This window comes from Armigeres subalbatus, chromosome 3 (genome assembly GCF_024139115.2).
Source record: "Armigeres subalbatus isolate Guangzhou_Male chromosome 3, GZ_Asu_2, whole genome shotgun sequence".
Taxonomy (NCBI): domain Eukaryota; kingdom Metazoa; phylum Arthropoda; class Insecta; order Diptera; family Culicidae; genus Armigeres; species Armigeres subalbatus.
The window spans coordinates 198241206-198817921 of NC_085141.1; the positions used below are offsets into that span (position 1 = coordinate 198241206).

General features: G+C 40.2%; 9 protein-coding genes, 3 long non-coding RNA genes and 1 pseudogene across 25 annotated transcripts; 5 read left to right on the forward strand and 8 right to left on the reverse strand.

Moving 5' to 3' along the window:
- Window positions 1-20840: 20840 nt before the first annotated feature.
- LOC134225223 (mesencephalic astrocyte-derived neurotrophic factor homolog) lies at window positions 20841-52872 on the reverse strand. The gene is made up of 4 exons (XM_062705104.1): window positions 52633-52872; window positions 52449-52573; window positions 34678-34819; window positions 20841-21317 (listed from the first exon to the last, which is right to left on the reverse strand). Exons 1-4 carry the CDS (start codon window positions 52733-52735, stop codon window positions 21151-21153), a joined length of 537 nt encoding a protein of 178 aa, XP_062561088.1. The 5' UTR covers window positions 52736-52872; the 3' UTR covers window positions 20841-21150.
- On the forward strand, window positions 30678-31857 carry LOC134220714 (uncharacterized). Its single transcript, XR_009982018.1, has 2 exons — window positions 30678-30771; window positions 30962-31857. It is a non-coding gene; the product is annotated as an uncharacterized LOC134220714 (long non-coding RNA).
- A 6880-nt stretch (window positions 52873-59752) lies between the features above and the next one.
- LOC134222221 (uncharacterized) lies at window positions 59753-61754 on the reverse strand. Its single transcript, XM_062701362.1, has 7 exons — window positions 61573-61754; window positions 61100-61457; window positions 60947-61040; window positions 60319-60627; window positions 60151-60262; window positions 59841-60071; window positions 59753-59769 (listed from the first exon to the last, which is right to left on the reverse strand). Exons 1-7 carry the CDS (start codon window positions 61622-61624, stop codon window positions 59753-59755), a joined length of 1173 nt encoding a protein of 390 aa, XP_062557346.1. The 5' UTR covers window positions 61625-61754.
- A 4906-nt stretch (window positions 61755-66660) lies between these two features.
- Window positions 66661-119908, forward strand: LOC134225253 (cullin-2). Of its 4 annotated transcripts, none has more exons than XM_062705164.1 (12): window positions 66661-66817; window positions 66864-67020; window positions 89132-89362; window positions 89428-89800; window positions 90009-90094; window positions 90149-90380; window positions 90437-90756; window positions 118496-118674; window positions 118940-119316; window positions 119371-119472; window positions 119543-119656; window positions 119712-119908. In XM_062705164.1, exons 2-12 carry the CDS (start codon window positions 66902-66904, stop codon window positions 119841-119843), a joined length of 2265 nt encoding a protein of 754 aa, XP_062561148.1. In that variant the 5' UTR covers window positions 66661-66817; window positions 66864-66901; the 3' UTR covers window positions 119844-119908. The 4 variants fall into 4 exon arrangements, with proteins under 4 accessions (XP_062561148.1, XP_062561149.1, XP_062561152.1 ...); XM_062705165.1 differs by having other exon boundaries at window positions 66873-67020; XM_062705168.1 differs by having other exon boundaries at window positions 66694-66821; window positions 66873-67020.
- Window positions 119909-132043: 12135 nt separating this feature from the next.
- Window positions 132044-292285, reverse strand: LOC134225408 (regulating synaptic membrane exocytosis protein 1). Of its 10 annotated transcripts, none has more exons than XM_062705464.1 (15): window positions 290819-291179; window positions 290151-290305; window positions 275391-275496; window positions 275082-275332; window positions 274525-275006; window positions 274226-274447; window positions 273953-274167; window positions 240980-241104; window positions 240709-240916; window positions 232393-232457; window positions 189301-189482; window positions 169936-170639; window positions 137903-138138; window positions 132422-132583; window positions 132044-132361 (listed from the first exon to the last, which is right to left on the reverse strand). In XM_062705464.1, the coding sequence occupies exons 2-15, from the start codon at window positions 290184-290186 to the stop codon at window positions 132173-132175; spliced, it is 3183 nt and encodes a 1060-aa protein (XP_062561448.1). In that variant the 5' UTR covers window positions 290187-290305; window positions 290819-291179; the 3' UTR covers window positions 132044-132172. The 10 variants fall into 10 exon arrangements, with proteins under 10 accessions (XP_062561448.1, XP_062561447.1, XP_062561446.1 ...); XM_062705463.1 differs by having other exon boundaries at window positions 290151-290345; XM_062705462.1 differs by having other exon boundaries at window positions 290151-290392.
- LOC134223731 (uncharacterized) lies at window positions 197385-205221 on the forward strand. Its single transcript, XM_062702919.1, has 3 exons — window positions 197385-197578; window positions 197828-197973; window positions 204559-205221. Exons 1-3 carry the CDS (start codon window positions 197536-197538, stop codon window positions 204847-204849), a joined length of 480 nt encoding a protein of 159 aa, XP_062558903.1. The 5' UTR covers window positions 197385-197535; the 3' UTR covers window positions 204850-205221.
- LOC134225410 (coiled-coil domain-containing protein 42 homolog) lies at window positions 289252-463814 on the forward strand. 2 transcript variants are annotated; one of them, XM_062705468.1, is made up of 7 exons: window positions 289252-289492; window positions 345661-345826; window positions 345887-346133; window positions 346195-346323; window positions 362900-362978; window positions 387532-387671; window positions 463346-463814. In XM_062705468.1, exons 2-7 carry the CDS (start codon window positions 345714-345716, stop codon window positions 463697-463699), a joined length of 1062 nt encoding a protein of 353 aa, XP_062561452.1. In that variant the 5' UTR covers window positions 289252-289492; window positions 345661-345713; the 3' UTR covers window positions 463700-463814. The 2 variants fall into 2 exon arrangements, with proteins under 2 accessions (XP_062561452.1, XP_062561454.1); XM_062705470.1 differs by lacking the exon at window positions 289252-289492 and adding an exon at window positions 345473-345567.
- Window positions 301098-301928, reverse strand: LOC134222222 (uncharacterized protein K02A2.6-like). Its single transcript, XM_062701364.1, has one exon. The coding sequence runs from the start codon at window positions 301926-301928 to the stop codon at window positions 301098-301100; it is 831 nt and encodes a 276-aa protein (XP_062557348.1).
- On the reverse strand, window positions 306555-307866 carry LOC134220816 (uncharacterized). Its single transcript, XR_009982067.1, has 4 exons — window positions 307584-307866; window positions 307440-307521; window positions 307241-307382; window positions 306555-307180 (listed from the first exon to the last, which is right to left on the reverse strand). It is a non-coding gene; the product is annotated as an uncharacterized LOC134220816 (long non-coding RNA).
- A 43075-nt stretch (window positions 463815-506889) lies between the features above and the next one.
- On the reverse strand, window positions 506890-507606 carry LOC134225965 (uncharacterized). The gene is made up of 3 exons (XR_009983362.1): window positions 507477-507606; window positions 507202-507409; window positions 506890-507129 (listed from the first exon to the last, which is right to left on the reverse strand). It is a non-coding gene; the product is annotated as an uncharacterized LOC134225965 (long non-coding RNA).
- Window positions 507607-507634: 28 nt separating this feature from the next.
- LOC134222224 (general transcription factor 3C polypeptide 3-like) lies at window positions 507635-510108 on the forward strand (annotated as a pseudogene).
- A 10888-nt stretch (window positions 510109-520996) lies between these two features.
- Window positions 520997-528135, reverse strand: LOC134225395 (protein gustavus-like). The gene is made up of 3 exons (XM_062705432.1): window positions 528116-528135; window positions 523003-523291; window positions 520997-521841 (listed from the first exon to the last, which is right to left on the reverse strand). The coding sequence occupies exons 1-3, from the start codon at window positions 528131-528133 to the stop codon at window positions 521813-521815; spliced, it is 336 nt and encodes a 111-aa protein (XP_062561416.1). The 5' UTR covers window positions 528134-528135; the 3' UTR covers window positions 520997-521812.
- A 2201-nt stretch (window positions 528136-530336) lies between these two features.
- LOC134225394 (protein gustavus-like) lies at window positions 530337-531666 on the reverse strand. Its single transcript, XM_062705431.1, has 2 exons — window positions 531616-531666; window positions 530337-531329 (listed from the first exon to the last, which is right to left on the reverse strand). The coding sequence occupies exon 2, from the start codon at window positions 531126-531128 to the stop codon at window positions 530532-530534; it is 597 nt and encodes a 198-aa protein (XP_062561415.1). The 5' UTR covers window positions 531129-531329; window positions 531616-531666; the 3' UTR covers window positions 530337-530531.
- Window positions 531667-576716: the final 45050 nt, after the last annotated feature.

Genomic DNA, 576716 nt, shown 5'->3' on the forward strand with positions numbered 1-576716 from the left:
AAAACTTATTTCGAATTTCAGATTATTGAAGCCATAATCAAAAATGTATGGTTTTGAGTAATTTTCTATTTTCCAGTATGCCTCTGAAGCCCCATACAGACAAATACAGACATTTTACTGAGATTAACACAGACATTTAAAAATTGTATCTGGCATCCCTGTACACAATTGAAGTCGCCATCGAGGGTGCTGTTAGCGGTGTGATGACGGAGGTAGTATGGTAGCATGCCATTTTGTGCCCGCTCGCTGTGCAGTGTCGGAGGGAGCGTAAATGTAGCATATCGTCGTACTCTCAGTGCGATCTAATATGCACAATACCTAAGTCATAACATACTCAGTTATTAAATTGAATTTCAATACCAAAAGCATAACCAATTATTATTCGTTTGGTATTGAAATACCTAAGCATGTTATGGCTCAAGTATTCGGCATATAAGTTTTTGGTATTATTTGTTGGTATTTTACCTCTTATGCGGGTAGTTCATACCAATTTCTGTTATCGAGGTCTTCGCTCCTGCTCGGGGACTATCTTTTCTTCGGGTACGCTCGTGCACCTTCACTTTGACACTTCCATTTCCATAGTTATACGGAGCTTGAGCTTCTTCCTAGCAACATCCATTTCATGTTTTGCCTTTCTCGTACAACAAGTTGTACCGAAAGGCTATAGGACTACTCCACAAAACAATTATTGATAGAAGGCCCGTAGACCCATGGTGTTATATACCGATCGACTCAGTTGTAAGCAATGGAGGGGGAATCTGCTCAACAGACATCCTGGGTTGTCCAGGAAGTGCGGGGTAAGGGGCCACCTCCAACAGCAAACGAGGGGGCATGACTGCATCCCCGACCCGCTAAACCATTTCCATTGCCGCCAAGCCCATCGTCCCTTCGGTACAACCAGAAAGTAATGCTTGCAGCATCGAACATCGTGACTCGCTTTTTCAGAAGAACACCATGGTATCGTGCCAGCACATTGCCGGCTTTCCAGGTGGCTTTACCACGCCCTATGTCCTCGGAAGGTGGGAAGGGTCGACTTCGCGCCTGCTTCCCTCTGCACGACTGGTATCAAGAATGATGATGCCGCGTGCACCACGAATTGACCTCTCTGCGATAGGGCCTATTCGCCAGCACACACAGGGACATGCCGACGTGGTGCCTACGCCTGCCCCAGCCTTGACGAGGACCCCTTTCCGTCCTCGGGCTCGGAACCCGCCCGGTTGACCGACGCCGCGAAAGCGACGATACCATGTTGTTCTTCACGCGGCCACTTGTTCGATAAAAGGATCGAGTTCGACCACAGGGCACCGGTATGACCCATGAAGCCGACTCCGAACCCTTGAACCACCTCTTATTTGCGCCTGAACTAGCCATTCCTCGAGTCCACGCGCCGGTATGATGCCTATTGACTCGGGCGAGGCCGAGTGTCCGAACCGGTGTAAGTACTGTCTGAAGCAACCATGGCCTGTAAGAACCTGGGTCAGGTGGAAAGTGATTTCCCCATGGCGCCTCTTGACCCACGTACCTATCTCCGGTATCAACCTATGTGTCCATCTACCCTTAGTGGAACTGTCCTACGCACGCTGCTATTTGACCATTGAGGCCAACCTGACAGTCCTACGGATGCCTCTCGTGCCGCGCATTTCGAAGCACTCTATGTCTTCACCGATAACGATGTCAATAGGCATCATACCGGTGATGGCGCAAAGTGCATCGTGCGACACGGTACGGTACGCGCTCGCAACTCTTAGGCACATGAGCCTATACGTACTTTCTAACTTCGTTCTGTAGCAGTTAATACGCAGGGCCGTGCCCCAAGCTGGCCCCCCAAACGGCCCCCCAGAGCAACGCTAGCCAGAAGCTTGCGCTTGCTGGCATAAACCGCAGAGCTATTGGACATCATCCGGGACAATGCCACTATAGCTGTGGAGGCACGCTTGCAGGCGTAATTGACGTGGCTACCAAAGGTGAGCTTATCGTCGATCATTACCCCCAAGAGTTTGATGGAGCGTTCAGATGTGACCGTGCAGTTGCCTCCCCTTATCACCGCTTGTTACTCCGACTTTCGTTTGTTAACAACAACCACCTCAGTCTTGTGTTGAGCCAGTTCCAACTTCCTGGAACTCATCCACTCCTCCACAATTGCGATCGAGTGGGCTGCAGTCAACTCCACTTCTTCGATCGATTCGCCGTAGACCTCCAGCGTAATATCGTCAGCGAAGCCGACGATTACCACGCCTACCGGGAACTTCAACCTCAAGACACCGTCGTACATGACGTTCCATTATACCGGACCCAGTATGGAACCTTGCGGAACCCCTGAGGTTATGTCAACGCACTTCCGACCCGCCTCCGTGTCGTATACCAGTACTCGATTCTGGAAGTAGCTTCCGAGAATCTTGCACAGGTACTCGGGAATTCCAAGACGCAGGAGCGCATCTGCAATAGCTGCCCAACTGGCACTATTGAAAGCATTCCTCACGTCGAGAGTCACTACTGCACAATAGCGAACTCCCCTCCTCTTACGCTGGATAGGGGCCATCCAGAAACCACGTGGTCATATTTTCAACCCCCCCCCCCATGTGGCTTATCGTGGTCATTTGGCAGACCCACCCCCCCTCCCCCCCTATGACCACGTGTTTTTTTTAAGTACAAAAATTAAAAACAAAACCCTTATGTAACTAAAACATATGGTTAATCCGATCAATTTTGAAGATGGACAATTTCAATTGATTCAAAATTAAACTAAACCCAGCATGGAAATTATAAATTTTCATGAAGCCGAAAATTTTGATTATGTTATCATGCTGTAATGTGTATCAGGTATTAGGATATCTAGAACTCGCACACCTTCAATGCATCAGGAGGATACAAAAAATGTGGACTCGCGAATATCTTATAAAGATTTCGAAAAAAATTTATAATGGTTTAGAAATTTTCCAAAATATCCCTATATTTTTAATTTTTTTATTAGTGTTTTTTTTAAATAACTATAAAGCTCATCACTGAATATCCCTATATATTCCATAGAGTATTTGGGACCTTCCATAGCTCTGGAGCTACTGGAAATTCTTAAAATATTAACCTCAGCGAAGCATCTGAACTGAACACCTACAACGAAAGGTTTATCAGAGAATCACAAAGTTAATATGCAATCTTAGAGATGCAAGTAAAACCTCCTACTGTTGTTTCTTTTGAGTAGCATTCCTGTAGAAATTTCAGTATTGTTTTCAGAGTCATCAATATTAGAAATAAATTATTATATTTTTTTTTGATTGTTCATTGCTAATATTGATTTATTCTTGAAAATTTTGCATCTTTTCGTTGAACACTTTGATTTCTTTATGGAAAATTATTATTTCATAATTGCAATTTTTGATTTTACAAGTGCTAATTTATTATTGTTGTGTGTATTATTGTTCTTTATTGGCAATTTCCTATTTTATTATGGAAAATTTCATTTTTTTTCTCTACTAAAGAGATTTTCAATCCAGAGCTGGCTCATCTCTCAAAATTTCTAATTCTTCATTGAATTTTTATTTTGATATCAACTCGTGGAAGCCAATGATGCCATACTAAAAATATTTTCTCGGTCACTCAGATGGTTCTTTCGAATAATTTTCCAAGGAACTTCTATTCCACATCTCGAATATGTTTCAGTCAATGGTTCTTTCATAAGCGACTCATAGAGGAATGGATGTATTAGGTATAGACCAATTATTATTTTGGAGTTCGGATCATTCGATTTATCCAATTAACCAACTTATGAATGATGTATGATGTAATATCCCAGTAGGTCCATTGGGTTGATATGACTTCAATTATTATTTATACAAGCTACTACAGACTCTTTAGGTTATACAAAACGTTCTGGAAGTCGTAATGTTTGAATTACTTGATCATTCAAGTCCGTGAACCCAGTGCTTCTAATGCCCTACAAAAACAGTTTGCGAACAAACCTCATAGTCATTGTGCAACTTGCTGTTGACTCAAGATAATTTTGGGTATCTTGTCTCTTGGATCTCATGTTAATGGAAATTAGGGTCATATGCTTATTTCATCGAATTAGGTATATACCGATGATGAGAACATTGCAAATGTCTTGATTGATCTGGTAGATTCGTGGGTTGAACTTGAGAGCATTTTGAAGTACCTTGAGCATTTCGTATTCCTTGGCTTAACGTTCAGGATGACCCATCTTATCTGACCACCCATCTGTTTAGAATGATTCAAACATTTAAACTTTATTTACACGCTCTTAGAATCGAAATCTTCCCAAGGTTTCGGATATCTGAGTTTTCATGGTCAGTCAAATTTGAGCTCCCATTTTTTTTCTGTAAAGCCAATATCTAGATGAACAATTTTACTGAAGAAAATGGTGGCCTAGCTCTCTTTTGTGATTTTATAGACAATCTAAAACGCTGGGCATATATGACCCATCATTCCTGAAAGGGTTGAGATTTGTTTTGGAATTCAATTTCAATCGTTATTATAACACTATTTTTTAACCTAGATTGTTTTAGGAATTGGAGAGTTTTTTTCTGGAACACTGCCACTTTTTTCATATCGCCGGAATCTCCTTAGTTCTAAGACCCTTTCATGCATTTAAAAGCATTTTATTTAGAATTTCATGTTGATTTTTTAAATGCAAACTTCTCTATGTCATAACCTTTTTCATGCACACTACTAGAATTTTGTGGATTTAGAACATTTAGGTGCATTATTAATTTTTTCGATCAATTATGATAATTATTCAATATCATAAAAACTAGGCTTCTTAAGCCTAAATTATTGCCTACATTTATTGCTTGGATTTATTTTAAATTCCAAGATCTTCTTAATTTTCAAGAATAATTATTCTGGAGTTGCAAGGAAACCCTTCGGAATATTGATAAGAAATTTTTCGGAGTCTCCCCGGAAAATCTTTACAATTTCAACGACATTTTTTTCCGAAAGAGTTCCGAAAAATGTTCGGTAGAAATTTTGAAGAACTAGAAGAATCCGTAGAAAGATCCGGAATGCATATTTACGATGAAAATTCCAATAAACATCAAATTCCGAAGAATTTCAAGTATAAAATAGCAAAAAAATCCAGCTTACTTTTTAACAGAATCTCTTATGATTTTTTTCAAAATCCTGGGCAACTTTAATTAATCTTCAAAGGAAATTCTTCTAAATTTCCAATGGAACTTTTTTTCGTTTTCCAAAAGAAATTCTTAGAAATTTTCAGCAGTTTTTTTTTAATTTCCAAAAGAAATTGTTCGGAATATGCCAAAATATTTCCGATGGAAATTCCTAAGATTTTCCAGTTGAAAATCGAAAAAAGTTCATCTGAATCACAAATAATGAATTTCCCGAGGAAATTCCGATGTTATTACAAGTGGAAATAACGAAAAAATTGTACTTTTGTAGTACTTGTAAAGGTGGTACTTTTAAAGCATTTCCAGTAGGAATTCCTTAAAAATTAAATAAAAAATTTGAAGATTTTCTGATGTGAAAATTCCTTAAACTTTCTAAATCATTTCCTTTGCATTTTTGCATGGTAAGGATTTAAAGCAATATTTAGCTGAACCTACAAAGAAATCAAAATGACAACCCGAAGAAGAATGAATTCCCGATGAAATTTTGAAATGATTTCGGGTTCAAATTCAAAAAACACGAACCTTGAGACTTCTAAGGATTTATTCTTTGAAAATCCAAAAAAATTTTTGAAGATAATTCTTGATATGATATGAATCGCAACCTGTTTTTTCGTTTATTTATGTATGGATATAAGATCTTAGGCTAAGATGGTCAAATAATGCAGATATGCATCGGCGTTGCGACCGACGCTGCGTTATCGATTTTTCTCGATGCACACCTACGTCTTTTTAATGCTGAGTTGAAAAGACGCTACGTGGGCATCGGCCCTTAGATGCGCTTTGCGTTTAATGATTAAATAATTGAATTTTTATGATTTGTATTTTTTACACCGCTATTGTTATTCACCAAAAGTTTTTCGTGTAAAAAAAAACCACGTGGTTCGAGAGCAACACCCCCCTCCCCCCATGTGGCTTATCGTGGTCATTTTCCAAACCCCCCCTCCCCCCTTATATGACCACGTGGTTTCTGGACGGCCCCATAGCTATCTCCGCGGATTTGGTAACCGACAAGATAGCGTCTACGGTCGACTTACCCTTTCGGAAGCCAAACTGGTTACTCGATAGACCATCCGCACCCTCCGTGCGTATCAACAACCTGTTGAGGATGATCTTCTCGAGGACCTTCCCCGCCGTATCAAGCAGGCATATTGGTCTATATGCCGACGGATCCCCCGGTGGTTTTCCCGCCTTTGGCAATAGGACCAAGCTCTGCCTTTTCCGTGCTTCAGGGAAGACTCCCTCGTCCAGGCATCTCTGCATGACAGATTTGAACATCTCGGGAGCCTCAGCAATGACCGGTTTGATGGCCAGGTTCGGAATACCATCCGGCCCTGGCGCCTTACCTACACTAAGGGACTGTGCAATCCCCGCAAGTTCCGCCACAGTTACTCTTTCCTCTTCGCCCACGCGGTGGGAAGAGCCCCACGTGTCTTGGCCATTACGACCCCATAGGCGTCACCCCATGGATTCGCGTTGCCACTTTGACACAGGCCCTCGAAGCAGGCTTTTTTGCTTGATCTAATCTCAGTCTTCAGACCGGCTCTAGCAGCCACGAACGCCACCCGTCGTTCAACACGCTCCTCTTCTGTGCGGGCTCGCTGCATCCGCCTCCTTGCCCATAGGCAGGTGCGGCGCAGGGTCGCAATTGCTTGAGTCCACCAGTAAGCCGGTGGCCTCCCATTCCTAGGGTGGACTTTCCTAGGCTTGGTGGCATCGCATGCACGCGAGAGTACTGTTACCAGCTGCTCGCCGCTCAGACCGAGAGTATTGTGCTCGCGGCGGAGCGCTTCCTTAAACACCTCGTCGTCGAAGTATGATGTGTATGTGCGTATGTATGTGTGTGTGTGTTTTTTTTTCTTCCTAAGCAATGGAGGGGGAATCTGCTCAACAGACATCCTGGGTTGTCCAGGATGTGCGGGGTTAGGGACCACCTCCAACAGCAAACGAGGGAGGCAGGACTACATCCCCGACCCGCTAAACCGTTTCCATTGTGGTGTCTACGCCTGCCCCAGCCTTGACGAGGACCCCTTTCCGTCTTCGGGCTTGGAACCCGCCCGGTTGACCGACGCCGCGAAAGCGACGATACCATGTTGTTCTTCGCGCGGCCACTTGTTCGATAAAAGGATCGAGTTCGACCACAGAGCATGACCACCGGTATGACCCATGAAGCCGACTCCGATCCCTTGGACCTTTTATTTGCGCCTGAACTAGCCATCCTTGAGTCCAGGCGCCACCTTCTGTGTAGCTCCAAGACGATTTGGGCGATAGCCGATAAAACGGCGTTCCAGCCAACTTCATCTTTACACATCTTCCTAGGTTGTCCGGGGTAGTGTCCATACCACATGTGGCAAGCATGTGGTCACGCATTGCGCGAAAACGTGAGCTCACGAACAACACGTGTTCCGCCGTTTCCTCTAAACCTGCGCACACCAAACACTCGGGCGAGGCCGAGCAAGCCAGTTGCGTTAGCTGCACTGTGATTTTGCGGCACGCTTAAACGCCGAGCACATCGATTCGCGGACTCGGGCAAGGTCGAGTCGACCGAAGGCGTGCCAGCTAAGACGGTGGTGCCAAAGTCTACCCAGACTGAGGCTCAAGTATTTGCGGGTACGTCGGGGGTGACTACTCCAACGGAGCAGACACAAAAACGGGGGAGACAGTCTCCAGGGGATGAGCTCCCTGGGGGCCGCTCCAAAACGCGGAGGGTTACTACCCCGAACAAGGGTAGTGGGGCTGGGAAGCTGAACCCCGGTCAGGTACCTCCAAAACCTGGGGAGGAAGGACCTGGAAAGGTCCGTCCACTCAGGCAAGACGGTGGTAAGGGGTTACGGCAGGCTGAAAGTTCTCAGCCGCACCAGACCAGGGAAATAGAGGGGGATGACGCCTCCTGGACCCTGGTCAAGAACAAGAGGAAACCGAAGACGTCAAGGGCCGAAAAGAAGGCCCAGGCGAATGAGGGTAGCAAGAAGTCTAGGGTAGGCGCCAATCGCTCCAGGGGCGATGCCCTAGTCATCACGGCGGACGAGGCTAAGTACTCGGATGTTTTGAAGGCGATGAGAAGTGACGTCAAGCTCGGTGAACTCGGCGCCGACGTACGTCGAATAAGACGTACCCGGATGGGCGAGATGATACTCGAGCTGAAGCGGGGAGTCTCGCAAAAGGGCGCCGCCTACAAGAAGTTGGCGGAGGAGGTCCTAGGCGAGACGGTCAAGGTGAGGGCACTCACGACGGAGGTGAATCTATAGGTTAAAGACCTGGACGAGATCACTAAAGTCGAAGAGCTCGTCACGGCACTGCGGCGACAGTGTGAAGTGGAGACGCCCACCGCAGCCGTTCGGCTACGGAAAGGTCCGGCAGGGACGCAGGTAGCATTGGTTCGGCTATCTGCAGCGGACGCCTCCAAGGTAGTCAAGTTAGGGAGCGTCAAGGTGGGATGGTCGGTATGCCCTGTGCGCATATACGAGCAACCCGAAGTTTGCTTCAAGTGCCTGGAACCGGGGCACAAGCAATGGGACTGCAAAGGCCCTGACAGAAGCAATCTCTGCCGACGCTGCGGATTGGAGGGACATAAGGCACAATGCTGCACGAACCCTCCCAATTGTTTGATTTGTTCCAGCAAAGCTGTGAACAGCAAGCACCCCATGGGGGCTCGATGTGCCCGGCGTTTAAGCGTGCTGCAAAATCAAAGTGCAGGTAAAGCAGCTGGCTTGCTCGGCTTCGCCCGAGTGTTTGGTGTGCGCAGGTTTAGAGGAAACGGCGGAACACGTGTTGTTCGTGTGCTCACGTTTTCGCGCAATGCGTGACCACATGCTTGCCACATGTGGTCTGGACACTACCCCGGACAACCTAGTTCGGAGGATGTGTAAAGACGAAGTTGGCTGGAACGCCGTTTTATCGGCTATCGCCCAAATCGTCTCGGAGCTACACAGAAGGTGGCGCGTGGACTCAAGGATGGCTAGTTCAGGCGCAAATAAGAGGTGGTCCAAGGGATCGGAGTCGGCTTCATGGGTCATACCGGTGGTCATGCTCTGTGGTCGAACTCGATCCTTTATCGAACAAGTGGCCGCGCGAAGAACAACATGGTATCGTCGCTTTCGCGGCGTCGGTCAACCGGGCGGGTTCCGAGCCCGAGGACGGAAAGGGGTCCTCGTCAAGGCTGGGGCAGGCGTAGGCACCGCGTCGGCAAGTCCCTCTGTGTGCTGGCGAATAGGCCCTATCGCAGAAAGGTCAATTTGGGGTGCACGCGGCATCATCATTCTTGATACCAGTCGTGCAGAGGGAAGCTGGCGCGAAGTCGACCCTGCCCACCTTCCGAGGACATAGGGCGTGGTAAGGCCACCTGGAAAGCCGGCAATGCGCTGGCATGACACCTTGGTGTTCTTCTAAAAAAGCGAGTCACGATGTTCGATGCTGCAAGGACACGCAGCTAACCTCGAGGGTGCGTTATGCACTGGCCCCCCTTTGAAGCATTACTTTCTGGTTGTACCGAAGGGACGATGGGCTTGGCGGCAATGGAAACGGTTTAGCTGGTCGGGGATGCAGCCCTGCCTCCCTCATTGGAGGTGGCCCCTAACCCAGCACTTCCTGGTCAACCCAGGATTTCTGTTGAGCAGATTCCCCCTCCATTGTTTAGGAAGAAAAAAAAAAAAAAAAAACGCACACACACACACACACACACACACACACACACACACACACACACACACACACACACACACACACACAGGGGCAGCAGGGACTTTGTGCAAGGGCGACCCCTCCCCATGGCCACTGCGAGTTAGACCGGGACCATCATCCCTAACCCCTAATCCCAAGGCGTCAAGCGACCCGTGCCGAGGGGATGCCATGCAGGCCAGGGGGGTGAAATAATAAGCTAGGCTTTTAACGGAGCCTGTGGGGTACCTGGGCACCCTCCACAGTAATTGTCCCTTACCGCGTCATGCTGGGCTCTGGCGTGGTGGACCTCTTTTCCCGAGCAACTCGTGGGACCAAAATGGAAAACCAAGTCAATTCTTCAATTAGTGGTAGTAGTGTAGGCGACAACCCCTTCGCAAGAGGTGGGTTGTTCAGGTCTCCGCCTAGGAGGCCAGAGGCAATAGTCGGCAGCTCAGTGCGCAGCGCCAGCGTGGGTCACTCAACCTTCCTCTCGGCTAAAAAAACGCCGGTAGGGGTTATTGACGGCCCATGGCTTGTGGAGACGATGAACCGCAAACGCGATGGGCTTTGGGCCTTCGAGGTGGCGACGGAACAGCTCGACGCCATCATCGACTTTGCGTCATCGAAGCATAATATCAGCAAGGACCTCAAGAGGAGCTTGCAGAAACTTCGAAAGTCGATGCTGGACGCCAAGCTGGAGAGGGCGGTCGGGACGGCCAAATGTAAACCCGTGAAATCGGTGGAGTCGAGGTCTACCCAGACTGAGGTCCAAGAATTCGCGGACTCGGGCAAGGTCGAATCGACCGAGGGCGTACCAGCGAAGACGGTGGTGCCAAAGTCTACCCAGACTGAGGCTCAAGTATTTGCGGGCATGTCCAAAACCGGGGGAGGAAGAAGCTGGAAAGGTCCGCCCACCCAGGAAAGACGGTGGTAAGGGGTTACGGCAGGCTGAGAGCTCTCAGCCGCCCCAGACCAGGGAAATAGAGGGGGATGACGCCTCCTGGACCCTGGTCAAAAACAAGAGGAAACCGAAGACGTCAAGGGCCGAAAAGAAGGCCCAGGCGAATGAGGGTAGCAAGAAGTCTAGGGTAGGCGCCAATCGCTCCAGGGGCGATGCCCTAGTCATCACGGCGGACGAGGCTAAGTACTCGGACGTCTTGAAGGCGATGAGGAGTGACGTCAAGCTCGGTGAACTCGGTGCCGACGTACGTCGAATAAGACGTACCCGGATGGGCGAGATGATCCTCGAGCTAAAGCGGGGCGTCTCGCAAAAGGGCTCCGCCTACAAGAAGTTGGCGGAGGAAGTCCTAGGCGAGACGGTCAAGGTGAGGGCACTCACGACAGAGGTGAATCAAAGGGTTAAAGACCTGGACGAGATCACCGAAGTCGAAGAGCTCGTCACGGCACTGCGGCGACAGTGTGAAGTGGAGGCGTCCACCGCAGCCGTTCGGCTACGGAAAGGTCCGGCAGGGACACAGGTAGCATTGGTTCGGCTATCTGCAGCGGACGCCTCCAAGGTAGTCAAGTTAGGGAGCGTCAAGGTGCGGTGGCCGGTATGCCCTGTGGGCATATATGAGCAACCCGAGTGCTTCAAGTGCCTGGAACCGGGGTACAAGCAATGGGACTGCAAAGGCCCTGACAGAAGCAAGCTCTGTCGACGCTGCGGATTGGAGGGACATAAGGCACAATGCTGCACGAACCCTCCCAGTTGTTTGATCTGTTCCAGCAAAGCTGCGAACAGCAAGCACCCCATGGGGGGTTCGAAGTGCCCGGCGTTTAAGCGTGCTGCAAAATCGCAGTGCAGGTAACGCAGCTAAACCTGAACCACTGTGATGCAGCCCAGCAACTGCTGTGTCAGACAGTTGCTGAATGGGGGACGGATATCGCCATCATAGCAGATCCTTACCGGGTACCCGCCAGGAACGGTAATTGGGTCACCGATGGGTCTATAATGGCGGCGATATGGACAACGGGGAAATACCCAGTCCAAGAGTTGGTGTCTTCGACACACGAGGGCTTCGTCATTGCCAAAATCAACGGGGTCTTCTTCTGCAGCTGCTATGCGCCTCCTCGATGGTCGATCGAGCAGTTCGGTCGAATGCTAGATTGTTTGCTAGATTGTGGTTTCGGCCTTTTGTGCTTTCGACCTTTTGTAATTCGGCCATTCGTGATTCGGCCTTTTGTGATTCGGCCCTTCGTAGTAGACCCATCTTATGGAACGTGGTCGCGACCCCCCCAACTTTGGCATGATGTTTTAATCATCGTTAGCATTTCATGGTATCTAAAGTTGTTACTAACTTATCACAATTCACTACTTTGTTAGTTATAGGGGTGATCGGGGCAATATGGGCCGCCTAAGGAAATCGTTCCGAAAAACGCTGAAAAGCTCAAAAAATCAACATTCAAATGTAGTTGACTTACACTAGGGAGTGTTACCTTTCATATTACGTCGCTGAATGATGAAAAATGCGTTTGGAAATTGTTGGAATGCCCTTTTCAGAATGTATTGTTTTTTATGTGTGTTCCCGACTATACGGGGCAAAATGGGGCAGTATGGGCCACCCATCCAAATCGTTTTTTGAGAAAGAAAAATGTCGTATTATGGATGAATATGATATTCCTATTCCAGTTTGGAGTATTCCATAAAAAATTAGATGAAAAAACCGCACAACACCGGATCAAACCGATTTGACACATTTCAATTGGTTTATGGTCATTTTTTCTGTTCCGATCGCAGTGATACGGTATTGTAATTTATCCGTAATGAATCTAACGTAGATGATAATGTTCTTGTATTTGGCAACTGAAATTTGAACTTGTTCGCATATTATGGCCTAATATGTTACTCTGTGCAGGTATGTCCACATTGTCTCAGAGAGAGTGGTTTTGGAAGAAAAAAAAAGGGTCGAGTCGAGTCGAGTCAAGTACGAGACACTGAAGACGACCACACAGTTGTGGTCGAAATACGTATCTGAAAAGATATCGAAAATTAAATAGTGGAATTAAATGGAGAGTACTTAATTCGTTTTAGACGGTTAAAAAAAAGAGTTTTATGATAAAATCAGAATTGTATCAGTACAAACATGTGTGCACAGTATTCAATTATAATAGATCTTTTAATTGTGGTGCATTATTGAACTGTATCCTCTGACTATTATCTCGTTGCTTCCGATTCCAGCTACGACGCGTACGCTCTCACCGAAACATGGTTGAATGATGAGACGATTTCGAGTCAAGTCTTCGATACCTCTTTCAACGTTTTTCGTCTAGATCCCAATCCAAAAAATAGTAGGAAAAAATCTGGCGGTGGAGTGTTACTAGCTCTGCGTGCAAATTATCAAGCTATTTTCTTCCCAGTACTTAATTAGTTGAGCAGATCTGGGTAGCAATAAGATTTCACTCACACACTCTGTATATATGCGTGTTTTATATTCCTCCTGATCGTACTAACGATTCAAATGTAATAGACCAGCACATTAGCTCACTTCACCAGATCTTCTCCAAAATGAACATCAAGGATAATCTATTGATTCTCGGCGACTTCAACCTACCTAAACATCAAATGGAGACAAAGCCCAATCTGCTTTGCGAGAATATTCTAAGTATAAAACTCATCGGTGTAAACTGTTGTACACTGCCGTGAATCCATATCTGTCCCATCGTTGCTGGGTTTCCTATTCATATGGGACAAATATGCGATTCACGGCAGTACATCTCCATGAATTATGCAAGAATCACTTGGTGTCAGCCAGACCGCATCGTGCTTTCGTGCTGTGCGGTTCTTTCTCTCTTTGCGGAAGGAAGTTTTTAATACTACCCGAAGCTATTTTAATTTCAACGGTGCTTCTTAGCGCTATTTGTACCCACTGATCCCGTTACGATCTTTGCAAGGACCCGTGCCTTCGTTTTACGTTGGACCGACAAGCGGTGGTAATCCTGCAGGGACACCGTTCTGGGAAAAAACCTCTTAGAAGGTCATGTCTCCACGCTCAGCCATGAGCATTAATAAAAACAAGAGGAAGGGGGAGTCTCTGAATTCTCCACTTCCTTCAAAGAAACAAGGTTTCAAGACCGTCCTGCCAAAGCGCGGAAAAATAGAAGGGAGCAGGAGAATTCAGATATTCCTTCTAACTCTAATATCGGAAATATTTCTTCTCCAATCGAACTGAGCAATCAGTTCGATTTGATTAATGATGAAATTGAGCAAATCGAATATACCTCTAGCCCAGGTGATTCGATTCATGCGAAAAAGCAAAGGATTCCGCCAATTGTGGTATCTGTTGCCGAGTTTTCTGGCTTCCGGAATGAGATTTTGAGTAACCTTCAGGGGATCAAGGTTTCATTTCAGATTGCTAGGAAGGGTGACTGCCGCGTTTTGCCGGGATCCTTTGACGATCGCAAACGTCTTCTTCAGTATTTAACTGAGAAGCGCCATAAATTCTTCACATACGACGACAAAACTGAGCGATTGTTCAAAGTCGTCTTGAAAGGTCTCCCCAGTGATGATAAATCACTGGATGAGATTAAAATTGAAATTTCTCAATTACTTGGATTTTCACCAGTCCAAGTAATTAAGATGAAAAAGAAATCCCACTCTGGTACTTCCCAGAGGGGCATTTCTCAAGAATTTTATTTAGTTCATTTTAACAAAAGTGAACTAATTAATATGAAAAGTTTGGAAAAGGCCTGTATTATGTCCCATGTCCTTGTTACATGGGAACATTTCCGCAGGCCTGGGGATAATTTCCAAAACCCCACCCAGTGCCGTAAGTGCCAAAAGTGGGGTCATGGAACCAAACATTGTCACATGGATGCTAAATGCATGATTTGTGGTGGAACCTCTCACGCCAAGGACGCCTGTCCTGTGAGAGAAGATTCCAATAAATTTAAGTGTGCAAATTGTGGGGGCAATCATAAATCCAATTTCTGGGAATGCCCTTCACGCAAAAAAGTTTTGAATTCCCGTGCAAAATTGATGACGGGAAATTCCAATCGGATCCCAGATTCGACGGGTAGAAATTTTTCAAACGCTCAAACTTCGAAACCAGTTACCGGTCGAGCAATTCATACCCACCACAATTCACAAACAAATTTTGCCGCTCGTCAACGGGTAGCAAGCACTTCAGTAAATTCCAATTTTTCCAATGTACCTACGTATGCAAACATCGCTGCTGGTAGACAAAATTTCTCTTCTCAAAATGAGGTTTATACCCATGTCCCAACGGAAAATAACGGTCATGTTGCCGATTTAGGTAGCATGACTGCTTCCGATTTTGATTTTTTAACTGAACAATTGCATCACATGATTGATGCAATGTTCAAAGCAAATACCATTCCTGAAGCTGTCCAGGTTGGTATAAAGTACACACAAAAAATTGTTATCGGACTCCGTTGCAATGGATCCAAATAATTGTGTGAAAGTTCTCAATTGGAATGCCCGCTCTCTAAAGGGTAAGGAAGATGAATTGTTCAACTTCCTAACAGTTCATAATGTGCATATTGCCATTATAACAGAAACTTATTTAAAACCAGGACTCTCCATTAAAAGAGATCCAAATTATTTTATCTACAGAAATGATCGAAAAGAAATGACAGCGCCTGTGGTGGGGTCGCCATTGTCATTAATAGACGTATCAAACATAAATTATTTTCTTCGTTCGAAATTAAAGTTTTTGAAACCTTGGGAGTTTCTGTTGAAACAAATTTTGGACAATTTTCCTTCATTGCAGCCTACTTGCCTTTTCAATGCAATGGGCAGCAAAAGAATTTGTTGAAAGCTGATCTTCAAATTCTGACTCGCAACAAATCAAAATTCTTCGTAATTGGTGACTTCAATGCCAAACACCGTTCATGGAATAATGCTCAAAGCAATTCCAATGGTAAAATTTTATTTGAAGATTGTTCTGCGGGATATTATACTATTCAATATCCCAATGGACCAACTTGTTTTCCTTCCGGTCGAAATCCTTCTACAATTGATTTAGTTTTAACGGATTCAAGTCAACTGTGTGCCCAATTGGTAAATCATGCTGACTTTGACTCTGATCACCTTCCTGTTACGTTTGAAATCTCACAAGAAGCCATTTATAATCCAATCAGCTCTACTTTCAATTATCATAGAGCTGATTGGGATTTATATAAAACGTATATCGATAGGAATTTTGATGTTGATATTCCTCTCGATACCAAAAGTGATATTGATAATGCTCTCGTATCTTTGACAAATTTAATTGCAATTCCGAAATGTGAAGTTAAAATCAACTCCATTATTATTGACGACGATCTTCAGCTACTGATCCGTCTTAAAAATGTGAGAAGAAGGCAATACCAAAGAACTCGCGATCCCGCGTTGAAAGTTATTTGGCGAGATTTGCAAAATGAATTTAAAAAACGTTTCGCTATTCTGAGAAATACCAACTTTGAGAATAATGTCTCGAAGTTGGATCCCAGTTCGAAACCCTTTTGGAAATTAACAAAAATTCTCAAAAAAAACCTCAAAAGCCAATTCCAGCGCTTAAAGAGGGAAATAAAATCTTATTAACAAATGGCGAAAAGGCTCAAAAACTTGCTCAGCAGTTCGAGAGTGCCCATAATTTTAGTCTAGGTCTCACTAGTCCAATTGAGGATCAAGTTACACGGAGCTTCGAAGACATTCTCAATCAAGAGAATGTTTTTGACTCTTCGTTGGGAACTAATTTGGATGAAGTGAGATCTATTACTAGAAAATTTAAAAATATGGAAGCCCCGGGTGATGATGGTATTTTCTACATACTTAGCAAAAAACTTCCGGAGAGCTGTTTATCCTTTTTGGTTAATTTATTTAACAAATGTTTTCAATTGGCATACTTCCCAGATAAATGGAAAAACGCCAAAGTTGTTCCTATTTTGAAGCCAGACAAAAATCCAGCTGAGGCTTCTAGTTATCGCCCAATCAGTTTGCTTTCTTCAATAAGCAAACTGTTTGAAAAGATTATTTTAAATAGAATGATAGTTCATATTAATGACAATTCTATTTTTGCTGATGAGCAATTTGGTTTTCGCCATGGGCATTCAACCACTCATCAGTTATTAAGAGTAACGAATTTAATTCGGCTCAACAAATCTGAAGGATATTCAACTGGAGTTGCTCTTCTTGATATAGAGAAAGCATTTGACAGTGTTTGGCATGAAGGTTTGATTGTAAAATTGATGAATTTTAATTTTCCTCTGTACATCATTAAACTGATCCAAAATTATTTATCAGATCGCTCACTGCAGGTAAACTATCAGAATTCTAAATCTGATAGATTACCTGTAAGGCTGGTGCCCCCAAGGCAGCATACTGGGGTCCATATTGTATAACATTTTACTTCTGACTTACCTGATTTACCACCAGGGTGTCAAAAATCTTTGTTTGCAGATGACACAGGTCTCTCAGCCAAAGGGCGAAGCCTTCGTGTCATTTGTAGTAGATTGCAAAAAGTTTGGATATTTTCTACACTTACTTGCAAAATGGAAAATTTCTCCGAATGCTTCCAAAACTCAGCTTATAATTTTCCCACATAAGCCGAGAGCTTCTTATTTGAAACCTTCTAGCAGACATATTGTCACTATGAATGGGGTTCCAATTAATTGGTCTAGCGAAGCTAAATATTTAGGACTTCTGCTAGATCAAAAATTAACTTTTAAAAATCACATTGAAGGCCTTCAAGCCAAATGTAACAAATATATTAAGTGTCTATATCCACTTATGTGTGTGTGTGTGTGTGTTTCATCATCTACCCCTCACCCAGCTGGGGGTGTTGATTAAGTAGTACTACGAATAATTTGATCATATCTCATGATCCGTAATGGTGTCCTTTTTGTTACGAAGACTAGTACTATAAAAAGGAATCACTCCTGAAGCAAGAAAGGTTTCTTCAGGAAGTGTGGGGAATGGGATGTACTAGGTGCTCATAACAGGTACAGCAATACTTCACAAGGACGCCCTTATTCGTGTTAACTACTCAGGGAATAGAAGGTCGAGAAGAGCCACCGTTGCTAACTAAAGCGTGAACCGGATATCTGGGACTCCCACAATATCCGCGGCAATAGCAGCAAACGATGCCCTGTACGTATTTAGTGTTTTTTTTTCGCAAATGAAAGATAGGAAGGCAAGAGTTAGAACTTGCTCGCCAGTTGAGTTTATCCACAATCAAAAAACTCCAATTTTGATCATAATTGTTAATTTGATTTATCGTGTGCATCAATAGTAAGAAAATACTAGTCGAATTAGCTAATTGAAAAAACAATAAATAAAACTAATACAAAATTTTATAAAAAACGATTTAAACAAAAATGTTATTGAATATTATGGTTTGACGACTTGAATATGAAAGCAAATTACAATACTACAAATATCAGTTGAAAAAATACTGAATTATCCCGAACGTGTACTCTAATAATGGAAATTGCAATATCAGTCTATGATGAGTGTGAAAAAAAATCCTTGGGGAAGTACAATAATGGACAATGTACACAAGAACGTAAGGCGGAAACGCAAAGTCTGTGGCGGAGTCGGCTGGAGTGCAAGTTACAGTAGCAATTTAGTAAAAAAAGATCGTGGATGAAGGATCAATTCTGTGGAGATTCCGAAAACAGAAAATATGATCTGTCACAAATATGATCAGGCACAGTTAAGAAAGATACCTAGAGAGAATTTAAATTAATATTGGGTTGATCTCACCAATGCAAACTGGGGTTTATACGTCCTTCAAAAAACGGATGATCTTTTAGCGGGACCGAAACCAACCGGGTTCATAGTAGACGGGTTTATAGTGAAGGTAGCTTCCTACATGTCCAACTGTTGCAATAGGAATCCGCCAGGGGACATACGGTGGACACGAACACGTTGGCTGATTGGATGCGGTGAGCTTGAGGACCACTTCTTCTCGATGTACCAAATGGTGACGTGATATACAGCAGTGGTGCTTTCGAATTTCACTTTTCTTATCGAAATAAAGTAAATATACTTTTCTCAAACACGAGAAACAATTGAATTTAAATATATTTTTTCCGCGTCTTTTCCGCATAACAACCTACTTCGATCTCAGTGTCTATATCCACTTATAAACAGAAAATCAAAACTTTGTCTTAAGAACAAACTTTTGATTTACAAACAAATTTTTAGACCTGCCATGTTGTATGCTGTGCCAATATGGACTAGTTGCTGCAATACCAGAAAGAAGGCCCTTCAGAGGATTCAAAATAAAATTCTGAAAATGATTCTGAAGTTGCCTCCGTGGTATAGTACCAATGAACTTCATAGAATTTCTAATATTGAGACATTGCAACAAATGTCCAACAAAATAATTTCCAATTTTAGACAAAAATCGTTGCAATCTTCTATTGCAACGATTAACTCCTTGTACCCTTAGTTAATATTAGTTTAAGTTGAAAACATTGTAATTCCTACATGGTTTAATTCAACCAGAGGAAAAATTCTAAAATAGGTTAATATTAGTTTAAGTTGAAAACATTTTAATTCCTACATGGTTTAATTCAACCAGAGGAAAAATTCTAACTGCCAGAGGCAATTGAAATGTATTAAAAATAACTAAAAATATAACATAGTAAATAAGGATGATAGTGTTAAGAAAACACGGAACACCGAGTCTAAGAGATGAATGCATGTATTAGATAATTAGCAAATAAAATTAAGAAAAAAAAAAAACTTGGTGTCAGCCACGTCTCCAAAGCCGCCAACTTCATTCCCCCGCGTCCTCCAGTAGGTGACCATCCATTCATTGATGCGCACACAATAGCTAATACGTGTTGTTCCATGAAAGGTACAACTAATTCTGGACCAGATGGCATCCCAGCATTCGTATTGAGACAATGTTCGAGTAGTCTTTCCGTACCATTATCATGTCTGTTCAACAAATCGCTACAAGTTGAAATATTTCCTAATCATTGGGAAAAATCATCAATCCCGTCGTTTCTTTTTGCTAACATGCGTGCTCACTGCTGAAAAAAAATCACAAAAATAAGAAACAAACCATTGCTTGGTTTTTTATGAGAATAATATAGGAGCTATGGGATGAAGTGCCGAACCGTTCCCCTATATGAACCATATCACGTGTCATAAGTTTTTTCTTCATACTGTATGCAGTGAATCAGTGCATTGTTGCGCGCGCTTTTAACAGTAGGACACATGTAGCAGTATGTTGGCGGAATAACCCGTCGCAAGCAAACGATCCGCTCCGGGCAAAACACAGCTCCCAGTTCGGGTTGTTTGAAACACACGGTTCGCTAGAACACTCAGTTCTGGATCGGTCGCGACTGATCCGAATCGAGATCCATGTCGCACGGTTCTGAACTGGTAGCGCAGCTCTCGCTTCTCACAACAATTTCGAGCCGGACGACGACATGAGCTGAGCTGAGAGTTGTTCGGTTCGGATCTTCGGATCTTTTGCTTGGTACGGTTGGTTCGCTACTGCACTACTATATTGCCGTTATACGCATATTTGTCCCATGTTTGCTGGGATTCATTATGTACATGGGAAAATTATGCGTAGAACGGCAGTATAGATATAGCCGTAGCGCCGAGTATTTGGGTATGGGTATAGAAGTAGATGGCAGGCTAGTTCGTTTATTTTTGCTTATGTGTTTCTTATTCCTTTCTGTAGCAGAAATGCTTTCTGTTGTTTGGCTAGATGGTGCTGCCGCTTGGCTTGATGGTGCTTTAGGACTCAGCACGTGCGTGGAACTGGACGGGAATGCTCATACAAGATCGCTTGTGTTGTGAACCGCGAGCGTGGTATTTTCGTTTGTGTTGTACAAAATACAACAGCGCGCGTACTCGAGTGCGTACGCTGGAGGGAGTTTCTCTAGGCGCGTGTTTTAATTTATGACAATGATGGCATCAATTTTAGGGGAGCTACTGGGCTGGGGTTCTTCAAAAAAGATCCACGGTTCATCAGCTCAATGTGAGGGATCGAATCTTCTGAACAGCTCCTGAGCGGAGCGCGCATCTCTAGTTTAGACAGTAGAGACTTGGATGATTTTTTCGGATAATTAGTAACAAAGTTTGATTGTACATATCTCTCGTTTCTTTTATTCAACTAATGCTCGCGTACAACAATTATCAATTTAAGCCATCATTTTTTTTTCAATAACCAACAAAGCCTCTTGATATCGAAAACTCTAGTATTCCTAGCAAATGAACTGTGTATCACAATTTGTGGCTACAATCTAATCCTTTGTTTCTTGTTGCAAAAAAATAAAAATAAATGAGAAACCGATTGCTAACATGAGAAATTGTTCTGCGCTTTCAAGAATCTTGAAAAAGAAAGTTCAGAATGATGTACCTACCTTGCGATATTCATGAATTACAGTTCTACAGTTCTGTTTTTACATATTTGTGTTTCAGCTCATTGATTCTTTTGATGTAATCTGTTTTCTCCAAGCAACCATCACAATCCTCATCCCAATCAGAAAGAATTTTTTTCAGGTCCTTTACTTTTAGCTTTTTCAAATCCACAGAATTTACATCGATCTGTTTGTCTGAAAATTAGATACAAAAAAAACATAGATTAATGCTCTTAAACAAAATTTTTCATATAAATTTTGTAGCGGTGGGGATAGAGATAATAGGGAAGGTCATGGAAGAAGAGTCCTTGCAAACCGCATGTCTATGCAAAGTAAGCCTAACGATCCTGCCGAGCGCTCCTCTTCGGCAGGTTTAGTCATCAACGTCAACAAAACCAAATCGTTGGATGTAAACACGGTGACCCCTTCCAGCTTACAGCAGCCGGGCAGTCAGTGGGGTATGTTGAAAGCTTCCAATATCTTGGTAGCCAAATAGCGTCAGACGGCGGATCAAGAAAGCAATAAAGGCTGCCTTTGCAAGTTTAAGAAATATCTTTAAAAACAGGCAGATAAATGAACGCACCAAAATACGAATTTTCAACTCTAACGTGAAATCTGTGCAGTAATACGCTAACGAAACATGGTGTGTATCAGTGGAGAACACTCATCGGCTGCAGGTGTCCATCAACAGATGCCTGCGGTATATAATTTGGATCTAGTGGCCTCACAACTGGATCTCAAACAACGAGCTCCATCGTCGTTATCACTAGGGCTGGGTCGGCCACACTCTACGTAGGGACGGAAACGAAATCTGTTACCGTGCATTTCTACCCGGTTCTATACTATTCCCCAGAAAACCGTTCCCCAGAAAACCATACCCCAGAATTCCATTCCCCAGAATGTACCATTCCCCAGAAAACCAATCTCCAGAATGTACCATTCCCCAGAAAACCAATCCCTAGAATGTACCATTCCCCAGAAAAACAATCCCCAGAATGTACCGTTCCCCAGAAAACAGGATGTATAGATGAACATGATTTCTTTTTTTTGTTCTCTTATTAAACCTCATTGCAAGACTATACAATATTATACACAAATGAAGCATACAATTGTACATAAAATCATTTGTCTTAATGAGTTGGATGTGCAAGGGCCATCATGGTAATTGTTAGAAGCTATAGTTTCAAATACTTGATTGAGGGAACAAATAGGGACCCACGTCACGTATTTGCCCGGAATAAGGCAAACTAATCGATGATTCCTTCTTTTAAAAATCGCATTTTCCCGGAATATGACAAATAAGTCAATTTTTTGTGTGCTACGCACGCGTCATTTTCTTTTCACGGCATTTCCACGGAATAAGGCAACAAAGTTTTTTTTTTCAACAAAGGCAACAAAGAAAAATGAGTAAATAATTCCTTTTGGAAAGCACGAATTTTCCCGAAATAAGGTTAACGAATGGTGATGCCTTCTTTCAAAATACGCATTTTCTCGGAAAAAAAGCAAATGAGTGGCACATTCTTTTGACTCACGTATTTTTATGAAATACACCTTCTTTCAAATCACACGTTTGTCCGGAGTATTGCAAATAAGTGAATGATGCCTTCTTTTGAAGCATAAATTTATCCACACTAATAAAAATCCACATTTTTATTGGCAAAAATTTAAATAAATTTTCAAATACTGTCGTTATATGCATAACTGTCCCATGTACATAGGGATCCCAGCAAGCATGGGACAAATATGCGTATGATGGTAGCATAGGAGAGTCCATATAAAGTTACTTTAAGCTAAAAATGCATTCTGAAGAGAACTTGAGCCAAGAGTGTGTCTCGGTATTCTTATAGTTTTGAACTCTGAACACTGTTCAGTGTGCACTAGGTTGACACGCAAAACAAAACGATCATGGTAACTAAGGTTTCCTAGATTTATTAAAATACAAAAATGTATAGCATGCCGTCGCTTGAATTTGTTTTCCTAGGATACGAGTTGCTTAGTTTGGTTGCCTGGCATTCGAAAACGGCGTGAATATAATAAGGTCCATTTTTCCAATGATTGATTTGGTCTTTTAGAAACAAAAGTTTTTTTTTCATTGCAGCAATCTTTTCAAAGGTATGAAAAAAAAAATCTGGGATATGGTGCATTCTGGGGAATGGTTTTCGGGGGAATGGTTCATTCTGGGAAATGGTTTTCTGGGGAGTGGTTTTCTGGGGAACGGTTTTCTGGGGAATGGTTTTCTGGGGTAAGGTTTTCTGGGGAATGTTATAGAATCTTTCTACCCTATGCGCAGTCCTATCCTCACGCAACCTATTGCCAAGCTGTCGTCACCGCACGCTTCCAACCTTAACTTCCTGTTTCGTGCACTGCAACGAGAAGATTCTATTCAAGAAGAAACCTTCAGAGTAAGCAGTTATAAACGTGTCTTTACGCAAACAAATCTATATACATAAAAACGAATTTCTGTCTGTCTGAACCTTATAGACTCCGAAACTACTGAACCGATCGGCGCGAAAATTTGTATGCAGAGGTTTTTGGGGCCGGGGAAGGTTCTTAAGATGGTTCGAGACCCCTCCCTCCTTTGGAAAGGGGGGCTCCCATACAAATGGAACAGAAAATTCTGTATAACTCGAGAACTAAGCAGAGAATAAATGAATTTTAGGCGAAATGAAGTTCGTCGGGTCAGCTAGTGAAATAATAAAATAATAAAATACGCTTAGTTATTAAAAATAGTTCGCCGCGTTTTATTTCGTTCCGCCTTCTCCCTCGCGAACATTTGGAACTTCGTCGCCGGATAATTCGCGAAACAGTAATGGAAACGAGTCGTAAACGTCGCGATGTGCTTTTCGAGCGCATGAAATGGGAGAAGAGTCACGCGAGTGCCGTAGAGAAAAAAATGCCTTCTGCCGGCGAACTTCAGGAGCGCTTGTGTAAACTTTCCGAATTATGCGAACAATTCGACAAAGTGCAAAGTGAACTGGAGGAGCAATATGATGCCCTTGAAGAAATCAGTTCTATTTTCAATCATCGAGTTGAATTCGAGGAAATGTACTATGATGTAAAAGGGTGGTACATAACCTTGCTTGGTGTACCCAAACCACACGGAAGTAGTGAAGGAACAATCGTCGACCCAACGGGCGATCTCAAAGAGGCAATGAAATTGCTTCTGGATTCGCAACGAATGTTGATGACGTCGCAGGCTGCAGCCCAAAACACTGTCTCGCACTTGGCTGGTCAAGTTGGTTCCGTAAATCTTTCACGTCCATTCGCTGATGCTCAAACGTCTGGAGGGCAATTTCCATTCGAGGTGCGCCTGCCAACTATTTCTCTGCCGGTCTTCAAAAGCGATCGGAAGCAATGGGCTTCCTGCAAAGACTCAGGCAAATGAACATACGAAATACATAAGGCAAAAATTATGGATCTACAAGATTGTTGAAAATTGTTGAAACATAAGTCCCTTATGCTTTTCATCTGGAGCTCTTTGAATTTCATTATTGGGACGTATGTTGTTTATTCGTTGCATGTAGTGAATTTAATAAGACACCTTTTAGTATTTTGTTCAAAACTGATTTGAAGGAAATCATAAGGCATTCTATGAAAGACATGATGCTCATTTCAGTTACCCTAATCGGAAGGAAGGAGCTTAGGTCAAGAGAATCATGTTCTCACAAATTGCAAAGTTTGCAAGTCGTGCGGTTGTATCCAACATCTAGGGGGTTTTGAAAAAAAGTGTTCTCAAGTGTCAACGGTGAATAATATAAGTGTTCAACGGTAAAATAATAATTGCATCATGTGCAAAGGAACCGTTTCTTATTTATGATGCCACTTATTCATTCATACCCCCTCGATGTCTTCGATACAACCGAAAAGCGAATTCGAAATTACTTGTATATGCATAACCATGAATGAACCAAATTTTTTAATATCTGACATTTAACACGTGCTCATTATTCAAGACAATTTTCAATGAACTCGATTTAGATATTCATAAAGCAGCATTATGAATTGATTAAGATGTTTCCTTAAAATTACGAAATTCATAAGGCGTGGTTATGGCCTCCAAATGCTACTTCCGTAATTCTTAAGGCAGGGTTATGGATTTATTAGTGTCTAGCATAAGGGTTCATAATGCTTTATTGTGATTTCATAAATGTGCCTTAAGAAAATGTTATGTTTTGTATTGACCATGAAAATTTATTTCATAATGAGTCCTTTTGAATTTTAAATCTAAAACTTGTGGCAAATTTTCAAAAGGCAGAATTATGATATTCGATAGCCAATTTGCCTGAGTGACGAAAGCTGCATTCATTCAAGAAATATAAAGGATTCCGTAAAACTTCAGTACCTGCTTTCCCACCTCGACGGTGAGGCGAAAAAGATGGTTAGTGCATTGACTGTTACCGACGTTACCTATGTGGAAGTATGAGACCGACTCAACGAGTTTTATGATAAGAAAAAGTACACTGTCGCAGCTCTCATCAATGAATTTTTTGATCAGCCGCCGACTACTACACCATCTCTCGTCGGACTTCGTAAACTTGTGTCAACGTTGGATGAAGTTGTGCGGCAGCTCAAAGCTCTCGGAGAAGAATATGAATCCCGAGATCCCTGGCTGATTCATTTGCTTCTAGAGAAACTCGATCGTGAAACGCGTTCATTGTGGGCTCAAAAGTTGGTAGAGGTGGATTTTCCCAGCTTCAATGATTTTGTCACGTTCCTTGAACGAAGGTGTGATGCGATGGAAACCTGCGCATCATTTTCCAGAAAAGGAGGAGAAACCACAATAAAAAAAGGTACTGGACCGTAAAGCAGACCAAAATATGAGACCGAACAAGGTGATTCAAAGTTTTCATACAATTACGCAGTTATCTTGTCCGCAATGTGCTGAAGCTCACACCATATATCAGTGTGCCAGTTTCAAAGGGATGTCGATGCATGACCGGCGTGAATTGATTCAGCGAGCTAAGCTCTGTTTCAATTGTATGAAAGCGACTCACATTGTGAAGAACTGCACGTCTGTAGGAGTGTGCAAACAGTGTAAACAGAAATACCATTCACTGCTCTGCACAATCGGTGCATATGATTCTGGCCAGCTCCGCGAAAAAACGACAGCTGGATAGAATCAACAAACCACCAAATCAGAAGAACCGAAGCAAGCGGATTCGGTGGCATCGTATGACACGGATCTTAAACCCAACTGCTCGCTGAACTTTCTCAGTTTGCTTCCAACGGCTTCCATTAAAGTATTGGGGGAAGAACGGTGTCTTTCATGAAGCACGGGCAATGGTGGACTCAGCCTGCATGAATTCACTAATCAGCAAACAAGCATTCGAACGTCTTGGCCTAGAGAGGCGCAATGCCAGCATTCTAGTGAGCGGAATCACAGATGAAAAATCCAGCAAGACGTCGGGAGCAGTCACATTGCAAATCTCATCGCGATTCGACGATCGTATCATCATCGTGGTAGAAGCTTTGATCCTGAATCATCTGGTTTCGGATCAACCGAGTCAACAATTTGACATCGACACTAGTGCCTTGGCCGGAGCGCCTCTTGCAGATCCAGACAACAAAAAACGCGGTATAAGATCGACCTTTTATTGGTAATAGAAGCATTTTCCATTTTAGAACCGGGAAAGCTGTACGACGATCAAGGCATTCCGATTGCACAAAATTCTATTCTCGGCTATTTGGTCGGTGGCCAATTCAAAACATTACCCGCCACCAGCGGTCGCCCGATGCTCGGCCTAACGACTACAATTGATCTGGATAAAACGCTCCGGAAATTTTGGGAGGTGGAAGAAGTGCCTAAAGCTAAGCAGTTCACCCCGGACGAGTTACGTGCTGATGATCACTTTCACTCTACCTTGTCCCGCAACGAAAAGGGGCGATACGTAGTTCGCCTTCCCTTAGATAGTTCCAAGCCGGAACTTTTCGGCTGTTCGGCCACATTGAGAATTGACGTAAAGTCAATGTCAACTTATCCCCACGAACAGCCTAGATAGCCGTGTGGTGTCGGCAGCTGGTTATCTGGCTAAGCATAACAATACGGATTGCCTGTTCCAGTGGTAAAAGTCCACCATACAGGTGACCCCTAATTTTCGGTGTGATGCGGCTTTATGCTTACCGTGCCTACGAATGAATGGTTAGGGGGGTCTAATAAGAACCTAACCGCAAACGGAGCCTGTGAAGCACCAGGGCCCCCTTCACAGTATTTTAGCCCTCGCTGCGCTAACCGCTTGACGTTTTGCTTCGGCTACTCTTGTTCAATCTCAACGTGAGGTTAAATAAGAGTGGTGTTATGAATATGTGTTTTACTTAGTTTTCAACAAATTGTCACCTATATGGATTCGCATTATGCGTTTTTTTTTACAATGTACTTTGTGTATGTGATCTTTATGGATTCGCATTATGCGTTTTTCACAGTTCACTCTGTGTTTTGTCTTTGACTTTCGTCCATTGTTACGTCCTCTGTGTTTTTGTGACACCACTCTGTAGTCCGTAGCTGAATGCGTGTGAGTCTACATAATTGGCTTTCCTATAAATGGTTCCATTCTCCTTTCCAACTTCACTTCCTCTTCCTTTTCCCTTTTCACTTCCTTTTCCGTCAGGTAAATGATGAGAAAGGCCAGTGAAGGCGATGGCACAAATCTCCCAAATTGAGGGGAACGTGCCTCCTGAGCCAACGTTCTGATACCTGATACCTGAAGCAGTTCACCCCGGACGAGTTACGTGCTGATGATCACTTTCACTCTACCTTGTCCCGCAACGAAAAGGGGCGATACGTAGTTCGCCTTCCCTTAGATAGTTCCAAGCCGGAACTAGGCGAATCTTCTACCGCTGCCATTAGGCGGTTCCAGGCAATGGAGAGAAAATTTAGTGTCGACTCGGAATTACGAATACACTATCGACAGTTTATGTCTGCATATGCTGCTCTCGGTCATATGGAAAAAATACCTCCATCGGAAGTGGTGGTAGCACCAGAAAAATCGTTTTATCTTCCGCACCATGTCGTATGGAAGGCAGACAGCCCCACGACTAAGCTTCGCGTCGTATTCGACGCTTCAAGTAAGAGTGCATCTGGAGTGTCACTCAATGATCGCTTGTTGGTTGGACCGAATGTGAACGACCAGCTTTTCAATGTGTTTACACGCTGGCGGACCTACAAGATTGCCTTTTGCGCCGACATCGAAAAAATGTACAGGCAAGTTCTAGTTGTCAAAGAGGATACCGATTTCCAACGAGTAGTGTGGCGTGAAAGTCCAGAACAACCGCTGGAACATTATCGTTTGCTCACTGTTACCTATGGTACGGCAAGCGCTGCATATCAAGCAATGGCTGCTTTACGACAGGTTGCTGAACAAGGAAGCACATCCACTCGCAGCAGAACGGATTCAGAAGAATTTCTATGTCGATGATTTACTCTCGGGGGCGGATTCCATCGATGAAGCAGAGTTCCTGCGCAACGATATCATCGAGGTTCTACAAAGCGGTGGTTTTGTCTTGCGTAAGTGGAGCTCCAACACACCGCAGCTTCTCAAGTGTGCAATGCCAGATGAACTCATTTCTTTGAAGCTTCCGCAACAAGACGATGTCGTTTAAGCTTTGGGGATCAGATGGTCACCTGAGGAGGACACTTTCAGCTTTAAACTAACGTTCGATATCGACGGCACAAACACCAAGCGTCAACTATTGTCCGATTCGTCGAAGTTTTTCGATCCATTCGGCTGGATCGCGCCGATCACTATCCGAATGAAGATATTGTTTCAGCATCTTTGGCTTTACAATCTCGGATGGGACGATCCACTTCCCGCCTTTATTCTAGAGGAGTGGATTACGTTGAAGGAAACGTTACACTATATAGAAAAGATTCGAATCAAGCGATGGCTTCCACACTCTGGAGGTAAGTTTCAACTGCATGGATTAGCGGATGCATCCGAAGCTGCATACGCCGCTGTCGTGTATGCACGCACCATCGGCCAAGATGGTAGGATCGACACAAATCTGGTAGTAGCGAAAACCAGAGTAGCTCCAATTCAACAAATTTCATTACCACGCTTGGAGCTAATGGCAGCCGAGTTACTTGTCGATTTAATGAGCAAGGTGATAGAATCATTTACCCATGGATTGGAAATGTGGAAATGTTAGCGTGGGATGATTTGAGATCGTGTTGCACTGGCTCACATCGCTACCAAGGAAGTGGAAAACATTTGTAGCCAATCGCACTTCCAAAATCCTACAGCATCACCCGAGAAATCATTGGGGCCATGTACCGTCAAGAGATAACCCGGCCGACTGCGCCTCAAGAGGCATCACGCCATTGGAATTGGTTACACACCCATTATGGTGGAGGGGCCCCGGTTTTCTGTCGGAGACAGAAGATAACTGGCCTGCTCATTCAATTCGTTCAATTGACGAAGATCAGCTCGAGAAGCGAACCACGATGACATGTCTAATGCAACGTACACACCAGTCAAGCAGTTTGACGAACATTGACACCGCCCCCAAGAAAACGCTTCGGTTGCTGCTTTGTTTGAATGTGTGTGAAGTTGTTCGAACAACCATTTGACAGTTGGCGGCTCGGTTGGAAAATATTAAAACGGTTTGATTTTGGTTTGAGTTCTCGGGGGTGAAGTCAAGGTTTGTCGAACATGTTTGAGCATTTGTAGTGAAGCTGCACAAACCCCCATATATTTTTTGATGGTTGATGCTCAAGTTGGCGCTTCGGTCTTTCGTGTGTGATATTGTTGGTCGAATAAATTGATTGTTCGTGCCGCTGTTGGTAAAACTTGATAGATGTTTGAATAAACGCGAGGTGGAGTCAATGTTGGTCAAACTGCTTGACCGTGTGTACGTTCCATAATGCTACGTACACACCAGTCAAGCAGTTTGACGAACATTGACTCCGCCCCCAGGAAAACGCTTCGGTTGCTGCTTTGTTTGAACGTGTGTGAAGTTGTTCGAACAACCATTTGACAGTTGGCGGCTCGGTTGGAAAAAATTAAAACGGTTTGATTTTGGTTTGAGTTGTCGGGGGTGGAGTCACCCGGATAAAAATTTACAATACCTTGTATGATTTAAATCATTAAAATATTATAGATTGTATTGTATACAATACAACCTATTATACGTTTAATGTAGATTTTTGATAGTTGAAAAAACCCTTATTGTACTCACCTCAAACTCACAGCAAATCCAAATGTTACCAATACATTTTATTATATTTTTTGTTATTCGCTTGTGTTTATAATATAATAACAAAATCTTGAAGTTATTCAACGTTCTTTATCATAAAATCAGCTTTGAATTTAAAAATGATATATGTTATTACAATGATCATTATTTTTCAATAAAAATAGGAAACAATAAAATAACAATAGTTTCCATTGTGCAACAAAACAATATTTCATTTTTAAATATAATTTAAATATTTATTGATGAGTTGACTATATTGGAATGTTTGTGTTATTAACAAATTATAATAAAAAAATCAAGAAAAAAAAACTTATCACCTGAACTCGAAAATTACCTAGTTTATTTGAGCGTGTATTTTTTGTTTATTATTAGTGCAGGAAGTGTCGGAAGTGTCCTCATTGGATACGGATAATCGGTGAATCATTGGCCGCTGTATCCGAGGCTGTGCCATGTAAAGATGGTGAGTAGCTATTTAGTGTTGATATCATGAAGATATAGTTTTACACCTCGTGAATCAGATTCCCGGAGTGTTACGCTACCGACATGGGATAATGTGATGCGCTGCGGGAAAATATTTCATGAACTTTCCCAAACATAGTTCAACGCTTAAGCCCGTAATTGTCTTTGATAATTCCTTCCATTTTATACAGATATCGGAACCTGTTCAGCAATGAGAAAGCCACAACCCACTCCACTATGATGTCGCATCAACTATCATCTGGTGACCGAATCAGCCGATCAGGTCAAAGAAGAATTCTCTGATATGGATCAAGGATCCGTTCACCCAGCACCCTCTCTCGAAAGAGCAAATGCGGTACTGATACCGACTGCTGCAAGACGTTCTGAAAGACAGTAAGCTGGGCCTCGAAGGTGATGATCGAACTACTGCGAATATACACGGAAGAGATTGCATCATATGAGCGCAAAGATGCCATGAAGTGTCCTTCCCAAGCTATTCTGGTCGCTGCAGATTGTGTGCGGTTCATGACATGAAATTCGCCATATCACCGGGTGAGTCATGTTAAAATTTGTATTAAATCTTGATATCGTTGAAATCATACTTTTGTTCATATTAGCATGGACTGATTCACGGACATAACATCAAAAGGATGCTCCTAAATATCTATCATGTAGTTGGCGGAGATTAATCTGAAGATGACGCAGGACCAGAAGACTCGCAGTGTGGATGCACCAGAAGAAGTTCGGTCGCCCTCAGTGAATAGTTGTGCTTATTGCTGTTCTCGGGGAAAAGCATCCTGAGACTAGTTTAGGAAAATATCAACGGTTTTGTGTGATACTGGCAAAACACTTTTTTTAAATTTTTGATATTTTCATGGTAGAGTACAGAAAATGGTATTTAGTTTTAGCTGTTAATAATAATTGCATCTCACAAGAAATGTGGTATTTTTCTGTGGTAATAAAATTAATTGTAGAACATTAAATTGTATTGTATTGCAACTGTAATACTGAGGTGAAATTAATTGTAAAGCCTATTGTACTTCTATGGGAAAACAATAAAAAAGTAGGGAATAACATTTAAAACACATTTATTTCTATTGTTTCATTCATAGAAATCATCCCATTGACGAACCGCAAAATCAATTGTTTTGCTCTGAATTTTGTATGGAAAATTTTCGATTTTTTTATTGTAAAGATACATAACAACCCCTATTTTTTATTGTAAAAGTCCCATTTACCATTCATTTTATCGTGCAAAACCATAAATTCTTATGCAATTTTATTGTAAAATTTCCAATACGTTCAATGGTAATTATTATGTACTAAATGGTGTTGTAACAATAAAATCTATAGTTTTTGAATGATATTTTTTATCCGGGCAAGGTTCGCCGAACATGTATGAGCATTTGTAGTGAAGTTGCACAAACCCCCATATATTTTTTGATGGTTGGTGGTCAAGTTGGCGCTTCGGTCTTTCGTGTGTGATATTTTTGGTCGAATAAATTGATTGTTCGTGCCGCTGTTGTTAAACTTGATGGATGTTTGAATAAACGAGAGGTGGAGTCATTGTTGGTCAAACTGCTTGACCGTGTGTACGTTCCATAACATCAAATGTTACTCCACCTGCCAACGGTTGCCATGAAATACTGACGTTTCTGCTCAATCGATATTCGGATTTTGCTCGTATTCGACGCATTTTGTGTTGGATAAACCGCCTGCGGCATAATGGTCTGGCTCGTCGAAATGGTACAACCTATAGATAGTGGAATATATAAGTGCTGTCCAATGAGAGCTTGAAGTAGCTCGAAGTTTCTCCCTGTCCTGCTCATGCCCATTTGTTGACAAAAAAGAACGAGCAGGACGGGAACAACTTCGAGCTACTCATCGGACAGCACTATACTGCCGTGAATCGCATATTTGTCCCATATGAATAGGAAACCCAGCAAAGATGGGACAGATATGCGATTCACGGCAGTATAGATGAGCGAAGATAAATCCTCTGTCTCCAAACGAACTATCAAACGTGTCTCCAAACGAGCATGACGTCACGATTTCAATGGAAATGTTAAGGGCTGTGACGTCATATGCGCGGGTGCACGGTCAAAAAAAGCGACTCAGCCATGCTTTCGCTCATCTATAGATTCAACTATCTATAGTACAGCCCGCCTAGTGAGCGGTCCTCACACCAAAGGAGATCAAAGAAGCTTGCTTGCAACTGGCGCGAGTGGCTCAACGCGAATGTTTCAAGAAAGAACTCGATTGTTTGGACAGGAACCTTCCTCTTCCTGGAATCAGCAAGCTCAAGACATTGTTTCCCTTTATTGATGCTGATGGTACTCTTCGAGTTGGTGGTCGTCTTCATAATTCCAAACGTCCGTACGACACCCGCCATCCAGTGATTATACTGAAGGAACACCGGTATACAAACTTGCTTCTGTCAAAAATTCACCTCCGCAATTTGCACGCAGGGCCAACTTTGATGATTGCGACGCTCAACCAGCGATATTGGCTCGTTGGCTGCCAAACTGTGGTGCGTAGCTCTGTGGCGAGTTGCATGCGATGTTGTCGAATGAAAGGTAAAACTGCAACACAGCTAATGGGAAGTCTACCTTCGGTACGAACTACAACGGCCCGCGCTTTCGTGCACTGTGGGGTAGATTATGCGGGCCCAATTCTTCTACGTTCCACCAATCTTCGGACAGCTAAAACGGTAAAAGGTTACGTGGCTGTTTTTGTTTGTCTTGCATCAAAGGCAGTCCACCTTGAAGCAGTTTCTGACCTATCCACAAATGCTTTTATGGCCGCACTCAAACGCTTCTGCGGTCGTCGTGGGCTTTGCAGCGAAATCTGGTCTGACCATGGAACGAATTTTGTGGGTGCAGACCGTGAGATCCGAAAGCATTTACAGTCACCCGAGTCCAACGAGGCTGTAGGTCAATATCTATCGAACCTGAGAGTAAAATGGACTTTTATCACTCCAGCTGCTCCCCACATGGAAGGAATTTGGGAGGCGGCTGTGAAGAGCATGAAAAAACATCTTCGAACAACGCTCGGAAATGTGATGCTGACATACGAGGATCTTTCTACCGTCTTGACGCAAATTGAGAAGATGCTAGTAAGAGGTTACGGCAGGCTGAGAGCTCTCAGCCGCACCAGACCATGGAAAAAGAGGGGGATTACGCCTCCTAGACCTTGGTCAAGAACAAGAGGAAACCGAAGACGTCAAGGACCGAAAAGAAGGCCCAGGCGAATGAGGGTAGCAAGAAGTCTAGGGTAGGCGCCAATCGCTCCAGGGGCGATGCCCTAGTCATCAAGACGGACGAGGCTAAGTACCCGGACATCTTGAAGGCGGTAAGGAGTGACGTCAAGCTCGGTGAACTAGGCGCCGACGTACGTCGAATAAGACGTACCAAGACGGGCGAGATGATCCTCGAACTGAAGCGGGGCGTCTCGCAAAAGGGCGCCGCCTACAAGAAGTTGGCGGAGGAAGTCCTAGGCGAGATGGTCAAGGTGAGTGCACTCACGACGAAGGTGAATCTAAGGCGTTTGCAAATGCTTTATATACGTGAAAAATCAACAATTTTCTTCATTTTTTTAAAATAATTGACCGGTCGTTATCAAATTTAATAGTAATCCACTAGAACTAGACTCTGTCCCCTGCATTACTATATAAAAAGTTGGCTAATGTTCATTATCTCATTATGTCGTGTGCACACATACACATACACACGGACTGATAGACATTAGCTCAGTTCGTCGAGCTGAGTCGATATGTATATATAACACTAAAAAAAGTTTTTTTTGAGTGCAATGATATCCTTTCGGTACAAGTTGATTGTACGAGGAAGGAAAAACTCATAACCAGATAAACTAAATAAAAGTTTCAACCGCTAATAAAAACACTTACCAAACCGTAAATCGCAGACTTGCGCGTCTTTTTTCTTCAGCTTTTCGCAAATCTTCAAAGCCGGCATGGACCAACTCAGAGGTTTCGATAGCTCTCCCAGGATTCCAGTGGCTGATTCTTCAACACCGCCCAAATAGTAACACTATAGAAAGAATACAGGGAAATAAAAAGATTTGAAGTATTAGTACATCTCTGTTTAACTCATTTTTATGTTGTATCGTTTAGCAAAATAATAAGAATACAAAGTCAATCCAAACCATAGACTGTAAACCCTCGGTAAGGAACCATCCACAAAGTACGCCACGCTCCTAAGGGGGAAAGGAGGGGGTTCCGAGCAGCGTGACGACTCATACAAAAATTTTAGAGGTTTAATACAAAAAGTTGCACCAAATTTAGCGTGACGTACTTTATGGATCTTCCCTAATTTGGACGGCACTTCCTTTATATTACCGAGGTTCATTTGAATTAAATAATCTCGCAATCCTTCTTCTTCTTCTTCTTCTTATTGGCATTACATCCCCACACCGGGACAGAGCCGCCTCGCAGCTTAGCGTTCATTAAGCACTTCCACAGTTATTAACTGCGAGGTTTCTAACCCAAGTTACCATTTCTGCATTTGTATATCATGAGGCTAACACGATGATACTTTTATGCCCAGAGAAGTCGAGACAATTTCCAATCCGAAAATTGCCTAGATCGGCACCGGGAATCGAAACCAGCCACCCTCAGCATAGTCTTGCTTTGTAGCCGCGCGTCTTACCGCACGGCTAAGGAGGGCCCCTATGAGTTTTAATACCCCAGATTAATCCACCTAGCGGTGAGGATGCCTTTCTCGATTCAATAGTTTGATTTCGCCCTAATGTGATACACATAATAAATAATAAATAATTAATTAATAAATGTTACAGGGTTTGAAAAAAATTATCTTCCTTTTACTTCCTTTTTGTCGGCTGTTCGGCCACATTGAGAGTTGACGTAAAGTCAATGTCAACTTCTCTCCACGAACAGCCTAGATAGCCGTGTGGTGTCGGCAGCTGGTTATCTGGCTAAGAATAACATTACGAATTGCCTGTTTCAGTGGTAAAAGTCCACCATACAGGTGACCCCTAATTTTCGGTGTGATGCGGCTTTATGCTTACCGTGCCTACGAATGAATGGTTAGGGGGGTCTAATAAGAACCTAACCGCAAACGGAGCCTGTTAAGCACCAGGGCCCCCTTCACAGTAATTTAGCCCTCGCTGCGCTAATCGGAGCTATGGCGTAGTTGACTTTTTACTTCTCCGAGATAATCGGCTACTCTTATTCAACCTCATCGTGAGGTTTCCACCTTCACTTCCTCTTCCTTTCCCCTTTTCACTTCCTTTTCCGTCAGGTAAATGATGAGAAAGGCCAGTGAAGGCGATGGCACAAATCTCCCAAATTGAGGGGAACGTGCCTCCTGAGCCGACGTTCTGATACCTGATACCTGATGAGTTTTAATACCCCAGATTAATCCACCTAGCGGTGAGGATGCCTTTCTCGATTCAATAGTTTGATTTCGCCTTAATGTGATACACATAATAAATAATAAATAATTAAATTTGAGCGTCTTAGGGGAAAATGTTACAGGGTTTGAAAAAAATTATCTTCCTTATAGTATATAATATTGTTATAAATAATTGCCTACAATAATTGCTCTTGCCATACTTGCGCATCAACCATTGGTTTATATGGTTCAACACAACATTTTCTTCATAACTTTTGAACACAATGACCGATCATTATTATATTAAATAGTGATCAATTAGAGTTTGTCCCCCGTCGAATGCAACTTGTTGCGAGAAAATCGGTTCAGAATTACTATATGAAAAAGTGGCTAATGTTTTTCGGTTTTCGTGTTCACATGCTTATTGCATATACACATTTTCATTGCTTATTTATTCATTTCGAGGTTATCTTCGGACATAATGGTGTTAATTTGTTTATCAAAATGCTTAATTATTGTCTTTGAGAAAGCAATACACGGCTGGCTTGTTTTCATAAGAAATTGAAGACATTGTTGCCTTTCTTATACAACAAAATTTCACTCTAAAATCGAAAATCGAAAGTCTCGAGACCCATGATGTTATATATTACTCGATTCAGCTCGTCCAACTGAATAAATATCTGAAAGTCCGTGTGTATGTGTGTGTGTGTGCACACGAGAACCGAAAAACATTAGCCACTTTTTCATATAGTAATTCTTAGCCGATTTTCGCGCAACAAGTTTCATTCGACTTGGGACAAACCCTAGTTGATTACTATTGAATATAATCACGATCGGTCAATGCATTCAAGAGCAGTTTGCAAGAGCAGTAATGTAGGTAATTATTTATGATGTGTATCATACTAAGGCGAAACCAAACGATTGCATCGAGAAAGGCATCGTCGCCGCTAGGTGGATTAATCTGGGTTTTTACATGTAAGGTCATTTTTTCATCCAAGCCGAGCGTTACGAACCATATAAAAAATTAAACCTCCCCTACAAAAAGCGTTACGAGTGGGAGGGTGGGGGTCCAAAATCACCAAATTTAGCGTTACGTAATTTTAGAAAGAACCTATGATCGTCATGTGAAAGCAAAAACACGGGTATTTTCATTTTTAAGAGACCAAATGAGAGTGTAGTGTAGTTAACTGGCACATTACAAGTATAGATAGTGGAATATTTATAAGGAAAAATACACCAATTTTTAAAAATTTTCAGTAATTTTCGTTTATTTTTTCGAATCTATTCAACCTAGAATCAAATTTTACTGAACCGTTGATATTTATTGACAAATGCTAGTAATGGAGTAGTGGTTGGCCATTTTTATGGTATGAGATGGTGGAGAAAAATCTTTATCTTTCAACCTAACTACTGTATGGTATATTATTTGGCCAAAGGCTTCTATTCAATATTGATCAGGATTGACAAGTGATAGACAAAATTTGTTTAATACAGGAAATAAACTTGAAAATTACAAAATTACGATTAAAAGGAACCCTAGACTATCCTTGCCCAATAGTAGAGGAAACGCCGTGTGCATTTTTAAACCCTTTTGCATTTGTTGCAGTATCTGAATTTGTATTCAATTTGTTTTGAACTTGCATGAATTGAGAAATATAGCCATGAAAAAGGTCAACCACTGCTCCAATACTAGCATTTGTCAATAAATATCAATGACTCCGTAAAATTTGATTCTAGGTTAAATAGAATAGCAATTGATTGAACTGAACTGAGTTGCGTGCTCTTGCCTACGCAATGCGGTCGTGTCTGAGCTTGACGACCGACTGGCAAATAGCTTACACTCACTTGATCAGTACAGTTGCTGATGAAGAATGTGTACAGCCGCCAGACATTCTAAATACTCACGCTCCTCTAACGTGAACGTGTACAATACACATGTGGAAGTGTTGGCTTGAGAAATGGATTGCGAGTGATTTGACTATGCGTCCAATTTGGGAATCTCGAGCTCGTTCAGTAGCCGCTAGGTTGCGGAGGCCGACGGAGGTCCTTCGTTGCTTAGTTGGTTAAAGCACCAGTCTAGCGTACTGTAGGGTCATGGGTTCGAGTCCCATCGAAGGGAAAGTTGTTACCTCCAAAACATTTTCCAAATCAATATCTTCCACATAACGTACATATTCATATATAAGTTTTCACAACACTGTAAAACTGCAAATATAATCAATTTTGAGTACAAATAGTGAAACTATTGAAAACAATCAATTAACTATTGATTTACAATCAAAAACTTTTTTATTCGTTTTCCACTAATTTTGGTTATGCCAAATAACTTTTGTTCTAACATTTTTTTTTAAAGATGATTCCTTCCTATTGAAATCTTTGAAAAAGTCGTGGGCGGAGAAGGGTTAACGTACTTTCATAAAATCGGGTCGATTAAAACAAAAAAAAAATATTTCGACCATTTTTGAAAAACCGACTAATTCTGACTATTTTTTTTCTGCTACAACATATAAAAAAAATATTGAAAAATTCGTTTTTGCGACAAACAATAAAGGAGTGTAAGACGATCATCGGAGAAGCTCGAGTGAAGACACATAAACCAAAACATAGCCAAATGGTTGGTAAAGGAGTTCCACAGTATGCCGAAACCATTCCCCAGCAGGTCAGTCATCAACACCCAGGAGTTCGCCCAGAAGCTGTTGGAATCAGAACACATCGAAAAAAAGGACATAATGGTATCATTCAACGTAGTGGCATTGTTCCCTAGCCTAGCGTTCCAGTGAAAGATGCCCTGAATCTCCTAAAGGATTGGCTGCTAACACAAAGGACGGAAACAACATGGCGAGGAAAGGTGAAGATGTACCTAAATCTGGCACGGTTATGCATGACGGAGAACTACTTCACATTTCGTGGCAACTACTACAAACAGACGAAAGGAGCACCGATGGGAAATCCGCTATCACCGTTTTCTGGAGAACTTCCTACAAGAACAAGGAATACTACCCGAGAAGTGGTGGAGATACGTTGACGACATTTTCATTAATAATTAACAGAAAGGATCTATCCAGGATTTTAGAAGCGATAAACAACGTGCATAAGGACATCAAATTTACCTTCGAGGAGGAAAAAGAAGGTAAACTCAGGCATTGCAATATCATCTGAGCACAGGATATTATCTTTGCTTGTGCAAAGATATTATCCCTAATCGAAGAGCACTCTGGAAAGATATTATCTTTTGAGCGTTCGATGATGATCCGGATAGCCATCGCGGTTCGAGGTTTGTTCGCGTTGCGAAGGTGTTGCTACAACAAAAGCTGTGAAAAAATGTTTCTCTATGACGAACATTGCACTTTGTTTACTGAGCGGATAGATAACTAAGATCAATACCCCATTATTTCATCAGTATCTTTGCTCAAAAGATCGAATGATGGGATGGTTTGCAATGCCTGGGTAAACTACCTTTCCTGGATCTACTGGTCATCAGGGAAGCAAATACAACATTGAGCCTCGAAATCTACAGGAAGCCCACGAACACCATGAGAGTCATCCCATATACATCGAACCATTCGTACCAACATAAAATAGCAGCATTTCATCACATGATCCAAAGGATGCAGACGATACCCCCGAGCGAAGAAGGAAAATCGAAGGAATCACAATACATCTTGCAAACAGCGAAGATCAACGGATACCAGGAGAGGACTATACGAGCGATCATCAACAAGAAGGAAAGGACCCTACGACGAAATGGACACCGATCGATAAGCCGCTAAAAAGAGTTTCGATCTAATATGATGAACACATTACCAACCAGCTATGCCCTCGACTAAGGAAAATCGGCATCGATGTAGTATTCTCCAGTAGAAGCAACCAACTCAAGTCTCTATTGGGTTCAACGAAGGATAAAGTAGAAATGTTAAATAAGGCAGGCGTTTATAAAATAAGTTGTTCCCAATGTGAACAAATCTATGTAGGCCAAACAAAAAGATCATTAGATATAAGGTTCAAGGAACATATGGCGGAAGTGAGTAAGGCGAAAAGAGAAAACGATAAGGGATTACATTACGAATTTAGATCTAAGGTAGCAGAGCATGTGTATAAGGAAAATCACCCAATTACGGCATCAAATATTAAAATCTTAAGAAATGTCTCTTCCCCATGAAAACTCGATGTAGCTGAGAGTTTGGAAATCTACCGACAGGTACAAACATCAGGGAAACGGCAGCTCTTGACTCTTTAAGTAATTAACTGTATAATAAGGTAATTAACTGTATAGGTGAATAAAGTAGGCAAATAAGATTAGATTAGGTACCTAGCGTAGTATAAATAGTGTAAGTTGCTATTGTTTTCTTCAAGTCGAGTCAAGTACGAGACACTGAAGACGACCACACAGTTGTGGTCGAAATACATATCTGCATAGATATCGAAATAATTGGTGGAATTAAATGGAGGTTTCTTAACTCGTCTTAGACAGTTGAAAATTGATTTTTAAGTCTTATTTTCAATGTTCGAACAATTTTTTGTATATTTTTTTTTCTCATAAGTCCATTCATTACCTAAAGCTTTGCTGAAGACATAAAAAAAGGATCGGTCAAGCCGTTTTCAAGTGAATTTTTTTGGAAGTGACTCGACTAGTGTCAAAATGGCAAACCAATGATGTAAATTATGTTTTTTGATCACAAAGAATATATATGCAAAATTTCAAAGAAAACAAAAATACAAAAATAAATCGACCTTCGATTTCACAGAGAATTGCTCATAAGATTATGAGTTATTCATATAGGCTAGATGTACCAGTTGTGGCTATAGCACCAGTTGTCGCACTAGTGCTTTATATGCCAAATGACCAATCAAATCACCGCAAACCAAGTTCATATCGATAAAGCATATTCATATGATACGATAAAACCTTTGATCTCCTCCAAAACAAGCAGAGCATAATTGTAAAAATTGATTTTGCTTAATTTTTGACGTCCTTAGCACCAGTTGTCTCACTAGTGGTCCCTATTTGGCCAGTCCCATAAGAAAACAATGGGATTTGCCAAATAAGGAACCAAAATTAAGAATAGTGCCACAACTGGTGCATGCGTTCCTATTATGGATTAATCAATTTTGATGATTATAACAATTTTATTGTGGTTTTCACAGCTGTTCTAAGGAGCAGGAAGTAAAACCTTTCGCTTGATATATAAAGTCCACCCACATGCCTTTTACTTATTTTTTAAAAAAATAGTTGTTCTTATGTATGGCGACAATTGGTACACCCACCCTAGATCCATGTTGAAAAGTTGAGACATTGAGGGTTCGCCTTATGGCCGATGCCCACGTAGCGTTTTTTTTCAAGCTGCGTGCACGCCGCGTTCATGCAAGGTATCCAGCATCAAATGTAGTATACGTGTGCACGTGCGTAGCTAAAAAAACCACCCCACTGGCGTCCTATACTATCACAAGGGGTTTGACAATATCCACCATGTCCACGGACGGTAGCTCATACGCGAGGAGAAGTGGATGAACGCTGTCATCAGAGGAAAAGTAGAATCACTGAAATTTAACACGGCAAGGTATAGCCAATGGAATTGAAAATAATTTTAAAAATTACAAACAGAGATTTTTTTGAAAATGATTTATTAGGCGGGATTAGAAATTCAATTAAGATTAAAAGTAGTACTATCTCCGGAATCATTTCAAGAAAAAACTTCATTGTCATTAGCAATCAAATTAATATATGTATAATGTAGATAATAAAAATTCTAACCTCATGCTATAAATTATTTAAATAAATTTTATTTTGAAATTTTGAAAATTATTTTGAAAGTTGCATTCCATACCTCGCTGTGAAATTCTTTTCATGATTCTACTTTTTCTTTTGATGACAGAATTCATTCTTCTCTTAGCGTATTACCGTCCGTTGTTATTGTACGAAAATAAACATTATTTGTTTTGTTTACTATTTGTTTTGGTTAAATCTGAAAATTGTTTTCAAAATAATTTGCAAGATTTACATCTTTGACCATGGGAATTATGTTATTTGATGATAGAATATAATAAACTTACGAATTGGAGGGAATCTACTGGTGAAATCAAACGCTACTCGAAATCATATTTCGTAACTTGTTCTCCCGCTCCGAATCAAACAAAAGATATTATTATTGTTTATACTGTGATCAGCATCACAGTTGAAATGGTCCGGGGATGCAAATCGAATAACATTCATTAGTGAAAATGAAATGAAATAAATGGTGTGCTGAAAGATGTTTTAGGATTATATTTACATGCCCATAATAACTGGTATTATTTTTGACACAATTGAAAAAGTGTAGCCAACAATATTTTGGATAAAATCCAGTTGCTTGTAAAGGGACGATTCGGGAGAAGTACTTTTCAAAATGTATGCTGGACATATTCATGAAGATGTTCGCTACGCTGAGAAGCATCTCTTGCCACGGGGCTGAAAAAAACGCATCGAAGAAATTTTATAACGTTCTATTATAGGCATTTTAATTCTCATTTTCTATATCATCCATGTCAAATTTCCATGATTCTACTTTTTCTCGAAACTTTTCCAGGTGGCAGCACTAATGAAGGAACCGCCCCATTGCGTATGTCAACTCGTTCTTCGCGCGCTTTGAACCAACGTGCCAACTTTCTCTGTTTTTGCTCACAATCCTCTTTAGCATGCGACGCAGACACAATTAGGTGCTAGTTCTAAACAGTTCAGCAGGGGAGCCCAACCCGTTCGATGCGCTGAGGGAATAATCGGAACAATCAAAGACGCGACGCACCTTCGACTCGGTCGGGGTGTCGGGATGTGGTTTTCCGAAAGGCGCACGTTTCCGTTCGTACTCCAGTTTGTTTTATGTTTGCTCCGGATGATTATGAATAAAAAACAATTCATCATCAACAATATATTATTATTTAAGTTTTGAAAAGAGACATCATTTTTTTTCGAATAACCAAGATCAATATACATCAGTATAGTTTTCACTTAATTTGAATTATATAGGTAGCTGAGTAATATTTCAGTTTCTAAATGGGACTCATTGATCGTGACAATCTGGGGTCATTTCAAATGGTTAATGAAATTTGGTTAATGGTTAATGCAATTTCTTTTATGACAACAAAATATATGAGAGTTTTTTAAATGTATGGGCCTTGTGCAACCCGAATGTTGTCAAGGCCTGATCTGAAAAATCTCCTTCCTGGACAATGTCCAACTCTCACCTTAACCTATTGACAAGTTAAATTTGGTCGACTTGCGGGAGTTTGAATACTGAATTTTCACGGGACTGCTTCTGGATGAAAATTTTTTGGAATTGGAAATTGGAATTTCTCACGCTTAGGGTCATAGGGGTGTAACTGCATTGATCGATTCCTCTTCTTAGATGTTTTCTATTTATCAATGAGCGAATTTCAGATTAACACTGGGATTTATTCGCTAAAAAAACTTACGCGGATACATTCGTTCAAAAAATACTAAATTTTGAAATGACTATATCTCAGTGGCTTTCAACCGATTTTCTCAGTTTTTTTCACCAACCTCTTAGCCATCTCTTCTAGTTTCTGGACATTGCAAAATATTGTATCTAGGGGTGTCCAAATTTTCAATAGAGCTGTGGGAGTAAAGCAACGGATTAAGAAAAATGCGGTTTTGGAGATATACTTATATTTCATTACCAAAAATGATATCTATTCATATAATGATGATGAAAATGATAGAATAACACATAAAAGACATCACCTGGAACATAAGAACGCATTTTGAGCATCCCTACTATGCATACGACGATAATTCGGTGCCTTTAGGAACCTCTTTATACTACAGGATGTATGAAGCTTGTGAAAATGTTTTCAAGCATATTGTCTACTGTGAACTTGTTAAAATAAATGTAAACTATATACACTGGCCGGCATAATAAAGTGCCCACTTGCCGTTTTTCATACAAAATGGTCAACTTTGGAGCTCTAGATCTCGGGTTCCCGTGAACCGATTTGGCTGAAAATTTTACCAGAGCTCAGATATAACTTGAATTTTAACATATCTAAGTTTCGACCATATTGATTCACAGGTTAAAAAATTATTGCGGTATTACCAAAGTGAATTTTTTGGCAAAAATTTATTTTTTAAATATCTTGAATTCTATAGGTTGTAGACTGATGACATATTCAGCAAAAACGCGTATTTTGCCAATACGAAAAAGTTTGCTATATATACCTGTACACTTAGAGATGTAGTTTTCGAGGTATTTGAAAAACAATTTTTTGCCAAAAAATTCACGTTGGTATTACCGCAATAATTTTTAACCCTGTGAGTCAATATGCTCGAAACATAGATATGTTAAAATTCAAGTTATATCTGAGCTCTGGTAAAATTTTCAGCCAAATCGGTTCACGGGAACCCAAGATCTAGAGCTCCAAAGTTGACCATTTTGTATGAAAAACGGCAAGTGGGCACTTTATTATGCCGGCCAGTGTACGTAACATGTGTGATAATAAATTATGATGTTCTAGGATCTCCGAACTGTACTGGAATTCGAATCAAATGGTCTACCGAATCAACCAAGGCTTCCAATTATGTCCTCCGAGTATTTATCTTTCACTTGCGTCCTCAAATCCAGGCATTTGAAATGTTGTAAGATCTCCAAATTGGGGTTTGAGTGAGTGAGGTGGTCTTTCGAATCAACCAAGGCTTCCATGATGTCCCCTGCCGCGGTATCAACCCAATTATGTCCCTCCCTTATTTATTTTTCACTTGCGTCTCAAATCCAGGCATTTGAGATGTTCTAAGATCTCCGAATTGTCCTGGATTTTGAGTAAAATGGTCTATCGAATCAACCAAGGCTTCCATGATGTCCTCAGTCGCAGTATAAACCCTATCATGTCCTCCGAATAATTTTCTTCCACCTGCGTCTCAAATCCAGGCATAGGAGATGTTGTAAGATCTTCTAATGGTCCTGGAGTATGAGCTGGGGGCATTATGGAAGCCTTGGTTGATTCAGTAGACCGTTTGTTTCAAATTCCAGTATATTTCGGAGATCCTAGAACATCATAATTCATTATCACCCATGTTTCGTATATACTTTACTTTTATTTTAACAAGTTCACAGTAGACAACATGCTTGAAAACATTTTCTGAAGCTTCATACATCCTGTAGTATAAAGAGGTTCCTAAAGGCATCGAATTATCATCGTATGCATAGTAGGGATGCTCAAAATGTTTTCTGATGTTCCAGGTGGTCTTTTATGTGTTATTCTATCATTTCCATCATCACATTATGAATAGATGGGCTGCGAAATGGTGAGTTGACATCCGGGAAGGGGCGCCTAACATAGCTCTGGTCCTCACAAGTTCCAATACTCACTCTTCCACGGGTCTTCCGATGACAATTGACCGCCAGCTAAGGGTTGCGTACTTAGCTGGTAGTGCAGCCTGGGCACTGTTGTCCTTCTGACATCAGCTAGAGTGAGAGGGTGCGTACTGTGGGGTCTGCCTAGGATGTGGTGGGGTTCGACAGTGGGCTCTGTTGAACTTCTATGAAAAGCTGCATGTGTCCCCAAGCAGGCCCTATCAAAGCGATCGTGTGCCGCTCAAAGCGCACTAGCCTAGTCCTGGTGTTGGGTGGGACTTTAAACAAATTTGACCCGACTGATCGAGCGTCTGTCCACCAAGGAGGTGCGGCTCCAACAGCGTCTGTTCTGGCATCCAGCGGCTGAGTATGAAATGCTATTCCCAAGCTATACCTAAGATGGCAGCCCCATCCCGGTGGATAGGGAACCTTGGGCCAACAACCTACTGTTCCCGAAACATCAATTTGTTCGAGAATCCGATAATGAAAGAATACGGACTGATTTTACGGCGACGACTCTTAGCGCGAAACAACGGACACGAATAGGAACATGGAACGTTTTAACCCTAGCCCAGCAGGGTAAATTGGCACAACTTGCCAATGAGGCACGCCGCATGAAGCTTGAGATCCTGGGACTGAGTGAAGTCCGTTGGCCAAACTTTGGAGAACACAGAACGCCGTCGGGACAAGTTCTGCTATACTCTGGTTTACGAGGTGAACACGCTCCCCGGCATCGCGGAGTTGGCTTCCTACTAAGCGCTCAGGCACACTCTGCGCTTATGAAGTGGGAACCTATAAGTGAAAGGATAATCATTACCAGATTAAGAACACGGGTCCGAAACCTTACTATAATCCAATTTTATGCGCCAACCGATGCTACCGATCTGCAAGACAAAGAGAACTTCTACAGTAAACTCAATGCCGTCGTAGATAGAATTCCGAAGGGTGATATCAAGATCTGTTTGGGCGACTTCAATGCGAAGATCGGATCCGACAACTCGAACCATGAGCGCATTATGGGACGCCATGGTCTCGGAGAAATGAGCAAAAACGGAGAGCTGTTCGCAGAATTTTGTGGTAATAACGACATGGTGATCGGGGGATCGCTCTTCCCTCATCGACCGGTTCACAAGGTCACGTGGGTCTCCCGTGACGGCTTTACAGAAAATCAAATTGACCACATCTTCATCAGCCGAAAATGGAAACGGAGCCTTCTTGATGTACGGAATAAACGTAGTGCCGATATCGCGTCTGATCATCACCTCCTCATCGGCGAAATACGCCTGCGCATTGCGCGGATTCGTCGGCAGGAGGAAAGAGTTGGACGACGATTCAACACACGCCGACTGGAAGATGCCACGGTGAAACGGTCCTTCGTTGAAGGACTGGAGACGCGTGCTGCAGATATTCCGGAAGGTGGCAGCGTGGAAGACCAATGGACCGCCATCAAGAATGCCTTCATCGCCACCAGCGAGAACAATCTGGGCGAACTACGCACCCAGAGAAAACAATGGATCACCGATGAGACCTGAAGGAAGATAGAGGAGCGAAGAGGAGCCAAAGCCGCGATAGAGCGATCGAAAACCAGAGGAGCCAAAGTCTGACACGGCTCTTGAGAAGGAAGTAAAACGCTCATGTCGACGGGACAAGCGAGCGTGGGCAGACTCTCTGGCCGACGAAGGAGAGAGAGCCGCCGCAACCGGGGACATTCGCCTCCTCTACGATATCTCACGACGCTTAAGCGGGGCGAAGATGATTGCAACGATGCCTGTGAAAGACGCGAATGATCAGTTATTGACCGACCTAACTGACCAGCTGAAACGCTGGTTCCAGCACTTCGAACAACTTTTTCAAGTGCCAACCAGGCCATCACCACCTCGGCATGATCTGCCTAGGATCCGACGTATAACACGTGTCAATACCGAAGCTTCATCACTGCTAGAGATTCAAACAGCCATCCAAAGCATGAAATCGAATAAAGCCCCAGGGGTCGACCGCATATCAGCCGAGATGCTCAAAGCTGACCCCATGACATCCGCTCAACTACTGCATCGTTTATTTCGTAATATCTGGGACACCGCAACTTTCCCGGTCGACTGGATGCAAGGTATCTTAGTGAAGGTGCCCAAAAAGGGTGACCTGACTGTATGCGATAACTGGCGAGGCATTATGTTGCTGTGTACCGTTCTCAAAGTTCTGTGCAAAATTATCCTAGCCCGGATTCAGGAGAAGATCGATGCGACTCTCCGACGGCAGCAAGCCGGATTCCGTGCCGGAAGATCCTGTGTGGACCATATTGTCACGCTCCGCATCATTTTGGAGCAGGTCAACGAATTCCAAGAGTCCCTTTACTTGGTATTCATTGACTACGAAAAAGCTTTCGACCGTCTCAATCACGAGAATATGTGGGGCGCCCTGAGACGCAAGGGGGTTCCTGAGAAAATCATCGGCCTCATCGAAGCACAGTACGAGGCCTTTTCGTGTAGAGTGCTGCACAATGGGGTCCTGTCCGACCCTATCCGGGTCGTAGCTGGTGTGAGGCAAGGATGTATTCTATCACCGTTACTGTTCCTCATCGTAATCGGTGAGATTCTGGTAGAAGCGATTGACCGTGAACCAAACCGCGGGCTGTTATGGCAGCCTATAACCATGGAGCACCTAAACGACTTCGAATTGGCGGATGACGTTGAACTACTCGCGCAACGGCGCTCTGATATGCAGAGTAAGCTCAACGACCTTGACAATCGCTCCTCCTCGGCAGGTTTAGTCATCAACGTCAACAAAACCAAATCGTTGGATGTAAACACGGTGACTCCTTCCAGTGTCACAGTAGCCGAGCAACCAGTGGAGAATGTTGAAAGCTTCCAATATCTTGGTAGCCAAATGGCGTCAGACGGCGGTACCAAGATCGACATAGGCGCACGGATCAAGAAAGCAAGGGCTGCCTTTGCGGGTTTAAGAAATATCTGGAAAAACAGGCAGATAAGTGAACGCATCAAAATACGAATTTTCAACTCTAACGTGAAATCTGTGCTGTTATACGCTAGCGAAACATGGTGTGTATCAGTGGAGAACACTCAACGGCTGCAGGTGTTTCATTAACAGATGCCTGCGGTATATAATTCGGGCCTGGTGGCCTCACAACTGGATCTCAAACAACGAGCTCCATCGTCGTTGTCACCAGAGGCCGATAACAACAGAAATTCGGGATCGGAAGTGGGGCTGGGTCGGCCACTCTCTACGTAGGGCGGAAACGAAATCTGTAAGCAAGCATTAGACTGGAACCCAGCGGGACATCGCAGCAGAGGCAGACCCAGAGGCTCATGGCGGCGAAGCCTCAATAAAGAAATAAAAGAAGTCGACCAAAATCTAACCTGGCAACAGGTTAAAGCGATAGCCGGGCATCGCTCAGGATGGAGATCTTTCAAGTTGGCCCTTTGCACCACCGGAGGTGTACAGGATCCATAAGTAAGTAAGTAATTATGAATAGATATCATTTTTGGTAATGAAATATAAGTATATCTCCAAAATCGCATTTTTCTAAATCCGTTGGTTTACTCCCACAGCTCTAGTGAAAAATAGATACAATATTTTGCAATGTCCAGAAACTAGAAGAGATGGCTAAGAGGTTGGTAAAAAAATTGAGAGAATCGGTTGAAAAACCACTGAGAAATAGCCATTTGAAGCCTGTTGAATTATTAACGAAAGAAGAAATTGATCAATACAGTTACGCCTCTATGATTCTAAGCGCGAGATTTGGATTTTTTTTCACACTGCTGTGTAAAGCAAGTTGAAATGCATCATCAGAATCGGTGCCCCCCGCAATTGGGGCTTATTAAAAGAAATTTATCATGAATTGTACTGCCTATGATCGCATATTTGTAACAATCGACAAAAGTAGGCATGGGAGAAATGGAAGGATAAAGTTTGTGATATGCATAAGTATGGAAATCTAAGAAATTTTCTAAAAAAATACAGAAATTACTTAAAAAAATTTAATACTTAAATTCTTCGCTAGCAACATCAACATTACATGTTCTTTGAGTACAAATTAATTGCGTAAAATTTCGTTCGAGACACAAGGCATACCGGCGACAACATTTTTAAGTGTTACTGTTATGCGGTCACTTTGCTCAATGTTACAAAACAACTTGGTTTTTTCAAGTTTTCCAGAACATACCTTCTGATTTCATCTGGCCAACTCAAAGAACCAACAATTTGAAGACGATTCATTGGCTTAGCTCAAAATCGAAAAAAATGCAAATGTTACAAATATGCGATCATGGGCAGTGTAGCCCCCTGAATCAGTTCATTATCGTAACAGCTACCGAAAAAAGTCTCTCACGGTATGTACCTATCGAGAGTGTATACAGACATGAGAGTGAGAGATTTTCCCCCTGCTACCGGGGGAAAAGGGAATGGGTAGAAAATGCAGTGCTTGCTACCAGTGTTGGGAAATGTACAGTAAAACACTGTGATTATGCGAATGTTTACATTTTATCCGATCAAATTTCACGCACCGCACAAACCGAAACAGTTTTCCAAAAAAATGTACGCCTCATTGCGACATTGTTTTTACCGATGAGGCAAACTGTTTGTATGTTCCTGCTTGCTGCTGCGTGAGAGTCGAGCCGTCGGTGCATTCAGCAGATTTCTTGTTTCGGTTCGTGCGCAGTGCAAACAGAACAGATTCGAGTTTAATTGCCTGTGGCGCAAAGCCCAGAAAGAATGCTAGCCGTTGGTACTAATTCATTAGTTCTAGTCCCTAAAATGAGCAAGGAGTAGAGAAATAATCATTTACCACCAAAAACGGTTATACGTCGTGAAATGAGTGTACAGAAACATTAATTGTGGGGAGAGAAAATAAAAAAAATCATATGCTGACTGTCGTCTGCTTGGTCGTGGCTGCTGCTACGGCTGCCGTGTTTTTGTTTTTCTTTTACTTCGGGCGGATTTAATGATAAAAAGAAATGTCAACCGTTCCCGTCCCTGCTTGCTACTCGTTACGGGGTACACTCAGAAATAGAAAAAACCTATAATAGTATAAAAATTAATCTTTTTTTATGTTTGCAAAGTTTATTCTAGGCTTAGTTTAAAAAGTAATCTATTCAAAAATATAATATAATCTACCACCGACTAAGGCAACACTATTTTACTAATGCATTGATCGCCTTGTGATATTTATTGAAAGAGATTGAAAGCACATTTTTTCCATCTACTGCAAACAATTGTTCATGTTCCTTCATCATAAGTGGCGTTGGCTGGACCCGTATCTGTTCCCACATTATCAACTGCCACCGAATCAACGATAGCCCACCATCTTTTGATATGTTTGATATACGATGTTTTAGAAGACGCAAAATAAAGGTAAGCTCAAAAATGGTTTTCGACGAAATTATCGCTTATAGTGCTTATTTTTAGAAAACGACGCTTCCGGCACGTTGTTCGTTCCAATACGTGTCCGGCGACTCCATAAGAACTAACTATGAAAAAGTTACGCTGAGTCACCAACGGAAAGCCAGGGAACATCTTACGCCAACCAGAAATGATCGTGGAGCCATCGGGTGCGATGCCAGCAGTCAGGAAATGGATCTGCGGCACTTTGACCAGAAAAATATAAATTGATCTTTTGTTGCGTTGCCCACTCGGTTGCTCATATTGCCTCGAAACGTTTTTTGTTTGAATACTTTAAGTATATAGTACATATTTTTTTATACCCCTGAATAATAAAATGTTTGCTGAAATGTTTCAAAGCTGTTTGTTATTTTTGTAAACAGTAAAAAGTTCAAAACAAAAATAAAATTAGGCCGGCAAATACTATTTTTAATATACTCGCTTTATACTATTGTCTTATAAATGAAAGTTATACTAACCAAGTATAGCCTGCACTTAAACGAAGACGGGGTCAACCAGGTGAATAGCGATTTAGAATGACTTTGAATCTATTTAGTATAGATTTTTCTCAGAGTGTAGGAGCAAAAAATTGTTCGTTGATGATAGTGGGTAGAATTAGCTTGACTAGTAAATAATTGTGAATTTCTAGCGTTTGAAAAATTTTAATTCGGCGAATAAGGGATTCGATTAACGTTATCCGTCATCAATTTTGCATGGGAATTTAAAACTTTTTCGCGTTAAGCATATTCATAAATCAAGCTCTATCTGGAATAAGGGCGAATGTCGCAAGAGAGGATTCTCTTCGCCGACTTCCCCTCTTTTAAATTAAAGTGACAAGCAGATGACTTCGGTGCAGTTTTTCCCCTCAGAATGAAAGAAAACAATGAAAACTTGCATTCTGAGGTGATAAACCGCGAAGAAATCCACTGCTTGTCACTTTTATTTAAAAGAGGGGAAGTCGACGAAGAGAATCCTCTCTTGCGACATTCGCCCTTTTACTAGATAGAGCTTGAAATATTCAGAAATTGGACTTTCAGAAATTGGACTTTGATTGCCCTCACATTTGGCAAATTTGAACTTATTTAAATCTTCTCTCACAGGACATGCGTCCTTGGTGTGAGAAGGGCTTTCAAAAAATCCGTGGCAATATTTGGTTCATGAGTGGGATTTTAGAAATTTATCATTGAATTTCATAAAGTGCTATTAACGTATAGACAATAAAATCAACCTCTCATTAAGAAAGAAGAAATAGGGGGTTTCTTAGTACTTAGTTTTCAGAAAAGATATTTCTAATAGGTACATGCCAACCACCGAAGGTTTCTATATTGCCGCCAAATGCATGTGTTCAATGTTTGCTGGGATTTCTATGTACATGGGACAATTATGCGCATAATTGTCCTATGATTGAGTTACGCTAGAAGCTAGTGATGAACTTATTTCAATTATAAAAAAAATCACTTTCAACACTAATTGAAAAAAGCCGGAGAAGCAAATACGGTTTGCTGTCCAAAACATATATTAAATTTTTTCCTACATGTGGATCCATCAGTAACAAGAGTGTTCAGACTTACAAATCGTTGTTCTTTGTTTTTGGCTGTCTTGCAGAATAACCGGAACTCATCTTCTATTTTCTTTGTATCCTTTTTAACTGAATCATCTAGGCTAGCAGCAAATTTTTCGACAGTCTTGACGCAAACTGAAAATAGGAAGTCTCGAATTGGCGAGTGCTTTGGAGTTTAGAAACGGTCGACTTACCTTCACAGTCCGCTTCCTTCAAACCATGTGAAATCGGGAGGAAATTGAGGATAGATATAAATAAAAGTATTACCTCGATCCGCAGCATTTTTACATAAATCATTAGGTAGTACTATTTTATTTAAAACGAGGCACCCGAACTTTACAATCCTGATCAAAAATGAAACAATCCACTCTTCTTCACTTTTGCATGACGTGTTGAAAAGCCGCTGATGAACAACGATGGTGTGTGTTGACCTCGATCTGTGAGTGACGTGTAAATCAAGCATAATTTTTCATAAAGTCGTATGTAACAAAAGTAAACAAAACGAGGTTTTTAATACTACAGGACAATCACACGCGACTTTATAGGTATAATACGCATCGATTTTACTGATTTTAGATCTTAAAATTCTTTAATTCAATCTTTTTACGAATCGACGTAAGTTAAATCTATGGATTTTTGCCAATAAATATGTGTGGATTTTTAGTAGTGTAGCATTTGCTATACGGAAACGAGTGACGAAACTAAAATAAAAGCGCTGCGTGGGTGATTAAAATGCTCGCGACCGATAATGATGCTCTTATAAATACTATAAGGACACTGGGACACACCTGTGTACCATATAGTACAAGAGGACAAAAAAATTATTCCAAGACTATCTTTGATAAAGACAATAATTGGTATGGTACTCATTTCAAGATTCTTGTACCATGGTACTTACGAGGGTACTTATACTATAGAGGCCTGAATAAGAGAAATGCGGATAGAAAATATGACTCTGCCAGCACTGCATTCATTCTTCTTGTATGTATGTATGTATGTAGTTAGCCACCATCCTGGCTGGAGTCTTGCTCTGCATGCGGTTCCACTTGACCTGGGTACTGCGGATAGAGCCGCTTTTCTGCGCTCAAGCGAGCAGAGGGATATTTTGAAATCACTCCCATAAACAAAATTATTTTGCAGTTACTTGGCTGTCAAACATTTCCCGCTCTTCGAATTTCTCTTTCCACGCTGCATGAGAGCGCACAAATGCGCTAGACTCTACATGACTTTACGATTGTTTACATACATTCATGCTCCGATCAGCTGCTGAATCTCGTGAAATTTCGTAACGAATGCTTTTTAGTTGCATTCCCACTAATTTTCCACTCGAAATATAATGTGAGAATATTTGTTACAAAGACCCAACTAACAATTTTGGTGCTAAAAGCTTCAACTTCTAGCCTTTGGCTGTATAATATTTGAATAAAAGCAACCAATGCTGAATAAAAGAAAAGCCTCCGCGAATAATCCCTTAAACTTCAACTCGACTATTACCCAAATATCTATCAGCTAGTCAGTTTGTGCCAAATATATTTCATCTTTTATCGTTTATGCAGCTTTCATATAGTCATAAAACAGCTCTGTCTGAATTAGCAACAAAACTTATCGGTTAAGAGCTCATGTATGTAATTGAGTTGCTTGTTAGTAACTTCCCATATTACGGTGAGTAGCATTCACAATGAAAACGTTTTCGCTGTTGTTATAGCACTAACAATATAGCGTAATGGCGCTATAAATGAACTAACGAAGCTTTTAGGCAACTTCTGTACCTTTGAAGATTACACAACGTTTAAGTAAACCTTATACTGCTTCTTTTAATAGCTTATCACACAATGTTTACATTTGATTTTTGTTGCCGGAGCTGTATATGAGCTATCGATTTCTGTAATGCAGCTATAAAGGTTTTCACCTGCTCTTATAGCAACTGACAAAGCGCTGTCATTAATACTAGCAGATAGTGTAAGAAAACAAGCCATTTAGAAGCGATATTGCTGTTGACGGCTACTGTTAAACGATTAGCAGCAGAGTAGCATCTATACAGATCGAGAAAATGTTGCCTAAAAACAATTTCAGCGATTGAAGTTAGCCCACAGAACATGCTGACAGATGTTTGAATAATGGTTGAAATAATGCTGAAATCATAATTTTTAAGCTTATGTGCTGAAAGCAGCATGTAGGCCTCTTTCTAACGTTTATACAGCATGAATCTGAAAATAGCGTTAGTAAAACAACCTATAGGGTATGCGAAGAAGCACGTCCATAATTTTCTTTGCTATTTACATATGTCAAAGTGACGGTGATGACAGAGCAGCGGCCATTGAATCAGGAGATCTGGAGTTCGAATCTAGGTAGCAACAAAATTGATATTTGAGTTTTAACAAAAAAGAAACAATAAATAAACTCCGAAATTTACTCTCCTCTCAAATAATATTTAATCAAATTGAATTCAGTGGCTGTATAAAACTTATTTAACAGATTCAAAAAATCTGAATAAGCGCCATTGAAGCGAATTATATTACTAAATGGTTTAGTAAAGATTGAGAAAAAATTGTGTAACATGCTGTAAAGTAGTTGTGCAGGCATGTCAAAAACAGCTGAATAGATTCGCCAGATTTGCTGGTAAAAGCATTGAATAGAAGTTCTTGATCATATGTATAACACACATATTCAACTTGAAGCCGTATAGACGAGTTGAAATAACATTTACATTGACATTAAATGTTAGTTGGGGAATACAAAACTCAAACAAAGTTTATTTTTATTTTTTCCCAAAATAATAACAATACTTCTCAATATTAGATCAGAAACGAACATAACCACAATCTTCAATGTTTGGCTCCGGCACAATAGAAAATTTTGGCTTCAGTTTGACAACCAAATCGATTCTATCCGCACCACCCAGCACTTGACAGTAAGGTCAAATTTCAATATCATTCTGAATTCAACATACTGCTGTATGAAGGGCCAAAAATGGGGGTGGTGGACCTGTAAGCAGAGACACTTACACGAAACCCACGGGAAAATGAGAATCTCCTTCCAGCAGAATGATCCAACAAATATAATAATGAAATTTGCAATACTCATCAAGCTTTCCACGGGATGGTTTGTTTGAAGAAGGGCGCGTCAACTGGTCAACTGTTGGAGATAAAAGTAATAGACGCGAACGACTAATACTTTCCTTCCTTGACTCCGATTGGCTACCACTTCATTGTCCAGTTGTAATTTCATTGATGCCCTGATGCACCCTCCCAACCCCATTGCATATATTTAATCAAATCAGTAATATTGTAAGGGAAATTCATGCATGTGTAAAGAATAAATGAAATAGAGACCTAGCATTCAATCCTGTAAAGCTGCTGTTCGCCAATACTAATTTAAGAAATATATCAAATATAAACAATATTATAGAATTAGAAAAAAAAAACAATGCTTACCATGAATATAATAAGTCAAGCTCTATCTGGTAAAAGGGCGAATGTCGCAAGAGAGGATTCTCTTCGTCGACTTCCCCTCTTTTAAATAAAAGTGACAAGCAGTGGATTTCATCGCGGTTTATCACCTCAGAATGCAAGTTTTCATTGTTTTCTTTCGTTCTGAGGGGAAAAACCGCAACGAAATCATCTGCTTGTCACTTTAATTTAAAAGAGGGGAAGTCGGCGAAGAGAATTCTCTCTTGCGACATTCGCCCTTATTCCAGATAGAGCTTGAAGTATTATGTCGTGCCTTGTTTGCAAGGCCTGAGCACTGCATTCATTCTTCTTCATCAAAAAACAACACATGAAAAGGAAGAAATGGTTTATGTAGATAAAGTCTCACAATCCGCTATTTAATGTGTCCACATCACTACAGTGAACGTTCGCGTTGGGTTTTTTCTAGTTGGGGCGCTTTTTAGTTGGGGCGAAACCCAATTAAAAAGCAGCTAAACGTCAGAATGTGATGTCAAAAACGCGTTGACGTTTTGTTTCCGTGTTTGGCGGGATCGATATTTTCTGGCGCGTAAAATTTTCCTTTGTTCAAAGCAAAAAGTAAACAACATTGACGCTTGTCAAAACGCCCCAATTAACGAACGGCATTCGCTACACTCAGATAATAATGTAGACTTGAATGACTATTTTTCATGCAAAATCACGGTTCAGCTGGGTTTATGCATAACATTACTAAAATGTAGATAGCTCTGTAAAACTAAATTCAATATAGAAACCCAATGCATAATTTTTAGTTATTTCAAAACTAAACCTGTGCAATTGACAGTGTCACAAAATAACTAGATTTTAGGCATATTGTGAGTCAATTTTAGTAACTTTTTTGCTAATTTCTAATCATTGTTTCAAGCTCGTTTTCAAGGAAAAAACTACTTTTTTATGATGTATGGTTTTTTTTTATTGAAACCATTCTTGTAGTATAAAATGGAACGTAAAACATAAATCGAACCTGTCAAACATTCTTATTCTTATGAGGATGCCGGCCTTATTGATTTCCGTATTTTTTCGCATAAATTATTAACAGAAGCAGCGCGGCTAAATTTACATACATCGTAAACAAGTATATCAAAGAAACTGAGAACTTTCTTTGCTTTGGATGGAACTGGATAGTTGAAGATCTTATACGACTTAGAGTAAAATCAGCAGTGATCCAAATCGTTCGGGGCTGTCAGTTTGAATATGAATCTGAAACATTGAATTTCCCAGCAGCTGTTCTAGATTCAGTTTTTATACCAGTCAACTGTCAAAAAAATAAAACTGGTATAACGCTCCGTTCTATTTTCTGCAGATTTGAACCACGATTGAATCACGAGATTCAAATATTTTTCAATTGTTTTGGTGTATGGATGCGTCATTTTATCTACGGATCAATCCACTTTGCAATTCCGGCGCCTTTCTTGGCAGTAACATAATGATTTCAATTAATTGAAAATTTGAAAAACATGAATAGAACACTGCTGGGGAAACAAGTGCGTTCGTTCTATTTTGCTCCAGATGCAAACTAGAATAGTGGTCGAAAATTTAGAATCAAACTGAATCACTCCTGATTTCACCCTTACACACTTATTTACAGTTTGGTTGTTCGGTAATATTTTTTACCGAATTGTATTGTAAATCTCAATCAAGTACTGAAAACTCGGTAGTTTTGTCAAATTTTACTGATGAGCAGTAATCATTTTGAAAAATTATTGAAGTACTGTTCTAGTTTGTTCTGAGTTATCGGTAAAAGTGAATCTTCACTGACTTAAGCCAAAAGTCAGTAAATGCGATTACCGAGTTCTCTGTATTTTTTTATTGTTGTACCGAACGACTCTGCAAAATCAAATGTCAGAAATTTGTCCCGCGTATTTTGCATTATCATCTCAACCACTTCGTTCTATATTTTGAAAAGAACATCTGCAGCATCAGCGTTTTATTAGGCAAAAACATTTGGACGCTTCCGGGAAGCGCAAATCAAGACGAGGATGAAAAAATCTGCTAGTGAGCTGAGGCCAAGACTGAGGACGTGCTTTTGACTAACGTGCTATTGAAATAAGAGACCAAGAACTGGTGTTCCCGCAAAATTCAGGCAAATGTAGCGATCTGTTAACCTTCCAGCTTCCAGACAGAAAAATTGGGATAAACATGTTTCATGCAAAAATTTCCCGGCCATCAAAGCTTAATCAACACCCGCCAAATCTCTTGAGCAGCGTCAAAATCACGATGGGTGCAAATCGAAAACATTTCAGATTCATCCGAAGCCAAGCCCGAAGCGTTTTTGCAAGCATGCTAATTTGAAACTCAAATGCGTCCACCAGGGCGTCCACTGACACTTTTATTAAAGATAATGATCAAAATTAGTTAGGAATGGAACATTAAAATTATTTAGATTTTTAGAAACATTAAAAAATAAATTTACTGAATATTTCGGTAAACCACAGTAAACAAATAAATTACCGAAAAAGACGGCAAAAAAATTTGCTGACTATATCAGTAATTCTTGACATTTCAAGCATTTTCAACTTTACTGACTTATTAGTAAAAATGTTTTACCGAGTAAAGTCAGCTGTTCAAAAACTCAGTAAAATTTTACCGACTTCGGTAATTGAAACTAACTGTGTAAGTACGACATCCAAAGCCGGGAGAAAACTATGCCCGATATGCAAGCTGCAGTTGGTTTCAATTGACTAAACAATTTTTTTTGAAATTGACATTTTGTTGTTTCAGTAAGATTCACTTTTACCGATAACTCAGAACAAACTAGAACAGTACACACTTATTTACAGTTTGGTTGTTCGGTAATATTTTTTACCGAATTGTATTGTAAATCTCAATCAAGTACTGAAAACTCGGTAGTTTTGTCAAATTTTACTGATGAGCAGTAATCATTTTGAAAAATTATTGAAGTACTGTTCTAGTTTGTTCTGAGTTATCGGTAAAAGTGAATCTTCACTGACTTAAGCCAAAAGTCAGTAAATGCGATTACCGAGTTCTCTGTATTTTTTTATTGTTGTACCGAACGACTCTGCAAAATCAAATGTCAGAAATTTGTCCCGCGTATTTTGCATTATCATCTCAACCACTTCGTTCTATATTTTGAAAAGAACATCTGCAGCATCAGCGTTTTATTAGGCAAAAACATTTGGACGCTTCCGGGAAGCGCAAATCAAGACGAGGATGAAAAAATCTGCTAGTGAGCTGAGGCCAAGACTGAGGACGTGCTTTTGACTAACGTGCTATTGAAATAAGAGACCAAGAACTGGTGTTCCCGCAAAATTCAGGCAAATGTAGCGATTTGTTAACCTTCCAGCTTCCAGACAGAAAAATTGGGATAAACATGTTTCATGCAAAAATTTCCCGGCCATCAAAGCTTAATCAACACCCGCCAAATCTCTTGAGCAGCGTCAAAATCACGATGGGTGCAAATCGAAAACATTTCAGATTCATCCGAAGCCAAGTCCGAAGCGTTTTTGCAAGCATGCTAATTTGAAACTCAAATGCGTCCACTGACACTTTTATTAAAGATAATGATCAAAATTAGTTAGGAATGGAACATTAAAATTATTTAGATTTTTAGAAACATTAAAAAATAAATTTACTGAATATTTCGGTAAACCACAGTAAACAAATAAATTACCGAAAAAGACGGCAAAAAAATTTGCTGACTATATCAGTAATTCTTGACATTTCAAGCATTTTCAACTTTACTGACTTATTAGTAAAAATGTTTTACCGAGTAAAGTCAGCTGTTCAAAAACTCAGTAAAATTTTACCGACTTCGGTAATTGAAACTAACTGTGTACTTCAATAATTTTTCAAAATGATTACTGCTCATCAGTAAAATTTGACAAAACTACCGAGTTTTCAGTACTTGATTGAGATTTACAATACAATTCGGTAAAAAATATTACCGAACAACCAAACTGTAAATAAGTGTGTACCGTTGATTATCGCATAGTATACACCCTCTGCGAAAGAGAAAGTGTCACAGAAGACATAAGGCGCTGTGTCAACCAAATTAGTTAAGAAGTAGTCCAAATTTTTGTCCTCCTGACGCCATCGGACAAAAACTGATAAGAAGTCCTCAATCGGTGGTAGATCTTCTGGGTCTGATTTACGTGCGCCTTGTTGTGTAAGCTCAGAGGAAATTTTAGCTAAAGCTCGAATTCCATCTGAAAACATATAAAATAAAAATAAATTTCAGGACATAATCTGCGGTTTACCTTACGCATTATATGTACTATAACTTACCATTCGCAATTTCATCGAATTCATGCTTGAGCATTAAACACAACGGAATAATGGACTCGAAGCTTGTTGCGTTTTGCTGGTTTGGAAACATGAGCTCAAATTCCTGATGGATCTAAAAATCAACAAACAAACATTATTTGCAATATTAAGACGAATTATATGTCTTACCGCGTCTTCATCCAATAAACATGGAAATTCGGACAAAATTTCAGAACTTGATTTGTCAGAGGCTCTTATCGATTGCCTGTACCGGAAAGTTGTTGTCAGTAGCTGCATTACACGTGGATATAATTCTGGGGTGAACTCTGTAGCGCATAGTTCCTCGCAAGCTTTAACTTCTTCATCAGATAACTTTAATTTCTGCTGACGAATCCGCTTAGCTGGGTTTGATTTTGATTTGTAGTTTCGGATCCAATTTTGAATAAATCCAGTGTGAGATCCTTTATCTTCGCCGTTACATTTCCAAAAGAATTCGGCCTGAAACGATTGAATAATAATGGTAGATGTAAATAAATGGAATAGCATTAATTCTTCTTATGACAAGTGAAGACTAAAAGGCTCTGGATAATTTTCTTATATAAAAATAAACAAAAACTTTTATTCTTAATTTACAACAAATCCCATTGGAAACCTAACTCAGGGACCATCCATAAATAACGCCACGCTTAAATTTAATAAGTAAAGCAGGGGCTACTCCGTTCGTGGCATTTTTTGTATGAAATCTTGGCTAATCCTACAAGTTGGGGTAATTTATGAACGTTCACTTATCTAGCATCACCATTAAAATAATACTCACTTCAACTGGTTTCCCCGGAGTATCGCATTTCAGACAATCGAAAGCTTCAACGATGGCTTTCGCCAACTTTTGTTTCTCGTTGAGAGTGATCTTTCTAGGAATGAGAGGACCAATAGTGTTGTTTGAAGATTCTTAAGCAGAGCAAAAACTTACCTTCCAGTTTTCATCGCACTGTTGAATACTTTGGGACAAATTGTACGGCAGATTAGATTTTTCTCGTTTTTCTGAAGCGCTCGCCCTTCTGCAAGCTTCCCGTACAACAATTTCTGGCAGCTTAGCTCCGATTCAAGGATACCCTTGATTTCTGAAGGACTTATTTGAATGTCCTCATCCATTGTGTGTCGTTTCTTATTGGTTGAATCCTGCAGAGGAGTCGTCGAGCAACCTTCACTTCGCAATGCCTGCTGAGCTCTGTCTATCCGTAACCATGAGCCAAGTTTTAATCCGAGATCACGCATAACCATGTCCTGAGTCAGTAGAAGGAACGTTTCTACAGTGTTTATCTGTTCATCTATAAAACATAGAAAATAAATAAAGATAAATTTAATTGTACTTGTCTGCACAAAGTGCTCTATTCCGGGTCGGAAATAAAAAGAACATTTTGAGGAGAAAAAGATCTCACTTACCATTCAATTTCATGATTAGCTCGTCACCCAGGTCTTGGCGAACTGCATCCATTTCACCAAACAGTTTGGCATAACATTAAACGTAAAAATTAAATATCATTTGATTATGTTGCTAACATAAGTAAAACGGAAAACGGCAACAACAACAACAGTGGCATGCGCTTTGGAAAAGTCAAAAAAGATATCGCTAACGCTAAAACCAAGTTACTCATAGTCATGCTTAAAATTACTCATCGGAAGAATAGATTTTAGTATATTCAATGCATAAATTCAATTTAGATAATAAAATACTAAGAAAAAGTGTTTCCGTGAATTCATCGATTTCTGAGTGTAGTTGGGGTGAGGTCGTGCCCCAATTAGCGAACGATCACTGTACACGTATTGCGAGAACAGAGAAAACTTCTATTTTTGCGGAGCAAAGAAGAAGTAGAAGACTGAGTGTCGGAAACTTCAAATGACATGCACTGTGCGAAAAGTGTTGATATTCCTTGGTATCAAGAATATTCGAGAAGTCTAAAATAATTCAAAATCGCATAAAAACGTTCCGAAATGACTTGAAAGTATCATAAAACTAATTTAAAATATATAGCGGCCCGTAACACTCGTTTAAAGTTACATATTTTCTTTGATTTCAATAATCAACATTCACACCGAAAAAAATCAACCAACATTGTTTTCCGTGCATCAAGTGATTTGACGTTTGCGGAACAACATTCCGACGGTCGACCGTCGGACCCTCGTTCGAATTTTTCTATCTTCTCGCAATAAAAAAATAACCTTATATTGTCAGATTTTCTGGATATGATACACACGGAGAAACACGTTTACTCATTAAGGTCAGTATCGACTTAAAAAGTAGAGGGGTTACGGAATTTTGTTCATTATTACCAAGCGGAATTTTGACAACTGATCTGCATGGAGCAAAATGTCACTTGTACTTACGGAATAATCGAGCAGAATATTTTTCCGAAAGTAAAGTGACAGCTCCCATTACTTTGCGTGGGAACCTTACAAATTCCAATTTTGATTTTTGTTCTTGTCAGGTGAATACTACTGAAAGAATTTTGTTTCAATTCTTTACTTTTCCGATTCAGTAAACGGAATTTAACATGTGATTGAGATAGAAAAAGAAATTTCTTTTGAACACGATACCAACCTTTAATGGGTACTTTTTCTTTGCTATCTCTGTCTCTCTGCTGAAAAATTTACCCATTTTGGGAGAATAAGTGGATCTACTCATTTAAATAAGTAAATCCACTTATTCTTCCAAAATGGGTGAATTTTTCAGCAGAGAGAAAGAGATAGCAGAGAAAAAGTACCCATTAATGAGTAAACGATTTTTACCGGGCACTGCGCGGCGTTTGTAATGTTCCCAAATGGGTACTTGCACAAAACTTCACGCGTCGAATGACTGTCGAAAGGTACGGCCGCGCCAAACGATACACCACAATGCTAAATATTCACCCAATAATCAAGTAAACGGGGTGCAGAAAGCGCGGCGGTACCTTTCATGAAGGGTTCGCCGCGTGCAATTTTGAGAAAATCAGGCAATAATAGAACGTCTCGTGAAAAAGCCTATTCTTTTATTTTTGAGTCAGACTCTGAGATATTTATTTGAGTAAACGCAGATCAGAGATGCCAGATTTGAAGACATGTCTTCAATTTGAAGACATTTGAATCTCTGTGAAGACATTTATTTCGTGAAGACATTTTGAAGACTTTTCAAAATATTTGAAGACTTATCCCTACTTATTTGAAGACACTTGAAGACAATCAATAAGCCAGCGAATAGAAAATATAATTTCATTACTTACTTCTTCTTCTTCTTCTTGGCATTACATCCCCGCACTGGGACAGAGCAGCCTCGCAGCTTAGTGTTCATTAAGCACTTCCACAGTTTTTAACTGCGAGGTTTCTTAGCCAGGTTACCATTTTTGCATTCGTATATCATGAGGCTAGCACGATGATACTTTTATGCCCAGGGAAGTCGAGACAATTTCCAATCCGAAAATTGCCTAGACCGGCACCGAGGATCGAACCCAGCCACCCTCAACATGGTCTTGCTTTGTAGCCGCGCGTCTTACCGCACGGCTAAAGAAGGCCCCATTACTTACTTATAAGCTTATAAATTCTGCGACCTCTATGTAAACTAGGTATATAAATACACAGGATTTTGTTTTTACACGATTTTTTTTCGCTCGTATTTTTGATCGTGTGACTTCAATTTGCCACCAAACTCTTCGCAACATGTTTCAAAAAATCCAGAATAAATCAAAGAAAAATCACATGATAATTAATATACGTTAAACATTTAGGATGAGTGGAAAATTGAGAAAATGTAAATCGCGTAAAAACAAAATCCAGCGTATTACAAAAGTTATAATAGTCTTTGTCTCGAACTTAGAATCTCAAACATAAAATACATTCACTCTAGCCGGTTGATAACTGCAACGCATTTTAGACCTCATACACACTTAAATTTGAGCTGTGCGCTTGTGAAAAATTCCCGATGGTAACATTCGTTTGAATTTTTTTTGGCGGCGTCTTTGAAAAGGTATTTTGATCATTTCGGAACGCAATGACCTATCTAATTTGCGGCAAACATAGACTAAATTCTTCTATGACTAGATTTAATCTATTCAACCGTTGAGCTAGAACAAGTTTTTTTTTCTAAATTTATTCTAAATGGCATATGCATACCATCATTCCACATTCCTCTAAATATCCGCCGGGAAGCTCTTTGAATTTCCCGTGGATTTTTAAAAGAGTTCTTAGTTAAAATTTCAAAGAATGTTTCGTGAATTTTATAAGGAGAATTTCCGATGAGGAATTTCTTTTCTAAATTTAAGAGAATTGAAATTGAAAATTCAGGTAAAATTATAGTGGAAATTTATAATAATTTCCGTTAAGAAGAAATAATGGAAATACTCCAAATATTCAACGAGAAATTCTTCTTAACTTCCACAAGTTTTACTGAGCTCCCACAAAAAAAATCCTTTTGATTTCCACAAGAAATTTGCCTCAAATAATTCCCATAGAAAATTCTTACGAATGTCGACAAGAAATTGAAATTGTTTTGGTGTTAAACGGATATTTCTCAGATCTTCCATGGTAAATTACTACAGGAAAATGTTCTTAAAAGAAATCCGGAGGAATCTTATTACACACCTTCGCTATATTCTTCCTTGAATTTCTTTGGAAATTCTTCAAGAAATATCTTTGGACATTCTTCCAGTATTTTATCTGAGAATTCCTTTATGAATTTCTCCAAAAAATCGTTCTAGTATTGTTTCTGAAATTCCTCCCAAATTTCCTACACGAATTTGTCCGGAAGTTTCAGGAATCTCTCCGATAAATCCTCTAGGATAGAGGTTCCCAAACTGTGGGTCGCGAAAAACAAATCTTAATTCACAGTTTTGTTATTATTTTGTCTCACAAATCTATTCCATATTTTGAATTAGGATCTAAGTAATGATTTGATGATTAAAGAACAACAAACCTGACGAGGGTAACGTACTTTTTTTGTTATACGATATTTGGGCAAGTAGAAAGAAGTCCTATACAATCTAAATCTAAACCCCGAACCCAATCCAAAACCAATCCTAATCCAATTCGAATCCAATCTGAATCAAATCCAAATCTTTTTAAAATCCAATCCAAATCTAATTCAAATCCAATCCAAACCTAATTCAATTCCAATACTAATCAAATCGAAATCCAATCCAAATCCAATGAAAATTCAATTCAAATCTCATCCAAATCCAAACCACATCCAATCCAAAAAATTGACGAAATTTGTGACAAATACACCGATGAAATATAAAGCAATTTATTATGATTTGTGCAATCTAACGCGAACTCATTTTTATCTAATTTCCCAAAGTGAATGCATTTGGTACCTGGTGGGTCGCAAGCAATATGGGATTCTGCTAGGTGGGTCGCATGTCTAAAAGTTTGGGAACCTCTGCTCTAGGAATACCTTTGGAATTTCTTCTAGGAGCTACTCCGTAAGGTCGTCCGAGAATTTCAGCGAAAGAACATCCAAGAATTCCTTCGGAAGATCCTCCTTTACTACTCCGGTAGTTCCTCCACGAATTCCTCCAGCAGTTCTTTCAGGAATTCCTCCGGAAGTTCTTCCAGAAATTCTTCCGAAAGTACCCCAGAATTTTCAAAAATTCCCGCTTAAGCTCCTCCAGTGATCCCTCCGGAAGTTTCCCCAGAAATTCCTTTGGAAGTTTCTCCAGGAATTCGTCTGGAAGATTCTCCAAGAGTGTTGCCGAAAGATTCTCCGAGAATGCCTCCAGAAGAATACTACGGAATTTCTCTGGTATTTCCTCCAGGGTTTCTTTCGGAAGTTTCTGCCGCAATATCTCAAGAAACTCCTCCAAGAATTCATCCAGAACTACTTCCAAGAATTCCTCCGGAAGTTTCTCTAGAAATTCCTTCAGGAATTCCACCGGATATTCCTTAAGTAATTCCTCAGGAATATCGTTCACAAATTTCTCCAGAAAATCCTTCGAATTCATCCCGAAGTTCCTATAGGAATTCCTTCTTAAGCCTCTCCAAGAATTCCTTCTGAAAATCCTCCAGCAATTCCTCCGGAAGTTCCTTCAGAAATTTCTCCAGAAGTTTCTTCAGTAAATCCTCTGGGTGTTCCAACAGGAATTCTTCGGGAAATTTCGTCTGAATGTTTCTCAAGTATTTTACGGTAAATTTTGAAACCTTACAGGGTATTCCTTAAAAATAAATTTGAAAGAATTCCACATGAAAATTCAGTTAAAAAATCCGGTGGAATTTAAACCAGACTCAGTATAAAACCCAGGGGAAACTCTTTATACACTATCTCGTGAAAATTTTATAGAATATTCTCTTGAATTCTATCAATTTGAATGTTTAAAAAAATAAACAATATTCCACATCTATAAAACGAGAACATGATTGAATCTACAAACCTATTGGATTTTGAAATTTCTTGCTAATAATCAAAATTTTTATATTGAAGACATTTGAAGACATATTTAAACGACTGTGAAGACATTTGAAAATATTCTCTGGCATCCCTGGATAAGAGTGCTAATCGTCTGAAACATCCGAAACATCGGTGACATTTGAATAGAGTCGACGATCGTAAAAATAAGGAGTTGACGTTTCAAAAATTGCATATCAGTGCATCGCAGAAAAAATACTTTTTGGTACATCCAGATTGGCTAATGAACACAAACTGTGCTGCTTCAATTCCTTTTTGGTTGGTAATTAGGTAATAATATAGTTTCGCAGCTAATCCCTTGTAGGTATTGTAGGGTTCGAATCATTGAGACCACGGAACAACATGTCTTTGAAGCCAAAACGGATAGACTTCGAGAAGGACTGGAATGAGTTGAAAGGAACCATCAAAGAGGTAGTGACCCTCGGTAGGGTAAATCGCAAAGAATGGGGCGATCGTTTCGGGTAAGTTTATTTTGCCATTCATCCACCTTTAACCTATATATGAAAATTGTTTGAAATTGTTATTTTATTGCGTGCGATCATCTATTAGTTTACACTATGTATCTGGTTAAGAAAAAAGTATTGGAGATTTACAGGTGGAAACAACAAACAAACAAAATCTAGATTACTCGATTTATATCAGTCTCTTTGGCGTTCTTGAACGTGTATGCCCGCTTCACTTCCATTGAAAGCCCATTCCAACATGATGGTCCATAAATTAGCAAACTTTTTCCCCTAGATGTACTGTGTCGAGGGTTAAATTATCTTGTGCGCTCCAGCGGCGATCGGTGTAGTTGTGTTAGGTATCCGGGTAGCGTTTTATCGAAGGCTTTTTCCATAGAGCAACACATTCGGAACCGGTAGTTGGGTGGTAGATCGTGCCCAAGAATTTCTTTCCGTAATGCTGCTGTCGTGTATCAATGACGAAGATAGTAAAGAAAAGGGATTGCTGACTCTTGTGCAGCAGACAGATCCGGGTGGTACACTACATCGCAATAAGTGAAGAATAGTACTATTACGGCTTGTACTAGCTTCCGTCGTGTTTGTATCGAGAACACCTTCTTCGCCACGTCATTTACCTACCTGTTGTACCCATTTTAGTTTGTAGTCGAGTTGCAAGCCCTATTATTTGTATTTGTATTTATCGAATAATATGTTAGTCTGTAGCACATAACATTTAGTCAGGAGGTACAAAAACAAGGTTTTAATTTTGGACAATATTTTTACTTTATTTAGTGGAGTCCTGGAACCACTGAAGAAGATGTTCTTTTTTGAATCAACTGTACCTGATTTGCTAAAAACAATCGATTGGGTTTACAGGGTGTCGACTACCTGGAAAAACCTGGAAAGTCAGGGAATTTCATTTTTACAATTCCAACAATATAATAAACTAAGGACACTTATGACAATGAACCAAATTTAATCCATTGAAAAGGGACCTATAAAGTTACTGAAACGTCGAATCAGAATTAATATAGCGTTTTAGCTGGTCATCAGGCTGCATAGCCGATAAACAATACTCCGAGGCAGTTACAGTCGACAACCACCTCCACTATCAAGCTATAAAGCTTTTTTTTTGTCTTTGGTCGTTGTCAGTCTCTAGAGTAAAAGTCTACTCCGGGCCCTTTTCATGTTCCCCATGGTAATCGAGCTTGTTTCTATTAATCTCTAAGCAACAACAGAGATTCCAATTGGTCCATACTCACGTCCTTAGGAGGTCAAATTAATGGTCATGTAGAGCGAATGATAGTGGATAAAAGCATCATATGGTCTACCACATGTAAGTAGGTGGCGATTGTCTCAATTAAACCGTGATTAAACGTTACTCGATACTTCATAATCATGCTCGGACGCAAGAGAAGGATAATGAACGTTGTTGTCAATGGTAATGTTTCAGTTTTACCATTCGCTGCTTTTGATGTTTATACATCAATTTTATCAGGAAATATTCTGGTTGATCTTTGAAAATTTTGTCCAGAAATTACCCCTTATTTTATTTTTATTTATTTATTTATTAACAATTACCAACATAAATAATCACATATTGATTTTCAATGCTTATGCTACTATGCAACGTCTAATACCAATAACTTCATACTGAATAAGATATTTAGATTCCGCTTAAATAAAGAAAAACTTCTTTCGCACCTATAGCTCGTAGGCGGAAGGAGTCTCTTAAACTGTTTGTGAAACATCTAGGAACGATAAGTAACGAACCTCGCGAAGAGCGAGTATATCTGAAAAAATCTCGAAGATAAATTGGAGAGTTGTTAATAATTTTGAATGTTTGGATACAGGTTAGGGTGGCTCAGACTAGTATGGAAAAAACTTTTTTCAATTTTTTCGAAGAGCCGCCCTCTTATTCGGTTCTATTTGATGCCCTGATGCTCTGGACCAAATTTCAGCTAAATCGGTCAACGTTTGGGCGGAGCTAAACTCGTTGGAAGTTTATATGGAAAAATGTATGCAGAAACATCCAAAAACAGTGATTTGCAGTTGGACAGCACAATTTACGATCAAGAACCATGATACTCATTCAGTTCTTGTAGAATTAAATACAGAATGTTATGCTGAAAACCGCGAGAAGATTAGTGTGTGCCCAGCGAAGTTATAAGCATTTCTCTGAAGTGGGGTTTGAGCAAATTTCGTTTCTTCTAGGTACCTTTGAAAAGAAATAAATTCACCCCTACAACACTCCAGTAAAATGCTAATATATTTGCCTAATAAACTCTAATCTTCTCGCGGTTTTCAGCATAGCATTCTGTATTTAATTTTCCAAGAACTAAATGTGTATCATAGTTTTTGATCGTAAATTGTGCCGTTCAACTGCAAATCACTGTTTTTCGATGTTTCTGCATACATTTTTTCATATGAACTTCCAACGAGTTTAGCACTGCCCAAACGTTGACCGATTTGGCTGAAATTTTGTCCAGAACATCAGGGCATCAAATAAAACCGTATAAGAGGACGGCCCATCAAAAAATTTGAAGTGAAGTGTTTTTTGAGCCACCTTAATACAGGTTCTGAACTTTAAATGATTTGTAAAATCAGTTCCAAGAATAGCCTTTCTATAATTGGATAAATAAACAAACTTTTTCAGATTAAAAGCATATCGTGTAGCAGCGTTGAATACTTGGTTTAGTTTTTCGTGTTTTTCTTAGTTACAAACTTAGGCCAAACAAAATATCACCATAATCAAGCAGTAGAACTAAAAGAGACCTGACCAGTTGAATCCGGATATGTTGGGGAGTACAACGTCTCAATAATACAAGCGAGTGTAAGGCATTATAAATTTTACTGCACACGGCATCAACCTGAGATGACCAGTTCAAGTTAGTATCCATCATTAAACCAAGATTTTTGACAACATTAGAATATTCAATTATATCGTTTCCCACTCTAACTGATGGTACATTCGACAAAACGGCACGTTTTGTGTAAAAAATAATCGTTTGGGGTTTTCCTCCGTTAAGAATCAGGCCATTTTGTTCGCACCATAGCAATATATTCTGAATGTCAGAGTTCATTCGATTTACCATTTCAGATATTGTGCCAGGGACCCCAGATATGTATAATTGACAGTCGTCTGTATACAGGTGGAATCGACAATGTGACAGATTCAATGGAAGATCATTAATGTACATTGAGAAAAGTAGCGGTCCGAGAATCGAACCTTGAGGCACTTCGCTTAGAACAGGAATTGATTCAGATTGTTGGTTGTTGAAGTCAACGTATTGCAATCGGTCGGACAAATATGACTGAATTAATTTTATGGAGAATTGATCTAAATAGAAGTTATATTTTAACTTGTTACACAATTGTCTATGATCAATAGAATCGAATGCTTTATTAAAATCAAGAAGAACCAGTAAAGTGACCATCTTCTTGTCTAACCCTTCTCTAATGTCGTTTTCTATTTTAATAAACGCGTTTACGGTGCTGCATGATTTCCTATATCCAGACTGGAATGGACTTAACAGATCATTGTGTGTCAAGTAGTCATTCAGTTGCTGAGAGAGTAGTGATTCGAATATTTTTGAAAGGGCACAAAAAATACTAATCGGACGATAGTCTCTTTCAGTAACAGGGTGGTCAATCTTACCTATTGGAATTACTTTTGCGATTTTCCAATCAAGTGGAAAATCTGAGGAAGTGATACAACAATTAACGATATCCCGAATGTATGAGACACTTAAAGACTTAAAGACAGGGCTGGTACGAAGACGAAAAAGTGACCAAATAGTGACTTTCAATTGCAGAAAAAGTGACCTAATAGTGACTTTTGTATGAACTTGGGTATAGAGCTACAAGTTGCAAACTAGTGTTTTATTTTTGAAATCCTTATCTAGAATGGTATCAGAAATCAAGAAAATACTAAAATAGGCAAGAGGCTAGTGACACTCTCATAAGTACCACGGAGTTGGATATTGAGGATGGTATTCGTTGGATCAGCCAGAAGCTAGGAATGTGATCATGGTACCTCATATTAGGTAATACACCACGGGTAGGTTTCTACCCGGCGTCACGGAAACGGGAAGTGAGTTACAAGTGGTGTTACAAAATTATGTTGATAACTACTATTATTGTTGTTTGATATGAGCTCAAAGTGTTCTGTGTAAAAGCCGAAGAATGATATAAAATCATCTAATTGCTTCCTAGACGGTGAACTGTATGGACTCTCAAAGCTTATACATTTTTGGTAGGACGATTTATTTGAAAAATATAAAGTAATTAAAATAATGAAGAAATTTCAAAAATACGATTTGACCTGTAATTAAACTATGGTTTAATAACAAAGTTAAATGAAGTTTTTGAGATTTTGAGCTCGACGTGGCATTATGAGGAAAATTTAGAAAATCCAATAAAACCATGGTCTCTTTATTAGAAATCCATAAATTTTAATAAACTATAATTTCAAAATAGCAGACTACAGTATGCTTATTTTTTTAGTTTATATGCTCTTTGCATTAAACTAGCAGTAAAGTATTACTCCTGGCGGGGCCAGTTATTCTTATTTGATAGAACACCACTTGGCGCAAGTACGGTGCCTTTGTGAACTACAACGTACTTGCGACGAGTGGTGCCCCCCAAGTTTAAGAGTCAAATCTGCTGTGTGTATGATCTTTCTTATGTTAATCTTCATTCTTTGATTATTAGTTACTTTATTATGTACTTTATTTATTTACTTTGACTATATAAATTTGGCATCGGATAATATTAAAGTCCCCAGATTTGTAATATCAAATGGAGCGGATTCAATATATACAATGCCATTGATTTATTTCTTGATACCATCGTCGGTGGTGACAATGGGTCTGGGGTGAGAAAGGGTCAGCGCCCTTACCGACAGAGTGGACGTCAGATAACAAAATCGTCTGAAAAAGGTCTCTTATAATTCAGTTTTATTGTCCTCAGATACATTAAATCTCTTCTACAAGCATTCTATGTAGTTGGAACAGTGGCCCATTCTCATCTTCATTTAACTAATTGTCATCCCCGGCGGAGGTAGCTTTTTAAATCCAAAAAAAATCGTATGCTTCTTATAGATCGGTGTTTATCTAAGTTTCACTATTCCTTGGAAACCAAACATAATTTATGTGAGCTTTGTCGCTCAAAACCATGACTATTTAATTTTATTGTCTAATTATATTTTACGATTGCGTGAAATATGTTTTGTGGAGCTTATTAAGGAAATTTATTTTTAATCTTTTTCAAGGAAACACCAATTTTTCCAACACTGACAATTTTGTTGCTTGGACGGGTTTGGAACTCAATCAAATGTTTTATTTTGTGAAACACATTATAGTAAAAATGGTAGAAAAAGCTAGCGATTATTATCATGATTAAAGATCAGCTAAAAACGGTTTCATACTTATAAACGTTTTACATACCCTCATTATTGATACCTATATTGATATTAATCATGGAAATTATTATAATCCAAGAAAAACACGATTATACGTGAACATTGTTTATGCACATTTTTGATAAAACTAACATCTACATTATGGTGAAGTTATGACAGCCAGCTTATAAGTAAACAATATTGTTTCAAAAGTCCTATGGCAAATTAATATTACTATTTAAGGATACGAAAACGAAACATAATTGGATTTTGGCGTTGAGAAACATCAAACCTCATTGTCATGTGATGAAACTGAGGATGTCCAATATCTTTGTCACCGGAGGGTATTAAAGCTCACGAACAGACGTGATTCTGGTTCCAATACTTCTCAATTCTGTACTCTATAAATACTATTTATTATTTATTCAGACTAAGGCCGAAGTGGCCTGTGCGGTATGTAAGAGTCTTCTCCATTCGGCTCGGTCCATGGCAACACGTCGCCAGCCACGCAGTCTACGGAGGGTCCGCAAGTCATCTTCCACCTGATCGATCCACCTTGCCCGCTGCGCACCTCGCCTTCTTGTGCCCGTCGGATCGTTGTCGAGAACCATTTTTACCGGGTTATTGTCCGACATTCTGGCTACGTGCCCGGCCCACCGCAGTCGTCCGATTTTCGCGGTGTGAACGATGGATGGTTCTCCCAACAGCTGATGCAACTCGTGGTTCATTCGCCTCCTCCATGTACCGTCCGCCATCTGCACCCCACCATAGATGGTACGCAGCACTTTCCTTTCGAAAACTCCGAGTGCGCGTTGGTCCTCCACGAGCATCGTCCAGGTCTCGTGTCCGTAGAGGACTACCGGTCTAATGAGCGTTTTGTAAATGGTCAGTTTGGTACGGCGGCGAACTCTATTCGATCGAAGCGTCTTGCGGAGTCCAAAGTATGCACGATTTCCAGCCACTATACGCCTCCGAATTTCTCTGCTGGTATCATTTTCGGCCGTCACCAGTGAGCCCAAGTACACAAATTCTTCTACCACCTCGATTTCATCACCACCGATGCCAACTCGCGGTGGGTGGCTCACATTGTCTTCTCTTGAACCTCTTCCTATCATGTACTTCGTCTTCGACGTGTTGATGACTAGTCCGATCCGCTTGGCTTCCCTCTTCAGTCTGATGTAGGCTTCCTCCATCTTCTCAAAGTTACGTGCCATAATATCTATGTCGTCGGCGAAGCCAAATAACTGGACGGACTTATTGAAAATTGTGCCACTCGTGTTAATCCCTGCTCTTCGTATTACCCCTTCCAAAGCGATGTTGAATAGCAGACACGAAAGACCATCACCTTGCCGTAACCCTCTGCGGGTTTCGAAGGGACTCGAGAATGCCCCTGAAACTCGAACTACGCACATCACCCGATCCATCGTCGCTTTGATCAACCGTGTCAGTTTATCCGGAAATCCGTTTTCGTGCATTAGCTGCCATAGCTGGTCCCGATCGATTGTATCATATGCGGCTTTGAAGTCGATGAATAGATGATGTGTGGGCACGTTGTATTCGCGACATTTCTGCAGTACTTGGCGAATGGCGAACACCTGGTCCGTGGTGGAGCGTTCGCCCATAAAACCCGCCTGGTACTGCCCCACGAACTCCCTTGCAATTGGTGCTAGTCGACGGCATAAAATTTGGGAGAGTACCTTGTAGGCGGCGTTCAGCAATGTGATTGCGCGGTAGTTGCTACAATCCAGCTTATCGCCCTTTTTGTAGATGGGACACACGACACCTTCCATCCACTCCTGCGGCAAAACTTCCTCCTCCCAAATCTTGGTAATGACCCAGTGCAGCGATCTAGCCAGTGCCTCGCCACTCTATAAATACTCGAATCGGAAATAACCTCACGATTTTAACAACATACTTGGAACTTCTTTGGTGCATATTTCCCAAATTTAATGTATTGCTACCAGATTTGGCTGATAATAATAATAGGTACAAATGATTTTTATTTTAAACTTTTCTACAATAGACAATGCAAAAATAGTGACTTTAGTGACCATTTTCCGAAAAATAGTGACTTTAGTGACTTTTGGATACAAATAGTGACATTTTAGTGAATAGGCTCAAAATAGTGACCAAGTCACTAAAAAGTGACTCGCTACCAGGCCTGTAAAGACATTGGAATTGAATCATTGCCAACAGCATCACAAGAAGATTTAACAAACTCACTAAGTATTTCGTCATTTGTAATACACCTAAATGAGAAATTCGGGTGTCTTTCAACGTCGTCATTTTGATTGAATGAAAGTGGAGTGTAATGAGCAACAAAGAATGAGTTTAGAGTTTTCAGCGTTTTCAGATTTTCGCCAAATTGACCAACCCGCAGATCCATCGAGTCAACACGCTCATCGTTTTCAAGATAACAGCTTCTCGGTCCATAACGCTCGGATGGAAATTTACTCGGCAGGTTTCACAAAACCATAGTAAAGCAACATTAGCTGCCCATGCTTTGAAATTTGTAACATTCAACCCAACGCACCCAGGATGAAAAACCTTTCCGCACGACCCACTGCACAAAACACTTCTATCAGACCGCGCAAAATTCCTAACGCACGCCTTACATGCCTCCATGCTTACCAATTTTCTTCTACCCCACAGATAAATTAGCCCAAAAAGTATTTCCCTACGACAACAAAATTAAAGTGATGTCGTGAGGGCAGTTTAGAACAGCAAACACCTCGTGCCCAAGCTCATACAACGTGTTCCTAAAAATCCTCCTTTATCGTTTCGCTTTGCCTTCACTTAAGCCGTTGTTGAACCAGAGCATGCATTGAATACTTCGGCATTTGATACCACCGATCGTACCAAGACACACTACTCTATCCAACTTTCAGCACCACCGCGAGTGAAGCGTGTTTTTTTTTTCTTCCTAAACAATGGAGGGGGAATCTGCTCAACAGACATCCTGGGTTGACCAGGAAGTGCTGGGTTAGGGGCCACCTCCAATGAGGGAGGCAGGACTGCATCCCCGACCAGCTAAACCGTTTCCATTGCCGCCAAGCCCATCGTCCCTTCGGTACAACCAGAAAGTAATGCTTCAAAGGGGGCCAGTGCATAACGCACCCTCGAGGTTAGCTGCGTGTCCTTGCAGCATCGAACATCGTGACTCGCTTTTTTAGAAGAACACCATGGTATCGTGCCAGCGCATTGCCGGCTTTCCAGGTGGCCTTACCACGCCCTATGTCCTCGGAAGGTGGGCAGGGTCGACTTCGCGCCTGCTTCCCTCTGCACGACTGGTATCAAGAATGATGATGCCGCGTGCACCCCAAATTGACCTTTCTGCGATAGGGCCTATTCGCCAGCACACAGAGGGACTTGCCGACACGGTGCCTACGCCTGCCCCAGCCTTGACGTGGACCCCTTTCCGTCCTCGGGCTCGGAACCCGCCCGGTTGACCGACGTCGCGAAAGCGACGATACCATGTTGTTTTTCACGCGGCCACTTGTTCGATAAAAAGATCGAGTTCGACCACAGGGCACCGGTATGACCCATGAAGCCGACTCCGAACCCTTGGACCACCTCTTATTTGCGCCTGAACTAGCCATCCCTCGAGTCCACGCGCCACCTTCTGTGTAGCTCCGAGACGATTTGGACGATAGCCGATAAAACGGCGTTCCAGCCAACTTCATCTTTACACATCCTCCGAACTAGGTTGTCCGGGGTAGTGTCCAGACCACATGTGGCAAGCATGTGGTCACGCATTGTGCGAAAACGCGGGCACACGAACAACACGTGTTCCGCCGTTTCCTCTAAACCAACGCACACCGGACACTCAGGCGAGGCCGAGTGTCCGAACCGGTGTAGGTACTGTCTGAAGCAACCATGGCCTGTAAAGACCTGGGTCAGGTGAAAGGGATTTCCCCATGGCGCCTCTTGACCCACGTACCTATCTCCGGTATCAACCTATGTGTCCATCTGCCCTTAGTGGAACTGTCCCACGCACGCTGCCATTCGACCATTGAGGCCAACCAGACAGTCCTACGGATGCCTCTCGTGCCGCGCATTTCGAAGCACTCTATGTCTTCACCGATAACGATGTCAATAGGCATCATACCGGTGATGACGCAAAGTGGATCGTGCGACATGGTACGGTACGCGCTCGCAACTCTTAGGCACATGAGCCTATACGTACTTTCTAACTTCGTTCTGTAGCAGTTAATACGCAGGGCCGTGCCCAGTATGGACAGAGCAACGCTAGCCAGAAGCTTGCGCCTGCTGGCATAAACCGCAGAGCTATTGGACATCATCCGGGACAATGCCACTATAGCTGTGGAGGCACGCTTGCAGGCGTAATTGACGTGGCTACCAAAGGTGAGCTTATCGTCGATTATTACCCCCAAGAGTTTGATTGGGCGTTCAGAGGTGATCGTGCAGTTGCCTGCCCTTATCACCGCTTGCTGCTCCGACTTTCGGTTGTTAACAACAACCGCGAGTGAAGCGTGTGGATGCGCACTGAATGGACCTTCACCAAAGCGGTTTTCAAAACAGAGTCATGCGCGTCGACTGAAATGTTTCGGCTTTTGAGACTGCCGAACGCACCAGGACGTGCTGCTCTAATCGAAAACAACAGCACCGCTTCGGGCGGGTGAATGCACAGAGCAAAACAAAACGGGGGTACTAATCCAGAGGTACTAATCGACTGAGTGGCTGGATCACGTTTGTGAGTGCGGAGATATAACGCCTGCACGATATCACTACTGTTGTTTTCGGTACTTACTTTGTATCTGGATAGATCCCGCTGAGATGAAGACAATTTTGGAATCACAATTGCACTCCAGTTTGTATACAAACAGCTTAGCCTTCAGTTGTGTTCCGTTTAAGGCAGTGTTTCAGGGTTTACCCGGCACAGTCTAACCGAATGAACGGGGAATACTTGGGAAAAAATAACCGAGAAGAGGATCACCAAAAAAACGTTGCGAATAGCTAGTAGGCGTTACGAAAAACGAACTTCTCACTGAAACATAAAAAAACCAAAGAATTTAAAAAGGTTGTCTCGTTAGTTTTTATCCTGGAGCTGCTCAATGGATGTTCTGTGGAATTTTTCCAAGGCTCCGCTCCAGATTGTATGCTGGAGCTCCAAGACTATTTTTGAAAAACATCTAAAAATCGAAACAGATTTTACGACCGTAATTGTGGTGAATGATTTGTTTTTCGGCTTTATCGGTCATTTCTACTCAAAGTATGAGGAAGTAAATAATTGAAAGATAATTGAAAATCATCAGATTGAAAGCCGTTCGCTAGGGCGCGAACAAGTATGAAGCGATAGAGGGTGAAAGGGAGAAAGGAAGACCATCTATTGAACAGCACACAATTAGCCTGTGCACGCGGGGATGTCGACCATCTGGGTCGACATGAGATGACATTTCTATCATTTACCTGGGTCTTTGTTTGTTAACATTGGCATTATTCTTATATGATGTTGAAATAAGATTCTAACAGGTGTTCGGATTCAATAAGAATGCATATTGCAATCATTGGAAGAGCGCGAAAATAAATTCTGTTGGAATTGTTGAACATTGTAAAGTCGTTTTACTGCATTTAAGTAACAATGTAGAGACATGGAATGCAAAAACGTTGCAAATAGTAGTTTTGGAAACTGGTAGTTAGTCTTCGATAATTATTTTTGAGTCAATACTTTTATATTAAAAAGGGTAAACATATTTATTGCTCGGAGTTATTAAATTCATGCAATGGTTAATGTCTGTGTCATTTATGAGGTCGATTATAACTTGGGGTCAACTTCTTTAACTCTGCTTACAGTGCAAACTAGGTTTAAGCTTATGGGTAAGCACTGCATAAGAGTTATGCGGATATGAAGAAATTGGCTGTTAATCATACACACTTAATTTTTTATACCGGGATCTCAGCGAGATGTTGAACTTCTACCGAGATTCGTACAGCCGTGCTTTAGCAAACATGTTTTTGCCGAGATTGATGTCAAAATTGCAAAATCAGCAAATATTTTGCTGAAAATCAGCTAACAAACGTCATTTTTGCTGAAATATCAGTTTTTTATTTTGCTGACGCACGGCTGTGCGGATTTTTGCCGAGCTGCAGAAATAAAAACTAAGTGTGTATGTTGTCATTCCAAAAAGGAATTTTGTATCAATGACAAGATTGCAAATTGAACGTAGAACGGTAGAACTACTTATCGTTCGATAGTGGATGTGAAATTCAATTATTTTGTGCATGTTCATTTGCTGGTGGATAGAGCCAAAATGAAGCCAATTTACTGTAAAAGTGAAATTTGAACACTATACCTGTCGAAATTGAATTTTCAATAGTTAAATGCATTGAAAGAATTCTTTACAATAGTTGAATAAAATCTTAGAGAGTTAACTGATCGATTCATACCAAAAGGCTGAGTGATTGACTCTTACTTCCTGACTTATTTTGGTGACGGTCCCAATTTTGAAACTTAAAAGACCCCCCCCCTTCTTACCGAAAGACGTAAATCTACGTCAAATATCATATGAAAAGCTTCTGATTTGGTCCATAAAGTTATCCAAAATTATAACATTTTAGCCGTTAATAAAACCGTACCATTGCTTACCTAGATTAATCTGAATTATCTAGAAACTTCACTTCTTCAAATCAATGTCCTATCCTACGTAACAATGAATACAAATAATGACAGTTTCAACGTATACGATATAAAAGTTTAATCATTAACGTTGTAAATAATTATGTAAAAGCTGCGGCTCCATTCCGTTTTCTTGAATAAGTAACATTTTTATTTTTACGTAAATGTTAATAAAAACGACACATATACATGCTAAATCAAAGTGTATTCAAATTCAGATATGATTAATAGATTTATAATATGTTTATGTATAATGGATGCTATCTTTTGAACAACTCACTGAGAATTAGGCTCGGAATTAGGTTGAGTGCAGTTCTTTGCAAAAAGCATCCCATGTTATTACATCCTGATTACGAGCTTTATTTCTTAGTAAAAAGGATCTTGAACATCATATGTGCTATTCCCAGTAAAATTCGAATGTGTGAACTTTGACATCAAGCTATGCTATAATATAGCTCGTAGTCTTATACGAGTTAGTATTACTCCCTATAGAGTTGGGCCATCTTCGGAGTCTTGTTCTTGACTCCACTTGAAGAAATTCGTATTTGTAAGGATTAAAAAGTGGTATCATTTAAAAGCCCAAAATTGAAAGAAATTTAGATCAATATTAATTTGCAAATTCAGTTATACAGACAAGTTCAATCAAAACATTGTAGATAAGTTATTGTTTTAAAACTATGAGCGAACTATGAGTTCGACTTTGGTCATCCGTTACGAGGATGCGCAAGATCAGAATTCATGTGAAAACTTACATAGACCTTCATGATTATTAGATTTTTCAAACGTAATGGATGCAGTTTTTGAACACTTCAATGAGAATAAGTTTGCCCGCTTCGATATAGGATATGTGTTCCATTATTAATAACATGCTCGTATATCAATAACATTCGCAAAACAGGCAATTTAGGCTCGATTTTTGCGTGTTTTGTTGTTATCCGGCTCACTGCTGAAAAAAAATCACAAGAATGAGAAATGAAACAATTTGCTCACCAATTGGGTCCTAAAATGAAGAAACGATATTCGATTTTATTTCAGGGAACGATGAAGTTAATCATCCTGAATGCGTCAGTTTTTCTTTTGACCCAAAATTGAAAGGAACATTGTTTAATTTGAAATTTGAAAATAGATGAAAAATGCTTCCTCGACATTTTCGGTCTTGTTTGACGTAAGGATTCAAACGCACTAGCAAAACACCGCAGGGCACTTGACTCAACCTTTGACAGTTAATATATGGGCCTGACGTTTTGGGCTGATGGTTGATTCGTTCTGCAATGTTGCACAGGCCAATATTTGCCTCAAAATGTATTAAACATAAAAATATTATTTTTACTGATTTAGAATTTTACCAGATTTTTTATAACATCGGTTCAAGTATTCTTGACCGATGCACTACCGTTTGCAACCATAAACGAGGTAGGGCTTTAGGACCCAATTCAAGGAGCAGTTTCCCTAATAAGTATGTCCATTGCAAGAAACAGAAGCAGTCTTATACATCTAGAAACATTCAAAATATTAATAAAATATCAAAGACCTATTAAATGTATAGTTAAATTACACTGAATGTTCAACAAGTCCAATAGAATTTAGTTTCGCGCTTATCCAATGATTCCAATATGCATTTTTATTGAAGCCGAATGCGTGTTAGAATCTTATTTCAACATCATATAAGAAAAATGCCAATGTTTACAAACAAAGACCCAGGTAAATTATAGAAATGTCATCTCATGTCGACCCAGGTGGTCGACATCCCCGCGTGCACAGGCTAATCGAAGCGTGAATCTTCTTGCAAAAGATATTTTAGTTACTAGATAAAGATTGTCGCTGTCGTCGCTGTCCGGAACATCTTTTGCTGGCGAGGATAGGGGAGCTAAATGTCAAAGAAGGAAAATCCATACGATTTGACAGGTATGTACCACACATGTTTCGGACAGCAGAACAAAGGGAACCGAAGCGACAATCTTTATCTAGTAACTAAAATATCTTTTCTTCTTGCCTAACGTCCTGGTTGTGGACGGCTTGGTTAGTGGTATGGAAACCACCGTGCCAAGACTCCCTCATACTTTGAGTAGAAATGACCGATAAAGCCGAAAAACAAATCATTCACCACAATTACGGTCGTAAAATCTGTTTCAATTATGAAAATAAAATTTGGCTAATAACAAAAAAAATGAGGTTCTATCCAATAAGATCGAAATCGGGTGATTGGAAGAACACGTCACGATATGGACACACCTCCATGAGTGGTAGTGCTAATTCCGCATAAACCTGCCGATCGATAGAACTAGATGTAAAACAGAACAGCACATGGGGAGATCGTTGCCTGGATCTTTCTGCCTGTCTCTTTTGTCGCTTGTTTCGCAAGCGCATTCCAAAAAAAATTGATTCCCTGCAGATTACTAAATGACTTGATTAAAAATATGTACATACATGCAATTTTGCTACAGAAAAAGTAAGACAAATTGCGATTTCCCTATTCTAGCTTAACACTTGGAAATTCTCCTATTCTAGTTGCACTTGGAAATCGCTTTAACAGTCCAGTGGGGTGAATCAAAGTGTTTTTCACATTCCATTGAAGAATAACAAACTCGATATCAAAGGGTGACTTGAAACAGTATTTCGAAGCGTCGAATACGTTGAATTTGAAGTGTAGAAATATTGATATATATAACAGAAACACATTTCAATTCAAAAAAACATGAGCACTTTAGATCAAAGGGTGAGGACATTTTGATCGATAGTGTCGATTATTTTCAGTGCGGGAACGCGTCTGACCAACACAGTTACCTGACGGCGACTGACAAACTCTTACTTAACTTTTCAAAAGGAACTAAGTAACATTTTTTTCATGACTTAATTTGAATACTGCAATCAATAGCTTTCATGTTGTTCTGTTGATGGCGCTATTCAAATTAATTCATGAAAAATGTTACTTAGGTCCTTTTGAAAAGTTGAGCGAGAACTGACCGTCTTCTCGGAGGCATACCTCCAAAGAACTTCGATACATGGCAAACGGGACAAAGCATCAACATGGACTCACGATATGGATAATGTGACCAGACGTTTCGCGGGGCGCTGCATTTTTCAGCTTCGTTTTACAAATTCATTACAATTCAATTTAAAAAAAAATCTTCTAAAAATTTTGTCTCTGGGGGGGTTTTATGTCCAAAACCACCTCCGTGGCTACGCCACTGGCTGTCATAGCTGGTCCCGATCGATTGTATCATATGCGGCTTTGAAGTCGATAAATAGATGATGTGCGGGCACGTTGTATTAACAGCATTTCTGCAATACCTGGCGTACGGCGAACACCTGATCTGTGATAGAGCGTTCACCCAAAAATCCCGCCTGGTACTGCCCCACGAACTCTCTTGCAATTGGTGTTAGTCGGCGGCATAAAATTTGGGAGAGTATCTTGTAGGGGGCGTTCAACAATGTGATTGTGCGGTAGTTGCTACAATCCTTATCACCCCACGACACCTTCCATCCACTCCTGCGGCAGAACCTCATCCTCCCAAATCTTGGTAATTACCCAGTGAATCGCTCTAGTCAGTGCCTCACCACCGTGTTTAAACAGCTCTCCAGGTAGTTGGTCAACTCCAGGGGCTTTGTTGTTTTTCATCCGGCCGATCTCCTCCTAGATTTCCTAGAGATTCGGAGCCGGAAATCGTATGTCCTGCGCGCGTGCTCCTAGGTTCATTACCATACCGGCAATGTTGTCTGCCACATCTCCATTCAGGTGCTCTTCGTAGTGCTGCCACCAACTTTGGATCACCTCACGCTCGTTTGTAAGAAGGTTCCCTTACGTGAATGGTTTAACTTCTCATAGAACTTTCCTGCGTGATTAGCGCGGTACAGTTGCTCCGTCTTTTTACGGTGTCGAACTTCCTGCTGGTGTTTTTTCCTACGAAAAATCTAGTTTTGTCTGTTCCGCGCCCGTTTGTATCGTGCCTCGTTCGCCCTCGTGCGGTGTTGCAGCAATCTCGCCCATGCTGTATTCTTCTCCTCAACTAACTGCTCACATTCGCCGTCTTACCAGTCGTTTATCTGATCCGGAGGCACCGTGCCAAGTGCAGCGGTTGCGGTGCTACCAATGGCGGATCGAATATCCCTTCAGCTGCTCTCATCTTCCGTTGGGAGTGCCACTTCCAGCTGCTGCGCGTATCCTTGGGCTAGTCTACCATCTTGTAGCCGTCCAATGTTAAGCCGCGGCGTTCGACTTTGACGCGTGTTGTACACCGTAGAGTTTTGAGCGAAGGCATACTGCAACGAGATAGTGGTCGGATTCAATATTCGCACTGCGGTAAGTTTGTACGTTCGTGATGTCGGGGAAGCATTCAGTACACTGTTTGTCTAACGACAAATATTTGTCATAGCCCTCCTTAGCCGTGCGGTAAGACGCGCGGCTACAAAGCAAGACCTTGCTGAGGGTGGCTGGGTTCGATTCCCGGTATATATAAATCTAAATACAACATTAACATATTAACATTAAGGCAAATGCATAATCAGTACAATACAAAATCAATCACGACAACAATTAAGCTACATTGAGAATACGAAAAAAAACCTATTTAATCAACAAACACTCATCCACTTATAATTCAAGCGAATATTGAAGTACAATGCAACAAAATTACTCTAGCTTCCACGTATCGTTATTTGTACGAACAAACTCCCTAAATCTAATATTTCTCGGCAGGATCCAGTACACGCGATTTATATTGGGTATCAAGATCAACTTTGAATGAAATATAGTCTAATTTTCTGCTTTTTCATCTAGACACTAATTTTGTGACATCAATGCGTTCAGGATGTTAAAGTCCAACAGCACGTGAAACCATTCGTTGTATATCACTTTCTGAAACGCTAACATCTATATTTGAAAGCAGCAGCGAGAATTCGTTTCCTTTTATTGTACACTGTTTTGCCCGTTGCCTGTCATCATCCGTCGATAGCATTTCGCATTGATTGTGATCGCTGGAAGGCGCGCATGATGAGAACAAACAACGACGACTCTACTGGATTCTACACCTATCTCATCCAAGGATGTTATCGATCATTTAGTAATCTGGCTTCGATCATTTAGTAGTTTTTCAATAACTCCTTCCAGAGGCTAAATTTTAAAATGTGTTGTATGATGGACTTCTAGTGCAAAGTTTTATCTACAACTCTGCCTAACAGTTCGTTGTTTAAATTTAACTAATAACGGAGCTATAGCGCTAGTAGCAGTAACTAGCACCGTAACTCCTTTAGCAGTGGAATTCGAACATCGACATGTTAAGGAGAGTTGTAGAGAACCTTCGCACTAAAAGTCCACCATACAATACATTTTGAGATTTAGCCTCTAGAATGAGTTATTGACAAACGCAGATTACTAAATGATCGATAACATCCTTGGATGAGATAGGAGTAGAATCCAGTAGAGTCGTCGTTGTTGGTATCGTTGTTGGCTTTGCAGTGATAGCAGCGATCGTATTCATAATTCCAGCTACAGAAGAGCACTTCAACTCTTCTACTTCAGCTTCGATCGAATTGGAATGGGATACTTCTAACATCTTATTTTTCCTAGCATGTTGGTATGCTTCAAAACAGCCATCACACATCCATTGGACGTTTTGCGAGAGCATGGTGACTACATTCAGATGAATATCTCTCATTCCTACACAATTTCCATGGAATGAAGCGGCATAATCACCTTTGCAGACGATGTAGAAGCTGTCTTCTTTTTCGATGATATCTCTACACGTTGGACATGTCTTCATTGTAGATGACGGAAGAAATAACGGTTACCGAATCCACAAGAATATTCCGAATTATACAACACTTTTGTACACAAACGGGCCGGCTATCACGTTCAATTGAATAGTGAAACCTTGAACTTATCGCTTTCAACTAATTTGTTAATTAATTCTACACACAAACCGGTATTTCATTAACGGAAAACAGAAAAGCGACGCGTATCGTTCGGGTGCGTTCTTCGCTCGGCGGTATATAATGTGCCAGTATACGATGAGCAAATATTTGAATATAACCTATGTGTCAAATATTATGTTTAAAAATTTTGTTTGATTATTTGTCAAATGTTGTTCAAAACACAGTACATTGTTTGTCGTCAAACTAGCATTATTTAGACACTGTTGTTTTGCTGTACTATGCCAAATTTTCAAACCAATTTTAAACTATTCTGAATATGGAATTTATTTATTTATTTATATATTTATTTATTTATTTATTTGGGTTCATGACTGGGTCGAGAAACAGATAGGTGCTATGCCGAATTGTTGCAAGAGCTACGCAGAAAAGATATTTTAGTTACTAGATAAAGATTGTCGCTGTCGTCGCTGTCCGGAACATCTTTTGCTGGCGAGGATAGGGGAGCTAAATGTCAAAGAAGAAAAATCCATACGATTTGACAGGTATGTACCACACATGTTTCGGACAGCAGAACAAAGGGAACCGAAGCGACAATCTTTATCTAGTAACTAAAATATCTTTTCTACGCAGCAATCACCCTAAATTGTAAAAGAACTTCGTCAGAGTGTCCGAAGCTGATTTTGACTACCTTTTACGCAGAGGCGTCGCGTCCGCATGTGCAACCTGTGCACTGCACATGTTGCAATTTTATCCCCTACATTTAAACTCTAAATAGATTTCTTGTCTTTTCTAATCCAAGCATTAATTTGAATTATGTGCATTTGAAAGATGTTTCATGCAAATTCGACTATTACATACATAAACGGAAAATATGCATGTTTTTTTATAGGCGGCATATGATGTGAGGCAACCAAATGCTGCGATGGGGACGCGTTATATTTTTCTCTACGATACCGAACCGACCCACCGACACCACATGTTGTATCAACACGGAACCTTCAGCCGAGAACGTTTTGTCATGCATCATACACGCATTATTTTGTATGTGTGGATCATCTGCTCTAACCGCAATCGGCGATGTATAGGTAGTCAAAGCGTTCCTCGCAGGCAATGCACGGTTTGGTGCGCATGCGCGATTCGGTGAAGAGAGTAAACAAAACGGGGTTTTTAATACAACGTGACAATCACACGCGGCTTTATATAATACGCATCGATTTTACTGATTTCAGATCTTAAAATTCTTTAATTCAATCTTTTTGCGAATCGACGTGTGTAAAAATTTCTATTTTCGAAGTCTCACTGTTACATACGTCGCTTTAACATATGGGAACTAAGAGCGACCTATGTAACAAAAAAAGCAAAACAAAACAAAACTGCAGTTGCGTCAATCGTGCACTATGGAAAACCGACCAATGTACACCGACGTACGTGTAGCATACCGGTGTATGTAGAAATTTTATCGTTTTTCACAGTCAATTTGAATGACTGAGCTTTGCTGTGAAGCACGCTTATTACGTGTCATGTAATGATACATGCCAGCGGAAAAAAGTATTGAAAAAAGATTTAGTTTCAAAACAGTTTTAGAAAAAGTTTTGCCAACTTTCTGCAAAGGATTTCTCGAATCCTCATAACTGTTACATACGTCGTTATGAAAAATTATGCTTGATTTTGATGTTAAATGGGATGGTCCGTTTACACATCCACTAATTCTGACGACAATGTACTGTCCGATAATACTAACGCAACATTATAAGCGCAATAAAGCCTGTTTACAAATACGCCTGTTATATTAGACAAAGAAGTATCCTACACGGAAGAAATAAACTACCCAATAGTGAGTTTAATTCACCCAACCTCGAACATCCGTACGGGAAGCCAAAATTGAGTAAGTAGGGTCGAAGTAGTTTGCCTTTACTCCCATGTTAAAAAAGTACCCAACGGAAAATTTATTGACCCAAATTTAAGTTTAATTCACTCAATTTCAACCTTAGGTAATAAAACTCAAAATTGGCTTCCCGTATTGAACTGGCGTCGTTGGATTGTTTGGCTCTTTTGTTTTTGACAACAAAAGAAAGAGTGGATGAAAGCGAAGAGAAAAAATAACTCAAAAGTAAGTTTAAAAGTACTCAATTTTGGGTACTTTTTTTCTTCTGTGTACAATATTAACATATTGTAAACAGACATTTCATCTTCTGATGAAAATCTATATTGTCGCAGAATTAGCGAATATAAAACGAATCAATATTTTTTAAGAAATTTTTTTTAGGTTTTTTTTTTCGAGGTATCCAATATATTTAGTTAGGGAGGGGGTAAGTCAAATGTCAATGGTCGATATGGTCCAAACAAATTTATGAAATTTCTTATGAGCAAGTTTCCATGCTGATGGACGGAAAACTTCTCGACATGTGTCCAGTCCAGAATATTGATCAAAGATATAAATTGTAAATAGTACAATTATTAATTGAGAAGAGTAAAGGGCTATGTACTTCATTGTTCTCTTTATTGTACAGACTTTATTTTTCTGATATGACATGCTAATTACAAATTATGATTAGAGCCTTTGTATGATTGATGTATTCCAATTTCCTTTTCTGTATTTAAAACTTCGTCTCATTTTACGAATAACTCAAATTAGAATTGAAAGTTCCAGCTCAATAATTTCCGAATAGATATATTGCTTATTTGTCACATTGGAAACGATTCTGATGATAGTAATTTTTAATTTTTCTAAAATCACTTTGAAGCTTAGTTAAGTTTGAGTTAATTCAGAAAATAAGAAGTAGCTAAGAACCAGTTAGATGCAACAAAATAAGCAAACATATTGAGATACGCGCTGGAAAATCATTTGTTTATCATTTCAGGTCCCTTTTATGTGTTTTTCTCAAAATATTAAAATAGTGCACAGGTTGAAGAATTGATCACGCAACGCCTCTGTTTAAGTTTGGTCGGTACTCGTATCCAGAAGCAGGACACGAGTAAGAGAGAATCAGACGACAATCTCCAGAATTGTTCTAGAGGTTTGCCCGCCATATATGAGCCTAGGCCCTTGAGAAACTTCTATCATCTATCATTGGAGAATTAATGGGATTAATCCCTCTGTTAAAAATTAGTGCTCTAGAATTTTACTGTTTTGTTTTTACACATTTATAAAACTCGCCACCGTATCAAGGAGGATCATCGTATCGAGAGGACTTTTTTTTTATCATGAGCAGTTCGTTCTAATTTTATTTTCTGTTTTATTGCCCCATGTTTGCTGCACACATAATATTCGAAATTTTACGATTGCCAAGAATCCAACAGCTGGGATCTCGGCAATAATTTCGACGAATCTAGGTAAAATTTGTACCGAAATATCGGTAAACTTTACCGGGTCATCAGTAATTGTTACCGAGATCTCGGTAAAAAGTCAACTTTGCCGAATTTCGGTAAAATTATGACGAAATTTCCGTAAAAGAATTACATACCGAATTTCGGTGGTCCATGTTCCTCTATGGTCTATGTGTTTCTCTATTTTCCGCGAACATTTGGGTCCCCAGGTCCGATTACACTACATGACTGGAATAATCTGTTTTTAATTCAAATTTCCAAGGAACCGTCTACGAAATATCAGTGGAACCGGATCTCTCAACGATTTGAAGAATCGTGGAACTCCCCCAAGTGCACTAAGGATCCGCACATATTTATCGCCTAGAATCTATAAATTTTTATTTTAAAATTTATATGTACGCACTTTTGAAACAAATAGGACAATGTTATTTTTGTATGTATTTTTGTATTTGTATTATAGATTTTTTTTGATAGATTCGTTCGAGTTTAAAATTATTTGCAACTCAACAACGGTAAAGAGTTGCAAACATCATCAAATATTTGTAGATTTGTCAGTACACGATTTGTCATTTCTGTAAATATTTGTTTTGCGCAGTGTGGCAAATATTTGATAAACCAATTTGACAAGTCAGTACACACAAAGCAAATATATTTGTTGAAATTTGGCAACTATTTATCAATAAAGCAAACAGTGTACTGAATGCTGGAGAAGAATTTACCGTCGATTAGAATGTGAACGATTTGGTTTTCCGTTACTTGATTAGGTGATTTCTACATGGCCTTGTGAATATGGACTGACTGGTGACTTATTTGTCTATTCTAGTGTAATAAATGCAAACAATACGAATTTCGGTAAGCTTTTTCACACCACTAGTTTCTTTTTATTGTTGCAGAGTAATTTACTCAATATGTGTTGCTCATCCAGAACCACTGGCGGACAAATTATATTCGGAAACGAAAGCATTTCTGGAAGAACACGTACGTACTCTATTGAAAGAAAAGGTGACGCCTCCTTCCTCGAGTCCAAATAAATCCGAACAATCAATGTTCGCTTTACTTCAACGTTATTATGCTGCTTGGGCACAATACAATAAAGGTGTTGAATTTCTGAACCATCTTTATCTGTAAGTGTCAATGTATAAATTTATATTTAAATATATAATTGATTATAAACTTTTGATTTGCTTAGGTACTTGAATCAACAGCACATAAAAAAGCAAAAGTTATCAGAAGTTGAAGTAGTTTATGGTTGCATTAATCACGATTCCCAGGAACAGCTCGAAATCGGCGAGCTTGGTTTAGATATCTGGCGGCAGCAAATGATCATAAATGTAGGGGATGCATTGGTTACGCAGCTGTTGGAGGGCATCCGTAATGATCGCTTAAACACCAACCAGCGATCCGACTTGGAACACATCATTAAAGGAACTATCCAGAGCTTCGTTTGCGTCCAAGAGTACAAGAAGAAAGGTTCATTGCAGTTATATCAGCAGACTTTTGAAGTCCCATTACTACAAGATAGCGGAGAGTTCTACAAAGTAGAAGCAAATAGATTGTTGCAGGTGAGTTATAGCCTATTCATATTAAAAACTTTAATGATTAATGAAGACTGTGTTGTTGTCAAAGTTCAGAAATCTTATTTTCAATAAATATGATATTAAGTTATGAAGGCCGTAATCTGAAATGGCTATTAGGCTAATAATGGACTTCATTAAAAATGTATATGCTTTATGGAATTTTTGTACTACTAATGTTTGTTTTAACTTTCAGATTTGCACTGTTAGTACCTATATGGAAGAAGTAATAAAAAAGTTAGATGAAGAAAATAGGCGAGCTTTGAAATATCTCCATAACAGGTATTTACTTGTTATGATTGTAATGTATAATGTTTGATTATTGTCCATTTGTAGTTCTATCCCGAAGCTGCGAAAAGAATGTGAACAAAGAATGATAACGGATCACCTAGAATTCTTGTATTCTGAATGTAGTGAAATGGTATCATCCGAGAAAAAGAAGGACCTTAAGAATCTCTACACGATACTAAAGCCAATACCAGATGCACTGAAAGTATTGGTCCAAACTTTTATGGAACACATTAGGAACGAGGGAAGTCAAATGATAGCTACCTTGAAGGGGGAAACGGTAGGTTTTTTTCCCGTTTCTGAGCTTTTCAATTAATTTAAAAAATTGTTTTGCAGATACACGTTCAGTTCGTAGAAGGAATGCTTCAGGTCCACGAGAAGTATGAGGCGCTCATTGCCGATACTTTTAATTCGGATCCTGTATTCCTGAGTGCCCTAGACAAAGCGTGTTCAAATGTCATTAACTCGAAACTTTGCGAAAAACAACCTAGCAAGAGTGCTGAACTGGTAGCAAAATACTGTGATAGCTTGTTAAAGAAGTCTAAGACGACGGAAATTGAAATCGAATCGAAATTGACCAAAAGCATCACTATCTTCAAGTACATCGAAGATAAGGATGTGTATCAGAAGTTTTACAGCAGAATGTTAGCAAAACGGTAAGATTTATTCTGCCCTTCTACGCATAAATGTTCCATGTACATAGGAAATCCCAGCAAACATGGGACAAGTATACGTATGACGGCAGTATTTCATGGATATATTTCAGTCTCATTTGGGATACACTGTAAAAGTTTACAGACAAAAAACTTTAGAGTATTTATTTTGACTAGGGTATAATGTCCAATAGTGCACCCCTAACCAATAGTAGACAATGTTAACAACAATGTTAATTTGTTGATTTCAACTAATAACGTCGTGTACTTGAGTGTTTTATGTATGTATCGTGGAGGTGAGATGCAAAACTTAATATTAGACATCACGCGAATTTAATATGTTGCAAATTTCCACTCCGAAATTCCGCTACTGGGGGTCCACTTTGGTCATTTTACCCTATAAAGTATTCAATTACGTCTTAAAAGTACGCTCTTTCGTGGGAGTATAGGGTTACCCACAAAAAAAGGTTAAAATATTATGCAGAATTATAACAATCTTTTATTCACAATTTTATAACTTTTATGTATAATAACTTTGAAAATGTGTAAAACTCAGAGGCGCCTCGTCCATACGTTCTACCTGTTCATGGAACAGGTATGATGGTTTCACGTAATACTTCCAATGATGGTTTAATATCTAACCAAATAAAATATTGCGTAGACAGATCAACTCAACGCCACATGCTTGGCGTACAGTAACCGTCGCATTGCACCTAAATAGGGTTAATCACTACTTGGGCCTATGGAACATGTGTCCGGCTCACTGCACAGAAAACTAATGATTTATACTGTTTGGAAGTCGTAGGTTTATGGTTGATAATTTTTAAAAAGTCTCCCATTTATTTTTCACAATACCGTGACATGCCCTATTACCGTGGGGTTAAGGACGGGCCCACAATAAATTCGCTATATAAAATTCAATTTGTAACAATCACCCTTGAAAACTTTGACGCTTTAATCAATATTAAATACATTTGAAGGGAAAAATATGTTTTGTACTTCAACTCATAAAAAATGAAGAAAATAGTGTTCGACATTTGACTTATGAATATGCCTAATACCGCGTACATTTCAAAGAAGATTCCAAATACCGCGCATAAAATTGCCTAATACCGTGCCCTATCAAACAAGCTCAAATGATGAACTTAAGACCACATTTACAATAAAATATGTAAGTAATCGAATCATATACAAATTTCAATTAAATTATTAGGTCTTACCTGGGTGCTGCGGATAGAGCCGCTTTTCTGCACTCAAGCGAGCAGAGGGATATGTTGAAATCACTCCCATAAACAAAATTATTTTGCAGTTACTTGGCTGTTAAACATTTCCCGCTCTTCGAATTTCTCTTTCCACGCTGCATGAGGGCGCACAAATGCGCTAGACTCTACATGACTTGACGATTGTTTACATACATTCATGCTCCAATCATCTGCTGAATCTCGTGAAATTTCGTAACGAATGCTTTTTAGTTGCATTCCCACTAATTTTCCACTCGAAATATAATGTGAGAATATTTGTTACAAAGAATATAAAACTCAAACAAAGTTTATTTTTATATTTTTCTCAATATTAGATCAGAAACGAACTTAACCACAATATTCAATGTTTGGCTCCGGCACAATAGAAAATTTTGGCTTCAGTTTGACAACCAAATCGATTCTATCCGCACCACCCAGGGTCTTACTAAAAAACTTCATAAAAAAATTACTATTTTACACAGATACCTACTGGAAAAATAATCATTTCCTTGGGAAGTTAGCAACTTCTCAATATTGATGGTTTAAAAGCGTTTATTAATTTTTCAAATAATTTACTTCACATTAATTTAGATTTTAGATAGGTGATATCCAATCGAGTGTCTAAGTAGATTTGAAGACAATGGGAGGATTAGTATTCAGATGAAAAATACTCTACCTACATTTCTAATGGAAACTGTACAGGAAAAATATTTACGTCTATAGTCTGTGGTAAATATCGCATAAATGATATCGTATTCGCATGTGCTGAATGACACAATAAAGACGATTTGTATGTTCATTAGATGTATATCATCCTCAAGTCTTCCAACAGAAGTTTCTCTTTGGGGAAATACTGGAATAATACATATCGCAATGTGTAATTCATCTGAATTATGCTCCGCTAGTAATCCTACGCATAAAATGTCGTGGATATCTAACATGAATGTTTCAATACCTATATTATACTGTCTACTGGTCTATGTATCCAATGTGAGGGTTTTGTTTTATTTTTATGAGTATCAACTTCACGGTATAGCCTAGTCACGGTATTAGGCACTACTGGCGAAGAAGATGGCCTAATACCGCGACAATGGTTTTGATCAATAAAAATGCAAAAACAAGAATATTAAATACCATTTCAGTATCCAGTTCATATATTATAGCTGTAAAAATGGGCTCAATGAGATATTGGAAGTAAATGTCATTAAAAAATTAGGTTACAAGACTTAGAAATATAACCATATTTTAAGCGTTTTGCTAAGCGGATGAAAATTTTGACTGGTCGAGCCATACATTTTCCCATTTATTTTTTAGCGCCTAATTTACGTCACAAATACCCACAATAATAATTTGCTAACATTTTCTGATCCTATTTGTGCATTTCACCAAATAATGTGATGTGTATGACAGACAGTACCTCTATATTCATCAATTTGGATAAAATCCACGGTATTAGGCAATGCGCGGAGTTAGGGCAGGTCACGGTACTCAATATTTTTCAATCACTTGTTTTACTCCTAATTGATCCAATTGTAGAAAATAAAAATGTAGATTTCAAAATTTCGCTCTCCGATGACACACCACTGAGCCGGAGTGATTCTTTCCACTTTTACAAAACGGTATCATCGAATAAACACCACCTACCGTCACAGTGCTCGATACAACCATTGCTTGAAGCTGTTAATCACCACACCATAATTCTAAACACACGCACTTCAATTATTCTTATTTGTTCGTTTCACTAGAACTTATTTCAACATATTAGAATACATTTTAAAATGTATTTTCAAACCGAACAAAAATTCACCTCGGTCCAAGAACTTCTAGCCGCACCTTGCTGCCAAAAGGCCAGGATTATGAAAATGATCCTTCATCGTTAATAGGAAAATTGTCTAATACGTTGACGCTATCATGTTATTTATAATTCTCTCGATTTCAAAAGGCGAAAAAAATATTGTTTTTAAGTATTTGGAAGTAATTTGGATGAGTAAATATATCTTCTCAACCAAATAAAAATGATTATGAATAATACCATCTGGCATCTTGTTGTCGTGGAAAGTGCATTGTTTTTAGTTTACGTCGCATTTTCTACCGTCCCAAGAGAGAATAAGAGTAAAATGTTGAGAGATGAGTGAAATTTTGCTTAGGCCGGGAACTGGTTTTTTGTATGCCGGAATGGGAATCGTTAATTTAAATCAAATAAAAGCTTTTTGAACGATATTTAGCACGAATAGTTATTTTTTAAGTAGAAGTGAACCCCATTGCAGTATTATACAGCCCACAAAATTCAGGAAAAGTTACTTCTGTCATAAATATTAATTAAATCATGCATTCGTACGCATGTTAGGCCGGGAATGGGGTAAAAACTCTATGTGTGCGTCTACACCACTTCACACAGAAAGCTTTTGCCAGTCGTATGATTCATGATAAAGAACCAACAGCAGCGCTGCCAGAAGTCAAATTTAAAGTCTTGCGCCATGACAATAGTATTGAAATAATTTCCTTCTTGGTATGCTCACTCGTTCACCGCGCGCGGAGAACCAGCGTGAGCGTTACCAGGGGTGACATTGCGCATCTCGAATCGAATCACTCGATTCGTACGTTTTTGCATTCGTTTCGAAAAAATTGCGGCATTATGTATTTCGTTCGACTTCATTCAGTCGCAGTACAAAATTTCGAATGGTGCTGTACTAGCTCAATCGAGTATGTTCTATCAAACGAAATGTAAACAGAGAGAATAAGAGATAGCTGTCTCCGTGTTTATCATGCCGCGCGCTGGAGAGACTACCTTCGGCGCATTGCGAATGTGAGTAAACAAAGAGAATAAGAGTAATTTCATCTGCGTGTAGCATGTTGCCTGTTGGAAAGGCATCCTTCATGGCATGAATTGGCAGTTAATTTATAAACAAGCAAATCGTGCTCAATGACTATAAAAGCAATATTATTTATTGAGTAGTTGAAACCGATTAAAACATTATGCCGATAAGACATGTTTTATAAATTGAGATATAGTTACGACACAAATTATAAGTTTTATTATTCGGCAACTCGGCCGTACGAAAACCATTTTGTTTTGTTAAATGTCTTGGCTGTGCATGGCTTTGCTAAAGCATTTGTTTAGTTTGATTTCTCTAATTGTAATTAACTGTCGGTCTTCCACCGACATTATTCGTCTGAGTACCGCGGTCGACCGCATGCGTAGAGCAATCAAACTCATCAAATGCTTTAGCATTTATTATATTTATTCGAGTTTATGCCACAGATCCAATTTTGAGCTAAATAATTTAAAGTTAAGAAGCATTCGATCATAAATTACTTTGATGTTTCCATGAGTTTTAGTTAGATGCACTTGGGTCACCTCTTGCGCGTTTTTTATTTCACACAACTATTTTACGTAGATTTTGGAATATATACGTCTTACGCAGATTTTCCCCATAGATTTTCACTGCAAAAAAAAACTATTTAAGTTGAAGTCGTTTTTACGAGGATTTCGGCATATTGTCTGGAAACTATAAAAGTAGGTATACTAATGACATTCTTTCCTTCAAGATACAATAATGAAACATTTATACTCTTCCCGTAGAGAAATAATAACAAATATAATGAAAAACTTTCAGCAAGAAACTACTCTCGAACAACATTCGAAGGCTATAAAGGTGACGAGTGACTTTCATTCGACTTGAGTCGTTTTTCAGTGTGCTATCGAGTCTCCATAATGCCAAAACATCTCGTTATTCTTGTACCTCCTCGAGCATACTCGAACGATGAGTCGTTTTCGAGATCGAATCGAAAGCCGTAATGCCAAACATGTTCGACTCGATAGAATTACGTTCGAATCGAGATGCACAATGCCACCCCAGCTTTCTTACCTCACATCATCCTCTTTCGAATGCGAAACAGGCACGTTTGGATCCAAGTTCTGCTATGTTGCGCAGGAGTCCAACCCGTTCGACGCGCTGCGAGAACAATCAACGACGCGACGTACCTTCGGTTAGACTCGGTCGGAGTGTCGGGGTGTATTGTCTATCCGGAATAAATTTATACCGCTTTTTATACCGAAGTTGGATTTTTCTCCAGATACAGGCAACTTTCCCAACTTCGGAAGTAGTGCGCTGGATTCGCCTAAAGATGCGCTTAACAACGCATCAATTAGTTTGACAAATAAAACTTCGGAAGAAAGTTCGGTTCGGAAGTCCCGACTTCCGAATTCTAACTTGGTGCTACGCCGACAATACTTTGCCGAAAGGCTCACCACGCACGCTTTCGTTCATACTGCGATGATTGGAAACGGTTTGTTTTTCTTTTTTCTCCTGATGATTATGCATCATAAACAACTCAGCATCAAGAACAATATTAAATTAATAGGGGGAATGACGGCTTTGGCAGGTTTTGTTCTATTATTGGCAGGGGTTTTTTTTATGACTGACCAGGCTCATATTTGCCCTAAACATTCTTTGCATTTCAAAAATTATTGTGGCCAAATTTCATGAAATTCGGCCGACAAAAACCCCCCTGCCAATAATAGAACAAAACCTGCCAAAGCCGTCTTTCCCCCTATTTGAGTTTTCGAAAGAGACATCAAAATTTGATTATTATAAAATATTATAAAATTGAATTATTTCATGTTTTTCCCCAAATAATCAAAATCAATCAACTTAGAGAAAAAGGCATGGTTTTCACAAAATTTGAAAAACTAAATAGGGGAAAAGACGGCTTTGGCAGGTTTTGTTCTATTATTGGCAGGGGCTTTTTTTAACTTACCTTTATTTCAAGGCTCAAGCGCCAGCAGGCATTACGGAGCCGTTATTTTATTGATTTTACAATCATGATTGTCGTCTTAATGTATAATATTAGTCTTGGAGAGCCGAAAGACTCGCGGCTTGGTCGAGGTTAAGGAGTACAAGAATAATAAATGGATGGGATGGGGCCTAGGTATTGATGTTGTGGCACGTTCATTGCTGATTGACGAGGTGTAGACAGGGATAAACTGTAATGATACAAACAAACGATTTTTCGAGCGAAGCGGGTGGGAACAAGGTGGACATGGCCTTATAAGAGACAGGGGGTTCAGACAAAGATATTGATTCGTTTTAAGAAATTATACACAAGGACCATGTAGTCTAGATCAAGCTTACCCAACACATCTCTGAGGTCTTCCTTTTCTGGTTTCCCTCGGGCCCGGAGGAATGCACATAAATCGGACCTGGCAACATCGTATTTAGGACAGCTCCAGACAACGTGGTTGATGTCTTGGTAACCTGCACCGCAGTCGCATTGCTGTCGGCGAGCCCTATTCGATAGGAGTGTGCATTTAAAGAGTATTGATTGGACATTATGCGACACATTACCTTGATAAAGTCACGACTCCCTTGAACCAAGGTTTCTTCGATACATGTGGGAGAATAGAATGTAACCATCTACCCAAATCTCCTTCATCCCATTTGCGTTGTCAACTGACCAAAGCGTGATGACGAGCAATTGTGAAAAATTCGTTAAAGGGTATTTTGCGCTCATAAATATCGCCTTCCATAGCGCCCACCTTGCCAAGTGAGTTCGCTTTTTCGTTACCCGGAATCGAGCAATGTGAAGGGACCCATGCTAAGGTGATAGTGTAAAAGCGATTCGAGAGAGCACTCAATATGGTTCGTATTTCACTCAGGAAATACGGTGAGTGCAGCACCGGCCTCATTGAACGAATAGCCTCTAAATAACTGAGACTACCCGTAAAAATGAAATATTTATCAGAGGGAAGAGAGGCGATTCGCTCTAATGCATAGTGTATAGCCGCTAATTCTGTGATACATACGGAACAAGGGTGTTGAAGTTTATGAGCGGCGCTATGAAGATTGTTAAAGACACCGAAACCAGTGGATTCATTTGTTTTTGACCCGTCGGTGAAAAACCTTTATTACAACTAACAAGACCCTACTTGCTTGCAAAAATTGGTGGTATGCACTCCGATCGGTGTGGATCTGGTATTCCATGGATCCCTTGTTTCATGGTCAGATCAAAAACTACAGTAGAACTGAAGGAGTCCAGGAAGCAACCTCGATTGAGAACATTCAGGGAAGGACCAATATCCAGGCTCATGTAGCAGTAGTACACTGTCATAAATTTTGATTGGAAGTTTCGTTCGATTAGCTTCTCAAAATTCTCAATAGGGGAAAGTGGGGTAAGATGGCCATATGGGGCAAGACAGCCAACGTTAATTATGCCTTAAGTGAGCATTATATTCACATTATTATTACAAGGGATGGTTCACATTCAGGTAAAAGGGTTATATAACTGAAAAATGCACTTTGACAACTTCACTTGTTCTTGTAATATTGATTTGAAGATGGTTTAGTTGAAATTCGAATTTTCTTATAATTTTCTAGTTACATAATTTAATAATTGAAGCCTAAATTATTCATTTTTCAGGACAAATTGATATTTACCGAAGCTTTTATGTAACTATAGCATATATACAATAATAATTTGAGGAGATTCACAGTAATTAGGTTCGATAGGATATAAATCTTTGGATATACGTCGGCCTGGGGCGGTATTGCCAACTGTATAGGAACAAGGTCATCTCCAGGATTAAGAGTAGCCCAACCCTTGAATGCATTTAAAAAATGATCAAAATAGTTTCTACGTGAATCAGAGATGATTTAAAACAAAGGATATGGTTTTAACAGTAGAAATTAGTTTTAGGCAAATTCTGATATTGTCGTAGTGCCAGTTGTCAAGAAATCAACATGAAATACGACATTTTTAAACGAAGCATCATTTGCACATATAATCCAATAATCCAAAGAAGTGCAAGAAATGTGTCCCTTATTCTAAATAAATTTAGCACACTTTTGATTTAGTTTTTTTGTTTATGCTCGTCTTGCCCCGAGGGGGTGGTCATATTGCCCCATATGATAAATATAGGCATCATAAAAACACCTTTTTTAAAACCAGTTTATAAGATACTAAAACTTTATTAATCAGTGTTTATTGATACTTATGTCAAAGACGGGTCATCATAAAGGTGTTTTATGGACAAATCAGCAGAATTTGAAGGAGTGTCACTATTTTACAAGGGTTACCGCTTAGGATGGCCATCTTGCCCCACTTTCCCCTAACCAATGGGTTTGAAACCTCACACCGGATGAGGAATCTGAATGACAATTCCACGGAACGATCTGATAAAGGAAGTACTCCCGCAAGTACCTCTAGACTCGTTATATGAGTCGAGTTCATACAACCCAACGCGATACGGAGACAACGATACTGGATACGTTGGAGTTTTAACAGGTGCGTTTGCGTGACGGATTGGAAACAAAAACTACCATATTCGATAACCGACAGAATCGTTGTACGATAAAGCTTTATCAGATCTTCCGGGTGGGCTCCCCATCATGTTCCGGTTACAGTCCGCATGAAGTTGATTCGTTGTTGGCATTTCTGATACAGATGTCTAATGTGCTTTCCCCAGGTGCCTTTCGAGTCGAACCAGACCCCTAAATATTTATGTGAAATGCCTTGAGTGATTTTCTTACCCTCAAGGTGAAGCTCTAATTTTGTTGGCTTATGCTTCCTAGAAAAGACAATCAGCTCAGATTTCTCCGGAGAGAATTCGATACCTAGCCGATTAGCCCAAGTAGACAAATTGTCTAAAGTATCTTGCAATGGTCCTTGCAGATCGTCCGCCGCTGTTCCTGTAAAGGAGACGACGGCGCACAGTGGGACCAATTCTAAAAAAGACGGTCAAAAATGTTAGAAGTGAATAAAATGGTCTAGCAGGCCACATATTATGAGATTTCATTGAATGGATGGTTCATCTTCTCGACATCACCGTCCCGTAAGCTAGAGATCCACTACCGGAACGAGAGGTGGGGCACCAGTCGTCGCAAGCACGCTAACATTCTCAAAGACAACGTGCCTGCACCAAGTGGTGCCTCATCAAATATCAATGGCTAGCGCCGCCAGTGTAGAGTTCTATTTCTATGAGCACTTTCACAGGTATTCCTTTAATTACCAATTTCTGTCGTCACCTCACTGCAGTGCTAACGGAAAAATGTATTCCATAATTAGAAATTGTAAACATATAGAATGGATTTTATTTTGTCCCTACACAAAGTAAAGCTGTAGAGGCGCAAATCGCTTCTTGATATTACGGTTCATGTGAAAAAGTCATGATCTTTTTACAGAGTAAGTATGGAAAATTAGATGTAGGGGTCAAATAAAATACTCTCCCTGCATTGCGACTAAACATGACATGACTTGATAGTTTGTCCTACTTCCTTTAACAATATTTTCAAATCTCAGCGTGCAAGTGCCTGTAAAAACTCGTGATCACGTGGAATTTATAATTAAAGTATGCGTGAGACAAGAACAAATGGTACTAGGGGGCCGTACACATATTACGTATGCCCTGATGGGGGAGGGGGATCTGTCGTTTTACCTATAAATAAAAAATCATTTGTATGTAAGAAATCTTACATGAAGGGAGGGATGTTGAAAAAACCAGAAATAACGCTTACGTAATAAGTGTACGACCCCTAGACAATTTTTAGCTGATGTTGCACCACTGTATTGGGGCAAATGAGAAGTAGAAGGAGAAGAGAAAACATATTGTGCGTTGCTTTGTATCAAAATTGATTGGCAAGACCGAAACGACCACTGTCAGTAAAACCGAAATAACTGAGCGGGCGGAGGGTGGCGGAACCTAATTTCTGCAGGATTGGATTCCTGACAAAAAAATGAAACTACAGTGTGAATTTCATTGATGGGTACCGATGGGTACCTTTTTGAATTTCACAATGAATACAGCAAGAAGATAATACAATAATAATTTTATACATAATAAAGACCGAGTACTTTCTGCGCGATCAAAAATAATTTACGAACGTATATGCGTGGCTTTATTAGTTTTTGGACTACACTTTGTGATGGTGCCAAATATAATAGGTTTGGGTGATGCATACGTCGTGGCCAACATAATGAAGCAGTAACATAAATGTTACAAGATTTAACAGAATTAAAAATTGACAACATGCTCAACTTGTATTGACTGTAAGGTAAGATCCACCCGCATAAAATGACTCAAAACTATGTAAACATCATCGTCAAGTATTCTACTAACACCCCATGACTCAAGTTATCAATTTGAATCATTTTGAAAAAATGGTTTTTGACCGTCTTTTTAAAGATTGGTCCTTCTGTGCGGCGTCATCCGCAAGCTGTCTAAGCGTGCAATTTTCCATGAGACATCCATCGATATCTCTGATGTAAAGGTTGTATCTAGCGTAATAGTTTTCGTACAGCGCATAAAATCAAATTACGATTGTTGAGCATTACTAAGCAAACGATCTACCATTATTTCAGCCCCATACGCGTTATGGTTCTTTCATCTCGTGCTCTTGAAAAAAATATTGGAAAAGCACGTGGTTTACAAAATGGCCGATTAATTGTCGAGCCGACTAAGAATCATCTTCTCAAACAGCTTCCGTATACACGACAACATCGCGATTGGCCGGTACGAATTGTTATCCGACACAGGTTTCGCCGGTTTCTTTATGGCGATCACTCTTACCAGTCTCCATTCATCTGGAACGATGTTGCTTTCCAGGAATAGATTGTATAAGTTTAACAATCGCCTCTTCGCGACGTCTGGGAGGTTTTTAAGCAGGTTGAACTTAATACCATCCATTCCAGGGGCAGAATTGTTACAAGAAATGAGAGTAAGCGAGAACTCGACCATCAAAAACGGACTATCTATTTCGCTTCAACCGCGTGTTACGTCACGCACAAATCCTTGTATAGGAACGGAATCCGGGCACACCTTTTTGGCGAATGCAATTATCCACCTGGAGGAGCTTTCTCTATCTTCGTTAACCGCCGACGCGTTTCGCATTCTTCTACCGACGGCCAAGAGAGTTGTCATCGACGTTTCTCGCGATAGGCCGTCAACGAAATGACGCCAGTACCCTCGTTTCTTGGCATTTACGAGGCTTTTGAATTTTTGTTCAAGAGAGATATACCGATCATAATCATCCCACGAACCCCGCTTCCGATAATCCTTGAACTCGTCGGATTTTTCACGATATACTCTAGTACACTCGGCATCCCACCAGAGAGGAGATGGAGGACGTCGACGCGCTTGCGATCCCGGTATAGGTCTACACTGCGCATGTAGCGCACTGTTATGAATCAAGGAAGTACCTCGACTAATTGTTCACCATCGATGATCGCTTCAGCATATTTTCCCCAGTCAATGTGCTTTGTGAGGTCGTATGCATTGCAAATCTGATGAGTCTGACGCGATCCATTGGTAATTGAGATTTCGATAGGCAAGTGATCACTACCATGGGGATCCTGAATCACTTTCCACGTAGAATCCAATGCTAGTGAAATCGAACAGATTGAGAGGTCAATTCTACTTTCGAGTCCTGAAGATGCTACACGTGTTGCTTCCCCATTATTCAAATATGTTAAATTGAAGTAGTCACACATGTCATAAATCAAGGATGACGCATTGGCGTAACTACCTCCGATGCCTAGGGGGGGCTATAGCCCCTTTATATTTTTTTTCGAAATTGACCATCTTTTTGAAAATTCTCGAACATTTTAACATCTCATCAAGTTATCAGCGGTAATGTGACAAATGCATGTCTATGTTTAATTGCGCTCGACTAGCGTCAGGCAGTGGATATAATTGCATACTTCATAAATATTCTATCTATCTCAAATGAAAAAAATAGTGCAACTTTCCATGGATTCCGCCGAGAATCTTCCAAGAATTCTGATGAGAATCTTTAGTGATCCTGACTGGAATGTTCCAGGGACTCCGACGGGAATCTCTAGATATTTCGACATAAATCCTTCAAGAATACCGATGGGATGTATTCCGAAACAAAACGTCGAATGATTCTGGGATTCTTCGCGGGATTCCGAAGCTAATCGTCAGCCGGATTCCTTATCGTATAGAGATCCCAACGCAGATCATTTGCAAAACGTCGAGAGACTCCGAATTAAATCTTCAAAGGATTACGAAGCAAATCGCCGAAGGATTCTGATTTGTCAAGGAATTCCTAAACCAATCTTAAAACGAATCTGGAGATATTACGGAGCAAATCAACGGAGATTCTAAAGCAAATCCTCCATGGATTTTAAAGGGTATTTTTCACAGATTCCCAAGGGCATTGCTGAACACTACTGGAAAGAATCCAGTTGGAATTCTTCTGGATTACGATTGGAATACTTCGATGAATCCGAAAATAATTCTTTAGAGATTGAAGTGAGAATTCTTCTCGGATTCTGATGAGAATCCCTCTCGGATACTGATGGGAATCTTTATCAGAATTCAGAAACAAGCTAATTTTTTCCACTCATTTCATTAAGTATGATAGAGTGATTATGAGAGATAACTCTTTAGTCTTCAAACTTTTTCGGTAATTCATTATGCTATATGTTGAAAACTGATATCACTGCTAACTAACTTATCAAATTCTAGGGGGGGCTAATTTTTTTCTAGGGAGTGCTAAGCCCCCCCTAGCCTCCCCTTATTTACGCCAATGGATGAACGGTTGTCATAGGTAAGTTCCCCCCAGGCTGTACCGTGTGAGTTAAAATCTCCTAGGATCAACCGTTGCTCAGGCATTGCTGAGCAAATAGCCGTAAGGTCTCTGTGTCGAACAGAAGCATTCGGCGGTATGTACACAGAGGCTATGCTTAAGCTTTTACCTCGTATGGTGACATGGCATGCGACTACTTCAGTGCCTATCATCGGGGGAAGATCAATTCTATAAAAGGAGTGGAGCTTATTGCTCCCCAAGAGCACCCCTCCATATCCATCGCCTCGATCTCGGCGAATAATATTGAATTCGGGGAAAGTAAGGTTTTTATCAGAAGTAAGCCATGTTTCACTAAGAGCAAATGCATCACAACACGAAGTGTGAACTAAATATTCAAACGCAGGTAAATTTTTAGTGATGCTCCTACAGTTCCACTGCAGGACTACGATCTTATCCCCGACCTCGTTGGTTAAATTAGCCATCATGGGATAAGATAGAATCAAGAACAGGCCATTTTGACATTAGTTGCTTCAATAAAGGTTTCACCAGTGATTGATGATGTTTCTCACTGCGGGAGAGATTTCTTGAGTATTGAAGGTGAAGTCCACAATCCCAGAGATAGTCATTTTATCTGAGACCTCAGCTTGCTTGTGCTGAGATACTCGCTGACTTTTTTGTTGCTGTAAACTTTCTGGGCGAAAATTGGAACAGCTGGGGTTTTAGATGTTCCTGGAAGTGATGTAAATTCGCCAGCCACAAACTTGAACCCCAATGATGAAATTTTCGGGGGTTTTCCACCACTTACTGGTTTTCCAGGGGAAGTTAGGATTCCCTCAGTTCAATCAAAGTTAATTGCCTATTCCCGGGGATTAAACCACCCGACTTGGACGTTAATTTACAATGTTATGGAAACTCATATGTGAATATGTACGTTATGTGGAAGATATCGATTTGAAAAATGTATTGGAGGTAACCACTTTCCCTTCGATGGGACTCGAACCCATGACCCTACAGTATGCTAGACTGGTGCTTTAACCAACTAAGCTACGAAGGACCTCCGTCGGCCTTCGCAACCTAGCGGCTACTGAACGAGCTCGAGATTCCCAAATTGGACGCATAGTCAAATCACTCGCAATCCATTTCTCAAGCCAATACTTCCACATGTGTATTGTACACGTCCACATTAGAGGAGCGTGAGTATTTAGAATGTCTGGCGGCTATACACATTCTTCATCAGCAACGGTACTGATCAAGTGAGGTTGTGTAAGCATTTGCCAGTCGGTCGTCAAGCTCAGACCCGACCGCATTGCGTAGGCAAGAGCAAGCAACTCAGGTTCAGTTCAATCATTCCCCGGATTCCCTGTTAATTGACTGGGACTTTTAGAGTAGCTTTATGTGTTTGAGGTTTTGTTCTCATTCTCTTCCTCTTTGTACCTGTTTCAATCAGAGTGTAATCCTCACCGTCCCCAGAGTCAGAACCTTGATCATCGAGGGGCAGGGAAGAGTAGAGATTGTCGTTAACAATAGGTTGGGTTGATGGTACAGCTGGCGCGGCGATTTTTTCAGCATTACTGCATAAAATCGCCGAGATCGCTGTTGAATGGATCGCAGCTGATGTTTTCCCCGCTCTATGAACCGAGGGCAGGTGGACAGATCATGTGGAGCTTCACCGCAGCAGGTACATTTCTGTTCCGTGCTGCAGGGACCCTCTTGATGTTGTTCACCGCACTTACTGCAGCGCGGTTTGTTGCAGCAGTAAGTTTCGGTGTGTCCAATCTGCTGGCATTTGGTGCAGTGCATTACATTCGGTACATAGAGTCGCACAGGTAATCGAAGTTTCCTGATCACGAGATAGTCCGGCAAAGCCGATCCGGAGAAGGTTACCCGATACGAATCTGAGGCTTTTTTAGTGCCATCAGATGACACGCGGTTAATTTGTCTTACATCAATCACTTGGACAGCTGGGACGGCCCTATTCTTGAACCCACCAGCGCCAAGAGACTTGATGTCAGCACAGGACAGATATGGCTCGGTAACCACTCCGGCTACTTCGACTTCTCGACTCGGAATGTATACGTGGTATTCCCTTAAAAAGTGCTCGCAGGCAGCAATCTTATTTGCCTGTTCCCGATCACTAACTGTGATCCACAACTTATTACGGCTCGGTGCATTCACCTCTTCTATGCCCCGAAACGACTTTGCCAGGTCTTTTGCGATTTGCAATTTGTTCAGCGGTTTGCCTTTGGGTCGGAAGAAAACCAGAAAGGGACCTTTCGATCCGCATTGGTATGCTTTCAGGCGGGGGGTAGCAGAAGTAGAGATAGAAGGGGTGTTTTCATTTCGTGTCATAGTGGAACTGGTATCCATGAGTTCAGGGAAAACAGTTGTAGGGGTGCCAGTTGAGAGTTTTGGGACAATCGTAGGTTGGATACCGTTTCGCTGCACCACTGAGGATAGCGGAGATGCTGTTTGTTGATCTAGATTGGTCTCCGATGATGTGAAAAGATGTTCAATCAAATTCTCATAGGATGGAGAATCACGGAGTCGCAGATCACAAATTGGGTATCTCCCCCGCCTGTGTCATTTTCTTCCATCCGGTCGTGTTATGAGTAAGAACAATATTTCACGGAGGGAAGAAAAGTAGTTGAGAAGCAGTGAAAATGCTAGGTTGAGCAATTTCCACTCATAAGAATGAATTTTCTAATAAATGTAATGTGAAAGAAGAAAATGATTTAAAATTAATAATAACAAAAAAAGAAAAAAACAAAAAGGATATAAAAGCAAAAGAGTAACAGCGAAAAAGGTCGAAAAGCGAAAAATATGTCGAAAAAACAAATAACAAAAAAAAAATTTGATAAGAAAATTATTTTGAGCTTTTTAGTGGAATGTCTTCACTTGTCATAAGACGAGTTTATACAATCCCATTGAATTCCACCACTTAATTGTATCTTGACAGATACGTATTTCGACCTCAACAGTAAGGCCGTCTTCAGTGTCTCGTACTTGACTCGACTAAGTCTTACTGTTGAGGTCGAAATACGTATCTGTCAAGATACAATTAAGTGGTGGAATTCAATGGGATTGTATAAACTCGTCTTATGACAAGTGCAGGGGCGTCTCGTGGACTTTTGCTACACCTGTTCTACCATGCTAATAAAAAAATATTCATCAAGCTGAGTGGTTTCGAATAAAAGTTGTGCATTTAATCTAATATTACAACCTTTTCTTGTACAACTATATGTACAATATTAGAAAAAAAAACAATTTAAATAGATAGGATTTACAAAACAATAAATAGCTTATTAATCTCTTTTGTTGCAAAAATGTTTTAAATTTAGATGCTCAGATTCTAAACTCTCGCAAATCGTCTGAAATCTAACTTGATAACAGTTGGCAATAACTGGATATTGCTCAGAATAGAGATCTTTCACATCGGCTCATTCCACCATTCGGGGTACACGGGTCCCATCGCCGCTAATATTTAAACTCTCACATATTTTGTTGCTATGAAAGAAATGTTATTAACCATTATTAGTATAATAATAATAGTATATAATTATACAATTATTCAGTTCAATCAAAGTTAATTGCCTATTTCCGGGGATTAAACCACCCGACTTGGACATTAATTTACAATGTTGTGAAAAATCATATCTGAATAGTCTAGCGTACTGAACGTACATATTCACATATGAGTTTTCACAACATTGTAAATTATACAATTATTGTTTGATACGACCCCAGATTGTGACGTCCAATGAGTGACATTAAGAAGCTGCAATGTTTTGCAGTTATTTAATTCTTCAAATTTAGTGAAAACTATACTTTTTCTCTATATTGATCGATTTTGAGTATTCGTAAAAAAGCATTATTTAATGTCTCTTTTGAAAACGCAAACATTAGTTTAATATTGTTCTTGATGCATTGCATATTCATCAGGAGAAAAAAGAAAAACAAACTGTTTCCAATGACCGCATCGTGCTTTCGTGCTGTGCGGTTCTTTCTCTCTTTGCGGAAGGAAGTTTTTAATACTACCCGAAGCTATTTTAATTTCAACGGTGCTTCTTAGCGCTATTTGTACCCACTGATCCCGTTACGATCTTTGCAAGGACCCGTGCCTTCGTTTTACGTTGGACCCGTTTGCGGAAGTAAAATTCCGACAAGCGGTGGTAATCCTGCAGGGACACCGTTCTGGGAAAAACCTCTTAGAAGGTCACGTCTCCACGCTCAGCAATGAGTATTAACAAAAACAAGAGGAAGGGGAGTCTCTGAATTCTCCACTTCCTTCAAAGAAACAAGGTTTCAAGACCGTCCTGCCCAAGCGCGGAAAAATAGAAGGAAGCTGGAGAATTCAGCTATTCCTTCTCACTCTAATATCGGAAATAATTCTTCTCCACTCGCACTGCGCACTCCGTTCGATTTGATTAATGATGACATTGAGCAAATCGAATCTACCTCTAGCCCAGGTGATTCGATTCATGCGAAAAGCAAAGGATTCCGCCAATTGTGGTATCTGTTGCCGAGTTTTCTGGCTTCCGGAATGAGATTTTGAGTAACCTTCAGGGGATCAAGGTTTCATTTCAGATTGCTAGGAAGGGTGACTGCCGCGTTTTGCCGGGATCCTTTGACGATCGCAAACGTCTTCTTCACTATTTAACTGAGAAGCGCCATAAATTCTTCACATACGACGACAAAACTGAGCGATTGTTCAAAGTCGTCTTGAAAGGTCTCCCCAGTGATGACAAATCACTGGATGAGATTAAAATTGAAATTTCTCAATTACTTGGATTTTCACCAGTCCAAGTAATTAAGATGAAAAAGAAATCCCATTCTGGTACTTCCCAGAGGGCATTTCTCAAGAATTTTATTTAGTTCATTTTAACAAAAGTGAACTAAATAATATGAAAAGTTTGGAAAAGGCCTGTATTATGTCTCATGTCCGTGTTACATGGGAACATTTCCGCAGGCCTGGGGAAACTTCCAAACCCTACCCAGTGCCGTAAGTGCCAAAAGTGGGGTCATGGAACCAAACATTGTCACATGGATGCTAAATGCATGATTTGTGGTGGAACCTCTCACGCCAAGGACGCCTGTCCTGTGAGAGAAGATTCCAATAAATTTAAGTGCGCAAACTGTGGAGGCAATCATAAATCCAATTTCTGGGAATGCCCTTCGCGCAAAAAGTTTTGAATTCCGTGCAAAATTGATGACGGGAAATTCCAATCGGATCCCAGATTCGACGGGTAGAAATTTTTCAAACGCTCAAATTTCGAAACCGGTTACCGGTCGAGCAATTCATACCCACCACAATTCACAAACAAATTTTGCCGCTCGTCAACGGGTAGCAAGCACTTCAGTAAATTCCAATTTTTCGAATGTACCTACGTATGCAAACATCGCTGCTGGTAGACAAAATTTCTCTTCTCAAAATGAGGTTTATACCCATGTCCCAACGGAAAATAATGGTCATGTTGCCGATTCAGGTAGCATGACTGCTTCCAATTTTGATTTTTTAACTGAACAATTGCATCACATGATTGATGCAATGTTCAAAGCAAATACCATTCCTGAAGCTGTTCAGGTTGGTATAAAGTACACACAAAAAATTGTTATCGGACTCCGTTTCAATGGATCCAAATAATTGTGTGAAAGTTCTAAATTGGAATGCCCGCTCTCTAAAGGGTAAGGAAGATGAATTATTCAACTTCCTTTCAGTTCATAATGTGCATATTGCCATTATAACTGAAACGTATTTAAAACCAGGACTCTCCATTAAAAGAGATCCAAACTATTTTATCTACAGAAATGATCGTCTTGACAGCGCCTGTGGTGGGGTCGCCATTGTCATTAATAGACGTATCAAACATAAATTATTTTCTTCGTTTGAAACCAAAGTTTTTGAAACCTTGGGAGTTTCTGTTGAAACAAATTTTGGACAATTTTCCTTCATTGCAGCCTACTTGCCTTTTCAATGCAATGGGCAGCAAAAGAATTTGTTGAAAGCTGATCTTCAAATTCTGACTCGCAACAAATCAAAATTCTTCGTAATTGGTGACTTCAATGCCAAACACCGTTCATGGAATAATGCTCAAAGCAATTCCAATGGTAAAATTTTATTTGAAGATTGTTCTGCGGGATATTATACTATTCAATATCCCAATGGACCAACTTGTTTTTCTTCCAGTCGAAATCCTTCTACAATTGATTTAGTTTTAACGGATTCAAGTCAGCTGTGTGGCCAATTGGTAACTCATGCTGACTTTGACTTGATCACCTTCCTGTGACATTTGAAATCTCACAAGAAGCCATTTATAATCCAATCAGCTCTACTTTTAATTATCATAGAGCTGATTGGGATTTATATAAAACGTATATCGATAGGAATTTTAATGTTGATATTCCTCTCGATACCAAAAGTGATATTGATAATGCTCTCGTATCTTTGACAAATTTAATTGTCGAAGCCAGAGGCATTGCAATTCCGAAATGTGAAGTTAAATTCAACTCCATTATTATTGACGACGATCTTCAGCTACTGATCCGTCTTAAAAATGTGAGAAGAAGGCAATACCAAAGAACTCGCGATCCCGCGTTGAAAGTTATTTGGCGAGATTTGCAAAATGAAATTAAAAAACGTTTCGCTATTCTGAGAAATACCAACTTTGAGAATAATGTCTCGAAGTTGGATCCCAGTTCGAAACCCTTTTGGAAATTAACAAAATTCTTAAAAACCTCAAAAGCCAATTCCAGCGCTTAAAGAGGGAAATAAAATTTTATTAACAAATGGCGAAAAGGCTCAAAAACTTGCTCAGCAGTTCGAGAGTGCCCATAATTTTAGTCTAGGTCTCACTAGTCCAATTGAGGATCAGGTTACACGGAGCTTCGAAGACATTCTCAATCAAGAGAATGTTTTTGACCCTTCGTTGGGAACCAATTTGGATGAAGTGAGATCTATTACTAGAAAATTTAAAAATATGAAAGCCCCGGGTGATGATGGTATTTTCTACATACTTATCAAAAAACTTCCTGAGAGCTCTTTATCCGTTTTGGTTAATATATTTAACAAATGTTTCCAATTGGCATACTTCCCAGATAAATGGAAAAACGCCAAAGTTGTTCCTATTTTGAAGCCGGACAAAAATCCAGCTGAGGCTTCTAGTTATCGCCCAATCAGTTTGCTTTCTTCAATAAGCAAACTGTTTGAAAAGATTATTTTAAATAGAATGATGGTTCATATTAATGACAATTCTATTTTTGCTGATGAGCAATTTGGTTTTCGCCATGGGCATTCAACCACTCATCAGTTATTAAGAGTTACGAACTTAATTCGGCTCAACAAATCTGAAGGATATTCGACTGGAGTTGCTCTTCTTGATATAGAGAAAGCATTTGACAGTGTTTGGCATGAAGGTTTGATTGTAAAATTGATGAATTTTAATTTTCCTCTGTACATCATTAAACTGATCCAAAATTATTTATCAGATCGCTCGCTGCAGGTAAACTATCAGAATACTAAATCTGATAGATTACCTATAAGGGCTGGTGTTCTCCAAGGCAGCATACTGGGGCCCATATTGTATAACATTTTTACTTCTGACTTACCTGATTTACCACCAGGGTGTCAAAAATCTTTGTTTGCAGATGACACGGGCCTTTCAGCCAAAGGGCGAAGCCTTCGTGTCATTTGTAGTAGATTGCAAAAGTTTGGATATTTTCTCCACTTACTTGCAAAAATGGAAAATTTCCCCAGAATGCTTCCAAAACTCAGCTTATAATTTTCCCACATAAGCCGAGAGCTTCTTATTTGAAACCTTCTAGCAGACATATTGTCACTATGAATGGGGTTCCAATTAATTGGTCTAGCGAAGCTAAATATTTAGGACTTCTGCTAGATCAAAAATTAACTTTTAAAAATCACATTGAAGGCCTTCAAGCCAAATGTAACAAATATATTAAGTGCCTATATCCACTTATAAACAGAAAATCAAAACTTTGTCTTAAGAACAAACTTTTGATTTACAAACAAATTTTTAGACCTGCCATGTTGTATGCTGTGCCAATATGGGCTAGTTGCTGCAATACCAGAAAGAAGGCACTCCAGAGGATCCAAAATAAAATTTTGAAAATGATTCTGAAGTTGCCTCCGTGGTATAGTACCAATGAACTTCATAGAATTTCTAATATTGAGACATTACAACAAATGTCCAACAAAATAATTTCCAATTTTAGATAAAATCGTTGCAATCTTCTATTGCAACGATTAACTCCTTGTACCCTTAGTATAAAATAGGTTAAGTTTAGTTTAAGTTGAAAACATTGTAATTCCTACATGGTTCAATTCAACCAGAGGAAAAAATTCTAACTGCCAGAGGCAATTGAAATGTATTAATAATAACTAAAAGCGTAACATAGCAAATAAGGATGATAGTGTTAAGAAAACACGGAACACCTAGTCTAAGAGATGAATGCATGTATTAGATAATTAGCAAATAAAATTAGCTAAAAAAAAAAAAAAAAAAAAAAACTGTTTCCAATCATCGAAGTATGAACGAAAGCGTGCGCGGTGCGCCTTTCGGCAAAGCACAGCCCGACACTACGATCGAGTCTAACCGAAGGTGCATCGGGTCGTTGATTGTTCTCGCAGCGCGTCGAACGGGTTTGACTCCTGCTGCGCGCATAGCAGAACTTGCATCTAAACGTGCTTGCTTCACATGCGAAAGAGGATGATATGAGGAAACGGGGAATGCTGGCAACGCTCACGCTGGTTCTCTGCGCGCGGAGAACGAGTGAGCATATCAAGCAGGAAATTATTTCAAATCATTTGTCATGGCGCAAAACTTTAAATTTGACTTCTGGCAGCGCTGCTGTTTTTCTATAATATTTTTTATTCGGGATCCGTTCCCGTTCGAGTAGGTAGATGCTGCGCTGGTGCTGTTCGGCCTCTCTGTTAACTTGATGGAGACCGAATAATATCACTTGTAAATGCACGCGTACCCGAATAAAAAATATTATAGAAAAACAATACAATTTATTGTAACATCACTATAAAACACAATAAATTTGCAATAGATTTTATTGTAGATGAAATAATAGAAATACGTTAGAATGTATTGTTATGAACCATTCATTAAATTGTAAATGAAGTTTTCGCATTAGAACGTACGGGTTGTTAAGTATCGTAACTATACAAAATCTGAGATTTTTTCATACACTTTTTTTTGTCAAACAATAGAGTGTGTCGTAAATATATTGTTGAAATATCCGAAGAAAACCGTTCAAATAACATTAGATTGAATTGTATTTCTATAGTAAAACAATACGATATTGGATTTCTTAATTATGACGGCTTTACCGTTCAACAATGAAATTTTATGAAAAATAATGCATATTTGCGGCAATGGGACAAATATTGCTATATTGCTTATATGCAATTTGAACAAAATTTTCAAAAGTTATCAATGATAATTATTTATGCACTAAATGTTCTAAAAACAATTGGAAGTATTGTTACATTAGAGAACTATGTTGACGTATTATATCCACGGTGTTGATACAATATGGACAACCATCAAGAAACAATATATCCTATTGTATACCGTAGAGCGTATGGTAATTCAATTGTTTACACTGTTGAGCCAATGGTACACTTTTATCCGGGTAGCCCTTTAGCTACACGTGCACCTTCTTCGACGATCACGAATCGCCTTAGACAGCCACTTAATCCACAGTGGGAATGACGCGGGAGGATATAAAAAACTCACTTTTTGTGAGAAAGAACTCCACTGTTTAGACAAAATAACTGCCTGCGATGGAAACACGGACATTCACATCCGGCTACTTCAAGCGATCGGCAAAGAATGCCCGCGTTTCTCTTATCAAGGCCTCTAGTTTTACCTATTCCTTTGCTACGGCAGGCGGCTATCAACTGCACTGTAGGTACGGCTTCTACTCGGCTTCACCGTTGTAGCGTCAATGAGGTTCGCCTTTGCTCTCTGCTGACCCAATGGGACCGTCGAACAAAGCGTGGCCAACAGCAAAGGTTGTTGTTGATGGTTTGTATTGATGCCGAAAACCAACCACGATGCCAAATCTTGTCCTGGATTTGGAGCAGGTTCTGAATACAGCCGTGTCGAGGACTCGGCCAGGACACGGTGATTCCCGGTCGGAAGGTATACGCGCGTGAAAAAAACCGATGCAAAACCGTATAACAGCGGAAAAAAGCACTTGGAAAAATCACTATGCAGAGCAAAACGATCCGGCTGGCTCGAGCGTATGACTGGGAATGAAGGGGGGTTTTTGTCGACTGAATTTTATTAAATTTGGCCACAATATTCTTTGATATGCAAATAATGTTGTCGCGACCAGACCAACCAAAGCTCCTCATCGGAGCTAATGCTGCTGCCGAACGACAATTTAAGTAGAGAACAGTTCTACCCACTCTCTGACTTAATCGTCATCGTGAACTGCTACCTCCGGCGACATTTCGACCAGCAGGGGCGGTGCCACCCGCTTACCCGCTGCCTACCAATGCCACCGGGAACTCGGACCTACTCCTGTAGAGTACCCGCTAAGCTGCGGTGGACGACGGAGGTCCTTCGTAGCTTAGTAGGAAAAGCACCTGTCATGCGAACTGGGGTCGTGGGATCAAACTCCACCGAAGGGGCGGTTACCCTCCAATACCTTTTCCGAACTAAATCTATCACATGTTGTACATATGCATAATCAAGTTTCAGACATAGTAATTAATTTCCACTCCGGGTGGCTTAATACCCGGCATATAGGCAATTAACTTTGAATGCACTCTGTTATTTGTTTGATACTGTCTTCCGTCTTCTTACCTCATCTTTTCAGAATTCAAGAATCTCATTTCAATTGAAACAAAACCTTAATCATGATTTTATCAAAGATGATTTTGCTTATCAAGTTAACCGTACGCGTGGACGAGTAATCAGCGGCTGACTCAAGTACGAAAACTGTTCGCTGCATGGAACGCATACCGCTAGTTTTAATCCGTGTTGCAGTTCGGGTGACATCAAACCATATTTTCATTTTTTCCAATATATATTTATATCTATTACACATACATATTCATTATTTATGTCCGCCATTTTATTACCTCCTACGTCTGTGAAAGTTCCGTTCGGTTCGGTTCGGTTCGGTTCGGTTCCAAACGCATTCTTAAGCAGAGATAGGACTATTAAAAAATAAACACTTGTAAGGACGTGGCCTGGTGTGTTGAGAAAATCGAGCCCGCTTAATTATAGGTTTTAGCGGAATCTACAATGACCGTGGATATGTTTATCTCTGCAATTCCATCTAGGATTTTTGCAAGGGTTCGTGCTATGCAATAGTAACACTGAAAATGCCAATAATGATAAAAATGTACAACTCGCAAAAACATTCTATGTTTGAAAAAAGGAAAAAATCTAGAATTATTTATTATCAGGTGAAACACAAACTTACACATCAATAAGCAAAACTCGAAAGAATAGTCCATAATCAAAAGAATGAAAATCTAGAATGAAAACCCCAACTTAAAAGAATTGGAACGTTTGTCCCAATTATTTTTTTGTAACTTTTATCTATTAACCTACAAGGTTTAGGATGAGTATCCAAAGTAAAAGTTTTTATTTGGCCAATGCGTTTTGATGCAGGTAGATCTTTGTCTGCATAATGCCGATTGGCATGAGAGCATAATTCTGAAAATGCCAATAATGATAAAAATGTACAACTCGCAAAAACATTCTATGTTTGAAAAAAGGAAAAAATCTAGAATTATTTATTATCAGGTGAAACACAAACTTACACATCAATAAGCAAAACTCGAAAGAATAGTCCATAATCAAAAGAATGAAAATCTAGAATGAAAACCCCAACTTAAAAGAATTGGAACGTTTGTCCCAATTATTTTTTTGTAACTTTTATCTATTAACCTACAAGGTTTAGGATGAGTATCCAAAGTAAAAGTTTTTATTTGGCCAATGCGTTTTGATGCAGGTAGATCTTTGTCTGCATAATGCCGATTGGCATGAGAGCATAATTCTGCCTTTTTTCTGGCTTAGGCTGTTCTTTAGTGATTTAGTGACTCTATTATTGCGTACAGATAATCAACTATCATCAATAAATTATGTGAAACACCAATAAATTTTATTGCTTATATTTCTTGTTTTATTGTTTCCACGACGGCGACAACAAAAATCAAGTTTTTCATCAATAGGAATAGTATAGAATCATAATTTGTTTAGTATTACTATGATAACATTCTAGTGTTTTATTTTCATTATCAATAAGCTGATTAGAAGTCTGCACTATTTTTGCAGAACCAATTACCGAGCTGACTACCGAAAGCTCAGCTGTTGGCGAGGCGTTTTTTCTCAACAAAAAAAAAAGGATTTAAAAAATTTATTACAGTGAAGTAAAAGAGTACAGTGACTATAATAACAGTGTAGTCAAGTGTCAGAATTGGAACATAATCGTCTGTCATTTCCATACAAATACGCGTTCCAAACGAGCAGAAGACCTGTCAATCGTGACACATGACGTTACCCTTCTTATAGGACTCTACAAAAGAGGAACACTTATTATTGGATACAGCGTTCAAGTGGGTGAAGCGACCATGAGTCGCTGAATAAAAGTTCACAAGTATTTTGGCATGCCTTTTTCTTGTTTCTGGGATATGCTCATCGATTTACACTACCGTGACCTGCCCTAATTCCGCGCATTGCCTAATACCGTGATTTTTTGTTTCCAAATTGATGAATATAGAGTGACTGTCTGGCATACACATCACATTATTTGGTGAAATGCACAAATATATATCAGAAAATGTTAACAAATAATTATTGTGGGTTTTTTATGTATATTAGGCTTTAAAAAATAAATGTGATGATGTATGCCTTGACCAGTCGAAACTATCCACCCGCTCAGCAAAACATTTAAAATTAGGGTTATATTTCCAAGTCTAGTAACCTAATTTTTCAATGATGTTTGCTTCTATTATTTCATTGGGCTCATTTTTAAAGCTATAATTGTATTGCTGGGTATCAAAATGGCATTTAAAGTAGTTGTTTATGCACTTTTCAAGACAAAATTTTCAAAACGACTTATTTGCTTTCGTGAACAAAGATTTGAACGTCGATTTGACGAATCTGATAGCACTCCCAAGCGGCGGTACCCCGTTTGGCATAACGCCGTTTGGCATAACGCCGACTTGAGTCGAGTCAAGTACGAGACACTGAAGACGGCCTTACTGTTGAGGTCAAAATACGTATCTGTCAAGATACAATTAAGTGGTGGAATTCAATGGGATTGTATTAACTTGAATTTTGTCTTGTTTTATTTATCAAAACAATTGTCGCGGTATTAGGCCATTTTCTTTGCCAGTATACTCAGTGCCTAATACCGTGACTAGGCTATACCGTGAAGTTGATACTCAGGAAAATAAAACGTTACATAGACCACTAGACAAAATCCATATAGGTATTGAAACATTCATGTTAGATACCTACAACATTGGATGCTAGGATAACTAGGGAAGCATCATCCATATGTATTACATAAGTATTATTCCAGTACTTCGTCAAAGAGAAACTTCAGTTGAAAGACTTGAAGATAATAAACATCCAATGAACACACAAAACGTCTTTATTATGTTTTTTTTTATTCGTATATTTATGGTAGGCACTCTGTGTTCTTAACCGCTACTGTGCCGTGATCTACTGTGGTACTCTGCTGTACAGAGTCCACACAGAATCTATTTTTAGATGTCCATAATTCGTTATTGTTGGCATTGCCAGTCCATACCATCGTGAGTCCATTGTGTTCATTTGTCCATGTGATGAATCGAGTGATCGTTGCTTTGTTCGGTTGCCATTAATCGAAGAACGTTGGAGGAATGCCTCCGAGAAGAACAGTTTTGTCAGTCGTCATCAGGCAGCCCGTTTCGGTGAGGCGCGTTCCCCAAAACGCCACCGTACGGACTGCGCTTCTGGCAACTGACAAGGGTTTGGTGGAGGGGCTGGGAATCGAACCCATGACCATTCGCTAATGAGGCGAACGTGTAGCCAACTACGCTACGGGACCCCCTAAATCTTTATTATGTTGTTCAGCTTTTTATGTGTACGATATCATTTCTGCGATATTTACCATATACGTAAATATTTTTGAAAATTCCTGTTCCTGTTTCTTATAGAAAAGTAGAGTATTCTTCATCTGAATACAAACCTTCTATTGTCCTAAACCTAATAATTCAATTGAAATTTGTAATCATATTTTATTGTAAATTTGCTCTTAAGTTCTGGGGCTTTTGGGCCCGCCTTAGCCGTGCGGTGAGATGCACAGCTACAAAGCAAGACCTTGCTGAGAGTGGCTGGGTTCTATCCCCGGTGCCGGTCTAGACAATTTTCGGATTGGAAATTGTCTCGACTTCCCTGGGCATAAAAGTCTTATCGTGTTAGCCTCATGATATACGAATACAGAAATGGTAACTTGGCTTAGAAACCTCGCAGTTAATAACTGTGGAAGTGCGTAATGAACACTAAGCTGCGAGGCGGCAATGTTCCAGTGGGGGATGTAATGCCAATGAAGAAGAAGAAGAAGCTCTTAAGTTCATCATTTGAGCTTGTTTGATAGGGCACGGTATTTAGGCAATTTTCTGCGCGGTATTTGAAATCATCTTCTGAATATACGCGGTATTAGGTATATTCACAAGTCAAATGTCGAACACTATATTCTTAATTTTTTTATGAAACATATTTTTCCCTTCAAATGTATTTAATATTGATTAAAGTGACATAGTTTTCAAGGGTGATTGTTGCAAATTTAATTTTATGTAGCGAATTTATTGTGGATAAGTTCTTAACCCCACGGTAATAGGGCATGTCACGGCAATACTTTTCCATTACTATATTATCAAAGATTTTTATAATTTTAATAATCTTTTCTCTTATATTTTAGACTTATTCACGACCAGTCGCAAAGTATGGATGCCGAAGAAATGATGATCAATAAACTTAAACAGGCATGTGGTTACGAATTTACGAATAAATTACACCGAATGTTTACGGATATTTCTGTATCAGCAGACCTGAACATGAAATTTGGCCATTACTTAAAGCAACAAAATAAAGAACTAGGTATTGCACTGTTTTATAATCTTTGGCTTACTAATCTCAATTGAAGAGTTCACATACGGTAAAGAACTTGCTTGTAATGAAAACCAGTAATTTTTAAGCAACAAACATTATCACGATGTGTCACCAACATATGATTTAGTTTCATCCACTATTTGAACTTGATTGAGATTTTGAGCATTTGAATTTTTCAACGGTTTTGAGCATTTGAGTTTTTCAACGTACTATCACAATCAATATTCTCGTTTTTTTTTCTTCGAAACTACAGGAATAAATCTGTCTATTAAAATCCTGCAAGCTGGTGCTTGGCCGTTAGGCCCCACGCAACAAACAACAGGCTTCGCGGTACCTCAAGAGTTCGAGAAGCCTATCAGATTGTTCGAAAGTTTTTACCATGTGAATTTCAGTGGGCGAAAACTGACTTGGTTGAACCACTTATGCCACGGAGAATTGAAAATCTCCTTTGCAGATCGGAACTACATGGTTACTATGCAAACTTATCAGATGGCCATTCTTTTGCTGTTTGAAACTGTGGATAGTTTGCACTACAAGGAAATTCAGGATTCGCTGCAACTGAACAAGGATATGCTTCAAAAGCATATTCTGAGCCTTGTTGAATCGAAACTATTGCTATCCGATACGGAGGTATTTCTGCTGCTTATTATTTCTTTAGGTCATCTAATAAATTTCTTTTTTCAGAGTGTCGACGAAAACTCAAAACTATCTCTGAACAAGAGTTACATTAATAAACGAACAAAATTCAAAATCACTGCTGCTTTACAGAAGGAAACTCCTCAGGAAGTAATTTTGTTATCTTGTACAATACAATTCTCTAAATTTTAATGCACATTTTGATCTTTTTTCCCTTCAGATTGAAAGTACTATTAATTCTGTCGACGAAGATAGAAAGATGTATCTGCAAGCAAGCATTGTACGTATAATGAAATCCAGAAAAGTTTTAAGACATAATGCTCTAATTCAGGAGGTAAGTATACCAATATCAACTGTTGACTCAATCTATTAATATTTTTTTTTTTTAGATTTTGTCTCAGTCAAAAGTGTCTTTTGCTCCTAGCATTGGTATGATTAAAAAATGTATTGAATCGTTGATTGACAAGCAATACATGGAACGGACACCTAACTCAGGAGATGAATATAGCTATGTCGCATAAACCTGTCTTCTGCTTTAAAAGTTATTTTTGCAATTCATCAATAAACAGTTTCAAATGCAAATTTATTTCAAATCTTGTTTTCAATAACTTTAACCGACATTTTGAGCCACATATGGTGAACGGAGCCTTTTCAGATTACGAGCTTAATTACGTGTTAAAGTGGAGAATGACAATTTAATGTATGAGTATAGGCATCAAATTACTCTTTACCGTATAATAAATGGCGTAATCCTATTAAGGCTATTAAAGCTTGTTTAGATTATAATTTTTCATATTCAATGAAAATAAGATGACTGAACTTTGCCATCAAGATACTCTTTATCATGTTTTAAAGCTCGTTATATGAGCAGACTATTAATCCTTTCCTTTTTGCCTTTCTCGTACAACAAAGATGTACCGCAAGGGTATCATTTCACTCCACAGTGTTTTATTTCGTCATTTTCACGATCGAAATACAAGAGCATGAAAAGTGTTGATTTTGGATATAGGGTTTGTTCACAGAAGTTTCAAGATATTTAGGAGCGCATCTTTCAATAAAAAACAGTTTGATGATTAATCCCCCTAGAAGTGAGTTGAGAAAATTATGTTTCCACCAGAATGAGCTAATGATTTTTCCCATTTTCCGTCTGCTCTACAAAGTTGTAAACAAGCAAAATTACACGTTTTTGTTGAACATTGTTGTTCGCAATAGCGAATAACGTTTGGACATCACTGTTTGGCCCAGCACTCATTTTCTGGCATGAATGCAATCAAATACGCGGACCGCGTGCATTTGTGTGAAGAGATTCGACGCCAGATGAGAAACAAAAATTGGCGCCATCCGTCTTGCCAGGCAGAAGAGGGGAAAACGACCAATCAGCGATAAGCTTCCAACAACCAATCAGATTACAGATTGTATCCTAGATGTAGCTTTAAGTTTTTTTTTGTTATTATATAAACGATGTCAACATTCATGTTTGTGATCAGTTTTTTACCAGACACCGAAGAATAAAGAAGTTTATCTGGAAAGGCAGCGTTTTCTTCCGATCTCAAGGTATTGGAAATTTCGACTCTCGTTGGCACTGTCAGGAACCTACAGCGGATCATCGAGGCTTGGTGCTCGGCATTCGAGGATGTGTGATGGCCTTTCACTTCATCACCGTGTGGCTGGTTTACTTTTGAAAGAGTTAATTATAATAGTTCTTTTCAGAGCTAAATGCGAGACCAGCAAAGCTCACCGGGGTGAATTGGAAGCCATCTAGCAGTCAGCACCAAGCGAGGCGTCTCTGAATCATCGTTGCTGGAACCAATCCAGCCCAGCAGCGACACCGATAGTCATCTGGTTGTGTGGTTGGCAGTGAGTCAACCAACACACAAAATCCGGATCTCGTTTTCGGTGTGTGAGTGTGGTGGAAGCGTCCATCGCAAGATCGTCGTCACAAGCGTGGCGTTTATAAAGGTGTTGGCAGTGAGCCGGCACTCATCGTCGTCATCATCAAGCATCGTCATCCGATCAATGCCGTGCAGCTACGCCTGTTGGCAGTGGGCCAGCATGTATGCAGCACCGTTGAGCTACCGACAGTGGGCTGATAGCGTCGACGGTTTCGTTTGTGTGCTTTGTGATTGTGAGTGTAACTTCCATGCGGCAGTGGGCCGACAGTGACCGTAAATTAATGAAAGGTGCATATGTTTGCAATGTGCCATCAATTGTAACATTTCATCTCACATAAAACAAAAATTATCTTTAAATTATACATATTTTTAGATGTATTTCCACTTGTATTTACTCCCTTAATTGCAAAAAGTCGTAAATTTCTGCACAATATACCGAATATCGCATATTTATTTTTTCTACTGACATTGAAAGCTTTTGTCGACAAAGAGTCTTCTTGAATGTTGTGTTAAAAAAATTGTAAACCTATAAAAAATCATAATATTTGAATAGCTTTGGTTTTATAAGAGATAGAAAGTTACAATGTTCAGCAAAAACATATAATTTAGCTGGTTTAACAACTTTGTAGAAGAGACGAAAAATGCGAAAAAATATTAGATTTTTTCACATTTTCCGTCTCTTCTACAAAGTTGTTAAACCAGCAAAAATACATGTTTTTGCTGAACATTGTAACTTTCTGTCTCTTTTAAAACCAAAGTTCTTCAAATATTATGATTTTTCATGATTATACAAGTGTTTAACACAGCATTCGAGAAGACTCTTGTCGACAAAAGTTTTCAATGTCAGTAGAAAGATGAAGTGGGCGGCTTTAGCATATCGTGAAGAAATTTGAGACTTTTTGCAATTAAGGAAGTAATTACAAGTGGAAATATGTCTAAAATATGTATAATTTAAAGATAACTTTTGTTGTATGTTGTAACAACTTTGTAGAAGAGACAGAAAATGGAAAAAATCACTGCAAAGAGTTAGAATGAAAAATAAGATTTTAAAGGGGTTTTTACATAAAACGTCTTAAGTTTAATCAAAGGTAATTGCCTATTTCCGGGGATTAAACCACCCGACTTGGACGTTAATTTACAATGTTATGGAAACTCATATGTGGATATGTACGTTATGTGGAAGATATTGATTTGAAAAATGTATTGGAGGTAACCACTTTCCCTTCGATGGGACTCGAACCCATGACCCTACAGTACGCTAGACTGGTGCTTTAACCAACTAAGCTACGAAGGACCTCCGTCGGCCTTCGCAACCTAGCGGCTACTGAACGAGCTCGAGATTCCCAAATTGGACGCATAGTCAAATCACTCGCAATCCATTTATCAAGCCAATACTTCCACATGTGTATTGTACACGTCCACATTAGAGGAGCGTGAGTATTTAGAATGTCTGGCGGCTATACACATTCTTCATCAGCAACGGTACTGATCAAGTGAGGTTGTGTAAGCTATTTGCCAGTCGGTCGTCAAGCTCAGACCCGACCGCATTGCGTAGGCAAGAGCACGCAACTCAAGTTCAGTTCAATCAAAGGTAATTGCCTATTTCCGGGATTAAACCACCCGACTTGGACGTTAATTTACAATGTTATGGAAACTCATATGTGGATATGTACGTTATGTGGAAGATATTGATTTGAAAAATGTATTGGAGGTAACCACTTTCCCTTCGATGGGACTCGAACCCATGACCCTACAGTACGCTAGACTGGTGCTTTAACCAACTAAGCTACGAAGGACCTCCGTCGGCCTTCGCAACCTAGCGGCTACTGAACGAGCTCGAGATTCCCAAATTGGACGCATAGTCAAATCACTCGCAATCCATTTATCAAGCCAATACTTCCACATGTGTATTGTACACGTCCACGTAGGGTCATGGGTTCGAGTCCCATCGAAGGGAAAGTGGTTACCTCCAATACATTTTTCAAATCAATATCTTCCACATAACGTACATATCCACATATGAGTTTCCATAACATTGTAAATTAACGTCCAAGTCGGGTGGTTTAATCCCCGGAAATAGGCAATTACCTTTGATTGAACTGAACTTGAGTTGCGTGCTCTTGCCTACGCAATGCGGTCGGGTCTGAGCTTGACGACCGACTGGCAAATAGCTTACACAACCTCACTTGATCAGTACCGTTGCTGATGAAGAATGTGTATAGCCGCCAGACATTCTAAATACTCACGCTCCTCTAATGTGGACGTGTACAATACACATGTGGAAGTATTGGCTTGATAAATGGATTGCGAGTGATTTGACTATGCGTCCAATTTGGGAATCTCGAGCTCGTTCAGTAGCCGCTAGGTTGCGAAGGCCGACGGAGGTCCTTCGTAGCTTAGTTGGTTAAAGCACCAGTCTAGCGTACTGTAGGGTCATGGGTTCGAGTCCCATCGAAGGGAAAGTGGTTACCTCCAATACATTTTTCAAATCAATATCTTCCACATAACGTACATATCCACATATGAGTTTCCATAACATTGTAAATTAACGTCCAAGTCGGGTGGTTTAATCCCCGGAAATAGGCAATTACCTTTGATTGAACTGAACTTGAGTTGCGTGCTCTTGCCTACGCAATGCGGTCGGGTCTGAGCTTGACGACCGACTGGCAAATAGCTTACACAACCTCACTTGATCAGTACCGTTGCTGATGAAGAATGTGTATAGCCGCCAGACATTCTAAATACTCACGCTCCTCTAATGTGGACGTGTACAATACACATGTGGAAGTATTGGCTTGATAAATGGATTGCGAGTGATTTGACTATGCGTCCAATTTGGGAATCTCGAGCTCGTTCAGTAGCCGCTAGGTTGCGAAGGCCGACGGAGGTCCTTCGTAGCTTAGTTGGTTAAAGCACCAGTCTAGCGTACTGTAGGGTCATGGGTTCGAGTCCCATCGAAGGGAAAGTGGTTACCTCCAATACATTTTTCAAATCAATATCTTCCACATAACGTACATATCCACATATGAGTTTCCATAACATTGTAAATGTCTTAAGTTTGTTATATATAAGAGATAGAGACTCGGCATGTTCAGCAAAGTTGCTCGTAATAACATTTGCTACAACTTTGCGGAAGATATCACGTGTGTATCTCATTCAAGTGGAAAAATATTTTTTCAACTCACTTTTAGGGGGATTAATCATCAAACTGTTTTTATCAAAAGATGCGCTTCTAAATATCTTGAAACTTCTGTGGACAAACCCTATATCCAAAATCAACACTTTTAGAGTTTTTGTATTTCGATCGTAAAATTGACGAAATAAAACACTGCCACTGAAAATAATCTACACGCTTGAATGATGTTCTTTCAAACGTGAGTCTAACGTGTTATAACACTGTGCATTTTCACTAGTGATACACGTTATTGTATTAAGAAATAAATTTAAATCCACACCACTAGTTATCACTACATAATTCAACGTGTTAAGAACATCGATCTAGTTGACGATCGATTTGAGAAATTAGCAGCATGGCGCCTGCCTGAAATAACCTGGTTTCGAATATAATTAATGTTGAATTATAACAAAGAAAAAAGCAAAGCAAAGGACGCTCTATTCGATTATAATAGTATAAGGTAAGTTTAAACTTCCGTTCGTGATTTTAGAATATATCTTGAATAATCTATTTCACAGGTCAGCATCTACTCGAGCATATATCAGATGTATTCGAATCCCTTGTGACCATCGCCATCGAGTCAACGCTGAATTATCTGGCAAACTTTGATCGTAATGCAGCGAGACGGCCACGGAAAAAGTATGTATGGTCAGCTTGCTCAAACAAACTCCTGTCGCTCCCGCTATTTCGCTGCATTACATTACATCATGGAAGCTACTATATTTAAAACTGTCGGTATATATAAAAATAAAAAAAATTACTGTTTAATGAGCTGATCAATAAATTGTTATTTACAATACACATTTATTGCATGCATGTGTTTTATTAATGTTTATCTATGCTTTTTTTAAAATTAGGAAACAAATCCTGAAACGCTTTCTTTTATTTTAACAACAAGAGAAATCCATAGAAAATTACCGTGTTTCTCATTTCAATTTATGTTGGTTTCCAATAATATCACGCGTTACATGTTTTGACATATGCGACTGGAAATACACGTTATTTCCACATTCTTTTCAATAAGTGCAGATTCATGTGTGAAACCAGTAGTATGAACGTTTATTGTCTATCCGGAATAAAGTTAGAACGCTTTTTATACCGAAGTTGGATTTTTCTCCAGATACAGGCAACTTTCCCAACTTCGGAAGTAGTGCGCTGGATTCGCCTGAAGATGCGCTAAACAACGCATCAATTAGTTTGACAGATAAAACTTCGGAAGAAAGTTCGGTTCGGAAGTCCCGACTTCCGAATTCTAAGTTGGTGCTACGCCGACAATATATTATTTTCAGTGGGGATTTATCATCAAACTATTTTTATCAAAAGATGCGCTTCTAAATATCTTGAAACTTCTGTGGACAAACCCTATATCCAAAATCAACACTTTAAGAGTTTGTTTTTGTATTTCGATCGTAAAATTGACGAAATAAAACACTGCAGTGTTTGTGCAATCCGAAAACGTAGTTTTTATATAAGTCTCGAAAACCCATAACGTTATATACCAATCGACTCATCTCGACGAGCTGAGCACATGTCTCTCTGTCCATGTGTGTGTATGTGTGTCCACAAAAGCTAAGGAAAACATTGAACAACTTTTTATATATGGGATTATTCTACGAGTGGAGTGACGTGAGGTGAGTCGATTTTAGCGATTCTCACGTGAGGTGACCATGTTATTCAAATGGGGCTATACGACTCTTCTCACGTCATTCGGGCAATCTCACGTCACTCCACTCGTAGAATAAGCCTAATAGTAATCTTAAACCGATTTTCTCGCAAAAAGGAGAAAACTCCACTGGGATTCTAAAAGCTTATAAGCATAGAATTCACTCTCTTAAACATTTACACTGACCTCACAATCATGGGTCACACACTAATATGAGTCATTTCCATTTAATCCACGTGCAAGTTGAAGTGAATAATTATTGTTACAAAGTGACCCATATATGTGGGGTCAGTGTAATTGTTATTTTATTGTTTTTGGACTCAGCTCAAGTAAAATTAAGTTGCATTCACATTATGCTAGTTGATCACTATTGATTTTGATAACGATCGACCTTTGCGTTTAGGAGTTATTAAGAAAATTCGAGAAAGAATAGCTGCCCGGTGAATTGAGTTTGAAAGATTGAATAGAAAGGAGTAAACTTTGTGAAAATGCTGAATCAAAAGTTATTTGGCACTAGCTTTATGTACCCGGCCTTGCTCGGAATTGCCAGTTTGATTCGCAGTTTTTTTTTCACAATCGGAAAATGAATAAACCAATTGGTCAACAGGATAATTGCGTTTTCTTATCGATACTTCATCATTTGATCAGAAGAAGGCAGATTTCATTTGAAAACATTGACTGGTTTTGAAGAAGGGAGCAAACCCATAATCGCCATATTCCGGGCAAACGTTTATTTCTAAAGAAGGAAAAACATCCACCGATGCCTTATTCCGGGCAAACGTCTATTTTTAAAGAAGGGATCACATTCACCATCCAGAAGGAAACACATTAATCATTGCTTGTCACTGGGCAACCATAATTTCGATAAATGGTTAAATTGATCGATAACTAAACAATACAATAATGGGTTCAGAAGTTAGGCTGGAGCATACACACAAACATACAAACATTGAGTTTTATACTTATTCAAAAGGACGTATGTGATTTTGTAAACAAAGATGCATACGTCGATTTGTCAAATATGATGGCACTCCTACGCAAACCAACACAACGAACATGTAGCCGAAACCTCCCCTACCTGTATGTGGCGATGGTTTGCGTGGGAGTGCTATCAGATTGCAGAAATCAACGTTTAAATTTTTGTTTACAAAATCACATACGTCACATACGTTGAATAAGTATCCGAGATATATAGATAGCTAATAGCTATATGTATTCGGCTTTGCTAGGGACTGAAAAGTAAATTATTCAATTAAAATGTCCAATGCTGTAGCACAAAACCCACAGAGGTAGATCTACCGCTCATAGAATTGTTCCTTTGTATCAATCTATTTTTATATATTTGTTTGGCCCTTCTACCTTTTCAATAAACATCTTCCAAAATAGAGAATAAGTGTACCAAATCTGGTTGTAATTTATCCTGGGAGTTACACTGAATTGCTCATTTTTTAAAGACAACCCTTCCCCCATAACTTCCCTTTTTCCCCAATGACCCTCCCACCTCCTTTGTTATCTTCTCCTTGGGATAGAAAAATGTGTACACCAATTTTGGTTGAAATCGGTCCTGGGAGTTAGGTGTTACACTGAATTGCTCTTTTTCTAAATACAACCTTCCCCTTACCCTCCCTTTTTCCCAATGATCATACCACCCTTTGTTATTTTCTCCTTAGGATAGAGAATGTGTGTACCAAATTTGGATGAAATCGGTCCAGGGGTTCAAAAGATACACTGAATTGCTTGTTTTCTGAACAATACCCTCCCCAGCCCCCTCCTCTTTCCCAAATTACACTTCCATATGATCGACTACTCTTAGTGAATATGTGTACAAAATTTGGTTGATATGGGTACTGGGGTTGGGAGTTACACTGAATTGCTCGTTTTATAAAGACAACCCCTCCCCATACCCTCCCTTTTTTACAATGACCGCCCCACCCGCTTTGTTATCTTTTGTTTAGGGTAGAGAATGTTTGTATCAAATTTGGTTGAAATCGGTGCAGGGGTTCAGAATTTACTCTGAATTACCCTGTTTTCTGAACCATACCCTCCCTCCAGACCCTCCCCTTTCAAAGATTACACTCTCATATGGTTGTCTCCTTATATTGAATATGTGTACAAAATTTGATTGAAATCGGTCCTAGGAGATGCAAGTTACACATAATTGTTCGTTTTCTAAACAAAACCCCTCCCCCTTTTCTAAATGACCCTCCCACCCCCTTTGTCAACTTCCCCTTAGGATAGAGAACGTGTGTACCAAATTTGGTTGAATTCGGCCAAGTGGTTCAGAAGTAGTTAGCGAACATACATACATAGATTGGTTTTTATATATATAGAAGAAGAAGATAACTAAAATTAGTGGAAAACGAAGAAAAAAATTGGATTATAAATCAATAGCTAGGCCGCAACATATATTAATTCCTTTTTTTGTCCTGTCTGTCTTCAGATACTCTTTGTCAAGGGAAATAAAAATAAATGAATAATCCAGACCGCATCGTGCTTTCGTGCTGTGCGGTTCTTTTCTCTCTTTGCGGAAGGAAGTTTTTAATACTACCCGAAGCTATTTTAATTTCAACAGTGCTTCTCAGCGCTATTTGTACCCACTGATCCCGTTACGATCCGTACCGTAAGTAAAGTAAAATTCCGACAAGCGGTGGTAATCCTGCAGGGACACCGTTCTGGGAAAAAACCTCTTAGAAGGTCACGTCTCCACGCTCAGCAATGAGCATTAATAAAAACAAGAGGAATTCTCCACTTCCTTCAAAGAAACAAGGTTTCAAGACCGTCCTGCCCAAGCGCGGAAAAAATAGAAGGAAGCTGGAGACTTCAGATATTCCTTCTAAATCTAACGTTGACATTATTTCTTCTCCTAACGAACTGAGCAATCAGTACGATTTGATTAAGGTGATTATAGAATAAAGCCAGAAATCGGCCATTTTGTAAACCACGTGCTTTTCCAATATTTTTTTCAAGCGCACGAGATGAAAGAACCATAACGCGTATGGGGCTGAAATAATGGTAGATCGTTTGCTTAGTTATGCTGAACAATCATAAATTGAGTTTCGGCACTGTACGAAACCTATTACGCCAGATTTGGGCTTTTGGAAATGTATGTAGATGTGTGGTGAGTTTGAAATTCACCACGGGCTTCATTCTATAATAAGGTGATGACGAATTTGAGAAAATCGAATCTACCTCTAGCCCAGGTGATTCGATTCATGCGAAGAAATAACGGATTCCGACAATTGTGGTATCTTGTGCCGAGGTTTCTGGCTTTCGGAATGAAATCTTGAGTAACCTTCAGGGGATCAAGGTTTCATTTCAGATTGCACAGAAGGGTGACTGACGCGTTTTGCCGGGATCCTTTGACGATCGCAAATGTCTTCTTCAGTATTTAACTGAGAAGCGCAATAAATTCTTCACATACGACGACAAAACTTAGTGATTGTTCAAAGTCGTCTTGAAAGGTCTCCCCAGTGATGATAAATCACTGGATAAGATTAAAATTGAAATTTCTCAATTACATTGGATTATCACCAGTCCAAGTAATTAAGATGAAAAAGAAATCCCACTCTGGTACTTCCCAGAGGGGCATTTCTCAAGAATTTTATTTAGTTCATTTTAACAAAAGTGAACTAAATAATATGAAAAGTTTGGAAAAGGCCTGTATTATGTCCCATGTCCGTGTTACATGGGAACATTTCCGCAGGCCTGGGTGCCAAAAGTGGGGTCATGGAACCAAACATTGTCACATGGATGCTAAATGCATGATTTGTGGTGGAACCTCTCACACCAAGGACGCATGTCCTGTGAGAGAAGATTCCAATAAATTTAAGTGCGCTGGTGTGTATTTTTTTATATAAAGGGCGTAGTGGTTAGTATTTGAGGGAAAAGGGATGTCGGACTTCACTGCTAAAAAAATTTACGCACGAAAGACTTTAAAGTATGCTTATTTGAATATAAAGTATTCAATTATGACTTCAAAGTACGCTCTTTCGAGGGAGAATGGGACTACACAAAAAGGAATAAATATTATGCACAATTATGACTTTCTTTTACTCACAAATGATTAACTTTTATGTATAAAAACAGGAAAAATGTATTAAACTTATGCTTTTTATGCATCAAATTTTACTCCTTTTGAGGGTAGTCCCATTCTCCCGCAAAATAGCATACCGTGGAGAATCAAATTTCGGACACACTCAAACTTCGGACGCTTCAATTCGTAAGGGAAATTTTCTGAAATATTTCATCGAAATGTTTCGTCAAGGTGGGTAGGAAGGGCTAATAGTTTTAGCTTGTTTTAGCATAGTTACATTCTAATAAGATATGTTAAAATTATGCAACGAAATAATTAAAAGACAGCCTGTGCTGTGCAGTGAGAATTGTTTTTAATTATTCTTCCCGGCACTGTGTAATCAGGTGTCCGAAGTTTGAATCTTTGTGTCCGAAATATGAATTTAACCCCGCCGGTGTCCGAGGTTTGAATCAAACAGAAGCCGGACATTTTCATAATTTGCAAATATTCTTCGCCATATCTTGCACATATTAAATACGTAATTCAAAGATGAATACTTTACTTTGTGATTTCAATGGTGGTTTAAACAGTGTGATTAGTAATGTGAGTAAACAAGATGATTATATATCAGAAAGTGCTTAAGCGTCCGAAGTATGAGTTTGCACGGTACTTCTCTCCAAAAGAGCATACTATATATAATAGCCCTGTTTGTCTGTCCGGTGACTAGCCAACCAGACGCAGCACGCGGGGAAATCCTAACAAAAAAAAATTGACGCTTCAATTCTTTTTTACCGAGCCTTTGACAAGCGCGGTGTCATCATCAATAGACATCATTGAAAAGTAGTATGAAAAAAAAATTGTGTCCGGGACATCCTGGCTACGATTTGGCGATGGGCTAAACAATAGCATGACAGTAGCCTGTTTTTTACTATCAGATGCAGAAAACAAAACCAGTGACAATCTTAGACAACCAGACACGGCATTTTATGAAAAAAATCACAGCCAACAGATGTTGAAAATTTTGATTTTTTTCAATGCATTTTTTGTTTATATTAAAAAACACTTGCCACGGGCGCTACTGCGTCCACAAATAAACTAGTACTTTCAGATTTGCGTCTTGTGGCAGGGCCAACCTCAGTGATTAAATAATAGCTTTTCTATGGCCGTCATTCAGTGGCATAGCCACACCCCCGTGGACATACAACGTTTTGAACATAAAACCCCCCCCAGAGAAAAAATGTTTAGCACAAGTTTTTTTTCGAAAAAAAAATCAGAAACCCCCCCCTCCCCCAGACCAATTTTCTGACTACGCTACTGTCGCCATTGCATGAGTATGTATCTTTTGTGTGGCGAGCACAATGGATACACTATGCCCAGGGTGTCGAGAAAGTTTCCAACCCGAAAACATCCTAGACCGGAGCGATAATCGAAATCCCCATCTCCGGATTGGCAATCCTACACACTTACCTCATTTCACCGTATTCGGTAAATTTTACCGAAATCTCAACAGCAGAACTGTTCGGTAATTTATTTTACAGATTTTTTGTAATTTTTTCCATTGCTCAACTGTCAAAATCACCGAAAATCAGTTAAATTATTTACCGAACAGTTCTGCTGTTGAGATTTCGGTAAAATTTTACCGAATTCGGTGATTTATTTTAAGTGTGATGCCTTTGCTCGCAAAGCTACTGGAGGCCCCCGAAATTTCCATACGTATCTTAATTTTTGGTTTTTCATGATCTGCTCAACTTTACTCGAGGCTTTCGCATGAGGAAAAATCAAATAAACCCGTCGGAAACTATAACGAATGTATCTGCTAAAGGAATGAGAAAAATCTATTCAACCGTATCGAGTTAAGCTGATATGAATACAGACCATTTCATTTTTATATAACATAACATAACAATATAATATCAATCAGACAATCGTAATAATATAACAGATACGTATTTCAACAACAGTATAATAGTAAGACAGTCTTCAGTGTCTCGACCCACAAATTGGAGGGAACGTTCGGTTTAATTGATTAATATTTATGAACATGTTTTTCATTAATATTTATAATATTTCGTACTAAATTCTAGAACATGTCATTCAACTTCAAACATCTAAGGAGAATCATTTTGATTTGGTATAACATGTTGAGAAGGAAACAATGGATACCAACTTTCGATAGGACTTTTCATTTTATATGTATTGAAAAATAACTCTGTGCCGCCTATACTTTGATTATGTTCGAAACCTAACGATTTTTGCCAAACCGTTACTAATATTGTTCGTCCAAAAAGCTCTGATGCCTGAAAGCAAAATAACATTACATTAATAAAAAAATCAGCTTTTAATTTCCTCTTTCATACCGAATATTTAAGAACTTGATTATACTGGGGTTCAGGAGAATATTTTACAACTTTGGTTTTCTTCTTATGTCTCAGTCGATCTCCATCCTTCAAGTAACACTTCACATATGTATCTGGTGTTGCATTTGAGTCCTCAGGCATTAGATTTCTTGCGGAAATAACCTATGGGTGAATTTAAACATATATAATATTAGGGTAAATGATAAAATCTGTCGATTTCGACTAGCGGTTATTAAGACTGAACGCCTAGTATAAACAATTATTAGGAGCTTAAACGAGAATAGTGTTGCTATTCTCCGAAACCTATATCCTCATAATGATGGGAATCGAGCTACACACCAGTTTTCCGCCAGCGCGCTGGCGCTGCAGCGGTAATGGCTGCCAGCTTGCCTGTGAGCTAGTATTTGATGTGCACCCACCGTTCCGACCATGGTTCAATGCACCGAATGAACACAGTCAATAGACTAACGCAAAATGAACTCTCCCAAGAAATTATGACGTTTGAGCGGGTCGCATAATGAACGCAAAATGAACTTTAGTTCGAGAAGACGACCCGCTCAAAAGTCAAAATCCATCGGGTGAGTGAATTTGATGAACTCCTGCACAGGTCTATGTTGAACTCACCATAGACTAACGCAAAATGAACTCCCGCAAGAAATTATGACGTTTGAGCGGGTCGCATAATGAACGCAAAATGAACTTTTGTTCGAGAAGACGACCCGCTCAAATGTCAAAATCCATCGGGTGAGTGAATTTCATGAACTCCTGCACAGGTCTATTGGTCCATAGACCCAAGATGAATACACCACTAGGTGTTCCAATCTGCCAAATTCACGATTCAGCCATCTTGGATTTTAGCATGGGAGAGCCAGCCGGTTTGTTTCTGTTTTGCACCGAAAATTAATTTTTCACCCCCGCCTTCTTCTTGTCCATAAATTGGGCGGGAATTTGGATAAATGTGCCAAGACAACTGAAGCCGTTGACCTCACGACCATAAAATTTCAAAGCATCCCGTTTATAATAAATAATTTCCTGACTTAATTATTGCAGGTGGCTACATCGCGCCACTGCCTGAAGTAAACTTGTATTGTCGCCGTCGCCCCCCCCCCTAAATGGTAAAAAGATTTAACGGGTACTGAAATGAATTCGCTTAAACATGTGCACTTTGCGATCCAATCATATTCAGAAATAGGTTTTTGAAATTCAAAAGATTCCCAAAAAAACTTATAAGGGTATCCAGGATCCATACTATATGAAATTTCAAAACAACTCGAAACATTTCGGGCTCAAGAATTGTCCTAGAAATCCTCTAGGAACTCCCCTGGGAACTTGTAAATTCCTCTGGAAAGTTATCCACAAATTCCTTAAGTTTTACTTCTAGACATTTCTTCGGCTATTCTTCCAGAAAATCTGCGACATTTCCTTCAGGAATGCATTCTAGAGTTCCTTCAAGAATACATACAGAATTTCCTCCCAAAATTCCACTAGAAGTTTCTTCAGTAATTTATGACGGAAATCCTCCGATTTCGCTCCATAATTTCATCTGCTAATCTATAAGAAACTGCTCCGGACATTTCTCCAGGAACTCTTCCTTAAATTCCTCCGGGATAGCTTCCAGAACTTTTTACGGGAATACCTCTATAAATTCAATAGCGATATCCTCTAGAATTACATTTTGGAATTCTTTCTGCAATTATTTCAGAATATCCTTCAGGAATTCCTCTAGAAATTTCTTTAGGAGTTTCTCCAAGAATTCGTCCAAGTATTTCCCCGGAAATTCTTCTCTTACTTCAGGAATTTCTCTTGTCTTTCTTTTGTCCTAGAATTCTTTCCGGACTTCACTCGGAATTTACTCCAGAATTTCATTCGGAAATTAATGTTAGAGTTTCTCCAGGATATCTTCCAAGAGTTATTCCAGGAATTTCTTCAGAACAAACAAAAAACAGCAATTCATCTGGGAATACTTTCTGGATTTCATCTGGTTATTTCTGCATTAATTCCTCCTCTGATATTTCTCCAGAAATTCCTTCATGAACTTCTCCAATAATTATTTCAGTACTACCTTGTGAGAATTCCTCTGGAAGTGCTTGTGGGAGTTCCTCCGGGAGCTCCCCCAGGAGTTTTTTTTCCAAAAGTTCCTCTAGTAATCTCTCCAGGAACTTCACAGGGGATTCTTTGACGATATTTGGCAGGAATTTCAAGGAAAATGGGATTTCGGAAGTTCCTCTAGAAATTCAACTCCGGGTATTCCATCGGCTGTTCCTCTGAAAATTTCTCCGGGAGTTCCACTAATAGTTCCTCCGGAAATTCATTCAGACTTTCTTTCAGGAGTTCATTAAGGCTTTCTTTGGGAATATATCTACAAATTCCTTCAGAAGTTCCTCGGAAAATTTCTCCGAAAGCTCCTCCGGGAGGTCCTTTAAGAATTATTTCAGGAGTTTGTCCTGGAATTCATCCAGAAGTTCTTACGAGAGTTCCTCCAGGATTTCCTCCGGAAATTATTCCTGTAGTTCTTCAATAAATTCATCTAGAAGTTCCTCTGGCAGTTCTTCCGAAAATGTTACTTTCTCCGGGAATTCCTACAGAATTTCCTCTGGGAGTTCCTCCGGAAATTACTCAGGGAGTTCCTTCTCAAAGGAAATGCCGGTGAAACTCCCGGAGAAATGCTCATAAAAACTGCTGGTGGAGCTTCCGGAGGAATTCACGTAGGAACTGCCGGAGGAGCTCCCGTAAGAACTCCCGGAAGAATTTCAGGAAAAACTCCTAGAAGAATTCCTAGAGGACCTCCCGGAGGTACTCCCAGAAAAACTATCGGTAGAACTTCAGGAGGAATTTCCAGCTAAATTTCTGAAGAAAGCCTTAATGATTTCCTGAAAAAGCCTGAAAAAGAACCTCCTGGAAGAGCTACTGGTGGAACACCCGGAGGAATTTCTAAAGAAAATCCCGGGAGAATTTTAAGTGAACCTCCGGAGGAACTGCCAGTGAATCTACCAGAAGACTTCTCGGAAAAAAACTTGGAGAATTTGTCTTATAGACAAATCTCATCTAGCTGAAACCTTTGTATGGGTATGTAGCAGGACCATTATCATCATCAGAGGACCTCCCGGAGAATTCCTTGAAGAGCTCCCAGAGAAATTCTCGGAGGAGCTTCTGGAGGAATTTCTATATAATTCCCGGAGGAAATTCTGAAGAAATTCCCGGAAGAAATTTCAGAGAGCTGCCGATAGAACTACCGGAATAATTTTCGGAGGAATACCTTGAGGAGTTCTTGGAGAATCTGCCGGTTGAACTCCTGGAAGAACTCCTGGAAGAAATTTTCGAAGAAACTCCTGCAGGATGTCCAGTGGAAACTTGAAGTATCCACCGAAATTCTTTCTGGATTTCTTTGGGAATTAATCTAGGAACTCCTCCAAAAATTCCATAGTTGATTTTATTTTCGGTATAATTTCTGTATAAATTTTCGGTGGAATTCCTGGAGAAATTCTTTGAAATTTTGACAAGAAATTTTTCGCAACTTTCACGGAAAAAAATATGGAATTTACACAGGAAGTTCGAGGATTTTTCGCGAAATTCTCAGAAATGTTTATTGGCAATTCTGCGGAATTTCCACGCAATTTTCTTAGGAGTTCCACGGTGCAATTTTTCAGATTTTTTTTATGAGAAACAGCACGAAAGAATTATCTGAAGAATTCCCTGCAGAACTTATGAAAGAATTCGTGGAGGATTTCTTGGAGTAAATAATGGTGGAATTTTCGGTCAATTCCCGGCGAAATTGATGGTGGAATTCCTGAAGACATTGCCGAAGAAATTGCTGGAGGCATTCCTGAAAAATCCGGGCGTGAATGCGTCACGTTTATTGGCATTACGTTTTAGTAGAAAACGCTGACGCGCAATGCGCTGTTGAGATTCAGCCTTTACTGTTGGTTGTGGATTTGGTTCCAAAGTGTTTGCAGCTTTAAAGGAAAAAGTAGCAAGCACTAATATTCATGTGTACTACTATAAAACTACGATTCAGAAGACCTAAAAAATTTGCCCCCCCCCCCCCCTAATCGAAATCCTGGTAACGCCCATGAGCAAGGCTATCGTTGTAATAAAAGACCCGGGCGAAACAGCTTACTATTTCAGTGTGCGAGTCTGATCCATTCAGTTCTTCGAAAAAACTCAACTCCTTGGAACAACTCTCCAGCTCTTTAATTATTTTTTCAAATACTTTTCAAAGTGGTTTTCAAGAAAACATCAATTAATCCTTAATTATCATATTGACAAAAAATTGCCACGGGCTGCTTTTTAATCTATAGGATGGGTCATTAGTCCGAACGGTCATTAGGCCGAACGGTTATTAGGCCGAATGATAGGTGGAGAGTGAGAAGTGAGTAGTGCGAAGTGATGAAGAAGTAGAATGGAAGAAGAAAGAATGAAGAAGGGAGTAGGAAGAAGAAAGAGAAGGTAAAACGAAGAAAGAATAGAGAAGAAGGAAGAAGAAATTAGGAATAAGGAAGAAGGAAGGAGAAGGAAGAAGAAAGGGAAGTAGAGAGGAAGCAGAAGGAGAAGAAAAAAGTAAGAAGAAAGAAGAAGATAGTAGGAAGAGCGCAAAAGAAGAAGAAGGAAGGAAGAAGAGGGAAGAAGGATGAAGAAGGAAGAAGGATGAATAAGGGAGAAGGAAGGAAGGAAACTAGAAGGAAAAAGTATGAATGAAGGAAGAAGGAAGAAGAAAGGGGAAAGAACAAGGAAAGTAGAAGGATGGAAAAAGGAAGAAGAGAGAAGGAGAAAGAAGGGAGAATTGAGAAGGTAGAAGAAAGATGGAAGAAGTAAGAAGAAAGAGAAAAGAAGAACGAAGGATAAAGGAAAGAAAGGATAAAGACGACAGGAGAAAGAAGAAGGAGAAAGAAGAATAAGGAAAAAAGGAGAAAGAAGAAGGAAGGGAAACGTAAGAAGAAGGAGGAGGAAGTAGAAACAAGGAAGAAAGAAGAAAAATGAAGGAAGTAGGGAGAAAGAAGAAGATAGAAAAAAGAAGGAAGATAGAAGAAAGAGCAAGCAAGCAGGGAGAAAGAAGAAGGTGTAAAGTGAAGAAAGAACTTCTCATTTTTCACTTTTTGTTTCTTTCTGCTCATCCGGCCTAATGAGTAGCTCATTTTCTGTTACGATTTCATTCACGAAAGGATTATCCGAATTATTATTTTTTCCCTAGTAGATCAGCTGTGTTAAAATATGAAAATATGGAAGATTTCTCAGCAACGTTCTGGTGCGTGCTGAATATTTGCGGAATTCGCACTATACTCATGAAGGTATAGCCACATCGTGACGTGTTACACAGTGGAATTCTCTGTTGTGTAAAATAGCAATATATATATATATATATATATATATATATATATATATATATATATATATATATATATATATATATATATCGAAGATATCTTCTGTACCAAGTAGAAATTATACATTGACAAGGAAAATAAAATTCAACACAATGTTTACCTTGAGTTCCAGTATTGACTTATCCAAAGTAACTGCTAATTGTAACTCTCCAACACTTTTCAGGCTGTGCTGCATACCTTTGGGAAGTATTTGACCAGGGCCCAGACTATTGATGGAGAAGTTAATGCTGGTGTCTGATGGTATGTCAAGGGTGCTATCCGTTTTTACTTTGAGGGAGGACATTCTACGTTCAATTTTATCTGTAGTTCTCTCGGACAAACTTTGATTCAGTGATTCTGGACGAAAAAAAAAAATTGTCAGTAAATTGTACTTGGATTCATTGTCATTTTTTATAGGTATAATTTATATAAAAGCAGTACAGAACGAAAATGATGGATACCCTAAGCAATTATCTTATCAAAGCGATTGAATTAAATTATTTCTTGGAATTTGACCAAAATATTCAAAATAATGATTTTCAGTATCAATAGACGTGGATCCGCTATAAAAACCATAGTTAATTGGTAGTTTTCATTTTTATTAGCAGTTTTAGTTAGCAGTTTATGCATAGTTTAATAAGTTATGTTAAACCTGTGCCAGCGAAAGTGGTACATATCACATTGAGTAAATTTTACTGGACACGTATTTTCCCGAAAACTTTGAATAATAAATTCAAATTTGCCATTTTCTGTAACACAACTGTACCAACATGCAACCTACCAACATATATTTAACATGTATAATATAAGGTTTGTTGACATATTTCAAGTTTATTGGAACAAAATGCACATGCACCTCTATCGACAGAAACTGAAAATCGTTGGTAGGATAAGTGTACATGTACATTCATAAAATTATTCTAAACGATTGTGAACCATGTTAAAATTCAAAATAGGGTGAAAATCTGTTGCAAAAACATCCTTTCTGCCGAAATTTTTTTAAATGGGCCGATTTTAGTGGGAAGAGCCATACATGTACCACTTTTTTGTCAATGAAATGGCCATTGTGATATATATGCCAGAAATTAAAAAGTATACATATCTCCAGATTCAGTAGTCAAAAATCACTTTTTCGTTTTTCTCTTAGTAGATCTTTTTGCGTATAGAAACCGTTCATGTAAAAAACTTAAAAATTGACAAAAATGTTTTATGTAGGCTAGATGTACCAGTCGTTGCTATAGCACCAGTTGTCGCACTAGTGCTTTATATAAAAAATGACCAATCAAGCTCCGCAAACCAAGTTCACATCTATAAAGCATATTCATATGATACGATAAAACCTTTGGAGGAAACAAGCAATGCATAATCGTAAAAATTGATTTTGCTTAATTTTTGACGTCCTTTGCACCAGTTGTCGCACTAGTGGTCCCTATTTGGCCAATTCCATGAGAAAACAATGGGATTTGCCAGATAAGGAACCAAAATTATGAATATTGCCACAACTGGTGCATGCGTTCCTATTATGGATTAATCAATTTTGATGATTATAATAAATTTTATTGTGGTTTTCACAGCTGTTCTAAGGAGCAGGAAGTAAAACCTTTCGCTTGAGCATTATTGACCGCCCACGGTTGCTACTCCGTTATTGCCAGGCCAGCTGTAATTACACAGAGAACCAATAGATGAATTTTGGGACTAACATAATCTTCAATGTGTAAGAACGGCCGTGTCCAAATGCAGGTCAATTAAGGAATAGGTAGGAAATTGATGACGTGATACTCGTTTTTATATAGGCCGATGAGTCATCTGCACTTCCATAAGAAATCACTGGGATGTTGGATATAACGGTCTACCGTGTATAGCGTGTAGTTCGATTTAAAACAAAAACATCTAAAACGCTAATTTTTTTAATTATCGACCGCACTACACGGATGCGAACAAAATTTTCACTTTCTGATTAACTTACTCACCCGCACAAAGCAGAACAGAACACAATTTCGGGGACCGGCCGATCGTTTTGCTTTACAAAGCAAATCTAAATTTCGACGGCCGGCCGATCGCTCTGCTTACTGGGGAATCTGAAACACGAGAAAACACGCACTGAACTGATTAACTTTATTACCAGCCGCGCAATGTAGAACACAATATTTCGGCAGATCGCACGATCGTTCTGCTCTCCGAAATAAGAAAAATCACGCACTGAGCTCTGTTCTAATGGAAAGTACACACGGTCAAGCAGTTTGACCAACATTGACTCCACCTCTCGTTTATTCAAACATCTATCAAGTTTCACCAACAGCGGCACGAACAATCAATTTATTCGACCAACAATATCACACACGAACGACCGAAGCGCCAACTTGAACACCAACCATCAAAAATATATGGGATCTGGGCGACTTCACTACAAATGCTCAAACATGTTCGGCGAACTTTGACTCCACCCCCGGCAACTCAAACCAAAATCAAACCGTTTAAATTATTTCCAACCGAGCCGCCAACTGTCAAATGGTTGTTCGAACAACTTCACACACGTTCAAACAAAGCAGCAACCGAAGTGTTTTCTTGGGGGCGGAGTCAATGTTCGTCAAACTGCTTGACTGGTGTGTACGTTGCATAAGGAGCAGGAAGTAAAACCTTTCGCTTGATATATAAAGTCCACCCACAAGCCTTTTACTTGTTGTAAACCTTTTAAATGTTGTTCTTATGTATGGCGACAATTGGTATACCCACCCTATAACGTTTTCTGGTAACGGTCCAGTTATCGTCATGAAACTGTCTATTTCACTATGTTATCGTTGTTTGGTAATTTTATATGCTTTTGTGTAGTAAGTACCTACACTATTGATACTGATAATCTGAATAAACTATACATATAACACTGCACAAAAAGTTATTAACTTTGTTCGACTAGATCGATTGTAAACGCATCACAAAATTATGTTTCTACTTTCAGTTTTTTCATGCGAAATTATAACATTTATGGTTCAATCCAACTACAGCTAGTCCTACAAAGTTCTATAGCTGCTGAAGACGCGTGCTTGTTCGGGCATGTCAGGGCTGATCAATTGTTTATCAAGGGCAATGCCCTTGCTAATATTGCGATCAAGCCTTTGTAAATGCTCAAACATGTTCAGCGTCAGAATAGTTGAGTAAGAGAGGTAAGACTTTGATAAACTGTAAACATATTTAAACACGCACTCACACAAACGCACACACATTCACATATACATATACATAAATACACAGAAAAAACATCCATGGTAAAAATACTATTTTGTAGACTACGCTCTGTTTTTAAAACAACCATAATATTTCAGTAAATTTGATCGTGATTTTAGAGAAATTCACTACTGTTTCAGTTCATATGACAACATTCCGCATGGGTCACAGTTGATTTTTACTGCGCGCATGGTAAAATCAAACGGGATTGTTATCTGCTGAAAATCGTCGGTGCATATTCTAATAACCCTCGGAATGGTAGTAGGTAGTCGGAATGGTAACCCTGCAATATTTTTTTGCGTGTACACATATACATACATACACTGATGTACTACGTATGATATCGAGGAGGTCATCCGAAGTGCTCAACTCCGTGGTTGCGATACGAATGAATTTTATTCAAGTTTAAGAAATCTATTGAGCCTTAATTCTAAACTACATAATTGGTTACACAGAGACAAATCGAGAGAATGAGAGAATCGGTAAATAGGAGGCGCATGGTAACATCGATATGCGTTAAAATTATATTGCAGTTGACAACCCGTCGGTAGGTGAAATTCGAGAATCATTTAGCCTGGGAATATTGAGCTTGGGAAAAGAGCATCGTTGGCGGTTGCAACATGGGCTATTGCACTTGGGTGTTCTTGCCCACGTTGCAAGACCTTGACGATGGGAATTATTGTTGCTGTGCCACATCTGTTGGCAATATGCAACTCAACTAATTTATGCACTACATCTCCCCCTTTTAAGGAAAATGAAGATCGTAGAGAAATCATTTGAATTTTGAAGTTAATGTTACCAAACACCTTCTATGTTTTAAAAATTACTATACAATTTTGTGTAACGTAGTTTGTTTGTTAAAGTTTTACAATTCTATTTTTATGCACTGTTTTTTGTTCGTTTGTTTCTGCAATTTTTGATTTTTACATTCGGGTGGCTTATTGCTATCACTTCAAAAGGTCCATTATAAACTTTGTCTAGTTTTCTATTGTTTTCAGTTTTTAAAAGTATTTTTTCTCCTAATTTAATATTTATGGGGTTTGCTATTTCTGCTTGTTTAGCTATTCTCCTATGTTTAGATTTGACTAAAAGTTCTTTTGCCTTATTTGCTACATATTGCAATTTAAATTTTAGTTCTGTATAATAATTGTCATAGTTATAAACTGGATCGATTTTTGAGGGGTTCACTAAACTTCGAGGATAATTTACCAAATTACCAAAACTAATTCGTATGGCGTGAATGTATGTTCAGTGTTGGGAGTAGTGTTGTAACAGAATGTATAGTATTGAAGCCAAGAATCCCCATCATCGAGTTGCTCGTTAATGAATTGTCGAAGATATTCATTAAGGCATCGATGATTGCGTTCAAGGGCGCCAACTGTTTGGGGGTGGTAAGCTGTAGAAAAATTGTGGTTAATTGACAGTAGTTGACATATATTATTGAACAGTTCATTTTTATATTCTGTTCCTAAATCGGTCTTAATTAAAATTGGGCATCCGTATATAAGTATAAAGTGCTCAACAAATGCTTTTGCTAATGTTTGAGCTTGCTTATCAGGTATAGGTATAGCAATAACATACTTTGGGAGATCACATGGGAGTGCTAATGCATATCTAGTTCCGTTTGGGGTTTTGGACAAGGGGCCTATTGTATCAATGGACACAACATTAAATGCTTTCGTGGGAGTAGTGGTTTCAATGAATTTTTCTTTCGTATGTACCGTGTGTTTGTTTCTTTTACAATCAATGCAGTTCTTAACGAACTGGTTGATAGATTTTCGCATATTTTTCCAGTAGTATGTTTTACGTATTTTATTCAATAATCTTGTAGTACCAATATGTCCTCCAAGTGGGGATGTATGGTTCTCGAGAATTATTTGATTGATGTCATTTTGGTTTGAAACAATTATCGCTGGTGTATAGATAATTACGTCGACTTCGTTGTGAGATTGGTTGTATAATGATTTAAACTCTTCAGTATTTATCTTCGAAAAATAATACTGTTCCTTGCAATTGCTAGCTTTTTAATATTCAAGTACTTGGCCATTTCGTTAATTGTGTCAATAATTTCTTTAAAGTCTTTAGTGGATGTGCACATCATTACAGAAAATTGCGCTTGAGCAAGATTCTTTTCAATTTTATCATATATTTTATTGACACCGTTGTCTGTATCTCATCAATTTCGGTTATTAGTTTGGGAAGATCAAACGCATCAATGTTATTCACTGAATCGTATGCTCTAAGGTGATCAGTCTTTGGGCTATCGATTTGAGTGACATTGCTTGGTTTTCTTCTTGTCATAGACCTTGTCTGTATCGGTAAAACAGAGATAGTTTTTAGTTCATCTGAATCAACAATTACACGTGAAAGTGCATCGGCGCCGACATTAAGCTTTCCTTCTACGTGTTCAATATTGAAATCAAATTCTTCCAAATCAACTCTTATTCTAGTCAATCTTGACGAAGGGTTTTTCATTGTGAATAGATATACGAGAGGTCGATGGTCAGTTTTGACTGTAAACCTCCTTCCGTATAGATAAGGTCGAAAATGGGTGATTGCCCAGTGGATTGCAATTAGTTCTTGTTCTATGGTGGACTTATTTCGTTCACCTTTAGTAAAGGACTTACTTGCATATGCCACTGGTAAATAAGTGTCTCCATGTGATTGTGTTAACATAGCACCACATGCCATTTTAGATGCATCGGTACATAAGATAAAAGGCTTTTTGAAATCAGGAAATTTCAAAATTTGAGGATAATAATTTGTTTTTAAAATTTCAAACGAATTTTTACAATCTTCGGACCATTCAAACTTAACATTTTTTCGTAATAGATTGGGGATGGGCTAAATCTGCAAAATATGGTATAAAACGTCTGTAATAATTACAAAATGCAACGAATCGTCGAACATCGTCTGCATTTTTAGGTGTGGGAAAATTACTAATTGCTGAAAATTTTGATTTATCGGGCTTGATTCCTTCATTTGAAATATAATGACCAAGATAAGTCACGTCAGAACAAAAGAAATGACATTTAGCAGGGTTAAGCTTCAAATTACGTTGACGAAGCTTTTCAAAAACAAGTTCTAAATTTTGTAAATGATGTTTAATTGAACAGCCGATGACAATAATGTCATCGATGTATAAAATGCACAATCCGCGGGAAGACCACTCAAAGCTATGGTCATCATCCGCTGGAAACTGTTAGGTGATATATTGAGACCAAAAGGAAGTCTCTTAAATTCGTAATGACCTGTTTCGGTGGAGAAGGCTGTAAATTGTTTCGAAGCATCATCAATTTCCATTTGATGGAATCCGGACATCAGATCTAGAGTAGAGAAATATTTTGCTCTACCTAACTGATCTAAAATATCATCAATTCTAGGAGCGGAATTTATCTCCTAGAATTTTCTTATTCAGTTGCCTAAAATCTATAACGAGACGCCATTTTTTATCGTCTGTTGTAGATTTCTTAGGACAACAAGTATTGGTGAGTTGTAAGGAGATACAGAGGGTTGTATAATATCTCCTTTCAACATTTTGTCAACTTGGGATTTGATTTCTTCCCGATGAACTTCAGGAAGTCTGTAATTTTTTATGTAAACCGGTGAATTGTCGGTGAGGTTTATGGTCTGTTTATAAAAATTGTTACATGTAAGATTATCAGTTTCCAAAGCAAATATGTCCTGATATTTCTTACACAAATTAATTACATTTGATTTTACATCTTGTGGGGTGTGTTCCAAATTAAGCTCAGACAATAAATGCTGATGCCTAGAATTGTCGCTTGGTAATTTATTGAAAGAATAAATTTCATAGTTTTCAATATCGAGTAAGTAACTAGAAAAATTTCGTTTAACTTTGACTGTTTCATTTGTAGTGTTCAAAAATTTCAAAAAGGGGTTGTTGGAATCGATTATTGAATTAGAGATAAACACTCCAGGGACTATTTCATTGGATTTTACTAAGAAGGTTTTATGAGTATCTCCGATATTTATGCGTCTAAACACTTCGCATCGAGGTGGAAGAAAAATATTACCATCCATGTCATCATGAATGGGGATTTCAAAAAAATCTGTTTTGCATCTACCTGTTAGCATCCAGGTGTCATAATTAATTGAACAGAAATAATTGCATAAAAAATCTCTACCGAGTATTCCGTCGGTGGGAATCGGTAATTGACCATCAACTAAATGAATTTTATGTTGCAGTTTTCCTTGATTTGGTAGTAAAATATTTGTTGTAGCAGTACCTAATGTAGACACTGAATGGTCGTTGATTCCAGAAATATAGCATTGGTCATTAGTATTAACAAAAGTTGTGGGGAGTATTTTGCTGGCCTTGAAAATAGATATTTCTGCTCCAGAATCCACCAGTAAGGTGCATTCTGTTTCAAGAAAATCTAATCTCAGGACTACAAAATTACTACATGAAGGATTAATGGAGAAAAAACGCTTCACTGGCGATGTAGTATTTGTGCTAACTGCTGGGGAGGGATTTGTTGCTGCGTTTGCTGGTTGTTTGCTGTTCCCCAATTTGTGGTTGAAGTTGGGGGACCTGGGAGTTTCCCTGGCTGTTGTAAAGAATGTGACGGCCAGGTGGTCCTTGGTAGCGTGGTTGGTGCTGATAGCTGTTTCCACCACGCCAATTGCCATTAGAACTGGTTCTGAATTTGTTGGAAAAATTACTATTGCCGTTGTAGCGGCCATTATGAAAAGAATTTCTACCCCGAGGTCGGTTCCCTCGGCCACTGAAACCGCGGCCACGGCTTCTATAACCAATGTGGTGTCCTCTTACATGAAAAATTTGTGGTCGAGACGTTGACGGCTCCTGACTTTCGTTTTCTTGCAGTTTTTGAACTGCATCGCTAATTTTTCCGAAAGTTCCTGCTTTCAAAATTAATTTTGATTCAGGATTTTTCCGGTGGCTAGCGCTTCAACACCGTGCTTAGTAGCCATTTTTCGGCAGTATCTGCCGGAATATTTTCGTTAATGTATGCCGATCGTAAATCATCAGCTAGTTTTTCCACTGTCTCGCAAAAATTTTCAGTGGAAGAAGTTTGCCTAGCAGCTTTAAGCTTGGCTAAAACTCCGTCCGCTGAAATTTTTGCTCCACAGCGAAGTTTAATTGCAGCGATGATCTGTTGTAAGTCATTCAACTCGCCAATTGCTTGGCGTGCTGATCCTATTAACCTTGTTTTTACAAAACGTACTACTGTGGCTTTCGCGGCAGCCTTCTGATCAGCTGTTGCCGCTTGAAATTCCGCATCGACGGTGTCGGAATACAACGCGACAGCATCGACGAAAGCATTTAATTGAGCGGGGGAACCGTCGTAGGTATTAACCAACGAGGTTCCCAATTTGATGTCAACGGTAGGCATTGACACAATTTTTCTGCAAGCTTTCTTTAATTTGATACAATAAACTATCACCAACACTGAAGTTACAATAGATATATAGTTTTTAGTTTCCAGTTTTGATTTAATCAATTCTTTTATTTCATCGTACTCTAACCTAGACCCTTTTATGTAAAAGTTAAGCAAATTTTCAGGAATATATTTTTCGCTACTTACTAGTATCAACTCTAAATCTTTATAAAGCGTTGTAGCATTGGAAAGTTTTTGTAAAAGTGTAGCCCTTTTATAATTTCTAAATGGAGCTTTCTTTAAATTATTTAGTATATTCGATAATTCTTTAATTATTTTCTGAATTTTATAATCGATTGATTCAAGATCCATTTACAAATTATGAAGGGTATTTTTTTTTTATAGCTTCTTGTTACCTTATCTTTAAGATGTCCAGATGGTTGTTTGGGGACCACTTGCTCCGGTCTTCCAGTGCTGCTCGTACCGTTGCACACGTCATCTGACTCCGCATTGCCTGCTTCACACCTGCATCTCCGGTTTCGGCCTGGTACAGTGCACCACGTAGCACTGTGTCGTTGACCGTTGTCGCGTTGTTTCGAAGGTCGCTGGATCTTGTATCAAATCTGTTTTTTTTGTTTTAAACCGATCACTTTTGTCTCCAACGGAAACTTAAATTGTTTAAATTTCGTGCTCACTTGAGTGTCTATTGCATGGTCACTTGGTTTAGGTTGGCGAGTGATTTCGCCGCGATTCTTGTGGCACGCTTCTTCTCACGTTTAACTAGCATTTTGTATAGGGCTAGCGCTAATTGAAGGATCAGGAGTCCAATGATAATGTTTAACTTTAGCTCATGGTTAAGAAAGAAGTCTGTATGCACTTCTTGTGTATTGATGATCGTTAGATCATGATCTCCTTCTTGGGAAACTTTTGGAGAGGATTTCTGATTCCCCATGTTTCAATACACTTTCACTTGCTTCATAATAGAACTCGGGCGATATTTACGGTTCTTCCTTCGTCTCGAAATCACTCAAACACTTTTTCCAACTTTAACTGAAGTTTCCAACGTTCGCGGACTGAGCCTGTACGGTCAGCCATGTACTACGTATGATATCGAGGAGGTCATCCGAAGTGCTCAACTCCGTGGTTGCGATACGAATGAATTTTATTCAAGTTTAAGAAATCTATTGAGCCTTAATTCTAAACTACATAATTGGTTTCACAGAGACAAATCGAGAGAATGAGAGAATCGGTAAATAGGAGGCGCATGGTAACATCGATATGCGTTAAAATTATATTGCAGTTAACAACCCGTCGGTAGGTGAAATTCGAGAATCATTTAGCCTGGGAATATTGAGCTTGGGAAAAGAGCATCGTTGGCGGTTGCAACATGGGCTATTGCACTTGGGTGTTCTTGCCCACGTTGCAAGACCTTGACGATGGGAATTATTGTTGCTGTGCCACACTGAAAACCAAAACTACCCAAAAGTGGGTTGTTTGCACTCAAAACCGTGGTTTGGGCCAATAACCCAAATTTGAGTTAAATGGCTTTTCTGGCACTAGGTAGTTTGCCTTTAATCCCATGTAAACAATTTACCCAAAGCTGAGTTTAATTTATCCAAAGCGGACCTTGATCAACCCAAAATAGAGAATATTGAATTTACTCAAATTTGGGTTATTGGGCTGAGCAACCTCGGTGAGGTGTTTGCATCTTGCTCTAGTTTTGATAGCAATCATGAGAAAGAAAGGGAAAACTACCCAAATTTGGGTAAATTTTTCCTGCGATATTCTCAATAGTGCGTATATTGAACTCAAAGTTTGGGTTGATTTATCTGTCCGTGCACATCTGTTGGCAATATGCAACTCAACTAATTTATGCACTACACTGATGGCCATGAGTATTCATCATATTTTCATTGTAATCTATATGAAAACATGGCAAATACTTTTGTCTATCAGCGCACACTTATAAACACACATACACACATACATTAGAGTGGGGCGTCATGGTCATTTTTTTAAATCAATGGTTTTTCGAAGCCATTCTGGGTCCTGAACAACTGTGCAGAATTTGGGACCGATTGGTTGCTTCCTCGCTTTCCGCATCGCGTTTGAAGTTTGTATGTAAATTAGTATGGGAGAACGTATATTTTTGCATTTCTACTACTAGAGGATTCAGTTCATCCTAAACCAAGTGACACATTGCGTTAAAGTATAACCCAAAGGATGCCGAAAAACTTTGCTGAAGAAGGCACGTTGCTGGAACGGCCACGAAAAAAGTTATAACGCTTCGAAGATTGAGTGTTCAAACCATATGCAAAAAATCGTTTATTCTGCCAGCACTGCCGTACTACGTAGACCAATAATTTAACTGAGTGTTATTTCAAAATAATTGATTTTATAGGGCTTTAAAGCTACTGGGAGCTATACGGAAATATTTCACAAAGAAAAAAATCCGATAAGAACGACCATGGGTTTTGCCCTTCGATAACCATAGGTTGTCCGGTAGTGCTGGCAGAAACATTGATTTCTAGCATATGGTTTAACCCTCTCCCGCCCATGGTGTCTGTGGTGCACCATCAAATTTTGCACCTTCTAACCTTAATCGAATTGTTTCAACAACAGAAAGGAATATTGGACACATCTTTATGGTTCCATTAGACTGGAAATATAATCAATTTTGAGTACAAATAGTGAAACTATTGAAAACAATCAATCAACTATTGATTTACAATCAAAAACTTTTTTTTTCGTTTTCCACTAATTTTGGCTATGCCAAATAAATTTTGTTCTAGTATTTTTCTCAAAGATGATTCCTTTCTATTGAAATCTTTGAAAAAAGTCGTGGGCGGGAAAGGGTTAAACAATTAATTTTCAAAACGTAATAACATTTTTTGTAGACCTTCCAGCTACGTACATTTTTCGGCAAAGTCTTTCGGCATCTTCCAGACTATATGCTAATGTATTGAGTCACGTGATTGATGATAAATTGAAGCCGCTAAGAGCAAAAATGTAAAAAAGTACGTTTTCCCATACTAATCTCCATGTAAATATGAAACGCGATGCGGCATGCGAGGTTGCAACCAATCGAGCCCATATTTTGCACAGTTGATTGGGGTCCCAAAACTATTCAGAAAAACCTTGATCTCTTTTGATCGGACGAAGTTTGCGTTTTTCCATACAACTGCGCCCCACTCTAACATACATACATACATACTCAGGCTGAGAGCTCTCAGCCGCCCCAGACCAGGGAGATAGAGGGGGATGACGCCTCCTGGACCCTGGTCAAGAACAAGAGGAAACCGAAGACGTCAAGGGCTGAAAAGAAGGCCCAGTCGAATGAGGGTAGCAAGAAGTCTAGGGTAGGCGCCAATCGATCCAGGGGCGATGCCCTAATCATCAAGACGGACGAGGCTAAGTACTCAGACGTCTTGAAGGCGATGAGGAATGACATCAAGCTCGGTGAACGTACGACGTACGTCGAATAAGACGTAACCGGATGGGCGAGATGATCCTCGAGCTAAAGCGGGGCGTCTCGCAAAAGGGCGCCGCCTACAAGAAGTTGGCGGAGGAAGTCCTAGGCGAGACGGTCAAGGTGTAGGGACGTTCCGATACTTCAAAATATCGATATTTGATTCGATACGATAATCGAATCAAAGTATCGATATCACCGATATATTGAAATGAAAATATCGATATATCGGAAAATCATATGATATTTCAAAAATGAACATATTTAGAATATATTTGTTGTATTTATCCAATTACTATAGTATTACCGTATTCTTCTTCTTGTTCTTCAATGGCTCTACATTCCAACTGGAACTTGGCCTGCTTTTCAAATTAGTATTCTATTAGCATTTCCTCAGTTATTAATTGAAAGCTTTTCTATGCCCGCCATTGCATGAGTTGAGTATGCATCTTGTGTGGCAAGTACAAGGATACACTATGCCCAGGGTGTCGAGAAAGTTACCAACCCGAAAAAATCCTAGACCGGACCGAGAATCGAACTCGCCATCTCCGGATTGGCAATCCTACGCCTTTGCTCGAAAGGCTACTGTAGACCCATTACCGTATTACCCCATCTCAATAATTATTAGATTTTTTTCTATTTCTTAATCCAATTTGCTTTTATAATGTGCCAGTCCAACAATCATCGGCAGCGGCTTTCGTCGTAGTTTTAACCGGTAGTAACGGCGTTTTCAGCATGATACTAACCTCACTATTTTCCATTCGCTCAACTGAAGTTTCGAGAAATTTGCTAAAATTCCAATGATTTTTTTTTCTGTATTTCTCCTCGGATTATTCTGATTCTTGACAAAAGAAAGTTCTCTCTTCAGAAATTCCAAGGAAGTTTTTTAAAGTTTAAAATCAATTATCAAATAAAAGTCAGAACTTTCAGAAAATCCATTCCATAGAAATATGTTTAACTAAAAACTGCACGATAAATTATCTTTTTGCTTCAAATAAAATTTTCTCGAACTGACAAGAAATTCATTTCGATTTTATCGGGCATTCCTAAAAATTTACGCAAAAAGTGCCATCCGGAAAAAATCAAAATTTTCATCAGAAAACCAGAAAAATGTTTTCCAAATCTTCATTTCCAAAAATCTCTTCCTAGTTTCCAAAGTTTATTTATCATATAGGCACGTCAACTATGTAATTAAATTCGCATATGGATTCAAGGACCAGCGACATGACAGATGTTGCACAAAGGCGCGTTAATACAAAGTGTCGAATTGCCAAAACTATTTGTGATAGCAGCACACACTTCACACCATCCACGCTACCGAAAAAATCATCTAAAACATTAAAAATACAGCATTTCAGATCCATTTTGAAATATTTTCTTTAAAAAAATACAATGTAATTATTATTCTTGTGTTACTTAGATCTGATTCAATATATCGATATCGAAAGCAATAATATCGATATGACCGATATATTGAAAGCAAAATATCGATACAAAAATATCGGATATCGAAACAAAAATATCGATATTCCGATATATCGGAAGTATCGGAACGTCCCTAAGGTGAGGGCACTCACGACGGAGGTGAATTTAAGGGTTAAAGACCTGGACGAGATCACCGAAGTCGAAGAGCTCGTCACGGCACAGTGCGAAGTAGAGGCGCCCACCGCAGCCGTTCGGCTACGGAAAGGTCCGGCAGGGACACAGGTAGCATTGGTTCGGCTATCTGCAGCGGATGCCTCCTCGCAGTTAATAACTGTGGAAGTGCTTAATGAACACTAAGCTGCGAGGCGGCTCTGTCCCAGTGTGGGGATGTAATGCCAATAAGAAGAAGAAGAAGAAGCCTCCAAGGTAGTCAAGTTATGGAGCGTTAAGGTGGGGTGGTCGGTATACCCTGTGGGCATATATGAGCAACCCGAAGTTTGCTTCAAGTGCCTGGAACCGGGGCACAAGCAATGGGACTGCAAAGCCCCTGACAGAAACAAGCTCTGTCCACGCTGCGGATTGGAGGGACATAAGGCACAATGATGCACGAACCCTCCCAACTGTTTGATCTGTTCCAGAAAGCTGCGAACAGCAAGCACCCCATGGGGGATTCGAAGTGCCCGGCGTTTAAGCGTGCTGCAAAATCACAGTGCAGGTAATGCAGCTAAACTTGAACCACTGTGATGCAACCCAGCAACTGCTGCGTCAGACAGTTGCTGAATGGGGGACGGATATTGCTATCATAGCAGATCCTTACCGGGTACCCGCCAGGAACGGTAATTGGGTCAAGGATGGGTCTAAAATGACGACGATATGAACAACGGGGAAATACCCAGTACGAGAGTTGGTGTCTTCGACACACGAGGGGTTCGTCATTGCCAAAATCAACGGGGTCTTCTTATGCAGCTGCTATGCGCCTCCTCGATGGTCGATCGAGCAGTTCGGTTGAATGCTAGATTGTTTGACGGCTAACTTGATGGGGCGTAGGCCGGTGGTGATAGCGTTGGACTTCAATGCTTGGGCCGTGGAATGGGGAAGCCGATCAACGAATCAACGGGGGCAGATCCTGCTGGAATCACTGGCCATGTTGGATGTGGACTTGGCTAATGTCGGTACCAAAAGTACCTACAGCTGGAACGGGGCCGAATCGATTATCGACGTTACGTTCTGGAGCCCTGCCCAAACGAGTAGTTCGAACTGGAGGGTAGATGATGGCTACACTCACAGCGACCACCTGGCGGTTCGCTACAGTATCGACTATACGACCAGCATTCAGCGGACGGAAGAAGGGGCGAGGCCTAGCCCTCGTATGTGGAAGACATCATACTTCGACGACAAGGTGTTTAAGGAAGCGCTCCGCCGCGAGCACAATACTATCGGTCTGAGCGGCGAGCAGCTGATAACAGTACTCTCCCGTGCATGCGATGCCACCATGCCTAGGAAAGTCCACCCTAGGAATGGGAGGCCACCGGCTTACTGGTAGACTCAAGCAATTGCGAACCTGCGCCGTGCCTGCCTACGGGCAAGGAGGCGGATGCAGCGAGCACGCACAGAAGAGGAGCGTGTTGAACGACGGATGGCGCTCGTGACTGCTAGAGCCACTCTGAAGACTGAGATTAGATCAAGCAAAAAAGCCTGCTTCGAGGGCCTGTGTCAAAGTGCCAACGCGAATCCATGGGGTGAAGCATATAGGGTCGTAATTGCGGGGCTCTTCCCACGGGGTGGCCGACGAGGGAAGAGTAACTGTGGCGGAACATGCGGGGATTGCACAGTCCCTTAGTGTAGGTAAGGCGCCAGGACCGGGTGGTATTCCGAACCTAGCCATCAAAGCGGCCATTGCTGAGGCTCCCGAGATGTTCAGATCTGTCATGCAGAGATGCCTGGACGAGGGAGTCTTCGCTAAAGCATGGAAAAGGCAGAGCTTGGTCCTATTGCCAAAGGCGGGAGAACCACCGGGGGATCCGTCGGCATATAGACCAGTATGCCTGCTTGATACGGCGGGGAAGGTGCTTGAGAAGATCATCCTTAACAGGTTGTTGATACGCATGGAGGGTGCGGATGGTCTATCGAGTAACCAGTTTGGCTTCTGAAAGGGTAAGTCGACCGTAGACGCTATCTTGTCGGTTACCAAATCCGCGGAGATAGCTATCCAGCGTAAGAGGAGGGGAGTTCGCTATTGTGCAGTAGTGACTCTCGACGTGAGGAATGCTTTCAATAGTGCCAGTTGGGCAGCTATTGCAGATGCGCTCCTGCGTCTTGGAATTCCCGAGTACCTGTACAAGATTCTCGGAAGCAACTTCCAGAATCGAGTACTGGTATACGACATGGAGGCGGGTCGGAAGTGCGTTGACATAACCTCAGGGGTTCCGCAAGGTTCCATATTGAGTCCGGTGTTATGGAACGTCATGTACGACGGTGTCTTGAGGTTGAAGTTCCCGGTGGGCGTGGTAATCATCGGCTTCGCTGACGATATTACGCTGGAGGTCTACGGCGAATCGATCGAAGAGGTGGAGTTGATGCAGCCCACTCGATCGCAATTGTGGAGGAGTGGATGAGTTCCAGGAAGTTAGAACTGGCTCACCACAATACTGAGGTGGTTGTTGTTAACAACCGAAAGTCGGAGCAACAAGCGGTGATAAGGGCAGGCAACTGCGTGGTCACCTCTGAACGCTCCATTAAACTCTTGGGGGTAATGATCGACGATAAGCTCACCTTTGGCAGCCACGTCAATTACGCCTGCAAGCGTGCCTCCACAGCTATAGTGGCATTGTCCCGGATGATGTCCAATAGCACTGCGGTTTATGCCAGCAAACGCAAGCTTCTGACCAGCGTCGCTCTGTCCATACTGAGATATGGGGGCCAGCTTGGGGCACGGCCCTGCGTATTAACTGCTATAGAACGAAATTAGAAAGTGCGTATAGGCTCATGTGCCTAAGAGTTGCGAGCGCGTACCGTACCGTGTCGCACGATGCACTTTGTGTCATCACCGGTAGGATGCCTATTGCCATCGTTATCGGTGAGGACATAGAGTGCTTCGAAATGCGCGGCACGAGAGGCATCCGTAGGACTGTCAGGTTGGCCTCAATGGTCAAATGGCAGCGTGCGTGGGACAGTTTCACTAAGGGTAGATGGACACATAGGTTGATACCGGAGATAGGTACGTGGGTCAAGAGGCGCCATGGGGAAATCACTTTCCACCTGACCCAGGTCCTTACAGGCCATGGTTGCTTCAGACAGTACCTACACCGGTTCGGACACTCAGCCTCGCCCGAGCGTCCGGTGTGCGCAGGTTTAGAGGAGGCGGAACACGTGTTGTTCGTGTGCCCGCGTTTTCGCACAATGCGTGACCATATGCTTGCCACATGTGGTCTGGACATTACCCCGGACAACCTAGTCCGGAGGATGTGTTAAAGATGGAGTTGGCTGGAACGCCGTTTTATCGGCTATCGTCCAAATCGTCTCGGAGCTACACAGAAGGTGGCGCGTGGACTCGAGGAATGGCTAGTTCAGGCGCAAATAAGAGGTGGTCCAAGGGTTCGGAGTCGGCTTCATGGGTCATACCGGTGCCCTGTGGTCGAACTCGATCGTTTTATCGAACAAGTGGCCGCGCGAAGAACAACATGGTATCGTCGCTTTCGCGGCGTCGGTCAACCGGGCGGGTTCGGAGCCCGAGGACGGAAAGGGGTCCACGTCAAGGCTGGGGCAGGCGTAGGCACCGCGTCGGCAAGTCCCTCTGTGTGTTGGCGAATAGTCCCTATCGCAGAGAGGTCAATTTTGGGTACACGCGGCATCATCATTCTTGATACCAGTCGTCCAGAGGGAAGCAGGCGCGAAGTCGACCCTTCCCACCTTCCGAGCACATAGGGCGTGGTAAGGCCACCTGGAAAGCCGGCAATGCGCTGGCACGATACCATGGTGTTCTTTTAAAAACGAGTCACGATGTTCGATGCTGCAAGGACACGCAGCTAACCTCGAGGATGCGTTATGCACTGGCCCCCTTTGAAGCATTACTTTCTGGTTGTACCGAATGGACGATGGGCTTGGCGGCAATGGTTTAGCGGTCAAACGGTTTAGCGGGTCGGGGATGCAGTCCTGCCTCCCTCGTTTGCTGTTGGAGGTGGTCCCTAACCCCGCACTTCCTGGACAACCCAGGATGTCTGTTGAACAGATTCCCCCTCCATTGTTTAGGAAGGAAAAAAATACAGTGCACATCCCGGAATTTCTTGGCAAAGCGAAAAACGAAACATAGTTGTTAAGATGCCTTTGAAACGATGTATGCTACATAATCAGGGTTTGCAAAAATCGCTCTCAATAGTTAACGAACAACGATAAAAGAGAGACAAAAACGTCTTCAAATCACAATAAGCCATGAAAACAAAACTATCGCACTTGTATACAAGTAAAAAATAAAAACTGATTCGGATAACCGGCCCCCACCGATGAGGTTTGATAAAACGCTTTGTTCTCGCTCATTCTCGTGTTGAAGTTGATTATCTCCCAAAGCGTAGTCGAATACTAAGAGCGAATGTTTGCGACCGGAAGATATGACAGAACATTTTGCGACATTTGATGTCATTAGGTTTATGCGGCACCATTCAGCAAACACTTCGAATTGCTGTTGCAGGAACATTCTGTCTTGAGGATGCTTCATAGAGTTTTATAGTTTCATGTCGTCGGCATACGATAGGCATTTGAGCACAAAATTAACGTCTTTCATATACAACACGAATAAAAACGGCCCAAATGGCTGCCCTGTGGAACGCCGGGCAGCACCCGAAAGGGCAGTGAAATAGTAGAATCCGAGCGATACTTGCTAAGTTGTCTGAAAGCCTTCACTTTTTCAAGGTTTTTAGGATGAGCATTAGACCAGGCTGGCTTTACCGATTTGGATATAGATTTCAGCGGAACGAACTGATCAATAGTGTACAGTAATATACTTGACGATGCAGCGAGATTGGCGTCGAAGTCTTGGAGAATAGCGTCCCAGTAAACGTGTGCAAGAAAATCATTTATGCCGTTGAAATTGGCCGTTTTAAAGTCGTTTGAAACATTTTCAGACGGCTCGTAGAAGTGACAGTACGGATGTATCTTAAGATGTGTTAGTATGGGAAGATGATGTCAACCGATTTTAACGAACGGAGATGGAGCCTGTATAATCGAATAGCTCTCACGCAGTTCGTCGCTAACGAAGCAAAGGTCAAATATTCGATCTTTTTTATTTTCGACTGCATTCATTTGTTTCAGTCCTGCTGTGCTATACGCGACGAGTATAGCCCACGAGACGTCTGGCCAATCAAGGATCTTGAAGGGACCGGGAAAAGAAACCCCAACGTGTGGTGCTGCCAAGTGATCGAGCTGACTGAGTGCGTTAAGGTTTCGTTCGTGGGTTTAGGATCGGAGAAAGAACTCGCCCTGAAAGAATTCCTGGCCGGGTACGGGACTTTCTAAGAGATTTAAGACGCTCCTTCGTGGCAGTTTACTCATTGCCTGGCGCTTAAGTAAAGGCTGTTCAGTTGGTTCGAACCTTCTCTCCCTAATTCCCATGTCCCGTTTGAAAGCCCTGAGCTTCCCCTCATACAATTCACCCCGGCAGGGCGGCCTAGAGCAGGGTACTCCCACTTCCCTTCGGATTTCGGATGGACAAAATGAGAAAAAGGAAAAAATATTTCAAATTTAAAAAACCTTATATTCTATTCTGACCTCTTGCTCCCCCTCGCTACGGCACCGGTCGACTCACTGCTCTCGTTGGGGGCCCCTTCGTCGACAGCAATACAGCAGCAGCAGGCAAACTGGTCTCTCGCTTTCTTCTTCCGTCCTTTCTTCTTCGGTTCTTCTTCTTCTTCTTCGCTCTTTCTTCTTCTTCTTCTTCTTCACTTTCTCACTCGGGCTTTACAGACTGCCACGGCAGCCGTCCTTTACTTTTTAGCTAGGGGAAGAGCAAGCTCCTTTGTCGGATCCCCCTAGCGACGCTGGTGTAAAATCACCGAACCTGCTCTACTCGCCGTAGACGGTCCAAGTAGTGACCGCAGTTCACTACTACAGGTGGTACGCCCCTTTGTACGCACCTGTCTTCGCTCTTTGGCTGTTAACTGTGAGGGCGAGGAACCTCTATTGACTGGAGCCCCCACAGTGAGAACGGCGGGTGTTTTGGGGATCTTTGAATTTACCGCTGGGAAGCGAAACACTCCTTTACGATGAGCTTCCCACTAAGGCGGCGATCCTACACCCTAATGCACTGCACTAACACAGCACTTTTCTTCGTTCCCGAACCGGCACTTCTCGGGGAACCACTTTTCCACTCCCGACTATGCTGGGACTTAGTTATCCAGCTAAACGCGCACCACGGATGGATATCCGGCACCAGAACTCCGAGTCAAAACTAGCGGAATGTCAAAACGCGTGCGATCGTCTTCGCGGTTCGTAACTCTCTCCCGTCATCGACCAGACCATAAACAAATAATCGCCATCGCTCCTGCCACCGTGCTCGACTGTTATGTTGCTTGTGTTGATGTCGCTTTTTAGCCTACGGGAGGAGCTCTGGCGCTAACTTTATTTTAAAATCTAACTTAACGGACATTATAATTTAAAAGCAACAATTTAAAACGCTAAACAACAAAATCTAAACAAACTTTAATTGAAAAAACAAACGAATTAAAATATTAACAAATCCACAGTGGTGGTGCATGTTGCCATTAAAACAAAAACAAAAGCATAATGGGTAGCCAGTTAAAGCGACGCACAAACTACCCAAAATACACTCGGCGACAAGACTAAAAAAAACGGGTTAATTGTAACTCGCAGGTTACAATCTCGCCCACACCGAGGAGAAAAAAATGGCAACATTTTTTTACTAACTCTAACACCTAACACCGATAACATTGATGATAAATAACGAATTAAAAAAGAATAAATAAAAATATGGGGAAAATAAACAAGAAAATAAGAAATCGGCCTAACCTACCGAAAAAGACAGCTTCCACAATTTTGAACAAAATATATTACAATTTCACAATCAGGTATACGACCGAACAAAGACATCTTAAATCGGTACATCGTCTCTTCCGATATAGTCTGCTGACCAGGACTGGGACTCGCCCTTGGGCGACATCAGTCTACCATTGACACTTTCGAGTAGCAATAAAAGAGCTAAGATCTTCCCCGATTAGTTTTCTCGACACGTGATCCATCCTGGATTCCTAAAACTCTGCTAGCCTCCGGTCAAGGATTGTTCAACATAGGAGCGGAACGGTTGTCGCGGCATTATAAATTTTCCATCATTTCACTTTTTTTTGCGACTGTCCAGTATTCCTGTCCTCACGGTATTCATACTTCCTTAAACAGCTGGGGTTCTGATTCCATCCACATTCATTCAAAGTGTATCACTCTCTCATCTCACTCACGGGCCGTACACTTGCACACGATCCACTAGACATTTGAGCGAACCCCGCCATTTCACAACACACTCATACTTTACATTCACACATTCTCTTTCAGTTACACTCATTCATTCACGCATATCATTCGTAACCACACAAAATACCAAAATAAACGGACAATAGGGACGCAAGACTTATGGCCTTTTCGCATCAACTGTTCCCAATTATGAGAACAATTGAGTTAGTTAGTCAATTGCGTATCGATTCCAAAAGGAATCAACAGAATTTCCCTATTACTAACGGACAAGTAACGACGAAGTAAAAATAAAATAAATAAATAAATTAGAAAACATTAAACATGTTGCCATCATTGCGCTGGAATATAACTGGAAGGTTTTTCTTAGTGTTTTTGCGCAACATAAATGACCAACCCGAATGGATCGAAACGATCATTGAACGCACTTCGCACACTCACAGAAGTGAGAAAACAACAGATAATTGTTTTGATGACATCGTCGAATGCGAATGATGCTGAAGCGATTGGTAAATGTAAACATAAACAATCCAGCCGACCCATCGCGATCGTTGCGACTGTGATTGTAATAATCATTCGTTTATCGCGGATTCTGGTGGTTTCTGCGGATAGAGACCATCATCGGGCAAGTGTTTAAGACCTTCCACGGTGGAAGGAAGTGTTTTTAAAAGTGTTAACCCCTCAAGAGGGGTTTTCAAGGTGATTTTACCCCGACGAAGTGGGGTTTCATGTGTGTTCATCCCGTCAAAAGATTGTGTATGTGTTTTCTTGCCTTGCCTTGCTAACAGCTAGAAAGTGACTACTGCGGCGTATGTAGTAAGGGGCAGATTTTAACCCCGACGGAAAATGTTTAACTGCTTTAAAAAGCAGCAGTGTTTTTGTGTCTCCCACCGCGGAATATTTGAGGTTTTGGGGTACAAGTGCCCGAAAAAAATATATGTTGTGGTGTTTCCCATCGAAATGGGATTTATGTTCCTCCCACTGGGAGTGTTGTTGTGCGGCAAGTGGCAAAATGTTTTGCCTTGCCTTAAACATTGTCAAGGCTTTCGAAGCCGATTGCTGTTGGACTCGACTCCAAACGGAAGAAGAGGATTGCCAACGTGAAGATGAATGCGATTTGTGTCCTCGAACCCATCGTACTTTGGAAGCTCCCAAATGAACGACCCCATGAAGTCGATGTATTGGATCCGAGGCACAAATAATGCTTTAGTTCCACGTTGGCTGGGTGAGTATTGCAGACCCAGGAAAATCTTGGGGTCTTATTTACAGGTCATTTGTGGTCGAAAAATGTTCAAGCCATCAAATGCCTAATCAAAACTGAAAATTGCCTAACGGCTGAAAAAAAAGCAGTTCCGTTGTACCAATGGGCAATTTTTATTGAGAAAATGAGGATGTATTACGAAGAATTGGTACAGTTCGGGATTTGGGAAAATTATTATTGAAGAGGGATTGACCATTCAACACTTTTAGTTGGACCTAATCTCATTTTGCAAGCAATAAGGGCAATTGGTGGCGTCAAATCCTTTGAATCCACATACGATGCAAAATACTTGCTTGGGCTTCGAGCACTTCTCGTGATCGTGGCCCTTTGTCCCACAGTTGTAACAAACTCCCAGTTGTGGCCGGTGTTTGTCCACGAGGGCACTCAGGCACATTGCACCGTCTTGCGACGTAGGGATTCTAGGACTTGTTCCTGTTTTCTCACGAAGAGCTCTTCGACTTGATTCACCATTGTCGTTAAAACGACATGGTGGCGATTTGTTTCGTGGGAGAGGCCGGAGGGCTATCTCTTTTATAGAACACCCTGGGTTTGTACCCCTTTCCGTTAGCACTCTGTTGCTGCTGCCGCTGGCTCTGTGGAGAACCATTGAAAACAGGCTGACTTGAAATAGCAGATACTTCTTTAGAGCTCCCAAATACTTTTTGGTAAATGGGAGTCTTTGAAGCATCTATTGTTTTACCGATGAGCATCAACTCGGACAATGTGTTCACTGGTTTGAACAAGAGGACTTGTTTATAGTCCGTCCGCATGTTCCGCTTAAGAAGGTCAAGCTTGTCAGTAAGACCCAGTGGTGTGGACATAGCACGGAAGATCTTCTCCATCGCAAGATAGAAATCTTGGAAGGTCTCATTCCGATACTGGCGACGCTGAGATGCTCTTCATCTTTAGCGCGGCGTCAAGTTCCGGTGAACAAAGTTCGCCCTCAGCTCACACACCAAATGGTTCCAGTTATAGAATTGCTTCTGGGATCGCATAGCTTGAAACCAAGCTAGCGCGTTCCCAGTGAACAAATGCATTGCCGAGTTGAACAATTCTGCTTCGGCAATCTGTTCTGATTCTGCGTAATGGTGGACTGTTTCCAAGAATTCGTTCAGCCCTGTGCCTTCATCATTCCCAGCATATTTTTTTATGTTCCAATCGGCCACCCGTTGGGGCCGACGATAGTAACCGGTAATTTCTACCGATCTGGTACTCTCCGCCTGACGCGGAACTGCAAAGCCTGGGATGGAAGGCTGGAAAATATTTTGCGGCTGATACGCCGGCTGGGGCTTTTCAAAAATCTTGGAATAATCCGCCATACCAGGAGCAGACAGCTTTGGTTGTTTCGGCATTCGTAAGTCCTGTGCGGGAATCGAAAGACGTCTCCGCAAGTCTTCTGAAATACCCAACCCTTCTAACGTTGGCTGTTGAATCTCAGGCAAATCCGGCAGATCAGGACTCTCTCTAAAGTGAATATCCTCTATATCAACCGGCAAACTATTAAAGTTTACGTTAGAATGTTTTTTTAACCATGCCCTGTATTCAGAAACCGTATCGCGAAGTGCTTGAACTTCACGATACGTTTTTGGAGTTCAGAAGCAATCGTGCTGATAGACGCTAGACCGGTACCGAGTTTTTCCATCGTAGCTTCCAGAGAATCTATTCTCGCTGAGTTGCGGGACTCGTTGACCTTAATCTGCTGTTGCGTCTTTGAATTTCCGCCCTTATTTCAAATAAGACACCGAGAATTTCTTCCCCAGCCACCTGATTTTACGACAACATCGGTTGAGGGTTTGCTATACAGGACCGGAATGTTGTCGTTCCTTTCCGCAGATTGGGTTTGCAAATCCTCATCATCCTCAGTGTCTTCTTCAACGACCGTGAGAGGAGGCGGAGCACTATTTGCGAAGTGGTAGCTGTGGAGAGCTACCACATCGTCCAACAAATCAATAAATGCCTCATTGCCTTCTCCCACGGCGTAGTTTTTTACGATTTGGAGCCGAGCACCCAAGTGAAGCAACCTGCTTCGAAAAACCTCTTTATTCGGACACCTGTACCCCAAATCCTCCTTGATGGACTCGAACTTGCCACGACATATACCCAAATCAACTTCAACATCACCTTTGAAGGAGCGAACCACAGGATCAGAGGCCTGCAGCTCGCTGGCCAACAGCCCACGCAAACGACGACGCCTTTTGGTGTATGATTGATCCGATTCGGGAGGGATGACAACACTGCGGGAGTTCCACTCAAAGTCGATCTCGTCTTGTTCGAGATGATCGGCTCGCAAGTGGAAGTACGCGACGTTGAATTCTCCCAACGTCAACACGTTGAGCACCATTTTGACGAATAAGGACACAAATCTTTAAAATATGGACAGTTTCAAAACTTAACCAACTGTTCGATGAAGTATGAATACGGTTAGGTACTTATTTTCACCCACTAACGATTCCAATTATTTAAGGTCACCAAAATGCTTCACGTGCCACCCTAAACCGCTCGAAAGAATTGGCGATCCTGCCCTTGAACTTTGCAAAATCTACTCGTGCCAAATCGTTCAACAGACGGGACGAATAACCGATTTAGGAACACAAATATAATACAAACAATATAAAATTTTATAAACGGTCACGCGATTGTGGAAAAAGTCCCCACCATCAGTGTTTATTCCACCCAAAATCCGAATTTTGGTGGAAGTACCTCGTTTCAGGAAGAAAATATCGTAGATATTTTCTGTAAAATTTACGTTGGGCGCCAATTGAAAGCCCTGAGCTTCCCCTGATACAATTCACCCCGGCAGGGCGGCCTAGAGCAGAGTACTCCCACTTCCCTTCGGATTTCGGATGGACAAAATGAGAAAAAGGAAAAAATATTTCAAAATTAAAAAAAACCTTATATTCTATTCTGACCTCTTGCTCCCCCTCGCTACGGCACTGGTCGACTCACTGCTCTCGTTGGGGGCCCCTTCGTCGACAGCAATACAGCAGCAGCAGGCAAACTGGTCTCTCGCTTTCTTCTTCCGTCCTTTCTTCTTCGGTTCTTCTTCTTCTTCTTCGCTCTTTCTTCTTCTTCTTCTCCTTCTTCACTTTCTCACTCTCGGGCTTTACAGACTGCCACGGCAGCCGTCCTTTACTTTTAGCTAGGGGGAAGAGCAAGCTCCTTTGTCGGATCCCCCCTAGCGACGCTGGTGTAAAATCACCGAACCTGCCTACTCGCCGTAGACGGTCCAAGTAGTGACCGCAGTTCACTACTACAGGTGGTACGCCCCTTTGTACGCACCTGTCTTCGCTCTCTTTGGCTGTTAACTGTGGAGGCGAGGAACTCTATTGACTGAGCCCCCACAGTGAGAACGGCGGGTGTTTTGGGGATCTTTGACTTTACCGCTGGGAAGCGAAACACTCCTTTACGATGAGCTTCCCAGTATGGCGGCGATCCTACACCCTAATGCACTGCACTAACACAGCACTTTTCTTCGTTCCCGAACCGGCACTTCTCGGGGGAACCACTTTTCCACTCCCGACTATGCTGGGACTTAGTTAGCCAGCTAAACGCGCACCACGGATGGATATCCGGCACCAAAACTCCGAGTCAAAACTAGCGGGTTGTCAAAACGCGTGCGATCCTCTTCGCGGTTCGTAACTCTCTCCCGTCATCGACCAGACCAAAAACAAATAATCGCCATCGCTCCTGCCACCGTGCTCGACTGTTATGTTGCTTGTGTTGATGTCGCTTTTAGCCTACGGGAGGAGCTCTGGCGCTAACTTTATTTTAAAATCTAACTTAACGGACATTATAATTTAAAAGCAACAATTTAAAACGCTAAACAACAAAATCTAAACAAACTTTAATCGAAAAAACAAACGAATTAAAATATTAACAAATCCACAGTGGTGGTGCATGTTGCCATTAAAACAAAAACAAAAGCATAATGGGTAGCCAGTTAAAGCGACGCACAAACTACCCAAAATACACTCGGCGACAAGACTAAAAAAAACGGGTTAATTGTAACTCGCAGGTTACACGTTACAATTATTATTTGGTATTTTATCTTGTATGCAAGGATAGTGTATACCAACTTCTATTATAGAGGTCGTTGCTCCTGTTGCTCCTCCTGCATCGGGTATACCAATGATGAAAACATTGATTGATCTGGTAGACTATGAACTAAACTCAAGAACGTTTTGCAGAAACTTGAAGATCTTGTTTTCAAGAGAATTAAGTTTGCATTATACGTATACTAGCTGACCCGGCGGCAAAACGCGCGGCTACAAAGCAAGACCATGCTGAGGGTGGCTGGGTTCGATTCCCGGTGCCGGTCTAGGCAATTTTCGGGTGGGAAATTGTCACGACTTCCCTGGGCATAAAAGTATCATCGTGTTATCCTCATGATATACGAATGCGAATGGTAACTTGGCTTAGAAACCTCGCAGTTAATAACTGTGGAAGTGCTTAATAAACACTAAGCTGCGAGGCGGCTCTGTTCCAGTGTGGGGATGTAATGCCAATTGTAGGAATAATAACAAGCGGTTCAATTTACCGCTAGATTCAAATATTCCACGAAGGAAATGAAACATTTCGCATAGTTAAAATCGAATATGATTTCACTGTCTCCCCAATACTATATGAGCACGGTAAATTGTTTATACATAAACGTACGTCTGATTACTGCTACTTACATCCAACAGTTTCGAGTGCACGCTTACGTATGTCTGACTATTGCGACAACGTTTGCATATCGCTACCAGACAATGTTCCTAATGGGCATAAATAGCTGTGCATGGACCGAAAACGAATCCAGTTTATAAACGGATGCAGACGGATAAGAACGCCAGAGGAAGAAGGACCATTCAGCAGCAGCAGCCGGGCGAGGATGATGGCCAAGTGGGAATCTAGCGAGCAGCAGGCGGACGAGGACCGAAGAGGAATTCAGCTACCACAGCAGCTGGTTGAGGTGTGGAAAAGACCTTTTCAATGACACATCCTGGTCGTTGGCATCCGCAGAGAGGTTTTTCGGAGTTCCCCTCGCTGCTGTCAAAAGGATAATGCTATTCCTTTGCAGCTGCTGGAATCGGATCGACTGTTCTCCTGCCTGTTCTCATGACAGCAGCAAGCAGTCAAATTGGGTCGGTCGCGACACCAATAAGAAGAAGAAGAAGCTGACCCGGCGAACTTTGTCTCGTCATGAATTATGTAAGTCAATCATACTTCAGGGGGTCCCGTAGCGTAGTTGGCTACACGTTCGCCTTACAAGTGAATGGTCATGGGCTCGATTCCCAGCCCCTCCACCAAACCCTCGTCAGTCGCCGGATCCGCAGCTCATACGGTGGCGTTTGGGGTACGCGCCCCACGGCTGCCTGATGACGACTGACAACTTGTACTTCTCGGAGGCATTGCTCCAACGTTTCCCGGATTAATGGCAACCGAACAATGCAACGATCATTGAATACACGACATCTAAAGGGATCTAAAGGATCTAAATCTTTAATATCTCAGCCCCGTTATAATATTTTTTCGATCTGTTGTTGTGATTAAAATATTGCGAATATAGTCAATATATGACAATAAGTGCTACAGCTTTTTTCAAAAATCGCTCTGTCAGAACTTCTAGTGTATTTTTTAGAATTTTCCAAATGCGATTTTGTTTCATGTAAGGCTTGAGCACCATGACTTTTCAAACATAGTATTTTTTGGGACACCCTACTACCCGAACAGGAGCGACGACCTCGGTAACAAAAATTGGTATTAATAAGCCTTACATAAAAGGTAAAATACCAAACCATAATACCAAAAATTATGCAAATACTGTATGCATAACATGCTTAGGTATGTCAATAACAAATGTATAATAAATTGTGATGCTTTTGGTATTGTAATAACAGAGTATGTTATGCCTGAAGTATTGTGCATATTTATTTTTGGTACCTATTACTCCTCTTTGGTATTTTACCTTCTGCAAGGTTGATTGTGTGCGTGTGACTCTGTGAGCATATGCGTCCCTACGTCTCAACAACATTTTCCTACCGTGAGCAGTTTCAGGCTGGGCTGCAAAATGGTGGGTTGACATCAAAGAAGGAGCGCCCAACAGAGCTCTGGTCCCCACAAGTCCCTATCTCACGCTTTCACGGGTCGTTCGATGACAAAAGACCGCCAGCTTAGGGTTGTCTACTTAGCATGTAGTGCAGCCTGGGCACTGCTGTCCTTTTGACATCAGCTAGAGTGAGAAGGTACGCCGTCTGAAGGTACGAGCGTCTGTTCACCAGAAGGTGCGGCTCAAACAGCGTCTACCTGGTACCCAGCGGCTGATTAACGAAATGCTGTATCGCGTCAGCTATACCTAAGGTGGCAGCCCCATCATCGCGATGTAGGTAACGCGACCCCGGTAAGGTAGCTTACTGAAGCCTCTCAAATACCACGAATAATGGAGATATACCGCCGGAAATAAGTATAAAGACAAGCATGATTTTCATACATTTTCATCATGATTGAGGATCGATATCTCGATTCGTAGCGATTTGATTTGGCTGAAATTTTACTAGGCACCTGTTTTTAACTTGAACTTTCGATCTTTGAGTAAATTTTATACATCTCTGTTGATTTTGACCTCAAAATCTGGAAATAATTATAAAGACACCACTTTTTTATATGGAGCTCCATACAACGGAACTGTCTTTATAATTATTTCCAACAGAAACGCGTATAACCAGAATATATGCATAAACGTAACTATCATTGAATAAAAATTCAAGTCATTTTAGGCTTGTTGGCAAAAAATCAGCCCAATCGAATCGCTAAGAATCGAGATATTGACTTTCCAAATTGGCCATTTTGTATGTAAACCGAGCTTGTCTTTATACTTATTTCCACCAGTGTAGAAGAAAAAGAGAACGTTATTTTTGGCAACCGACCCGGCAACGAAATAAGGACTATGATTGGAAACTCGGTACCTGGAATGTCAGGACCCTAAATGAACCTGGACGAGTGAGCCTTCTGGCTCGCGAACTGCAGAAGATTGGAGTGAACTGGTCGCTATTCAAGAAGTCCGATGGCCCAGATCCGGAGAACGTGAATTCCGAGCCGTGGACCCCACGACCAACACTGCATTCAAGTATAACATGTATCACAGCGGCGGCGGAAAAGCAGAGCATGGAGTTGGTTTCGTAGTGATGGGCAAGCAGATGAAGCGAGTGATGCGGTGGAAACCCATTAGCGAACGAATCTGTGTGTTGAGGATACGGGGCAAATTCTTCAATTACAGCCTAATCAACGTTTACGCACCGACAAACGATAAATCCGACGACGTGAAGGACACGTTTTATGGATGTCTTGATAAAGCCTATGGAGAGTGCCCAAAGCATTACGTGAAAATTGTTATCGGAGACGCTAACGCTCAGGTCGGTAGAGAGGACTTTTTCCGTCCCATAATCGGTAAGGAGAACCTTCACTCCGCTACCAATGACAACGGCCTACGACTAGTAAATTTTGCTGCTGCCACCAAAAGAACACCCGAGAGCACACTTGGAGACACCCAAATGGTGAAACTTGCAACCAGATAGACCATGTTCTGGTGGATGGGCGCCATTTCTCGGATGTTATCGATGTGCAGACATTCAGAGGTCCGAACATTGACTCTGATCACTACCTCGTTGTCAGTAAAATTCGATCACGGTTGTCAACTGTATCGAACGAAAGATCACAGCGAACGATGCGTTACAATATCCAGCGATTGTCGGCGGAAGGAGTATCGGCTGAGTACCGCCAGAAGCCCGACGAACGGATAAGTGCAATCGACGTTAGCGACAACATCAACGATCTATGGGAGTCGATCCATGGAGCGGTGAGCACAACAGCACGAGAAGTGGTAGGCACTGCTCAGAGGCGACCCAGGACGGGTTGGTTCGATGTGGAGTGTCAGAGAGTGACAGACGAGAAGAACGTTGCCAGAAGCCGGATGTTGGTGTCTGGTACCCGAACGAATAGAGATCGGTACAAAGAAGCAAGAGCAGTCGAAAAACGAACCCACCGCAGGAAGAAAAAAGAGTACGAAGAACAGGTTATTAGTGAGGCGCAGGAAAAAATGGAGCAGAACGATATGCGGAGGTTTTATGAGTCTGTCAATGGCGTGCGGAGAAAGACAGCGCCATCTCGCATCATGTGCAACGACCAACAAGGGAATTTGCTGACAGATAAAACTGAAGTGGCTGCCAGGTGGAAGCAACACTTCGAGACTTTGTTGAATGGAGGAAGTGACGGTGCATCGGTGAACAGAATAAATATTAGCAACGATGGACAAGCTGTGGAGTCACCTACACTAGATGAGGTTATAAAGCTGTTAAAGAGCTGAAAAACAATAAGGCTGCGGGAAGGACCAGCTCCCGGCTGAACTTCTCAAACACGGCAGTGAGCAGCTTTATGAAGTTCTGCACCATATTGTGTCGAAAATATGGGAAGACGAGGAAATGCCTGCTAGCTGGTTGGACGGCCTCATTTGCCCTCTCTTTAAGAAAGGGCACAGACTGGAGTGCGCCAATTACCGAGAAATAACCTACTTAATTCGGCGTACAAAACTATGTCCCGTATTCTGTTCAACAGATTGAGACCGCTTGAAGAGTCCTTCGTCGGCGAATACCAAGCAGGTTTTCGTGAGGGCCGATCAACGACGGATCAAATGTTTACCCTGAGACAAATCCTTGATAAATTCCGGAAGTACAACTTGCATTTTGAACTTTTTGCACTTGAAAAATTTGAAGTGGTAGAAGAATTTGTGTTTCTTGGAACATTAGTGACGTGCGATAATAATGTTACCCACGATGTGAAAAGGTGTATTGCAGCTGCTAATATGGCTTATTACGGACTTCGTAACCAGCTTAAGTCCCGTAGTCTGCAAACGAAAACAAAACTGGCGCTGTATACTACTCTGATTCTTCCGGTGGCTTTATACGGCCATGATACATGGACGTTAAAGGAGGCTGATCGGAGAGCTCTCGGAGTGTTTGAGCTCGGCGGTAAACGGCGGTAAACAGGAGAACGGTATCTGGCGGCGTCGCATGAATCACGAATTGTACCAGGTGTATAAATGGCTGGATATTATTAAGCTTATACAACACGGCAGAATACGGTGGGCTGGCTACGTTGTTCGTATGCCGGAAGAACGTCGAGCGAAGATAATATTTAGTAGAGAACCCGGAAGAGGTCGCAGGCTTCGTATAAGGCCGCGTACACGATGGATTTTTGCAGTTGAAGAGGACCTGAGGGCGCTCAATGTTCAGGGCGACTGGAAGCCAGGATTGGGCCAGGATCGAGTCCAGTGGAGAAGGATACTCCATTCGACGTAGGTTCATCGAAGAGCTGTAGCCCATCAAGTATCAAGTAAGAGCAGTTCCAGGCAGGGGACTGACACTTGTATACCTCCACCACAGTTCGTTTCGTAGCCAGCATTGAAAATTCCGCACTGACAGCCATAAGGAGAATCATGGGAAAGAAAGAGATAGGTGCGTTCCACACTAACAGTTTCATAAACGATAAGCAGAAGAAACGAGACTGCATCTACACTACGGAAACATAACCAAAACATCAGACCCCCGGTTCCATGCTACAAACTATATTTATTAAGACCACCAAATGCTAGATGAATTTTTCTTGAATATTTCAATAGCAAATCCACAAAACGGCAGTAATAGTTTTAAAATATGGATGCAATGGTTCATATTATACCAAAATGATAGTATGAGTATATTGAGAACTAAACTTATAATCTAGCAAGAATAATAGCACATGCAAGAATTGTGTCAGCACATCTTACCACAAGTGAGTGATGGAAATATTAAGCTAGAGGTATAGTTAGATATGTAGTAGCGGTGGTCCATATAGAATTAGCGTAGGGAAACGTCAAAAAAGTATCCGAAAGTAGATGTAGAGATCAAAAATTTATATCATGGTAAACTTACTCTTCGAGTTCTTTCGTTCCAATTCACGCGACAGACTCATTGTACGCGTGAATTCTGCTCTACTCTGGTTGAAAGCTCTTCTAAGTTCTTCAGGATTACGTTTCGCTACGGAAGACCTTCTTCGTTCACGGTTATAGGTGAGGATTGGTGTTATTTCCCCACTTTTACTCTTATCTTGATCTTGAAATGAAGATCGTCTTGAGCCTGGCAATGATTTGGAAAAATCTTTTCCCAGTTGATACGTTTCAATTTCTAAGGTTTCTGATTGTGAAGAGCCTCTTCTGTTGAAAGCCCATGCGTGGTCGGGATGGAGCAGCGAACTACCGTCTCCTATGCTATCCACATCATCTGAAACTGACCTTTGGAATCGATAGTCAGAGCCTCGTATCAGTTTCGTTACATCTCCAGAGATGGAGTTCCGTGGAGAAGACCAATGCATTTTAGTAGGAGGTGCACCACGTAGTTGTTTTGGGTCCTCCAATCTATACCAAACGGCCACGTCATCTAGAAAAGCTTTTTGTAACAGCACTTTACATTGTCCTAAGAAAACTGGTTCCGATTGCGGCAACAGGTCATATAATGCCACATCAATGTATCGATCGAACAGTGTGTCGCTTGGTACGCTTCTGAACGTTATTGTTGCATTCCAAATCGGATTGACAGACGGTGAAGATACTTCAGTCTGTACAGCATGTGTTTCATGTCTACAATGGAGAAAGCAAAATATGAGCATTATGGAAAGATAATACTACAATACTGTATAAGATTTAGATGAAGGTTGATGCATACAGTTGTTAACGAAAATAATAAATAAAGATTGTTAATGGTAGACATTCTGATATTAATGCATCTACATCTGCGGTTACCACACTTTCATTGCTTTGATTTGCATGCTAAAAAAACGACGGTCACAGAGCAATAGTCTACGGCAGCAGAATAAGTCTGTTTTAAAAATGTATGTATTTTTAAAAGTATTCTATGAACTTGTTGTATGGAGCGCCATGAAATGGAAAATTGTAAAGACAGAATTTCTATCGTTTTGGGATTATATACTAAGAATATTGTTCTTAACTTACTTGGGTTGATACTTATTAGAGTAAACTTTGACGTCTCTCAAATATCTAGAAAGACACCATCATTGATAGGGGAATTACTATGTTTTACCCCTCTTTACACGCTAGGAAAGGAATTAAGATCACTAGAAAAAGTCGATTTTTTATTTGAGCCTTGGGGAGCCTCTAAACACAAATTGTGCACATATATATGTGGGTATGTACACACTTTTTCCTTCAAATGAACGCTTTGGCTTTGCACTTGAACCCATTGATTTTCTTGCAATCGGATATTTGGTCTCTTTTAGGCTATCATGCACTTCTTCTAAAATTCCGGCCCCTAGCTTATGCTAGTTCGCCGACTGGCTGGCTAATCCACTGCTACTCGATCCCTCGGCGGTCGTGCCACAAACTTCCTAACTCGAATCCTCCTGACTCCCCCCGGCGTCGAGGGTCCGGTGAAGGAAACTTCCGCACTGATGGTGCCCTGACTACCGGCGGCTATCGCAGGGGACCCTTTCGTGCATTGCGCCTACTTCGGGTTGCAGAGGTAGTCCGACAGTTCCGGTGGTGGATGACGTCCGCACTGGCGGTGCCCTACATACCCGAAGCGATTTCTTCGTCTTTCTTCAGCAGGTTGGCTGTTCGAGTGCCAAGGTTGGTCCGACGATTCCGGTTGGCAGAAGATTTCCGGTTTGCCGGCGCCTCGGCCAAACACTGCTCACTGGACTCACACTGGATTTTCCCCCGAGACTACGCTTATTCGCTGGTCACTTCTCCATCTACGCTGCAGCTCTGACAGTATTTGCGTCACGACTCTGCGTGCCTTCTTCGTGACACATTCGCTCTGCGATGTTGTCCGCCCTTAGGGCAGAAATTCCTCTACGTACTTCCGCAAACCTTGGGCAATCGACTACCACGTGTTCTGGAGTCTCTTCGACATTCCCACACTCTGGACATAACGGTGAATTAGTATGTCCAAACCGATGTAAGTACTTCCGGAAGCATCCGTGACCCAACCGAAACTGCGTCAGGTGGAAGTTCACTTCACCATGCTTTCTGTTCATCCACACCGACAGGTTTGGGATGAGCATGTGGGTCCACCTCCTTTTCTCCGTACTGTCCCACTCTTGTTGCCATCTCGCCATCGTTCGGCTTCTCACCACCTTCCTTACGTTTCTGGTGTCCTTCGCCGATAACACTCGATGTCTTCCTCCAGGGTGATGCAGATGGGTAGCATCCCAGCAATAACGCATACTGCCTCTGACGATATCGTTCTATATGCGCTCGCGACTCGAATGGCCATCAGCTGGAACACACTTTTCAGCTTTTCCCGGTCGCTTGGTTTGCAGTGCATTGCCCCAAGCAGGAACTCCATACCGCAGTATCGATGACGAGACACTAGCTAGCAGACGCCTCGTGCTGCTTCTTGGTCCACCTACGTTTGGCATGATCCTCGCTATTGCGTTCATTGCCTTCGCCGACTTTCCACAGGCGTAGTCAACGTGTCTGTTGAATTTTAGCCGATCGTCGATCATCACTCCCAAGTGCTTCAGTGATCGCTTCGAGACAATCGCATGGCCTCCGACGACGATCTCCATCTGCTGGATCGCTTTGCAGTTGCTGACTAATAGCACCTCCGTTTTGTGGTGAGCTATCTGCAGCTTAACACCACTCATCCAGCGCTCGATCATGTCTATCGTCTCCATCACCAACATCTCCACTTCTTCAAGAGACTCGCCCATTACCGCTAGTGACACGTCGTCCGCAAAACCCACGATTTTCACTTTCCTGGGTAGCTGCGAAGTCAACACTACGTCGTACATCCCGTTCCAAAGAGTTGGACCAAGTATGGAACACCCGCTGTAACGCGCATCGATTTATGTCCTTCGTATCGTACATCAGAACTCTACCATGAAAATAACTCTACCCTGAAAATAACTTTTCAAGATATTGCAAAGATAGTTGGGGACCCGCATTCTGTGCAGCGCCGCCGCGATGGCTTCAAAGCTGGCGCTGTTGAACTCGTTCTTCACGTCTATCGTGACCACTGCGCAGTACCGATCTCCTCGTCTCTTCTGCTTGGACGCCTTCTCAGCACTGTTCGAATTGCATCCACCGTCGATACTGAATATTCGACAATCCGCGTTCTCCCTCTGTACATTTCGTCAGCCTATTGAGGATGATTCTTTCAAGGAGCTTCCCGAGCGTGTCTAACAGGCATATAGGCCTGTACGCGGGTGGATTGCCGGGTGACTTTCCTGGCTTAGGCAGCAACACCAGCTTCTGGATCTTCCACATTTCTGGAAAATTGCCTTCGTCCAGGCACTTTTGCAGCGCCTTCCTGGACATGTCCGGGTATGCCAGGATCGCAGCTTTTAACGCAACGTTCGGTATTCCTATCCATTCTCGATCTGCAGGGTTTGCTTCTCCTTCTTCGTCGTGCGGTGTTGGTGGCCACATGGTCGGATTATGTTTCGGGGAAAGACCCTCCACAATTGCCTTCCTTGCCTTCTTGCGTTCCTCTCTCTCCGGTTCCGTCCGTTAACCCTTTCAGGACGACGTAAAAAGGATTCAACGTACACATTTTGGGTTTTCCACTCGATCTTGCCAAAACTATAGTTTAGAAAGAATTGAAAAGTCGTTTTTTTTCGGGTGTCATAGGCCAAACTGCTCTGAAGTACATATTATCGAAAGTATCAAAAATCATGTTAAGAAACAAAGTGTCTCAAGCTGAGAATTTATCCACAAATATCTATGTAATCATAAGACATGATATTACGGAGTTTTGAAACTACCCGTTCATTCAAGCAGGTCCATTGAGCCGATGCGATTTCATTTATTACTTTCACAAGCTACAATAGACCTTCCATGAGTCGATGTTCTAAGATACGATATCGACTGATATAAAAACTCAGCCTAAAAAATTTAAAAAAATTCCATAGCAATTAGGAAATTTCCAATAAAGAAATCATGGTATGAGCAAAAAAAATATTAAATTTTCTACAAATAATGAAAAATTTCCATAAACAATTAAGAATTTTTCAAATAAATTAACACTTTTAAAACAAAAAAATGCAAATAGGGGGAATGACGGCTTTGGCAGGTTTTGTTCTATTATTGGCAGGGGTTTTTTTATGACTGACTAGGCTCAAATTTGGGGGCCCTCCTTAGCCGTGCGGTAAGACGCGCAGCTACAAAGCAAGACCATGCTGAGGGTGGCTGGGTTCGATTCCCGGTGCCGGTCTAGGCAATTTTCGGATTGGAAATTGTCTCGACTTGCCTGGGCATAAAAGTATCATCGTGCTAGCCTCATGATATACGAATGCAAAAATGGTAACCTGGCTTAGAAACCTCGCAGTTAATAACTGTGGAAGTGCTTAATGAACACTAAGCCGCGAGGCGGCTCTGTCCCAGTGTGGGGATGTAATGCCAATAAGAAGAAGAAGAAGGCTCAAATTTAGCCTAAATCTCGGGTACTTATTCAAAAGGACGTATGTGATTTTGTAAACAAAGATTCTAACGTCGATTTATCCGATCTGATGGCACTCCCACGCAAACCAACGCCACCAACAGATAGCCGAAGCCTCCCCCTATCTGTCTATGGTGATGGTTTGCGTGGGAGCCCCATCAGATCGGACAAATCGACGTTAGAATCTTTGTTTACAAAATCACATACGTCCTTTTGAATAAGTACCCGAGAAATATTCTTTGCATATCAAAGAATATTGTGGCCAAATTTCATAAAATTTGGTCCACAAAAACCCCCCTGCCAATAATAGAACAAAACCTGCCAAAGCCGTATCTCCCCCCTCTAAAAGAAAAAAAATTCTTAGAGAAATCAAAATTTTCCACGGAAAAAATAAAAAAAATTCATAAATAAATCAATATTAGAAATAAATAATTACAAAATTTTCCACAAAATAATATTTTTTTACCAAAAATTAAAACCTTTCCACCTGGGTGCTGCGGATAGAGTCGCATTTTTGCTCTCAAGCGAGTGGCGGGATATTTTGAAATCAATCCCATACGCAAAATTATTTTGCAGTTATTTATTTGTCAAACATTTCCCGCTCTTCCAATTTCTCTTCCCATGCTGCACGAGACCACACAAATGCACGAGACTCTACATGACTTTACGATGGTTTACATACATTCCCTCTCCAATCAGCTGCTGAATCTCGTGAAATATCTTAACGAATGCTTTTTAGTTGCATTCCTACTAATTTTCCATTCGAAATATAATGTGAATATGTTTGTTACGAAGAATGCAAAACGAAAACAAAATTTATTTTTATTTTTTCCCCAGATAATAATAACAATACTTCTCAATATAAGATCTAAAACGAACATAACCACAATCTTCAATGTTTGGCTCCGGCACAATAGAGAATTTTGGCTTCACTTTGACAACCAAATCGATTCTATCCGCACCACCCAGCTTTCCACGAAAGGGCATAAAGAGCATTGAAAAAAAAGGAAATTTTCCATTTAAATTTAAAACGAATATAAAAAAGCAATAAAATTGAGCATTTTTCCATAGGTTACTCCTTCTTTAAAAGCGTTTGAAGTTCATGGCAAATTTTACCAATTTGATTGCTTTGAAACCCAGCATTTCCCAGGTGATGCAAATGTCACAATGAATTATTTGCAGCATCGCACTTTAGATCAATTTCCGTGCGTTTGTTTTGTTTTTCTCAACAGCTGAACCAAAATTGTATTTTAAAGACTTTTTACATTCCCCGTTAAATTCACCTACTTTTTTTATATGCAAACCTTGCGGATCCCAAAACGAATCGATTAGGGAAAAATCTTGCAAATCGGTCAACCCGTTCGCGAGTTAAATCGTCAGAAAAGAAATCTCAACTATTTTTTTTTAAATAGAGATTTTGTGGAAAACATTTTTTTTGTGGAGAAAAATATTTATTTTGTGAAAATTTTTGTAATTGTTTATTGCTAATACTGATTTATTCATGAAAATTTTGTATTTTTTTTTCGTGGAACATTTTGATTTCTTTATGGAAAATTCTTCTTTCATAATTGCAATTTTTGCTTTGTTTTTCAACTGTTTATGAAAATTTTACATTATTTGTAGTAATTCTATATTTATGTAATACTCATACCCTGATTTCTTTATTGGCAATTTCCTATTCTATTATGGAAAATTTCTATTTTTCTCTATTAAAGAGATTTTCAATCCAGAGCTGGCTCATCTCTCAAAATTTCCAATTCTTCATTGAAATTTTATTTTGATATCGACTCGTGGAAGCTAATGATGCCATACTTAAAATATTTTCTCGGTCACTCTGATGGTTCTTTCGGATAATTTTCTAAGGAACTTCTATTCCACATCTCGAATATGCTTCAGTCAATGGTCCTTTCATAAGCGACTCATAGAGGAATGAATGTATTATAGACTAATTATTATTTTGCAGTTCGGATCATTCGATTTATCCAATTAACCAACTTATGAATGATGAATGATACAATATCCCAGTAGGTCCATTGGGTTGATATGACTTCAATTATTATTTATACAAGCTACTACGGACTTTTTAGGTTATACAAAACGTCCAGGAAGTCGTAATGTTTGAACTACTTAATCATTCAAGTCCGTGAACCCAGTGCTTCTAAGGCCTCATAAAAAAAGTTTGCGAACAAACCTCATTGTCATTGTGCAATTTGATGTTGACTCAACATAATTTTGGGTACCTTGTCTCTTGGTTCTCATGTAAATGGAATTTAGGATCATATGCTTATTTCATCGGATTGGGTATATACCGATGATGAGGACATTGCAAATGTCTTGATTGATCTGGTAGATATCGTGGGCTGAACTTGAGAGTATTTTGGAGTACCTTGAACACGTTCAGCAACTTATCTGAGTAATGTTTCAAACATTTCAACTTCATTTGCATGCTCTTAGAAACGAAATCTTCCCAAGGTTCCCTGAGTTTTCAGGGTCAGTCAAATTTGAGCTCCCATATTTTTTCTGCAAAGCCAATATCTAGATGAACAATTTTACTGAAGAAAATAGTGGCGAATGGTGAAACTGGGCAAATATGACCCATCCGTCCTGAGATTTGTGTTGGATGTCAATTTCAATCGTTATTATAACACTATTTTTTAACCTAGATTATTTTAGGAATTGGAGTGCTTTTTTTCTGGAACAGTGCCACTTTTTTTCATGTCGCAGGAATGTTCTTAGTTCTAAGACCCTTTTATGAATTTAAAAAGCATTTTATTTAGAATTTCATGTTGATTTTTTAAATGCAAGCTTCTCTATGTCATAACCTTTTTCATACGCACTACTAGATTTTTTTGCATTTAGAACATTTAGGTGTATTATTAAATTTTTCGAACAGTTATCCTTCCTGTTATTTAATATCATAAAAACTAGGCTTCTTAAGCCTTAATTATTGCCTACCTTTATTGCTTGGAATAATTTTAAATTCCAAGATCTTCTTAATTTTCAAGAATAATTATTCTGGAGTTGCAAGGTTCGGAATATTGACAAGAAATTCTTTGCAGTCTCCACGGAAAAATCTTTAGAATTTCAACGACATTTTTTTCCCGAAATACTGTGGAAGAGTTCCTAAAAATGTTCGGTAGATATTTTGAAGAACTAGAAGAATCCATAGAAGGATCCGAAATGCATATTTACGATAAAAATTCCAATAAACATCAAATTCCGAAAAAATCCAGTATAAATTAGAAAAAAATCCAGCTTAATTTTTTTACAGAATCTCCAAAGATTTTTTTTTCAAAATCCTGGACAACTTTAATGAATCTTCAAAGGATATTCTTCTAAATTTCCAATGGAAATTTTTTTTCGTTTTCCAAAAGAAATTCTTAGAAATTTTCAGCAGTTTTTTTTATTTCCAAAAGAAATTGTTCGGAGTATGCCAAAACATTTCCGATGGAAATTCCTAAGATTTCCCAGTAGAAAATCGAAAAAAGTTTTTCTGAAACACCAATAATTAATTTCCCAAGAAAATTCCGATATTTTTACAAGTGGAAATAACAAAAAAATTGTACTTTTGTAGTACTTGTAAAGGTTGTACTTTTGAGGCATATTCAGTAGGAATTCCTTAAAAATTAAATCAAAATTTTAAAGATTTTCTGATGTGAAAATTCTTTAAAATTTCTAAATCATTTCCTGTGCATCTTTGCATGGTAAAGGTTTAAAGCAATGTTTAGCTGAACCTACAAAGAAATCAAAATGACTTCCCGAAGAAGAGTGAATTCCTGATGAAATTTTGGAAGAATTTATGGTGCAAATTCAAAAACATGAACCTTGAGAAATCTAAAGATTTATTCTTTGAAAACCCAAAGAATTTTTTTGATAGACTCTTCCGTAGAAATTCTAAATAATGTTTCGAATAAAAAAATATATGAAAAACTTAAAAAAAATGTGATAGAATTCACAAAGCGCGTAAAAAAGTATTCCGAAAAATTTTCATTTCAAAATTCCAAAGTTGAGAAAAAATACAAAAACAAAACATCAACGGAAATATCAAAGTGTTTCATGTGGCATTGGCTGTTTAATATCTCTTGGAAATTCAGACGATTTTTTCTTGAAAAATTTAGAAGTCTTCTTCTTCTTCTATGGCTCCATATTCCAACTGGAAGTTGGTCTGCTTTTCAACTTAGTATATTCTATTAGCATTTCCTCAGTTATAAATTGAAAGCTTTTAAATGCCAGCCATTGCACGATTATATAAGATATTGATCCATCGTAACGATGGATACACTATGCCCAGGGTGTCGAGAATGTTTCCCGACCGAAAACATCCTAGACAGGAACGAGAATCGAACTCGTCATTTCCGGATTGGCAATCCTACGCCTTTGCTAGCAAGGCTAACTGGAGACTGAAGATTTTGAAGTGCACTCCTTAAAATGTTCGAAAAACTTCTTTTGGAAATGAAGAAGAATTTCTGGTGAAGATTCGGAAGAACTTGTCGAAGAAATTCATTAGAATGTAAAAAAAATATGAAAATATGAATTTTTTTTCCACCGAAAATTATATGTATTTCTCACGGGATTGTTTAGAATCTTTAGACAGAATTCACATGGAATTTTTTTCGGAGTTTTAAGGAAAATTTCTCGGAATTTACACTGGAGATGTTTTGTTTTTTTCATTAACAATTTGTGGCAAAATTTCCAAGCAAATTTTTTCAGAGAGAATTGTTCAAAAATCATTCTGAATGCCAGCACTTTATCAGGATTGTATGAAGTAATGTCAAAGTTTTTACAGGAAATTTCTTTATTGGATTTTCCCTGAATATCCACAAGAAATTCTTTAGAAGTTTTTTTACTTACGATTTTTTCTTGGATTATTGTTAAAACATGAACATTTTTCAAAATTGTGGCAGCAGTCCGCTGATGCAAAAGTGTCGGCGGCGTGATGCCAAAAACCATCCGCGGCGGAATTTTTTTTAAATATTTTTTCCATTTTCCTTTCCAATTTTTGTTTGTGGAAATTGAGACTGAATCGTAACCTGTTTCTTCGTTTATTTTTTTATGGAAATAGGATCTAAGGCTAAGATGGTCAAATAACGCAGATATGCATCGGCGTTGCGACCGACGGTGCGTTACCGGTTTTTCTCGATGCACACGCTACGGCCCAGGGGGATAGACACTTGAATCATTTGATTCGTTTTCATTTTCGAGTTTTTCAGAATCTTTTCGAATCATTTGAAATCTTTTGAATTTTTTTTTAAATCTTTTGTTATATCTCGCTTGATCGCAGTAAAATCCCGCCCATGCTTTCGTTTCAGTGTATACGCAATACATCTGTCAAAATTTTCCCAATTTTGTTGTTGTGTTGTGAAGTGCAAGGTAAGTTTTTGTTATTTTTATATATATTATAGATTCATTTTCATTTATTTAGCTTACATCTAAACAGATAACACTGAATCAACAATTTGACGCCACAATACACGGTCCGCGGCCACATCTCCATCCACGTTTGCGCCACACGCCCGCTCATTCTACACCTGGTCCGCCCACCTCGCTCGCTGCGTTCCACGCCTTCGTGTGCCTGCCGGATCGGAAGCGAACACCATCTTTGCAGGGTTGCTGTCCGGCATTCTTGCAACATGCCCTGTCCAACGTACTTTTCCGGCTTTGGTTACCTTCTGGATACTGGGTTCGCCGTAGAACTGGACGAGCCGACACACACCGTCCTCTTGCACACCGCCAAAAGTTGTCCTAAGCACTCCGAGTGCTTGCAATTCCTCTTCGAGCATGGTCCAAGTTTCGTGCCCGTAGAGGACTACCGGTCTTATCAGCGTTCGGTACATGACGCATTTGGCGCGGGAGTGAATCTATTTTGACCGTAGTTTCTTTTGAAGCCCGTAGTAGGCCCGACTTCCACAGATGATGCGCCTTCGAATTTCACGACTAACATTAGAGTAGAGTGGGGCAAGAGTACGTTTTTTGTAATAGTAATTTTTTGAAGTAATAAAAAAGATAAACTAGCAGTACTGCATCAGTTTGACAGGTATTCTGGCCAACTATTATCATGTGTAATTGTAAACGATTTGGATAAACAACAAGGGAGATATGGAGTTAGATAACTTTTTGGTCATTTTGCTAAAAATAATTGGGTTTCCGCAACTAGTATTTCATTACCATATATACGTTCAATCAGGTGAACATTATACCATTTCGATTAGCTATTGTATAGAGTACTTTATGGTACAGAACACCAATCCGGTTGGTTTTCCCAAAAGTCAAAACCATTACTTGAATAATTTTTGGCACTGTGGGGTAAAAGTACGCAGGAACCGGTGGGGCAAGAGTACGCATATGAATGTTCAAATTATGATGTCAAACCCGTATCTCCGGCCGAAATAAGACTTCTTCCAAAGCGTAAAGATCCACGACTAAGAAAAAAGGGACAGAATTCGAAATTATCACAAGTTTTTAGGATAAGTTGAAGTAATTCGGTGTTAGAAAGGACTTCAAAGGCGATCAAAGCACTGAAGCGAAATAATGAAATTGCATTAGGACTTGTTGTACACCTAAACATAGTACGAAAACACAATTTCATCTAAATGATGATAATTTCATTTCATCAAAAGAAACATTCATAAATTACGCAACGTTTAGCTGGGAGGGGTTGCGAGATGTGTGACGATCCATATATTTTTTAGAGGATTCATACAAATAGTGTAAGATAGGGGAGAGGGGTGATCAAATAGCCAAATTTTACGTTACGTGATTGGTGGACTTTCTTTAAGGAAAATGCCTTTGTATACGCCACGCGAAACCTGATATATATTTTTACCTCTGTAGTTTTTTTGTATATATAAAAAAACAATGGTTTTTCGTATGAAAGTGCACATTTTTAGAACCCCCTACCCCTTTAAGAGTTACGTAATCTTTAAACATTCTGTAATATATCTTCTATATAATAAAAATGAAATGGTCTGTGTTCGTATCCGCATAACTCGAAAACGGCTGGATGGATTTTATTCATTCCTTCAGCAGTTACATTCGTTATAGTTTCCGACGGGTTTATATGATATTTCCTCTGTAGAAAATCATTAGTTAAGTTGAGTAAATCATGAAATACTAAAATGAAGATTTGTATGGAAATTTAGCAAAGGCACTTCTCAACGCGCATTTTCGCCTACTATGCAGGACAACGTCTGCCGGCTCGACTAGTGCTCATTAAACATCAATTAAATGTTATTAACTCTTATTTGTGTTAATATATACTTAAAGCACATGATTGGATAAAAGCGTATACTCTTACCCCACCGGTGGGGTAAGAGTGCGTTTTTCACTTGTCTTGCAATAAGGGATCTACTAGAACGAATCTCAATAATTTCAATATTTTATCCACTGGGTAACATAAAGGAAGAGTATATGAATCATCGACACTGATTTGATATGCAGAAGCTTGCTTCATAAGGGCCACATGATCGATTGAAAACTAAGTGCGTACTCCTGCCCCACTCTACTCTATTATCAGCCTTTAGCAAGGATCCAAGGTAGACGAATTCGTCAACCACCTCGAAGGTATATTTTAAGTAGATATTTTCGATTTTTTTTTCACCAAATTTTATTTGCTAATTATCTAGGGTAATTCGCCAAATGTTGAACGGCTAATTTTTTCGCCTAATGTTGAACTCCCATAAGAAATGAAAGTGCGTTCAACAATAGGCGAAGAAATTAGCTGTTCAACATTTGGCGAATTACCTAATACATGCATTCATCTCTTAGACTAGGTGTTCCGTGTTTTATTAACACTATCATCCTTATTTGCTAATGGCGGTGGTTGATTTCTAGAAGTTATGCCTACCTCCGTTCTGCTCATGATCTTTAGCATCATGGGTCGTCAGCACTTATACATAAATAATGTGGGGGTATACGTGGATGGAAATAACCTTTGAAAGAAATAAGTGCCCAGAACAGGTATCCGCCGGGTGACGCCAAACGAATCAACGTAAATTTTTGATTCAATTGCATTATTTTATTCCACAAACCTGACTTTTGAAACCTTGTTTAACATGTCTGCCATCAAAGGTGATTCAGGTTAATAATAAATTATTTAATGTTAAACTGAATTAATATCAAAATTAACTTGAATAAAAAATTACTTAAGGATAAATTCAAATTAGCTGACTCGTAAACTTCTAAACATAAATAGAAGAATATGTAATAATCCGATTACTCGGTAGGTTTGAATTTTAATTTTCAAAGCATTCCAGTCATATACCCGATGCCCACGAAGCATTAAAATACGGGTGTGCGTCGGCGCGGTGACGCTGCTTTACCGCTTTTTCCCAATGAACACCTGAGTCTTTGGGACGCCGTGTGCACGCAGCGTTCAAAAGACACAATGTGTCTTGTACCTACATATGGTCGGGGTTCAGCGAAATCGCACCAAGCGCCGTTTTGACTGACTTGTGATATTTTGTTCGTAGAATAAAAATGGACATGATTTCATATCAATTCGTTCGTATACATATCCTCAGTTATATGGTGAAAGGATATCCGATACGGTATGTGATCAATTGGGTCTGCTACACGTAAACTTGTGCAAGAAAATGGGTGATTTTTCATTGGCGCTTGGTGCGATTTGGCAGAACCCCGACCATATGGTATTCGTATTCCTACATCCACAAGAAGGACGATTTTATAGCCGCCAACAGCCAGGCGGGCACATCCGATCCAGACGGTAGACAAAAATCGTCCCTCGAAACAGAGAAAGTTGGGAGCAGTCGGACGTGGCATGAAGATCCGCACTGTTGCAACTGCCGGATCAACGGGGTGTACGCCAAGAAGGGCAACTTAGGCGGTTAAACAAACAGCGCGAGCAACGGAAGTTGGCGGCACAGCATCGAGCTATTTAAGTAACAGCGGCAGTTAAGCAACAGCTCTGAGTAAAATGATTTCCAGTCTGGGTCGATCTGCTAGTTGGGGAATTTCGATATGTATAGGAATCCAACAATCATGGCGTTCGGGGAGCAGTCCAACGAGGAAAAAGACGTGCTCTTGAACAAATTCAACACCAAAACAGAAGATAGAGTTACAGCGTACGGTTTTAGGGATGAAACTAAAAACAAAAGAAATGACCAGTTTATAATACATATTCCGATTATATACGTCTAAATATATTATAAATCATTAATAGTTGTTCACTAGTCTGCAAGAGAGTTATAGAGATAAATATGCGATACTAAACTAATTTAATAAATACCACATTAAATAATATTGTCGCGTAAATCATTGATATATTTACGGAGATAAATTTGCATGACTGGGTGACTCGCATTGCTGCCTACACTGCCGTAATAATTACAAATACATAATTTTAAGATCACTTCAAAACGAACTTTTGATAGAAGGCCCGAAAATCCATATTGTTATCATTAATCGACTCAGCTCGACAAATTAATTGATTGGTTTATTGTTTAATTGATTGCTAAGATCTTTGATTGGTTGATTGCTTGATTAGTTGGTTGGTTGATTGGTTGCTTGATTGATTGGTTGGTTGTTTGGATGCTTGATTGGTTGGTTGGTTGGTTACTTGATTGGTTGATTAGTTAATTGGTTGCTTGAATGCTGATTGCTTGCTTAATTGGTTGGTTGATTAGTTGTTTTAGTGGTTGCTTGATTGGTTGGTTGGTTGATTGCTAGTATCCTTGAATGGTTGGTTGCTTGATTGGTTGGTTGGTTGGTTGATTGATTGGTTGGTTGATGGATTGCTTGGTTGCTTGATTGATTGGTTGGTTGCTTGATTTTTTTATTAGTAGATTGCTTGCATGGTTAATTGATTGGTTACTTGATTGCTTGATTGGTGTGTTGGTTTGTTGATTGGTAGCTTGCTTGAATGGTTGCTGGTTGGTTGCCTAATTGGTTGGTTATTTGTTTGATTGGTTGCTTGACTGTTTGATTGATTGGTTGCTTGATTGGTTGATTGGTAGCTTGCTTGATTGGTTAACTGGTTGGTTGCTTGATTTGTTAGTTGGTTGATTGGTAGGTTGCTTAATTGATTGATTAGTTGGTTGATTGCTTGATTCTTTGATTAGTAGGTTGCTTGAATGGTTGATCAGTTCGTTGGTTGGTTATTTGGTTCATTGATTGCTTGATTGGTTATTTGGTTGCTTGTTTCATTGGTTGGTTGCTTTATTGATTGGTTGGTTGCTTGATTCTTTGATTGGTAGGTGGCTTGAATGGTTGGATAGTTGATTGGTAAATTGTCTGCTTGATTGATTAGTTGGTTGATTGCTTGAATGATTGATTGGTTGTTTAATTGGTTGGTTGTTCGCTTGATTGGTTGGATGCTTGATTGGTTGATTAGGTGGTTGGTTGCTTGATTGTTGGTTGGTTGCTTGATTCTTTGATTAGTAGGTTGCTTGAATGGTTGCTTGGTTGATTGTTAGCATGCTTGATTAGTTGACTGGTTGGCTGCTTGATTTTTAGTTGGTTGAATGGTTGATTGGTTGGTTGCTTGATTGGTTGATTAGGTGGTTGGTTGCTTGATTCTTTGATTAGTAGGTTGCTTGAATAGTTGATTGGTAGGTTGCTTGATTGGTTGATTAGTTGGATGGTTGCTTGATTGATTGGTTGGCTGGTTGACGGATTAGTTGTTTTGTGGTTGCTTGAATGATATAGATTGATTGGTTGCTTGATTTGTCGGTTATTTGGTTGATTGATTGCTTGTTTGATTTGTTGGTTGGTTGGTTGCTTGATTGGTTGGTTGGTTGATTGGTTAGTTGCTTGATTGGTTGATTGGATTATTGGCTGCTTGATTGATTAGTTGATTGGTTGCTTGAATGATTGATTGGTTGCTTAATTGGTTGATTGGTTGAGTGGTAGCTTGCTTGAATGGTTATGGTTGCTTGATTTGTTAGTTGGTTGGATGGTTGATTGGTTGGTTGCTTGATTGGTTGAATAGTTGGTTGGTTGCTTAATTGGATGATTAGTTATCTGGTCGATTGGTTGCTTGACTGGTTGATTGGTTCTTTGGTTGGTTGATTGATTAGTTGGTTGGTTGCTTGAATGATTGATTGGTTGCTTAATTGGTTGATTGGTAGCCTGCTTGAATGGTTGGTTGCTCGATTGGTAAATCGGTTGCTTGATTGATTGCTTGGTTGGTTGATGGATTAGTTGTTTTGTGGTTGCTTGAATGATTGATTGATTGGTTTGTTATTTTTTTGATTGATTGCTTGGTTGCTTGTTTCATTGGTTGGTTGCTTGATTGATTAGTTGATTGCTTGGTTTTTTTATTAGTAGGTTGCTTGAATGGTTGATTAGTTCGTTGGTTGGTTATTTGGTTGATTGATTGCTTGGTTGCTTGATTGGTTGGATAATTGCTTGATTGGTTGGCTGGTTGACGGATTAGTTGTTTTGTGGTTGCTTGAATGATATAGATTGATTGGTTGCTTGATTGGTTAATTGGCTGCTTGATTGATTTAAGTTGGTTGGTTGCTTGAATGATTGATTGGTTGCTTGATTTGTTAGTTGGTTGAATGTTTGATTGGTTGGTTGCTTGATTGGTTGATTAGTTGGCTGGTTGCTTGATAGATTGGTTGATTGGTAGCTTGACTGGTAGATTGATTGGTTCTTTGGTTGATTAGTTGTTTTGTTGGTTGCTTGATTGCTTGGTTATTTGGTTGATTGATTGCTTGACTGCTTGTTTCATTGGTTGGTTCCTTGATTGATTGCTTGATTCTTTGATTAGTAGGTTGCTTGATTGGTTGAATGCCGGACAGCAACCCTGAAAAAAATGGTGTCGTTTCCGACCCGGCAGGTACACAAATGCGAGCGAGCTAGGTGGGCGGACCAAGTGCAATCCGATTTGGGGAGCGTGGAAAAAACCAAAGGATGGAGAGATACGGCCACGAATCGTCGTTCATCCTGAAAAATAAAGGTCGTTTTTGGTGCAAACTGTTATTTTTAGATTTTCTTACCGCGCTTCCTCGTGCAGATAGGCATCCGACGGGACATTCCTGGGTCACCATCACCGGAGAATTGGTTCCGGATTTACAATACGACAGCCGCTTTCACCTTTTTTCGAGAGTAACTCTGTTGTTTATATTTGTTTTTTTTTTCTTTTTCTTCAAACAATCTCGCCACACTGAAAAAAACATCTTCGAGGCGAGAAAGATTTTAAAAAAAGATATAACCCGCCGAATCATTTTAAATCTCTTGGATTTTTTTTAAATCTCTTGAATGATTTAAGAAATGATTCAAGTGTCTTCCCCCCTGCTACGGCCCTAAGATGCACTTTGCGTTTAATGATAAGATCATTAAATTTTAATGATTTGTATTTTTAGATCGCTATTGTTATTCACCAAAAGTTTTTCGTGTCAAAAAAAACACGTGGTTCGAGAGCAACTCCCTCTCCCCCCATGTGGCTTATCGTGGTCATTTTCCAACCCCCCCCCCCTCTACCCCAATATATGACCACGTGGTTTCTGGAAGGCCCCTGATCAATAATCAAGAAATCTAACTTTTGGAAAAAAAAATGTTAATGATTAAACACGATGATTGTTATGATCAAGATCGATGATTAATGAATAAACGCAATATAGTGGTGAATATGATTAACGGTTAATGATCAGAAGTGAAATTCTATTATTAATGATTGATGAATAATGCATAAATCAAGTTTCTGAGTGATTATGATTAATGAATAATGATTGAAATATCACATTACTCATTAATCATGATTAAATCTATGATTAATCACTAATGCTCTGGCTGTACAGAATACATTAGGCTTTAATATGTGAACAAGTTCAAATTTCAGTTGCCGAATACAAGAATATTATCATCTAACTATGTTAAGCAGAAGAAAGGGAACCGAAGCGACAATCTTTATCTTGTAACTAAAATATCTTTTGTTGTTTCATATGACAAGTAAACAACGGGTTTAATTCTTGATTACAAGACAAAATATACAAAACTGTGAGCATCGTGACTCCTGGCCACACTCGTATTTAACCCTTTATAAGGCAGTGGCAACTATATTGCCACCAACAAATAATATGTTTTTCTATTTATTAACAAGACCTCTACTTATTATTTCACATGTAGTGACTTTATTTGCTTCCTAGTAACACCCCAGATGAATTTGAGCCATAAAAAAATTAAAATGTCAATTTGAGAACAGTTTTTTTACGAACAGATCGTAAGTTTCGAGTGGAAGAAGGATTTTCAGTTATAATTCGTTAAAAAACGACAAAGATATATTTTTTCCCGTTGGTATCAATTATTTTGAATCTCCTGTGTTAGATTACTACGTGATTAGCGTGAAAAAAGCTTTGCCTTTCTGTATATTTGGGTTTTGTATTTTTGACGAAAGGGAAGATCCATTAATTACGTAACGCAAAAATTGGGTATTTTCAACCCCCCCTCCCCCCTATGTCACACTTTTTGTATGAAGCGTCTGAAATTTTTGTATGGATCGTCACACTTCACCGAACCCCCCCTCCCCCCTCTAAGCGTTACGTAATTTGTGGACGTTCCCAAATTGTATTTTTTTTCCCAAGGGTCCCCCTTGGTAGAAAAAACGCGAAAAAATTTTTTCACTTATAATGCGTTTTCTGACTAGGACTCTTCACCAAAAAAATGTAACGTACCTACCTTGATTTGACTGGTTCTACGTAAAACCAAATTTTTAAAAATCTTTTTATATTTTTGTTGTTGCCTGTTTTTTCGCTTGCCGGGCAGTGGCAACCTTGGTGGCAACTATATTGCCACCAATAGACCAGTGCATGATGACGTAGGTTGACAGTTCACAGAGCTTTTTCACCGGGCTTTAGCCTCTGGTGAAGCTTCCGATAAAATTGTTTCGTCATTTTATTCGCATGTAGATGTCCTTTGCGATTGATTTCATGCTGAATGCAAAGAATATCATTGAAGATTGAAATATTCGGATCGCAGCAATTTTAAACTAAAAATATGAATTTTACTTTTCTCCTCATCGATTTTTCTTCTAACACCTTGTAAACAAGCTCTGTGAACTGTCAAATAAGTGAGGTTAGATCAAGATCTTGCATTGGTCTATGTTGTCCCGCTTCGCGGGCAGTGGCAACTATATTGCCACCAATGTTTTACCGCTTGGCGGGCAGTGCCAACTATATTGCCACCAATTTTTCAATGTTTCTGAACTGTTTAATGTATAACAAACATACATTTGAGTTTAATACCATGTCAACATTGTGTCCTATTGTTGTTTTTGTTAATTTATTGTTTAGATTCGTCTGCCTTATAAAGGGTTAAAAACTATGTCGAATAAACGCACAAATCGGGACTGATTTGCGATTTGGGCGTAACTTATTTCGTAAACAAACATTGGAATGCAAATACCTGATAAAGCAAGCATTTCATGAGAAAACTATAGTATGTATTAGACAGATTAAGCTTTCCTCTACCAGATAAGGGAATTAGTTCTGAATAAAAACGCTTGCATTCTACGGAATTCATGAAACAATGTTTGTTTACAAAATAAGTTACGCCCAAATCGCAAATCGGTCCCGAAATTTGACGTATACATAAACATTCTAAATAATGTCGCGTTGCAATCGGTGGTGTTCTATTCTTTCTGAAGTCAGTTGTAGCTGTTCCGCGATAAACTTATTAATATTATTAAAAAATCAGCTTAACAAAACATTGTAAAAAACATTAAAAAGTTGTAATTGTTGAAAATATTCAACTAAATAAAATAACTCGTATAATATTAGTTATACCATATACATAAAAAAAGGCGCAAAATGATACGCACACAGTTCTACATCAACCTTTCATACGATCACTAGGGCTGTTTTTTGTAGGTTTTGTTCATACGTTTTGGGCATGAGTTTGATCGAAGCGTAAGCTTCAGGTACTCCTCCATATCCCAGCGATTCATCACGTGGTGGGAGATCATCGCCGGCCATCAACGATACGACCAATTCGCTTCGATCTCCATGGTACCAAATCTGGATTTGAACTCGCCCTGAAACCTGTTTTTCTCGTGCTAGTTGTTCCTAGAATTATTTGATAGAATTACTTTTAATAATGATGGTTATTTTTATTGAACTTAAATGTATTCAGTGTAAAACACAAATGCATAACTAAAACTCAAGCAAGATTTGAAAGAATACTCTATCACATAATATAGCGTGCATGGTTTTTGTAGGCAATGCTATGACTATTATTTTATATTTACATCTACAACGTTAACACTTTGTAGTTTTTTAAATGTACAATAGTTATAGTTATATCAAACATATATCGCTATATGCATTGGTCGACCTTTACTAGTTCCACAACAGCACTGTTCGTAAATATAGACACAAGATTAGGGCCGATGTCCACATAGCGTTTTTTTTGCTGCGTGCACGCCGCGTTCACGCAAGGTACCCGGCATCATGGCCCATCCAGAATGGTGAGCGCAGCGGCAAGTTTTTGACAGAAAATACATGGGTTACTTGTCAAAACGCGCCGCTGCGCTCATCATTGTGGGGGGCCCTTCAAATGGAGTAATGCACATGTATAGGTGTGCACGACTACATTTGATGCTGTGTACCCTGCGTGGACGCGGCGTGCACGCAGCTTAAAAATACGCTACGTGGGCTTCGGCCCTTATACTTCTACTTCAGGAAATACATGTATTTGTAAAAATATCTATTTGTGAACAATTTATTGACAATGTAAAATCAATCGCTTATAGAAAACAGAAATCAAGTACTACAAAACAATTGCAGAGAATGTTTATAGCATCGAGTAGGATGTTTTTGCGGTCGTTAGTGGCAATACAAATAAGTCACTAACGTTTTTCTTATCAACCTATTGTGAGGACTTGGCCTGTACCATTATGGTTCAAAGGTACAAGAGAAAATTGAATGTGCACTTCGAATGTGTGGGGAATTCTGAGCTTTTATCAGAATTCTAATGCAACATGAGAATCAGAATTATAATGAGGCTAACACGATGATACTTTTATGCCCAGGAAAGTCGAGACAATTTCCAATCCGAAAATTGCCTAGACCGGCACCGGAAATCGAACCCAGCCACCCTCAGCATGGTCTTGCTTTGTAGCCGCGCGTCTTACCGCACGGCTAAGGAGGGCCCTCTTTTTCAGGAGCACGAGTTGAAAAAACCATAACACGTACATGGGATGAAACAATGGTAGATCATTTGCTAACTTTTATTGAACAATCAACTAAAATTTCAACAGTGTACGAAAATTATTGCGTCACATTTGGACTTTTGGAAATGGCAATAGAAAACCTGTGATGAATTTGCAATTCATAACGGGATCAAATGTTAATCACCTTACCTTTACCTTTATTAAAATTCTTGATTTTGGCACCCACCTATGGGCTGGCGCTCTTTGCTGGGGCAAACCTGGCCAACTACACGCTAAGGCGCTGTCTATATATACCTTGCCCACCTACCTTGCTGAACGATGAAAGTACAATGATATTTTTTCTCAACTTCTAAGAGTAACAATGCGAGCTTGCTAAGCATTCCCAACATTATATTTCACCTGTCATAAGACGAGTTTAAACAATCCCATTGAATTCCACCACTTAATTGTATCTGACAGATATACATATTTCGACCTCAACAGTAAGGCCGTCTTCAGTGTCTTGTACTTGACTCGACTCAAGTCGAGTCAAGTACAAGACACTGAAGACGGCCTTACTGTTGAGGTCGAAATACGTATCTGTCAGGATACAATTAAGTGGTGGAATTCAATGGGATTGTTTAAACTCGTCTTATGACAGGTGAAAACATTCCACTAAAAAGCTCAAAATAATTTTCTTATTATATTTCAGTAAATCATTTCAATGCTCTAAAAGCAAGTTTAGCTAGATTTATTCATAATCCTTGTAATGAATAAAATCGAAGAAAACTTTAGAACACATAAATAGTAAGCTAAATAGCTTTTTTCTATTTATCCGTGTATGCTTCATTTACTGTTATTATGAAAAAAATACATATACCATTCAATCGAAAGCCGCCATTCGATTCCTACTATAATTCTACGCTTCTGGACAAATTTTCAAAAAAAAATGTTGGCGAGATTTTCGATATATGCCGTTTTTAAGTTTTTCGGTAAAAAACGCCTTGTTAACCCGTTTCGTCTTGGGCTAAGATTTCAAATTATAAAATTCTTTGTTTCCTTGTTTTACAACCGATTTGCATGAAATTTTGAGGAAAGATGCTTTAAACCCTATATTGTTGTATAGATGTATTGATCTGGTGAATAGGTCCATGAGGACGGTTTTATTGAGGGGGTCCCTGGGTCAAATGCTCTCAAAATAGGTCAACTTCCTTTTTAAGTTTTTCGGTAAAAAACGCCTTGTTAACCCGTTTCGGCCTGGGCTACGATTTCAAATTATAAAATTCTTTGTTTCCTTGTTTTTCAACCGATTTGCATGAAATTTTGAGGAAAGATGCTTTATACCCTATATTTTTGTATAGATGTGTTGATCTGATGACTAGGTCCATGGGGACGGTTTTATTGAGGGGGTCCCCTAGGTCAAATGCTCTCAAAATAGGTCAACTTCCTTTTAATCGTAGATAACTGGTAGTAAATGCTACCAGTAATGATACAATCGTTTTTAATTATCATTTTAAAATACTGGAAATGAAAACTGAACGTTTAGACATTCAAATTTTGTTAAATATCTTGGCTGTGCATATGCACAGCATATGTTTCGAAATGGACAAATTGATATGAAATTTGCGAAAAAGAATCCACGTGTCTTGGAGGGACTCGAACCCTCAACCTCCTACTCTCTAGATAGGCGTGATAACCCCCACACAACAAGACCACTTAAAGGTCACGTTTGTGGGAAAGTCTCAGAATCCGAGTACCAACCTCCACTGCGCAGTTAGTTTTTGCAATTGATGCTCTTTGCCATCGCGCTTGCACCACGGTTAGATTGATTATAACTGGCTGATTGCCGCTTCCATCTTTTTTTTGAGGCGAAATTTGCGAAAAAGAATCCACGTTGTAGGGGTTATCACGCCTATCTAGAGAGTAGGAGGTTGAGGGTTCGAGTCCCTCCAAGACACGTGGATTCTTTTTCGCAAATTTCATATCAATTTGTCCATTTCGAAACATATGCTGTGCATATGCACAGCCAAGATATTTAACAAAAAAAAATGGTTTTCGTACGGCCGAGTTGCCGAATAATATGCAATTAATTGTAATCAAGTGTCGGTCTTTCACCGTCATTAGTCGTCTGAGTACACGCGACCGCTTACGTTAAGGCAATCAAACTCATCAAATGCTGCAGCCAAGCAAGCCTTTGGCACAGCAGAGTGCGATTGAATTCGCATTCTATATCGTCCCGCCCAGACAGTTACTGGGGGGCATGGAGTGCGATCCTCTCGTTTAATAAACAATGTGCACTCGCTTGGCTGTGGGTATACAATAGTAAAGCACATGTGGAGATTGGACAAATCAAGCATCCGAAAAATATTCAATTCGCAAAAAAAAAAAAAAAAAAAAAAAAAAAAGAGAGCTAACCGCGGTGGAGGTTGGTACTCGGATTCTGATGGCTTTTCTGTTGTGTAGGGGTTATCACGCCTATCTAGAGAGTAGGAGGTTGAGGGTTCGAGTCCCTCCAAGACACGTGGATTCTTTTTCGCAAATTTCATATCAATTTGTCCATTTCGAAACATATGCTGTGCATATGCACAGCCAAGATATTTAACAAAAAAATGGTTTTCGTACGGCCGAGTTGCCGAATAATATGCAATTAATTCAAATTTTGGTTATATGAGTTTCAGGAACTTGGTTCCCCCAGGGAAGTGGTCACTTTTGGCATGGTTATGCAACCCAGCTTGCGACACATCTAACTTCATGACTTTGCAACAGAAATAATATAGACGACATACATTGGCCACTTCTGGAGGTACCCTGGGAACCTGGTGCACCCCCCCTGTGAACCCCCACCCCAAGGGAAGGGGCACTTTTTCATAAACAAAATCCATAGCACATCGTAATAACTTGAAAATGAGTTTTTGATGCAAAATCGATTAAATCTCTATACTTATAAAAATGGGCATTTTATTTTGAACCAAGAAGGGGGGGGGGTAACCGTACCATTGGTGGAGGTAGCACCAATAATGGAGGTACTATGATTTTTTTGTTATTATACACTCTACAATAGTTTCAGTTGATGAATTATGGTATAAATATGATGTTAAATACAACTTATCCTAAAATGATGTGTTGGTCCCGAGGTGAAAATGGATTGTATGCGATTTGTGGTTGTAGACGAATCAATATATCTTGGAACACTCGTTACATGTGATAATGACGTTAGCCGTGAGGTGGTGAGTTAATAAAGTGAGGGTAAAGTTAATTTTATTATAATTCAGAAACTGCAATTGGTAGAGAGGACTAAATACGATAAATCCTTGAAATAACACAACTTATTGCCCTAGCTTGATTAAGCTTGTGATTACCCTTGTGAACAAGGGTACAAAACAGTAGTTTTTCATGATTATTTTACTTATATTCAAAAATCTTACCTATTTTGAACTGCACCTTTTTTTAAAAAAGGTTATGCAAGAAGGCCTGTGCTTTGGCATGAGGCGTTGAAAAGTTTAGAAGTTGGCCGCCAGGTGGTGGTATATTTGAATTCATTATTTTAGACTACTCAAGATATTCCGATATATAGAATTCTCCTCAGAGTAAATATTCTTATCGCACAGATTTAAAATTTGTTAAAATTGCGTCTTGATCAAAGGTCGTCTAGTGGGAATGGACTGTCTTATGACGGAATAATTGGGAGTTTTACAAATAGGCGGCAAATTGACTGATCTTTGGTTACGCATGTAGACCCAAAGGCCTTAATTCCAGGGTTTTCTTGGATGACCTAAAACATATTCTGTAAACGCATTCTATTATTTGCAGCATCGCTGGAGCAGGTAGAATACAAAGAAAACTTTTGATGAACTCTACCACAACATTCATGTTTGCCAAAAATGCTACAAACCAAAATACATCAGATCTCACATGGAACAATATACTCAAATATAACAGCTCACTAGTGCCGCATCTTGCAAGAAGTGCTCATTATATTGAGCACCGCTTTGTAGTCCTGGTTATCTTGAACAATGTTGCCAAATACAACTTGGGTGTAGGTATGAAAGATCTCAAGCTAAAGCAATATTTCAAATATGCAAGAATATTGCAAGTACACTGGCGCTGCCTATTTGTAAATTTCCCGATTATTTATTCCTTCACATGACAGTCCATTCCTACCAGACAAACTTTGTTAAAGACGTCATCTTTACAAATTTCAAATTTATGCAATAAGAATATTTACAATGAGGAAAATTCCATATATCGGAATTACTTGCGTAGTCTACAATAATGAATTCAAATATACCGCCACCTTGCGACCAAGCCCTAAACTAATCAATGCCTAACGTCAAAGCACACGCCTTCCTGCATAACCTTTTTGAAAAGGTGCAGTTCAAAATGAGTAGGATTTTCAGATATAAGTAAAATAAGCATGAAAAATCACTGTTTTGGAACCCTTTTTTACAAAAACCCCTCCCCGCGATTTACCCGTCCACCTATGATGGATGATGAATCAATTATCTTTCAATACAGCCCCAAAAATCCAAAATTGGTCAAACATTAAAAAAGTTATAGCAATTTTAATTTGGGGTCAATTTGACCCCAGAGCACAGACAACATAAGTTTTTTGAAAAAAGTACACTGTAGCACATATTTTCAAGATTTTTCAAGCGCACCTAGCACCTTCAAGATTTTTTTTTGCACCTAGGAGACAGATCTCGGCGAGTTTTACCAAACTACCAAAAATTAGGAAAATCGGTTGAAAACTAAAAAAATGGCAGCCAGTCAAAGTGGCCTGGGGTCATATTGCCCCAGAGCACAGACAAAAGGTTAATAAACTCACCAACTGCTAGGATTTTTGAATTTAATACCGACTGTACCAATCTTTAATGAGATCGTTCGAGCAGATTCGTTCGAGATAACTAAGACGCAAACCCGTTAGATTTTAAGTTTCTTTTGTACAGCTTCAATTAAGGTAAGTTCTAGTGAGACTGAGAAATACCAAACCTGCCCTGAGGAGAAGTCTCTGGCCGGACTAACCTGATCCTGGGGCCTCTTTCCGAAGGGTGGCGCCACATAACATATAGACATCTTTGCCGTGGAACGTGGTCCATCCATGATTTTGAAACGCTAGCGAACCTTTACTGAACAACACGCATAAGACAGAACAGCAGCCTGCCCCAAGTAACAATTGTCAGTTGATTAAACATCAGTATGATCAGATTTATTCAGCCAGCGTTGATTAAAAATTATACTATCATACATGACAACATTTGTTCCAGCATTGTTCGCCCAAAAATGGAGTATTTATTCAACAACAACTAGCAATCTCTCTTTAACTTTACTTAAATAGTAGATAAAAATATTTATTCATCAAATTTTTTCAAAAACCAAACATAATGTTAATTCAACTAGTCAGCAACTCACTGATTAGGCTTTTTTTTAATTATGCTTTTCTAAATACATTTATTTCATTACATTGTTACACTTATTAAGGCATTGTTCAACATACTGGAAATAAGATGAAAAATAAATTATGAACAGGATACCGGTATCGATCCAACGACCTTTGAATCCCCAGCCCTCTTGTTTACCATCAGCTATATTTGTCACCTTGGAAAGTACCAAGCTGAATTAGAAATATAAACCATACGTTGTTGAACAATTTTGGTTGAACAGCTGTAACGGGGTTGTTGGTCATTACTCAACAAAATTGCCAACAATCGAACAAAAGCTTAATAGGAGGAATGACGTTATAGTTAGTGTAATGTCATTCCGAAAGTGAATTATCAGTCTTGATTTTATTGTTTGATTTAGTAAGTTGTGAAGCTGCTGCCTTCTATCTGCCATCATAGAGGTAGATTTTTCCTGCAGATTTCTTCTATCATTCCTGAAGTAAGTATAAAAATAATAATTTATTCTCTAGTGAATGGCAAAGTGCAAAATGTTTTCAAAAGAATAAGTCCGCTAAGATAAATTTATTTGTACAGTGGAATAAACGTTCGTACAACGTTTAAGTAAAGCCATTGTTGTTATTGCAATAAGCGAATTATCAAACATTTATTCAACGTTTCAAAATTATATAAATAAACAAAATTGAAATCGAATATAGAAGCAATGATGTTTTCTGATAACGTCAATTATTAGACTTCTTAATAAACTCATGCTCGTGCGTAGATTGTAATAGAGTTTTCAAACGTTTGATCGATGCTTCAAAAACAAATTATTTAAACATATGCATCTCGATGAACAGCATAAACTTTGCAAGTTTAAGTTATTTGTATTTAGCTAGTTGTTCAATATACATTTCGATTTAAAAAGATATAAGTCAATAGCGTTTATAAAAGTATTATTCAGATACATAGCTGAAAGCAGAACAGAAGCTGGTTACAAATGTCAACAATGTTTGCCCAATTTGTTATTCCATACTACATATTGTTCAGCTACGAATACTTTAATTAAACGCTAGTTCGACAATGATGTCTATTTGTGGTAACTGATTGTTACTTGGGGCATGCTTTGCTGACTCTTTCTTCCACCTTCGATTTACGGGAGGGCCGTTTGTCGATTATTGCTACACAAAGAGCCTACTTTGACTCAAAATTTGAGTAGTTCCACTTTTTACGAAAATTGAGTAACTTTTCCGTGGGAAAAAAAGAGACGGCAATACAATTTCACTCAGTCTCTGAGTGATTTGAAACGGGCGTGTGTACGCCTGCCGTGATTTACAGTTTTATAACGAAATGTATCGTGTGTTCGGAATTTGAGTCTGGTCGGGATTTGAGTCAAAGCGGTACGATATTAATTGGTAGGAGAAAGAAAGCCTGCAGTGCATTTTATGTATTTTTTGTTTTTTTTTAAACATTATAATCAAATCCAGATTGGTTTTAAGTTAAATAGAATGACGCGGCTGCGATAGCGAAGCCACTGTCCTGATAGACATAATCTATCCAGCTTTCCACGCCAACGTAGCGTGTCCGTCGTTTATGCAAGCGCAGTTAGTTTGGTGGATAAACCAGTGGTCAAAAGGTATTGCAGTTAACGGTGTTTTAATTAGTTGTGTGCATATTAACAAGCGCTACTAATACGTTACTAAAATTGTCAAATTTATTTATAAGACACCATTTTGAATTACGGGCTATTCTTTATATTGATCTAGAGAGACACGAGATCAAACATCGAAGGGACTACGGTGGCTAAAGAAAAAGTTGTCCTAGCCATTGAAAGAAACAATTGCTTTTACAAACAATTAATTTCTTTTCTTTCTAATCCCTCTAGGCGAAAGCGCCAACGGTGACAATACGAATTGGGTATATTGTCTTGTTCCTTGTTCTGCCCAGCTACCCATTCTATTAAGCTACATTTGCCAAAGGGTAGAAGGTCCGGCTGTGTGCTACAAAGGTCGACAGCATTCTTCGGTATCGGTAAGCAAAACTTTTTTCATATTTTTTGGGGAATTTATCACAACCAGTCAACGAGTCAAATTTACTTTTTGCCTTTTTGGCGCAAACTAACATTTCTCTTACAATGGAGCCATTCCGTAAAGGAAACTCTTTTACCGATTGGATTGAACGCCTTGGCTATTTTTTTTGGTGAACAATGTGGCTGATGAAATGAAAAAAGCCCATCTTATTACAATGAGCGGCCCAGCTGTATTCATTGAACTTAAACTATTGTTTCCCAATGGCGGGTTAACGAATGCTACTTACGAAGACATGGCAACGAAATTAAAATCCATATTTGACAAAACTGAAACCGATTTGATACAGCGATACAAATTCAACAATCGTGTCCAACAGCCAGACGAGTCAATTGAAGATTTCATTTTATCGGTTAAACTACAAGCTGAATTTTGTGGTTTTGCTGATTTTAAATAGATTGTAGCGGAAGTGCTAGATAAAATGGCTCAGCAATGCTTATTTAATGAAGAAAATTTGACGCTAGTATCGGCTGAAAAGATTTGTACAACGTGGGAGATGGCCGGGAATAACGCTCGAAGGTTAAAAGATGTAGGTAATGCGTTACAGCTTCAATGCACTCTCCTAATGGTAAGGCATTGGGGAAGCTGGCGGCAGTATATCGTTTCAATAACTCAAGACAATCCCGTAATAACAGAGGTTTAGTAAAAAGTACACTGGGGTTCAATACGCCTTTAGGAAGGGGTTCATTTGGCAGAAGAGAGCAAGGAACAGGCGAGCACGGTAATAATTTTAGATCGATGGAATGGAGAAGGAATACAAACCGTGATTTTTGTGGCATCAAGGGACATATTAAGCGTAAATGCTTCAGACTGAAGAATCTAAGGCGTGACGCAGTTCATTTCACGGAGGTGGCAAACGATGAGGAGTTTGGACGGCCAAGTCAGGACCTTTGTGAGCGTATGCAGTAGTTAAGGACTGGGAGCTGCGGATAGAGTTAAAACGATTGTCAAAAAATCTCCATCGCAAGCTGTCAAAAAGTATCTATCGCATCGAGAGAGTTTGTGAGCATTCTGAGCGTAGCTGAGAGAGTACACGTGTAAATCAACTCATACTATTTATAGTTGATTTTTAACAAAACTCAGTTATTTGGTGTCATTTCAAACATATCGAGGAATTTCGATAAGTGAACAGCATGATTTAAGGCTCCCCAGACCTAAGCGATTTCATCGCCGCGACGGCGACAACTAGTCGCCGCGATTCTATCGTTGTGTCGCTGCAGGCAATGTTCTATTTACGCTTCCATACCAACGGCGACAGAATCGCTGTCGCCAAGCGATAGAATCGCGTCGCGACTGTCGCGTCGCGTGTGTTTGGGGGAGCCTTTAATTTTACGATCGGTACAATAATTTATGCATTGCAGCAAATCGATGAAATCTTTGAAATTAATTTTTAAAAGATAAACATAATGATGATTCAATGTGAGAAAATCTTAACGTGTACATTGAACTTTGAGAGTAAATTTGCGGGTTTCAAGCGAAATATGTATCTTGAAAGTTAGAATCGATCGAGACCGCAGCAGCAGCTCCGAGGTTAAAGGCTGCCTTACACCTCGGGAAAATTTTCCGCCGGAATTTGGTCCCCGTGTATTTTAAAGGGGGCCGGGATTTTTATTCTCCGTGCCCAAATTCCGAAAACATCGCATATGCAAAAATACATGGGGAAAAAATCCGCGGACCAAATTCCCGAGGTGTAAGGTGGCCTTAAGGACGGACGACGAAGACAAGGACGATTCAGGTTATTTGCAGTGTATGATGTTACTTTGTATTAACAGAATTAGTGATTTTGTGCAGGCTGAAATTGAATGAAAATTAATTGAAATGAAAATTGATTGTGGGTCGGCCGTAACGGTGATGGATAAAAATCAGTACTTTTTACATTTTAAACGGCCATTGATGAGAATTTGATTGTCGTGAATGGTTCGTAGCTAATACAGTAATATCCTGATTTTGTCACCCCCCTGGTGAATTTTGGGGTGATAAAACAGGGTATGTGACAAAATTGGAAAAAAATATTTCCAATTTTTGAATTCTTTCTACAAAAATGAATCATTTTATGCCTTGGAAAGGCAAAATGCGTGAACGGTACCCGTTGTTTCTTGTCGAAATTGCTTACAGAATATTTCCCAGGTACTCAGAAATCGTTCGTAATAAACTACGGGCGGTGAAAGTTATTTCATGAAAATCAATGTTGTTTGTGGTATTATTGCAAATTTTGCGCCGTGTTCGACTCCCATGCAGAAAATATTGTCCCACCAAAATATGTTCCCACCAGTTTCTCCATATATGGATGACGTCTCAACTGCAAGAAAGAGCTTTTGGGGTGTGAAAAAAGGTGCAATAATGATGTTTTGGGATTGTGCTTTCGCTAATTTCTATACAATTCGACGTGTGAGCATTTGTTTTGGTACTTCGACAAATTTGCACGGTAGTCTTCGGTGAGAAAAGCAATATTTACAAAAAAAAAGAATTGCAACATTTTTTGGGGTGACAAAATCGGGTCGAAAACGTGATAAAATCGGGACGCATTTTTTTAAATTGTCTTTATTAATGAGGTTTTCGGAAATCTGGACGTGATAAAATCGGGGGTAGACAAAATCGGGGAGTGACAAAATCGGGTCGACACTGTAGTTGAAGGCGAAATAGATGAGGATGTAAAACTTAAAGGAAAAGAGGAAAAAGTGCAGCTATTGGTGCTGAATTGTAGCTATGAGTTTGTTCCATTGTTGGGGAGAACTTGGTTGAACGTATGGCTGGAAAGGGCTGGTAATTTTTTTTATTGACTCAATTAATATCAACAGTTTGGTTGATTCGCAAAGTGATGCGTTTGTAAAAGAAGTAGAGGATAATTTTCAAATGTATTTACTAAAGATTTTTCAACACTGATTAATGTGTTTGAGGCCGAATTGGTCATTAAGGAAGGGCCTCCAATTTTTAGGAAGGCATATGACGTACCTTACAGGTTAAGGGAGAAAGTTTTATTAGTAAAGGATTATTTGACTAGAAAGGGAAAAGGCAATCACTCCTATTAAAACTAGCGAATGGGCGTCTCCTGTAGTTAGGCCGATACAAAAATTTAAAAACTATTTTGTCTCCCTCCCCTCGATTTTTTTTTGCAAAAAAAAATATTTTGAGGGGGCAACAAAATAAAATTGGGATAATTTTGAGGATTTCCAAAACATTCTTTAACAAATCCGAGGAGTTTTTTGATTTTTTTTTCATTTTAATGTATATTTTTTATTACCCCCCCCCCCCTCACCTTTCGGAGACCAGTACATGGACTGATAAATCAACCATAAATTTAAGTTCAATTTACGCACTGATGAGAACACCGCAGAAAAAAATTACCCAAATTTGGGTAATTTTCCCTTTCTTTCCCATGATTGTTCTCAAAACTAGAGCAAGATGCAAGCACCTCACCGGGATTGCTCAGCCCAATAACCCAAATTTGAGTAAATTCAATATTCTCAATTTTGAGTTGATTAAGGTCCACTTTGGATAAATTAAACTCAGCTTTGGATAAATTGTTTACAGTCGGGATTCGCTGGTTGGGATCTTAATACTTAGGTCACTTTTTAGTTGGGCCTCCGCTGGTTGTAAACACGGAAAACGGGATTGGGCGTCACTTAACATCATTTGTGATGTTCAAGTCGAAATACACGTGTTCAAATGGCTGTCAGTTGACCCAACTAAAAACCGAATTCGTTAGTTGGGCCGAGGTCGTGGCCCAACCAGCGAATCGCGACTGTACATGTGATTAAAGGCAAACTACCTAGTGCGGTTTTGAGCGAAACACTTTTGGGTGGTTTTGGTTTTCAGTGTAGGGCAAAATGTTAATTAAATATCTGTAACGGCCTTATCGTGATTAAAAAAATAATGACATTCATCTTGTAATTGATTGCAAGGTGTCAATAAATAAAATGATTATACCAAATACATATCCATTACCCGTCCCTCAATTTTTTTTTGCAAAATTGGCTGTATGTCGTGTATTTTGCGCGTTGGACTTAGAAGGGGCATATACACAATTGGCATTAACGAAAAGATCTAGACAATTTATGGTTATAAATACTATCAAATGATTATACATTTATAACAGATTGCCGCAGGGGGCGTCCTAGAGCGCCTCGATATCTCAACAAGTAATGGAACAGGTGTTAGAAGGTATTGAATTTGTATCATGCTATTTAGACGATGTTCTCATCACAGGTAAAAATTTTGAGGAATGTAAGAAAACACTTTATGTGGTATTGAAGAAACAGGAAGAATTTAATATTAAGGTAGACCTCGATAAATGTATTGTTTTTGTATCAAGCTTACCTTACCTGGGCCACACATTGACTGAAAGAGAACTAATGCCTTGTCTAGATAAAATTGCTACGACACAAAAAGCAAAAGTGCCAGAGAATGTGACAGAGCTAAAATCATTTCTTGGGTTAATCAATTTTTACCAAATTTGTCTGGGACAACACATATGATGAGGACTAATGTCTCATGGATAAGCAAAACTTGTTTATTGAAGGCTCCTTTGCTAGAAGTTTATGATCCTAAAAAGCCCATTGTGGTAGTTTCAGATGCTTCTGGCTGGATATGGGCTTGGGAAGTGTTAGCTCACGTTGTTGATGGTGTAGAAATGCCAATATTTGTTACTTCGTTTACATTGAATGATGCGCAAAAATAATACCCAATCCTCCACTTAGAATCATTGGCATTGGTGTGCGTGATAAAAAAAATTCATAAATACTTGTTCGGCCAAAAATTTATGGTATTCACGGATCACAAACCACTTGTAGGAATTTTCGGTAGAAATGGCCAGCATTTCATCTACGTCACCAGGCTTCAACGCTACATATTAAAGTTAGCAATATGTATATGAGTTTGAAATACGTTACCGACCTTCGGCGCAAATGGGTAATGCGGACTTCTGTTCGCGTTTTCCCTTAAAATAAAATATTCCTAGAAATTTGATGAATGGCAGTATAAACTTTTCAAAGGATTTCCCCATTGATTTGATAGCGGTGGCTAGGGCAACAAAAAAAGACAAATTCTTGCAAAACATAATCTCATTTTTGGGGGGGGTCCCGTAGCGTAGTTGGCTACACGTTCGCCTTTCAAGCGAATGGTCATGGGTTCGATTCCCAGCCCCTCCACCAAAACCCTCGTCAGTCGCCGGATGTGCAGCCTATGCGGTGGCGTATTGGGGTGCACGCTTCACCGTCACGGCTGCCTGATGACGACTGACAACTTGTTCTTCTCGGAGGCATTCCTCCAACGTTACCCGGATAAATGGCAACCGGACAATACAACGATCATTGGATACACGATATGGACAAAACGAACACAATGGACTCACGACGAGATGGACCGGCAACGACAACAACAATGAATAATGGAAAATCTAAAAATAGATTCTGTGTGGATTCTGGCTGCAGAATACCACAGTAGATCTCGGCACAGTAGCGGTTAAGTAACACAGAGTGCCTATCAAATAAATAAAGGAATAAAAAAAATAAAAAATCTCATTTACGCGTAATGGTTGCCCAAAGAAAATGGATAAATGCTTTATGGATGTTTTTGTAAACCAGCACGAATTGGAATTTATTGAGGAATTTGTGTTGTACAGAGACAGAGTTATAGTACCCACAGTAATGCAGAGACCGGTGCTGAAGCTGTTGCACCCAAACTATGCCGGAATAGTTAAAATGAAACGTTTAGCACGATATTCTGTTTATTTGTTTGGTATTAATGTGGATATTAAGAAGTTTGTGGGGCACTGTCATGGTATGCAACAGCATGATAATAGTGCAGAAACCGAAAATTGAATCCTAATGGATACCCACGATTAAATCTTTTAGTAGAATACACAAGTTTTTTTTTTCTTTTTTCAACGGCAAACATTCTTGCTGTCGACAGTTATTCAAAACGGGTTGATATTGAATGGATGCGGAATGGCACGGACAGCGAAAAAAATATAGCATTTTTTGCACGATTTGGTTTACCATACGTGTTAGTATCAGATGGAGGCCCACCATTCAATTCATTTTCGTTCGTAAATTTTCTAGAAAAGCAAGGGATTTAGGTATTAAAGAGCCCTCCTTATAATCCGTCCAGCAATGGCCAGGCGGAAAGGTCCGTGAGAACGGTTAAAGAAGTATTGATTTTTTTTTTTATTGGAGCCTGAAATAGGGGAATTGAATTTAGAAGACCATATCAATCTATTTTAATCAATTACAGAAATTACAATATGACTAGAGAGGGGAAATTTCCTTCAGCCAATATACGTACAAACCAAAAACTTTGGATAGATTTGTTAAATCCATAAGGCTATAAAAGTCAATTCTCTTTAACAACTGCCCATGACAAGACTAGTTCAAATCCTATTGCTTCGGTAAATACTAAAGTATTGGGAGATCCCTTTGACAAATTGATGGCTGGTGAGGAGCTATGGTATAAAACCCATAACCCCCCCTCCCCTTACCCTAGATGATTAAGGGTCACTTCTATAAATAGGTTCTCTCTGAATACCTTTCAGCTACAGCTTGGAAACGTGGTAACTATGGCGCCTCGGGGTCAACTGAGAATAGCGAAGGACACCGAAAGCGATAATAGACCCAACGTCACGGTTTCCACACGACACCAACAACAGTCGACAAATCGGCAAAGGACGAGGATCGAAGAGTCTTCAATTAGTTCAGGAGATCGTAATGATCAAGTGTCTGAGGCTTTGGAAGGTTTCACGGTTTTCGCCCTTGCCGACAAGACGAAGCAGAAAGCGGAAACAAGAATCAAAAGACGACATCGACGTGGAACTGAGAAGGTCTAAGCGCACGCTCATAATGATGAATTCTGGTATCCTGGGAGGGTTAAACCGTTGATACGCAGAAGTGAAGTGACCATAAGTGATTAATTTTATGAAATATTCAAGAAGATAGTGAAAATATCACTTTCGAATTTCTTAAATATCCAATAATTTTGTATTTGTGCTTTCAAAAGCAGCTTGAATTGTTCTAATTAAAATCAAGCATTCTTATGAAAATATCTACTTGTAAATTAAATATTAAGAGAATTTGAGGCTTTCCAAAGATCTGTTGCATAGCATCCTTCTAAGTAAACTGTGGTATCGAATGATATCTGAAAGTTAAAATAATATACTAGCCGAGCGTTCGTGGTCAGTTACGTTTCGGACTTCCAACTAGTCAGACAGTGTTTTATTGTACATCATATATCACTATACCCCGGCGATTTGGTACTCTTTCGTTATAAAAAGTTTGACATTACTTGCTTCCAGACACTGAACTGAAATTTTCGTCTATCAAGCATTGAAATATTTCATTGCCAATGACAGTCCAAAATTTGGAACATACCTCCGCTGAAATGAAAGAATCGCCCAAATAAAGATACTGTTATTTTTGATTAAATGTTTCAGCATACCCTGCCACCCAGTTGGGAAAAAATAAAAAAATCTTTAACAAATTGTTCAAATGCCGGGAAATGTTTATATACTCAGCAGGATTTTGGATGGGATATATGTTTTCTGTTCCAGTTTATATACATTATTTCCTCGTATCCTGAATTGGATTTTTAGTTTAACCTTCAACCAACAAAATCTGACCCTTCACCTGATCTAATAACTGACAAGAACATTATAATCAGTCCAGGTTCAACATCGAGTTCAACATACTTCATGACAAGAAGAAGTTAAGGTGATTATACAATCAAGCCATGTGGTGAATTTCGAATTCACCACACGGTTTTCTACTCCTATTATCAAAAGTTCAAATCTAGCATAATAATTTTTGTATAATGCTGAAATTAAAGTCGATTGTTTAGCATTAGATAGCAAACGATCTACGGATGTTTCATCGCCATGGGCGTTGTGGTTCTTTCAATTCGTGCTCTTGAAAAATCACTAGAAAAAGCACGTGGTTTCCAAGATGGCCGATTTGTGGCTTTGTTGTATAACCACCTTAATTAGTATGCTATTCATGGCATCCCACTATATAACAGGTCTCATGGGGCAGTACGCCTCTCGCTTGTGTCAGGAGAACAGGAACAGTCGATAGAAGCGTATCTATTGATGTATCATCTTTTGGGAATATCTTCCTTTAACCGACGGACCGGTGTAACGTACTAATTCATGACTGTTCAACAACTATATCCTCTGTAAGATTGAAAACAAAATTCCTAGCAAAAGGTATTTTGTATTCATGAAAAAGCTGCTAATTGGGTGAAAGTTTTGATATAGTTTCGCCCACACCGATTCATCTGCAATGTCTGAAACAAATAATGCACCAAGCTGTTGAGGCACAGGAGGAATCCACTCAATAGTCATTTTTACTTCAAAAGCAGTTCGTGGAATCTTGTACATCTGTAAAAAAATATAGTCATTGACAACGAAGGACATCTGTGCTTGCTTAGACAGAAATTAAAATTCAGTGTCTGGAGTTAGCAGTTAATGTCAGATTTTTTATAGCAGCCGCCATTATGGCGATTGTGAAAAGCTGGATTTACATAGGTCTGATGGCGACTTCAACCATAAACCATTTCACTCCATATTTGTTTTTATCTTGATCTAGATAAACTCTGGCCCAGCTTTGTCCAAACTAACGAAAAACCCACTCCAGAGTTAGAATCTTGTAAATCCCATAGTTATTCGGACGATTTTAATAGTGCATTAGTCTTTAGAAAACAAAATGCCGTATTTTGGATTGAATCTTCCATATGTTCGGTAGAGTTTAATTAAAGTCTAATTAGAGTTTAATTAAAAGAAACGTTAGTAAAATTAAGAAAATTAGTTAATGATTTTCAGTAGAAAGTATAGAATTGTTTAATCTACCATTGCAAAAAATGTCACCTTGGCAAGACGTATGACAGGGAGAACATTCTCCTTTTAATGCGAAAGGTGAATTTTACATTAGAATCAACTAGTGATACAGTCAAATTTCACTCGTTGGGCTATCTTTAGATGGGCTACGATTTAGTTGGGCGTCCGTTAGTTGGGCTGTAGCCCACTTAAAGGTTCCCCCAAACACACGCGACGCGACAGTCGCGACGCGATTCTATCGCTTGGCGACAGCGATTCTGTCGCCATTGGTATGGAAGCGTAGATAGAAAATTGCCTGCAGCGACCCAACGAAAGAATCGCGGCGACTAGTTGTCGCCGTCGCGGCGATGAAATCGCTTAGGTCTGGGGCAGCCTTAAAACGAAGGTGGACGTCAAATTGTGACATCAACGACAGTTTTTTTTTCTTTTTCGCAGTTGGCAGCTCTGAATTTCTATTGTATTCGCTGATTTGACAGATGAAATCTCAGCCCAACTAACGAAAGTCTTTCACTAGATGGGCTACGAGTTTAGCCCAACGAGCGAAAGTTGACTGTACTTTTAAAACAACAAGTTGTATTCACTCTCAATTTCACAGGCGTATTTTAAATTTTAAATTGCCAAATTAAAAACAAAAACATTTATATAGAATTTGTAATTTTGTTTTTATTTTGTTATCATTTTAATCATTATTAGGCCTACTTTCTATACAGTTATACATTTTCATAAAATCTGAGTTGCATTTCTGGATGGCGGCGGTCAACTTTTAGTTGGTGCAGTTCGATTTTCAGCGTTCCGACGGGATTTCGTCGTGAAAATTTTATCTTCTGTCGCTGTTGTTTTCTGAGGCCAGTGACGATCCATAATAAAAGAAAATCCCATGAAGTTTTTATTGCAAAGTAGAGCGTCTTGAAATATTTACCTGTTATTCCATTCAGTTCATCGAAGGAAGGTCTGAATCTTGAAGAGCACTTGATTTTTTTTATTGAAACGCCGGGAGTTGCCAAACCAAGAGAATGAAGACAATTCATTTAAGAAGTTTCTACCTCTTAGTTAAAAAATTTCAGCTTTCAATAGTACTATGTTTCATTGACAGAAAGAACTTTGAAATTTGTTCTCAGAGTAAATGTTTCGTTACTCAAAGTTACAAGAAATGAACAACTTTCAAAACGAAAGTGCGATATTCTCAAAAGCACACTCTCTGTGTAGTATACAGGGACTTACAGAGCTCATAAAAAAATCATTTCGAACATAGGTTACATACTTACAAGAAACCTTAAAGAAAATATTAATTTAGTTGGTGTTGTTGAACCTTTCTTTCTTCGTTACAATATTTTCATTAAAACATTTGAAAACTTTATATGTTTTGTCATGCTTCTTCGTGATGTACTTTAAAGTACGTCAGTTCCTTCAATTGAGAGCAAGAATGAGTGTGAGTTGATAATATTCATTAAAAAAGCATTTACAGCAATTTTAATGATCCTTCAGCCCGTTTTGGATTTTTTATAGACTATTTTTATATTTTGCAAATACTAAATTAATGATTTCGTGTGTGTTACTTCTACGTGAAGTTAAACGACTTACAATGATATGGAAATGCTAATATCATCTTCCAAACTTGGACGTACATGTTCATGATAGCATTAGAGGCGAAAGTATAGAATTGATAGTTCCGTTAGGATACGGCAGGCATGAAGAATGTTTTTATAGAAGTCCATTTGAAAGCGAGCGGAGGGCAATATTTGTGATGGCACATATCGCACGACCTTCCTTCTGCCAAGCTCCCGTATGAAGGGGGAGGGAAGAATATCAGTGTGGAAGCTGATATATCTCCACTGGCAAAAGGAAGGTGGTTTGACTTGCTCATATGCCATCGCGTGCGGAAGGATTTGCTATCGACGAGTACTGTCCCCAAATTTCTAATATGACATCAGCATTTAGTCGAATAGGATTTTTATTGCACAGTTCTGTTTTCTCATTGCGTCCGTCCGTCCGTCTCATTTTCCTCATAAATTCTTAAAGGCTGTAATCTGCATATCACCTTTAACGACAATCCTCACGGAATCCAAAGCTGAAAGCGTTTTCAAGGGCACCCCATTCAAAACGGAAGACACGCACAACTGTCATTTTTATCATTCCACGCATGATGCGAAGCATCAAAGCTGAAATTATAAAAATTACAGTTGTACGTTGCTTACGGATTGAGTATTGTGCCCTTGAAAACACGAAACATTTAGTTTTGGATTCCATGAGGATTGTCCTTAATCCACTGAAACTTTTTTTCTCACTTACTTTAGGTAAGATTCAAAGTTCTCCAAATGTAAAATATTGCTTGTTTCATTTTCCTTAGTAAAAAAGGGGCGCCTAATACAGATTTCGCTGAGGTCGCGTAAGTCTACGGTACGGGTCTGCCTGAGTGGTTTAATCATTACATTATAAATATAATACATGAATAACGGCACATGACCGATAGTCTTATAGTATCATTATCTTATAGTATTGTAGTATAGTAGTCTTATAGTATTTACTAATGGACAGATTTAACGGATTCCTATAAAAGCCCTTGAATGTCAATGAATATTTGGAAGTTTCAATAAGCCTACGATGATCCGTAAAGGTTTTTTTTAAGTCCTGTAAATGTCTAATTCTTAAAATTTTAATTTTGAGAATTTGTTACTATTTCTTAACTGATACTGATCGTCATTGCCAATCATTGATCTACTTAAACTTTTAAATAACTATTTAGTTTTTCGAAGCCGGGATTTAAATTATGGTCCTGCGGGAAGCACGATCAATCATCAAACCATATTCATTTATTTCGCGAAGCGAAACTTTTTATTTACACCAGGTATGACTTTGAAAAAGAACATTGGGCCGCTTTTTACGCGTTTAGCTTGATCTATTGCAATAAAAAACTTTAATTAAAAGAAATTTGCATGTTTAAAATTGCGAGGTGGTAAGTATGAATGAGACGAAAGATATAGGAAAAATAACACGGTGCGTAGTGCCTCCTTGAGTCACTTTAATGCTACGTTTAGCTCGGGAAAGTGAATTGAACTGTAGATAGAAAAGCAAAAGCATGGTTAAGTTCGTTTTCTGACCGGGTACCAGGCGCATATGACATCATACCCCTAAATATTTTCATTGAAATAGTGACGTCATGTTTATTTAAAGACACGTTTGACAGTTCGTTTGGAGACAGAGGAATTATCTTCGCTTATTTACATATTCCTCTTATCTATAAATTGAACTACTCAGTTGAATTCAATTGACTTGCCAAAAGTTGAAGTTTAACTTGTTTAACTTCCTTTTACAGTGACTATAATAACAGTGTCGTCAAGTGTCAGAATTGGAACAGAATCGCCTGTCAGTTTCATACAAATGCGCATTCCAAACGAGCAGGAGACCTGTCAAACGTAACACTTGACGTTACTCTTCTTATAGGGCTCTTCTTCCTTTTTGTTCATATTAGTTGAATGACGGTGTTTAGACGTTCTCATTGGCCTTTTTAAACTTAGCATGGCTACATGGTTTTATTACGGATGCAGTATCGAAAAACTGACTGCGGATAAGATATACACTAAATAGAATCGAATTATGGTAATATATGCTAGCACATGATTTTTCGGCGCAACTTATACGGCTGATTCGGTGGTAGGTGAGTTGCCAGGGAAATGGGTTTTGTGCCTTTTAAGAAAGACAGAGTGGATTGATACACGGAAAACAAAGCACATGATCGCTGGCAATCAACATGGGTTCATTAGGGGAGGTGGATTGGGAATAATTTAGGGTTGTAGGAGAATTTGTATACTTTGGAACTCCAATGATGTAATCCGCGAAGTAAAAAGGCGTATTGCAGTGGCAAATATGGCTTGTTTTGGAATTCGTAATCAGCTAAATTTCCGTAGTCTGCGAACGAAAAAAAATAATTCGCTCTGTGTACTACCCTGATTCTTACGGTGTCTTTATAAATACCAGGGGGGTAATATGCGGCGCATCGCGCCGCCTCTGCATGTAGTATGAAGCAAATGTAAATAAACAATCCCACAATTTTTTTGTTAGTCAGCAGTAGTGTGAGTTAACCAATATCCTACAAGATTCCAGTTCGTAAAATGTTACACTTGCCAAGCGGGGTGGCCCAGGGTGGCCCGCCTTTTCCAAGCGGCGAGGCCCGGATAATACATCTTAGGTAGGCTTGATTTGTTCGTGGATGACAGGCTTACTCCCCCCTGATAAATACATCCATGAAATATGGATGTTAGGGGGCTGCGGACAATGCTCACCGGTAAACAGGAGAATAGCACCTGGCATTGTCGCATGTATCACGAGTTATACCAGGTGTATGAAGCGAAAGAAATTGTTAAGCTTATACAACGCGGTAGACTACGGTACGCTAGACACGTTGTTTGTATCCCGGAAAAGTGTCAAGCAAAGATAGTATTCAGTAGAGAACCCGGGAGATGCTGTAGGACTCGTGGTAGGCCACGTACAAAATGGCTTTTTTGCAGTTGAAGAGGACCTGAGGATGCCAAAGGGACTAAAGCATTCAGGGCAACTGGAAGCTATTAACCCAGGATCGAGTCCAATGGAAAACGGTACTCTATTTGGCTTAGGCTCATCGAGCCGTAGCCCATCAAGTATCAAGTAAGTATTTTCTGTGTTAGTAAATTACTCATGTAACATAATAAACACACTGGGTTTTGCATGAGGACTTCATCGTCGTTATTAGGAATAGATAAATTGATGGGAAATTAGAATTCAAAATCCAACATAATAGTAACACTATTGCCAAGTCAAAAACGTAATCGACAAACGCATATAGGAGCCCGAAAAAGAAATATTTATTGTGACAAACAAATATTCTTTCAAATACATGCTTTGTGAGATGAAGGTGTCTAAATCGTTTCCAATTCCTGTTGTGTTGAATTTGCTTTCTATTTTCATTATCATTTTCTCACTTCAGATACTTGTTCTCAATCATTCACACGCATGCTTCATTAAAGTAAACGGTAAAAAGGAAACGATTTGAATTATTTACAATAAGAAAATAAAAAAAATGTTAGGAATTTATGTTACATTTCTATTATGAGTTATGGGTCAGTTTAGTAGTAATAATAAGACTGGAAAATTGTTCGGCTCGGGCAACATATGCTACATGCTCTTAATTTAGAAGTCCATTGATAAAATGTATGGAACAATATGAGATTATCATGCTATAACTTATCGTACATGAATCTGAGTTGTATTGTACAGCCTGTAGGTAAAAGCAATTATTGTTGGTGAGTTTTAAATGCTACATGCACATGTTCTTTTGGAAAGTATTTCTATAATTTTCCTATGAATATTATATTATTACAGTAATATTTTAGGATTGGATTTGAGGAAATTTGTACTGTTTCATATTGCAATACATTGCACATTTTAGAACTAATACGATAACTTATAAAAAGAATGTGAAAATTATTTAAATTTCATGCATTGTTATTCCAAAAAATGGATTAGACATCACTGGGTTTTCAATACTAAAAATAACGTTATTTATAGTTTTACTAGGGTCATACAATTATTATTTACCTTTTAATGCGTCTAATTGCGTAGCTGTTTCGAGTTTCCAAAATACAATCGTAATATAAATACTCAATTTACACATTTTATTCGGTCGCAACTTTTTTTATTAGATATAAGATTTATAATAGTTTTGATGGGTACACAATATTCCTATTGTTTTTTTTTTCTTATTTTATTGACAAATAATGTTCTATTGGCTATTCAATTAGTATTAAAGAAAATTAACACAGTTGATCAGTTATTCTAAAAATCAGCAAGTTTATTGAAAAATAACATTATTTTTGAACAATAAGAAAATGGAAGATATTGGAACCAATTTTGACGGTTCGATTAGAAGCAAGATGGCGTTCCCGCCTACTTTCTATTCTAGTATTTCAAGTCTACACTAGTGTTTGCTTGTTCTTTGATGACTGTATGCTTCTTAACTCTTGTAGTAATTTTTAAATTTGATTCTGACGGGATTCATTTTAGCCTTTCATTCCCAAGAGTTTTTTTTCCAAAGATTTCAATAGAAAAGAACCACGACTCTTGGTGTGAGTTTTAGTCGAGGCTTCATCTGCGTGATACACGGTATTCTGAGATTACCCAATGACTGGGTAGATTTTTCCCATTTTGGCGACCTCTGAGGATTTGTTAAAATCTGGGTAAACTTTAAAATGAGTCTGAGCCAATTATTTCCAAATCTTGGTAAATTGGACTTTACCATTTTCGGTCAGACAACATGGCGGAAAAGGTATGCTCCCCGATGAAAATCCGTTCTTTTTCATCGAATGCATGAGAAGGTAAGTTAAGAATAGTGAAACACTTGATAAGAGCCATTTCTACTGAATTCGACGCATGAAATTGTATGTTTCTTTTCAATGTCCTCAAAATTAACCGAATCCTAATCTAGGTAAACTTTACGCAGTCCATTCAATAGACTTGCTGACCCATTTTTAGGTAAAAGCATGTTTAGTAAAAAATGGGTTGCTGTCCTTCTTACAAAACTGATTGACTTTTACCCTAAACTGGGTAGAATCGGAATAGCGTGTACTACATTAAAAGCATAAACTGTCTTTGGATCGATGCCGCTGAGGAATCTTATTATTGAAATGGCAGCTAAATAAAATTTCCATGAAGAATTAGAATCTGTAAACAAGCATTAGACTGGAACCCAGCGGGACATCGCAGCAGAGGCAGACCCAGAGGCTCATGGCGGCGAAGCCTCAATAAAGAAATAAAAGAAGTCGACCGAAATCTAACCTGGCAACAGGTTAAAGCGATAGCCGGGCAACGCTCAGGATGGAGATCTTTCAAGTCGGCCCTTTGCACCACCGGAGGTGTACAGGATCCATAAGAAGAAGAAGAATTAGAATATTTCTATCCAGATTTCCGCGAGCGGTAATGGCCGCCAGCTTGCCGGCGAGTTAGTCTCTGATTTGACGTTTGTGGAGGTCAACTACACCCACCGTTTCAAGAATTCTGATCAATGTGGCATATAAGAAGGGTACAATTCACTACATCAGCACCTTCTTATATACACCATTGGTCACAATTGAGTTCTCCAAGCGCAGTTTTTCGTACACTAACCTCACTGTATAGAATATATAAAGTAAAAGTGGGTGGTAATCTAGTTGCGGCAAAAATATCACGAATACTTTTGGAGGAAGACAGCACACATTGACAGGAATACAGCGAAGTCACGCACACCTCCATTCATTTGGAGAAGTCAATGCTCGGAGCGGTGGGTGCAGTTGACCTCCAAAAACGTCAAATCAGATCAGAGACTAAGCCGCAGGCAAGCTGGCGGTCATTACCGCTCGCGGAAAACTGAATAAAAAATGGGAAATTGCCAAGAAAGAAATCAGAAACGTGAAACAATCCCATTAAGACCATCAAATGGTTTGGCTGATATACAAAACATTTTCAAAAAAAATACTATTTTTTATTTTTGGGATTTTTTTCTGAAACTCTGTTTAATGAAAAAATAGCATTTAACATACCCACAAGTATATTTAAACAAGTTTAAAACAATTTAAGTTGAAATGTAACCATCAACTGTGCTAACATCCTTTGTTCTACAATATTCAACTACTAATAATAAATTCTTTCACGATAGATATCAAACATCTACTTTACTATTGTGCTATTCAAACTCCAGGGTATGCAGGGAACAAAACTGAAACCCAACATCCACTATGGAAGTAAGAGAATCAACTAGTTTTTGACATTATATGCAGCGCACCATTTTATTGTAAAATTTCATTTGACTATCGGACAACAGCACCTCGAGCTTCTAATCTATAAGTTCTCTAATGTACGAATTGCATAATACAGGCATACAACGCTAGTTTAGGCGACTGTTATATAATTAGGGATCTTGCTTAGGGATGCTTAGAAATGAACGAAAATCCGTTTTAGCCACATTGCAATACGTTGGAGATTGCACAAGTCTTTCCTATTGACAGTATGCGATAATGTTGTCTCCCCCCAGAAATCAACTTTCCACCAACTTTTCAGAACTTACTAAAGTTATAAAACGAATGAACAAAATGTAAAACATATACTAATTTATCTCTATTTGGATTAAGCGAACACCTCGGATTAGGGGGGAAGACGGCTTTGGCAGGTTTTGTTCTATTATTGGCAGGGGGTTTTTGTCGACCAAATTTTATGAAATTTGGCCACAATATTCTTTGATATGCAAAGAATGTTTAGGCCAAATTTGAGTCTAGTCAGTCATAAAAAACCCCCTGCCAATAATAGAACAAAACCTGCCAAAGCCGTCTTTCCCCCTATATGATTACATTTAAAAATTTCAAAGAAAAATAAGTTGCTTTCTAAATTACTTTTAATTTTTTGTCGCTTCATGAAACTCTATTGTATAAACGTGATTATAGGATATCTCAAAAAGTATACGCACGATTTCAAAATAACACTGTGACTTTGTTTTTTTTTTTTGGAATAATTGATTATTGTTTCGCTTTTAAGTTCTTCACTATGCTTTACTGCAGTTCAGTATCACTTTTCCGAGATCTTTTTGATCGTACGCCAAGGAGTGGGATTTTGATCAGATGGTACCCATTAGCTTCTAAACGGACCGTTTGTCAATGAATTAGGCTACATTTTCAATCTTGTTTTCAAAGTTATGATGGAGTCCGGTTCCTTAATATGCCTTCACAAATGTGCCTTTGTCAAAGCACAAAAAGTTATAATAGGAATTTCCTGGGAATGATTTAGAAAATCCATCTCCTTGAGTACGGATTCATTTCTTTTTTCTTTGTACCAGATTACCGTGTACATCGCGTAAGACATTGTTATCAAAACCGGCCAAAATACCCAACAAACATTGTAAACGAATAAAACGCTTATACAGACAAAAATAGGATTCTTCAGTTAACAAACTAGCTTATTCAGCTTAAATTGTTTGTTGGGAAGTATTTTGGTTATGATGCTTGCGGATAATGGACAGTAGCCGCCGCTACAAGAATTCCACACATCAACTGTTATTGTATCAATCGCTGCAAATAAATTAGAGAGAATTCCACACTTACAAATTCTTTACAAAATCATTGCTTTTATACAGAATGTTCCTAAGTAAACTAGCTTATCAACATCGTCAATACTTTACCAGCACGGATAATGTTGAACTGGTCCCGTAAAAGCATCTTGTAACCGAACTTCACCTTGCATAATGATCTTCCACCCAAAAGTTTATCGTATAACGTGCTTATGCTTTCTGGGACACCCTATATTAATACAACTCAAGGTAAATCACGAGAGTTTTTCGACAAAAAAAAGTTTTACAAATACAAAAGGCTTGATAAACATTGACTAATCGTAAGTTTTTGTAGGAAAAGTTAATTATCAATAATTAGCACTATTTACGTACGAGCAAATCATCCAAAATGAGGCTGAGTACCAAAGCCAGAAGTACCAAAAACGATGTTGGGTAGAGTGTCATTGTACCGCGGTAGGCAGACGTTTCACCCTACTGGTCCTAGCCCTTACATCTCGTCTTTGGCTGCAGAAATGTCAATTACCTATGTATTAGGAAATCAAAAGATCTGAAAATGATTTTTTCGAACATATGTACAATGCTACAATGCGAAGCTACAATTAACCAAATATGTAAAAGTGGTTTTCACTGTTTCTTATCGCTTGTTTTGACGATTTGTTGCTACTTTATTCAAGTGATTTTGAAAATAATTTCAAATACATACATCTCTGTTTTGAAGATTTTTACCTCCTTGATGTAGGTTTCAGGTTGGACTTTGGTGTTGAACCTGGGAGGGAAAAACAGATTCAAAAACTGAGATGGTTGTCTTTTAAAAAAACCAACTTAATTCACCGAGTAGTGATACTGCCTTTCTCGCATTTAGCCAAGACACCAACCTTATATGGTGCTAATATGGTTCGGTGTACCATTTTCTTTATAACTTTTAAACGCAACGGTAAATCGTTATCAAATGCAATAGTGATCAACTAGGCTTTGCCCCCTGTCGAATGAAACTTGTTGCGAGGAAATCGGTTGTAATCCTCATCGGTTGTAATCCTATAAGAAAAGTTGTCTAAAGTTTTTCTTAGCTTTTGTGCACACACATACACACACACACACACACACACATACACACAGGAGCGTGTTGAACGACGGGTGGCATTCGTGGCTGCTAGAGCCGCTCTAAAGTCTGAGATTAGATCAAGCAAAAAAGCCTGCTTCGAGGGCCTGTGTCAAAGTGCCAACGCGAATCCATGGGGTGACGCCTATAGGGTAGTAATGGCCAAGACACGTGGGGCGATGGCCCCTACAGAGCGGTCTCCAGATATGCTGGAGAGGATCATCGCGGGGCTCCTCCCACGTCACGTCCCAAGTTCCTGGCCTCCCTTTGTGGAGCTGCCAGGGGCCAGGGTGGCCGACAAGGGAAGAGTAACTGTGGCGGAACTTGCGGGGATTGCACAGTCCCTTAGTGTAGGTAAGGCGCCAGGACCGGATGGTATTCCGATCCTGGCCATCAAAGCGGCCATTGCCGAGGCTCCCGAGATGTTCAGATCTGTCATGCAGAGATGCCTGGACGAGGGAGTCTTCCCTGAAGCATGGAACAGGCAGAGCTTGGTCCTATTGCCAAAAGCGGGAAAACCACCGGGGGATCCATCGGCATATAGACCAATATGCCTGCTTGATACGGCGGGGAAGGTGCTCGAGAAGATCATCCTCAACAGGTTGTTGATACGCACGAAGGGTGCGGATGGTCTATCGAGTAACCAGTTTGGCTTCCGAATCAGAGTAAGTCGACCGTAGACGCTATCTTGTCGGTTACCAAATCCGCGGAGATAGCGTTAGAGGAGGGGAGTTCGCTATTGTGCAGTAGTGACTCTCGACGTGAGGAATGCTTTCAATAGTGCCAGTTGGGCAGCTATTGCAGATGCGCTCCTGCGTCTTGGAATTCCCGAGTACCTGTACAAGATTCTCGGAAGCAACTTCCAGAATCGAGTACTGGTATACGACACTGAGGCTGGTCGGAAGTGCGTTGACATAACCTCAGGGGTTCCGCAAGGTTCCATACTGGGTCCGGTGTTATGGAACGTCATCTACGACGGTGTCTTGAGGTTGAAGTTACCGGTGGGCGTGGTAATCGTCGGCTTCGCTGACGATATTACGCTGGAGGTCTACGGCGAATCGATCGAAGAGGTGGAGTTGACTGCAGCCCACTCGATCGCAATTATGGAGGAGTGGATGAGTTCCAGAAAGTTAGAATTGGCTCACAACAAGACTGAGGTGGTTATTCTTAACAACCGAAAGTCGGAGCAACAAGCAGTGATAAGGGCAGGCAACTGCACGGTCACCTCTGAACGCTCCATTAAACTCTTGGGGGTAATGATCGACGATAAGCTCACCTTTGGTAGCCACGTCAATTACGCCTGCAAGCGTGCCTCCACAGCTATAGTGGCATTGTCCCGGATGATGTCCAATAGCTCTGCGGTTTATGCCAGCAACCAGCTAGCGTTGCTCTGTCCATACTGAGGAATGGGGGGCCAGCTTGGGGCACGGCCCTGCGTAGTAACTGCTACAGAACGAAGTTAGAAAGTACGTATAGGCTCATGTGCCTAAGAGTTGCGAGCGCGTACCGTACCGTGTCGCACGATGCACTTTGCGTCATCACCGGTAGGATGCCTATTGACATCGTTATCGGTGAAGACATAGAGTGCTTCGAAATGCGCGGCACGAGAGGCATCCGTAGGACTGTCAGGTTGGCCTCAATGGTCAAATGGCAGCGTGCGTGGGACAGTTCCACTAAGGGTAGATGGACACATAGGTTGATACCGGAGATAGGTACGTGGGTCAAGAGGCGCCATGGGGAAATCACTTTCCACCCCAGGTCCCTACAGGCTATGGTTGCTTCAGACAGTACCTACACCGGTTCGGACACTCGGCCTCGCCCGAGCGTCCGGTGTGCGCAGATTTAGAGGAAACGGCGGAACACGTGTTGTTCGTGTGCCCGCGTTTTCGCACAATGCGTGACCACATGCTTGCCACATGTGGTCTGGACACAACCCCGGACAACCTAGTCTGGAGGATGTGTAAAGATGAAGTTGGCTGGAACGCCGTTTTATCGGCTATCGTCCAAATCGTCTCGGAGCTACACAGAAGGTGGCGCATGGACTCGAGGAATGGCTAGTTCAGGCGCAAATAAGAGGTGGTCCAAGGGTTCGGAGTCGGCTTCATGGGTCATACCGGTGCCCTGTGGTCGATCTCGATCCTTTTATCGAACAAGTGGCCGCGTGAAGAGCAACATGGTATCGTCGCTTTCGCGGCGTCGGTCAACCGGGCGGGTTCCGAGCCCGAGGACGGAAAGGGGTCCTTGTCGAGGCTGGGGCAGGCGTAGGCACCGCGTCAATAAGTCCCTCTTTGTGCTGGCGAATAGGCCCTATCGCAGAGAGGTCAATTTGGGGTGCACGCGGCATCATCATTCTTGATACCAGTCGTGCAGAGGGAAGCAGGCGCGAAGTCGACCCTGCCCACATTCCGAGGACATAGGGCATGGTAAGGCCACCTGGAAAGCCGGCAATGCGCTGGCACGATACCATGGTGTTCTTCTAAAAAAGCGAGTTACGATGTTCAGTGCTGCAAGGACACGCAGCTAACCTCGAGGGTGCGTTATGTACTGGCCCTCTTTTGAAGCATTACTTTCTGGTTGTACCGAAGGGACGATGGGCTTGGCGGCAATGGAAACGGTTTAGCGGGTCGGGGATGTAGTCCTGCCTCCCTCGTTTGCTGTTGGAGGTGGCCCATAACCCCGCACTTCCTGAACAACCCAGGATGTCTGTTGAGCAGATTCCCCCTCCATTGTTTAGGAAGAAAAAAAAACACATATACACACATACATACACAAGGACAGACAGACATGTGCTCAGTTTGTCGAGCTGAGTCGATTGGTATATAACACTATGGGTTTCCGAGCCTTCTATAAAAAGTTCGTTTTCATAGGGAAATGATAGCCTTTCGGTACAACTTTGTTGTTCGAGAAAGGCAAAAATATGTTTGTCAAGCTGAACCGAAATCTTGCTGTCATGACATGTCAATGCGAGCCGAGAACAAAACTCTCGTCAAGAAAACTTTCTAAGGCAATATAACAACAATAACACACAAAACAAAATTTGGTCTTTTCAGGTATCGCCTACGTTGATTGTTTATTCTTGTTGAAAATTTGCTTGTTATCTGACGACAGTATTTATTTATTTGATGTGTAGTATCGAGAGCTCCCTCCCAGGTTTTTAAGACTAAGGACCTAGGTAACATTTTTAAGAATTAATTTGTGTACTGCAATAAAAAGCTTCCATATTGGTCTGTTGATTGCAATATTCAAATTTATTCATGAAAAATGTGACTTCGGTCCTTTGGAAAAGTTCTGCAATATATATATATATATATATATATATATATATATATATATATATATATATATATATATATATATATATATATATACCGTGGACCCCCGGTAATATGACCGCTTCTAATCTGAACACTTTTTAATTTGAACCCCGTTCATTTGAACATCGTTCAAATTAAAAATGGTTCAAACGTCATTTAACACGTGGAATCGAGAAAAGAAAAATGGAACATCGTGAAACGTAATATGACCGCTTCTAATCTGAACACTTTTTAATTTGAACCCCGTTCATTTGAACATCGTTCAAATTAAAAATGGTTCAAACGTCATTTAACACGTGGAATCGAGAAAAGAAAAATGGAACATCGTGAAACGGAAGGCAGAATCAAAACAAACCAGCCAATATATATATATATATATATATATATATATATATATATATATATATATATATATATATATATATATATTTATATATATATATATTTATCTCTCAGCCGCCCCTGACCAGGGAAATAGAGGGGGATGACGCCTCCTGGACCCTGGTCAAGAATAAGAGGAAACCGAAGACGTCAAGGGCCGAAATGAAGGCCCAGGCGAATGAGGGTAGCAGAAAGTCTAGGGTAGGCGCCAATCGCTCCAGGGGCGATGCCCTAGTCATCAAAACGGACGAGGCTAAGTACTCGGACGTCTTGAAGGCGATGAGGAGTGACGTCAAGCTCGGTGAACTCGGCGCCGACGTACGTCGAATAAGACGTACCCGGACGGGCGAGATGATCCTCGAGCTAAAGCGGGGCGTCTCGCAAAAGGGCGTCGCCTACAAGAAGTTGGCGGAGGAAGTCCTAGGCGAGACGGTCAAGGTGAGGGCACTCACGACGGAGGTGAATCTAAGGGTTAAAGACCTGAACGAGATCACCGAAGTCGAAGAGCTCGTCACGGCACTGCGGCGACAGTGTGAAGTGGAGGCGTCCACCGCAGCCGTTCGGCTACGGAAAGGTCCAGCAGGGACACAGGTAGCATTGGTTCGGCTACCTGCAGCTGACGCCTCCAAGGTAGTCAAGTTAGGGAGCGTCAAGGTGGGGTGGTCGGTATGCCCTGTGGGCATATACGAGCAACCCGAAGTTTGCTTCAAGTGCCTGGAACCGGGGCACAAGCAATGGGACTGCAAAGGCCCTGACAGAAGCAAGCCCTGTCGACGCTGCGGATTGGAGGGACATAAGGCACAATGCTGCACGAACCCTCCCAACTGTTTGATCTGTTCCAGCAAAGCTGCGAACAGCAAGCACCCCATGGGGGGTTCGAAGTGCCCGGCGTTTAAGCGTGTTGCAAAATCACAGTGCAGGTAACGCAGCTAAACCTGAACCACTGTGATGCAGCCCAGCAACTGCTGTGTCAGACAGTTGCTGAATGGGGGACGGATATCGCCATCATAGCAGATCCTTACCGGGTACCCGCCAGGAACGGTAATTGGGTCACCGATGGGTCTCAAATGGCAGCGATATGGACAACGGGGAAATACCCAGTTCAAGAGTTGGTGTCTTCGACACACGAGGGCTTCGTCATTGCCAAAATCAACGAGGTCTTCTTCTGCAGCTGCTATGCGCCTCCTCGATGGTCGATCGAGCAGTTCGGTCGAATGCTAGATTGTTTGACGGCTAACTTGATGGGGCGTAGGCCGGTGGTGATAGCGGGGGACTTCAACGCTTGGGCCGTGGAATGGGGAAGCCGATCCACGAATCAACGGGGGCAGATCCTGCTGGAATCACTGGCCATGTTGGATGTGGACTTGGCTAATGTCGGTACCAAAAGTACCTACAGCTGGAACGGCGCCGAGTCGATTATCGACGTTACGTTCTTGAGCCCTGGCCAAACGAGTAGTTCGAACTGGAGGGTAGATGATGGCTACACTCACAGCGACCACCTGGCGGTTCGCTACAGTATCGACTATACGACCAGCATTCAGCGGACGGAAGAAGGGGCGAAGCCTAGTCCTCGTATGTGGAAGACATCATACTTCGACGACGAGGTGTTTAAGGAAGCGCTCCGCCGCGAGCACAATACTCTCGGTCTGAGTGGCGAGCAGCTGGTAACAGTACTCTCGCGTGCATGCGATGCCACCATGCCTAGGAAAGTTCACCCTAGGAATGGGAGACCACCGGCTTACTGGTGGACTCAAGCAATTGCGAACCTGCGCCGCGCCTGCCTACGGGCAAGGAGGCGGATGCAGCGAGCACGCACAGAAGAGGAGCGTGTTGAACGACGGGTGGCGTTCGTGGCTGCTAGAGCCGCTCTGAAGACTGAGATTAGATCAAGCAAAAAAGCCTGCTTCGAGGGCCTGTGTCAAAGTGCCAACGCGAATCCATGGGGTGACGCCTATAGGGTCGTAATGGCCAAGACACGTGGGGCGATGGCCCTTACAGAGCGGTCTCCAGAGATGCTGGAGAGGATCATCGCGGGGCTCTTCCCACGTCACGACCCAAGCCCCTGGCCTCCCTTCGTGGAGCTGCCAGGAGCCAGGGTGGCCGACGAGGGAAGAGTAACTGTGGCGGAACTTGCGGGGATTGCACAGTCCCTTAGTGTAGGTAAGGCGCCAGGACCGGATGGTATTCCGAACCTGGCCATTAAAGCGGCCATTGCCGAGGCTCCCGAGATGTTCAGATCTGTCATGCAGAGATGCCTGGACGAGGGAGTCTTCCCTGAAGCATGGAAAATGCAGAGCTTGGGCCTATTGCCAAAGGCGGGAAAACCACCGGGGGATCCGTCGGCATATAGACCAATATGCCTGCTTGATATGGCGGGGAAGGTGCTCGAGAAGATCATCCTCAACAGGTTGTTGATACGCACGGAGGGTGCGGATGGTCTATCGAGTAACCAGTTTGGCTTCCGAAAGGGTAAGTCGACCGTAGACGCTATCTTGTCGGTTACCAAATCCGCGGAGATAGTTATCCAGCGTAAGAGGAGGGGAGTTCGCTATTGCGCAGTAGTGACTCTTGACGTGAGGAATGCTTTCAATAGTGCCAGTTGGGCAGCTATTGCAGATGCGCTCCTGCGTCTTGGAATTCCCGAGTACCTGTACAAGATTCTCGGAAGCTACTTCCAGAATCGAGTACTGGTATACGACACGGAGGCGGGTCGGAAGTGTGTTGACATAACCTCAGGGGTTCCGCAAGGTTCCATACTGGGTCCGGTGTTATGGAACGTCATGTACGACGGTGTCTTGAGGTTGAAGTTCCCGGTGGGCGTGGTAATCGTTGGCTTCGCTGACGATATTACGCTGGAGGTCTACGGCGAATCGATCGAAGAGGTGGAGTTGACTGCAGCCCACTCGATCGCAATTGTGGAGGAGTGGATGAGTTCCAGGAAGTTAGAACTGGCTCACCACAAGACTGAGGTGGTTGTTGTTAACAACCGAAAGTCGGAGCAGCAAGCGGTGATAAGGGCAGGCAACTGCACGATCACCTCTGAACGCTCAATCAAACTCTTGGGGTAATAATTGACGATAAGCTCACCTTTGGTAGCCACGTCAATTACGCCTGCAAGCGTGCCTCCACAGCTATAGTGGCATTGTCCCGGATGATGTCCAATAGCTCTGCGGTTTATGCCAGCAAGCGCAAGCTTCTGGCTAGCGTTGCTCTGTCCATACTGAGGTATGGGGGGCCAGCTTGGGGCACGGCCCTGCGTATTAACTGCTACAGAACGAAGTTAGAAAGTACGTATAGGCTCATGTGCCTAAGAGTTGCGAGCGCGTACCGTACCGTGTCGCACGATGCACTCTGCGTCATCACCGGTATGATGCTTATTGACATCGTTATCGGTGAAGACATAGAGTGCTTTGAAATGCGCGGCACGAGAGGCATCCGCAGGACTGTCAGGTTGGCCTCAATGGTCAAATGGCAGCGTGCGTGGGACAGTTCCACTAAGGGTAGATGGACACATAGGTTGATACCGGAGATAGGTACGTGGGTCAAGAGGCGCCATGGGGAAATCACTTTCCACCTGACCCAGGTCCTTACAGGCCATGGTTGCTTCAGACAGTACCTACACCGGTTCGGACACTCGGCCTCGCCCGAGTGTCCGGTGTGCGTTGGTTTAGAGGAAACGGCGGAACACGTGTTGTTCGTGTGCCCGCGTTTTCGCACAATGCGTGACCACATGCTTGCCACATGTGGTCTGGACACTACCCCGGACAACCTAGTTCGGAGGATGTGTAAAGATGAAGTTGGCTGGAACGCCGTTTTATCGGCTATCGTCCAAATCGTCTCGGAGCTACACAGAAGGTGGCGCATGGACTCGAGGGATGGCTAGTTCAGGCGCAAATAAGAGGTGGTCCAAGGGTTCGGAGTCGGCTTCATGGGTCATACCGGTGCCCTGTGGTCGAACTCGATCCTTTTATCGAACAAGTGGCCGCGTGAAAAACAACATGGTACCGTCGCTTTCGCGGCGTCGGTCAACCGGGCGGGTTCCGAGCCCGAGGACGGAAAGGGGTCCTCGTCAAGGCTGGGGCAGGCGTAGGCACCGCGTCGGCAAGTCCCTCTGTGTGCTGGCGAATAGGCCCTATCGCAGAAAGGTCAATTTGGGGTGCACGCGGCATCATCATTCTTGATACCAGTCGTGCAGAGGGAAGCTGGCGCGAAGTCGACCCTGCCCACCTTCCGAGGACATAGGGCGTGGTAAGGCCACCTGGAAAGCCGGCAATGCGCTGGCACGATACCATGGTGTTCTTCTAAAAAAGCGAGTCACGATGTTCGATGCTGCAAGGACACGCAGCTAACCTCGAGGGTGCGTTATGCACTGGCCCCCCTTTGAAGCATTACTTTCTGGTTGTACCGAAGGGACGATGGGCTTGGCGGCAATGGAAACGGTTTAGCTGGTCAGGGATGCAGTCCTGCCTCCCTCATTGGAGGTGGCCCCTAACCCAGCACTTCCTGGACAACCCAGGATGTCTGTTGAGCAGATTCCCCCTCCATTGTGAAGAAAAAAAAATATATATATATATATATATATATATATATATATATATATATATATATATATATATATATATATATATATATATATATAACTAATTTTCCTCGACTTATCCTAATTGACTGTGAGGACGTGCCCGGCATCGTTATTGGTCTTGAATTAAAGAAACTCCGAAGCATGTATAGAGGGAATAGCTTTCTAGTCCCGAGAAAACTTTTTAATTGGTGAGCTGTAGATTATTCGTTGTTTCTTGGTCAATCCCGACTAGCAACTACGATGGGTACAGTCAATCAAGCTAAACTAAGCAAAGCTTCAAGAGAAATTGTGGATATAAGTTGAAGGCTGGCAGTGTACTATTTGATTAGATTGTTCTATAATGATACATAGGTAATAATATAGGATCGCTAATGTAAAACTTTTTAATGCAATGGTTTCACTTGTCATAGGCGAGTTGGTAGTATCCCATTTTATTTCTACACTTGATTGAACAACAGAAAGGAGTCGGATTGCCAATCCGGGGATGGTGAGTTCAATTTTCGGTCCATCTTGTAGCCTATTCAGATTGCGCCATTTACTATAATAAATATCATAATAAAGAGACGGCGGACGACATCGACCTTATTTCGATTCCAGTAATGGAGGCTTTTGTCCCACTGAAGAGGGAGACGGCGAGGGTAGGCTTAATCATTAACTCTACCAAGTCAAAGTACACGGTGGCTGGTAGAGATAGAAGAAGACCTAGTGGTGTTGGTGCAGAGGTAGTACTTGATGGAGATGTGTTCGAAGTTGTTGAAGAATTTGTTTACCTTGGATCGGTGACAATGACGTTTCTCGTGAAGTGAAAGTGGCCCTTTATGGACAGGAAGCAAGGACGTTAAAAGAGGCGGACCGGAGAGCTTTCGGGGTTTTCGACCGAAAAGTGCTGCGTACAATACTCGGAGGGAAATTAGAAAATGGTGTGTGGCGCGGACGCATGAATCATGTATACAAAAAGAAGAAAATATTGTGGGCGTAGTTGCACATCATACATGATACATATTCATGCAAATTAAGGGCATAGAAACGCTTTCAATAAGTAACTGCTTTTCTGTGCCTATTAAACACTAAATAGAAAAGCAGGCCAAGCTCCAGTTGCGTTGTAGAGGCATTGAAGAAGTAAGGCCGCCTTCAGTGTATCGTGCTTGACTCGAGTCAAGTACAAGACCCTGAAAACGGCCTACTGTTGAGGTCGAAATACGTATCTGTGAAAATACAATCAAGTGCTGAAATTGAATGAGACAGTACTCAATGCCTTTTTGCAAGTGCATACATTTGTTAACTACATAATTTTAACCATGATTGCAGCGCGTAAACCTCAAAATCATTTTTTATTCTGAAAAGCTAGAGTTTTCATTTACCAGACTTATCCTGGTGTACCTTGCTGTTACTCTAAAACGATTACGTTGTATGCCTGTTTCTAGCATAAGACAAAATAATGTATTTCAAAAAAAAAGTACACTCTCTCACAATTACGAAGCACTTAGCTACAATAAAAAATAATTTGACTACAATTAAAAATATTTTGACTGATATTGTCAATTTAAGCAATTTGGAAACTCATAACTCACGATAAACTTAACGTCTACATAAATATCTAGAAAAAATATGTTTTTTTAAAGCGCAATATTCTTCTATACAGTTACCTCTATGTAAGAATTAAAGTTCTAGATCTCCAAAATTTCTCCGATATCCTTATATGAAATTATTTCAACCTTTTACTTTTTAGTATTATGAAGAAAATGTTCATTTCAACTTAAACCCTTAAGTAGTTGGCACAAATGTCTTATTTTAGTATTCTGTTTACATGTGAGTATGATGGTTTTTGAAATAATAGCATATTACTAACATGATGTACCATTAGGGGATACTGGGAAGACTTGATTCCCTTTTCTGATTTCCTATGTATCACTGCCAAAAATAAATAAACTTACGCGGTTTTCGCACAGACTCTCTAAGAAGTGTAAAATTGAAATTCACTGATATGTGGCAGTCTGTTAATTGTTGTTGTTATTGATACACAAGCGATTTTTCTGGAGTGCTGTCCAAAATTGATCCTTCTCTAAGACCTTGCTTTGATACAGGTAAAAAGGTGCTATATACATTTTTTTTAATCTTTTCTCTCTGAAATACGCAGATTTTCCGACTTGCTATGCGTATTCATGGACGGTTTTTAATATGGAATTCAACAGCGTATGCAATCTTAAACTTTGGGGAGACTAGATCCCTTTTCTATGATATCTATTCAATAAATATTACTATGTCTGAAACTCGATTATGCATATGTACAACATGTGGGCTTTGATCCCACGACCCCAATACGCTAGACAGTTGCTTTCCCTATACTAAGCTACGAAGGACCTCCGTCGTCCTCTGCAGCTTAGCGGGTACTGATGAAACCAAATACCCAGCACCAGGTACCAGCCGAACTCTCGCAATACATTTTCAGAACTAACTCCCTCATATGTATTTTTGTACACAATTTAGACTGGCCCAGGATACAAAAAGTCGTCTGATTCTACGGGGCACCCTCCAGGATTATGCCTTTAGGTAAGAAAATCATTCTCTGAAAATTTCAGCCTGATCGGTTTTTGCATAAGCTGGCGCAATTGATTGTTAATATGGGAGTTTCAGCCGAAATGTATGGGAAAATACACCTCTGTTACTATTTCGTACAGGAAATTGGATGGAAAAGCCCTGGATGGTTGAGCACTTTGAAATCTCGCTTAACTTTTCAAAAGGACCTAAGTAACATTTATTTCATGAATTAATTTGAATAGCGCAATCAACAGAACAACATGAAAGCTTTTGATTACAGTACTCAAATTAAATCATGAAAAAAATGTTACTTAGGTCCTTTTGAAAAGTTAAGCGAGAAATTCATTAATTGCCTTGAAAACAATCGAAGGTAGCTGCGATATGTGTTGTGGCGCGCGTGCAGTTACTTAGGTGCCTGCCAGAGTAGACGCGTCTACGCGGCGCGAAAATTCCACACAAAGGAATAACAATCAATAATAAGGAGCTGTCAAATCGTATGGACGCTTCGCTTCGCTTCGCACTTCGCGTCTACTCTGGCCGCACCCTTATGTTTCAGTGCGCGCGAAATCACGCATCGCAGGCACCTTTGATTGCAAGCGTATGTTTTCATGACAATTAATGAATTTCAAAAAGCTCAATAAAACAACATGCTTCATCAGCAACGGCGCTCAATGAAGTAGGGCTGTCAGATCCCGACCTGAGAGAGTTAGTTCTGAAAATTGTAGGAGTATGGTATTGCGAGAGTTCGGCTGCTACCTGCGAGAGTTCGGCTGGTTGGGAATTTGGTTTCATCAGTACCCGCTAAGCTGCGGAGGACGACGGAGGTCCTTCGTAGCTTAGTAGGGAAAGCACCTGTCTAGCGTACTGGGGTCGACCGAAGGAGCGGTTACCCTCCAATACTTTTTCCGGACTAAAATCTATCACATGTTGTACATATGCATAATCGAGTTTCAGACATAGTAATTAATTTCCACTCCGGGTGGCTTAATACCCGGCATATAGGCAATTAACTTTGAATGTACCAATAAATCTCGGATACTTATTCAAAAGGACGTATGTGATTTTGTAAACAAAGATTCAAACGTCGATGTGTCCAATCTGATGGCACTCCCGCACGCAAACCATCACCACAGACAGGTAGGGGAAGCTTTCGGCTACCTGTTGGTGGTGTTGGTTTGCAAGGGAGTGCCATCAGTTTGGACAAATCGATGTTTGAATCTTTGTTTACAAAATCAGATACGTCCTTTTGAATAAGTACCCGAGAAATATTGTTTAGAGCCAACCGTTTAACTAATCTGTCGAACCTACACACGAATAGCAGCCATTTTTTTGTATAGGTGACAAATGAAGAATCAAGTGTCCTTATATTCACGCATCAACGTAAATTCCAAATATCAAAAAAATGTTATGAAATGTTTACTTTTTGACCAGTACAGATCATTTAGCATATTTATAGCTTTGTCGTGTGGAAAATTATAGCATTTGGTCATTGTTGAGATAAGTTGGTTAAATTTTGCGTGGACACAAACAAAATCTTAAGGAGTGTCAAAATAAACATACCGTTCTGCAGAATCAATACAGTTGTCAATCCAAAATATAACTCATCACATAATGATCATTTGTCTAGATGATCTATAAAAAAAATACGCTAGAACAAAATTACTTTAGTTCTCGGGAAAATAGAGGGGCATCAAGTCTTCCAAGGGATCAAAACTCCTAACCTTCCCCTACCTGTATTCAACATGGGTTATAAACTTAAAGTTTATGTCTAGAAACCGGGGTTCTGATGTTTTGGTTGTGGGTTCGTAGTAAGGTACACTGGGGGAAGCGGAAAAAGGGGGTAAGTGTAAAAATCGACATGAAAAATTGGAATTGTACATACTTTACAGTTTTACCACACCATAACATTGTGCAAGAATATTCTTTGATGTCCACACTAATACTATATTAAAATTTTGTATAATACATACACTAACACGGTTAACGCTTAAACTGTCATTTTAGGTTTCGCGAAAAAAAAATTTTGCATTTATAAAATCAATTCTTATTTGCACACATTGTCCTTTTTGCATTTAATTCATAGGTAACCATTACAATACAAATAAACTAATCACATTCAATTTGTAGTGGTTTGTACCATGAAAGCAAATAATTTATAGATTTTACACTTACCCCTGGTATGAAACAGTGCGGGGGAAGTGGAAAATGTCCTGATCACGCAAATTCCCTCCAGGGTTTATTTTGATAACTGTGAATCTTAATATGTTCCTTCTTTGTTATCATTGTGATTTCAGTGGTGATCGGACTAATTTACATAAGAAAAAGCCTGATTAATCCACCTATCGGTATTAATACCTTTCACATTTTTCACATATGAAAAAAAATGTATGAAAAAGAAAAAAAAATAGCACCTGTAGGTGAATATATTCCATAATTCGCATTCATTTATATTTATAGAAAGTTTTGCCGTTAAATGCATTTTTTTTGTGTGAACAAATTGGTTAAGGACAAGTGCTTAAAAATAGGAGATAATTTTGTACGTGTTTTGCGCACACACATACATACAAACATGGACACACGGACATCACCTAAATTCGTTAAACTAAGTTGATTAGTTTATAACCCTGTAAGCCCCATTTTTTCCTATAAAAAGTTCATCTTTAGGCGAACCTATATATTTTACGTACACCGCCGTCGGAGGTGACAATGGGTCTGGGGGGTGAGAATGGGTCAGCGCCCTCACCGGCAGTGTGGAGGTCGAATAACAAAATCGTTCAAAAAGGTCTCTTATAATTTAGTATTCTTGCCCTCAGATACGTTAAATCTATTCTACAAGCATTCTATATAGTTAAAACAGTGACCCATTCTCACTCCCATTTGACCCATTGTCACCCCCGATGACGGCACTTAATGTTCGAGAAGGCAAAACCAGCCCGCCTCTAGCTATTACGAGAATTCCTTAGGGACCTATTCCGTTAAGCCATTGAAATTATTCCACATAAGATACTCAGAGCAATTACCGCTTTGATTTTAGTTATATGTAACTACTCATCACAATTGAAGGTCAAGGTAACATGGGTTTTCCACTTACCCCATCCCACTGGATTAGGTGGAAAAACACCCCTAATTTTTAAATCTTTTTCCATAAATTTCAAGCAACCAAAATGGTATGAATTACCGCACAGTTGGTGCAAAATTCACTGTTTTTGATACCCCTTTTTAATTGAATGCATTTAGATCATTTAAACTGATTTTACACAAGTTCAAACATGCACTATCGATTTTTCCTTTTCCACTTCCCCTAGTGTACCTTATAGATGCAATCCCCTTTCTTCTGCTTTTCGTTTGTGGAACAGTCAGTGTGGACTGCACCTATATTTTTCCTTCCCGCGATTACCCTTATGGCTGACAGTGCGGAATTTCCAATGTTGCCTACACTGACAAAAATCCAATCATATCCATTATGTGCGGCACAGATAAATCTTGACTATAGCATTTCCCACATAACGGCTATGTGAATTCGCATAGCATATATGTGGAAATACACATAACTCTTATTAACTAATAACTTTTATGTGGATTCACCTATAGTGGGTGGTTATTAACGCACACATAAAATTTATTTGTAAATTTCTTTAGATTTTTGCCAATAAAAATGTGAGGATTTTTATTAATGTACGAAACAAAAGACAAACAAAGAAGAAGAAGAAGAAGAAGAACGAAACAAAATGTGGTGGATGAATACAAGTGTCAGTCCCGTGCTAAAAACAGGGTGTCCGTCTTGTACCATATGCCCATTTTGCTCCACATTACCATATCTTAATGTGTTGAGTTAAAAGGCATTATGGATAAAAGGTTCAAATCTACGAGGTGAACCGGCCCAGGGCCGAAAACCTCTTTAATAAAGATAATAATAATAATAATAATAATAATAATAAGGTTCAAATCTTAACTAAAAATCGATTCGTGTCGAAGTGATTGATTCTTGATTTTATGAAAAGTAATGCTACGTTTTGTTTGAGCAAGTGAGTTTTCCAAGTAATTTCAATTCAATTGACTTGCCAAAAGCTGAGCATGCTCAGCTTTTTATTCAAGTGTGTTCAACGAGTGTTTTTAGACGTTCCATTCGCGTACAAGTCGAGTGAATTGCTTAATTCACTTACCTAATATAAACATAGCATGATGATAACTGTGAGCATTATCAAGTGTTGCATAACTGTGGAGAGTGTGTAAAAATAATTAATTTACTTTTAATAGTACGTTAAATATTTGTTAATTATTGATAACCTTCACTGATATATGTAGCTCACTCTAAAGGGCTTAAAGACAATTTATAATTAGGAGTTTCGATAAAGCAGTACTCAAAATGTACAAATAGCTTTCATTGTAAACCAACATCCTTCGAAACTGATGATTGGTATCCTTTCAGACTGTCCAAATCAATCCAATTATATTTTCCAATCCTATTTTGTGATAAGTGTTTACATTATGTGAATTAAGATGAACGGTTTATGTATTTTGAATACGTCTAAAATAAGGTGATGATAATTTAGTAGATTTATACCGGTGTTTTGGGAAGTTTTCGCCTAGTTGGTGATGAAGGAGATTTATCAGCAACAGGTTCGTTTTCTGAAAATAGAAATAGAAAAGTCTCAATTACTGTTTATGATATATTAGAAGGAAAGCTAATATAATATATCATGGTTTGCAGAAATCATTCTCAATAGACAAAGAACAACGATAAAAGAGAGGCAAAATCTGTTTCGAATCATTATAAGCCATAAAACAAGTCAGTTAGAAAAAACACAGAATCGGATAGGCCCCCCAACAAAAAGTGATAAAACACTTTGTTCTCGCTCACTTTGTGTTGGGGGCCATATTATTTCCTGTGTAAAACAAGTGTAAAACTGTGTAAACTGTGTAAAACAAGTTGAAATGCATCACCAGTGCCCCGCGTTTGGCACCATGAACTCGCTCAGCTCTACGGTAGCTAAAGCCGGAAGAGTACGATGGGCAGGGCATGTTGCAAGAATGCCGGACAACAACCTTGCAAAGATGGTGTTCGCTTCCGATCCAACAGGTACGAGACGGCGTGGAGCGCAGCGAGCGAGGTGGGCTGACTAGGTACAAAACGACTTGGCGAGCGTGTGGCGCATTCGAGGATTGAGAGATGCGGCCTCGAACAGTGTATTGTAGCGTCATATTGTTGATTCAGTGTTATCTGTTTAGATGTAAACTAAATAAATGAAACGAGCTAATCGATTACTCTCGATATTTGTCGATTATTTAATCGATTAATTGTTGGTTAGTAATCGATTAAAAATTAATCGGTTATCACAACGATGAATCGATTAGTCAAAGAAATTGACTAAATTGCGACATCTCTAATCATGATAGCTTGCTAAAAAAGTATCTCACGCAGTTTTCCGCGAGTGGTAATAGCCGCCAGATTGCCGGCGGGTTAGTCTCTGATTTGATATTTCTGGAGATCAACTGCACCCATCGCTCCGAGAAGGTGCTGGCTAAGTGAATTCAAGCCTTTTTATATAGGGTAACCGTAAACTTAGTGGAGGTAGCACCAATAGTGGAGGTAGTGGGGTTCTAATGAGATTTATCATATTTATACACTTTACGATGGATTCAGTTGATGCGCCGTGCTTTAAATATCCTGTTAAATGCAACTTATCTTAAGATTTCGCTTGAAAAACTATTGAAAACAATAGTTTTCCTTAACAAAATTGACTCCTTTGCACCTATAGTGGTGCAACTGTACCAATAGTGGCGAGTCTCATAAGAAACCAATGGATAGCACTACTATGGGAACCGAAATTAATTTTTACCGCCACTAAAGGAACAGTGTACCCATAGTGGTGCAAGTAATATTTGTTGAATGTTGATTTTAAATGACATCTATCTCATTTTTGTTAGCAAATTTATTAGTTTATCTATTGACTAAGATATTAAAGCTGTAAATTTCCCATAAATCAATTTTTTAAAAATATTTTCTTTTGTCGATCTACTAATACCTCCACTATTGGTACCGTTACCCTACCACATTGATCAAAATACTCGAACGAACCACTTGGATTTCATTGCAGATTCTACTAGAATATCCTTTGATTTTTTTTACAATAACTACTAATAATTACTAATAACTTTACTACAAGTTATTCTTTAGAATTTGAAATGTCCATGGGAAATTATTTGTATATTTCAGGCAATTTCTTCGGAAGTACTAATGCGAATTCTTTGGAATAATCGATGGAAAATCTACGGAGTTTCTAAAGAAACTATTGAAAATTTACACGAGGAATTATTTGAATGTCTCACTAAAAACTCTTTGAGTTTCCGCAAAAAAATATTTGCAATTCTCGTAAGAAAGCCCTTTGTATTTTCATGAAAAATTATTCGAAATTACAAGAAAATTACTAAAGTTACAACTGAAAATTCTCTATAATTTCCACCGCAAAATATTTGGAAAAGTCTTTGGAATGTCTACACACTTAGAAAAAGTTACCGACTTCGGTAATTCGATTACCGAATTCCCAACAGCTGAACGTTCGGTAATGACTTCGGTAAAAATGAAGATTACCGACAGGTTTGTAAACTGCGATAGAGCCATATGCTGTCAAATTTACTGAGAGTTCGTTAACGTTTACCGAAAAACTGACCCAGGTCTGTAAATTGCAAATAGTAAATTTTGTCGAAAGCAATATTGAGTTTGTAAATAAAACTATTTTTTATTATTTTTTTCTTTAAATAATAAGGCATCATTTTATTAATCATTTTTTTTATACAGATATATTAAAATTCGATCTAATTTAATTAGTGTTACACTTCGATGAATTTGGCTTCGGTTATTGTTAGCAAATAGGAATTGGGTCCCTTAAAAAGGAATATTTTTTTCCTATTCACGCAGGGTTCAGAACTTGAAACATTGGCACAAGATTGTGAATGCCGCCGTAGAGTGATTTCCGGTTAAAATTACTATAGATGCAAATGTTCGCAGATAGTCCATTAGCTACTATACGGTCCGGCACTTCCAAGTGCTTGTCGGATTTTTTCCTACTGCAGAATGTAAAATCATGCCTTCAGAATGGCAACATAGAGTATAATAAAATCCCTAATTTACCTGCAATGTTCACCGCGCCTGGTTAATAGATTTCCAACGCCAGCTTCTCATTCCTCTATTCCTCAGATGCTCTATTTATACTTATTTATAGATCTTATTTATACTTCAATTTTGATTCCGGCACGACCGACCGTAAATAACGTGATTTATAACTGGCGAGATATCTGCACAAAATCGAAATGGCGATATTGACATTACATGCTTTGATGCGATGTTCAACAGCTCCAATCACTGGAACTTCAGTGATATATGTTACTGACTTCGATGCTCAAGCTGTTTCACATGAATATCGGTAAAAATATTTACCGTACTCGTTAAATCGAAACCAATTCACAGTTATTCGGTAATTTTGATTACAGATATGCATAACTGAAACACAAATTACCGAAAATATAGTGAATTGCCAAATTACCGTCTGAATCGGTGAAAAAATTACCGAACTCAGAATATCTACCTGAGTGTGTATAGTTATCAAATCTACAAGAACGTAGGAATCCATTCTAAAACTCCACGGGAAATATTTCGGAATATCCATTTAAACTTAAAATTACATTTTATTACAATTAAATTTTCACGGAAATCTACTCGGAATATTACCTGGAATAGTTTTGTAATTTAGAAGGAAATTCTTGTTATTTACATACGGATGATTATTCAATGGGATATTGCATGGAATTTTCAAGAAAAGCATCGGAAATTTCACGGAGAGTTCTTCGAAATATAACCGGGAAGCTTTAAAGATTATTAATCTAAAATTTCCACGAAAAACTTATTGGAATGTAGACTTGACATTCTCGGAATTTCAACTCGAAATTTTTTCGAAATTCTGAAAATTCTTCGGTTTTTTACAAATTTGATCCGGCGTGGAGAACTATAGGTCAGATGCGTGACAGATTTTAAGCAGTGGCACGCCGATGCAAAGTGTCTGCAGCTGTGGTGCACATCTCTAGGAGGAGTCGAATTCAACAAAAATTAAATTAATTGACTTTGAGATTTGGTTTCAGGACAGAGAATTAAATTTGATTTCGATTTTGATTGTCCAATCACATACGACGGTGGTTTACTAATTTACGCTGACGATTTGAAAATCTTCCTCATCGTACGAAGTGACGCAGATTGTAGGGAACTTCAAAAGCTTTTGGATATCTTCGCACGTTGGTGTCTCATGAACTACCTTCAAGTTTGCGTTTCCAAATGTTGCGTTATCTCATATCGTCGACGGAAGTCTCCGATATTATATGATTACAGCATAAATGGTCAACAAATTGAACGTGTGGATAAACTGAAGGATCTTGGAGTGTTGTTGGACTACCAACTAACATTTAAGCTGCATTACGCTTATGTAGTAGAAAAGCCAATCGTCAACTAGGATTCATCCTCAAGATTGCTAAAGAGTTTAACGACCCAATATGCCTGCGCGCCCTATACTGTTCTTTGGTCAGATCCATTTTGGAATTTGCGTCGGTGGTGTGGTCTCCTTATGAAACATTATGGATCACGAGAATAGAAGCGGTACAAAGAAAATTTGTTCGACATGCATTGAGGAATCTGCCGTGGCGTGACCCGTTAAATTTGCCTCCTTATGAACACCGTTGTGCCTTACTAGGAATTGAACCACTACATGTACGTCGTAAAACTAACCGGGATTTTATGGCGCCAAATTAATCAGAGGGAAGTCGACTGCCCTGCTCTGCTGGATCGGGTTCTTTTTATGCCCCTGAACGTGTCCTTCGATCGAGGCAACTGATACAACTATCAGCTAGAAACACTATTTATGGAGCAAATGACCCAATCAGCTCTATTTGCAGAGCATTTTGAGAAGCATATTCTTTATTCGACTTTAATTTATCTACGGAAGCATTTCGACAACGTTTGCGTACATCACGTATATTCAATTAATTGTTTAGTATAATTTAATTAAGTATAATACATTAAGACCATGATGTCAGATGGATACAACAATAAATAAATAAATAAATAAATACGATATTTTGTAAAATTTGGAAAGGTCTACGGAGACTTTAAGGGGGTGGGGGGTTCGGAAAAGTCTACAAAAGTCTACTAGGGGGAGGGGGGTAAAAATGTGAAATTTCGGTCTACATGGTTTGTGGACAGCCCCTAAGCAAATGTTACGAATGTTTAAATAAATAAATAAATAAAAAATAAATAAGCCCAACGCATACCGAAAAGGCTTCGTGCCACAAGCCGAAGTGTGTAGCAGAGATGTCAGATTGCTTCAACAGCAATACCGTAGATTTGCTCAAAAATTTTGGCTGGCCCTATTTCGGCGCTCTTCCACAATCCTATAGTATACAGAACTTAACACAAAAGTTGTGTTAAGTTCCTGTGGGTCAGTTACTATTCTCTTACTTCTCACAATGCCTAGAAACAGAGATACACTCTGAACCAGAGATACATTCTGATGCCAGATACAATTTTTATAAATCTGTATTAATCTCAGAAAAATGTCTGTAGTGTGGAGTTTGTGAGGTACATTATCCAAAACTATGCTCTCTTGATAACGTATGTAGAATATCGAGATTTCGATAATCAAAAAGTTTGTGTAAAACTAAGTCGAGTCCAAGGATGTTATCCATCATTTAGTAATTACCATTTAGTAGTTGGTCAATAACTCGTTCCAGAAGCTGAATTTCAAAATGTGTTGTATGGTGGACTTCCAGTGCGAAGGATTTTCTACAACTCTGCTTAATGGTTTGTTGTTTGAATTCCACTAGCAACGGAGTTACAGCTATAGTTTCAGTAACTTAAACTTAATGATAACACAATTCCAATCATTTAGTTGAAGCTACTGCAACTAGCGCTTTAACTCCGTTATTAGTTTAATTCTAACAACAAACCATTAGGCAGAGTTGTAGTTATTATTCATAATTTTGACAATGCAAATGATAAATGAATAATAAACTTTGTTATTATCGCATAATCTGTTCTTCATTTGTTGTTCTGCTCTCCTTACAATAACATATAAATAACAAATTTTACTATTATAACGAAATGTGTTGTTAGGATGTTATTTTATGTTATTCAAAAATAACATAGGAATAACAAAACCTGATATCACAGCAAAATTGGTTATTATTGTGTTATTTGTTTGTTATTCACCTCTACCCGGGTAATAATCTTTTATGGATTCTCCTATAGCGGTGGTTATTAATGCACATAAAAGAAAAATTGAAAATTTCTTTAAATTTTTGCCAATAAAAATGTGTGGATTTTTATTAGTGTAGGATATAGATGGTGGAATATATAGATGAGCGAAGATAAATCCTCTGTCTCCAAACGAACTGTCAAACGTGTCTCCAAACGAGCATGACGTCACGATTTCAATGGAAATGTTAAGGGCTGTGACGTCATATGCGCGTGTGCACGGTCAAAAAAAGTGACTCAGCCATGCTTTCGATCATCTATAGATTCTACTATAGATAGTGGAATATATAGATGAGCGAAGATAAATCCACTGTCTCCAAACGAACTGTCAAACGTGTCTCCAAACGAGCATGACGTCATGATTTCAATGGAAACGTTAAGGGCTGTGACGTCATATGCGCGTGTGCACGGGCAAAAAAATCGACTCAGCCATGCTTTCGCTCATCTATAGATTCTACTATCTATAGATTCTACTATCTATAGTGTAGGATACGGATTTTCGAAAAGTAATCCTAAGAGGCCCTCCTTAGCCGTGCGTTAAGACGCGCGGCTACAAAGCAGGACCATGCTGAGGGTGGATGGGTTTGATTCCCGGTGCCCGTCCAGGCAATTTTCGAATTGGAAATTGTCTCGACTTCTCTGGGCATAAAAGTATCATCGTGCTAGCCTCATGATATACACTGAGGAAAATGGACGTATGATTTTCAATCAAACGCCTTATGAAAATTTGCCACAAGGAATCGGTATGAATTTCAATAAGTTGCCTTATGAATGATGATTTTCATTTGAAAAAAAAGTGAAGTGCGGCAGACTGGGTTCGAACCATGGACGTCGGGGTCGGGAGGCCGGTATGTAGACCACACGCCCATCGACGCTTGATTACTCTGGAAGGTAACTGCGTATAAGAATCACTGTTGGTGGAATAATCAGTCGAAGATTCATAAGGCGCCAGTTATGAATTTCGATAGTCCAGTTCGCTGAGTGTACGAATGCAAAAATGGTAACCTGGCTCAGAAACCTCGCGGTTAATAACTGTGGAAGTGCTTGATGAACACTAAGCTGCGAGGCGGCTCTGTCCCAGTGTGGGGATATAATGCCGAAGAGAAGAAGAAGAAGAAGAAGAAAATCCCGCGGGCCGCACTTTGGGGATCACTGCACTAAAAGGATGAAAAGGCTATAATTTGTGCTCAAGTATATTCATGATTCTTCAATTTTTCATGTCCCTTTTAGTTATTCAATTCAGGTTGTGTATAAGAATATAATTTGCATTTTCGACAGTAAATAATCATTTGGAACACTATCTCTCTTTAACAGTACACAGGATTTTGTTTTTACACGATTTTTTTTCGCTCGTATTTTTGATCGTGTGACTTCAATTTGCCACCAAACTCTTCGCAACATGTTTCAAAAAATCCAGAATAAATCAAAGAAAAATCACATGATAATTAATATACGTTAAACATTTAGGATGAGTGGAAAATTGAGAAAATGTAAATCGTGTAAAAACAAAATCCAGTGTAGTTAACAATTTTAACTAATCGCAATCTGAAAATACTATTATAAGCATTTATTTATTAAACAATATGAGAAGTGGCATTAGTAGCAGAAACTTTACTTGGCAATTGAATCAAGTTGTTTGAAGGTACGAAAATGCGTTTTGCAGGATTTGTTTTTTCACCTTGTTGGTTCCATAGTGCATGAAAAATAAACATCAACAGTTATCACGTGCTGGAAGAGGTGGCAAGTTTGATATCATTTTGGCGCGCTATGTTTGTTTGATGAAATATGACAGCTAGTACGCATCAGAGTCTATTATATATATATAGAGTTACGCAAAGAGTGAAGCCAAATCTACCTATTGAACTGTCAAACCGTCTACCTATCGAGCAAAGTAAACAAATGCTTGTTGGTAAGGCGGAAGTATTGTTATCGCCTGATGATTATTATGGCGAATTAAAACTCATGAATTGAAATGTATTAGATTTGTTCTAGAAACAGCTTCAAAAAACTTCAATACACCCTCCAATAAAGTTGCAACAAGAAACTCACGTGTTTGCACTCTGTAGGTGACTTTGGTTATCGAATTAAAAAGCTTTAGAAGTGATCACTCCCGTGAAGTCACTTGAAGGGTTGAACAAAAATGAAAGTTTTCAACATAATAACAAGAGCATCATTCAGAATAAGAGTAAGAAGATCCTCTTTGCGCAACTCTATATAATAGACTCTGGTACGCATGACGCCATGAATGACACCTAGCGCCACCAAACGACGTATTGCCACAGTCAGTATTCTAAGGTACTTTGATTTACACAGCTTTTTTAGTAAAATTTGTTCTAGCCTGGATGTCTGTTATCTGTGCTTTAACCGTGGATTTTTTTTCTGTGAATAAAACGAGAATACCACAGTAGATCCCGGCACAGGAGCGCAGCGGTCGTTGAGCACAGAGTGCCTACCAAATAAATAAAAAAAAACAGAAAAAAATCGCTGCCTTCTGAATTATGTAAAAACTGATGCAACTGTAAGACCTGTTTCAGATGTATGTTGTAAAAGGAAATAATGAAATGATTATACGTTAAGTCATACCTGATGTAAATCCCAAATTCGACATGTCCGTGTTCGACTTCATGTGATTATTAGGATTTCCTGATGTCCCATCATCCAACAAATCACACATTCTGAAATCTGTAGCATGCTCTACTAGCAATTCTATAACATCACCAGTCCTATCCATAATAGCGCAAACTTCTTCGAAGCTTCGGTCTACCAATGATGTTCCACACCATTCTAAAATCTGCAAGAAAGGTAACCATTAATACGGTATTCAACATGTACTAGCTCATAAGATCAAGGTCACCTTATCACCTTGCTGCAATCCACCCTTCTCTGCAGGTCCTCCAGGGACAGTCCACACTATATACGCAAAAAGTCGTCCGTCTGTACCTGTTTTACCACCAACCACTCGCATTCCAAAACCGCGTGCTGCAAAGAAAAGTAATTTATATATTCATTCAAACATGATTTTATCATGATTAGTAAACTTTCAATTTCCTCATATATAAAATCGTTTTTTTGCCTTCCTCCTTTCCTCGTAAAACAAAGTTGTACCGAACGTTGTGTGTGTGTGTTTTTTTTTCTTCCTAAGCAATGGAGGGAGAATCTGACCAACAGACATCCTGGGCTGTCCAGGAAGTGCGGGGTTAGGGACCACCTCCAACAGCAAACGAGGGAGGCAGGACTGCATCTCCGACCCGCTAAACCGTTTCCATTGCCGCCAAGCCCATCGTTTCTTCGGTATAACCAGAAAGTAATGCTTCAAGGGGGGGCCAGTGCACAATGCACCCTCGAGGTTAGCTGTGTGTCCTTGCAGCATAGAACATCGTGACTCGCTTTCTTAAAAGAACACCATGGTATCGTGCCAGCGCATTGCCGGTTTTCCAGGTGGCCTTACCACGCACTATGTCCTCGGAAGGTGGGAAGGGTCGACTTCGCGCCTGCTTCCCTCTGCACGACTGGTATCAAGAACGATGATGCCGCGTGCACCCCAAATTTACCTCTCTGCGATAGGGCCTATTCGCCAACACACAGAGGGACTTGCCGACGCGGTGCCTACGCCTCCCCAGCCTTGACGAGGACCCCTTTCCGTCCTCGGGCTCGGAACCCGCCCGGTTGACCGAAGCCGCGAAAGCGACGATACCATGTTGTTCTTCGCGCAATCACTTGTTCGATAAAAGGATTGAGTTCGACCACAGGGCATGACCACCGGTATGACCCATGAATCCGACTCCGAACCCTTGGACCACCTTTTATTTGCGCCTGAACTAGCCATCCTTGAGTCCATGCGCTACCTTCTGTGTAGCTCCGAGACGATTTGGGCGATAGCCGATAAAACGGTTTTCCAGCCAACTTCATCTTTACACATCCTCCGAACTAGGTTGTCCGGGGTAGTGTCCAGACCACATGTGGTCACGCATTACGTTTCCTCTAAACCTGCGCACACCAAACACTCGGGCGAAGCCGAGCAAGCCAGCTGCGTTACCTGCACTGTGATTTTGCAGCACGCCTTAACGCCGGGCACTTCAAACCCCCCATGAGGTGCTTGCTGTTCACAGCTTTGCTGGAACAAATCAAACAATTGGGAGGGTTCGTGCAGTATTGTGCCTTATGTACCTCCAATCCGCAGCGTCGGCAGAGATTGCTTCTGCCAGGGCCTTCGCAGTCCCATTGCTTGTGCCCCGGTTCCAGGCACTTGAAGCAAATTCGGGTTGCTCGTATATGCCCACAGGGCACACCGACCACCCCACCTTGACGCTCCCTAACTTTACTACCTTGGAGGCGTCCGCTGCAGATAGCCGAACCAATGCTACGGCTGCGGTGGGCGTCTCCACTTCACACTGTCGCCGCAGTGCCGTGACGAGCCCTTCGACTTTGGTGATCTCGTCCAGGTCTTTAACCTTTTTTTCCTGTTCGGGTGTGCCACTGCGACCAATTATTAGATCTATTGTAGCATTACCCGTATCCTTAGTGTTTAAGTGCATGTCGAATTACTCCAGTGCTATTGAGAAGCAATGCAGTATCGGTTTCGATACAGTTGTTGTTTTGTTTTCTCAAGACAACCATGACAAGGTCCCGCTATTTAGACCCTTCATAGAGAGCAATCCCATTGAAGGCGCGCCCCTTATCAATCAATCGTTTATCGAGAAAACAGAAAAGTAATATTGTTTTTTTCCATGCATCGGAGCCCTAGCCACATCCTTGTCTTGCTTCTAGAATATCACCAGTAAAGCTCCTAAAACCCGGGATTTAGCTCTGTCTACAAGACCATTTCAAGCAAGAGAATTTGTCCAGTAATAAGAATTTCCGTGTGTTCCTCTCACTACCATTGTTCACCAGTTCAAGGAGAGTTAGTACGTATTTAAACCCCTAACTCGATTTTTCCAACAGTCAGTTCAGCCTAGGACCGGGTACCGAGGTTTTGCCTTTCTCGTACAACAAAGTTGTACCAGAAAGGCTTTCATTTCACTCCCAAAACGTACTTTTTATAGAGCGCTTGTAGACCCATAGTATTATATACCATTCGATTCAGCTCGACAAACTGAGCAAATGTCTGTCTGTCCGTGTGTGTGTGTGCGTATGTGTGTGCACATTGAAACATTAGCCAATTTTTCTAGTACTAAACCTGAATCGATTTTGCTGCAACAAGTTGCATTCGATGGGGAATGTTTTCTTCTTGTTCACTATTGAGTTTCATAATGATGACACTTCTCAAAAAATAGTAAATATTCAAAGAGTTATGAGACATCATTATTTCGTAACAAATAAGCTATCGATTTTCTAGGTTATGTTCTCCCAAGACACAATTTATTCGAAACCGGCACACTGACAGCATAGAATACACAGCTTACACGGAAGAAAAAACTTCACAAAGAAACATAGAAACCCATTAATGAGTTAAAAAGTACCTATTTTAAGATTTCATGTATACACTGAAAATTCTCGTTTATTTTTCAAAATGACCTAAGAAACATATTTTCATGAATGAATTTTAATATTGCGATCAACAGACCAATATGATAGCTTTTGATTGCAGTACACAAATTAATTCATGAAAAAAAGGTGACATATGTTCTTTTTAAAAGTTAAGCGTCATTTCTGCCATTTCTTTCCCCTATGGGCCGATGTGAGCAGTGAGAAGTGAAAAGTGAGACGTGGGAAGTGCGAAGTGAGGAGTGAAAAGTAAGAAGTAAGAAATGAAAAATGAGAAATGAAAAATCACCAGATGATCCGAAATGAAAACAAAAATGTTTTTCCAAATTTAATCTAGACTATCCTTTGAGAAGAGCTGAATTTTTTTTGCTAATATTTTCAAATGGATATAATAGAAAAACGACGCATCCTACAAAAAAAGTGTTGTATGGGTGACCATTGCAAAATCAGTCAAACTTTCTAGTGAAAATATCGGAAACAATCCAAATTGAGCCCTACACTGAAAAAAATCAGTTTAAAAATTTTAAAATCGATTTGCGAAAAAACGCCCTTTTTTATTTAAATGAAATTTTGTCTCAAGATAGGTGATTATGTTCCCTACCAACCGTCCATACATCGCAAGCTGGGCACTCTTAAGGAAAAAAAGTTTTTCTAACAAAAACTTTTTCTTGTCGGAATTATTTTCAGTGTATTCTCATCTGAAATTAAACCAATGAAAGCCATCGTTATAGAACCCCAAGCAAATCTATTTTTATGATACATTGTCTAATTTAGTCACTAAATATAGTTTGTTTTTGAATTAAGAGTAATATTAAGAAGGGGTTTATATCTTCAAAAAAAATATTATATTCCATTATTAGCTTCTTTAGTTGCGACTAGCCACCCTATAACCAGAGACCGGCGGAGTGAAAAACTGTCGAAATGGTAACGTATGAAAATGCATGAAATCATGACAATGATACTGGCAGCACTTGAACTTTTTGCTTGCTTCTTATGGAAGCAAAAAGTAAACAAGTCGAAATGGAACCACTTTTGATGGTTCGATTGGAACCAAGATGGCGTCTTCGCCGATCTCTTATTCTAGTATTTCTAGTTGCGACCAGTTACGACCAAAACATTGTACTCTGCCTGACTGTACATGAATACTTAATATGAGTATATTATGTATACATATGTTAAATCCACCCTTAAAGACACTGAAAAAATCAATTCCGTCAAGAAAAAGTTTTGTGTGAAATTTTTTTCCCTTCAAAGTGCCCAGCTTGCGATGTATGGACGGTTGGTAGGAACATAATCACCTATCTTGAGACAAAATTTCGTCCAAATCGAAAAGGGCGTTTTTGCAAATCGACTTTTAATTTTTTAAATCGTTTTTTTAGTGTAGCGTTCAATTTTGAGTTTTCAAAAGTTTTATTAGAAAGTTTGACTGATTTTCGATAGTCACCCATACAACACTTTTTGTAGGAAGGGTCGTTTTTCGATTATATCCATTTGAAAAATCAGTAAAAACAAGTTTGACCCTTTTCAAAAGATAGTCTGAATCAAATTTGAAAAAACTAAGTATGCACTTTTCTTTTAACTGCACTTCTTAAATATTGACCAATAAATTTACAAAAAGTCAACTTAAACAATCGGAACACTTGCAAGTTCCCAAAAGTTCTATTTTGGCTTTACGCATTTTATTACATTTCCGCATAACTTTTCAAAAGGACCTAAGTATTTTTTTTATGAATTCTCGTTAACTTTTCAAAGGACGTAAGTAACATTTTTTCGTGAATTTATTTGAATACTGCAATCAATAGCTTTCATGTTGTTCTGTTGATTGCAGTACTCAAATTAATTCATGAAAAAATGTTACTTAGGTCACTTTTGATAAATTATGCGAGATCTATAGTACAGCAGAAAGTCCATTGCTGATAAACGTTCATTGCGAACAATACACCGCAGATTGCTGGTTAATTTTTTGACATATACTCTGTCTCGCTCAAACCAACAGCGAATAATCTAGCGACTACTTTAACGAACTATTTAAGGAACAGCTACTTTAACCGACCGTGTCCATTTAGCAAGTACGGTGTTGAACATAATCTGGAGATTAAAATAACACTTTAATAAAGTTTAAAAAAAAACTTAGCAAGTAACCGCACAATATTGAGTAAAACAAATTAAGGGTGTAGCATTTCTGCATGCGGTGAATGAATTTCGCACCGTGTATATAACTGACAGCATGAATGTTTGTGTTGCTTCTTTCGTGCTTTATTGATGATGCTAAGGGTCTGTCTCATTTGGAGAATTAAACTTAAAAGTGACAGTTCGGAAATTAAAAAATCACCCCGTTATAAGAATGGCTGGTGCTACCCAGCAATTCCAATAGGACATCGATGGAAAATGATTCGATATCTGTCAAAAGTAATCTTGCTCTGCGAGCAGGGTTATTCGATAATTATTGAAATGTCACTTTTAAGTTTAATTTCAGTTTAATTATCCAATTGAGACAGACCCTAAACTCTCAAGCAAAGTTTTCCAAAGCTTCAAATGTGGAACACGAAAACTAATGGACGAACACACACGCGCTAGAGACCCGAAGCCGATGACTTCATCCGCTCGCATCAGCACAGCTGTAAAAGTTTCATCGTTGGAAATAAAAATCGCATTCGCGAAGTCGAAGCAAATTCTGCTCTTCCCTCCTATGGGAAATCCCATTGCTATCTGTCAGAGTTTGAGTGAAACATGGCCGCCACCCCCTTCTCTCTGTTGCTCTACTGTAAAAACCCATAAAGAACTGTCATTGTTTGTGTGAAGAATTTTGCTTCGACTTCGCGAATACCTACGTACATGCTTTCTCGTGCGCTCGTTACGTTTGCTGCCATTTTGTTTCATGCTTTGGAAGGAAAGAAGAGGCGTGCAGTTAGCCACTGCTTTTTGGTTTGGGTGGTTTGGTTGGTTTGGGTGGAATGATGATGTAGTTTGGGCATATGGGTGATTTCATACACCTCCTTATTTCCATATTATGCGGCTTTTTCATTTATATTTATGTGAATTGTTGGTTTCATTTTCACAAATGTACTTGTACAATCATTACACAAAGGGATGCAAAATCAATGTATGACATACAACTAGTATTATTGAACTTTAATATTACATTGGTGAAAAAACACTACGTGGGAATCAGGAAAGTTGGAAACATATCGAATTTCAATCCATATGTATTTTTCAAAACGCGCCGTTGCGCTAATCATTGTATTTACTATCGCTAATCATTGTACTATCGCACGATCGCATATTTGTAACATATGCATTTTTTCCTTTCTCGTACAACAAAGTTGTACCGAAAGGCTATGTGATTGCTAAAAAAAACTTGATAGAAGGCCCGGAGACCCATAGTGTTATATACCGATAAAAGATATTTTAGTTACTAGATAAAGATTGTCGCTGTCGTCGCTGTCCGAAACGTCTTTTGCTGGCGAGGATAGGGGAGCTAAATGTCAAAGAAGGAAAATCCATACGATTTGACAGGTATGTACCACACATGTTTCGGACAGCAGAACAAAGGGAACAGAAGCGACAATCTTTATCTAGTAACTAAAATATCTTTTATACCGATCGACTCAGCTCGACAAACTGAGGTGACGCCTGTTTTTTTGTGTATGTGTACAAATTTTGTAGGCACACTTTTTAGAACTTAGAATTATCCGATTTACTCGCAACAAGTTGCATTCGACGGGGAATTGTTTGCGCTATTGGAAATGGGCCCGATCATTGCTTTTCGGAATTATTGAAAAATCATTGTTTTTCCTCAAAGGTACCCCTTGAAAATTCAAAGAACAATTTTTTTTGAATGGTGGCAAGGCAAAAATATTAAAAATGATCGAAAAAATGTGATCTATTCCCCCAAAGAGCTTTTTTGACCTTTCTAATGTGATTTTTTCAATATATTTTATAATGCACGAGAAAGGCATCATCACTGCTAGGTGGATTAATCTGGGTTTTTTTTTAACTAATTGCTTGAAAAGTTGTTTTCGCTGCATACAGTTTAGCCTCAAACAAGAGGAATTCGAGTCTTTTAACTGTCTGCAAGATAAAATTAATTATGTTTTGTTTTTGCGACTGCTGTTGGTAGCGGGGACTTAATACGATGAATCCTTAATTACCACAACTTATTGCCCTAGCTAGAAAAATGGATTAAGCTAGGGCTCTGTTTGGCAGATCTTACACCGCAACACACTACGTCAAAGTGATCTACCGTGTTACGGGACTCTTTAACCCTTAGATTCAGCTCCGTCGTGAGTGCCCTCACCTTGACCGTCTCGCCTAGGACTTCCTCAGCCAACTTCTTGTAGGCGGCACCCTTTTGCGAGACGCCCCGCTTCAGCTCGAGGATCATCTTGCCTATCCGGGAGCGTTTTATTCGACGTACGTCGGCGCTGAGTTCACCGAGCTTGACGTCACTCCTCATCGCCTTCAAGACGTCCGAGTACTTAGCCTCGTCCGTTTTGATGACTAGGGCATCGCCCCTGGAGCGATTGGCGCCTACCCTAGACTTCTTGCTACCCTCATTCGCCCGGGCCTCCGTTTCGGCCCTTGACGTCTTCGGTTTCCTCTTGTTCTTGACCAGGGTTCAGGAGGCGTCATCCCCCTCTATTTCCCTGGTCTGGTGCGGCTGATAGCTCTCAGCCTGCCGTAACCCCTTTCCACCGTCTTTCCTGGGTTGACGGACCTTTCCAAGTCCTTCCTCCTCCAGTTTTGGAGGTACCTGGCCGGAGTTCAGCTTCCCAGCCCCACTACTCTTGTTCGGGGTAATAACCCTCCGCGTTTTGGAGCGGCCCCCAGGGAGCTCATCCCCTGGAGACTGTCTCCCCCGTTTTTGTGACTGCTGCGTTGGAGCAGTCACCCCCGAAATGCCCGCGAATACTTGAGCCTCAGTCTGAGTAGACTTTGGCACCACCGTCTTCGCTGGCACGCCCTCGGTCAATTCGACCATGCCCGAGTCCGCGAATCCTTGGGCCTCAGTCTGGGTAGACCTCGACTCCACGGATTTCACGGGATTAGACTTGGCCGTCCCGACCGCCCTCTCCAGTTTGGCGTCCAACATCGACTTTCGACTTTCAGCAAGCTCCTCTTGATGTTCTTACTGATATTATGCTTCGATGACACAAAATCGATGATGACGTCCAGCTGTTCCATCGCCACCTCGAAGGCCGAAAGCCCATTGCGTTTGCGGTTCATAGCCCCCACAAGCCATGGACCATCCATAACCTCTACCGGCGTAGCCGAGGAGAAGGTTAAGTGACACACGCTGGCGCTGCGCACCAAGCTGCCAACTATTGCCTTTGACCTCCTAGGTGGAGATCTGAACAACCCACCTCTTGCGAAGGGGTTGTCGCCTATTGACTTGGTTTTCCATTTTGGTCCTACGAGTTGCTCGGGAAAAGAGGTACACCACGCCAGAGTCGAGCATGACGCGGTAAGGGATAATTACTGTGGAGGGTGCCCAGTGCACAGCCTTATGTGCCGACACCTTCCTAAAACAATTTTAAATACTGATGGCAGTGAGATATTGTAAAAACAAGGCCGAATATATTCAATTACTCAACGCAAAGTAATTTAAGCAATCAACATAAATTTAAAATGTTGCATGTAGGAATTGTTGGGTTAATTTACTTTCATCAATTTAAAAGTTATGTGAAATATCGCATACCCTTATCACGGTTTGGCGAAACCATCGAAAACAGCTTAGTCAGATTTACTTAACTGGAGCGCGGTGGATTGACATGTTCAAACGTGCTCACATATTGGACAGTGTACGATATAGCGGTACATAGCCGCGATCGTCATTGATGATGATGCATTGGCGCATATGTATAGGACACTAAGGAAAGAATTTGTTTGGGTGAGGAGCGCGGAAGAATAACTTATAACGCCAAAATGATAGAGACAATAAGAGTCTTCATTGAATCTACATACACGTATACAGGTGTATTGATATAATGGGTTTGGTGCCTAGTATGAAAAACAGAGAGAACATGATTTTGTGTTTTACCAATATAAACTTGAAAGGAAATATTGATATTGGGGTCTGAGTGGTTCGGAAAAGGAAAAGGCGACCCGAAGGGGGTAATGATTCTTTTGGGAAAGGGGAATTTAATTCAAAGCCCAGTTGAAAGAAAGAGAAAAATATTGATTGATTGATTTTTAAGAGTATACTTAAAATCAAAGAGTAATACAAGCGGTAGCTGTTAATAGCTCAGCGGTATGGTGCGCTGTTTTACAAAGAACCCATGCTGGGTTCGAATACTGATTTTTAAGTGAAGGTTTTCACAACTCCGTTGGTTTAGTAGTGTCATGCATTATGAAACATTTGGGACTTGTTGAACATTACTCTGTGAGACAGCAATGTTCAAGTTTAGGTGTAAAGAAAGGGGCAGGACTTAGAGATACTCATTTTATACAAAAAGATATATGAATTAATACATTAGTAAATTGAAGTAGCCACTTGAATGTGTGCTCGAAATAAGAGAGTTTTAGAGAGTGGAAAGAGAACAGAATTTTTCCAAGAGAATTTCAAAGGGGACATCCAAAAAAGGGGGCAAAGTTTCGTAAAGTATGGAAGTCCAATATTAAGGCTGAATTAGCTAACTTATGACAAGAAATTAAATAACTATTGTAAAATTTGGAATAAAAGGGAGTTGTTTCGGAATTTATGGATTTTCAAATAAGCTGATGAAGCGTTTCGTGCAAAAGAGCTTTAGGGAGCATCCATAAAGAATGCAAAGTTGAGTAATGAATGGAACCTCAAAATCGAGGATATTTACGAAGTTAAAATTAAAACCACATAGTCTGAATAGATAAATGTGGGATGAGGAAAATGGTTACGTTACTTAAGGATTCTTGGACCTTTCGTGGGGTCCAAAGTCCAGTCTGATGCAATTCATGAAATCATTATGAAATTCAGAACTCGGATTGACTATAAATACCGTGCGCTTTTCCAAGCTCGGGGTCAGTCCCAAATATTCAGCAGCACCTTTATTGGAATTCGGCGCTTTCTAGGTTTCCCTAGCCGGCCTACCGAATAACCAATTGAGTCAGGGTCAGTCCCAAATATTCAGCAGCACCTTTATTGGAATTCGGCGCTTTCTAGGTTTCCCTAGCCGGCCTACCGAATACTCCAATTGAGTCAGGTCAGTCCCAAATATTCAGCAGCACCTTTATTGGAATTCGGCGCTTTCTAGGTTTCCCTAGCCGGCCTACCGAATACTCCAATTGAGTCAGGTTCAGTCCCAAATATTCAGCAGCACCTTTATTGGAATTCGGCGCTTTCTAGGTTTCCCTAGCCGGCCTACCGAATACTCCAATTGAGTCAGGGTCAGTCCCAAATATTCAGCAGCACCTTTATTGGAATTCGGCGCTTTCTAGGTTTCCCTAGCCGGCCTACCGAACACTCCAATTGAATCAGGGTTGTCCCTTAGACACCTCGACACTCGTGACTAGTGCACGAATCGAGATCTAAGTTTAAATTAATTAACTTCTGGAAAAAGATAAAAGTGAACAGTTAAATAGCCCGTCGCGGTAAAATCGAAAATCGGTGTTAGAGTCTCAGAATAAGTATCGAAAAAAAGTGTTAGAAACTTGTGAAAACTTCATACTGAAAATAGTGCGAAATCCGTTGAAATGGATAATATTTGAGTTTAATTCCTAGGGAAAAAGTGTAATTATAAGAAACAAGTGTTACGTAGTAGAAGAAAAGTATAATTGTAAGAACTAAATAGTGTTACATAAATAAAAAGGTCTTATTCCAATCGTAATTGAGTGTTTGAACTAAAACCCCGAAAAACCAGTGCCGCGCCGTCGGCATAGAACGCTTCATACTTCATTTGTACGTCGAACGAAACTAAGCTTCGTTACATATGGTGACAGCGGAAAAAGACTGTTTTCGCAACAGAGGAACGCTATTTTTGATTAAGTGAGAACCAGTGCCGGCTAGATCATTGATGAACGGAAGAAAAATGATAAGAGCATGGCATTCAAGGGAATCAAAACAGTATTATAAAATGGAAGAAGTGAAAAAGACAAGAGAAACCACAACCAATGTACCAATCAATAAACGGCAATATAGGTTCCCCGAATCCACAAAGAAACATATAAATGAAGAAATTGACGAGATGTATAAACAAGGAATCATTGTACCAAGCAAAAGTCCGTGGAATGCACCCGTCTTGTGCATACCAAAGAAAGATTTAGATGAGGACGGTAATAAGAAATATCGAATTGTAGTTGATTTTCAAGCTTTGAATTTAATAACAAAGCCATTCGTATACCCGATTCCTTTAATAAACGAAATTTTAGATAATTTGGGAGACAGTAAATATTTTTCAACTATTGATTTGAAATCGGGATTTTATCAAGTTCCAATTAACCCAAAAGATGCCGCCAAAACCGCATTTTCAACTCCAAGAGGTCATTTTGAATTTACAAGAATGCCTATGGGACTAAGAAATAGCCCATCGACTTTTCAAAGGCTAATGAATACTGTATTATATGAAATTAGGGATGTCAAAGCTATTGTTTATCTAGATGACATAATAGTTTTTGGTGCAACAGTTCAAGAGCATAATGAAAATCTAATAAAGGTTTTAAATACTATCAGAAAACATAATTTGAAAATAGAACCAACAAAATGCCAAATTTTGAAAAGAGAACTTAAATTTCTAGGACACACTGTAGACAAAAATGGTATACGGCCATTGGAAGATAATATTAAAACTATAAAAGAGATGCCAGTACCAAAAACAGTTAAAGGAGTACGATCATTTTTAGGAACAGTAAATTTCTATGGCAAGTTTATCCCAGGAATAGCCGATAAACGAAAACCATTGAATGAATTATTAAAGAAAAATGTAAAATTCAATTGGACTGATGACTGTCAAAAAGCATTCGAAGAACTCATGAATTTCCTAACATCGGATTCACTTTTAGCGAAACCAAACTATAAAGATACATTCGTACTCTCAACCGACGCGAGTGAATATGCTATCGGAGCAGTCCTTTCGAATGAAAAATCAATAGACAGACCCATTGCATACGCTAGCAGAAATCTTATTGGAGCAGAAAGAAAGTATAACACGATTGAAAAAGAGTTATTGGCAATCGTTTGGGCAGTACATCATTTCAGACATTATATTTATAATCAAAGATTCATTGTATACACAGATCATAGGCCACTGATTTCTTTATGGCATTTAAAAGAAACTTCACCAACTTTAACAAGATTGAGATTAAAATAGCAAGGATTGGAATGCGAGGTTCGATACAAACAAGGTAAAGAAAACATTGTAGCTGATTTCCTGTCGAGACTTAATCATGATGATGAATCAAAAGAAAGTCCAAACATAATAACTGTTGTCACCAGACAACAACAAAGGGTGAAAGAAAAAACAAATCAATCAACCGCGGAGCACAGAGCTAATATCTACATGACAAAGCAAGAGATAATTTAATCCTATGTAAACAAAAACGAAAAGAAATTTATGACAAAACAGCTAATGAGTGGCAACCAATATGGGGGGACATGGTTTTAGTTAAAGCAAACCCAACAGGCACAGGTCAAAAATTGCAAGCCTTATGGAGAGGACCATACGAAGTAGTTAGTCTACCTAGCGAACAAACAACCATTATCAAAAACGGAAAGAAATTGGAAAAGGTTCATAATAACAGACTACGAAGGTATAATGATTAGCAATCTATATTGTACATAATTTTATTATGACTTAGGTTTAATGAGAGTTTCCATTTGAATTAAATTTTGTATTGAATTAATATAGTTACAAATACTCACTTATATATAGAATAATATCATATAGAGATATTTATGGAGAAAAATATTCAAATAATAATTTAACGATGGGGGAATGATATATAAAATATGAATGAACATAAAATATAGACAAAAAGGTACAGCAAAATTGAAAATTTATCTAAATATAAGGATTAAAACAAATAATATAAAACCGGAAATTGAAAGCGCGTAGTTGAAACTGGGAAATGGGCTAGAAAAATCAAGCACAAAAAAAACGAAATGATATTTAAATTTAATGATACTATGAATGTGGATAGATGTGTGATTGGACAAGAGGAGACGTCCTCAGAATGTATGGATATAGTACTCATTGTGTGAATGAACTACATTAAAAAAAAACTATAATAAATAAATAAATAAATAAAACTTTCAAAATAATTGAAACCAAGTAAAGGAAACGGGAATCATGGAAATTGCTAGAAGGGGACTGGGTGTGAAATGGAAATAAGAAGAGAAGTGAAGTAAAACTCAGGGAAATCAATATCAAATTGAATTGAAAAGAGGAGTTTAAAGTTGACGAAATAAAAACAAATAAATGGGAAGGTAATGATTTTTTACGATAGTAAGACCGGTAAAGAGAATGGGAAACCGGCAACGAATTAAAATATGAAGAGAATTAAGCTAGGGTCGGAATATGGGACGATGAAAAAAATAAAACAAAGGAAATTCAATGCATAAACTAACAAAAAATAGTTTATATAAAGCTTTAAGCTAGACAGCCTGATATAAATAATTCTTTTAACACATTATCTATTGAACAATATAAGAAGTAAATTAAACCCGAGATCTAAGTTTCATTTCAGAAGCACGCCGAAAAACCATGATCGATGAGGGGGGAGAGGTTGTAGCAATTTCTCAACCAAAACCGCCCTAAATACTAAAGAAGTAAGTATAACACGATAGACGTAGCAACAAGTATTTTGCAGGAAGAAATTTTTATTGAATTTATACGTCCCCAAAAACCTGCAGAAGACATTCATTGCTACAACACAAAGATAAATTTCATGGGAATAATACTGGGAAAACAAAATAATCGAAAAAAATGATAATAATAGTAAGTAAGGTTCATAATAAAATAACTTAAGCATGTGAAAAGGTAGCAAGGAATTAATACCGAATCGAATAACTAAAGTTAGTGAAAAGTAACAAAGACTGTAGGAGCAGGTCCTTATATTTGCAAAGTCTAATAAAAAATTATAGGATAGTGAACTATTCACAATAATTTGAGAAAATTTAAATATGCACAACTTACTCGAGAGACGGTCGAGATAGCATCTATTGAAGACGAACAGACGACATCGGCAGAGAAGGAAGACATCAACGGCTCACGATATACATACCATAGTTAATTGGTATCACCGGAACGACGGGTCATACGGTGGGTTGAAGATCGAGAGTGTGGGGGATCAGGAGACGGAAGACGAAATATTCGGAGGTTATCAATGAAGGCGAACTCAACCAGGAAGTGAAAGTGTTAAATACATCATACGAAATCAACAATACGAATTAAAGTGACAAATGACAGGCGAAGACGGATGTGCATCATACGAAAACAAAAACAAGGCGATTGGAGATAAGTGAATGACAAGACATTATACAAAGCTGAAAGCAAGGACATATTCAGGAGCATCATCATACACAACCGAAAGTGCAAGAAGAGATTTTAATTCAACCCCTGGAGATGATTTTGGAAGAGATAAAGTAACACAATAATGACGGAACGAGCAGATACAAGTCGATAAAAACAACGTTAAGACGAAATTTTAGAACAATCAACAATTCAACAGTGTTCATCAATTTAACCAGACGGCCCCAAAAAGTCAATTCATAGCAGAGGTCCTAAAACTACAGCGGAGGCGGGTCTAACACAAAGGCAACTTATCAAGTAATCAAAATTTCCACAAGCTGAAGCCAATACACAGCGAAATTTAAAAAGCAACAACAAAGACTTCGAATCAAACACAAACAATGCGAACATCATGATAACGGTACAACATCTAAGAGTCCATACATTTAAGCAGTGTGACACACGTCAATTCATCACGACTTGCTAACTAGCAACTTATCTGAACGGAAGCAGCTTAAAACTATTGAAAAGGGCACTGTAATAACGTCAAACTATTACAATGTTACATGCAGAAAATCATTGAAATACAACTAGAGCAGAGCTACTTCTACAACAGCAATTTTTGCACACAACAAACAATAGACATCATTTACCAAAACATCATCATTGCTTGGCCAAAACAATTTCATCGAAGATTACAAATTTAGACGGCAGTACAAAGGAACCCATACGAGAGGAGCAGCTTAAGAGGCGAAACAAGTAAGGCATCAGAAAGCACAAGACGATACGGAAGAATCAAACAGCAGACTAGGAACACACCCTGCACTCGAGATTTACAACCAACCAAGTGATCAACAACACTAATGATTACGAGGACGCAAGAGCAACACCAAGTAAAGGCGAGGCGATTCGAGAAGGCATCATCAGGTAAGAAACTCTCGAGAAAGTTTATGTGCAGATATGAGAATACTTAAAAGATTAGAGGAAATAAAATGGTCACACGACGAAAAAAAAAAAGGGATGTAACAGGGTGATTTGATAGATTAGAAGAACACGTAATAGATGCAGTATGGTCAGAAAACAAACAAAAAAAAAGTTTTTTTAATAATAAAATAAGTTGATATAACACTAAGATACGGGTGAAAAATAATTTTGAAATAATACAAAGAGTACGAATTAGGGCAAAATATTTGAAAAATTGCCAAACGCATACAATTATATAGCATTAAAAGATTTCAAGAAAAAAAGAGGTTATGATAAATTAGAAGAATAATAGGGAACATGAAAAATACTGTGGAATAATTATATATATTAACTCAGAAACGTATCAATGTATTTAAATCTTGGTCAAGAGAAGCGTTGAAGAATAACAAAAAAATGTTAGCTGAACCATATCAAGATCCAAAAGTAAACTTTGTAAGAAATTATTATTAAAAGAATTTATAAAAAAACATATACAGAACGAATAACATCAAGAGATTCTAACACTAAACTCGACCGAAAGTAAAATTCAAATATGACAGATAATAGTTAATGATTGATAAACAACGGACCATTGAATGATTATATAATTGAAAAATATATATGTTTTTGGCCTACCCTAACAAGCGAAGGATCATTTTTAATGAACCTTCACCTCGTTTGTAATGTGGGAGGAGATGAACGGCCTTGAGATCCTTCATCACTCCTCATATCAGATCACGGGATATATCGTAGGAATCTTTAAACCAAACATAGAAGAAAGCGTAAAACTTTGAGACAGACTCAGCTGACCCATTTACTTGCGATCAGCTGATCCAAAACAAATTAAAATAAACGATCGTGCTTACGAAATAATATACATACAAGAGGGCAAAAACATTGCAACTGGTGAGGGACCAACGCCCGGCGATTCACAAACGGAGCATCATATTTCAATTTTATTAGTGACAATTATTGTACGCAGGGAAAACGTTCATTACCTTTCCCAACGTAATGGAACGACAAGTACGTTATTAAGGGTCAATGTGGCATAAAATCACTATTGACAGTATAATTCATGTTACTTTTGACCGTTTGACCGATATATTTACTCGGATTTTCCGGCGCAAACAATTGAGCATAATCTACTATATATGCTCAACTCGATGGGATGGAAGGATATGCACAGCCTTATGTGCCGACACCTTCCTAAAACAATTTTAAATACTGATGGCAGTGAGATATTGTAAAAACAAGGCCGAATATATTCAATTACTCAACGCAAAGTAATTTAAGCAATCAACATAAATTTAAAATGTTGCATGTAGGAATTGTTGGGTTAATTTACTTTCATCAATTTAAAAGTTATGTGAAATATCGCATACCCTTATCACGGTTTGGCGAAACCATCGAAAACAGCTTAGTCAGATTTACTTAACTGGAGCGCGGTGGATTGACATGTTCAAACGTGCTCACATATTGGACAGTGTACGATATAGCGGTACATAGCCGCGATCGTCATTGATGATGATGCATTGGCGCATATGTATAGGACACTAAGGAAAGAATTTGTTTGGGTGAGGAGCGCGGAAGAATAACTTATAACGCCAAAATGATAGAGACAATAAGAGTCTTCATTGAATCTACATACACGTATACAGGTGTATTGATATAATGGGTTTGGTGCCTAGTATGAAAAACAGAGAGAACATGATTTTGTGTTTTACCAATATAAACTTGAAAGGAAATATTGATATTGGGGTCTGAGTGGTTCGGAAAAGGAAAAGGCGACCCGAAGGGGGTAATGATTCTTTTGGGAAAGGGGAATTTAATTCAAAGCCCAGTTGAAAGAAAGAGAAAAATATTGATTGATTGATTTTTAAGAGTATACTTAAAATCAAAGAGTAATACAAGCAGTAGCTGTTAATAGCTCAGCGGTATGGTGCGCTGAAGCTTTACAAAAGAACCCATGCTGGGTTCGAATACTGATTTTAAGTGAAGGTTTTCACAACTCCGTTGGTTTAGTAGTGTCATGCATTATGAAACATTTGGGACTTGTTGAACATTACTCTGTGAGACAGTAATGTTCAAGTTTAGGTGTAAAGAAAGGGCAGGACTTAGAGATACTCATTTTATACAAAAGATATATGAATTAATACATTAGTAAATTGAAGTAGCCACTTGAATGTGTGCTCGAAATAAGAGAGTTTTAGAGAGTGGAAAGAGAACAGAATTTTTCCAAGAGAATTTCAAAGGGGACATCCAAAAAAGGGGGCAAAGTTTCGTAAAGTATGGAAGTCCAATATTAAGGCTGAATTAGCTAACTTATGACAAGAAATTAAATAACTATTGTAAACATTTGGAATCAAAAGGAAGTTGTTTCGGAATTTATGGATTTTTCAAATAAGCTGATGAAGCGTTTCGTGCAAAAGAGCTTTAGGGAGCATCCATAAAGAATGCAAAGTTGAGTAATGAATGGAACCTCAAAATCGAGGATATTTACGAAGTTAAAATTAAAACCACATAGTCTGAATAGATAAATGTGGGATGAGGAAAATGGTTACGTTACTTAAGGATTCTTGGACCTTTCGTGGGGTCCAAAGTCCAGTCTGATGCAATTCATGAAATCATTATGAAATTCAGAACTCGGATTGACTATAAATACCGTGCGCTTTTCCAAGCTCGGGGTCAGTCCCAAATATTCAGCAGCACCTTTATTGAATTCGGCGCTTTCTAGGTTTCCCTAGCCGGCCTACCGAATACTCCAATTGAGTCAGGTCAGTCCCAAATATTCAGCAGCACCTTTATTGGAATTCAGCGCTTTCTAGGTTTCCCTAGCCGGCCTACCGAATACTCCAATTGAGTCAGGGTCAGTCCCAAATATTCAGCAGCACCTTTATTGGAATTCGGCGCTTTCTAGGTTTCCCTAGCCGGCCTACCGAATACTCCAATTGAGTCAGGGTCAGTCCCAAATATTCAGCAGCACCTTTATTGGAATTCGGCGCTTTCTAGGTTTCCCTAGCCGGCCTACCGAATACTCCAATTGAGTCAGGGTCAGTCCCAAATATTCAGCAGCACCTTTATTGGAATTCGGCGCTTTCTAGGTTTCCCTAGCCGGCCTACCGAACACTCCAATTGAATCAGGGTTGTCCCTTAGACACCTCGACACTCGTGACTAGTGCACGAATCGAGATCTAAGTTTAAATTAATTAACTTCTGGAAAAAGATAAAAGTGAACAGTTAAATAGCCCGTCGCGGTAAAATCGAAAATCGGTGTTAGAGTCTCAGAATAAGTATCGAAAAAAAGTGTTAGAAACTTGTGAAAACTTCATACGGAAAATAGTGCGAAATCCGTTGAAATGGATAATATTTGAGTTTAATTCCTAGGGAAAAAGTGTAATTATAAGAAACAAGTGTTACATAGTAGAAGAAAAGTATAATTGTAAGAACTAAATAGTGTTACATAAATAAAAAGGTCTTATTCCAATCGTAATTGAGTGTTTGAACTAAAACCCCGAAAAACCAGTGCCGCGCCGTCGGCATAGAACGCTTCATACTTCATTTGTACGTCGAACGGAACTAAGCTTCGTTACACCAGGTACCCCACAGGCTCCGTTAAAGGCCTAGCTCATTATTTCACCCCCTGGCCATGCATCCCCTCGGCACGGGTCGCTTAACGCCTTGGGATTAGGGGCTAGGGACGATGGTCCCCTTGGTCACATCCACTCACTCTAGCTGATGTCAGACAACAACAGGACAACAGTGCCTAGGCTGCACTACCAGTTAAGTACAAAACCCTTAGCTGGCGGTCGATTGTTATCGGAAGACCCGTGGAAGCGTGAGATTGGAACTTGTGAGGACCGGAGCTGTGTAGGTCGCTCCTTCGTGTGTGTGTTTTTTTATTATTGGGTGATGACACATTCGTCTGCACTTCCTCGCATCTACGCGACGGACACCTCGAAGGCGAACAGGGCTGAGCTCTTGCTCGACCTGCTAAAAATATGCCTCCCGGATAAATCCTTATTCTCCTTGCCTCGATCGCCCCGGGACCACGAGATGCTGCGACTACTTCGGAGTGGCTGTGCTCATACACTTCTTCTAAAATTAGTTCGCCGACTGGCTGGCTGATCCACTGCTACTCGATCCTTCGGCGGTCGTGTCACAAACATCCTAACTCGAATCCTCCTGACTCCCCCGGCTTCGAGGGAGGTCGACCAGTTCAGGTGAAGGAAACTTCGGCACTGATGGTGCCCCGACTACCGGTGGTTATCGCAGGGGACGCTTTCGCGCATTGCGCTTTGCAGAGGTGGTTCGACAGTTCCTCTGGTGGTGCCCTACAAACCGGAAGCGCTTTCTTCTTTTTTCTCTAGCAAGTTGACTGTTCGAGTGCCAAGGTCGGTCGGTCCAACGATTCCGGTTGGCAGATGACTTCCGGTTTGCCAGTGCCTCGACGACCCGAGGCCAAACACTGTCCACTGCTCTGGATTTTCCCCCGAGGCTAGGCTTATTCGCTGGTCACTTTTCCATCTACGCTGCAGCTCTGACAGTATTTGCGTCATGACTCTGCTGACCACATTCCAAGTGCCTTCTTCGTGCCACATTCACTCTGCAGGCAGGCAGGCAATCCTCTACGTACTTCCGCAAACATTGGGTAATCGAATACCAAGTGTTCTGGAGTCTCTTCAACATTGTCACACTCTGGACATACAGGTGAATTAGTATGTCCAAACCGATGTAAGTACTTCCGGAAGCATCCGTGACCCGACAGAAAATGCATCATGTGAAAGTTTAATTCACCATGATTTCTGTTCATCCACACCGCTTACAGGCTGTGCTACGTATCAAGATGAGAATTTTTTTTGAATGCGGCTGCATTGATGAAGCAGCTGATATGTTAGCAGAATCCTTAGAGTCAACCGTGAATGATATGATAGAAGAGAAAGAAGTTTTTGTAACGGAGTCTGCTCCATGGTATACGAGCACATTACAGTCGATAAAATTAGACAGAGATAATGCTCATTTTGTATTCAGGTCAACTCGTAATCAAGCTGATTGGAAGTACTACCAGAGTAGAAGGAATTATTACTGTAAAGCGATTCGAAGTGCTAAGAGGGATGCGGTTCAACAGGAGCTGAAAGCATGTAGTGGAGATTCTAAAAAACTATGGAAAAATTACTTATAAAACCAACCAAATCCGAGTCGGAAATTCAGTTTGATAACTGTTCCGATGACCTAGATGATGAAGCTAAAGCAAACAAATTAAATGAATATTTTGTAGAGAGTGTTGTAGAGATTTATGACAGTATTAGTGAATCCCGTTTCGAAATAAACGAGGTTGAAAGCAATAATGATGGAATAAGAAAGTGGTCTTTTTTCCAACAGATTGATATGTCCCGATTAAGGAATACTGTTTTAAATTTAAAGAAATGTGGAGGCATTAAGAACGTCAATACTGCGGTTATGATCGATGCATTTGAAGCTATAAAACACGAGTTGCTAGAATTAATAAATATGTCTTTGAGCAGAGGAGAATTCCCAACTGGCTGGAAAAAGTCCTTAGTTATTCCGCTACAGAAAGTACCGAACTCACGGAAACCTGAAGATAGACGACCGATAAATATGTTACCGTTATATGAAAAAGTTCTTGAAATGATCGTGAAGGACGAGTTAATGGATTTTATTGACAAAAATGATATTTTATTGGATGAACAATCAGGGTTCCGGAAACGACATTCTTGCGAAACGGCGCTTAATTTACTGCTATTCAAGTGGAAGCAAGCCTTGGAGGATAAAAAAGTGATAATTGCGGTATTTTTAGACCTGAAAAGAGCTTTTGAAACTATAGACAGAGCGAAAATGATTACAACACTGAGGAAATTGGGAATTAATGGAAAAGTACTTAAGTGGTTTCAGAGCTATTTGTCGTTCAGAACACAAGCATCTTTATACCGAGGTAAGGAATCACAGAGCAAAAGATTTGGGAGTTCCACAAGGCAGTGTGTTGGGTCCACTCCTGTTTATTTTGTATATCAATGATATTAACATGGCTGTTGAGGGAGGTGACATAAACTTATTCGCTGATGATACAGTATTATTCATTGTAGCAGAAGATTTTGAAGTGGCTTATGCAAGGATGAAGCAGAAACTAAAAGAGTTGACTGAATGGTTGAAAATTGAAACTGAACGTTAAAAAGACAAAATACATGATTATTACCAATAAACACGTTGATGGTTTTACGAATAGCCTCTCGATCGACGATGAAGCCATTGAGCAAGTACAGGTAGTCAAATATCTCGGAGTGGTGGTTGACGAAAAACTAAATTTTAACGAGCACATAGATTATGTTATACGAAAAGCCGCATCAAAATACGGATTATTATGTAAAATAAACAAGTATCTACTGTTTGAAAACAAAGTTATGTTATATAAAACATTGATTGCTCCGCACTTTGAATATTGCCCCTCGATACTATTTTTAGCCTCTAAACGACAAAAAAAGAGAATGCAGACTGTGCAAAATAGAACGATGCGTCTGATTTTAGGGTGCAACAGGACAACTCCAAGTAGGCTCATGAGAAACATTTTGCAATGGATATCAGTAGAAGAAAGAATCACTCTACGAACACTGATCTTTGTCTTCAAGATTAAAAATAGGTTGACTCCTAAATATCTTACAGACCACGTGCGATATGGAACGGATATACATGGATATGATACGAGAAGAGTAAATGACTTTCGCTTACCGAAATTGACAATGACAGGAACTCAAAATTCGCTATTTTTTAAAGGATTTAGACTATTTAACATGCTACCAGACGAAATGAAAATGGAAACAAATGAGATGAGATTCAGACAAAAATGCACAGACTATATGAAAAGCTATACTTTGATATAAAGATAACAGTTGATGGACATACGCGGGAGCTAAGCAGATATAGAAGATATGACGAATAAAGTGATAGTAAATATAACCAGAACAAAAAAAAAATCAAATATGATAAACTGTCTTGTAATCCCACATCGCCAAATGAAGCGTATGGGGTGGTGGTGGAGTTCAGAAACTCCTACGGGACCATCAGGAAAAAAAAGAGGCTTTGGAAAAACATCAAAGCACGAAAAAGTTGCATCAATATGTCAAACACGATCTAATTGATAAGAAAATTATTTTGAGCTTTTTAGTGGAATGTTTTCACCTGTCATAAGACGAGTTTATACAATCCCATTGAATTCCACCACTTAATTGTATCTTGACAGATACGTATTTCGACCTCAAAAGTAAGGCCGTCTTCAGTGTCTCGTACTTGACTCGAGTCAAGTCACGTCGAGTCAAGTACGAGACACTGAAGACGGCCTTACTTTTGAGGTCGAAATACGTATCTGTCAAGATACAATTAAGTGGTGGAATTCAATGGGATTGTATAAACTCGTCTTATGACAGGTGACGATCTAATTGTGATAAATGTTTCATTAAAATTACAATGGAGTACATGTTTGACATTTGGAAACAAACAAATAAAGAATACTGCACTTCATGTTGCAAACACGAAACAAAATCATTAAGTTGCATTTTTTTTTACCATGTAATTTCAATGCGTCTTTCAAAATTTAATTGTTTGTTTAAATTAAGTTGCAGATAAGTTGAATGTGTCTTCATGTTAAATTTAGCATCGTTCAACGTTTTGACAACTCACATTTTTTTTATGTGATGGTGCAATCAAGTAACAGGAAACCCGAGTACAAAACTTCATAATCGTATAGTTTTCATTGTGAGTCAACATGCAGGCCCTTCGAGGTGTTGAATGGTGCTGTGGTAGAGTCTATCAATCACAAGATCCATAAATCGAATCCAGTTTTATATTTTAATTTTATTTTTTCTCCGCGCAAGGTACTTCCGGGGGAATTTATGTACGAAACTTGCGGAGCAATTCCTGAAGGATACTTCGAGTAAGTTCCTGTATTCTAGAAGGATTTCCTGAAGAAATTATATTGTAGGAATTTCCAAATTAATTCCTGGAACAACTTCCAGAGACAATCCTGGAACAGTATTCAAAGATATTCCTAGGAGAATTTTCAAAGGAATTCATCTCGAAAGGATCCCTTGGAAAAAAATATGGAGGAATGCCTGAAAGATATCGCCAAAAATTTAAGAAAGAGTTACTGAAAGAATTTCTGAAGTAATTTCTGGCAGAATTCCCAAAGAAAATTCTGAAACGCACGAAAGAGTTTTTGGAAGAATTTCAAAAGAAATTCTGCATAAGAAATAATTCTATTCGGTATTCCTCAAATATATTTTTCTGACAATTCTTAGCGGATTTTGTGAACGGGTTTCAAGGGAAATTCCCAAACTACATAATTCCATCCACTGACCTAATTTAGGACACCACCTGTGAGGAAAACCTGAATGAATTTATGAATACATAACTTCCCTAACAATTATTTTTAAAACTGAATCTAGATAACAGTACCGGATTAATTTCATTCTAAACTACAATAACAAATATCACAAAATTCCCGGAAAAAAGATTTCCAACGCGCATTTTATTTTAATAAACAGACAATTTAGTTTCTCCCTTCTGCTTGTTTATTCCGCCCAGTCCCACCCACACACGTGGTTTTGACAGTTGTAGTACAGTTGTATTGGTGAACCCGGTGCGAAACCGTGAAACAACACAGTGCGAACTCGACAGCTTTGGGGTTGGAACTAGTGCGAACCTAGTTCCAACCTGAGCGAATAAAAAAACACTTTGGTTGGAACTGGTTCCAACCTAGGTTGGAACTTTTTTTAAACGAATTCGACATAAGTCCCCGGAAATTAGGCAATTAACTTTGATTGAACTGATAGTTTGTCAACTGATAGATGGTGAGACTGGGCTCTATGGTGAAGTGGCAGCAGGAGTGGGACAATGCGGATAATCGGCCCATCGGCTCATCCCCAATGTGTCGACGTGGGTGAACAGGGAGCATAGAGAGGTGAACTTTTACCTTACACAGTTCCTGTCAGGACACGGTTGTTTCCGCCAATATTTGCACTGGTGTGGCCATGCGTCATCGCTATTCTGCCCGGCGTGTATCAACGTAGAGGTGACTCCAGACCACGTGGTATTCGACTGTCCGAGGTTTGCGGAGAAGAATGCCTGCCAAGAAGAAGGAAGTGCTTCGGGTATGTATGTCACCGCCGGTGTGGACGTCATCCACCACCGGAACTGTCGAACCACATCTGCAATCCGAATACGAAGTCGGCGCAATGCGCGAAGGCATCCCCTGCGCCGGTAGTCGGGGCATCATCAGTGTGGAAGTTTCCTTCGCCGGACTGGTGGACCACCCTCGACGCCGGGGGAAGTCAGGAGAATTCGAGTGAGGAAGTTTGTGGCACGACCACCGAGGGATCGAGCCAACGTTGTTTTTTTGGAGCAATGCTATAGCTTTTCGGTACAATTTAGTTGTACGAGAAAGGCAAAAATGTAAGTTTTTTGTTTCTAGTTTGCCTTATCTCAGTTTATGCCGAGAAAATAGATACGATTCGTACAGCCATGGCTCCGAATAACATCGCTGAAGTTAAGGCATTTTTGGGGTTGATCAATTATTACGGTCGGTTTATTCCCATCTTATCCTATCGCCTCAATACACTTTACCTGCTATTTAAAAAGGTGTTTGATTTGTTTGGAGTAGTGTAATAAAGTATTTAAAAAAATTATTAACTTGTGGTTGAACTCCAATCTTTTGGAATATTATGACCCTGAAAAGCCCATTGTGTTGGTTTCTGATGCTTGCAATTACGGTTTAGGAGGTGTAATAGCACATGTTGCTGGCAAAGAAGAGCGTCCAATAACTTTTACTTCTTTTTCATTGACCGATGCACATAAATCATATCCTATTATGCATTTAGAAGCCTTAGTGGTGGTTAGTAGTTTCACAAGTATTTATATGGGAAAAAGTTTACTGTTCATAGAGCAATTCTCGGTAAAATCGAAGGTCGATTTATTTATGTATTTTTTGATTTCTCGGAAATTTTGCATATAGGGGAACTGTTCCATTTTCCATCTCACTGACCATATATCCATCTTATCTCAAAACAGAGAAATACGGCACCAATCTTGTCCCTTCTTTTTGCTAACATTCTGAAAAATGCTCACTGCTGAAAAAAACCACAAAAATAAAAAAACAAATCAAATTATTTTTCATCGCTTTGTTTATGACGGGATGGAAATGGGAGCTATGAGATGAAGTGCCGAACCGTTCCTCTACATTTTTTGTGATTAAAAAACATAATTTGCATCATTGAATTGCCATTTTGACTCTAGCCTAACTTTTGGCAAGGGCCTAAGCAAAAACACATTGAACATTTTATGAAAGTACGTAAAATTTCGAATGGAAAAGGTGCACAGTAATTATTTTCTAAGTGCTACTAGATACAGCGGTTATAAAATAACAAATCTCACAATGGAACAGACCGATCAGAAGCTGCAGAAAATGAAGTGGTCAGCCATCGAGAAAATTCAAGATCTAGAAGATCCTGTCGAACTAAACGTTCAATGTTCAGTTTAGCAGAGATTCGAAGACATTTTCAATCGAGAGAATGTTTTTGATCCTTCGTTGGGAACTAATTTGGACTATTACTAGTAAATTTAAAAATATGAAAGCCGGGTGATGATGATATTTTCTACATACTTATTAAAAAACTTCCTGAGAGCTCTTTATCGTTAATTTGTTGACAAATGTTTTCTAAAAAAACGTCAAAATTGTTCCAATTTCGAAGTCGGACAAAAATCCAGCAGATGTTTCAAGTAATCGCTCAATCAGTTTGCTTTCTTCAATAAGCAAACAGTTTGAAAAGATTATTTTAAATAGAATGATGGTTCATATTAATGACAATTCTATTTTTGCTGATGAGCAAATTGGTTTTCGCCATGGGCATCCAACCAATCATCAGTTATTAAGAGCAACGTATTTAATTCGACTCAACGAATCTGAAGGATATTCGGCTGGAGTTGCTCTTCTTGACATAGTACAAGTATTTGACAGTGTTTGTCATGAAGGTTTGATTGTAAAATTGATGAATTTTAATTTTCCTCTGTACATTATTAAACTGATCCAAAATTATTTCAGTGCATTCAAAATTAATTGCCTATAGAGTAGAGTGGGGCAAGAGTGCGCGTGGGGTAAGAGTACGTTTTCGATTTTTTGAAGTAATAAAAAAAGATAAACTAGCAGCACTGCATCAGTTTGACAGGTATTCTGGCCAACTATCATCATGTGTAATTGTAAACGATTTGAATAAACAACAAGGGAGATATGGAGTTAGATAACTTTTTGGTCATTTTGCTAAAAATAATTGGGTTTCCGCAACTAGTATTTCATTACCATATATATGTTCAATCAGGTGACATTTTACAATTTCGATAACCTACACTCCAAATAATCTAAACGTTGTTTCCACCTGAATTTTCAGGTACATTTTACGTGCACACGTAGCCGCAAATGCTTCAGAAAAATTCAGGTGAAACTTACGTGTCCGGTGAATTCTATCCAAAACTCAGGTAGAACTTACCTGATTTTCACGTAGAATGAAAATTCTATCGAAAAATCAGGTAAAAGTTACGTGAATTTCAGGTGGAAAAAATCTACGTACTTTTTCAGGTGGAAACAACGTGCAGATTTTTTTGGGTGTATTGTATAGAGTACTTCATGGTACAGAATACCAATCCGGTTGGTTTTCCAAAAAGTCAAAACCATTACTTGAATATTTTTTGGCAATGTGGGGTAAAAGTACGCAGGAACCGGTGGGGCAAGAGTACGCATATGAATTTTCAAGTTATGATGTCAAACTAGTATCTTCGGCCGAAATAAGACTTCTTCCAAAGCGTAAAGCTCCTCAACTAATAAAAAAGGGACAGAATTCGAAAATATCACAAGTTTTTAGGATAAGTTGAAGTAATTCGGTGTTAGAAAGGACTTAGCGATCAAAGCACTGAAGCGAAATAATGAAATTGCATTAGGACTTGTTGTACACCTAAACATAGTACGAAAACACAATTTCATCTAACTGATAATTTCATTTCACCAAAAGAAACATTCATAAATTACGCAACGTTTAGCTGGGAGGGGTTGCGAGATGTGTGACATTCCTTATAATTTTTAGAGGATTCATATAAATAATGTAAGATAGGGGGGAGGGGTGATGAAATAGCCAAATTTTACGTTACGTGATTGGTAGACTTTCTTTAAGGAAAATGCCTTTGTATACGCCACGCGAAACCTGATATATATTTTTACCTCTGTAGTTTTATGTATATATAAAAACAATGGTTTTCGTATGAAAGTGCACATTTTAGGACCCCTCCCTTTAAAAGTTACGTTATCTTTAAACATTCCCTAATATATGCTCATTAAACATCAATTAAATGTTATTAACTCTTATTTGTGTTAATATATACTTAAAGCACATGATTCGATAAATTCGTACTCTTACCCCATTCGATGCGCACTTTTACCCCACCGGTGGGGTGAGAGTGCGTTTTTCACTTGTCTTGCAATAAGGGTTCTACTAAAACGAATCTCAATAATTTTAATATTTTTTCCACTGGGTAACATAAAGGAAGAGTATATGAATCATCGACACTGATTTGTTATGCATAAGCTTGCTTCATAAGGGCCACATGATCGATTGAAAACTAAGTGCGTACTCTTGCCCCACTCTACTCTATGCCGGGTATTAAGCCACCCGGAGTGGAAATTAATTACTATGTCTGAAACTTGATTATGCACATGTACAACATGTGATAGATTTAGTTCGGAAAAGGTATTGGAGGGTAACCGCCCCTTCGGTGAGCTTTGATCCCACGACCCCAGTTCGCATGACAGGTGCTTTCCCTACTAAGCTACGAAGGACCTCCGTCGTCCACCGCAGCTTAGCGGGTACTGATGAAACCAAATTCCCAACATCAGGTACCAGCCGATCTCTCGCAATACATTTTCAGAGCTAACTCTCTCATATGTAGGGGAGAATGGTCCAAAATGCACCCCTGGGGCAAAATGGCCTCACTCATAAAATCACTCATATAATCTCTTGTAGTACATTTATGAACGAATATCACCATTACAATACATAATTAGTTATCCATCATTGAGCTCCATTGGAAAAATTAAGCAAAATACCTACATATTCACTCAAATTTAACGATTTGCTATTCTTCCACCACATCCGTAAGATTTTAGTTCAATGCATTAAGAAAAAGCAAACCATGCGTTCACCATCATTTTACATGCAATTGAGTCATTTTAGACCACCATTTGGGCGTTTTGCCCCAGGCCAATTTTTAAAACATTTTTTAAATGCGTTAGAAAGTGATGAAAACCTTATTGTTTTGAATAGGAGATCATTGTGAAATGTAGCTGGGTTTGTAAATTTTGCACCTATACGTTGAAATCGTTGGGTATTTTTGTTTATATGGGCGAAAACATCGAAAAAGCTTAAGGGGTGCATTTTGGACCGTTCTCCCCTATTTTTGTACACATGCCAACCAAGTAGGATGAGTATTTAGTATAGACTTGTGCAGGGGTTCATCAAATTCACTCACCCGATGGATTTTGACATTTGAGCGGGTCGTCAACTCGAACAAAAGTTCATTTTGCGTTCATTATGCGACCCGTCATAAACGTCATAATTTCTTGGGGGAGTTCATTTTGCGTTAGTCCACAGAGAACAGACATGGATCCTCGAACAAAATTTCGGTAAAAACGTGTGTAAAGATTTAAATCGCACCTCAGCGCCGCCAACGCAGGCTGCCCGTCATAAAAACTCATTTTCACTAAGTGATGGCGTTGGCATACACTACATAAACAATGTAGTGCTGCCACCTAGGAGCGAGCCTAGGAGCGATTTGGAATGAACACTAGCGCTAAAAAGTAAAACACGGCAAATTTTAACCATATTCATCAGCACACTAGGGGGACATAACGACATACTTCAAAATGACCAGTACAAACTTTTACACGAAAATCTCTTTAATAAAGATTTAAAAAAAAAAAAAACTTTTACACAAGCACGCGAATGAAGATGAACGTCTGTTCTCTGTGGTTAGTCTATGGTCCAATGCACCGAATGAACACAATGACGTTTGAGACGGGTGCTGTTTACTTAAAATGAACACTTGCATGAACTCGATGAATGAAAAAGTATTCATTCTTAGTAAACAGCGCACCGCTCAAACGTCAATGATGAACTCGGTGCATTGGACCATTAGGTTCTGCAGCATGACGTCACGAATGAATTCGGTCCTCGTCAAATGAACTTTTTTGACAGTTCAGTAGTACTATCCACTGACTCCGACGAGGACTCCGACAAGATTCGACTTCGTGATTGGTTGGCTGCCCCCGAGTCCAACGCGAAGTACTACTAATCTGTCATCAGTTGGAGGTTACGTACAGACGCTGCAGAACCTAATTGTCCGGCTCCTACACACTTGCTTCATCAGCAACGGCGCTTACCAATACCAATACCTTACCAATACCTTCTCCGAACTAAATCTATCACATGTTGTACATATGCATAATCAAGTTTCAGACAAAATTATTTATCAGATCGCTCACTGCAGGTAAAATATAAAAATTCGAAATCTGGTGTTCCCCAAGGCAGCATATTGTATCGCCAGCACTAAATTGTATTCCGACCTCCGACGTTTTACTTCCGAGCTTACTTCCGCCATCATGAACGTCAAAACAAAACTTGAGTTCGACTCCCAACACATTGTCGGAAGAACGTTCGAATGTGTGAAAATCGACTTCCAAGCTTCAATTTGGTGCCAGCGACGTTGTTTGCGACAAAACAAGCTCGATTTTGTGACAGATAACACCGTGTAGTGCTGCATTTTTATTTAATTTTTCCGTGTGAATCTAGTCTGAAGTGGCTTTGCTTCCAGTTCATCAGCGTCATACAAACAGTTTTGGTCTAAATGCATAATACTGTGCCCATATTATACTCAATTAATTTGAAAACTGGAATAGGGGACTAGCAAAGTTGGATTTTTCTCGTAATCCATACGTAATCCATTGAACTCACGCATGCTGCGACGCAGCAAAGCTGAAAAATAAAAATGACAGTTGTGCGTTGCTTCCGTATCGAATGGTGTGCCCTTGAAAACGCGAGTACTTTGAAAATTGGATTCCGTCAGGAGTGACCTTAAACCTAACTTCGCTAGTGGCACGCTAGTCTAATTAAGGAAGATCCATTAATAACGCAAAAATTGGCCTTTTTCAACCCCCCTCCCGCCTATGTCACACTTTTTGAATGCATAATTTAAAATTTGTGCATGGATTGTCACACTTCAGGCAACCCCCCTCCCTTCTCTAAGCGTTACGTAATTTATGGATGCTCCCTTAGGGCCTAATTAGACTAGCGCACTACTAGCGAAGTTAGGTTTAACGTACGGATTGCGAGAAAAATCCAACTTCGATAGTCCCCCATTTCGGTTTTCAACTTGACTAGCGATATACTGCCCCTATTTGCATAAGCGTCCCATGTCAGTTTTCTTCAACTTGAGAAATATGCCGTTGAATTTTTCAAACTCGTTTTACATGGAGAAATTGAAAAAAATCTAATAAATCGATAAAACCACCAATCTTTCTGAAAATTTGGCATAATATTCTTCATCTGGATACATTGATATGGGACTATTAAATGGAGCATTATTACGTTGATGTTTTGTGAGAGTGTATCAAATTCTGGAATGTGACTGTTATGCGAATAAATAGCAAGATGGGACAACACAAGTGGGTTTTAATTTTCAAATTTCTAGAACAAAGCCTATTATTTTAACCGTTTTTCTTAAAGATGAGGTAATGTTATGCTAATTTCTGATAGAAAATCAAAATCGTCAAAAATCGACATGGGACTCTTATGCGAATCGCGGCAGTATATAACATTTTTACTTCTGACTTATCTGATTTGCCACCAGGGTGTTCATTCAGCATTTCCACAGTTATTAACAGCGATTAACCACGACGATACTTTTATGCCCAGCGAATTCGAGACAATTTCCAAATCGAAAATTGTCTAAACCAGCACCGGGTAATCGAACCCAGCCATCCTCAGCATGGTCTTGCTTTATAGCCGCGCATGTTACCGCTAGGCTAAAAAGGCCCCTCTAATTTGTAGTGGATTACAAAAAGGTTTGAATATTTCTTCCACTTACTTGCAAAAATGGAAAATTTTTCCGAAAGTTTTCGAAACTCAGCTTATAATTTTCCCACATTAGCCGAGAGCTTCTTATTTTGTCACTATGAATGGGGTTCCAAATAGTTGGTCTAGCGAAGTTAAATACTTAGTACTTTTGCTCAAAAATTAACTTCAAAAAATCACATGGACTGCATTCAAGCCAAATGTAACAAATATATTAAATGCATATGCACTTATAAACAGAAAATCAAGACTTTGACTTAAACACATTTTTTAAATTTACAAACATATTTTGAGACCAGCCATGTTGTATGCTGTGCCAACAGCCAGTTCTTTATTACTCGTTTCTTGTATTCTTGATGTTGATTGTCGCTTTTTTCATTGTTTTGTATGGAACACCTAGTCTAAGAGATGAATGCATGTATTAAATAATTAGCAAATAAAATTAGTTAAAATCAAAATCTATCATGCGTTATTGTACGAACATATTTTTTGGGACGGAGGAAAACATTCAAGAGCACTGTCTGACTCGTCGGCGATGCTACGCCTGCTTCGTCGAATAAATGGCATAAAAATATCTACTATTTCCGTCCCTGTTCCGGCACGCACCTGTATTTTGTATTTTTATCCGTTCTATTATTTTCTCTTGGAAATATGTTTTGACTTTCTCGTATACTAAGTATATATCACAGACAAACAGACGTAACAGTTTGAACATTTTTCAAAAAAAAATCCATCGTCCAACTCCTCTACCCCCATCTTGCGAGCATGTTGCACGAAACAATGTTTCGTATGACATTGTCACCAGAAGGCGTTGGAGTGAAATGTCAAACTCGAAGGATTACGACGCTAGCGCCTCTAGTTGTGAAACGCGCAATCGATCAAATTCAAATTGATCGTTGAAGCCATGGTCGATGCAAATTTCTCTAGTGTTACGTCTGTTTGTCTGTGGCTATATGATCCAGAACCAAACTTTTGATAGAAGGCTCAGAGACTCATAGTGTTATCACAGACAAACAGACGTAACACTGAGAAAATTCCCATCGACCATGAGCTCAACGGTCGTTTTAAATTCAACTGCTTGCGAGTTTTAAATCCAGGGGCGCGCGCATCGTATACCTTTGTATTTGACATCTCACACTAGCGCATTCTGTTGACATTGTCGTACTAAACTTTGTTTCGTACAACATGCACGTTAGGTGGTGGACAAATAACTGGGCGATGGATTTTGAAACAAATTGTTCTAGCTGTTACGTCTGTTTGTCTGTGGTGTTATATACCAAACAACTCAGCTCGACAAATTGAGGTGATGTCTGTTTGTGTGTATGTTTTTTTTCTTCCTAAGCAATGGAAGGAGAATCTGCTCAACAGACATCCTGGGTTGTCCAGGAAGTGCGGGGTTAGGGATCACCTCCAACAGCAAACGGGGGAGGCAGGACTACATCCCCGACCATTATTGTTTCCATTGTTTGTGTGTATGTATGTATATGTGTGTGTATGTGTGCATGTGTACAACATTTTGTAGACACACGTTTTGGAACTTAGCATTGGCCGAACAAGTTCCATTCGACCGAGAATCCTGTCCCATTGGTATTGAAAATTGGCTAAATTGGAGTATGGGATCAGAAGTTATGGCCCAAATACTGTTTTCTATGCGCAAAACACGCTAAAAAGCATTCGCTCATATTTTTTAGTATTCTTTTTGCACGAGAAAGGCACCAGCACTGCTAGGTGGATTATTCAGGTTTTTTTTCTAGTATTGATAATGCTTACATAGATAATACTTACTTCTGTGTGCTTTGTCCGCTGGATCCTTTTGTAAAACAACACGTCTTTTAGAAGCACAAAGCGGACCAGAATCAACATCATGGATCACTATTTTGATGGCTTCACCATCAAGCGATGTTTGTCGTCTAGGAGCCTCTAGATCTTCAAGTGCAGGTATTTGATAAACCGGCAGGTTTCCGGTATTCTGGGCATTCCGCAAAGCAGAAATGTCGGGTCTACCGAGGGTTGGCATCAATATATAAATTTAGATATACAAATCTGGTATCAACTTACAGTTGGGACCCACGACGCTTATTTCTTCGCTCCTCGTCCACTGTTAGAGCCGTTTGTATGATGTGATCTGGACTCGGAATATCTTCGTGCTCTAAGCTATTATCATTGACAGGCATTTTGAACGAAGGCCTTCTGGATCCTGGTGCTTCAGGTTCCTTCAGCGATGCAGCTTGCAAAGCACTTGCTAAAACTCCAGGGGCATATACATCATATGCAGATTTTCTGATGAAGACAAAAGTAAAAGAATTATTCTTATCATTATAAATTGTTATTTAGCTGTTAATTGTCTTCAGAAAAACCTTCGAGGCATGGGGGCTGGTAGTCCTAGACTAGGTTCCATTATTTTTGATTCATTGTTAGATTTCATTTCGTCATCGTAACTACGCTGTCTAGTCATTCGCATTGACGGTCGCCTTGAAGCTATTCGGGATGTAGCGGTCTCTAATTCCATACGACGTGGAGGACTATTTGATCTGCTTGGTGCTGCACTGTGGCCTTTCCTCCAGTCAGTGTCAGCTGCATTTGTACCCTTCAATTTTTCTAATTCTTTGAGTGACGCTGGTGAGACGTCTGAATGTCGCCTCAGCTCTGGGCTTCTAGGCGGTACCAAAGCTGCACCATTGTCCACTCCTAAGCATTGCGTAGATCCGAGTTTAACGTCGGAATGACGCCGTTGCAGAGTCTCCAATACAGGAATTTCTAAAACGGAATCTGTAGACTCTTGTGGAATGAATACTCTTGAAGCCATTTTTCTACGACATACACTACAGCGCCATGTTTCCTAGATGTATTGTTGCGATATTAAAGCACAAAAAATTGAAGAACCTTGATATAATAATAAAATGTAATGAATTACCATAAATTCACACTCGTCTAATTTGCTATAACTGGCACAATCCTCGCATACTTTCTGATCGCATTCTACGCAAGTTTTACTGAACTCATTTGGTTTAAAAGCTTTCAAACAAATTCGGCATGATCCAGATCGTCCCACTGGCTTTGGAGCTTCCGAAGTTCTACTTGACTGTAGTAGTCCTACCGTCGGCTCAGATTGTCCACTGCTTTCAGTATCAGGAATCAAAGAAGGTCTGGGTGACATTTTATTTACTGTAGATGAAATTGGTTTAAAAGTCATATATTTTGTAAATAATATCGAAGGATCAACCTCTATCTTGAGCTGTAAGAAGTGATGATGATAATGTTTGCTTCAGTTTTCCAAAGGTTCCAGTATTTTCCATGTTGTGTTGCGGTACTTCCTCCGGCGCAACCATCTGTTGTAACAAATTATAACAAAAACAGCTAAAGTTATTCATCAAGCAGTTATAACGATTTTCGAGTGCATTAAAAAAGCAAAATAAACAATCATAATTTTATAAATTTTGTTCTAAATTGGTGCAGCCGAAACAACGAATATGCAGAAACCACCGGGCGAGCATTGTGCAGGTTTTTTTTTTCATCGCGGAGCTCTCCCGGAAAAGCCAACGATTGGTTTAATAAATACTTACGTAGGTACCTGACCCCCAAATTTTAGGGAAACTAAATTTTTAAAATAATGGTTCTCAACAGTCTTGTATCCGAATTTGGTTCTGTTTTCTGCAATCGATCACAAAATTCCAAGTTTTAGGGACATGGGTCTCCGTTTCGCAAATTGACATTTTTCTGGAGATATTGATGGGAGTACAGAGATCACATCCCGGCCCGATAAAAAGGCCACTGCCTGATCGAGCCGGAAGGACGTCTTTCGCCCGAGAAGCACAGTTAGATGCCGTAGCTTATAATATGGGACCAGATTCAGTCACATTTAAGTTGCTGCACCCATATGTGTTCGAAATGTGCTACTAGGACGACGTGTTGAACTTCATGATTTTGCAAAACAAGTTCATATTAATGTGTTTTGAGGGTATATGATCCATCTGGTCACATTCCGGAACACCCTGGAATGCTGGTTCCCTGAGGAAAATGGCCACTTTTTGATCAATTCTGGAACCTGCTTTGTCACAAATCATACTTTATGAATTAGCAAAACAAGTTGGGTAGACACCATTACGTGGTGTGTTACGGGGTAAGATCTACCACGGTTACATTGCCAGCTACAGGCAAATCCTGACCCAACGAATACCTTCCTCATTATCCAACTCCGTGATATTTATGAGGGTGTCGCTAAGTAGGTGGCCTCTCGTTAAGAAAGTACCACATCAACACTTCCTTCCTCTCCCTAGTTACGGTGAAGATGGGCGTGGCCAGGAGTAGTAATCTTCATGCTTTTGTTATCTTTGTTTAAGACTGGAATCAAGGACCACTCCATTTCTTGATTTCTGATAGCATTCTAGACAAGGATCTCAAAAGTAAAACATGATTATCACTAGTGTCCAATCTACGAATTACACCGTAACAATGCTAATGCTAATGCTAATGCTAGCAAAACAAGCTCAACGTAATCTTGTATTAGAATTCTGGTTCCCTGGAGGAAGTAGACACTTTTTAAACAATTTTGAGACCTGACTTGCGACGTATCAAAATTCATGATTTTGCAAATCAAGTACATAGGAATGTGTTTTGAGGCCAAATAGGTCCAGCTAGACAAATTCCGGAACACCCTGGAACGCTGATTCCCTTGGGGAAGTGGCCACTTTTGATCAATTCTGAAACCTGGCTTGCGGCGAACTGGATCAGTAGGCATCGATCAGTCAAGACGTATTTTTTATTTGTGCAGTCCATGTTTTTCTGCTTTTTTTTCCAGGATTGAATTTTTTTCTGATCTGGCCTCTGAAATCAACCGCAAATTGCTCAGTTTTAGAAACCTTCCAATTGGCTTTTCAAGAGTTGATGCTCAAGATTCAGGATTCAATGTTGTTTCAACATTCAGAAGTATTGTTTTTGACTCTTCTTTGGGAAATATCTATAATTTCGCTTTGTTTGCGCTACGCAGGCGTGTTACGTATTGTGGTATTTGAAACAAATTTACTTCAATATTGAAAATATAATTATAACAAATGAATGATATGGAAATATGCTTTTATTTCTCTTTTTATTGAAAAGACGGTGTGTGTGTGTTTTGTTTTTCTCGTATACTAAGTGAAAGGAAAAGGCTATATAATAGTGCTGTCCAATTAGAGCTTGAAGTAGCTCGAAGTTTCTCCCTGTCCTGTTCATGCCCATTTGTTGACAAAAAAGAACGAGCAGGACGGGAACAACTTCGAGCTGCTCATTGGACAGCACTAATCACTCCAAAATCAAACTGTCGATGGTTGAAATAAGTTTTTCCGGATTTCGATGTCCATGTAGATTCCTCGGACTCCAGTAAACATGTCCAGCTGGGAATCGTACACGAACGGTTCGTTTGACCTTACTAAACTTTGACCATCTTTGACAGTACCGATGATATTTCGGAATCTGAAATCTCCGGCGGAAGATCGTAGACTCGCACATAACGAGAAAATTTCCCCGCTACGGAAATGCTAACCATCACTTGTTTACCGTTGGCATTAAGGGTATGCGATAATACACTTTTTCTTAGCGAAACGAAACGAAACGAAAGAAATTTAAAATGTCTATGGGAAGATCCATTAATTACGTAACGCAAAAAATGAGCATTTTCAACCCCCCCTCCACCCTATGTCACACTTTTTGTATGAAACATCTGAAAATTTTGTATGGACCGTCACACTTCACTCAAACCAACCCAACCCACCCCTCTCTAAGCGTTACGTAATTTGTGGACGCTCCCTATGTTGATTCGAAACGAAGCGAAACGAAATATAAATTTGTTTTCAATACCACGAAACGATACGAAATCAAAGTATTTAATTCGAAATTTTTCGAAACGAAACGAAAGTTTAATTTTTTTCCGCGGAATTTTTGTTAAATTGCTTACGTACGCTATTTAAGTGAAATTTTTGGAAGCCAAATAAGGTCGTTAAAAATATTTAATTTGAAATATGTCCTACTGGTCTCCGAAAGGTGGGTTAAAGGAGCGGGGAATAACAAAAAAATGAAAAAAAAAACTCCTCGGATTTGTTAAAGAATGTTTTTAAAATCCTCAAAATAACCCGATTTTTTTTGTTGCCCCCTCGAAATATTATTTTTGGGCAAAAAAATCCAAGAGGGGGAGAGACATAGGGTAGCGAACCATTTGGGCAGTACCCCCTATTCCTGTCCACAACGTTCATTACTCGATCGCATTACAACCGAGCTACTTTTTTTCTAGTACATGGTTAGATTCTGTCGAAATCTAGTGATATACAAAAAATCAAGCCCTTTGGTTGGAACGCGGTCGAGTTATTAACGTTGCGGACGGGAATAGGGGGTGCTGCCCAAATGGTCCGCTCCCTAATTGTTTTTAAATTTTTGTATTGTCCTTACTGTCATGCAACAAATAGAGTTTTAGTAACAGAAGCAGGTTATGGAAGCGGTTTGAAAAGAAATTTATCGTGAAGCGTATGTTTGCAATTCTTCTGTTAAAACCACACAACGCACATAACGAATATAATTCTGTTAAAACCCTTATTTTACCTTAAAACTAATTGATTATGCTAAAGTTTAGCAGAGCGTTAATGAATAAAGCTTCCAGTAAATGATTAAATTTTTTATGACTAAATCATTCAACTCTATGATTAAAGATTATGAATTATGATTTATTCGTTTTTGATAATGATTAATGATTATGATTAACGATTAAATTAATTTTTGACAATGATTAACGATTATGATTAATGAATAAAACGTTTGGAGTGTGATTAACGAATCCTAATCATGATTAAATGTTGACACAATATGTGTATGATTAATGATTAACGATCGATATGATTAATGATTAATGTTTATGAATAATCAAATTGAATGATTTGCATAGTGATCAAAAAGCAAGTAACCTTTATTCCAAATTGGGTTATTAAAAGGTATAAAAATTATATGATTATGATTAAATAATAATGAATATAAGCGATGTATGCAATGATTAAAATTGATGATTGATGAATAAACTAAAAATAATTATGAATATTATTAGTGAATAATGATTGAATGTAAAATTCTATGATTAACGATTAGTGATTAATGATTGAATCGTATTTTTTGTATGATTATGATTAATTAATAATGATTAAAACACCCATTATTCATTAATCATGATTAAATCTATGATTATCACTAATGCTCTGTGCTAAAGTATACTAAAGATGAGCAAAATGAATCCGCAATACAATCAGCACGAGCTATTCAAAGCTCGATAGCGAATCCGATAATCTACCGATCCACTTCAGAGGTGGCTAACTATCCTAAATTTATATATCTCGCGCTTATGATCGGGCGTAACTGCATCAATCGATTCCTCTTTGTCGATGACCTATTTTTAACATTGCAGCGAATTTAGACAGTTTGCTACGGATTTTATAGTTTGAGGTGGTAAAGGATGGTTGCATCTTCTTCAGAAGCAACAATCATGGTTGTAGCTTTGAATCTTTTGCGTTTTTAACGAAAGAAAAAATCTATGAAGAGAAATCGATCAATGCAGTTACGCTCTTATGAAACTATGCGCGAGATATGATTTGTCACGATAGGTCACGATTTGTCATGTTTTTAAAGCCCTCTTCTTCGTGAATGATGATGTGATAGATGTCCAAAGCGCTACGTAAAAGTTTAAATTTAAACAGTTTCAATTTACCAGATTGTGAGCATAAGGAGGAAAATCAGGTAACCGCCCAACCCCATCTCCAGGCTACTTGTGGAATGCCTGTATTGTGATCGTGTTTGTGATACGTGATTTCCGTTTTAATCAAATTAGGACCCCGTTGTTCCACCGTGGTGTCGCTATTTCGACCGCTGTATCTGCGATATGGTCCAGTTCCCAGGGAGTCATTGTGCCGTTCTAGAACCCCTTCGCCGGGTAGATTCCGGCACCGTTATTCGCCGAAGACCGATCCGAACATCCGTGTACCGATCGGTACACTAGGACGCGCAGCTAGATCGTCAACTATCCGCGGACGAACCCTTGTGCCACCCACGATGCGGAACGTGACCAGACGTGGTCTAAGCCATCCGTAGAGACAGAGAGAGAGCAGAAACGCGGAGAAGGAGAGGAAGTGGTTGTGGAGTGAAGAAAGTGTAAGTGTAAGGTTAGCTAGTGGATAAGGAAGTGGGAGGAAAGTTAGAAGGAGTGTAGCTAATAAAGTTGTGAAAATCTTTGAAAAGTGCTGGTAGGTTTTCCTTAATTCAAGTGCGAAGATTCACTGTTCCGCGGTAAATTTACGAGAGTGTGCCGACCCTGAGGCAGTTGATTCGGGGAGTCTCGTAAGTGCTCCCGGTTGGCTAGACCGGCAATTACAGAACCTGAAGGCAATAATGAGTCTTTACTTTCAGCAATTCTACTAATTTTTCAATCCGTTCTGGACTTCATTTTCAATACATTTGTTTTTTTTAAGGCCTTCTTCATGCTTGCTTAACTCTTGAACGGTGCTTGCTCATACGCTTAAACCTGGTTAGGCCTAAGAGGAGGTGAAGGCCTTTAGTTCGAAAGAGGCGCCCAGAAAAAGACTTCGTCAAGGACGCTAGGAATTCACGACTTTGCCTGCTAGACAAAGTTATCAGAATAACTAATTCCTCTTACTAACATTTACACACTAAGCCTGACATACTAAAAGTTAAATCCGACGCATTTTCGTTTAAAATAGGATAAACTAAAAAAATAAGTAAAAGATGCTTTCTGTTTTCTGTTGCATACTGTTCTGAATATGTTTTGTATCCATTGTGAAATATGTGAATGTACGATGTTTTTGGTTATCCAAGAAAACTCTGAAGTGAAGGCCTTTAGATCTACATGCGTATCCAATGATCTATAGGCCTGTTTTGAATATGTAATATGCCCATTGTGGTACATATGATCGAATATGCGTATGGAAGATGTTCGCGGTTATCCAAGAAACCCCTGAAGTTAAGGCCTCCAGATCTACACGCGTAACCAATGATCTACAGGCCGGTTTTTAATATGTAATATGCTCATTGTGGTACATTTGATAGAATGTAAGTAGGGAAGATGTTCGCGGGTATCCAAGAAACCCCTGAAGTGAAGGCCTGCAGATTTACTCACGTAACAAATAATCTACAGGCCCGTTTTTAATATGTTTTATGCTCATTGTGGGACATATGATAGAATATGCGTAGGGAAAATGTTCGCGGTTATCCAAGAAACCTCTAAAGTGAAGGCCTGCAGATCTACTCGCGTAACGAATAATCTACAGGCCTGTTTTGAATATGTAATATGCCCATTGTGGTTCATATGATCGAATATGCGTATTGAAGAAGTTCGTGGTTATCCAAGAAACCCCTGAAGTTATGGCCTCCAGATATACACGCGTAACCAATGATATACAGGCCTGTTTTGAATATGTAATATGCCCATTGTGGTACATATGATCGAATATGCGTATGGAAGATATTCGCGGTTATCCAAGAAACCCCTGAAGTTAAGGCATCCAGATATACACCCGTAACCAATGATCTACAGGCCTGTTTTGAATAAGTAATATGTTAATTGTGGTACATATGATCGAATATGCGTATGGAAGATGTTCACGGTTATCCAAGAAGCCCCTGAAGTGAAGGCCTGCAGATCTACTCGCGTAACAAATAATCTACAGGCCTGTTTTGAATATGTAATATGTTAATTGTGGTACATATGATCGAATATGCGTATGGAAGATGTTCACGGTTATCCAAGAAACCCCTGAAGTGAAGACCTGCAGATCTACACGCGTAACAAATAATCTACAGGCCTGTTTTGAATATGTTATATGCTCAATATGGTACATATGATAGAATATGCGTAGGGGAGATGTTCGCGGTTATCCAAGAAACCCCTGAAGTTAAAGTCTCCAGATCTACATGCGTAACCAATGATCTACAGCCCTGGTTTGAATATGTAATATGCCGATTGTGGTACATATGATCGAATATGCGTAAGGAAGATGTTCACGGTTATCCAAGAAACCCCTGAAGTCAAGGCCTCCAAATTTACACGCGTAAACAATGTTCTACAGGCCTGTTTTGAATATGTAATATGCTCATTGTGGTACATTTGATAGAATATGCGTAGGGAAGATGTTCGCGGTTATCCAAGAAAACCCTGAAGTGAAGGCCTGCAGATCTACTCGCGTAACAAATAATCTACAAGCCTGTTTGAATATGTAATATGCGCATTGTAGCTTAGTTGTAAAGCAAAATGATCTTTAGTTGCGCGTGTAGATCGGAGGCCTTACTCCAGGAATTTCTTGGATAACCAAGTGCATATGTTGTGAACGCATTCCATTATTTGTACCACAGAGAGCGTGCACCATTTTTCAATTGAGTAAATTGATCTTTGGTTACGCGTGTAGATCGGAAGGCATTACTCCAGGAATTTCTTGGATAACCAAGAGCATATGTTGTTAACGCATTCCATTCTTTGTACCACAGAGAGCATGCACCATTTTTCAGTTGAGTAAATTGATCTTTGGTTACGCGTGTAGATCAGAAGGCCTTACTCCAGGAATTTCTTGGGTAACCAAGAGCATATGTTGTGAATGCATTCCATTCTTTATACTACAGAGAGCATGTACCATTTTTCAATTGAGTAAATTGATCTTTGGTTACGCGTGTAGACCGGAAGGCTATACTCCAGGAATTTCTTGGATAACCAAGAGCATATGTTGTGAACGTATTGCATTCTTTGTACCACAGAGAGCATGTACCATTTTTCAATTGAGTAAATTAATCTTTGGTTACGCGTGTAGATCAGAAGGCCTTATTCCAGGAATTTCTTGTATAGCCAAGAGCATATGTTGTAAACGCATTCGGGGCCGTCCAGAAACCACGTGGTCATATATGGGGGGAGGGGGGTTTGGAAAATAAACACGATAAGCCACGTGGGGGGAGGGGGGTGTTGCTCTCGAACCACGTGGCTTTTTTACACGAAAAACTTTTAGTAAATAACAATAGCGGTGTAAAAATACAAATCATTAAAACTTAATGATTTAATCATAAAAATTTAATGATTTAATCATTAAACGAAAAGGGCATCTAAGGGCCGATGCCCACGTAGCGTCTTTTCAACTCAGCGTTAAAAAGACGTAGATGTGCATCGAGAAAAATCGATAACGCAGCGTCGGTCGCAACGCCGATGCATATCTGCATTATTTGACCATCTTAGCCTAAGATCCTATATCCATACAAAAATAAACGAAAAAACAGGTTGCGATTCAGTCTCAATTTCCAATTTTTGGCATCACGCCGCCGACACTTTTGCATCAGCGGACTGCAGCTACAATTTTGAAAAATGTTCATGTTTTTACAATAGTCCACGAAAAAATCTTAAGAAGAAAAATTCAAAAGAATTTCTTGTGGATATTCAGGAAAAATCAAGTAAAGAAATTTCCTTTAAAAACTTTGACATTACATCACACAATCCTGATAAAGTGTTAGCATTCAGAATGATTTTTGAACAATTCTCTCTGAAAAATTTTGCTTTGAAATTTTGCTACAAATTGATAATGAAAAAAAAAACAATACGTCTCCAGTGTAATTTCCGAAAAAATTTCCTTAAAACTCCGAAAAAAATTCCATGTGAATTCTGTCTGAAAATTCAAAACAGTCCCGTGCGAAATACATATAATTTTCGGTGGAAAAACATTCTAATGAGTTTCTTCAACAAGTTCTTCCGAATCTTCACCAGAAATTCTTCTTCATTTCCAAAAGAAGTTTTTCGAACATTTTGAGGAGTGCACTTCAAAATGTTCAGTCTCCAGTTAGCCTTGCGAGCAAAGGTGTAGGATTGCCAATCCGGAGATGACGAGTTCAATTCTCGTTCCTGTCTAGGATGTTTTCGGGTGGGAAACATTCTCGCCACCCTAGGTATAGTGTATCCATCGTATTTGCTACACAAGATATATAATCGTGCAATGGCTGGCATATAAAAGCTTTCAATTTATAACTGAGGAAATGCTAATAGAATATACTAAGTTGAAAAGCAGGCCAACTTCCAGTTGGAATATGGAGCCAATGCCACATGAAACACTTTGATATTTCCGTTGATTTTTTTTTAATTTGGAATTTTGAAATGAAAATTTTTCGGAATACTTTTTTACGCTCTTTGTGAATTCTATCACATTTTTTAAAATTTTCCAAGTATTTTTTTTATTCCAGGCATTATTTAGAATTTCCACGGAAGAGTCTATGGATTATCTTCAAAAAATTCTTTGGATTTTCAAAGAATAAATCTTTAGAATTCTCAAGGTTCATGTTTTTTGAATTTGAACCAGAAATCATTTCAAAATTTCATCGGGAATTCATTCTTCTTCGGGATGTCATTTTGATTTCTTTGTAGGTTCAACTAAACATTGCTTTAAATCTTTACTATGCAAAAATGCACAGGAAATGATTTAGAAAGTTTAAGGAATTTTCACATCAGAAAGTCTTTTAAATTTTGATTTATTTTTTTAAGGAATTCCTACTGGAAATGTTTCAAAAGTACAACCTTTACTACTACGTTATTTACACTTGTAAAAACATCGGAATTTCCTCGGGAAATACATTATTGGTGTTTCAGATGAACTTTTTTCGATTTTCTACTGGAAAATCTTAGGAATTTCCATCGGAAATATTTTGGCATATTCCGAATAAATAATTTCTTTTGGAAATTAAAAAAAAAACTGCTGAAAATTTCTAAGAATTTTTTTGGAAAACGAAAAAAAACTCCATTGAAAATTTAGAAGAATTTCCTTTGAAGATTCATTAAAGTTGCCCAGGATTTTGAAAAAAAATCTTCAAAGATTCTGTAAAAAAGTAAGCCGGATTTTTTTTTTCTAATTTATACTGGAAATTCTTCTGAATTTGATGTTTATTGGAATTTGGAATTGGAATTTTCATCGTAAAGTTTGCATTTCGGGTCCTTCTACGGATTCTTCTAGTTCCTCAAAATTTCTACCGAACATTTTTCGGAGCTCTTCCACAGAATTTCGGAAACAAATGTCGTTGAAATTCTAAAGATTTTCCGGGGAGACTACGAAGAATTGCTTATCAATATTCCGAAGGGTTTCCCTTGCAACTCTAGAATAATTATTCTTGAAAATTACGAAGATCTTGGAATTTAAAATTGATCCAAGCAATAAATGTAGGCAATAATTTAAGCCTAGTTTTTATGATTAATTAGGATAATTGATCGAAATAAGCGGGCTTGGTAGTCATATGGCTACTGCTTCTGCCTCATACGCAGGAGGTCGTGGGTTTAATCCCAGGTTCGTTCCATTCTCCTACTTTGTATCTTTCTCTTTATTTCTCATGTTCTAGCAATCGCTAGAACTGGAAATGGACTTCCATACCGTTTCCAATACTATTCCTATACCTTCAACTTGAGTATTCTAACAGTAATCTGCTAGAATTGGAAATGAACTATAGAGCTCGTTTCCTTCATCCAATTAGAAATTCCATCAGTTACCTTCTCCTATCTATCACATTGGCAGCTCGTTAACCAAGACGGACCTCTGCCTCTCCAACCTAACCCAAAAATTCCAACAAATTCCGCATGAACTCGTGGCAAGTGCAGAGGTATATTCGGCTTGCAGTGGGCGAGTGATTGCATCATCATTTCCTCCCCCTTCCCTACATTGACTTGCATTCTGACGTGGCAGGCGCCAGTATGACCTAACAAATGAGATATACACCAGTACTTGTACATTGAATATGTGTGCTAGTCCCAAGCAAACATCTGTTGGTTCCCTGTGCAAGAACAGCTGATCTGGTCATAATGGAGTAGCAACTACGAGCAGTCAATCAAGCTCAAGCTCAAGCTGAATTAGGATAATTGATCGAAAAAATTAATAATGCACCTAATGCATCTAAAGATTTTCCGGGGAGACTACGAAGAATTTCTTATCAATATTCCGAAGGGTTTCCCTTGCAACTCCAGAATAATTATTCTTGAAAATTACGAAGATCTTGGAATTTAAAATTGATCCAAGCAATAAATGTAGGCAATAATTTAAGCCTAGTTTTTATGATTAATTAGGATAATTGATCGAAAAAATTAATAATGCACCTAAATGTTCTAACAAAATGCACAAAATTCTAGTAGTGCGCATGAAAAAGGTTATGACATAGAGAAACTTGCATTTGAAAAATCAACATGAAATTCTAAATAAAATGCTTTTTAAATTCATAAAAGGGTCTTAGAACTAAGGAGATTCCTGCGATATGAAAAAAAGTGGCAGTGTTCCAGAAAAAACACTCCAGTTCCTAAAATAATCTAGGTTAAAAAATAGTGTTCTAATAACGATTGAAATTGAATTCCAAAACAAATCTCAACCCTTTCAGGAATGATGGGTCATATATGCCCAGCGTTTTAGATTGTCTATAAAATCACAAAAGAGAGCTAGGCCACCATTTTCTTCAGTAAAATTGTTCTAGAAATTGGCTTTACAGAAAAAATATGGGAGCTCAAATTTGACTGACCATGAAAACTCAGATATCCGAAACCTTGGGAAGATTTCGATTCTAAGAGCATGTAAGTAAATAAATGTTTGAATCATTCTGAACAGATGGGTAGTCAGATAAGATGGCTCATCCTGAACGTTAAGCTAGAACCATTGACTGAAGCATATTCGAGATGTGGAATAGAAGTTCCTTGGAAAATTATTCCAAGGAACCATCAGAGTGACCGAGAAAATATTTTTAGTATGGCATCATTGGCTTCCACGAGTCGATATCAAAATAAAATTTCAATGAAGAATTAGAAATTTTGAGAGATGAGCCAGCTCTGGATTGAAAATCTCTTTAGTAGAGAAAAAAATAGAAATTTTCCATAATAAAATAGGAAATTGCCAAGAAATAATAATAATACACACAACACTTGTAAAAGCAAAAACTGCAATTATGAAATAAAAATTTTCCATAAAGAAATCAAAATGTTCAACGAAAAAATACAAAATTTTCATGAACAAATCAATACAGTCGCCTCTCCACATCTCGATATTGAAGGGACCATCGAGATAGAGAGAGATCGAGGAATTAGGGTCTAGCCGACATTTCTCACCAACACGAACGCAGGTTCGTGGTTGCAAACAATCCCATTTGATTTTGCCGTGACAGCTGCTCGTGGTTGCAAACAAACCGAGTAAAAGTGTGAGTGAAACGTGCGTGTACGTACACGATCGCTGAAAGCCTAATGGAAGTAAAATTGGAATGGGTACTAGATCCAAAAATGCTAGTTGCTATGAAAAACGACAACAAAACAAATGTCGTTTCCTGTTGTTGATGTGTTTGTTATTATCCAAAGATGGTCTAGTAGCCTAAAAATTTGAACATATCGACATAAGGAGAGTGAATCCTGAACAAAATATGATCAGAACCCATCGAGATAGAGAGATATAGAGATAGGGAGGTTATCGAGATGTAGAAAGCCCAAATGTATGTAGATTGAAGGGACTGAGGAAACCATAGACATAGGGAGAGATATCGAGATATAGAACATCGAGATGTAGAGAGTCGACTGTATTAGCAATGAACAATTAAAAAAAATAATAATTTATGATTGTTTATTTGATTTCTAATATTGATGGTTCTGAAAACAATACTGAAATCTCTACAGGAATGCTACTCAAAAGAAACAACAGTAGGAGGTTTTATTTGCATCTCTAAGATTACACATTAACTTTGTGATTTTTTTGTAGGAGTTCAGTTCAGATGCTTCGCTGAGGTTAATATCTCAAGAATTTCCAGTACCTCCAGAGCTATGGAAGGTCCCAAATACTCTAAGGAATCTATAGGGATATTTCGTGATGAACTTTATAGTTATTTAAAAAAACTAATAAAAAAATTTAAAATATAAGGATATTTTGGAAAATTTCTAAACCATTATAAATTTTTCTCGAAATTTTTATAACATATTCGCGAATCCACATTTTTTGTATCCTCCTGATGCATTGAAGGTGTGCGAGTTCTAGATATCCTAATACCTGATACACATTACAACATGATAACATCATCAAAATTTTCGAATTCCTGAAAATTTCTAATTTCCATGCTGGGCTTAGTTTGATTTTGAATCAGTTGAAATTGTTCATCTACAAAATTGATCGGGTTAACCATATGTTTTAGTTACAAAAGGTTTTTTTTTTTTAATTTTGTACTTGAAGAAAACCACGTGGTCATAGGGGGGTGGAGGGGGAGTCTGCCAAATGACCACGATAAGCCACATGGGGGGAGAGGAGTTGAAAATCTTCAAAAATATGACCACGTGGTTTCTGGATGGCCCCTTCCATTCTTTGTACTACAGAGAGCATGTACCATTTTTCAATTGAGTAAATTGATCTTTGGTTACGCGTGTAGACCGGAAGGCCTTACTCCAGAAATTTCTTGGATAATCAAGAGCATATGTTGTGGACGCATTCCATTCTTTGTACTACAGAGAGCATGTACCAGATTGAAATAGGGCAAATTGATTTTTGGTTACACGTGTAGATCGGAAGGCCTAACTCTAGGAATTTTTTGGGTAACCAAGAGCATATGTTGTGAACGCATTCCATTCAAAAAAGACTAGAACTTATATTGTCTACAATATATTTTCTCTGTACCACAAGAAGCGGGTACCATATTTAAATCAGCACTACAGATCTTTGTTCACGAGTGTAGTCCCATTTAATTCGCATAAAAAATCCCATTTAATTCGCATAAAAAAGGTTGGGTTGTACTTCTATTCAGTAAAATGCATCAGTCTGTCAAACAACTAACACAAGAGCGGAGCATGTACGTGTATCAAATTTCTACTATGAAATTATTTCTCAGTTTTCAATACTTTGGAATAGTAGCAAATTTTGGTGTACATGACGAGTTTGGATGAAAAAAATGTATTTGGAAGACTTTACTTTTATTACGCTAGCGGAAATAAGCGAACAAACGAAATTTATTGACTGCATTATGTTTTATGAGATATGTAATATAAGATTATTCCAGTTCAAATTGTCAGTTTGGCAACGCTTTCTCAGCCTGTAAACAAGGCGACGAAAGAAAAAAAAATAATATCTCCAAAGTTTGTAAAAATAGTTTCTTTTAACGCCTTTCGGGAGTGTGTTTTCGAATAATTCCACTATTCAGTAAAAGATATTACTTTAATTTAGTGCATAACGGAAAAAAAAAGTGAAAAAGTGTAGTGGAAGTTTTTGAAAAACATAGATTTTGATGACGATGTTACGCGGCTTTGCTTGGAGTGGAAGCGGTTGGATTTTCCATCGTCGCACGGAAAAGGTAGGTAATGTTGCAAATATATTGAATCGGGAAGTTTGTTTGAAGAGTTTTTCAATGAAAGTAACACCGGAATGTGGCAGGAATGAGTTTAGATGATAGTGTACACTTTTTTCTATTTCTCCAGGTGATAATTTCATTGATTTAAATGATCAATCGCGAGTATTTAGTGAATTAGAATGTTTTTGATATTACGGGAATTAGCGCCATGGACGAATTAGCGCATGACCCTATTCTAAGTTTGGAAGATTATATTAACATTCCCATATCATTGTAATTTTTTTGTTTAATTTGTTTATATTTTTTCATAATCTGCTTTATTTCGATTTTTATCTAATTTATATGCTAAATGCCGTTAAAATTATGTTATGAGTATCAAGGCCTCTAGTTATGAGCTTCGTATTAAAAAATCGTTAGCAATATAAACAGCTGATAGTGTTTCTGTAAAACTTTTCATATTTGAAATGCATAAATTCTTACTATGACAATTACTAACTGCAACGCAAAACAAACATTGGTATTTTTTCCGGAAGCGACCGCATCATATGATGTTGTTCACATATACTTTTGGCAATATAATCAAAAATAAATTAACTTTATGAAAGCTGCTATATTCGAAATTGACGAAAACTATGAACATATGTAGTAAAACCAAACTCACCTTTTTCATAAACGACATAACATTCGTGGGCAACATTGTAGAATCGTTGGTAGTGCTGCTTGTTCTATCTAATGAATGAACCTCGCAAAAGGTTTCTGCACTTCAACAAGATTTTTTTTTATATTATCCACTTTCAAAAGATTAAACACTTCGCACTATAGACGGCAATGAAAACATGTTTTTTTTTCTCAGCAGCTTTTCACCAGAAGAGACTTAGTCTCATCTTATTTCTTACTCCCACACTCAATGATTGAAGAGTATTGCATTTATTTCGATGTGATGAAAATATCGATTATTCGCAAATAATTCAAATCCTAAGAATAAATTATGTTATCACAATGAAATGCATGATGTTGTTCTAAAAAGTATAATTTTCAATCAGCTGTTTAGTGTTGAAATAAATTTTTGAATTTTGCGGCAATTGATATTGATTTAGCATTAATTTTTTTTATCTGCTACCTGTTGTGTACTCGCACAGACCGTAATAAGTATAAGCCGTTGATATTTCTTTGCCAATATTGGATGAACATCTGGTATTTATATGATTTTTCGCATTGTTTCCACAGTTTAAAACACACACACTCTTCAATATAGGTTACAAATTTTCACAAGAGCTGCATATAATTGATTTTCTTCATTTTTGAACATCTTAAGCATATTAAACTCACATTAAAGTTTTGAATTACGAAGTTCAATATATTAACACACTTTTAGTAAATTAGTGAACGGTGTAAAAGTGTATTCGACTTTTGTATATATCTTTTTTTTTATATTCAACCAAATCTTTCAATGAAAAAATATGGAATCCATGTATGTTAGGCTTTCACTTCCGACGTTTTGTCTGTATACCTGTAGAGCTCATCTCAGACTGGAATACGAATTCCAGATTATTTATTCCGTCAACCCTGGGCCCAATCTCTCCAGGATACTGTCGAAGAGAGGTCTTCTGGAGTAGTCATGCGCATTTGATGCCTGAGCGCCATCAAAACAGAATCAACAAGCGGTGGTGTTGCAACGTATTTGATCATAAGCATTATTGTGCAATGTAGGTATGCTGCAATCCAGGATAAAAATAAAATATCCATAATTATTACCTATGTTCGTAGAATCTATCAACTAGGTATTGATGCCAAAAAATACTAAATTTCGAAAAAATTGAACATTTTGCATGAAGTTTGGTATAGGAAATTTTCGGGTTGGAAATTTTCTCGACCTCGCGTGGCATAAGTATCCTCGTGATTTACGTTTTCAATAATGGTAACTTGGTTTAGCAGCACCTCGCAGTTAATAACTGAGTGAGCTGCGAAGGGGCAATTTCCAAGTGAGGGATGTAATGCCATTAAGAAGAAGAAGAAAGAAGAAGAAGAGGAAGTTTAATGTGTGTCACCTTTTGATTATCGCATAAAACTAAAATTAATACTTTCATATAATGTGGCTTGAATGCTTCACATCAAATCATCTTGGTATCATTATCAAGAACTGATCCATAAACTACGTAGGGGAATTGTGGGTAAAACCGACACTGTGGGTAAAACCGACACCACTTCAAATCTCTGATTTCAAGTGGTTATCGGACATAACTTCGACACACTTTGAATAAACGTTTAATTTAATGTATTTCTAGTCATTTTGTAACTGGCGGAGACGTGTAAAAGTCATAATAAACAGACAATTAGCATTGATCACAATTGAGGAGGAGAGTTATGTAAAATTTTGGCATCGGTGTGTAAACTTTTTCGACAATAATTTGTTGATTATCAGTATTTAATCAATCTCTGATCCATAATTGAACATCATTTTGTGTATGTTGTGGAAAAAAAGTTAACTTTTCTAATTATAAACATCCACATGTATCTCATCATTATTATGTTATCAGTTGGGGTAAATTCGACACCCGCCATCAAATCACGAAATACCTCTGTTTTATTAGACTCATCATTCGCTTAATATAAGTCAAGTATTGGAAAACGAGGCGCCGGGGAATATCACTTTATCATAGACTAGTTACATACCTCATCATCATTGCGCGTGACAATAGGTCTAGCGGGTACTATTGAGTCATCAAGGAAAACCTGCAAGTCGGATAACAATAGCGCTCGAAGAAGAACCGTATTTTAAGTTTCTTTTGCTCTCAGATATATTCAATCCGTTCTCTAGTGTTGTTCTTTCCTGATCCATTTTTACTCCTGTAAACATGTAGCTTGTCATCTACGGAACTAGTCATTTTCATTTCTTGTCATAACTGCACCATACGCATTTATTTTAAATCATCATTATACACAACTTTTTAAAATAAGTGAAATTTTAATGTAGGTTAATATTTACAGTAGTTAGTAAATATGTTACTATCACTCTTATACTCTATATATTTTTCACACGACCCACTAAAGAAACTAAATAAAATATGATATGTGGTGATGATTTTGAATATATAAAAAAATTCAGACATCGTTTATGAGTGATCCCTAAACATGAATTTCATACACAAATATTAAAATGAATGTTGTTAAACATTTTCAACTATGTTGCAACATCATTTAGAATTGTTCTGATGATCGATTCCATAAAAGTTTGATGTGTCGGTTTTACCCTCATGTGGTGTTGATCTTACCCGCACCCCAGCTGGTTGGGCTGGAAGATAGACTGTTCGCGTTTTCATCATAAATCAAATTCTATCAAAAAATATTGTCCTGAGACCTCATGGACTGATGCATGAAGAGCCAAAGTATGCTTGTATGAAATTTCTAGACCGGAAAATTGCTTCATAGATTGGGGAACTGTAAAGTTGCTTAGGGTGTCGGTTTTACCCACTTTTCCCCTAAGGTATATCCGGAGTGATCAAAAGATGTTATTTGTAACATATAGAGAAAGATTGTCACTTCGGATCCCTTCGTTCTTTGTCCGAAACTGTCAAATCGTATGAATTTTTTTATCCCAGCCAGCAAAAGATGTTCCGGGCAGCGACGACAGCAGCAATCTTTCTCTGTAGTTTATAGCCTTCAACCCGTGTGTTCTTCTTGTTCTATGGCTCTACATTCCAAATGGAACTTGGCTTGCTATGCAATTTAGTATTCTATTAGCATTTTCTTAGTTATTCATTGAAAGCTTTTCTATGCCCACCATTGCATAAGTATGTATTTCGTGTGTCTTTTCCAGACCGAGAATCGAACTCACCATCTGCGGAATGGCAATCCTTCTCCTTCGCTGCAAACTTTAATTCACATAAAAACTAGGAACTAATCAAGGAACTAATAAACTAGGAACATTAGAAATAACAATTAATTGCATATTATTCGGCAGCTCGGCCGCACGAAGACCATTTTTGCCTTTCGCGTATACTAAGTATACGTAAAGGCTATACACCCAACCAGCGGATTGCAAATTTTAATACAGTTCTGCATAAGAACCTTACAGAAACTGTATAATAATTTGGCATATACAATTTTGGAAGATTTTAATACAATTGTTGTATTGAAATCTTACAGATTTGTGTTATTTCAATACAAAATCTGTATAAAAAACTTACATAATTGTATATGCCAAGATTGTATTCAATAATTGTCAGATTTGTTTTTGGGGTGTAGGATCACTCCAAAACCGAACTTTTGATAGAAGACTCGGAGACTTATAGTGCTATATATCAATCGACTCAGCTCGACGAATTGTAGTGATGTCTCTATGTATGTATGGTATGTGTGTGTGTGTACAAAAAAAATGAACCGTTTGTTTGAGAAACTGCATATGTAACATTTTTGGCCAAAATGAGATTTTTATATATTCTGAATCATCGTCCAAAAATACATATTCTGGCAAAAAATACGAAAAAAAAATTTTGTTCAGGAGTGTATGAAAAAAATTTCGTTTGTTTGAGAAACTACATATGTCCAGGTACTTTGAAGAGCAATTGTGGAGTACTGCTTACATTTTTTGCACTGAAAGTGCCCCAGGGTGTTGAGTTTTGCCAAAAACTATTGATCTGTATCGAAGAAATCGAAAGATTCTGTGCAAATTTGTAAAAAAACAGTTTTTTGTTGTTTTCTCGAAATAGTGTAAAATGGACTTATGCAGTTTCTCAAACAAATGATTCAAATGTGAGATACACTTTTTTGTGCTTAGCCTTGTCCGATTTGCTTGCAACAGGTTGTACGCGGAATCCTTCCTAATTTTTCGCTATTGAAAATTGGCTCAATCGGTCATTGCGTTCCGGAGTTATTAAAAAAAAAACATTGTTTTTCCCCATTCTTATGTGCTCTTTTGTTACTCTTATGTGTTTTCTTGTTTTAAAATACACGAAAAAGGCACCATCACCGCTAGGTGGATTATTCTGGGTTTTTTGTTAAATATCTTGGCTGAGCACTAGGGTGGCTCAAAAAACACTTTTTCAATTTTTTCGATGGGCCGCCCTTTTATTTGGTTCTATTTGATGCCCTGATGCTCTGGACAAAATGTTAGCCAAATCGGTCAACGTTTGGGCGGTGCTAAACTCCCTGAAAGTTTATATAGAAAAATGTATGCAGAAACATCCAAAAACATAAATTTGCAGTTGGACGACACAATTTACGATCAAGAACCATGATACTCATTCAGTTCTTGTAGAATTAAATACAGAATGTTACGCTGAAAACTGCGGAAAAATTTTCGCCACTGGTTGAAGAAAATTTTACTATTTAGTTGGATCGCCAATTGTAACTGTCTGTGACGTCCACACGTCTTGGCAGTGGACGTCCTCACGCCCCAAACTAGCTCACCTCTAATTCTCAGGGTTGACGCTTCATGTTCATGTTAATTTTAGTTTGTTTGTGTTCTTAAATGCTAGGGTTAGTTTTGGTTAATTGTATAGTTGCGGCCGATCGATAGGTTGGAGCTCATAGTGGCATGCAGAACTTACGCCACGGGACGGAGGTACGGGAAGGTGTCCGTACATACCTGGAATAACCTCGACCGGTTGCCGGGGTCAAGGTCTATTCGCGCTGGGGCCACCAACAGGGTCGGCCGGGGTACTGGTCGGTTTCTTGACACGGCGAATCTCGGCGAATCGACCTGAGGTGGTATGACCCAAGGGAGCGGGCCGCAGTGACCAGACTGGTTCTATAAAGGTTGGGCTTGGCTGCGAAGTTCTCGAGGGTAATCAGGAGCGCTGTCGAATTTCAGGCGGGGTATGCCACTCCACGCGATATTTTCCAGAATTGGGACTCCGTCGGTTGGACGCGTTGACGGACGAGAACGATGGACCGTGGATAGGACACATGGTGCAGCTCACTAGCGGAAATCCGGGGAAGCGGGTCTGCCACCCCACACTGTATTCTTCAGAATTAGGTCTCCGTCGGTTGGACGCGTTGGCGAACGGGCCCGAGGGAGCCTGGAAAAGATACGGTGCAGCTCACTGGCTGGCGTAGCCTATCGGGAATCCGAAGAAGCGGGTCTGCCACCCCACGCGATATTGGCTCGGATTTGGTCAGAATAGGTTGGACTCGGCGACGGACGAGCACGAGGGACCGCGGAAAAGACACACGGTGGGGCTCGCTTTGCTTGGATGTGCAGCACTGGAACAAAATTCCGCGTGGTGGGGAGTATACGGACCTCGTGGAGCGGCGGATACGGCAGAGCTGGAGCCGGATCCGACTGGTTCTGTCGGCCGCAGTTGCACGTCCTTAACGGAGGTTTTTCGAGCTAGCGGTTCGGCGAGGTTGGGTACACCAAAACCCTGGCACTATCCAGAACGACCGATCGAGCCGGAGTTATTCACCGAATCCCAATTAAACAGTTGTTCCAAAAAAGGAGGAGGTTCGCGGAAACACGACCGTTTTGCTTCACGTTCCAACTTGCAATCTCCCACCGTCCCAAAGTCGTGCTTCTTCCTTCTTTCTTTTCGTTTTCTCCTCGTTCTTCGCCCCGGATCTAGCCATCACCTGTCGAAAATTTCGCCCTCGCTAGAGCCCGGAGCCAATGTTGTTCTTTTAGTACGTTAGTTTTTTCTACATTTCTGAAGGGTTCTACATGCTAAGATTCACATATAATTCACAATATATTAGTCCGTAGAAGTGGATGGCTGTTAAATTGGTCTATTGTTATCGTGGACGGTAACAACTTCCTCCGATTCTTACGACTGTAACGATTCTCTGGAGTACACGTTTGTTTCTGATCCGATTCTTTATGTCCGTCAGTCAAATTTTCCTCTTCAACACAACATGTGGTTGTTAATGAAATTTACGTTTGATGAAATGTTTAGCAAATACATAAAATCTGACATCAATTTTAGAATTCTTGGCGTTCTGCGTATGATCCACATACTTCTTTCTTTTATGTTTTCTTGAAAAATCCGATTCTCTTACTGAATTGTTAAGTGCTGGGTTAGCTATATTTGAAAGTTTTTCTTTTTAATTCATCTGAAGAAAAAAACTTGTAATAGTTTTATGTTGTTCAACAACGTTCTAATGGTTTATTTTGAAAAGGTGGGTAAGGTACTTAATGTTTGGTGGGAATTATCAGTTAGAAGAGTTAGTAGCAGAAGAATCCTCAATTGCGGAAGAGTGTTCATTGTATTACAGTAAATCTTCGGGATATTTAAATATTTAACGTAATCAATGTCGTTCTTTCTTCTCAATAAACAACGCTATAGCTGTTGACTCAATTCCAATTTCATATTAAACAAATATTTCTCTCGCAGTATTTGTTATAACTTTTGTGCAAAGCGTTCTTTCCAGCATATACGCAATTATTTTACAATTTAGATTTAGATTTTCCTATTGGATGATACTGCATTCAAGGCCACTGGAGTTGCAGCAGTTGCACAAATGATTTTAAGCTTGGAACATATTGCGAGCTTCCGGTAGCGGGTAGAGCAGAACTACCAAAACGGACAAAAGAAACTAAGACTGGAGGGCTAAAGCACCAACAAAACAGCAAAAACCACAAATCTTCAATTTAATACATATATTTAGGGTAATGCACCCATTTTCCTTTGTTACTTCCTACCTCCTAGTCATCTTATCTTCTTTCCCTTTCACTCCTCTTTCTCTATTTTCCTACTTTACAAAACACCTCAGTTTTCTTACTCACGGTTTCTTCTCCGTACTCACGGTACCGTCGGGGCGTCCCCCTACAGCGACGATACTTTCTGCGGTCTGTTACCTTTCGCCGCTCCACGCACGCCTCTCGTCGACATCCTTGCCTACAATAGACACTCGTTCGCTCCACACGCCAATCCCTCTGCTGGGGACCCCTCTGGCCGTCCAGTGCGACCGGGTTACTGGATGGGGACCCTCCGAGGGAGTTTTGGCCGCGCTCGTCTTCGATGATGCTTTCTTCACCCGCTGCAACGAGTGACGAATCTTTGCCGATCCTCGATCGCGTTCAGTCGGTGGTGCCTCCCGGGCCGCCTCTGCCTGGCTCTTGTGGGACGATAGCGCTCGCTGTCAGCCCTGGGCTGTTGTTCACTCGCCGGCTTTCCGCCTCTTATGTCTGGCGATGGGTTTCCGCGTTGTTCGGAGTGTTCCGGATGGCAATAAAGGCCCTGTTGAGGCAACAGTAATGAAGGTCTGTCTTCCCACAGATTTTAATAAAAAAAACTCACCCTTCGGGGCCTTTTACTGGTGATTTGCGAGACGCCAATGAGCTGGCCACCTTTTTCGTAATCCAATGGCTTACTTTTCGTAGATCGTTGTTTCCGTGATGCTGTTGATTCTGGGCTGATGTTTCCAAGCCCGCGATTGCACCTGAGAAGACGGTGTGCCTTAGTTTTGAGGTTAGGTAGAAACGTGTGAACTACTTACGGCTAGTTTCGAAACTTGCTGGTTGCTATCGTCCAGATTCCAGTTCTTTTCGAGTGCAATGTTGGTCGAGCACGATTACGGTCTGAAATTTAACCATTCGCTAAGCATAACTAATTGCTGGAAGATCATCCATTTAGAACTTACTTCACTCTTTTTCGGTGGTTTCCAACAGTCTTGATTTCCGCCTCTGTCACCGGATTTGTCGACTTACCGAAAACTTGCACTCGATCACTGCACTTGGCACAATAAAAGCTGCTACGATAATCCGGGCAACGGTATTTGTCGTTCACTTTTATTCGCCTGCCTGCGAACAGACGACTGCCTTTTCCAGCAGTTTTTGTGTTTTTTCTTTCTCCCCCAGCGGAAGCACAAACGTCAAAACGAAACGGTGTCGGCCTCCTATTTTGAATAGTGTTTCTCTCATTCGCTGCAGGGATGGGCTGCTCGGAGTGCGCTTAAAACGACGGTTGCTTCTGACGACTTACACTGAACGGGATAATGCTTCGAATATTTGACGCATTTGGTATGATGATGTAATGCGGATTTCTTTGGCGTGCGTGGTTCAATTTGTTTTTGTCGCTCCTACTAGTTTGCTAATTTGTTTGTTACTAGCTAATTTTCTAAGACGTAGTGGTTTATAATGGCTAAACAAAACCTAAACGTAACACAACTCTACCGTAGCGGAAGAATTTTTCATAAATCGATGATCAAACGATTTATGAAAAATTCAAAAAATACTTCAATCATCCTCCTACACACTTAATCACGAATTTCTTGTTCGGTAATTATTTTTACTGATCTAAACTGTAAATCATAAAAAATACCGAAAAAGTCGTCATTTTTTCAAAATGTTACGGTTCATTCATTAAGAAGCCTACTGAATTACTGAAACTGTAATAGTCAACACCGAGTTTTCAGTAATAAGTTACTTTTACTGGATATAACATTGAAAGTCAGTAAAAATGTATACTGGTCATTCGGTAATTAATAAATGTACAGTTCTGATGCATTTGAACTGTCAAAATTTTTCATTTTACCCGCCACTTTTTCCGCGCTGAAACATTGGGAGTAAAAATAAGTGACCAGTTTTATTTTTTCCACTGGCAAGCTGTTCCGATGAACTTATCACTTCCAGAAAATTAATTCGACGAAGGATCAGAAACCGAAAAAGTGGAGCAGCTGGATATTGGGAAGACTTAATTTGCCAACTTGATGGTCCGTGCAATGAATTGAGCTGGCAGAATGCGGTTTTACACAATCATGTCGATTGTTATCTCTCTTGCACAGAAACTCATCGGATAACCATGTGATATAGCGACTCATTTCACATATTTAACATTCGGATCAATTACTATACTTAACAACAAACTATCGCAATAGAAGTTCATGTTTAGAAAACTGTTCCGGGAGTGCCAAATTAATCGGAGCGGTCATACACCAGTAGAAAGTTTTTTTTAGGTATTTTCCTCGACTTTTGATGCCAAGTATGAAATGAGACAGGATAGATTACAATGATACTGACATTGCATGAATAGAAATAATATTTCTTATAATAATAATATCAATTTGTTTTGGATATTTATTTATATTATAAAATAATATTTAACTGAGAGTTTCAGTAAATCGATGTAAACAAAAAAAAAATACTGAGAAAGACAGTAATAAAATTTACCGACTAACTCGGTTGCTTTTGACATTTGAAAGATTTTCAACTATACCGGTTTTCGGTAACTTGAAAAATTACCGAGTTAAGTCAGCTGTTCAAAAACTCAGTAAAATTTTACCGACTTCGGTAATTGAAACTAACTGTGTAGGATGATGGTCAGAGACAAATCGGTCAACTAAACTCTTGAGCAGACCTCAAGTTACAATCGGTTCCTTAACCTAACTCAACGCTATACGCAAGCCTAGGCTGCTTGCCAAATCTTCTTCTCAGCGTCGAATAACAGCTTTACTGTACCACTAATCTCATAATCACGCCAGCTGCTTCTGGCAGAATCTTCGACCTCTCAAATCGTCTCTGACCAAAGTCCTTGCTAGCTTCCACAAATCCGAGCCAAACTACGGCAAAACATTCAAATTGGATTTAAGCCTATTGTATTGACTAAAATAGGCAAAATCGCACACAAATCATTAAGAGGCTATATTTACAGACTATTTACAAGGAAAAAATTGGTTTGTTTTGGTTTTGTATGGAATACTGAGAAAAGACGCATTTACTCGACTAAATTGTCACGAGGCCGGGAAATAGAGTTTTACCGCGCCCTGGGTCGCGTTACCATTCATGACAACCCCCAGTGCTTTAACTCTTGGCCACGCATACGATTTGGATAAATATATTTTTGCCACTTTTAGCTCTGTGCGGTGTGTCAACGAATATTCGGTGGAACGGCTCAATTTCTCTCGATCGGCTAACGGCATAACCACCGGCTGTGCTCATGATGGCGGTCTTCGGTGCTTCTTCTCTAGTGCTCGCTGTTATTTCTCCCGGTTGGAACATGTCCTGTTCCCGGACGACATCTTCTTCTTCTCTCTCCTCCGCATAACCGTTGTTCCCCTGCGCCGGATAGTGGCCGTAAGCGTCAACCCCCGCCGAACAGATTTTGGTCTTCGACTCGAGGCTTCAACTCCTCCTACCCAGGAACTGATCTGCTCTTCTGTGGAGTCCCTGCAACCCGTTGCCAGTTTACAGGGTACGATTTCTCTCGCTTCGTGAACGGCGCACGGTTCATTGTGGCTCATTCCCTGGCGCGACGGGAATGTTGATGAACCACATTGTTCGGCGACTGCTTTGGTCTTCCTCTGCGTCTGGACGTTGGTCTTCCTCCGCTAGTTGCTTTGCCGATTGGTTATCGAGGTGGAGAGGTAGTTTATTAAAGTTGTTGCTCATCACACCTGACTGTGCCATTTATCACGCTTGGCGACGGATTTTCCTGAGCGTAGTGCTCGTTGTCCACAGACTCTGTCTGCTTACATAGCTTAATAAAGGGTTTGGGACCTCGCTCGGTTGAGCGGAATCCGCTAGTTCCTCGATTGGTCTGGCGAAAGTGAAAAGAAATGTGTTGCTGCTTCTTCACTTCCTTCGTCGTCGTTGTTCCCAGTGATTGGTGTTTTTCAGCAACCTTTGCTTCTGGTTGGCAGGCATTACCTGCGTACATAGCTTGAACATTGCCGCTTAATCGGCTTTGATGTCTTTTGCATGGAATCGACCTTTCTTCCCACTCAAAACGTCCTCTAACAGGTACACATTTGTTCCAAGGGCTTCCTTCACGATTGCCGGAACAAACTTCGGCTCTAGCTTGCTGTTGATTTGGTCCGCCTTCGATGAAAGGATGAATGTCCGGCGCCAAACCAGATCTCCGACCTTGAATGACACCGCTCTCGTGCGTAGATTGTATCGCTGCTTCGCTCGCTCGTGGCTGTTTTTGATCCGCTCGATGATGAGCTTCTGAATACGGCGAATCGTCGACAATCTCATCTCCTGGGCGACCTTTGGATCCTCCGCCGTGTTCAACGATTGCTGTGTGTAGAGATCCGTGTGTAGCAGCAGGTTACGTCCGAAATTGGCTTCGTGTGGACTTACACCCGTTGCTTCGTGTTTCGCCGCGTTGATCGCCGCTGTGATAGCCGGCAACTTGTCGTCCCATTCACGATGATCGCCGTCAAGGAGCGTCCGAATGCAAGTGACCACGACGCGATTGACGCGTTCGGCGTTGTTCGCTTGTGGCGAATAGTAGGCGGTTTTCATGTGGCCGATCTTGTGCTTTGCTAGCCAAGATTTGAAGACCATGGACTCGAACTGCTTCCCATTGTCCGACAGTATCAGCCGAGGACGTGAGAACTTCAAACATACTTCTTCCTCTAGAAACTCCACCATCTTTTGCGAATCGGCTGTGCGCATTGGCTTGACGATCACATACTTGCTTACCCAATCCACTATCACTAGCAACACTGTGTTCCCTCGCTTAGAGCGCGTGAGTGGACCCACGAAATCGATCGATATCATCTCCCAAGGAATCTTCGCCGGCTTGGGCTTCCCATTTGTGGCATCATCGTCACGCCGGGCGCCTTACAGGCTTTGCAAGTTGCGCAGTTCCGCACGTAGTCTCTGATCTCCTGCTGCATCTGCGGCCAGTAGTAGTGGGCTTGTAGTTTGTGCCAAGTTTTGTAGAATCCGAGGTGCGCAGCCGCTGGCTCGTCGTGGAATCTCCGGATCAGAAGCATTCTTTCTTCTTTGGGAACAACTTGTTTCCATTTGTAGTATACTGCTCCGACTTCATCCTTGCAACGACAGTTCTTGAACAGGGTGTCATTTGCGATACGAAAATCCGGAAACTTGTCTCCTTCACTATTTACTCTATCCACCAGCTTCTTGTACCACGGATCCACCACTTGATCCACTGTGAAAACGGCTTCGGATACTATTCTCGAGAGCGCATCCGGTACTACGTTGATTGAGCCTTTCCGGTAACGAATCTCGAAGTCAAACGCGTTTAGCCGCAGTAACCATCTGCTCATCAAAGCTGTAGGATTTTTCATTGACTTGAGGTAGCTGAGTGCTGCATGGTCGCAGTACACGATGAACTTGATCCCTTCCACGTATGCTCGAAACTTTTCGATTGCTCGGATCACCGCCAAACACTCTCGCTCCGTGACGGAATATCTCCGCTCCGACGCTGACAGCTTTGCGAGAAGTAACTAATCGGATGTTCTTCACCGTTGATATCTTGCGTCAGGACCGCCCCGATGGCAGTGTCACTGGCATCGCACGCTATCGCGAACGGTTTGGAGTAGTTTGGCATGGCCAGCACCGGCGCTGAGACCAGAGCTGCTTTCAGTTTGAGAAACGCTTCTTCTGCTACGGGAGTCCACCGGAACTTTACCTTGGCTGATGTCAGGTTCGTGAGTGGTGCCGCTAGCTCCGAAAAGGAGGAGATGAAGCGTCGGTACCAGTTACATACTCCCAAGAACCGCTGCACTTCCTTCCTTGACTTCGGGGTTGGAAACTGAACTATAGCTTGGATCTTCTCGTCATCTACTCGCCAGCCTTGCTCGTCGATCACGTAACCGAGGTACTTCATGCTTTTCCTGCAGAACATGGATTTTTCCGGCGATATTGTCAGGTTCGCTTGACGTAGCCGGCGGGCTACTTCCTCCAGCAGCGCGATATGTTCCTCAAAGGTTTCAGAGCAGATGATGATGTCGTCTAGATAATGGAACACCAGAGGTTCCAGATCGGCGAATAGGTGCGTCATCAGCCGCGCTAAGGCTTGACTAGCTGTACACAGTCCAAACGGGACGACCTTGAACTGGAAGTGTCCGCGGGATGGAACCGTGAACGCCGTCAATTGTCTCGAGCCAGGGTGTAGCGGTAACTGCCAGAACGCATCCTTCAGGTCCACTGACGAGATGTATTTGCTGCTTCTGAGGTTGTTGGTGATTGCTGCGATCTGCGGAATAGGGTAACCTTCGTTTACCATGATGGAGTTGAGATGCCGGGCATCCAGGCAGACACGATACTGTCCCGTCTTCTTCTTTACCGCAACCAACGGGTTGTTCCATGGGGAAAACTGTGCCTCTTCAATAACATCGAGCGCTATCATTCGGTCGATCTCCTTATTCACCTCCTGCAGAACGTACGGCGACATAGGATAATGCCTTTGCTTCCGCGGTGGTGCATTTCCGACGTCGATGCGGTGCTCGTACAGTCTCGTACGTCCCAACCTGCCTGCTTCCGCTTTGGGGAATTTTCGGATCGCATGCTCCAGTCGCATTCTCTGTTGTGATGATAGCTGCCTCATCTCATTTTGCACTCCAACGCTTGGTTCCTCTTTATCCGCTTCTACCTTGCAGCATACCGCTTTAACGCCATACATGTCCCAGAAGTCCATTCCAAGGATGATACAGTCCGGGATAGAGGGTACTAACAGTACTGGTAAAACTTCGTTGCGGTTATTGTACACAATCGGAAGGTATACGAAATAGGAGATAGCGTGCCTCGTACCATCCGCTGTTTTTATTCCGCCTATAACTGTTCCTTTCTGCAGACCGTATTTCTCCGCCAGGTCGACCATCTTTCCTCCAAGCAAGGAGCAGTTTGCTCCGCTGTCTAGCAGCGCTGTTAGTTCGTCGCCCAGCACCGTTACGATTGCATGTGGACGGTTGTCATTTCCGGGATTGACGATGATTGAGTCTAGGTTCTGGAATTTTGGAATTTCGGAGGGGTGTCCGAAGGGTTGCGGAGAACTGTTCCCCTCTATTGTCGGTTCCCCGCTTGACCGTTTCCCGCATCTGCTCGACACGTGAAGCAGCTACGGAGGGAGTAGCCTTTTCGTCCGCATCGGTAACAGAACAGAATTGCTTGTGGTTTTGGGCAGTCCATGAACCTGTGACCGTCTTCGTCGCAGTTCCAGCAAACCATGATTGGTCGTTGGTTGCGCGGAGATTCCTGCTGCTCCTCGTGGTGATTATCCTCCCATCTGGCTGGCTCTGGCTGCCGTCGATGGCTTTGCTGATGAGCATCAGCTAATGCTTCGTCGGAGTTTCGAATTTCTCGGCGTGACTGCCAGCTCTGCGTTCTTTGCATGCTATCTAGCAGTTGCTGCGGCTGACGTTGCTGAAACTGCATGTACTGCTGCCGTTGTGACTGGAATCTGGGTTGTTGTTCACTTCCGAACTGCTGACGTACTTCTTCGGATCGACGAACTCTGTCTACAAATCTGGGTGGCTGATCGTTCCGCGTTGTGTTGCTCGGACGCCAGGTTTTGCTCTCCAGGTTCAGCTTCAGCGCGTTGACTTGCTCTATGAGATCATCGATGCTATGCTGCCAAGTATCACGTGATTCTTCTTCCTCTGCTTCGTATTGTGGAATGTTTTCCTCTACTTCTACCGCGTGAACTCTGTTTTAGCGGTGTGGTTGTTGTTGCTGAGGAAGCGTTGTCACCCTGTTGACGGTTACCGGCGTCGCGAAGTTCGGCTCCAGAAGCGCACTGTGCGGAATTGGAATTCGGCGCTGTCTGTTCAAGAGCATTCGTGTTTCGTCGTACCCGGTGCAAACTTCTACCATTTCCTCCAGTGAACGCGGTCTTGCTGCCGTAACGATAGCTGCATAGTTCTCGTTCATGTTCTTCTTCACTAGGAAAAACTTTTCTTCCTCTGGAATCGGCGGTTCCACAAAGCGAAAAAGCGCCGAAATGTCGCGAAAATATTTCGCGAACGACTCTTCCCTTCCTTGGAATCTGAAGCTGGCTTCCAGGCGAAGAATCTGCGAATATCCACTGGGCAAGAATTCTCTTCGGATTTCCCGCTTGAAGTCGTTCCATGAATGAAGCAAGCGTTGTGAAGTTGCCCGTGCATACCAGTCGATTGCGTCCTCCTGCAGCAGATGCTTGATGGAACTCAGCAGCGTCGCATCACTCATGCCCTCCGACCTTGCAAACGTCTCGACTCGATCCAGGAAAACGTTGAGCGATGTCGTGTCTTTGTCTCCACGGAACTTGAACGGCCAGTTGTGCACAGCCTTTTGTATCCTTCTTTCTTCTTCTCGCACCGGTCGTGGTTGTTCTCGACGAATGAGCCGATCCAGTTCATCCCGCATTCTGCAGTACTGCTCTCGAATACGGTTCTCCCTGTCCTGCATCTCTCTTATTCTGCCTTCTAGTCCTTGTGCTTCACTTTCCGGGTAGTTCCAGGCTGCACGATCTCTCGAACGGTAGGGAGGTGGTGGTGTGCTGCTTCGCCGGCCTGTATTCACTTGTGTTCCGTTCTCATGGCCGTGTGCTTGGAACGAACTTGAAAATAGTTGTCCGCGTTCATTTCCGCACGAAAACGAATTCATTTCTGGGGGTTGGTCCGACATCGGTGGCGGAACTTCCAGAATAAAATTGTCAGCAACTGGGATGGTTGCATACGCTGCTCCTCCAAAGGCTCCGTCTTCTTCTGCGTTGCTCCTGCGCACAGCGCCAGTCGACTGTGTTTGGTTCACTGCACTGTCACTTCTTGTTACACCATTCACTGCACTTGTTCCGTTCACTTTGCTCAATAACAAATTGACTTGCATGATGAGCATAGAGTGCGTTTCATGCAATTCGACCGGAGGACGGATCAAACTTAAACGGTCGCGATAGTGTGTAAGGCGCGTTCGAATTTGATTTAATGCTGTACTATCGGCTGAGCGAATGGCCGATTCTGTACTAATGTGCAATTGGTGAATTTGAGCTTCACAATGCTCGATGTTTGATTGTGAGCTCATTATGTGGTCTGAGCTAGTGGGCTTACTATCTCTCAAGGTCTCCTCTTGAACAAGTGCCTTGAGACGGAGGATTTTACCTCGATGGGTGGTTGGACCTAGGTTGACTACGTGGCGTAAAGCTAACTCGTAGGTCACCTCTTCGTCGGTCAAATGCGTGTAATCCATATCGATAATAATGCGTAAGAGTTAAAGTAAAATTTGACTATCGTAGGCCGGATAATCAAAACACAAAACCAAAATATAACTAAACAAACCAGAAATTTTCGCTAAACGGTAGAAATTATTGTGGATTTTCAGTTGGGCGCCAGTATTGCGAGCTTCCGGTAGCGGGTAGAGCAGAACTACCAAAACGGACAAAAGCAACTAAGACTGGAGGGCTAAAGCACCAACAAAACAGCAAAAACCACAAATCTTCAATTTAATACATATATTTAGGGTAATGCACCCATTTTCCTTTGTTACTTCCTACCTCCTAGTCATCTTATCTTCTTTCCCTTTCACTCCTCTTTCTCTATTTTCCTACTTTACAAAACACCTCAGTTTTCTTACTCACGGTTTCTTCTCCGTACTCACGGTACCGTCGGGGCGTCCCCCTACAGCGACGATACTTTCTGCGGTCTGTTACCTTTCGCCGCTCCACGCACGCCTCTCGTCGACATCCTTGCCTACAATAGACACTCGTTCGCTCCACACGCCAATCCCTCTGCTGGGGACCCCTCTGGCCGTCCAGTGCGACCGGGTTACTGGATGGGGACCCTCCGAGGGAGTTTTGGCCGCGCTCGTCTTCGATGATGCTTTCTTCACCCGCTGCAACGAGTGACGAATCTTTGCCGATCCTCGATCGCGTTCAGTCGGTGGTGCCTCCCGGGCCGCCTCTGCCTGGCTCTTGTGGGACGATAGCGCTCGCTGTCAGCCCTGGGCTGTTGTTCACTCGCCGGCTTTCCGCCTCTTATGTCTGGCGATGGGTTTCCGCGTTGTTCGGAGTGTTCCGGATGGCAATAAAGGCCCTGTTGAGGCAACAGTAATGAAGGTCTGTCTTCCCACAGATTTTAATAAAAAAAACTCACCCTTCGGGGCCTTTTACTGGTGATTTGCGAGACGCCAATGAGCTGGCCACCTTTTTCGTAATCCAATGGCTTACTTTTCGTAGATCGTTGTTTCCGTGATGCTGTTGATTCTGGGCTGATGTTTCCAAGCCCGCGATTGCACCTGAGAAGACGGTGTGCCTTAGTTTTGAGGTTAGGTAGAAACGTGTGAACTACTTACGGCTAGTTTCGAAACTTGCTGGTTGCTATCGTCCAGATTCCAGTTCTTTTCGAGTGCAATGTTGGTCGAGCACGATTACGGTCTGAAATTTAACCATTCGCTAAGCATAACTAATTGCTGGAAGATCATCCATTTAGAACTTACTTCACTCTTTTTCGGTGGTTGAGTCTTGATTTCCGTCTCTGTCACCGGGTTTGTCGACTAGCCGAAAACTTGCACTCGATCACTGCACTTGGCACAATAAAAGCTGCAACGATAATCCGGATAACGGTATTTGTCAGCGGTTCACTTTTTATTCGCCTGCCTGCGAACAGACGGCTGCCTTTTCCAGCAGTTTTTGTGTTTTTTTCTTTTCTCTCCCCCAGCGGAAGCACAAACGTCAAAACGAAACGGTGTCGGCCTCTTATTTCGAATAGTGTTCCTCTCATTCGCTGCAGGGATGGGCTGCTCGGAGTGTGTTTAAAACGACGGTTGCTTCTGACGACTTACACTGAACGGGATAATGCTTCGAATATTTGACGCATTTGGTATGATGATGTAATGCGGATTTCTTTGGCGTGCATGGTTCAATTTGTTTTTGTCGCTCCTACTAGTTTGCTAATTTGTTTGTTACTAGCTAATTTTCTAAGACGTAGTGGTTTATAATGGCTAAACAAAACCTAAACGTAACAAACATAGAACGACATGATTTCAATGTTGGCTAAGGAAATTAAGCTTTCTAATCAATGTTTTCAAATTTGAAATTTGCAAAACAAGTTCGGTATGTGTTATCACGTGTTATCAACAACGAATATGATTAGACCTAAAACAATTTTATACCGCCATCGGGGGTGACAATGGATCTGGGGGTGAGAATGGGTCATCGATCTCACCGGTAGTGTGGAGCTCGTAGAGCAAAATCGTTCAAAAAGGTGTCTTATATTTTAGTCTTCTTGCCCTCAGATACATTCAATTTATTCTACAAGCATTCTAAGTAGTTGAAGTGACCCATTCTCACCCCCATTTGACCCATTGTCACCCCCGACGACGGTACTTCTTTAATTGAACAATTTAGTTTCATTCAAAACTTCAATGCATTTCATCAAGTAATTTATGACTAGTTGGGTTCTTAACTAGTTTCTACTTTTTGCCTTTCTCGTACATCTAAGTTGTACCGAAAGGCTATCATTTCACTCCGCAAACGAACTTTTTATAGAAGGCTCTGATACCCATAGTATTATATACCAATCGACTCAGCTCTACGAGCTGAGCACATGTCTGTCTGTCCGTGTGTATGTATGTGTGTATGTGTGTGTATGTGTGTGCACAAAAGTTATAAAAAACATTAGACAACTTTTCGCATAGTAATCCTTAACCGATTTTCTCGCAACAAGTTTCATTCGACAGGGGACAAAGCTTTGTTGATCACTATTGAATTTTATAACGATCGGTCATTGCGTTTAAAAGTAATGAAGAAAATGGTACATCGGACCATTTAAACCCCATATAAGGTTGGTGTCTTAACTAAATGCGAGAAAGGCACCACCAACGCTAGGTGGATTAATCTGGGTTTTTTTTATAAGCGGTAGTAGTATTGATAGAAGTATTATATAATAAGCACATTGTGGTGTGTGCGGCTCTTAATAAAGATTAGATTAGCCCTCGAACCTCGAACAACTGAGACGTACTAAATATTGTAAATCTCGGGTACTTATTCAAAAGGACGTATGTGATTTTGTAAACAAACATTCAAACGTCGATTTGTCCAATCTGATGGCACTCCCACGCAAACCAACACCACCAACAGGTAGCCGAAGGCTTCCCCTATCTGTCTATGGTGATGTTTTGCGTGGGAGTGCTATCAGATTGGACAAATCGATGTTTGAATCTTTGTTCACAAAATCACATACGTCCTTTTGAATAAGTACCCGAGAAATAATCATTTCAAAAGAATGAATGAATAGACAGGGTCAGAGTCTATTATATATAGAGTTGCGCAAAGAGTGAAGCCAAATCTACCTATTGAACTGTCAAACCATCTACCTATCGAGCAAAGTAAACAAATGCTTGTTGGTGAGGCGGAAGTATTGTTATCGCCTAATGATTATTATGGCGAACTAAAACGCATGAATTGAAATGTATTAGATTTGATCTAGAAACAGCTTCAAAAAACATCAATAGATTCCCCAATAAAGTTGCAACAAGAAACTCACGTGTTTGCACTATGTGGGTGACTATAGGTTATCGAATTAAAAAGCTTCAGAAGTGAACGTTCCCGTGAAGTCACTTGAAGGGTTGAACAAAAGTGAAAATTTTCAACAGAATAATAAGAGCATCATTCAGAATAAGTGTAAGAAGATCCTCTTTGCGTAACTCTATATAATAGACTCTGGACAGGGTGAGGATGAGATCACTCTCTTTATCGTGTCAAATATAATCATTTCAAAAGAATGAATAAATATACATGGTGAGGATGAGATCACTCTCTTTATCGTGTCAACTGCAGCACAAATTACATCGTATCTCATTCCCTATTCCAGATTTGAAAGAACCCGTAAAATAACATAATCAATCCTTCTTTCCAATAAGTAACGGCAGATTTTAAACAAATTAGAAAACTCTGTTCTGTTGTCAATGTCCTTCAATTGGTGTATTTTCAACAATTGCAGTGTTAAGTTTTCCAAAAGACGAATTTCGCGCCAACCCTTCTATGGGGCTGGCAGCACCATCTCAGAATCGAATGAAACTTGGTGTGCATAAAGATATGGTATTTCTAAGCCACTCTGCATACTTAGTTTTTCAAAAAGTGTCAAGAGTAACATTTGATAAGAGCCTAATTTTTTTTCATGGATTTTTTATAAATCGATGTAACTCTAAAATGACAAGACCTACAAAAAAGTGTTGTATGGCGGACTGTCGTGAAATTCCCAGAAGTTTTTTGGAAAAATATCCAAAAAATAAAATACCGATTTCTACACTGAAAACAATTAGTTCTAAAAATTAAAATCGATATTACAAAAAAACCTCATCTCAGAAATCGATGAAATTTTTTCTGCAGATAGGTATTTTAATTATCTAACTTTTCTGGGAATAATGTTCCTGTGACATATTGAAGGAAAAAAAGTTTTTCTAGCAAAAACTTTTTCATGTCCATATTGAGTGAAAATTTATCAGCGTGTTTTATGCCTACAGCGCCGATTATAGGTTCAGCAGCCTATCATCAACCAACGACACATATTGGACGTATAAAAATTTGTTTGGGAAGCAATTTAGCATAATCTAACATAATTGTGGACCAACATTTAAAAAGGGTTTATGTTTTATTTGACTTTTTGTATCGAAGTAACTTAAAAACAATTACAAAAAAATAATTACTTTGAAAACGGGCAATGTTGCCGAAACGAAACTGAAGTGATATTTAATTGTAATAGTGGAAAAGATGATGTTGTTTTTCAGCAAAGGCTAACCACTGAACGGTGTAATTTAGAAACCGTTATAAAGCCTGTAGATGATTTTGTATCGTATTTTATTGAAAAAAATAATAAACTTATAACCCATGACATTATTTGCAAACAACAATACTTGTACAGTTAGATTTTTCTGAAAATTATCCATTCATTATCCAAAATGCTGCTCAAGATTGGAATAATTCCCAGGCCACAATACATCCATTCGAAGTTTACTTTAAAAGAAACTGTTAATTAGAAAACGTTAGCTTTATTAATCAGAAGTAAGGACCCATGACACAAAAGCTGTTCACTTATTCATTTAAAATTAATTGACTTTTTGAAACAGTCGATCGATTTTACAAAAATTACTTTTGTGTCTGGGTGAGCTGCAGCACATTATAAAAATAAAAGAAACTTAAACCGTCTAAGACGAATTAAGTACTGTCCATTTAATTCCACCAGTTAATTTTCGTTATCTTTGCAGATACGTATTTCGACCACAACTGTGTGGTCGAAATACGTATCTGCAAAGATAACGAAAATTAACTGGTGGAATTAAATGGACAGTACTTAATTCGTCTTAGACGGTTTAATACATTCCACTAAACGAGCTTAATATATTTTTCTGAAAAGAAACTTTGCAAGTCTGTGTAATTTTAATTCAAAACATGGCTTAGAAGCAGAATGGCACTTTTTTACAACATCGCACGGAAAAGGCCCTTGCGAAGCTATTGGTGGCACTTTCAAACGAATGTCAAAACGAGCAACTCTTGCCAAAGATTATGGAAATACTATCAAGACTCCTCGGGAGTTGTACGAATGGGCGAATGGACACGTTTTCAATCAAACAAAAATATCACTATATTACATTTCTGTTATATCACGAATGAGCAATACCGCCATCGGGGGTGGCAATGGGTCTGGGGGTGCGAATGGGTCATCGCTCTCACCGCGAGCATGGAGGGCGTAGAGCAAAATCGTTCAAAAAGGTCTCTTATATTTTTGTCTTCTTGTGCTCAGATACATCCATTCCACAAGCATTCAAAGTAGTTGAGACACTGACCCATTCTCACCCCCATTTGACCCATTGTCACCCCCGACGACAGTACTCAACAAGAGTTTGATGAACTTTTCAAGAAAGCAAAAACTATAATTGGCACACAAAAGCTTCATTCTTTTATACCAATCGCTCATAATAAAATCCTGGCTAAAAATATTCCAACTCAGATGAAGACCCAAAAGTCTTTGAATTGTTCGACTAAGTTTACAAATTAAATTAAACAAATAAAATTGAAGAAAAAATTAAAAAAAATGCGGAAAATTTATTATTCTTTAAATGTGCGTTTACCGGAAATCCCTCTAATGAAATTACCTACCGAGATTCATCGTTTGGAATCAACATGTTTATCTGATGAAAAAAAAATCGACCTCCAATTTTTATTTTTGCTAAACCAATTTTAATCTTTACATTCATTAATTTATTTTCTCGGTGAACGAAACGCTCTTTTATGTTTCAGACTTCATAGTTCAGACAAATTTACATTAGTCCATCAAACATCGCAATTTTGTAAATCTGGTCATTTGTGTGTAACATTGATATAAGCAATCTAGGAAAATGTACGCCCTTTTCAAATGTTGGTCCACATTAATGTTAGATTATGCTAAATTGCTTCCTAAACAATTTTTTATACTTCCAAAATGTGTCGCTGGTTGATGATAGGCTGCAGAACCTATAATTGGCGCTGTAGGCATAAAACACGCTGATAAATTTTCACTCAATATGGACATGAAAAAAGTTTTTGTTAGAAAAACTTTTTTTCCTTAAATATGTCACAGGAACATTATTCCCAGAAAAGTTAGATAATTAAAATACCAATCTGGGAATTTCACGACAGTCCGCCATACAACACTTTTCTGTAGGTCTTGTCATTTTAGAGTAACATTGATTTATAAAAAATCCATGAAAAAAAAATAGGCCCTCATCAAATGTTACTCTTGACAATTTTTGAAAAACTTAGTATGCAGAGTGGCTTAGAAATACCATGTCTTTATGCCCACCAAGTTTCATTCGATTCTGAGATGGTGCTGCCAACCGCTGGTCGAGTTGGCGCGAAATTCGTCAAAATGAATGTGTGACTGATGGTAGTGATGTATCTATTTTTTTGGGTATTTTAGATATGCATAATACATTTTCCATTAAATACGAATTAGTTTTAGATAAAATTTACCTTCGAATTCAGGATCAAGATATGGCGTACGGAGGAACTTCACAACATCTGTTTTCCTATTGTTTTCGATGAGGAAGAATGCGATTATGCTCTCCCCTTTATACTTCGTCATGTTCCGTAAAGATAATGTAGAACTACCTATAATTCTGATAAACTTTTTTTTTCTTCAAAATAAGTTAGTAATTTTCTATAGAGTGCTAACTCTGAAACCTACGAGCTTCCACTAGTTCGTGCATCAATACTCAATATGAACTCAAATGCTTCGGTGTCGTTGATGAAGTCAACACGGTTAGAAAAAAGTACCTAATTTTAGGTACTTTTTTTCTCTTGCATCTCCTTCCCTCTTCCCTTTGTTGTCATAAAATGAAGAGCAAAACCACTCAACAAGGGCATTAAAGTGTGGGAACTCAACGTTAAGTAATCTCATGTTTACAAAAGTTGAGTGAAATTTACCTAACTTTTGGATAGTTTCTATTTAAAATCAAGTATATTTTACTTAATATTAAGTGAATTTTACTTAATTTCAAGGAAAAATTACTTAATTTTGGGTTCCCACACTGAACCCCCGATTTGAGTGAAAAGTACCTAATATTAGGTACTTTTTTCTAACCGTGAAGGCAGTGCCGACGTCTGCCAGTACCATACGTCTGCTTCCCGTTCGTAACAGCTATAACGTTGCCTCTGCAACAATGTCTGTCCGATTTTGCCGATTATTTTACACAAGACTCCTAAGAAGTATACCACATTCGTTCCTTGGTTTCTTGTAATGGATTTTTGATATTTGTCATGTTTGATTTTTTCGCTAAACTGTAGGATGTTAATAACATTAAAGATTACATTTAGCATGTCATTTCTAAGGAATATTTCGTATACAGGTTCGACGATTTGTCTATACTTTACACAATTTTATTGTGTTCATTGATTCATAGTCAATGGCCCAACTTGTTTTTCATCCACTCGAAATCCTTCGACAATTGATTTGGTTTTAACGGATTCATGTCAGCTGTGTGGCCAATTGGTAACTCATGCTGACTTTGACTCTGATCACCTTCCTGTGACATTTGAAATCTCACAAGAAGCCATTTATAATCCAATCAGCTCTACTTTCAATTACCATAGAGCTGATTGGGATTTATATAAAACGAATATCGATAGGAATTTTGATGTTGATATTCCTCTCGATATCAAAGTGATATTGATAATGCTCTCGTAACTTTGACAAATTTAATTGTGGAAGCCAGAGGCATTGCAATTCCTAAATGTGAAATTAAATTCAACTCCATTATTATTGACGACGATCTTCAGCTACTGATCCGTCTTAAAAATGTGAGAAGAAAGAAATACCAAAGAACTCGCGATCCCGCGTTGAAAGTTATTTGGCGAGATTTGCAAAATGAAATTTAAAAACGTTTCGCTATTCTGAAAAATACCAACTTTGAGAATAATGTCTCGAAGTTGGATCCCAGTTCGAAACCCTTTTGGAAATCAACGAAATTTTTTAAAAAACCTCAAAAGCTAATTTCAGCGCTTAAAGAGGGAGAAAAAAATTTATTAACAAATGGCGAAAAGTCTCAAAAACTTGCTCAGCAGTTCGAGAGTGCCCATAATTTTAGTCTAGGTCTCATTAGTCCAATTGAGGATCAGGTTACACGGAGCTTCGAAGACATTCTCAATCAAGAGAATGTTTTCGACCCTTCATTGGGAACTAATTTGGATGAAGTGAGATCTATTACTAGAAAATTGAAAAATATGAAAGCCCCGGGTGATGATGGTATTTTCTACATACTTATCAAAAAACTTCCTGAGAGCTCTTTATCCTTTTTGGTTAATTTATTTAACAAATGTTTTCAATTGGCATACTTTCCAAATAAATGGAAAAACGCCAAAGTTGTTCCAATTTTGAAGCCGGACAAAAATCCAGCTGAGGCTTCTAGTTATCGCCCAATCAGTTTGCTTTCTTCAATAAGCAAACTGTTTGAAAAGATTATTTTAAATAGAATGATGGTTCATATTAATGGCAATTCTATTTTTGCTGATGAGCAATTTGGTTTTCGCCATGGGCATTCAACCACCCATCAGTTATTAAGAGTAACGAATTTAATTCGGCTCAACAAAACTGAAGGATATTCGACTGGAGTTGCTCTTCTTGATATAGAGAAAGCATTTGGCAGTGTTTGGCATGAAGGTTTGAATGCAAAATTGATGAATTTTATTTTTCCTCTGTACATTATTAAACTGATCCAAAATTATTTATCAGATCGCTCACTCCAGGTAAACTATCAGAATTCCAAATCAGATAGATTACCTGTAAGGACTGGTGTCCCCCAAGGCAGCATACTGGGGCCCATATTGTATAACATTTTGACTTCTGACTTACCTGATTTACCACCAGGGTGTCAAAAATCTTTGTTGCAGATGACACGGGCCTTTCAGCCAAAGGGCGAAGCCTTCGTGTCATTTGTAGTAGATTGCAAAAAAGTTTTAATATTTTCTCCACTTATTTGCGAAAATGGAAAATTTCCCCGAATGCTTCCAAAACTCAGCTTATAATTTTCCCACATAACATAATATATTATGTGTCTATATCCACTTATAAACAGAAAATCAAAACTTTGTCTTAAGAACAAACTTTTAGCAACGCCCGGTGAGAACTCAATAAGTCGCTATACCTAAAATAAAACCGCCGGTGGGAACATGAGGCGCTATCCTAAAATAGCACTCGGGAAGGAGCGCTATTATAAGAATAGTGATAAGGACTCCCGTGGAGGTGCTCTTATAAGGGCAAAACATATATGGATTCGTCCCACCGGCAGCCGAATCTTTTTTCGCAATATCTCATAAAAACACCTTAATACTATCGACATACATATGATTTCCGCACAATGATTTTCGTATCACGCTGTATGCGTACAGTGACAAGATGACATACATCTTTTCTTTCCACCGTTTCACAGCTTGTTTTGAAACTGATTCTACCGCTTTCCAAAACTATATTTTTTATCAAAATGTATAGAAATCATAAACGGTTACTATAGTTTTTATGAGTATTACACAATATTCATCCATGTCTTTTGAATGAATTGTGAATTCGCGTCAGCAGTTCATTCATCGATATGAAAACGTCATAGTTTTCCAAGTCTTCGTATAGGTATTTTAGCAGAAATATGCGAGTTCTTGCAAATATTCCGCAGGGCAATTATCTGTGGTTTAGGGTGATTTCAGTGCAAATGGTACTGATCGTTTAATTCATTTGGACATTTTGAAGGATAAAGCCAGCACCGTTCAATTGGGTCATAGATCCATTTTTGAATTTGTCCAAAACATTCTTCCCGTCTAAAAAAGTAGATGCTGACTAATGCCAAATCAAAGATTTCGCATCCTTTTCAATCCCCAGACCTCATTCCAAATAAAACCCATGGGATTCTTGCACAAAATGTTTGAAATCACATACAGAACTCAAACCATTGAATATCATGCAAAAGTGACAGTAGATCTTCCTGGAAACAACCCAAGAACTGGCAAAATCAATAGGAAGACATCTTCAAAGCAAAATTGTAACAAATAATGGGCTTACGAATAATTATTTTGCCATTGTTGTGAAAAATATCATCCGGAATTGCAGAAAAACGGTTTTTACGGTCAGAAAAACGGTCAGATTGCAAATGTTTCCCGCTCGGAAAGATCTTTTAGACTTCTACCGTGATATCTCTGAGACAAAAAAATTAGTCTCCTAGATATTTTCCTTCGATGTCTAGCACCTATCAGACCTCAAATCCGCCTCAAATGCAACAACCGTTTACACCGGTATCTACCTCAGATTTTAGACGAGTAGACCGTTTCAACCGGTTAAACCGAGAGGGATTTGACACATCGGTTCTCTTAGATAACGCAGAGATATCTCCTAGACTTGGGTACCACAGTTCTGCTAGACTTTTGCTAGATATGATGGAGATATGGGTACTAGATGATTCTTCTTCTTTTTTGTTCTTTTCTTTGCTTTGTTTACATTGAAAATTTTAGAATTATTTAAAAATGTTTATTTAAATTCTATTTACATATATCGTTATACAGTAGCAAGTTATGTTCTCGCAGGACTTCTAAAAGAATTGTGAAAGGATTACCGAATGATTCGCGAAGGAATGTAGAAAGGATTCATGAAGGCTCCCGAAAGGGCTCGTGAAGCTGGATGCTTTACGAAGCAATTCCGCGAGGATTCACGAACAGATTCCCAGAGTGATTTCGAGAGGATGCATGCAGGAATCACAAAAGAATTCCCGAAAAGATTCGTGAAGATATCGCGTAGGAATCCGCAAAGGAATTTTGAAAGGATTCGCGAAGGAGTTTTGAAAACACGAAACGCAAAATAATCCTGAAAGGATTCTCGAAAAATTCGCGAAGGAATCTCGGAAATGCATTGCAAATGCATTCGAAAAGTATTCGCAAATGAATTCTGAAAGGATTCTTGAACGAGTCCCGAAAAAATTCCCGAAGGAATCCCGAGAAGTATTCACAACCGATAACGGAAAATATTTGCAAAAGAATTCCTGAAGCATTTCAAATAGAATTGTTAGAGATACTTTTTGCTGGGGACTTTCATCTGCCCTTGTCGTGACCTCAGGGTCGTTTTTCTAATTGCTCTTAGGAGAAATTGGAGGGGTATTGGCGGGCGGACTTCCCTTATTATACTTTCAAAGCGGAACACCGAAAAACAAGATTTTAATACGGATTATTCTCGAAATGAAGGTTAACCAATAGTGTAGTTTAGATTAACATTATATATTCATAGTATTTTCGGCATTGTTATAGCCATTCAAGTAATAGAGGAGGGGGGGGATAAAGGAAGCACCATTAACATACCGCATTTCTTCTTTGGATGCACTGATGGTTGGAGACCGCCGGTGCGACTCTGGCTCGTCTTTGATCGTGTCTAGGGCGAAGTTCCATGTTCGCGATGCTGCTCGGCGGATAGTGCCTTGGGATGTGCCTGGGTGAGGCCTGCCAACGGTGGTGGATGCTTTGGGCTTCAGCTGGGCCTGGGCGAGGCACGCCAGCGATGAGGGAGGTTTCCGACTTCGGCTGGGCCTGGGCGAGGCACGCCAGCGATGGTGTAGGTTTTCGGCTTCGGCTGGGCCTGGACGAGGCACGCCAGCGATGGTGGATGGTTTTCAGCTTCGGCTGGGCCTGGGCGAGGCACGCCAGCGATGGTGTAGGTTTTCGGCTTCGGCTGGGCCTGGGCGAGGCACGCCAGCGATGGTAGATGCTTTGCGCTTCTGCTGGGCCTTGACGAGGCACGCCAGCGATGGTGGATGTGTTGGCTTCGGCTGGGCCTGGGTGAGGCACGCCAGCGATGGTGGATGTTTTGCTTCGACGGGGCTTCGGCGAGGCACGCCAACGATGGCGGATGCTTTTGCTTCGGCTGGGCCTTGACAAGGCACGCCAGCGATAGTGGACGCTTTTTCCACGAGAACCTTCGCACGGCGCCACTGTCGTAATTACAAAATGGTGGCTAGCTCGTCGTGGCGGACAGCCAAAATCACTCCCCTATTCCGGATACAACAAATTCTCGGCTTCTACACGGCACTACACTGCACACGCGACCAAAGTCACCCTTTTGGGTTTATGAGGCAGAAAATTTACAACCTACTGAGCCCCGATGCCTGGCGGCAAAAGGTTTTTATTCCTATTCCTTTTTTCCCTCGGCAACGACCGCGTGTCGACGAACAGACGCAAAACGTCAGATGTCATCGTGACGGAATAACGACGAGTGTGCGTTCACGGATTGTAGAGGTGCTCAAAGGATAGAGGAGGGTTTATTCTTATTTCGGTCTTAGGTATTGGGTTTGTATTGGAAGTTCAATAATTCTTTTATGTGTGATTTTCCATTATATTCATAATTTCTTAGGCGGTAAGTTGAGCTACCATAATTCAATAGTAATATAAAGTTGGAATAACCTGTAGAGGTTTAATGTGACCGTTTTGGCCGGTAACATTCATCCCCCACTCCGTTTAAAAAAACTTGTTTTTTTTTTCTGTATTGAGAAGTCAAAGTCAAGGAATCTGTCCTAGTAGCTCTCTTTTCAATTAGAGTTAGATTGATTTGGCGAATTGATTTTTCCGTTCCAATGAGAGGAGCTCTATTTCGCAAAATCGCTTAACTCTCATTGATAGAGTCTGGCTATTAGAATGGAATGGACCACGGTAGCTCTCTTTTCACTAAATGGTGAATAGATTTGGCGGAATGATTTGTCCGTTCTTATGAGAGGAACTCTTTTCCGCAAAATCACAAACCATTCAGCAATAGAGTCTGGCTACCTGAATGGAATACGTCGGGAGGTGGTAACTTTCTTTTACCGAAGGGTGAACAGATTTGGCGGAATGATTTGTCCGTTCTTATGAGAGGAACTCTTTTCCGCGAAATCACATGCCATTCCGTAATAGAGTCTGGTTACCTAACTGGAAAAGGATATTGGGCTCTACATAAAGTAGCTCTCTTTTAATTCAGCGGTGAACTGATTTAGTGGAATGATTTGTCCGTTCTGACGAGAGGAACTCTTTTCCACCAGATCACAAACCGTTCAATTATAGAGTCTAGCAAGAAGGGAATAGGTCTTGGTCAGGAGTTCTCGCTGTTGCAGCTCTCTTTTGGTTACGAGTTGACTAGATCTGCTGGAATGATTTGTCCGTTCTTATGAGAGGAACTCTTTTCCACCAGATCACTTAACACTCAACCATAGAGTCTGGCTGCTCAGCTAGTGAACGAAGTGAATCAAAATAATATGCATCACCGGGGATCATGGCCTTCCGGCATAAGGGTTCGTCAGAAAAAAGCAGGTCCAGCCTCTCGAAATCAAATCTTTAGAAATATTAAGCTTTTATTTACCTAATTGATACTTTTATTGTAAATTTAACTTAAGCTAGGAAGAGAAAAATAAGTATTCTAGAAACCTCTTCATTTTATTTAATTATCACCGAAGTGAAATTCGGGATTAAAAAAAAACTCATTCACACATTCATTCATTCCCCCCACCTTTCATACAATTTTCATTCACACCTTCCATTCACACGGTTGTCTGGCTAAAACTATCCTACCAAGAACAACACACTCACACGCACACACACCAGTTATCGACTATTTGGTTAATTCTAGGGCCCTTATTATAAATTTGAGAAGGTCTAGCGTTCTTGCTAGACCCACTCGATCGTAGGTATCATTCGATCAACGAAATTTACCACCTGGGAGGCGTTACTATTTTAGTAAACAATCGCCTTAAATGTGACACTGGCAACGCCAGCGATTGTCACTAAAGAAGAAAACGAGATGGATGAGAGGAAGAGACAACATATGATGAGTATCAGGAGGAAACAACCATTGAAACTCTGACGACGACGAGAACCGAGAAGCATGAATGACGTAAGTTTTTTTTTTTTTTTTTTTTTTTAATTTGTTCTATTTGTTTTTCTCCGGTGAGAGGCAATTTACCGAATTTTCAATAGTCCTTCTATGGGAATTGGGTTGGGATGAGAAAGCGAAACAGATGTTCAAATCGGCACTACCCTGGCTTCAGGTGAACGGCTGGCCAGATTCCTAGGTTTTTTCCACTTAGGTCCTCCAGCTCATAGGAGGACGAGCCGATTTTAGCCTTCACCCGGCAGGGTAGATATTGCCGGCCTAGTTTGGCATTATAATTTTCGACGGCCGAAGACTGCTTCATGTTCTTCCGGTAGACTAACTGTCCTACCGCAAAGGACTTGGCGAACGTACGGTTACGCAGATTGTAACGGCTTCGGGAAACGTCATGAGATTTTTCGAGATTTTTACGAACGATCTCGTGAATGTTCGTGAACATCTGTTTGCGTCTTTCCACTTTCTCTTCCGCGGATAATTTGTCTCCGTGACGAGATAGACGGTGGTCGGACCCCTGCTCCGATAGCTCTTGTCCGTGGGTAATGAAATACGGAGTGAACCCGGTCGAGGCGTGGATACTGGTGTTGAGCATTAGCTCAATTTCGGGCACTTTCATATCCCATACACGCTGGTCTTCCTGGACATAAGTGCGTATGGCCGCGTTTATTGTCCGGTTGACGCGCTCGACCGGATTCGATTGCGAATGGTAGCGGGAGTTCAGCCAGTGTGTGATTTTGAAGTGATCTAATAATTCTTTGAAGTCTTTTGAAGTGAAAGTACTGCCATTGTCGGTGATAATGGTTTCAGGGACAGAATTCCGGTAGAACCACTGATTCTTCAAAATCACACACATGGCTGAACTATCCAGCTTTTTCATCGGGTGAATCATTACCCACTTCGAGAAATAGTCACAAATCACTAGAATGTGCTGATTTCCCTTCCGGCTCCGTGGCAACGGACCAACAAAATCCATTGAAATGATTTGCCACGGCCGGGACGCACAGCGCATTTTCCCCATTTCCGGGGTTGTTTGGACGTAAGACGGTTTGACCTCCTTGCAGGTGGAACAAGCGTGAATATATGCCCTGACGTCCTTGGCCATCTTGGGCCAATAATAGCGCTGTTGGACACGAGCTATCGTTTTGTCAAACCCAGGATGGAAGTGCTCATCGTGAGCTTGCCTCAAAATCTCCGCAACATCATCGGCTGGAACTACTTGCTTCCATTCGAATCGCGAGTCGAAAGGTACATTCCGGGCAGTGACGAACTTATACAGCCTGCCATCTTCAACCTTGAAGTCGACGAAGTCGTCTGGGCGGCTGCTGACCTTATCCATCAAGGAGGCGTACCACGGAGAAGTCGGTGAATCCTGGACTAACGCTATGCTTCTCGACAATGCATCCGGGACGACATTTTCTTTGCCTTTCCGGTGCACTACGGTCATGTCGAACTGCTGAAAGTCCAAGCTCCACCGACTACACCGGGACCCAACCTTCCACTTCGTCTTTAGGATGTGGGTCAACGCCGACGAATCCGTCACTAAGGTGAAGTGGTAACCTTCAATGTACCCCCGAAACGCTTCGATGGAGAGCAAGGCGGCTAGAGCTTCCTTCTCGGCAGCGTGATAGTTCTTTTGAGGAGTGGTGAGCTTCCTAGAAAAATAGGAAATTACCCGCTCACCCTCCTCCTGCTGCTGAGTGAGCACTCCCGCAACAGCGACATCGCTGGCATCCGTCTGGATGGCGAACTCCCGAGAGAAATCGGGACTTCCCAGAATCGGAGCGGCGATCAGCTGCTCTTTTATCTGGCAGAAAGCTCTCTCCGCGGCTGGATTCCAGCCGATGACCTTGGATTTGGACTTGAGGAGGTCCGACAGGGGCCCGCAAGTCTCACTGAAGTTCCGGATGAACCGGCGGTAGTAATTTGCCATTCCTAGGAATCTCCTGAGCTTGGTGATCGTGGTCGGTCTCTCGTACTCGACGATTGGACGGATCTTGTCCGGATTTCCACGCAGACCTTCCGAGCTCAAGAGATATCCTAGGAAGGAAATCTCCGGCACCCCGAACTGAGACTTCTCAAGTTAATCATAAGGTTGGCTCTGTTCAGTCGACGCGCAATTTCACGAAGCAACTGAACGTGATCCTCAAATGTCTCCGTTATCACGACGATATAGTCGAGGTAGACGTTGACATAGGGTTCCAGTACACCGTGGCCCAAAACTCGGTTCATCAGTCTTGCCAGCGTAGCACACTGAAAGCCGTATACTTCCTCGAAGACTTCTCCAGCGGAACTTGTAGGGAGGCCTCCGACAAGTCTATGGTGGATAGGTATTTCGCCCTCGGTAGTTGGCCAAGATTTCGGCACGGGTACGGCAAGGGGTAAGCATCACGAACAGTGCGTTCGTTACTTTTACGCACGTCTAAACAGAACCGAACCTTATGAGGCTTGACGACTGGTACGCAGTTCAGCGACCAATCAGAGTTGCTGGGTTCAATTATGCCAGCGTCCAACAATCTTTGTAGTTCTACAGCCACCAGACCTTGTGTCTTGGGGGACATGACGTATGGGAACTGTCGAACGGGCGGTTTTCTCCGCCACTCTTCACTGAGTTCGATTTTGTGTTCCGCCAACGGAGTGGTTGACAATCGTCCGGGGCGGGCTGCTATAAACAGCGTTTTGATCTGCTCTATGGTCTGCTGCTCGGTAGCAGTCAGAACAGTCGGAGACGGTGGTGACTCGCGGCTCATTTCTTCCTCTGAGTTCTCCAGCATGGCGCAATCAGTGATTGTAGGCTGGATACTGAAGGTCTTCCAGAAATCCATGCCACAGATGCAGCTGATGGCCAGGTTAGGAACTACCAGAGTCGGAACAACCTTGACCGTACCGTTCCATGAAAAAGGTAAATAAATTCGTCCGCGGACATTGAGCGCTTCTCCGCTCGCTGTGCGTAGGCGGACGGGATCCCGAAGTGGAAATAACCGCTTCGGTTTGAGTGAATTGAAGACGCTGTCATTGATCAGGGTAAGATTACTACCGCTGTCAAGAAGAGCGCGAAAGTTTACCCCGTAAACTTGTACAGAAGTGTAAGGACGATTATCGTTGGGGAATGGATATGAAATGGTGAACGAAGCCGGAGATACCTGGTATAGGTCATCCGAAGCCGGCTCGAAACAAGCGGGAGGTTTTACGCCTAGAAGTTTTGGTTCAGCGGCCGGCGGTTTTGGCTCGCTGCGATGGCGTTTTTACGCAATACGGACAATTGTTGGACGGATAGCCTCGGAACCCACAGTTCTCGCACAGTACTCCTTTCGGAAGTCGGCATTGATCCATCCGATGCCCAAACTTGCCGCAATTGAAGCAGTGGCGACTGGAGAGAGGCTGATGAGACTCGATCATGTCTTCGAGTGTCGCGTGTGACCGAATTGACCCGCGGGGACCAGAGGCTCCGCCTTGGGAACCCTTTTGTTGCTGGTTCGATAGCGAGAAGGAGTGGCCGGATTGGGACGCCGGCTGGGACGAGCGTTGCTTGCTCGCTTGCTTCTCCTTTTTCGGTTTAGGAGTCTCGGAATATTCTACCGCATTCACCGACTTCTCCGGTCCAAAGACCTTATTGTACACGGAGAAGTTGACAGCGTCTATCTTCTGACCGGCAGACACCAATGTCTGGAGGTCGGCGATAGGAAGGAAATTCAGCTGTTTTTTATAGTCGATCCGGACATTCTGCATCAGAATTTGGACCTTTTCATGTTCCGGAATGGGAACACTCATAGTTCCGAACAGTTCCTCCATACTGTGGTAGTACTGGAGAAACGTCTCGTTCCGCAACTGGTGACGCTGATAAACCTTCATTTTTATCATGGTATCTAGATCGGGGTGCATGAATGTCCTCCTGAGCTCTAGAACCAGGTGCTGCCAATTCAACAGGCGACCGGCAGCCCGCATGGTCATATACCACTGCAAGGCGGGTCCCTTGAAAAGGTGAATCGCTGAATCGAATAGCTCGACTTCTGAGACATGCTCAGATACGGCCATGGCATGGACCATTCCAAGGAACTGGTTCAACTTCAACCCTTGATCCTCACCATCGTATTTGGAAATTGTCCACTTGGACACAGGTAAGCTGTGACGCCCCTGATTACCCGACAGCGTTGCGCTGTAGGGAGTGAGAGATGGATTGGCGTAAGGAAATGAAGTTGAGGAAGCAGTTGCCGTCCATGGATTGGTCGATTGAGTATTTCTCAAAGTCGGATTCTGAGACCACGAAGGGTTCGTACAGGCACTGCTCAGTGCCGGATTTCCGAGCCAGGGATTGAAACCCGGCGTGCTATTCACAGCCGAATGGACTGACCACGGCATTGAAACCGACGCCGCACATATGGCTGGATTTCCGAGCCACGAACTAGTAGCGGAGGAGCTACTGAAAGGCTGAATACTCGAAGCCTTCTGAAGGTGGTCCTGCCACGAGGTAGAACACTGAGGCAGTGCTGACGAATAGCTCTGAGGAAGCGAGAATGTGACATTAGTACCCGGTCTTGAGTGAGAAGCCACCGTATGGGCTTGTGAATTCGTAGAATAGGCGGAACTGTAAGCATAATGCTCGGTAGATGGCACCGATTTACCGGAGCGCAAAACGCCGGTATTGTGCAAGTCCTCAGAGACTTGAAGATGAGCTGAATAGGGAGTGAACGGAGGTTTAATCATCGGAATACTAGGTACTCCGGGCTGTACATTCGATATATTCGGCTGGGTTCCACTCGGAACGCCGGATATATACAATACAGAACTCTCATCCCGTTGCTTATCTCTCCTATCCAGCTCTGCTTCAAGCTCTTTAATCCTCGCCATCAACGAGTTCACACATACGGCACGTTCAAGTTGGGAACTCGCAGAATTACTTTCTGCCGGCACGGTTCCCTTAGGAATAGCCCCGGTACCAGTCACTGGAGTGGGCAAAACAGGAGGTGCAGCATAGCCCTCTGCACTGAACAGATCCACCAAAGAATGGTCCTCCGGATCCTCCCTGTTTTCCCCTCTTTGTTCCTCAGAACCCCCATAAAAGTTATTTAATAGAAGTTTCACCACGTCTATCAACATCGCCTTTAAAAAGTTTTCCGCTTCTCCCAATTCCCTAGCATTGTTAACTAGAAGGACAATTCGGTGGCCAAAATGCAGCAACCTTGCTTGCCCTCTGACCTTGAGAATCTTATCATTCTCCTTCAGACCTTCTACGATCTCGTCAAAATTCCGTCGGCAAAACTGAATTGTTTCCTCCCAATCCACATCAAGTGCTACCTCGATGGTTTTCTGGGTTTCCTTCTCGTTTTTTAAATGATCTCGAAGGCTTCTCCGCCTTCGAGAATAGGTGGGATCGTCGCGGATCACTATCGATCGGATATTGAGCTCAAATTCGAGCTCATAGGGCATTAAATGGTCCACCCTTAAGGAGTGGTACCATTCTAGAATTTTGTCGACTGCCTGGGAATAATCCATCAGTGCTTCGGCCATTTTCGAAACCGAAAATGCTTTAAAAATATATTAAATGCGTAAAATATATACAATAAATTCTACCAAATAATCTAAACCTACAAAATTTACCCCTAATTAGCGATTATTCTCAAAAAATGTGAGAAAAGAAGCTAAAATAAAAAGAAGGCTAAATTCAAGCCTATGCTGTCGCATAAATTATGCGACCAAGGAGAAATTAGCATAAACCTATGCTATTTCCCTAAGCTAAACCCTAAGCGAAATTATAGAAATAGAAATTTACCAATTTTGAAGCACTGTGTAATGAAAATTAGTAGCTAAGAATCACTTATTATAAGCAATTATTTACAATGTATCAATGTATAATAGATTAAATTTCTAAAGTCGATTGAAAGGCGACAATTATAAAGATTTCTCATCATCCGAACCCATACCAGAAAATGAATTAGTGAATGCAATGATTATAATGAATACAAACCTTTTCACTTTATAAGAACAATTGGAATAAAGGATTCCAATTCCTCCTGAGCTTACTTGAAAAGGGTTCCACTTTAGGGTTAAAGTGGAAACCTTTTCTTTAATTTTCTTTGCGTTGAGCGCCAATTGTTAGAGATACTTAGCTGGGGACTTTCATCTGCCCTTGTCGTGACCTCAGGGTCGTTTTTCTAATTGCTCTTAGGAGAAATTGGAGGGGTATTGGCGGGCGGACTTCCCTTATTATACTTTCAAAGCGGAACACCGAAAAACAAGATTTTAATACGGATTATTCTCGAAATGAAGGTTAACCAATAGTGTAGTTTAGATTAACATTATATATTCATAGTATTTTCGGCATTGTTATAGCCATTCAAGTAATAGAGGAGGGGGGGGATAAAGGAAGCACCATTAACATACCGCATTTCTTCTTTGGATGCACTGATGGTTGGAGACCGCCGGTGCGACTCTGGCTCGTCTTTGATCGTGTCTAGGGCGAAGTTCCATGTTCGCGATGCTGCTCGGCGGATAGTGCCTTGGGATGTGCCTGGGTGAGGCCTGCCAACGGTGGTGGATGCTTTGGGCTTCAGCTGGGCCTGGGCGAGGCACGCCAGCGATGAGGGAGGTTTCCGACTTCGGCTGGGCCTGGGCGAGGCACGCCAGCGATGGTGTAGGTTTTCGGCTTCGGCTGGGCCTGGACGAGGCACGCCAGCGATGGTGGATGGTTTTCAGCTTCGGCTGGGCCTGGGCGAGGCACGCCAGCGATGGTGTAGGTTTTCGGCTTCGGCTGGGCCTGGGCGAGGCACGCCAGCGATGGTGGATGGTTTTGCCTCTGGCGGATGCTTTGGGCTGCTGGGCCTTGACAAGGCACGCCAGCGATAGTGGAGGTTTTCGGCTTCGGCTGGGCCTGGGCGAGGCACGCCAGCGATGGTGTAGGTTTTGCTTCGACTGGGCTTCGGAGAGGCACTCCAACGATGGTGGATGCTTTTGCTTCGGCTGGGCCTTGACAAGGCACGCCAGCGATAGTGGACGCTTTTTCCACGAGAACCTTCGCACGGCGCCACTGTCGTAATTACAAAATGGTGGCTAGCTCGTCGTGGCGGACAGCCAAAATCACTCCCCTATTCCGGATACAACAAATTCTCGGCTTCTACACGGCACTACACTGCACACGCGACCAAAGTCACCCTTTTGGGTTTATGAGGCAGAAAATTTACACGAGCCCCCGATGCCTGGCGGCAAAAGGTTTTATTCCTATTCCTTTTTCTCCTCGGCAACGACCGCGTGTCGACGAACAGACGCAAAACGTCAGATGTCATCGTGACGGAATAACGACGAGTGTGCGTTCACGGATTGTAGAGGTGCTCAAAGGATAGAGGAGGGTTTATTCTTATTTCGGTCTTAGGTATTGGGTTTGTATTGGAAGTTCAATAATTCTTTTATGTGTGATTTTCCATTATATTCATAATTTCTTAGGCGGTAAGTTGAGCTACCATAATTCAATAGTAATATAAAGTTGGAATAACCTGTAGAGGTTTAATGTGACCGTTTTGGCCGGTAACAGAATCTCTAAATTATTGCAGATGGAAAGGTTTAAAAGTAAAATGAAAAGATTTTTCAAAAGATTTAAGATTTTTGACTTCAGGAATCATGGCGAGATTCCAGAACATTGCCAACAGCCCTGCTAAGATTCAAGTAAAGTCATTGAACATATTATTATAAAATCTTGAAAGAATGGTAATTTGGAAATGGAATACTAGCTTTCGATTTGGGTTCGATCCCGACGGTCAGGGTAAACTTTACCGACTAGGACTTCTACTTGATATAATATTACTTCTTCATCTTGAAAGAGTCCTTGGCAGCTGTTAGATATGTCCAGGGGCTTCTATTGCATCGGTCACGCCCAAAGTAGATTCGTCCAGTAGAATGTTCGTGTTGTACCGCTCCAGATGGAGTCCGAGGATTGACCGAAACGGGATGTTTATATTGAGAACCGGGCATATTTGTTCATCCTTGCGAGAAAATAAAAATAGATTATTATGCGTCGAATGAGATGCAATAATAAAAGAAAATTTTATAGAACTAATAATTCAACATTTTTGGTTTTTGAAATTGTACTTTGAAAAATTTAACCGTAGCAATCCTTATGACCGTTTTGTCAAAACCTAGCTTTACAATAGTGAGTGCAGTGGCACATTCGATCAGTTAGCTTATGTAATAGGTGTTAAAACAAATCGATGTGCTTACCATTGTAGCTAGTCCCCTAAAATAATACATACTAGGAGAGGAAGCAGCTGGAATTGACTTTTTATTTAACGATAATACCGGTCACTTCGGCATATGACTTCGATGAATATCTGCGGGTCACTTTGGGGTAGACTATTCTCCTCAGAAGAATTTGGCAATGGCAATACCGAAGCATCGTGCGTCGTCGTTGGCTGCTCCACTACTATTTTCAAGTGATTTTGCCGTTTCCTTTTGGGATAGTGTTTAATGTTCATTATTTAAACAAAAAACCGTAGCAAACGATTCGCTACGAACGACAAAAATATTAATTGTTAAACTTCCTGGTGGAAAAATTGCGAATGCGAGCGCTAGCGGCACTAGCTGAAGAAAAAAATGACAGTTCAACCGTTTGGGTGAGAACGCGGAAAATAACTGGCAAAATATTTTTCTCGGCGAAATTACTTTATAGGCGAGGGGATGGGTGAAAGAGTAAGCGGGTTAAACAGTGGTTATCGGTTCGGAAACAAAATGGTGGTTCTGTTTAAATAGGCTGTTCGAGAGAGGATACCCAAGACACATTCCTACGGTTGGCGTCCTGATGAGGTAGATTTCTCTTCGCTATTAGACATCCTCCAATGCGGGTTGTTTTTATTTCATATTTCAAACGGCGTTTTTGGCATTTCAAAAAACAAATTAGGGAAGATCCATAAAGTACGTCACGCAAAAATTGCCGATTTTGAACCCCCCCTCCCCCCTTCGTCACACTTTTTGTATGAAATCTCTAAAATTTTTGTATGAGTCGTCACGCTGCTCGAAACCCCCCCTCCCCCCTAGGAGCGTGACGTACTTTGTAGATGGTCCCTTATGTTCTGTTTCGTACAATACAACGGTCGAAGGGCAGGGTACGGAAATCATCGTGCTATTGTAGGGTGCTGTCAATACGATTGACCATTGCACGAGTCAAAATCTCCATATAAAAAAAATTGTAAACATTGCCCTCATGAGAAGTCACTCCCATTTAAACATGGGTAAAAAAATGTAAACATTGCCCTCATATGGTGTCCGATGACGTCATGGTGCAATCGTTAATATACCGCGCGGCTGTTGTAATGTTTCCAAAAGCGCATTTGCACAAGATTCCACGCGGCGTTCCCCATTCGAAAGGAACAACCGCACCCAACACTCCAAATAATCTAAACGTTGTTTCCACCTGAATTTTCAGGTACATTTTACGTGCACACGAAATTGCAAATGCTTCAGAAAATTCAGGTGAAACTTACGTGTCCGGTGAATTCTAACCAAAACTCAGGTAGAACGTAGAATGAAAATTCTATCGAAAAATCAGGTAAAAGTTACGTGAATTTCAGGTGGAAAAAATCTACGTACTTTTTCAGGTGGAAACAACGTGCAGATTTTTTTGGGTGTAGGAAACGCCGCAATGTTATCTCCCCATAAGAATCGAGTATACACACCAATTTTTTTTCGCTGGAAACCAGCAAAATTTTGCTGTATTTTTCCGAGCTGTAAAACCAGCAATACATCCAGCAAAATTTATTTTGCTGTGCTTCCAGCAAACATGACAATCATAAAAATGACAGGTTCATAAGGTGACACGGGAAGCACAAACAATCATTAAATCGTCATCATTTCATCATTGAATGCTTAACTTTTTTTCTACAACAAATATGATTTTGAAAAAGTATCACCGGCGCGTGCTTACTCGCAATCTACACGCTGATACATTTACAGTTACATCAAACAACTGAAAACCGAAATACGCCGCTCCAAAGTTGCGAGGTGATAATGCTAGAAAGAGACGAAAGATAGGAAAAATAACACGGTGTTAAGTGCCTCCCCGAATCACCATAATTGTCTTTCCTGCAATGTCGATGATGGCTTGCTGGACGATCAGCAAAAGAAAAATCAAAATGATTTACTGTATTTCCAGCATTTTTTCTCATACCAGAAAGCGCAATAAAGTTAATAATGAAATAATAATGAAAATGAAATAACTTCTCTTAACACCCATCAGTTAATGATGGTACATGTCACAGGAAATATATTTTCATAAAACGATATGCATCAATTTTTGTTTTCAATTATGTAGATACAAATAAAAGCAGAAAACATCAGTAAAACAACCTCACGATAACATTGTTCACGGAAATGGATGGCCTAATAAAATTAGAAGCACCCGTAGTTGTCTGGTCCAGCAACTGGATGATGGACTGCAGTTCCGGATCAATTTCAAATGTTTTTATTGAAAAAGCAGCTCTAACTCAAACACCCGGTAATGAAGCAAAAATGGTGGCCGTGTACTTTTGCGCATTTTTATCTCTGACGCATGACTTCAATTTGACAAATAAACACGGTTGCTGGATTTCCAGCAATAATTTGACCGCATTTCATTTTTGCTGATTTTCAGTAAATCATTTGAACGACAGCTGGATTTCAGCAAATAAATTCATTGCTGGTTTACAACCAGCAAACTGTTTTGCTGGAACGAGAAATGAAAATTTGGTGTGTATACGGGCAGCAAAAAGCGCGGTGCGTCGTTTCCTTTGGGGATCCCGGATAAAAAATACAATAGAGTTGCAATAAAATATCATAAAATCACAATGCATTTTATTTATGAACATTAAATTCTATTGTTTTTATATCATACCAATTAAAGTGCCATATTGTTGTTTCAATAGACGTACAATAGATTCAATGGCCAGTAAAAAGTTGACAATAGAACCACAATAAATTCAATTGTAATGGCAAAAATTTGTTCGAGAAAAAATCGATTTTTTTTATTGTAAAGATACATAACAACCCCTATTTTCTATTGTAAAACTGCCATTTACAATAGCCGTTAAGGTGGAAAACAATATTCTTCAATTTTATTGTATTGTGAGCCACAATAGAGTTTACCGTAATTACTATTAATTTCAGCGTAATGTTACAACAATTTCTATTGTAATTGTTTTGGAATTTTTTATTAGGGGAGCGCCGCGTGTACTTTTGGGCAAATGCGTTAATATAGTGATACCGGCGTGATTCTGGGTGACTGACATATGATTTTATGCTGTACAGTGGTATTAGTATCATATATGTGTCACAAGTATAAAATGGCAAATTTAACTGTATCAAAATTAAACATCTTTTCCAAAAAAAACTGTTAGATAGTAGGGTAAATGATGTATCTTGGACAAGCACATGACATTCATTAGAAAATATATCGAGATTGAATAGTATAAAACAATTGAAAATCACTAGGTTCATCCAAATACATAACCTATGATTAGTCTTGTGTCTCCATTGCCCAATTTTTGAGTAAATTACGTTTACTAGGTGTAAACTGTAATATACTGCGACATCAATATACTTGGACATCAAATATATAATTTCGACATGGAAAATGCATATATTTTGGACAGAGTCATTTTCTCCTAATTTAAAAATGGCCACCTACAGATCTCAATGGTATGACTTACCTACACGTATCCACATTCATTTAAATGCATTTATTTACTTAACTGACATAGATTAAACCAGAAATTAACATTGTTTCGCAATCTTATCGATATTGCTTTTTTCATTGAAACTTTTCCTTTCGTCACTGAAATCGTTGACACTTGTCTTCAGCGACTGCTTCCGCGATAGAGCATTTGCACATTTTATTCACTCACACATCTATATTACTGTCAGAATGTGCATTTGACAATTAAATTTTCAGCTAAAAGCTCTATTTTTTGACACCGGTGCACTCACACAACCAATCGACATCAGTTGTCAAAAAATCAGGAGTACCAACTTGATGACTATCTCCTTGTCGCCGAGTCTGGCGCTGAGTGCTCGGCGCGGAAACCCAAAGGTGGGAATAAAATTTTGGGGCTTATGCGCAATATCATTGAAAACAGCCTGAGAGTTGGCAATTAATGGTTCATCCATGTACTATACATGGGGTGACCAATAAATGTCTGATGCATAAAAACATAACTTCATTTTGGTCACTCCTTTTTCATCCGTCTCAAGTTCATGTTAAGCGATTTGAATATGTTAGTATCTCAATTACAATTAAGCTTTGGCCGCAGGACCTCAAGATTGCCGTTTGAACCAATTTAAACGTGTTTCAGGTGCATGTTTTTTTTTTCAAGTTCGTTTATTTGGTAGGCTCAGGCGTGTAAAACACTTTACGGAGCCACGTTTCTTTGTGATATGTACAATCGACATAATCTTATTATTAAATTAGTAAGAGAGGGAAATAAGCCAACGTACTCGTGGTGACTCGAGGTTAGGCTTACAATGTTTAAGGATGGATGGATTAGGATTCGGGAATCAGGGAATCATCATAATCAAGGAATTTCAGCAGCTCATCCGGTCATTTGGCGTCGGGGACGATGTGGTGTGTCGTCGTGCTCGAAAAATGGTTCGCATGGGAGCATCTTCCGGACGGCCAGAGCTACGGCGCTCTACGGGACAGAAAGACAGAGACAAAACAAAAATAAAACTTCGAAGAAAAGAAAAAAAAACAAAAGTATTAGACTTTTATGTCAGAGGAACAAAGAAAACTATAAATGGCTTGCATATAGACCACATCACGATCCCCCAAAACACCTCTTATCTCCTGGAAGGGTTGTTTACCTCGGGCCACTAGGGTATCCAATAATTGCTCTCTGGAGACGTCGTTTTCCGAGCAGAACCAAACTACGTGATCGATGTCATCATAACCGGCTCCGCACCTACATAAGTTCCTATCGACAAGGTTTATTCTGTACAGATGTGCGTTTAGTGAATAGTGATTGGACATAAGTCTCGACATCACGCGAATGAAGCCTCGACTTAAGTCCTCACCTCTGAACCACGCTCGCCCAGAAACTTGAGGAATTATAGAGAATAGCAACGGTCCAAGTTCGTTGTGTGTCCAATTTCTTTGCCAACTTTGAAGAGTACTCTGACGGACTAATGGGAAAAACTCGTTGCTCGAGAATTGTCTATCATAAACCTCACCTTCCTATGCGCCCACCTTTGCCAGCGAGTCTGCCTTCTCATTGCCGTGGATTGAGCAGTGAGAAGGGACCCAAACAAAGGTAATCTTGAATGATCTTTCGACCAAACCACGCATCTGCTCTCTTATGTTTGTAAGAAAGTAAGATGCGTGCTTAACAGGTTTCATCGATCGGAGTGCCTCGATAGAACTAAGACTATCCGAGAAGATGAAATAATGGTCTACGGGCTGATCGGAAATTATCCCCAAAGCGAAGTTAATTGCTGCCAGCTCAGCAATATAAACCGAGCACGGTTCCTGAAGTTTTCGGAAGGTGGTTGAAGTTACATTGTAAACACCGAAGCCAGTGGATCCGTTGATGCGAGAACCATCAGTGAAATATCTGTTGTTGCAATTGACATGTTCATATTTTTCAGAAAAAATGGAGGGAATTGAAAGATTTCGAAGATGATCTGGTATTCCTTGAATGGCATGTTTCATGGACAGATCGTATTCAATTGAGAAACTGTCATTGGTGAAGTCAACTCGTGGGGGAGTATAACATGGAAGACAAAGATCTGACGATATGTAGTTGAGATAAACTCTTAGGAATCTTGACCGATGAATCAGTTCAAGCATATTATCGAAGTTATGTAAGACAAGTTTGTTACTTGTTCCACATTTGATTAGTATTCTTAATGAGAGCTCCCAGTAACGGTGCTTTAAAGGAGTGACTCCAGCAAGCACCTCCAGGCTCATGTTATGCGTTGAATGCATACAGCCAAGGGCAATACGCAAACAACGATATTGAATTCGTTCCAATTTAATTAGGTGACAATCAGCTGCTGAGAGGAAGCAGAAAGAGCCGTACTCTAAAACAGAGAGAATAGTCGTTCTATATAGCTTGATGAGGTCTTCCGGGTGAGCACCCCACCATGTTCTGGAGATAGAACGTAGGAAATGGATCCTTTTCCGGCATTTCTCTATCAAATACTCAATATGAAGTCTCCAGGTGCATTTAGAATCAAACACGACCCCAAGGTATTTAGAAGATAAAAATTGGTTGATGTCATCTTTCAACAGCTTTAGTTTCAGTTGAGCAGGGTACCGCTGCTTAGTAAACACAACCAACTGAGTTTTTTGCGGTGAAAACTCGATCCCCAAATGTCTAGCCCAAACAGTCAGATTATCTAGGGTACTTTGCAATGGTCCTTGCAAGACAGCTGCACTTGGACCTCTTAGAGAGACCACGGCATCATCTGCAAGTTGTCTGAGCGTGCATTGTCCTTCCAAACAATTGTCAATATCTTTAACATAGAAATTATAAAGCAAGGGACTTAAACATGATCCTTGGGGAAGGCCCATGTAGCTAGTTATGGAAGTTGTCAGAGTGCCGAGTGTGAAGTTCATTTGTTTTTCTGACAACAAATTGTTCAAGAAATTGATCAAAATAACGGGTAATCCACTACTGTGCAGATTGTCTGACAGTACTGTCGTGACCGGACGAGGTTTCTAAGCTCGACCGTTCGCCGCAACAATACTCAGCAAACTGACTTTCGTCGTCGATTCGTTTCGACACGAACACGAGAAAACCGAAAACATTTTTGCGTTACCATGGGGCTCAAATTAGCTCAATACACGTTGATTCAAGTTACTCAATAAATGAGTGCATATCATTAGAACATATGCCAAATGCAGACTACAAGGAGTTAATGATAATAGCATTTTGATATAATAATTTTATCATAACATCTAATGCCAATCTTATCCACTACATTCTCCCCCGCCTCTACTCTTGAGGTGTTTTATTGCACATTTCATTGAGGTGCCCACATTGCAAATATCTTTGATCCTAGAAGAAAGATCATTAACCAATTATTATGGCTTAACCATAGGTTGACAGTATGACAATCCAATCCAACTAACTTTCAAATCCAATCCGAATCAAATCCAAATCAAATCCAATGTAAATCCAATTCAAATTAAATTCAAATTTAATACAAATCCAATCCAAATCAAATTAAAATTCAATCAAAGTCCAATACAAATTCAAACAAAATCCAATCCAAATCAAATCCAATCCAAATCTAATACAAATCCAGTACAAATCAAATCCAAATCCAATTCAACTTCAACCAAATCCAAATCCGATCCGTTCCAAATCCAATCCAAATCCAATCGAATTCAATCAAAATGCAAATCTTATCCAAAACCAATCCAATCCAAATTTAATCCAAATCCAATACAAATTAAAATTCATTTCAAATCCAATAAAATTCCAATTCAAATCAAATCCTAATTCAAATCAATCTAAATCAAATCCGATTCCAATCAAAATCCAATCCAATTCCAATCAAAATCCAATCCAATTCAAATCCAATGCAAATCATATATGAATTCAATCCAACCAACTCAAAATCAATTCTAATCCAATCCAAATTTGGTCCAAAACCAATCCCAATTCTCGATTTCCAACTTCCATTCTTCCATAAACTCATGGTAAAATTTCACATAGTAGTAGGTTTAACAAAACTGATAGAAACGTCGATATCGCCACCCAGTGATGAGTACATGGAAGGTTGTTGCCTACTCTTTTTACTGCCGCTGCCAGTTGGAAGCAAATTTTATCGAAGTAAACATTCGGTACCTGATTATTCCGTGTTGCTTTAAACCCTATTTTCAAATATAATCGTTGTATCCAATATTCATATCAATTCCAAATCTAAATTTAATCCATTGTTAGGTCTTTTATTCATTATTACATTTCTATAACTCTTCCCATATTTTGTTTTATATTTATTTGCTCACCGATCACGTATTTTACCCTTTAACTAATGTTAGTTTTTTCAATTGTATTTTACTTTTTTTTTCACCTTTTGTTTTCATCCGGACCTCTCTCCTTTGCACCTTCTGTTTTCATCCGGACCTCCTTATCAAATCTACTGGAAACACTAACAAATATTTATTCAATTATTTTCATTGTTTTTTTGCATTGTGACTTTTTTGGCATTTTTTTCAACCGGCCTACTCCTCTGCCCTTTTGTCAGGAAGCCGGGGACGCTAGAATTCTCCATTGTTTTTTTTTTGTTTTTCATTTTGCCAACTTTTTTGCTTTTATTTTTTTGTTTTTCTCAATGTGACATTTTTTTTTTGCACCTTCCTTGTCACCCGACCTACTCCTCTGCCCTTCCGTCAGGGAGCCTATCGGAGACGCTAGCATTCTTCATTGTTTTTTTTTTTGTTTTTAATTTTGCCAACTTTTTTGCTTTTCTCAATGTGCCATCTTTTTTTTTGCACCTTTCCTGCCGCCCGGCCTACTCCTCTGCCCTTCCGTCAGGGAGCCTACCGGGGACGCTAGCATTCTTCATTGTTTTTCATTTTGCCAAATTTTTTGCTTTCAACTTTTGTTTTTCTCAATGTGCCATCTTTTTTGCAATTTTCTTATCACCCGGCCTACTCCTCTGCCCTTCTGTCAGGGAGCCTACCGGGGACGCTAGCATTCTAACATATTTTTTTCATCTTTTCTTCCATTTCTTCATTTCCTCAATACGTATTTTTTCTTACCTGACCACGATGGCACCGATATACCGATCTTTCAGATATAAACAGGGATCTCAACCGACTAAAAAAATCACTATTTAAACTCTACCGGCTGCGTCATTGTCGTGACCGGACGAGGTTTCTAAGCTCGACCGTTCGCCGCAACAATACTCAGCAAACTGACTTTCGTCGTCGATTCGTTTCGACACGAACACGAGAAAAACGAAAACATTTTTGCGTTACCATGGGGCTCAAATTAGCTCAATACACGTTGATTCAAATTACTCAATAAATGAGTGCATATCATTAGAACATATGCCAAATGCAGACTACAAGGAGTTAATGATAATAGCATTTTGATATAATAATTTTACCATAACATCTAATGCCAATCTTATCCACTACAAGTACTTCTATGGAAACTGAATCAAAAGCGCCCTTAAGATCCAAGAATACTGAAGCCAATTGCTCCTTGTGCGCATAGGCCAGCTGTATATCTGAAGAGAGCAACGCTAGACAATCATTTGTTCCTTTACCTTTTCGAAAACCGAACTGAGTATTTGACAGTAATGCATTTTGCTCGACCCAATGGTCGATTCTTGAAAGGATCATTTTTCCAATAATTTTCTCATGCATGAAAGCATGGCAATCGGTCAGTAGGAATTGTAATTAGACGCTGGTTTCCCAGGCTTTTGAATAGCTATTACTTTCACCTGTCGCCATTCAGGTGGCACAATGTTGTACTCCATGAAACAGTTGTACAGGTCAAGTAATCGTCTTTTGCGATATCTGGGAGGTTTTAAGAAGATTGAATTTGATGTTATCGCATCCCGGAGCAGAGTTATTCGATGAAAGAAGAGACATAGATAGTTCCAGCATTGAGAATGGTCCACCCAAAGAACCGGGATCAGTGACTGATTCTCGAAATAGCGGTTCTGCTGGTACGGAATCTGGACAGACCTTTTTTGCGAAGTTGAATATCCATCGATTGGAGTATTCTTCACTCTCGTTGGTGGAAATGCGGTTCCGCATGTTGCGGGCCGTTTTCCAAAGTGTTGTCATTGAGGTTTCTCGTGATAGTCCCTCGACAAAACGTCGCCAGTAGCTACATTTTTTTGCCTTGAGAAGATTTTTGAGCTTTCTTTCAAGACTCAAATACTCTTCAAAAAGCTCGGACCTTCCGTGTTTACGGAAGGCCTTGAAGGCATCAGATTTCTCAGAATACAACTTAGTACATTCATCATCCCATCCAGGAGTGGCTGGTCTTCTTATGACAGATGTACTTGGAACGCGTCGTTTCTGAGCTTCCAGTGCGCTTTTATGAATCAATTCGGTAAGGAATCGATACTCATCCAGTGGCGGAAGAATATCAGTTGATTCAATACCAATTTTCACCGCCGATGCAAATTTTGCCAGTCAATGTTCTTCGTGAGATCGAAAGGAACATTAACTGGCTCAGATTGATGATAGCCACTCTTAATTGTGGTGACTATCGGCATATGGTCACTACCATGGGGATCTTGAATTACCTTCCACGTGCAATCTAATGATAGTGAATTTGAACATAAAGACAGATCAATACGGCTTTGTTGACCATTTGGTCCTATTCGAGTTACTTCACCTGTGTTCAAAATATTCAAATTGAAATCGTCACACAAATCATAGAAAATAGGCGCTCTATAATCGTCATACGTTTCGCCCCATCCAATACCATGTGCGTTCATATCACCCAATATCAATACTGGAGATGATAGAAGGGAGACTGCGCTCCAAAGCTGTCGACGATTAAGAGATGCGTTTGGTGGAATATAAACTGAAGCTATGCAAAGGTCTTTATTCTTTACATTTACTTGGCAAGCGACGATTTCTAACCCATTAATAACCGGAATGGGAATTCTGCAGAAGGAGTAGCATTTTTTGATCCCCAAAAGAACGCCACCTTAGTGGTCATCCCGATCTTGGCGAATAATGTTAAAATCGTGGAAGTTGATTTCATCTTCAGAAGAAAGCCATGTTTCACAGAGAGCAAATACATCACAATCGGAATTGCGAATCAAAAACTTGAACACGTCCAATTTATTTTTTAGACTATGACAGTTCCACTGCAGCACAGTGATTGTATCTTGTATGGCCGTATTATCCATCGAAAGATACAATTTCTGCAAGAAGGGGCCATGAAACAGTCAATTGCTTCAGATAACTTTCTACTGTTGGAATAAAGAGGTCAATGATTGGCCTCAATAAATCCGGAATATTGAAAAGATTCAAAAAGCGGTCCACGAGGTCCTTAAAGGATATCAATCCTCGCTTGGACGAGATTCTCTTTTCGGAAGTGCGAGTAGCATTTTCCTTTTCATTGATAATCCTAGCCGGATGTTTCTTAGGAACATCGGTTTTAGGCAATGGCGGAATGTCTTAGAGCAGCAGGGATCTGCAGTGAAGACTGGTTGCTTCGGGATTTTAAATAATCCCCCATTACCTTCAGATTTTGCCAAGCCTTTATGGATGACTTTTGTTTTCTTACGGCGCGATCCCGGGGAAGACGGTTGCTTCCTCTTTTCGGGCGCGTGTACCTCCGAAGAATCATCCATATCGGCTGCGTCAGAGTCCGATTCATCAATGGAGATGGAATCATAATAGTCACTTACTTGAACGGTAGCTGAAAAAGCAGTCTTTGCGGTGGCAGTGGCGGATGTGTCTTGCGCTTTAACCATTTCCACATAAGACTGCTTGGAGCGCTGTACCAACAAGCGCTTCACTTTTTGGGTGCGCTTTCTGTACACTGGGCAATCTTGCAAACCATGGGCAGGATCCAAACCACAATAAGCACATTTTGTGGCTTGTTGCTGACAGGTATCCTCCCGATGTCTTTGGAAACATTTACCACAAAGTGGTTTGTTGTCACAAAACTCGGCAGTGTGACCTAATTGTTTGCAGTTGGTACAATTAAATACCCTTGGTACAAACAAACGCACCGGAAACAACATATTCTCGATATCTACATATTTTGGGAGCATCGAACCGGCGAACGTCACCCGAAGCGAGCCTGACTTAGAATATACCTTTTTGCCGTCTACCATGGCTGCTGAATGCAATTCCTTGCAATCCAGAATATCCACGGTAGACTCCATTGCGTTCTTCAAGCGGCCTTTTCCCGCAAGTACATCCTTGCAAGTCAGGCTCGCTGCGTTGATCACACCTTCTATTTCGACCTCCCGCGAGGGACATAAACTAAATATTCAATATTGTACGCCCTGTCGCCAGCAATTTCATTCGCCACCTGGTATGTAGGTGCGGTGATGCGTAGTTTGTTTCTGTTGATTTGATTGAAATCAAGCTTCGTAAAACGACGCGTCAAGTCTCGTTTGATGCCGAGAAAATCTAGGCTTTTCGCTTTCTGCCGAAAGTAAACAACCCAAGGGCTAGGCGAAGATGCCTGGTAAAATCGTGTGCGAACCTCTTTTGGTGGCACATCACCTCCCACAGTCTCTGCTTCCATTCTCACCCCGAAAGGTGGAAGGACAATTCTGGCTTATACTAACTTAAAACTATTACCAAATCAGAAAAAAAAATGAAAAAAAAAAACTAGTTCAGTTGATTTAAATCAGTCCCGCTCCAAAAGGGAGAACAATAAAACAAAATCTGCCACTTATCTGCGCTGCTGCTGTAGGTAGCAGCAGAAACAATAGCCTGCTTCACTGGCGTCGCCAGAAGCAGCTACTTCGCTCGCCGACAGTGATCGCGTTGGATTCGTAGGTAGGCACCATACAATAGACTCGCACTACCGAACAACACCAGCGATGAGACACAGCACACACGTCTGGCTCGTTCGAACTATCGGCACGGAATGTCAGGTGCATGTTACGAAGGGTCCTATAATGCATGTTCTCCTGCATACTGGCGTCCAGCAGGCACTTTGGTAGAAAGCTTTACATTTTAGATAATTTTAAAGATAAATAATAGTTGATTTGTGAATTCTCATCAGGAGCCGCTAGAGTTGAGGTAAAAGTATGCAATGATCATACTTTCGATAAAAATTTTCCTACACATTATCTAAAATTGATCGAAGAAGCTCCCCGGATAAAAAATATCATTAAAATATCATAAATTTTATTGTTACAACACCATTTAAAACATAGTTTTTACCATTGAATATAATGGAATTTTGACAATAAAATCACATGAGAAATAATGGTTTTCCACGATAAAATGAATGGTAAATGGGACTTTTACAATAAAAAAGGGGGGTTGTTATGTATCTTTACAATAAAAAAATCGAAAATTTTCCATACAAAATTTTGAGCAAAACAATTGATTTTATGGTTCTTCAATGGGATGATTTCGAGCGAGAAAATAATAGAAAACATTGTGTTTTAAATGTTTTAATTACTGTTTCTATTGTTTTACAATAGAAATACAACAGGATTTAGAATACATTATACTCCAATATTACAATAAAATACAATACAATTATTTGTACAAATTATTTTATTTTCAATTTAATTTTAAATCAGTTTAAACTTCATTTCACTCATTTTACGTCTCTTTGCTGACGGGACTTCCGAACCGAACTTTCTATCTGTGAAACTAATTGATGCGTTGTTTAGCGCATCTTTAGGCGAATCCAGCGCACTACTTTCGAAGTTGGGTAAGTTGCCTATATCTGGAGAAAATCCAACTTCGGTATAAAGGCGTACTAACTTTGTTCCGGATACAATACATGTTATAAGCTTCATTTCTGTAAAGGAACAAGGATACATGTTACCAGGTATGTCATCAGGTATTATAACGATAAATTTTTATTTTTTTTGTTCGGGATGAACCACTGCGTCCATTATGTACATTGAACTTTGTAGTATAAGATGACGATTATTGGTGGTGAGTATAAGCCGTTTGCCAGCCCAGTATCATTACTTGACACTTTACCGGTCGCTACTAAACGCGCATATGTGACCAAATTTGGCAGCGCGATAACACCGCTGCTATTTGATGAACTATCAAATGTCAAACGTCACCGGTACGGAATGCAGCCACCAAAATGATAACAGAAAATAGTACCCGATGCGAAAAAGTTTGACTAATCTAAAATGACAGCACGGCGAGTGTGATCAAAATACTCGCGCTCAGGCCCAGTAATGATGCTCTAACGCGCTCCAACACTTTAGATACTTACCACGGTACAGAAGCCATAGTAATCTACCGTTGCCCAGCACCATGGTTTCTGCAGAAACTGTTATGAAAACCACTTTCTGCACCATACAGTTTCATTATTTTCATCTCTTCACTAATTATAAACAAAACTGTACACGGTCAAATGAATCCAGCCATTCTTCGAGTAAAACGATAAGCAAAATTTTTTGTTCCCTTCAATTTTTTTGAATTCCAATTTTTATTGCATAACATTTCTAGACCTGCAATATGAAAATATATTACTTGAGAATCGGTATACATTTTTATTCATTTAATGAGCAAAGCTATTGTAATTTTATTGTTTTCAATTGTTATTTCAGCAATATAATAATTCCATGAAATATTCCAAAATTATATTAATTCAATTACATAAGACGAATTTCCAGATCATCCAAACCGAATACTTTTATAATTTGTTTAGTTTTTGGATGTACAATACCAAACATAAGCGAACAATAAAAATATAATAGAATGTATTGATAACATTTAAATATATTGTTATGTTAATGTAAGTACAATAAAGATCTTTTACAACCGTGAACATTTTACAATAAGCGTACAATAGTTTGTATTGTTTACCACACAATCTATTGTATTTCAATGGGTTATGTCATTCAAGTTGCTGTAAATTTTTATCCGGGTCAGGCTTGTCCAAAATATGTACATGTCCAAAATATATCATTTACCCTACAACCGTACAACTTGCCCACAGACGCTTCGACTTCACTCCGACCGATCCAAGTTTCATGGGGCGGAGTTAAAGTTGTACAACACATCGGAGCGTGTGTGGGGCCCTTAACACTGTAAGCCCCATTCCTTCTATGCAAGGATGTTAACGATCATCCAGTAATTTGCGTTCGATCATTTAGTAGTTTGTCAATAACACATTCCAGAAGCTGAATTTCAAAATATGTTGTATGGTGGACTTCTAGTACGAAGGTTTTTCTACAACTTTGCCTAATGGTTCGTTATATCCCGTAACACGGTAGATCACTTTGACGTAGTGTGTTGCGGTGTAAGATCTACCAAACAGAGCCCTAGCTTAATCCATTTTCTAGCTAGGGCAATGAGTTGTGGTATTTAAGGATTCATCGTATTTAGTCCCCGCTACCAACAGCAGTCTCAGAAATAAAACATAATTAATGTTACCTTGCAGACAGTGGAAAGACTCGAATTCCTCTCGTTTGAGGCTAAACTGTATGCAGCGGAAACAACTTTTCAAGCAATTAGTTAAAAAACCTTGGTACCCGTCCCTAGGCTGAACTGACTGCTGGAAAAATCGAGTTAGGGGTTTAAATACGTACTAACTCTTCTTGAACTGGTGAACAATGGTAGTGAGAGGAACACACGGAAGTTCTTATTACTGAACAAATTCTCTTGCTTGAAATGGTCTTGTAGACAGAGCTAAATCCCGGGTTTGTAGCTTTACTGGTGATATTCTAGAAGCAAGACAAGGATGTGGCTAGGGCTCCGATGCATGGCCAAAAACAGTATTACTGTTCTGTTTTCTCAAGACAGGATTGATTTCCTATTGATAAGGGGCGCGCCTTCAATGGGATTGCTCTCTGTGAAGGGTTTAAATAGCGGGACCTTGTCATGGTGCACTTGAGAAAACAAAACAACAACTGTATCGAAACCGATACTGCATTGCTTATCAATAGTAATGGAGTAATTCAACATGCACTTAAACACTAAGGATACGGGTAACGCTACAATAGATCTAATAACTGGTCGCAGTGGAACACCCGAACAGGAAAAAAAAATGGTTCGTTATTAGAATTCAACTAATTATGGAGTTAGAGCGCCAGTTCCAGTAACTTTAACTAAATGATTGGAATTTTGTTATCATTTAGTCTAAGTTACTTAAACTATAGCTATAACTCCGTTACTAGTGAAATTCAAACAACGAACCATTAGGCAGAGTGGTAGAGTTCTATAGAAGTTCTATGAACAGTTCATATTTGGGGCAAACATAGACACTGTACGTAAACTTAATATTCGAAAAGGAAACACTAACCCGCTTCTAACTATTCCTAGAATTTCTTTAGAAACTATTCCATTAATCCAATGAAATTATTCAACAAAGATACTCAGAGCCACGGCATACAAAAAACAAGGCAGGCTCAGCACGCATGTAAACATTCAGTTTGAATGTAAACATGTGACGTAAGTACTATCTTCGCACAAGCTGAACCGAGACGATGCTCTACGGTCTCAGCATGCTTACTTTTGCACTCCAACATGTGGCGATACAATATGCGTCACTCTTGAAGTGTCATTTTCCTTACGAGCCTACCTTGTTGTCTGTATACCGTGCTCAGAGCAATAGGGCACTGTACGGACTACTTTGTCTCTTTCTCGCTGCAAATAGATTAGAAAACAACAAGGCCATCAAACGTCAAAATTTATGAGGAACGAAAGAGAAAGAGATGTTTCCGTGCAGTGCCCTATTACCGTTTTGATTTTAATGATATGTCATTACTCATCACAATTTATGGTCATGGTAATTAACCCCAGTGGACTGGGGAAAAAACAATGGAATGGTATGAATTAATGTAAGTTGATCATAAATAGAGATGTCGTGAAATCCCGATTAATCGATTATTAACTAATCGATTATTCTCGATTCTTGTCGATTGTTGAATCGATTAATCGTTGGATAGTAATCGATTCAAAATCAATCGATTATCATAACGATGAATCGATTAATCGAAGTAATCAATTAATTAGCGACATCCTTATGATGTCGTAAAATCCTGATTAATCGATTAGTAACTAATCGATTACCCTCGATTCCTCTCGATTATTATATCGATTAATCGTTGGGTCAGTGACGTAGCCAGAAAATTGGTCTGGGGGGGGGGGGGGGGTTTCCGAATATTTTTTTTTTCGAAAAAAAAAAAATTCTTCTAGAAATGTTGTCTTCGGGGGGGGGGGGGTTATGTCCAAAACCACCCCCGTGGCTACGCCACTGCGTTGGGTAATAATCGATTCAAAATTAATCGATTATCACAACGATAGTAATCGATTAATTTGCGACATCTCTAATCATAAATTGATGGTTTTTGATACCTTATAATGATTGATTGCATTTAGATCATTTTAACTAGTTTTACACTAATTTAAACATGAGCTATCGTTTTTTTCCTTTTCCGCTTCCCCTAGTGGAACTGATACTCTTGTATGTGCGAACAACCCACGGAACATGTGCAGTGCATGTTTTTGCTTTGGTATCTATGGATACATTAATGATATTGATTGTTTTTCATTGCAGTTACTAATAGAGCACATGTGCCTAGTGTCAACATTTCTCCATCGCTTATCGAAATGCCTCGAACTAGACCAACAACTAAATTAGGTGTTTACGGAAAATACGATTTCAATCCTGAGAAAGCCGTTACATTATACAATGAGTCAAAAATTCAAAATCAATTCTACATGTAAGTACAATCCAGATAGTTTGAACACAGGTTTGCTTGAATTCAATTTTAAACCCATAGCAAAACACCTAACTGGGATGTGGCCCGATTGAGTTTCGAGCTTAAGGGGATACAAAGCAACCGGGAGTATGAAGAAGTGACTAAGGAACAAGGTCGGATGCGTACCCATTCCCACGAGCAATTTCAATTGAATGAAAAACGATTAAAAGAAGCAGATAGACAATTGCAAACACTTTGGGAGGATTTTGTTGATGTCAATGATTTTCTTAAAGACTGCGAATTAAAAGAAAATGAGTCTAACGCAACTGTAAGGTTTCGCTGTATAAAACTACTTAGTTCATGTTAATCAATATCTTTTTATTTTTTAGAAGGAGAATGAGAAAATAAAACAAACCGAATATCATGAAAAAATTACCAAATTAGATGCCGATCTTTCACTTTTATGTGGTTTCGTAGAAAAATATGAATACACTATCCATAAATACACTCCATTCGAGGTAAGCATTAGCCAACAGACGCGGCAACATAAAAATTTAGCGATGCACACGAATTTGTAGGTAATACAATTTGTGTGTGGGTATCGTAGCGACATTCATTGCGTTACTCAACGTTAAATCAATTCGTATTTGCCCAAATAGTCCCTTTTCCTGGGTAGATTTGATCCACAGTTGACTATTACAAGAGTACAATCAAGCTTATCATCTTCATGGTATAGTTGGTAGGGTTTGGGTGACCGCAAACTTCTATATCTTCAAAAAATATCAATAAACTGAAGATATATTCATACTATAGTGTTTTATACAGAAATTTGACTATAGTGTTTTATACAGAAATTTTGTTGTTCGCTCAACAGTTCATTTTTGGACACTTTTTAATACAGCAAGTCAAAGCAATCCATAGAACTAAATTTGATAGTCATCCATCATATGTTTTTTTATTGGCCCGCCACTCTCCCCCACACCAAGAAGCACTAATTTGAACTTCCTGGTAATGGACGCAACTATCTCGGCTTCTTAAATGGCAACAAAAAAGCAAAAAATATTCGAATAATTTAAATTTAAAGGTGAGAAGGTAAACAACTATGAATCTAAATACGAGAGTGAAAATTACTAATCAAAGTTTCATAACAGATTCCCAGTGGAGATATTCTCCTTTTAAGGGATCCAGATGAATGACAATAGCAAACGAAAAACTAAATCGTAACTCAAAATAAATACATTTACATAGAAACTAACCTGTTCGTAATGGCTTTAACGTTTACGTTTCATTGATTTTTTCTTTAAAATACTCCTTTGCTTTAATTTTAAACAGGTGTGGATTGGAGACAGTTCCAATTCATTAGGTAAAGCATTATATTTAAGAGGTGCTATATATGAAAAACGACGTCTTGGGTGGATGAAGCGCTTGCAAATGCCAAATTACCAGCTTGTCGCGTAGCATGAAGTTGGGCGACATTGCTGAGGATTATACTACAATGAGTAGTGTTGTGCAATATACCATGAACCATAATTATTGTTTGTCACTCGCATAAGCCAAGAAGTGGTAACATGTTATGAGAAGTGTTGGTATAACGGGCAGGAGTTGAGTATGGCAATTTAAAAATAATTTTAAGGCATCTATTTTGTAACACTGATCAGTTTAGATTTGCATGCACTACCCCATACTGTTATAATGTATTGCAGCTGGGAGTGAATATGAGCATAATAAAATTTCAGTAGGACATGTTGGGGAACGAAGCTTTGAACTTTACTCAGTATACCACATAAACTTGCAACCTTTTTCTCAATATATTTTATATGAACTTCCCATGATAAAATAGAATCTGAATGAATTCCAAGATATTTGAAAGAGTCTACTTTGTCAATTGAGACACAATCTAAAACAGGATCTAAATGCTCTGGCAATCGTTTTTTAGATGACTTAAAACCCATGTACTTTGTTTTCATTAAGTTGAGGGACAGAAGGTTACTCGAAAAATACACTTTTAATAAGTTTAAATCATGATTTATAGACTCAATCATCATATGAGGGTCACTATTTGAGTAAAATAGAGCAGTGTCGTCTGCAAACAACCTTGGTAAATCGTTCAGTGGCAAACCACTCAGATCATTGATGTACACTAAAAACAGCATTGGCCCGACTATGGGAGGGACTATGCAGGGACTATGTCCAAGGGCTTGACGATCTCTCCCCAGGCCATCTGCGAGTTTTTGAGGGCCTGCCTAGGATGTGGTGGGGTTTGACAGTGGGCCCTGTTAAACCTTCATAAAAAGCTGCTTGAATCCGCAAGTAGGCTCCGCCAAAGCGACCGTGTGCCGCTCAAAGCGCACAAGCCCAAGTCCTGGTGTTAGGTGAGACGCTAAACAGCCCTGACACGACGGCCCTCCAACGAGACAGGAGGTTTGCGCAGGCCCAATAAGCCGCCTTTAAAAACAACTATTACGAACGACATAGAAGATAATACGACTCGATACAATCGGCATCGACCTAGGCGACGAATAAAGGATCACGATCAGGCCTTGGAAAATTCTTTATCTTCTTTATCTTCTTTATTGGGAGTAGGGAAAAGCCCGTTCGAGTAGTGCTCGTATAGGCACTTTCTCGAATGGGCGCAAAACCTTCTCATCTTTTCGTATCAATAGAATTTACATTGACTCCAAATGATACATTATGGTCTTAAATATACAATTATACACTACTTATAACTAACATATGTACAGAAACAATTTCAAGAAAACACTATACAATAAAACAAACAAAAAATTTGCTAACGTGTAGAGTTGGTAGTGATAGTGATAAGAAGAATTTCTTTTTGAGGGTCAATCGTGAAAGGTGAAAATCGAATTCCGATGAACAACGGTTGAACGTCCTACACATACAAGTGAGAGGCTCATTATGTCCGTAATTTGTGCGAGCACCGTGAAGAAACAGAAAATTGTTTGACCGAAGCTGTCTATAGGGAATATTTAAATTCAGACTAGATAAAAGACCAGAGCAATCAACTTTGGAGTTCAGAAGATCAGAAACATAAAGCGCCTTGGAGACGTCGCGGCGCACACTTAAAGGTTCTAATTCTATAAGCTTACAACGATCATCGTAACTGGGAAGATTGAAGGGATCGTTCCATGGTAGGTGGCGCAGAGCAAAATGTAAGAATTTGCGTTGAATGGTTTCAATACGTTGAATACTGTTGAGATAGTATGGTGCCCAAACAATGCACGAGTATTCTAAAATCGATCTCAAATTCGTTCAAAACCAACGAATGCTTCGTTTTTAGCCCACAGCGAGGTTTTTATTTCGGGGCACCGATTGAAGTTCGCTCGATGACGTGCTGTTTTTGGCACGAACAAGGGAAGAGGCAAATACAAAGCATTCGTTTTCTACATTGAAAGTGGAGAATTTTGATCGTGGCATCTTCACAAGCCGACTAGTGCCGAGGATGCATCGTTCGTAGGGCAGCGTGAATTGAGGATGCTTCTTTCGTTCATCGGCAGTGTTTCAGATGCGAATGAGTGTTGTGTAAATACAAAACCGTATTAGCGAGAAAGAGAGAGCCTGCATTATATACCTCTCTTTCACACATTCATTCCAACAGATATGCGCAACTCAGTATAAATGAGGCAAGAGAGTTAAATATTCTCTGCACTTGCGGGCGCTTGATTTCACTCTCCAACTGTTTCATACAACAGTGTCATATGGAGCGAGGAAGCATTCTTCACTAGGCACTTTGAAACTGTTCTCTTATGAAGCTACCTTCCTCGGGAGTATATCTGGTGCTGGAGCATCGGTCATCATCTTCATTGCTTCATTCATCCAAGCCCTGATCACGATTGGAAGCTTGGAACATGGAACTGCAAGTAGCTAGGCTTCGCAGGTTCCGACAGGATAATCTACGATGAATTACATCCCCGCAACTTCGATGTCGTAGCGCTGCAGGAAATCTGCTAGACAGGACAGAAAGTGTGGAAAAGCGGGCATCGAGCGGCTACCTTTTACCAAAGCTGTGGCACCACCAACGAGCTGGGAACCGGCTTCATAGTGCTGGGAAAGATGCGCCAACGCGTGATTGGGTGGCAGCCAATCAACGCAAGGATGTGCAAGCTGAGGATAAAAGGCCGTTTCTTCAACTATAGCATCATCAACGTGCACTGCCCACACGAAGGGAGATCCGACGACGAGAAAGAAGCGTTCTATGCGCAGCTGGAGCAGACATACGATGGATGCCCACTGCGAGACGTCAAAATCGACATCGGTGACATGAACGCTCAGGTAGGAAAGGAGGAAAAGTATCGGATAGTCAGCATACCGTATCGAACGACAACGGCCAACGATGCATAAACTTTGCAGCCTCCCACGGAATGTTAGTCCGAAGCACTTTCTTCCCCCGCAAGAATATCCACAAGGCCACATGAAAATCACCTAATCAAATAACGGAAAACCAAATCGACCACGTTCCAATCGACGGTAAATTCTTCTCCGACATCACGAACGTACGCACTTACCGCGGTGCGAATATTGAATCCGACCACTACCTCGTTGCAGTATGTCTGCGCTCAAAACTCTCGACGGTGAACAACATGCGTCGGAGTCGTCCGCCACGGCTGAACATTGGGCGGCTTCAAGACGGTAGACTAGCCCAAGACTACGCGCAACAGCTGGAAGTGGCACTCCCAACGGAAGAGCAGCTAGGTGCAGCATCTCTTGAAGATGGCTGGAGAGGTATTCGATCCGCCATTGGAAGCACCGCAACCGCTGCACTAGGCACGGTGGCTCCGGATCAGAGGTACGACTGGTATGATGGCGATTGTGAGCAGTTAGTTGAGGAGAAGAATGCAGCATGGGCGAGATAGTTGAAACACCGCACGAGGGCGAACGAGGCACGATACAAACGGGCGCGGAACAGACAAAACTCGATTTTCCAGAGGAAAAAGCGCCAGCAGGAAGATCAAGACCGTGAAGAGACGGAAGAACTGTACTGCGCTAAAAACGCACGAAAGTTCTATGAGAAGTTGAACCGTTCACGTATAGGCCACGTGCCACAGCCCGATATGTGTAAGGACAACCTTCTTACAAACGAGCGTGAGGTGATCCAAAGGTGGCGGCAGTACTACAAAGAGCACCTGAATGGTGATATGGCGATAGACAACGGTGGCGGTATGGTAATGAACCTAGGAGCACGCGCGCAGGACATGCGACTTCCGGCTCCGAGTCTCCAGGAAATCCAGGAGGATATCGGCCGGCTGAAAAACAACAAAGCTCCTGGAGTTGACCAACTACCAGGAGAGCTGATTAAACACGGTGGTGAAGCACTGGCTAAAGCGCTGCACTGGGTCATTACACACTTAATCACGAATTTCTTGTTCGGTAATTATTTTTACTGATCTAAACTGTAAATCATAAAAAATACCGAAAAAGTCGTCATTTTTTCAAAATGTTACGGTTCATTCAGTAAGAAGCCTACTGAATTACTGAAACTGTAATAGTCAACACCGAGTTTTCAGTAATAAGTTACTTTTACTGGATATAACATTGAAAGTCAGTAAAAATGTATACTGGTCATTCGGTAATTAATAAATGTACAGTTCTGATGCATTTGAACTGTCAAAATTTTTCATTTTACCCGCCACTTTCTCCGCGCTGAAACATTGGGAGTAAAAATAAGTGACAAGTTTTATTTTTTCCACTGGCAAGCTGTTCCGATGAACTTATCACTTCCAGAAAATTAATTCGACGAAGGATCAGAAACCGAAAAAGTGGAGCAGCTGGATATTGGGAAGACTTAATTTGCCAACTTGATGGTCCGTGCAATGAATTGAGCTGGCAGAATGCGGTTTTACACAATCATGTCGATTGTTATCTCTCTTGCACAGAAACTCATCGGATAACCATGTGATATAGCGACTCATTTCACATATTTAACATTCGGATCAATTACTATACTTAACAACAAACTATCGCAATAGAAGTTCATGTTTAGAAAACTGTTCCGGGAGTGCCAAATTAATCGGAGCGGTCATACACCAGTAGAAAGTTTTTTTTAGGTATTTTCCTCGACTTTTGATGCCAAGTATGAAATGAGACAGGATAGATTACAATGATACTGACATTGCATGAATAGAAATAATATTTCTTATAATAATAATATCAATTTGTTTTGGATATTTATTTATATTATAAAATAATATTTAACTGAGAGTTTCAGTAAATCGATGTAAACAAAAAAAAATACTGAGAAAGACAGTAATAAAATTTACCGACTAACTCGGTTGCTTTTGACATTTGAAAGATTTTCAACTATACCGGTTTTCGGTAACTTGAAAAATTACCGAGTTAAGTCAGCTGTTCAAAAACTCAGTAAAATTTTACCGACTTCGGTAATTGAAACTAACTGTGTACCAAGGTTTGGGAGGATGAGGTTCTGCCGCAGGAGTGGATGGAAGGTGTCGTGTGTTCCATTTACAAAAAGGGCGATAAGCTGGATTGTAACAACTACCGCGCAATCACATTGCTGAACGCCACCTACAAGGTACTCTCCCAAATTTTATGCCGCTGACTAACACCAATTGCAAGAGAGTTCGTGGGACAGTACCAGGCGGGATTTATGGGTGAACGCTCTACCACAGACCAGGTGTTCGCCATACGTCAGGTATTGCAGAAATGCCGCGAATACAACATGCCCACACATCATCTATTGTAACTGTTGGTTACAAATCCTACTTGTAGCTCCACCACAAGTTCCATTTTCCCGAATTCATTATCCCAATTTCGACCCAATACACCCTTTTGGAAAGTTATTCAACTATGAGCATCGTTTCATCAATGACATGGGTGGTGTGATAGAGCGTATAAAAGTCAATACTGCCAGTTGTGAGTGGCCACGCATAATCGAGCAGTTTGAGCAACGGAGCAAAACATTACCCCGCTCATTTTTAATGACATGCAGATGGAGCGCGGGTGAAATCATGCAACAGGGTGCGGAATCATAGATTTGAACATAAAAATTGAACATTTTAATTGTTCAATGTTTATACCTAGAAAACTATAAAAGAAGGGATGTCGAATGTAAATGTTCTCTTTTTGCTGTGGATTCTTGTACGTAATAGTAGTGCGCGCGTGTGTAATCGTTATTTAATTTGAGGTTAGTTTGTTAATACCTCGTTTTAGTGGAAGTGTTATTAATTGTTAATTGTTTTCTTTGTTAGAACAGATTTAGTACGGCCAAGTTAGTACGTATTAAAATAAAACTATCACCAAAGTGTAGTACGGTGAATATTAGTACGGTTAGTTATTGTAAAAGTTAATTGTTGCTAAAACCTAATGTTAGTAAATTATTATAGCTAAACGAATTAAAATCCAACGAAAAATAAGTGAACAAACGAAACAAACAGAAATACCAACAAGAAAAAGGTAAATCATGTGTAAAAATTGTAACAAAGTTAGAGGCTAAGTGAGAGGACGTCACAAGGGGTCTAATGTGTTGTGGTTAGGTCCAGTGGGCCTTTTTCTTTTTGTTTGTGGCCTTTCTTTGGCAGAATACTATTCCCGGAACTTCCGGTCGCGCAGTGAACCAGACTCAGCAAGAAGAAGCCTGAAGAACGACCAATCCAGGCCCTCGTTCGGTGTCAGCGACGACGCCATCTTTCTCCGACCATCTGCCGGCCAGAGCCGGTTCAATCCCGTCGATCGTTGTGCGACGACGCCATCTTTAATCTCATCATTCTCCGGCCAAAGCCAGTGTGCCAAGACGCCATGACGAACTACAACGCGTTCCGATGGGCGGCCTGATCAACCGCTCGTCGACCTCCGTGGCTACCATCCGGCCAACCAGACCACCAAACAGCAGCTAAACCGCAAGTTTCGAAAGGGTTCGAAAGGAACCGTCAAGCCTCGACGTCCTTGTGATTCGCAAGTGAATTAGACTTTGCATTTAGACCCCCCCCCCCTTTCTAGGTTTCATCGTTGTTTCATAGCCCTATTCATAATCAACCAGTGTTCCAATCAAAGTCAAATGTAAGTACTGTTCCTCGGGGCCCTCCTTAGCCGTGCGGTAAGACGCGCGGCTACAAAGCAAGACCATGCTGAGGGTGGCTGGGTTCGATTCCCGGTGCCGGTCTAGGCAATTTTCGGATTTGAAATTGTCTCGACTTTCCTGGGCATAGAAGTATCATCGTGCTAGCCTCATGATATACGAATGCAAAAATGGTAACCTGGCTTAGAAACCTCGCAGTTAATTAATAACCGTGGAAGTGCTTAATGAACACTAAGCTGTGAGGCGGCTCTGTCCCAGTGTGGGGATGTAATGCCAATAAGAAGAAGAAGAAGAAGAAGTACTGTTCCTGCCTAGTATGTGTACCCCCTGCCGACAAGTGGCGATGTTTATGCTCAAAATCATAGCAATAACGACCCTGTAAATTCCAAACCCAAAGTCCCTGAGCTGGCAAGTTTCACTATTTATCGACTTCAAAGGCGCATATGATACAATCGATCGGACCAGCTATGGCAGCTAATGCACTAAAACGGATTTCCGGATAAACTGATACGGTTGATCAAGGCGACGATGGATCGGGTGATGTGCGTAGTTCAGGGGCATTCTTGAGTCCCTTCGAAACGCGTAGAGGGTTACGGCAAGGTGGTGGTCTTTCGTGTCTGCTATTCAACATCGCTGTGGAGGGAGTAATACGAAGGGCAGGGATTGACACGAGTGGTACGATTTTCACGAAGTCCGTTCAGTTATTTGGTTTCGCCGACGACATTGATATCATGGAACCTAACTTTGAGAGGATGGAGGAAGCCTACATCAGACTGAAAAGCGAAGCTAAACGGATTGGACTAGTCATCAACACGTCGAAGACGAAGTACATGATAGGAAGAGGCTCAAGAGAGGTCAATGTAAGCCACCCACCACGAGTTTCTATCGGTGGTGACGAAATCGAGGTGGTTGAAGAATTCGTGTACTTGGGCTCACTGGTGACCGCCGATAACGATACCAGCAGAGAAATTCGGAGGCGCATAGTGTCTGGAAATCGTACGTACTTTGGACTCCGTAAGATGCTCCGATCGAATAGAGTTCGCCGCCGTACCAAACTGACTATCTACAAAACGCTTATAAGACCGGTAGTTCTCTACGGACACGCGACCTGGACAATGCTCGTGGAGGACCAACGCGCACTGGGAGTTTTCGAAAGGAAAGTGCTGCGTACCATCTATGGTGGGGTGCAGATGGCGGATGGTACGTGGAGGAGGCGAATGAACCACGAGTTGCATCAGCTGTTGGGAGAACCATCCATCGTTCACACCGCGAAAATCGGAAGGCTGCGGTGGGCCGAGCACGTAGCCAGAATATCGGACAGTAATCCGGTGAAAATGGTTCTCGACAACGATCCGACGGGAACAAGAAGGCGAGGTGCACAGTGGGCAAGGTGGATCGATCAGGTGGAGGACGATTTGCGGACCCTCCGCAGACTGCGTGGTTGGTCATGGACCGAGCTGAATGGAGAAGACTTTTATGTGCAGCACAGGCCACTTCGGCCTTAGTCTGATAATAAATAAAAGACCCACCGACCGGTAGGGCAGCTCTTCCGCTGGCGACTGTACGCAAACACAGCGAACGAACGAAAAAAACAATTCAAGAGCAAAAAGCACGTCAGTACGCGCTGCTGTCACAAAGTAAAATGATTCACAGCAGGCTTCTTTTATACACAAAGAAAATATTGCGGTGGACCTGAAGGCCCGCGGGATACTGCATTCTGACGTCCGTGTTAGGAATGGGCCTTTTCACGAGACGTTTAAAAACAGCTGATTTCATCGTCAATTGACAGTTCTTCTATGAAAGTGACAGCTTCGGACTTGCAGGCCTGTTCAGCGGTTGTAAACAAGTGCAGTCCCGGCAGTGTCACATGAAAAGGCCTATTCACGGGATTGGTTATACATGAAATTTTTATTGGCTTTGACAGGAATTGAAAATTGCAATAGCTAATCGTTAATAATCTAAAGTTTCAATGAAATTGACAAATTGCTGGAGAGTGTCCGAGTCGATTGATATATAAATCTTCAAAATCTACCGAAAGATGAAGGCACTAGTAACACACTTAAAATAAATCGTCGAATTCGGTAAAATTTTACCGAAACCTCAACAGCAGAACTGTTCGGTAAATAATTTAACTGATTTTCGGTGATTTTGACAGTTGAGCCACCGACGAACCGACGTGTCACCCCATAGAGCATAATTCAAATTTGCTGCCCACGACGCCATGATGAAAAATCATCGAACATTACCGCCACCCCTATAATGGCTCGCGAAGTTTTCGTAGCTCAGCCACCAACCTACGTGTATTAACATTGCAGCGGAGTTGTGTCTTAGCTCATTTGACAGGAGCGATCGCCCGCTAAAGCGAATGACCGTTAAAAAATGTGAGACAATCAGAGAGCGCCAGTGACACGTCGGTTCGTCGGTGGTTGAGCAATGGAAAAAATTACAAAAAATCTGTGAAATAAATTACCGAACTGTTCTGCTGTTGAGATTTCGGTAAAATTTACCGAATACGGTGAAATGAGGTAAGTGTGAACGTTCGAAATCTTCCCTTCCAGCGTAACGCTCTCGATTTCCAAAAATCTGGATGACACCCAGTATAGTAAAGAAAGACGTAAGTCCTACGTCAAAACACATAATAAAAAAATTAAAAAAAACAGCAAGCGTAACTTTAAATCTATTGGTTTTTTAGATATGGTACATAATCACATTGGGGCCCTCCTTAGCCGTGCAGTAAGACGCGCGGCTACAAAGCAAGGCCATGCTGAGGGTGGCTGGGTTCGATTCGCGGCACCGGTCTAGGCAATTTTTGGAAATTGTCTCGACTTCTTTCGACTTCTAAAAGTATCATCGTGTTAGCCTCGTGATATACGAATGCAAAAATGGTAACATGGCTTAGAAACCTCGCAGTTAATAACTGTGGAAGTGCTTAATGAACACTAATCTGCGAGGCAGCTCTATCCCAGTGTGGGGATGTAATGCCAATAAGAAGAAGAAGATATAATCACAGCGATCCATATATTTATATTATTAGCATTTCATGAACCAAATTAAGCATGTTTTCTTCTATTTCAAAATGATTCACGATCTGAGTGATCCATTGAGCCCAATTAGATATGCTTATCATTGGTTCCATTTCAGGCCATCCAAGATTTTTTGGAGCATATCGTTAGTCAAAATAAAAAAAAACAAAAATAGTTGGTTAAACTAAAATGTTTCATTGGTTCGTATAGAGCCACGGATTATTAAAATAAAATTTCAACAACTTTCGAGTCATAGCCTGGCTACCATATCTATTTTTATTATCTATTGTGTTTATTTGACAGGCTCAGGCTGTATAACACTTAACGGAGCCGAGACTCTTTATGATATTTACAATCTATATCATTATTATTAACGGTTAGTAAGGGGAAGCGAACATAGACCAAGATACTCGTGGTGACTCAAGTTTAGATTGCGTAATTTCAGGACGAATGAGCTTGAGATTAAGGTTTGAGGTATTACAGCTGCTTATCCGGGTATTTAACGTCATTAACGGTATGGCGTAGCGTCGTCAGGGAGCATCTTCCGGATGGCTATAGCTTCGCGTTACATGTAACAGAAGGAATTCCTGGAGGAACTTCCTGGAGGAACTCCCGGAGAAATTCCTGGAGGAACTTCCGGAGGAATTCCCGGAGGAACTTCCGGAGGAACTTCCGGAGGAACTTCCGGAGGAATTCCCGAAGGAACTTCCGGAGGTATTCCCGGAGGAACTTCCGGAGGAATTCCCGAAGGAACTTCCGGAGGAATTCCCGGAGGAACTTCCGGAGGAATTCCCGGAGGAACTTCCGGAGGAATTCCCGGAGGAACTTCCGGAGGAATTCCCGGAGGAACTTCCGGAGGAATTCTCGGAGGAACTTCCGGAGGAATTCGGAGGAACTTCCGGAGAGATTCCGGGGGGGAACTTCCGGAGGAATTCCGGGGGGAACTTCCGGAGGAATTCCCGGGGGAACTTCCGGAGGAATTCCCGGCGGAACTTCCGGAGGAATTCCCGGAGGAACTTCCGGAGGAATTCCCGGAGGAACTTCCGGAGGAATTCCCGGAGGAACTTCCGGATGAATTCCCGGGGGAACTTCCGGAGGAATTCCCGGGGGAACTTCCGGAGGAATTCCCGGGGGAACTTCCGGAGGAATTCCCGGGGGAACTCCTGGAGAAACATCCGAAGGAATTCCTGGAGTAACTTCCGAAGGAATTTCTGGAGAAACTTCCGAAGGAATTCCTGGAGGAACTTACTTTATTTGTCTTCTTAGTCTTATCTATCTTATTTGTCTCATTTGTCTTATTTGTCTAAATTATCTAAATTATTATTTGACTTATTTACACCAGAACCGCTCACACTTAACTCATTTCACCGTATTCGGTAAATTTTACCGAAATCTCAACAGCAGAACTGTTCGGTAATTTATTTTACAGATTTTTTGTAATTTTTTCCATTGCTCAACTGTCAAAATCACCGAAAATCAGTTAAATTATTTACCGAACAGTTCGGCTGTTGAGATTTCGGTAAAATTTTACCGAATTCGGCGATTTATTTTAAGTGTGCTGGTATTATCGAAATCCTTCTCAAAGCTGGAGTGGAAACCTTGTACAGAAATTCTCTCTCGATATTTTATAATGTTCTAGAAACGGCTCATGTTATCATTTTCCAAAATCAGCTGGAGTTTGTTTATTTTGATCACCTTATTGCGTGATTGGTCGGCGTTGCTGCCGCTCGCCGAACCATTGCATGAGAGATAAATTTCTTCCCCATTGTTGCTAATTACTTTTGTTCTCCGTTTACGGCAAATTCTAAAGCAATTGCAAACTGCATAATGATGAAATAATATTGGCGACACTGACAGCGTCATTCTGACTGGTTGATTTGGGCAATTTTCTCTCTCAGAGAATGCTTCCACGTGCTTTTTAAACGGAAAACTCTTCCCTCAGACCATAGTACCTTGCTTAAAGAACAACAAGCCGCAGTGCTTGGCTGCCGATTGCTACGTTTTGTACGTAAAGAAACGACATTTATGTTTAGACTCATCTACTCTTTTATCATGGTTAAAAGCGGACCCTCGTGAATATAAACAGTACGTGGCCTGTAGAGTTGGTGAAATCCTAACAGTAACGGAAGGAAATAAGTGGTGGTGGGTGCCATCGAAGACAAACCCAGCAAATCTGGCAGCAACGGATATGGGAAATAGTCCATCTCTTGACGTAGGAGGAATCTGGTTCACTGGGCCATCGTTTCTACAGCAACCCGAAAAGTATTGGCCGAGACCCTGGCTAGGGGGCTCCCGTAGCGTATTTGGCTACACGTTCGCCTTACAAGCAGATGGTCATGGGTTCGATTCCCAGCCCCTCCCCAAAACCCTCGTCAGTCGTTGGATGCACAGCCTATGCAGTGCGTATTGGGGAGCGCCCTTGCCATTACGACTGCCTGATGACGACTAACAACTTGTTCTTATCGGAGGCATTCCTGCAACGTGTCGTATTCGCGCCGATTAACGGGAATAATATGATCAAATTCGCGAGTCTGATTGCAATAGATAAACACAACAACTCGAATCAAACACCGTCAATAAGGCAATCCAGAAGACAGCTGCGATCAGCTGACGATTTTTGTTTACCTTGATTTTTTGACAGATTCTGACCGGACTGACAGAACAATCCAAAGGAAATTGTTAAGCGCGATTTACACCAGAAGTGAGTTGCCTTCAACTGCATACACACTTTGTTTTGAACCCCCTCATGCTCATTTTCCTTTCACTCAACGGGCTCGGACGACAGCTCGTTCATATTATCCTCTCTGGCACACTTCTTCCTATTGAATCAATCATTCATCCGCATGTCGCATCCTTCATTTTTCAACCACGCATCATGTGATGATCGTGTAGTTCAGTCATACATTTTATGGAAATAAATGCTCGCAAACATCAGAGGGAGAAGAAATGAATAAAGCTTTGTTTACATACTTACACGGGAAGAATTGTACAGGGTATATTTATTTTATTATTCTAATGGTCAATCGTATTCACTATACAACGTTACCCGGATGAATAACATCCGAACAATGCAACGATCATTGGATTCACGACACGGACAATTGAACACAATGGACTCACGGTGAAATGAATCAAGCAACGATAACAACAATGAATAATGAAAAAATCTGAAAATAGATTCTATGTGTATTCTTGCTGCAGAATACCACAGTAGATCTTGGCACAGTAGCGGTCAAGTAACACAGAGTGCCTACCAAATAAAAAAAGGAAGAGACCCAGGCTGCCTGAACAAACTACGTATGAGGAGATACGCGCGTGTAACATTCATTGTGAAGATAATTTGTTATCATCGGTGATTGATTGAATCGATTCTCGAAGTGGGAACGGTTACATAGGGATAGGACCATGGCACTTGTTCTTCTTCTTCTTCTTATTGGCATCCCCGAGCAGGAGTGACGACCTCGATAACAGATTTAGCCTTGCATAAGAGGTAAAATACCAAAAAATAATACCAAAAACTTATATGCAGAATACTTGAGGCATACCATGCTTAGGTATTTCATTACCAAACGAATAATAATTGGTTATGCATTTGGTATTGAAATTCAATTTAATAACTGAGTTTGTTATGGCAACATATTAGTTTTTGGTATTATTCCTTTGGTATTTTACCTCTTATGCAGGACTAGACCATAACAGAGTATGGTATCAATAACAAAATTAAGTATTATTGAGCCAATTTCTCCTGCTCGGGTTACCTCCCCACACTGGGACAGAGCCGCCACGCAGCTTAGTGTTCATTAAGCGCTTCCACAGTTATTAACCGCGATGTTTCTAAGCCAAATTACCATTTTTGCATTCGTATGGCTAACACGATGATACTTTTATACCCAGGGAATTCGCGACAATTTCCATTCCGAAAATTGCCTAGAGCGGCACCGGGAATCAAACCCAGCCACCCTCAGCATGGTTTTGCTTTGTAGCCGCGAATCTTACCGCACGGGTAAGGCGGGCCCTGGCATTTGTACTTAGGTTCTTGAATAATTTGAAGCGATTGCCACACAAGGGTGATAAGACGGAAGGACACCTGACACAAGCAGAGCTTATCCGGGCGGAGAAAATGCTGATCTCAACGAGAGACATATCAAGCTGAGACAACAATCCTTTAGAGTTTAGACAACCGCAAACGATCAATAGCAGAGCAGAAAGCCTTAAGCAAACGAAGCGCACCAGAGGAAATACTTACACGCTTCCCACTTCTTCTCATTTCCCATGTCTTATTTCTCATTCGGCCTAATGACCGTTCGGCCTAATGACCATTCGGCCTAATGACCTTCGGCCCAATAACCCAGCATCAATCCGAACACAAAGTATGTATTAAAACATTATTAAACATGTATTGATTTTGGTATGCTAATATTGCCATTTCCAGCTCTCGATGGAATTTTGGGAAAATCATAGATCGCACTTTGAGCAGTGATGTCAAATATTTTACAATATCTATTATTATTCCAAGCTTCATCTAAATGCATGAAACTTGGAAATAATCGTCTGTTGAACCACTATTGCAATTATTGTAATATGCTTCCGCAAAGAATTCAAATTATAACTAACTTGAAAGTAGCGAAAAGATTAACTTTCACTACAAAATATTATTATTTTTCTAGAGTTTGATCAAACAAATGAACTGGCAACCCTGCCGAGCCCACATGTTCATTTGAAAACATAAACAACTTTCGTTGGCGCCAACCCGTTTCACCCGATTCATCAGCCCGCCAACCGGGAGAACAAAGGATTTTGACATCTCGCACTTATGACTATCTCGCACTTCTGAAGTGCGGAGTCCAACGAGGTGGGAAGTGCGCAATATAATCTTCCAAACTTAGGCGTACATGTTGATGATAAAAATTAAAGGCGAAAGTAAATATAGATTTAATAGATCCGTTAGGTTACGGCAGGGATGAAGAATGCTTTATAGAAGTCGATTTGAAAGTGAGCGGAGGGTAATATTTGTGATGGTATAAACACAGACAAACAGACGTAACACTGAGGAAATTCCCATCGACCATGGAGCTCAACGGTCGTTTTAAATTCAACTGCTTGAGAGTTTCACATCCAGCGGCGTGCGCATCGTATACCTTTGTATTTTTTCAAATAAGAATCTCACGGTGATGAATCCTCCCAAACAGAGAATCCAATTGGCAAAAAGAAATAAAAAACTGCGGTTCGATCTCGATCGCTTGGGCGAAGTAAGAGCTTGCGGGGTGGTACGTGAAAAATTCTAATAAGTAACGTCGTCTCGTATTGCATCTCTGAAAATATGCCACTGATCACTAGAACCGTTCTCAAACGCCGAACAATATGTGCAGGTTGAAATCGCTGTTATTTTGCCTGTCTTGGTATGATAGTCCCCACGCTATCAGCCAAGCCGTTCCTGGGTGGACGTTAGGCAAAATAACAGCGATTTCAATCAATATTGTTCACTGCACACTTGCACACTTTAACCTTCTATAAAGAAACAATTTCATACCTGTCGCTCACTTGCGATATCTTTCATTTCTGTTCTTCATTACTTTCGATTGCTCCCTTCTACTTTGAGCTTAGTGCGTATGTACTCACCGAAAAAAGCCAACGAAAAATTCAAATAAGAACCTCACGGTGATGAATCCTCCCAAACAGACCTTTGTATTTGACATCTCACACTAGCGCCTTCTGTTGACATTGACGTACTAAACTTTGTTTCGTGCAACATTCACGTTAGGTGGTGGTAGAATAATTGGGCGATGGATTTTGAAACAAATTGTTCTAGCTGTTACGTCTGTTTGTCTGTGGTATAAATCTCACGACCTTCCTTCTGCCAAACTCCCGTAAAAAGAGGAGGGAAGAATATCAGTGTGGAAGCTATATCTCCACTATCCAGAGTGTACCTACTTGACGAAAGTGTCGAATTCGAATTTTGTAAACTTTTCCTTCCCTGTGATTGCAACAGATAGTATTAAATAACCTTATGTATATTTACAGACAGTGCTCACTGAAACAATAAACAATTCTGACATTTATAGTACGATTGAAGATTTGATGAAACGGTGCGATTCATTGCGTAAGTATGAAGGCTTTAATAATTGTTTCTTTTTGATTGACTGGTAAACATATTTTCTCCACAACTTCACCCTCTCACTTCTGCTTGTTTTAATATTTTGTTTGAAATTCAAATTATTTTAGCAACATCCTGAATCAACTTAGCCTTTGTCAGTGAAACTGTTGAACCCAATATATTTTTTCTATCTTTTGGCCATCGTTTGATTCTCTGTCCGGTCTAGGATGTTTTCGGATTGGAAACTTTCTCGACACCCTGGGCATAGTGTATCCATTTTACTTGCCACACAAGATACATACTCATGCAATGCTTTCAATAAATAGCTGAGGAAATGCTAATAGAATCTTCTTCTTCTTTGGCATTACATCCCCCACTGGGACATTGCCGCCTCGCAGCTTATTGCTTATTAGGCACATCCACAGTTATTAAATACTAGGTTTCTAAGCCATGATACCATTTCTGCATTCGTATATCATAAGGCTAACAAGATGATACTTAATAGCCGAAAATTGTCTGGACCGGTACCGGGAATCGAACCCAGCCACTCTCAGCATGGTTTTGCTTTATAGACGCGCATCTTACAGCACGGCTAAGGAGGGCTAATAGAATACTCAGTTGAAAAAGCCGGCCAACCTCCACTTGGAATGTAAAGTCATGGAAGAAGAAGCAGATGATATGATGATTTCAATACACAGATAAAAAAGGTTGTGATTTTAAATGTGTTTTCATGCACATATTTGGAGCATGCAAATAAACGTAACATTCAATCGATCTCACTATTCTTTTAAATCGAAATAAATTTAAACTGTGGTTGCTTGTAAAATTCTGTTTAATTTTGTGCTAACGGGGTATTCGGATTCCGTAGATAAATTAAGGACACTACAGTTATTTATAAAACGTACCGCACCGCGAAGGCACACCTTTACTCGTCCCTGGCTGTAGGTCAACTCCCCTCGCTATTCGCTTTGTGGATTCTCTCCACTCTATTTCTACACATTTCTCTAGGGTAGTAACATCAATAATTGTCCGATACGACAAATTTCATGGAATATCGAATGTTAATTCGTTTGATGGGATAAGCTGCAATTTTACACGTCGTTGAATTAAAAAAAAAATGATTTGCTGTGTAGAGTAAAGTATGAAAGGGAGAGCAAGAATAATTAATTTGAAAACACAGCTAGGGTCATATGCTCAAGTATCTTTCTCAAACATTCCTTCGAACGGCTCGCATAGGTTTATAAGCCGCAATTTGTGACTCATGGGGCTAACATAATGTTGCGCCATTTCAGACTTCAACATCATCGCATATGTCCGATCCGATGTGTTCGACCCTTCACTCACTCACTCATGTATCCTCAGCACCCCTAGGGATACTTGTTCGCGCATGAAGCGAACGAAAATCAAAACATTCCCTCTATTTCGTCATCATCATCTTCTTTGATGGAGTGTTGTTGCATTCCACAAAATTTCATTCTTCCAATCAATAAAACATGCACTGCTACCTACTGAAAGTTACGTAGTGCAAGTACGACAATCCAAAATGTAATCAAGTTTAGTTCTTGATGATCTAAGTATTCAACATGAAGACAAGCGATGTCTTCTTCTTCTTCTTTTGCATTACATCCCCCACTGGGACATTGCTGCCTCGCAGCTTGCCCGAGCAAAGTCGGTTAATAAAATGAGAGCAAATGGATATTAAGCTCTGCTGTTGAGATTAAAAGCAAAAGTTAATATCAATTGTTAGTTAATACAATTTGATATCGGAACATGTTTTCAATATGCACTCCTCAGTTATTTTTTTTGTAAAATTTTTATTGACTGGTGTAATTGATTAAAATTTAGTTACAAAATATTAACAATTAACAGTTAAATGGAATTCTAATGAGTGTACATCAACTACAATGTTAGCATCATTAACAAAGGAGATGTAATGAACGAAAAGCTTTAATATTTGTATTTTGCTATTTTTCCCTATTCTCTCCTGTGATGGTCGAAGTAAATCGTCGAAAGTAATTCGTCTCCATCCACCTAGGATAGCTGTGATCTTTCGTTGAGAGAAATTCCATGCCGCTCTGGCTCGTTGGCATTCACTGTATTTTTGCTGCAGCGTTTCAACAAGTTCGTTGCAATGTGTACAATTCTCGTCGTTCACACGATTCTTTGTGTATAATAGTTTTCGGTAGGTACCTTTCTCGTTAACTATGAGAAATAGGTTGGTTCGTTCTGCTGATGGGAAGACGCGCCAGTGGAGACTTGGCCAAACAAGTTTCAGGGTGCCTCTGTTGTACTCTTGGTATTTCGGTTTGCTCAATGTAGTAGCGATGTATCTGGTCTACTGAAGTATTTTGCAGGACGTTTGGTGGTAGGTGGTAGTTGTTGGCGTTGTTGGCATAATAGTTCCAAATCGGGTAGATCGGCAGGGATGATCATCGCTGGGTTATTGTTTTCAAGATAGGATTTGTAGAAGGGCATATACGGGCGTGGATTCGCATAAGTGTCTTTGCTTATGGAACCACCCCACCCATTTTGGCCCTTCATACAGGAGTTTGATGAAATACATACAATAGTATAATCATGATCAAATCGTTTTCCAGATATGGCCAGTGCTATCGGCAGGTGCCTTGCTACAATAGATGGTAGTATCATCATCATCATCATTGGAATAATCGATACGGAATGTGTTTTCCCGCCGACTCATCGCGAGATTTGCGCGGCCTCTAAACGCGAGATGAGGCCCGAAAAGAAATGTAACGATATAGCTTGCGATCGACTTCCGTAACTTTAAACAACGACTTGATAGCGCGGAGGTTGAGCGATAACTCTCATAATGATAGCCTCAGCTTCACATCAAATTATGCTGTCGATTATCTAAAGTGTGTTTTACGAAAATAAAAAGTAATCTGCCATCAAAATATGCTGTTCTTGTTATAAATGCTCATAAAATAACCTAATTGAATACTCATTTTGATATCAAATCAAAAATAAAAAATGATATCAAATTTGCTAAAAAATTGTTTAATTTTTTTCTCTAAAGTTAATTTATTTGAAAATAATCTCAAAATACGCCTATTAGATGTGACAAAATTGAGCGTACAGCTAATGTTTTTCTATAAAATTTCTTATTATAAACACGATTAATATATTTTAATATTGTTTTTTCATGATTATATTTATAATAATAAACATCCGCTACTTAAACATTCAATGTTTTGAAATTAAACCATGTTTTGGTCAAAGAATCCAATCAATCTTTTTAACAATTCAATGCCTGTGTGCAAAATAAATGCTTAAATTTGCATGTTTCACCGGCATCGCATCTTACATATATATGATAAATAATCGAAATCGAGCGAGACATACGATTAATTTGTCAAAATTCAGTCGGTAAATGATGAACAGATGTAAACATACAGAGAAAACGACAAATGTTAGGAATGACATAATTCAAATTTAGTATGTCTTTAACATAAATTTGTTTTAAAGCTCGATTATTGTCTCAGGTCTATCATTAAGAGTAATATTATTGAATCCAATCATTCACAGTCAAATTCTAAAAGTACAAGGTGCATGTAAAGGTACCGAACATAAAAACAGCTTTTCAATCCCGTAGAGCACTTCTGATTAAATTTGGATTGAACTCCACGGTCTGTTACCATAAGGGATACAATTGGATGATTTCCATGTGGCGAGTAAAAATAAACTTTTTTAAGAGTTCGGCAGCTTATTTAATGATATCTTGGTGAATTTCAATGATTCAACCAAATTTGTTCCTACGGTGACTGAGTTTTCGAATATAAAATGACATCTTATAATGTATCCGTGTGCTGCTCTTTTATTAATATTATTATTAATGAATGTCCTGAGCTTATAAGCTACCTATACATCGACTTTTAAATAAAGTTATACTTAATTTGAAATATGCCGTTCCCAACATTTGTCGTTTTCTTTGTATGTTTACATCTGTTTTCATCATTTACCGACTGAATTTTCCCAAATTTATCGTATGTCTCGCTCGATTTTGATTATCTATCATATATAAGACACGATGCCGGTGAAATCCATATCTTAAAGCATCTATTTTGCCCAGTAGCATTGAATTGTTAAATAGCATTGGTTATACATCTGACTTGTTCGCCATTTTGATTAAAACATGGTTTAATTTCAAAACATTGAATGTTTAAGTAGCGGATGTTTATTATTTTACATATAATCATTGTTGCGATACTGCTAATGAAACACTGCGATTTTGCTAGCTGCTTGTCAGCTTCAAAGCTAAAATATATTTGTTCGTTGAATTTATAATTTCTAATGTAATTATTTGTGTACTCACATTTCAGTGTAATTATAACTTTTATAATAGTCAATTTAGCAGTATGCTGTATTATATCCTGGTATCAACTGTAAATTTATCAATCAGGAAGATCAAATTAATTACCAATTAAACTAATTTAATATGGTTTAAACTCACTGAATTTCATATTAAGGAAGCATAAATTCATTTCACCGATATACTATTGCCAATTATAATTCAAAATCAATTTTCACTTTAACCACTAGATGTTCTTTATCAAATCTATTTTTATCAAATCTGCTTATCATTGACATTGACGTTTTCATGTCAGATATACATTCTCCAGAGTAAAGGTAGTGCCTGGTTACACACTTCTTCCTTGCCGACTCGCTGGTACAGTGGTGGTCGCAACATCCCCCGACCCGTGTGATCTAGGACTACCTTCTATATCTAACACTGCTATCTTTACTGCTGGCCTAATCAGCACTCCCTTTGCTGTTTTAACTTTCACCTTCCGCACTTGTCCGTCTGGAGCAGCAAACACCTCTACAATTCTTCCTTTTGGCCACTCGTGTCTATTCGCACTGCTATCAACAACGATCACCGTGTCACCAACTTGAATAGGTTTTACTGGTTCGAACCATTTAGCTCGCCTAGTTAAAACCGACAGATATTCTCGAGTCCACCTGCGCCAGAACTTGTCGATCGTCCATTGCGCTAAGGCCCAACTATTTCTAAGAGTGCAGCGATACTCCAAAGGTTGCACTGCTGGTTGGATAACTCCTTGTGTTCCGTATAACATAAAATGACTCGGTGTAAGAGCCTCTTGATCGGACGATTCGAGTGAGATGTAAGTTAGTGGTCGTGAGTTGACTAAAGACTCGGCCTCCAGAACAATTGTTGCAAAAGTCTCCTCGTTTGGGTGCCGTTGTTTTTCCCCAATGGCCTGCATGGCCGTTTTAACCGAACGTACCATACGCTCCCACAGGCCACCCATGTGCGGGGCTGCGGGAGGATTGAAGATCCATTTAGTTCGATCATTAGTGAAGGTACTGGCGCATTCTTCGTTAATCTTCTTTATCTCTGTCTTCAACTGCTTATTAGCGACCACGAAGCACGTGCCATTATCACTATACACCTCGAAAGGTGCGCCACGCCGGGCAATGAACCGTCTAAATGCCATGATGCACGAATTCGTCGACAAATTATGTACGATCTCCATATGGACTGCTCTAATGCTCAAACAGGTAAATAACGCTACCCAACGCTTAGATTGGCTTTGTCCCACCGATACTAATATAGGCCCGAAGTAATGGACTCCGACGTACGTAAACGGTTTGACGAAAGCAGTTAACCGAGCTCTAGGAAGCGGTGCCATTTGAGGGGTTCGTGGTATGGTCCTCAAGTTCTTACAAAATTGACATCGATCCGCCACTTTCCTGATAATTCGTCGTAGAGCAGGGATGTAGAATCGTTGTCTCATGTCGTTGACCACAGTCTCATTATTAGCATGTAGTAAACGTCGGTGATAGCTGTCAGTAAGAAGGAAGGTCAGCATGTGATTTTTCGGCAAGATAATGGGATACTTAGCTTCATAGGGGACAAAAGGGGCAGCCCCTATACGGCTTCCCATTCGAATTACTCCATACTGGTCCAGAAACGGCAACAATTCGTGTAACGAACTTGATTTGCTCACTAGTGGTTGGACTGCTCCGTCTCCACCGGCCATCATAAACTGGTATTCTACAGGAAATACTTCTTTCTGCACTTGCTTCCACAGCATCGTCTCTGCTTCAACAAATTCTTCAGATCCCAGCCACGCCTGACGAGGACCACCAATTTTCTTCCATATATTAACTGCTCTGCAAACATAGGCGGCTGCCCGAAGCAGTCGATTCCAATTCGAAAAGCGTCCCACGTCGATCACGGTATCTCGTATTGTTTCGTGATGAGTAAACACCTGACGTACATGTTCTTCTGCTGTCACTTGCGGCTTTGGTTGAATTGGCCACGATGGCTCTGAATGGCGTAGAAACTTTGGTCCATTAAACCACGTACCATCGATATTGAAATCTGGCTCACCTTTCCATTTTGTCGCGTCGTCAATCACATTCAGTTTTGATGGTACATATCTCCATTCATTGACTTTGGTTAATGAAAGTATCTAAGAAACTCTGAATGCTACATATTGATGGTAGCGAAAACTGTCTGATTGGAGCCAAGAAAGCACTGTTGAAGAGTCAGACCAAAATACTCTTCGTGTAATCGGTAATGTAAGAGCCTTGTATACGTGATCCATAAGTCGTGCTCCAATCAAAGCTGCCTGCAATTCCAATCTAGGAATCGAAACGGGTTTCAATGAGGCCACTTTGCTTTTAGAGATGATGAGGGAACATTGCACCCCTGACTCTCCTACGGTTCGTAAATAAATGGCGCACGCGTAAGCTTGCTGACTGGCATCAACGAAGGCGTGTAGCTCCGATGATCTGCACTTATCTGTACGTGTGCATCCCATAATGCACCGAGGGATCTGGATCTCGTGCAGGCGAAGAAGACAGGATTTCCACAAGTTCCGCTTCTCTTGTAGTTGCTCCGGAATTTGTTCGTCCCAGTTTGTCCCAGCTCTCCAGATATGTTGCATTAATATTTTGCCATGTATGGTGACGTGGGCAATCAGGCCTAGGGGATTAAAAACGCTCATAACAATCCGAAGTACTTGTCGTTTCGTTGGAGTGTGAAGCTCGTCTCTCACGCTTGACACGTGTGAATTGGATGGACATTTGAACGTGAAGGTATCGAACTTAGGTAACCAGAACATTCCAAGAGCGCGTTCAGAATCGGAATCCAAATTCAAATTTAGGTTTTCAGTTCCCTGCTGCACTCCAAGACACCGCAGTACTGTCGGTGAATTTGAGACGAACTGCCGTATTTCAAAACCGCCATTCGCGTGTATGTACTTCACTTGATGCATTAGGTCGACCGCTTCTTCCACCGTATCCACACTATCGAGATAATCGTCGACATAGTGGTTATCTACTATGGCTTTGGATGCCCGTGGAAACTCTGCTCGAAACTCTTCCGCATTTATGTTCTTTACGAACTGGGCTATACATGGCGAGCAGGATGCACCGAATATTGCTACATCCATAATATAAACTTGCGGCTGTTCGTCGGGCTGATTTCTCCACAAGAAGCGTAAGTATTGTTTATCGGCTGCTCTTATGGCAATTTGATGGAACATTTCTCGCAAGTCTCCATCGATTGCAATATTCCTCTCACGAAATCTTATCAGCACAGCCACGAGTGACACCATCATATCGGGACCTTTCAGCAGAAGGTCGTTGAAACTCAATCCCTGAACTGTTGCAGCCGCATCCCAAATGAGTCGGATTTTGTTTGGCTTTTTGGGATTTTGAACAACCCCCAAAGGCAAGTACCATGTATGTCGCTTGTCTACGGATTCCAACTCAAACTTGCTGGCACGATGAGCATAACCCTTCTGTACATATTCTTGAACCAAATCGCGCACTTTTTCATATACATCCGCCTCGCGGAGCAGACGTTTTTCAAGACATTTTAAACGACGAAGTGCCATGTGAAAGGAGTCTGAGAGAGTTTGCTCGTCCAACCGCCACAAAAGACCTACTTCAAATCCTGTAGAAACTCGACAGGTAGTGTTGTGCAGAATTTGTAAAGCCCTTTTGTTCTCCTCTGTTTCAGGCTTGATTGTGACACATGATTCATCTATTTTGAAAAATTGCTTAAACAGGTCATGTAACGCAACGTTGTCTAGTTCTTCTCTTTCATGTCCTACATGGACATACAACCGTTCCACTCCTGCCGAATTTAAGTGTTGCCCATAGATGCTCCACCCAAGCCTGGTTTTAACTGCAGCAAGACTTCCATGGAATCCATCTCTGGTTTTCAGCGAACTAATCAACTTTACATTATCGACGCCAATGATGATGCGTGGTACGGCAGCCCAATAGTTTTTTATAGGAAGACCCTGAAGATAGGGATGTACTTCACACAGTTCCGTATAATTTAGCGTCTGCCTTGGTAGCTTGAGTTGACTAATGGTTTTCACGTCCTTCAATTGGTACTTCTGCTTCATTCCAGTCCCAGAAACCATCAGTTGTATTCTCTGAGATTTCAGCTCGGTCCTGCCAATATCTCCAGTCCAATGGATATGCAGTGGTTCTTCGAGTCCCTTCACTCCCAGATAATCAGCAATCTCCGCTTCCATGATTGTAGATGATGAGCCGTCATCCAACAGTGCAAAAACTTGAATTGCTCGCCCGTTTCCATATAGAGTGATTGGAACATACCACAACAATGTACAAGATTTCATGAAATGGTGGTTCTGATGCACCGCATTGTTGGTAGTTTGGGTACCAGAAGAGTTGTTGAAGTGCAGCATTGTGTTGTGACGAAGTCGGCAATTCTCATATTCGCATTCTCGTTTAGAACGACATGGCCAAGATTTGTCTGGTACAAGGGAAATACGACATAAACCTTTATTCCGAACGACTTTCCAACCACCATCTATGCCCAAGCTTTTGAACGAAATACAGTCTGCTATTCGATGACCCGTCTGCCTGCAGCAGGTACACGCTTTCATTGGTACAGACACAACTCCGGATAATCTTGTCCAAAGGATGTGTCAAGCGGTGGAGAAGTGGAACGCAGTCTCGACTGCAACCACTCAGATTGCCTGCAGCTTGCAGAGAATCTGGCGCGCCGAGCAACAATCGACAAGCATGACTAACTTATGATTGGTAAGTTAGAGCGAAAGTGCCGAACGCGAAGAAGTGTGTGAATGGTCTGCCCATGCAGAGGTAATGGCGCAGCGGGTGGCAACCGAGATCGTCACCTCGAAGCATGGCAGAAGGGTGAATGAATAGGTGTATGTATGGACTGCACACGCCGTGCTGGGAGTAGCGCAGGAATGTTGGTTCCTACGACTACTGATACCCCGTGGCGTGGCAGAGGAGTGTGGGGGAGCATCCAAGTCAGTCTCACATGGTACGAAAGGAATGAGTTGAGTCGTGTTGAGCTAGTCTCATATGGCATGAATGAGGTGAGTCAGACTCACATGGTATGTCAGAAGTGGGAACCTAAGCGAAGAGTCCCACAAGGGATGCCAGAGGGAGTGTTAGGTCGAATGACTCGAGTAGTATGTGTCAGCGCGAACTGAATGAAAGAGGTGAGCAGTCTCACATGGTACGATAAAGGTGGGCATAGAATTAGTCCCGCACGGCATGAGAAGAAGGTGGGCACAAAGTTAGTCCCGCACGGCATGAGAAGGGTGGGCACACAAGTCAGACCCATAGGAGCGTTAATGTGTGTGCAAGCATGGAGCGTATGAGCATGAATCAAGGGTTTGGGTGGGCATACAAGTTAGACCCACATGGCATGAGAAGGGTGGGCACACAAGTTAGACCCGCACGGCATGACAGAGGTGCAACAGAGTATGTAGGGTGTGTTTGAGGGTGCGATAGAGCGAGCACCCAAGTCAGTCTCGCGTGGGACGAGTGCCTGTGTGAGCGATAATGAGCGAGTACGCCTAGTACTGCCGTCCCCCCAGAAGTAGTACTGCGAGGTAGTTCCTGGGGGAAACGATGGTGGAGCCCAAGGGAGTTTAGTCGGTATTACCGGTATGGTCGAGTCCGACACTCCAGTACACTTCCGTGTGGTAGTTTGGCAACTACAATGCACGTGTACTGGGTTAGTGTGTAAATGCATTCTCCCTTGTAAAAAAAAAAAAAAAAAAAAAAAAAAAAGACTCAGCGGGAATAATATTCGGTAATTGAAGTTTGTTTTTCTGCGTAGATGTGGAGTCAGTATGGTGAACAAATAATTTCTCTTTGTTAATTTTCTCATGCTTGTTTCTTTCGTCCTTTACTTTAGTTCCGTAAGTGGGATCCACATGCAACGTAACGTCGCTAGCCATCGTCACCAAATCAGTCATGAATTCAGAAAATGTAGCTAAGCTCGCTTCCAGTCTATTTCTTTTGTAACTTGCCCATTCAAGTTTGAAGTTTGGTGGCAATCTATCCACTAATTCGTAGAGCAACATAGGATTTGAGAGATGTTGTTGCTGTCGAGCTATGACCATGTGTCCAACCAAATTTTGTACCGCCATACCAAACCTTATTAGTGTTTTAAGATCGTCTGGTCTAGGAGACGGAACACTCCGCAACTGCTTGAGCAAGGCGTTGATGATAACTTCTGGCCTTCCATACATTCGCTCCAGTGTGCTTATTACATATGGTACTGAATCGGGCATCAGTAGCTGGCTGCGAACGGCTTCTAGCGCATGACCCCGTAAACAACGTTGCAATCGCGCCAAATTTTCTGCGTCGCTGTAGCCGCAAACATTGGTTCAATTTTGAAACGAGGAATAAAAAAGCGGCCAATCTTGGGGGTTCCCAGAAAAAGGAGGTAACTCTCGAGGAATAACTTGTCGGGCAGCAATTTGTACCGCATTGGGCCCCGAGGAAGCTAATCCGTTGTGTCGCCCCGACCCGTCTTGTGATAACTGGGTCTGACCCATTTGCAGGCGATTCAGCATTGAATTCATCTGAAACAGCTCCTGGCTTTGTGGCTGATTGACTGAATACGAAGCCGATGATGAACAATTTGGAACATGGGATGTTGGTTGTGTCATACTTAAAGGCAATGTTGTCGGGTTAACATCGTGATTCTGACTACTATATATGGCTCCTACCACCGGTTGTATTTGTGGAGTAGGATTCTGTAATCCATACAGATTTGCATTCACTCTCGGTGTTGTTGATGAATATGTGGTGGACACAATGTTACGTCCATACGATGATAATTGAGCAGAATGAGTTCCACCATACGACGACCACTCTGGTGGTCTTGCCAGAGATCCAAACTGCGGTTGCGAGTAAGAAGTTCTCCACATCGTCTCTCCACTGCTGGAGCGAATAGCCGACATCGATGTTTGCGCATGAGAGAACGTACTCGGTGCGTGTGACGAACAAGTTACTATGATGTTAGTGGTATCAACTCTTGACGAAGCACCTATCGTCGCCGTGGCTAATGACCAAGACGTACGATGTGACTGCGTCCACTGAACTCGTGTTTGGTTTTATTTTTGGTATTGCTCCCGACGCATGCTTATTTACTACGAAGTTACTGGAAACTGGTGGTATAGACTCGGTTGGTATCAAACCCGATGCACTGTTCTCATTGGTGTTGATCGCTATACTCGGAACAGCAACAGATTCGTTTTTCGGAGTGCTTGTCACTGAAGCATCGGTTTGTAACGGTGGGGATACTTCTGTTCCTTTCCAAGACGTGGCTGCCGATGGCTCTAGTATGACTGAGTGATTGTTCTGTGTCGAATACTGTTGTGGTTGTTCAATGGACGACGTGGCAACATTACTTTCTGCTCCTCCTGTCTGACCTAGCTTTTCCACCCATGAAGCAGTATCCTGCTGAACTCCGCTTACTTCGCTTTCCTCACTCAACTGGTCCTCATCACTAAAGCCCGCTTGCAACAGCTCGTATTTCTTCTTCATCTTATCCTCTTCAGCCTCCTATCTCATCCTCCGGAATCGTTCTTCTTCGTCTATTCTTTTCAGCCGCAGTTTATTTTCTTCTTCCAACTTTTTCAAGTTTAAAAGACTATTATTCTTCCATTTACTTCCACTATTAACTTTTTTATGTATCAACAAGCAGATACGTATTTCGTTTCCTACTTGGAAACTTCTTCAGTGTTTGTTATCGACTGTTGATAACAAACACTGAAGAAGTTTCCAAGTAGGAAACGAAATACGTATCTGCTTGTTGATACATAAAAAAGTTAATAGTGGAAGTAAATGGAAGAATAATAGTCTTTTAACCTTGTAGCATTTCCCCTAAGACGCTCTAAAATAATTAATCATAATCAACTTTTTCAAGCTCAGCTGAAGTAGCGCAGATCGACGACTGCTTCCTGAGCCCTGTGAGCCCTTGCTTGATTTGTTCGATTTCCTCGATGCCAGAGAGATTATTTCGTCTATATCAGTGCATTTTTTACAAACGAAACTGCGATCCTGCCCATCCAAAAATTCCAACTTCGGTATAAAAAGCGTTATAAATTTATTCCGGATAGACAATATCTTCTGGTGCATTCCGAGAATTTTCTTTCGGACTGTTCATCGTAATCCTACTGTACGATGAAATCTTTGAAGATTGTTGCGATACTGCTAATGAAACACTGCGATTTTGCTAGCTGCTTGTCAGCTTCAAAGCTAAAATATATTTGTTCGTTGAGGCAATGAATTTATAATTTATGTAATTATTTGTGTACTCACATTTCAGTGTAATTATAAATTTTTTAATAGTCAATTTAGCACTATGCTATATTATATCCTGGTATCAACTGTAAATTTATCAATCAGGAAGATCAAATTAATTACCAATTAAACTAATTTAATAAGGTTCAAACTCACTGAATTTCATATTAAGGAAGCATAAATTCATTTCACCGATATACTATTGCCAATTATAATTCAAAATCAATTTTCACTTTAACCACGAGATGTTCTTTATCAAATCTATTTTTATCAAATCTGCTTATCATTGACATTGACGTTTTCATGTCAGATATACATTCTCCAGAGTAAAGGTAGTGCCTGGTTACACACTTCTTCCTTGCCGACTCGCTGGTACAGTGGTGGTCGCAACAATCATGAAAAAACAATATTAAAATACAATTATCGTGTTTATAATAAGAAATTTTATAGAAAAACATTAGCTGTACGCTCAATTTTGTCACATCTAATAGGCGTATTTTGAGATTATTTTCAAATAAATGAACTTTAGAGAAAAAATTTCAACCATTTTATGTAGGCATACATTGAAGGAAGGGATAAATATTGAAATGCATTAAAAACAACCGAGCCAACGATTAAATTACCTTTGAAATTTTCGAATATATTCATCTAATCCATGCTGTACGCTTAATTTTGAGAGTGACTGTACATATTTACGCAACGTGTAAAACCAGTCTCAAATGTCAAAAAATAAATCGTTCAATAGATTTGAATCCCATTATGATCTCACGTGTGAAACACGTTAAAATGCCGTAGACAGTTTAAGAATATGTATGATAGTTTCACGTGTTTATCACATGGATTCATTGTGTGTTATGGGAAAATACTCGTTTTAAATAATGATTAATTTATTCTTCGAATCTATATAGGGGACTACTAATAAAACAAATTGGTAGTTCTCAACATGAACATTTATTGATATATGTATGTTATTTCCTTTTGAATGCTCACTGAAACAGAACATGATTGTTCTGAGAACATTTGATTCCAGGAAACAAACCCAGATTAACCCACCTAGCGGTGATGGTGCCTTTCTCGTTTATTTCGAGTTAGTAATTTCTACGCACTCTTGGTATGAAAAAAAGTATTTTGTCCATAACTTTTGAGCCCATAGTCCGATCCGGCAAATTTCCAATAGGAAACAATGGGACAGAATTCTTCGTCGAACGCAACTTGTTGTGAGTAAATCGGTTAAGGATAAGTGCTCAAAAAATGAGCTATACTTTTTAATGTACTTTTATATGAAACAAAGTATTTTGGCCATAACTTCTCAGCCCATAGTCCGATCGGGTCAATTTTCAATAGGAAACAATGGGACAGGATTCTGCGTCGAATGCAACTTGTTGCCAGCAAATCCGTTAAGGGTAATGGGCCAAACACAATTGATACGTTTGCGTGCGTTTTGACAGTTTTCCCATGGAAAAACTGTCAAAACGCACGCAAACGTACCAATTGTGTTTGGCCTATAAGTGCCTGAAAAATGGGCTAGACTTTTCCACTCGTTGTTGTCTAAAAAAAAGTATTTTGGCCATAACTTCTGAGCCCATAGTCCGATCCGGCCAATTTTCAATAGGAAACAATGGGACAAGATTCTGCGTCGAATGCAATTTGTTGCAAGCAAATCCATTATGGCCCGTTTATATATGAGCTAGTTCTAGTGGACAATGCACTATCCGACAATACTAGCATGAAATCAGCATAATGTAAACGCTTATTAGCGAGGACAATTCTTGTTTACATTGTGCTAGTATCGCACTAGTATTGTCGGATAGTGCATTGTCCGCTAGAACTAGCTCATATGTAAACGGGTCATTAAGGGTAAGTGAAAAGTGGGCTAGACTTTTTGCGAACTTTTGCGCACATACACACACATACACACACACATACACACACACACACGTGGGGCAGCAGGGACTTTGTCCAAGGGCTTGACGACCCCTCTCCATGGCCACTGCGGGTTAGACCGGGACCATCGCCCCTAATCCCTAATCCCAAGGCGTCAAGCGACCCGTGCCGAGGGGATGCATGGCCAGGGGGGTGAAATAATGAGCTAGGCCTTTAACGGAGCCTGTGAGGTGCCTTGGCACTCTTCACAGTAATTGTCCCTTACCGCGTCATGCTGGGCTCTGGCGTGGTGGATCTCTTTTCCCGAGCAACTCGTGGGACCAAAATGGAAAACCAAGTCAATTCTTTAATTAGTGGTAGTAGTGTAGGCGACAACCCCTTCGCAAGAGGTGGGTTGTTCAGGTCTCCGCCTAGGAGGCCAGAGGAAATAGTCGGCAGCTCAGTGCGCAGTGCCAGCGTGGATCACTCAACCTTCCTCTCGGCTAGAAAAACGCCGGTAGGGGTTATTGACGGCCCATGGCTTGTGGAGGCGATGAACCGCAAACGCGATGGGCTTTCGGCCTTCGAGGTGGCGACGGAACAGCTGGACGCCATCATCGACTTTGCGTCATCGAAGCATAATATCAGCAAGGACCTCAAGAGGAGCTTGCAGAAACTTCGAAAGTCGATGCTGGACGCCAAGCTGGAGAGGGCGGTCGGGACGGCCAAGTGTAAACTTGTGAAATCGGTGGAGTAGAGGTCTACCCAGACTGAGGCCCAAGGATTCGCGGACTCGGGCAAGGTCGAATCGACCGAAGGCGTGCCAGCGAAGACGGTGGTGCCAAAGTCTACCCAGACTGAGGCTCAAGTATTTGCGGGTACGTCGGGGGTGACTGTTCCAACGGAGCAGACACAAAAACGGGGGAGACAGTCTCCAGGGGATGAGCTCCCTGGGGGCCGCTCCAAAACGCGGAGGGTTACTACCCCGAACAAAGGTAGTGGGGTTGGGAAGCTGAACCCCGGCCAGGTACCTCCAAAACCGGGGGAGGAAGGACCTGGAAAGGTCCGTCCACCCAGGAAAGACGGTGGTAAGGGGTTACGGCAGGCTGAGAGCTCTCAGCCGCACCAGACCAGGGAAATAGAGGGGGATGACGCCTCCTGGACCCTGGTCAAGAACAAGAGGAAACCGAAGACGTCAAGGGCCGAAAAGAAGGCCCAGGCGAATGAGGGTAGCAAGAAGTCTAGGGTAGGCGCCAATCACTCCAGGGGCGATGCCCTAGTCATCACGGCGGACGAGGCTAAGTACTCGGACGTCTTGAAGGCGATGAGGAGTGACGTCAAGCTCGGTGAACTCGCCGCCGACGTACGTCGAATAAGACGTACCCGGATGGGCGAGATGATCCTCGAGCTGAAGCGGGGCGTCTCGCAAAAGGGCGCCGCCTACAAGAAGTTGGCGGAGGAAGGCGAGACGGTCAAGGTGAGGGCACTCACGACGGAGGTGAATCTAAGGGTTAAAGACCTGGACGAGATCACCGAAGTCGAAGAGCTCGTCACGGCACTGCGGCGACAGTGTGAAGTGGAGACGCCCACCGCAGCCGTTCGGCTACGGAAAGGTCCGGCAGGGACGCAGGTAGCATTGGTTCGGCTATGTGCAGCGGACGCCTCCAAGGTAGTCAAGTTAGGGAGCGTCAAAGTGGGATGGTCGGTATGCCCTGTGTGCATATACGAGCAACCTGAAGTTTGCTTCAAGTGCCTGGAACCGGGGCACAAGCAATGGGACTGCAAAGGCCCTGACAGAAGCAATCTCTGCCGACGCTGCGGATTAAAAGGACATAAGGCACAATGCTGCACGAACCCTCCAAATTGTTTGATTTGTTCCAGCAAAGCTGTGAACAGCAAGCACCCCATGGGGGGTTCGATGTGTCCGGCGTTTAAGCGTGCTGCAAAATCAAAATGCAGGTAACGCAGCTGGCTTGCTCGGCCTCGCCCGAGTGTTTGGTGTGCGCAGGTTTAGAGGAAACGGCGGAACACGTGTTATTCGTGTTCTCACGTTTTCGCGCAATGCGTGACCACATGCTTGCCACATGTGGTCTGGACACTACCCCGGACAACCTAGTTCGGAGGATGTGTGAAGATGAAGTTGGCTGGAACGCCGTTTTATCGGCTATCGCCCAAATCGTCTCGGAGCTACATAGAAGGTGGCGCGTGGACTCAAGGATGGTGGATCGGAGTCGGCTTCATGGGTCATACCGGTGGTCATGCTCTGTGGTCGAACTCGATCCTTTTACCGAACAAGTGGCCGCGCGAAGAACAACATGGTATCGTCGCTTTCGCGGCGTTGGTCAACCGGGCGGGTTCCGAGCCCGAGGACGGAAAGGGGTCCTCGTGAAGGCTGGGGCAGGCGTAGGCACCGCGTCGGCAAGTCCCTCTGTGTGCTGGCGAATAGGCCCTATCGCAGAAAGGTCAATTTGGGGTGCACGCGGCATCATCATTCTTGATACCAGTCGTGCAGAGGGAAGCAGGCGCGAAGTCGACCCTGCCCACCTTCCGAGGACATAGGGCGTGGTAAGCCCACCTGGAAAGCCGGCAACGCGCTGGCACGATACCATGGTGTTCTTCTAAAAACGCGAGTTACGATGTTCGGTGCTGCAAGGACACGCAGCTAACCTCGAGGGTGCGTCATGGTTGTACCGAAGGGACTATGGGCTTGGCGGCAATGGAAGCGGTTTTTTTTTTTTTTTTTACAAGGGAGAATGCATTTACACACTAACCCAGTACACGTGCATTGTAGTTGCCAAACTACCACACGGAAGTGTACTGGAGTGTCGAACTCGACCATACCGGTAATACCGACTGAACTCCCTTGGGCTCCACCATCGTTTCCCCCAGGAACTACCTCGCAGTACTACTTCTGGGGGGATGGCAGTACTAAGCGTACTCGCTCATTATCGCTCACACAGGCACTCGTCCCACGCGAGACTGACTTGGGTGCTCGCACACCATTCACTCCATTTGAGTCTTACTTGGATGCTCTCCCGGGCGCTCCGCTGCCATGCCTCGAGGTGTCAATAGCGGTAACTGCCTGGGCCTACAGATATTACGCTACGACACTCCTGCCTCAGCACGAGCAGATCAATCACACCACTGCCAAAGCAGACCACACGCTACTCTGCCGAAGCAGGGACACTCCCCATGCACCACATGTGCACAACTGTAGGTGTGTGGGTACAACCCACTGCTACCCTGCCGCCGAAGCAGCTTCTCCAAAGACCATTCGCTCCATGTGACCCTTTTTCGGGTGCTCACTCTAACACTCCACTGCAATGCCTCGAGGTGTCGATGGGTACCTCGACTTCTACCTCAGCATGTGCAGTCCATACTCAGACTTCTGCTGCGCTTCGAGGTGACAATAGCGGTGACACGCTATGACACTCCTGCCTCAGTTCAACCAGATCACTCACTCCCTGCCGAAGCAGCTCACGCGCTACCCTACCGAAGTAGGGACACTCCCCAACTCGCTCTAACACTCCACTGCCATGCCTCGAGGTGTCGATAGCGGTATGTAGGGACGAATCAACGATACTACGCTACGACACTCCTACCTTAGCATGTGCAGTCCATACTCAGACTTCTGCTGCGCTTCGAGGTGACAATAGCGGTGACGCGCTATGACACTCCTGCCTCAGCACAAACAGATCACTCACTCCCTGCCGAAGCAGCTCACGCGCTACCCTACCGAAGTAGGGACACTCCCCATGCCAATTGGCACTCCCTGGGCTTGTGCTTTTGAAGCGGCACACAGTCGCTTTGATAGAGTCTGATTACGGGCACTTGTGGTTTTTTTGGGAGGGATTTTAGCAGAGCCCACTGCTAAATCCCACCACGCCCTAGGCAGTTCTCCCTGACTCGCAGACAGCTGGGGAGGGGTCGTCAAGCCCTTGGACGTGGTCCATGCTGTCCCTACTGTCCCTGCTGCCCCCATGGAAGCGGTTTAGCGGGTCGGGAATGTAGTCCTGCCTCCCTCGGTGATCCCTAACCCCGCACTTCCTGGTCAACCCAGGATGTCTGTTGAGCAGATTTCCCCTCCATTGTCTAGGAAGGAAAAAAAAACCCATACATACACAGACATCACCTCGATTCGTCGAGCTGAGTCGATCGGTATATAACACTATGGGTCTCCGAGCCTCCTATAAAAGGTTTGTTTTTGAAGCGAACATATAACCTTTACGTATACTTTGTACACGAGAAAGGCAAAAACATATAGATAACAAAAAACCAGGCTTCCACTTGTAGCATTATTGTAATAACACTTGGTACTCCTCATCTGTGCAATTGTACTTAGAACTTTCGAGATATGGTGGGATCTGTAATACAAATTGAACTTTAGAAAAACATCCAGAAAAAAATTGATTATAAACATGCCTATCTGGTTTTTGCTGTAGGTCCGGAGAATAAAACAAATTTACCTAGATCTTGTTTATTTCGCACATTGTAGGAACTTTGGTAATCATGATTACTTTTGTTAATGATAGTCTTCTACCGCGTGTCAGAACACTGTTCAAAATAAGTTCAGTAATCAACTACCGTGGACCCCCGGTAATATGACCGCTTTTAATCTGAACACTTTTTAATTTGAACCCCGTTCGTTTGAACATCGTTCAAATTAAAAATGGTTCAAACGTCATTTAACACGTGGAATCGAGAAAAGAAAAATGAAACATCGTGAAACGGAATGCAGAATCAAAACAAACCAGCCAAGAGAGCAGCCAGAAACCCGTTTTTCTGATGCAAATAGAGTAACCAAAAGTTCAAATTAAAAATGAACCCCGTCAATTTGTATGTGGTACCGTTCAAATTATCGGGGGTCCACGGTATGTGCAAAACACGTTATATTAAGTAGAAATATCCAGTGGTATCGATTCAATACAATTTCTCAACATTTTAACGTGGAATGTTATTGAATTTTTGAATTCGTTCGATTAACGTGTAAAGGAATATTAGAACCGTGTAGAATATTTTCAGTGTATTGTTGAAACAATAATACTTCGCTGGGTGGTGCGGATTATAGATAGTGGAATATATAGATGAGCGAAGATAAATCCTTTGTCTCCAAACGAACTGTCAAACGTGTCTCCAAACGAGCATGACGTCACGATTTCAATGGAAACGTTAAGGGCTGTGACGTCATATGCGCGTGTGCACGGGCAAAAAAATCGACTCAGCCATGCTTTCGCTCATCTATATATTCCACTATCTATAGTGCGGATAGAATCGATTTGGTTGTCAAAGTGAAGCCAAAATTTTCTATTGTGCCGGAGCCAAACATTGAAGATTGTGGTTATGTTCGTTTTAAATCTTATATTGAGAAGTATTGTTATTATTTGGGGAAAAAATAAAAATAAACTTTGTTTAAGTTTTGCATTCGTTTAAACAAATATATTCACATTATATTTCGAGTGGAAAATTAGTAGGAATACAACTAAAATGCACTCGTTACGAGATTTCACAAGATTCAGCAGCTTATTTGAGCCGGAATGTATGTAAGCCATCGTAAAGTCATGTAGAGTCTCGCACATTTGTGCGCCTTCATGCAGCATGGAAAGAGAAATACGAAGAGCGGGAAATATATGACAGCCAAGTAACTGCAAAATAATTCTGCTTATGGGATTTATTTCAAAATATTCCGCTACTCGCTTGAGAGCACAAAAGCGGCTCTATTCGCAGCACCCAGATACTTCGTTATTGATATCACAGAGAAAAAGACGTCTCACTCTACCCATCTTCCATCGTTCATCTTTTTAACGGTGGATTCAATTTTTTGTAGGTGGTCGATCGGCCACCGATGGCGCTTCTATCGGTTTTGCTTGAGCTTGACGTTTGCTCACTACCGCCACCTGATTGCCGCTTGTCCACCTACAGTGCATTTCGCATTGGGCGATAATGTTTTCGTGACGATGATTTTGGTTGCATTTTGTTCTAAGTGAGACGTCTGTTTCTCTGTGTTGATATTGTCGATGCAGATAAAATCAAGAACATGTATGAACTTGTCTCAACTACGTCGCTCGATTGAAACGTCGCTGGCGACCCTTTCCAGTATGTGCTCCAGCGACGCAGGCAAATTCAATGCGTCGCTACAGCACTAAACTGGAAAGCGCTCGCTGGTTGAGCGACGCGGCGGTCCAGCGATGACCCACATAGATAATATTATGTTACAAAATCTAGTTAAAACAATAAAATTTGCCGTAATTTCAATTAAATGTAAACATATAAAAACAATAATCCGTTTTTCCGAGAGAAATTCCTGAAGGAACTTACGGAGGAATTCGTAAAGGAACTTCCGGAGGAATTCGTGAATTGAATTCCGGAGGAATTCCTGTAAGAACTTCCGAAAGAATTTCTGAAGGAACTTCCGGAGGAATTCCTGAAGAAACTTACGGAGGAATTCTTGAAGGAACTTTCGGAGGAATTGCTGAAGGAATTTCCGGGAAAATTGCTGAAAGAACTTCCGGAGGAATCCTTAAGAAATTTCAGGAGCAATTCTTAAAGGAACTACCGGAGGAATACCTGAAGAAACTTCCGGAAGAATTCCTAAAGGAACTTCAGGAGGAATTCTTGAAGCAACTTCCAGAGGAATGCCTAAAAGAACTTACGGATGAATTTCTGAAGGAACTTCCGGAGGAATGCACGTGTTTGTACCTTCCCATTTAATTCCACCACTTGATTGTACCTTGACAGATACGTATTTCAACCTCAATAGTAAGGTCATCAGTGTCTCGTACTTGACTCGACTTAAGTCGACTTAAGACTATCCAAACCGAATTTTATCCAATTGCCAAATCCAATCAAAACTTAATCCAAATTCAATTTAAATCCAATTCAAATCCAATCCAAATCTAATCCTAATGCAAATCCAATTGGAATCCAAATCCAATATAAATCCAATCCAAATTTAATCCAATTCCAATCTAAAACCAATATAAATCCACCTAGTTTAAACCAAAACTAACCCAATCCAAATCCAAATGCAATTCAAAAATAATTCAATCCAAATTCAATCCATATCCAATCCAAATGCATTCCAAATCCAATCTCAATCCAATTAAATTCGTATCAAATTCTAGTCTAAATCTAATTCAAATATAATCCGTTTCCAAATCAGATCTAATCTAATTGCAATCAAAATATAATCCAAAACAAATCCAAATCGAAAGCAAATCCAATCCAAATTTAAGCAGAATCTAATCCAAATTCAAGCCAAATTAAATCCAAATTCATTCTAAATACAATACAAATCCAATAAAAAATCAATAAAAATCCAATCCAAATTCATCCCAAATGCCTGAATCCAATCCAAATATAGTCAAATTCGATTTCAAATACAATCCAAATTCAATCAAAATTTAACCCAAAACAAACCCAGATTCAAATGCAGTTCAAATTCAATCCAAATATAATCCAATTCCAATCCAAATCCAATTTAAATCGAATCCAAAACAAACTTAAATCCTATGCAAATACATATCGAAATCGAATCTAATCCAAATGCAAATCGAATATAATCAAATTCACACCCAATCAAAATCCAATCTGATTTCAAGCCAAGTCCAATACAAATCAAATCCAATTTAAATTCACTCCCAATCAAAATGCAAATCCAAATCCAAATCAAATCCAATCCAATTTGTTCAGCCATCTGCTTATTTAAAATAAGCCCGTTACAAATGTTTAATTACCATTTTGTCCTACTGGTCTCCGAAACGTTAAGGGAGGGGATAATAAAAAATAAATATTAAAATGAAAAAAAATCAAAATACTCCTCGGATTTGTTAAAGAATGTTTTAAAATATAATCCTCAAAATTATCCGAATTTTATTTTGTTGTCCCCTCAAAATATTATTTTTTGGCAAAAAAAAAATCCGAGGGGGAGACAAAATAGATTTTAAATATTTGTATCGGCCTAAATTAAAACTACATATTTTTTCAATGTAAGCATGTTAAAGTGAAAACATCGCAAAAGTCGACCCAGGTATTTTGTTGGAAATATAGTTTTAATAGTTTTTATAGTTTTAATTTATTTTAAATTACCGCCATCGGGGGTGACAATGGGACTAGGGGTAAGAATGGGTCATCGCTTTCACCGGCAGTCTGGAGGTCGTAGAGCAAAATCGTTCAAAAAGCTCTCTTTTATTTCAGTCTTATTGCCCTCAGATCTATTCAATCCAATCTACAAGTATTCTAATTGGTTAAAACAGTGACCCATTCTCACCCCCATTTGACCCATTATCACCCCTGACGACGGTATCAGATGGCTAAACGAATAGAGATATATGGCCCGTTTACATATGCGCTAGTTCTAGCGGACAATGCACTATCCGACAATACTAGCGCGATATTAGCACAATGTAAACAGGAATTGTCCTCCCCAATAAGCGTTTACATTATGCTAATTTCGTGCTAGTATTGTCGGATAGTGCATTGTCCTCTAGAACTAGCTCATATGTAAACGGGCCAATATGGCCCGTTTACATATGCGCTAGCTCTAGCGGACAATGCACTATCCGACAATACTAGCGCGATATTAGCACAATGTAAACGCTTATTAGCGAGGACAATTCCTGTTTACATTGTGCTAATATCGCGCTAGTTTTGTCGGATAGTGCATTGTCCGCTAGAACTAGCTCATATGTAAACGGGCCAATAATCAGGGAATCAATATTCGAGCAACGCCTAACAATATACTCTTTGTCATCAACCCGTTTACATATTCGCTAGTTCTAGCGGACAATGCACTATCCGACAATACTAGCGCGATATTAGCATAATGTAAACAGGAATTATCATCTGCTAATAGTGTTTACATTATGCTAATATCGCGCTAGTATTGTCGGATAGTGCATTGTCCACTGGAATTATCAAATATGTAAACGGGCAATAAGGATTTTGCACTTCTGGACAATGTGTAACACTGCCTACAATTCAAGTTTTACAGTCCATATAGGATAACCGTACCCTTAGTAGAGATAACACCAATATCCAACTGACAATTTAAGCTGAATAAGCTAATTTTTTAGCTGAAGAAGCCCATTTTCAACGGAATAAGGCATTATTCAGCTTCCAATGTTTGTTGGATAGTGAAGGTAGTGGGGTTTTAATGAGATTTATCATAAGTATACACTTTACGATGGTTTCAGTTGATGCGTCGTGCTTTAGACAACCTGTTAAATGCAACTTATCCTAATATTTTGCTTGAAAAACTATTGAAAACAATGATTTTTCTTAATAAAATTAACTCCCTTGCACCTATAGTGGTGCAACTATACCAAAAGTGGCGAGTCTCATGAGAAATCAATGGATAGCACCACTATACGAACCAAAATTAATTTTAACCACCACTAAAGGAACAATGTACCCATTAGTGGTGCAAGCATTATTTAGTACTTGATGATTTTTTTAGCCAATTTATTAGTTTATTTATTAGCAGAGATATTGAAGCTGTAAATTTCCCATAATAATCAATTTTTTAAAAATATTTTCTTTTGTGGATCTAATAATACCTCCACCGTTACCCTATATCATACTGATGTAATATTTTTGCCTATGTTGAATTAATTCGAAATATTACTACATAAACAATAAAATATCGTACACGAATAATTTCATAAGTAGTGACACCACGGGATATATTCCAAGTGAGACTAACACGATGATACTTTTATGCCCAGGGAAATTGAGACAATTTCCAATCCGAAAATTGCCTAGACCGGCACCAGGAATCGAACCCAGCCACCCTCAGCATGGTCTTGCTTTGTAGCCGCGCGTCTCACCGCTAGGCCAAGGAGGCGCTTTGAAGTTTAGCATTCCGATAACTGCAAAACTGTTGCAACCATCGAATTGCAGTGAAAAAGCATTGCAGCTAAATGACTTGCAGTTATCGAACGTCTACTGTACAACGTCTGTTGAAGATGGCATTTTTAAAGTTTCTATTTAATTTCCTTACTCTTATACAATTTATAGCTCTACTAAAGATGCCCTTAGTAGTTACCAATCGCATAATTTAATGCAATTTTTAATTTTAATTAATATTATTTTACAGTTTTAGCACAGGTTGAAATATCAGAAATAGAGCAACAAAAAATTCAAGAAATAGAGAGCATAAGAGACAATTTGATGGAATCTACGAAAACAGCTTTACATATTATTACGGGCTTGAACAATGATCTCTCAGAACTACAAGTAAGTACTAATTGTGTAATAATTGTAAAGGCCCGATCAATTTTGAGGTTATGAACAGAAGGAAAACAAACTTATATTTACACATTACGAGTTGAACATTAGTGTGTGTGTGCCAAACGTCACTCACCTCTATGGGACGAACACAATGCTGCGTCATCGCAGACTTCAACTTCATCGCACATATGCAGTATTGTGTTTGATCCTTTACGCGAATAAATAACAATAAATAAACTCTCGCGCTTAGTTTCATAGGAGCGTAACTGTATTGATCGATTTCTCTTAATCGATTTTATATTTTGTTAATAAATCAATTGTTTCAAAATCTACAACCGTGATTATTGATTCTGGTGCAAGATACAATTATCCTTTATCACACCAAACCATTAAATCATCGACAAACTAGCGCAATTCGATACAATAATAAAAAGAAAACATCGACGAAGAGAAATCGATCTATACAGTTACGCTCCTATGAAACTAAGCGCGAGAACTGTAAAATTGCGCTGCCAAGTCGCGTCCCTTCACGTGGTCACATATACACTGGCGTCATGTGCCTGGATTTATTGGGTTCTGCAGCGTCTGCATATATCCTCAATCTAGTGTTAGATTAGTAGTCCTTCTAGTTGGACAGAGGCAGCCAACCAATCAGGAACTCGGACCTTGTCGGAGTCCTCGTCGAAGTCTTCTTCTTCTTATTGGCCTCGCTGCTTAGTGTTAATTCAGCACTTCCACAATTATTAAACGCGAGGTTTCTAAGCCAAGCTACCATTTATGCATTCGTATATCATGAAGCTAACATGATAATACTTTTATGCCCAGGAAAGTCAAGACAATTTACAAATCACGAGCTCGGTGGTCTAGTGGCTACCGCTTCTGCCTTATAAGCAGGAGGTCGTGGGTTCAATTCCAGACTCGTCCCTTTCCTACTTTGTATTTCTATCTTAGTTTTTTCTGTGTTTCACGTTCTACCGAAACGATTCCTACTGTTATAACCTTCCACACAATCCCAAAACCTCCCGTGGCACCTATGAAAGGTCGTAGAGTTCTCTGCATCTTTCTTAAGTAGGTATCCAACTAACCATCCTTCCCCTTCCTCAGCATTCGCAAGGACGTGGCCAGGACAGATCTTGACTATTGGAAAGTGCAATGCTTCCATCTAAGAGATAATGATTAGTCCTAAATCAATATCTGAGGTAACAGATGATAGTAATGCTACTCTCATACAAAAGTCTTGGCTTGTACCACCTACGAATTTGTGCGAATTGCTCAATGCTAATGCTAGTGCTAGGAAAGCCAAGACAATTTACAAATCGGAAATTGTCTATAGATTATTTAAAAATAACGTCCATAATTTTCATTTTCAACCCCTTTTTTATATAGAGAGATGAAGGCAAATCTGCAAACAGACAACTGAAATTATTACTCAGGGAGTGGGGTTGACGGAACGCCGGACCCACTAAACCCACCTAAGCAACGGCAGGTTACTTGAGTTACCCTCTCTACTAATACCCTGGTTCCCCCAGGAACTGCCTCCCAGCATTACTTCTGGGTATAGGCAGTACTTAATGTACTCACTCATTCACGCTCACACAGGCACTCATCCCGTATGAGAGGCTTACTTAGGTGCTCTCCCTAACATACTCTCTGACACACCCTGACACTCTTTCTGACGCACCATATGAGTTTGGGGGGCAGCAGGGACTTTGTCCAAGGGCTTGAAGACCCCTCCCCATGGCCACTGCGACTTAGACCGGGACCATCGTCCCTAACCCCTAATCCCAAGGCATCAAGCGACCCGTGCCGAGGGGATGCATGGCCAGGGGGAAATAATAAGCTAGGCCTTTAACGGAGCCTGCGGGGTACCTGGGCACCCTCCACAGTAATTGTCCCTTACCGCGTCATGCTGGGCTCTGGCGTGGTGGACCTCTTTTCCCGAGCAACTCGTGGGACCAAAATGGAAAACCAAGTCAATTCTTCAATTAGTGGTAGTAGTGTAGGCGAGGCCAACCCACCTCTTGCCGAAAATTATATAAAAGTTCATTTAATCATCATGCAATGTTCTGTGAAATTGTTCTGTAGCATACCAACTGCCGTTTTTGCAATTCTGAGGTCAATCAAGCAATCAGAACCAATTTCCAGATCGAATGAATGACGGAGGTGTATTTTCCTATACATTTTGGCTGAAATCCCCATACAAACATCAAATCAAATGCGCCAGCTTATGCAACAAGCGTTTGAGCTGAAATTTTCAGAGATTGATTTTCTCACCCAAAAACACAATTCGTGACACCCAACTACATTCATGATTTTCTGCACATTCAGGATCATACACGCATTCTACTACATGATGATCTCACATCTGTGTGGTAAATGCATATGGTCAACACATACACAATTACATCCTGCAAGTCCCCGCATAATGAAAGCACGGAATTGTGATTTCATGAAGAGTTTTATAGGGTGGTTCCAAAAATACATTATTCAACAAATGATTCAATTTATTAAACTAATTTATTTTAATAATAATTCTCTTTAACTAAATAATACATTAATATATACAATAATATATAAAATGTCTACTATAATCACCACAGTTAAGACCTGAAATGTTGAGACAAAGCAATCATTGGTGACTTGGTAGATTGTCATTCAATTTTAACATCATGCTGCAACGGCAAGCGTATCTGGTGCAGTTGGTAGGGCGTTCGGCTGATAATCAAAGTGTCATTAAATTGACCATGGGTGTCTTCAGCGAAGTTTCAACATACATCAATGTCGACATTTTGGTCAATATTCATCATTTTTAGCGATAATCGCATAAAAGTCCCTGTCGCGACCGAACCGTTGAAGCTCCGATAGCGATGTAGCACGCTACTTGCTACCGAAGCTTTTTACTGCTACCTCCGATGGCGATTCAATGGTGAAGCAAAGTGCGGTGATATCCGCTCGTTCACCACCAAAGCCATTGGGAACCTCTGCTTCCTCCGGTGACATTTTTGACCAGCAGAGGGCGGTGCCACCCGCTTGCTCACTGGCCTTATCATGTCACCGGGAACCGCTGCTACCGTCGATCGAACCTACTCCTGTAGGTTCTGGTGTCAGGGGTGATGCCGCTACGATGCGTGTCAACACATTCGCCAAATATACTCAAAACTGCATGGTCAATTTACTCATACCTATAGATATCTAGCACATGTCCCGGCAGTGATGGATGGAAACGCGTATGTACGGCGTTTATACATTGTTGCCATTTTTTATGGTCATATTTTATAATCATAGGATCATAAGCGTTACGTGTAATCAATTGCCTATTTTAAGGCGTATAGTCATATTAATCCAGCTTTTCAGGGATTTACACATTTAAAGAGTGTCACTCTTTTCGAACCAACTTGTTCTTTACCCAATCATTCATACGCAATGAATGTATACTATATGGTATCAATTAATTTTACACATTTCCTGGCTAACACTACAGTCCCATACGCCAAATTGCCCAAACAGCGTTTTTAAAGTGTGATTTCTTCAGAGAAGTTGCTTGTCAGTTAATTTTGATGAACCTTGCTAAAAATTTCAAATTCCCAGAGCCTACTGTGATGATTTATTGTGTTATTTTGAAAACAAAGGCCAAAAAATGAAATTTGATCGGTAATTGTACTTTTTCGAAACTTTTACTACTGGATATTATTCAAAATCATAGATATTGGAAAAATACATGATTCGTGGCGGTTATCCAGTTAGAAAAAAATGATTTTTGGCGATTAATCGTGGAAAAAAGGCTAATTTATGATATTTTTCACATATGCCGATTATGCGATGGGGCAGAGATGGGCAGCTGCTTTAATCAGCAATGAACAGAAAAATTCATACAGAAAAATTCATGCCAGTACTGATGCTATAAAAACTACCTCCTAATGATTTTCGATTAGTTAGGAGGGTAAATAATTGAACAACATGGTACGATGAAATAAATTAAAATTCGCATCGCTTTTGTTTAACACGTACGTCCCCAACCCCCATTTTACGACAAAACTCAAAATTCAAAACCACACAGCTCAGCCAATTTCTAACGGATTTTCAAGCAATCTTCTGGAATCGATCACAAAATTCCTATAGTTTTAGGAACCGAGGTCAATTTTTGTGCAATGGTCATGGTTCCAGATATATTCCGGGGAGTACTGGGGTTACCTCCCTCCTGGAAAAAAATGGTCACTGGCAGATCGGCTTCGAAATCCATCGTGCGACATGTCAAACTTCATGATTTTGCAAAACAAGTACACTGGAGCATTTCGGCGACTTTCGATCGAATTGGCCACTCTCCGGGTACTTCCAGGGCCTGGTTCCCTTGGGGAAGTGGCCAATATCCATCTAATCTTGGAACTCATCTTGCGACATGTCAAGCTTCATGACTTTGAAAAACAAATACACTGGAGTACATTTCGGCGATTTTCGATCGAATTTACCACCCTCCGGGATGTACCCGAAGGAAGCAGGGCCTGGTTCCTTTGGGGAAGTGGCCAATTTTCGTTCAATCTTGGAATCCACCTTGCGGCATGTCAAACTTCATGATTTTGCAGAACAAGTACACTGGAGCACATTTCGCCGATTTTCGACCGAATTGGCCACCCTCCAGGTGCATCCAGGGCCTGGTTCCCTTGGGGAAGTGGCAAATTTTCATTCAATCTTAGAACCCATCTTGCGACATGTCAAACTTCATGATTTTGCAAAACAAGTACACTGAAGCACATTTCGGCGATTTTCGATCGAATTGACCACCCTCCGGGAAGTACCCGAAGGAAGAAGGGCCTGGTTCCCTTAGGGAAGTGGCAAATTTTCGTTTACTCTTGGAATCTACCATGCGGCAGTTCAAACTTCATAATTTTGCAAAACAAGTGAGGTGATTTCCGATCGAATTGGCCACCTTCCGGGAACTTCCAGGTAGACCTGTGCGCTGGTTAAAATTTTACCGGCGGTGGCGGTAAAATTCCTCCGGAAGTACCTCCAGAAATTCCTCCGGAAGTTCCTCCAGGAATTCCTCCGGAAGTTCCTCCAGGAATTCCTCCGAAAGTTCCTCCAGGAATTCCTCCGGAAGTTCCTCCACGAATTTCTAAGGAAGATCCTCCAGGAATTTTTCTGGAAGTTCCACCAGGAATTCCTCTGAAAGTTCCCCCAGGAATTCCTCTGACAGTTCCTACAGGAATTCCTCCGGAAGTTCCTCCAGAAATTCCTTTGGAAGTTCCTCCAGGAATTCCTCCGGAAGTTCCTCCAGGAATTCCTCCGGAAGTTCCTCCAGGAATTCCTCCGGAAGTTCCTCCAGGAATTCCTCCGGAAGTTCCTCCAGGAATTCCTCCGGAAGTTCCTCCAGGAATTCCTCCGGAAGTTCCTCCAGGAATTCCTCCGGAAGTTCCTCCAGGAATTCCTCCGGAAGTTCCTCCAGGAATTCCTCCGGAAGCTCCTCCAGGAATTCCTCCGGAAGTTCCTCCAGGAATTCCTCCGGAAGTTCCTCCGGAAGTTCCTCCAGGAATTCCTCCGGAAGTTCCTCCAGGAATTCCTCCGGATGTTCCTCCTGGAATTCCTCCGGAAGTTCCTCCAGGAATTCCTCCGGAAGTTCCTCCAGGAATTCCTCCGGAAGTGCGACACTCTTACCTCGACATGCGCAAACCTCTCAATCACTTCCCCGCGCTCAGTCTGTTTTCGCTCTAACTAACCAATCACAAGTTAGTCATGCTTGCCGACTGCTGCTCGGCGCGCCAGATTCTCTGCAAGCTGTAGGCAATCTAAGTGGTTGCAGTCGAAACTGCGTTCCACTTCTCCTCTAGATAAGGGTATCCGGGGTTGTGTCCCGACCGTAAACGTCTAACATAGCTCTTCTTTCGACGTTGAAACGAGGACATACGAACAGTATGTGCTCTGCAGTTTCATCAACACCTGAGCATCACCAACCGTGTGCCCGAACCTGTGAAGGTACTGCCGGAAGCAGCCATGACCTGACAGGAATTCTGTCAGATGAAAGTGAACTTCCCCATGGGGTCTCCCCACACAGCACGATCACGATATGTTAGGTATCAGCCGGTGGGTCCACCTACCTTTAGAAGAGTTCAATCCATGACTCGACCCTGTTCCATCTGAACGTGCTAGCTGAACCATTATTGACTACAGTTGGCATTCGCTTGTCGTGCGCGATAGTCGTGTTTTCGGATAGCTCGCTACGTTCTTACGGTAAATCGCATTTTTTGTGGATCCTGTCGTGAAACAAGTTTGCATTTATCGCAAAATGTCTTCAAGCAGGCGAAACACACTAGTCGTTGATTTCGGTGTTCTTCCAAAACGACCCACGCTAGAACAAGTAAAGGAAGTTATCGAGGTTGATCTGAAACTCAAAACTGGTAGATGTTAGAAACATTCAACTGCACAATTTGTGAAACTGTGTGGTCATCGAGTTGAACGATGCAGGCTTGACATTACGGCTGCAGAAAGAGCATCATCTCCGACACACATTCCGATATCAGGGTGTAAAGTATTCTATCCCTATGTATGTCGATGGCCCTACTACCACAGTAAGGCTGCATGACCTACCACAATGTATGTCTGACACAACCATCATCTAACACATGGAACAATATGGAAAATTGATCTCAATACAGAATGAAGTGTGGAAGATCTTCTTTCCTGGGGTACCAAACGGTGTCAGAGTGATACGGATGATGATAGAGGTTCAAATACCCTCGCGTATAGTGATAGATAACGAATCTACACTTGTAACTTTCCGAGGCCCAAACAAACAAGAGACATCGAGCGAAGAACGGGGGTCTGATGTTTTGGTTGTGTTTTCGTAGTGTAGATGCATTCTCCTTTCTTCTGCTTGTCGTTTATGGAGCTGTCAGTGTGGAACGCACCTATCTCTTTCTTTCCCATGATTCTTCTTATGGCTGTCAGTGCGGAATTTTCTATGTTGGCTACGAAATGAACTGTGGTAGAGGTATACAAGTGTCAGTCCCGTGGCGAAGAAACTCTGCAAGAAAAACGAACAGTTTCATACAACGCCGAACAACAGAGTAAAGAGATGGACCAAAATCGCAACGATACAGATACAGCTGAGGCTACCCCGCATGCGGCTGATCTAAACTCAAGCGACAACGACACCGACAATGAGAACGACGACGACGCACACATCGACCCACAATGCGGGACCAGAGGCCTGTAGCATAATCGAAATTTTACTAATAATATTAGTAGAGTAGCTTGTAACTTGTATTTTTCTGTTCCATAATGAATCTATAAGTAGCAATTTACAAGTCTAATATTACAAGTAAAGCGCACTAATAATATTAGCAGAATTTACAAGTAACTGTTGCATAAAGAAAATACAAGTATTATTAGCGTTGGCTTTTAGTTTCTTTTACAAGTATGAATGGTGGTGTAATTTAATTTACAAGCAGCTTTTATTTTATTATTTGAGCTGTGCAAAGTAAATATACATCGTTTTATATATTTAAATTATCATACAGTGAAATACTATGCACTACGAATAAATTTCTCATTCCAATACAAAACTGAGAATTATGAAATTTTTCAAATAACTCTGGAGAAAGCAGAAATACTTTAAGTGCTGACGTCAATTTTGTGTAAAATTACTCTTCTAACACCACGTCTTCTTCTTCTTCTTCTTCTTATTGGCATAACATCCCCACACTTGGACAGAGCCGCCTCACAGCTTAGTATTCATTGAGCACTTCCACAGTTATTAACTGCGAGGTTTCTAAGCCAAGTTACCATTCTTGCATTCGTATACATATCATGAGGCTAACACGATGATACTTTTATGCCCAGGGAAGTCGAGACAATTTCCAATCCGAAAATTGCCAAGACCGGCACCGGGAATCGAACCCAACCACCCTCAGCATGGTCTTGCTTTGTAGCCGCGCATCTTACCGCACGGCTAAGGAGGGCCCCTAACACCACGTAGTTTACCTTAATCTACGTAAAAACATATTACCCAAAGCAAAGTTTAGTAACTTTAGTTCACCTATAAATGACTTTATTCAACTCGAATGTGAGTTGTTGTACTGAACAATCTCGAGTGGGGCCATGCAGCTTGCCCTATTTTTGACAACAATCATGAAAAAGAAAGGAAAAATTACTTAAATTTTTAAATTAAATTTGATGCGATATTATCATCAGTAAGTATTTTTAAATGATTTATCTTTCAAGAAATCGCCTAAATTTCATAATATCAACAATTTCAATTATTGAACTAAAAACAAAATCCAAGCCCGCATAAGCTCCGCAAAACACGTAAATTGAAACCCGCAAGTACAAATCGCAATAATAACCCATGTCAATCCCAAAAACCACATATAAAAACCACGTAAAAAATCACTCCAATACAATGCCAATACCACGAAACCGGATTGAACCGCGGAATCAATAATTTAAAGAGGGAAGGATAATAAATTCACAGACAAACAGACATAACACATTGAACATTCACTCATGAAATTCATCGTCGTAAACACCCTAACGACATCTGTTGTTTTCACTAAGTTGGGCAAACCACGAACCAGATGGCGGTAGTGAGCAAACGTCAAACTCGGGTAAATACGATGCGCGCGCCACGAGTGATCGATTGGCCAACTAATGATGATTTAAATTGATCAGTAAATCGATGAACGATGAGGATTTCACAAGTGTTATGTCTGTTTGTCTGTGATAAATTCGTTTTTCGTGTATACCTATCGCAGTATTTTATGCACAAACTTGCAGAAAACCATAAACAAATCATTTATCGCCGCATTGACAGTGAACTGTCGGATGAATTTTGACAGGTAAATGAACCTGACAGACTTGTCATTTTAACATTACTAAGGCTCTGTCTCATTTGGAGAATTAAACTTAAAAGTGACAGTTCGAAAATTAAGAAATCACCCCGTTATAGGAATGGCTGGTGCTACCCAGCAATTCCAACAGGACATCGATGGAAAATGATTCGATATCTGTCAAAAATAATCTTGCTCTGCGAGCAGGGTTATTTGATAATTATTGAAATGTCACTTTTAAGTTTAATTTCAGTTTAATTATCCAATTGAGACAGACCCTAATAATACAAGTACTAATATTATTAGTTGGCGAATCACTTTTATGCAACACAAATTACAAGTACTTGTAATTTTTTGACTTGTAACTTGTAGCTTGTAGCTAATATTATTAGTCTGATTATGCTACAGGGCTCAGGGCAAAGAGACAGTTGTCAACTGGAACAAGTGAATCAAACGAGGCTAGATGCGAACAAGATCGGAAGAGATCGTGTAGTGATGAGGGCTGCGTGGAAGAACTACACTATAGCGGAGAAAATCTTCCTGAATCAGAATGGAAAGTATATATAACACTAGATCGAAGAAAAAATGAAATGTATTGTAGGGTAGGAGGGATATTTTTTGATTCGGCATGAATGCATTCCAGCGGTGTGAAATGCCGTTAATAACAGATGGGCGACAACGGATTTTTTTCATATGGAGTTTGGCAAGTATGACAGTACCCTCTTTTTTGGCGCATAAATTTATACTCCAATGTCAAAATGCTCATATACTATTATAAATTGTGGTGGTATTTGTAAAAAATTGTATTGTTTACCGTTTTTACAAGAGAGAGTGGTGTCGAAAGCACATATTAAATTAAAGATCGCAACGAACAAAAATACATCAAATCCGTAAATATGTAGTGTTTTCACTTTATTCCTTACGCGAAATATGCAGATGAATAATTATTTTAGTAGAAGAAACTCTGTGCTGAGCAGAAACAATTGTTTCTTGCATTATCCCTAGGATAGGATGCGACAAGTAGTCATTAAAAATCGTACCGATTTTCTGTCACAATCGTACCGGTTGGTGATTGGTTGGAAATGACAATCGATTACTTCGATTGGCGGCGGCGCGTTTTTCGTAGGGCAGCATAGGGCAGCACATTGTTAGTTTGGCCGTGTTGCTTGTTTGGAAAGTTGGTATTAAGCAATATACGTGAATGTTTAAGTTCGAGTTTTCTGGTACAAAATTAATTTTTATTGACTTGTAAACGCCTTATAAATTATTCTCAAGGATTGTAATAAATTAAAACAGTTGATTTTAAGCATAAGCATTCACTTTTCTGTCATTTTTGATCTAAAACTCTTTTCAATTAGTAAAGAACTTCTATCTGCTAGTCTTTCGCTTCTCTTACGAGAATGATGGATGGAACGGAAAGAAAAACATCAAGATTTGATACATGATATTTGGAAGATTTTGCACCAAATTAATTTGGCTGCACTGGCGACCACCTCGTCAGAGCAACCGACTAAAAAACAACAAGGCAGTCTCAATTGAATTGTCACATCCTATCCTAGCATTATCCAAACTTTGTGCGTTTCAGAACATTCTCACTCACTGCAGATTTTATTTTTCATAGACTACGGCTTGGTGTTAGTGCCGTCGACAAAATTTTGACAACAAAAATTTGACAGCTTAACACTCGCCTGGTTAATGAAACCAAACAAAAAAAATCATTGACTAGCACTGCGTCGAGCTTCGCTAGCGCCTCTAGTAACGCTTGACCCCTTCAATTAGTGCAGCGGCTGTCCCATTCTACTGCCCAAGCGTTAAAATCTCCTGCTGTGACGATCGGCTTACGACACACTAGGTCAGAGGATAGCCTATTGATCATCTGGTTGAACTGTTCTAATGGCCACCTTGGTGTGGCATAGCGACACCCTCAGTAGATGAGTGTACTACCACTTTGATCGGGTATCGTCCCGTCGTGCAAATAACCGCCATCCTAGACCCGTCCGCCACCCAATTGCCGTTATCGACAGAGACGTTGTACGGGTCGGACAGGAGGGCGACATCGGTCCTCGACTCCGAGACCGACTGCCACAGCAGCTGCGGGGCGGTTGCACAGTGGTTAAGATTTATTTATTTATTTGCCGTCAATCAAATGTAGACCAATTATACTTTGTACAATAAATACTTATTATCTAGTCTATGTGTACTTCAGTCATTACCTAACTTGTCTAGAGAAGAACACTTTTTTTAGATTAGTTTTACTCATCGTTACATCAATTGTTTCACAATGTGCATTATAACATGTCATCATTCTATTTATTGGGCCATTTCTGCCATAGTTTGTTCTTTGATTATTGATATAAAATAGACTTCTATTTCTAAGTGGACGGATAGGATATTTGCCAAAATTTCACTACTATCCACTCTTTGTGCGATAATATCGCTTATGAAAGCTACCATTGAGAATTCCTTGCGTTTTTGAGTTCTTCTAGGTTAATTAATAAACACCGTGATTCATAAGGAGGCAATGGTAGAGACGTCCACCCTAGTTTTCGGAGCGCAAAAAGTTAAAATTGTTTCTGAACTGATTCTATGCGGTTTACATGTGTTTCATGATACGGAGCCCAAACTACACTGCAGTATTCTAAATGAGGCCTAACATGTGCAACGTACAAAGTTTTGATTGTGTAAGGATCATTGAAATTATAACTGAATCTTTTGATAAAACTAAGCATGTTGCTTGCTTTATAGATAATATTATTATAGTGATCTATAAACGATAATTTGGAGTCCAGAATGATACCTAAATCTCTAATTGGTTTGCATCTTTCAACTGTTTTCTGACCTATGTATATTTGTTCTTGTGCCGTATTGATGTTTCTTGTAAACGAGATTGAATGGCACTTTTTTATATTCAGTTGTAACAGATTTTTCTTACACCATTTATAAAAATCGTTGATTTCATTTTGAAACACTAGTAGATCAGATTGCTTATGTATTTCAAAAAAGAGTTTCATGTCATCTGCGTAAATTGAAACATTCAGGTAATTCAAAACATGATTCACATCGTTGACGAATAAGATGAATAACAATGGACCAAGGTGGGATCCTTGTGGTACTCCAGATGTAACCTTAACTTGTTTTGACAAACATCCATCAAATCTTACTCTCTGGGTTCTGCCAGTCAAATATGATTCAATACATTTTATTAACCTGGGATTGAGGCCTAGCTTGGATAATTTGAAAAGTAAGAGAGAAATATCAACTCTGTCAAACGCCTTACTGAAATCAGTGTATAGAGCTTCAACATAATTTCCTCTATCTAAAGCGTTTATCGAAAATGATACAAATTGCAGCAAGTTAGTCGTTGTTGACCTTCCTTTAACAAAACCGTGCTGGTTACGGGTAATTAAACCTTGAACTTGTGTGAAGATTTTATTGTTAATAATGGATTCAAATAACTTAGAAATGCAAGACAATATAGCGATGCCACGGTAATTTTTAATGTCAAAAATTTTTCCACCTTTTAAAAATTGAAACCAAAAACGATTGTTTCCAAATAGCAGGAAGCGTATTGTGTTTCAGGGATAAATTAAATAACCAAAATAAAGGTTTAACAAACTCATTCGGTAGCGATTTAAACAGTTTAGGTCAGCACCCTTCGAAGAGTCTAAAGATTTGAGGGCATGTAGGATTTCGTTTGGAGATATGTTATCGACTGCGACATCATTTTCTAACTCAGGAAGGTAAGAGAAATAAGAGTAATCACGATCACAGTTATCATGTATTGTGTAAACGTCTTCAAAAAAATCAACAAATAAGTTACTGACTTCAAATGAATTATTCCCAATCTTATTGTCAAGTTGCATTTTTGTTGGAAAACTACCAGATTTTTGTTTATCTCGGACAAAGCTGAAAAAGGATTTTGGTTCTGATTTATTATTGCGTTCAATCTTATTAGTGTAATCATCATGTGCCTTTTTATTTCTAAATTCAACTCATCACATAATGACAAATAATATGCTAAATTTGAATCGTTCCTATTATTCTTATACGCTTTATGCGCTTTTTGTTTTCTATTTTTTATATTAACTATATTCCTATTGTACCATGCTGAAATCTTATATTTACATTTTTTATTTTGCTATAGGTATTGCCATCACTGTTACATCGCATAATGTTTGATAGAATACATTTACGGCTTGGTCAGGATTTAGGTTGCCGATAAGGGTTTGCCAATCGATACAGTTCAAGTTATTTTTTATAAGCTCGTAGTTTGCATTTCTAAAATCGAGATAGGGTTCGGATAAATTGTCATCGAATGTTCTAGATGTCTCGTGGATGAAAATGGAGTATTCAATTGCAATATGAAACACTTCGTTTTTCCATAGAGGGGAAGATGACTCAATCACGCAGAAATCATCAGTCATATTAGTAAAAAGTAAGTCTAGGTAACAATTGTTATGATTTCTAACATGATTCACTTGATGCAATCCTATGTTTGAACTTTTGTCAAAGAGAGTTTGAAGTGTTTCATTATCTCCTACAATTGGTATCAAAAAATGGTCATTTTCGTCGTCAACAATAAAAATAGCTGCTCGCTGATTAAAGTCACCATATATGTGAACGTTTGTTTCGACATTAAATTTTGATACGATTTCTTCAGCAATAGTGAAAAATTTTTCATATGACTCCTTTTTTGCATGTTCAGGAGGAAAGATTCAGCTGTGTTACTTGCACGGCTTATTCCGACGACGTCGTCCGCGTTCGTGACCTCGTCCAGTTGCTTGCACTAAAGGGTCACTAGCCTGCGCTCCGCGTTTCAGAACCAAGATCATTTCACCGGTCTTGGTGCGTCTGACGCTTCGCACGTCCTGACCCAGCGTCGAAAGCTTTTCGGCCGCCCGCATCCGTTTAAGGACTTCAGCGTACTTTGCGGGTCGAGATACGTTCGACTTCCGCTTTGCTTTACTGACACCCCGATCTGCTCCGTCCAGACGACGTTTGGCCTTTATGGTAAATAAATAAATAAATGGTCACACTTCGTTTGGCTTTGCTCTGAGCGCTTTCGCCGGATTACTGCCTGAGCCGTTTCGGGTTAGGAGCAGTCTTTTCTCCATTGGCCGTCAAAGCGAAATCAATTTGAGTTTTCTGACGTAGGCTTACGTCTTACGGGAAGATAGGGGGGGGCGGTCATTCTGCGATTCAAATTTGTGACCGTCACGAAAAGTGGTCAGGAAGTATGGGCTAATAACTTAGCCGTCTTCCAACCGATTTAGGAGATTTTGGTAGCAATCTCTTTAAGATTTTGCCCAACTATTAAAAAGAATGCATTTTTTTTTATTGGAGCAGGGAAAAGCCCCTGGGAGTGTTGTTCCAAGTGAACCACTTCTCCCAAAGGCATAAAACCTACCCTTCTTTTCAAATTATTGGTACAATTCAGATGCACTTCCAGTGAGAAGGTAATCTCTTTAAAGGAAGTGCGATTACTAACATAACTCATTAATTAAAAAAAGAAAGAAATTTTATAATATGAGTGCTGAGATGGCGATGATTTTGACACGGTGGTATCATTAGATGTCATCGGTGGTGGTGCAATCACGTTGATCAGAAATTATGTAGCATCTTGGTTCCTGGGTAGTTGGGTGCCGTTGACCGAGGAGTCGAGTGCGTCGAGGCGATGGTAGAGCAGTGAGTCTATGCAAAGCTTGGTTGGTCTGACAGGGAAGCTGAGCCTACCACTGGCCGAGTGTGATGAGAACGAACGTATTGTAGTTGAGCGTGACGAAGAAGAGTTATAATGCAGTCCAGTTCTTGGGAAGTTTGGGTGACGCTGACCCAGATATTAGGTGCGTCTAAGCGATGGTGGAGCAGTGATGATGCAAAGTTCGGTTGGTCTACAAACGGTTATAACTTTGTTATGAGCGTAGTATCGCTGGCTTCGGCCAGGCATATACCAGTATTTGTTACCTGACAGGGAAGCTGAGCCTACCACTGGCCGAGTGTGATGAGAACGAACGTATTGTAGTTGAGCGTGACGAAGAAGAGTTATAATGCAGTCCAGATTCTTGGGAAGTTTGGGTGACGCTGACCCAGATATTAGGTGCGTCTGACAGGGAAGCTGAGCCTACCACTGGCCGAGTGTGATGAGAACGAACGTATTGTAGTTGAGCGTGACGAAGAACAGTTATAATGCAGTCCAGATTCATGGGAAGTTTGGGTGACGCTGACCCAGATATTAGGTGCGTCTGAGCGATGGTGGAGCAGTGAGATGATGCAAAGTTCGGTTGGTCTACAAACGGTTATAACTTTGTTATGGGCGTAGTATCACTGGCTTCGGCCAGACATATACCAGTATTTGTTACCTGACAGGGAAGCTGGGCCTACCACTGGCCGAGTGTGATGAGAACGAACGTATTGTAGTTTAGCGTGACGAAGAACAGTTATGATGCAGTCCAGTTCCTAGGACGTTTGAGTGACGCTGACCCGAGCGATGGTGGAGCAGTGAGATGATGCAAAGTTCGGTTGGTCTACAAACGGTTATAACTTTGTTATGGGCGTAGTATCACTGGCTTCGGCCAGACATATACCAGTATTTGTTACCTGACAGGGAAGCTGGGCCTACCACTGGCCGAGTGTGATGAGAACGAACGTATTGTAGTTTAGCGTGACGAAGAACGGTTATGATGCAGTCCAGTTCCTAGGACGTTTGAGTGACGCTGACCCGAGCGATGGTGGAGCGGTGAGATGATGCAAAGTTCGGTTGGTCTACAAACGGTTATAACTGACAGGGAAGCTGGGCCTACCACTGGCCGAGTGTGATGAGAACGAACGTATTGTAGTTTAGCGTGACGAAGAACGGTTATGATGCAGTTCAGTTCATAGGACGTTTGAGTGACGCTGACCCGAGCGATGGTGGAGCAGTGAGATGATGTAGCTCGGTTGGACTACAAACGGTTATAACTTTGTTATGAGCGTAGTATCGCTGGCTTCGGCCAGATATATATTAACGAGTCGTGGCTCGATTTAATTCAAAAAAATATATTTATTTAAACACTTTTATACATCTTAACACTACGCGTACACGAACTGAACTGAACTTAATTAATAATTGTATAGACCTCGAAACCTCACAGCCTATTCTAAATCTGCTGACTCCAAAGGGTCCGAAGTTCGATGGTCGATGGTCATTCGATCCACTTGCTGACGCGGCATCCGTCCACTGGTTGCGTGGTGTAGGTTGTTGTCAAGCTTAAGTTCTGGGTCAGCACATTGGTAATTGGTGCCAACTTAACTCCTCCGGGGTTAGAAAAAACGTATCCTCACGCGGCCTGGTTCTGCGTGTTGTTTGTTGGTGATGGCATCTTGGCTTTCTTTTTCCTTGATAGTTTAGATAAGACTTTGAAAAGAGATTTCCTATAATTTAGAAAAGCAAAAATTGATATTGTAATGGTCAGTATCATTGATATGGAGATTCCTCCGAGAAGACTCCAATCCCATAATTTGTTACTGAATTGCATGAGATAGACGTGATCAATTTTCTTCCTGTTAGCTATCGTTAAATTGTTCATTGTTTCCAAGGCATCCTCTTCCGGATGTTGACTTAAGATCAGGTTATGCATAGCTCCTTGTATGATAGTTGTTTCCATCTCTCTGACATTCGACGAAAATGTTTGGTTTCTCCAGTGGATAGTGCAGTTGAAAAATGTTATTACAATATTTCCAGTTAGGTTACGATCATCTGGACCACAGTCGGAATGTAACAAGTCATTTTTAGCGTTGTTGATGAGTAGCATATTATCCCTTACAAGTTGTATTTTTGGTAAAATAGATGGCTTTGTTGTACACTTGCTTGTTCTTCCTTCTATTAGAGGCTCTACGCAGTCATCTGAGAATGATGTAAGGTACGTGCTTCTTTGGATATATTCATGTGGTTGTGTTGTTGAAAACAGTTTTTTCTCTGATTTTATCAGAAAGTTTGGATATTCCGAAATAATTTGTCCTTTCTTAGATATTGGGATTAGCCGAAGAATTGAGGCTTCCGTTTGTTGCACTTGTGGTACTTTTATGATGTATAGAAGGCTTTTTCCATTCACTGCTATACTTGGTTTCACTAAGTTGATCATTTCGTCAGGGAGATCCGTGATTATTCCCTGGTCTTCGAGAATTACTCAATAATGACATTTTTGATAGTGTGATAGCTTCTGCAATATGTTCTAGAAGTTTGTTGATAATGTCTATCTTCATGATGGTTACTATAGTATCCATTTCGTCGAGTAAAATTTTGTTTTTGCTTTTATTTTCTATAATCTCGTTGATGGTTTTCGTGATTGCCTGTAATCGGTTGCCAATTTGCTCATTCACTTTGTATTGTTGGTTATTGTTGATGATTAGCTCGTTCATCGTTTGGTTGATTATTCTGAGGTCGGTGGCGTCCGGGCTACCACCTATCCACTTCCATGCAGTGCCAATCGACTCGATACTTCTTCGTCCACGGTGATCCCTAGGCCTAATTTCTACTAGGTTGGAATAAAGTTCCTTAATTTTGTGTTTTGCAATCTGAGTTAGGTAATTATTAGTTAGGTAAACTACATTAGTCAAAAGATTTACAGTAAGTTCAATATCGGTTATATTGATAGGATGAATTATGGTAATTGTACCTGTTTGTATCCTACATTTTCCTGCTAAAATGGTTAATAATGGTTGATCGTTTAAGTTTGATATTTCCAATTTTTGGCAATGTATATAATTCAATAGGAAGGTTGTTAAGATAATTTTCAAATACATTTTTCTTCTAAAGTTTTGACTTTCAGTTCGTGTTTTTACGAATTATGTTAATAGAATATGAGAATGTGATATGTAGTTCTCCTAATTGGTTTAGCTGCGGATGAAAAGAGCAGAGGGTTTTTGTATTAGAGGATTTAAAAAAAAAATAAGTGTTGTTTTTATTATTATTAGTTGATAGGTATCCAAGAGTTTTCCGTGAAAGGGTTTTCCTGAAAAAAGAAAGGTAATAGATTAGTTTGTGTTTCTTATACGTTTCATTTTATTTTTATTTCTTTTAACATTCCTTGGGTTTATAAAAGTTCGTTCCATATTTTTCATACATTTTGTTTCTGAGAATCTCGGATCTAGCTTTTTTCTTGTATTTCGTTTTATGTAAACTTTACTATTTTCGTTCACTTGTGGAGGTTCCTCTTTAGATTGGTTATATTTTTGCATTTTGTTAGCGGCTTTTTGAAGGTTTTTCGACACTTTTTCAAAGATTCGATTTGTAACTACTGCAATTTCATCTGGATTAATAGAGTTTCTCTGATTGAAGATAACTTCGTTAGGAGTGAAGGTTGTTGCAGAATGTATCGTGTCATTGTAAAGAGAAGTCATTATTTGGACTATTTCTGGGGAGGAAATTTCGTTGAATCTGTGTTTATTTGTATTGTACAATTCAATTATTGTGCTATGCGCTTTCTCTATCTGACCATTTGACTCTGAAGAGGATGCAAATTCGATGTTTGTACCAAAGTTGGCCAAAAAATCTCGAAGTTGGATACTAGTAAACGAAGCTTCATGATCGCAAATAATTTTCTTGGGTGATCTGAACGTTCTGAAATATTGTGAGAGTGCATTTTTAACGTCAGTTAGGTTCCTAGAATCAATTTGTATAAGCTGTAGGTGTTTCGAAAAGGCGCATATAAGGGACAAAAAGTAAAACTTGTTCATACTAAAGATATCCATGTGTACTCTATGGAATGGTCCATTCTCAATCGGATGAGGTGAAATCTTAATGTTGTAGGGTTTGCGTTCATACTTATGTTGAGCGCAAATTGGACAAGAATTTATAAATTTTCGAATTTTCATTGCCATTCTGGGGAAAAAATACGAACGTTTAATTTGATTTTCTACTTCAGAAATTCCACGATGAGCCCGTTCGTTTTCTTTTTTAATGATCATATCTTGTCTCATTTCTAGGCCAACATCCTCTACCAAGTTTTGGGTAATTACGAAGTGACTTGCATCCGATTTTTTTTCTCTATAGACGTCCTGAATTAGTTGTAGCATATTCTCTGGAGCGAGAATTGCTGTCTGTTTTTCATTTGTGTATGTTTTTAGGTTATTGGTTATGGATTCGAATGAATGTTGTGGGGAACAAATAGTTATTCTTCGGAAATTTTCGAAAGGGTGTTCGGTAAGAATACTATTAAAATTTGTTGTTCTAAATATAATTTGATTTCTATAATTATTTATCGATCTCTCTGTGAAGTGTATGAAAAAATCATCTGATGATACTGCTGAATGGACAGTATCGTCATCGGATTGATTGTTATCATGGGATGTATTGGCATGTACCTCCAGGTTGTTATCGTTATCTTCGGTTTTTCGACTTAAAGCATCAGCGACAACATTCGCTTTTCCAGGCTTATACGAAATATCGAAGTCGTATGTACCCAGTTCGAGGCGCCAGCGAAGTACTTTTGAATTTTTGGTAGCTGTTTGTATAAATGTTAACGGTTTGTGGTCCGTTACCAATTGAAATTTGTTTCCATGTAGATAGGGTTTAAATTTATCCACTGCCCACATGATTGCAAGTGCTTCCTTTTCGGTTGTTGAATAATTTATTTCGGTTTTATTTAACGTCCGACTAGCAAAGGCTATTGGTTTCTCCACTTTGTCCTGTATTTGTGATAATACAGCACCGAGTGCATAGTTGCTTGCGTCCGTGGTGAGGATGAATGGTAATTCGAAATCGGGGTATGTTAAAATTTGATCTGACGCGATAATTTCTTTTAATTTTTTGAATGCGTTTTGATACTCTACATTTTCTATGTCAACCGTGCTTTCTAATTTAAGACACTTAGAAAGGGGTTTTGTTATTTTGGAGTAGTCTTTGATAAATCTCCTATAGTACCCGGTCAGTCCAAGGAACTGTTTGATTTCCTTTTGGTTTCTGGGGATAGGCCATTCCTGGATTTTTTTCACTTTCTCTGGGTTGGGTTTAACTCCCTCAGGTGTGATAATATGCCCAAGGAATTCCGTTTCTCGCTTGAGGAATTCGCACTTATCTAACTGAATCTTCAGATTAAATTCAGAAAGACGAGCTAATATTTTGGATAAATTTTCAAGATGATTTTGAAGATTGTATCCTATGACAATGATATCGTCCAGGTATACGTAGCAAATGACCTCCGATATAACCAGATAGTACATTGTTCATCACCCGCTGGAAGGTTGCGGGAGCATTCTTAAGGCCAAACGGCATACGGGTAAATTCGAAGTGACCCTGTGCTGTTGAGAATGCTGTTTTTCCATATGGTCAGGATCCATCTCAATCTGGTGGAAACCTGATTTCAAATCAAGTGTTGTGAAATATGCAGATTTGCCAAGACTGTCCAATATTTCTTCGATTTGGGGAATCGGATACTTGTCGTCTATCGTTTTCTCATTGAGTTTACGATAGTCGATTACCACTCTTACTTTACGTTTTCCTGATGCGTCCATTTTCTTTGGGACAACCCAAACGGGGAGGAGTATGGACTGAGGGAATTTTTAATTATGCCATGATCTAGCATTTCTGCGATCTGTTCTTCTACATCTTTTTTTGTGCATGAGGATATCTGTATGACTTTGAATAGACTGGCTGATTGTTATGAGTAAGGATTTTGTGTTTGATTGCTGTTGTAGAAGTAAGTTTTTCATCAGATTTCAACAAGGTCTGTTTGTGTTGTAAGATCAATTGAGTTAATTGGTCTCTTTCAAACTTGGATAAATGATTGGTTCTAATGAGGTTATTAATGGTATCAACAGAGAGCGCTTCGTGTTTATTTGTAGGGATTGAGCTTAATGTTTCGAAATTGTTCACATGAAGTTTCAAATTCTTGATTCCAAGGTTAGGAGTTTCGTTACTGTTCGTTGTTACTCGTACAGTAGTTTTATTATCAGAAGCTTTATAGAGACCTGGGCATATTGTGATACTGTTGGACAATTTTGAAAAATTTGGTACGAACCAATCTCCGTTATTTTGAGTGGGTAAGGTTATGACGTGGTAGAAATTTTGTATTTTGTTTGGGTAGTACTTTTTGAATAATGTTTCTATGCCTGAAATAGTTATAGTTCCTTTTTGATAATTTATTTCCGACTTTGTTTTATGAGAAATTCAGATCCCAATAATCCATCAAAAAGTCATGGAAATTAAGTTCGTAATAAGTTTGAGCTGGGATACCTAATCCAAGAAGATTGTATTTTCCTTTCTTATTGACTATATGACATCCTGTAACGTTCTTGATTCTTGTTTTGAAGTTTCTTTGCGGTTTCTAAGAAGTCCTGGTTTGATTAGATTTTTATTAGCTCCCGTGTCAATGAGTAGCCGGATTTTTTCCTTATTTTCTTTGTTAAAACATTCTAAGTAGGGCAGAAAGTTCAGGTTGCTTGTGGTTTTGATGTTACAAGTTGAAAATTTGGGTCTATTTCAGATTCTGACTCGGACTCTGATTCCTGTTGATCGTCTTCTGTATCTGGGTTCTTGTAAGTTTCATTGTTGTGGATTATACGTCTATTCAGAGTTAGTCTTGAGTTTGTTGATTTCGTGTCCATCGGTTCAACAGTATTTTCCGATTTCGGTTGATAGTTCTGATTGCTTTGTTTGTTCGAATAATGGGGTTTTTGTTGGAAGTGTTCATTTTCATGTCCTGTTTTTCGAGAAAATTTGGTTCTGTTTTGAATTTTGGTTGTGTAGAAGGGTTTTGAGTCAAGCTCCTGTTGGACTCATTTGAGGAGAATTGCATAAGAAAGCGTAAGCGCTTTATGTGCTTAGGCTCCGCAGCTTGAACATATCCAAAATACGGTTTCTGTAGGCCGCTGACATAGGCCGCCAAGCAATACTCATCAATAAATTCATTGATGGCATCCCAATGATCATTATATTTAACTTTTGTTTGGCCAAGGCTTTTATGCTTTGGACTAATTGCTTTGTGCGTTGGTAGTGTTTAGATATACTACCATCCATTTTGTTGTGCCAAAGCTGGCAATTATAAGTGGACAAGTCCTGTTTGTCCCCTAAGGCTGCTATCAATATCTCCTTGATATCTTTAAATGTGCTGGGATTGCCGTTGGTGCATAAAAACATCCTTGGCATGTCCTTCAATTTTATTACTAACCGCAGTTAGATAGATTTGAAAATTTCTGGTGAGACCAGAGGTTGGAAATTGTCAAGTGTTTTTCGGCGGTTTCCAACCACCAATTTAATTGCTTTTTATTACCGTTGAAAGAAGGTAGCATTTTATGGGGTCAGGGATTCTAAACGGATCGCCTGACGCTGTTCTCGTATTACTAACGTTGGTGCTACGGCTGGTCGATGCACCGTCATTTAAATGTGATTCGTACATGGTTTGTTTTGCGGTGAGGTCCGTTATCGCCTGCATCATCGTTTGCATTTGCTGGGCGAGAATTTCTAAGTGGTTCACCTGTGTTTGATGGTGCTCATTCATGTTGAGGCTTTCGACGTTTAGTGAAAGATTATTAACTGGTACGTGAGAGTACTCGTTGGATAATTCACTATCGTCTGAATCGGAGCTGGATTCGTTCTCCAAACGTCCGAGTAACTTTTGTGTCTTTCTTAAAGCTTTGAATTTTGGCATGAATTTAACCAAATTCGCTTTGACACGACAGAGTATGTGGGATATGAAGATAAACGAACTCTATCTTGTAGTGGTCCGAATAAATTTCTCCGAGAACCGTCTATCTTGTAGTGCGGTGGTCGGTTGCAATGTGACACCTCTTGAGTAATCGCAAAGCGTTTGCTCGTGAATAAAACGGGAGGATGTTTTATCACAAACACTACTCGGAAGGTCTATCTAATAGTGCCTCTCGAGGACGTGGGTAAGAAAAAGATATAAAACATAAATTAATTACTCACGGTTTTGTTAGGTTCCTTTCGTCTAGAGTTTTCCAGTGAAGCGGCGGTACCCACAAGTCGATCGGGCGTTGACTGCTTGTCCGATGATGATGTCTTCTAGGAAGCTTTTTTCCTTATGAATAATCGGAGTACACTTTTATGGGAATTTTCACTTCTTCCCTAAGCACTGTTTGTTCACTTTAAACTTTTACACTAAACTCCGGACGGCTGCGCCATTAACGAGTCGTGGCTCGATTTAATTCAAAAAAATATATTTATTTAAACACTTTTATACATCTTAACACTACGCGTACACGAACTGAACTGAACTTAATTAATAATTGTATAGACCTCGAAACCTCACAGCCTATTCTAAATCTGCTGACTCCAAAGGGTCCGAAGTTCGATGGTCGATGGTCATTCGATCCACTTGCTGACGCGGCATCCGTCCACTGGTTGCGTGGTGTAGGTTGTTGTCAAGCTTAAGTTCTGGGTCAGCACATTGGTAATTGGTGCCAACGTAACTATATACCAGTATTTGTTACCTGACAGGGAAGCTGGGCCTACCACTGGCCGAGTGTGGTGAGGACGAAAGCAGTGTAGTTTAGCGTGTGAAAAGGAGTTATGGTGCAGTCATGGAAGCCGGGTTACCACTGACCGAGACACCGCAGATAATAAACTTGCCGCAGTTAGAAGGCTGGAGATCACATCAAATACTGGCTAAGGTTGTGTCTTATGAGCTGCTTCACAGCAATCTTGAATTTCCTTAAATTGTGTTCGGATTTCAGAGCCGTGGGTAAAGCGTTGTATCGACGATTTCTATAATAAGTAAACGATTTTTTCCCCGTTTCTGTGTTTCTACGTGCCATGTACAAGTTGGTCCGATTCCTGGTTTCATATGAGTGATCGTGTCTCCGAAGAATGTAGTTGTGGTGGAACATGGGATTGTATAGAAGATTCTGCATGGTTACCAGAGTCTGTAGCTCGCGCAATGCTAAGATTGGACTGATGGATGGAGCTGCATTTGAATACAGGTCAAAGGTAGCAAATAGTTGTGGTTTACCATAAACTATTTTCAGGCAGCGGTTTTGTGTAGATTGCAGTGGTTTTAACACAGTTTTAGTGGCTGCTCCCCAGATAGACACTAAGTATTGCAGTTTAGATTGAACGAATGCTTGGTACATAGTGATAAGTTGCTTCGTTGGAAGGAATTTAGAGACTCTCCAGAATATTCCGCAATATGAACTTATATCGCTTCTAAAATCAACCCTAGGTACTTGTAAGTCTCTACCTTTTTGATTGTTGTTGTGCCAACTGTAAGCTCTTCGTGGGTAGCTGTTCTTGTACGAGGATAAAACATCATGTAGTTCGTTTTCTCGAGGTTCAATGATAGTAAATTTTCAGCGAAAAACATCTGCAGTTTGCATAAGTCTTCCCTCATCTGCATTATCGTTAAAATCGTTAAACTATTGAAAGTTGAGTTTTTCCAGGTAGTGTTAAAATTTTCTTATTTATAGTAAATTGTCTACATTTCGGTTATTAACAATCCGGCGTGATCATGCACAACATGTTGATCGAATTCCGCATTCACTATAGCACTACACGTAAGTTTACGTTGAGTTTGCGGTCGTGTCTGTGATACAACATTGAATTTTTTTCTTTCTCATTCCTTCTTCCGTTTTCTTTCTTCCCTTTTTTTCTGCCTTCTCCCTTCTTCCTTCTTCCTTCTGTTATCTATCTATCTTCCACCTTCTTTCTTTTTCTTCTTCTTCTTTCTTTCTTCTTGTTTCCTTCTTCTCTATTCTTTCTTCTTGTTTCCTTCTTCTCTATTCTCTCTTCCTTCTTCCTTTTACTTTTACTTTAGAAGTTCCGTCTTCCATTTTTTTCCTTCTTCCGTCTTCCAACTACCTTCATCATTCATTCCATCACTCTGTTTCTTCTTCAAACTTTCTTCTTCTTTCTTCCAACTTTCTTTTTCCTTATTCCTTCTTCCTTTTTTCTTCCTTCTTCCTTTTTTCTTCCTTCTTCCTTTTTTCTTCCTTCTTCCGTGTTCCTTCTCCTTTCTTACTTATTATTTTGTCCATTTTTCTTTCTCCTTTTATTTCCTTCTTTCTTTTTTCTTCATTCTTCCTTCTGTCTTCTTCCGTCTTCTTTCCTCCGTTTTTCTTCCTTATTCTCCCCTAGTTCCTTCTTTCTTCCTTCTTAATATTTCCTCCTTTTTCCTTCCCTCATCCGTCTTTCTTCTTCATTGTATTTCCTTTTTCCTTCTTCGTCTTTATTATTTATTTTATTCTTAATTTATATTGCTTATTCTTTTCTGCTCTTCTTTTGTTTTCAATTCCTTATTCTATATTTTCAATCCATTATTCGTTACCACTCAATTTGTACTCGATCATACGGTTGGTATTCATTGCATCCCATAAATTTCAGCTTTTCGATAAATTAACCTGTGGGAGGGTCTCCAGTAGCATTGCGAACAAAGGCGAACAAAGGCTCCCATGACAGGGGTATCCAGCACACTTTGTGAAACAAAGCACTTAATTAAAAGATAATAAAGAAAACAGTATCAAAGGTTCCATAATACCGGGCCCAGTATTGAACCTTGTAGAACTCCTGCGGTAATAGGAACGCTTCTCTGACCGGCATCGGTTTAAAAAAAAAACACACATTAATAAAGTTAAAAAACGGCATCGATCTCGTAAATAGTACACGCACAGACAAACAGAAATAACACATTGAACATTCACTCATCAAATTCATCGTCGTACAAACACCAACGACATCTGTTGTTTTCACTTAGTTAGGCAAATCACGAACCAGATGACGTTAGTGAGATCCGATATGCGCGCCACTTGTGACCGATTGGCTAACTAATAATTATTTAAATTAACCAGTAAATCAGTGAACGATGAGAATTTCATGAGTGTTATGCCTGTTTGTCTGTTGTACACGGTTCTGGAAATAGCTTTCCAATATCCGGTACAGGCCCACCGGCAGGCTAAGCCGGTGTAACGATAGCGCGATGGCATCCCAGCTTGCACTGTTGAATGCGTTCTGTACATCAAATGTCACTAACTCACAGTTTCGAATACCTCGCCTTTTCTGTTGCATCGCTATCTCGGTGGTCTTTACCACCGAGTAAATAGCGTCCAACGTGGACTTACCCTTGCGAAAACCGAACTGGTTGCTTGACATGCCGTTCGTATCCTCTGAGTACGGGGTCAGCCTGTTGAGCATGATCCTCTCTAGCAACTTGCCCGTCGTATCTATAAGACAGATGGGTCTATGCGCCGATGGGTCGCCCGGTGGCTTTCCGGCCTTCGGAAACAACACCAATTTCTGCGTTTTCCATCTTCCGGGGAATCTACACTCATCTAGGCATCAATGCATAGCTAGCCTAAACATGTTTGGGTTTGCTATGATTGCTGCCTAGAGAGCGCTGTTCAGAACTCCATCAGGCCCTGGAGCTTTGTTCGTTACCAGGTATTTGGCCACCGCGAGTAACTCTTCGTTAGTCACCGAAGCCACCATTTCGGCCGCATACATATTGCCTTGCGGTGCAGGAGGCCACGGACTTGGCTCGGGACGGGAAGATAACCTCGATAATCCTCGCCAACCTATCCGGGGATCGTTCGGGGGGTGAAGAGCTCCCTTTGGTCTTGACCATCACTATCCTGTAGGCGTCACCCCACGAATTCGCGTTGGCTCCTTTTTATAGGTTGCCGGAACACACTCTCTTTCTGCTCTTGATGGCCTTGTTGAAAGGCCAGTTTCGCAGCTCGAATCACTTCACGGCGGTTCGCTCTTTCATCCGACGATTCCTAACCGGTTGATTTCCCACGATCGGCTGCTACTCATCACCTTCGCTCACTGTCCAGTGCCCTCTGGCAAGGATGTTATCGATCATTTAGTAATTTACGTTGGATCATTTAGTAGTTTTTCATTAACTCATTCCAAAAGCTGAATTTCAAAATGTGTTGTATGGTGGACTTCTAGTGGGAAGGTTTTTCTACAACTCTGCCTAATGGTTCGTTGTTTGAATTCCACTAGTAACGGAGTTTTCGCTATAGTTTCAGTAACTAAATGATAACAAAATTCCAATCATTTAGTTTAAGTTAGTGCTGCTAGCGCCATAACTCCGTTATTATTTGACTTCTAACAACGCACCATTAGGCAGAGTTGTAGAAAAACCTTCGCATTAGAAGTCCACCATACAACATTTTTAAATTCAGCTTCTGGAATGAGTTATTGAAAAACTACTAAATGATCAAACGCAAATTACTAATTGATCGATAACATCCTTGCCCTCTGGTCTTCACGCTATTTTCGCTGCAACGACAGCATGATCTGCGTTACTGCTCTGTTCACCACGTTCCACGTATTCTCATCTTCACACATTTCCTGAACGATGTTGTTGGGATTTATGCTACGAGTGCTGACCGTTGAGATCCAACTCCGTTCTGCAGTGGGCAGTCGAATATCACGTGCTCCGGTGTTTCTTCACAGTTCGGACAGGCCAGACAAAGTGGAGACTCTACGTGTACGAATTTATGCAAATACTTCCTGAAGGAAGCCTGGCCTGACAGGAACTGCGTCAGGAAGAAGTTGACTTCTCCGTGTTTTCTGTTGTCTCACGACTGCAGGTTCGGAATGAGCCGATAGGTCCACCTTCCTTTCGAACTACTGTCCCAATCCAGCTGACCCATTTCCATCGAATCGACTCTCGCAATTTTGCGTGCTCCCGTTCCCAAGTAACACGGGTTGTTGTATGAGTGTAAAAAATACATCTTTCGAACTTATAGTATGTTACGTTTGGTATGAAAAACTGCTTTAATTACTTTCACAGGACCCAAACAGGGCAAAAATGATCCATATTTTAAACATTATTCAGTTGCAACCTTGTTTTTGATTGCACATTCACAAGACTAAACTTAAGTACTAAGGATGTTTTCAGTAACCGACTTTCAACATGGTTCTGTCAAATTGAATACCAAAACAAAAATACTGACCAACACGTTCAAAGAAATAAATTTTATAAAAAAACGAATGAAAACAAATATGCATGAAATGATGAACATCATTTTATTAATATTAATAAACCTATTCAAACTGAATAAATAAATCAAATTTCTTTCGAAGTGTCGGTCGAAACATTATATGCGGCTCATGTTTCATTGGCTAACTTTTCATTTTACTTCTCCTAAATTCATGCGCCATTGATTGAAGAAAAATAGAACTATGCCAAAGCATAATTTTGAAATTGATATGTAAACAAATTCTCGAATCTGCAAAAGAAAAACAATATGGCGAACGTTAATAACATTGATCTTAAAAGATGTTGAAATTACGTTAAACTTCTATCATTGCGGTATATATTCTGAAGAAACAAAATTCAAAAAATGAACATGTTATGACATTGTTCGTAAAATCTTCCTGTAGACATGTTTTATGTAGCATATGTATAAAACGAAACATCACAAAAAAACAAACAAATATCAAAAATTGACATGTTATCAGCAAGTTGTGAGAATGTAGTATGAAACTTCTTCTTTGATCAAATTGCTGTATGTTTTGCAAAAACCTTACCATGGCTTTCCTTGAACATAACATGTTTTGTATTTCGTTTTCCCTTTATTCAACATCATTATTAAATCTTAGTTAATAAAGATGTTTTCGGTGTTACTTGGGTTGTTCCACGTAGTCCATAGCTGGCACAATCCTAGGATAGGATGTGACAATTCAATTGAGACTGCCTTGTTGTTTTTTAGTCGGTTGCTCTGACGAGGTGGTCGCCAGTGCAGCCAAATTAATTTGGTGCAAAATCTTCCAAATATCATGTATCAAAACTTGATGTTTTTCTTTCCGTTCCATCCATCATTCTTGTAAGAGAAGCGAAAGACTAACAGATAGAAGTTCTTTGCTAATTGAAAAAGAGTTTTAGATCTAAAATGACAGAAAAGTGAATCATAATGCCAAAAATCAACAGTTTTGAATCTATACAACCCTTGAGAATAATTTATAGGGCGTTCTCAGTTTAATATAAATTATTTTTGTACCAAAAAACTCGAACTCAAACATTCACGTATATTGCTTAATACCAACTTTACAAACCAGCAACACGGCCAAACTAACAATATGCTGCCCTACGAAAAACGCGCCGCCGCCAATCGAAGTAATCGATTGTCATTTCCAACCAATCAGCAACCGGTACGATTGTGACAGAAAATCGGTACGATTTTTAATAACTACTTGTCGCATCCTATCCTAGGCACAATCTTCCTCCAATAAAATGTTTATGGGAGTCATGCCTACTATGACGCAGGCCGCATCCATCGATATGGTCCGGTACGCACTTGCCACCCACTTAGCCATTAACCTGTATGTGCCGTATCAGGTTCCTCTTCGTGATTGCTCGTACCGCCCAGACGGGGACACCGTATCTGAGTACAGAAGTATAAATGCTGGCTAGAAGTCTTCTCTTACTGCTACTAATCGCAGAGCTAGTCGTTACTACTCTGGTCAATGCTGTAGTGGCTTTTGCTGTCTTATCGCAGGCGACGAATTTCACGCCAACCCTTCTATGGGGCTGGCAGCACCATCTCAGAATCGAACTAAACTTGGTGGGCATAAAGATATGGTATTTCTAAGCCACTCTGCATATTTAGTTTTTCAAAAATTGTCAAGAGTAACATTTGACAAGGGCCTAATTTTTTCATTGATTTTTAAAAAATCGATGTAACTCTAAAATGACAAGACCTACAAAAATGTGTTGTCTGGCGGACTGTCGTGAAATTCACTGAAGTTTTTTGGAAAAATATTAAAAACAAAAACGATTTCTACACTGGAAAAAATTAGTTTTAAAAATTAAAATCGATCTTACAAAAAAAACTTATCTCAGAAATCGGTGAAATTTTTTCTGCAGATAGGTATTTCAATTAACTAACTTTTCTAGGAATAATGTTCCTGTGGCATATTTTTAAGGAAAAACAGTTTTTCTAACAAAAACTTTTTCCATATCCATATTGAGTGAAAATTTATCAGCGTGTTTTATGCCTACAGCGCCAAATATAGGTTCAGCAGCCTATCATAAACCAACGACACATTTTGGACGTATAAAAATTTGTTTAGGAAGAAATTTAGCATAATCTAACATATTTGTGGACCAACATTTGAAAAGGGTTTATTTATTTTTTGACTTTTTGAATCGAAGTAACTTGAAAACAATTGAGTTTACAAAAAAAAACAAATAATTGCTTTGAAAACGGGCAAATATTGCCGAAACGAATATGAAGTGATATGTAATACAGGTCGGACTCGATTATCTGCAGTATCGATTTTATTTTCACTCCGGATAATCGAATCCTCAGGATAATCGAATCACCCCAAAAAAAATCAAATTTGCAATTAAATAACAAAAAACTTGTGTTTTATTTTATTTGTAGTGGTGTAGTCAAAATTTATTTGAGAAAAACATTGATTAATCCACCTAGCGGTATCGGTGACTTTCTGGTGTAATATGGAAAAATAGTATTTTTGCCAAAACTTTTGAGTCTATAGTCCGATTCAGTCTTGATGCATTGCAACTTGATGGTTGAGAATAGGTGCTAATAAAATAGCTAGGCTATTTAAGTTTTTTGTGCAAAAATAGTATGTTTGCCTTTATTTCTTTTTTTTTTTATCTATTGTGTTTATTTGACAGGCTCAGGCGTGTATAACACTTAACGGAGCCGAGACTTTATGATATTTACAATCGATATCATCTTATTATCAACAGTTAGTAAGGGGAAAGGGTATAGACCAAGATACTCGTGGCGACTCAAGGTTAGATTACGTAATTTCAGGACGGACTAGGTTGGGATTTAGGTTTGAGGTATTTCAGCTGCTCATCCGGGTATTTGACGTCAATAACGGTATGGCGTAGCGTCGGGCTCGAGTTGTGGTTCGTCAGGGAGCATCTTCCGGATGGCCATAGCTTCGTATTACACAGAACAATAAGACAAAACAAAAACGAGAAAGAAAAAGATAGGGAATTAGACTTTTATGTCAGACGAGCAAAGAAAGGCATAGATGGCCTGCATATAAACCACATCGCGATCCCCCAAAACACCTCTTACTTCCCTGTAGGGTTGTTTACCTCGGGCCACAAGGGTATCCAATAGTTGCTCTCTGGAGGCGTCGTTTTCCGAGCAATACCAAACTACGTGATCGATGTCATCGTAACCGGCTCCACACCTACATAGGTTGCTATCAACCAGGTTTATTCTATAGAGGTGTGCGTTTAGTGAATAGTGATTGGACATAAGTCTCGACATCGTGCGAATGAAGCCTCGGCTTAAGTCCTCACCTCTGAACCACGCTCGCGCAGAAACTTTAGGAACTATGGAAAAGAGCCACCGTCCAAGTTCATTGTGTGACCAAATCATTTGCCAATTTTGAAGAGTACTCTGACGGACTAATGGGAAAAACTCGTTGTTCGAGATTTGTCTATCATAAACTTCACCTTCCTGTGCGCCCACCTTTGCTAGCGAGTCCGCCTTCTCATTGCCATAGATTAGGCAATGGGATGGGACCCATACAAAGGTAATCTTGAATGATCTTTCGACCAAATCACGCATCTGCTCTCTTACAGAAAGTAAGATGCGTGCTTAACAGGTTTCATCGACCGGAGTGCCTCGATAGAACTAAGACTATCCGAGAAGATGAAATAATGGTCTACGGGCTGATTGGAAATTATCCCCAAAGCGAAATTAATTGCTGCCAGCTCAGCAACATAAACCGAACACGGTTCTTGAAGTTTTCGGAAGGTGGTTGAATTTACGTTGAAAACACCGAAGCCAGTGGATCCGTTAATGCGAGAACCATCAGTGAAATATCTGTTATTGCAATTGACATGTTCATATTTTTCAGAAAAATGGAAGGGATAGATATTTGTCGAAGATGATCTGGTATTCCTTGAATAGCGTGTTTCATGGACAGATCGTATTCAATTGAGGAACTGTCGTTGACGAAGTGAACTCGAGGTGGATTATAACATGGAAGACAGAGATCTGACGATATGTAGTTGAGATAGACTCGCAGGTATCTTGAACGATGAGCCAGTTCAAGCATATTATCGAAGTTTTCTAATACAAGTGTGTTACTTGTTCCACATTTGATCAGTATTCTAAGTGAGAGCTCCCAGTAACGGTGCTTTATAGGAGTGACTCCAGCAAGCACCTCCAGGCTCATGTTATGCGTTGAATGCATACAGCCAAGGGCAATACGCAAACAACGATATTGAATTCGTTCCAATTTGATTAGGTGGCACTCAGCTGCTGAGAGGAAGCAGAAAGAGCCATACTCTAAAACAGAGAGAATAGTCGTTTTATATAGTTTGATGAGGTCTTCCGGGTGAGCGCCCCACCATGTTCCGGAGATAGAGCGGAGAAAATGGATCCTTTTCAGCATTTCTACAACAAATACACAATATGGGTCTTCCAGGTACACTTAGAATCAAACCAGCCCCCAAGGTATTTAGAAGATAAAGATTGGTTTATGTCATCTTTCAACAGCTTTAGTTTCAGTTGAGCAGGGTACCGCTTCTTCGTAAACACAACCAATTGAGTTTTTTGCGGAGAGAACTCGATCCCTAAATGTCTGGCCCAAACAGTCAGGTTATTTAGGAATTTTGCAATGGTCTTTGCAGGACTTCTGCACATGAACCTCTTAGAGAGATCACGGCATCATCTGCAAGTTGTCTAAGCGTGCATTGTCCTTCCAAACAATCGTCAATATCTTTAACATAGAAATTGTAAAGCAAGGGACTTAAACATGAAGCTTGGGAAGGCCCATGTAGCTATTTCTGGAAGTTGTCAGAGTGCCGAGAGTAAAGTTCATGTGTTTTACTGACAACAAATTGTACAAGAAATTATTCAAAATAACGGGTAATCCACTACTGTGCAGATTTTCCGACAGTACTTCTATGGAAACAGAATCAAAAGCGCCCTTAATATCCAAGAAAACTGAAGCCAGTTGCTCCTTGTGCGCATAGGCCAGCTGTATATCTGAAGAGAGCAACGCTAGACAGTCATTTGTTCCTTTACCTTTTCGAAACCCGAATTGAGTATTTGACAGTAATGCATTTTGTTCGACCCAATGGTCAATTCTTGAAAGGATCATTTTCTCCAATAATTTTCTCATGCATGATAGCATGGCATTCGGTCGGTATGAATTGTGATTAGACGCTGGTTTCCCAGGCTTTTGAATAGCTATTACTTTGACCTGGCGCCATTCTGGTGGTACGATGTTGTACTCCATGAAACAGTTGTACAGGTCAAGTAATCGTCTTTTAGCGATATCTGGGAGGTTTTTAGAAGATTGAATTTGATATTATCGCATCCCGGAGAAGAATTGTTTGATGAAAGAAGAGACATAGATAGTTCCAGCATTGAGAATGGTCCACCCAAAGAACCGGGATCAAGCGTAGATTCTCGAAATAGCGGTTCAGCTGGTACGGAATCTGGACAGACCTTTTTGCGAAGTTGAATATCCATCGATTGGAGTATTCTTCACTCTCGTTGGTGGAAATGCGGTTCCGCATGTTGCGGGCCGTTTTCCAAAATGCTGTCATTGGGGTTTCTCGCGAACGGATTCCTCGACGAAACGTCGCCAATAGCTACCTTTTTAACCTTGAGAAGATTTTTGTGCTTTCTTTCAAGTATCTCAAATTCTCTACGAAAAGCTCAGACCTTCCGTGTTTACGGAAAGCCTTGAAGGCATCAGATTTCTCGGAATACAACTTAGTACATTCATCATCCCATCCAGGAGTTGCTGGTCTTCTTATGACAGATGTACTTGGAACGCGTCGTTTCTGAGCTTCTAGTGCGCTTTTATGAATCAATTCGGTAAGGAATCGATACTCATCCAGTGGAGGAAGAATATCAGTTGATTCAATACCAATGTTTACCGCCGATGAAATTTTGCCAGTCAATGTTTTTCGTGAGGTCGAAAGGAACATTAACTGGCACTGATCGTTGATAGCCGCTTTTGATTGTGGTGACTATCGGCATGTGGTCACTACCATGGGGATCTTGGATTACCTTCCACGTGGAATCTAATGATAGTGAATTAGAGCATAAAGACAGATCTATTCGACTTTCCTGACCTTGAGGTCCTATTCGAGTTACTTCGCCTGTGTTCAAAATATTCAAGTTGAAATCGTCGCACAAATCATAGAAAATAGGCGCTCTGTTATCGTCTCTAGTTTCGCCCCATGCAATACCATGTGCATTCATATCACCCAGTATTAAAACTGGGGATGATAAAAGAGAGACTGCGCTCCAAAGATGCCGACGATTACGTGAGGCATTTGGAGGAATATACACTGAAGCTATGCAAAGGTCTTTATTCTTTACATTTACTTGGCAAGCGACGATTTCTAAACCATTAACAGTCGGAATGGGAATTCTGCAGAAGGAGTAGCACTTTTTGATCCCCAAAAGAACGCCACCATAATGATCATCCCGATCTTGGCGAATAATATTAAAATCGTGGAAGTTGATTTCATCTTCAGAAGAAAGCCATGTTTCACAGAGTGCAAATATATCGCAATCGGAGCTGCGAATTAAAAACTTAAACACGTCCAATTTATGTTTCAGACTATGACAGTTCCACTGCAGCACAGTGATTGTATCTTGTATGGCCGTATTATCCATCGAAAGATACAAGTCCTGCAAGAAGGGGCCATGAAACAGTCAATTGCTTCAGATAACTTTCAACTGTTGGAATAAAGAGGTCAATGATTGGCCTCAATGAATTCGGAATATTGAACAAGTTCAAAATACGATCCACAAGATCCTTAAAGGATATCAATCCTCGCTTGGACGAGATTCTTTCTTAGAAGTGCGAGTAGCAGTTTTCTGCTCAGAGATATTCCTTGCCTGATGTTTCTTTGTAACATCAGTTTTAGGCAATGGCGGGAATGTCTTACTGCAACATGGGTCAAAAGGAGCAGTATAGACAGGCTGCTTCGGAATTTTAAATAATCCCCATTACCATCAGATTTCGGTAAGCTTCTAGGGATGATTTTTGTTTTCTTACGGCGCAATCCTGGGAAGACAGTTTCTTCCTCTTTTCGGGTACGTGTACCTCCGCAGTATCATCCATATCGGCGACGTCAGAGTCCGATTCGTCTATGGAAATGACATCATAAAAATCACTTACTTGAACGGCAGCTGAAATAGCAGCCGTTGCGTTGGCAGTTGCGGATGTGTCTTGCGACTTCACCATTTCTGCATACGACTGCTTAGAGCGCTGTAGTAATGAACGCTTAAGTTTTTGGGTGCGCTTTTTGTACACCGGACATTCTTGCAAACCATGGGGAGGGTCCATGCCACAATAAGCGCACTTTGTAACTTGTTGTTGGCAGGACTCCTTCCTATGCCTTTCAAAACATTTGCCACAACGGGGCTTGTTGTCGCAAAACTCGGCAGTGTGCCCCAACTGTTTGCAGTTGGTACAATTGAAAACTCTGGGTACAAAAAGACGCACCGGAAACAAAATATTTTCGATATCTACATATTTTGGGAGTATCGAACCGGCAAACGTTACCCGTAGCGAACCTGACTTCGAATATACTTTTTACCATCTACCATGGCTGCTGAATGCAATTCCTTGCAGTCCAGAATATCCACGGTAGATTGCAGGGCATTCTTTAAACGGCCTTTTCCTGCAAGCACATCCTTGCAAGTCAGGCTCGCTGCGTTAATTACTCCTTCAATCTCGACCTCCCGCGAGGGCACATAAACCAAATATTCCACATTATAGTTCTGGTCTTTTGCGATAGCATTTGCATCCTGGTAAGTAGATGCGGTTACACGTAGTTTGTTCCGATTGATTTGATGAAAATCAGTTTTCGGAAAACGACGCGTCAAATCACGTTTGATTCCTAGGAAATCAATACTTTTCACTTTCTGCCGAAAGTAAACAACCCAAGGCCCAGGCGAAGAAGCCTGGTAGAATCGCGTGCGAACGACATTGTCTTTGGGAGGCGTTTTGCCTCCGTTTTCTTCGTCCATGAAATGTAATACAAAATCCCCCCCAAAAAAAAATAGAAGAGAAAAAAAATAATACTAATAGGTTTTAATTATAATAATAACAAAACAAACACACACACAAAAAAAAAAGAAGAAAAAAAAATTCAAAGTTTTTAATAATAATTCAGGCAACCTTTTTTGCGTTTCGTCCCACTCTAATGCAACGGTGCCACCCTTCACTCAAAATAATTTTCACTTAGAATCTACTTGAAAACATATGCAGATATTTTCCATGTAGTTTCGGTTGTAAAAGTTAAATGATTCATTAGTGATGGCACTCATTATTCTTAATTCACTAGAAAATAAAATAAAATTTAAGTGAATTTTCGTTTGGCCATGTACTTAAATTTTAAGTGAAACTTCGATAATTTTTTTCTAGTTTCCCTGTAGATGGTATTCCGTCCACTAGAAGCGGACGAGGGCAAAAAAGGAGTAGAACGTTAATTCACACCCAAACAGAATTCTTTGCAAGTCGTTCTCATAATGCTTCTGCAAAATGTTTCATTAGCGATTGTTAATAAACATACTTTTCACTTTGAGAACCCCACTCATATATTTTTCATACATTCATTTTGAGTAGAATTCACTAGAAGAGTATATAAATATTATTTTCTATGTTTTCTAATGAATTCCACTACATTTCTTATTAAGATGCACTTGTGATTTGAGTAAGTTTTATTTGATTCCAGTAAAGCCGATGAAAGTTTCGAATTTTAAAGTCTACATGACTTTTTATAGTGGAATTAAAGTGACAATTATTTTGAGTGTTGCCTAACGACAGGCAGAGCACACAAAAGTTTCACCACTGGTGCGTGGATGAAAGTTAAACGAATGCAAAGAGACAATGGGATACAATCTTTTTACTTAGCCTGTTTGCTGCCTACCCGAGTAGGTAGCTTTGTCGATGACGACCTGATGCTGATTGATACTGATCGTCGTCGCAGCACTTGATGAAAAAAAAAAACAAACTAACGAGACTGCAATAGCATCGCTAGAACAGCTCGCTTCCTTAACTAGTCGGCTGGATAAATCACCTTGTAACTAGCTTTACACTCGCGTAGGCAACTTAACGATATAAAAACAACCCGCCGAATACTAAACGGGGGAAAAAAACTCTAGCGGTATAAAGCGCGTCACGTGATGAGACACGGGAGTAAAATACGTCCGGCTCGTCCAGAAACACGACAAGGAATGGCCTTTATTTCTTTTGAGTCCATTGTCCGATAAATGAAATGATCAATACAAAACAATATGCTTCAATAGGAAACAGGATTTCCCAATAAATGCAACCAGTTGGAAGCAAATAAGGATAAGGAACAGTACTGCAAAATGGGTTAGATTTTGTGCACTCCAAATCACAGAGATCACCTCTATTCGTCGATCATAGATGGTCGGTATGTAATACTATGGATCTCCGAGCCATCAAAAATAATGTTAAAAATATTAAGAATTTAAAATTATCTGAATGTTAAAAATTTAAAGATAATTTGGGAGATTTCCTCTGAAAGCTAGAAGGGGTCGCCGTGGTCACTACTAACAATTTGGTTTTGCTGAAGTTGTTAACTAAATCTAAACTCTGCTTAAGGCTACTTTACACCTCGGGAAAATTTTCCACCGGATTTTGGTCCCCGTGCATTTTAAATGGGGCCGGGATTTTGATTTTCCGTGCCCAAATCCCGAAAACATCGCATATGCAAAAATGCATGGGGAAAAATTCCGCGGACCAAATTCCCGAGGTCTGAGGCTACCTTTACGTAAATGAACATCCATGAATTACATAAGTGTGACAATCCATACACAATTTTAAAATGATTGATAAAAAACTGTTTAAAGAAGGGTTGGAGGAGATGGTTGAAAATGGTCGATTTTTGCCTTACGAAATTAATGTGTTATTGTTATGTTAGATAATTGAAATACCTATCTGCTGAAAAAATTTCATCGATTTCTGAGATAGGTTTATTTGTAATATCGATTTTAAATTTTAAAACTATTTTTTTTTCAGTATAGAAATTGGTTTTTTATTTTTTAAATATTTTTTCCAAAAAACTTCACGGAATTTCACGACAGTCCTCCATACAACACTTTTTTGTAGGTCTTGTCATTTTAGAGTTACATCGATTTTTTAAAAATCAATGAAAAAATTAGCCCCTCATCAAATGTTACTCTTGACAATTTTTGAAAAACTAAGTATGCAGAGTGGCTTAGAAATACCATATCTTTATGCCCACCAAGTTTCATTCGATTCTGAGATGGTGCTGCCAACCGCTGGTCGAGTTGGCGCGAAATTCGTCAGGCGTAATCGACGTGGCTGTTGAAGTTGAGCGAGTAATCGATCATCACCCCAGATGCTTTCCAAGTAACACCGAAAACATCATTATTAACTAAGATCTAATAATGATGTTGAATAAAAGTCGGGAAAATGAAATATAAAACATGTTATGTTCAAGGAAAGCTATGATAAGGTTTTTGCAAAACATACATACAGGAAAATATCGATAATTTTTGCGCTGTTTGGGTCGTGTGAAAGTAATCAAAGCAGTTTTTCATACCAAAACGTAACATACTAAATGTTCGAAAGATGTATTTTTTACACTCATACAACAAACCGTGTTACTTGGGTTTACTTCTCATTTCGACTCGATGGTGACCTATCCGACCGTGATTGTAGTCTGTTGAATTGCTTTCCGGTTGCTGATTATCATCACTTCGGTTTTATGGTGGGCTATGCCAGCTTTTTTCCACACATCAAGTTCTCCCCTATGGCCTCCATAGCACGTACTTCCACCTCATCTACTGTTTCTCCAATTATCAATAGTACCACGTCGTCCACAAACCCAACTATCTTCACGCCTCTTGGTAGTCTAAGCTGCAATAACCCGCCGTACATCGCATTCCATAACGTCGGTCCCAGGATGGAACCTTGTGAAACACCAGCTGTTATTCTTACTCTCTTTAGTCCCTCATGTGTTTCGTAAACTAGTGTCCGATTATCGAAATAGCTCTTTAGAATTCTGCAAAGGTATCCCGGAACCCTCATCCTGTGTAGTGTTGCTTCCCAACTCGCACTGTTAAACGCAATCCCAAACGCATCGCAGATTACCTCTCCTCTTTTGCTTCTTGGCTGCTCAAGCTGCTTCTACGACTTCCCGGATAGCGTCAACTGTGGGTCTGCTCTTCCGGAACCCATACTGCCTGCTCGATAATCCGTTATCGCCTTCTGTGTAGATAGCTAATCTGCTGAGGATGACCTTATCCAGGAGTTTTCCGACGGTGTCTAGCAGACAAATAGGTCTGTAGGACGATGGGTTCCCGGGTGGCTTACCCGGCGTCGGCAGCAATACAAGTTTTTGCCGCTTCCAGCAATCGGGAAAGTTTCCTTCCTCGGTGAACTTCTGCAACGTGCATCTAGTCCAGAAGCTTTGTTTGCTTTTAGGCTTTTCGCAACAGTGATGTCATTTTGACGTCTCTCAGATTAAATTGCTCCTTCCTTGTGGTAATTACATCCTCTGCCGTAGCTTCTCTTTTCTGCTCTTGTTGGGCTCTTCCGGAATCAGTCCAGGTGTGTCATTTTGCAGCGCCGTTAATGCAAGAGCGTTTTTTTCTCTCTCTCTCAGCTTTTTCTGCTCTCTGCGTTAGGTTGTGTGTGGTACTCTTCTGTCCAATTCTTTGCTGCTTTGCTGCTCTTCAGCTGTTGATGATGCACGTTTCAGCCATTGTCCGTGGGCAGCTGCTGCTCATTATTATTGCATTGATTGCTTACTTGCGTTAGCCTTCGCGGTATTACCGCCTGGCGCTAGATCAGGAATGTTACATCTAAACCTACTGCCCACCAGGATTGGTGGCGGGTTTTGAGCGTTTCCGGAGGCCTGCCAGGTTGTTTATCGGGACGGAGGCAGTCGCAACTTTAGCCTGCTCGCCGTTTCAAGGAGGTGTCCCCTTTCCTTTCTCAGAGAATAAAATAACACGACCGTCAGCTCATTGTCGTTTTAACCAAACCAAAAACCGTTACTCAACCAATGTCCAATGGATCCAGTAAACTGATTCCAGGGCCCGGTCCTCTCTTGAAGGGAACGTCAAATGGTGGTTTTCCATTGGCGTCCAGGAACAAGTCCCGAGCTGTGTGTATGCGTGTGCGTGTATGTTTGCGTGCGATTGAATTTACTTTAGGTGGATTAAGTTGGGTTGTATGAATGATTCCATCCACTAGCGACTAGCCGGATAAAAATGTCCTATAGGTTTAACTGTACAAACAATTGATTTACTTCAGGTCGGAGTAGAATCTTCTTTCGGCGTTTGTAGTGAAAAACATCTTTGTCTCATTAATCTGTAGATTAAAAAAACACTTTAATAAAGTTTAAAAAAAAAAAAAAAATCTTTGTCTCATCCCTCTTTTTTCTAGAGCGAACCTAGAAGATAAGCGAAATCGTGCCTACTTGATGTATTTCTTTTCTCGTTTCATCACTGTTGGGGAACTGTTTGTAAATATTCTAGCGTAACAATTCGCTATTTACGCTCCAAATTGGTATGACTGCTCTGGACGCGTCGCTGGCGCCCACTCGCTGCTGGCTGATGCCGGGTCGGGCGATGCCGGCCGGCGACATGGCTTTCCTCAGCTTGTTCGAGATCGACTTGCGACAGTCAGTGATACCAACAGAATAAAGATGACTTTGTGTTGTATCAACAAGGGTAAGGAAACTGAGGTAATGGGACTGGTATGCACCTCACATTCTCCTTCTCCTCTATAAAAAAATATCCGCGGTTCAATTTGTTGACATAATATTAATATCAAACGCCTAAAAAAAATCCCGCGACGTGCAAACATTGATTAATTAAATATTAGGATGAGTAAATGCTTATTTAGGACCTTTTTGCGTTTCTAAGGACAACCCATTAGTTATCTTTCAATCAACGAATCCGATATTTTATTTTCGTAGTTTTTCATTGCTGTTCTTATTTAAAGACATTCGCCTGCCCATGCGATGTGTTGAACTTGAAGGTTTCAGAGCATTCTTTGTCCGAGCATCATCCCTTTACAAGACAGTCAGGCATCTAATGCCAATGTTTCGCCAATTTCTAGATGTCTGGCCTAACATCACAAGTACGGACACGTTTCATTAATTGATTGGCAACCTCATTCCAACTAATGTATAAAACTCTTTGGCAATTATCTGCTAGCAACCCTATAACCAGAGAACAGCAAAGTGAAAGCTGTCGAACGAGCCGGTGACAAGCTCGGTGTCTTCATCATCAATAGACATAGACCGCTGTCATCATTGAAATGCAGTATGAAAAAAAATATAGCCCAGGACATCCTGGCTACGATCTGGTGATGGGCTAAACAATAGGATGTCAGTAGCCTGCTGTCGAACTTTAAGTTTACTCACGCTAAACCAAAATAACTCAGTCGCTGGGTCATTTGTACCCGGATTTTTATGATATTAGCAGTTTTCAAAATCTGGGTATGTCAACAAAATGGATCTGATTCCGACGGACCCGAAATCTGAGTAACTGAGGACTTAAATATTTTCGGATATAGCAACATGCCAACGTTGCAGCCGGAGAAAATGTTGTAACTTTTTTCGTTAAATGCAGCAAATATAAGGTAGGAATGGTTAAATTTATCATGGCGGAGCATTGTCAGCACAGCCGGAAAATGACATACATTGCGGGAAACTGTATTTTTTTAAACATTTTTTATGCAATAACAATATTCTGAAGCGAAAAGAGCTGGGTACCGGTTACCCAGATTTTTGCCTTTCTCGTATACAAAGTATACGTAAAGGCTATATGTTCGCTCCAAAAATGAACTTTTTATAGGAGGCCCGGAGACCCATAGTGTTATATACCAATCGCCTCAGTTCGACGAATTGAGGTGATGTCTGTGTGTGTGTGTGTATGTGTGTGTGTATGTGTGTGTGTCTGTGCGCACCCACCTAAAAAAAATGTCACTCATTTTTCAGGTACTTATCCTTAACCGATTCACTCGCAACAAGTTGCATTCGACGCAGGATACTCTCACATTGTTTCCTATTGAAAATTGGTCAGATCGGACTATGGGCTCGGAAGTTATGGCCAAAATACCACTTTTATTATAGAAAAAAAGAGTAAAAAAATGTCACTCATTTTTCAGGCACTTATCCTTAACCGATTCACTCGCAACAAGTTGCATTCGACGCAGGATACTCTCCCATTGTTTCCTATTGAAAATTGGTCAGATCGGACTATGGGCTCGGAAGTTATGGCCAAAATACCACTTTTATTATAGAAAAAAGAGTAAAAAAATGTCACTCATTTTTCAGGCACTTATCCTTAACCGATTTACTCGCAACAAGTTGCATTCGACGCAGAATACTCTCTCATTATTTCCTATTGAAAATTGGCCAGATTGGACTATGGGCTCAAGAGTAATGGCCAAAATACTATTTTCATAATGCACGAGAAAGGCACCATCACCGCAAGGTGGATTAATCAGGGTTTTTCGCTGGTACTGTTACCCAGATTTGAGTTAAGATACCCGAACCCAAACTAGAGTAACCACGGTTTTGCTGAATCTGGGCCACTTTGATGTAATTCAGGGTAGGTTCAGGTTAGCGTGCTTCTTGTTCTTAAGTTACAAATGTCAACAAGCCGGATTGCAACCGCTTTTGACGTTTCGATTGGAAACAAGATGTCGTCTCTACCTACTTCTTAATCTAGTATTTCTACTATCAGCCATTTAAATGCAAGCTTTCGTGTTATGTTATCGTGTTATATCTGAAGCTTCAACGCACCACGGACTTAACAATTTGGAGCTGAATGAGCTATGTAAATGGTTTCCACAGGAGGGTGAAACGCCTGTCATCCGCGGTACAATGTCATTCCACTCAACATCATTTTTGGTACCCGCTTTCTGTATGGTATACCCCACCTAGGTATACCCTAATTCATCTGCTTATTTTGGGCGACTGGCTTGTATGTAGTAAGTGCTAATTATCTAAGTTTTATCGAGCCTTTTTGTGTTTCTTTTCAGTCCCTTGGGTTTCCATAACCAACAAAATAGTTGGTTACCATACAATACCATACTTTGAGAGATTATTTTCGCTTGGTGTTGGCACTGCCGTAGTAAAAAAAAATTGGCGGAGAACAAAAAAATAAGCACTTATTGCCCGTCATTTTGTTTTTGCATGTATATAAAAATTATTCATTGATTTTTATAACCGATCGAGAGGATTTCCTTTGAATGGTTCTCACTAAAAACACTTTTTTTTTTAATTTTTACCGGTTGTATCATCCTACTGGCATTGCAAATCCCTCCAATGGGAACGAGTGTAGGCCAACATCTCTGGGGTGTTCCGGGTCTAATTTTCTGGGATGCTATGTGCTACGTATTTCATGGCAAAAAATATGTTTGATTCCCAATCCTCAAACCATTTATCAATACCACATTGTTGGTACAGTGTGAAATAAACTGAATTTTTGGTAATAGTAGTGTCAGAAATTTACGCCTACAGCAAAATAACATCGTGTATTTTATGCTGGGACCAGAAACATAGCAGTGTGCCATCCATATAGTTTGTCTTTACCGTTCAAAAGGTTTTCTATATTTCCCAAATGGTTTTTATTACCATACAAGATGTTTTTTTTCTTCCGGTTTTCATTACCGATCAGGATTTCTTCATTTCCAGATTAGTTTTAATTGCCATATAAATGTTTTTTCCGTGTACTTAAGATTCTATAACTGATTCAGTAGTTAATGCCGCATGTATGGTTTTCACGACAGTTCTAAATGTTTCCTTTTTTAATAGGTTTTCATTCAACCGTCTAAAACGAGTTTAATACTTTCCATTTAATTCCACAAAGATTAGTTATCTTTACAGATACGTGTTTCGACCTCAACTGTGAGGCCGTCTTCAATGTCTCGTACTTGACTCGATTTGGTTTTCAATACCGATGAGAAGGTTTTTATTACCTCCTGAAAGGTTTTCCTTACCTTCCGAATGGTTTTCACTACCATCCGAACTGTTTTTACCCATCGGTTTTCATTACCGATTAGAAGGTCTTCCTTACCTCCAGAATGGGTTTCCTTACCATTCAAAATGATTTTTTTTTCATCGGTTTTCATTACCGATGAAGAGATTTTCATTACCTCCCAAATGGTTTTCATTACCATTTGAAATGTTTCTTTTCCATCGGTTTTCATTACCGATGAGGAGATTTTCTTTACCTCCCGAATGGTTTTCCTTACCATTCAAAATGATTTTTTTTCATCGGTTTTCATTACCGATGAAGAGGTTTTCATTACCTCCCAAATGGTTTTCATTACCATTTGAAATGTTTCTTTTCCATCGGTTTTCATTACCGATGAGGAGATTTTCTTTACCTCCCGAATGGTTTTCATTACCATTCAAAAAGATGTTTTTCAAATTCGGGTTTTCACTCTTTTCCTATTCCACAAGCATCTTACCTCTCAGATCTTACCCAATTCCGCTTTTGACTCGCATCGAATAGAACCAGTTTTTTTTTTGCTCACACTCAAATTACACTTACAAATATTTTCATTCCTACATTTTCTACCTCAACTTACTCAAAAAATAAACTGGCAGGATCGCCAATGTAAATATTCTAGCATAACAATTCGCTATTTACGCTCCAAATTGGTATGACTGCTCTGGACGCGTTGCTGGCGCCCACTCGCTGCTGGCTGATGCCGGGTCGGGCGATGCCGGCCGGCGACATGGCTTTCCTCAGCTTGTTCGAGATCGACTTGCGACAGTCAGTGATACCAACAGAATAAAGATGACTTTGTGTTGTATCAACAAGGGTAAGGAAACTGAGGTAATGGGACTGGTATGCACCTCACACTGTTCACCTTCTTTCCGCCTTCGATTATTATTATCCAGCCCTCCAAGACTCGACGTGAAAGCCGACCCAAAAACACAGGCTAATTTTCACCGGCACTATTTTTTAAAGGTCTGGGATCGTTTTCCTTTTGCCACTTAATGAACACACTCGATTACATAAACATCGTTTTTAAAACAAAACTACATTTATTGAACTAATAAATACTATACGACACTACATTTATTTATCTTAAATTAACAGTTTTGCTTAGAACTAACACACGAAAACGAAGTAAAAATCAAACGCGCGCGGCCTCTACGCTCGTCCGTAGCCTTTTTGGTTCTGGTGCACCTAACACCTACCGGTCATCATCTGATCGGGATCGCACGGTGCGATGATTTAGATCGGGTCCGACGTCTCTCATGCCACTCTCACGTTATCAGCTAGCTAAAATCACCACGGCAATTCCTTATGGACGACATCATATTGCCTCTCTCCATCATCTTCGTTCGATCTATATCGTCGTCTTCCACTGCAACAGCTGCGCCGTGTTTATATCTTGCGCCGGTAGCGTACAAATACCGTATCGATAGACGATGAAAGCTGGTTGGAATCAACCTTATACATTGCAATTATCTCTTGCAGAAACAGGGTTGTAGTAACTGGGGTGATGCTATATCCAGACATCCTCACCCACCCAGAAATTGGTGTGATTTCTGAAAGAAAATAAAAACATATCCTCTTCGAAAGGAAATAGGAGGGGAAGGGATTTCACTGTCTTCACTTGGTCAAAACTACTCTTCATTCGGTGATTCCTGTACTGGCAAGAAACATAACTTCTCAACGGCACGTTTTATGTATCCATTTACGGTTTTTAAAGTAACCACGCGGACGAGTCCGTCTGATCCCGGATGAAGTTCGCTAATCCTTCCCATTCTCCATTTCATTGGTGGCAGATTTTCGTCGCGAATAACGACCAACTTTCCTTTCTCGATTTGAACTGGGCGTTGCCAACGTTTGGTTCTCCCTTGCAGTTGGCACAAATACTCTCTACGCCATCGTCTCCAGAAGTCCTGTAGCTTCTTCTGCATTAGCTGCAAACGATCCAGTCGGTTCATCGGAACTGCTTCTAGATTTTGTTCCGGTAGCGCATGCAGAGAAGTGCCAATGAGAAAGTGAGCTGGTGTCAAGGGTTCCAAATCATTTGGGTCATCCGACATTGGAGTAAGAGGCCGTGAGTTCAAGCATCCTTCTACTTGAACCAGCAGTGTGCTTAAATCCTCTGTCGATGGAGATGTTTCATCCATTACCTTAAGCAAATGCGCCTTTGCTGAACGAACAGCCGCTTCCCAAAGTCCTCCGAAGTGGGGCGAGGACGGCGGGTTGAAATGCTATTCGATCCCTTCTTCATTACACTCCTTAGCCACCTTCTCACGATGATCGGGGCACTTCAGCAACCGCAGCAAATCCACCATCTTGCTCCTAGCGCCAACGAAGTTTGTCCCGTTATCGGAATAAATATCCTGACATTTCCCTTTTCTGGCAATAAATCGACGAAGAGCTTGTAGAAAGCGTTCAGTCGTTAGATCCGTAACCAGCTCGAGATGCACTGCCTTTGTGCAAAGACAAACAAAAATTGCCGCATACACTTTAACTACTGGTTTACGAGGTGCTGATGTAAAGTGGACCAAAAAAGTCCACCCCGGTTTGCGAAAATGGTCGTGATACTGTGACTCGTGGTGCTGGCAGCTCTCCCATGACCTGCTGAATTAGTGGAGGTTTACATCGGAAACACTTCATGCATTGATGCATAATGTAACGTGCCATATTTCGACCTCCCAAAGGCCAAAACCGGAGCCTAACCGCATCAAGGAACAGCTGAGGACCAGCATGCAGAAGCTTCAAATGGAAATGCTGAAGAACCATCCGTGTGAATTGATGACGTGGTGGTAGGACCAGCGGATGTTATGCATCATGGGTCTCCACTGAATGCCCAAGGCGGCCGCCGACACGAATCACGTTGTCATCCGAGATGTATGGGTTGTACCAACGAAGTGGAGATCGCCTAGACACTTCTTCTCCCCTAGCAAGAGCTTTCCACTCTTCTCCAAAGCTCTCCTTCTGCACTCGTCGAACTAGGGTCAGCTCTGCCGCGACGAGCTCTCTGGTAGATAAAGGACTTCTCGCTGCAACATGATTTTGCACGTCTGTTCTAAGTAGCTCCATTAACCGCAACCAATACGCAGTTCGACGTATGAGGTCCGAATAGGATGAAAATTTACTCAAATACCATTCGTTAAACTCTGATTCCACCGATACCGAACAGGATACCATTTCTCGCCGCCACTCTTGATCAACTTCTTCCGAAGTCAACTCCGCTGATGAACATGGCCAGCCCTCGCGCTGTCGTTTCAGCCATTCCGGTCCCTCCCACCAAAATGTATTTTCCACAATATCCTTTGGAATTATTCCTTTGGAAATCAAGTCTGCCGGATTATCTTTGCCAGAAACATGCTGCCACTGTGACGGATTTGTGCAAGCCTGGATTTTCGCAACACGGTTCGCTACGAACGTATTCCACACATTCGGTGATGCTTGGATCCAACGCAATACACAGGTGGAATCGGACCAGAAAAACGCTTGAACTGGTATTTTGATTGATTCCCGAACCTTCTCGTACAGTTGTGCTGTTAACAATGCTCCACAAAGCTCCAGCCTTGGGATGGACTGTGTCTTCAAAGGTGCCACCTTTGATTTCGAAGACAACAACCGGACTTTCACTTCTCCTTCATGGTCTTCACTCCTGATGTACACGCAGCCGCCAAATGCTTTGGTCGAAGCATCGCAGAAGCTATGGATTTCGACTACTACCGCTCTGGAAACCACCACACAGCGATCGATACGGAGTTCGTTCAATATGGGAAGTTGGTCATAATAGGATCATTATTGCATTATTGCCTTGGCCGTGGTAATAACTGCACCTATGAGTCCCAGTGGGTCGAATAGCGACGCAATCACCGACAGCACTTGCCGTTTTGACAGTTGTGAGGTGATGGGACATGCTGGAACGTCGAACTGGAATCGCAGTTGATCGGTATTCGGCATCCATGTCAGTCCGAGTCTTTTGACAGTCGGATCAGGGTCCAGGTTAATTCCTTCTGACAGACGAATTGCCAAATTGTCCTCGGCAACTCCCTCCAGTACCTCCAGTTTGTTGGAAGCCCATTTCCTCAGCCGAAATCCTCCCTTAGAGGTCATTTCCTCCAACTGCTTCCGAACTTCGCTTGCTGCTTGAATCGTATCCGCTCCTGTGATAACGTCATCCATGTACGTATCTTCTGTAACTGCTCTAGCAGCCAGCGGGTACTGTAGCTTCTCATCAGTTGCCAGCTGATTGAAAGTGCGTGTCACTAGAAAAGGCGCAGGTTTTGTCCCGTAGGTGACAGTATTCAGCTGATACACATCAATAGCCGCACCGGTGTCGAAACGCCAAAGTATACATTGAAGATGTCGATCCTCCGGATAAATGAAGATTTGCCGAAACATCTTTTCCACGTCAGCCACCAGCATTATTTGCTTCATGCGACTTCGAAGCATGATCGATCGAAGGTCTTCTTGGGCGATTGGACCCACCAGCAAAGCATCGTTCAGCGATACACCTGACGACGTTTTGCACGACGCATCAAAGACCACACGAACCTTCGTGGTGGTGCTAGCCTCTTTATGACGGATGGTGTGGTAGAAACAACTTTTTCGGACTCTGTTGTATCCTTCAACTTGGTCATGTGCGCCAGCTGTATGTACTCTGCCATAAACTGATGATACTGCTCCCGTAAATTAGCATCCCTAGCTAATCTGCGCTCCGTGCCTAGAAAACGCCGGTAGGCGATGTCCCGTGACTCACCAATCCTCGAAACGACGTCCTCATCCTTCGGCAACGAAACAGTATACCGACCGTCGGATTCCCTGTGAACCGACTGCTGGAACAATTCTTCACACCGTTGCTCCTCGGTGGAAAGAATCTTCGAAGTACCAACTTCTTCGCTAGCCCAAAACCGTGCAATCAACTTTTCCAAAGTTGCTGTAGTTGCCGTGCTACAGTTAACACGTAGGCTCTCCGTGGGTTTTGTTTGACCTCCGCACACCACCCATCCAAAGACCGATTCATTGAATGTCGGCATTTGGTTTCCGATGGAAATTATTCGACCAGATTCGAAGAAGTCAAAAAAGAACTCCATGCCCAACACCATGTCCACCGCACTGGGGTTGAAAAAGGCTGGATCCGCTATACTAATCCCTTCAGGCATCTTCCATCCGTTCATGTTGACCTTCGCCGTTGGTAAATCCGCAGTTACCTTCGGCAGAACCAGGAAATTCACGTTCCGAGAGAAATCCGTGATTCTTGAGCACACCATTGCTTGAATCCTGTGCTTCACCTATGAAGCTGCTTGACCTATACCAAGGACCGAGATGTTCACCTTTTCTCGACGCGTCCTCAGTCGTTGGCTCAACCGTTCTGCGATAAAATTGCTTTCAGAGCCGGAGTCCAGCAACGCTCGAGCCGAAAATCGGCTACCCTCGTCATCTTCCACGATAACGACCGCCGTGGCCAGAAGGACATGGGAGGAGAACTGCTGAGCTGCACCAGATATTGTAGAATCGGTGGCGACCACGTTCACCACCTGGGCGGATGTCGAACCCGAATGCTCGCCAGCATCCGGAGGAGGAGAATTGTTGCGTTCCGTAGCAGCAGCGACCTTTGCTGATCCATCTTTCCCAGATTTGAAACACACCAATGTGTTGTGACGACCTTTACAGCTGCGGCAGAAATATTTAGACGGGCAATTCTTCGCTATGTGACCCGGCCGGAAGCAATTCCTACACAGGGAGTTTGACCTCAACACCGCCTCCCTCTCTCGCACCGACAACCGTTGAAAAGAAAAACACTGATAAAGCGGATGGTTCTCCTTACAAACCGTACATCGTTCCCCAGACGATTGTACGGAGCCGTAGCTGGCCTTCACAGCTAACGACTTCTGCTTCATTGGCTGCTGCGATTGATGGGATCCCTTGCTGTCCGAAGTCTTCGTTGGGAGTGATTCCAGGATTCGTATCCGACGACGCATGAAATCAGTTAGATCTGCCAACGTGTCCTGTTACTTGATAGATGAATGTTCTTCCCATCCTCTTCGAGTTACAGGATCCAACCGAGTTGTCAGCAAGTTAACAAGTAGAAGATCCTTGTACTCCTCGGGTTTAACCACTTGATCCAAGTTCTGGACCACTCTCTCGAACCCGTCCATCGGGGTATGCAAGTCCACTACCGACTCCTTAGATAGTGTTAGCAAGTTGAACAAGGCTTGCACTTGACGCTTCTTCAACAGTTTGCTGTTATCGTACCTCTTAATCAGCAAATCCCAAGCCACCTGGTAGTTTGCTTTAGTTATCTTCAGGGGATCGATGAGGTTCTTTGGTTCACCTTGAAGACAGCCTTTCAAGTAGTGAAATTTCTCCACTTCCGGCAAGTCCGTCTTTCTATGGATGAGGGAGGTATACAAGTCACGAAAGCTGATCCACTCGTCGATGTCACCGTTGAAAGTCTGGAGCTTGATTTGAGGCAAACGAACATGATCAAGTGTACCATGCCCGTGCGGTAACGTCTCGTTTCCTCGCATCGACGAATCCACATCATCAGCTCCCGCCAGTTCCTTGACCTTATCCATAAGAAAAGCCTTACACTCATAGAACTTATCGCTATACCCTAACCTAGCCTCATCAAACTCTCCTTCCTCATCCTCAAAGTCATCGTGAGCCTGGATGTCATTCAAAGTCTCCTCGTACCGTCCCCACAACTCATCAATCCGCTGCAGATGAATGTTGATCGCGCTAACAGTACAGGTCGGCTGGTAGTTCTGTACGAATCTGAACTGCCGTTGGACGCATAAATGTCACATGTTACATTTTAACATTTTTGAGGTTTTGATGTCTAACGTCATAATTTGATACGTGTTTTTGAAATATTTTGTCAAAACATAGGTTTTATTCTAGAAAACTCCAAAAAAATCTGAAGTCAATTTGTCACATTCGAACAAATGGACGCATACTTGTCACACCGGGATAAATGGACGCATATTTGTCACTAAAAAAAAAGAGATATAACAATCACATAAAAAGACACATAGCACTGCGTGATGTTTCCTGAGGTCCGTCCATAACATATACCATGCTTTTAGGGTCATCTACAATCCACGTAAATAATTTAGAAGGGTGGCTGGTAAGTATGCAAGGTCTTTCCCTACATTCAGAATTTATATGGACGGTTGTCCATGAAAGAAGAGGGGAGGTATTATATTGTCCAAAACCTCTCCAAATTTAACGTGAATAAGAGAATGAAACTGTGACAAAGTTAAAATATTCAAGGACCATAAAAATGTGATAAAGGGGAACCCTTTAGCAAACCCGTTTTTACCCTTCTTACACCCTAAGAAGGGTATAAAGATCGCTTGAAAAACCGACTTTTTATCCGAGGCTCGGAGACCCAAGTCGTATATACCAATCAACTCAGCTCGACGAATTGAGCACATGTATGTATGTGTGTGTGTGTGTGCGTGTGTGCGTGTGTGCGTGTGTGCGTATGTGTGTGCGTTACAAAAATCTCACATCAAGATCTCAGCCGTCCGTGGACCGATTTGCACGATTTTAACACTAAACGAAAGCTATGACTTTGTCATTGTACGAGTTCAATTTTTTTGCAATCGGACATTTCGTTCCAGAGATATGTGAGAAATACGAACATGAAGTGCATTTTCAGAAAACTAACATAATAATGTCACATGAATATCTCAGCCGTCTGCAAACCAATTTGCATGATTTTATCTTTAAACGAAAGCTTGTTACCGTTTAGGTTCTTTGCCCTATGGAAGAGGTTCTAGCTGGTAGAGAATTGAGCACAGCAGGCGAGTGCTCCACACAGTGAAACAGCAGAGTTGCACTATACTGCTGTTCGGGTCAAATCGATTCTGATAATCAGTAATGTTTGTTTCTAATAAGAATCAATGTGAAATTAAACATTTGTAAACTAAATAGTATAATAGTATAACATACTAAACGGAAATTCAGAATGCCAAATGTAAATGACGCCTAAAATTAAGGAAAAGCGGTAATAAAATTATATATCTAGAGTTTAGAATAAACGGTCAAATCAAACACATAATTATTGTATAGACACCCACCCGACATACATTAAGCTACACTATAATCGGGGTCAAATAAGGGAAGAAAACGGGAAATTTTGGATGGATAAGGAGATTGGAAGGGAAAGATGGGATACGAGGAATAAGAGAGGTTTGCCACTAGTTCGGAACCATTTTGGAGGTCTTTTCCAAACGAACCGCCAATCGATTAAGATCAGTGCAAGTTTAAACCAAAGTTAAAAAGGCCGAAGTTTGAGTATCTTTTACAATAGGCCATTGTGTTTGGAAAATAACATACCTACGAGGTATCCAACAGCAGAATCAGGACCCATTGGGATCTTTTTCTAGATTCCCTGCATTTTCGACCATTCCACGAGAACTTGCCGTCAACCAAATCGAGCATACGCTGTTCCCCTCGATCCAGGTCAAGTCAAGGGGAGATTCGGGCCACTGTAAAGCCCCTCGCTGGGAGAATCCTGAGTGCCCCTCCAGGTCCGCTACCTGAGAGAGTCGGATTGCTCGGATCATCCCGCGCACGAACACCCGTTGCCATCGAGTCCGATATGATTGCTACCTAAAGCAATAGATGTGGTAGAAGCACCATCACCCACCACAACATCCAAGCTAGCCACCGTTTCGACCCTGACGCCGCTGTCCATCGCCTGCTAACCGCTGCTGATTTCCCCTTGACCCCCACACGCCGGCCGGCATACACTCACCACAAACACACTCTTTGTAAGTAAGCCCTACGATCAAATAGACCAGTGTAGTGAAATAGATAAACGTGTGTTTTGCTCTTCCTGATCAGCCCATGTCCATGCCGACCCTGAGAGGGATTAGTTGTAGACTCGAGCCCAGATAGAGAGAGTTCAAGGCTAACAAATGGCGCCCAACGTGGGGCCCAGTCACCAGTCACAAATGGCGCCCAACTAACTATACGACGGCACTGATCAGGAGTGCAACACCGTAAAATCGTGAGAGAAATAGGCTAGGGAATTCTGTACCAGTGAAATCTGAATTCAGAAGGCAACGTGCTGAAGACGAGTGACTACCTATCCACCCAACCTTTATTGGATTTACATCATAGCTACATTTATTTTCGAATCGTTTGCACTTACTAGTGCGCGTACACTCACAGTAGTGGATAATAGAATAACTAATTTACCAAAATCCGGGATTTTGATCGGTCAGATGATGCGTAGATCTTGATTATTTAATGGGTCTTGATTCTAAACAGAAATAATACTCGGTGATAGTTCTAGAATAGTTCAATTTTTTTTGCAATCCGTTTTCAACTGGTTCTGATAATTAGTATTATTTATCGATTGGCAAAGCTAGATTTTGCAGTGATGGATTTGCAGTTCATGTATAAGAGCATGGACGTTTCCCACTTGTCCATTGGACGAAGTGGAACATGAGTTATTAGTTCGTAATATATTGTTTGGGCTTGACGAACATGAGAGTATTAAGAGACGGAAGCTTAAGGATCAGATGAAGAAAGAGAAGGATATAAATAGCGTTGAGGTAGTGCAATCCACAACATGGAGGAGTGTGAAAGAGGAAATTGCTATAATTAGGGCGAAGCTAGCGGTTATAGGAGGTTTATTGGAAAATCCAAGAACGGATAATCGTCAACGTGAAAAGCTTAAGACACGCTTAGTACATTACCGGGTTAGAAGCTATCTATTGTCCCGAGCATCTCGAGCACATAAATGTATGAAAGAAATACAAGAATTGAGCATGTGTACAATACACTTGTTACAGGAATATTTTCCTGAGATAAACAATCAGGAAAATAAAATTGAATCAAAGGAACTAGAACAGAATGTGAATGAAGCTCTGCAAGAAATTAGAAGCGAGATAGAAATTCTTAATGAGTCGGCGTCTGCTTTGAATCTTGACTCTGACCAGGGCCAAGACGGAGCATACGGAGGACTTGAACCAAGTGTGAAAGCAAAGGAAATAGAGCTGAACAAATCAATGATAAAGTCAGAAGCGATTCTAAAGAAACTTTCGGAATATGAAAAAGGCGATACTGTTAATACAGAGTTAATACAGCATTTCAAGAATTTCGTGGTACAGACCACCGAGCAAGAAAAGCTCGAAAAGAAAAGGAAATAGAGCAGGAAAAACTAAGAATTAAAGAAGCTGAGGAGAATTTGGAAAGAAAGCGTCGACTCGAAAAGCTTCTGCTTTCATTGAATAAAAAATCAAAACAGAGCCTGAATGCACAAAGTTGGATTTCCCTAAGCTGGAGCCAATAGATAACAAAACAGAACCTGAAAAGAAGAAATTATGAAATTACCAAAAGTGAAATTCAATAAGCAAGAAATAGATCCAAAAGCTCAGAGTTGGAAAGTAGCTCCTCTGAAAACGAGACAGACATGATGAACAATAGAAAGAAACACTATACAGTAACCAAACCGACAGGTAGCCGACATCAGAAGCAATCAACGAGTTCGTTTAGAAAGAAGGGCAAGATAATGAGTTTCGCTTCTGAGTCCACCGACGACTCGTATTCTAAGAGTTCATTATCATCTGAAATAGAAAGCTCCGATTCATACGAAAAGCGTGAGAAGAGAAGGAAACACAGAAATAGTAGGAAATACTCTAGGAAGCCGTTGAGAAGAGTCCCAATATCTGATTGGAAACTAAAATATGATTGCAAAGACAACGGTCGTAGATTAGGCGAGTTCTTGAAAGAGGTTAAGATGAGAAGTAAAGCTGAAGAAGTATCGGATCGTGAGCTGTTCAGAGGAGCAATACATTTATTTACAGGGAGAGCTAAAGACTGGCTAATGGAAGGATTAGAAAACCGAGATTTTCGAACTTGGTCGCAATTGAAATCAGATCTGAGGAGAGAGTTTCTCCCTCGATCTTGATTTCCAATTGAAATACAGGCCACGAACCGAAGGCACGCTAGAGGTGAACGATTTGTCGATTTTTTTCACGACATGCTTAAATTTTTCCATTCAATGACACGCCCTATGTCAGAGAAAAGGAGATTCGAAATTGTTTGGCGAAACTTACGTTTCGATTATAAGAACGCAATGACCGGGGCAAGAGTTAAGTCTTTGTCAGATTAGAAGCGATTTGGCATAATTATTGATGACAATAATTGGGCGAATTTTCAGAATCCTGTAGAATTAACTTCGCGTACAAGAATCGCTCAAGTGAATGAAATCATAGGTTCACAAAAGCTTGAAAGCTCCAAATGCTTTTCCAAAGCGGATAAAGCTAGTAAAGAGCGGGACACAAATAAGCCAAAATGGAGCATATTGAGTCCAAACTAGGTGAGAGTAGGCATACACAATCAAATAGTGGCTGGAACGCAATGGAAGGATCAACAAAAAGCACGATGCAACAACTTGTTGATCAATACAAGCGTCCTGCCATAGGTGTTTGTTATAATTGCAGACAACAAGGTCATCATTATGGAGAGTGCTCAGTAGACCGAAGAAAATTCTGTCGTATCTGTGGCTTTTCAGATGTACTCACAAAAACTTGTCCCTATTGTGCAAAAACGCAGGAGCTCGGCTTAGAGGAGGTAGTCGATGCGTTCCCAGAAAATCCTCCCATCTCAATGAGATTAAAGCAAGATTACTGCAAAATGGCTTTAAGCCAATTACAGATCAAGATTACGACAATGAGTATAATATCAATGAAATTTTCATTGAAGTTAGCGGAGACGCACGACCATTCGTCAAAGTAAGCATACTGGGAAAAGAACTGATCGGTCTACTTGATAGCGGAGCTCAACGAACCGTCCTTGGGGTGGGTTCGATGAAAATAGTGAGAGAGCTAAAATTAAAATTTATCCATCAAATACTAATATAAAACCGCTTCAGGGCTTTGGTTGAAATAAAAGGGTACGTTAACTTGCCCATAACATTCAATAAAGAATGTCACATTATTCCGACGTTGATTGCACCTAATCTGAATCGTAGATTAATTTTAGGATATGAAGATTATTGGACAGTGTTTAGACTTAAGCCAACTGTTCTCCAGTCAGCTGAACTTTCGGAGCTGAGCGCAGTTGTAGGAAAAGAGAACGATGAATTGAGCGAATCTCAAAACAAATACTGGAGGAAGTGAAGGGGTTGTTTAAAGGATCAGTGGAGGGGAAGTGTTAGATACAACTCTGTTGATATCTCACAAGATAGAAATAAAAGACGAATTTACAAACACACCGCCAATCCGCATCAATCCCTACCCCACTTCTCCAGAAATACAGTCGAAAATTAACAAGGAGCTAGACAAAATGATCACCAGGGGGTAATCGAAAAGGCAAAGAGTGATTGGGCTCTAAGTACTGTACCAGTAGTAAAGCCCACCGGGAGATAAGATTATGTTTAGACGCCCGGCGTTTGAATGAACGCACTAAGAGAGACGCCTATCCCTCCCTCACCAGGACAGAATACTTAGTAGGTTGGGGTCTTGCAAATATTTGTCAACTATAGACCTAACTAAGGCCTTCTTGCAAATTCCACTAGACCCCGTCTCACGAAGGTACACTGCATTTTCGATATTAGGAGAGGATTGTTCCAATTCACCAGATTACCCTTCGGACTCGTCAATAGCCCAGCAACATTGGCGAGGCTGATGGATGAGGTTCTGGGATATGGTGAATTGGAACCAGGGGTTTTCGTTTACCTTGACGACATTGTCGTGGTGAGCGAAACATTTGAGGCCCACATTCAAAGCTTACGAGAGGTAGCTGAACGATTGAAGAGAGCAAATCTCTCAGTAAATATGGAGAAGTCCAAGTTCTGCCTAACAGAGCTACCATATTTAGGTTATATGCTCTCGACTGATGGTCTTCGGCCAAACCCAGAGAGAATTGAGGCGATCATAAACTATGAGAGGCCGAATTCAATCCGATCGTTGCGTAGATTTTGGTATGGCTAATTACTACAGGCGGTTTATTCCGCTCTTTAGTGAGTATACCGCACCATTGACAAATTTGCTTCGAAATAAAGCAAAATCTATTCGATGGAATGATATGGCAGAGGAAGCCTTCTCCAAAATCAAAGAGTGTTTGATTACTGCACCAGTTCTTAGCAACCCTAATTTTGACCTACCGTTTGTTATACAGTCGGACGCAAGCGATTGTGCGATTGCGGCCGTGTTAACACAAGAGCAGAAAGAAGGAGAGAAAATTATCGCATATTTTTCGCAAAACTTTCCCCGCACAGCAATCATATGCTGCGTCGGAGAAAGAGGGCTCGCAGTGCTTTCCGCGATTGAGAAGTTTAGAGCGTACATTGATGGTACGCACTTTACGGTTGTAACGGATGCCTCTGCCTTGACTCATATTATGAAAGGCAAATGGAGAACCTCTTCATATAAGTCGTTGGAGCATTCAGCTCCAAGGTTTCGACATGAAAATTCGCCATCGCCGTGGAAGAGAGAACATAATTCCCGATGCATTATCTCGCGCGGTAGAAGCTGTTGATGTGGAGAACACAACGCCTGGTACTCTACACTATTGAATCAAGTAGAATCCAATCCCGATGCTCACATAGATTTCAAGGTTGTGAATGGAAAACTATTTAAGTTTGTGCCTTCTAAAACCGAATCGCTGGATTATGTTTTCGAATGGAAGCTTTGTGTGCCTGAAGGAGAATGCATCCTTCGAGCGGAACACAACAGTGCTTTCCATATTGGGTACGATAAATTGTTGGACATCATGAGAAGAAGGTACTTTTGGCCACGGATGGCTTTAACTATTCGGAAATTTATTGAAAAATGTGAGACGTGTAAGGAGTGCAAACCTTCAAATGTTTCACAGCACCCACCAATGGGGATGCAAAGAATTTCGACGAAGCCTTTTCAAATTTTGGCTATTGACTTTATCCAGTCACTTCCCAGAAGTAAGGCTGGCAATTGTCACCTTTTAGTTGTAATGGACTTATTTTCGAAGTGGACGTTACTTCTTCCGGTTAAAAAGATTAGTTCGAGCATAATAACGAAACTTTTGGAGGAACACTGGTTTCGGAGGTACTCAGTACCAGAAATTTTGATCACCGACAACGCAAGCAGCTTCCTCAGTAACGAGTTTAAAACGTTTCTAGAACGACACGGGTTGTGCACTGGGCTAATGCCCGACATCATAGTCAGGCCAACCCCGTAGAGAGATTAAATCGAACTATCAACTCTTGCATCCGAACTTACGTCAAATCGGATCAGAGAACTTGGGACACAAAAATATCCGAAGTTGAGCATACTTTAAATAACACTCTTCATATTTCAACCGGGTTCTCCCTTATCGCATCCTGTTTGGACACGAGATTGTGTCAAGGGAGACCAACATCGGGTGGATGTAGTGACGCGAGAACTCTCCGACAACGAGAGACATGGACAAAAGCTCAATATTGATAAAACCGTTCATGATTTGGTAATAAAAACCTTAAGAAAGCTCACGACCGGAGTACGAAAAGTTATAATTTACGCTTCCAAAACCAGCTCCAACTTACAAGGTGGGGCAGAAGGTTTATCGTAGAAGTTTTGCTTTGTCATCTGCAGTCGATAACTTTAATTCGAAACTAGGACCCGCTTACATACCCTGCAAAATAATTTCCAAGCGTGGTACTAGTTCTTATGAACTCGAGGATGAAACAGGAAAGAATTTGGGATTTTCTCTGCGGCTGATTTAAAGCCAGGATTCCAGATGTACTATAGAATTTTCAGCAGTTTGTAGTTTCTAGAAGTTCTAGTAATAATAGCACCATTAATAAAGTTAGCACCACCATAATTAGAAGACGTCATAAAATAGATGAAAAGCCAAAGCCAAAGTCATGGTCACAGTCGCAATCCGAAAGTGAGCAAATGAGACGTAATTGTTTTGACAGGACGTAGAACACAGTATCCAGATTACTTCGAAGATCCTCACCATTTCGTCACAACAATATTCTCATGTTTCTTCGAGCGTAATTCGCGATATTGGGATAATACCGACAAATGATTATCACTGATTAATGCCCATTTCCAATACTCGCAAAGCAGACCCTTCCAAGAACTAGTTCAGTCTGTGTTACGCACCTAGCAACATTTTCAAATTGTTCAATCACTCATTAAATTTCAGTAGAACCCTTCGTACAATAATAACAACAGCAAATAGCCAACCAACTGATTCTCAGTCCTGCCAAAGAACGATTGCAGAACATCTCCATTTGATGAACTCACTGAGTCGAAGAGATTAGATCTCTTAAACTAAGCACAAAGAGTGTGCTTAGATTTCTGGGAGATAAAAGCCAATTCAATGATCCGATAAAACGTAAAGCGTTTAACAATTGCACGTTTAAAGAGTAGATATAATAAAACTATTTGGTAAATTATAATCGATTGCTTAGTACTGTGAAAGTCGAATAGCTTGGAATAGCGAAGCAGCTCAAACCTGGGTGGAGATAATTCGAAAACTAGAATTAATGATTAAAATAAATCGAAAATTTTATTTTCACTTTATTTTAAGGGGACGGTAGGGTAGTGTTACCGTTTAGGTTCTTTGCCCTATGGAAGAGGTTCTAGCTGGTAGAGAATTGAGCACAGCAGGCGAGTGCTCCACACAGTGAAACAGCAGAGTTGCACTATACTGCTGTTCGGGTCAAATCGATTCTGATAATCAGTAATGTTTGTTTCTAATAAGAATCAATGTGAAATTAAACATTTGTAAACTAAATAGTATAATAGTATAACATACTAAACGGAAATTCAGAATGCCAAATGTAAATGACGCCTAAAATTAAGGAAAAGCGGTAATAAAATTATATATCTAGAGTTTAGAATAAACGGTCAAATCAAACACATAATTATTGTATAGACACCCACCCGACATACATTAAGCTACACTATAATCGGGGTCAAATAAGGGAAGAAAACGGGAAATTTTGGATGGATAAGGAGATTGGAAGGGAAAGATGGGATACGAGGAATAAGAGAGGTTTGCCACTAGTTCGGAACCATTTTGGAGGTCTTTTCCAAACGAACCGCCAATCGATTAAGATCAGTGCAAGTTTAAACCAAAGTTAAAAAGGCCGAAGTTTGAGTATCTTTTACAATAGGCCATTGTGTTTGGAAAATAACATACCTACGAGGTATCCAACAGCAGAATCAGGACCCATTGGGATCTTTTCTAGATTCCCTGCATTTTCGACCATTCCACGAGAACTTGCCGTCAACCAAATCGAGCATACGCTGTTCCCTCGATCCAGGTCAAGTCAAGGGAGATTCGGGCCACTGTAAAGCCCCTCGCTGGGAGAATCCCGAGTGCCCCCTCCAGGTCCGCTACCCGAGAGAGTCGGATTGCTCGGATCATCCCGCGCACGAACACCCGTTGCCATCGAGTCCGATATGATTGCTACCTAAAGCAATAGATGTGGTAGAAGCACCATCACCCACCACAACATCCAAGCTAGCCACCGTTTCGACCCTGACGCCGCTGTCCATCGCCTGCTAACCGCTGCTGATTTCCCCTTGACCCCCACACGCCGGCCGGCATACACTCACCACAAACACACTCTTTGTAAGTAAGCCCTACGATCAAATAGACCAGTGTAGTGAAATAGATAAACGTGTGTTTTGCTCTTCCTGATCAGCCCATGTCCATGCCGACCCTGAGAGGGATTAGTTGTAGACTCGAGCCCAGATAGAGAGAGTTCAAGGCTAACAAGCTATGACTTTGCCATTGAACCCATTGTATTTTGTTTTTGCAATTAGACATTGGGTTCCGGAGATATCTCTGAAATACGAACATAAAGCATTAGACGTATCAACTTCACACATTGGTAAAATATGTCCCATCAAGATCTCAGTCGCCCTTGGACCGATTTGTGCGATTTTATCTTTAAACGAAAGCTATGTTTTTGTCATTGGACCCATTCACTTTTTTCTGCAATTGGAAATTCGGTTTCAGAGATATCTGTGAAATACGAATATGAGACATATTTTCAGACTACTAATGAAGAATTGTCACACCAATATCTCAGCCGTCTATGACCCGATTTGAACTCTTTTGGGCTTAAACAGAAGCTGTAATATTGCCATTTAAGGCGGCAAATCAAATCTGCAGTCTTTTTGTATTTTTTAAAAATTGTTAAATTTCCAGAATATCCCTTTTACCCTTCTTACACCCTAAGAAGGGTATAAAGATCGCTTGAAAAACCGACTTTTATCTGAGGCTCGGAGACCCAAGTCGTATATACCAATCAACTCAGCTCGACGAACTGAGCACATGTATGTATGTGTGTGTGTGTGCGTGTGTGCGTGTGTGCGTATGTGTGTGCGTTACAAAAATCTCACATCAAGATCTCAGCCGTCCGTGGACCGATTTGCACGATTTTAACACTAAACGAAAGATATGACTTTGTCATTGTACGAGTTCAATTTTTTTTGCAATCGGACATTTGGTTCCAGAGATATGTGAGAAATACGAACATGAAGTGCATTTTCAGAAAACTAACATAATAATGTCACATGAATATCTCAGCCGTCTGTAAACCAATTTGCATGATTTTATCTTTAAACGAAAGCTATGACTTTGCCATTGAACCCATTGTATTTTGTTTTTGCAATTAGACATTGGGTTCCGGAGATATCTCTGAAATACGAACATAAAGCATTAGACGTATCAACTTCACACATTGGTAAAATATGTCCCATCAAGATCTCAGTCGCCCTTGGACCGATTTGTGCGATTTTATCTTTAAACGAAAGCTATGTTTTTGTCATTGGACCCATTCATTTTTTTCTGCAATTGGAAATTCGGTTTCAGAGATATCTGTGAAATACGAATATGAGACATATTTCCAGACTACTAATGAAGAATTGTCACACCAATATCTCAGCCGTCTATGACCCGATTTGAACTCTTTTGGGCTTAAGCAGAAGCTGTAATATTGCCATTTAAGGCGGCAAATCAAATCTGCAGTCTTTTTGTATTTTTTAAAAATTGTTAAATTTCCAGAAATATCCCTTTTTACCCTTCTTACATCCTAAGAAGGGTATAAACACAGACAAACAGACGTAACAGCTTGAACATTTTTCTGAAAATTCCATCGCTCAACTCCTCTATCACCATCTTACGAGCATGTTACACGAAACAATGTTTCGTATGACATTGTCACCAGAAGGCGCTAGAGTGAAATGTCAAACTCGAAGGATTCCGACGCTAGTGCCTCTAGTTATGAAACGCTCAATCAATCAAATTCAAATTGCTCGTTAAAGTCATGGTCGATAGTATTTTCTATAGTGTTACGTCTGTTCGTCTGTGGTATAAAGATCGCTTGAAAAACCGACTTTTTATCTGAGGCTTGGAGACCCAAGTCGTATATACCAATCAACTCAGTTCGACGAACTGAGCACATGTATGTATGTGTGTGTGTGTGTGTGTGTGTGTGTGTGTGTGTGTGTGTGTGTGTGTGTGTGTGTGTGTGTGTGTGTGTTTTTTTTTACAAGGGTTAAAGGCCATCAAAATCTGCGCGACAGACACCTCGAGCATCCACACTATGCTCGAAGGCGAACAGGGATGGGCTCCTCCTGACCTGCTAAAATGTGCCTCCTGGATAAACCGGGTCCCTTTATCTTCCTTGCCTCGATCCCCCGGGACCACGGGATTCTGCGACTACTTCGGGGGCTGTGCTCATGCACTTCTTCTAAAATTCCGGCCCCTAAGCTTAGGCTAGTTCGCCGACTGGCTGGCTAATCCACTGCTCCACTGCAACGTAGTCTCGATCCTCGACGGTCATGCAACGAACTTCCTGACTCGAATCCTCCTGATTTCCCCGGCGTCGAGGGTGGTCCACCAGTTCCGGTGAAGGAAACTTCCGCACTGATGGTGCCCGGACTACCGGCGGCTATCGCAGGGGACGCTTTCGCGCATTGCGCCGTCTTCGTCTTCGGGTTGCAGAGGTGGTCCGACAGTTCCGGTGGTGGGTGACGTCCGCACTGGCGGTGCCCTACATACCCGAAGCACTTCCTTCTTCTTTCTTCAGCAGGTTGGCAATTCGAGTGCCGAGGTCGGTCCAACGATTCCGGTTGGCAGAAGACTTCCGGTTCGCTGGCGCCCCGACGACCCGAGGCCAAACACTGCTCACTGGACTCACACTGGATTTCCCCCCGAGACTACGCTTATTCGCTGGTCACTTCTCCATCTACGCTGCAGTTCTGACAGTATTTGCGTCACGACTCTGCTGACCACATTCCACGTGCCTTCTTCGTGACACATTCGCTCTGCGATGTTGTCCGCCCTTAGTGCAGGCATTCCTCTACGTACTTCCGCAAACCTTGGGCAATCGAATACCACGTGTTCTGGAGTCTCTTCGACATTCTCGCACTCTGGACATAACGGTGAATTAGTATGTCCAAACCGATGTAAGTACTTCCGGAAACATCCGTGACCCGACAGAAACTGCGTCAGGTGAAAGTTCACTTCACCATGCTTTCTGTTCATCCACACCGACAGGTTTGGGATGAGCCGGTGGGTCCACCTCCCTTTCTCCGTACTGTCCCACTCTTGTTGCCATCTCGCCAGCGATCGGATTCTCACCTCCTTCCTTACGTTTCTGGTGTCTCTTCGCCGATAACACTCGATGTCTTCCTCCAGGGTGATGCAGATGGGTTGCATCCCAGCAATAACGCATACAGCCTCTGACGATATCGTTCTATATGCGCTCGCGACTCGAATGGCCATCAGCCGGAACACACTTTTCAGCTTTTCCCGGTTCCGTTTGGTTTGCAGTGCATTACCCCAAGCAGGAACCCCATATCGCAGTATCGATGACGAGACACTAGCTAGCAGACGCCTCGTGCTGCTTCTTGGACCGCCTACGTTTGGCATGATCCTCGCTATTGCGTTCATTGCCTTCGCCGACTTTTCACAGGCGTAGTCAACGTGGCTGTTGAAATTTAGCCGATCGTCGATCATCACTCCCAAGTGCTTCAGTGATCGCTTCGGAGTAATCGCATGGCCTCCGACGACGATCTCCATCCGCTGGATCGCTTTGCAGTTGCTGACTAATAGCACCTCCGTTTTGTGGTGAGCTATCTGCAGCTTAACACCGCTCATCCAGCGCTCGATCATGGCTATCGTCTCCATCACCAACACCTCCACTTCTTCAAGAGTCTCGCCCATCACCGCTAGTGACACGTCGTCCGCAAAACCCACGATTTTCACTTTCCTGGGTAGCTGCAAAGTCAACACTCCGTCGTACATCCCGTTCCAAAGAGTTGGACCAAGTATGGAGCCTTGGGGAACACCCGCTGTAACGCGCATCGATTTATGTCCTTCGTTCGTATCGTACGTCAGAACTCTACCCTGAAAATAACTTTTCAGGATATTGCACAGATAGTTGGGGACCCGCATTCTGTGCAGCGCCGTCGCGATGGCTTCAAAGCTGGCGCTGTTGAACGCGTTCTTCACGTCTATCGTGACCACTGCGCAGTACCGATCTCCTCGTCTCTTCTGCTTGGACGCCTTCTCAGCACTCTCGAGCACTGTTCGAATGGCATCCACCGTCGAAACTGCTCTACGGAATCCGAACTGCATATTCGACAACCCGCGTTCTCCTCTGTACATTTCGTCAGCCTATTGAGGATGATTCTCTCAAGGACCTTCCTGAGCGTGTCTAATAGGCATATAGGCCTGTACGCGGCCGGATTGCCGGGTGACTTTCCTGGCTTAGGCAGCAACACCAGCTTCTGGATCTTCCACATTTCTGGAAAATTGCCTTCGTCCAGGCACTTTTGCAGCGCCTTCCTGAACATGTCCGGATATGCCAGGATCGCAGCTTTTAACGCAACGTTCGGTATTCCATCCGGACCCGGGGCTTTCTTCGCTTTCAGGCGTTTAGTCGCTTCCGCAAGCTCACTATTGGACACTTGTCGATCTAAGGGTTTGCTTCTCCTTCTTCGTCGTACGGTGTTGGCGGCCACATGGTCGGCTCATGTTTCGGGAAAAGACCCTCCACAATTGCCTTCAACTTGTCCGGGCACATTTCAGCTGGCGTCGATGGGCCTTTGATCTTCGCCATCACGACCCGATACGCGTCCCCCCAGGGGTTGGCGTCTGCTTCTCGGCACAGCTCCTTGTAGCAGTCTGACTTGCTGAGCTGGATAGCCCGTTTCAATGCGGTCCTAGCTTCCCGGAACACCGCTTTGCGTTCCTCTCTCTCTGGTTCCGTCCTTGCTCTCTGTGCCCGCCTCCGAGCTTTGAGGCAAGCAGCGCGTAGCGTACTGAGCCTATCGTTCCACCAGTAAGCTGGACGCCGATTGCTTCTCGGTTCTAGTTTTCGTGGCATCGTAGCGTCGCAAGCCCTTACCATCATTCTTGTTAGCTCGGCCGCATCAATGATCTCAGTACTGCTGTCCGGTCGAAGTGCTTCAACGAATAGGTCTTTGTTAAAGGCTTTCGTTTTCCACCTCCGATCACTCGATATCCTTCTTCGTGTTGCACCAGGATTTCGTTGGCCAATACGGTAGCGAATCGCCTGGTGGTCGCTGTGGGTGTACTCCTCGCTAACTCTCCAGTCCATACTTGCCATCAACGAAGGACTGCAGAATGTGATGTCGATGATAGACTCCTCCCATCTCTCCGAAACGTGCTCACCGAGCCTTCATTACACAATCGTACATCTAGCTTCGCTAGAGCTTCCTGCAGGATATATCCTCTTGTGTTGGTCACTCGACTGCCCCATTCCATGGCCCAGGCATTGAAGTCACCTCCTATGACTACCGGCCTTCGTCCGATCAGCTTATCGGTTAACAGATCCAATATCTGGCTAAACTGATCCACGGTCCACCTTGGAGGTGCATAGCAGCTGCATATGAAGACGCCGTTAATTCTGGCAATCACGAAGCCTTCGCACGAACTCTCCACCACTTCTTGAATAGGGAATTTGCCCATGACTTGTATCGCAGCCAAACCCGTTCTGTCTGTCACCCAGTTACCGTTATCAGGGGGAACTCGATACGGCTCTGCAATTACCGCGACATCGCACATCGTTTCTGCTGTAGACTGCCATAACAGTTGTTGTGCGGTTTCACAATGATTCAGATTAATCTGAATTATCTGCATTACTGTTGGCCTGCGATCGCCCTCTTGTAGGCTGGGCATTTGTAGCCACCCGTCTGATGGTCATTTCCGTCCTCTGAAGTGCATAGCATACACTTCGGTCTTTGCGTGCAGTCTCTCGCAAGATGACCCGTTTCCCCACATTTCCAGCACATGTTAGATCTGTCTGGACCTTTACAAGCTCCTGCTCGGTGTCCAAAGCCCAAACACTTGAAGCATCTCTCCATAGATTTGCTCACTTCTGGGGCGGCTTTCAATGGGCATTTCGACCATCCAACCGTCAGTTTGCCTACTTCCAGTGCCTTATGAGCAGCGGTTACTGGCAGACGAATCATCGCTGTCTGTGTGCCTCCGTACGCCTTTCTAATCCGGATCGACATTTGTACCTCGCCTATATTGCACTGCGCCTGTAGTGCTACCTGCAGCTCTTCTTCCGACGTGATCTCGTCTAGGTCTCTGCACAAAATCACCATCTCTGGAGTTAAGGCTTTGACCTCCGCCTCTGAGCCCAATGATTTCGCAATGCGCTCCTGCATAACCGAGCTGTGAACCGCAGGGTCCTTCTTCAACTCGAAGAGCATCTCTCCGGTTTGTGTGCGCCTGGTCCTTATCACGTTTTCGCCCAAGTCCCTCAACTCAGGATCTTCTCTAACTTTTTGAGAAGCGCTGCATACGTCGTAGCGTCGTTAGCCTTTACTAGCACAGCTTCCCCCTTCGGCGTCTTTCTACGAGGCTTTTCTTTCCCGTTCTGCTCCATCCTTGCCTCTTTTCGCTTCAGCTCTTTCTTTCTCTTCTCCTTCTGACCTACTACGGTACTCCATCCTTCTCCCTGTGGAGTAGCGTCTGTCCCTTCGACGGCGACAGCTTCCGCCCGTGTCTGCCTCTTGAGTCCGCCTGGCCTGTCATCTCCCGGTGAGGTTCTTGCCCTTTGGGAGTCATGGAGGCTGGTGAACTCTCCACCCCGAGCAGTTTCCCTTTCCCTGCTTCTTAGGATATAACGGAAATGTCCTGATACCTCCCTGTTCCGGCGGAACTGCAACAGCATGTGCCTTAGTTTGTGCCAATGCGCGCTCCACATCGGCCCTCAGCGTTGCTGTATCGAATTCGTTCACTGCCGATAATAACGCCTTACGGATCCTGTGAACCATGTCCTTAATCTCCTTATGGACGTTGTTCCTCCCATCCACGAAATTGTGAAGTTCCTCCACCAATCTCTTCGCGGCCACTATTTTCGGCTTTTGTGGGGCTTGTCCAGCTCACTCTGCCCTGACCGTTGCTCCTGCAGTTGTTCCTGCTTCTTCTGCTCCTTTGCTCCTGCTTCTGCCGCTGTTGTTGCTGTAGCACTACTGCCACTGACGGCGGTGATCTCACCAACCACTACTGGCGAACGGGTTCGCCGCTCCTGAATCTGCTTCTGCGTGATTTGTTGAATTATTCATTCTATAGGGTCCCCTCCAAACCGTTATCTCCACCCATCGTACGTAGTCGCTTATGATCCATGGATTATCTTTGCAAGCAGTGAGGTCCATGCGAGGGTTGACACGGACGCACTTATATGGCCGTGTTCAGAGCCGATCGCGCAATCGGGAAAATCTCAACCGAGTTTAGTACTCACCAAGAAACTTGGTGGACGAGTATTGAACGTATTCGGAGGACTGCTAGTTTTTACCGGGACGGAGGCGGCCGTACTGTTGGCCCACTCGCCATTTCAAGTCGGTGTCACCCTACCTTACTCAGGAGTAGAACAGCACGACCGTCAGCCCAATGTCATCGTTTCCAATCCACTATCCAGATTCTGTCCGTTGTCGTAAGCCGTGACCAGTATATCGTAATTAGGACCTTACTGGTATCGATCCTAATGTGCCGGTTGGCACTCCTGTTGATGGGGCTGAAGTGCTTTGGAAGCGGCACGGGTCGCTTGTACAGAGCTGCTTGTAGACATGTGGTTTTTTGTAGAGATTCAACAGAGCCCACTGTCAAACCTCCGCCACGTCCCCTAGGCAGATTCCGCTTGGGCTGGCTGGGAACCAGTGAACTGGTACCAGGGCCCGGTCATCTCCCGAGAGAAACGCCGATTGGTGGTTTTTCATTGGCGCTCGGGAACAAGTCCCGAGCTCCCACCTCCTGTGTGTGTGTGTGTGTGTGTGTGTGTGTGTGTGTGTGTGTGTGTGTGTGTGTGTGTGTGCGTGTGTGTGCGTGTGTGCGTATGTGTGTGCGTTACAAAAATCTCACATCAAGATCTCAGCCGTCCGTGGACCGATTTGCACGATTTTAACACTAAACGAAAGCTATGACTTTGTCATTGTACGAGTTCAATTTTTTTTGCAATCGGACATTTGGTTCCAGAGATATGTGAGAAATACGAACATGAAGTGTATTTTCAGAAAACTAACAAAATACTGTCACATGAATATCTCAGCCGTCTGTAAACCAATTTGCATGATTTTATTTTTAAACGAAAGCTATGACTTTGCCATTGAACCCATTGTATTTTGTTTTTGCAATTAGACATTGGGTTCCGGAGATATCTCTGAAATACGAACATAAAGCATTAGACGTATCAACTTCACACATTGGTAAAATATGTCCCATCAAGATCTCAGTCGCCCTTGGACTTATTTGTGCGATTTTATCTTTAAACGAAAGCTATGTTTTTGTCATTGGACCCATTCATTTTTTTCTGCAATTGGAAATTCGGTTTCAGAGATATCTGTGAAATACGAATATGAGACATATTTTCAGACTACTAATGAAGAATTGTCACACCAATATCTCAGCCGTCTATGACCCGATTTGAACTCTTTTGGGCTTAAACAGAAGCTGTAATATTGCCATTCAAGGCGGCAAATCAAATCTGCAGTCTTTTTGTATTTTTTTAAAATTGTTAAATTTCCAGAAATATCCCTTTTTACCCTTCTTACACCCTAAGAAGGGTATAAAGATCGCTTGAAAAACCGACTTTTATCCGAGGCTCGGAGACCCAAGTCGTATATACCAATCAACTCAGCTCGACGAACTGAGCACATGTATGTATGTGTGTGTGTGTGCGTGTGTGCGTGTGTGCGTATGTGTGTGCGTTACAAAAATCTCACATCAAGATCTCAGCCGTCCGTGGACCGATTTGCACGATTTTAACACTAAACGAAAGATATGACTTTGTCATTGTACGAGTTCAATTTTTTTTGCAATCGGACATTTGGTTCCAGAGATATGTGAGAAATACGAACATGAAGTGCATTTTCAGAAAACTAACATAATAATGTCACATGAATATCTCAGCCGTCTGTAAACCAATTTGCATGATTTTATTTTTAAACGAAAGCTATGACTTTGCCATTGAACCCATTGTATTTTGTTTTTGCAATTAGACATTGGGTTCCGGAGATATCTCTGAAATACGAACATAAAGCATTAGACGTATCAACTTCACACATTGGTAAAATATGTCCCATCAAGATCTCAGTCGCCCTTGGACTTATTTGTGCGATTTTATCTTTAAACGAAAGCTATGTTTTTGTCATTGGACCCATTCATTTTTTTCTGCAATTGGAAATTCGGTTTCAGAGATATCTGTGAAATACGAATATGAGACATATTTTCAGACTACTAATGAAGAATTGTCACACCAATATCTCAGCCGTCTATGACCTGATTTGAACTCTTTTGGGCTTAAACAGAAGCTGTAATATTGCCATTCAAGGCGGCAAATCAAATCTGCAGTCTTTTGTATTTTTTAAAATTGTTAAATTTCCAGAAATATCCCTTTTACCCTTCTTACACCCTAAGAAGGGTATAAAGATCGCTTGAAAAACCGACTTTTTATCCGAGGCTCGGAGACCCAAGTCGTATATACCAATCAACTCAGCTCGACGAACTGAGCACATGTATGTATGTGTGTGTGTGTGCGTGTGTGCGTATGTGTGTGCGTTACAAAAATCTCACATCAAGATCTCAGCCGTCCGTGGACCGATTTGCACGATTTTAACACTAAACGAAAGCTATGACTTTGTCATTGTACGAGTTCATTTTTTTTTGCAATCGGACATTTGGTTCCAGAGATATGTGAGAAATACGAACATGAAGTGTATTTTCAGAAAACTAACAAAATACTGTCACATGAATATCTCAGCCGTCTGTAAACCAATTTGCATGATTTTATCTTTAAACGAAAGCTATGACTTTGCCATTGAACCCATTGTATATTGTTTTCGCAATTAGACATTGGGTTCCGGAGATATCTCTGAAATACGAACATAAAGCATTAGACGTATCAACTTCACATATTGGTAAAATATGTCCCATCAAGATCTCAGTCGTCCTTGGACCGATTTGTGCGATTTTATCTTTAAACGAAAGCTATGTTTTTGTCATTGGACTCATTAATTTTTTTCTGCAATCGGAAATTCGGTTTCAGAGATATCTGTGAAATACGAATATGAGACATATTTTCAGACTACTAATGAAAAATTGTCACACCAATATCTCAGCCGTCTATGACCCGATTTGAACTCTTATTGCTTAAACAGAAGCTGTAATATTGCCATTTAAGGCGGCAAATCAAATCTGCAGTCTTTTTGTATTTTTTTTAAATTGTTAAATTTACAGAAATATCCCTTTTTTATTTTTTTTATTTTGAAATCGATAAAAGCATGATAATATCAGTTATTTTATATACAATTGAAGGTCATATGCATAGAAATTGTAATATGCACTGGGCACACACAACCATTCAAAAGTGTAAGAAGGGTTGCGTTCACTGTAGGTGGATTAAGTCGGGTTTTTCTGTAAAACTCAATTATTGTGACATGTTATGGCGATAAAATTTATTCAAAGTATGAAACAAGAACAAAAATTAATCAGGACCTTCTTGCTTCGTCGGACGATCAATGAAAAACGATTTTTCCCCTTCGGTAACAACAGGTTGAACCACTTTCATTAAAGAAGTTTTCTTTCCTTCTTCAATTCCTTGAGGAGCATTTTGCCAACGTACATTTGCATCAAATCAAAAGAAGATGAATCCTTTACAACCAACATTAATTCCTTCTTGGAAAACAATTAGCAGTATTTAAGGTCTGTTGATATTGTTTGCGTATCCAAGTTCATAACGACTTTTTTTCAAACACCACTTTTCGTATGGAATCCACGTACGGGCGTGGCTTGCAGTGGTTTATCGCATACTCCAAAACGGTGAGCATTGAAGATGTCAGTTGCTTGCATATCAAGTACGTCAACATTGTTCTTTGCATTGCCAACCACAGACTTGAAGTTTTCATAACTGACGACACGTTCATGGCGCATTTTGGAATCAAACGCCGCATGGAAAAAGTCAGTGGCCTTTAACGTATGCTCCGATTCAAAGTTCTCCAACAATATGCGCTCGACTTGAATTTCATTACTTTTTATGAGTAATGTGATGTGATGGAATAAATTCCAGTTCTTATTTTGCGAACAACAATTATCCGACCAAAAGATAATTGTCTTCAGGACAGCGTACTTCATATTAACTTTGAAGAAACAGCTAAGGATTTCGTTGGCTGTGCGACTGACTCGGACCAAATGCACGCAGACAATGGGTATGCTCGTATGTAGGGACAAACAGGCTCAAAGTTTTCATTAAAGACCAGCAGCCTTTACGAGAAAATAATGCTCTTGAAGCAATCCAACCGTGGAAGCCATATGACCTAGAAAATAAGTTCTTAACTTACAAATAATTGAGATTTTTTTGCAAATCCACAGAAAAAACTGCTTCACCTGGTAGCACTTTGTCAAAATCATCTCGATAAGACAATCGTGATTCCTTTGGACGTTGAAGATGTAGTGCATGTCCTTTTCCCGGGCAAGGAAACTACGCCACTGCCGCTAAAAACCGGGTGTTCAACCTCTTGGACCGGTAATGGTAATAACGTTTACCGGCTCCGCAAACAGAAAACGATCACCTGTTTCTTTTTTTTCAATCGAACCCGAGGAAGTCCTCTTCCAATTCCGCGCCACTGGATTGTCTGTATTGGATATTCCATTTCCGGTTCCGCTTCTACCGACAGCAAAAAATCACACCAAAGAAATACAATCGTCGCTCGCGAAATGTAGAAACAAATGAACAACAACTATCTCTCAGTTCACGGTGTGACAAATATGCGTACATTTTTCGCCTGACCAGTGAATAAGGCCGGCATAAGTGTCACATTCGCAGTTTGATAGAAAAACGTGGAAAAAATAGTTGTTTTTGGCAATGTTCCAGTCCGGCCCAACGAATATGAATATTCTTTTATAGTTTATTGCGTTAAAGTCAATAAAAAAGCGAAATTATGCGATAATAGGATGAATGCATTTTGAAACTTCAAATGGGTTTTTCTCATTTTTCTCGTTTGTAACATGTGACATTTATGCGTCCGACGGCAGTGAAGATGTCGTCCAAAACCGTATGGATGTTCTTGAGCTGGACCATAAACAGCTTCAGCGCTGGCGGCTTCTTATCCTTGGGAGGCATTGGTGTACGTCACTCGATCCGACAAAAGAGAAATAGGATGGTGTAGAGATCCAAAAGTCCTAAGCTTCGCAGACATATACTATAGAAGCCTACCTGGAGAACAATATGCTGCACCGAGATCAGCTAGACCGCATCCAACAGGATCACGTCACGATCGTTCAGCTCACAGCAGGTACGGATACACAGCAACAGCACACGAAACACAACTCGTAATAATCAATTGGAGAAGAGGAAAAGGGCATGTAATATTCCGGAAGTCCTAGGCTTCGGCAGGCATATACTGTAGAACTCACCTAGGAGAACTAACAGCTTTACGGTTCTATTCCAAAACCGTTACAAACTTCCAAATTTCACAGGTGGGGCATCCAATGTATAACAGTAGCTCAATAATCAGGGGGGGATCCAAGAAGAGGAAATATGCATGTAGTATGCAGAGATTTAGGCCTCGGCCAGACATATACTGTTCAACTAACCCGGAACAACATAAACAGCACCAATCCAAATAGAAAAGCAAACGTATCCAAATCGAGATGATTGTTCTGGTAACGAACAGTTTTTATGCAGGGACTCGTAGCCAATGAATTGAAGAGGATAATTTTAAATTACAAAGTGTATATTTCTGCGTCCCGCTTCGGTGACATATACAATTCAAAGCACTCACCCAGACAGAAGATATACGTTGCCGCCTCTTCAACCACGGCGAATCGATCGTATGTTCCGGGATGCCAACGGTGTCCTAGATCGGTGTCCTAGCGCCCATGCACAATTCGTCTTGGATCGTCTCGGCAATCACCGCAATCCAATACAGCGAGGTCCAGGGAAAAATGTCGAAAAATGTGTTAGTTTCATGCAATCCTAACGACGACTGGACATATACTGAACTTAAATATTTACCTGGAAAACCAGTTTATACGTTGGTTCAGTAGTCCTCAGCAAGCCGATCGTCTTTTCCAAACCGCGAAGATGGACCTCAATCCTCGAGCGTAGTGATCCTTGTAGTGTCGTGATGAAGAACCCCTGTCTGTGCACAACTCGATGGCTACCGCGCCAAATATCCGCGAGTGAAATGATGGCTACCCTTAATTGTTCCGATCCAATGGCAATGGCTTCACAATGGCGCAATAATCCTCCACAATCGATTCTCCAAATCCGATTAAAGCCAAGCTCTTTTCAATCCATTTCCGGTCCGTCCGATCCAGTTCGTTTAGGACCAAAATGTTGGGGAACTGTTCACCTTCTTTCCGCCTTCGATTATTATTATCCAGCCCTCCAACACTCGACGTGAAAGCCGACCCAAAAACACAGGCTAATTTCCACCGGCACTATTTTTTAAAGGTCTGGGATCGTTTTCCTTTTGCCACTTAATGAACACACTCGATTACATAAACATCGTTTTTAAAACAAAACTACATTTATTGAACTAATAAATACTATACGACACTACATTTATTTATCTTAAGCTAGCGTAAGAAATCCAGCTTTACCCGGGTGTTGCAAATGTCACAATGAACTTTTTGCAGCACCGCACTCTAGATTAATTTCCGAGCGTTTGTTTTTTTTCCTCAACAGCTGACCCAAAATTGTATTCTAATGATTTTTCACATTTCCCCGTTAAATTCATCAACTTTTTGAATATACAAACCTTACGAATCCCAAAACGAATCGATTAGGGAAAAAATCTTGCAAATCAGTAGCCCGTTCGGGAGTTAAATCATCAAGAAGGAAATCTAAACTCATTTTTATTATATAGATTAACAGTTTTGCTTAGAACTAACACACGAAAACGAAGTAAAAATCAAACGCGCGCGGCCTCTACGCTCGTCCGTAGCCTTTTTGGTTCTGGTGCACCTAACACCTACCGGTCATCATCTGATCGGGATCGCACGGTGCGATGATTTAGATCGGGTCCGACGTCTCTCATGTCCACTCTCACGTTATCAGCTAACTAAAATCACCACGGCAATTCGTTATGGACGACATCATATTGCCTCTCTTCATCATCTTCGTTCGAGCTATATCGTCGTCTTCCACTGCAACAGCTGCGCCGTGTTTATATCTTGCGCCGGTAGCGTACAAATACCGTATCGGTAGACGATGAAAGCTGGTTGGAATCAACCTTATACATTGCAATTATCTCTTGCAGAAACAGGGTTGTAGTAACTGGGGTGATGCTATATCCAGACAATCACTATTACGCCTCATTCATTTTTCGTGAAAATTTTCGTTAAGCAATTACAAAAAAATTATGACCGCAACGGGAACCTAGAAAATCAACAAAAATGACGGTGGGACGCGGTCACCCCGAGCAAAGTTTGAAATCAAATTGAAATCAAAATTTGCTGTCATGATGTCAATTATTTGATTACTTCAATTGATCTCGTATGGATTAACGGTTAACACAGCAGAATTGAGAGCATATTTTTACACTGTGGAATCATATTTTGCTATCAATGAAATCAACATGATTACTAAATTTGATTTTTAATTTGATAACAAAATGAGTATTCAACTAGATTATTTTTATGAGCATTAATAACAACAACAGCATATTTTGTTTGCAGATTGCTTTTAATCTTCGTAGAACACACTTTAGATAATCGACAGCATAATTTGATGTAAAGCTGCTATCATTATGATAACTGAGGAATGCATATTGAAAACATGTTGCGATATCAATTTGTATTAACTAACAATTGACATCAAATTTTGTTTTCAATATAATCTCAACAGCTCTCAATCTGCTCTCATTTTGTTAACCGACTTTGCTCGGGACTACAGCCATATCACCAAATCGTCTACATGTAGGAAGTTTAGGTTATTTGTTCCATAAAGGCTACTCTTTTTGCAATAATTGGTGAAGCACGAAAAGGAGGAAAAGAGTGAGAAAACGAGCAAATCAATTTTTCGCGGCACATGGTTATCTCTCATCACACCTTTATTCTTTTCCCGCAAACCGATTTCTCGGCGAAAATCAGCGTGAGGGAGCATTCTCTGCTCGTGAGAATTACGTTCCCTGATACGGATATATTTTACACAATTCCGAGAAAACAACAATAAACTGTTTTTGTACAAATTGACACCGAATCTTTTGATTTCTTCAATATAGATCAATATTTTTTGGGAAAACTCAACACCCTAATGTATTTCTATGATCATACATTCTAATGTATTTCTATGATTGAATCTAAAAAATATTCTGTAGCCAATTTATTGTTATGAATAGTAGAATCACCATATTTTGTTTTTCTATCATATTTTTTATTTGGGTGTAGGTGGATTAAGTTGGGCTTTCCTATATCAGCCTCCTTTATAACAGGAATTATATATGTACTTCATTTCAGGTACGTTATGTACGCGCTTGGGAGGAGTGTTTGAAGTGGGAAAAGTCTATTACCACTGCTAAAAGCTATATGGCTGCCAATGAAATGAAAACTAGCTGTATGCTTGATGCTATCTATCATGTGTACAGTCTAATTCGCAAACGCCGTGGAGAACATCCAAAATTTTTGCGAGGAAATGTCGGAAAACAGTTGGATTTCATCAAAGAAGAAGCTGGAATCATGCAGGAAATCCATCATTTGGCCATCATAAAACTGGCTAAGGAGAATATGAGCTTAGCGGCAGAAAAGGGTTCTGTAAAAGCCAAACCTCTCATCTTTCCAGTATCAAAGAAACCCAAGGCTTTCGGATTTTAACGTGCACTTGCATTTACTGAGAATCTTGATTTTGTTTTTCGTATATTACAGGATTTTGCTGTATTTCCAAACCAAATTGTGATGTTTTTTTTTAAATAAAGATTATACACATTTAGTTGTACCGGAGATTTCTTATGTTCCATCAGCCCATCTACATAGAGTTAATTATTTTTCAAACTGAAATTGTTGTAGAGACGAGACGCATACGTAGATACTTTCGCACTATCCAAGAAAGTAAGTATCATCGATCCAATTATAAAGTAGTAGGTTTTTACCGAAGACCACTTTAAAGTCTGAAGTGGTCTTTGCTATGGGGCTCCGGGCCTCATATAGAAAGTTCATTTTTGGAGCGAACATATAGCCTTCACGTATACCGTGGACCCCCGATAATGTGAACGGTACCTCATTCAAATTAACGGGGTTCATTTTTAATTTGAACTTCTGGTTACTCTATTTGCATCAGAAAAATTGGTTTCTGGCTGCTCTCTTTGCGGGTTTGTTTTGATTCTGCATTCCGTTCCACGATGTTCCATTTTTCATTTCTCGATTCCACGTGTTAAATGACATTTGAACCATTTTTAATTTGAACGATGTTCAAACGAACGGGGTTCAAATTAAAAAGTGTTCAGATTAAAAGCGGTCATATTACCGGGGGTCCACGGTACTTAGTAGACGAGAAAGACAAAAAAGTATTTTGGTCATAATTTTGTTACTGGCGTAATCGGCAACAACGTGGCTATTGTAGTTATAAAAAAAAGTTGTTTTCTGTTCAGTAATTAATATTCCTATATTATTCTCTTTAAAAAAAACATTTGTTAATTAAAGTAGAAATTAGTTTGAGAACCCTAGTATTGTATAAAATTCGAACTTCATAATTCACTCGAAGAGGTATCGTCGGACCCCTTGTTAGAAATGAGGAGCAAACTAGGAATGCTGCAACACCAGATCCGGGAGAATGAAGTACAATGAAGGACTCATGGAGAGGGGGAGCAACATGGAGAATGGTGAGAAGAGAAAATGTTCGGAAATGAGGGGTTGAGTAACTCGGACTCTGAGGAAGAGGATCAGTATAGATCGGGATTAGGAAGCATCATTAACGCAAATAAAAAAAAAGTTCCTCGTATTAATAGCGGTCGAAGTGAGTCGGTATTTTTGCCTGGTGTGGTGCTAAATATAAAAAAAGTTGAGCGCGTAGATTGTAACCGTTCGGTTCCAATATGGACTTGTTGGCTCCACCACAAGTGAATTTCCGTCACCCATCCCTCCCATTACGACCTTTCCAAAGTTTACACCTCGGAACTGTCACACTCACTGGTCGAAGATTTATCTCACGAGTGAGTGCGTGTTCCACTTTCACGTCATACCAAGTGTGACCAGATGCGATAGACGTTCGAGCAGTTTGAGTTCGGGCCAAATACGCACAGCCCTGTTCCATTTGAGCTTGCCTATAGAGGGTGCTCAATGCAACAGGATGGGCAAACTTAAATCATAAAACATAATTATGCTATGAAGGGCTATAAAAGAAGTGGAAAATGTGGAATCGCGCTCTTTTGTAACTGTGATCCAAGAACGAAATAGTAGTGCGCGCGTGTTTAAGTTGTAAAAGGATCTGTTCGATGTTATCCGTTAAAATAATTATTGTTACATTGTAAATAGTACGGAATTGTGTTAGTTGAAAATCATTTAGAACGTTAAAACCCCATTCAACACACCACGAAGAAATAACGACAGTGACAAACAAATATAAACCAATTATAGAAAAAGGTCCACGACAAAGGGACCTTTTTCTGTTGTGTTTATTCACAGTTTTCGACAGTGCAGTGCCGCGGTGGAAGTGCCCGTTGATCCGGCCTTAATCCCGCTATTTTGGATGCCGGAGATTTTCGGTCCGAAACAGTGCCGCCATTGTTTTAGGCACGCGGGATCATCATTCGCCGCAGGTTGGCCGCCATCTTCTCGCCCAACGCCGCTTACCCGAGCCAGCACTCGTCTCGTCCGTGGATCGTATTTCCGGACGAAATCAGCCCTGCGACCTGCTCCACACCGGCCAGAACCCTTCAAGTCCGCCACTCCAAACATCAAAACACCTACAAGCATGCAAGTACCCTTAATGTGACGTCACCAATAAATTGTAAAATTGTTAACCTCAGGTGTAGCTAACTTTAAGAAAGAGCAGCCCTGAATTCAAAAGGTCTTTTCACCATTTTTGTTTACGTCGTCCTCCCGGGTCCACAAAGGGACCACCAAGCCTCGTCTTTCTTGGATCACTGTGTGAATAGGTAACCCCCCCCCCCCTTTATACCGTGGACCCCCGATAATGTGAACGGTACCTCATTCAAATTAACGGGGTTCATTTTTAATTTGAACTTCTGGTTACTCTATTTGCATCAGAAAAATTGGTTTCTGGCTGCTCTCTTTGCGGGTTTGTTTTGATTCTGCATTCCGTTCCACGATGTTCCATTTTTCATTTCTCGATTCCACGTGTTAAATGACATTTGAACCATTTTTAATTTGAACGATGTTCAAACGAACGGGGTTCAAATTAAAAAGTGTTCAGATTAAAAGCGGTCATATTACCGGGGGTCCACGGTATTAGCTTTGCCCATCCTACAGCATTAGCGCCTTTTATGATGGCTCTGTTTATAGTTCCCTCCTGCGAAGAACCGAATCATCCTCACCTTGAGTAGAGGGGTGATTGAAGTAGCGTAACGACCCGGTAGAATACCCTCCCGTGAGCTAGCAAGTTTCAATTGGCGCCCAGCATAAATTACATTCCCAACCCCATACGGTTCCATTCTTCCCGGAGGGGGAGGTAAAAAAACAGTGCCCTGTTTTGCAAATGTTTTCGTCCTCCAAACGAAGCATAGCAAAAAAAAAACTGTCGATTCGGACACAAGAGTGATCCGGAATCGCTCATCAATACTAGGAATTATTCAAATGCGCGCGGAAAAATCTAGAATAACAAATTTAAAATCCCTAAAACTCGACGCGATCAACGTAAATTCTCGCCGAGAAATCTCAAAACTAGAATAACAAATTTAATCCTACGAAAGTTTCGACGCGATTGAACTAGAAAAAATGTCGCGAATTCCGCTTAGATCTGCACACGATCGACGTGCAAGCCGTTGGAAATACCGAACCGTTCGGTTTTCTACATCCGACCTACGACGAAAACGATTCCCATAAATCGCGAAAAACTTGAAGAACAGTCCGTGTTCTTCCGTCTCCGAACCCCACGGGACGACAACGACGTACCGCAATTATTCGTATTACGAAACCGATCAAAACACGTCGCGAAATAACTACAGTGATTAGAAATTCTCGGATGACTAATCAATCACGAAAGTATCCCAAATACTCACCTTGATACTTACCAAATTACTTACCCACGATCCGATCATCAATTAAAAATCGATCACCATCTGAAAATCACAATCGCGAATCCCGAAAGCCGGAGCATAAGCGCGCGTAAACTGATTCGAAAACGTCGGAATTCTTCCCTCCGTGAAAATCATTCCCAAACCCCCCACAAAAGTATCCTTTATTCTGGTAATTCGAAGTACTACCATTAAAGTACAGATTAAATATTTTTCTGCTCGGGTCTTCCACAGCACCTGAGGTAATGGTCCGCGGAGACCATAAACCCGTCGAAGTAAGCTCGACTAATCCCGGCGAAGTTGTCCGGTGCGAGCACATCAAATTCTTCCGTCCGTGGGACCAGTTCGTACCGACGAACTGGCGATTCAATTTATCCCACACAGAACGGATTGATGGACGACGAAAGTCCAGTCCAGAGGGCCCAGTCCCTAAAATCAAAATCATCGATGTAAATTTCTTCAAATCAGTCGCAGTAGATTGATTAACTACTTACCATTCATACACATTCATAGGTCCGGACCGCTGAATGAATGCACCCCGAGATGCACTTGTGTACATTCTGCACCTAGAAATGCATTAACACTTAGAAAAAATCAATGTTTACAAAATCATTACTCACCTGGGCAAACCAAATTATTGCCTCCAGAAGTGAAACCTCTCCATTCCGTTCGATTCTGAAAACAGACAAGAGTAAACGTTGACCGGTAAATAATAAACGAATCACGGTAAATTTTATATAGGTACCTACCTTTTCGAGAGCTTTCTATTCGCGGACACAATATTTTTGATCACTAACCCGAAACGTGCGAATAATAGTAGAAAAACACTAGAGAAAGTTGAAATCGCGAATCAACAATTTCGAGCCGAAATGTAAACATAAACATTGCACCACATGTGTGTGATGACAGTTTTCAACACAGCAAATAGTGTTGGTTGAGTTTCCACTCATAATGAGTACCTTTCTTCTCACGCGAGTGAGAAGGTTAATAGCGTATTCTTTCAAATGGGCATAATTTTTAATTCGATTCACCAAATCAATGATTGATGTTGGATGAAGTTGATAATTGCCGTAAATAATTAAATTACTTCCAAATGAATTTCATTCATTTTGAAGGAGGGACGATGGGGTAATGTAACCGTTCGGTTCCAATATGGACTTGTTGGCTCCACCACAAGTGAATTTCCGTCACCCATCCCTCCCATTACGACCTTTCCAAAGTTTACACCTCGGAACTGTCACACTCACTGGTCGAGAATTTATCTCACGAGTGAGTGCGTGTTCCACTTTCACGTCATACCAAGTGTGACCAGATGCGATAGACGTTCGAGCAGTTTGAGTTCGGGCCAAATACGCACAGCCCTGTTCCATTTGAGCTTGCCTATAGAGGGTGCTCAATGCAACAGGATGGGCAAACTTAAATCATAAAACATAATTATGCTATGAAGGGCTATAAAAGAAGTGGAAAATGTGGAATCGCGCTCTTTTGTAACTGTGATCCAAGAACGAAATAGTAGTGCGCGCGTGTTTAAGTTGTAAAAGGATCTGTTCGATGTTATCCGTTAAAATAATTATTGTTACATTGTAAATAATACGGAATTGTGTTAGTTGAAAATCATTTAGAACGTTAAAACCCCATTCAACACACCACGAAAAAATAACGACAGTGACAAACAAATATAAACCAATTATAGAAAAAGGTCCACGACAAAGGGACCTTTTTCTGTTGTGTTTATTCACAGTTTTCGACAGTGCAGTGCCGCGGTGGAAGTGCCCGTTGATCCGGCCTTGATCCCGCTATTTTGGATGCCGGAGATTTTCGGTCCGAAACAGTGCCGCCATTGTTTTAGGCACGCGGGATCATCATTCGCCGCAGGTTGGCCGCCATCTTCTCGCCCAACGCCGCTTACCCGAGCCAGCACTCGTCTCGTCCGTGGATCGTATTTCCGGACGAAATCAGCCCTGCGACCTGCTCCACACCGGCCAGAACCCTTCAAGTCCGCCACTCCAAACACCAAAACACCTACAAGCATGCAAGTACCCTTAATGTGACGTCACCAATAAATTGTAAAATTGTTAACCTCAGGTGTAGCTAACTTTAAGAAAGAGCAGCCCTGAATTCAAAAGGTCTTTTCACCATTTTTGTTTACGTCGTCCTCCCGGGTCCACAAAGGGACCACCAAGCCTCGTCTTTCTTGGATCACTGTGTGAATAGGTAACCCCCCCCCCTTTATATTAGCTTTGCCCATCCTACAGCATTAGCGCCTTTTATGATGGCTCTGTTTATAGTTCCCTCCTGCGAAGAACCGAATCATCCTCACCTTGAGTAGAGGGGTGATTGAAGTAGCGTAACGACCCGGTAGAATACCCTCCCGTGAGCTAGCAAGTTTCAAGATCCTCGAGGTAATATCCTCCTGTAGTGCCGTGTGAAAAGTGAATACTCGGAGTGCGAGGTCCGGTCTGCCCTCCGTCAATCTGGTGCAGAACCGACGCATCTACCGCATGCTCAACGGGACATTCCGGTACACGCCTCGTTGCTTCCTAGCGTGCCCCCGGATTCAACTATATCCCGACAACACCGATTCCGGAGCCTACTACTAAAGGCTGTTGGAATTTATCTCACGACCGAATTGCACAAGGTGCATATAACCCTCTTGGCGGTGCACATCTCTCCGTTGGCGACGTACTCGAAAACGGTCGCAGTTCCCGCCCGCCTCCAGCCGGTCCTCGTCGGCGAGATTATCCCAATTTGAGGGGAAGACATCCAAGCATACTGTCGGCCTACCGACATCACAGCATCGCCGGTAACGAACAGCAAAGAGGCGTCGGTTCTCGAGCACCGCGACGCCCATACCAGCTTAGCGCACTATAATCTAAATAAAATTACATTTAGCAAAACGAACCCCTCTCAATCTTAGCTTGATTGTCTTAGGAATGTTACCCTCATCTAGGTAGTGGCCTATCCCTTGTTCGCTCGATTAGTTGGCAGGTAAGTATAGGGTTGTCCAGTTTTCCGTGGTCTAAAGCCGACCCTGAGATAACACCAAGGTGAGCTGGCCCAGGCGTGTGGACGCCAACACCCCAGAACGGGTGGACGTTCACGGTGATTTCAACTTCTGAGCCCATAGTCCGACTCGGCCAATTATCGATAGGAAACAATGGGACAGGATTCTGCGTCGAATGTAACATGTTGCGAGCAAATCGGTTAAGGATAAGTGTCTAAAAAATGTGTGAGTTTTTTGCACGTGTTTTGCGCGCACACACACACAGACATCACCTCAATTCGTCGAACTGGGTTGATTGGTATATAACACTATGAGTCTCCGGGCCTTCTATAAAAAATACATTTTAGGAGCGAACATATAGCCTTTATGTAAACTTTGTTTACGAGAAAGTCAAAAATAGGGGAGACTGGGGAGACTTAATCCCCTTTTCTGATTTCCGATGTATCACAGCAAAAAATAAATAAGCATACGCACCCAAGTAACATCGAAAACATCATTATTAACTAAGATCTAATAATGATGTTGAATAAAGGTCGGGAAAATGAAATACAAAACATGTTACGTTCAAGGAAAGCTATGATAAGGTTTTTGCAAAACATACAGCAATTTGATCAGAGAAGAAGTTTCATACTACATTCTCACAACTTGCTGATAACATGTCAATTTTGACATTTATTTGGTTTTTGAGATGTTTCGTTTTACATTCTCACAAAATAAAACAAGTCTACAGGAAGATTTTACGAACAATGTCATAACATGTTCATTTTTTGACATTTATTTTGTCAGAATATATACGCAATGATAGAAGTTTAACGTAATTTCAACATCTTTTAAGATCAATGCTATGAACGTTCTTCATCGACCCTGTTGTATATCGACAACTCGCCATATTGTTTTTTCTTTTGCAGATTCGAGAATTTGTTTACATATCAATTTCAAAATTATGCTTTGGCATAGTTATATTTTTCTTCAATCAATGGCGCATGAATTTAGAAGAAGTAAAATGAAAAGTTAGCCAATGAAACATGAGCCGCATATAATGTTTCGACCGACACTTCGAAACAAATTTGATTTATTTATTCAGTTCGTATATGTTTATTAATATTATTAAAATGGTGTTCATCATTTCATGCATGCTTGTTTTCATTAGTTTTTTGGATAAAATTTATTTCTTTGAACGTGTTGGTTAGCATTTTTGTTTTGGTATTCAATTTGACAGAGCCATGTTGAAAGTCGGTTACTGAAAACATCCTTAGTACTTAAGTTTAGTCTTGTGAATGTGCAATCAAAAACAAGGTTGCAACTGAAAGATGTTGAAAATATCGATAATTTGCGCTGTTTGGGTCGTGTGAAAGTAATCAAAGCAGTTTTTCATACCAAAACGTAACATACTATATGTTCGAAAGATGGGCAGCAGGGACTATGTCCAAGGGCTTGACGATCCCTCCCCAGGCCATCTGCGAGTTGTGGGGCTTGCCTAGGATGTGGTGGGGTTTGACAGTGGGCCCTGTTAAACCTCTATAAAAAGCTGCATGTATCCGCAAGTAGGCCCCACCAAAGCGACCGTGTGCCGCTCAAAGCGCACAAGCCCAAGTCCTGGTGTTAGGTGGGACTCTAAACAGCCCTGACACGACGGCCCTCCGACGAGACAGGAGGTTTGCGCAGGCGAGATTGCTACAACACCGCACGAGAGCGACCGCCCAGTCAACACAAAATCATATATGATGCAACATAAGATGCCAAAGTGGAGGCGATATACGTACATATTATATGGGGAAGTACCTATATGGCCTCCACTTTAGCATCTTATTCGGCATCATATACGATCTTGTGTTGACTGGGCGAGGCACGATACAAACAGGCGCGGAACAGACAAAACTCGATTTTCCGGAGGAAAAAGCACCAGCAGGAAGATCGAGACCGTGAAGAGACGGAGCAACTGTGCCGCGCTTATAATACACGAAAGTTCTATGAGAAGATAAACCGTTCACGTAAGGGCCACGTGCCACAGCCTGATATGTGTAAGGACATAAACGGGAACCTTCTTACGAACGAGCGTGAGGTGATCCAAAGGTGGCGGCAGCACTACGAAGAACACCTGAATGGCGATGTAGCAGACGAAGATGGCGGTATGGGAATGGACCTGGGAGAACGCGCGCAGGACATAATCTTACCGGCTCCGAATCTCCAGGAAATCCAGGAGGAGATCGGCCGGCTGAAGAACAACAAAGCCCCTGGGGTTGACAAACTACCAGGAGAGCTATTTAAACACGGTGGTGAGGCACTGGCTAGAGCGCTGCACTGGGTCATTACCAAGATTTGGGAGGAGGAAGTTTTGCCGCAGGAGTGGATGGAAGGTGTCGTGTGTCCCATCTACAAAAAGGGCGATAAGCTGGATTGTATCAACTACCGCGCAATCACATTGCTGAACGCCGCCTACAAGGTACTCTCCCAAATTTTATGCCGCCGACTAGCACCAACTGCAAGGGAGTTCGTGGGGCAGTACCAGGCGGGTTTTATGGGCGAACGCTCCACCCCGGACCAGGTGTTCGCCATTCGCCAAGTACTGCAGAATTGCCGCGAATACAAAGTGCCCACACATCATCTATTCATCGACTTCAAGGCCGCATATGATACAATCGATCGGGACCAGCTATGGCAGCTAATGCACGAACACGGTTTTCCGGATAAACTGACACGGTTGATCAAAGCGACGATGGATCGGGTGATGTGCGTAGTGTAACCGTTTGGTTCCAATTTTGCTTGTTGGCTCCACCACAAGTCCCTAATTTTCCCTTCCCCAGAACATGCCCCTGAAAAAAGGAACGACGATCACTCAATCGCTGTAAACAATACAGTGAGTGAATGTTTGTTCCGCTTTCATGCGTACCCTAAATTGACAGTATTGAACCCGGTAAAAATCGTTTACTCATTAATGGGTACTTTTTCTCTGCTATCTCTTTCTCTCTGCTGAAAAATTCACCCATTTTGGAAGAATAAGTGGATTTACTCATTTAAATGAGTAGATCCACTTATTCTCCCAAAATGGGTAAATTTTTCAGCAGAGAGACAGAGATAGCAAAGAAAAAGTACCCATTAATGAGTAAACGTGTTTCTCCGTGAATAGAGATGAGTGACGTTTAACGCTCGCACACTGATGTGCAATTCGGCATGTGTAAATACATGTTTGTTTTCCTTCTGCTCATAACCTCAAAATTGATCAAGTCATCACAATGGTTGCGAAAGAGTAAAAAAATATATGGAAATACAGTCAAACCTCCATGAGTCGATGTTCTATGACTCGATATCGACTCATGGAAGCAAATTATGCCATATTAAAAAATAATTTCCGGGCTACTATGACGGTCCCTTCAAAGAGCTTTTCAAGGAATTTCTATTCCACATCTCGATATTTCCACGAGTCGATGGTCCCTTCAATATCGACTCATGGACGTTTGACTGTATACTCATTTTTACCCAAACTTTGCTGAGTAGCACCATCACAGAGAACAGACATGGATCCTCGAACAAAATTTCGGTAAAAACGTGTGTAAAGATTTAAATCGCACCTCAGCGCCGCCAACGCAGGCTGCCCGACATAAAAACCCATTTTCACTAAGTGATGGCGTTGGCATACACAACATAAACTATGTAGTGCTGCCACCTAGGAGCGAGCCTAGGAGCGATTTGGAATGAACACTAGCGCTAAAAAGTAAAACACGGCAAATTTTAACCATATTCATCAGCACACTAGCACCGCGCAACGGGGGCATAACGACATACTTCAAAATGACCAGTACAAACTTTTACACAAGCACGCGAATGAAGATGAACGTCTGTTCTCTGTGGAACCATATCTAGGAGTGTTTGTTTTCCTTTTATCGCCACTCACACATTCAGACGTGAGAATCTCAATATCAAGCAGTTTGAGTGTGGGTAAAACATCAACACTCCTGTAGCTTTAATGCCTACTCACAGATGGAGCGCAGGTGAAATGTAGAATAGGGTGTGTCGTCAGAATACATATATATGTAAGTTTCGAAGAAACGGCTTTTCATATAAAAGACGGGGGATTCGATGAGAAACCTTCCTTTCTAACTGTGATTCTCGAACGGAGTCGAAGTGCGCGCGTACGTAATTTTCGTTTCGAGGTTTGATTTTAGAACCTCTGTTTTGTGAAAGCTTATTGTTTAATGTTGTTCTTTTCTATAGTTCAGGTCCAGTTTGAAAGTCCGATCGTTAAAAGGAAGTGTTAGTAATTTGAGACGATCAAAAAGAGGGTTAGTGCTTGTTAGATTTTGTTAAAACTGTGTATGATTAATGTGTTAAAATTCTAGTCAAGGACGATAGTACAACGAACAAAAAGGTTGTCCACAAAATACATGTTAAAAACAATAAGAAAAAGGTAAAATGAACAAAACAAAAGTGAAAAGAATAGGGTCTAACCTATAGATAGTGGAATATATAGATGAGCGAAGATAAATCCTCTGTCTCCAAACGAACTGTCAAACGTGTCTCCAAACGAGCATGACGTCACGATTTCAATGGAAACGTTAAGGGCTGTGACGTCATATGCGCGTGTGCACGGGCAAAAAAATGGACTCAGCCATGCTTTCGCTCATCTATAGATTCTACTATCTATAGTCTAACCCTATAGGACGTCACAGGGTATTAATTCTGGGTGCACAGGTCCGTTTAAGGGGCCTTTTTCTTGTGATCTCTTTTCATGTTCGACAACGGTGGAACCTGGTGACACGATTAATCTCGGCTACAGTACGGCAGTCGACTTCAGCACGGTAAGCTGGCCGATGGATACAATTCCGGCCATTCTTCGGTCTCGACGCCGCTGTGAGCCCGTTCAACTTCCGCCATTGCAGTCCGTCTCACGAAAACGTGAATCCGCCATAATGCCAGGACCACCAAGCTCCGAGTGCGGTGTGAATAACCCCACTCATCGAAGTAAACCCTCCGTCCGGCCTTACCACGAACTTCCGGCCGATGTTTCCCGAATACCACGAACGGTACCACGAGGACCAGCCTACCAACTACCATCTACCATCGAAAGCTTTTGCACCGATCATCGAGACCCAGATCCGGATCCGGCAAACAAATAACTAACAGCAAGTATACCCTATGTGACGTCTTTAATAAACATTGTTAATTAGTATGTAGAAAACCATGGTAGTTGATTATTAGGAAGTGCAGCCCTTGAACCGTGAGTCTTTCACAAACTTTGTTTTGTATGCGTCCCCGGGTTCACCAAGGAACCCTCATGCCTCGCCTTTCGAGTGATCCAGTGGTAGCAAGACAATTATCTTCCCTCCTGTGTTCTGATTCCGATTTGTTCTTCAATCGCTCGCAACATCCGTGGGAGGTTAACTTTATTGAACTCCTGCTTCGAGATAAAGACTGCTGTTTAGAGTGTGTATGAGGTGGAACAGTCGATAAACGACCCTTAGATACATGATCCGTGAGCTAGCGAGTTTCATCTCAGAATCTCAGAATCTCGCAATCTCAGAATCTCGCAATCTCAGAATCTCAGATTCTCAGAGTCTCCGAATCTCAGAATCTCAGATTTTCAGATTCTCAGAATCTCAGATTCTCAGAAACTCAGAATCTCAGAATCTCAGAATCTCAAAATCTCAGGATCTCAGAATCTCAGAATCTCAGAATCTCAGATTCCCAGAATCTCAGATTCTCAGAATCTCAGAATCTCAGATTCTCAGAATCTCCGAATCTCAGAATCTCAGAATCTCAGAATCTCAGATTCCCAGAATCTCAGATTCTTAGAATCTCAGAATCTCAGATTCTCAGAATCTCCGGATCTCAGAATCTCAGAATCTCAGATTCTTATATTCTCAGATTCTCAGAATCTCAGAATCTCCGAATCTCAGAATCTCAGAATCTCAGAATCTCAGAATCTCAGAATTTCAGAATCTCAGAATCTCAGAATCTCAGAATCTTAGAATCTCAGATTCTCAGAATCTCTGAATCAAAGAAACTCAGATTCGCAGAATCTAAAAATCTCAGAGTTTTAAATTCTCAAAAACTCAGAATCTCAGAATCTCAGAATCTCAGAATCTCAGAATCTTAGAATCTCAGAATCTCGCAATCTCGCAATCTCAGAATCTCAGAATCTCAGAATCTCAGAATCTCAGAACCTCAGAATCTCAGAATCTAAGAATCTCAGAATCTCGCAAACTCAGAATCTCAGTATCTCAGAACGGAATCTCAGAATCTCAGAATCTCAGAATCTCAGAATCTCAGAATCTCAGAATCTCAGATTCTCAGATTTTAAGATTCTCAGAATCTTAGAATCCCAGAATCTCAGAATCTTAGAATCTCAGATTCTCAGAATTTCCGAATCTCAGAATCTCAGATTCTCAGATCCTCAGAATCTCAGATTATCAGAATCTCAGATTATCAGAATCTCAGAATCTCAAAATCTCAGAATCTCAGAATCTCAGAATTTCAGAATCTCAGAATCTTAGAATCTCAGATTCTCAGAATTTCCGAATATCAGAATCTCAAATTCTCAGATTCTCAGATACTCAGATTCTCAGATTCTCAGAATCTCAGAATCTCAGAATCTCAGAATCTCAGAATCTCAGAATCTCAGAATCTCAGAATCTCAGAATCTCAGAATCTCAGAATCTCAGAATCTCAGAATCTCAGAATGTCAGTATCTCAGAATCTCCCAATCTCGCAATCTCAGAATCTCAGAATCTCAGAATTTTGCAATCTCAGAATCTCAGTATCTCAGAATCTCAGAATCTTTGAATCTCAGAATCTCGCAATCTCGCAATCTCAGAATCTCAAAATCTCAGAATCTCAGAATTTTGCAATCTCAGAATCTCAGAATCTCGCAATCTCAGAATCTCAGAATCTCAGAATTTCAGAATTTCAGAATCTCAGAATCTTAGAATCTCAGATTCTCAGAATTTCCGAATCTCAGAATCTCAAATTCTCAGATTCTCAGATCCTCCGATCCTCAGATTCTCAGATTCTCAGAATCTCAGAATCTCAGAATCTCAGAATCTCAGAATCTCTGAATCTCAGTATCTCAGAATCTCAGAATCTCAGAATCTTAGAATCTCAGAATCTTAGAATCTCAGAATCTTAGAATCTCAGAATCTTAGAATCTCAGAATCTTAGAATCTCAGAATCTTAGAATCTCAGAATCTTAGAATCTCAGAATCTTAGAATCTCAGAATCTCAGAATCTTAGAATCTCAGAACCTCGCAATCTCGCAATCTCAGAATCTCAAAATCTCAGAATCTCAGAATCTCAGAATCTCAGAATTTTGCAATTTCGGAATCTCAGAATCTCAGAATCTCAGAATCTTAGAATCTCAGAATCTCGCAATCTCGCAATCTCAGAATCTCAAAATCTCAGAATCTCAGAATTTTGCAATCTCAGAATCTCAGAATCTCGCAATCTCAGAATCTCAGAATTTCAGAATCTCAGAATCTTAGAATCTCAGATTCTCAGAATTTCCGAATCTCAGAATCTCAAATTCTCAGATTCTCAGATTCTCAGATTCTCAGATTCTCAGAATCTCAGAATCTCAGAATCTCAGAATCTCAGAATCTCAGAATCTCAGTATCTCAGAATCTCAGAATCTTAGAATCTCAGAATCTTGCAATCTCGCAATCTCAGAATCTCAAAATCTCAGAATCTCAGAATCTCAGAATCTCAGAATTTTGCAATCTCAGAATCTCAGAATCTCAGAATCTCAGAATCTCAGAATCTCAGAATCTCAGAATCTCAGAATCTCAGAATCCCAGAATCTCAGAATCTCAAAATTTCAGAATCTCAGAATCTCAGATTCTCTAAATATCAGATTCTCAGAATCTCAGAATCACAGAATCCCAGAATCTCAGGATCTCAGAATCTTAGAATCTCAGAATCTCGCAATCTCGCAATCTCAGAATCTCAGAATCTCAGAATCTCAGAATCTCAGAATCTCAGAATCTCAGAATCCCAGAATCTCAGAATCTCAGAATTTCAGAATCTCAGAATCTCAGATTCTCAGAATCTCAGATTCTCAGAATCTCAGAATCACAGAATCCCAGAATCTCAGGATCTCAGAATCTTAGAATCTCAGAATCTCGCAATCTCGCAATCTCAGAATCTCAGATTCTCAGAACTTCCGAATCTCAGAATCTCAGATTCTCAGTTTCTCAGATTCTCAGAATCTCAGAATCTTAGATTCTCAGAATTTAAGAATCGCAGAATCAAAGATTCTCTGAAACTCAGATTCTCAAAATCTCCGAATCTCAAATTCCCAGAATGTTCCAGATTCTCTGAATCTCAGAATCTCAGAATCTTAGAATCTCAGAATCTCGCAATCTCGCAATCTCAGAATCTCAAAATCTCAGAATCTCAGAATTTTGCAATCTCAGAATCTCAGAATCTCGCAATCTCAGAATCTCAGAATCTCAGAATTTCAGAATCTCAGATTCTCAGAATTTCCGAATCTCAGAATCTCAAATTCTCAGATTCTCAGATTCTCAGAATCTCAGAATCTCAGAATCTCAGAATCTCAGAATCTCAGAATCTCAGAATCTCAGAATCTCAGAATCTCAGAATCTCAGAATCTCAGAATCTCAGAATCTCAGTATCTCAGAATCTCAGAATCTTAGAATCTCAGAATCTCGCAATCTCGCAATCTCAGAATCTCAAAATCTCAGAATCTCAGAATTTTGCAATCTCAGAATCTCAGAATCTCAGAATCTCAGAATCTCAGAATCTCAGAATCTCAGAATCTCAGAATCTCAGAATCTCAAAATCTCAGAATCTCAGAATCTCAGAATCCAAGAATCTCAGAATCTCAGAATTTCAGAATCTCAGAATCTCAGATTCTCAGAATCTCAGATTCTCAGAATCTCAGATTCTCAGTATCTCAGATTCTCAGAATCTCAGAATCACAGAATCCCAGAATCTCAGGATCTCAGAATCTTAGAATCTCAGAATCTCGCAATCTCGCAATCTCAGAATCTCAGAATCTCAGATTCTCAGAATTTCCGAATCTCAGAATCTCAGATTCTCAGTTTCTCAGATTCTCAGTTTCTCAGATTCTCAGTTTCTCAGATTCTCAGAATCTCAGAATCTTAGATTCTCAGAATTTAAGAATCGCAGAATCTAAGATTCCCTGAAACTCAGATTCTCAAAATCTCCGAATCTCAAATTCCCAGAATGTTCCAGATTCTCTGAATCTCAGAATCTCAGAATCTTAGAATCTCAGAATCTCGCAATCTCAGAATCTCAGAATCTCGGCATCTTAGAATCTCAGAATCTCAGAATCTCAGAATCTCAGAATCTCAGAATCTCAGAATCTTAGAATCTCAGAATCTCAGAATCTCAGAATCTCAGAATCTCAGAATCTCAGAATCTCAGAATCTCAGAATCTCAGAATCTCAGAATCTCGCAATCTCAGAATCTCAGAATCTCAGAATCTCAGAATCTCAGAATCTCAGAATCTCAGAATCTCAGAATCTCAGAATCTCAGAATCTCAGAATCTCAGAATCTCAGAATCTCAGAATCTCAGAATCTCAGAATCTCAGAATCTCAGAACCTCAGAATCTCAGAATCTCAGAATCTCAGAATCTCAGAATCTCAGAATCTCAGAATCTCAGAATCTCAGAATCTCAGAATCTCAGAATCTCAGAATCTCAGAATCTCAGAATCTCAGAATCTCAGAATCTCAGAATCTCAGAATCTCAGAATCTCAGAATCTCAGAATCTCAGAATCTCAGAATCTCAAGAATCTCAGAATCTCAGAATCTCAGAATCTCAGAATCTCAGAATCTCAGAATCTCAGAATCTCAGAATCTCAGAATCTCAGAATCTCAGAATCTCAGAATCTCAGAATCTCAGAATCTCAGAATCTCAGAATCTCAGAATCTCAGAATCTCAGAATCTCAGAATCTCAGAATCTCAGAATCTCAGAATCTCAGAATCTCGCTATCTCGCTATCTCGCAATCTCAGAATCTCAGAATCTCAGAATCTCAGATTCTCAGAATCTTAGAATCTCAGAATCTGACAATCCCAGAATCTCAGAATCTAAAAATCTGTCAATCTCAGAATCTCAGAATCTCGGAATCTCAGAATCTTGGAATCTCAGAATCTCAGAATCTCAGAATCTCAGAATCTCAGAATCTCAGAATCTCAGAATCTCAGAATCTCAGAATCTCAGAATCTCAGAATCTCAGAATCTCAGAATCTCAGAATCTCAGAATCTCAGAATCTCAGAATCTCAGAATCTCAGAATCTCAGAATCTCAGAATCTCAGAATCTTAGAATCTCAGAATCTCAGAATCTCAGAATCTCAGAATCTCAGAATCTCAGAATCTCAGAATCTCAGAATCTCAGAATCTCAGAATCTCGCAATCTCAGAATCTCAGAATCTCAGAATCTCAGAATCTCAGAATCTCAGAATCTCAGAATCTCAGAATCTCAGAATCTCAGAATCTCAGAATCTCAGAATCTCAGAATCTCAGAATCTCAGAATCTCAGAATCTCGCAATCTCGCAATCTCAGAATCTCAGAATCTCAGATTCTCAGAATCTTAGAATCTCAGAATCTGACAATCCAAGAATCTCAGAATCTAAAAATCTGTCAATCTCAGAATCTCAGAATCTCGGAATCTCAGAATCTTGGAATCTCAGAATCTCAGAATCTCAGAATCTCAGAATCTCAGAATCTCAGTATCTCAGAATCTCAGAATCTCAGAATCTCAGAATCTCAGAATCTCAGTATCTCAGAATCTCAGAATCTTAGAATCTCAGAATCTCGCAATCTCGCAATCTCAGAATCTCAAAATCTCAGAATCTCAGAATTTTGCAATCTCAGAATCTCAGAATCTCAGAATCTCAGAATCTCAGAATCTCAGAATCTCAGAATCCCAGAATCTCAGAATCTCAGAATTTCAGAATCTCAGAATCTCAGATTCTCAGAATCTCAGATTCTCAGAATCTCAGATTCTCAGAATCTCAGATTCTCAGAATCTCAGAATCACAGAATCCCAGAATCTCAGAATCTCAGAATCTTAGAATCTCAGAATCTCGCAATCTCAGAATCTCAGAATCTCAGATTCTCAGTTTCTCAGATTCTCAGTTTCTCAGATTCTCAGTTTCTCAGATTCTCAGAATCTTAGATTCTCAGAATTTAAGAATCGCAGAATCTAAGATTCCCTGAAACTCAGATTCTCAAAATCTCCGAATCTCAAATTCCCAGAATGTTCCAGATTCTCTGAATCTCAGAATCTCAGAATCTCAGAATCTTAGAATATCAGAATCTCGCTATCTCAGAATCTCAGAATCTCGCAATCTCAGAATCTCGGCATCTTAGAATCTCAGAATCTCAGAATCTCAGAATCTCAGAATCTCAGAATCTCAGAATCTTAGAATCTCAGAATCTCGCTATCTCAGAATCTCAGAATCTCAGAATCTCAGAATCTCAGAATCTCAGAATCTCGCAATCTCGCAATCTCAGAATCTCAGAATCTCAGAATCTCAGATTCTCAGAATCTTAGAATCTCAGAATCTGGCAATCCCAGAATCTCAGAATCTAAAAATCTGTCAATCTCAGAATCTCAGAATCTCGGAATCTCAGAATCTCAGAATCTCAGAATCTCAGAATCTCGGAATCTCAGAATCTCAGAATCTCAGAATCTCAGAATCTCAGAATCTCAGAATCTCAGAATCTCAGAATCTCAGAATCTCAGAATCTCAGAATCTCAGAATCTCAGAATCTCAGAATCTCAGAATCTCAGAATCTCAAATTCTCAGATTCTCAGATTCTCAGAATATCAGAATCTCAGAATCTCAGAATCTCAGAATCTCAGAATCTCAGTATCTCAGAATCTCAGAATCTTAGAATCTCAGAATCTCGCAATCTCGCAATTTCAGAATCTCAAAATCTCAGAATCTCAGAATCTCAGAATCTCAGAATTTTGCAATCTCAGAATCTCAGAATCTCAGAATCTCAGAATCTCAGAATCCCAGAATCTCAGAATCTCAGAATCTCAGAATCTCAGAATCTCAGAATCTCAGAATCTCAGAATCTCAGAATCTCAGATTCTCAGAATCTCAGATTCTCAGAATCTTAGAATCTCAGAATCTCAGATTCTCAGAATCTCAGAATCTCAGATTCTCAGAATCTCAGATTCTCAGAATCTCAGATTCTCAGAATCTCAGGTTCTCAGAATCTCAGGATCTCAGAATCTTAGAATCTCAGAATCTCGCAATTTCGCAATCTCAGAATCTCAGAATCTCAGATTCTCAGAATTTCCGAATCTCAGAATCTCAGATTCTCAGTTTCTCAGATTCTCAGAATCTCAGAATCTTAGATTCTCAGAATTTAAGAATCGCAGAATCTAAGATTCTCTGAAACTCAGATTCTCAAAATCTCCGAATCTCAAATTCCCAGAATGTTCCAGATTCTGTGAATCTCAGAATCTCAGAATCTTAGAATCTCAGAATCTCGCAATCTCGCAATCTCAGAATCTCAAAATCTCAGAATCTCAGAATTTTGCAATCTCAGAATCTCAGAATCTCGCAATCTCAGAATCTCAGAATCTCAGAATTTCAGAATCTCAGAATCTCAGAATCTCAGATTCTCATAATTTCCGAATCTCAGAATCTCAAATTCTCAGATTCTCAGATTCTCAGAATCTCAGAATCTCAGAATCTCAGAATCTCAGAATCTCAGAATCTCAGTATCTCAGAATCTCAGAATCTTAGAATCTCAGAATCTCGCAATCTCGCAATTTCAGAATCTCAAAATCTTAGAATCTCAGAATCTCAGAATCTCAGAATTTTGCAATCTCAGAATCTCAGAATCTCAGAATCTCAGAATCTCAGAATCTCAGAATCTCAGAATCTCAGATTCTCAGAATCTCAGATTCTCAGAATCTCAGAATCACAGAATCCTAGAATCTCACGATCTCAGAATCTTAGAATCTCAGAATCTCGCAATCTCGCAATCTCAGAATCTCAGAATCTCAGATTCTCAGAATCTCAGAATCTCAGATTCTCAGAATTTCCGAATCTCAGAATCTCAGATTCTCAGTTTCTCAGATTATCAGTTTCTCAGATTCTCAGAATCTCAGAATCTTAGATTCTCAGAATTTAAGAATCGCAGAATCTAAGATTCTCTGAAACTCAGATTCTCAAAATCTCCGAATCTCAAATTCCCAGAATGTTCCAGATTCTCTGAATCTCAGAATCTCAGAATCTTAGAATCTCAGAATCTCGCAATCTCAGAATCTCAGAATCTCAGAATCTCGGCATCTTAGAATCCCAGAATCTCAGAATCTCAGAATCTCAGAATCTCAGAATCTCAGAATCTCAGAATCTCAGAATCTCAGAATCTCAGAATCTCAGAATCTCAGAATCTCAGAATCTCAGAATCTCAGAATCTCAGAATCTCAGAATCTCAGAATCTCAGAATCTCAGAATCTCGCAATCTCGCAATCTCAGAATCTCAGAATCTCAGAATCTCAGAATCTCAGAATCTCAGATTCTCAGAATCTTAGAATCTCAGAATCTGACAATCCCAGAATCTCAGAATCTAAGAATCTGTCAATCTCAGAATCTCAGAATCTCAGAATCTCAGAATCTCAGAATCTCAGAATCTCAGAATCTCAGAATCTCAGAATCTCAGAATCTCAGAATCTCAGAATCTCAGAATCTCAGAATCTCAGAATCTCAGAATCTCAGAATCTCAGAATCTCAGAATCTCAGAATCCCAGAATCTCAGAATCTCAGAATCTCAGAATCTCAGAATCTCAGATTCTCAGAATCTCAGATTCTCAGAATCTCAGAATCTCAAATTCCCAGAATGTCAAAATATCAGATTTCCAGATTCTCAGAATCTCAGAATCTCAGGATCTCAGAATTCCAAATTCCCAGAATCTCAGATTCTCAGATTCTCAGAATCTCAGAATTTCAGAATCTAAGCATCTCAGAATCTCAGAATCTCAGAATCTCAGAATCTCAGAATCTCAGAATCTCAGAATCTCAGAATCTTACAATCTCAGAGTCCCAGAATCTTGAAATCAGATTCCCAGAATCTCAGAATCTCAGAATCTGATATTCTCAGAATCTTAAATTTTGATAATCTCAGATTCCCAGAATCTGAGATTCTGAAATTCTGAGAATCTGAGAATCTGAGATTCAGAGGATCTGAGATTCAGATTTAGGCCTTTTTGCAGATATTCCCCTTGTTGGGCGGTTTTCGCCTATGGCATGATTTCCGACCTCAGAAATTAGGCCTTTTGGCAAATTCGACCTTTTTTCAGTCACGCTCATTTCGACCTTAGTAGTTAGGTCTTTTTGCAGTATTGCCTTTCGGGACTTACGCGATTTTCGACCAGAGTAGATACGCCTTTTTCCGGTCACGCCTAAATCGCCCTTATCAGTTAGGCCCTTTGTTAGTTACGTGTATCTCGCCCTTAGCAGTTACGCCCATTGTTAGTTACGCTCATTTCGCCCATAGCAGTTAGGCCCTTGTTAGTTACGTGTATCTCGCCCTTAGTAGTTACGCCCATTGTTAGTTACGCCTATTTCGGCCATAGCAGTTAGGCCCTTTGTTAGTTACGTGTATTTCGCCCTTAGCAGTTAGGCCCTTGGTTAGTTACGTGTATCTCGCCCTTAGCAGTTAGGCCCTTTGTTAGTTACGTGTATCTCGCCCTTAGCAGTTACGCCCATTGTTAGTTACGCTCATTTCGCCCATAGCAGTTAGGCCCCTTGTTAGTTACGCTCACTTCGCCCATAGCAGTTAGGCCCTTTGTTAGTTACGCGTATCTCGCCCTTAGCAGTTACGCCCATTGTTAGTTACGCCTATTTCGCCCATAGCAGTTAGGCCCTTTGTTAGTTACGTGTATTTCGCCCCTTTGCTAGTTACGTGTTTTTCGCCTTTTGTATTTAGGACCTTAGTTTTAGTTACGCCTTTTTCTTATTCGCCCTTTTCAAAACGCCCTTATCAGATACAGTAAGAGTTTTCTGAGGTAATCCTGGGATTTTTCGAAGGCCTTACCTTGGGAAATTTTCATGGTTTACTGCTCGTCAATTGGCTGCTCGTGGTTGCAAACAAACTGAGTAAAAGTGTGAGTGAAATGTGCGTGTGCGTACACGCTGTGCACGCCGATTGATAATCAACTAATAATTATTTAATTAATTATAATATAATATAATTAATAATATTAGGTCAATTTAAATAATCATTAGTTGATCAATCGATCACTCGATTGATGATCAAACGGCGTGCACATTAGGCTTTCTGCGAGCGTGTACGTACACGCACATTTCACTCACACTTTTACTCAGTTTGTTTGCAACCACGAGCAGCCAATTGACGAGCAGTAAACCAAGAAAATTTCCCAAGGTAAGCAGCCACGGCACAATCACAATGGGATTGTTTGCAACCACAACCGTGCATTTGTGTTGGTGAGAAATGTCGGCGAGATCCTAATTGGATTTCCTAATAGCTTTCCAAAATCCAGTACGGTCCACTAACGAGAGCATGATCATTCCGTGCCGATAGTTCGAACGAGCCAGGCGTGTGTGCTGTGTCTCATCGCGGATTGTGTTCGGTAGTGCGAGTTGTATTGTGTGGTGCTATTCCTACCTACGGATCCAAGGCGATCGCTGTCGGCGAGTGAAGTAGCTGCTTCTGGCGACGCCAGTGAAGCAGGCTATTGTTACTGCTGCTACCTACAGCAGCAGGCGCAGATAAGTTGAAGAGATTGCTTTATTGTTCTCCCGTCACAGAGCGGAACTAATAGACACAAATTGAATTAGTTTTTTTCTTGATATTTTTTTTTTCTAATAAGCTATTAGTTAAGTTAGCATAAGCAATAATTATCCTTCCACCTTGCGAGGTGAGAATGGAGGCAGAGACAGTAGGAGGCAATGGGCCTCCAAAAGATTGTACTCGCACACGATTGTACCATGCGCCTTCGCCTGGGCCTTGGGTTGTTTACTTTCGGCAGAAAGTGAAGAGCCTAGATTTTCTGGGCATAAAACGAGATTTCACGCGTCGTTTTACGAAGCTTGAATTCAGCCAAATCAACAGGAACAAACTACGCATCACCGCACCTACATACCAGGTGGCGAATGAAATTGCTGGCGACACGGCGTACAATGTTGAATATTTAGTTTATGTGCCCTCGCGGGAGGTCGAGATAGAAGGCGTAATCAACGCAGCGAGCTTGACTTGCAAGGATGTGCTTGCAGGGAAAGGTCGCCTAAAGAACGCCCTGCATTCTACCGTGGATATTCTGGACTGCAAGGAATTGCATTCAGCAGCCACGGTAGATGGCAAAAAGGTTTATTCCAAGTCAGGCTCGCTTCGGGTGACATTCGCCGGTTCGATGCTTCCAAAGTTTGTCGATATAGAAAATATGTTGTTTCCGGTGCGTCTTTTTGTGCCAAGGGTATTTAATTGTACCAACTGCAAACAACTTGGTCACACTGCCGAGTTTTGTGACAACAAACCACGTTGTGGCAAATGCTCAGAAGACATCGGAGGAGTTCTGCCAGCAACAAGCAACAAAATGTGCTTATTGTGGTTTGAACCCTCCCATGGTTTGCAAAATGCCCGGTGTACAAAAAGCGCACCCAAAAAGTGAAGCGCTCGTTGGTACAGCGCTCCAGAAAGCAGTCACGCATGCGGAAATGGTTAGGTCGCAAGACACATCCGCCACAGCCACTGCATCGACTGCTATTTTAGCCACCGTTCGTGTAAGTGATTATTATGATTTCATATCAATTGACGAATTGGACTCTGACGCAGCCGACATGGATGATTCTGCGGAGGTACACGTGCCCGAAAAGAGGAAGCAACCGTCTTCCCAGGATCGCGCCGTAAGAGAACAAAAGTCATCCATAAAAGCTTGCCAAAATCTGAAGGTAATGGGGATTATTTAAAATCCCGAAGCAATCTGTCCCTACTGCTTCTTTTGATCCTAGTTGCAGTCAGACATTCCCGCCATTGCCTAAATCCGATGTTTCGAAGAAACTTCCGGCTAGGAGAATCAACGAAAGAAAAACTCAAAGGTGCAGCCCAATCGGGTTGTACGCAAAGGTGACGTTGAACTACGCAGCTGTATGTAATGTACAGCTTTTCGACTTTTCTGTTCGATGAGACCAAAGCAAGCGTGTTTCAAGCCCAGGGTGAATCTGTTTTCGCTGTTTATCCTGCTCTCCTGAGATTGAGTGAGATTTTAGACGAACATTTAAAAAGGATGATAAAAATATTTTTTTCAAATAAACGTGGATGAATAACACTCTCATGCGATCACATATCCAAATTATCAATTAATAAAAACTCGCTAGAGAGTAAGAATCGTTCGATAATTGTATCTTGATTCGAAGCATTATTGGTGAATGCTACTTTTGAACTTTTTGCCTTTCTCGTACAACAAAGTTGTACCTGAAAGGCTTTCATTTCACTCCCAAAACGTACTTTTTATAGAGCGCTTGTAGACCCATAGTATTATATACCATTCGATTCAGCTCGACAAACTGAGCAAATGTCTGTCTGTCCGTGTGTGTGTCCGTGTGTGTGTGTGTGCGTATGTGTGTGCACATTGAAACATTAGACAATTTTTCTAGTACTAAACCTGAATCGATTTTGCTACAACAAGTTGCATTCGATGGGGAATGTTTTCTTCTTGTTCGCTATTGAATTTCATAATGATGGCACGTCTCAAAAATAGTAAATATTCAAAGAGTTATGAGACATCATTATTTCGTAAACAAATAAGCTATCGATTTTCTAGGTTATGTTCTCCCAAGACACAATTTATTCGAAACCGGCACACTGACAGCATAGAATACACAGCTTACACGGAAGAAAAAACTTCACAAAGAAACATAGAAACCCATTAATGAGTTAAAAAGTACCTATTTTAGGATTTCATGTATACACTGAAAATTCTAGTTTATTTTTTCAAAATGACCTAAGAAACATATTTTCATGAATGAATTTTAATATTGCGATCAACAGACCAATATGATAGCTTTTGATTGCGGTACACAAATTAATTCATGAAAAAAAGGTGACATATGTTCTTTTTAAAAGTTAAGCGTCATTTCTGCCATTTCCCACTCGGAAACGTCTTCTAGAAATCTCCCGTGATATCTCTGAGACAAAAAAATGAGTCTCCTAGATATTTTTGGTCGATTTCTAGAACCTGTCAGACTTCAAATCCGCCTCAAATGCAACAACCGTTTAAACCGGTGTCTACCTCAAATTTTAGACGAGTAGACCGTTTGAACCGGTAGGGATATGACAGGTGTGGTCTCTTAGATATTACCTCGATATCTTCTAGACTCGAATACCACGGGTCTTCTAGACTTCTCCTAGATGTGGGTACCATATTGCTTCTTCTTTTTCTTTTCTCTGTTATTATTTTTTTTTGTTTTTTTCGGCTTGTTTACATTACAATCTAAAAAAGAACTTTCTGAAATTTAAATATTTTCATTTTTTTTATTCGTAAGTTATGATACATAAACATTTTATGAATTGTCCGTTTCAATGACAAGGCTATTTCGAGAAATATATGTGGATCTGCTGGGATCAAGTGGCCGCAGATCCGACTGCTTTGCATGGTGATCGATCGTTATCACCGAAGAAATCAGGCCAACCTAACAATACAGTTACCGTATATCACATTCTGCGGCAAGAATATGACACTGTTCCAGAGCCAAAACCGTTCGCAGCGGCTGGAATGTTCGTGGGTCCCACAGTTCCGTGTTCGACACAACTTTTGATCCTGGTTGATGTGATGGTTATGATGGTTTCGAGCGTGACGGGGTTCCCGAGAGGTTCTATGGTTTTAAAAAACGTCAAAGCTGGAACAAGGAGCGAGGCCGGAAGCTGAATGGAAATTGATGTAATTTTCGACGGTCGACAGCGGCTTGGTTCTGCAAGAGGGTGGGATTTGGAACACGGGTGTCCAACATTGGTTCGTAGCCATCGGATGCAGCTGCACGTTGAAATAAAATTTCGTTTACCCATTCTTGTGAATGTCGGCCAGGGAGGTGTCCGGTTTCGCTTACCCGATCAGGTATTTCTGTAAGAAACATTTACGTTTTGGTCATATGGGTATGATAAAAGTGAACATTCGCGGATTGAATGCTAGAGCATAATACTCACCAGAAATTTCCCGATGATCTGAATCATTTTTGATACATGCCATCGCCCATATGAAATCCGCATCGGTGACCGTCGTCTTTAAGCCTTGAAGCTCATTAGAAATATTTAGCAGCACTTTAGGATTCCGTTGTTCGATCCCGCTTTCCCACACTTTTTGCTGTTGCTCCTCGGGGGTTCTTGTTCGTCATTAGTGTTTCGTCCGATCTGATCGATTGATCATTAGTTGAGAAAGGTTGAGAAGTGCCTTTGTCCACCTTCCGATAATTTAAACGGCGAGTTCCGACTGAAAGTTAAAATTTGTCTTGGATTGAATAAAAAGGCCGATCAAGAACATGCCCGCGCGAACTATATTATGGAAAATTTTTGACAGCAGAACCGCTTCGATTCTCAGCACTCAGCAGTGTGAGTGTACACACACAAATGATAAGACTTAAAAAGGACTTGGTTCGTGCCCAAGATGAAAATGAATCTTGACTAAGATGGTTTGCATCTTATCCAGGTAGATTCCTGTTCTCTGTTAGATTTCTTTCCATGCGGGTTCTTTCCCCTATGGGCCGATGTGAGCAGTGAGAAGTGAAAAGTGAGACGTGAGAAGTGCGAAGTGAGGAGTGAAAAGTAAGAAGTAAGAAATGAAAAATGAGAAATGAAAAATCACCAGATGATCCGAAATGAAAACAAAAATGTTTTTCCAAATTTAATCTAGACTATCCTTTGAAAAGAGCTGAAATTTTTTTGCTAATTTTTCAAATGGATATAATAGAAAACGACGCATCCCACAAAAAGTGTTGTATGGGTGACCATCGCAAAATCAGTCAAAATTTCTAGTGAAAATATCGGAAACAATCCAAAATGAGCCCTACACTGAAAAAAATCAGTTTGAAATTTTAAAGTCGATTTGCGAAAAAATGCTCTTTTTATTTAAATGAAATTTCGTCTCAAGATAGGTGATTATGTTTCCTATCAACCGTCCATGCATCGCAACCAGGAAATTTTTAAGGGAAGAAAGTTTTTCTTACATAAACTTTTGCCTGTCGGAATTATTTTCAGTGTATTTTCATCCGAAACTAAACCAATGAATGCCATCGTTATAGAACCCCAAGCAAATCTATTTTTATGATACATTGTCTAATTTAGTCACTAAATATAGTTTGTTTTAAATTAAGAGTAATATTAAAAAGGGGTTTATATCTTCAAAAAATATTATATTCCATTATTAGCTTCTTTTAGTTGCGACCAGTTACGACCAAAACATTGTACTCTGCCTGACTGTACAGGAATAATTAATATGAGTATATATGTATACATATGTTAAATCCACCCTTAAAGACACTGAAAAATCAATTCCGTCAAGAAAAGTTTTTGTTAGAAAAACTTTTTTCCCTTAAAAGTGCCCGGCTTGCGATGTATGGACGGTTGGTAGGGAATATAATCACCTATCTTGAGACAAAATTTCTTCCAAATCAAAAAGAGCGTTTTTTTGCAAATTGACTTTTATTTTTTTAAATTGATTTTTTTAGTGTAGGGTTCTATTTAGAGTTTTTCAAAAAGTTTTATTAGAAAGTTTGAATGATTTTGCGACAGTCACCCATACAACACTTTTTGCCTTTCTCGTACAACAAAGTTGTACCAGAAAGGCTTTCATTTCACTCCCAAAACGTGCTTTTTATAGAGCGCTTGTAGACCCATAGTATTATATACCATTCGATTCAGCTCGACAAACTGAGCAAATGTCTGTCTGTCCGTGTGTGTGTCCGTGTGTGTGTGTGTGCGTATGTGTGTGCACATTGAAACATTAGCCAATTTTTCTAGTACTAAACCTGAATCGATTTTGCTACAACAAGTTGCATTCGATATGGAATGTTTTCTTCTTGTTCACTATTGAGTTTCATAATGATGGCACTTCTCAAAAAATAGTAAATATTCAAAGAGTTATGAGACATCATTATTTCGTAACAAATAAGCTATCGATTTTCTAGGTTATGTTCACCCAAGACACAATTTATTCGAAACCGGCACACTGATGCTACGTTTTGACAGGGCAAGTGAGTTGAACAACTCAGTTGAATTCAATTGACTTGCCAAAAGTTGAACATGTTCAACTTTCTTTTTGTTCAAGTGAATTGAATTAAGATGTTTACACGTTCCATTTGCGTGCGATTCAAGCGACTTGCTCAATTCACTTGCCTTGTCTAAACGTAGCATGACAGCATAGAATACACAGCTTACACGGAAGAAAAAACTTCACAAAGAAACATAGAAACCCATTAATGAGTTAAAAAGTACCTATTTTAAGATTTCATGTATACACTGAAAATTCTCGTTTATTTTTTCAAAATGACCTAAGAAACATATTTTCATGAATGAATTTTAATATTGCGATCAACAGACCAATATGATAGCTTTTGATTGCAGTACACAAATTAATTCATGAATTAAAGGTGACATATGTTCTTTTTAAAAGTTAAGCGTCATTTCTGCCATTTCTTTCCCCTATGGGCCGATGTGAGCAGTGAGAAGTGAAAAGTGAGACGTGAGAAGTGCGAAGTGAGGAGTGAATAGTAAGAAGTAAGAAATGAAAAATGAGAAATGAAAAATCACCAGATGATCCGTAATGAAAACGGAAATGTTTTTCCAAATTTAATCTAGACTATCCTTTGAAAAGAGCTGAAATTTTTTTGCTAATATTTTCAAATGGATATAATAGAAAAACGACGCATCCCACAAAAAAGTGTTGTATGGGTGACCATCGCAAAATCAGTCAAACTTTCTAGTGAAAATATCGGAAACAATCCAAATTGAGCCCTACACTGAAAAAAATCAGTTTAAAAATTTTAAAGTCGATTTGCGAAAAAAACCCCATTTTTATTTAAATGAAATTTTGTCTCAAGATAGGTGATTATGTTCCCTACCAACCGTCCATACATTGCAAGCTGGGCACTCTTAAGGAAAAAAAGTTTTTCTTACAAAAACTTTTTCTTGTCGGAATTATTTTCAGTGTATTTTCATCTGAAATTAAACCAATGAAAGCCATCGTTATAGAACCCCAAGCAAATCTATTTTTATGATACATTGTCTAATTTAGTCACTAAATATAGTTTGTTTTTAAATTAAGAGTAATATTAAGAAGGGGTTTATATCTTCAAAAAAAATATTATATTCCATTATTAGCTTCTTTAGTTGCGACCAGTTACGACCAAAACATTGTACTCTGCCTGACTGTACAGGAATACTTAATATGAGTATATTATGTATACATATGTTAAATCCAGTCCTTAAAGACACTGAAAAAATCAATTCCGTCAAGAAAAAGTTTTTGTTAGAAAATTTTTTTCCCTTCAATGTGCCCAGCTTGCGATGTATGGACGGTTGGTAGGAACATAATCACCTATCTTGAGACAAACTTTCGTCCAAATCGAAAAGGGCGTTTTTGCAAATCGACTTTTAATTTTTAAATCGATTTTTTTAGTGTAGGGTTCAATTTTGAGTTTTTCAAAAGTTTTATTAGAAAGTTTGACTGATTTTGCGATAGTCACCCATACAACACTTTTTGTAGGAAGGGTCGTTTTTCGATTATATCCATTTGAAAAATCAGTAAGAACAAGTTTGACCCTTTTCAAAAGATAGTCTGAATCAAATTTGAATAAACTAAGTATGCACTTTTCTTTTAACTGCACTTCTTAAATATTGACCAATAAATTTACAAAAAGTCAACTTAAACAATCAGAACACTTGCAAGTTCCCAAAAGTTCTATTTTGGCTTTACGCATTTTATTACATTTCCGCATAACTTTTCAAAAGGACCTAAGTAAATTTTTTCATGAATTCTCGCTTAACTTTTCAAAAGGACGTAAGTAACATTTTTTTGAAGAATTAATTTGAATACTGCAATCAATATTGTGATTCTCGAGATATTATAGCATTTTGCTCATTCACCTCTGCCTCGCTTAGTTGTGCGCCGCTAAGGTATTGTGTCATATTATGGTACTTTACTCAATTTAAGTGTAAAATATTACATCACAAATTAAACATAATTGCACTACTAATATCCACTTAAACAATATCCCGAACGCAACACAGGCGAAAGAAAAGCAAAAAACTACTAAACCTCAAACAATTTTACTTAAAAATATCTTTTCGTAAAGGGACGACAATATACACAAATAGACAAATAGCTTTCATGTTGTTCTGTTGATTGCAGTACTCAAATTAATTCATGAAAAAAATGTTACTTAGGTCCTTTTGATAAATTATGCGAGATCTATAGTACAGCAGAAAGTCCATTGCTGATAAACGTTCATTTCGAACAATACACCGCAGATTGCTGGTTAATTTTTTTTTGACATATACTCTGTCTCGCTCAAACCAACAGCGAATAATCTAGCGACTACTTTAACGAACTATTTAAGGAACAGCTACTTTAACCGACCGTGTCCATTTAGCAAGTACGGTGTTGAACATAATCTGGAGATTAAAATAACACTTAATAAAGTTTAAAAAAACTTAGCAAGTAACCGCACAATATTGAGTAAAACAAATTAAGGGTGTAGCATTTCTGCATGCGGTGAATAAATTTCGCACCGTGTATATAACTGACAGCATGAATGTTTGTGTTGCTTCTTTCGTGCTTTATTGATGATGCTAACCTCTCAAGCAAAGTTTTCCAAAGCTTCAAATGTGGAACACGAAAACTAATGGACGAACACACACGCGCTAGAGACCCGAAGCCGATGACTTCAGCCGCTCGCCTCAACACAGCTGTAAAAGTTTCGTCGTTGGAAATAAAAATCGCATACCTACGTACATGCTTTCTCGTGCGCTCGTTACGTTTGCTGCCATTTTGTTTCATGCTTTGGAAGGAAAGAAGAGGCGTGTCATTAAGGCTAACTGCTTTTTGGTTTGGGTGGAATGATGGTGTAGTTTGGGCATATGGGTGATTTGAACAAAACGGTCGTTTTCATACACCTCCTTATTTCCATATTATGCGGCTTTTTTTTCATTTATATTTATGTGAATTGTTGGTTTCATTTTCACAAATGTACTTGTACAATTATTACACAAAGGGATGCAAAATCAATGTATGACATACAACTATGTAGTATTATTGAACTTTAATATTACATTGGTGAAAAAACACTACGTGGGAATCAGGAAAGTTGGAAACATATCGAATTTTAATCCATATGTATTTTTCAAAACGCGCCGTTGCGCTAATCATTGTATTTACTATCGCTAATCATTGTACTACCGCACGATCGCATATTTGTAACATATGCATTTTTCCTTTCTCGTACAACAAAGTTGTACCGAAAGGCTATATGATTGCTAAAAAAAACTTGATAGAAGGCCCGGAGACCCATAGTGTTATATACCGATCGACTCAGCTCGACAAACTGAGGTGACGTCTGTTTTTTTTTGTGTATGTGTGTGTGTATGTGTACAAATTTTGTAGGCACACTTTTTAGAACTTAGAATTATCCGATTTACTCGCAACAAGTTGCATTCGACGGGGAATTGTTTGCTATTGGAAATGGGCCCGATCATTGCTTTTCGGAATTATTGAAAAACATTGTTTTTCCCCAAAGGTCCCCCTTGAAAATTCAAAGAACAATTTTTTTTGAATGGTGGCAAGGCAAAAATATTAAAAATGATCGAAAAAATGTGATCTATTCCCCCAAAGAGCTTTTTTGACCTTTCTAATGTGATTTTTTCAATATATTTTATAATGCACGAGAAAGGCATCATCACTGCTAGGTGGATTAATCTGGGTTTTGTAGGAAGCGTCGTTTATCGATTATATCCATTTGAAAAAATCAGTAAAAACAAGTTTGACCCTTTTCAAAAGATAGTCAGATTTGGAAAACCTAAGTATGCACTTTTCTTTTTACAGCACCTTTTAAGTATTGACCAATAAATTGACAAAAAGTCAACTTAACAATAAGAACACTTGCAAGTTCCCAAAAAGTCCTATTTGGCTTCATGCATTTCTATTACATTTCTCGCATAACTTTTCAAAAGGACCTAAGTAACATTTTTATGACTTGTTTAACTTTTCAGCACCTAAGTAACATTTTTTCATGAATTAATTTGAATACTGCAATCAATAGTTTTCATGTTGTTCTGTTGATTGCAGTACTCCAATTAATTCATTAAAAAATGTTACTTAGGCCCTGAAAAGTTATGCGAGATTTATAGTACAACAAACAGCCATCTAGTAGAAAATCTAGATGGATTATTCCATTGCTGACAAACGTTCATTTCGAACCAAACACCGCAAGTTGCTGGTTGATTTTTTTGTCATATACTCTGTCTCGCTCAAACCAACAGCGAATAATCTAACGACTACTTTCACGAACACTTTATTGTCAGATTTTCTGGATATGATACACTGCGCGGCGTTTGTAATGTTCCCAAATGGGTACTTGCACAAAACTTCACGCGGCGAATGACTGTCGAAAGGTACGGCCGCGACAAACGATACACCGCAATGCTATTCATCCATAAGAATCAAGTAAACTATAGATAGTGGAATATATAGATGAGCGAAGATAAATCCTCTGTCTCCAAACGAACTGTCAAACGTGTCTCCAAACGAGCATGACGTCACGATTTCAATGGAAACGTTAAGGGCTGTGACGTCATATCCGCGTGTGCACGGGCAAAAAAATCGACTCAGCCATGCTTTCGCTCATCTATAGATTCTACTATCTATAATCTATAGATTCTACTATCTATAAAGTAAACGGGGTGCAGAAAGCGCGGCGGTACCTTTCATGAAAGGTTCGCCGCGTGCAATTTTGAGAAAATCAGGCAATAAGGACCAGCCACTTTAACCGACCGTGTCCATTTAGCAAGTATGGTGTTGAATATAATCTGTAGATTAAAAAAAACAGTTTAATAAAGTAAAAAAAACTCAGCAAGTAACCGCACAATATTGAGTAAAACAAATTAAGTGTGTAGCATTTCCACATTCAATGAATAAATTTCGCACCGTGTATACTGACAGCATTCAAGTTTGTGTTGCTTCTTTCGTGCTTTATTGATGATGCTAACCTCTCAAGCAAAGCTTTCCAAAGCTTCAAATGTGGAACACGAAAACTAACACACGCGCTATAGAGACCGAAGCCGATGACTTTATCCGCTCGCATCAACACAGTTGTAAAAATTTCATCGTTGGAAATAAAAATCGCATTCGTACATGCTTTCTCGTGCGCTCGTTACGTTTGCTGCCATTTTTCCTGCTTTGGAAGGAAAGAAGAGGCGTGTCATTGAGGCTAACTGCTTATTGGGTTGGGTGGTTTGGGTGGAATGATGGTGTAGTTTGGGCATTTGGGTGATTTGAACATAACGTTCGTTTTCATACACCTCATTATTTCCATATTATGCGGCTTTTTCCATTGATATTTATGTGAATTGTGTTGTTAATTTTCACAAATGTACTTGTACAATTATTACACAAAGGCATGCAAAATCAATGTATGACATACAACTAGTTTTATTGAACTTTAATATTACATTGGTGAAAACACACTACGTGGGAATCGGCCCTAAAACAATTGTAGACGCGCTGTCTGGACAGTTAATCCATATTGTATTTTATAATGTATTTTTTAAAACGTGCCGCTGCGCTAATTATTGTACTATTTACCCACGATCGCATATTTGTAACATATGCATTTTTTCCTTTCTCGTACAACAAAGTTGTACCGAAAGGCTATATGATTGCTTCAAAAAAACTTTTGATAGAAGGCCCGGAGACCCATAGTGTTATATACCGATCTACTCAGCTCGACAAACTGAGGTGACGTCTGTTTTTTTTGTGTATGTATGTGTATGTGTACAAATTTTGTAGACACACGTTTTAGAACTTAGAATTATCCGATTTACTCGCAACAAGTTGCATTCGACAGGGAATTGTTTGCTATTGGAAATGGGCCCGATCATTGCTTTTCGGAATTATTGAAAAATCATTGTTTTTTCCCACAGGTCCCCCTTGGAAAAAAAAATCAAAAAACAATTGTTTTTGAATGGTGGCAAGGCAAAAATATTAAAAATGATCGAAAAAATGTGATCTATTCACCCAAAGAGCTTTTTTTGACCTTTTTAAAGTGATTTTTTCAATATATTTTATAATGCACGAGAAAGGCATCATCACTGCTAGGTGGATTAATCTGCGTTTTTCCCTACATAACACCAAAACACAATGCCAAACATTCGATTGAGCTTCATTGTTTACATTAAATTGGTAATAGATTAGTTTGGTTTACATTAAAATAATAATTTTGTGTTGCAAGATTTGAAAAGTTATCGCCAATAACAACTCGCCTACTTTTCACACCTGCGAAGTTATCAAATGATAATTCCAAAAATCTGGCTGATAGTGTACCGCTGCGCTGCCTTGGCCGCTGCTTGACAATTTGAGAGTTTATTGATAATAATTATCATTCCTTCACGTGAGGAGTCGGACTTTGCATTTACTCCAGCAGACACCAAGAGCCGAAGAAAGATTACCAGAACGCATTTACTGCAGCAGCAAAAAAGATTCCGAGCCTCTCTACTGGCATCAACAGACGTAAGCGAGCAGCTGTCGTCAAACGACTTCATGCTTTACAGAGAAAACGCGCGTGTAAGTTAGCAGAAACGAGTTAAAAGTCCTGTAAGTTGCTTTAATTTGACGTCTATGCCGGCTTGAGGTTCCCAGTTAGCCTTGAGAACAAAGGCGCAGAATCCGGAGATAGCGAGATCGATTCTCGATCCGATCTAGGATGTTTCGGGTGGGAAACATTCTCACACCCTGGGCATAGTGTATCCGTTGTATTTACCACACAAGATACATACTAATGCAAGGAAAGGGCAAGGAAAGCTTTTAATCAATAACTAAAGAAATACTAATAGATTACTAAGTTGAAAAGCAGGCCAAGTTCCAGTTGGAATGTAGTGCTATGGAAGAAGAAGCTTGCAATGCACTTATGAGATTGACTGATTCACCGAAACCAATTCCTAAACTGCTAGCAAGTTTCAATACTAAATATTATCATACGTATATATTGTAATACACTGGAGTCATTTTTTATGCCGATGATATGGGCCACGTGAATTAAAACAAAGTTAAACCCCGCGTAAATTCCAAAGTATGTCTGAATGAACCGCAAAAATCCCGAAATTCGAGTGAAAAAAAAACGCATAAAAAGCGATTCGTGTAAAAAACAACCGCGTAAAAAACGACTTCAGTGTACATCGGGAATGAAGCGTTGACTCTTCCTTGATCGAATGGTCCAAGAAAATTGAAAATCCATCGAGAAATGGCTAAGATATTAACGATCAAAGTCTATCATATTTTCGTGACGTTTTTCGATTTTTTGCAATTTTAAAGTGTACCCCAATATAGAAAAGACAGACGTAGTTCTACGTCAAAAACAAATTCGCACTTCTAGAAAAAGTATTCCGTCCAAGCGAGGATTGATCTCCTTTAAGGACCTTGTGGACCGTTTTTTGAACTTGTTCAATATTCCGAATTCATTTAGGCCAATCATTGACCTCTTTATTCCAACAGTTGAAAGTTATCTGAAGCAATTGACTGTTTCATGGCCCCTTCTTGCAGAAATTGTATCTTTCGATGGATAATACGGCCAATACCGAAGATACAATCACTGTACTGCAGTGGAACTGTCATAGTCTGAAAAATAAATTAGACGTGTTCAAGTTTTTGATTCGCAATTCCGATTGCGATATATTTGCACTCTGTGAAACATGGCTTTCTTCTGAAGATGAAATCAACTTCCACGATTTTAATATTATTCGCCAAGATCGGAATGATCATTATGGTGGCGTTCTTTTGGGGATCAAAAAATGCTACTCCTTCTACAGAATTCCCATTCCGACTGTTCCCGGCTTAGAAATCGTCGCATGCCAAGTAAATGTGAAGAATAATGATCTTTGCATAGCTTCAGTGTACATTCCTCCAAATGCCTCTATTAATCGTCGACATTTTTGGAGCGCAGTCTCCCTCCTATCATCTCCAGTAATGATATTGGGTGATATGAACGCACATGGTATTGGATGGGGCGAAACGTATGATGATTATAGAGCGCCTATTTTCTATGATTTGTGTGACGATTTCAATTTGAATATTTTGAACACTGGTGAAGTAACTCGAATAGGACCAAATGGTCAACAAAGCCGTATTGATCTGTCTTGATGTTCAAATTCACTATCATTAGATTGCACGTGGAAGGTAATTCAAGATCCCCATGGTAGTGATCATATGCCGATAGTTACCACAATCAAAAGTAGCTATCAACAATCTGAGCCAGTTGATGTTCCTTTCGACCTCACGTAAAACATTGACTGGCCAAAATTTGCATCGGCGGTAAAAATTGGTATTGAATCAACTGATGTTCTTCCACCGCTGGATGAATATCGATTCCTTACCGAATTAATTAAAAAAAAGCGCACTAGAAGCTCAGAAACGACGCGTTCCAAGTACATCTGTCATAAGAAGACCAGCCACTCCTGGATGGGATGATGAATGTACTAAGTTGTATTCTGAGAAATCTGATGCCTTCAAGGCCGAACAAGGTAAACACGGAAGGTCCGAGCTTTTCGAAGAGTATTTGAGGCTTGAAAGAAAGCTCAAAAATCTTCTCAAGGCTAAAAAACGTAGCTACTGGCGACGTTTTGTCGAGGGACTATCGCGAGAAACCTCAATGACAACACTTTGGAAAACGGCCCGCAACATGCGGAACCGCATTTCCACCAACGAGAGTGAAGAATACTCCAATCGATGGATATTCAACTTCGCAAAAAAGGTCTGTCCAGATTCCGTACCAGCAGAACCGCTATTTCGAGAATCAGTCACTGATCCCGGTTCTTTGGGTGGACCATTCTCAATGCTGGAACTTTCTATGTCTCTTCTTTCATCGAATAACTCTGCTCCGGGATGCGATAACATCAAATTCAATCTTCTTAAAAACCTCCCAGATATCGCAAAAAGACGATTACTTGACCTGTACAACTGTTTCATGGAGTACAACATCGTACCTCCAGAATGGCGACAGGTCAAAGTAATAGCTATTCAAAAGCCTGGGAAACCAGCGTCTAATAACAATTCATACCGACCGATTGCCATGCTATCATGCATGAGAAAATTATTGGAGAAAATGATCCTTTCAAGAGTCGACCATTGGGTCGAAGAAAATGCATTGCTTTCAAATACTCAGTTTGGATTTAGAAAAGGGAAAGGAACAAACGATTGTCTAGCGTTGCTTTCTTCAGATATACAACTGGCCTTTGCGCACAAGGAGCAATTGGCTTCAGTATTCTTGGACATTAAGGGCGCTTTTGATTCAGTTTCCATAGAAGTACACCCAACCAGAGTCTGCTAGATTTTAATACAATACTGCATTATTCATATGCAGTGACTGTATAAGAATTGGGCATATGCGAAAATTGCATATGTTCGAACTGCGGCACGTTGTATAAGGAAGAGATTTGTGTTTTGGAAACATTTTGCATGTATTAGTCACTCAAGACTACATGTGTGTTCGTGACCAGGGTTTCGACTTTTCGTTTCAATGAGACCAAAGCAAGCGTTTTTCGGGCCAAGGGAAAATCTTTTTTCGTTGTTTATGTTGAGGATCATCTTTCACCCATCAATCTTTTCTCTAGAATTAGCATTGGAAGATGAACGAAAATCTTGCCTATTAGATGAAAATCCTTTTTCGTTTCATTACTTTCACCTCTCACTCACTTTTCGCGAGAATTATCGCAGAACAATTACAAAATTGTATGGCCGCGCCGGGATTCGAACCCAGAATAGTAATAATAATAGCTGTCCGGATGCGCTTTTTTTAGCCACACCACCACGCTATCCGTATAAAAGCGTTAAGTTATTTGTTCCAATATAAGCTACTACCATTTGCATTTATGATGCCACGAAAATACTCGAATATGAAAGAAAAGAGCAAACCAACGTTTGGTGGCAATCGCAGTGAGCGAAACATGGTTATCACTCTCCACGCTGTTTTTCTTTCCCGAAAAGCGATTTCTCCCCGAAATCTTTCTTGAGGGAAAATCATGTGCTCCTGAGATTGAGTGAGCATTATGAACCCTGTTCGTGACAAAAAATAAATCTAATGTTTGTATGTGTTGGTGCTGATTTAGAAACAGTGTATGTATGTGTGATAACTCCTTTCGCGTGAACGTTACATGTAGTGGTAAGACAGACGGACAAAACAAAACAAACTGAGGTGACAGTTCGTGCATTAAAAAACTAGACCCGCTGCAGATTTTTAATCATCCAATCTGAAACCACTGGTGGCGAATAGCCATTGCCTACAAGTCGACCCACTACTAGTGTTGAGATTTTGCATCCGGCATACCGTGCTATGGATGGAATAAGCTGGCGTTTGGAATGCCGCCCCCGGACGATCAGGGTCAGTATAAATAAGTGGGTAACAACAGTGTGGAACAGATTAGCACTCAAGCAAATTTGGCCTTCAACACTTCATCGAATCTCGTCTGATCAAAGTGGTGTGCCGAATGGGGTGGCCACCTTTCGGTGCGGTGTCAGTTAAACCGCCCGTCCCCCGAAAATCGAACGTCAATGCTCGACACTGGCTATGGCGTGCACTCAAAGTTGACCGCGCTGCCAGTCACTACCAGACAAACAAGACGAACCGATTTTCATACGTTTCACTGACACGGCGCGGCGGAAAAATAGTTATACACTTCTGAAATAAGGCAGCTATGTGGCTCACTACCACAATAACAAAGTGTATATTGCAAACGGCAGATTTTTCGTAATGGAACGTACACACGGTCAAGCAGTTTGACCAACATTGACTCCACCTCTCGTTTATTCAAACATCCATCAAGTTTTATCGACAGCGACACGAACAATCCATTTATTCGACCAACAATATCACACACGAACGACCGAAGCGCCAACTTGAGCACCAACCATCAAAAAATATATGGGGGTTTGTGCAACTTCACTACAAATGCTCAAACATGTTCGGCGAACCTTGACTCCACCCCCGACAACTCAAACCAAAATCAAACCGTTTTAATTTTTTCCAACCGAGCCGCCAACTGTCAAATTGTTGTTCGAACAACTTCACACACGTTCAAACAAAGCAGCAACCGAAGCGTTTTCTTGGGGGTGGAGTCAATGTTCGTCGAACTGCTTGACTGGTGTGTACGTTGCATAAGACACGTAATTATATTGTAAGAGTGTAGGTTCGAAGCCAGCATGGAGAGATTCTTGCATGTTTCGCCTGTTCTTTATTTGTTGCTACGTGAAGTGGAGAGTGCGGAAGATGAATGTGGTAGTTGAAATGAAGTATGAAACTTATTATACAAGACCCTTCAGATTTTTTTATGCATTCCTTGCATTATTCATATGCAGAAACTGTATAAAAACGAATTATGCAGAGCATGACAGAAATTTTTGGTTTGGGTGTACTGTCAGGCAATCTGCACAGTAGTGGATTACCCGTTATTTTGAATAATTTCTTGTACAATTTGTTGTCAGAAAAACAAATGAACTTCACACTCGGCACTCTGACAACTTCCAGAAATAGCTACATGGGCCTTCCCCAAGGTTCGTGTTTAAGTCCCTTGCTTTATAATTTCTATGGGTCTGTCTCATTTGGAAAATTAAACTTAAAAGTGACAGTTCGAAAATTAAAAAATCACCCCGTTATAAGAATGGCTGGTGCTACCCAGCAATTCCAATAGGACATCGATGGAAAATGATTCGATATCTGTCAAAAGTAATCTTGCTCTGCGAGCAGGGTTATTTGATAATTATTGAAATGTCACTTTTAAGTTTAATTTCAGTTTAGTTATCCAATTGAGACAGACCCTATGTTAAAGATATTGACAATTGTTTGGAAGGACAATGCACGCTCAGACAACTTGCAGATGATGCCGTGGTCTCTCTAAGAGGTCCATGTGCAGCTGTCTTGCAAGGACCATTGAAAAGTACCTTAGATAATCTGACTGTTTGGGCCAGACATTTAGGGATCGAGTTTTCACCGCAAAAAACTCAATTGGTTGTATTTACTAAGAAGCGGTATCCTGCTCAACTGAAACTCAAACTGTTGAATGATGACATCAACCAATCTTTATCTTCTAAATACCTTGGGGTCGTGTTTGATTCCAAATGCAGCTGGAAACTCCACATTGAGTATTTGATACAAAAATGCCGGAAAAGGATCCATTTACTACGTTCTATCTCCGGAACATGGTGGGGTGCTCACCCGGAAGACCTCATCAAACTCTATAGAACGACTATTCTTTCTGTTTTGGAGTATGGCTCCTTCTGCTTCCTCTCAGCAGCTGATTACCACCTGATCAAATTGGAACGAATTCAGTATCGTTGTTTGCGTATTGCCCTTGGCTGCATGCATTCAACGCATAACATGAACCTGGAGGTGCTTGCTGGAGTCACTCCTTTAAAGCACCGTTACTGGGAGCTCTCACTTAGAATACTCATCAAATGTGGAACAAGTAACACACTTGTTCTAGATAACTTCGATAATATGCTTGAACTAACTTGTCGTTCAAGATTCCTGAGAGTTTATCTCAACTACATATCGTCAGATCTTTGTCTTCCGTGTTATAATCCCCCTCGAGTTCACTTCACCAACGACAGTTCCTCAATTGTATACGATCTGTCCATGAAACATGCTATTCAAGGAATACCAGATCATCTTCGACAAATATCTATTCCCTCACTTTTTTCTGAAAAATATGAACATGTCAATTGCAATAACAGATATTTCACTGATGGTTCTCGCATCAACGGATCCACTGGCTTCGTTGTTTTCAATGTAACTTCAACCACCTTCCAAAAACTTCAGGAACCGTGTTCGGTTTATGTTGCTGAGCTGGCAGCAATTAACTTCGCTTTGGGGATAATTTCGGTCGATGAAACCTGTTAAGCACGCATCTTACTTTCTTTCAAACATAAGAGAGCAGATGCGTGTTTTGGTCGAAAGATCATTCAAGATTACCTTTGTTTGGGTCCCATCTCACTGCTCAATCTACGGCAATGAGAAGGCAGACTCGCTGGCAAAGGTGGGCGCACAGGAAGGTGAGGTTTATGATAGACAATTCTCGAGCAACGAGTTTTTCCTATTAGTCCGTCAGAGTACTCTTCAAAGTTGGCAAAGGAATTGGACACACAATGAACTTGGACGGTGGCTATTTTCCATAGTTCCAAAAGTTTCTGGGCGAGCGTGGTTCAGAGGTGAGGACTTAAGTCGAGGCTTCATTCGCGTGATGTCGAGACTTATGTCCAATCACTATTCACTAAACGCACATCTGTACAGAATAAACCTTGTCGATAGCAACTTATGTAGGTGCGGAGCCGATTATGATGACATCGATCACGTAGTTTGGCCCTGCTCGGAAAATGACGCCTCCAGAGAGCAATTATTGGATACCCTTGTGGCCCAAGGTAAACAACCCTTCAGGGAAGTTCGAGGTGTTTTGGGAGATCGTGATGTTGTCTATATGCAGGCCATTTATAGTTTTCTTCGTGCTTCTGGCATCAAAATTTAATATTTTGGTTTTTTTTTCTTCTTTCTTCAAAGTTTTTTTTGTTTAGTCTCTGCCTTTTGTTCCGTAGAGCTCCATAGCTCTTGCCATCCGGAAGATGCTCCCAGTCGAACCATTCCTCGAGCATGACGACACGCCACATCGTCACTGACGCCAAATGCCCGGATGAGAAGCTGAAATTTCCTTATCCCAAATCCTAAGCCCCGTCCATCCTTAAACTTTGTAAACTAACCTCGAGTCACCACGAGTACGCTGGCTCCTTCCCCTCTCTTATTAACTGTATAATAAAATGATATTGATTGTATATATCACAAAGAACCATGGCTCCGTAAAGTGTTATACACGCCTGAGCCTACCAAATAAACGAACCTGGAAAAAAAAACGAGAGCGTGATGGCATCCCAGCTTGCGCTGTTGAATGCATTGTTCTCATCCTGTGTCACTAACACGCAGTATTGAATACTTCGTCTTTTCGTTGCATTGCTATCTCGCTTTACCACTGAGTTGATACACCGAAGAAAATTTCCGCATAACCTGTATGTGTCAACCTACATAAATTTTTGCAATTAGATTTTATGAATAAAATCTATATTCGAACCTATAAATGTTATAGAACTTCAGTCGAATAAAGTCTATGTTCTTGTGGCAAATACTGTTTATGTTTGAACCTTATAATTTTTATAGGGCGATGTAAAATAAAATTTATGTGTGAGGTCAATAAAATACATTAGTATGGTATAATAAGCAACATGATTTGATTTCCAATAAAAAAAAACAAGAAACGTGTTTATGATTACTAAATTCATTTATTTATTTAAATTTACCATACTTATTGTTACTGTTTAATTGTTATTGTTATTGTGCAATTGAGTTTAAAAATATGCAACAATGTCCCCAACTGCAACTAGACCACCACCACCGAATTCGTTCCCGTAGGTGTTGTTCCAGCTAAGGAACATTTGTACACTTCGTAGGAAAGATGACGGTGGGAATACCGGTGAGTATTGACGTCGTTTCCATCCTTTTGCTCGGTGACTGATTGATGCTTCTCCTTCAAATGTCATCTTCTTTATCTTTTCAAATGCGCTGAAAATATATATTTGATAACATTTGTTAATACCAAATGACAAAATTTAAATATATAATGATTACCTTTACAAATACCGCGAGGAAATCGGATTTTGTAACTTGCTTCTGCAGATGGTCACACCTAAAACGGTGGTAAACGTTTAAAGAATTAGTCCAAACCGGGTCACAACCGGTCAGCATTTACGGGCGAGTTCAATCGTACATTTTGCTTATAAAAACAGTTCATCTCGAGATTGATTCCTACAAGGAGGATGCTGCTATACATTTTCGCCTGAAATTTATAAATAACCATTATACATGTATTTATTTGAAGAAAATCAATAGTTTAATCTTACCTTGTCCTTAGGTGCTGCTGAAAAAATGAAAGATGAACACGCTTTCACCTCAGAGCGTGATCTCATACTGCACCGAACATACTTAAAGACTATGTGTGAAACGATATAAATTTGAGTTATAGCGCCTGACTTATAAACTTTATGTCTGCGCAAACATAATCAATATGAGTAAGACAAATAACAGGTAACATGTATTTAATGATGATTATTATTTCAAACATAATAATAATGTTCACAAAACCATATAAAGATTATAAGTGAAAGCCGAATAAAATGTAAGTTTGTAATTTTATTAGTGTAGCATAAAACGTGAACTTACACCGAAGAAAATTTCCGCATAACCTGTATGTGTCAACCTACATAAATTTTTGCAATTAGATTTTATGAATAAAATCTATATTCGAACATATAAATGTTATAGAACTTCCGTTGAATAAAGTCTATGTTCTTGTGGCAAATACTGTTTATGTTTGAACCTTATAGTTTTCATAGAACGATGTAAAATAAAATTTATGTGTGAGGTCAATAAAATACATTAGTATGGTATAATATGCAATATGTTTTGATTTCCAATAAAAAAAACAAGAAACGTGTTTCTGATTTCTAAATTCATTTATTTATTTAAATTTACCATACTTATTGTTACTGTTTAATTGTTATTGTTATTGATCAGTTGAGTTTAAAAATATGCAACAATGTCCCCAACTGCAACTAGACCACCACCACCGAATTCGTTCCCGTAGGTGTTGTTCCAGCTAAGGAACATTTGTACACTTCGTAGGAAAGATGACGGTGGGAATACCGGTGAGTATTGACGTCGTTTCCATCCTTTTTCTCGGTGACTGATTGATGCTTCTCCTTCAAATGTCATCTTCTCTATCTTGGCAAATGCGCTGAAAATATATATTTGATAACATTTGTTAATACCAAATGACAAATCTAAAATATAAATATTTAATGATTACCTTTACAAATACCGCGAGGAAATAGGATTTTGTAACTTGCTTCTGCAGATGGTCACACTTAAAACGGTGGTAAACGTTTAAAGAATTAGTCCAAACCGGGCCACAACCGGTCGGCATTTCTGGACGAGTTCAATCGTACATTTTGCTTATAAAAACAGTTCATCTCGAGATTGATTCCTACAAAGAGGATGCTGCTATACATTTTCACCTGAAATTTATAAATAATAACCATTATATATGTATTTATTTGAAGAAAATCGATAGTTGAATCTTACCTTAGGTGCTGCTGAAAAAATGAAAAATGAACACGCTTTCACCTCAGAGCGTCATCTCACACTGCACCGAACATACTTAAAGACTATGTGTGAAACGATATAAATTCGAGTTATAGCGCCTGACTTATAAACTTTATGTCTGCGCAAACATAATCAATATGAGTAAGACAAATAACAGGTAACATGTATTTAATGATGATTATTATTTCAAACATAATAATAATGTTCACAAAACCATATAAAGATTATAAGTGAAAGCCGAATAAAATGTAAGTTTGTAATTTTATTAGTGTACCCTTGCGAAAACCGAACTGAATGCTTGATAGGTCGTCCGTACCCTCTGAGCCTGTTGAGGAAGATCCTCTCCAGCAACTTTTCCGTCGTGTCAATACATTCCGTAATTTATTGAAAGTAGCATTCTTCAGCTTTCATTTCATAATTAATTGGTTAATTAGTTCAAAAGTAGGAGTTATTTAAAGCAGGGGATTTAAAAAAAAAACAGATTAATCCACCTAGCGGTGATTGTGCCTTTCTCGTTTTTTCCGAGTGGGTAATTTCTACGCACTTTTGGTGAAAAAAAAGTATTTTGGCCATAACTTCTGAGCCCATGGTCCGATCTGGCCAATTTTCAGTAGGAAGTAATCAATGAAAAAAAAATTATATATATCTCGTGCATTCCTAACACGGAGTGTTTTGCATTGCGCGGCCGGTAATAAAGTTAATTAGCTCAGTGCGTGTTGGCTCTTGTTTCGGACGGCAGAACGATCGCGCGATTTGCCGAAATTTTGTGTTTTGTTTTGTTTTTCCCTTAGGACGGTTCGTAAGTAAATTGATGAATATATTTTATTATTTTTCAGCATATACTGTTATTGACAAACGCTCTATATTGTCGAATAGAGCTCCCTATTATTCACCTTTCCCACTAACACAAATTTTCCTTCCAGAGACATCTATGAAGGTAGTATGGGCAGGAACTAATAACCGGGATCCGACACTCGGAATTTTTCGGTGTTGCGCTTAATTCTAAATCGGTGTGTAGGAGTCCTAGGTATACAATTGAAAAGACACTAAAGACGCTGTCAGTTATCAGTTTTCCCCATATGTTTTTCTCACCGTGCATTATTTACTGACAGCATTGATGTTTTTGTTTTTCGCTTGTCATTCTCGTTTCTCATAATAATATCATCTGCTGCCGATCAGTCCGAGGCGGAAAGTGTCGTTGAGGAACTGGACGAGTTACAGCTGGACCCGCCGGAACTAGCCCAATTCGTCGAAGCCAATGAAATTCCCCTGCCGGGTGAACCGAGTACATCCAAAATATGGCTTCCACTCCCCGAAGATCACGCAGGCCCACGGTCGCGTCGACGTCGTTGTAGGGATTGAGACGGAGGAGACGGCCCGAACACGACAGTCGTCAGCCCTCCCGGAGTCGGAAACGGACGATGAAAACCCACAGCGGAACGAAATATTGATCAATAAATTTGTCGCCGGTGAGATCAGCTATGCGGAATATCAAGCCCGTATGCAGCAGGGCGGAGAAATGGACTTGGAAGAAGAAAAATGGGCGAAACGGCGAAAGTTGGCCAAGAAGTCTTCCTGATTCGAAAAAGATTTTAAAGCGGATTGATGCGTTGAGGGGAAATTTGCAAGGTGAAGGTTGACGGCAAAACTCCGATGAAACGATACCGAAGGTTTTTGCCACCGGCTTTGCAAGGATCGATGGGACAAGCCATTTTTTGCTACTCCCGTGGACACGCCGAGGTGGCTAAAAAAGTTATGTTTGGAGATTGTGCGACAAATGCCGTTAGTGAACGAGCCGGTTGTCACGTTAGCTTAAATATATGAAACGAAAGATCCGAAAAATTTCCTTCAGTTTTCGCTTATCGCGGCCATTGCAACCTTCAACATCCAACAGTGGGTTCGCATTACGGAGATATCCGAGAATCTAGGTAATCTTAGCCGGGCGTTGATGTGCTACGCCCGGACCATCAAATAGGATCCGAAAAATTTTGATCTAGGAATGAAACGTGTTCAGTTGTTGGAAAAGAAGGGTGAAGAGAAGCAAGCTTTCAAATGCTTTTTGCTATGCTGCCGTCCATTTCGAAGGAGCGAAGGGGAGAGTTTTTGGTGGAAACGGCCTAGAGGCTGGCCAAAAAGTTTCACGAAGAGTAGCTATGGACGCCATGGATCGCGCTTATGGAACATTAGACGTTCTAATGGCGCACACCAACGTAGAGGTTCATGAGATGGTCAACGAGGTAGAAGAGAATGATTCCAATGCCAACAAAGCGATTTATTCTGTGATCATTCCGAATAACATGGTACTGGACTTCCGTACACAATTGACCGTGGTTCTGGTTCACCTGAATTGCGAACATCTGTACGATATGATTGTGGAGAACATTTTTATTAACATCAATGTGGAAGAGGCTGGGGATTGTTATCTGGATGTTGCGGAATCGATGATGAAAGATCTGCGCGTTAAAGCTTCTAATTCGGTTGATAAACGTTTTTCGCTGGCAGCCATTTGCGTTATGCTGATTGTTTGCATGCGCTCGGGAACTATGACAGCACTATGACAGTAATCAAGGCTAGCTCCCACTTCCACACTAGAACGTCCGCCAACTTGTAGGCGGCAATGTACTTGGGCAGCCGGGTCAAAGTTTTTTTTTAAGCGATAGTTCCTGCTGTTCTGCAGGAAAAGCTGGGAAAATTAATTTACACCATGAAGTTGAAGAGCAGCCTGAGATGTGAAAGTGAATCAATTTGAGATAAAAAAAATTGATTCCACGTTCGATAAATAAGTCTGATTAAACACATCCGGACTTCAAGACACCGTATGGATTCCTGTTTACTTGTGGTACGTAAAATAGATTTGAAGAAAGGCAGTGCTGCAGTTGCGAACGTATACCTAACTAATCACCAAAAGCTGATTATAGTCGTTGCTGCTGGTTGAGATTGAAGGGTTCTCATAGCAGTATTCAGCGACGAAGACTGCCAGTCCCATAAATACAGCGCACTACAATCTGGTGTAGATGTAACTTTGCTGACCGCTCACAAATCAACTATTTTGACAGCCTTACCAACTGGGAGTGCTAATTCAGAGCGATTTCCCAGGTGGAGGAAATATGTTTCCGATTTGACAGTTGAAGTACGTCGAAAGGACCATATTGGCCACACTAATAGAACATGACCTACTGATACGGCTCCGACCTGTCGTGTTCGGCATGGTGTTCTAGTGAGTTTCTCTTGAGGCAGCCTAGTCGTCCAAAATATCGAGCGGGTCTCTTGTTCTGCGGCGTTCTGGGAGGAGAAGCGTCTGTTGAAGCAGATACTTTACGAGTTGGAGGCTGTGGCGCAGCTGATACTTTTTACGCCGAAGATGTTTTTTCTCGCTAGGGATGTCCGCTTTGCCGCCCTGGAAGGTGATGCCTTTTGAGCGATGGATACTTTTCTGGCAGGTGGTGGAGACCAGGGACTGTATGTCTGCTCCAGCTGTGCGTAGAACGCTTTTTTCTCATCTCGCTTCATGTGTGCAGTGCACGTTGATGATGCTATACTGCCGTGAATCGCATATCTGTCCCATCTTTGCTGGGTTTCCTTTTCATATGGGACAAATATGCGATTCACGGCAGTATAGTTGAAACGGCCTTTAATCCTCAGCTTGCATATCCTTGCGTTGATTGGCTGCCACACAATCACACAATGGCGCATCTTACCCAGCACTATGAAGTCGGTTCCCAGCTCGTTGGTGGTGCCACAGCTTTGGTAGAAGGTACCCGCTTTGCCCGCTTTTCCACACTGTCTGTCCTGTCCAGCAAATCTCCTGCAGCGCCACAACGTCGAAGTTGCGGGGATGTAATTCATCGTAGATCATCCTGTCGCAACCTGCGAAACCTAGCGACTTGCAGTTCCATGTTCCAAGCTTCCAATCGTGATCCTTTATTCGTCGCCTAGGTCTTTGCCGATTATATCGAGTCGCATTATCTCTTATATTGTTCGTAATTATTGGTTTCCCAGCGGGTTATTGGGCCTGCGCAAACCTCCTGTCTCGTCGGAGGGCCGTCGTGTCAGGGCTGTTTAGCGTCCCACCCAACACCAGGACTTGGGCTTGTGCGCTTTGAGCGGCACACGGTCACTTTGGTGGGGCCTACTTGCGGATACACGCAGCTTTTTATAGGAATTTAACAGGACCCACTGTCAAACCCAACCACATCCTAGGCAAGCCCTACATCTCGCAGAAGGGCTGGGAGGGATCGTCAAGCCCTTAGTCCCTGCTGCCTGAATCCACCATTGAACCAACTTACAAATCAAGCAACCAACCACCCAATTATTCACCCATTCAAGCAAGCTACCAATCAACTAATCGGCCAATCAAGCAACCTACCAATCCACAAGCCTATCAACCAACCAATGAAGCAACAAACTAATCAAACAACATACCAATCAAGCAACTAACATTTAACCATGCTACCAATCAAACAATAAACCAATCAAGCAACCAACCAATCAATCAAGCAATCCAATCAACCTTTCAAGCAACCAACAAAAAAACCATTCAAGCAAGCTACCAATAAAGTAAAATGGGCAACCATCCTATTAAACAACCATCCTATCAAGCAACAATCAACCAAATCAATCAAACAACCAACCAACCATTCAAGCAAGCTACCAATCAACCAATAAATCAAGCAACCAATAAATAATAATAATAAAGATCTAAAAAAAAAGCAACCAATTAACCAATCAAGCAACTAACCAACCAATAAACCAATTAGGCAACTAACCTATCAAGCAACTAACCAATCAAGCAAACAATCATTCAAGCCCACTTCCAATCAATCAAGCAACCAATTAAGCATCCAATTAATTAATAGAGCCACAAACCAATCAATCAACCAATCAAGAAATCAAACATTTAAGCAAGATACCAATAAACTAACCAACCAATAAACCAATTAGGGAACCAACCTATCAAGCAACTAACCAATCAAGTAATCAACTATTCAAGCAAGGAACCAGCCAATAATTCAACCATTCAAGTAAGCTACACACTTAAATCCAGAATTGCAGCTCGGTAATATGTTTTACTGATTTCATCCGGTAAAATTAATTTTCAACCGAGAGAGCGGTAAATTTCGAAGATTTTACTGATTTCCGCAATATTTCTTGCCGATGTCTCAGTAGAGTAAACTAATATACTGAGCCTCGGTAGAGTAATTTACCGATCTACTCAGTTTTACGAAATTTCTCTATATCTGTCAATGAATTATACTGATCTCTCAGTAAAAATTATACGATATACTGAGTGTACGGTAAAACATGTATTGCGAGAAGATAGAAAAATTCGAACGAGGGTCCGACGGTCGACCGTCGGAATGTTGTTCCGCAAACGTCAAATCACTTGATGCACGGAAAACAATGTTGGTTGATTTTTTCGGTGTGAATGTTGATTATTGAAATCAAAGAAAATATGTAACTTTAAACGAGTGTTACGGGCCGCTATATATTTTAAATTAGTTTTATGATACTTTCAAGTCATTTCGGAACGTTTTTATGCGATTTTGAAACATTTTAGACTTCTCGAATATTCTTGATATCAAGGAATATCAACACTTTTCGCACAGTGCATGTCATTTGAAGTTTCCGACACTCAGTCTTCTACTTCTTCTTTGCTCCGCAAAAATAGAAGTTTTCTCTGTTCTCGCAATACAAAACACTCAGTTTCCGAACAACTTCTGTGATACTTGATGAGGCGCCATTTTTTTGGTACGGCACCTCGTTTTTTTTCGAGCGAGAATATTTGGAGTGGAATCCAGTTCTAATCACGATTTGTGCCTGGGTTCCTGTTAATAATATGCAATACAGCATACAGGTAAGTGCAGTACATATTAGGGTCTATTCACAAATTACGTAACGCAAAAATCCGAGTTTTTGACCCCCTCCCTCCCCCTCGTAACAAAAAGTAACATTTTTGGTACCGCCTCCCTCCCCCATGTAACGCGTAACTGTGAAAATTTTAAAGGCAGATTTTTTTCCTTCTCTGAAGCATTTGAGTTTTGGTATTTTTTTAACACTCTTAGAATAGGAACGGCACATGATCAAAAATCAAGGATATCAAGAATGCAGCTAATAGTAAACTAGTAAACAAAAATTGAATTTGCGATCATAACCATTTACATAGTTTTGTGGAACTGTGGTGTCGAGAAATACAATAATCTCTTGGTAATTTAACACATAATGATAAACAGCAATTACTTCAATCAGTGATTAAAAATAGACATTCAAATACATTTTTATTCGCGTTATGCGTAACGTTTGGTAGCACCCACCCCCTCCCCCACCTTTTAGTGTAACAAACTATAACGCAAGTTGGACCTCCCCCCTCCCCCCAGAAGCGTTACGTAATTTGTGAACAGACCCTTACTGTTCAAATTAATTGGTGTTAGATTATTGCTATCTGAAATTTCCAGACACTTGCACGTCGAGTAAAATCCCCGTCACTGTCTTCGAGTTGATTGGGCTTTGTCGGAGATTAAACGACTTTGGACGGCGGAAGTGGAATCAGATAATAAAATTCCTCCTACCAAACAACATTATTTAAAATAAACTGTTAAATCTATTAAAAAAGTTGGATGTTGTTGTTGTTTTTTCATTATCGATAAAGGAAGACGATACGATACGGTAGTTTGAATTGCAGAGGTCTGTACTATTTTTACAGATTCACCAGTACTTTCATACTGAGTAGTCGATATTTTCTATACCGAGTGCTCGGTAATTTTTGACATTTCACTATCTCGAATGCAGAACCGAGAACTCGGTAGTTGGAATCGATTACCGAGGTGACTACCGAGAGCTCAGCTGTTGAGAAATCGGTAATTCATTTACCGAGCCCGGTGAAAAAAATTAAGTGTGTACCAACCATCCAACCAATCAATCAAGTAACCAATTATCCAATCAAGCAACTAATCAACCAAACAACAAACGAATCAAGTAACCAACTAAAAAATCATTCTAACATCAAGCAACTAACCAATCATCCAACCAACCATTCAAGCAAGCTACCAATCAACTTATCAACCAAGCAAGTGATTTACCATTGAATAAATTAACAAATCAACTAATCAATCAACCAACCAACTAATCAATCAATTATTCAAGCAATCAAAAAAACAACTAATCAACTAACCAGCCGACCAACCAATCAAGCAACCAATAAAGCAACCAATCAACCATTTAGGCAAACTATCAATTAACTAACCAACCAATAAACCAATTAGGCATTCAGCGAGCTACCAATCAACCATTCATTCAACCAACTAACAAATCAAGCAACCAACCACCCAATTATTCATCCATTCAAGCAAGCTACCAATCAACTAATCGAAGATTAAAAAAACACTTTAATATAGATTTAAAAAAAAATCAACTAGTCCAATCAAGCAACCTATCAATCCACAAGCCTATCAACCAACCAATGAAGCAACAAACTAATCAAACAACCTACCAACCATGCTACCAATCAAACAAACCAATCAAGCAACCAACCAATCAATCAAGCAACCAACAAAAAAACCATTCAAGCAACCAACAAAACAATTAATGAACCATTCAAGCAAGCTACCAATAAACTAAATTAGGCAGCCATCCTATTGAACAACCATCCTATCAAGCAACAAATCCTTCAACCAGAGGCGCGGCCACCTTCCGAGACGTGGGTAGGACAAAAAAATCGAATAAGAGAAATGACAAAGTTCGCGTGTGTCTCATGTTACATGTCAAAAATACATTTCATAGGTCAAAATAATATTTTGTTACGTTGAAACTACTCTTCTGACATAAAAAAATCTGAAATTTGAACAAACGATTTAAAACTTATTCAATATGGAAGAAAATTCCTATTATTCTATTAATATTATTTAAGACTGTCGCTAGCTAGTAAGTACTAGTAATATTTTTAGGGAATTTCACGGACTTTCCGGAGATCCTCTTGGATTAACAAAAGATTTTTCGAACATCCTCAGATAAGTTATAAAACTCTCTAAGGCTATTCAGGCAACATTACATTTTCAGAGTTTATAGAACATTTACAAGAAACAAGATTTTCGAGCATCTTAACAAACTTCTAGAAGTGGTTATGGATTTCTGTAAATTTTGTGTTCAGTACTATTTAGATGTTTCAGTACATTTTCAGAAATCTCAAGAATTATGTTTCTCTGAATTTTAAACTTCTAACTTCTAAGACTTCATGAAAACGTAGGTATATTTATGATTCCAACAGATTTCAATCAACTATTTGATGCTTCCAGAGCTGTTTATCTCATAGACTTGCTACCACACATCCGGGTGTGCTACACTTAACATAAACTACTTCATACTAGCACGCTGTTGGAGCCGCACCTCCTTGGTGAACAGACGCTCGATCAATTGGATCAAATTTATTTAAAGTCCTACTCAAGATGAATACAGTACTAGGTGCTCCAATATTTTAAGTTTGTGCAAGAGCAGAAGGCGGGGGTGATAAATTCATTTTCAGTGCAAAACGAAAACAAACCGGCTGGCTCTCCCATACTAAAATCCAAGATGGCTGAATCGTGAATTTGGAAGATTGGAACAGCTAGTGGTCTATTCATCTTGGTCCCACCCAACACCAGGACTAGGCTAGTGCGCTTTGAGCGGCACACGGTTGCTTTGATAGGGCCTGCTTGCGGATACTTGTAGCTTTTTATAGAAGTTCAACAGAGCCCACTATCGAACCCACCACATCCTAGGCAAGCCCCCTGGTCGCACCCTCTTAATCTAGCTGATGTCAGAAGGACAAAAGTGCCCAGGCTACACTATTAGCTAAGTACGCAACTCTTAGCGGTCAGTTGTCATCGAAAGACCAGTGGAAGCGTGAGTATTGGAGCTTGTGAGTTATGACCAGAGCTACCCGAGCAGACGGAAAAAGCTCAAAAATCTCAAATCTGATGTCGACACCAGTGTTGGTAAAAACTCAAAATCTCAAAATTCATGGATGATTCAAATCAAGCGTGAGTTGAAACGCACCCAACTCAGCACCTAAAAACTCATGGATGAGTTGAATCATCCATTTGAATCATCGTAGGTTTTCTTTTGTTTTCCTTCGTTAAAAACATTGAATTGACGTTTGTCACATAAAATATTACACACTCTTTTATGTATAAGCAATAAATCCCCCCCCCCTTAATTGGTTACAAATGCGTTTTTAAACCAATATTATTTTTTGGTAAATGAGTGAAATGATGCGTTTTAGCATGAAAAAATCAAGCGTGATGCATCCCTTTAAAATCGCAGACGATTTCGATCGCACGGGAGCGCTCATTGATTGAGATTTATGAGTGATTTTACCAACACTGGTCGACACACCATTTCGTAGCCCTAGCATATCCTTGTTTATATTTTGAGCTTTCGGAAACGAGCTCACTAGTCTAGCAACTACAAACAGGAGGACGTGGGCATAATCCCTATTAGAAAAAATGTGGCATAGACTATACATAAATTTTCTTAGTGAATAATCAATCTCTATCCTACCGAATTAATGAAATAACGATTTTTTTGTAGTATCGTGGGGATGCACAGGTAATGTCGGTCTCTAGTATCAACAATAACTACACACTAACATTCATCTCCTTTTCCAACTGACTAGCTTGCTCTATATTTGAGGGATGCTGAAAAGTTTCCTTCCAGAATATGGTAGATCCCAACTTTTATTCACATTCACAGCGTTGAGCAATTTACACAAGTTCTGATCAATCCCGGAGCAGAAACCATCGAAAAGTACAGCCATCTAGGATGAATTAAGCTAAACTTTATCATTGTTTCCACAAGGCCACATGGAGATCACCTAACCAAGAAACGGAAAACCAAATCGACCACGTTCTAATCGACGGTAAATTCTTCTCTGACATCACGAACGTCCGCACTTACCGCAGTGCGAATATTGAATCCGACCACTACCTCGTTGCAGTATGCCTGCGCTCAAAACTCTCGACGGTGATCAACACGCGTCGAAGTCGGATGCCGCGGATTAATATTGGGCGGCTACAAGACGGTAGACTAGCCCAAGAATACGCGCAGCAGCTGGAAGCGGCACTCCCAACGGAAGAGCAGCTAGGCGAAGCATCTCTTGAAGATGGTTGGAGAGATATTCGATCCGCCATTGGTAGCACCGCAACCGCTGCACTTGGCACGGTGCCCCCGGATCAGAGAAACGACTGGTATGACGACGAATGTGAGCAGTTAGTAGAAGAGAACAATGCAGCATGGGCGAGATTGCTGCAACACCGCACGAGGGCGAACAAGGCACGATATAAACGGGCCCGGAACAGACAAAACTCGATTTTCCGGAGGAAAAAGCGCCAGAGGAAGATTGAGACCGTGAAGAGACGGAGGAACTGTACCGCGCTAATAACACACGAAAGTTCTATGAGAAGTTAAACCGTTCACGTAAGGGCCACGTGCCACAGCCTCATATGTGTAGGGACATAAACGGGAACCTTCTTACGAGCAAGCGTGAGGTGATCCAAAGGTGGCGGCAGCACTACGAAGAGCACCTGAATGGCGATGTGGCAGACGAAGATGGCGGTATGGTGATGGACCTGGGGGAACGCGCGCAGGACATAATTCCACCGGCTCCGAATCTCCAGAAATCCAGGAGGAGATTGGCCGGCTGAAGAACAACAAAGCCCCTGGGGTTGACCAACTACCAGGAGAGCTATTTAAACACGTTGGTGAGGCACTGGCTAGAGCGCTGCACTGGGTCATTACCATGGTTTGGGAGGATGAAGTTTTGCCGCAGGAAGGGATGGAAGGTGTCGTGCTATCTACAAAAAGGGCGATAAGCTGGATTGTAGCAACTACCGCGCAATCCCATTGCCGAACGCCGCCTACAAGGCACTGTCCCAAATTTTATGCCGTCGACTAGCACCAATTGCAAGGTAGTTCGTGGGGCTGTACCAGGCGGGTTTTATGGGCGAACGCTCCACCACGGACTAGGTGTTCGCCATTCGCCAAGTACTGCAGGAATGCCGCGAATACAACGTGCCCACACATCATCTATTCATCGACTTCAAAGCCGCATATGATACAATTGATCGGGACCAGCTATGGCAGTTACGAACACGGATTTCCAGATAAACTAACACGGCTGATCAAAGCGACGATGGACCGGGTGATGTGCGTAGTTCGAGTTTCTGGGGCATTCTCGAGTTCCTTCGAAACCCGCAGAGGGTTACGACAAGGTGATGGTCTTTCGTGTCTGCTATACAACATCGATTTGGAAGGGGTAATACGGAGAGCAGGAATTAACACGAGTGGTACAATTTTCAATAAGTCCGTTCAGCATTTTGGCTTCGCCGACGACATAGATATTATGGTACGTAACTGGTGACTGTTCGCCGCCGTACCAAACTGACAATCTACAAAACGCTCATTAGTCCGGTAGTCCTCTACGGACACGAGACCTGGACGATGCTCGTGGAGGACCAACGCGCACTTGGAGTATTCGAAAGGAAAGTGCTGCGTACCATCTATGGTGGGGTGCAGATGGCGGACGGTACGTGGAGGAGTCGAATGAACCACGAGCTGCATCAGCTGTTGGGAGAACCATCCATCGTTCACACCGCGAAAAATCGGACGACTGCGGTGGGCCGGGCACGTAGCCAGAATGTCGGACAGTAACCCGGTGAAAATGGTTCTCGACAACGATCCGATGGGCACATAAAGGCGAGGTGCGTAGTGGGCAAGGTGGATCGATCAGGTGGAAGATGACTTGCGGACCCTCCCTAGACTGCGTGGTTGGCGACGTGTAGCCATGGACCGAGCCGAATGGAGACATTTTCTTATATACCGCACAGGCCACTTCATTCTTAGTCTGAATAAATAAATAAATATCATTGTTTAGATATTCAACTTATGGTTAATTCACCTACCGCTCTGGAAAATCTTATAAAATTTAATAAATTTACTTACTACCTGGAATTTTCAACAATTTTATATAAAATCAGAAACTATTAAAAACTTCAAGACTTCTTGGAAAATCTCAATACATCATTGAGCATTTTTGGAATAGAAAGAATACCCAGAGGAGCCTTTTGGAAAAACTTTTTTTCTTTCCAATTACGGCCGTACGGAGACCTTGAAACTTCCAAATCTCTGATTACCTTTGAATGATATTTTTTTGATCTAGAACAGTATTGAAAATTATAATATTAAATCCTTTAGATATTTATATGATATGTTCTTACCAAAATCATGGGTAGGACAATGCTTCGACTGTCCTACCCAGGTATTTTCATGCGTAGGACATGTCCTACTTGTCCCACCCACTCCCGGCGCCACTGCCTTCAACCATTGAAGCAAGCTATCAATTAACCAATGCGATTCGTACGTAAACAAGAATATGGAATGTGACCAGATGAAACAAATACTCTCAGAATACATTCCTATGGACTTGTTTTGCAAAATCATGAAGTTTGATATGTCGCAAGACAGGTTTCGGAATTGATAAAAAAGCGGCCACTTCCCCAGGGAAACAACTTTCCAGGGCGCCCCGGAATATGACCAGATGGACCAAATACCCTCAGAACAAATTACTTTTGACTTGTTTTGCAAAATCATAAAGTTTGATACGTCGCAAGCCAGATTTCAATATTGATCAAAAAGTGGTCACTTCCCACAGGGAACCAGCATTCCGGAATGTGACCAGAATGACCAAATAGTCTCAGAACAAATTCCCATGGACTTGATTTACAAAATCATGAAGTTTGATACGTCGCAAGCCAGGTTTCAGTAATGATCAAAAAGTGGCCACTCCCCCCAGGGAAGTAGCATTCTAGGGTGTTCCGGAATGTGACCATATTAACCAAATTCCCTCGGAACACATTCCTATGGACTTGATTTACAAAATCTAGAAGTGTGATACGTCGCAAGACAGGTTCCGGAATTGAACAAAAAGTGACTACTTCCTTCAGGAAACCAGCATTCCAGAGCGCCCCGTAATGTGAACAGAATGACCAAATACCCAAATACAAAATCATAAAGTTTGATACGTCGCAAGCCAGGTTTTAGTATTGATCATAAAGTGGTCACTTCCCCCCGGGAATCGACATTCCATGGCGTTCCGGAATGTGACCATATGAACTAAATTCCCTCAGAACACATTTCTATGGACTAATTTTGCAAAATCATGAAGTTTGATACGTCGCAAGACAGGTTTTGGAATTGATCAACAAGTGGCCACTTTCCCAGGTTTCGGAATTAGCCTGCTCTTCTTTCCCCCGTCCTCCCCTATATAGTAGAAATACAAAAAGAATCCTGTAGGAATTCCATCTAGGTTTTTTTATGGGATTCGGGCAAGAATTCTGGCATTCTCAAAAACATAATTTTTCTTCGGATACTTAAAAGTTCCATATGCAATGCTTACACGTAAGAACTCCAGTCAAAAGCCCTTAAACATTTTCTATTAAGATTTCTATTTCAATTTTTGCGGTTGTAGAACATGACACAAACAAATCCACTTGAAATGTTCGACCAGGCTACTTGTAGGGACGGTGTGCCGGATTCCTCCAGTTTAATTGGACTGGTAATAACGGGTATGGTGATAGGTTCATAGGTTGGGCTCATTAAACTGCTAAGACAGCATCGAGCTGTTATGGGCCTTGGTTGAAGAGCGATGTAGGCTTTGGTTGGTGAGGCGGTGGTGAGCCTTCGAAATTAAGAAGAGCAATGACACTGGCACCACCACTTCGAACCGTTCAAACTAGGGCAGCGGTGGTCGGACTCGGAGGGCACCAGTGGCTTAAAGTTGTCATCTTGGCGAACAATCTCAAGGCGGTCTATCATGTCGAACCCGTTTTGCACCTTGTTTGCAGATGTCTACTACTTGGCTAGCCGTGCCCTTCTGCTCAGCTTACTGCGGGTCTCGTGTAAGGTCAGTTCACTGATGACGAGACTTGCCTTGGCCGCATCCGCATACTTGTGGCTTGTTCCGATGCTGCAATAGAGCCCTAGACTGGATTTGTTCCAGCATTTGTTTGTACCAATCCTTTTGATAAACCGTATCGGGTCATCTTCCTATCCGGCTGTACTGATCTCATCCGCCGGTACATGCCTTCACAACTTGAAGGCAAAAAAAAATAATAGCAAAATGGCCTGTACAAAAGGAACGCGTCTCCAATCTCATAGCTTATAAGGGCTTTTAAATTTCTGATGTGTTGAACCACTGCAACGATGATTGTATTCAAAATGTCGGATTGCCTCCACTTCGTAAATGGATTGGTTGTACGACTGATTTATCAGATTAGAGCTGAATTCATCTATGGTGGATTGCAGGAAGACGATAAAGCTGCAAAAAGAATAAAGTGTATGTCAGATGGGTTATGGATGTAGTTTGATAGTCAATAGTTTAGGGTTTTTGACTGCAACTTGTTGCGAGAAAACAGGATAAGAATTACTGTATGGAAAGATAGCAAATGTATTTCGGTTTTCGCATGCACACACGTTCAGATAGACATTTGTTCAGCTCGACGATTGGTTTATAACATTATGGGTCTCCGAGCCTTTTATAAAAAGTTTGATTTTTGAGTGGAATGATAGCTTTTCGGTACAACGTTGTTGGAAGAGAAAAGCAAAAACATCAACCGAGGATTCTTGATCCAAATAACAAAATTGAGACTCGCCTTCTCTGGTAGCTCCGGTAATTTCCCATCACCGCAGATGTTCGTCCGTTTGGTTCCGCCTTATCCACAAGGCACGAGCCTTATACCGATTTTATTTAATTATGAGCTGATATGGTATGCATTTGGATTCGATTCTGTTTTTTTTTATTTTCACTCCAAACGTTAAGAATCTCAGTCGCATTTAAATTTTCCAACTATTCGAAAAGCTATCCAATCACAACTATAGTTACGGAAAACAACTTTCAAAACTCGGTTTCGGAAGGACTTTTACCAGAATTTTGGATATATTTAGCTGACATTGATGCATTACAATAGTAATGGTAACCGTTCACCAAAATATCCGCATCACTTTCCCAAATCCGTCATTACCCACCGCGCAAGGATTACAACTCGTTCGTGCTAACTATTCCACCTATTTGTTTACATTGCGATCGGTCAACTCAAAATAAAAACAAAAATCAGAAAGTTATCCGACGCCCAAAAAGGATAGTTGCTTGACCACCCAAAAATAAAACCCTTTCGTTAAAGCAGCAAAAAAGTGATTGTAAACATGCTCATAAAGGTATCGATTGTTTTTGGTTTTGATCGATTTCGGCAAAATCAATTACCCACAAAAGCTTAACCTTGGATGACGCGAAGGCTAAGGTTCAGTCCGGCTCTCAATAAAAAAAAACAAATGGAAAAACTGCTGCGCTCCGCCGGATCGCGTTGGTTGTTTGGGTTTGACGTCAGCCTGCGAATGGCGCCGCTCGAATCGAATGTCAAACTTTTGAGTAGTCGTTTTAAATTTCCAACGGCAATTGAATAAAAAGGGAATGGATACTTACGATCGAGGCCACCGATGTACTTCATGGTGATTTCGCAGTGCTCCCAGACTGCGGACACGATCGGGTAGAGCTTTCGTCCCTTGAGCCCCCGGAATGCCACCCCCGGATACTGACCGTCGACGATGAAACTGAGCGTTCCCTCGTCCATGTCTAACGCTACTAGGAATTTGTCCTGCACTAGGAAGGTCTCGTCTGGCTGAAGTATCGCTGGGTACGTGACGCCGGCAGCGCCGTAGCGTGTAGTTGGCCTGGTTGGCCCCCGCCAAGGGCGCCAGCTCTCAGGGGGGCGCTGAAATCAAGAATTGACCTTTGACGTTCTTGAAGAACCCATATTTTTGGCGCCTCTAAGTACTTTTAAAATTCAAAATAAAAATTCGAAGTGCTGTTTTCCAAGATTGGCCTATCATTTGCTTGACTTTAAAAGAATATCGGATGAGTTTTCAGACCGGATCACACGTGCAGGTTTTTGTTTTTGATTTTTAAAATAGTTAGAGGCTTTAAAAAATATGAGTTCTTCGGGAAAGTTGACATTAAAAGTCAAAGAATCAACTGAGACAAAAAAATCGCTGGTCATTCTCCCTCCAAAGTTGGTGCGAACCAGACGTTGAAAAATATTACCAAGTGTTAAATTTTCGCGGCGCCGTTCTATAGATAATTGTTAAACCACACTTTTTGACTGTAGTCGGGAGTGTTGGTCAGGTTTGTTGAATGTAAGGTGGATTATAGCGTTTGAGTGATTTGATAGCTTAATTATTCCGTTGTGTTTGCTTCATTGTTCGAGTGAAATTTGTTTTGTATCCGCGAGCGATCTTATGATCCTCGTTGGATGAATGAGAGTGATGATGAGAATGGGGGATTTGCTAGTCCCCTAGATGATAATGAGTCATTAACAGGATATGAATCAGCTACCGACGGTAACTTACGCAGGAAAATGGAAGAGGTAAATAATGAAGGAACAGTTTTCAAAAAACAAAAAATGGAAGCAGGAACGAACAAAAACGGGAAAAAGACGAAGGACAAATTCAAAAACAAGAAAGATGATGCTAACGATGGCCTCTTTGGAGATGGTTGGCACAAAAACAAAACTTTCAAAACATTCATAATGGAACCAAAAGATGACAAGTCTCAATTAATCCACATAATGGAAATTGCCAGAATACTACGTAACATCAAAATCACATACCAAAACCTAGTACAAGCCGGTAGAAATAGATTCAAGATCACTTTTGCTAACCCCAGACATGCAGAACAGCTCATTAACTCGAAAATAATCACTGAAGAATTTAAGTACAACATCTATGTGCCAACCATGTACAAAGAAACCATCGGAGTAGTTAGGAATGTACCCCCATCTATTCCAGAATCAGAACTACTAGCGAACATTGACTCAGAAAGAATCAGAATAACGAGAATTGAAAGAATCAAAAGACTACAAAAAAAGGAATTGATATCAACATATTCGATCAAAATTTACGCAGAAGGGGAAAAACTTCCTCGTCAAATCAAAATATTCGACTTACCTTATGAAGTGGACTGCTATGTATTCCCTATGAAATGCTGTGTCAAGTGTGTCAGATATGGACACACGACCAAAGCATGCAAATCTCCCAAGGTAAGATGCTATAATTGTTCAGATGAAGGACATGAAGGACAGGATTGTACGTCACTAGATGTTTGTTGTATGCATTGCAAAGGGAACCATAAGGCTTTCGATCCAATTTGTAGAGAAAGGGGTAGACAAGATAATATCCGAAAAGCAATGGCTTACAATAAACTGACCTTCGCAGAAGCCGCTAAGCTATACCCAATACCCTCGCAAATACAATACAGACTCCAAGATAATTCAGATTTCCCATCATTAACTCAACCAGAAAGTCTCACAACACACAATATGAATGATGTCACCCAAAGAAATCCTCCTACGAGTATCCCAATAACCCAATCTCAACCAAATAATTACAACCAACTTCAGACCGATAATCGAAATAATACCAACAAATCAACTCCAACTGAATACATTACCAAATCCGAACTTGATAAAATTGTCAATCAGCTTAAAATTGAAATCGTAAAGCAATTAAACGTCACTAAACTCATCAATAAAATAAAAGAAATACAAGAAACAATTGTCAACAATATTTCCATAGCTAAAGAAGGAAACGGTAAAGAAGACAACCATCAACTACTCATTAAAATCAACAAACAGCTCAACGATCTGATTAACCCGGAAATTTTGAAAACCACAAAACCACCAGACAATAAATCTTAAATGAATAAAGTCAGAAATTTAAACTTTCTACAAAACAATATTAATAGTATCCGCCCGTCAGCAAACAGATCTTTACTCTCTGATTTTCTACAAAAAAATAAAATAGATGTTGCATTTTTATCTGAAATATGGTTAAAGCCAAATGAAGATTTCAAATTTCCAGGTTACAAATTCCCCAAAAAAACTCGCGATGAAGGTTACGGTGGAGTAGCCTTCTTAGTTAAAAACGAACTAGATTTCCAAATTATAAAATTACCCGATACTAAACCAATTGAAGCTATAGCAATCAAAACTCTCAATACTACAGAACCATATTTACTCATTTCAATTTATATCCCACCTAATATAAACAATAATCGAATTAGATTGCCACTGAAACTTCTTTTAGATTTTATTGACAGATTTAATTTAAGTACCATTTTTGCAGGTGACTTTAATGCACACCACGCTATGTGGAACAATGCAAACAAAATATGTACTAGAGGTGAATTGTTGGTAGAAATGGTAGAAAATCGCGATCTCGTCTCTATTAATGATGGTTCCCCCACTTTACTGAAGCCCCCAAACACTATTCCATCAGCTATAGATCTTACATTTGTCTCATCAGCCATAGCTCCTAAAACCACTTGGACAGTTCTAGATGAGGAAATATGTGGTAATCATAAAATGATTATTTTCCAAATAATAAATGCAGCAAACTATCATGAATATCATAAAGAACTCATAAACAACAAGAAAGTTATAGAAAATTTGAATAAAATAGATCCAGTTTCAATAAATACTCCACAAGACGTAATTTCTATCTTTGAACAAAACATATCAGATGCTAAATATAATCCAAAAAGAAAGTTTAAACCAAAAATATGGTGGACTCCAGAAATACAAGAATTACTAGAAGATAAAAATAACAAATTGGTTATCTACTGTAACAATTTAACTTTAGAAAACTTTCTAGATTTTAAAAAAGCTAGAGCTATTCTTAAAACAAAAATCAGAAAAGAAAAAAGAAAATCTTACCACCAGCTAACTGATTTACTAACTCCTGAATTGAGTACAAAACAACTATGGTCAACTGTAAAGCTAATTAGTGGTGGCTTTTCTAAAAAGAATAATATAATCTTATTAAACGACATTAACCTTTCATCTCAGTTTATGGATATTAATTTTCCATCTATTACTAATGAAGTTCAATATTCTATACAACCCACTGTAAATAACTTAGCATTAAACTCTGTAGATATTATTAAATATATTCAGTCCAAGAAAAATAGTTCAGCTCCCGGTCAAGACAATGTTTCATTTTTTATTTTAAAACAGCTTCATCCCAACTTGTTACAGAAGATAATGTCCATTTGTAATGAAATACTACAATCGAATATAATCCCTTCCGAATGGTTGCAAATTAAATGTGTTCCTATACTAAAACCAGGTAAGCCTGAAAATTTACCTGACTCTTACAGACCAATTTGTTTAATATCCACATTTTTAAAAGCCATCAATTTTAAAATTAAAAATGATTTAGCTAAATACACTAAAATTAATAATATTATTCCTAAGTACTCATTTGGGTTTAGAGAAAAAACATCTTCTGTGAATTGTGTAAATACTTTGATTTCTTTAATTAATACTGCTAAAAACAACAAAAAAAATCGTCTTAGTAACTTTCCTTGATCTAACTAAGGCTTTTGATAATGTAAATATAACTAAGCTATTAACCATCCTCAAAGACTACGATTATCCTCCTGAACTCGTAAACTGGTTATACATTTATTTGAAACAGAGAGATGTAACACTTACTCTTAATGACGGTAGAACAATCAATAGACCAACGAACAAAGGGCTCCCTCAAGGATGCCCTCTATCTCCAATCTTATTTAACATCTACACATCCAAACTTCATTCTAAACAAATAAAAGGAATCTTGATTCAATTCGCAGATGATTTTGCATTATTCACAGAAGCAAACGATTTAATTACTGCTAGCAATAACATGAATACATCTTTGAACTCAATATACTCAGAACTAGTTTCCATAGGAATGCAAATTAATCCTAATAAATCCGGCACTATTTGTTTCAATAATAATGATTCGAATAATTTTACAATACACATTAATAACATTCCCATAGATATCAAATCAGTACACCAATACCTGGGAATTTGGATCGATCAAAACTTAACTTTAAAACCCATATCACTGAAACTGTAAATAAAACAAAAAGGAAAATAAATATCTTAAAATGCTCAGCAGGAAAAAAGGTGGATGTCACCCAGAAACACTACAAAAAGTAAATAATTCGATAGTTAGATCCATTTTAGACTATGGAATTTCAATTTATGCGTCAGCATGTAAAACAGACTTCAACAGATTAGAGAAAATACAGAATTTATCCATTAGAACCAGCTTTAGACTTTTACAATCCACTCCAATTCATGTAATTTATGCAGAAGCAGCAGAGTTACCTTTAAAATACAGAGCTCAATACTTGACTTTCAAAGAATCCATCAAAACCTTATACTTCAATAATAGCCCAATTGCAGCCAAACTTTCAGAAATAGTCAACACAGACCTTATACCTAAGTTTACTTCCTATATAGAAAAAATCTCCTCGTTAAATAATTTTCATATACTTCAATGTCACATTTCATATAATAACATAATTCAATTAAATGATCTTAATAATTTATTCATTTATCCTAATGACGAGACAAATCAAACATCTTTTAGCTTCAAACTCAACCCGGCCTTCTCAATTATGAACGCTGAAATAGTAGCAATAATAGAAGCAATAGAATATGCCATTAGTATCCATCAATCAAAAATAGTTATTTTTACAGACTCACAGAGCAGCTGCATGTCATTACTGAACGCTAATCCAGACAATTATTTAATTACAAAACTTCTCACAATCATAAAATACAATCCCTCACAAGAAATAGCAATACAATGGGTACCAGGTCACATAAACTTATTAGGTAACGACAGAGCTGATACAGCAGCAAAACTAGGTATCAATAGATCGAATCAGGAAAACTACCCGCTTACCTTGGGGGATTGCTTATTAAATTTTAAAGTTGAACTAATCACAGAATGGAACAGAGAATATCAAATTTTATCAACAGAAAAAGGGATACAACATTTTGAAATAATGAACAAAATTGAACTAAAACCATGGTTCCATAATATACAGCTCTCCACTACTGAAACAATAATTATCAATAGAATAAGGACATTCCACACCGCAACAAAGGACAGATTAGCTAAATGGAATTTAATAAGAACGGATATTTGTACAACATGTAACACTCAAGAAAACCTTCATCATATCCTGTACGACTGTGTTGGACTCATGGCGATTAGACGTAGATTTCCAATTCTCATCAATAAAATAGAACTAAATACAATACTAAAAAATAAAAAAAAGGATGAATATCTTCAATTAACAAACTTTATCAATGAAGCAAAAATCAATGTTTGAATTTCACAGGTGTCTTGTCACTTAGGCCGGGTAATTCACCGTTATGTTTGGATTCCTGGTCATACTCGAGTATATTCAAATAGTTTTTGTTCCGGGTAACCGTCAAATTGAAATAATAATCTATTTTTGACACTTGGCAAAATATGGACCAACAGGTCTGTGCCATAAATAAGGAGAAAAAAAAAAAAAAAAAAAATCGCTCTCAAAACAAACATCAAGTGCTGCACGTGTGAACCAGTCTGATCGCCCAGTGTTCGTTGAAAGTCAGGCAAATGTAAGGCCAAACTTGAAAAACTTGATTTTGTTTTAAATAAATATCAAAAATACATGAAAGCGTAAAAAATATGGGTTCTTTGGGAAAATTCTCCTTAAATAAAATAAAGAATCAATTGAGCGAATATTTTTTTTGACCGGAAAGGTCAATTACGGCTTGTCATATTTTTTTATCTATTGCGTTTATTTGACAGGCTAAGGCGTGTATAACACTTAACGGAGCCGAGACTTTATGATGTTTACAATCGATATCATCTTATTACAGTTACAACAGTTAGTAGGAGAAAAGTACAAAAAATAGTACAAACTCGTCTTATGACAAGTAATGACATTCCACTAGAAGCTCAAAGTATTTTTTTCGTCAAGAATTACGGCATGAAACAAAGAACGATTTCATTAGTTAGGCCAATTAATAACAAACTGGCTACAAAATCTAATGATTAATGATAAAAAGACTTCCAAAACCAGTAATAAGGGACCAAAAAAAACTAAAAATTTCATATTCAAAAAGTTATTTGAAAATTGTGGATTGGATTACTTCCATTTTTGAATACTTTTACTGTCACCAGTAATGGGAAAAAAGGTGAAACTGTTGAATAAGCGACAGGCAGTGATAATATACTACTAATATATATACTACTTCGCCAAAATAACTTCTTCGGTTATTATTTCTCAAAGCTTTTATAGATTGTAGATTGGCAATACCTATAAGCAGCACGTGCTATCAAAGCATTCATCACCTCACTTTACCAAGTAGCTTTCCTTACTTCCTATGGTGAATCCGACAACTTCAAATTTGGATTTTATTTACCTAACGAAGTACAACAGTACCTCCAAGCTACTGACATACCCATTCTAAAGTTGGATTTTTCTTGATCCGAATAAATCCGATAGAGATTTGCACCTTCCACCGGTCCATTCAGAGTTCAGAGAGTGGGAGCTCAATCGATTATATAATTTATTTAAGCACAACTCCCTCAGAGAATTCATAAGAATAAATTATAACTATTTTAAAAATTTAGAATTTTTTTTTGAAAAGTTCTGTTTTTCAAGTTTAGCCTAACATTCGTTCGATTTTGAACCAACATCAAGCCAATCCTTTAGGCCGATTCACACATGCAGCACTTTTTAAGATTTTGTTTTCAATTTTCTAAATAGTTAGAATCTTCAAAAATATGTCTTCTTTGGGAAAGTTGACCTTGAACGAATGAAAGAATTTACTGAGGCAATAAAATGAGATACAATTTTTGACGAGGAAGGTCAATTGAATACAAGAAATAGTCGTTGTGGATAGTATGAGCTGAAAGGAATAATAAGTAAAGAACTTTCAGCTATTTAAATGATCTTCCAGTCCGTTTTGGACATTTGTAAGATTCCGTACTTACATATTTTGCAAAAACTAAAAAAATGTCACAAAATTTCAAAACTTGTTTAGGGTAGGTACAGCCGAGCACTGCTTGCTATTGGAAGCACCTTCAATCCACCAATTTTTCAATCTCTCTTTTAATTCATTTCAAATGTTGATTGAATGTAAAACATTGCTTTTTTCCTTTGTAAGAGAGGGGCGCCCAAGAAATATTTCGCCAAGGGCGCCGGGCATCCACGCTACGGCTCTGGACGCCGGGGCAGGTTTTCGAATTGTGGTACAGCATATTGCGCCCCAAGTCCCAGCCCCAACTCTGGTCGTTCGAACCGACCAGACTTTGATAACCTACGGAGTGGAGTGGTGCCTCAGATGTGGAAACACCGATCACAGCATGCGTACCTCGCTGCCGCGTCGACCAGAACACTTCCCACACGTGCAGTCCCTTGGTGAAGCCCACCTTGCCCCGTATGCAGTCTGTGCTCTGTGCCACCGGGTGCCGGTGGAATGTCATCTTGTCGTCCTCCTTCACAAACACATTGAGCGAGCGGTCCTCCGAGTTCCAGGAGTATTTGATCGGCGTTTCGCGAGCGGCCGGTGGCATATCGAGCAGAAGATCAAGTCGGGCCGGACGCTGGAAGTGCGCCGCCAGTTCGCGCGGGATCTTCGGGATAAAGGGCGATGGTTGGTCACGGCTGCTGACCGTTTTGACACCTCCACTGATCTTTTGGCCCATGTTCATGCCAGGATGAGCCCCGCTATTAGTACGACTGCTGCGGGTGCTTCGGATGGCAACCTTGTACGAAACTCGAATGCGCTAAAACTCATGGGGATCGATGCGGTTCAGTACCACGCGGGGCAGTAACGTTGAGGTGGATGGCGATATACTCTGTAGACGGCGGCGATCGCTTGACCTTAGCACCGGACCCGGCTACTTTTGTATCTGCAAGGAGAACAAAACGGAAATGCTGTTAGTGATTTTTGTTAGCGTGGAAGTAATAAATAATAACAAAAAACTTTGTAGGAATTTTAGCGATCTAATTTAAATATTGCCATCCTATCGCAGATCGTCAGACAAATTAACACAGGTTGATATTGGGTCCCAATTAGGAGTCAGTAAGCGTAGCCCTTGTTTACGGAAATTGAATTAAGTTTTAGCTTTGAAGCCATATAGAATTAACATTGAACAGCCTGGCGCAAATCAGGCAGATTAAGAAAGGTTGATATACTTGCTTGAGATGGCCGTATGGATTGCAGTTTTTACTTTAAACAACAAAAACAATTGGACAGCTTTGGACAGAAAACGTAAATAAAACGTGACGTGAGGAATCTGTCAAAACCGTCAAAACTCACAGCAAACACTTTCAAATAAATTTACCATAATTTGAGTAAAATACACTAGCGCCTCTGGCGGTGCTGGTCTCGTCAGCTCATCTGGGTTGCATGAATTTTAAATCGGTTCTTCGGGACTCCGATGTCCCGGTTATTAGTTCCTGGTATGGGTTCCCTGCATCTTCACTAGTAGATGTTGAACTAACATTCCTTCCCTTCCTTCCGTGATTGTAAGGACGTGGCCAGGTATACAACTGCTACTGTATAGGAAAAGGTACTAATCCCAAGTACCAATTTGCGACAATATACAGTAGATTGCTCAATTCAGGCTCTGTCTGGTGGGGGGGGGGGGCGGGTGTCGCGGGAGAGGGTTCTCTTCGTCGACTTCCCCTCATTTGAATGAAAGTGACAGGCAGGGAGTTTCTTTGCAGTTTATCACCTCAGAATGCTAGTTCGCATTGTTTTCTTTCGTTCTGAAGTGATAAACCACAGAGAGATCTGCTGCTTGTCACTTTTGTTTAAGGGGGGGGGGTCAACGGGGAGAGTCCTCTCTTGCGACATTCGTCCTTATTCCGGATGGAGCTTGAATTGAGCATTGTATAGCCACCCACGATTTGTACAATCACATATGCTATGCTATGCTATCTCGTGCATTCCTAACACGGACATCAAATTGCATTGCCACCTGCCTTCGGGTCCACCGCAAGATTTTCTTTGTGTATAAAAGAAGCTGTGCCTCCCGTGTACGAGTCGTTTCAGTTTGTGACAGCAGCGCGTACTGACGTGCTTTTTGCTTTTTTTCTCGTTCGTTTGCTGTGTTTACGTAAAAGATATTTTAGTTACTAGATAAAGATTGTCGCTGTCGTCGCTGTCCGGAACATCTTTTGCTGGCGAGGATAGGGGAGCTAAATATCAAAGAAGGAAAATCCATACGATTTGACAGCTTGGTACCCAACATGTTCCGGACAGCAGAACAAAGGGAACCGAAGCGACAATCTTTATCTAGTGACTAAAATATCTTTTGTTTACGTACACAGCATGCAGTCGCCAGTGGGAGAGCTGCCGGTGGGTCTGCGAGTATGCATGAAAGAAGAAGACGCATGCAGTGGTGTCGGTTGCGATCGATGCGATCGATCGCTCGGAGCTCACAGCTATAGGCCGATGATGGTTGAGGCAGGAACTAATATTAGTTCCTGGTTGAGGCTGCGATGGCAGCGGTGGTGGATAAAGAAGAATATATTAGCCCAGAGAGATTTGGTCTGTTTTTTGTTGTATAGGGTGGTCGGCGGCGATGATCTCGTTGGCTAGCATTGGTGGCGGAGAAGACGGGGGACCTCCAGCGGAGAACGAGGATTTCGGGTCACGAGCCGGAGCGATCATGCGGCTTTCTGGCTTGGATGCTTCGGACTGCGTAGCAGCAGTACTTCGGACCGTCTCGGAGCTTCGTGGTTGGCTTGACGGCGGGGAGTAGGCACGGAAATATCCCGAAATGGCGTTTGATGGAGGTGGCTAAGCTATCGGTAGCGGGAGGTGGATGGCTGCGATCCAATCCGCGTGATGGTGGCCGAGAATCGTGGTCGTCGATCGTCTTTTCGTCCGGGTGGGTCGACCTGCGACCTTAATTGGCGTGATGGTGGCTGTTGCCGGTGGTTGCCAACGGAGCTTCGTTTGGATGGGAGGGCCAGCGACCGGAATTGGCACGATGGAGGTTAGTGACGGCGGATACCAATCGAAATTCGTCTGACTAACAGGGCCTGCTACCGTAAGCGACGTGATGGCGGCCGGTTGCCAATCGAAATTCGTCTTAATGGAAGGGCCTGCGGGACTGCGACCAGGTGGGCGCGATGGCGGCTGAGAGTGGCGATGGTCTTTTGTCTATCCTCGTAGATCGCACTAGACCCCTATATGGCGTTCTTCCGGCTTATTCCGTTGTCGACCAACGCTCCTGGATGCCACTGCAGAGTAAAATGGCCAACGGGGTCACTCCCGAGGACAAAGAAAGACAAGAAAAGGCCCAAGAGCAGATTCGGACCTGTCCCGTAGCAATTAGTACACCAAATAATCTCTATTGTTCCCAGCGCATTTTCCACCACTCTCTCAAACAATTTACCTTTTCTTCTACACTAATTTGCACCTACTGAAGGTGAATTGGCTTGATTTTCCAGGCTATTATCTTTTCACTGATAACAAAAGATACAATGCATACTATAATTATACAATTGAACACTTTCCGTACTATTACTATGAATTACCCGTACTAATAGCTTTAAGGTTTTAAGAATGAACTATTTCTAGCACAAATTCACTACATATGCATGCACTTTTTAACTATTTAAGTTTTTTTCTTCTGGAATATAACTTTTATTAACGGCGCGCACTACAATTGTCTTTGTAGTCCAGACAGGAAAGAAGAACTCAATTAGTCTACGGTCTAGTTTTATTACTTTTTTTTCCTATTTTTTCTCTCTTCTCTCTTTACTTTTACGAAAAATCGAAATGTCATCCTTCGATCCTTCGTAACAGTTGGCAGCACTTCCGCGCAGGGTTTTAATTGGGCCAACACCGTTACGGGTTGTTGTCCATGCTCAAACCGCGGAAAGTACAGTGAGGGTGGGAATGATTGGACAAGTGCTATTCATTTTTTTAACGTTAGTGCCGAATCTTTTATTTCGAACAGCTGGGATCGCCACCAGTAAGGCTGTCCTACTATTATTATGGAAGGACTAGGTGTTAGGATCTTACTGGCGTGGGGGACAAGACATGGGGATGCTTGTGGAGGAGCCAACAAGCTACAAAATTGGGACCAACGGTTACAGAAGCTACGAAATTTGTGCTGCATTTCTTTGTTTGACGATAAGATGAATATATGTTCAATGAGATGGAAAACGGAACAGTTCCCATAAAATAGCATATTTTGCCCAAGTCTAAAAATTTTAATAATAGAATTTTTAAACTTTAAATACTAGCATCATCAATAAGAAATCTATAAATGCCCTACATTTGCTAGAGTAAATAAGAGCTGGAAAATTAGAAACAAAGCAATTCTGATTATGTATTTAATAATTAGTTTTATTTCCAGAAGTTTTGAAAATAAACAAATTGCTAATAATTCTACACAGCATGAAAGTTGTCATTTCTAATATTAATACCTGTAATCAAGCCCCATAGATTCAAAGTTTAAATATAAATACGTTACGGTTGTACGAGTCCTACGTCTTTTTGCGGTTATGTTTAAAACATTACCCATCGCTCGTTTTTAATTCACATCAATGTAAAAATGCTGAAAATATTTGGTTTCTGCATTCGGGGCAAATCGAGTAAAATGGACATCTATCGAAATTGAAATTAACTCTGTTTGACTTCCCATACATCTTCACAACATCCTTGTGCTATGTTCATTATTTTATTTTTCTTTTGGAAACATGGTGAAAATCGGACAAACCGGGACAAACTTTCTGATGTCTGCGCATATCCATAATTCCACTACGAGATTCTAAGCATTTTTTTACATTTTATGAAGTATATTGCAGCGGCTCTTAAATAGGTGGAAATGCTGGTGGCGGAGGCGATCGACGCAGTAGAAACCTGGATGAATTGGGTCAAGCTGCCGCTGGCTCATCATAAAACGGAAATGATGCTGGTCAGCAGCTGCAAAGTAATTCAGAGGATGCAGATTACCATCGGAGAGCACTACATACAGTCTGGGCGGGCTTTGGGACATTTAGGAGTGACGATCGACGACAGGTTGAATTTCAACACCCATGTCGACTATTTCTGCGAGAAGGCGGCTAAGATGGTCACTGTGCTTGCAAGGATCATGCCGAACGTCGGTGGACCGAAAGGCAGCAGTACGCGTCTTCTGGCGACCGTATCATTCTCAATATTGAGCTAAGGCGTTCCAGTCTGGTGAGCTGCACTCAAGACGAAATGTAATCGCAGGAAGCTGAATAAAGTGTTTCGTCTAATGGCGATTCGAGTTGCGAGTGCGTACCGAACCATTTCGTCGGAGGCATTTCGCGTTAGGGTCTGTTCACAAATTACGTAACGCTTCTGGGGGGAGGGGGGAGGTCCAACTTGCGTTATAGTTTGTTACACTAAAAGGTGGGGGAGGGGGTGGGTGCTACCAAACGTTACGCATAACGCGAATAAAAATGTATTTGAATGTCTATTTTTAATCACTGATTGAAGTAATTGCTGTTTATCATTATGTGTTAAATTACCAAGAGATTATTGTATTTCTCGACACCACAGTTCCACAAAACTATGTAAATGGTTATGATCGCAAATTCAATTTTTGTTTACTAGTTTACTATTAGCTGCATTCTTGATATCCTTGATTTTTGATCATGTGCCGTTCCTATTCTAAGAGTGTTAAAAAAATACCAAAACTCAAATGCTTCAGAGAAGGAAAAAAATCTGCCTTTAAAATTTTCACAGTTACGCGTTACATGGGGGAGGGAGGCGGTACCAAAAATGTTACTTTTTGTTACGAGGGGGAGGGAGGGGGTCAAAAACTCGGATTTTTGCGTTACGTAATTTGTGAATAGACCCTTATCGCAGGGATGATTCCAATCTGCATAGCCCTAGCAGAGGATATTGTCGGCGTAGCACCAAGTTAGAATTCGGAAGTCGGGACTTCCGAACCGAACTTTCTTCCGAAGTTTTTATTTGTCAAACTAATTGATGCGTTGTTTAGCGCATCTTTAGGCGAATCCAGCGCACTATTTCCGAAGTTGGGAAAGTTGCCTGTATCTGGAGAAAAATCCAACTTCGGTATAAAAAGCGGTATAAATTTATTCCGGATAGACAATATTGGTTGCTATCAACGGAGAGATACCAGAAGATACCAATGTGTCGACGTGGGTGATCAGGGAGCATGGTGAGGTTAACTTTTACCTTACACAGTTCCTATCAGGACACGATTGTTTCCGCCAATATTTGCACTGGTGTGGCCATGCATTTTGTTGTAAGGAGTACGTTTATTGGTCGATATGCTTATTTAAAATTATTTACAATAATTAATTTAAACTTCGACTTCTAAGGTGAAATTTAAGGCATCTTCATCTATTCTATCATTGCAATTTTCAATGAAGACAATATAATTAACTAAAATTTTGAGTAGTGCTGTTTTAATTGTCTTCGATAACCAATCAAGTGACGGTCTCAATAGTTCATTGTAGTCGAAATCTCTCTGGCGATTTGTTAATGTCAACATCCTTCGCTTTAGTACTCTCCACGCTTCGTCGACTCTACACCCAAAATAATCTTCCCATCATATTTACGTGAAAAAGGACGTGGTTTTTTTCCACAGCACTTTTCACGTAACAAATAAGTGATTCAACGGTGAAGGCACTCAGATTCACTCAATCGGCTGGCACTAGCATGTCATATAAAGACTACGTGACTGTTTCATAGCTTTCATGGATACTTTTAATATGTTTTTTTCTTTTGATATATAAATGAAAAACGAAAATGAAAGACATAACACGACATTGACGACTACAACGATCGCCTCGATTTCGAATTTTTATTTTAGAATTGAGGATCTTAATATAAGTATACATGTATGAGGTTTTGATAAACAATTTCGTCGGAGAAATTGTCTCAGGGTTTGTTAGATTTGATGGTAAACTCCCTGGAGCCGGATCAGAATGCCGGAGGAAATCATCTTTACCGTGTCAAAATAATACGGGATGAGCAGTTGAGGTTCCGGTTAAAGTAGGAAAGTTTCCCTCAATTATCCGGCGAAATCTCGCTGCAAACAATTATAAAAGCACTTTTCAGAATGTACAGGTCTCATAAGCAAATAGTACATACCTTATAAAAATCCTGTGTGCGTTTGAAAATCAGGATTTGAGGAAAAAATATTAATGTCCAGCAGTGAATTTCTGACTAAGGTTGTGATGAATATTTTTGACAGAACAAACAAAACAATCTGAGTGAGTTCTCTGCTTATGATCCAGTGACAAGAAATTCACGTAAATTTTATACTTTATTTAGGTGAATTTTACTGAAATTGATTTAATAATTATGTTACATCTCTTACGTTTCACGGGTATCAGGTAAAGTGAGTGGTGTGAGTGAAGTTTAGAGGTTACGTGCATTTTCACGTAACTTAAACGGGTTGATTATTTTGAGTGTAGGGCACAAGAAAAATTTGTGCTGAATAGTTTCACTCGCTTCACCACAGTGTAGGCAGTTTCCTCCATCTGTTCGTCTCATCCTGAACAATAATCGTCGGTGTGGCAGCTTTTGGTTTACCCACATGTACAGCGAGCCTTTTTGTGACGACAAAAGTCCTCGGTTGCTAATGTTTAACCAAATTCGTATAACTCCTTTATAACCTAGGATAGGATGCGACAAGTAGTCATTAAAAATCGTACCGATTTTCTGTCACAATCGTACCGGTTGCTGATTGGTTGGAAATGACAATCGATTACTTCGATTGGCGGCGGCGCGTTTTTCGTAGGGCAGCATAGGGCAGCATATTGTTAGTTTGGCCGTGTTGCTGGTTTGTAAAGTTGGTATTAAGCAATATACGTGAATGTTTGAGTTCGAGTTTTTTGGTACAAAAATAATTTATATTAAACTGAGAACGCCCTATAAATTATTCTCAAGGGTTGTATAGATTCAAAACTGTTGATTTTTGGCATTATGATTCACTTTTCTGTCATCTTAGATCTAAAACTCTTTTTCAATTAGCAAAGAACTTCTATCTGTTAGTCTTTCGCTTCTCTTACAAGAATGATGGATGGAACGGAAAGAAAAACATCAAGTTTTGATACATGATATTTGGAAGATTTTGCACCAAATTAATTTGGCTGCACTGGCGACCACCTCGTCAGAGCAACCGACTAAAAAACAACAAGGCAGTCTCAATTGAATTGTCACATCCTATCCTAGTTTATAACGTTCCTTGTTCCAAACGTGGCTAGGAAACTCCCAGGGTCGTTTTATGCGAAATTGTTGACAGTTCAGTATACATGCCAACTCAGCTTAAACGCAACATAATTTTTGAATGAACTTAAAGGGTGTTCATTTACTAGTGAGCTATGTTCGCCGTAGATGCTACGCCGAAATAGTATTGCGGTATGATCGGATCAAACGACGAGTCATGCGAGTACTTTCTTACTGATCAACATTCTTTATTGGACTTGCTATCTTATATATTAGGGTTTACACTTCTTTGCTTATGCTAGGTACATGTTTGATGTTTGTTGTTTATGACTGAGTGTTCTTGGCATTGGGTGCCGTTACGCTTGGGATTTACCGTTTATGACGGTCATGACAAAAGGTGAGAAGTTTACCTGATCTGGCAGTTTTAATGTTTGGGTTTTTTCTTTGATGGAAGGTTGAGGTATGCTACTTTGGGGAATTCGTTGTAAACATTTAATTGCGCTTTAATTATGGATGTGCTATATGGGAATTTACGTTCAATAACTAATTGCTAATTATGGTAATTTACGTTCAATAGTTACATGCTAATTATGGGATGCTACACGTTCTATTACACTAGGCTTGGAACTGAATAGCTATCACAATCGAACGTTTTCGAACTTTTGGAAGACGTCAAGAAGCGAGGGGTGAGAAACTATATCTTAACGAAGTTTGCATCGAATTAAGGACGGTATTTAGCAAATTATGTGCCTTCTAAGAAATTCTAATTTCTATCTCCAAAGATAACTAGGCTTTTCTGGGGTAATACAACATGCTGACAAACATTATTTATTCAAACTATTTTTACCTAGTTTTGTCCTACTTCCGTGATCACGAATTTTCTTCTCATAGCTCTGATACACAATTTGGCTTATTACTAATAAAAATAACCAGCGCGACTTACGGTTTTTTTTCCGGATTACTCCGGATGGAGCTGCTGGGGAACCACTGAATGGTATTGGCGATCGTCGATATCGCTCTACTGGCGTGTCAGATCGTGCCAGATCGAAGCAATGGGTTGTTCCTTTAGGTATTGATGAGGAACCTCTGGCTCGGCTTGCCGCCCGGAAAGTCGAATGGATGGAAAGCTGGTTCGATTATCCGTTTCGCCAGGTGGGAATTCTCGGGATTTCTTTGGTGGTCCGGAACAAGATGGCGTCTTCCACAATGGCGTCGAATACTACCGCTGGACAAACTACTGACCGACACTGGTCTCGAGGTATAGCGTTAGACTCTCCCTTGTAATGTCGAAGACCTCTCTTTTGCATTTGCCTTCAATGGAGAACAAGCAGGGTAGATTTCTGGCTCAGGGATCTGGGAAAATGGGAAAGTCCAGTCGGGAAGATTTGTCCTCGTGGGCCGCCTGGTCTGTGGTTTTGGGCCTAAATAAACGGAAAAAGGCCGCGCTTGGCCTATTCATGTTGGTATTAGTAACCTGGCAAAGTACCATTCGAAGGTTTTTTCGAGCATCCTGGTAAATTACCTTTTTCCGCTGGGTTTTATTGCACACCGTTCTCTCAGAAGGCAAACTGTTTCCGTCAGTCACACAGTACCCTATATGTCATACTAACTTTTAGGTTATGTTTTTAGCTTTTACAATTAACATTTAGTTTACATTTATTTTTAATTTCACTACTAACAACTAGTTTTATTTTTAACAATCGTAATACTTTTAAGGATCAATAATCTAAAAGATTTAGAAAAGAAAATTACTAAAAAACGAACAGTGGGTAATGTCTATGACATAACCGCTAAGTGGACGTAGGACTTGACTTGACCATGCCTTCAAGATACATAATATGTCCAAATTTCTCTCATCAACTATTTTGGATAAATAATCGGCGTTGCATACCATTCCTTGGCAAAATCTTCTCATCAAACCGACACAGAAATCAAATCTACCTTGAACAAGAATCATCAAAAAAATTCAGGAAGTATCTGTCCGGTCACGAAATATTAGCCTCGACAGTGACAGCCTTCCCACTGAAGGACTGCCTGAAATAAACCACAAGTTGGCTCAGCAGGGGATATAGACTGTATCTCAGCCCTTCCACTGAAGGGCCTTCTAATCCGTGCGATAGCGACTGAAGGAGAACATTATTTTTAACTCTTAGAGGCTTGAAAAAGCTGTTTGCTTCGGCTAAGTGCAAAAGTAAGATAACTATCTTTTCAAATAACCGCGAATTTCTATAGTGAAGGTATAAAAAGACTGAATGCTCTGCGAACGAATGCACTTTTCTTTTATACTACTTAATTTTGAATCTTCTCTGCTTCCCAATTGGTGGGCCAATCAGCTAGTGTCTTATATCCCGCTTCTTTGTCAGCCAAAGCGTCATCATCATCAACGCGTTCGAGAAGGGTTTCTTTTTTACGCTTGTTGCTCGCTGCTGGCTTCTATTTCCTAACGGGACTTTTCGCTAGATACAGGCCAATAAGCCGGGCAAGCGAGCTTAGAATTGCAGTTCAGGTGGGAAGTACGTGTTCTTTTCTGAGACAACATTGTTAGAAGTAGAAGGAAGGAAACACGCGGACATGGGATTTCGGGTGATAAGATTTAGAATTGGTAACATGGGACGATCATTCAGTCACGTTCGCTTTGTGTGCGGTCAGTAGCAAACAATGTTTATCTAGATATTTTTTGATCAATGCCAAAAAACCCAACATTTGATGAAAAATCGATTGATAGTTTATTAATGTTGTAGCTGTAATCGGTGTTTTCTTTATCCAAATAAGATTAAGTGAGAGATTTGGACATCTTATGAATCTTTAAAGGCATGGTCAAGCGAAGTCCTTCGTCCACTTCGCGGTTAAATCAGAAAAAAATATCTACTGTTAGTTTTGACGCTATTTATGAAAATCACGCATAAAATTTTATCTCTAGAATATTGGATTTGGCACCCAAGTACAATTTCTATCCCGAAGGGTATTGAAAGCATTGATATTGATCTCTATTATTGGCTCTCTGAAGAACCGTTTGTTTTTTGGACATACATGCTGCATCATGTCTGTCTCGGCTCAGCACCGAAGCCAGCCGGTCTCGGCTCGACTCTGCTGCTGCTGCCGGTATCTGCTCAGCATTGCTGCTTTGTTGGGTCTGTAGGGTGGACTGCTGATGTGCTGGCTAGGTTTCGGATGATGATGGTCGCTTCGATGGTGACGAGCCGAAAAAGCGGTCGGTGCAGACTTCATTCCCTACTAAAAGTACTGTTCCATCGATGATGCAGTTGCTTCGCTTGTCCCGGTCAGAATGAAAGGAAAAAATCGCGTTGCGCTATTTTATGGCTTCTCGGCAGACCCAGCGGCTGCTCATTCGCTGGTGTCTGCACCAATCAGAACGTGGTAATGGAATGATGCAAGAATTATGCGGTACCCATATTTATAGGTTCCCTTGAGCTCAATGTTTTTCATTGAAAACAGTTTCATGCCTATTGAAACAAGTTTTTTGGGTCTTATCAAGCATGGACATGGAAGGCATACTTGAAATCTGTCGATTGAGTGGCTTACCGCAGAAATTCATCCACTGAGACGAACGCTATTAACGTTTAAAATCTTTCAACACAGCGTAACGCGGTCGATTTGAATATTTTGAAATGACACCCGGTATAGTAAAGAGAGACGTAAGTCCTACGTCAAAAGCACACTTATTTTTCAACTTCCACTACCTCGAATTATAACACGCGCCGCGCACTTCTAACTTCTTCGAAGTCTTGAGCCAGAAAGAAGGAATTAGTTTGGTCGAGATAGCAAGAAGTCCCTTTTTCTATAAATTTTTGTTTACATCATTATTCTGACACTCCCTCTATCATCCATATCGAGAATCATATAACATTTTATGAACTGAGATTTCTGTATCCGGTTCACCTTAAAATGCTTCGAAAATTAATTCCCGTGACCTCATACATAGATGGCAGCACCTAACCCATTGGACCAGTGGCGTATAAAGGAGATCACACAAATATCCGCATTTGGTGGAGCCAATGCTTAAATATTTGAAACCATTGGTTACATTCGAGACCAGTTACAATTTGGATGGTCCATTTTCACTTTCGGTTTGTCTGTGCGTTGTACAAAGAAACGATGGATAAGGTCCGCAGAGGGGTGCAGACGAATTTGGAACGGGAAGAGCTGTAAATTGCTGATTATCAATTTTAGGCATGGAAGGTCTGATAGGGAATTTGCTTGACGATGAGTGGCTTGGTGAATGATAGAGCGGTAATAAGGAAGGGAATCAAGTTCGCTAATATGCCTATTAATTAGCAAACTTTTAGTTTTAAAGAAGGGTAGGTGCAATTCCATCCCTCCATCCTCTCTGCTTCTTCCTAGTTGCTGCATCGGGATGGTCGCCGGAATTCCCCGGAAGAGAAATCTCCGCATTGTGGACGTCAACTTTGCTACGTGCGCCGCCGTGGGATGCAAATGTGTCGCCATGTACCACATCCTCGATGAGAGAAATGTGTTCAGCAAAGTCACCTTTTGGTGTATCGTCAGGCTCCGCAGCGAATGAAGCCAAACCTGCCGTTCAAAGTTTGTCACAATAAGGGACCGACTGTTTACTTCGATGACATTTTGCTTTAGAAGAAAGTAGTGATAAGGAATGAAGTATGAGGTGAAAAGATTATCTCCTGCACTTAGTTTGCACTGATTAGTAGTTTAAGAGTGATGCAATTTCGATTTTACTACCATTGAAAAAACGCCATCTCTTGCATTAATCGTTTTGACTGGTACCTTATTGTGTCCCAATTTAAACTCACCATTCCTCTCACTGAATTCGTGTAGATTATGCCGAGTATCTTTAAACTGTCTGTACGCAGCCAATGTACAGTAAGCGCGGAATCGGTTTGACCAACATCGATCGCCGTTGTTTTGTTTTCGTTCAACATTGCTGCAGCCACTCGTCCAAAACGCCGAAACAGATCTCGCATTTCATTCAGTTGATTTATACTGGTTACAATAGCACTGATGTCGTCTGCATAGGCAACGATTAAATTTCGTCCACACGCTTGCTCCAGTCGCAGTAGAAGAGGATGTTGATAAATAACGAAGAGGTGCATCGAGAGGGGGTCCACGCTATGTTTAAAGGCAACTATTATGCAAAGTGAATGCACCTCGGATGTTAAGCCGTTAGGTCATAGTTTTTGACCTCTAGTTTAAGGATCCGTGTCGATTGAAATATTTTATCGTTGAAAATTTGACTTTTTTACCATTTAAGGGGATATTTTCAACCTAAAAATCTATTCTGATTTTTTTAAATTTTTTGGAGCAAGTTGTACAAAATTTATGCACCACATTTTTTTCCTGACACTTCAAGGAAAATTTTCATAAAAAAACAATTTTCATATGGTGGAAGTAGCAGAAGCTATACTAAAAATACTGTTGACACTGAACATATATTTCATTTTTCGATAGCAATTCTTGTGTAACTGCATATCTCATACGTGTTTATTAACAAAAACAGCAACCCTGCACCACTTGTTACCATAGAAACAGAATTTAACGCTGGACAGGTCAAGGAATTATATTTAAATTGTGGTCATAATCTTTTTCTGGAAGGAGGAGACTATGACACAATTTTAGACAAAAACTCTCCTCCAGCGCTACATTAGCTGGTGGGATTGGTCTGAACATCAGAGGTCAACGCAACTCATCACGCTCAACTTTGTTTCACTGGGCGTTACTGCCGAAGTCTTTTAGTTAAACGGGGTGTTTTGAAAGGAAAATAATGCAATGGTTATTACAAGGTATTGAAGAGTCTACCACAGGTACTTGATTGCTGTTTTAGTGTAACATTGTTGGACTTCTATTCAGACGCCATATGAGCTTGTTGGATAGCAGCCGGGCTACCAATCACCGAAAAATTTCTTATTTTGAAATTCCATGTTCTTGAATTGAGCGCATCACAGGGAGGCCTTACAAAGTATACGGAGCAAACAACGGAAACCATCCACAGAAATTTCTATACTATCTACCAAAACTACAAAATGCCAGATAACCACGAACAGTATGCAAGTAAACTGTTATCCACGGTGGGAGCATATAACAGTGGTCACATAATGAAGAAGTCCAATGAGGTTCAATCAAGTTTGAAATGCAGAACATACATAAATACTACTTTGAACTAGTTCGTAGTTTTAATTTTTTGTTGATTATAAATGTTAAAGAGTGATATTATGTTCTTAAATCTAATTATACTTCTTCTTATTGGCATTACATCAACCACTCTGACCTCGCCTCGGAGCTTAGTGTTCATTTAGCACTTCCATAGTTATTAACTGTGAGGTTTCTAGTCCAAGCTACCATTTTCGCATTCGTATATTATGAGGCTACGATGATACTTTATGCCCAGGGAAGGTGAGAATATTTCCTAGACAAGACCGGGAATCGAACCCAGCCACTTTTAGCATGGTCTTGCAGTGTAGCAGTGCATCTTACCGCACGGCTAAGAAAGGCTACAGATCTATGCATAATAAACCGTAAGAATATTTAAGGTGATTATACAATTGATCGAATTGAATTTCGAATTCACCACATGATTTTCAACTCCCTTTCCCCAAAACCCAAATCTAACGTAATAATGCTTGTATAGTTCTGAAATTGAGTTCAATTGCTCATCATAAGTGAATAAATGATTTGCCATTGTTTCACCCTATATGCGTGTTATGGTTCTCTCAACTTGTGCTCTTGAAAAATGTCGGAAAAAGCACGTGGTTTCCAAAATGGCCGATTGGTGGCTTTGTTGTATAATCACCTTAAGACTGGCAGTAATTTTAATATAACTTCTACTATTTTCATCATATGAAAAAAAAACCAGATTAATTCACCTAGCAGTGATGATGCCTTTCTCGTGCATTATAAAATATATTGAAAAAATCACATTAGAAAGGTCAAAAAAGCTCTTTGGGGGAATCCAGCTTTCCACGCTCGGTAATGGCGGCTTCTCGGTGTGTAAAAATCAATCAGTCACTGTACTTTCTGACACTAGCTGGAGGAAAACTAACTGGCGAAAAGGCCTTTTTTCCCTTCCCCTCACCCAGGAACGCCAGTGAGCTTTCCTCCAGCTAGTGTCAAACAGTACAGTGACCGATTGATTTTTACACAGCGGCAAGCTGCCATTACCGAGCGTGGAAAGCTGGATAGATCACATTTTTTCGATCATTTTTAATATTTTTGCCTTGCCACCATTCAAAAAAAATTGTTCTTTGAATTTTCAAGGGGGACCTTTGGGGAAAAACAATGTTTTTTCAATAATTCCGAAAAGCAATGATCGGGCCCATTTCCAATAGCAAACAATTCCCCGTCGAACGCAACTTGTTGCGAGTAAATCGGATAATTCTAAGTTCTAAAAAGTGTGCCTACAAAATTTGTACACATACACACATACACAAAAAAACAGACGTCACCTCAGTTTGTCGAGCTGAGTCGATCGGTATATAACACTATGGGTCTCCGGGCCTTCTATCAAGTTTTTTAGCAATCATATAGTCTTTCGGTACAACTTTGTTGTACGAGAAAGGAAAAAATGCATATGTTACAAATATGGGATCGTGCGGTAGTACAATGATTAGCGATAGTAAATACAATGATTAGCGCAACGGCGCGTTTTGAAAAATACATATGGATTAAAATTCGATATGTTTCCAACTTTCCTGATTCCCACGTAGTGTTTTTTCACCAATGTTATATTAAAGTTCAATCATACTACATAGTTGTATGTCATACATTGATTTTGCATCCCTTTGTGTAATAATTGCACAAGTACATTTGTGAAAATGAAACCAACAATTCACATAAATATAAATGAAAAAAAAGCCGCATAATATGGAAATAAGGAGGTGTATGAAAACGAACGTTATGTTCAAATCACCCATATGCCCAAACTACACCATCATTCCACCCAAACCACCCAAACCAAAAAGCAGTTAGCCTTAATGACACGCCTCTTCTTTCCTTCCAAAGCATGAAACAAAATGGCAGCAAACGTAACGAGCGCACGAGAAAGCATGTACGTAGGTATGCGATTTTTATTTCCAACGACGAAACTTTTACAGCTGTGTTGAGGCGGATGAAGTCATCGGCTTCGGGTCTCTAGCGCGTGTGTGTTCGTCCATTAGTTTTCGTGTTCCACATTTTTAGCTTTGGAAAACTTTGCTTGAGAGGTTAGCATCATCAATTCGCGACTACGAAGGTAAATTCTTCACGCACAGTCTGACAATTCCTTATGGGATTTTACTGTGGAGGGACAAGAAGGGGTGATTGGCGGCCATGTTTCACGCACAGTCTGACAGATAGCAATGAGATTTTGCCATAAGAGTGAGTAGAGGCATTACTTTCGTATTCGCGAATAAACCACGAAAGAAGCAACACAAACATTCATGCTGTCAGTTATATACACGGTGCGAAATTTATTCACCGCATCCCGCATGGAAGGATGTCTAAAAGCGAACAGGAATCTACCTCGAAAAGACGCAAACCACCTTAGTCAAGATTCATTTATACTCGGGCCCGTATAATGGTACATTCGGCTATTTACAATTGTGTGTGTATCTACCAGTGCACTCGTCGATCAAATGCCACGCGCCATGTTTTTTTCATTTTTATCATTCGCTTCGCACGCGCACCGTACATCTCGAACATTTTTGGAAGTTTTACATTTTGTTTTTTGTTTGACAAATACGTATTTCGACCTCAACAGGAAGGCCGTCTTCAGTGTCTCGTACTTGACTCGAATTGAACTAATTTTCTCATATCTCATTTTGCAGCTGATCTTCGTTGTGATGAACCAGGGCAAGGGAAGCAAAACCCTTGGGACGATACTTAAGGTACGCATTTGGACGCTACGCCAGCACATTACAGTGTAATTCCTTTCGTAAAACCCCGGTGATAACACCCATCGCAACGGATTGGCGGAAGCGACTATGTAGTGGAGAGCACGATGCCGACTTTGAAACGTCGATTCCGTTGGGATGAGACAACCTCCAACGTTACCCCATCCCATCGTGATGACGCTGACTACGCATGCCACTCCGTCTCATGGGGGACACCCGAACAACTGAACGACACTTCGAGTCATCACCGAGGTCATCACACGTAGAAACCGATTTTCCGACGATAAGGATCTGGTTGATATTCCGTGGATTTATGCACATGTCCAGTTTCTTTCCTATCCGATTACCCACTATGCACCGTAGTTAGTTTTCCCCAATTTATATTTAACCATAATTATCAATATACAAAAATAAAGAGATGTTTTATATCTTCCTAAAAATGCGGTGTTTCATGGATTTTTATGTAAATATCAACAGAGAAAAGAAAAAGAAGAAGCAATTTGATACCCACATCTAGGAGAAATCTAGAAGACCCGTGGTATTCGAGTCTAGAAGATATCGAGGTAAAATCTAAGAGACCACACCTGTCAAATCCCTATCGGTTCAATCGGTCTACTCGTCTAAAATTTGAGGTAGACACCGGTTTAAACGGTTGTTGCATTTGAGGCGGATTTGAGGTCTGACAGGTTCTAGACATCGAAGAAAAATATCTAGAAGACTCATCTTTTTGTCTCAGAGATATCACGGTAGAAGTCTAGAACATCTTTCCGAGCGGGATGCAGAAATGCTACACCCTTGATTTGTTTTACTCAATATTGTGCGGTTACTTGCTAAGTTTTTTTTAAACTTTATTAAGTGTTATTTTAATCTCCAGATTATGTTCAACACCGTACTTGCTAAATGGACACGGTCGGTTAAAGTAGCTGTTCCCTAAATAGTTCGTTAAAGTAGTCGCTAGATTATTCGCTGTTGGTTTGAGCGAGACAGAGGATATGTCAAAAAAAAAATTAACCGGCAATCTGCGGTGTATTGTTCGAAATGAACGTTTATCAGCAATGGACTTTCTGCTGTACTATAGATCTCGCATAATTTATCAAAAGGACCTAAGTAACATTTTTTTCATGAATTAATTTGAGTACTGCAATCAACAGAACAACATGAAAGCTATTGCGATTCTTTTCTAAAATTAGCATACTGGCTCACCAGTTACGCGCCGGGTCCCATGCGCCGAGTTGTGCGCCATGCAAAAAGTAAATAAACCAATGTCAAATAGATGTGAGCTTTCGGTTAGCTTTTCCACATTCGCTTGTAAGGTATGTAGCATATTGTCGTCCCTTTACGAAAAGATATTTTTAAGTGAAATTGTTCGAGGTTTAGTAGTTTTTTGCTTTTCTTTCGCCTGTGTTGCGTTCGGGATATTGTTTAAGTGGATATTAGTAGTGCAATTATGTTTAATTTGTGATGTAATATTCTACACTTAAATTGAGTAAAGTACCATAATATGACACAATACCTTAGCGGCGCACAACTAAGCGAGGCAGAGGTGAATGAGCAAAATGCTATAATATCTCGAGAATCACAATATTGATTGCAGTATTCAAATTAATTCATGAAAAAAATGTTACTTACGTCCTTTTGAAAAGTTAAGCGAGAATTCATGAAAAAATTTTACTTAGGTCCTTTTGAAAAGTTATGCGGGAAATGTAATAAAATGCGTAAAGCCAAAATAGAACTTTTTGGGAACTTGCAAGTGTTCTGATTGTTTAAGTTGACTTTTTGTAAATTTATTGGTCAATATTTAAGAAGTGCAGTTAAAAGAAAAGTGCATATTGCGCTTTTTGCACTTTATAAGAGTTTTGCGAGATTTTTTTTCTCACAGTTATCTTTTTCTCACACTCAATACACTCAAAAAAGCTTGATTTTCCGTGTATAATATTTGTGTGTGAGTGCTCAATCTGAAAACAAACAGACGTCAAATCATGGGGGAATCGATTTAGTGTACACGCTTACATGTGACTCACGAGTAATGGGTTATAATTGGGTAAATTTCAGTAACAAAAATCGATCAACTCGAAATGAGAGTGCGTGTGAGAAAAAGAAGCGGCAAATCACAATCTACACATAACTCTTCAAATTGGTGAAATCGGCAATACTTAGTTTATTCAAATTTGATTCAGACTATCTTTTGAAAAGGGTCAAACTTGTTTTTACTGATTTTTTCAAATGGATATAATCGAAAAACGACCCTTCCTACAAAAAAGTGTTGTATGGGTGACTATCGCAAAATCAGTCAAACTTTCTAATAAAACTTTTTGAAAAACTCAAAATTGAACCCTACACTAAAAAAAATCGATTTAAAAAATTAAAAGTCGATTTGCAAAAAAACGCCCTTTTCGATTTGGACGAAATTTTGTCTCAAGATAGGTGATTATGTTCCCTACCAACCGTCCATACATCGCAAGCTGGGCACTTTGAAGGGAAAAAAAATTTCTAACAAAAACTTTTTCTTGACGGAATTGATTTTTTCAGTGTCTTTAAGGGGTGGATTTAACATATGTATACATAATATACTCATATTAAGTATTCCTGTACAGTCAGGCAGAGTACAATGTTTTGGTCGTAACTGGTCGCAACTAAAGAAGCTAATAATGGAATATAATATTTTTTTTGAAGATATAAACCCCTTCTTAATATTACTCTTAATTTAAAAACAAACTATATTTAGTGACTAAATTAGACAATGTATCATAAAAATAGATTTGCTTGGGGTTCTATAACGATGGCTTTCATTGCACAATGGGGAAATCCGATTCCAAAGGTGGAAAAAATTGATAACTTTCTTCACGAACAACTTACAGAAGTGATCAAGGGCTTATTCGAAAGATAATTTTGCAAAGAATTCAGTAAGTGCTGTTTCATGGACGTGGAACGTTTCTGTATGTAGTTATCGAGCTCGTTTTGCCCTAATGCCCCATATATCGCGAGTTTCCAAACTATTTGTCATTTTATCTTTAAGACATTGTTCTAAAATTGTATTTATCTCTTCACTGTGGATCCACAGAAGGGCACTAAATATATTTTGTTGGTAAAAGTTGGAAATTTAAGGGATTTTGGGGTCAAATAAGCATCAAAGTGCATTTTATGTGCAATTTTCATGTATTCTGTAAACAATAGTAATATTTACAGATAAGTGTTGATATTATTGTCTCAAAGTGTTGAACAGATATTGACAAATGTTTGCCGAACAAAAATTAATGAAATAAATCGTTTCACAAATGTTTTATTTGGTTATTTAATGAGTCAAAAACGATTTTTAAAAACTTTTGAATAACACCGATGCCAAACATTCCCAAACCATACCCGATAGAACAACTAGACAAAAATAGTCTTATGTTATGAGTCTTGATGTGATCATAGATAGGAGGAGATGGGATATACTCTTTTTTCTTACCTTTTTGCCCAAATTCCCCTATGAAACAATATAGCTCAATGATTCTGAGCAAGGAAATGATGTAGTAATATTAATTTAATTGATATTTTCCAATAGTATAAAGAAAATAACAAATAATCATATAATTCATGAAAAATATTGAATTATAGGGGATTTAGGGGTCATACAGCTCATATAATGCAATTTTTATACAAAATAAGATAACTTTTCTCACGAGCGACTCACAGATAAGGTTAAGGGCTTACTCGAAAGCGAATTTTCCAAGAAATTCAGTGAGTGATGTTTTATAGACACGAGGCACTTCTGTATGTAGTTATTGAACTGGTTTTGCCCCAATGTCCCATACATCAAAAATATTCATATTTTGGTACTTTCATCTTTTAAAAATGGGGCCCTCCTTAGCCGTGCGGCAAGACGCGCGGCTTCAAAGCAAGACCATGCTGAGGGTGGCTGGGTTCGATTCCCGGTGCCGGTCTAGGCAATTTTCGGATTGGAAATTGTCTCGACTTCCCTGGGCATAAAAGTATCATCGTGTTAGCCTCATGATATACGAATGCAAAAATGGTAACTTGGCTTAGAAACCTCGCAGTTAATAACTGTGGAAGTGCTTAATGAACACTAAGCTGCGAGGCGGCTCTGTCCCAGTGTGGGGATGTTATGCCTATAAGAAGAAGAAGAAGATCTTTTAAAAATTACACTGAAATTCTGTTTTCCTCTTCATTGTAGATCCATACATAGCACTATACATATTTTGTTGGAAAAAGTTGGAAATTTAAGGGATTTTGGGGTCAAATAATCATCAAACTGCATCTATGTGAATTTTTCATGTATTCTGTAAAAAATAATAATACCCAAGAAATCATTTGCACTATATTACGTCGAATGATCATTTAGGGTTAATATACGGTGATTTAAAAACTTGTAAGCATTGATGTAGCTCTACATATGGTCAATTTTGGCGAAATCTACAGCCTATTGATTATTCAGATATTTACAGATAATAGTTTATATTATTGTCATAATTTTTTTTAACAGAAATTGATACCATATAAAAACAAAAATCCATATATTACAATAAAAATGGATTTTTAAGATATTTTGGGACAAATAAGTGAAAAATTCATTAATTATGTATTTAAAAAAAAAGTTTCTGAGTCCTGGACCCTATGATTTTTTTTTCAATGCAATCTAGGAATATTTGTTATTTTTATAGTATCATTGACAAATTATAATTGAATCAATGTTACTCCATCATTTCTTAACCCAGAATCATTGAGCTTTATTATTTCATAAGGGGATTTTGGGTGAAACGTCATAAGAAAAGAATATTTCCTATTTATTCCTATCTATTATCACATCGACTAATATATTTACTCTTATCTAGTTGTTCAAACGGGTATGGTTTGGGAATGATTGACATCGGCACTTTTCAGAAGCATTTAAAAAATCGGGTTTTACCCAATAAATCACAAAACAAAACACTTGCGAAATGATTTACTTCATTAGTAATTGAAAAATGAAAAATTCACGTAAAGTGCAATTTAATGCTTATTTGACCCCAAAATCCTTTAAATTTTCAACTTTTACCAACAAAGCATGTATAGTGCTTTTCTATGGATCTATAATGAAGAGGAGAACACATCTTTAGTACAATACTTAGAAGATAAAAGCACGAAAAATATGATAAACTGTGATGTATGGGACATTGGGGCAAAACCAGCTTAATAACTACATACAGAAGTGTCTCACGTCTATAAAACATGTCTCACTGAATTTCTTGGAAACTTCATTTCGAATAAGCCCTTAATCTTCTATGTGCGTCGTCCGTGAAAAATGTTATTCTATTTTGAATAAAAAATTACATTAAATGAGCTGTATGACCCCTAAATCCCCTATTATTCAATATTTTTAATGAATTATATGAATATTTGTTATTTTCATTATATCATTGGTAAACAATGAATTAAATTAACATTACTACATCATTTCTTTTACTCAGAATCATTGAGCTATATTGTTTCATAGGGAATTTGGGCAAAAGGTAAGAAAAAAGAGTATCTCCCATCACCTCCTATCTATGATCACATCAAGACTCATAACATATGACTATTCTTGTCTAGTTGTGCTATCGGGTATGGTTTGGAAATGTTTGGCATCGGTGCTATTCAAAAGTTTTTAAAAATCGTTTTTTACTCATTAAATAACCAAATAAAACATTTGTGAAACGATTTACTTCATTAATTTTTGTTCGGCAAACATTTGTCAATATCTGTTCAACACTTTGAAACAATAATATCAACACTTATCTGTAAATATTACTATTTTTTACAGAATACATGAAAATTGCAGATAAAATGCGCTTTGAGGCTTATTTGACCCCAAAATCCCTTAAATTTCCAACTTTTACCAACAAAACATATTTAGTGCCCTTCTGTGGATCCACAGTGAAGAGATAAACATAATTTTAGAATAATGTCTTAAAGATAAAATGACAAATAGTTTGGAAACTCGCGATATATGGGACATTAGGGCAAAACGAGCTCGATAACTACATACAGAAACGTTCCACGTCAATGAAACAGCACTCACCGAATTCTTTGCAAAATTCCCTTTCGAATAAGCTCTTTATCTCTTTTGTAAGTTGTTCGTGAAGAAAGTTATCAATTTTTTCCACCTTTGAAATCGGATTTCCCCATTGTGCATTGGTTTAATTTCAGATGAAAATACACTGAAAATAATTCCGACAAGAAAAAGTTTTTGTTAGAAAAACTTTTTTTCCTTAAGAGTGCCCAGCTTGCGATGTATGAACGGTTGGTAGGGAACATAATCACCTATCTTGAGACAAAATTTTATTTAAATAAAAAAGGGCGTTTTTTCGCAAATCGACTTTAAAATTTTTAAACTGTTTTTTTTCAGTGTAGGGCTCAATTTGGATTGTTTCCGATATTTTCACTAGAAAGTTTGACTGATTTTGCGATGGTCACCCATACAACACTTTTTTGTGGGATGCGTCGTTTTTCTATTATATCCATTTGAAAATATTAGCAAAAAAATTTCAGCTCTTTTCAAAGGATAGTCTAGATTAAATTTGGAAAAACATTTTTGTTTTCATTCCGGATCATCTGGTGATTTTTCATTTCAAGACAAAATTTTCAAAACGACTTATCTGCTTTTGTAAACAAAGATTCAAACGACGATGTGACGAATCTGATAGCTCTCCCACGCAAACCAACACCATCAACAGGTAGCGGAATCCTTCACCTACCTATTGATGGTGTTGGTTTGCGTGGGAGTGCTATCAGATTCGTCAAATCGTCGTTTGAAACTTTGTTTACAAAAGCAGATAAGTCGTTTTGAAAATTTTGTCTTGATTTCTCATTTTTCATTTCTTACTTCTTACTTTTCACTCCTCACTTCGCACTTCTCACGTCTCACTTTTCACTTCTCACTGCTCACATCGGCCCATAGGGGAAAGAAATGGCAGAAATGACGCTTAACTTTTAAAAGAACATATGTCACCTTTTATTCATGAATTAATTTGTGTACTGCAATCAAAAGCTATCATATTGGTCTGTTGATCGCAATATTAAAATTCATTCATGAAAATATGTTTCTTAGGTCATTTTGAAAAAATAAACGAGAATTTTTAGTGTATACATGAAATCTTAAAATAGGTACTTTTTAACTCATTAATGGGTTTCTATGTTTCTTTGTGAAGTTTTTTCTTCCGTGTAAGCTGTGTATTCTATGCTGTCAGTGTGCCGGTTTCGAATAAATTGTGTCTTGGGAGAACATAACCTAGAAAATCGATAGCTTATTTGTTACAAAATAATGATGTCTCATAACTCTTTGAATATTTCTAGAGTGCTTTGAGAATAGTTCGTATGTGCAAAAGAGAGCCTCTCTTCGGTTACATTCTCTTTCGATTATTACAAAGCTATACACAAATTTATGTTGGATTTTTTGGCAGATATCTAAAGATAATAACTTTGTCTAGCGTGCTAAAGTGAAAATGTAGCAGAAAATGCTAAACTTGCCGATCTATTGGCGAAAGAGAGCGTGAACAAAGAGAATCTCTCTTTTGCACATACGACCTATTCTCAAAGCAATCTAGATTTACTATTTTTTGAGAAGTGCCATCATTATGAAACTCAATAGTGAACAAGAAGAAAACATTCCCCATCGAATGCAACTTGTTGTAGCAAAATCGATTCAGGTTTAGTACTAGAAAAATTGGCTAATGTTTCAATGTGCACACACATACGCACACACACACACGGACAGACAGACATTTGCTCAGTTTGTCGAGCTGAATCGAATGGTATATAATACTATGGGTCTACAAGCGCTCTATAAAAAGTACGTTTTGGGAGTGAAATGAAAGCCTTTCTGGTACAACTTTGTTGTACGAGAAAGGCAAAAATTATATGAAAATGTTTCTTAAAGCATCAGGAAAAAAAGTAGTGGTTGGATTTTATATAACTTGTTTAAAAAAAATTAGAAAAATTCAGAAAAGGTTTTTAGGTTAAAAATATTACCTTAAATAGTAAAAAAGTCAAAATTTCACCGATGAAATATTTTAATCGATGCAGATCCTTAAACTAGAGGTCAAAAACTATGATCTAACGGCTTAACATCCGCATTCACTTTGCATAATAGTTGCCTTTAAACATAGCGTGGGGTCTCCCTGTCGTACCGACCGATGAATTGGGAAGGATGCAGAAAGGTGCCCGTTTATGAGTAGCCGAGATGATGAAGCAGCGGCAATGTTGGATAAGAGATCTACCATCGCGTTGTTGAAGCCCATGTCACGCATGGTTCTGAATAGGAATTGGTGATCAACTCTATCGAACGCATGATCCAGATCGAAACCAATCAATTTAGCTGATCCCCTGTTTGATTTCAAATGAGCGATTTTGTCTTTTATTGACAGGGTGGCTTGAAAAATGACGCAATGAGAAAACAGAACTGTGCAATAAAAATCCTATTCGACTAAATGCTGATGTCATATTAGAAATTTGGAGACAGTACTCCCCCATAAAACATCCCACCGACTTTTCCCCCGACTTAGTCGGTTTTCGTCGGTTGGATCGGCCTACTTTGTATCCGACGAATCGGTTGTTTGTTGCACAGACGCTTATGGGAGCTTAACAGGGGCGTTTAGCGATTAAACATTACATTAAATCGGCCAACCAAATCACCAGATTTGAAACTACTTAGTTGGCAGATTAATCGGCTAACGTAGTTTAGCGCAAAAAAGCAATAAAACCGACGAAATCGACCGATGAAAACCTAAAGAATCACATTATTAATCAACTGATCCAATTTAAAAATAAAATATAGCCGACGAAATTGGTTGATTAATCAACTGATTTGATCAAATAATAAAATATAGCCGACGAAATCGGCTAATGAAAAGCAAGTAAATATCCCGATCAATAATTGTATTCTAATGAATAGCATACGATTCCCGATGAAATCGGTTGTTTTTCATCTTCTAAAATAAGTTATAAATCGGATCTTTAAATCGGAAAACAAACATAACCCGACGTAATATGGTGATTTATTTTTATTTAATAAGTTGATTTAGTTGACAAACAAACGGGTGGTTGAGTTGCACTGCAGAGCTTGCCGCACACCATATTATGCCTGGATTCCGGTCGGCGCCGTTGGCGTTAGTTTTGCCACGCCTTCTTCCAGATAGGACAAAAAGGCCTCAGATCCCGGCGTTTATGTATTTATAAGTGCGACATGCAAGGATCAGGCTGGGAGTCGTCTTCCTGGTGTCGATAGTTGCCACTCGTTGGGATTAACCGGCAGAAAATGAATGCAAATAATAAAAATGAGATTTATCAATTAGTTCAAAAATAAATACGCATAAAAATTAAATACTTTTATAGAAAAAAATGAATCTTAACATAACAGAAAGTAGATAGGAAACTGGGAAACTGACAATCGAATATCTTTGGAAACTGTTCGATTCAGCCTTCATAATCTGGCAAAAACTTGTTTAGGTGCTTGTTGAATTATGCATTTTCACCTTAGCATCAGATTCCCTAGTATGATCCGGCAAATTTACCATAGGAAGTGGAATAGGAATCCTCGTCGAATGCAACTTGCTGCGAGCAAAAAAGATGAAGGTGAAAGAGTATAGCTATTAAGATAAATGCCCAAAAATGAGCAAGACTTTTTATTTGTTATTGAATAGAATGTTGTAGTCAAGAACTGGTTTATCATGCTAAATTTTACACTCATATATAATAAGAAGAAAACATATAAAAGAATGTATTTCGACCATAGCCTATGAGCAAATAGTTCCGGCTAATTTTTAATAAGAAAAAGAATTTCCCGACGAAACTTGTTGCGAGACAAGGATAGTTGCCGGAAAAAATGTAAATATTTTTTGCGCACACACATACAGACCGTTTTCATGGAGATGGCCATATCTCTGCGTATATTTGACGGATTTTCAATGTACAACTAACATTGGTCGTCATATTAGTTCTAGTTTTGAAAAAAGCAGAAAATACAATTACACATAGTAAACGTAACATTAAATGATAACCAGAATAAAAGAGCATGTTTAACATGCCTTCGGAAAACCCGGATCATCTCTGGTAATGGAAGAGTTTCCGCGACCGATGGTCTAGGTTTTATCAAAATCGATTTATTCTAAGCAAAGTTATTTGCTGATTTGAATTTCGAAAATAAATCGCTCGTCTCAACTTTTTTGTCTACCCCTGTACTTGCCTTTGTACTGCACCATATTTTTCAACTTAGATAAATAATATAGATATTCACACTTTAACTAATTTAAACAAACATTTTTTGCTCAACATACACAACAGATATATAAGTAAACAATGCAATGTAATCTATCATCTATTATCCCGATTAAATCAGGTATATAAACACTACTTAATCTGTCGATTGATACGTCGATTTAGATAATATCTATGAGCCACCCGAATAACAAGGTTGTCAATATAAATTATTTGGTCGGCACCAGATTTAGTTGGAATACATGAAGGTTGATTTTTACGACACCCGATTTCGTCGGTGATAAAAACAGTTTGTTTCGTCGACACCAAAGTCAACACTCGATTTAGTCGGTGATAAAAACAGTTGGTTTCGTCGGCACCCGACTTCGTCGGTGTACCAGCAAATTTCCCATCTGTCAAATGTTTTATGGGGTCGTCGATAGCAAATCTTTCCGCACGCGATGGCATATGAGCAAGTCAAACCACCTTCCTTTTGCCAGTGGAGATATATCAGCTTCCATACTGATATTCTTCCCTCCCCCTTATACGGGAGCTTGGCAGAAGGAAGGTCGTGTGATATGTGCCATCACAAATATTGCCCTCCGCTCGCTATCAAATCGACTTCTATAAAAACATTCTTCATGCCTGCCGTATCCTAACGGAACTACCAATTCTATACTTTCGCCTCTAATTCTATCATGAACATGTACGGCCAAGTTTGGAAGATGATATTAGCATTTCCATATCATTGAAAAATGTTTTTCTCTCCGTTCGAGCATTTTTGCAAATTGGTCAGGACCGTATGGGTTCGCAGAACATTTTCAAGCCTGGTTTTGAGGATTCATGAAAGGATTTTATAGTCATAGTTGACCAAGCTAATTGGTCTGTATGAGCGAGCGGTGTCTGCCGCTCCACGTTTTTTGCCTTTTTCGTACAACAAAGTTGTACCGAAAGGCTATCATTTCACTCTGAAAACGAACTTTTTACAGGAACATCTGATAGTAAAGTTTCTTATACCATTCGACTCAGTTTGATGAATCGAGGTGATGTCTGTGTGTGTGTATGTATGTGTGTATATCATGTGTACCATCCCGACCAGTTAGTCATAACAATTATATCAATATGTGTTACAAATAACAATACTTGAAATTATTTCTCTGTCAAAAATGGATGAAAGAAAATTTCACGATCGTCATAATTTGATTATAACATAATGTATTATGCTTATTTTGCAGAAATAAAACAAGATTGCCAACATTTTTGGTAGATAGGAAAAGGAAAAACGAAGTTACCACCTTCAGTATATCTTGATTTAATCGAGAAAGGCATCGTCACCGCTAGGTGGATTAATTTGGGTTTTGACCAAAACGATCACCCCATCGGCAAACTGTGCAGGAATGTTCGATCCGATTGCTTCATTCAAAACAAGATTCAGCTCTCGGTGTATCACGTCAAACGTACGTATACGTATAGGTAGAACTCTTTTGGCAGACCGTCGGGACCCGGTGATTTTCTGGATGCGCTCGTTCGGATAGCAAAAAGAATGTCCATTGTTGTGATCTCGCTCATACAGGCCGCATTAACAGGATCTTGCTCGGGGATTGCTCTCTCACATTGGAAATCGGTGCCTTCTACATTATCAACATCTCTTCGTGCGTACAGTTGGGTGAAATATTGAACCATGTGATTTCGTATCTCGTCGGCGTAGTCAACAATCTCATCTCTTTCGTTCCGTATCATTTCGATGGCAGTTTTTCGTCGTGTTCGTTCTCCTAGCTGATAGACAGACAGAGGTTCCCCCGCTACGTACCTTTCGTTGATGTGTATGAACATTTCAGTGAAACGTCGCTGGTGAGATAGCATCTGGGCTTTTATTTGATTAATTCTGGTAAGCATGGAACGATCTTATGGTATTCATCATACGTTCGCCGCAACAGTACGTAGAGGCGTTGCTGTTCGAAATGAAATTGTTCGAAAGCGATTTTTGATTTCCAGCGATAGAAAGAATTGATCTTCTGTTTTGCGCACATTAACCACCATTCCATCCATGAGCGAAAGTTTCGGCGCTGGCAGGTTAAGTATTGCCATCGTGTCTGAAATTCTTGGATGTTTTCTGCTGTCAGGAGATGGGGACGAAGAGACCAGAAGCCTCGCCCCGGTACTGTATCAGGTAGAGTAAGGCATATTCTAGCAGTGGTAGCCTTATGATCCGAGAAACAGCAGACGTGAACATCTGCTGCTCTCAGCTGTTCTCGTAAGCTGGCGCTGACGTACAACCTGTCTAATCTAGAGGAAGAATTCTGTGAGATGTATGTGTATCCCGGGTCGCGGGAACGTAGCTGCTGCCAGACGTCGTTGAGCCGAAGTTGCTGTATGGTGGTTTGCAGTGCAGGGCTCGGGTTTGATCCGGTTGCGTCGCATTGCCGAATCACACAGTTAAAGTCGCCACCAAGGATGGTGTGATCGGAGCGGTGTCGAAGGTAGTAGGCGACAGTGCTGTTGAAAAATCGTTCAGGCTCGGCTCGCAGAGCCAATCCCGATGGAGCGTAAACATTGCACAGCGTCATGTTGTGAACCCGTAGAGCAATCAACCTTCCATCCAGACTCTTTTCAACATTTGAGAATTTTATGTGCTCCTTGAGAGCGATTGCTGTTCCTCTCCTTGCATGATCGACATTTCAGACTACGTTGTAGCCGGGTAGAACTAGCTGTTCATTCTCTACCTCCTGCTTGAAAACTATATCCAGATCGACTGTGCGGATGAAAGTACGTAGAGCATTTATTTTTGTTGCGTTTGTGATCGTGTTGATGTTGATGGAGCCGATGTTTACACTGGTGTGCTCTATCATTGCTCCATATCATCGCCCGAGGCTCGTCCGTTTTCGGTGGAGATATCGTCGCAGTGCTTCATCTTCTTCCCTGGCGGCGATCGTCTGCTGCGCAATCGTCGGCTGTTACTTGATGTTTAGCTGTCCGTACCATTGCCAACAGTTTTGCTTGGTATGTAGGTATTGCCAGTCGGAATTGATAATGACTGAACTCTCGGCTGTGTTCCAACAGCTCCAGGGGGCTTGGTAGCTGGAGGGGATATCACGCTCGTTCGCTGTACTGGTGGAGTTCGGATTTCATCCGGCTTGTTACTCGGCTGTCTAGTTTGTCTGTGTTGGTATTGTACCTTGGATAGAGGTGCCCAAAAAGGGTGACCTGACTGTATGCGATAACTGGCGAGGCATTATGTTGCTGTGTACCGTTCTCAAAGTTCTGTGCAAAATTATCTTAGCCCGGATTCAGGAGAAGATCGATGCGACTCTCCGGCGGCAGCGAGCCGGATTCCGTGCCGGAAGATCCTGTGTGGACCATATTGTCACGCTCCGCATCATTCTGGAGCAGGTCAACGAATTCCAAGAGTCCCTTTACTTGGTATCCATTGACTACGAAAAAGCTTTCGACCGTCTCAATCACGAGAATATGTGGGGCGCACTGAGACGCAAGGGAATTTCTGAGAAAATCATCGGCCTCATCGAGGCACAGTACGAGACCTTCTCGTGTAGAGTGCTGCACAATTAGGTCTTGTCCGACCCTATTCGGGTAGTAGCTGGTGTGAGGCAAGGATGTATTCTATCACCGTTACTGTTCCTCATCGTAATCGATGAGATTCTGGTAGATGCGATTGACCGTGAACCAAACCGCGGGCTGTTATGGCAGCCTATAACCATGGAGCACCTAAACGACTTCGAATTGGCTGATGACGTTGCACTCCTCGCGCAACGGCGCTCTGATATGCAGAGTAAGCTCAACGACCTTGCCGAGCGCTCCTCTTCGGCAGGTTTAATCATCAACGTCAACAAAACCAAATCGTTGGATGTAAACACGGTGGCTCCTTCCAGTTTCACAGTAGCCGGGCAACCAGTGGAGAATGTTGAAAGCTTCCAATATCTTGGTAGCCAAATGGTGTCAGACGGTGGTACCAAGATCGACATAGGCGCACGGAACAAGAAAGCAAGGGCTGCCTTTGCGAGTTTAAGAAATATCTAGAAAAACAGGCAGATAAGTGAACGCACCAAAATACGAATTTTCAACTCTAACGTGAAATCTGTGCTGTTATACGCTAGCGAAACATGGTGTGTATCAGTGGAGAACACTCAACGGCTGCAGGTGTTCATTAACAGATGCCTGCTGTATATAATTCGGGCCTGGTGGCCTCACAACTGGATCTCAAACTACGAGCTCCATCGTCGTTGTCACCAGAGGCCGATAGCAACAGAAATTCGGGATCGGAAGTGGGGCTGGGTCGGCCACACTCTACGTAGGGGCGGAAACGAAATCTGTAAACAAGCATTAGACTGGAACCCAGCGGGACATCGCAGCAAAGGCAGACCCAGAGGCTCATGGCGCCGAAGCCTCAATAAAGAAATAAAAGAAGTCGACCGAAATCTAACCTGGCAACAGGTTAAAGCGATAGCCGGGCAATGCTCAGGATGGAGATCTTTCAAGTCGGCCCTTTGCACCACCGGAGGTGTACAGGATCTGTAAGTAAGTAAGTATAGATCGCATCACTTACCAAAGTGAATCCAGATAATATATCCCTTCATACTAACACAATATCCTATCCTAAGACTATCGTGGAGATGCAGAGGTATACTCGGTCTCTAGTAGCAACGAGAGTTGAACTAATAATCCTTCCTTCCCTTGATGACCGTAAGGACGTGGCCGGCGCCGTAATTGACTTAGTAAAATGCATTGAATTTCCGAAATTTGCACATTGAGAATAATAGCTAAACCCAAGCTCCATTCAATTGGTTCCCTGTGCAATTTCGCAAGTTCTAATCAACCATGGAGTAGCAACTACGAATTGTACGGTTATCCTGCTCATGCTCATGCTCATGCTTGTAAAGTAATACCCTTTCGAATTTTGGCCCTTCTGATCTAAGGCCATTTTGAATTTTGGCTCTTCTAGGCCCTTCTAGGCTCCTGCATAAGGCCCTTTTGTACTAATCCTTTCAAACTTAAACTATTCGTGGTTTTTGGCCCTTTTAAAGTAAGGTCACTTTGAATTTTGGTCCTTTTGTTCCAAGCCCGTTTTAGGCCCTTTTGCACTAAACTCAATTCTCGGTTTTGGCCCTTCTGTACTAAAGCCGTTTTAGTCCCTGCCACAAGGCCCTTTTGTGCTCATCTTTACAAACTCAGGCTATTTATCGTTTTTGGCCCTTTTGTTTGGGCCCTTCTTTCCTTTCATATGGCCCTTTTGCACTAATTCTGTCGAAATCAGGCTATTCGTGCTTTTTGGCCCTTTTTAAGTAATGCCGTTTTAAAATTTGGCCCTTCTGATGCAAGGCCGTTTTGCACTCGTCTTTCGGAATTCAAGCTATTTGTGGTTTTTGGCCCTTGTAAAGTAATACCCTTTTGAATTTTGGCCCTTCTGATCGAAAACCATTTTGAATTTTGGCCCTTCTATTTTAGGCTCCTGTATAAGGCCCTTTTGTACTAATCCTTTCAAGCTTAAGCTATTCGTGGTTTTTGGCCCTTTTAAAGTAAGGTCACTTTGAATTTTGGCCCTTTTGTTTTAAGCTCTAAAGCCGTTTTAGTCCCTGCCACAAGGCCCTTTTGCACTCATCTTTCCAAAGTCAGACTATTTATCGTTTTTGGCCCTTTTGAAATAGGGCTCTTTTGAATTATAGCCCTTCAGGTCTATGGTCATTTTAGCACCTGCCATAAGACCCTTTTGCACAAATCCCTTCGAACTCAAGCTATTCGTCGTTTTTGGCCCTTTTGAAGTAGGACCATTTTGAATTTTGCCCTTGGCCTTCGTGGTTTTTGGCCCTTTTGAATTTGAGCCCTTTTTTCCTTTCTTAAGGCCCTTTTGCACTAATTCTGTCGAAATCAGGCTATTCGTTGGTTTTGGCCCTTTTTGAGTAATGCCTTTTTCAAATTTGGCCCTTCTGATGTAAGGCCGTTTTGAACTCATCTTTCGGAATTCAAGCTATTTGTGGTTTTTGGCCCTTGTAAAGTTAAACCTTTTGAATTTTGGCCCTTTTTATCTAAGGCCATTTTGAATTTTGGCCCTTCTATTTAGGCCGTTTTAGCTCCTGCATGAGGCCCTTTTGTCCTAATCCTTTCAAACTTAAACTATTCGTGGTTTTTGGCCTTTTTGAAGTAAGATCACTTTGAATTTTTAGACTAAACTCAATTCTCGGATTTTGGCCCTTCTGTACTAAAGCCGTTTTAGTCCCTGCCACAAGGCCCTTTTGTGCGCATCTTTCCAAACTCAGGCCATTTATCGTTTTTGGCCCTTTTGAAGAAGGGCTCTTTTTAATTATGGCCCTTTTGTTTGTAAGTCGTTTTAGTCCCTATTCGTGGTTTTTGAATATTCGTGGTTTTGGCCCTTTTGAATTTGGGCCCCTCTATTCCTTTCATATGGCCCTTTTGCACTAATTCTGTCGAAATCAGGCTATTCGTGGTTTTTGGCCCTTTTTAAGTAATGCCCTTTTAAAATTTGGCTCTTCTAATGCAAGGCCGTTTTGCACTCATCTTTCGGAATTCAAGCTATTTGTGGTTTTTGGCCCTTGTAAAGTTAACCCTTTTGAATTTTGGCCCTTCTGATCTAAGGCCATTTTGAATTTTGGCCCTTCTATTTTAGGCCGTATTAGCTCCTGCATAAGGCCCTTTTGTACTAATCCTTTCAAACTTAAGCTATTCGTGGTTTTTGGCCCTTTTGAAGTAAGGTCACTTTGAATTTTGGCCATTTTTTTTAAGCTCGTTTTAGGCCCTTTTGCACTAAACTCAATTCTCGGTTTTTGACCCTTCTGTACTAAGGCCGTTTTAGTCCCTGCCACAAGGCCCTTTTGCGCTCATCTTTCCAAACTCAGGCTATTTATCGTTTTTGGCCCTTTTGAAGTAGGGCTCATTTGAATTATGGCCCTTCTGGTCTTAGGTCGTTGAATTTTTCATGTCAAGGATTTTCTTGTTTCAAACTGAAGAAAATATAAAATTGATATACAAATTCAAACCCCTATATCCGAAATGCTCCAGTTCTAAACAGAAAGCAGAAACCCATAAGCTGCCTCGTCGTTCTATGATTATATGTTGCCACAGCCCTCCAGTTGTTACTCTCGCTACTTCCGTCGTGCACCAATAGTAGCCGAACCCAAGGCCGAACCTGTAATGCAGTGGAAGTACTCAAAATAAGTCATCAGGGCTGGTTCCACAGGAGTAACCGAAGGCTCCACGGATAGTTCTGTCTTCAACCAGTACATTCAAGCGGAGGAAATATTCAAAACATTTGAACGAGGTTTCAAAATTTGGACATCTTGAGATCGAAAATTATTAAGTATAATTTTATTTATTTTTCAAATATCCGGATATAACCTAAACTTTAATTTACGTTTACGGACCGTTATTTAGCATAGATAATTTTGGGTTTGTTCGGAATTGAACCCCTGTCGGCAAATACTCCGTATCCATTTGAATCAAATTAGCAATTTGTATAATATTATTTATCACTTGCCTCGGTGACTGTGTCATTGGTTCATTAGTTCATTTATTAAATCGCGAATGACATTTTTTCCTCATGGTCGCTTATTCCACCTATTTCAATCTTAACTTGCAAACCATTTGTGTAATAAGATTTTTGCCGAGAGCGGCGTTTTAATGAGCACATAAAAAATTAATTTATTGATTTTGGTTAATGGAATTTGTGAAATTCAAATAGATTGAATGAATTCTTTTGCCTCTATCGTACTCTAGTTTAGTAATAGCTTAATTAATTTTCAAAAATTGAAACGTTTTTTAATGAACTTTCGTATGAAACCTTTAAAAGTTCAATATTCTTAAGGTATGGATATCTTGCTTTTTATGGTTAGTTGAAACAAAACTATAGCTTCCAATATTTATGAAAAGACAGAGCTATTTCCTTGGCTATTCCACATCGATGAGTATTGATTAGCATATGTCAATATGTATATTGAAGTCCAATTTTTAGACTCCAGATTTATTGCACACATTGAAGAGTATTTCATCAAGAAAACGAAGGAAACAACAAGAATAACAAAAAATTTAAATTTTCGCTTCTTGTGATTCGATCGATTCGAACAGAATAGAAGGTTCTTTAGATGGGTCGAGACCCCTCCCCTTTCTGGAAAGGAGGGCTCCCATACAAATAAAACAGATATTTCTGCATAACTCTAGAACTAATCAATTTTAGGCGAAATGAATTCGTCATGTCTGATAGTGTGTAATAAAATGTTGACTTCAATGAATGGTGGTCGTTTCAAATAACTGTAATGAACATTCATATGATTGTACTTGTCGCAGAAATATGTTTTTTTAGACATTCCATAAAAAAAAGATTAGTCAAAATAAGCATCAACTGTCTTATTGAAGGGTTATCTCTATATATAAAAATGAGTTTTTGAGGGAACGGGCTCACGAACGGGCTGAGCAATAGAGGTAATAAACTTATTAAGTTTATTACCTCTATTGGCTGACCGATTTGTAAGATTTACTCAATATAGAGTGCGACGCTACAATCGATTGTTTGATTGACAGTTAGGCACCTACGAGCGAGATCGGGCGGGTTCGTCTAGTTATATATTAAGTAAATTAAATTGAGTAAAATTGGATTGTAATATTAATCATCTTAAAAATTCATCTATAATGCTGATCCTTCTGCAAGACGATTCCTTGCTAACAACTCTTTTTTTTCGCTTTACTCGTTCAAACATTTTTGTTTTTCTTGAAGATGTTGGTATTATCTCTATTATGATTAGTAGAATTTTCAAATGTTTGGTTTTATTAAAAAAATATTTGTCTTTCGGAAAAAATATTATAAAAGAGGCCATGCTCAACTTGATGCTCAGAGGGAATGGTTTAGTTTTCCAAAATCCTGGCATTGTTTCATTATATTAACATATATTTTACTTTTTCCTATCGGCATTACATTCTCCACTGGGACATGGCTGCCTTGCAAGTTCATTCAGCATTTCTACATTTATTTATTGCGAGGTTTCTAAGCCAAATTACCATGTTTGCATTCGTTAATCATAACACGATGATGTCCAGGGATGTCAAGAAAATCGTCAACCCAAACATTTCCTGGATCGAGCATCAAACCCAGCGAGTTAAGTTACAAATGACTTTTGTAATTTGAAAATTTTATACTATTAATTTATTTTGTTCACAAAAACCTACTGAGGTTGTTTTCAAATGTGTGTATTTTAATATTGTTGAAATAAAAATAATTTGTTATTGATAGTATCTCAGAAAATCTGCCGAAAACATAATTTCATAATTCTCAGAAAATCTGCCGAAAACATAATTTCTAAAAAATGTGACGATTTGAAAACAACAATCAGATTTTTTGGTTCAATGTTAAACATGTTCTGTCCGTGTATTTTTTGCATTCTGTTTCCACATATATTCTTTTCTAAACAAAATGCAAATATGAAATTTAAGGCATCAATTTTTTTATTGATGTATTCTATTGCATCGTTCCAAAAACAAAAAATATGATTTTTACAAAAAAATCAATAAACATCTTCTTCATTTTTTTTATTCGAAGAAGTAATGTGTTATCTTATTATTGAAACTGATAAAATTGAAGTACATATTGGGTTTGAAATGCCTTCCTTCCATACCATCTGACCATGAAAACAAGAGTCACATCATACAGATCAATCTATATAGGTAATCAACACTAGGATTCATTTTGGAAATCGTTGTAACTAAATAACTCTCCCAATTCCTGGACATTACAAAAAAAACAGAATACATATTAATTTTAATCAAAACGTTCATGTTATGTTCATGTATGATACTGCCATCCGTCTTTTCATTTCATCTTTTCAGAAATCAAGAACTCTATTTTTCGATTTTTGAACAAGAATATTCCCCGATGTAAACCAGGACATTTTTTGACCAACGATTGGTTTTCCAACTAGGAAGAGAGCATGAATCTAAAACTAGCTGGTGTTGAGGAAAGGTCCTCCCTCATCCAGGACATGCGAATTGGAACTTGGTGAGAAAATTCCATTATATACTTACCTAATTATATTGAAACTATATGATTAAATACCATACAAAAAACCATCAGGGCACCCGATTGAAGCGATTTGGATAGGAAGAGTGGAATCGCCAACTTCCTATTGTTAACATCTCGTGGATAGAGGGCGGGCTCTTCTCCCCATCTATTGGGTCAATCTGGGAAACGAGGGCTAGATTATAATATTGTATGTACAAACTTTCTTCTGGAAGGAGATTCTCTATTCATCCCGTGGATTCGCATAAGTGTCTTTGCTTATGGAACCACCCCACCCATTTTGGCCCTTCATACAGGAGTTTGATGAAATACAAACAGTAGTATAATCATGATCAAATCGTTTTCCAGATATGGCCATTGCTATCGGCAGGTGCCTTGCTACAATAGATGGTAGTATCATCATCATCATCATCATTCTGGTCTTAGGTCGTTTTAGTTCCTGCCATAAGGCCCTTTTGCACAAATCCCTTCGAACTCAAGCTATTCGTCGTTTTTGGCCCTTTTGATGTAGGATCATTTTAAACTTTGGCCCTTTTGTTTGTAGGTCGTTCAAGTCCCTATTCGTCGTTTAAGTCCCTATTCGTGGTTTTGGCCCTTTTGAATTTGGGCCCTTCTGAACTAAGATCGTTTTAGTTGCTTTCATAAGGCCCTTTTGCATCAATTCTGTCGAAATCAGGATATTCGTGGTTTTTGGCCCTTTTTAAGTAATGCCCTTCTAAAATTTTGCCCTTCTGATGCAAGGCCGTTTTGCATTCATTATTCGGAATTCAAGCTATTCGTGGTTTTTGGCCCTTTTAAAGTTAGGTCACTTTGAATTTTGACCCTTTTGTTTCAAGCTCGTTTTAGCCCCTTTTGCACTAAACTCAATTCTCGGTTTTTGGGCCTTCTGTACTAAGGCCGTTTTAGTCCCTGCCATAAGGCCCTTTTGCGCTCATCTTTCCAAACTCAGGCTATTCATCGTTTTTGGCCCTTTTGAAGTAGGGCTCTTTTGAATTATGGCATAAGGTCTAAGGTAGTTTTGACTCCTGCCATAAGGCCCTTTTGCACAAATCCCTTCGAACTCAAGCTATTCGTCGTTTTTGGCCCTTTTGAAGTAGGATCATTTTGAATTTTGGCCCTTTTGTTCGTTTTAGTCCCTATTCGTGGTTTTTGAATATTCGTGGTTTTTGAGCTTTTGACTAAGATCGTTTTAGTTCATTCTATAAGGCCCTTTTGCACTAATTCTGTCGAAATCAGGCTATTTGTGGTTTTTGGCCCTTGTTAAGTAAGGCCCTTTTAAAATTTGGCCCTTCTGATGTAAGGCCGTTTTGCACTCATCTTTCGGAATTCAAGCTATTTGTGGTTTTTGGCCCTTGTTAAAGTTAACCTTTTTGCTTTTAGTCCTTCTGTTCTAAGGCCAATTTGAATTTTGGCCCTTCTTTTTTAGGCCGTTTTAGCTCCTGCATAAGGCCCTTTTGTTCTAATCCTTTCAAACTTCAGCTATTCGTGGTTTTTGGCCCTTTCAAAATAAGGTCCCTTTGAATTTTGACCCTTTTGTTTCAAGCTCGTTCTAGGCCCTTTTGCACTAAACTCAATTCTCGGTTTTTGGCCCTTCTGTACTTAGGCCGTATTAGTCCCTGCCACAAGGCCCTTTTGCGCTCATCTTTCCAAACTCAGGCTATTTATCGTGTTTGGCCCTTTTGAATTATGGCCCTTCTGGTCTTAGGTCGTTTTAGTTCCTGCCATAAGGCCCTTTTGCACCAATCCCTTCGAACTCAAGCTATTCGTCGTTTTTGGCCCTTTTGATGTAGGATCATTTTGAATTTTGGCCCTTTTGTTTGTAGGTCGTTTTAGTCCCTGTTCGTTGTTTTTGAATATTCGTGGTTTTTGGCCCTTTTGAATTTGGGCCTTTCTTTCCTTTCATATGGCCTTTTCGGCTAATTCTGTCAAAATCAGGCTATTCGTGGTTTTTGGCCTTTTTTAAGTAATGCCTTGTTAAAATTTGGCCCTTCTGATGTAAGATCGTTTCGCACTCCTCTTTCGGAATTCAAGCTATTTGTGGTTTTTGGCCCTTGTAAAGTAATACCCTTTTGAATTTTGGCCCTCCTGATCTAAGGCCATTTTGAATTTTGGCCCTTCTATTTTAGGCCGTTTTAGCTCCTGCATGAGGCCCTTTTATACTAATCTTGTAAAACTTAAGCTATTCGTGGTTTTTGGCCCTTTTGAAATAAGGTCACTTTGAATTTTGGCCCTCTTGTTTCCTTTTCGTCGTTTTTGGCCCTTTTGATGTAGGATCATTTTGAATTTTGGATATTTTGTTTGTAGGTCGTTTAGTCCCTATTCGTTTTTTTTAAATTTCGTGGTTTTTGGCCCTTTTGAATTTGGGCGCTTCTTTCCATTCATAAGGCCCTTTTGCACTAATTCTGTCGAAATCAGGCTATTCGTGATTTTTTGCCCTTTTTAAGTAATGCCCTTCTAAAATTTGGCCCTTCTTATGCAAGGCCGTTTTGCACTCATCTTTCGGAATTCTAGCTATTTGTGGTTTTTGGCCCTTAAAAAGTAATACCTCTTTGAATTTTGGCCCTTCTGATCTAAGGCCATTTTGAATTTTGGCCCTTCTATTTTAGGCTCCTATATAAGGCCCTTTTGTACTAATCCTTTCAAACTTAAGCTATTCGTGGTTTCTGGCCCTTTTAAAGAAAGGTCACTTTGAATTTTGGCCCTTTTGTTTCAAGCTCGTTTTAGGCCCTTTTGCACTAAACTCAATTCTCGGTTTTGGCCCTTCTGTACTAAGGTCGTTTTAGTCCCTGCTACAAGGCCCTTTTGCGCTCATCTTCCCAAACTCAGGCTATTTATCGTTTTTGGCCCTTTTGAAGTAGGGATCTTTTGAATTATGGCCCTTCTGGTCTAAGGTCGTTTTAGTTCCTGCCATAAGGCCCTTTTGCACAAATCCCTTCGAACTCAAGCTATTCGTCGTTTTTGGCCCTTTTGTTTGTAGGATCATTTTGAATTTTGGCTCTTTTGTTTAAGTCCCTATTCGTGGTTTTTGGCCCCTTTGAATTTGGGCCCTTCTGAACTAAGGTCGTTTTAGTTCATTCCATAAGGCCCTTTTGCACTAATTCTGTCGAAATCAGGCTATTCGTGGTTTTTGGCCCTTGTTAAGTAAGGCCCTTTTAAAATTTGGCCCTTCTGATGTAAGGCCGTTTTGCACTCATCTTTCGGAATTCAAGCTATTTGTGGTTTTTGGCCTTTGTAAAGTTAACCCTTTTGAATTTTGGCCCTTCTGTTCTAAGGCCATTTTGAATTTTGGCCCTTCTTTTTTAGGCCGTTTTAGCTCCTGCATAGGCCCTTGTGTACTAATCCTCTTAAACTTAAGCTATTCGTGGTTTTGGCCCTTTCAAAATAAGGTCCCTTTGAATTTTGACCCTTTTGTTTCAAGCTCGTTTTAGGCCCTTTTGCACTTAACTCAATTCTTGGTTTCCGGCCCTTCTGTACTAAGGCCGTTTTAGGCCTGCCACAAGGCCCTTTAGCGCGCATCTTTCCAAACTCAGGCTATTTATCGTTTTTGGCCTTTTTGAAGTAGGGCTCTTTTGAATTATGGCCCTTCTGGTCTAAGGTCGTTTCAGTTCCTGCCATAAGGCCCTTTTGCACAAATTCCTTCGAACTCAAGCTTCTTCTTCTTCTTATTGGCATTACATCCCCACATTGGGGGACAGAGCCGCCTCGCAGCTTAGTGTTCATTAAGCACTTCCACAGTTATTAACTGCGAGGTTTCTAAGCCCAGTTACCATTTTTGCATTCGTATATCATGAGGCTAACACGATGATACTTTTATGCCCAGGGAAGTCGAGACAATTTCCAATCCGAAAATTGCCTAGACCGGCACCGGGAATCGAACCCAGCCACCCTCAGCATGGTCTTGTTTTGTAGCCGTGCGTCTTACCGCACGGCTAAGGAGGGCCCCAACTCGAACTCAAGCTATTCGTCGTTTTTGACCCTTTTGAAACAGGATCATTTTGAATTTTGGCCCTTTTGTTTTTAGGTAGTTTTAGTCCCTATTCGTGGTTTTTGGCCCTTTTGAATTTGGGCACTTCTGAACTAAGGTAGTTTTAGTTCCTTTCATAAGGCCCTCTTGCACTAATTCTGTCGAAATCAGGCTATTCGTGGTTTTTGGCCCTTGTTAAGTAAGGCCCTTTTAAAATTTGGCCCTTCTGATGTAAGGCCGTTTTGCACTCATCTTTCGGAATTCAAGCTATTTGTGATTTTTGGCCCTTGTAAAGTAATACCCTTTTGAATTTTGGCCCTTCTGATCTAAGGCCATTTTGACTTTTGGCCCTTCTCTTTTAGGCCGTTTTAGCTCCTGCATAAGACCGTTTTGTACTAATCCTTTCGAACTTATGCTATTCGTAGTTTTTGGCCCTTTTGAAGTAAGGTCACTTTGAATTTTGGCCCTTTTGTTTCAAGCTCGTTTTAGGCCCTTTTGCACTAAACTCAATTCTCGGTTTTTGGCCCTTCTGTACTAAGGCCGTTTTAGTCCCTGCCACAAGGCCTTTTTTGCGCTCATCTTTCCAAACTCAGGCTATTTATCGTTTTTGGCCCGTTTGAAGTAGGGCTCTTTTGAATTATGGCCCTTCTGGTCTAAGGTCGTTTCAGTTCCTGCCATAAGGCCCTTTTGCACAAATTCCTTCGAACTCAAGCTATTCGTCGTTTCTGACCCTTTTGAAACAGGATCATTTTGAATTTTGGCCCTTTTGTTTGTAGGTAGTTTTAGTTCCTATTCGTGGTTTTTGGCCCTTTTGAATTTGGGCCCTTCTGAACTAAGGTCGTTTTAGTTCCTCTCATAAGGCCCTTTTGCACTAATTCTGTCGAAATCAGGCTATTCGTGGTTTTTGGCCCTTGTAAAGTAATATATTTTGAATTTTGGCCCTCCTGATCTAAGGCCATTTTGAATTTTGGCCCTTCCATTTTAGGGCGTTTTAGCTCCTGCAGGAGGCCCTTTTGTACTAATCTTGTAAAACTTAAGCTATTCGTGGTTTTTGGCTCTTTTGAAATAAGGTCACTTTGAATTTTGGCCCTTTTTGTTTCCTTAACGTCGTTTTTGGCCCTTTTGCACTAAACTCAATTCTCGGTTTTGGCCCTTCTGTACTAAGGCCGTTTTAGTCCCTGCCACAAGGCCCTTTTGCGCTCATCTTTCCAAACTCAGGCTATTTATCGTTTTTGGCCCTTTTGAAGTAGGGCTGTTTTGAATTATGGCCCTTCTGGTTTAAGGTTGTTTTACTTCCTGCCATAAGGCCCTTTTGCACAAATCCTTTCGAACTCAAGCTATTCGTTTTGACCCTTTTGTTTGTAGGTCGTTTTAGTCCCTATTCGTGGTTTTTGAATGTTCGTGGTTTTTGGCCCTTTTGAATTTGAGCCCTTCTTTCCTTCCATAAGGCCCTTTTGCATCAATTCTATCGAAATCAGGCTATTCGTGGTTGTTGGCCCTTTTTAAGTAATGCCCTTTTAAAACTTGGGCCTTCTGATGCAAGGCCGTTTTGCACTAATCTTTCGGAATTCAAGCCCGTTTTGCACTAATCTTTCAAGGAATTCATGTTTTTGGCCCTTGTAAAGTTAACCCTTTTGAATTTTGGCCCTTCTGATCTAAGGCCATTTTGAATTTTGGCCCTTCTATTTTAGGCTCCTACATAAGGTCTTTTGTACTAAGCCTTTCAAACTTAAACTATTCGTGGTTTTTGCCCTTTTCAAGTAAGGTCACTTTGAATTTTGGTCCTTTTGTTCCAAGCCCGTTTTAGACCCTTTTGCACTCAACTTAATTCTCGGTTTTGGCACTTCTGTACTAAAGCCGTTTTAGTCCCTGCCACAAGGCCCTTTTGTGCTCATCTTACAAACTCAGGCTATTTATCGTTTTTCTTTCATATGGCCCTTTTGCACTTATTCTGTCGAAATCAGGCTATTCGTGCTTTTTGGCCCTTTTTAAGTAATGCCGTTTTAAAATTTGGCCCTTCTGATGCAAGGCCAACTCAGGCTATTTATCGTTTTTGGCCCTTTTGAATTATGGCCGTTCTGTTCTTAGGTCGTTTTAGTTCCTGCCGTCAGGTCCTTTTGCACAAATTCCTTCGAACTCAAGCTATTCGTCGTTTTTGGCCCTTTTGAAACAGGATCATTTTGAATTTTGGCCCTTTTGTTTGTAGGTCGTTTTAGTCCCTATTCGTGGTTTTTGGCCCTTTTGAATTTGGCCCTTCTTTCCTTTCATAAGGCCCTTTTGCACTAATTCTGTCGAAATTAGGCTATTCGTGGTTTTTTACCCTTTTGGCCCTTCTGATGCAAGGCTGTTTTGCACTCATCTTTCGGAATTCAAGCTATTTGTGGTTTTTTGCCCTAGTAAAGTAATACCCTTTTGAATTTTGGCCCTCCTGATCTAAGGCCATTTTGAATTTTGGCCCTTCTATTTTAGGCCGTTTTAGCTCCTGCATAAGGCCCTTTTGTACTAATCCTTTCGAACTAAAGCTATTCGTGGTTTTTGGCCCTTTTGAAGTAAGGTTACTTTGAATTTTGGCCCTTTTGTTTCAAGCTCGTTTTAGGCCCTTTTCACTAAACTCAATTCTCGGTTTTTGGCCCATCTGTACTAAAGCCGTTTTAGTCCCTGCCACAAGGCCCTTTTGCGCTCATCTTTCCAAACTCAGGCTATTTATCGTTTTTGGCCCTTTTGAAGCAGGGCTCTTTTGAATTATGGCCCTTCTGGTCTAAGGTCGTTTTAGTTCCTGCCGTAAGGCCCTTTTGCACAAATCCCTTCGAACTCAAGCTGTTCGTCGTTTTAGACCCTTTTGAAAAAGGATCATTTTTAATTTTGGCTCTTTTGTAGGTCGTTTTAGTCCCTATTCGTGGTTTTTGGCCCTTTTGAATTTGGGCCCTTCTGAACTAAGGTCGTTTTAGTTCCTTTCATAAGGCCCTTTTGCACTAATTCTGTCGAAATCAGGCTATTCGTGGTTTTTGGCCCTTGTTTAGTAAGGCCCTTTTAAAATTTGGCCCTTCTGATGCAAGGCCGTTTAGCACTCATTTTTCGGAATTCAAGCTATTTGTGATTTTTGGCCCTTGTAAAGTTAACCCTTTTGAATTTTGGCCCTTCTGTTCTAAGGCTATTTTGAATTTAGGCCCTTCTTTTTTAGGCCATTTTAGCTCCTGCATATGCCCTTTTGTTCTAATCCTTTCAAACTATAGCCATTCGTGGTTTTTGGCCCTTTCAAAATAAGGTCCCTTTGAATTTTGACCTTTTATTTCAAGTTCGTTTTAGGCCCTTTTGCTCTTAACTCAATTCTCGGTTTCTGGCCCTTCTGTACTAAGGCCGTTTTTAGTCCCTGCCACAAGGCCCTTTTTGCGCTCATCTTTCCAAACTCAGGCTATTTATCGTTTTTGGCCCTTTTGAATTATGGCCCTTCTGTTCTTAGGTCGTTTTAGTTCCTGCCATAAGGCCCTTTTGCACAAATCCCTTCAAACTCAAGCTATTCCTCATTTTTGGCCCTTTTGTTTGTAGGTCGTTTTAGTCCCTATTCGCCGTTTTAGTCCCTATTCGTGGTTTTTGGCCCTTTTGAAATTGGGCCCTTCTGAACTAAGGTCGTTTTAGTTTTTTTTTTTTCATAAGGCCCTTTTGCATTAATTCTGTCGAAATCAGGCTATTCGTGGTTTTGGGCCCTTTTTAATGTTTGAGGTCCTCCTTAGCCGTGCGGTAAGACGCGCGGCTACAAAGCAAGACCATGCTGAGGGTGGCTGGGTTCGATTCCCGGTGCCGGTCTAGGCAATTTTGTGGTTTTGGCCCTTTTGAAATAAGGTCACTTTGAATTTTGGCCCTTTTGTTTCCTTTTCGTCGTTTTTGGCCCTTTTGATGTAGGATCATTTTGAATTTTGGCCATTTTGTTTGTAGGTCGTTTAATTTCGTTTTTTTTAATTTCGTGGTTTTTGACCCTTTTGAATTTGGGCGCTTCTTTCCATTCATAAGGCCCTTCTGCACTAATTCTGTCGAAATCAGGCTATTCGTGACTTTTTGCCCTTTTTAAGTAATGCCCTTATAAAATTTGGCCCTTCTGATGCAAGGCTGTTTTGCACTCATCTTTCGGAATTCTAGCTATTTGTGGTTTTTGGCCATTGTAAAGCAATACCCTTTTGAATTTTGGCCCTTCTGATCTAAGGCCATTTTGAATTTTGGCCCTTCTATTTTAGGCTCCTGTATAAGGCCCTTTTGTACTAATCCTTTCAAACTTAAGCTATTCGTGGTTTCTGGCCCTTTTAAAGAAAGGTCACTTTGAATTTTGGCCCTTTTGTTTCAAGCTCGTTTTAGGCCCTTTTGCACTAAACTCAATTCTCGGTTTTTGGCCCTTCTGTACTAAGGCCGTTGTAGTCCCTGGCTATTTATCGTTTTTGGCCCTTTTGAAGTAGGGCTCTTTTGAATTATGGCCCTTCTGGTCTAAGGTCGTTTTAGTTCCTGCCATAAGGCCCTTTTGCACAAATCCCTTCGAACTCAAGCTATTCCTCATTTTTGGCCCTTTTGATGCAGGATCATTTTGAATTTTGGCCCTTTTGTTTGTAAGTCGTTTTAGTGGTTTTTGGCCCTTTTAAATTTGGGCCCTTCTTTCCTTTCACAAGGCCCTTTTGCACTAATTCTGTCGAAATCAGGCTATTCGTGGTTTTTGGCCCTTTTTAAGTAAGGCCCTTTTAAAATTTTGCCCTTCTGATGCAAGGCCGTTTTGCACTCATCTTTCGAATTCAAGCTATTTGTGGTTTTTGCCCTTGTAAAGTAAGGCCCTTTTGAATTTTGGCCCTTCTGATCTAAGGCAATTTTGAATTTTGGCCCTTCTATTTTAGGCCGTTTTAGCTCCTGCGTAAGGCCCTTTTGTACTAATCATTTCAAACTTAAGCTTATTCGTGGTTTTTGGCCCTTTTGAAGTAAGATGACTTTTAAATTTGGGCCCTTTTGTTTCAAGCTCGTTTTAGGCCCTTTTCACTAAACTCAATTCTCGGTTTT

Bases quoted from the DNA above. Each gene is read 5' to 3' on its own strand.
- LOC134225223 (XM_062705104.1), bottom strand. From the start codon at position 52,735: ATGATTTATGTAAAAATGCTGCGGATCGAGGTAATACTTTTATTTATA. The intron at 52,574-52,632 runs GTAAGTCGACCG...TCCTATTTTCAG, and splicing joins GAAGGAAGCGGACTGTGAAG to TTTGCGTCAAGACTGTCGAA. The intron at 34,820-52,448 runs GTAAGTCTGAAC...TTCTTTCTATAG, and splicing joins AAAACAAAGAACAACGATTT to TGTTACTATTTGGGCGGTGT.
- LOC134222221 (XM_062701362.1), bottom strand. From the start codon at position 61,624: ATGGATGCAGTTCGCCAAGACCTGGGTGACGAGCTAATCATGAAATTG. The intron at 61,458-61,572 runs GTAAGTGAGATC...TATGTTTTATAG, and splicing joins GCTAATCATGAAATTGAATG to ATGAACAGATAAACACTGTA. The intron at 60,628-60,946 runs GTGAGTATTATT...CAATCGTTTCAG, and splicing joins CTCCGGGGAAACCAGTTGAA to GCCGAATTCTTTTGGAAATG.
- LOC134225253 (XM_062705164.1), top strand. From the start codon at position 66,902: ATGTCTTTGAAGCCAAAACGGATAGACTTCGAGAAGGACTGGAATGAG. The intron at 89,363-89,427 runs GTAAGTGTCAAT...TGATTTGCTTAG, and splicing joins TTTCTGAACCATCTTTATCT to GTACTTGAATCAACAGCACA. The intron at 89,801-90,008 runs GTGAGTTATAGC...TTTAACTTTCAG, and splicing joins AAGCAAATAGATTGTTGCAG to ATTTGCACTGTTAGTACCTA.
- LOC134223731 (XM_062702919.1), top strand. From the start codon at position 197,536: ATGCAAGCGCAGTTAGTTTGGTGGATAAACCAGTGGTCAAAAG. The intron at 197,579-197,827 runs GTATTGCAGTTA...TAATCCCTCTAG, and splicing joins GATAAACCAGTGGTCAAAAG to GCGAAAGCGCCAACGGTGAC. The intron at 197,974-204,558 runs GTAAGCAAAACT...AATACCTTTCAG, and splicing joins GACAGCATTCTTCGGTATCG to CTACAGCTTGGAAACGTGGT.
- LOC134225408 (XM_062705464.1), bottom strand. From the start codon at position 290,186: ATGTTGCCCACGAATGTTATGTCGTTTATGAAAAAG. The intron at 275,007-275,081 runs GTAATTCATTAC...CAATACATCTAG, and splicing joins TAGACGAGTGTGAATTTATG to GAAACATGGCGCTGTAGTGT. The intron at 132,584-137,902 runs GTAAACATTGTG...ATTCACCCATAG, and splicing joins AGTCAATACTGGAACTCAAG to GTTATTTCCGCAAGAAATCT.
- LOC134222222 (XM_062701364.1), bottom strand. From the start codon at position 301,928: ATGATATCGATCGATTTCGTGGGTCCACTCACGCGCTCTAAGCGAGGG.
- LOC134225410 (XM_062705468.1), top strand. From the start codon at position 345,714: ATGCCTCGAACTAGACCAACAACTAAATTAGGTGTTTACGGAAAATAC. The intron at 345,827-345,886 runs GTAAGTACAATC...TTAAACCCATAG, and splicing joins ATTCAAAATCAATTCTACAT to CAAAACACCTAACTGGGATG. The intron at 362,979-387,531 runs GTAAGTATGAAG...ATTATTTTACAG, and splicing joins GAAACGGTGCGATTCATTGC to TTTTAGCACAGGTTGAAATA.
- LOC134225395 (XM_062705432.1), bottom strand. The intron at 521,842-523,002 runs GTAAGTATCCAT...TTCTTTTTGCAG, and splicing joins GTACATCGGTGGCCTCGATC to CTTTATCGTCTTCCTGCAAT.
- LOC134225394 (XM_062705431.1), bottom strand. From the start codon at position 531,128: ATGAACATGGGCCAAAAGATCAGTGGAGGTGTCAAAACGGTCAGCAGC.